At 44.3% G+C, this 554,851-nt stretch overlaps 5 protein-coding genes, 3 long non-coding RNA genes and 1 pseudogene across 31 annotated transcripts; 6 read left to right on the top strand and 3 right to left on the bottom strand.

The window, feature by feature from the left end:
* The first annotated feature begins 118,393 nt into the window (after positions 1-118,393).
* On the top strand, positions 118,394-118,735 carry LOC106978414 (60S ribosomal protein L35a-like; annotated as a pseudogene).
* A 63,677-nt stretch (positions 118,736-182,412) lies between these two features.
* GOLGA7 (golgin A7) lies at positions 182,413-199,842 on the top strand. Of its 5 annotated transcripts, none has more exons than XM_027071181.2 (6): positions 182,470-182,583; positions 182,793-182,924; positions 187,896-188,048; positions 194,539-194,640; positions 195,710-195,772; positions 198,438-199,842. In XM_027071181.2, the coding sequence occupies exons 2-5, from the start codon at positions 182,814-182,816 to the stop codon at positions 195,755-195,757; spliced, it is 414 nt and encodes a 137-aa protein (XP_026926982.1). In that variant the 5' UTR covers positions 182,470-182,583; positions 182,793-182,813; the 3' UTR covers positions 195,758-195,772; positions 198,438-199,842. The 5 variants fall into 5 exon arrangements, with proteins under 5 accessions (XP_026926976.1, XP_026926982.1, XP_026926988.1 ...); XM_027071187.2 differs by having other exon boundaries at positions 195,705-195,772; XM_027071175.2 differs by lacking the exons at positions 194,539-194,640; positions 195,710-195,772 and having other exon boundaries at positions 182,413-182,532.
* Positions 199,843-200,321: 479 nt separating this feature from the next.
* Positions 200,322-205,345, bottom strand: LOC113601264 (uncharacterized). The gene is made up of 3 exons (XR_003422425.2): positions 203,305-205,345; positions 202,922-203,153; positions 200,322-200,999 (listed from the first exon to the last, which is right to left on the bottom strand). It is a non-coding gene; the product is annotated as an uncharacterized LOC113601264 (long non-coding RNA).
* Positions 205,346-213,153: 7,808 nt separating this feature from the next.
* Positions 213,154-224,718, top strand: GINS4 (GINS complex subunit 4). The gene is made up of 8 exons (XM_015076042.3): positions 213,154-213,338; positions 214,001-214,115; positions 218,061-218,147; positions 218,977-219,090; positions 220,529-220,626; positions 220,793-220,881; positions 223,551-223,641; positions 223,724-224,718. The coding sequence occupies exons 2-8, from the start codon at positions 214,020-214,022 to the stop codon at positions 223,818-223,820; spliced, it is 672 nt and encodes a 223-aa protein (XP_014931528.2). The 5' UTR covers positions 213,154-213,338; positions 214,001-214,019; the 3' UTR covers positions 223,821-224,718.
* A 32,161-nt stretch (positions 224,719-256,879) lies between these two features.
* Positions 256,880-293,286, top strand: GPAT4 (glycerol-3-phosphate acyltransferase 4). 2 transcript variants are annotated; one of them, XM_015076041.3, is made up of 13 exons: positions 256,880-257,034; positions 268,809-269,817; positions 277,714-277,783; positions 277,945-278,245; positions 279,050-279,124; positions 279,871-279,960; positions 280,144-280,237; positions 280,847-280,962; positions 282,051-282,106; positions 282,655-282,740; positions 287,085-287,213; positions 287,301-287,380; positions 289,359-293,286. In XM_015076041.3, exons 2-13 carry the CDS (start codon positions 269,653-269,655, stop codon positions 289,465-289,467), a joined length of 1,371 nt encoding a protein of 456 aa, XP_014931527.2. In that variant the 5' UTR covers positions 256,880-257,034; positions 268,809-269,652; the 3' UTR covers positions 289,468-293,286. The 2 variants fall into 2 exon arrangements, with proteins under 2 accessions (XP_014931527.2, XP_026927018.1); XM_027071217.2 differs by lacking the exons at positions 256,880-257,034; positions 287,301-287,380 and having other exon boundaries at positions 269,513-269,817.
* A 10,298-nt stretch (positions 293,287-303,584) lies between these two features.
* On the top strand, positions 303,585-310,689 carry LOC128314388 (uncharacterized). Its single transcript, XR_008295975.1, has 4 exons — positions 303,585-303,850; positions 307,840-307,937; positions 308,780-308,848; positions 309,679-310,689. It is a non-coding gene; the product is annotated as an uncharacterized LOC128314388 (long non-coding RNA).
* NKX6-3 (NK6 homeobox 3) lies at positions 307,082-311,554 on the bottom strand. Its single transcript, XM_027065472.2, has 3 exons — positions 310,940-311,554; positions 308,823-308,992; positions 307,082-307,430 (listed from the first exon to the last, which is right to left on the bottom strand). Exons 1-3 carry the CDS (start codon positions 311,319-311,321, stop codon positions 307,191-307,193), a joined length of 792 nt encoding a protein of 263 aa, XP_026921273.1. The 5' UTR covers positions 311,322-311,554; the 3' UTR covers positions 307,082-307,190.
* A 2,475-nt stretch (positions 311,555-314,029) lies between these two features.
* On the bottom strand, positions 314,030-532,239 carry ANK1 (ankyrin 1). 19 transcript variants are annotated; one of them, XM_027071243.2, is made up of 45 exons: positions 532,024-532,234; positions 413,697-413,798; positions 392,892-392,990; positions 388,354-388,452; positions 387,164-387,262; positions 386,032-386,217; positions 384,862-384,960; positions 384,067-384,165; positions 383,676-383,774; positions 380,040-380,237; positions 378,547-378,645; positions 378,046-378,144; positions 377,444-377,542; positions 375,724-375,921; positions 375,069-375,167; positions 374,487-374,588; positions 370,634-370,831; positions 368,260-368,358; positions 368,038-368,136; positions 367,696-367,794; positions 366,465-366,557; positions 365,958-366,030; positions 364,885-364,908; positions 363,923-364,016; positions 362,440-362,518; positions 360,352-360,449; positions 360,027-360,251; positions 358,595-358,749; positions 358,081-358,292; positions 357,289-357,493; positions 356,870-356,966; positions 356,387-356,615; positions 355,094-355,219; positions 354,855-354,974; positions 353,512-353,590; positions 353,158-353,232; positions 351,245-351,376; positions 350,279-350,425; positions 347,905-347,985; positions 331,603-332,161; positions 328,315-328,612; positions 324,175-324,258; positions 323,016-323,156; positions 322,633-322,766; positions 314,030-316,548 (listed from the first exon to the last, which is right to left on the bottom strand). In XM_027071243.2, the coding sequence occupies exons 1-44, from the start codon at positions 532,147-532,149 to the stop codon at positions 322,668-322,670; spliced, it is 5,922 nt and encodes a 1,973-aa protein (XP_026927044.1). In that variant the 5' UTR covers positions 532,150-532,234; the 3' UTR covers positions 314,030-316,548; positions 322,633-322,667. The 19 variants fall into 19 exon arrangements, with proteins under 19 accessions (XP_026927044.1, XP_026927046.1, XP_026927056.1 ...); XM_027071245.2 differs by having other exon boundaries at positions 374,487-374,585; XM_027071255.2 differs by having other exon boundaries at positions 323,091-323,156; positions 532,024-532,227.
* Positions 449,702-458,930, top strand: LOC128314387 (uncharacterized). Its single transcript, XR_008295974.1, has 3 exons — positions 449,702-450,161; positions 451,198-451,330; positions 458,610-458,930. It is a non-coding gene; the product is annotated as an uncharacterized LOC128314387 (long non-coding RNA).
* Positions 532,240-554,851: the final 22,612 nt, after the last annotated feature.

Here is a 554,851-nt window from a genome sequence, read left to right as displayed (position 1 = left end):
GCTTGCCGGTTTAAAAATGCAGCACCCTTCCAGGTGGGACAACCGGCTGGTGGCCAACCTCAGACAACACCGGAGGCAGTAGGTAACTGTCCCAATGTTGCTCAGGGTGGGAGGAAATATTTCTCACAGAGGTGTTAGCTTTAGGAGGACAGAAGAAGAAAGGAAAGGAGAAAAGAAAAGACATACTCAAGTCCCAGCCTGACAGCAAGTCTTGTGTGTGCCCACAAATACACATTGACATGTTTGTGGTGTAGAAAGCCAAAACATTAAAAACACATGTGCACTTATCAGTGTGGCTTGTGTAAATATCAAGTCCATCACTCCGGCTCACATGCTACATTCAGAGCTGGCCCAGGAACCTCGGGTCAAAACCCAGGGTCCCCATTAAGGCAGAAGGCAAAAAGAGTGTATCAGTAGATATACAGCAGGCCCTCTCTAAAGGCAACCCCTCCCCCAAGGAAACAGAAGTCTCCCTGCCCTCGGAGTCTCTGGGAATTTTTTTGTATATTTCTAACATTACCCTGAGAGGAAGGGTCAATCTCCAGAGAGCTGAGAGTGTGACCATGACTGACCCCTGGAGACAGGTGACAACCGCAAACATCTCGTGAAGTTTGCTAGGTCTCTACACTGCCTGCATCTTGAAGTGTGGGTGGAGGGAAGCCAAGGATGCCGAAAACCCACATCTGAGCAGTGTGACACTACTGCATGTGGCAAATGGGCCACAGATCTCAGAGCTCAAGGCAGGCACTGTAGGTGGTGTTGTCTTGCTGGGCCAGCTTGTTTGTAAAGCTCTGGGGAAGCTTGCTTTGGACGCTGCAGACCTAATTTCTTGATGGACGGATTCCAAGTACAACTACCAGAGTTCATGAAGAAGTAAGGCTCTGTTCTTAAAGCAGTCGTGGCCATCCAGCGATTGTGATTCAGCCGTCCACATTGGAAGCAGCTGCACGGTCATCCTCTCTGTCATTTCTCAGCTCATGAAAGGTGCAGCAAAGAAAGACAGGCAGAATGGAGGGAAAGAGATGAGAGAGATAGAGCAAGACTTTGGATGGCCAAGGGTTAATCCCCAAACAACTGGTGATGCTCAGCCCAAGAAGCCGGGGAAGACATTCCTCACAGAGAATAGACTTCAGGAGACTGGGCAACTGTTTCTCAATTCAAGGGGCATTTAGAGAAAAATGCTGTTTGGTAGGGGGTCCTTTTCTTTCCTACAGCCAGGCCCTCAGTTCCAAACCAAATGTGTCTGTTTACTCACGCACTGGAAAGAGTTGTGTTTGTAGATAACATCCTCTCATCTCTGAATGCACGCTTAGCTGACCTCTCACTCATGTTTGCAGTTTCCCCAAATGGTGGGAACTTATGTCTTTCCACCATTAAAATTCTGGAAAGTAGCCCGGGTGATAGCTACTTTCAGTAGTAGACCTCCACCAGTCTCAGAGGGTCTCAAGGAGAAAATCTCACAGTCCCACCGATGAGAGGACCTAGGCTGCACCTAGTTGTTCCTTGTGGACTTTGATCACCCCAACCCCCAACCCTCCACCCCATCTTACTGCTTGGGAGAGAGGCCTCTTGGGCTGTGCCAAGGACACAGTCATCTTGAGGACAGACAGGGAGTGTTGGTATGACTAAGAACCCAGAATCCTAAACCCAGTACATTTCTGGCTCCTCCAAAGACCCAGATGGAAAGGAAGGACCCAGTCTCAGTACCACTGACAGACCAGAACCTGCACCTGAGATTTTGGAGAGTGACTGCCCACTGCCAATCAGTTCACATATCGTATAATAGCACCAGGCAGAACAACCTGAAAACTGTACTTTAGAGGTGCATACAGGTTTTTGTCCTTATTCACACTATCAAAACTTGGAGCTTCAAAGTCCAGTCTCCCTTTTCCTAATAGCAAGCATTTGTGTATGTAGAGGAGAAAGTTCTAGAACAAAGATTTTTTAAACATGCTATTGATGTGACAGAGCTCCCAGAAACCAGGGTTTTGAAATATGAGAGCTGTGAGCCAGGAAGCACACCTCCTTTCCTTGAACGGTTTAAATGATCAGGAGCAAAATACTACTTGAAATGTGTTTTTCATCTCAAAAAAGTTTTGATTTTCCCATACTGCCAGTTGCCCATACATGAAAGTTGGAAATGTGTTCCTTGTTGCTTCATAACACCAGCTTAAGGAGGCATTCTTCAGTCTTCCCATTGCCCCAAGCTGAATGTTGGGGCCAAGCAGGACCACGCAGGGGCTTCCCAGGTGCCTACCTGGTGGCCTCTTCTTACACACACAGCTCCTTCCTGCCCATTCCTAGAAAAAGGGGGGAAGGTGGGGGTTGCTTTTCAGCCTCAGCCTCTTCCTCCTATTCTGCTCCATTATCATTTGTCCGTGGTTTTTCGGACACTCCAAAGATACACTCAGCATCCTCTCCATTATCCAGGACAAAAGAGTGTCCTGTCTATGGCTGGGTGCTTGTGGGTCTGGTACAATGCAGAGGACAGCATTCTGGCCCCGAGTCAGGAAATATGGAGTAATGCCTGTGTTCTGCTCTTCACGGGCTGAATGGCTCTCACGTTATCCCTCTGGCCCTAGAGTTCTCATCTGTAAAACAGAACTATTAATGCCTGTCCCACTACTCTGGAAAATAAAATACAGTACATGCTTTTTAATAGTTTTTTAGTATAAGTATGTCCCAAATAGAGCATGGGATATACCTATACTATAAGGTATTCCTTGTTTATGTGAAATTTAAACTGAACTCCTGTGTCCTGTATTTTATCTGGCAAACCCACTATCCATCCTTCGGGCATCACCTCCTCCCAACAGCCTTGCCTGACCTCCTCTCAGTCCATCACCTGCCTTCTCCACCCTTAGTCGGATGAACTGCTCTCTCTGCCCTGCACCCAACGCACTTGTGCACACTTTGTTATAGCACTCACGTGGATGTTTTCAAACCGTTTGCTTTGGGGTATCTACTACATGACTGTGAGCCCTTGGAAGGCCAGAATCTTGTCATATTTTGTCTCACATGGGCATCCCCAGCATCTATCACTGTTCCAGGCACACAGCCAGTGCTTGGTGAAGCCCACCATCACAAAAAGTGCATCAATATATAGTAGAAGGAGGCAGGTATGTGAAATACCCAATCTAAGGGAGGTATTATGCCTGAGCATTGATTTTGCACTGCGTTTCCCAAGAACCAAGGTAAAAAGCAAGCATGAATAACTCACGTGGCTGTCCTTGTCTGCAGGAAAGAAAAATCTTCCCTAGATCTGAATTCTAAAGGAAATTATCATGAGCCCTTACACAAAGACTGTAAAGAGGGTGTGGGGGTTTGTATTGACCCTCCTCTGGTCCACGTCCAGAGCTGACCTGCTGCACAGATGCTCGCAGACTCACCTCTCTCTCTCCAGGGCATACACAGAGTAGGCTGCTCTAAATGATGGGCAGCCAGCAGGTGGGCTGATGAATGCAGTGGGCTGTTTCAGGAAGAGGGCAGAGCTTCCAGTAAGTCCTGCAGGGACTGATGCTGCAGTGAACACTGAGCCCCAACCTCTTAAGGCAATCCTCTTAAAAACAAGGGCTGGTACCTGGAAAGCCAGGTTTCCAGAAGCCTCTGACAACACCTGGGAGTGGAGTGGGCAGGAGACACTGGTAGGGGCTCTGGCTCTGTAACACGTGGTGCGAGGTTCTGGCTTCAGAGCTCACCCACTTCCTTCACTGGGAAGGAAAAATGAGTCTTTAGGGACCTCTCCCCCTCTCCCTGTGAAGGCGAACTGGCACATGCTTCCATGACTGCAAGCCCAGAAATCTGCCCAGATTTCTCCAGGGAGGGCAGTGGCCCAGAGGCGGGACACATTCCCCAAGGAGCCCTGTGTATATTGACTTAATCCTTCCTGGCAGGAATACCAGTCAGCTCTACCACCTTTCTCAACAGCAGCTGGGATACGAATGAGGGGCTGAGGGGGGAAGAGTGGGAGAGAGCCATCATCACACTCCTGCTCTCCTCCCCTCCTCCGGAGAGCTTCACTCCCAGCTCCAGTCCAGGGCTGGCTTGGAAAGTGATCACCCGGGGCCTCCATCCGGGCAGGGGGCAGCCTCCTGTACCAGGCTGGCCTCCACTGGCTAAGGCACAGTGCCCGCCCAGTAGAGTAAGCTGTCTTCCTTCAGGCTTTCTCCGTTCGCACCCTTCCTGCCTTATCACCTTCAAACCTCACACAAAACCTCACAGCTGGCAGAGAAGCTCATTATTCCCATTTTATAAAAGACCCAGAGTCTCCAAGTGATGGGCCCCTTTCCACCAGTCCACCCACCACTGCGCTCTGGTGCAGGACAGACTCAAGTCAGGAACACAGATCTTTGGATTCCAATTCTGTTGACTCTGCATTAGGCTGAATTGCCTTTGCTCAGTGTTCATCCTTAGGAAGAGAAGCCTGCAGAGCCTTCGGCTGTCCTTAATGTCTTATCATGAATTCATTTATTGGACTCTTCCAAGAGGCCAGCTAGAAGGAAAAGATGGCATTGAAAGAGAGGGAGGATGGAGATAGAGGTCTGAAGGTCTGGACAAGTACATGGGGTATTTTCCTATGGGATCCCAGGACAGAAAAAGAATTGGATAGAGTAGTGAGTACATACAGGCATCAGAAGCTGGGGGGGGGAATGCTGCAAGAATGGGTGCCCTGGCCTGGCCAGGGTTGCAGAGGTGACCCCAGTGTTCTGTGCTGGCAGCTGCCCATAAAGCATGCATAGCTGGCCTGCCATCATGTGGATACCCAAAAGAAAGACTCCAAGGGAGAAAAGACCATGCCAAGAGATAAAGGGCTCACTATATACCCTTGAGAGAAAGATGGAAAGAGGAGACTATACAAAAGCTAATCTAGGGTGTCCTGCCAAGGCAGGAGTCCTACTCATTGTCCTCTCTAGGGCCTAGACGTTTTCAGAGTTCCATGATGATTCCAGCGGTGATATTTAAATTATTTAAAATCTGGGATGGCATGACTGGTAAGATTGTATGTCTGATGAAAATCACCTGTGCAGCCCTACAGGTGTGTACTGGCTGGATCCCACTGGGACACTGGGACAATGCCAACAGTGGTGTGAGTGGATATGCAGTTCCCAGAATGCACCATGCTGCCTTGTGTCTCTGTGCCTAAGGTAATGCTGACGCCCTGCCCCTGTCCAAGACTCAGCTCTCCACCTTCTCTTGGCCAGCCACTCTTCAGAGCCTCTCAGCTAGAAGGGGTCAAGGAAGGCATGTGTCTGCCCCTGGGTACCAAGGCTATCTGAGCACCTCTCCTCAAACACCCCTTGCCTGTTTACATGTCCAGAGTTCCTCTAGAAGCTTCCTGAGGACAGAAACTATATCTGTTCTGGCCTTGTATCTCCAGGACTTAGCCCAGTGCCTGCCACACACTAGGTGTGCAGCGGGCCTGTGGTCACCAAATGAGATCGGTCCTATAACCCAGCTCTAAGCATTGAGAATTAAGTGCAGGTTGGTAAGTGGGGCACCCCGGAAAGCATTTTAAAATAGTCGGCCTTAGAAGGCATGCACCTTGACCTTTCCCTCTTCTTCCTGCCCAGAATTCAGGTGGGATCCCAAGAGATACAGCAGCAAGCTGGCAACCATGAGACCACACACATGAAGATAAATGCCCACACACTATGGTGGAGGAGCAGGAAGATGGAAAGAACTTGGTCTGTAAGGAATGACCCAAAGGCCTGCCCTGGAATGCCTGTCAGGTGAGACCTACAATCTCTCTCTCACTTTTTCGAATACAAAATCATTTTGGTTTTCTCTTTCTTACAGCTGGAAATAAACCTAACTAGCACAGATCTATAGTTTAGGGACTCTCCAAGCAGACAGAAAACTCAAAGGCTTCAAGTTCTAATTTTTGCTTGTCTCCTAGGACTCTACTATTCAAAGTTTGGTCCCCAGACTGACAGCATCAGTATCTTCTGGGAACTTGTAGCAAACACAGAATCTCAGGCTCCACCCCAGACATGTCCAATCAGAATTTGCATTCTAACAAGATTCCTAGGTGAGTTGTTAAGACTGAGAAGCACCATCCTAAGAAACTCTTCCAGATGCCTGCTTTTCTCTTGTTTTGATTCCTATAGCTGCAAAGCACCCTATTTCAAAGCGTCGGGGGATTTGTCTCACAACATGAATCGCATGTGTCTGTATCCCTAGATTTAGCATCCCACTCGAAGGGCCCACTTTTCTGAATAGGAAACTAAGTCACAGACAAGCTCCTCAGCCACCGCAAGTATAGAGCATTCAGACAATTCTCTCTCTCTCTCTTTTTTTTAATGTTTATTTGTTTTTGAGAGGGAGAGAGAGAGAGAGGGAGGGAGAGAGCGCGCACAAGCAGGGGAGAGGCAAAGAGAGAGAGAGAGAGAGACAGAGAATCCGAAGCATACTCTGTTCCATCAACACAGAGCCTGGCACAGAGCTCGAACTCACAAACCATGAGATCATGACCTGAGCTGAAGTGGGTCGTTCAACCAACTGAGCCAGCCAGGTGCCCCTCAGACAACTCTTTAATAACGAAATTAGGTTTTCCAACAGAAAGGGTGGACAGGCAACCCTCTTTCTTCAGGAAGCCACACTGCAGAGGTGTTAGCAAGTAAAGATTAGGCAGCAAAGAAGGGCCATCCCTTGGCCCCTCTGAAGCTGACTACAGCAGCCAGGAGCGAACAGACCCTGTGTTCTTCCCACGCACTGTATTTTAAGCAGCTGTATATCTGGAGGCTTCTGTAATCTTCCAGCAGTTCCACACTCTATCATATTTAATATCTGTCACTATACAAACATTGCCTTTTATCAATCCTTCTAACACTCAGAGTGTTATAAGAAAGCCATAGCCCCCACCCCTCAGGAAAGCATAATTTGTCCATCAAACCCTTTGTTCTTTATTTTTAACTATAGTCTAGACCACCAAATTACTGAATACCCCGTTTAAAGCTTCATAAATAACAACTTCCCAAGTAGAGCCACTCAGCCTTGGAGCACTTCCCAAGTTCTGCATTAACTCCTCGGGTGTGAAGGGTTTCCAGCCATTTTGGTCCATAAATATATAACTGGCTCCTTCCTAAATTGCCACATAATCCTTACCACCATCACTTATGTTTTCTTTTATTGCCATTATCATTGGCGCCTTGACAGGAGAATAAATTACTCTTTCTGGAGGATGAAGTGTTCTACATCCTACACCATTTTAACTCACCCACATTCCCAGATTTTTTATTTCCATCCCCTCTCCAAGGAAATTACCTCCTTGCAATTAGCAGGGATTTCAGATTGGAGTTTATTCTATTCTCTCTTTTCTCCTGATCATAACCTCTGCCTGGACTGAGTCACATGAGAAAGAGAAGCCATCTAAGATGTACAGTAAAACCTTGGATTGAGAGTAACTTGTTCTGTGAATGTTCCACAAGGTGAGCAAACATTTCTAATAAATTCTAACTTGATAAACTAGCAATGTCTTGCAATGCAAGTAGTACATGACACTGAATGTCACATGATCACAAATGAGCCAATGGTTCTTAAAATTCACTTCAATACATGAGTGCTTTGGACTACAGGCATATTTCTGGAATGAATCATGCTCGCAAACCAAGGTTTTATTGTATTCCCCAAACCCAAAAAGCATAGAGGTAGGAAAGACACTCATCAAAGCAATCAAGCAGGATTGAGTGCAGAAGAGAGGGTTCGGGAGAGGGGAGGTGTGAAGAGCTCGGGCTGAGATGTCACATTCAGTCAGGACAGCATACTTCATCTGGGAGCATTCATCTGCCCACTCACTGCCCAGCAATTCAGAGCAGCCAACTAGGGCCATGGCCCCAGAACAAGTGACCAGGAACCTACCTCACTGTGGCATTAAGCATATGCAGGTCTCCATAGTTCTCAGGTCTAACGACTCTGTCAGACTGGCTGACAGTTCTCTCTCTCCCCATCATTTTGTCCACCTCCTCAGCCCCAGCCCCACCCAAACTATCCTAAACAAGTAGGCTCTCAGCCTTCTGATAGCTTTCCAAAGATGGGGTAGCTATTGTCAGTGAGAATAAGTACACCTGTGGCAGATTAACTAGGGTGCTGGGGAGGAAGAGTGTGAAAGTCCAGAAAGGAGAGAAGGCTCTGAAGAACAAGCTCACCCAGTCCTGGAGCCAGGAAGTTCACACTTCCAAACTTCCATCTGGTTAGGGAGGACACCTAAACCAGCTGGCCACACGCTGGCTTCTGTCCTCACTCCTCTGGCTGAGGTCCCCTCCAGCTCTCCAAGGTGAAGGGAAATCCTGGATAGAGACCTAGCTTTGCAAAACACAAGGAGCAAGAGGTAGTGTCCCAAGACTCATATAAGCCTCTCCTTTGTGCTTAAAAGGGCATATATGATAAATGTGTGAGCCCAGGCTCTTTGTCTCCAAATCCTCTCCCCTTGTCTTTCACACATCATATTTCTCCTGGTTTGGGCATAACTGACCCTGGAATGAAAGATCTGCAGGCTGCTTGAAATATATCCCATGAGCCATCATGTTCTCCAGATTAAGGATGTTCCTGATAGTCAACGGGCTTCAGGAGAAAGGGGGCAGCAGACACAGGCTGCATGATGGGTGGATGTGGGGGAGGGATGTGGGGCAACATGTCTGCTCCTCTCAGCAGCCAAGCCTTTCCATGCCCATTCCTGGCTCTCTTACTGGACTCTTGGCCACTCTCAACACCCTTTCCTACTACTGCAGGGGTTACAGATGGGGCACCTTCCCCCACAGCTGATTATCAAGTGCTCTTCCTGGGAGGTGAGATACCCAGGGCCCCGGGGCTGTCTGAGCAGCTCCTCCCTAGGGCCAGTGCAGGGCTGGAGAGCAGAGTGCAGGGGAGGGAGGGAGTGTGTGTGGAATGCAGCCCTCTCCCCAACACTCAGAGGCCAGCCTGAGGGGCATAATAGAATACATTAGTCCACAGCCCATTCAGCACTGCCTCTTTAAGAACAATGGCGGCAACTGAGCTGATTTTTGCCAAATGACTGGCTTTAGTCCATTCGGAGTTCAGTGGAGCTCACCAGACAAAATCCATATTCAGGACTTCATACAGGGTTGGCTAATGGGCACTGGGGCACCAGCACCAGGTGACTTCCTGGGACACCCCCCCTCCCCCCCTGCTCCCCACCACCACCACTCAAAGCAACCCAGGAATGATACTTGAGGCTGACACCAGCCACCCAGGCCCATCCCTAGACAGAGCCCACATGGGCCCAGAAGGAGGCAAAGAAACTGCTACTTAAAACAGGCAAGACAGGTTTCATTTTTAATTTGAGGCCCCTGGTACCGGTGGCTGATTCCAAAACAATCTTGATCGTTTGGAATTTTACATCAGAAAAATCAACTTGGCTGCTAGAAGGGAATGATGCCATATAACATCAACCCTATGTGAGACACCTGTTTTTGTGGATGCAACATTGAGCTAAAAAGTTTTCCAGCCTGAGGTCCTGAGTGATGTTTTCAATCTCTTCACGTCTCTGAGCCTCAGGTCCTTAATTTATGAAGAAGAGGAGCTGAGAGGCTCTAGACCCATTCAAACTTTCAAATTTCATGGGAAACACAAACTCTGACCACACTTCCTTCACTTTACTATCCCATACTGCATCAGGAACTCCAGAAACACCAGAGCTTGGAAAACTGTAGAGTGCAATAGAAATGTTAGTGGTAATTATGACCGTTGGCAAAAATCACTGTGAAAAAAACAATGCCAGCATCCAAAATGGAGCTGTTGTGATGTGATTTTTTTTTTTATTCCTAAACAGGTTTGTCCAAGAGGGGAGGTGACAGAGAGCCGACATGTTGGCATAGCTGTGACCAGCAGGTACCAGCAACGCCCCCCCCCCCACCCAAACCAAACCCTCTTTCCCCCACAGCATGCTTTTTCCTGCCCTGGACATACTCAGATCACCCCGAGGAGAAGACCCAGGACTTGGTCATAGGCTTTGAGCACTTTTCTTGGCATTTTTCTCCTTAGCTATTGCATTACTGATACACGAATTTTGCCTAGATTTTTTATACACCTGAAAAAGTCATGCTGAAGTTTGGAACCTGAAAATGGGGGATCTTCGGAGAGAATATTGCCCTGCTGGTTCAGATTCAGACATCAGCCACTCAGGGTGGTCTTTCCTAGTTAAATTGCACCCAGCTTCTCCCTATTCCCTTTTCCACCAAACCCTAGTCCCTTCTCCTACTTTATTTCCCTACCTACTTCTTATGATTTTCTAACAAAGCACATGTTTTGCTCATTTATTTTATTGTCTGTCTCACCACCACCACTATCAAAATGTAAGCTTCCCAAGGACAGAGATTTGCATCAGTTTTGTTCACAACTGTATCCTATAGAGCAGTGCCCTGGTATTCCTGATAAGCACTCGATTCATAAAGGCTTGCTGAATGATGAATGAATGAATGAGTAAATGAATGAATGAATGACAGAGAATATAGAATAAAAACATATATGTAGTATCATTGTGATTTTGTGGAAAGAATAGTAGAAAGAGGAGGCAGGGAGGCAGGGAAGGAAGGAAAAAAGCTAAAAAGCCTTTTTGTGGAAAGATTTTGTGGAAAGAATAGTAGAAAGAGGAGGCAGGGAGGCAGGGAAGGAAGGAAAAAAGCTAAAAAGCCTGGAAATAGGTACACTGAAACATTAATTATCTCTGCTTGTTGGAATTATGGGCAGTTTAAACTGTCTTCTTTTTGTTTTTCCTCATTTTCCAAAATTTCTACAATAATCATAATTTTTGAAAAAAAGGTAAAAATATAAATATTAATTTTAAAGAAGAGAAGACAGGTGGATAGCATAAATGATAGCACAAGGAACAATGTGAGTCTCTAATACCAGTTTCAATTACATAGGTTCTTAAAAATCCTGCCTCATTTGAAATGTCAGGCAATTATTGCAAAAGACTTAGTGTGGGAGGGGGGGTGAGCGATGGCTCACATTTCTGGATAATTGCCCCCATTGTCCAGGTCAGGATGCGTTTGCAGTCATATTCTACATCTTTCTTCCAGACCACACAGAAGCGAAGTATGGAATCAGAACTCTTGGGCCAGCAATCAATCAACATATATTTAATGAGTGCCTACTATGTGCAAAGGTCTGTACTTGATGTGCATTCTACCTCCCTCTTATACATACCCTCTTCAACTGCTCCCTGTCATCTTGCCCCATCTGAATCTTGCAATCTTGGGCCCCTCATCCTCCCAGGGCAGCACAGGTCCAGTCTGGGCATCTGATCATTGCACCATGCATCATCCTAAGAGAAGACATTCTGAGCCTCCTCCACTTCCTCTAACTATGAACATGGGGCATAAGAAGGTCAGAAACAGGCTCAGAGAAGTTAAACATTCTGCTTGAGGTCATATAGTGGGTTATCTGTGGATGCCAAGCCACTTGTCTCGGGTCCCTCCACCCTGCAGCCATACTGAGTGTGGAACAAGGGCTCCCTGGCATAATCCACCCATGAGACAGTCATGCCAGGAGGGGAGACTTTGAAGGTCATATACCTGTCATACCAGGGGAGCGCTTGGCAGCCGTCCTTTCCGGACCGCTGGAATTCATCCTGTAATAACTTGCCACACAAAACACACTTATCCCGTTTGCACTGGACCCTGTCCCAAGACGGGAGGGATAGTAAAAATGCCTCCTTGAGTACCACAGAGAGCACCCGAGTGTGCAGAAGCCTGGGGGTGTTTGTTCTGAGGAAATGCTGGACAAACCATGTGTCATCCAATGAAAGAGAGGAGGTAGAGAGCCTGGTGGTTCGAACGTCGGGGAGCGTGTCTGGGCATGTGTTAGGATCCAGGAAGGCTTGCAAGGATTTCCCGCCAAACTAATGAGGGTCCTGGCAGAGCTCCACAGTCACTGGCAGGAATCCTTGCTCTAATTGCGATCCAACCTTGGCTTTACTGGAGGGCATCAGCTTGTGAGTGAAGAGCCTTGTTCTCCTCAGAAGCTTTCCTGCCCCACCTCTGTACCCTGGTGTAGGGTGCAGATCTGAGACACCTTGTATAGCATGTCACTAGCCTCACCAATGGCTCCTCTGCCCTCCACTTGCCCCACAATGCTTTAGATGTCCCCATGGAATAACCCCAATGAAGCCTCAACCTAAGCAGAGACAGCCAGGAGGGACCAGCTTCTCTCCTTCTGTGCAGCCCCAGCTGTGTGCTTCAGGGCTCCAGCCCAGTCTCTGTGCCACCCACCTCTTGGGGCTCTGATTAGACCTCAGACAATGCATGGTGCCTCCGTCTTCCCAGGCCCATCCCTGATGCAGGTAGAGAGTATCAGCCAGAAGTGGAACATCATTGCTGGTGCTCCCAGCTGGACCTGGCAACATGGGGACCTGCTGTGTGGGGAGGGAGGGATCCCTGGGGCTGGCAGGGCTTCCACATTTAGGGAATATCTCCAGAACAAAGGACAATTCTCCACCTTGCAGGGAATGACCAACATTTGATCAGCGTCTCATCTTGATAAAGTGGTTATAGTTCCTGCCTTTCTGTCATTCATTCAGCTACCCTGTGCTGGGCCCTGGGCTCAGCTGGGGGAAGCAAAGTAAACAGGAGACAGACCCACCCTCAAAATGTTTCTAGCCTCCTGGAGAAGACCTCACTCTCCCGTCCACAAGCTGAAATAAGAATCATATTCTGATTCCGTCAAGAGTGACTGAATGCCTTCTTTGTATCAGCCATTTTGGCCATCATTTGTAGGTATGTTAGCACAATAAAATCTCAATGAGCCCAGGAGGCAAGACAGTTTGGAAGAAACGGAGGGTGACATGTTAAACAATTTGCCAGAAGCCACACATTTGGCAAGTAGAAGACTGAGATCCAGGGCGCAGAAGATCTTTGACAGGACATGAAAGTAGGAGATGGAGGTGGGAAGCTACTAACTGAAAAGGTTAACAAACCTTCTTGAGCCCCCATTTAACATATCAGGTCCTGTGTCACCAGGCCAGAGACCTTCACTTTCATCCTGGCCACACTGCACCCAGGGAGCAAAGGCTCTTGCTAGGATGGGTGCCACTCAACTCCCTGCTTGCCAGAGAAGTTGTACCATCCCCGCCAGCCAAGGGGAGGGAGCAGCGGAGGACCACCATACCCTCTGCATTTTTTTCAGGTAGCTGTGGCTGCAGAGCAGGGTGACACCTTCTACAAAGTGCATGGAGGTGGGCGTTTGGAACGGCTTTCCAATCTGCACAGCTCTTTCCTTTCTGTCTCTCTTTCTTTTCTCTTTTTAAAAAAGAAAGCAGGGTCTCTATTGTATCCTATTGTGTACTGGCTGCCTGGCCGCTGATTTTTTCCGCCGTGTCTCATTAAGATGGATGGGGTTGCTGCCTTATTAATAATTGGGAAGGTTGCTCTTTGTTCCCTTTTCCTCTCCTCACTAACGAGGCCTGCTCCAGTGGCTCCATAAAGAGGCTGGCAGCCCCAGGCACACCAGCACTTCCCTGTATGCAGGGCTCAGGCTGCCCAGGCAGGTCCGATGGCCAAGCAGAGTGTTCACACATTCTCACCTCCGGAGCTCTAGAATCATAGGAAGACGCACTGGGAGTGTCATCCAGCCACCTACCCAGAGTCGTGCACAGGATGGATTTAAGAACCCCAAGTCCTAGTCTTAGATCTGCTCCTGGACCCCTCTGTTCTGCTCCCTCCTTTGCTTTCCTCACCATGCCACCATTAGCTCTTTCTTGTGAGTCACTTATCCACTCTATTAGCAGACACATGCTGGTTATCCTCCTAGGGAGAAAGAGGATGCATTCTTTTGTTAGTTTATTCAATGCGGACTTTTTTGGAAGGTCTACAATGTGCCAGGAGCCAAAGCCATAGTGGTGAAGGAAGCAGAAAAGTTGCATTCTTGCCTTATTTTCTAAGTGGAGTGAGAGAATAAACACACACACACACACACACACACACACACACACAAACAAGGTGTCAAGAAAATGTGAAGTGATATGGAAAAATTCAAACAGGACGATTCTATCTGGAGGGCTCAGATCAGGGAAGGTCTCTCAGAGGAAGTGACATTTCCCTTGAGACCTAAATTGCGAGTATAGGACAGACCCAACTCCTCCACAAGAGGGTAAAGGCCTCAGAGGCAAGGACTATGACATGTGAAACAATCCGGGAACAGGTAGGCATGGAGTTATGTGGGGTGACTCTTAGCTGGACTTGGCTAGAGGTTTCAGGAGGGCCAGCTGGAGAAGAGGTCGCAGAGTGTTCCAGGCGGGGGAAGGCTGGAGTGAGGAAAGAACACAGCCTACTCATGAGACAGTGAGGGGTGCAGGCAGATCATGTAATCGTCACCTACCCCTTTGTCCTAAGTTTCTGTAACTGATGTATCTGGGTGCCTGACCATCTTCACTTTTCCTCACTCCCAACCCTGCCCTTCTCATTCCAGGTGTATGGGACCTCATTCCGGAGGAACAACCTCTGTGGGCCTGTTTAGCCTCTGGATTCTTCTTGGTTAACCCCCCACTCTGTGGTTGTGGAGCCCAGCCTAACACAGAGGAATCACATGGGAGGAACATTCAGGGAAAGAGGACTCCCTGAGAGAGAGGTGATGGCCTCACCAGCTTGCCAGGAGTGTGAAAAAGCTTTGGCTGTACAAATTATGTTCTGCTCACAAGTTTAAACTTCACCAGACCTGCCCTCTCTGCCACATGAATTTCCCTTCACACCCTGCCCACTGTGGAACCTCCTGCTGAGAACATGGGAGTCTGTTCCCAGAAAACACTTCAAAGTCCCTCCACAAGCACAGAGTCCCCTCCACGTCTGCTCCACTCCCACAAGAGCAGTAAGAAGAAAAAGGGGAAATGATATTTGCTTTTTATGATGCTACTTGATTTTCTTCTAGTCCTCCTGACATTTTTATGCCCTGGGCTTATGAACTAAAGCTTATTCACACAGCCAAGGAAGACAATGATCTCTCTGCTCACAGGGATGTCCCAGTTTGAGGAATTCCAGCCCCCAACACCCCTCCCCCTACCAATGCCATGTCAAGAAGATTAATGCCCTTTCTCCAAACTGTGAATGGAAGGCTGGGCTGTCACAGACCTTCCAAGTAAAGGAAGCCCTCCATGTTTGCATGGGGCTAAGAAAGCTGGGTTGAGCATATTGTGCACACACACACATACACACACACACACACACAAATACACACACATGCACTCTCATGGTAGCATCCTCCCAGAATCCACCAAGAGAGGCATTTATTCTCAACCCAGGTTTAAGGCTGCATCAAAATTTATCATGGCATCCAAGTGGAAGAATTACATTGATCCTCGATTATGTCTAAGAGCTGGCAGGTCCCATCTGGGCAGGAGACCTGGGTCCAGTCTCCTGGACCCTACAAACCTAATAGGCCTCCACAGTTGCTTCTTTTGGTCCAGCTCCCTAAATTTACTGTTGAGAAAAGAAGAGCAAATTTAGCAAGCAGGGACCGAGTACCTCTCATGCACCAAGCACCATGCCAGCTTGGGGATGCTAGGTGATCAAGTCCGTCCTATGGCGAACCACCCTCCCTGATTCCACGCTTGGGATCTGCCATCTCCCATCTGTTTTGCTCTCTTCCTCCCGAGCCCTCCATCATTTGATTCTTCACACTATTTACATATGTTTTTGAGCATGCTTCCTCAGCCTAAAATGGTAATAAATCCTACTAGCGATCTTATAGGGATGTGTTAATGCATTTAAATGAGATAGTGCATTTATATTTAATTTTTTTAATGTTTATTTATTTTTGAGAGAGACAGAGAGACAGAGCACGAGTGAGGGAGGAGCAGAGAGAGAGGGAGACACAGAATCTGAAGTACGTTCCAGCCTCTGAGCTGTCAGCACAGAGCCCGATGGGGGCTCAAACCCACAAACCGTGATATCATGACCTGAGCCAAAGTCGGCTACTTAACCTGCTGAGCCACCCAGGCGCCCCAAATGAGATAGTGCATTTAAAAGTATAATAATGCCTGCCAAATAATCCCCATCACCTGCAAAATGTTAGCGATGTTTGTTCTTCTTCACTGACTCACAGGCCCCTCTTAGTGTCCCCAGCACAGTGACTACCGTGCGATTATCTTTATGCCCCCAGCCCTAGCTCCAGCTTAGACCTTTGCACATAGTAGATGCTTGTTAAATGTTTGTTTTAAAAAAATATCCATATCCATTCAGTTCTGGGTGCCGATCACTCAGAAGCTGGTAGCATCCAGATTCCCTAACCTAAGGAATCCATTTGGATTGAGGTCTTAGGGCTCAACATTTCTCAGGGTGTTAACCTCCCAAGATACAGAATTTATATGCTGGGAGACTTGTATTCCTTAAACCAAAAGCATGCTTAATGGAGCCCATTTAAAGCATTGGAGGAGAGGGATAATTATTATGGACAACTATTTAACTCATTAAAACATACCATAAGAAGTAAGCTAACCTCTCATTGAAAAGAACAGACATGACTGGAACAGTCACACCCACCAAAAGGTGCCTCTCTTTGTCACTGGAAAAGTTGAATTGCCTCAAACTCTTCCTGCTAGAGACTTTGAAAAGTTTTTCTGGCCAGCGTTTCTTGTCCATACAGGCTGCCCATCTCTTACTCATCTCGTCATGCCTGGCAGGCAGTGCCTTCTCATTGGATTCACACCTAAACATGTGTGGCGCTGACTGGCCACTGCCAAAGTGCTGGGGCAGGAAGGGAGAATGTCGACTGGGAAGGGGAGTGGCTGGCTGGTCACAAGGCAAGGAGTGAGCATAGTGTGGTCTCACCCATTGCACATCTCAGGAGAGCCTTAAAGAATATCTCCTGATGCCGTTGTCTCTGCCATCCCAAAGCACCACTCTGTACATGGTACATCCTTATCCACAAGCCTAGAGTGGATTCTGACTGCCTACTGCACCAGGCCTAACTTCAGGGCCCTCTGCACTGGCGCACAACTATCCCTCCGGCTCTACCTCCCACTCACTCCTGCTCCCTGGCCAAACCAAACAAGCTCACCTTTCCCTGAACACCCACGGGCTTCCCACCTTCCAACCTTTCCCTTTTCTGTTCCTGTTTCTTGAGAATCTAATCCTGTCCCTTCCATCATTTGAAATCGCCTCATCTATCCCCTCCTCCAAGTTCAACTCAATCACCCACCTTGCTGACCCCCATCAGTTAGACTTCTTTCTTGATGCTTATGGCAATTGATACTCTGCTATGTGGCCCTGCTGTATTTCTACCTTGCTTTGTGTGTATGTTTTTCTCATTCGTCTTTCTAGATTGGAGGCTCTTAAAGAGCAAGGGCCTGGTCTTACCTGTTTTCCCCACAATTCTTGCACAATAGCATGGATAGTTGGTTGGTTGCATGGATGGAAGGAAAGAAGGAAGGAAGGAGAGAAGGAAAGAAGGGAGGAAGGAAGGAAAGAAGAATGGAAGGAAGGAGGGCAAGAGGAAGGAAGAGGAAAAAAGGAAGAAACAAGGAATAAATGAATAAACTAAAGGCCCTTTGCCCTGGGGATCCACCAGCATCCTATTTAGTACCCAGAGGCCTGGCTACTGAAGACGGGATGGTGAAAGTTCCCCTCTTCCTCTGCCTGGGGCCTCCTTTCTGTGGTATTCATCACACAGGTCTGGGCTCATTGAGGAAAAAATATGCAAAGGCAGAGCAAGGGTGGCCCTGCCCCGTGAAATCCTCTTCTTCAAGGGCCACTGCCCCCACAGGAAATCACTGAGGGACAGACCAACAAGCTGGGTCTCTTTATCCCACAGCCCAGACACCCCAGAAGCTAACTGTGACCACACACAGCAGGAGATACAATCGCCTCAGCCAGCAGGTCCCTGGTTGTCACTGGCAGTGACAAATTCTCCATGCTGCACAGACACACAAAAGCCAATGCCCAGGACCAACAAGAAAAGCCACATTCAACAGTGGTGCTTCAGTTAACCAGAACTACAATCGCTGAGATTCGCATTTCACTCAGGTTTTGGTTGTATATTTCGGTTTTTGTTTGTTTGTCTGTTCAGATCTTTGTACCCTTTCTGGAGGAAAAAGAGACACAATCCAAGAAAACAAACTGACATTAGAATTGTGATCAAAAAGAGTTCCAGGAAGGGGTGGCTCAGTTGATTGAGTATCAGACTCTTGATTTTGGCTCAGGTCATGATCCCACAGTCGTGGGATCAAGCCCCAAGTTGGGCTCCACATACGTGGAGCATGCTTAAGATTCTCTCTCTGTCCCTCTGGCCCCTCTCCTGCACTCTCTCTATATATAGAATTAAAAAAAAATTTTTTTTTTAATTAAAGAAAAAGACTTCCAGGAAAAAAGATAGGAGGGGTGCTTAAACATCCGGGGTCTCAGTAGCAATTTTACTAAAGGCAGTGCTAGTGACTCTGCCCCAAATCAGCAAACACAGCAATTCTCAATTCCAGGCTGCCCTCGACCTGTTCTGCAAGTCGGAGGTTGCCTGTATTTGTTGATTGATTGACCCGATTCACAAAACCGCACCCCAGAGGATCCCAGGTAACCAAGTTTCATACCGCCTATTTTCCTCTCCCTGGTAACTGACTAAAGCCACCCCCAGGCCACTGCAAGACCACACCACCCAAGAAAGGATTCTGGTTGCTACAGTGGATGTAGCGTGTGCTGGGTTCCTCATCTATACAGCAGGGATGAGCCCCCCCAGTGGGTGGCTGTGAGGATACATGGAGATATTGTTTACTAAAGTGTCTAGTGCAGCCGCGGGCACACAGTAGGAGCCAAGTAATTGGCGAGTCCCCTGGCCTTCCTCTGCATCCCAAACCTCTCTCTGAGCCTTGGTCACCGCTCCTGGAGAGGTGTCCTGGCAGTTCTCAGGCCTCAGGCTGTTGCTCTGGCTCCTGAGGAGATCTATTTGTACCCATCAGACCCTGAGAACATCCCAGACATTGCCTCATGGAGCTGAAGAGTATGGGGCAGGTGCGGAGGAACCCAGGCCCCCCAGCATGCTCCTCAGTGCCCCTGCCCAGAGCAGCAGCTCCAAAGGAACTTGAGAAGGAGGGAGGCAAATAGCCAGGCCATAAGTCCTCACCTCACCCCCAGTGCCTGTCCCCTCTGAGCATCCCCTTCCCTTGGGCACAGTGCCAGCTCCATCACATGCCTGAAATACCTCATGTAATCCCTATGACATAGGGACTGCCACTGCCCCTTACAGAAGAGAAAATGGGGGCCCCGAAGAGTATCTTTCTCATAGAACATCTAGTGAGTAGAGGAACCAGCATTTGAGCCCACAGGTTCCGGCTCCAGAGTCAGGTCTGCAGCCTTGTACCTTGAGGTGCTCTGCATCTTCATACCCCAAGTTTTTAAATAAGACCCCCCCCCAATTCCCAGGGCTGCCTCTAGGAGATCCACAGTGGGTCAACATTTTTCGTCTATTCTTTCTAATGCTCACGGCAAGTCTGCACAGTAGATGTGATCTTCCCATTTTTCAAGTTGAGCAATACTGAGGTCCAGAGATATAAGCAAACTGTTAAGTCACAGAGCTTACAAGAGGCCAAGGCCTGTGACTTTTCAGCTGCATCAGATCAGACTGCCTGCCCCCAGGGGACAGTGTCAGACACACGGAAGAAGCCTAAATGGCCACCTTTGTGACCATTGGAGAGCTAATGAGACCCCCTCTGTTCAGGTTCTTCTCCATGACCCCCAGGTACAAACTGAATTCCAGCCCAAGCCTTGCTGCTCCGGGGCCTTCTCCACGAACCCTGCAAAGTATCTATGGTAATGAGTTATGTTAGCCGGGACAGGGACCACGTGAGCCAACAGATTAGCGGGCCTGCCTTTATCTGGACTGAACTGTCTGCTGGTAGAGAACAGAGCCCATAAGGATTATGACAGAGGATAGGGACACTGCGATTTGAGGACAGGGGGCGGTGGACATTCAAGGGGCTTGTCAGGGTGACTGGGGTGACTGAAGGATGGAGGAGGGAGAACCCAGAGAAAGGGGCGCCGAACATAAATTCCACATTTCCTTGATGTAGGCTGACCCAAGGCGGGACATGTGCAAACCCAGCTTTGAAGTGCTGTGAGCGCTAGCACGTATACTAACAGAGCTGGTTATATGATAATTCCAACTGAGGCTCCTATTATCACAGTATTGCTATCATCATCATCAATACCATTTATTTATGTGTCAACATCATTTCCTTATCTGCTTTACATTCTCTCCAGTACCAAGCACAGTGTTGACCCTTTCCTACCCCTGTACGTCTCTCCTTCCCTAATGCAGGGACCACAGCGTCACACAGCACTTCACAAGCAGGCATCAGCCTCACCCTCTGGAACTGTTCTCTCTGTACAACAAAGCACAGACTCCTCAGCTGGGCCCTCATGCCCTGGAGGCTGAGAGCCTGCTCTCACCCAGTGAAGACTCCTGAAGGAGCAAACAGAGATATTTCCCCTCGATATCTTTAGCTGGATAGTAGTGTCTGGCCCTTTAAGGATAAAAGTTCCTGGGGGGGGGGGGCAGGGTGACCCACAGAGGTGCCCTGAGTTGGCCAGAATGGAGTCTCTGTAAAGCTCCTTCGTCGAAGCAACAGGTCTCCTCTGCTCCCTGATAAGGGTCTCAGAATGTGCTCTCTTAAATACTCATCCCTGCCTCTGGTGTAGCCACTCCCATCAGATCTGGGAATCTGGTAATGCCTGCTTCCACCTTGCATCTTGTCTTATCTGTGACTGGGAATCCAATAAGCATTTATTGTTGATTTCATGCCCAGAGATTGTAAGAGAGCAAGTGGTTTTCAGGAAAGTATGAACATGATAGGAAAAAAAAAAAAGATCTATAGCTGCCCCCTGCAGAATTATTTCGGGGCTGTAATTATGGCATGCCTCAGTGCTTGAATGAATTTTTGGCTGGAAAGATAATAGGTCTTCACTACTCATAGTCTCTTCAAGGATAATGAGGAGGAGTGCTTTATCAGTTAGCTATTGCCATAAAACAAATGAGCGTAAAAGTTAGGTGGTGTTGCTCATATGTCTGGTTGTGGGCAGGTGGGCTGGGACAACAGAGGCAGCTGTGCCACATGGCTCACATCACCAGAGCTAGCCCAGGTTTCTCCAATGAATGGCAGTACCAGGGCTCCAAAAACAGCAAGAGAAGACAAGTCCCACTGCACATACGCTTTTCAGCCTCTGCTGGTTTCACAGAAGACAAAGCAAGTCATGTGACAAAGCCCAGACTTTGAGTGGGAAAAGAGTCCGAGCTAAGATGCAAGAGGGTATAAACCCAGGGAGGAGATAACCTTGTGGCCATTATTGCAAATTACCTCAATGGTTAAAGGAAACACTAGGCAGACTATCTTTTACTAATTCATTCCTCTTACAAGAGCATCAAGAATATCTCCTCTTTACATGATTTATCATAGATGGCCAATCAATATTTACTGGATGTGTAAGTGACTAAATATATGATGAAAGAAAGGAAGGAGCGAATGAACAAAGAGTGAGTGATGTAGGTCTAACACTCAAAGTACCTAAAAAAACATTGAGATCCTCAGTCAGGCCTGGAGAAAGTTCTGGAGTTTTGAGAGGAAGCATAAGAAAGACACACAGCAGGGTGTCTGGGTGGCTCAGTTGGTTAAGCCTTGATTTCTTGGGCTCAGGTCATGAGCTGGGTTCATGAGCTTGAGCCCTGCTTCTCTCTCTCTCCCTCCTTCTCTGCCCTTCATGGGATTCTCTCTCTCTGCCCCTCACTCACTTGTGCTCTCTCTTTCTCAAAAAAGAAGGAAGGAAAGAAGGAAAGAAGGAAAGAAAGAAAGAAGAAAGAAAGAAAGAAAGAAAGAAAGAAAGAAAGAAAGAAAGAAAAGAAGGAAATAAAGAATGAAAGAAAGACAGCTTTTTAAGGTACAAAATCATTAAGGAACATTCTGTTTAAAGAGAAAAGTCTTATGGGTGCAGTGAGAGGAAACTGAACTAAAAACCCAAAAGCCCTAACTCCTCAAATTTTCTTTCTTCTCTAATCATAACGTAATTGGTTAATTTCCTCACTTTGTTATTTCAACAAATATCTAGGATACAATGTAGAAAGTGATAAAGCATCTTAGGATAGGTATAGAGAGAGCTATAGAAACTCAGAAGGTAGAGAGGTAACTTCCAACTCATAGAGGGTGGGATGGTAAGAGGGGGCAGGATGACAGGATTTCTGGAGGAGGCCCCTCTGAGCAGAATCTTGAAGTAGGATTCTGAGTAGGGCAGAAGTGAATCCTTCTGGGCTGAAGGGAGTGTGAGGGGATCAAATATAGACATGTACAAGCCTTGGCCCCACATAGGCTATGAATTTTAAAAGTTGGTGGTGAATAGGGAGAGGTGGAGAAACTAGGGCTGGAAGACTCTGAACGATAGTGTTATAAGATGTAAGGAAGATTGTGTTCATAGGAATGAAGAAAAGGGATGATCCATAGCTATTATGGAGGGTGATAGAAGTTTACAACTAATTGTGTGGGGATTGGGGATAGGAAGGAAAATGAAGGAATCCTCAAACAATAATGTTAAGATCATTTCCCATCTTGAGTGTGTGATGCTATTAAAGATAAACCTCAGTTTGAGCCTGCATGCTAGGAATTGGGGAAGGGTAGGGAAGTTAGGAAGAAGTGCCTGCTTGGATGGTATCATGAAAGGTAACCAACAATATCTTAAGCTGCTGACAAATGGGGACAAAGAAAGACACTGGGGTGTTTGCAGGGGAAGGGGAAGGAGCCAGTAGGGAGAGAGGCTGAATGTAAGGGAGTGTATGTGTATGCTACACATAGTTGAGGTGTAAGAAAAAGGATATGTGAACCTGCAGAAGGAAGGAATGAGATATGATGAGTAAATGTCCAGAAAGATTTCGGCAGGGAGAGGGGGAAGTTGAGAGTGCCAGTCCTCATCCTGATGAAGTCAGTGGGCAGAAAGATCTTAGGAAGTGGTGGATGCTACCCACAGGTTGGCAGGGAGTGGGGGTCAAAACCTGTGTAATGTTTTGCCTCTGTTTTTATTCTGTACATAAGGGCAACAGGTTCATCTGGGGCTGTGGCTCTGCCAATTGTCCCCTGGAGTATGGAACTCTGAATTAGGCGATGGAGTTGTTTGTCTTTACCAGGGAAGCAGGGCTTTGTGATAGGGTGATGGCTAAATATTGAGAAGGCAGGTTTCTGTTTGGCCAAGAAGCTCTGCCTTGGGGTGCTCTGAAGATCCTGTCTTGTGTTTCTGTTTTTCTTCATGGCTTTCCTGTGTTAAATACCAGTGAACATCTGCTTTCTGCCTGGCTTAGGATTCTTGGTGGTGATGGATGACATCACTCAGGTGCTTCTTGTGGTTCCCATTCTTACTCTACAGCTGTAGAGCTACAAGGAAGCTTAGAGGTCAGTGGTTCTCAACCTGTCAATCCAGAAAACCACATCCAGGTCTAGTCTCCCGGCAGCTCCCAGCCAGAGAAGCCCTCCAGGTTCATGAGGGGAGCAGAGTGGTTCAACCTGACTGGTGCTTCTCCTCTCCAGCACAGATGGTGATGCTGGGCTTCAGAGAAAGAGTAGGGGAAGTGTGCCCCCCAAAAGGTCTGGAACTACTCATTTGGGGCAACTTCCAACTGGCAAAGTCATAAGTCTAGGGCTCCTGCATAGCACAGAGTAAAAGCTCAATAAATATTTGTTGAAATAACAAAGTGAGGAAATTAACCAATTACATTATGATTAGAGAAGAAAGAAAATTTGAGGAGTTAGGGCTTTTGGGTTTTTAGTTCAGTTTCCTCTCACTGCACCCATAAGACTTTTCTCTTTAAACAGAATGTTCCTTAATGATTTTGTACCTTAAAAAGCTGTCTTTCTTTCATTCTTTATTTCCTTCTTTTCTTTCTTTCTTTCTTTCTTTCTTTCTTTCTTTCTTTCTTTCTTTCTTTCCTTCTTTCCTTCCTTCTTTTTTGAGAAAGAGAGAGCACAAGTGAGTGAGGGGCAGAGAGAGAGAGAATCCCATGAAGGGCAGAGAAGGAGGGAGAGAGAGAGAAGCAGGGCTCAAGCTCATGAACCCAGCTCATGACCTGAGCCCAAGAAATCAAGGCTTAACCAACTGAGCCACCCAGACACCCTGCTGTGTGTCTTTCTTATGCTTCCTCTCAAAACTCCAGAACTTTCTCCAGGCCTGACTGAGGATCTCAATGTTTTTTTAGGTACTTTGAGTGTTAGACCTACATCACTCACTCTTTGTTCATTCGCTCCTTCCTTTCTTTCATCATGTATTTAGTCACTTACACATGTATTTTCCTGTCTCCTTGCTGACAAAGATTCCTTGAAAGGTGTAACTTAAGTCATATATATATATATATATATATATATATATATATATATATATAATTTATATATTTATATATTATTTATATATTAAATATATATTATATTTTTTTTCTTTTTTTTTTTTTTTTTAGAGAGGCGGGAGGGGCAGAGAGAGAATTGCAGGCAGGTTCTGCACTGTCAGCACAGAGCCCGATTCAGGGCTCAAACTCACGAAACATTAGATCATGACCTCAGCCAAAGTCGGACACTTAACCACCTGAGCCCCCAGGAGCCCCAGTCTTTTGTATTTCTATATCCCCTACAGAACCAAGACAACGCCTTTGGATAGATTTGTTGAATGAATGAATGAATGAATGACACCTCCAGCTTTCACAGAAGCCAATCGCAAAACATCTATAACTCTTTGGGTAGGGACTTTGGGATTCTTGCACAGAAACCATTTGGTGATTGTAAAAGTATTGCTTGAATTATTTACCAGAGCTATGTCTCTTGACAGCCATCTACAGCCACCTCTGTATAGAAGCAATGAAATTAAAATCTGCTGTATTGAACCAGATTCCTTGAACAGCCCTATCTTTACACCCCCAACCCCCATGCATGGAAGATGGAACTCTGCAGCTTCTCCTTGTTCCTTCCCAGAACTGTGAGCAGTCACGCCACAACCCTGGCTACCCCACCCCCACCCTGCTCAGCCCCTGAACTTATGTCTTCTAACCTAATTCATTTTCTAGATAAATGAAGCAAATACCTAGCAAATATTATTTATGACTTTGTGATAAATAAGCCTTTTTACAGAAGTTATTCAAGGAGTTCTGGGGAATTTCAAGGATAACTTTCAGCAAGTTTCAAAGGTCGGGTCAGCCTGGGATACTGAGCCCATAGTATTTGCTGTACCATTCATCTGTTTTGAATTATTGGTCTTACCCAGCTTCAGTCGGCTCTCAATGGGCTGGCTGTGTTTTTAGCTCTCTGGCTGTATTTTATTTCGATAGTGGGCAAGGGACTTTAATAATTATTTTTTGTGCTATACTGACAGTGGGGAGAGAAAAAGGGGATCTTAATGAAATTCAAGCACTAGCAGATGTGCTGGAAAAGATGGGTATACCTGATTAGCCACCACTGCCCCCCACAACCATGCACACAGAGCAGTGGCATCCCCCTCCATGCAGAGATGAGAAGGCACCATGCTGAACCTGACAGCACAGAGGTGGGGTCATAAGGGCAGGGCTTTCCCAGAGGGCCAGGAAGCCGTGGGCTAGCCCGGGCCCTTTTCTAATGTATGAATGCATGTCTGGTGTTCTGCAGATGCTGCAAACTGAACTTCTTAGGAGCAGAGACTATGTCTCACCCATCTCTAAATCTATGGAATCTAATACCCTGCCAGCACATACTAGGCACTCAATAAATATTCAATGGATTAGATGGAATGAGATTACATTGGATTGGACTGAATTGAGTTAGGTTGGGTAGGGTTGAATTGAGTTGAGTTGGGTTGGGTTGGGTTGGGTTGGGTTAGGTTGGACTGGTTCGGATTGGTTTGGGTTGAAATGAATGGAATTAAGTTGAATTAGCTTCCCATTTCGTGCCCCCCCCCCCCACACTCTACTTATAGTTTCTTTCCACAAAGTCTTTTTTTTTTTTCACTTTTGTTTTTGTTGGTGGTAGATTTTGTTTTTGGGGTTTTCTTCTGGTTAGTTTATTTATTTTGGTTGTTTGGTTTGATTTTGCCTTACCCTGAGAATGAATTTGCCTGAGGCAGGAGTTTAACTTAGAATGCAAAGATCTTTCCAGATCCAGACATTTCTCCCTAGCTAATTTGGCAAAATTCATTTTTCATTCCTGAGATCTAAGATTATCAGCCTATTATTCTAGAAATGGTATGGAGTAAAGAATGAAAGAATACCATTTCTTACACCATTTTACACCATTTTAAAATAGTTAAATTTGTATCACCCTGTTAATAGTTTTGAAGATGGCTTTTCTTCTAGCCTGCTCTTCCAATTTGAAACTCTCTGTTTGGCATATTCCACTGGGCTCACATGGGTTCTTAAAAAAAAGTATTTGGTGAAGTGAATTGACTGCAGAAAGTCTGGACTTGTTCACCTCTTTAGCTGTTTGTTTTTAACTTCAGAAGGTGGAAAGATGTCTCCCCCTGTGAGAAGTCAATCAAGGACTCCCTTTGTCTTTAGACTGAGGCACATTCTGCTAGATCCCCTTCTTATAAACATCTGCCCCTCTCACTTTACATGGTAAATATGGCCTAAAGAAATGCTGCCTTGGTTATTTTTTAAATAAAATTATACTTAAATGCACTAGTGGACATTTAAAGGAAAACCTCCTGCAACATGAATAGTACTCCACCTACTATCAAATCTGAATTTTTTGTATCAAGTGTTCTTAAAGAATATTCATCTCTTCTTTGTTCTTCTTTCAGAACACAATTAGTGGCAAGTGGATTGTATGCAGTCTCCTTCCTGAGACACAGAGACCACAGCTAAGGCCTCAAAAGGGCATGCCTGTTAGCCAGAGTCGCATGTGGGTTCATATGGGAGCCTAGCTTCACAAGGAAGGTTTAGTAAAAGAGAAAAGGCTGAGATCATCATCAGTCCTCAAAAAAAGTCTTTAAGTCATGAGGGAGGGTCTATGTCAGAGGATGCGATGGGAGGAGTGGTAGAGAAAAGGAAAGAGGAAGTAAGTCCATTGAGCAGGAGAGATTGAAACTCCAAAACAAGGGCCTTTGATATTGCTGACTAGTACCTGCTCCTGCATCCAGCTCTGTGTTGGGCCAGGTACACTAAAAGAACCAAGAATAGAGTGACAGGTACCCTGTCAGCTTGTTTTCCTGATGACCTTGGATTTCTGCAATTCTCTCCGGCTTCTGGTTGCAAAGCGCCACTCACAACCTTTTGTCCATAAAGATGTCTTTAGTTTCTACTCACCCTGAACTGAGTACTTCATAAATTATATCCCTTTCCTTTGAGTCTGTTAAGACTTAATTACACAGGTAATAAGGGGTGGGGGCTTCCTACCATAATGAATCCTTCACAGCTATTTCATGAGGAAAAGTATCCTTGTAGTAGGAAGGAGAGAAGAATGAAGACTTTTCCCTAGTACTTCAAAACATTTGGGGCCAGCCGTGCAACCTGCATAAGTTGCTGGGCAATATCCTTCAGCTCCCTAGAATTCCTGTGTCACATTCTTCGAAGTCTTTGTTTTATCTACTTCTAGGAGATTGTGTTCATTTTCTCCTTCTCTCTGTAGCACCTTCCCAGAGCAAAGCTTTAGAGACAAAAGCCTCATTTTTTGTTCTGGCTAACTTGCTGCTTAACAAACTACTGTAAAACTTAGTGGTGTAAAATAGCGATTTATTATTATTACCATCTCTTATGCATCTGTTGACTGGATCAGCTGGGCATTTCTCCTTTAAGATCTCTCATGGAGTGGTAATAGGACAGATCCCTATCTGGATCTCCAAGGCTGGAATTACCTGAAAGCTAGACTATACTAAACATCCAAGATGGCTCACTAAATGGTTGGCAGCAGATACTGATTGTCAACTGGAGATCAGCTGTGGTTGTCAAGCAGCGCACCTTCATGTGGCTTCTCCATATGGCTTCTCCCAGCACAGTAATCAGGCCCCAAAAAGGAGTGTGCCAAAAAGCTAGCCTTCTAAGAGACCCAGACTGAAGCTGCAAAGGTGCTTAAGATCTAGCTCTAGAAGTCCCTGAAAGTCACTTCCACCCTGTCCTGTTGTTCAGGCAAAGCACTGAGGTCAATCTAGATTCAAGAGAAGGGTAATTGAATTCCACCTCTTGCTAAGGTGAGAAGTGCATGTACAGGGAAGGAGGGAAGTGATGGCAGGCATGTTTGTAAACTCTCTAACACAGAGTTGTATCATATCCTTCTCTTATTCCACGAGTCTACAACCATTTTATTCATCTCTGACCCTGTACTGCCTTTATTCCCTTCCCCTCAAACTCATGATCCCTCTAATTAATGCATTCTCTTAGGAACATATCTTTGGCAAGTCAATAAAAGGGGTTAATAAAGAAAGCTTTCTTCATAAAACCAGTCCTGAATTGAGCATGTTAGGTTTTGGCTCAGAGAATGGCTGCCTTAAAACCACTAAGGAGCTTTTTTTTTTTTTTTTTTTTTAAGTAATTGTGTCTCTAAAACAGAAAGTCCATGGGTTTCAACTCTATCACACACACTGCAGAAATTTTCAGGTGCCCCCACCATTTCTTTTTAAGAAACCAAACCACATTCTGAGATTATTCTCTGGATTAATACTGAAGAATGGAAAGTCAAAAGAAAGAAAGAAAAAAGGGTCATGGGGGGGCAATGAAAATTCAACTGAAAATAATGAATTTTGAGAGTTTACATAATTCTGAAACCTTGCTGTCTGGAAGGAAAGCGAGTCTTCTGAAGCATCAAGGCTCTGTAGCAAACAAAGGAGGTTTGTACTAAAACCCCTCACACCCCAATCTCCTATGGTTTCCCTCTCCCACCAAAGGCTATGGTGCCAGTGGCAGAAACCTTGCACTCACTTTCCCCTATAAGAGGACATAGGAGGCTCCTTACCCAACCTGTCTAGACTGCTCTGGCTCCACACTGAATCATCCAGGGACCTCTATATTCTGAGGGTGTCTCCCCCCTGCCCCTAAGAATAACTGCCCTGAGGGTTTGGGGGTGGGGGAGGTGGTGTGACACAGGGCAAGCTCTGTCCCCACTCCACACTAGCCATACCTGAGGCTAAATATTGTTGGTGTGAAGCTGCTTCCAATCTCTTGAAGGATAATTCCCAGAAAGGGAAATTAGGAAGGCAGGGGGGACATTGTTATTTGTATTTTACTCTAGTACATTTTCTTATTTTGTTTTGTTTTGTTTTTAATGTTTATTTACTTTTGAGAGAGAGAGAGAGAGGAGACCATAAGCGGGGGAGGGGCAGAGAGAGAGAAGGAGACATAGACTCCAAAGCAGGCTCCAGGCTGTCCAAGCTGTAAGCACAGAGCCAGACACGGGGCTCAAACTCAAGAACTATGAGACCATGACCTGAGCCAGCGTCGGACACTTAACCGACTGAATCACCCAGGCGCCCCTACTCTCATACATTTTCAAAATTACCTCCCAGGTGGCACCGTGGTTCAGAGAAAAGAGCACCGGATGGGGAGTTCCACAACTCAAGTTTTGCCGTCTTTCTCCACTAACAAACAGCACGGACCTCCGGGGCTCAGATGGGAAAGGAGACGCTTGCACTACCCAGTAATCTTGAGGTCTCTCCTGTCCCCAGATTTTCCTTCAGGAAAACTAAGGTCAGGAAGAAGTAAGGACACAGGAAACCCCATGTGGCCAGACTGCACGCAGAACAGTTCTGCTCCCCTTACCCTGCCCAGAAGCAGCTCCAGCCCCGCAGCCACCTGAAAGTGATCCATTTGTTCCCAGCCACCTTCCCTCCAGGAGCGACCACCGTGGGCAGCCCATAAGAAGAAGAGTTTGCAAACTTGCTGCCATGGATAAAATCCACAAGCTGTCTCCCTGAAAGGCAAGGAGCTGGGGCGAGTGGGGTGGGGGCGAGAGCGGGCCCTGTTCCCTCAGCTCTGGAGGTCTCTGTATTCTGTAGCTCTTAATCATTAGATCGGAAAAGGGGGAAGGGGCGGGGCCTGGAGGCGGAGGGGGAGGTAAAGGGAAGAAAAAAAAACTCAACACCAACAAAAAGAGAGACAGCCTCACACTCAGGTCCTCTGGGACCGAGAACTCCATTCAGAGTTTTCAGAAAATAGGGTCAGGCATGTCTTGTGACCTGAGACCCCAGAGCTCCTCTGTTCCCCATAATTATCTAATACAGCACTCTCCCTGCCAAATACAATGAAACAATTTGTCACTTCAATTATCTGTCAGTCAACACTGAGGCCTTTTCAACAGGCCAGCACATGTGTTTGGAGAGTTTGTCAGTGAGGGCTGTCTAGCCAGACCCATAACCATGGAAAATGGAACCTTTGTTAATTCTGGTTCTTAGAAAAGTAAATCCATTCAATTTCTCTCCTCTCACTCTCTAGTCTTTTCTAAATGCCTTCAGCTTGGAATTTGCACAAGGAGCTGAATTGGTCCTGCTCTGAACCTTAAATGACTGGCCAAAGGATTTGCATGAGGAAGCAGAAATTAATTATTCCTTTCGGGGCTTTTTCCCCCTGGTCTCTGTAATTCTGTGTTTAGAGGCAAGATTACACCCTGCGTTACCAGCAGGATGGGGGTGGTGCAAGGGGTGGGAAGTGGGGGCACGAGGGGGGCAGGGAGATGTTTGCATCTTGTTAGTGCTTCCTGAGTTCAGGCCAACCAGCCGGCTTCTCCACCTCTCCTTTGCCTTCCTTAGGTCTGTGCAAACAGAGGGAAGCTCCACACCCAGCCATCCAGTGGAAGCTCTTAGGGGAAGTTCCCTTCCAGGTTCTTCCGATTCCTTACTTGGAGAAATAAAGGAAAAGGATCTGTTCTGAGGACCCATGATCCCTTGGGGTCAACCCTAGCTTCCATTTCTACACAGACCAGAAATTGTCAGCTCCTGTGAGGGGACCAGACCTCTTTCACTGTGAGGAGATGGGAACCTCCTTTACTGTGAGGGGATAGGGGCCTCCTCCCTGTAAGGGGACCAGACTTCCTTCTTAGTGAGGGAACCTGGACCTCCTTTCTGGGAAAGGACAGGGGCCTCCTTCTCATGAGAGGACCAGACCTCCTCCTTGTAAGGGGACAGGGGGCTCCTCTCTGTGAGGGAACCAGACCTCCTTCTCAGTGAGAGCACCTGTGCCTCCTCTCTGGAAGGAAGGAAGTAGGTTTGTGGCTGAATCACTAAGACCTAAATGGAGAAGTCTATACATTCCTTGATTTCCCAGGACAGTCTCACTTTAAATGCTCCATCCCAGTGTCAAGGTATCAGACCATGTAGAAGCTGCATGTCTTCATTTGGGGTTGGGAATAGAAGGTTGCTATGAGACGGTGTGTTGGCAACAAAGTCAAAAGACCCTCTATGGTTCACCAGGGTCCACACACACAGAGTGGCTTACACATTTTGAAGGTGAGAGCCAGGCATAGACACACATGGGTTCATCACGGTAATATAAGGTATTTCTATGAAATGGTATTTCTATCTTGATTGTTTTTATAGGGATTTTTAAAAACATTGTCCTATCGTAAATAAAATTAATGTGTTTCAAAATTTAAATATGTGTGTGTGTGTGTGTGTGTGTGTGTGTGTGTGATTTCAGGCACCTTGAAGTTTTATCCCACTTTGGACACAAATTTTCCCTCCACCTGGGAATCTGTCCCCTCCTGCCACCTTCACCACCTGCCCCCCCCAGCCCCAGGTTTCATGTTCACACAGGAAGCCTTAGGCTGGAATCCATTACTTCTGCTTCTGCAGAGAGTTTCTTTCCCCTCCTTCTAGTCCCAGGACCCAACACCAAAAGAGAACATACACTGGTGTCTTCCAGTCATTGGGGTTTTGTCCCAGGACAGTTTAGAAAATAGATCCCTGAAGATTTTCAAACCAAATCTCCTTCTATCTACTCCAGTGCTTTTGAGATCTTCAGGCTGACGCTGACCTCTTATCTGATGAGATCATCCTTTCCATTTTGCTCTTTCTTTTTGCTTCCATCCCTCCTTTTCACTTTCTTCCTCTCTTTTCTCTCTTCTCCTTTCCCTTTCCCATCAGTTTCCTTTCCCACCTTTTCCCTGCCAGCCCTTTGTATTGTTTTCCTCTCTTTTATCCTTCCTAATGATTTTCTGTTTGCTTCTTTCTTTTTCCTCTTTGAGCCCAAAGAATCTCACAGCCATCCCCACAGCACTAGGAGAGAAATCATCCTTTTTTTTTTTTCTACTTTAGAGTAAAAGAATCTAACCCAAAGTGGGGAGGTCTTAAATTCATCAGAACATCGAGTTGACATTGCCAAATATATAAATCAATAATTAGCCCCTAGGTAGACCCAAGCCCAGCCAGGTCCCCTAATGGGGATCTCTGCCTCCATCTCACCACCAGAACACAGTGCACTTTTCTCCACTTGACTTATGTGGCAGATCTCTCTGAGAAAGGATTCTGGGAGCACCTGGGTGGCTCAGTTGGTTAAGCATCTGACTTCAGCTCAGGTCATGATCTCACGGTTCGTGAGTTCAATCCCCATATCGGGCTCTGTGCTGATGGCTCAGAGCCTGGAGCCTGCTTCAGATTCTATGTCTCCCTCTCTCTCTGACTCTCCCCTGATCAAGCTCTGTCATGCTTTCAAAAATAAATAAACATTAAAAACTTTAAAAAAAGGATTCTGCCAACCAAGCTGGATATGGTCCTAGAGGTAACTGGGTTTTGTTTTGTTTGTTTGTTTTTCACATAAGCTCTGAGCAGAGCCTCTCTTCAGCTCTCCAGAAAGAGTCCATGATGAGGGATATGATGCTAGGAGAAGAAAACAGTCTTTCTTTCTAAACAAATACTCGGAAAGTTAACTGGTCCCCACAGAATGACCACTCACTTAGAGAAGCTATACACTTACCCCAAATATACTAACAATTAGCGACATTATTTTGGAATGTTTTCAGAAAATAATATATATGAGAAGCACAAAAAAATATTAATTTTTAAAAACCCAGATTTTCAAGAAGGTAGTTCATTTTCAATAAGACACAGCTTCATTCTCCATTTTTTTCAGATTTTATAACTGATCATTTTGGGGCTTCTTCCAAAAAATCAACCCTGTCTTTAATATAGGAAAATTAGCAATCACCAGGGCAATATGAAAAACTATGCCCCAATACTGAAAGCAATTCCGAAAGCAGAATCTTTCCAGAGGATCCAAAGTCTAGGCCGGGTCAGGATAATTTAGCAGGCATCTCTGTGAACATCCTATGTATAATGCTATGGCATTGAGGCCATGTCAAACCATGAAGCAGAAGAAGGCAAGGCGCGGATGGAATCACAACCACTAGTGAACAAAGGTAGAGTCTAAAGTTGGGGGGGGAGGGAGGAACGGTCAGTCTGTTTTCTCTCAACTCTGGGACAGGCATGCCAAGGCCCTCACCTCCCCCCACCTTCTCTCCAACCTCCCTGCTGACCTGCTCCTCCTCCCAAAAAATCCCCTTCACTTTATTGACACCAGTGTTTAACCTTTCACCTCTCGCAACCTCCACTGTTTGCTCCTTGGGAAACACGGTGACACGTTGCCCTCTCTCCTGGTCACTCCCCAGAGAAAAGGGGGCAGAAATAACCCTGAACTGAATGAACATTCTGTGCAGCCACAGGCCGAGGCTGTGTCTAATCCCATCTCCGGCCCCCGCATGGTTTAGAAGCATTTCCCAAGGAGCTATTGCAGGCATGGCCAATTCTCTTAGGAACATAGTCTTTCCAGCAGATTGCTTGGCTCTCTCATTCTGCCTTTAGATAGTCCTAACTCTCCCTTCCCACAGCCCACCTCCCTCTAAGCCTAGGAAAAAAAAAAAAAAAAAAAAAAAAAATATATATATATATATATATATATATATATATATATATATATATATTTGGAGAGAGTGATAACTGTCTATTGTGGTGAATTCAGGGACTAGAGCCACCCTAAAGAGAAAATCTTGCTATCCAGAAGGAAAAGGAAAGGGGCACCCAGGGGAAATTAGGTCAAACTTTGAATATGTGCACTGGCGTCCCTCTGGGCATCCCAGAGATGCCAGGGAACTGGGGGATCTCCAGTCTGAATGCCTGAATGTCACATTCATGTGGGTAGTAGAGGCTTTAAAATTTTTCCTTAGACTACTCATTTTCACTTTCCCTGGCTATAATCACAAAATGTCCAAAAATGGTAATGTGTACCATTTCTCTTGGGTGACTCCATAGAGTAAATATTTTACATACAATTTACCCAGAAACCCAAAAGTGATTTGCTGAAACTAGCTCAAATACAAATTTGCCACCCTTATGAGAAAAAGTGAATAAAGTGAATAAAGCTTCTTGGGTGATGAAGGAAAATCATTGAAAAAGCAGGAATCCAAAATTTTACAACACATTTAAGTTCACTGAACTCAATAAGTATAAGCCATTTTAAACTGTTTTTACATCTAAATATTACCTACGTTAACTGAATTTTATAATTTGCTTCACAATTAATTATCTTCTTGTTATTAAAATTCTAACTCAATGAAAATTATATATATATATATATATATATATATATATATATATATATATATAATGAAAAATGATCACAGCTTTGGGGTGGGGTTGCCACCAAGCTGGGAACAAGGAGAAAAGGGCAGGAAAGGCCAGAAGACACAAAGCCTGGGTCTGCTTCCAAGTAGTTGAATGATAAAGAAATTATTAATGATAAAGATAAAAATTCATTCATTAACATGGAAATAAAAATAATGGGTTGTCTTATTCTCAGGTCTGAAGCATCAAATTCAGGTATGCACTTTGTAGATCTGCGGATGAGTCAACCTAAGTGTGGACCCTAAATAGAGATTTTAAAGAACAAATGAAAGATTTTTTTTTTTTTGGTCTTCAATGAATATAAGTAATCATGAATGTGCATGTGTTCAAATATATATACATACATATAACATTTGTAATATACGTATACATACAGACACATATATCACATATGTATAACCACACAAGTCAGAACAAACATATCTACTCACATTGAGTCTTCCCCAACGCTTTTGTAAGTGGACCTGTCAAAATGTGGAATAAATAATTGCAGTAGACTTTAATTCATCTCCTTAAACATGGTGATGTTTTACAGTCTGAGCTGAAAATTGGTTTCACAATATTATCAATCACTTTACATGTAGACTTTGGACAAATTTTAAATTTATAAAGAGAAAGCTAACGAGACAAGTATTTTTTATTCCCCCATCCACGTGGCAATCCAGCCTTTTTTTTAATGAGGTAGGAAGGAGTGCTAAATCAAATAATATCACCTAAAACTTGAGGTAGCTTCTGATGACTTTGCCAAGAGGAAAATTCAAGCACTGCCCCCACAAATGGCCATCTCAGCAAGTAGTGAAGGTGAAACTCCTATAAGCAGAAGGCAAAGGTTTCAGGAATCCATTGGAAACAGGTGTTTCAACCACACTTGAAGCAGCAAGACAGAAAGGAAGTTGGAAGTCCCGATTTGCGGTGGTTTTGAAGAACAAAGCCACCATTGGAAAATACATGTTGGGGCCTTGGGGCAGTGAACGAGCAATGATAGACATGCAAATGTGAAGGGGCCTGAATACACTCAGCACAGCTGAGTTTCCGCAGGCTGGGCGGGGACGCTTTGGAGAGATAGCCGAAAGAATATACCCTGTGCCAAAAATAACATTTGTGCTGTAAGGATGTTTAGGTAGAGCTGAAATGAGCCATTGAATGTTTTTTTTAGAAGTGCTGTTGGATTCTGAAAAGGGCAGCAGTAATGCAAATTTGAAGTTTGCCTTAGTTAATTGGGGAGAGGATTCACCAATTAATCTTGGGCAGAAAACTGCTATTTCAATACCACCTTTTAAAAAGGAGTCTTACAGATGAAATGCTTTTTAAAACAAAATACTATACTCAAACCTCTGAATCTGACAACCTGAAAAAGAGTAGGAAAGCCTTTAAGTAACTTAATTCACCCCAGCTGAGACAAACAGAGATCAGTACTTTAAGGTTGCTTACACTCAGCAATGGTTAGAGAGCCCTCCAGTGCCTAAATAGCCTTTTCTTGGCCTCACCTCTCATGGTGCTGCCCAGGGGAGAGCAAAGAGCAGCTCTTGCAACCCCCAGTCCCTTCACAATGAAGACACTGAGAAACAGCACCAGAAAGGAGCTCACTGAAGGTCCCTGGCTCAGTCTGGAATGAGGCAAACCTTCCTTCCCAAGCCAGCTTCCAAGTGTTCTGTATTAAACTAATTATCCAGAACTCTGGCTTCCTGCTCTGCAAAATGAAAATTTACAAACTGCGAATGTCTTTTATTAATAATAACATTTTTATTGATTCAGAAAATATACCGAGTGTACTTATTCTTGACTTTGGTATTGACATCTGTTGAAATTGTTTTAGTGTTGTGTATCAGTTTCTGTCTCAAATGAAGGTGTAAAGAGAGTTTTCAATAGAAATAATAGGATGTGGATGAGGGAGGCAAAATGTGAGCTGGAAATGTGTAAAATGAACTCAGTTTTTCAACATCTTTTCCCACGAGGTTCACATGCAGCAAAACAATTCTTTCCAAAAGGAACAAATTATCAGTTGAAATGTTTAAATAAATATTTTGACTAAAAATGTATTTCACACATACACATAGATGATGACCCATATTTTTCAAAGAACTTCCAACACCCCGATCCTAAATTTTGCTTTATAAAATAAAAACCTCCTGAAAGGAATTTGGAAAACCTCATATATATCAACCCTCATTGCTTTCCTTCTGATTCCTAACATCCAGGAAATGAAATAGTAATTCTTTAACTTTAAAGTGAGGTCTACTTTGGTTGGTTTTTGGATGGATCCTGTTCCCATTCATCCCAACCCTCCTTCCCAAACTTTCTATATCCATTCAGAGGGACATCAAGGCTTGGGAAGTCAACAGCATGGGAACTTGGGAAATGCTCTGCTGCATCATGGGAGGTATGGTCTCTGTAAGTAATTTGTTGTAGGGATAGGACAAAATGGGAGATCCCCAGCTGGAAGGGCTCACAAGAGATTATTTCTCTCCAACTATTCTGTTGGTCTCGTCTAACCAAAAACCAGATAGTGAGATAAGACACAATCACACTTCAAGAGAGCAAAACCCCCCTTGGAGAAACATGCTAAATTATGTGGTTATATTATGTAGCATGTTTAGTTATTATTATGGTAAAGTTGACCAGAAATCTCTCTCCTTGTATACTGGAGAATTTAAAAGATGCTATTTATAGGTAATGCCATACCTCCAGGAGAAGAAAGATAGAACCATTTACAAGTAGCAGGTAGCTCTTATAATATAATCCAGGCTCAGAAAAATGTCACCTCTTACTTTAATAAAAATATGCATTTACTTTCTTTCAAAATAGGGCCTTAGAAATATCTAACAAGATATTTACAATTAATGAAATATATTTCACAATAATAAAATGACTTTAATTCTTAATCTGTGCCACAGAGCTCACCACTTGGCTCAGTGAGCCCCTGGCTCCCCCAGAAGAAATCATACAATGGTGGCAATGGTCAACCTTACTCAAACAAATGCTGCCTTCTTACATTGTGTTTAAACCTGTACATATGCACAGGCTTTCTTTCTCTATGGAAGGAGGTATGAACTAGAGAATGCAGATCTTGAAGACTTCCAGTTAAAAATGGAGGACTGAACATATACATTGTTCTCTTCTTCTTCCCCAATAAGACAGGAGACCTAGAAAGGAATAGAACAAAATGTTGGAAGCTGGAAAGCAAATGGATGAATGTGTAACTGACTGAGCAGTCTGTAGAAAATTGAATACTAAGAGAAAAGTGGAGAAATAGAAACAACCAGTGTACATCATGGCACACCTAATAGCACCAGATACCTCTGGAAGTAGGAGTAAAGGTGGAGCAAAAATTAGGGGGAAAAGTCTGAGACCCTGGGATCTCTAGATGTTGTGAGTAATTTCTTTTTCCCTTTCCTGGCAGAAAATTCAAGATTTGTTTCCTGAAGAAAGTAAAACTTTGGGTCTCTGGACCATGGAACACCACAGCACAGATTGGAGGTAGGAGAGTTCTGAAAATAAGGCTTAAAGTAGAAATTTAGGTTCTTAATATTGAAAGTCTTGTCCTTCTTCTCCCTCTTGGCATCCAGATTCCTGATAAGCAGGCATATAACTCTTCAGGAAGGAAATTAGAAAAGACTTCTCTGGGAGATCCAATCAGAACAAGAGACAGGGCCTGACATTACCAACTTTGGGAGCTCCCAAATGAAGCAACATAACCAAAACACCTTAAAGTAAAAGTCACAGTAAACAAACTCTGCCCTGTCACCCTGGGCTTCTGTGGCCTTATAGTGACCTGCTTTTAAGTGTGATGGGATAGCCAAGTACGGGAAGGCCTTAGAGGAAGATCTATAATATGAAAGATAGGTGCCAAAACAAACAGCTGAAAGCAACTTGAAGAAAATAGTTGCATCCATAAAATAAGAACAGGTAATCCTAAAAAGCAACATTCAAAGAATAAAAAGGCAGATACTGGAAATTAAAAATATAATGCTAGAAACGAAAAACTCAGTATTAGAACTGAAATACAAACTTGAGGACTTTTCCTCAAAAGTTGACCAAAAAGACAAAGAGACCATGTAGAAGATTTCCAAATAATTTCTGTAGATATTCCACCCTCAAGAACGTGGAGCATAATTCCCCCTCCTTAAATGTGGTTCTGCACTAGAAACTTCCTTCCAAAGAATACAGTAAGAAAGGGGTGGTCAACAACTTTACAGTGAAGAAACCCCTCAAGTACTACCTCAGCTAGGTGATCAAGGTTAATGTCAACAGTGATAAGTCAGGATGATAATTAGAATGTCCTCTTGAGATGATATAAGTGCTTTACTTTTGTGGTCTTCCTCCCCAAAATACATAACACATGTCTAACCATGAGAAAACTATCAAACTCCCAACTGAGAGACATTCAAAACTGTTAAGGTCATTAAAAACAAGAAGAGTTTTTGAGAAACTAGAATAGCTAAGAGGGATCTAAGGATGTATGACAACTAAGTGCAGTGTTGAATCCTGATTAAGCTCTTGGAACACAAAAAGGACATTAAGTGAACATCAAGGAAATGTGAATAAGTTGTGGACCTTAGTTAATCATAAGGTGTCAGTATTGGTTCATTAATTGGGACAAATGTACCATACAAATGTCCATAACAGGGGAAAACTGGATGTCGAATATATGGAATTCTCTGCACAATTGTTAATTTTCTGTAAATATAAACATTCTAATATTAAAAGTTTATTATTTTAAGCTTTATTGAGGTACAAGTGACAAAATTGTGATATATTCAAAGTGTACATCATGGTGATTTGATATACATATACATTGTGAAAGGAGTCATTGCATGTAGTTAATTAATATATCAATCACCTCACATATTTATCCTCAGTTTTGAGGGTGTTTGGGTTTTTTTGTTTGTTTTTTCTGGTGAGAACATTTAAGTTCTACTCTCTTAGCAGATTTCAATGATAAAATACAGTGTTATGAAGTATAGTCACTATGTTTTACATTAGACCTTATTCATCATATAGCTTAAAGTTGTATCTTTTTACCAAACTCTATTCCCCCTACTCCTCATCCCCTGGAAACCACTTTTCTACGGTTTCTATATGATAGACAGGTTTTTTTTTCTTTTGAGATTGCATATATAAGTGATACCAAACAGTATTTGTCTTTGCCTGGGTTATCTCACATAGCATAATGCCCTCAAGCTCCATCCATGTTGCTGCAAATGGCATAATTTCCTCATTCCTTATGACTGAATAAATTTCCATTGGATATATACATCACATCTTTACCCATTCATACATTGATGGACACTTGGGTTGTTTCTGTATCTTGGCTATCATTAAGAATGCTGCAATGAACATAGGAGTGCTGTTATTTATCACTTTGATATCCTGTTTTTGTTTCCTTTGACATACACTCAGAAATGAGACTGTTGGATCATATGGCAGTTCCCTTTTTAATTTTTTGAGGAACTTCCATTCTGTTTTCCATAATTGTGTACCGATTTACATTCTATCAACAGTGCAGAAGAATCCCCTTTTCTCCACATCCTTTCCAACACTTATCTCTTGCCTTTTAAGCGATAGCCACTCTCACAGGTGTAGAGCAATATGTCATTATAGTCTTGATTTGCATTCTCTAATGCTACTGAGTACCTTTACATGTATCTGTGGCCATTTGTATGTCTTTTTTTGGAAAATGTCAACTCAGTTCCTTTGCTAATTTTTTATTCAATTATTTGTTCATTTGGTTGTGGGTTTTTTGTTGTTGTTTTTGGATTTTTGTTGTTGTTTGTTTGTTTTTTATTTTGGGAATTTTTTTGCTATTGAGTTGTATGAGTTCTTTATATATTTTGGATATTAACCTCTTATCAGATGTGTGACTTGCAAATATTTTCTTTTCATTTTGTTGATGGTTTCCTTTGCTGTGCAGAAGGTTTTAGTTTGATATAGTCCCACATGTTTATTTTTGCCTTTGTTTTCTTTGCTTTTGGTGTCAAATCAAAAAAAAAAAGGCAAATGTCAAGGACTTACCCCCTGTGTTTTCATCCAGCAGTTTTATGGTTTCAGATCTTATATTCAAATATTTAATCCATTTTGAGTTGATTTTGTGTATGGTATAAGATAGGGATCCAGATTCATTCTTTTACATGTAGCTCCCAGTTTTCCCAACACCATATATTGAAGAGACTATCATTCCCCATAATATATTCTTAGCTCCTTTATTGTAAATTAACTGACTATATATGCATGAGCTTATTTCTGGGCTGTCGATTCTGTTCCATTAATCAATAGGTCTGTTTTTATGCAGTACCATACTACCTTGCTTACTATAATTTATAGCTTACTATAATTTGTCAAATAGTTTGAAGTAAGGAGGTATGATGCCTTTATCAAGTTTGCCTTAGCTATTCAGTGTTTTTGTGGTTCTATACAAATTTTAGGATTCCTTGTTCTATTTCTGTGAAACTGCCATTGAAATTTGGATGGCAATTGCACTAAAGTTCCCTACGGTTATTCTATTATTGCCTATTTTTCTCTTCAGGTCTGTTAATTTGCTTCATATATTTAGGTGCTTCTATGTTTGGTGTGCAAATATTTACAAACCTTATATCCTCTTGTTGAACTGACCCCATTATCACTATATAATGACCTTCTTTGTCTTGTATTAGAGTCTGGCTTAAAGTCTATTTTATCTCATATAAGTCTAGCTATCCCTGCTTTCCTTTTTTTTTTTTTATTTCCATTTACATGGATTATCTTTTTCTATCTCTTTATTTTCAATCCTTGAAGCTGAAGTGAGTCTCTTGTAGGCAGCATATAATTGGGTCTTGTGTTTTTTGGTTTTTTCGTTTTGGGGGGTTTTGTTTGTTTGTCTGTTTGTCTTTGGCTATCCATTCAACAACTATTTGTCTTTTGATTGGAGAATTTAGTCCATTTACACTTAAAGTGATTATTTATAGGTAGAGATTTATTATTATGGTTTTGTTATGTTTTGTTTTTGGTGATTTTCTAATTTGTTTGTTCCTTTCTTCTACTTTCATTTCCTTCCTTTATGATTGGTTGATTTTCTGTAGTGCTTATATTCTTTTCTTTTTATCTTCTGTGTATCTACTCTAGATTTTTGCTTTGTGGTTACCATGAGGTTTACATAAAATATCTCACCGTCATAACAGTCTATTTTAACCTGATAACAACTTAACTTCCAATGCATACTAAAGTTCTACATGTTTAGTCCTCTCCCCCCAAATTTTATGTTTTTGATGTCGCAATTTACATCTTTCTACCTTGTGTATCCATTAATAAATTATTGTAGTTATAAGCCTTTTTAAAATACTTTTGTCTTTTAACATTCATACTAGATTTATAAATGATTTACCCACCACTATTACATTAGAATGTTTTCAATTTAACTATATATTTATCAATGAGATTTATACTTTTATATGTTTTCCTGTTAATTAACATCCTTTTGTTTCACCTTGAAGAGATTCCTTTAGCATTTCTTATAAGACTGGTCTAGTAGTGATGAATTCTTTCAGCTTTTGCTTGTCCAAAAACTCCTTATGTCCTCCTCAATTTTGAAGGACATTGTTACCTAGTAGAGTATTCTTAGTTGGCAGTTTTTTCTTTCAGCACTTTGAAGGTATCATCCAACCCCTCTGACTTGCAAAATTTCTTCTGGAGGTGTTTCTGTACATAACAAGTTGATTTTCTCTTGCTGTTTTTAAGAATCTCTTTGTTTTTGACTTTAAAATTTTTAAGGATAGGGCACCTAGGTGGCACAGTCAGTTAAGCATCCAACTCTTTATATCAACTCAGGTCTGGATCTTAGGGTCATGAGTTTAAGTTCTGTGTTAGGCTCTGCACTAGACATGAAGACTGCTTAAAAAAAAGAAGAAGAAAATGCTAAAAATTTAATTATAATGTGTCCCTGTGTGGGTCTCTTTGGATCCTCTCATTTGAAACTCTCTAAATTTCCTGTATCTGGACGTCTGTTTCTATCCCCCAGTTAGGGAAGTTCTCACCTATTATTTTTTTTAATAAGTTTTCTGCCTCTTACTCTCTTTGTTCTCCTTCTATGACCCCTATAATACAAATATTAGTCCACTTGATGGTATCTCATGGGTCCCTTAAGGTTTCTTCACTCCTTTTTCCTTCTTTTTTCTTTTTGTTCCACTGATTGGATGAATTCCACTGCTGTGTCTTGGAGTTCACTGATCCTTTCTTCCACTTCATCTAGTCTGATGTTGACCCCTCCATTGAATTATTCATTTTAATTATTACATGCTTCAGCTCTATGATTTCTGTTTGGTACTTTTTTTTTTAATTTTTTTTTCAACGTTTATTTATTTTTGGGACAGAGAGAGACAGAGCATGAACGGGGGAGGGGCAGAGAGAGAGGGAGACACAGAATCGGAAACAGGCTCCAGGCTCTGAGCCATCAGCCCAGAGCCCGACGCAGGGCTCGAACTCACGGACCGCGAGATCGTGACCTGGCTGAAGTTGGACGCTTAACTGACTGCGCCACCCAGGCGCCCCTGTTTGGTACTTTTTAATATTCTCTATCTCTGTTGAATTTTTCACCTAGTTAATGCATTATTCTCCTGACTTCAGTAAGCATCTTCATGACCATTATTTTGAACTCTTTATCATGAAAATCACTTATTGAAAATCACTTATTTCAGTCTCATTAAGGTCTGTTTCTGGAATTTTACCTTGTTTTTGTTTGTTTGTTTGTTTGTTTGTTTGGAACATATTGCTCTGTTGTGTGTGGTTTTTTATTTCATCTTCCTTGAATTTTCATGTTATTTTCTGCATAAAACAGCCACTTCTCCCAGTCTTGACAGAGATGTCTCATGTAGGAGATAAAACTACAGACCAGCCCAAGCTCTTGGTTGTGTCTCAAACCTTTATGATTGTCCAAGCCACCTTATTTTTTCTTAGTAGTTTCCAGCAGTTGAAAATGTGCCAAGACCTGTTAGTGTCTCAAAGGGGAAGACCTACAAACAGGTGATTGGAAGTTCAGGCTATCAGGCAGCAACTTTTAAAGTATGGCAAATAGGCCTCTTTCAGGGAAAGACTGGGAGATGAACATTCCTGTCTACTCCCTCTGTATTGAGTAGCGGAGGAATAGCCAGCTAAGAACTGGGGTGTTTGTTTGTTTGTTTGTTACAGTTCTGTGAAAGACCACAAGCACAAGTCCCACTGGCCACCAGAGCTAGACATTCAAGGTGTTTGTCCTCTGGATGGTGGCCAAAAAACCCCAAGTGCCACACATGTGCATAAGTTCCTTTCAGGGAGATAGTAGCAACCTGGACTGGACCAAAGTGAGAATGTAGAGACAACATCCTCCAGCCTCCCCACATCTCTGGGGAGGACTGCAGTCAGCCCATAGATATTTGCTAATTTAGAAGTCTGATCCACAGGCAGCAGCACTTAAAGTATGCAAATAAGCCTCTATAGGGAAAGACTGGGAGATGGTCATTTCTGCCTGCTAATTTCTGCCTTGAGCCTTAAGGTGAAATTCACTGAGGGTACAAGTAAGCCCATTAAGAACTATTTCTTTGTTCACTATAGTCTTGTGAGTCTTATGGATGCAAGTCCCATTGGCCTTCAGAGCTAGGTACTTTGAGGGCCCATTCATCAGGCCAAAATCTTAAAAGTTGGCATGGTAGATGTTGGATCTAAGCCCTTCACTCCTTAGGAAGAAGCTGGGAGCTGGGAGTTTCCTCCTGATTGTAATCACTATAACAGGGGTGGGATTTATGGTGAACATGTGACTCAGCCTTTGCTACCCATTTCAGTATGGGTAATTTCTCATTCATCTGATGTATAGGAATTGCCCAGATATCTTCTGGATTTCTTTAAGAGGGAATTGATCCATATGTAGTTGTAGATTCAGTGTGTTCATGGCAGAATGTGAGTTCAGGAGCTTCCTCTGTCACCACCTTGGACTGAAATCAAAAAGCTTATTTTTAAAAAGCCAACAGGAAGTTGGAGACAGAAGAATTTGCAGTGCAAATAAGAAATCAGAGAGAAAAGAATTTTATAATTAGGTCCAAAATCTGATAGAACAGAGAAAACAAAGAAAGGAAAACTTCAAAGAAATATTCTAGAAAGTTGAGCTTCCATGTTGAAAGGTCCCACATGGGTGCCTGGGTGGCTCAGTCAGTTAAGCAACTGATTTCACCTCAGGTCATGATCTCATGGTTCCTGAGTTCAAGCCCCACATCAGTCTCTGTGCTGACAGCTCAGAGCCTGGAGCCTGGCTTCAGATTCTGTGTCTCCCTTTTTCTCTCTCTGCCCCTCTCCTACTCATGTTCTGTCTCTTTCTCTCAAAAATAAATAAACATTAAAAAAATTTTTTTTGAAAGGTCCCACAAAGTGCCCCAAAAAGTGGTTGAAAGTAGATTTACCTTAAGATATAACATCATGGGGGCACCTGGGTGGCTCAGTCAGTTGAGCATCCAACTCAGCCCAGGTCATGATCCTGGGGTCATGAGATTGAATCCTGTATTGGGCTCTCACTGAGCATGGAGCCTACTTGAGATTCTCTTTCTCCCTCTGCCTCTCTGCTGCTCATTCTCTCTCTCTCTCTCTCTCTCCCTCAACTTAAAAAAAAAGGACACATCATCATGATATTTCAGAACACAGGCTAAAAAATGCAAAAAATTAAGAACAAAAGCAGCTTTTATATAAGGAGCCAAAATGACATTGGAATCAGACCTCCTTACAGAAATACTAAAAGGGACACCTAGGTGGCTCAGTCGGTTAAGCATCTGATTCTTGGTTTTGACTCAGGTCATGATCTCACGGTTTATGAGTTTGAGCCCATGTCAGGTTCTGCACTGACAGTGTGGAACCTGCTTAGGATTTTCTCTCTCACCCTCTCTGCCCCTCCCCTGCTCACACACTGTCTCTCTCTCAAAATAAATAAACTTTAAAAAATTTTTAAAGAAATACTAAAAGATAATGCTGTATTTCCATTAAAATTCTAAGAAATAATCACAGAAATGTTGCTGCTCTTTTCTCCGTGCATCACATCAGTAGAAAGTTAAGTTGACTTGTCTCAGTGCTGGTCATATTAACCTTTATGACCTGGTCAAGTTGGTATATGCCATGTTTCTCCACTGTAAAAGTCACCATTCCCCCTTTGTATTTGATTAGTATTTTTCTGGGAGAATATTCTTCTATTACCCCAGTATTGTCCACTTCATCCTCAAACTTCTACCCACTGGCCCTAGGATCCATTGATAACTTCCTACCTATGTCAACTATACCTTTATGATGTTTGCAAATAATGTTACTATTAGTTGACATTCTTCTGACTGAAAGTACTTTCCTTTCTCCTCCATTTGTTTAGTTATTCATTTATTTACTTACTTTCTTATACTATCATGGACTTGCAGTTTCTTTTTTATTCAATAGGTTATGACCCACTACTCTCATTGTTTATTTTAAGGCTCACATTGTCCTAAATTTGGTTAGGGAGAGCCCCTTTGAGCTGGTCCTTGTGTTCTTTTGACATATCCCTTAACTCTTTGAGCACTATCACATTTCCTAGCCCAGTAAAATATTTCAGGTTCATTTCTTATTTTTCTTAGCTCTGTCTGGATTCATTTATTTCTCTAAGAATATACATACATATACCTCTATAATTACCTACATATCTAGCTGGAGGTTTTAGATTATAGATATAGATATAGATATAGATATAGATATAGATAGATGTATATATAGATAGATATAGACATAGACAAATGTGTGTATTTCCATATATACATATATATATGTATATATATCCATGAATTCATGATACTTCCAAATTCCAATCCAACACCTCAGTGTTGGATTCCAGTCCAACACCCCTTTCCATACTTATGACTCTTATCATCTCCTTTTCTCCCTGTTTATCTGCTTTATTCATCTTTTTCTCTCTATATAGCAGCATTTTCCACTTCTCCAGTCCACATGATAGAAAAATACCATGATAGAAAAGTATACATATACACATATATGATTGCAAATAGTTTCTAACTTTTGAGCTACAACTTCAGTGAACCAGGGAAAACCAGATATTTCCTTGTTTTTCTAATTTCAAAATTCCTATGAAAGAGTGAATGGCCTAGTCTCAGTCAAGTACCCTAAAAGTGCCTCAGAGATGGGGTAATGCGGCATAAACCTGGCATTGCAGGTGGAGCAGGGGAGAGTCAGCTCCCAAAAGAGGGGTGAGCAGTTCCTAAAAGAAGTGGGGCAATGAGAAGGGAAAATAATAGATGTTTACCACAGATGAGAACTGAATACATCTAACAGTAGACCTGAAGAGGGAATGTGGTGAATGCTAGAAGCAATTCTCAAAATCTTTTGGCAAGCTCTGAGTCAACACAGCTATTATTCATAGAGATTCCAGAACAAAAAATAAATAAATAAATAAATAAATAAATAAATAAATAAAGTAAATGGAGTCTATGAAAAAAAGTATAGCAGAATGAGAGGAAAGGAAACTTGATCCAAAGATGCAGGGACAGAACATACTTTTGAAAATTATTTAATGCAAGATTTAGGAAACTAATTCATAAAACTTTTTGGTATTCTCAAAAGAATGTAAAAACAGAGGCAAGTATTCTTAAAAATAAAATATGAAAAGATGAAAGGATAACAAGATTAAGTGAAAAGAAATATGATTGAGATTAAAAAATATGAAGAAATCAAATCAGAATATAGAGAGAAAATCTCAGCAAAGAAATTTATGAGAGAAATTGCCCATATGTACCTAGATCAGACCCTACTGCAAAATAAGTTCTCAAATATCTGGAATATAAATAAATAATCAAGCCTAGGGATTATTCTTCATAAAAAAATGAGAACTGGAACTAAAGCAACAGCTTTATGTGTACATAAAATACATGTAAGTAAAATAAATTAAAAAGCAAAAAGAAAAAAGGGGGGGAATGCATATTGAAAGAGTAAACTACATTCTAAACATAAACCAATAAGCAATGATGCAAGTCTATGCATATCTTGGAATTTTTAAATCATCAGTTACAGATAAAAATTCCCTAAGATCCAGGAATAATATATTTTTGAAAAAATTTCTTGTCTTCAAAGGAATAAACGTTAGACTATTTTAGAATTCTGTACCACCATACTAAATATCAGGTGAAAGTCTACACGGTTTTGAGAAGAAAAGATTGTGGCCCAAGAATTGCTTTCAGGGAAATTATCCTTCATGTATAAAAATCATATGAACAAGGGATCTAAATATACATAATCTTCCTTAAAGAATCATGGGCACCTGGGTGGCTCAGTCAGTTGAGCATCCAACTCTTGATTTCAACTCAGTCATGATCTCATGGTTCATGGGATTGAGCCCTGCGTCAGGCTCTGTACTGACAGCATGGAGCCTGCCTGGCATTCTCTCTCTCCCTTTCTCTGCCACTCCCCCACTCATATTCTGTCTCTCTCTCTCTCTCTCTCTCTCGCACGCTCTCGTTCTCTCTCTCTCAAAATAAATAAACATTTTTTTTAAATCTTAAAATATCACTTAGCTAAATGAAAGCCTAAGAATGGAGTAGTTATGGTATAAAATGACAGTGAGCAATTGCACCAAACAGTTAAGTAGGAATAGCTGCTGCAAGTCTGGTTAACTAATTAATTGCAAATGTTAAAAAATAACTTCTGAAACAGAAGATACATAATGTAAAAATAACAATTCAGAAACAATAATCTGATGGTTTCACAGATGAATTCTTTCAAACTTTCAAGGAACAGATAATTCCTATGCCATTTAAACTTTCTCAAAGCATATGAAAAGATGGAAACCTTCCCAGTTAATTTTACAAAGTCATCATAACTCTCCAATCAAAACCTAAGCACAAAAAGGAAAACTACAGGCTAATCTCTCTTGTTATTTTAATCTAAAAGTCTAACTAAAATATTAGCAATGGAATCCAGCAGTATGTTAGAAGAATTGTACTCCATGTCCAAATAAGATTTATTCCAGGAATGAAGAATGATTCAATATTTTAAAATCAATATACATTAACACAATAATAAGTCAAAGCATATGAATATCTTGAGGGAAAGTAAAAGGTATTTAGAAGAATTTTACAGTCATTTCTGATTTATTTTAAAGATAACTGGATAACTAGAATTAAAAGGATATTATTTAACCTAATCAAGAATATTTATTTTGGATCAAGTTCCACTATTACTCTTAATGATGAAACATTAGATTAAATCTTCTTTAAAGTTAGAGACAATATCTGCATATTAGCTATCACCACTGTTCACTAACATGGAAGTTCTGACCCATGCAATAAAATAAGAAAAAGAAATCATATAAATCATGTCAAACAGAGGAAGATATAATAAATTATTTGCAAGTTGTGTTACCTTTTGCCTACAAAATCAACTGAAAAAATAAGCAGAACAATTAGAAAGGAAGGTGTGTGATTAAAAATATGTGTACGGAAATCAATATTTTTTCTGAACACCATGAAGCAAAAAAAAAAAAAAAATAGAAATTATAAAGGCAAAGATACTACAGATTCAAGAAAACAATCAATACCTAAGATTCCATTTTAGCAAAGTTGTTGATTTCTGAACAAGATGGTTCTATTAGCTCATGCTTTGACACACCCCTTGTCAATGACAGAAGAAATGTAAAATAGAATATTAGAAAACCATAGCTAATTCAAAAATAAAATAAACATCACCACAGTTGAGAAACTGAAGAGAAGTACAAGGGAATAAATAAATTCAAAGCTATGGGCCTGCAAGGCTTTCATGCAGGAGCAAGCCAATTGGTCCAGAATTCAGCTCCTTAATGACAAAGGGCACTTAAAGTACTCTTTCCAAGAAAAGGGAAAATAGCTAGGCTCACTGTTGAAGCCTGGAGACAGTGGAGTAATATTTTTAAAACCATAAGGAAAAATGATTGTCAACATAGTGTTATAGCCAACTAAACCATTATTCAAGAGTGAGGCCAAAACAGAACATTTCAGATCTATAAACATTACAATTTTTATATCTAACAGTCCCTCACTAAAAGAACTACAAATCATGTGATTCAACAGAAAGAAAAGCAAATACAGAGGGAAAACATGGTATAGAAGAAATGATAGTAAGAACTAAAAATAAATAGATTTGTTGGTAAAGTTAACATATCTATACTATATATATATATATAAACATATACTATATAACATATAATATATTATATATGTGTATATATACTATAATTAATAATTATAGGTAATTTTTATGTTTGGAATATGGTAAAAATGAAAATTCTAGAACTGAGCTGTCCAATATGGTAGCCACTAGCTATATGTGAGCACTGAGTACTTAAAATCTGGCTTATCTGTATTGAAGTATGATGAAGTTTAACATATACACTGCATTTTAATGATTTAGTATGAAAAATGATTTAAAATATCTCATTAATGGTTTTGATTGCATATTAAATGATTGAATATTAAAATGATAGTATTTGGGATATGAATTAAAGAAAACATTATTGAAATTATTTTCACTATTTTTTTTTACTTTTTTTAATTGACTACAAGAAAATTTTATATTACCTATGTGACTCTCAGCACTTTCTAGATAGCAATTTCAAAATGATGGAGTGGCAAGGCAGAAGACAGAGGATTTTTTTAATGAGTTGTCAACCACTGATAAGTTCTCTCTCATGTCTAAGAAAAAAAAGCACACTAAGTAACTGTAGGCTTTGTTACCAAAAAAAAAAAAATTACACTTAAGTATGAACATGTCAAAAGAATAGAAATATCATCCAGAGCTTCCAAACCATCTGAGAAAGGAAATGGGCAGGTATAGAAATTTTTATCAATACATCAAAAGAAGGAAATATGGGGTACAAAAAAAGGCAAGAAAAGGATGATTAAAAGGAAAAAAGATGGTAGAAATAAGTCACAATTGTCAGTAATTGTAATTACAAAAATTGTAATCTCAACTACTAAATTCAACTTTCGTTGAAATACATATAAGAGGGACTTTCTACCCCAGAAGTGGGAAAAATAATTTTTTAATTTGTTTTAAATGTTTATTTATTTTTGAGAGAGACAGAGTGCAAGTAGCAGAGGGGCAGAGAGAGAGGGAAACACACAATCCAAAGCAGGCTCCAGGCTCTGAACTATCAGCACAGAGCTGACGTGGGGCTCAAACTCAGAAACCATGAGATCATGACCTGAGCCGAAGTCAATGCTTAACCGACTGAGCCATTCAAGCACTCCAATTTTTAAATTACACATGAAATTTTTACAAAAATTGAACATATCTTAGATGTCAAAGAAAATTTCAAGTGATTTCAAAGAATCAATGACACAAACTATGTTCTTTAATCTCGGTCAAATTAACTAGAAAGCAATGATAAGATAGTTTTTAAGAAATGTATGTTTGGAAATTTCTAGATGAACTCTGAAATAACTCACAAAATGAAGACAACATTAAAATGGAAATGTTAAATATTAGAACTGAATAACAATAAAAGTGGTACATAGGAAAACTAGTGTGGTGCAGCTGTACCAAAACTATAGTTATAAAGTCATTCAGTAAAAAATGCTTGAAGATAATAACTAAATACTCAACTCACAAAGCGAAACAGGACACAACATCTTATATCAAAGAAAATAGAAGAGGGAAAGAATTAAGTTAATAGCTAAAATGAATTAAATAGAGGGGCACCTGAGTGGCTCAGTCGGTTAAGCATCCGACTTCGGCTCAGGTCATGATCTCACAGCTCATGGGTTTGAGCCCCTCGTCGGGCTCTGTGCTGACAGCTCAGAGCCTGGAGCCTGCTTCTGATTCTGCATCTCCCTCTCTCTCTCTCCCCCTTCCTCACTCGCTCGCTGTCTCTCTGTCTTAAAAAATAAATATTAAAAAATTTTTTAATTAATTAAATAGAACACAAATCATAGTATAAATAATAATGAAAGGTGGGTTTTATAAAAATTAATAAAACAAATGTGCAGTAAGACTGCCAAGAGAAAAGACACAAATCAACAATGTTTAAAACAGAAAGAGGAAGATAATCTCAGAACAGTAGTTTTAAAAATCATAAGATAATAACATGAATTAAATGCTAACAGATTTGAAAATGTGATGAATTATATATATTTCTAGAAACACAATTAATTACCAAGATCAACTTAAGAAATACAAAACCTCAACAAAAACCCAGGTTAAAGCAATTTTATTGGTAATCAAAAGCCTTTCCCTACAAAAGGCACCAAGGCTAGAATGTTTTATACGTGAATTTTCCAAAACGTTCAAGGAACTCTTTTACAAAATTGAAAAGAATAAGAAGACTACCCAATGCATTTTACTCTGGTTTAGTATAACCATTAGTATTAACTAAATGGAATGAAAATATGATTTGATATCAGAATGCTAGTAGTATAAGTAAATTAATGGATTAAAACAGAAAAATACACAATCATTTCAAAAGATGTTGAAAACATTTGGTAAAAGTCAATTTATGCTTTAAAAAATAATCTCAAAAGGGGTTCCTGGGTGACTCAGTCTGTTAAGTGTCTGACTTTCTCTCAGGTCTCTACTGTCAGCACAGAGCCCTCTTCGGACCCTCTGTCTCTCTCTCTTTCTGTCCCTCTCCCACTCCTGTTCTCTCTCTCTCTCTCTCTAATAAACATCAAAAAATAAAAATAAATTTTTAAATCCCAAGTAATTTGAAATATGAGCTGATTTCCTTAATCTCATAACCTATATTATCAAACATTATACAAAAGACTTATTAAATATCATAATTAATGGTACAACTTGAGAAGCATTATCAATAAAGTCAGCAGTGAGACAAATATACCCACCATCATTTCTTACATTCAACATTACAGAGGAGGTCCCGGCCAATACAATAAAACAGAAGAATAAAACAAATAATTATTGGGAAAAAAATTTTTAAACTGTCCTTATCCCCAGATGATGTTTTTATACATGAAAAACCAATCTAGAATACTACAAACTATTATAACTGATAAGAGACATCACTAACATTCTAAAATTAATAATTTATATCTCCACTGGAAGTTCTAAACAAAAAATTCAGGAGAGTGTTCCTCTGAGGAAGGAAAACACAAAATTAAGAAAGAGTACACTGGAGGCTCCCACTGCATCTGAAATGTTTTAATGTTTTTTTAAAACTTGAAGCAAACATAACAAAAAATTAAAGATTTGAAAAGGCTGAGTGATGAGCAAAAGTATGTTTGTATAATAGTCTATATTGTGGTGAGGATGACTTCAGTCCTGGGAAGGAAGTGAACCAAATAGGGAGTGTATGCTGAATTCAACAGGGTGTAATTAACAGCTATGAAAGTGTGACTGAGGCATAAAGGACTGAAAGGAATATGGAATGAAATCATGCAGAAATTGATTTATTGGACCTAAACATGTGGTGAAGCAAACTGGATGGGATGTTGCAGACTTAACACCCAACAGTAGCTAAGTAATGGTATATCTTAAACTCAGAAAAGATCAATCTCTTCCAAAGGTTATAGACTCAGAACCCCTGTTTTTCAGTGACTATTAAAAACTGAGTTGAGTGCCTGGATAGCTCATTCAGTTAAGCATCCAACTCTTGATTTCAGCTCAGGTCATGATCTCACCATCGTGAGATGGAGCCCCATGTCAGTCTCCACACTGGGCATGGAGCCTGCTTGGGATTCCCTCGCTTCCTCACACATTCATGAGCACACACACCCTTCTCTCTCTCTCTCTGTCTGTCTCTCTCTCTTAAAAAAAAAAAACTGAATTGATGTGTTGCTGAGTGACTCCAGGAGAATCAGATCTAGTAACTGGCCAAAAATCTCTGGCCCAGAAGCAAACTTATTCTGCTAAAATCTCTCCCCCATTTGACTGGGGTAATAACTTTTGTTACTGTCTTTTGGATGTTTTGGGATGTCTTTTTAATTCTGAGAAGGTTTAGAATTAAATACAAATTGAGTAAATAACTCAATGATATTAATACTTTTGTGTTACATTCAAAAACAGGTTTTCGTAATCATTGGAACAATCTGTGTGTATTTGGTATTTACAGTAATTGCAGGGTTTAAGAGTTTTGGGTATATGGAAGAATCTAACAGATTAAAGTTGTGATTCCATTTTACAACATGCAATTAGGTATTCGATTTTATAGTTGTATGTTGAAAGGTGTAAGAGACTTTAGCTAAGTTTCTAAACAGCACTGGAATGTTTTTAAAGATTTGCCATATTTATCAGTTTGTTCTATCAGACTTAATAGAGCTGTTCAGCAATGCTGCTTAGAGGCATTCAACTATGTTAAACTTAATAAATACAGCTTTCATGATTGAAGGAATTTAACTAACAGAGTTGTAAATGGAGCTGATTGTTTAAGGGGATATGTTCTATTCATTTTACATTAATTAAACTTTAATCAAAGGAAAAGTAAATTTTTGTGTATTGCTAATTTTATTAATAGAATAATAAGGTTTGTAATGTGGACAAAGATGATTAAGGAAAATCTAGTTTTCTAAATTTATAATTTGAATAAATCAAATATTAACATTAACATCCTGCATATAATCTTTTTCTATGCACAAAAGCTACCCTGAGGAACACTGAAATCTCCACTGATTTCATTAAATGTGCTCATAATGAAAAAAATCAGATCTCTCTCAATTGCTTTAAATAGAAAATATATACAGGTTATCTATATGTAAAACTATAATATTTTATTGGAAATTTTTAAAAATCATAAACCTCAAGAGAAATACACATTCCTAAATGAGAAATTCAGTACTAAAAATATGTCATTATTTCTTCAATTAATCTAACACATTTTCAATTTATGCATAGGGGAGGGGCAGAGAGAGAAGAACAGAGGATCTGAGGGGGGCTCTGTGCTGAAAGAAGAGAGACCTATGCAGGGCTTGAACTCACGGACTGTGAGATCATAACATGAGGCAAAGCCAGATGCTTAACTGACTGAGTCACCCAGGTGCCCTAACACATTTTCAATGTAAAAAATAACAAGATGTTTCACTTAACAAAATTATTCTAAAAAATAATTTTCAAAAATAATCAAGAAATACCAAGTAATCACCAATAATTACCAAAATAAAAGTAATAAAGAGTGACTCACTTTGCCAAACATTAACAAGTGTTATAAAGCTCTAATACTTTAAAAGAATGGCTCTGACTTAATAACAGATTAACAAACCAACAAAACCTAAAAGAAAGCTCAGAAATAAATCTGTGTGTATCTGTGCCTGAAAGCACTTCAATTATAAATATAGAAGAAAATAGAGGGAATGCTTCACTTGGGACTGGGTTATCCACAAGGGGCAGGCATTCTCCCCTAATTCCAGGAACAGGATCTTCCTTCATGCAGGAAGGGCTGCTGTGGTCTAGTATTTCCATGCACTGAGTGAGTCCAGCTGCCCAACCCAAGATTCAGTCAACAAGCACATTTGGCTCTCATAATAAACTGCATCTTCCAACTTAACCTTTATCAGTAATAAAGAATGGCTTCTATCATCTCAATTTTTTCAGAATTCCTGTGGAGAAGAGAAATGCCCTTCAGAAATCCCACGGTAGGTGCATAGGTCAAAAACATTTAACACTGAAAGACTGTTCCCTATGGACACCTTGATTCCAAAGAAAAGACAAAAACAAACTAAATATGCTTGACTCTTTTCTTTTTTCTTTTTTTTTTTTTTGAAGATTTATTAAATAGAGAAGTCACTCAACTTTCTCAGGAGTGGAATGAGGAGAGAGATAGAAAGATATCAAAAGTATCACACTAATAGACGTCCTGCACCTAAAGGTAAAAACATCTAAAATGGGGAAGAACAATTCCCTATCATGCAACATTTTGCTTTCATGGGAAGAGGACACATTAATCAATAAAATGGTGCTGGGAACACTGGTTAACAAGTGAAAAAAGAACGAAGTTCAAGTCCTACCTCATGCCATACACTCAAATAAATTATCTATTGCTTAAGTATTAAATGGAAAGATATTATTCCATCAAAATTCCATCAAAAATTGATGAATATACAGGTAAATATACAACCTAAGGTTTGAGAAGGAATTAAGGCAAAAGAAAACAAAGAAAAAGATCAAATATTACTATATCAAAATGTAAGTCTTCTTTATGTGAAGAAATATCATTTATAAAATGAAAAATCAAGTCACTGAGTTTCATGAGTACCCAGCAGGGACTGAAGGAGAGAAAGAGGAGGAGACTTGGAGGAGGATCATGGAGTAGGCTCTGGAGAGTCCTTTTTAATTTTTTTTTAATTTATTTATTTTTGAGACAGAGTGAGACAGAGTATGAGTAGGTGAGGGGCGGAGAGAGAGGGAGACACAGAATTTGAAGCAGGCTCCAGGCTCTGAGCTGTCAGCACAGAGCCTGACGCGGGGCTCGAACTCACGGGCCGTGAGATCATGACCTGAGCCTAAGTTGGACACTTAACCGACTGAGCCACCCAGGCGCCCCTCTGGAGAGTCCTTTTATGCAGCAGAAAAACTTCTAAAGTCATGCAGAAGACAGGAAAACTATTACAAACTATTACAACAAAGGCTGTAGTGCTACTATATAAACCTGCTTCTAATAATGATGAAGTGAAGTAGTTGGTGGATCCTTTCCTAGGTAGTAATAATAAAATGTGGACAATTATTTTTTTTTAATAATCAGTTATTTAAAGAAACTGGTAAATCAGAGAAGACCTTATTCTGGAAACACTACAACTGCTTCAGGTGAGAATTACAAGTTTATGGGTTTTTGTCTTTGGGGTCTCTGTGTTTTATTTTTGTTGTTTTTTATTTTGTTTTGTTTGTTTGTTTGTTTGTTTGTTTTTGCCTCAGAGCACTCTCCAATCCTCATGGCTATGAAAGTTTATTTGTTTTTTGTTTTTTTAATGAGGCTTGCCAATTCAAAGTTTCAGAAGAAAAACTTTAGCAATAGCAGAGAAGTAGAAATTTAGGGTTAAAATCCTGGGGGCAAAAGAACTATAGAAAATGTGGGACTAAAAATGTGTATGCAAACTATGCCCTAAAGTCCTCAATGAGCACAAAATTACGCATGTGTGGGGAGGAGGCAAAGTACCTGGGGGAAAAAAGACCCACTCGGGAGGCCAGGGTAAAAAACACAGCAACTGGAAACTAAAAGAACTGAGCAGTTACATTAATTACTGCACACCATGGAGGAAGCAGAATTTTCAGTCTGAGTTAAGACAGTTAACTATCAGAACGACAGCAATAACAACAAAAACTCTTAGAAGAATATAATAGAACCTAGAACCACTACAACATTGTACTATGCTACTTAATTTTCAACCAAAAATTACTAGATATAGGGGCACGTGGGTGGCTCAGTCAGTTAAGTGTCCAACTCTTGACTTCAACTCAGGTCATAATCTCATGATTCATGAGTTCAAACCCCATTTGGGTTCTGTGCTGACAGCAAGGAGCCTGCTTGGGATTCTGTCTCCCTCTCTCTCTATCACTCCCCCACTTGATCTCTCTCTCTTTCTCAAAATAAATAAAAATAAACTTCAAAAAAAAATACTAGATATAAAGAAATAAGAAAGTAAAGTAGTCAATAGAAATTGACTCTGAGTGGCCCAAGATGTTGGATTTGGCAGACAAAGATTTAAAATCATTTTTATAAATATTTTTAAAGTATTAAAGAAAAATAAGAACTAATAATTAAAGGAAAATGTAGTTCTAATGATAAAACAGAATTTAAATAGAGAAATGGAAATCATGAGAAATTCTAGAACCAAAAGGCATAACAACTGAAATGAAAAATTTACTAGATGAGTTCAACAGTAGAATAAAGATGGGGGAAGAATCCATGAACTTGCAAATAAATCAGTAGAAATTATCTAACGCAAATAATAGATTTGAATATTAAAAGAGCCTACAAGATATGTAGCCTACAGGCTACAAGCCTGTAGATATGTAGCCTACCAGTCTAACAAATGTGTAATTGGAGTCCCAGAAAGAAAAGAACACAAAAATATTTAAATAAAGAGCAGAGAAGTTTTCCAAATTATGAAAAGAAAGTATTAACTTAAAAGTCCAAGAAACTTGATGCTCCCAAATATGACAAATACAATGAAAACCACACAAAGGTGCGTAACTGTCAACTGCTGAAAGCCCAAGAGAAAAAGGGATCTTGAAAAAGTTACAAACACTTTAAGAAACAGATCTTAAAAAGAACAATATACAAGGCTTCACTTACCATATGATCCAGCTATTGTAAGTATTTACCCAAGAGAAATAGAGCATATTTCACATACAGATTATACATGAATGCTTGTAGCAGCTTTATTCACAATAACCAAAATCTAGCAGCAACACAAATGTTCAACAATAGATGAATGGGAGAACAAATTTTGTTATATCCATACAATGGAATATTATTCAATAAAAATGAACCAATACCTAATATATGCAACATGGGTAGATCACAAAAATACATACTATATTATCTGAAATTCTAGAAGAGGAAGACAAATCTACAGTATTGAAGTAATCTGCTGATAAGTGGATACTTGACTGACCATTTGCAAACAGTCAGGAGGCATATTAGTTATCTATTAATAAATTACCCCCAAACTAAAAGCTTAACACATTTATTATCTCTCAGTTTCTGTGGGCCAGTAATCTGGCCATGGCTTAAGTGGTTCCTCTGGCTCTGGATGTCTTACAGGCTGCAATCAGGGTTGTCCGCTGGGTTTATAATCTTCTTAAGGCTCAATTTAGAGTGAATCTACTTCTCAGCTCATTCAGGTGGTTATTGGCAGGATTCAGTTCCTTACCAGTTGTTGGATTGAGGGCCTCAATTCTTCATAAACTGTTGACCAGATTATGCCCCCAGTTCTTTGACATGGTGGCTCCTTCACAGGAAAGCTCACAATATTGAAACTGGTTTTGCCAGAGAAAGCTGGCAAGAGGACAAAGGGCAAGAGAATGCCAGCAAGATGGAAGTCACAATCTTTTGTAACCTAATCTCAGAAGCAATATCTCATCACATTTCCCATATTCTATTCATTAGAATCAAGTCCCTAGGTGCAGTTCACCTTCAATGGGAGGGAATTATACAAGGGAAAGAGTACTAGGAGGTAGCAATCAATACGAGCCTTTTTAGAAGCTGCCTGCTGCAGGAAAGAAATTTATGAGTTGATGGAAATATCGTACATCTTGATTGAGAATAAAAACTCATCAGAGAGTATGCTTAAATGAGTGCATTTTATTATATGTATAGATTTGTTTAAAGTCAAGTTACTTAAAAAAAAAAAAGAAATTAGAGCATAATCTCGAAAATTTTCCGTTAAATGTGGAAGAATCGTCTTTTTTCTCCCAAACTCAACTGAAGAGTCACTAAAGGAATATAAATCTTCAAGTACAAAAAAGACAGACAGTAATAGTGCTTGTGAGAATTTAGGAGAATTTTAGGAAATAGTAAAGTGGATAGAGAAGTATCGCCTCTCTCTCAGTAGAGCAAGGTACAATCCTGGAGAGTGGTGGTCCCTTGAGAAATAAGCCAATTTATCCTTCTGAATGTGGAAGCACTACGGACAATGAGGTGTGGGGCTGAGAGTAAGGATACTGATAGATAAATACAACAATTGGACCCCTGGATTCTTTCCCCCACCAAACAATATCCACACTCACCCTATTCAAGAAACCAGAAGTTTATTCTCAGGAGAGGGTCAAGATTGTGCAAAATAATGTCCAAATGTTTTAGGGATGAGGCATGATGCTGAAAGCAGACAGATTAAATTAAAGACTGAATATTGAGCTGAGGACACAGCAGTCATCCCTTATCTGCTCCCGGAACACTTGCTGCCAGGTATATGCCCTCCACACAAGAAACTGGATGAGTTTGCACTAGAAAAATTTAATTGTCACAGATGAAAGAATTTCAAAATTCAATTCTAGCCACAGTAATCCCTGCACAGAACTCTTAGAGAAGTAATTCTCAAACCTTGAGGTGTCTAAGAATCCCCTGGGATCTTGTTCAAGTGCAGATTCTGATTCAGTAGATCTGGAGTGGGGCCCAAGAGTTTCGTGTCTGACAAGCTCCCAGGTGATGGAGATGCTGTTTATACCTGAGTCACATTTTGAATGCCCAGGCTCCCTTGTCCCTCTATCCACAGGACACAAACTAATCTCATTTGCAGGCTTTCCTGTCTCTTTTTGGCATCAACCCCTCTCCTAACCTATTGAAACTCACTTCCTAGCATCATCTCCCCACAGCACACCTCTAACCCCCCTCCATTCCAACAAGTACTCTCTCCTCCAGTCTGAAGTACAACATTCCTTCCCATACCAGGACAAATGCTTTCCTTCAAGAATTAGCCCAAGCTTCTGTCACCTCCTCTCTAAAATCATTCCTGACTCCTTCAGGCAGGCTTAATCCCACTGCCTCTGTGTCTCATACACTGGGTTAACCTCCATTATCAACTTATGTGTGTGTATGTGTGTCTGTAGACACTAACATATACTTATTTTTTCCTTCCTTCCTTCCTTCCTTCCTTCCTTCCTTCCTTCCTTCCTTCTTACCTTCTTTCCATCATTTATTAAGTGACAATACTCTCTTTTGACCAAACTTGAATCAGGCTCCTTGGAGTCATCTTTCTGACTAAGCCTCAACCTTGGGCTCTTGTCCTTGGTCCACCTACTCAAGTTTTAGTAAGAATCTCCCTGAATTACTTAAGTGAAAATACCCAACTTTGGCCTAATAACCCTTGATATCTGATCAGATTTTTCATTCCCTACCCTGTGTATCTTATCCTCTTGGCTGCCGTCAGCCAAAATCCTGTTAGGTCAATTTAGCAAAGAATTATGCTATCTCTTAGTAATTTTTCACTTACTAGAACCCTGCTTCTATGAATCCTTGGCTGTAAATCTTTACTTTTCTTTGTCACATTCATATTTGACCCAATCTCTCTCCCTTACTACAAAACCCCATTGTGTTAGCTCCCTCTGAATAAAATTTTCCTTATAATCTTTAACAAGTATCATAAACAATTTATTTCTTCAGCATTTATAATGCCATCAGTCAAATCCAATTTATCATTGGCCCCACCCCCACCCCAGATCTCTCAAGTGAGCACCTTTGCCAACTTTGTCTTCATTCCTGGCTGACTGATCAGAGATCATTTGGTGAGTCTCACTCAGTGCCGACCCAGTGCTCCAGATGACAGTCCTTGAAGCGCAGTAGAGGCGGATTTTTTAAAGTTTATTTATTTATTTTGAGAGAGAGAGATCAGTGTACAAGGTGGGGGGGGGGGGGCAAAGAGAGAGGGAGAGAAAATCTCAAGCAGGCCCCATGCTGTCAACATGGAGCCAGACAAGGGGATCAATCTCATAAAGCATGAGATCATGACCTGAGTTAAAACCAAGAGTCGGACACTTAATCAGCTGAGCCACCCAGGTGCCCCAAGACAGATTTTTATTCTTGAAATTCTAAGTGTATTCTCTGAAGCTGTCTTAGAGACACAAACAAGAGAAGTTGGGTTTTTATGTCTGAAAGGTAACACTGGACTGGAAATCTCCTCCTGGCTCTCTATCTCCCTATTGCCCAACTGATTTGAAAACTTTTGACCACACAGAAATATTTTAGCATGAATGTTTTAGCAGCTTTACTCATAATCCCACAAACTAGAAGCAACCAAGATATCCTTTAGTATACGAATGGATGAACTGTGGTACATTAACATAATGCAATATTATTTCATGATTTTTTTTAAATGAGCAATCAAACCACAGGAAGTCATGGGTGAACCTTAAATGCATATCACTAAGTGAAAGATGGTAGTCTGGAAAAGTCTCATACTAGATAATTCAATTATATAACATTCTGCAAAAGACAATACTATAGAGACAGTAAAAAGATAAGTGGCTGCCAGGGGGATGGGGACAGGGTTTGAGTAGGTGAATCACAGAGGATTTTTAGGGCAACAAAACTATTTTGTGGGATTCTGTAATGTGTATACATGATATGCGTTTGTTAAAAGCAATAGAATTTTATTCCACAAAAAGCCAACCTGAATGTATGCAAAATTTTTAAAAAATTAAATCATTGGGGCTCCTGGGTGGCTCAGTCAGTTGAGTGCCTGGCTTTTGATTTTGGTTCAGGTCATGATCTCATGGTTTGTGAGATTGAGCCCGGGATCAGGCTCTGTGCTGAAAGTGCAGAGCCTGCTTGGGATTCTCTCTCTGCCTCTCTCTCTGCCCCTCCCCTACTTCTGCTCTCTCTCTCTCTCAAATAAATAAATAAACTTAAAAAAATTAAATCATTTGGGAGGTCAAAGGATCTCAGGTATTAAATATGTACAAAACGGGGTGCCAACTTATTGGTTAAGTGTCCGACTTCAGCTCAGGTCATGATCTCACAGTCTGTGAGTTTGAGCCCCATATCGGGCTCTGTGCTGACAGCTCAGAGCCTGGAGCCTGCTTTGGATTCTGTGTCTCCCTCTCTGTCTGCCCCTTCCCCACTCATGCTCTGCCTCTGTCTGTCTCTCTCAATAAATAAATAAATATTAAAATAATTTAAAAATATATGTACAAAACAATCTTACTGAAAGGAAGAGATATTATTGAACCTAACTAACTTTAGAAATGAATGGAGTCTGTAAACACTTCCATGAAAAGGAAGTTTACATAAACACTGTACTCTAGTTGATAAACTTGTTTTCCACAGGGATATGGGTTAACAATTCTGATACTGCTACAATACATGTATACTGGAATTGAACAAATAAGTAAATGTATGGTGGGTGGTGGGAGCCATTTTTTTCATTGTATGAGAGGGAATTACAGATAAGCAAGGGGAGGAAGCCAAAATGATCCATGATCCATGTGGTGATGGATTGGAGTTGGAGACATCAGTGTGTACTCCTGTTTAGCTTAATATAGGTTACATGGTTCCATATAGAAATATTTAAAGATATGTGTATATAAAATAGTTAGTATACTCATTTATATTCCCTTGCTTTTTCAACTGAGAAGGCCTAGAAATAACAATACTACACTAGCAACGAACACACCTAGTGCCCGGATCTGAATTCCCAATTCCATTCTCGAAAGAAGGAGCCAGCAATCCTTGGAAAATAAACACTCAACAGGATAAATGGAAAGGCTAACATGACAAGGAATGACATATCAATAAGGAAGACCCTAAGTAAATAAATAAGCCATGTCTAAAACGAAAAGGCCAAAAACTAACAGCAACGTTATTTTTCCAAACTTCATTTATTAATTGTTTAGAACTAGGGATGCATTTTATTATGTATTAAATTATAAAATATTCACTTAATGAATATGTTTTATTACTACTCTGTGCAAAGCACTGTATTATAGAGACAAAACTATGAATGTGGGAGGTAAATTAGAATGAAATCAAGGCTTCTTCTTAGGGTTTGGCTTAATAAATAGGAAAGCCACATAATGAGTTGGGGAAGACTAGGAGAAACATGTGAGATGGGAAAAAGATAGGAAATTAATAATTTCATTTTATCCAGGATACATTTGAGATATTTATCATTCTAATGGTGTTATCAAGCAAGCAGTAGAATATAAACCTAATGTTTTAAAATGTCATCAGAGATAAAAATTAAAAAGCATTAAGACAATCATTGTTAAAGTCATGGAACTAAATAAGATCACTTAGGAGAAAAATGTGGAGAAAGAAGACAATGAGGCCTACATTACAATCTTGTGACACTACAAGACTTAGAGGCCAACCAAGATCTAGAGACCAAAGAGAAGAGGATCGAGCCAAGAAGATTCAAAAGAAGTATCCACGGATTATACCATTGTTGAACTCATAGACACACAGAGTAGAATGGTGGTTACCAGGGGGTAGAAGTGGGGAAAATTGGGAGGAGATGTTGGTCAAGGGGTACAAAATTTCAGTTATGCAAGATAAATAAGTTCTGGAGATCTAATGTACCAATGGTGACTAGTTAATATTACTTATATTGTATACTTGAAATTTGCTAAAAGGGTAGATCTTAAGAACTCTCATCACACACACACCCAAAAAAGTAACTATATGAGGTAATGGATATGTTAACTAGCTTGATTCTGGTGATTATCTCACAATGTAGACTGGCCCTCTCCCTAACCTTCCACCCCTGTTAGACTGTAGCCTAACACTACATCACAATGCCTACATCATTCACCTCACTTCATCTCACTATGTAGGAAATTTGTCATCTCACATCATCACAAGAAAGGTGAGTGTATAGTACAAGATATTTTGAGAGAGAGAGACCGTATTCACACAATTTTTATTAGAATCTATTGCTACAATTGTTCTATTATACTATTAGTTGTTGTTAATATCTTACTGTGCCTAATTTATAAATCAAACTTTATCATAGGTATGTATGTGTAGGAAAACACAGTATATATAGGGTTCAGTGCTATCTGCAGTGTCAGTCATCAGCTGGAGGTCTTGGACAATATTCCCCATGGAAATGGAAAAGGGGAGACTACTGTATACATATATCACAACATCAAGTTGCATACCTAAAATTTGTAAAATTTCTATTTGTCAATTACACGCAATAAAACTAAAATTTAAATTAAATTAAATTAAATTAAATTAAATTAAATTAAAAAGTGTTTTTAGGGGTACCTGAGTAGCTCAGTCGGTTAAGCAGCTGACTCTTGATTTCGGCTTGGGTCATGATCTCATGGTTCCTGGGATGGAGCCCTGCATTGGGCTTTGCACTCACAGCATGGAGCCTGCTTGGGATTCTTTCTCTCCCCCTATCTCACTGTCCTTCCCTTGCTCATGCTCTCTCTCTCTCTCTCTCTTTCTCTAAATAAATAAATAAATAAATAAATAATAAAAACATTTTTTTTAAGTTTTTTTAAAGGAGTACCCAGTGACAGAATACCAGGAGTATACAATACCATGAAAGCCAAGAGGAAGGATATATCATGTGGAATGATAGTGAGAAGCCACATAAGATGAGACTAGAGAAATGTCCACAGAGGGGCACCTGGGTAGTTGAGCATCCAACTCTTGATTTCAGCTTAGATCATGATCCAGGGCTGTGGGATAGAGCCCCATTTTGAGTTCTGTGCTGAGCATGGAGTCTGCTTAAGAGTCTCTCTCTCTCTCTCTCTCTCTCTCTCTCTCTCTCTCTCTCTCTTTCTCTCTCTCTCTCTCTCTCTGCCCCTCTCCCCCACTTGCTCTCTCTCTAAAAGAAAAAAATTAGTGTAAAAAATGAATTGTTAAGAAAGAAATGTCCACAGAACTTAGTTATATAGAGGTTATTGGTGACTTTGACAGGAACAGTTTCAGTGAAATAATGAAGATGGAAACCAAATAGTATGTACTCCTCAACTATTTATGTTTGAAATTTCAAAAAAATCACAGGGTCTTTCACTGACAGAAAATAATTCATTCATTTATTCATTCTTTCATCTATCCACCCTATGCCAAGCACTGGAGCCAGAGCTAGGGATTCACTGATAAACAAAGCTTCTTTCTCTAGGCACTCCCAGGCTGATAGTAATGATCACAGGTATACATATAATTGCAATAAGATGTAGTGGCAACAGAAAGGAAGGACTAATTATTTTAACTTGGGTCATCAAGGCTGGTTGAGACTTGAATTTGAGGTATTTTGGAGACCTCCAAAGGCATACCAAGTAGGCCTTTCAATTTATGGGTCTGAAGGTCCAAAGAGATATCTGGGTTGAGTATATTAACCTGCCTACAGCTAGTATTTGTGTGGAGGAGATGGCCTAGTGAAAGAGTAGACATCAAGAAGAGTAGCAGGCATAGTGGAAAAGCTTTGAAGATGTCAGACATTTAGGACAATGCAGAGGGCTTTGAGCCTGAAAAGGAAGAGGGGTCATTAATTCCTATGCTGCTAAGAAGTTAAGCCAAATTAAGATGTAAAAATATTGAGTGGGTTGACCAAATGGAGATCATGATGAGAATTGAAAGCATCCCTTTCATGCATGAAATCCCCTACCCTACTACCTCTTCCCCAATCTTCTCATACCATCCTTCACATAAATTAAGAGCCACATTTTGAGCCTCTACTGAAACCTAAAAATTAAAGAAGCACTTTCTGATTGTCAGGCTACATATTTTTTTAAATTCCTGCAAGACTAAAAACAGAGTCGTTTTTGTGAATAAAAGATAAGGTAGAATGAAAAAATCAGCTATGCTTGAAAAATCAAAGAAATGTTTGCATATATCTAACTCAGTTTTAGGGCTTCTCTGAGTCCATGGCCTTTGATACATAGCAGGCAGTGAATAAATGAAATGGATTAGATGAAAAATCTCTCCTCTGTCACTTACTAAATGAGGAAACTAATCTAAACATTTGCTGAAAATTTTAAGAATCTATAATAATTAGGACATTAGACAAGTTACCTGTTGACTACAAAGGTGAATAGGAAATGACTTCAACAATCTAGAACCTGTGTAATTAATCATCGTCTTAAAGAACATCAGTCTCCTCACACCACCCCCCTCTTAGCCTACCGACATACTCAAGATTTCCCCACGTAAAGAAGAAATACTTGAACTTTTCTTCACCTCTTCTCTCCTGCCTCCTTCTCCTTCCTTTGAGAAAGCTACAACGAGAGGTCTCAGTGTAATTCCAAATAAACATCATTTTTCCTGAGCTTGCAACCTAGTCTCTGCTATCACTTTCCATACTATAATAGCCCCTTCCCTTACCCCATCCTTAAATAACTTTTATTTTTATTTCAATGAGAAAACTAAAGCAATCAGAAGAGATCTTCCACATGCTCCCTCTACCAAATCTATCTATAAGGCCACCCCTCCAGCTGTATACAGGATCTTGTTACTTCTTATCTGATCAAAGACTCTTTTCTTACAATTGTCCCCTCTCTTTTTTCCAACATTTTTTACTTCCTACTGGATAATTCTCATCAATATGTAAATATCCTACAATATCTCTCCTCTTTAAAAAGAAATCTCATGTCTCCCCACTGTTACTGCTTCATTTCTCTATATCCCTTTATGGCAAAAATTCTTCAAAAAGTGATTTCTACTCACTGTCTTCCTTCTTTTCCTTCCATTATCTCTGGAACCCACTCTAATAAGGCCTCTGTTCCCACCCCATCACCAAAACTGCTATTGTCAAAGCGTGATGCTTGATTTTATGTGTCAGCATAGCTGAACCATGGTGCCCAAATGTTTGGTCAAACATTATTCTGGATGTTTCTGTGAGAGTCTTTTTGGATGAGATTAACATTTAATACTGTGGACTTTGAGGAAAGTAGATTGCCTCTATAACATGAGGGGCCTCATCTAATCAAACAGACCTACCTCCCCTGATGAAAAAAGAATATTCCAGCAGATGGACTTCAGTCTTGATCCACAGCATCAGCTCTTCTCTGGGTCTCCAACCTACAAATCATCCTGAAGATTTGTACTACCCAGCCTCCATAATCGTCTAAGCCAATTCCTTGAAATAAATCTCTTTCTATAGATATATGTACATCCCACATGCCATTGGTTCTGGTCCTCTGGAAAGCCCTAACACAACACACAGGTCATGAGGGACCTTCACCAAATCCAATGATGAATTCTCAGCACTCTTCTTACAACTTTTACCAACATTTGACACAAATGAATCACATCCTCTTTCTTTGAAAATGTTTTGTGCTTCTGCTGTAAGGTATACTCGAAAGTTGCAATGAGAGGAGATCCAAAAAAGTTTTCATCTCCAGGAAAGAAAGTTTTAGGTTTGTTTTTGTTTTTTGGTTTGTTTGTTTGTTTGTTTGTTTTTTGCATCTACAGGAGGTGATGAATATTAACTAAAGTTACTTTGGTGGTCATTTAGCAATATATCTAAGTCATTATACCTTAAATGTGTACAGTGCTATATGCCAATTATGTCCCAATGAAACTGAAAGGAAAAAAATGTTCTGTCCGTGTTTTCAGGTATTAGTCTCCCATAGTTTTCCTCTGGGTCATGGGCCACACCTAAGTCTCTTTGTGGGATCTTTCTCATCAGCCCCAGAGCTGAGGCTCAGACCTCTTCTCTACATTACCTACACTTTTCTTTATAACACTAGAATCCAGTGCTGGTTCTTCCCCCACCACTGCAATCGGAAAAAAAGAGCAGGGGGAAATAAAACATTATACCACAAGGACAAATGTCATCAGTACCTATAAACTCAATTCTAAGGGGCTGCAGAGGAACTTAAGATGAGAGGCCTATAGAATTCTAGAAGAAAACTCTGGCAGATGGGATTTCAAGTGTGGGGTGGTCACCCACTCAAATCATTTCAATTAACATCCCATCCTGTCCCAGGAAAAAAAAAAGAAAGATTTGTTCAGCAACTGAGACATGGAAACAACTCGTAGGTTAATGTCTAACAGACTCATTGATTCTCTTACTTTCCTTTAAAGTATCATCATTCCTGGGACACCTGGGTGGCTCAGTTAAGTGTCCAACTTCAGCTCAGGTAATGATCTCATGGTTCATGGGTTCGTGCCCAGTGTCAGCCTCTGTGCTGACTGCTCAGAGCCTAGAGCCTGCTTCTGTCTCTGTGCTCTGTCTCTCTGTCTCTCAAATAAATAAACATTAAAATAAATAAATACATAAATACATAAATAATCATCATTCTTGAGCTAACATTCATATATTGATGTCCAGAAATAATTTTAAAAACCAGCATATGCACAAGTCTTAAACACATCTAAGGCCACCCTTCCCAGAGAAAAGTGAAAGCAGCCTCCCTTGGGATCTCTCTTTCCCTCATTCAAACGCCTTCCAAAAAGGGTCTTTCATGGAATGTGGTGATCCTTTCTTTCAGCTGTTCTGTGAATAGGCCCAAGCATAGTAAGCCATGGGAGGAAAGCAAAAGGAGGCAGAAATGTTTGGCATTTTCCCTGGGGAAGTCCTACTTGTCCAAAAGAGTGAGTGACTTTTGACCAATGGGGGCTTCAATAGCATTCTTTCATTGAGTCTCAAACAGAAAAAAAAGAAAAAAAAGAAAAGAAAAGAAAGAAAGAAATTCTGTTCAGGGGCACCCGGGTGGTTCAGTCAATTGAGTATCTGACTTCAGCTCAGGTCATAATCTCACAGTTTGTGAGTTCAAGCCCCACATCAGGCTCTGCACTGACAGCTCAGAGCCTGGAGCCTGCTCCGGATTTCCCTTTCTCTCTTCCCCTCCACTGTTCTCTCTCTCTCTCTCTCTCTCTCTCTCTCTCTCTCTCTCTCTCCCTCTCTCTCAAAAATAAATAAACTTTAAAAAAATGTTTTTTTTAATTCTGTTCATAAGATTTTTCTCTGGAGCTTTAGAGACAGGTAGCTGGAATTCCTAGCAGTTTGAGTTTCTTAAGATTAGAAACTAATTTAGATTAGTCTAATTTAGATTAGATATACATGAGAAGAGAATAGAATGTGAACAGGAAACCAAAACTAGACTAATCATCACTAGTGTTAGCAAAGCCTTTCACTGGTACAACATCCACCAAACACCCCATATCAATCTCCATTCCATACTTCTATCTGTACTGTACCAGTGGTGTGCTGGAGCTGGCTCATAGTGACTCATGAGAGCCAACCATTAAAATATTCCAGAATTTGTGATCTTATTGTTAAGCCCAACCATCATTTAAAAAGTAAGTTATATATTGGGGGATCCTGGGTGGCTCAGTCGTTAAAGCACCCAACTCTTGGTTTTGGTTCAGGTTATGATCTCACAGTTCATGGGATTGAGCCCCATGTTGGGCTCCAAGCTGACAGCACAGAGCCTACTTGGGATTATCGCTCTCTCTGCCCCTTCCCCCACTTGCTCACTCTCTATCTCTCTCTCTGTCAAAACAAATAAACATTTAAAAAAAAGTAAGTTATATAAACTTGAAGTTAAAAGCAAAGGTAGGGGCGCCTGGGTGCCTCAGTCAGTTGAGCGTCCGACTTCAGCTCAGGTCATGATCTCGTGGTCTGTGAGTTCAAGCCCCGCGTTGGGCTCTGTGCTAGAAGCTCGGAGCCTGGAGCCTACTTCTGATTCTGTTTTCCTCCCTCTCTGCCCCTCCCCAACTCATGCTCTGTCTCTCTCTCTCTCTCTGTCAAAAATAAATAAACATTAAAAAATTTTTTTTTTAAAGCAAAGGTAATAAATGCTCAAAACCCATCACTTCCTAATTATTTTACTGCATTTTATCCACATCATGATTTACTTTTATTGGATCTGTATGGCAAAAGTGCTACTTAATGGTGCTCTACTATGCATGTTTTCCTGACTCATTGTTCAGTGACTTCACATTAGTACCTTGAAATTGGCCATGAAATTAGCCATGCTGGGTATATTTACACCATGGAAATTGGCCAACACTGGGAATTATGTCTTTTTATGCAAGGTTGAGGGGAGCTAGTTGTTGAACTTTAACCACACTCCCCCAACCCCATTTTTCCACATCTTTTTTTTAACGTTTGTTTGTTTGTTTTGAGAGACAGAGTGCGAGCAGGGGAGGGGCAGGGAGAGAGGGAGAAACAGAATCCAAAGCAGGCTCCAGGCTCCGTGCTGTCAACACAAAGCCCCACACAGGTCTTCAACTCACGAAATGTGAGATCATGACCTGAGCCAAAGTCAGACACTTAACCAACTGAGCCACCCAGGTGCTCCAACACATCCCTTTATTATAAACATGGAGTCACTCCTTTGGGCCTCAGTTTAAGCCCTCCCTCCTCCATGAAACCTTCCCTGGTCACCCCCAGCCTACTATGGTTCCCCACACTAAACTCCCATTGCATTGTATGCCTATAAGCCTCAACCAGCCCTTGGTTAATAGTGCAAGGGAATAAAACAAACCTTTTCCCATGGCTATATATTTTTCTTCTACCTTGTAGATTGTGTGCTCTTTAACAGCATAAGCTGAGTACCTGGTAGGTATTCAACAAATGCTGAATGGAGATCTGTATATGGAACTCCCTAGATAACATGACCATGTCCCTGTTCCCAAGAAGCTTGCATCCAAAGGATGGATACTGACCAACTTAAATGCAAAAGTTTCTTTTTGTTGATGATTTAAATATTACCAATTTGAAATGCAGTTGTCCCCAAACACATATAAACTCACTCTGATGCTCCCTCCTAGGGGGGTAAGTTAGGCCAACTGTTTCTTTTTTTTCCCCCCCAAAGTGATTCTTAGTTTAGAACTCCATGGAGATACACTTCAAGTTGACTTCTAAAATGTGGAGGGGAAAGAAAGACTCTGGAAAGGAGTTAGTCTAATCCAGCCCAGTACCCCACTCCCACCCAGCTAAGCAGACTTCCAAAAGGTGCTGGAACTCCTGAGCCATAGAATTCTCTCAGGAGCCAGCTGGGGGTGGTGCACAGGCTGGCTCCACACACCTTGCAGAAGAGCAGCTGGCAGAGGAAGAGGCACAGGAGGAGAACTGGTTACAGGAGGGAAAACAACTCCCTGGGAAGAAAAGTGTCTCCAACCACAAGTGACATTTGGCATTTGCAAAGGAAGCAGCCACAGACAGGAGATCACAGCTGGTTTGACTTACAAATAACAAATCCAATCCTGTTTCTTGCAGCTTGTCTTCTATCTGTAAACACAGATGAAGCTATCCACAGATGCAGGTTCAAATTACCCTAGTGTTCCAGAGCTCAGCGTGGGGGTTTTGGGTTGGGCCTCAGAAGAGTTAATGGACAGAGTGAGAGAAAGGAAGATGCCTCTCTGTTCTCATCACCTCCCACCCCTGCAAACTGTAGGGTAATGCATTGCGAGGACAGAATAGTAGTGATGAAGGAAGACTCAGGTGGGGGTGATGGTTGATGGTTGGGGAATGGGAGCCTGAATCTGATCAAGAGAGTAAGAAAGAGCATCTGGAGTAGGGAGCTTCCCTCTCCCAGAACAATAGGTGAAAAAGAATGCTGGTGAGTCGCTCTGGCCCCAACAGGGTCTGCTCTGTACCGTGGAGACACTTGCTTTGACAGCTTCTTGAGACACTGGCTGCTGCCCAAATGCATCCTGTAAATCCACTTGCTGCATTGGTTTGGCTCTTCCTTTCTTTTTTCTTTTCTTTTTTTGGTGGGGTGCAAAGGATAGGCCTGACGTTTAGACAATATGATCCATTCTAGATAGGAGAAGTGAATCACAAGAGTGAGTGCCATGGTGGCCAGAATTTGTTTCCTAAAATTACTGAGCAGTCCAAAATGGACTCCCCATCCTTGCTTCTAGAGAGAAGATACACACTTTTGCTAAGTTCTGCTCATAAGACAGTTGAATTGGAGGCTGCAACTGTCCAGCTTCAGAGAGCAGAACTCTCTCCCTCTTCCTTTTTCCCACTGATCCCATAAATATCAAGACCAAGTGTGCAATTCCACAGACTTTCCTTTTTTTTTTTTTTTTTTTTTTTTTTTTTTTTTTTTTGAGAGAGAGAGAGAGAAAGTGAAGGGCAAAAGGAGAGGGAGATTAAGAATCTTAAGCAGGCTCCGTGCCCAGCACAGAGCCAGACTTGGGGCTGATCTTATAACCGTGAGATCATGACCTGAGCTGAAATCCAGAGTTAGACACTTAACCGACTGAGCCACCCAAGTGCCCTAATTTATTAGACTTCTAATAAATTGTGTCATTTCCCTGGAAATTCACTTTGGGGGATCCTGGATTCTTAGTGTGGAACCTGGGAAATTTTTAGTCTCCTGAAGGGTATAAGCAAATCTCCTGCACAAGGTCAGTCTTGGCTTACCCCTGTGCTTCCCTAGGCTGGAACAGAACCTTCCTTATTGCATGTGTTTCTTTTCCAGGTCTCTACAGGTTGCTTTGTTATTTCCCACACACTCCCAAGGCCATGAGCTGGCCTTGTGAATGCTCTAAAAGTCTTGTAACTCTGAGGGAAGCTGGGCTGGAGCCTAGGGACCCTCCCGTGTTGTCTGGAGCACCATCTGGTTGGGAGGTTTATCGCCCACTGTTATCTCTGCGTTCCTCAATGCAGCTTAAAGCTATTAATTCCTTATCTTGTCATCGCAGGCTAAATGAAAGCATCCTCCACTAGGCTTCCTCCCTTTGGAGCAAAATCTTTTACCTCTTGCTCACCCCCACGTAGTTGGCCTCTGTATGTTTCCAAGAACTCCTTTTCTAGCTTCCTGTGAAGTACTTTGGTCTGAAGAACCCGGGGGAAGTCTGCCTGGGAGACAGAAAGGTCTGAAGAAAATGAAGTGGCTTGCTCCCTCTGTGTGATGTGTTTGAGGCCCCTTGGATGAACCTGTCAGCTCCAGAATGAATCTCCTGGGGGCCACCTGGAGGCCTAGGAATCTTCCATTCTGATAGCAATGTTGTGGCAAGATTTTTACAACTTCAGGAACCCGCTTCTTAAACTGCAAAGAGGTTCTGAGGAGCAAGTCCTACCGAGGCAGGAATGGAGTGTCTGTGAATGAGGACATGAGCTGGTTGGATGCTCGAGACTGGAGGAGACTGGGACAGACACCAGAAGGGAAGCTGTAGCCATGCAATGATGCTCAAAATGTAGGAGACAAAATTATCAGGCCTGGGTTACCTTCTGCTCTGGCCTCCTTCCTCAGAGAAGTCTGGGAGGTGAAAGGAGAGAGCATGTCAGCCTCTCTGTGCTCAGACGGAAAAGGAACCCCTCCACAGGCCTGGGCTTTGCTCATCCATGTGTCATCTCCACAAAGAGAAAGAGTGTCTGTCTTCTGGCTAGTCCTTTCTAGACATGAGTACACATTTTCACCTGATCCCCTCAGCCAACTTCCCCTCTGGTCTCATTGTGCAGTGTTAGGTCACATGGCCCCTAACCTCACTGGTGAGTGCAGTGAGACTGCTGATGGGCAAGGCAGCTCAGGATCCACCCCTGGAGTAGGAGGGGTGGATTCTGTGACAGTAATTTTCCACCTGACCCAGAAGTCTGGCAGGGCAGCCATTTAATTATGCTTTTATCCTCATCACACCTCTCTCACGTAAAAGTCAGCACCGACCCCCACTGTCCTGAGGCCTCATCCTCTTTGACCTGTCAACCAATCTTGACACACGTGATGACTCCCTCCGTTTTGAAACCTTCCTCCACCTGGCTTGCAGGGCACCCTTTTCTCTTGTTCTCATTGTCTCTCACTGGTCACGTAGTCTGTTTCCTTTGCTGAATCCTCCTCATATTTCTAACCTCGAAATGATGCAGATTCCCAACACACAAACCTCAGATTTCTTTTTCCTTTATCTTCATTTGACCCCTCAGGTAAGCTCCTCTTGTGACATGGCTTTAAATACCATCTAACTGCTGTGACTCCCAAATATTTATCTCTAATGCATACCTCTGCCCCTTAATTCCAGACTTATAAATCCAGCTGCTTAATCAACATCTCCATTTGGATGTCTATAGGCATCTCAAACACTAATGACCAAAACTCCAACTATATCTTCAAAATATATTTACAATCTAATCACATCCTACATTCCCACCACTTCCAACTCTGAGCATCTTTCCCCTAATCTACAGAGAAACCATATCATTCTCTCTCTCTCCTTTTACCCTAACCTCCTATAGCCAATTTTCCAACCAAAATGAATCTTACAAAACATGTCAGATCATGGGACTCTTGCTCAAAATCTTCAAAGTTCTCCTCATCTCATAGAATAAAGCTAATAAAATTGTTACAAGTGGCCTATAAGACTCGACCTCATCAAGAAGGCTTGAATGAAGTGAAGAAGGGGATGATCTGAAGGAAGTGAGGGAGCATGCCACACTCATGTCTGGGGAAAGACATCTAGTACAAAAGCTGTGAGGAGAGAATGCACTTGGCATGTCCCAGAAATAGCTAGGATCCTGCTCTTCTCTCAGACTTCCTTTCCTACCACTCACTTATAGTGGGTTGAATACTGTTCCCCAAAATTCTTATTGACCCAGAACCTCAGAATGTGACCTTATTGGAAATAGCCTGATGTAATGAGTTAAGCATAGAAATGGGACTGTAATGGATTAGGGTGGTCCCTAAATCCAATGACTAATATCCTTAGAAGAAGAAAAGAATACTCACACAGAGACAGAGAAGGCAGCCATGTGAAAACAGGGGTGGACAGAGGTTGAGTTATACTGCCTAAGCCAAGGAATGCTTGGGGCCATGCTTGCTGGAAGAGATAAGGAAGGATTCCTTCCTAGAGTCTTCAGAGGGAGCATGGCCTTGCTGATACCTTGATTTCAGACTTCTCACCTTCAGATCTGTGAAAGAATAAATTTCCATTGTTTTAAGCCACCAAGTTGATGACAATTTCTAATGGCAGCACTATGAAACTCACACACTCTCCCTCCTTCATTGAGTTCCAGTTATATGGGGTTCCTCAAATGCCCCATATGGATGTGGAAGATGCCAACAGTATTATGTCAAAACGGCAGAGAGATCCTTTGTGAGTTTGCCCAAGTCTCTTGACCTCTCTAAGCTTCATACATTTTCCTTATGTACAAGGCATGACATTATCTAGATTTCTTTCTGAAAGCTGCAACTATTACTAATAAATGATATAGACTCAGATCCATACACTGAGGGCAATTCTCATTAGATGACCTTGGTTTTCTCCAGAGCTAGAAGACCTGCCCCAGATGTTTGCATTGGAAAAATTCTCACCCTCGTAAGGCACCTGAATGCCACAGGGAAGCTGCTGGAGCTGGACCAGTCCCTGGAACAAAATCCAGTCCACATTTGCTTAACAAAACTATTCTTTACAATCTTGTGCATGCTCTCACTATGGGTATCAAGAGCTTTTCCTAATCAACATCTCAGAATGGGAACAGTCTGGAAACGTTATGAACTACTTACATATGGAACCAGAAAATACAGCAAGCAAATCAACTCAGACACAGGATTGTTATGCAACTATATTTTCCAGGAACCAAGCCTTCTGATTGGGGACTCAGTTTTGGACATTCGTTAATGGACTCCTCCTCCAGACATGCTGCTGCTGATTGTCTCATGTATCCCAACAGCTTGTAATTACTTTGGGGCGGGGGTGCGGTGGTAAGTAATCACAGCGTTTGGAGCTTGAAGAGAGATCCTCAAACCCAACCTTTTCTTTTCACAAGCAAAGTGTCAAGGCTCAGATTGCTGGAGTTATTTGCCCAGGTACAGTGACAATGAGACTGGAAAGAGCTTGTCTCTATTCCCAGGAGCATCCCCTTACACTTCGTCCTCAAGTGTAAGCTTTCTGCACGTTCTGCAGACATTTGAGTTCATGCTGAAAAGGGTCTTCTGGTCTGTGCTTTTTGCTATGGGGCTGTTTCTTCTGCCCCATGAATGGGGAAGCTGCCTGATTTTGCACGGAGCCACCTTATGTTTTCTAAACCACAGAAGTTAAGTTTGCAAGATTCTTTTTCCTTTTTTTTTTAAACGGCTCTTCAAAGACAGAAAATAACAACCATTTCCAATCTGATCCAAGACCACAGGATTGTTTTTAATTCCATTCATCAGTATCTCATTCACCCCAAGAGACTATGGGATGTTTCCATATTTACATAATGGGCTCATCATTTTAAGCTCCATAGGGCCTTCTCTGACATGGTGGCAGTTATGTTTCCCTGCAAGCTTCCAAGTTTACTGTAAAGGCCAAAAGGGTCTCAGACACCCAGAAAACATACTTTTTATGTTTTTATAAACTCTATAAAATTGTAATTGGATCAAACTTTGCATTCAAAAGCACATTCTTCAGGAATATTTTATATGCACATAAAACATCGAGAAAATGTTAACATTATGATCTTAACCGTTTGCACATTGGAACCAGCTAAAAGTTAGGAAAATGCAATCCATCTGTTCTCTTCTTTGAAACTCTATTATTCTGAGAGCACAAAAGAGAGCCTGGGTGGGGGAGGGTGAGTTTGACACTGCCCTCTCCCAACTCCTGTTATCAGGTGACATGGGGTGGGCAGGGGAGGTGGTCGCACATGGAGGGGTGGCTGTTTTTCTGTCTCTCTCTCCAAACTAAGGTCTGGCCAATACAAGAGCCTTGGCTATACTGGCATATCCTCTAAGGCTGAGCAAAGAAAGGGACAGTCATATCGGTCATATCATTCCCATGGCCCAGGCTCTGGCCTCAGGTGCCTGAGGAGCTTCTGAGTCATTTCACCTGTCCTGGCTCCCAGCAGGGGCCTAATTCCCAAGGAGCACAGAGATGGGGAGCCCAGGTTTTGCTCTAGCCCTTAAGGCTTATTTGTTCAAGACTATCCATTGGGCATTTATTAACATTCATTATAAAGTGCTAGTGGCCTGATTAGTTCAAGCTGAGGGGCGGGTAGCAAAGGCAGGGGGAAATGAGGGAATAATATGAGCAAGATATTTACTTTCCCAGAGAACCCTGCCGCTCAGCTCCCCTGTTTTATCTGTAAGCACACCAAATTGGACCCCTCATTATCACATTTACAAAGTGCTTAGCACACACAGGGAGAAATAATCTGGAGAGGGAGAGTCAACATGTTAGCCAATAGGCTGGCTCCCACCAAGGGAGGCCCTTCTCCCTAAAAGAACAAAGCCCCTTTCTCCATGGTCATGCCCATACCTGATGGGAACCGTCCGCTAAATGCAACGGCATTTCTGTTTGGAGGATGGGGTCTCCAGTGAGGAGGATCAGACAGAATGGAGAAATTGTCCTGGAGAGGCCACCAGATCACATTCACCCTCTACTGAAGGAGATCCATAGTCTAAGAGATTGTTAGATGTGGGTTTGACTGTGTTGGTGGCAACAAACACAGAAGGATTTTCTCCATCATTAACAAAACGAGAACAGTTGTTCTTACTTTTCAATATGCATAAGAGTCACCTAGAAATCTGTTAAAATACACTCTTGGGCCCCACCCCATATCTAACAGAATCTCTGAGAGTGGTGTCCAAGGATCTACATCATAACAATTGAAGATATGAATGACACATTAGGAAGGTGCTGTAGAACAAATTGTTTAATAAACATTTCACTCACTGAATAGTCTCAGGTGAGTTCTATGCAGAAGGTACAGGGTAAAAAGCCGTAAGGGATACTCGTGAGAGTAAGCAGCTGAAATACGGTAGAGCACCAGAGGAGAGGTAACCAAGGAACATGAAGACTGGTGGTTTGGAAGACCCCAGAGTTTACAGTTGAGTGGAGGGGTCAGAGAAATGCATGATTATGACACAGGAGTGCCACACCTGGGCAAGGCAGGGGTCATGGGAACATGTGAGAAGCTCCCATCATCCCATCTTAGGGGACAGAGAAGGTTTTCCAGACAATATAACATCTAACCTAGGAGCTGACGAGAAGTTAGCCAAGCAAAAGGTGTCCTGGGGACAGAGAACCTAGGCAGAAAATATAACCCGTGCACAGCTCTCGAAGAGACAGGTCAGTGAATTCGGGTTTTTGAAAATGGCTCCAAATTGTTGAATCATAACATGTGAGGATGAGGGCTGTAAGAAATGGGGTTGTAAATATTTGTAAAGAGCCATTATGGTTTGGATTTTATCTAAGGGAAAGTGGGAAGAGAAAACGTTGAAGTAGACCAAGATCATTCTAGCTATGGTTTGGAGAATGAGTTTGGAAGAGTAAAATTGGACACAGACCACAGAGGAGGTTGTTGTGGTGATTTCCCTCTTCAAACTCTAGTTAGATCTGTGCCCAAAGACAGTGTCACATTGCTGACCTTCATGAGACTGGGGCTGGTATTCATGAAATAACTCCTCTTAGATTCATGGGGCATGTCAACAAGTGAGTGGTTTGCCAACTGGCAGGAGTGCCCTCTACTGGTCTGGAGCTTCACACACCACACAACTTGAAAGATGTTGGCAAAGACAAGACACATTCTTTCCTCCTCCCTGGTGGAGGGATTCTTGATGAGGGTGATGATAATACTGTGCACACTTAGAATAAACACCCCATTTTCCAACTGCAAGTTGTCTCTGAGAAGTTTCCAGAGAGTACTAATCCACAGGAAGTTCCTCAGACCTGCTATGTGTCAGGGGGTTCTGTGATTATGAATAACAGGTTGACATGGATCTCCATGAAGGTTCAGACTCTTACAGTATCATCTCACTGTTGATTTAATGTACTAAGTTTGTTCCTAGGGTTTCCCACTCTAGAACTGTGGAGACCCCTGCCATTATTAGCATCCAAAAATAAAAAATTTTTAAAAAAACATTGCAGAGACTATATACCATCCCAGAGTATTCTAGAGCTGACCCATCACCCCAGGTGCCACACCCAAGTAACCGGGGCAATTATTTACCCTCTGCCCTTAATCACCATCTCCAGCTTGTGTCAGTGGGTATCCCACACTGCTACCCTCTGCCCACAGCCTGGCTGAATAAACAAAAGTGTTTCCTGCTAGGAGTTAGCATGGCCAGGATGGGTTCTCTACCCCTCAGTAACACTCCCCGACACACACTACTCCCTGTCCATGGTGGCTCCCCACAGCCCCAGAATGACACACACTCACCTTCTCATCTGTCTGGGAGACAAGGGGAGCAGGAGTCAGTACTCCCCTCCTCCTTCAGCCACACTGCCCAATTCTTCAGCTAATACCAGGTAGATGTTGGAGATGGGCCTTTGGGCTCTGGAGCCAGAGAGACCTGCATCCAAATCTCCCTCTCCACTTGCAGCTTTGTGACCTCAGGCAAGGCACATCTCTCTGGCCCCAGTTTCTCCAAAAATAGCATGAGGATAATCACTTTACCCACCTTTTGACCTGTTATGATAACAAAATTTTTAAAAAGGAAGGTAAGTATGGAATTCTGTAAGTCATTGATTCCTGGTAAACCTCGGCTTCCTCATCCAATAAATGGAGAAATATATCTATTCTATTTCACTGGCTTGTGAAGAACAAACAGCTAATATGTGTGGAAGCACACTGTAGATGATACACATGTAATTGACATTAATCACATTCCTATCTGTATATAATGCCGTGCCATACAAAGAAAATGAGGGTCCCTAAATTATAGGAGCATTTTATTCTAAACAAAACACACAGAGTATAAATAAGCTTTAGAGTGGCAATACTAAATAGCATTTTCTAGATTTTAAAGGACTTTTCCTGTAGTGGCATAAAGTCACATAGAACTGGATCTAAATTATTATTTTACTACGTATTAGTTTTGTAAACTTGGGCAAGTTAGCTAATATCCCTGAGCTGAAATTTCTTTTTCTGTAACATGATTAGGATAATACCTACTTCACAGGATTATAAGCAGAGCTAAGACCAGGGGGAGGTGAGTGAGGCATTTGCCTCAGACACAAAATTTAAAGGGGTACCAAAAAGCAGAATAATCAAGATAAATAACATTTTAATGCAATATTTTTAAATAAAATTAATGCAAAGAGATCCATGATGAACAAAATAGGGTTGGTATTACTGATTTTTCCTTTTGTTTTAGTTCTAATATAGATCAGTACAGCACTGGGTGTGAGTTAACCATAAACTAAATGAGATAATATATGTAAACACCTAGAATAAGGCATGTCACATAGTAAGGGCTCTATGCCCAACATGGGGCTTGAACTTATGACCCTGAGATCAAGAGTCTCATGCTCTACTGACTGAGCCACCCAGGCACCCCTCCATGAATTTTTAATGAAGGAAGGAATAAATGAATGAATGGTGATTTCATCTCTCTGAGTATAGTATGGTATAGTATAGTATAGTATAGTATGGTATTGAATAATATACTATGATATAGCACAATATAGAATAGTACAGTATAGTTCAGTATATAGATCTTTTAAATAAAGTTAAAAATTATGGTAAAGGGCATGAAGGAAAACAGCAGGACTTACAAGAAAGGGCTCCTAAAAGGAGTTTCATAAAGTTAGTGAATAGATTTTCTAAACTCTGGAGATTACATATCATGGGAATTTTTCATTCCTTGAAAGTCTGGAAGAACTCACCCTTCAGAAGTAATCAGCTGATTTACACGTCCATCAGCCCCTTCCATGCATGCCCATATCTCTAAATATTGTAATTTTTAATCATTACCAACTGGAGAAGCAAAAATAATGGTAGTTACAATTTTTTTTCATTTTATTCAACAATATTATCCAACAAAAAACAAATGCCACCCTCATACTACATGTTGGAGATAAAATGATCATCAAAACTGACCTGGTACTTGCCTTTATGGATCATACAGTCCGGTGGTCTTTTCAAAGAGTTGTAACATTTTCTTCAGAAGTTTCTTCACTATTCATTGCATTTTGTTTCATAGAAAATCATTTACATTTTACATACATATGCATATGACACTCGTGCACATCAGAACTGTGTCCTCACTTTGATCTGTTGCCACTGAATCTTAGATAATTTTACACAATTAGGAAAATAATATATATGCCATTTTTCCTTGATACCTTTTCCTGGCCCCCTCCTCACCTTCTCTGCATCTCACACCCTATTCCCCATTCCCCATGCCCCACATAAGCTGCGTTTAAAAATTTATGGGAGTTGGGGCACCAGAGTGGCTCAGTGCATTAAGCACCCAACTGTTGATCTCAATTCCAATGTTGATCTCAAGGGCATGAGTTCAAGCCCCATGTTGGGCTCCATGCTGGGCATGAAGCCTACTTAAAAAAAATGTATTGGTGTTTTTCTGTACTTTTCTTCACAGTCAGATAATCCTACATACACACTCACACATGCACACTGTGCACGAGCATGCTCACAAGCACATTCATATTCACAAGACTTTTTTCTAGCATCATTTGCTCTATTGCAGTTTTCTGCCTCTTGCACTATTCACTCAAACATTTCCTTAGAGAAATAATTCCAAGTCATTTGATGCGACTCTAATTTTTTTTATGGTTGCACAATATTTCATTGTATGGCTGTATCATTATTTATTCAGTCACATCCCTATCGACAAGAAATTCACTTTTTTTTCCAGTTCTTGGCCACTGCAAACAATACTGCAATTAGCAAACATATATGCCTTCATGAATTGTGTACATTTGTTTTTATGCAGTAAATTCCTGGAAGTGTAATGCTCATTCTCAAAGGGTGTGTGATAGTTTAAATTTTGATAGATTGTCCCAGTTACTTTCCAAATATAACACTTTACATTTTCATAAGTATAAGTGTCATACACACACACCTGAAAAAAATGAGTTTAAGAGTTCCTTGCCTAATAGGTGTAAACTGGTACTTTATGGTTTTACTTTGCATTTTCCTGATTACTGATGAATTTGAGCATCTTTTCATATAGTCTTTTACTGTTCATTCTATAAAGTGTCTTTCCAAACACACTGCTTAGTTTTCTGATGATTGGTATGTCTTTCAACAATTTGTTAGAGCTGTTTGTATATTATAGAAATTGACTCTTTGACATCTGCATTACAAATATTTTCCCGGGTCTATTATTAATCTATAGACTTTGTATATGGAAACGTTTTCTATCCAAAAAGTTTACATTTTTACATAGCTAAGTAAGTCTTTTCTTTTATTACTTCTGGGTTTCCAATCTTGGTTGGTAGAATCTCTCTAACTCTACATTTTCTTGCAGCTCTATTTTTTTTACAATTGTCTTTAATCCATCTGGAATTTATTTTTGTTTTTGATATAAGAATGGAATCTATTTTTTTCTTCCAGATGGATATGCAGTTATGTCAGCATCATTTATGAAAGAGTACATTATTCTTCCTCTGAATTGAACTACCTCACTTGTCTTACGTTAAATTCCTATGTTGTCCAACAAATTCTGCACTGTTAATTCTGTTCCACTGACCTACTTGTCTATTCTTATATAAATGCCATATTGATTTTATTATAAAAGCTTTTTTGTATATATTGTATAGGAGGCAAGTCATGCCTCATTGTTCTCCTTCCTCATAATAATCTTAGTTATTCTTAAGCATTTTACCATATGGAATTTAAGGTATTTGCATCCAGTTCTAAGAAAAACCCCACTAAGAATTTAAATTGAAATGGCAATTTTTACATATCAGTTTGGGAGATTTATTATTTTTATTATATTACCCATCCAAAAACATAAGGTGTCTCTCCATTTATTCAGATCTTATGTCTTTTAGTAAGATATCTCAGGTCTCTTTATATAGATTCTGTGTCTTTACTATTAAATAAATTTGCCACTTTTAATGTCATTTTAAATGATATAATTTTTCCATTTCCATTACTTGTCAGAGTAGGGAAAATTTCTTGTTTTTTTATATAATTATCTTGCATCCAAATTTATTTATTAAATCCAGTAAGTTTTTCCCCATGATTCCTCAGATTGTCTTGGTATATAATCTTATTAGTAGCAAGAAGAGGTGATTTTACCTATTCTTCCAATACTTAGGCCCATTATTTCATTTTCGTACCTTACTACATTTGCTAACACCTTCAAAATAACATTAAATAATAATGGTGATTGTAGGCATCCTTCTCTCCAGTTTTTTACTGTAACTGAAATTGTCTTAGTGCCTTTCACTTTAGGGTAATATTTGCTGTTGGTTTTTAGTCATTTTCATATTCCAGAGTTTTCTTCTTTGTATTTATATTAACAGAAGAAACTTAAATACTGAGAACAAACTGAAGGTTGCTGTGGTGGGGTGGTCAGGGGGGTGGGTTAAATGGGTGATGGGCATTAAAGAGGGCACTTTTCGAGATGAGCACTGAGTGTCATATGTAAGAGATGAATCACTAGGTTCTACTCCTGAAGCTAAGACTACACTGTATGTTAACTAACTTGAATATAAATTTTAAAAAAAAAAGAATGACTGATAAATTTAATCCAATGCCTTTCTGGCATTATTATGTTCAGATGGTTTTTCTCTAATTCACTGGTGAGATTCTTTGGTCTTCTGCTTTTTTTGTTGGTTTTACATTTCAGTAATTCTCCATTTTTTGTTTCTAGATAGTAATTTTTTTTATATGTCCTCTCTGATTCTGGTGTTATCTAGGACTGTGGTTCTTATTTCTAAGTAGTTATGATTTGTTAGTCCCCTTTTTATGCTTATTTCTAATTTCATTGCTTCATGATAATGAATATGTCCTATAAAAGCTCTACTTTTTTCATTTTGGTCAATTTTTATGAAGGTTTTGCCACATAGCTGGTGCTGTAACTGAGTCTTCAAATGGCTGTTTCATTGTTCTATCAAGCCAGCTGCTTCCAGATGATGGAGAACATGCTCAGACCAATGAATTCCATGTGCATGAGCCCATTGCCACACTTCATTTGCTATGAATTGAGTTCCTTGATCAGAAGCAATGCTGCGTGGAATACCATGACAGTGGATAAAGCATTCGGTAAGTCCATGGATGATAAAGTTGGCAGAAGCATTTTATGCAGGGAAAGAAAATTCATATCCAGAGCAAGTGTGTACTCCAATAAGAATAAAATGCTGCCCTTCCATGATGGAAGCAGTCCAATGTAATCAACCTGCCCAGGTAGGAGCTGATCACTCCAGGGAATAGTGTCATAGTAGGGACTTGGTTTTGGTCTCTGCTGCTGGCATATTGGGCACTCCAGCAGTTCCATAGTCAGGTCAGTCTAGTGAATACGAGCCTATGTAGCTGAGTATATGCATAACCTCTATCACTCCCACCAAGGCCACATAATTCATGAACCCATTAGGTGATGATAGGGGGAGCTGGGAAAAAACTGACTGGTATCCACTTAATTGTTAAAACTGTCCTCTACTAAGGTCACCCTTTGGTAAACAGTCACATGGGACATAAATATATTCAAGTTTTTTGCCCATTTAGGTAGGTATATTCACATACCTATTCCCCAAATTTCCTCGCCACCAATTTTCCAATCATGATCCTTTCAAGTCCCAGACCATTCAGCCAAACCAGTAGCCACAGTCGATGAATTGGTATGTAATTACACATCTGGCCATTTCTTCTTCAATGCAAAGTGTACAACCAGTGCACTACTCAAAGTTCTGTCCACTGGGAGGATCTCCCTTCACCATGGTGCTTCAGAAATGTCCCACAAAGGGGCTGTCCACTTTAGGGTAAAGTCTGCTCATCATGCAGAATCACCCATAAAAATGGTCTGAGTCTTCTCTTTGTCAATTAAGTAGGAACTTCCCCATGAGGTGATAAGTGAAGGCTGGGAGAGACAAGGCAGTGTCGCAGTAGTGCAGGCCATGGGCATTTGAGTGGGCCATTCACTTCAGGACCAGCTTGGGCCCAATCATGTAAATACAATCTTCACTTGATGATGGAGTGTTGCTGTGCATGCCTAAATTTATAGCATGGTGGGTCAGATAACACCAAGTTTATGATTGGCAGCTTAGGTCATATGGTAACTCAGTAGCTCATAGATCAGTGTTCAGTCTCTATAAAATCCCAGATAGCAAGCCAAGAGCTCTTTCTCAAAAGAAAGATGGTAGGCCTTTGTTTAAAAAATCCTAAAAATCTGTGCTATGATTCACCTATGGAGAGCTCTCAATGGCTCCAAACAGCATCCCTATCTGCCACTGACAGTTCAAGCACAACTGGATCTGTTGGATCATCTGTCTACACCAGCAAAGCAGCTTGCATGGCAGCCTGGATCTATTGCAGAGCCTTTTCTTGTTCTGGGCCTCACTCAAAACCAGAAGCTTTTCAGGTCACTTGGTAAGTGGGCCAGAGTAACACACCCAAATGAGAAACATGTCTCCAAAATCCAAAGATACTTACTAAGAACTGTGCCTCTTATGGCTGCAGGAGGGGCCAGATGCAACAATGTATCCTTCACCATAGAAAAGATATTTTAACATGCCCCACACCACTGAATCCCTAGATATTTCACTGAGGTAGAAGTCTTCTGAATTTTTGTCAGATTTATTTTCTACTCTTTGATGCACAAATATCTTACCAATAAATACAGAGTAGTTGCTACTTATTCACTAGTTCCAATCAGCATGTTATCAATGTAATGAACCAGTATGATGTCTTGTGGAAGAGAAAGGCAAATTATGACATGATGCTGGAGAATTGATACACCCCTCAGGAAGGTGTATCACTGGCCTTGGCAGCTGAAAGCAAACTGCTCCTGGTGGTCTATGTTATCAGGTATAGAGGAAAAAGAATTTGCCATATCAATAGCTGCATACCAGGTACCAGGACATGTGGCTCATTTGCTAGAGAAATGAAACCACATCTGGTACAGCAGCTGCAACTGGAGTCACCACCTGGTTAAGCTTATGATATTCCACTGTCATTCTCTAAGACCCAGGCCAAATAAGTGAGTTGCATCCCTGCAACTTTCAAGTCCTTGATGGTGGCACTAAACTCTGCAATCCTTCCATGAATGTGATATTGCATTTGCTTTACTATTTTCCTAGGTAGAGGCAGTTCTATAGCTTCCACTTGATGTTTTTACCATAATGGCCCTCACTTCATATGTCAGGGAACCAGTGAGGGATTCTACCAGCTGCCGATTATGTCTGTTCTATTCATGGTTCTGGAACTGGGGAAATAACTACAATGGGTTTGGGGACCCATTGGACCCACAGTGAGGTGGACCTGAGCTAAAACTCCATTGATTACCTGAACTCCATAACTCCCTACTCTGATAGGCTACCATGATGTTTTGGGTCTCTTGAAATCAGTGTTGATTCAGAGCCAGTGTCCAGTAATCCCTGAAAGGTCTGATTATTTTACTTTTCCTTAATTCACAGTTACCCTGGTAAAAGCTCAAAAGTCCCATTTGGAAAAACCAAGAGAAAGATGAACAATATAAGTCTTTGAACCTGGCCTCCCCTCCTTCAAGGGGTTCTGGGTTTGTAAGCTGGCTTAAGTCAGAATTGATTGAGGGGCCATGACTCCATTTATACAATTCAGATTAAAACTTTGTTCACTTGACCTATAACTTGTCTGCATATACAAACCAAGTAGGAACTTAGTAGACCTCTTCTTCTAGTTGTACTTAGGCAATTCCATAGGTCTGGGTGTGAGTCACATTGTTCTGATTGCTGCTTTGATGCTGTTGTCCATGATGACAGCCATGTTCACCTTGCCTTTGGTATTGCGTGCCACCACCCAGCCCCTGCATCCTGAGATTCAGTGATTCCCATTGCATTTAGGTATCTCAATTCAGTGACCACAGTTCCCACTGTAAGGTGGCCTACATAGAAGAATGATCACAGAGCTCATTAGGATTCTGGTCTCCCTTACAAATATATTTCTCATAGGTAGAAAGATGTGTCTTCTGGACCCTCCCTGTGTGGGTGAGTAGGTCTTACATGACAAGTCCACTATAACATTCCAATTTCCCTAAGCCTTTGATTCCCTTCCTCTACATAAGACCAAGGGAAGGCCCAGCATTTCTAACTTGCTCATTGTGGCCACCTTTTGGTTTGTGTTTCAGCCAGCCAATCTTAACAAACAGTTGGAGCCCCTTCTAATTCCCTGTTCTGCAACATTAAATGCAGAATCTGTTTGTGAGCCCATATCAATAAATTCCCCTGAACCAACATATTTTTCCTTCCACCATTATTCCACACCCTTCATATCTGTTCTCCCACATGTCTTCCAGATTTCTGTTCATTCCAATTAGGAAACTCAAGTAGTTCTTTTGGAGTGTAGTGCACCTCCTCATAGGTCATACTTTGTACCTCACCTTTAGAGACCTGCTGGGACTTGAGGTCTAGTTACAGGTTGTGAAACAAAAAAACAGTGAGGGCAACAGCATTGTCTTGAATGGCCACTGTATCAGGGAAGTCCATTACCATTTCCTCAGGCAATGCAAGCTTAATTCCCTCTAATGGGGTAGAGAGGCCACTTCTATGGGGAGTGGAGAAGCTGCTTCCACTGATAAAGAAAACTTACTAGAGTTTACTCAATATCCCCAGCTTTATCAGGGTCTTCCCACATATTCCCATTCCAACTTTTAAGATCCCATTTCTTCCCTAACAATGCCATCACTTTAACAGTAGACAAACTGCAAAGCTAGGAGTTCCATTTTCCTTGTAATTCAGTCAGGTGCAAGATAAGATCCTGGATTTGACTTTCAGCAATTTCAGCCCTGCAGCTACAGAAGATAAATGTCTCCTTCTGGGTACATATAGAAGTTTTCAGGTCATTATGTGGCACATGAGCTGAGCTTCAAATCTCTGAGCTCATTCTTTTCTTTCCCCACTGTCCAGTGACAATAGGAGCAAACAACCAATCTCATTATATTCATTAGTTTAACAAAAATGTTTGGAAGTATCATATACACAATCATCCAGATTCTTGTTTATTGTGAGTGATTAGGAGTGGCCAATGGAGCTATTTTGTATATCTCAAAAGCCAGATCATAGCATGTACTATGCTATGCTCCCTTTACTACAAGAAATAGAATAATTAGCATCTTTAAATCTAATCAGATTGGAGAATCAATTCCATAAACCCCAGAACCAATTCAGAAAATCCATTCTTAAAATTCTGTTCCTCTAGAACCTCTTTCATTACCAAAATCTTAGTCAAGGTTCTTCGTAGAAGCAAAACCTGTAAGTGTCCATTATCAGTAATTCTTTTTATTGTAAAGTATCTACAGTTTCTCAATGTCTGAGGCATCTTTGCCTACAAAGACCAAAGGTTGCTTCATTTATAATTATTTTTTAAGGCAAAAAACTAGATTAATAAAGAAAACAAAATTATTTGATGGGGATTTCTTTTGTTCGATCCAAGAAACATTTTGTTATCAAAACTACTATACACGACAGAACACAAAGAATTTGATGTTGCAGAAGACACTTCTGTATTTTTAAATTGAGAACATTTTCACATGAGTGATCTAAGGCTGAGGTTCTGATAAACTTGTTCTTTCTGCCTTGTACCTTTTGTGTGTCACATACTCTTCCTTATCTTTCCATCAGCTTTGCATTTCTCCATCATCTGAATTGTGTGGGGGAAAAAAGCTTATCTGTGTTTGCAATACTCATAGATAACTTGGAGATAAAGACAGATAATCTAGGATTTTGAAAATTGAAAAATCATACCAATCTGTTTGAAAAAGCTTAATGGCAAAATAAAAACTAAGCTTCAGAGAAGAGAAACTACTGATTGTGATATCTGAGAAATGAGACATATCAGATAAAACGTGTCAAAAGTTAAACTCAATAAAATAGAAGAAAGAATTATAAGGTAGCTTCTCTTTTTTTTTTCAGTTCCCTTTCTAAATATGAAAGCTTTCTTAACGTACTTGACATTGTGAGAAATGCTAAAATTCCCAAAATATAACAACTGTTTTTGCAATCTTTAGGAAAACTTTTTTATAGGAAACTTTTTTTAAGCCAGAAAAAATAATTTATCCATATTATTTTAAAAAATTAAAAGCAAACAAGAAAGTATAGCTAATTTAAAGGTCAGTAAGCTGCAAATCCATTGGTAATAAAAATGTTAAACATTGGGAAGATGATTAACCTAAAATGTGTGAATTCTTTTTTTTTTTTTAGTTTATTTATTTACTTTGAGAGAGAAAGAGAGCCACCCAGAGAGGGACAGAGAAAGAGGAAGAGAGAGAAAGAATCCCAAGGAGGGCCCCCACTGTCAGCACAGAGCCTGACATGGATCTCGAACTTACAAACCATGAGATAATGACCTGAGCTGAGATCAAGATTCAGATGCTCAACCAACTGAGCTACCTAGGTGCCCCTAAAGTGTGTGACTTCTGAGGAAGGAGTTAAGATGGGAAAGTAGCATGGAGACTCTGAGCTTGTCTCATCTCTGAAATACAGGTAGGTCAGCACCAAACCATTTTTTTTGGGCAAGCTGGCACCAGCCATTGCTGAGACCCTCCCCCAGAGAGTCAGCACAGGTCCAGCACAGGGGTCTCTGAAGTGTGGGATTTTGAAACACAACCCCATCTGAGATAAAACTCTGGAGTGAAGTGCTGCCTTGCAGGCGGACAGCTTGGACACAGACAGGGTAGAGGTGGGGAGTGGACAGAGGCCTGAGCCAAAGGAGGGAAGCTTGATCGCAGGTAAGAGTGTGAAGTTCCTGCACCAGAGACTAGGGAGCTGGGTAAAGCCATTTCCACCTCTCCCCACATGCATGCACACACACTGATCCACCCCAGGAAGCTAAGCAGCGCCACCTAGTGGAGAATGGAGCACTGCCCAACTGAGCCTTCCAAGCACATCCCCCAGAAGATGAGCATAAATCACTCCACCTGCTTAGTGTACAGATTATAGAAGGCTTCATAGTTCCAATTCTAGGGGAAAATGGATGTAACTTCTTTCAGGTTTCATTCTGTTTGCTGGTCACTTATTTGTTCATTTTCTTTGCTTCTGTTTTTACTTAAATTGTTTTCTTTTTTCTTGATTTCTCTTCTTGCTCTTTCTTGAATACAGAAAGAGAAAAAAATTTTTTTTTACTTTTTTTAAATTTACTATTCTATTTCATTTTCTTTATTTTATTTTATTCTATTTTATTATATAAATTTTTTAAATTGTTTTTAATTATTAAATTTTTTCTTAACTTTATTTCTTTCCTTTCTCTTTTTTTTTTCTATTCTATCAAGCTTCTTTCAACAAGCACACCAAAACACACCTAGGATCTAGCTTCCTTTATTTGATTTTTTGTTTTGATTTTAATTTCTTAATTTTAATTTTTATTTTATTAATTTTTTTCTTCCTCCAAAATGACAAAACAAAGGAATTCACCCAAAAAGAAAGAACAGGAAGAAATGACAGCCAGGGACTTAACCAACACAAATAAAAGGAAGATGTCTGAACTAGAACCACGACAATAAGACTACTAGCTGGGGTTGAATAAAAGCTTAGAAGACCCCAGAGAATCCCTTTCTGTGGAGATAAAAGAAATAAAATCTAGTCATACCAAAATCAAAAATGCTATAACTGAGATGCAATCTTGAATAATTTCCACAACAGCAAGGATGGATGAAGCAGAGCAACAAATCAGCGATTTAGAAGATAAAATTATGGAGAATAATGAAGCAGAATAAAAGAGGGAAACAAAGGCAAAAGAGCATGATACAAGACCTAGAGAACTCAGTGACTTTTTAAAAAAGGAATAACATCTGAATCATAGGAGTCCCAGAAGATGAAGAGAGAGGAAAGAGGGAAGATTTACATGAGCAAATTATAACAAAAAATTTTCCTAATCTGGGGAAGGACACAAACATCAAAACCCAAGGAGCACAGAGACTTTTATTAGATTCAACAAAAACTGACCATCACCAAGGCATAGCATGGTCAAATTCACAAAATACACAGACAAGGAAAGAATTATGAAAGCAGCAAGAGAAAAAATTCCTTAACCGATAAGGGAAGATAGATTAGGTTTGCAGCAGACCTATCCACAGAAATTAGGCAGGCCAGAAAGGAGGGGCAGGGTATATTCAATGTGTTGAATCAGAAAAATATACAGCCAAGATTACTTTATCCAGCAAGGTTGCTATTCAAAACGGAAGCAGAGATAGAGAGTTTCCCAGACAAACAAAAACTAAAGGAGTTTGTGACCACTAAACCAGCCTTGCAAGAAATTTTAAGGGGAACTCTTTGAGTGGAGAAAAGATAACACAAAACAAAAAAGACCAAAAGCAACAAAGACTAGAAAGGACTAGAGAACATCACCAGAAACACCAACCCTTCAGGCAACACAATGGCACTAAATTCATATCTTTCTGTATTCACTCTATCAGTGGACTAAACACTCCAATCAAAAGACATAAGGTATCAGAATGGGTAAGAAAACAAGACCCATCTATATGTAGCTTATTTTTAGAGAGACTCATTTTAGACCTAAAGACACCTGCAAATTGAAAGGGGATGGAGAGCCATCTATCATGCTAACAAGGAAACAAGGGTTTTGAATGACACACTGGACTAGATGGACTTAACAGATATATTCAGATATATTCAGAACATTTAATCCTAAAGCAGCAAAATACACATTCTTCTCGAGTATACTTGGAACATTCTCCAGAATAGATTACATAAAAATCATCCCTCAACAAGTACAAAAAGATCAAGATCATACCATTCATATTTTCAGTCCACAACATTATGAAACTTAAAATCAACCACAAGAAAAAATTTAGAAAGACCAGGAATACTGGAAGATTAAAGAATGTCCTACTAAAGAATGAATGGGTTAACTGGTAAATTAAAGAGGAAATTAAAAAGTACATGGAAACCAATAAAGATGAAAACACAACAGTCAAAAACCTTTGGGATGCAGCAAAGGCAGTCCTAAAAAGCAAGTGTATAGCAATCCAGGCCTTCCTAAAGAAGAATGAAAGGTCTCAAATACACAACCTAACCTTACACCAAATTGAACTGGGAAAAGAACAGCAAAAAAAGCCCAAACCAGAAAAAGAAGGGAAATAATAAAGGTTAGAGCAGGGGCACCTGGGTGGCTCAGTCGGTTGAGCGTCCAGCTTCAGCTCAGATCATGATCTCACACTCTGTGAGTTCAAGCCCCACATTGGGCTCTGTGCTGACAGCTCAGAGCCTAGAGCCTGCTTCAGATTCTGTGTCTCCCTCTCTCTCTGCCCCTCCCCTGCTCATGCTCTGTCTCTCTGTGTCTCAAAAATAAATAAAAAACGTTTTTAAAAATTAAAAAAAAAAGAATAGAAGGTTAGAGCAGAAATCAATGATATTGAAATTAAAAACAAACAAACAGTAGAACAGATCAATGAAACCAGGAGCTGGCTCTTTGGAAGAATTAACAAAATTGATAAATCCCTAGCCAGATTGGACAAAAAGAAAAAGTAAAGGACCTAAATGAATAAAATTACACATGAAAAAGGAGAGATCACAACTGGCACCACAGAAATAGAAACAATAATAAAAGAATATTATGAGCAATTATATGCCAACAAATTGGACAATCTGGAATAAATGGACAAATTCCCAGAAACATATAAACTATGTTTCTATGTTTAACAGGAAGAAACCTGAAATGGGAAGAAATAGAAAATTTGAACAGACCCGTAACCAGCAAAGAAATTGAATAAGTAATCAAAACTCTCCCAAAAATGACAGTCCAGGGCTGGATGGCTTTCCAGGAGAATTCGACTAAACATTTAAACAAGAGTTAAAATTTGTTCTTTTGAAGTTGTTCCAAAAAATAGAAATGGAAGAAAAACTTCCAAACTCATTCTATGAGGCCAGCATTACCTTGATTCCAAAACCAGGCAAAGACCCCCCTACAAAGAAGAACTACAGACCAATTTCTCTGGTACTAGCAAACTGGATCCAACAGTACATTAAAAGAATTATTCACCAAATATCAAGTGGGATTTATACCTGTGATGCTGGGTTGGTTCAATATCTGCAAATCAATCAATGTGATAGATCACACTAACAAAAGAAAGATTATTAAAATTCCTTCGTTAAAATAAAAGAAAGATCTTCTCAATAGATGCAGAGGAAGCATTTGACAAAATATAATATCCTTTCTTGATAAAAACGCTCAAAAAAGTAGGGATAGAAGGATCATACCTCAAGATTATAAAAGCCATATACAAAAGACCCACCGCTAATATCATCCTCAATGGGGAAAAACTGAGAGCTTTCCCCCTAAGGTCAGGAACAGACAAGGATGTCCCACTCCCACCACTGTTATTCAACATAGTGTTGGAAGTCCTAGTCTGAGAGCCAGGTCTTTCACTCAAACACAAAGCCAGCTGGTACTGAAATATAGATAGACATCAATTTCTCTAGCCCATCTCAGTCTTTTGCTAATCACAGCCTCCCAGCTAGGTAAGAAATGAGATTTTCTTTAGCACCTTGATAGCTTTTTTGCTGAGGCAAGAGAAAAAGAAGTGTTCTCTATCTCCATCAGAATTACTCTAGGCCCATCCTCTCTTGTGTATCTACCATTCTGGCTCCAGTGCTAGCCATGGACACAAGGTGGACAAGATCTCTCTCTCTCTCTCTCTCTCTCTCTCTCTCTCTCTCTCTCTCTCTCTCTTTCTCATAGCCAAGTCTTTACTGTTCCCAGAGCAACCTCTAATTATCCAGTTCTCCCTTTTCCTGGGGACCAATTCCAGGCCTGCTCTCTGATGGGACTCCATGCTCTAGACTAGGGATTGTCCAAATTAGGGATCCTGCAGACCAGTACATTTTTAAAGATAAGAAAAACAAAGAGACAGACTTGCAGTTTCCAAATTTCTATTTTGTCATATAAAATGCTTTTTAAAAAATATTTACTTACATCATTTCATCTTTCAAAACAGACATGGCTCCCCCAAAATACTTAAGGATATGATCTCAAGATAAGTACAGGTATTTTAAATTGTTCATTTCTCACTTCATGCATAAATAACTCCATTGCCTTTATTTTTCTCATTTTCCTAGGATAAGTGAAAACATTTACACAGTCTGGTCCCAATCTGCCCAATCATGTATACAAGCCCCTGTTCTTGATGTGTTTTGATCTCCTTCCCAATACACTCAAATATTCCTACTGAATGCTGACTATTATAACCTAAAGCAAACAGTGTAAATCTAATGGTAGAAAGTTCAGCCACTTGAAAGTTAGGAGGCCAGTGCAAGATATCCAACATTATTTGGCACCTACAAATAATTAAAATGAGGAAAAAGGGCAAAAAGGGACAAGGTGATGAAAAGGCCACCTTTTGCCCCCTTATATCCTCTTGGCCCACCTTTATCCCCAGTCTTTGCTGTGACAACCACCTTCACACATGACTAATCCAAAAGTATCTTGTCTTCACTGAAATTCATATCCTTGTTTTCTGCCCTCACCTCTCTGAGCTATGTTTGAGATGTCTGTGGAAAGCCATAATTCATGAGTGTAAACATGCAAATGCAGGGAGATAACCTCATGGAGCAATCCTTAACTGGCAGGGATTCAGGATTCGGTGCTCCCTCCCTGCCTCTTAGAAGGATAATTCTGAGGAATGTAGAGTTCATCAATGGGTCACAGCAGTACTGAGTCCCAGTTATCCATAAAGGTGATAGTTGATAGCATACTCTTATATTGGCTTCCTTTCCTCCTCCAAGACCTCCAACTCTACTCCCTGACATCACTTCCTAAAACAAACGACGTACATGCAAACCCTTGTCTCAGGCTATGCTTTCTACCTAAAGAGAATCTAGGTTGACAGTTGATACAAAATGTGAGGTGGATAATGCCTGGCATGCAGTAACATCACAATAACTAACAATTTCACCTTTGGTGGATTGAAAGGAAACACAGATGACAGTGACTCTTTGACACAGGCAGAAACAATAGTTTTTAAGTGGTATGGGGACATTGGTATTCATAATGGTTGCAGAGTTGGCTTACTATTATAAACACTTCAGAAGTCTTGAAAAAAAATGTTAGGTTCAGGTTAGTCTATCAACTCAAGTCTTCCTGAGAAAGTCAGACAGCAGCCCTGGCAGTGTTTAAAGATACCCTTATCTTCTGTAGCTGCAGGACAGACCACCAGCCCAGGATTTCATTATCAAGGTAACAGAGTTACACAAAAGGCCACAGCACAAAAGATGAGAAAGGAGAATAACCAAATCTTTAGAGGGCTACTAAATACAGCATCTGAGCCAGCACAGATACCAAGGACACAAAATACCATTATGGCCTCCCATTCAGAGTGGGAGCTTATGAATGTCAGATGATATATGGAACACTCAGCCAGTTTCATCTCACAGGGAACTTATGGTTAGTTCTTTGGCCACTGAGTGCATAAATGTGATTGAGTATATTCAAAACTAACAAGACCCTCATGTTGCTTCCCTGTCCTGTAAATTAAGGGCCATTTTGTTAAGAAGGACCAAGTATAACTTCTTAAAACTGTTCCCACTCTTAGAGTCCCCCTCCCAAGAAGGTAAATCAAAGGCAAAACTTCGTGTCAAAAAGAATTGCAGAGATTGGCATCACCACCAAAGACATAAGGATACAAAAAGGTGGTTATCGCCATATCCATGTGTAATTTACTTATATGGCCCTATAGAAATCAGATGGATTAAAGTAGATGACAACACACTGTAAATTGTAAATTTAACCAATTAGTAGACTTAATCAAAGCTACTGATGATATCTTTACTGGAACAGATTAACATGGCTTCTGGTAACTTTTAAAAGTTGCATTTAAAGTGTAATCTTTTAAACCCTAGCAGTAAGGAAGATCAAAAGCAATTTCCTTTAAACGGGGACAACAGCAACAGACACACACTCTCATCCCCCAAAGCAGCATTAGCTCTATAGGGTTCTATCATAGTAATATTGCAAGACAAGACAGCATCAGCCTAAATATAAGGCAATACTTTGTCTCAAAGCTTCCCTCAGAAAAAAAAAGGAAGTTGCCTAAACTTATGAAGTCCCTCACGTTACCTGGTGTTCTCTCAATAACTTTATTTTGAATAAAAAACTACTGCTTAGAGAAGACACATGAGCCAGAAGAGACCCAACTAATACTAGTTGTGGATGGCTACAAGTCAATTGATAGGATCAGGTGAAGAAGAAGAAGGAGGAGGAGGAGGAGGAGGAGAAGCAAAAAAAGTAGCACCCTTTTAATAATTATAATTATAATAATTATATGCATATATGTGGCTTGTCACTTTTCACTAGAATGTAAACTCCAAGAAAACAGGAACTTTGTTTACCTATGTATTCTGCACCTAGAACACTACCTGGCACATAGAAAATAATAAATATTTGAGGAATTAATGAATAAATTCCTTGGGGACATGAACTCAAAATTGCAAATGTTGGTAGTCAATAACCTTCTAAATATCATTTTATTAATTGTTTAATGTTTATTCATTTTTTAGAAAGAGAGTGCAAGCAAGGGAGGGGCAGAGAGGCAGGGAGACGCCGAATCTGAAGTAAGCTCCAGGCTCTGAGCTGTCAGCACAGAGCCCGATGCAGGACTCGAACACACTAACCACAAGATCATGACCTGAGCCAAAGTCAGATGCTTAACCAACTGCACCACTCAGGAGCCCCTAAAGATCATTTTAAAATGAAAACTTGTTTTAGACAAAAGTGGATCATGAATGTTCAGAGCAAATTTATTTATAAAAGCTACATTTTGGAAACGACCCAGATGTCCTTCAGTGGAAGAATGGTTAAATAAACTGTGATAAATCCATATTGTAGAATGCAACTCAATGGTAAAAAGGAATAGGGGTGCCTGGGTTGCTCAGTCGGTTCAGCAGCCAACTTTGGCTCAGGTCACGATCTCACGGTTCATGATTTCTTTTTAAATTTTTTTAAAAAAATTTTTTTTCAACACTTATTTATTTTTGGGACAGAGAGAGACAGAGCATGAACGGGGGAGGGGCAGAGAGAGAGGGAGACACAGAATCGGAAACAGGCCCCAGGCTCTGAGCCATCAGCCCAGAGCCCGACGCGGGGCTCCAACCCACGGACAGCGAGATCGTGACCTGGCTGAAGTCAGACGCTTAACCGACGCGCCACCCAGGCGCCCCATCATGGTTCATGATTTCAAGCCCCACATCAGACTCTGTGCTGACAGCTCAGAGCCTGGAGCCTGCTTCGGATTCTGTGTCTCCTTCTCTCTGCCCCTTCCCCATTTGCTCTCTGTCTCTCTCTCTCTCTTAAAAATAAAAAAACATTTAAAAATTTTTAAAAAATACAGTAGAAAGGGATGAACTAATGATACAGATAATTATTTTGATGAATCTCAAGGGAATTAATGTTGAGTGGGAAAAAAGTCAACCCCAAAAGTTTATATATGTATGTTTACATTTATGTAACATTCTTGAAGTAACAAAATTATGGAAATAGAAGATTATTGGTTGCCAAAGAGAATAGCTGATGAGTGGTTGGAGGTGGGCGTGGCTATAAAAGAGCAACCAGAAGTAATCTTGTGGTGATGGAACAGTCCTGTAGCTTGACTATGATGGTGGGCACACAAACTTATATGTAATAAAATTGTATAGAGGTAAACACACATACACACATGAGTATACGTGTAACTGGGAGATCTGAATAAGATCAGTAGATTGTATCAATGTCAATTTTCTTATTATGATATTGTACCATAGTTTTGCAAAGTGTTCCCATTTTGGAGGAAACTGGGTAAAGGGACACAGGATCCTTCTGTATCATTTTTAAAAACTGTGTGCAACTATACAATTATTGCTAAATGAAAGAGGATTTCAACTACCTCCATTTTGACCTCAGTCTGTACTTCCTAACTGAGTAAGTTCTTCTTTCCAGTTTGTTTCTTAACTCAGGCAAAATATCCTGCAGGCAGAGCATCCTGGTGATGAGAACGAAACTGCCACCTCAAGCAATAAGGACTGCCTGAGCCAGCAAGACCTTGTGTGATTGACCCCAAGACAGTGATCAACTTGACCTTTACTACTCACCTGCACATTGGTACCCACTGATCTTTGTCCCACATTTTTCTTATATAAACCTGGAAGTATTTTCAGCATTTTGGAGACAGTCTTTGAGACATCAGCTCACTGTCTTCTTGGTGTTGGCCTCACAGAAATACATTCCTTTCTGGTTTCCCTCATCTCTCTACCCTTTGAATTTTGTCAGAGATGGTTTGGGTCCCTTTGAGCCAGGTGCTGTTGTAGCCCTCCACTCCAGCTACAGAAATTAAAAAAAAAAAAAAAAAAAGGAAACAATCTAACAAGTAGTTAGATGGCGGAAATCACAAACATGTAAAGGACCATCTACCATACTAGCATGTGAATGAGAAACTGTAGCCTGGAAAAAATTTCCAGGAACAGCTTCATACTAAGATTCAAAGGTACTGTATATCAAACAACATAATGAAAGTAAGAGTATATGCTCCTGAAAACTGTGTTAGATAACTCAAAAAATAACTCTAGTTGATGCCAATTCCATTAAATTAAAGCCATTTATGAAAACTTTGAATAAAATTATTTCTTAAAGTGTGAGAATTAATGAAGTACTACTTTTGAATTAATATATCTAATATAGGAGATTTAAAATGTCTGAAACTATGTTAATAAACTATTACAGGTAGATATTTGACTATTTCATTTACTTTCCTAAAAACATACTCAAGTTTTTAGAAATCTTTTTATTGGTAAAATGAGAAAATCACCTTATGTTCCAGATGGCCTATATATTTAAATGTATGGAATATTATTGATGTGAAAAAATTAGGCTCAATGGAACTGTGTATTTACTACCACAAAGTATTAAAATGGCAGCGTCAGGATTAGACCCGGATCAGCTTGATTCTAGACGTGGACTTTAAGTTCTCAACCTCCAAAACTTGATCATAACATTCTACAAACCATCCCTCAATGACACCCCAAACTCACTTCCTCCTCTCCATCTGTTAAACAGCAATGCAGCCTGATTTCCATCATCTTAGTGGGGTTTTAAGCTGCTTTTCTAAAGCATTACACATGTTTCTCATGGATATTTTATTTTGAGCTATATGGCCTTTGAATATAGGAGTAAGTTTTGAAATATACATGAGTTGTATATAAAATCATTAGTGTCTGGTATGACTCAAAACAAACCGAACCCTAACTGAAGACCCTCCTCAATGTCTCCCTCTGGAGGCCCAATTAGGAATTTGTTCTTTTGGCTTCACTGAAAGTGAAGACAATGTGTGCTATAGAAAAAGAGTCCACAATTTGTGCATGGCCAGATAGCAAATATTTTAGGATTTGGAGGTCATACAATTTCTGTTGCAATTACTCTGTCATTGTAGCACAAAACCAGCCACAGACAACCATAAATGAATAAGTGTGGCTGCAATCCAATAAGACTTATTTATGGATGTTGAAATTTTAATTCTGCATACTTTTTATGTACCCTGAAATGTTCTTTTTAAGTTTTTAAAAATCATTTAAAAATATAAGTGCCATTTTTATCTCACATACCATGTAAAGACAGGTGGCAAACCAAATTGGCCTCTTGCTGTAATTTGTTGGCCTTTAAGGTAGGAAAAAGAACACTGGACTTGGGTCAGAAGCCTCAATTTAGAGAACTGCTGTTGTCACTTGTACAATATGTGACATCAGATGAATCAAATTAATTCAGATAAAATCTCAGGATCCTGATTTACTAATCTATAAAATAAACCATTTGATTAAATTAACCTTAAAGGCCATTTCAACTTTAAAAACCTATAGTGGCTAATAGATATAAAAATGCTCTCTTGCACTACTAATAAAAAAGATGAAAATTAAAATAACAAGGAGACACTACTATTCACCTGTTTTGTTGGCAAAATTTAAAAATCCCCATCATTGTTCCATAATGTGAAGAAAATGCCCTTTCACATGCTGCAAGTGAAAGGGTAACATGGTACACATTTTCTGGAGTATTATTTGGCAATACTTAATAAAAACATTAAAATGTGCATATTTTTTGACCCAACAAATCTTCAAGGAATTTTTTTAAAGGAATGATAGTAAGTGGGGTGCCTGGGTAGCTCAGTCAGTTACACATCTGACTCTTGATCTCAGCTCAGATCTTGATCTCAGGGTCATGAGTTCAAGCCCCACAAAAAAACAAGTAATAATAGTGATCAAAAACAGTTATAAAAATGTTCATTTCAGTGTTGCCTATAATACTAAAATTTCTGAAACAATTTAAATGTTCAAAAAGAGGGAATTCAAATTATAAGTTATTGTTTATTCATACATTAAATAATACAAAGGCATTTAAAGTGATAATGTAGATCTATACTAACACTGAAACATAGCTAAGATAAATTGTTTAATGAAAAAAGTCTCAAAAATATGGAAATGTATGCATATATATGTAAATTACATATAGTACACAAAATTTTTTTCTTTTTTTTTCGATATATGAAGTTTATTGTCAAATTGGTTTCCATACAACACCCAGTGCTCATCCCAAAAGGTACCCTCCTCAATACCCATCACCCACCCTCTCCTCCCTCCCACCCCCCATCAACCCTCAGTTTGTTCTCAGTTTTTAAGAGTCTCTTATGCTTTGGCTCTCTCCCACTCTAACCTCTTTTTTTTTTTCCTTCCCCTCCCCCATGGGTTTCTGTTAAGTTTCTCAGGATCCACATAAGAGTGAAAACATATGGTATCTGTCTTTCTCTGTATGGCTTATTTCACTTAGCATAACACTTTCCAGTTCCATCCATGTTGCTACAAAGGGCTATATTTCATTCTTTCTCATTGCCACGTAGTACTCCATTGTGTATATAAACCACAATTTCTTTATCCATTCATCAGTTGATGGACATTTAGGTTCTTTCCATAATTTCCATAATTTGGCTATTGTTGAGAGTGCTGCTATAAACATTGGGGTACAAGTGCCCCTATGCATCAGTACTCCTGTATCCCTTGGGTAAATTCCTAGCAGTGCTATTGCTGGGTCATAGGGTAGGTCTATTTTTGAGGAACCTCCACACTGTTTTCCAGAGTGGCTGCACAAATTTGCATTCCCACCAACAGTGCAAGAGGGTTCCCGTTTCTCCACATCTTCTCCAGCATCTATAGTCTCCTGATTTGTCCATTTTGACCACTCTGGAGTGAGGTGATATCTGAATTGGTTTTGATTTGTATTTCCCTGATGAGGAGCGACGTTGAACATCTTTTCATGTGCCTGTTGGCCATCCGGATGTCTTCTTTAGAGAAGTGTCTATTCATGTTTTCTGCCCATTTCTTCACTGGGTTATTTGTTTTTCAGGTATGGAGTTTGGTGAGCTCTTTATAGATTTTGGATACTAGCCCTTTGTCCGATATGTCATTTGTAAATGTCTTTTCCCATTCCATTGGTTGCCTTTTAGTTTTGTTGGTTGTTTCCTTTGCTGCGCAGAAGCTTTTTATCTTCATAAGGTCCCAGTAGTTCATTTTTACTTTTAATTCCCTTGCTTTTGGGGATGTGTCAAGAGATTGCTACAGCTGAGGTCAGAGAGGTCTTTTCCTGCTTTCTCCTCTAGGGTTTGGATGGTTTCCTGTCTCACATTCAGGTCCTTTATCCATTTTGAGTTTATTTTTGTGAATGGTGTGAGAAAGTGGTCTAGTTTCATTCTTCTGCATGTTGCTGTCCAGTTCTCCCAGCACCATTTGTTAAAGAGGCTGTCTTTTTTCCATTGGATGTTCTTTCCTGCTTTGTCAAAGATGAGTTGGCCATACATTTGTGGGTCTAGTTCTGGGGTTTCTATTCTATTCCATTGGTCTATGTGTCTGTTTTTGTACCAATACCATGCTGTCTTGATGATTACAGCTTTGTAGTAGAGGCTAAAGTCTGGAATTGTGATGCCTCCTGCTTTGGTCTTCTTCTTCAAAATTACTTTGGCTATTCGGGGCCTTTTGTGGTTCCATATGAATTTTAGGATTGCTCGTTCTAGTTTCGAGAAGAATGCTGGTGCAATTTTGATTGGGATTGCATTGAATGTGTAGATAGCTTTGGGTAGTATTGACATTTTGACAATATTTATTCTTCCAATCCATGAGCATGGAATGTTTTTCCATTTCTTTATATCTTCTTCAATTTCCTTCATAAGCTTTCTATAGTTTTCAGCATACAGATCTTTTACATCTTTGGTTAGATTTATTCCTAGGTATTTCGTGCTTCTTGGTGCAATTGTGAATGGGATCAGTTTCTTTATTTGTCTTTCTGTTGCTTCATTATTAGTGTATAAGAATGCAACTGATTTCTGTACATTGATTTTATATCCTGCAACTTTACTAAATTCATGTATCAGTTCTAGCAGACTTCTGGTGGAGGCTATCGGATTTTCCATATATAATATCATGTCATCTGCAAAAAGCGAAAGCTTGACTTCATCTTTGCCAATTTTGATGCCTTTGATTTCCTTTTGTTGTCTGATTGCTAATGCTAGAACTTCCAACACTATGTTAAACAACAGCAGTGAAAGCGGACATCCCTGTCGTGTTCCTGATCTCAGGGAAAAAAACTCTCAGTTTTTCCCCATTGAGGATGATGTTAGCTGTGGGCTTTTCATAAATGGCTTTTATGATCTTTAAGTATGTTTCTTCTATCCCGGCTTTCTCTAGGGTTTTTATTAAGAAAGTTGCTGAATTTTGTCAAAGGCCTTTTCTGCATCAATTGACAGGATCATATGGTTCTTATCTTTTCTTTTATTAATGTGATGTATCGCATTGATTGATTTGCGAATGTTGAACCAGCCCTACATCCCAGGAATGAATCCCACTTGATCATGGTGAATAATTCTTTTTATATGCTGTCGAATTCGATTTGCTAGTATCTTATTGAGAATTTTTGCATCCATATTCATCAGGGATATTGGCCTGTAGTTCTCTTTTTTTACTGTGTCTCTGTCTGGTTTAGGAATCAAAGTAATACTGGCTTCATAGAATGAGTCTGGAAGTTTTCCTTCCCTTTCTATTTTTTGGAGTAGCTTGAGAAGGATAAGTATTATCTCTGCTTTAAATGTCTGGTAGAACTCCCCTGGGAAGCCATCTGGTCCTAGACTCTTTATTTTTTGGGAGATTTTTGATGACTGATTCAATTTCTTCGCTGGTTATGGGTCTGTTCAAGCTTTCTATTTCCTCCTGATTGAGTTTTGGAAGAGTGTGGGTGTTTAGGAATTTGTCCATTTCTTCCAGGTTGTCCAGTTTGTTGGCATATAATTTTTCATAGTATTCCCTGATAATTGCTTGTATCTCTGAGGGATTGGTTGTAATAATTCCATTTTCATTCATGATTTTATCTTTTTGGGTCATCTCCCTTTTCTTTTTGAGAAGCCTGGCTAGAGGTTTATCAATTTTGTTTATTTTTTCAAAAAACCAACTCTTGGTTCCATTGATCTGCTCTACAGTTTTTTTAGATTCTATATTGTTTATTTCTGCTCTGATCTTTATTATCTCTCTTCTTCTGTTGGGTTTAGGCTCTCTTTGCTGTTCTGCTTCTATTTCCTTTAGGTGTGCTGTTAGATTTTGTATTTGGGATTTTTCTTGTTTCTTCAGATAGGCCTGGATTGCAGTGTATTTTCCTCTCAGGACTGCCTTCACTGCATCCCAAAGCGTTTGGATTGTTGTATTTTCATTTTCGTTTGTTTCCATATATTTTTTAATTTCTTCTCTAATTGTCTGGTTGACCCATTCATTCTTTGGTATGGTATTCCTTAACCTCCATGCTTTTGGAGGTTTTCCAGACTTTTTCCTGTGTTTGATTTCAAGCTTCATAGCATTGTGGTCTGGAAGTATGCATGGTATGATTTCAATTCTTGTATACTTATGAAGGGCTGTTTTGTGACCCAGTATGTGATCTATCTTGGAGAATGTTCCATGTGCACTCAAGAAGAAAGTATATTCTGTTGCTTTGGGATGCAGAGTTCTAAATATATCTGTCAAGTCTATCTGATCCAATGTATCATTCAGGGCCCTTGTTTCTTTATTGACTGTGTGTCTAGATGATCTATCCATTTCTGTAAGTGGAGTGTTAAAGTCCCCTGCAATTACCACATTCTTATCAATAAGGTTGCTTATGTTTGTGAGTAATTGTTTTATACATTTGGGGGCTCCTGTATTAGGCGCATAGACATTTATAATTGTTAGCTCTTCCTGATGGATAGACCCTGTGATTATTATATGCCCTTCTTCATCTCTTGTTACAGCCTTTAATTTAAAGTCTAGTTTGTCTGATATAAGTATGGCTACTCCAGCTTTCTTTTGACTTCCAGGGGCATGATAAATAGTTCTCCATCCCCTCACTCTCAATCTGAAGGTGTCCTCAGGTCTAAAATGAGTCTCTTGTAGACAGAAAATAGATGGGTCTTGTTTTTTAATCCATTCTGATACCCTATGTCTTTTGGTTGGCGCACTTAGTCCATTTACATTCAGTGTTATTATAGAAAGATATGGGTTTAGAGTTATTGTGATGTCCATAGGTTTCATGCTTGTAGCGATGTATCTGGTACTTTGTCTCACAGGATCCCCCTTAGGATCTCTTGTAGGGCTGGTTTAGTGGTGACGAATTCCCTCAGTTTTTGTTTGTTTGGGAAGACCTTTATCTCTCCTTCTATTCTAAATGACAGACTTGCTGGATAAAGGATTCTCAGCTGCATATTTTTTCTGTTCATCACATTGAAGATCTCCTGCCATTCCTTTCTGGCCTGCCAAGTTTCAGTAGAGAGATCGGTCACGAGTCTTATAGGTCTCCCTTTATATGTTAGAGCACGTTTATCTCTAGCTGCTTTCAGAATTTTCTTTGTCCTTGTATTTTGCCAGTGGCACTATGATATGTCGTGCAAAAGATCGATTCAAGTTACGCCTGAAGGGAGTTCTCTGTGCCTCTTGGATTTCAATGTCTTTTTCCTTCCCCAGATCAGGGAAGTTCTCAGCTATTATTTCTTCAAGTACACCTTCAGCACCTTTCCCTCTCTCTTCCTCCTCTGGAATACCAATTATGCGTAGGTTATTTCTCTTTAGTACATCACTTAGTTCTCTAATTTTCCCCTTATACTCCTGGATTTTTTTTATCTCTCTTTTTCTCAGCTTCTTCTTTTTCCATAATTTTATCTTCTAGTTCACCTATTCTCTCCTCTGCCTCTTCAATCCAAGCCGTGGTTGTCTCCATTTTATTTTGCAGCTCATTGATAGCATTTTTTAGCTCCTCCTGGCTGTTCCTCAGTCCCTTGATCTCTGTAGCAATAGATTATCTGCTGTCCTTTATACTGTTTTCAAGCCCAGTGATTAATTTTATGACTATTATTTTAAATTCACTTTCTGTTATATTGTTTAAATAGTTTTTGATCAGCTCATTAGCTGTTGTTATTTCCTGGACTTTTTTTGAGAGGAATTCTTCCATTTCGTCGTTTTGGATAGTCCCTGGAGTGGTGTGGGACTGCGGGGCACTTCCCCTGTGCTGTCTTGAATAACTTGCGTTGGTGGGCGGGGCCGCAGTCAGACCCCATGTCTGCCCCCAGCCCGCCACTGGGGCCACAGTCAGACTGGTGTGTGCCTTCTCTTCCCTCCCCTCCCCTAGGGGCAGGATTCACTGTGAGGTGGCATGGCCCATCTGGGCTACTTGCACACTGCCAGGCTTGCGGTGCTGGGGATCTGGCGTATTAGCTGGGGTGGATCATCAAGGTGCACGGGGGCGGGAGGGGCAGGCTCAGCTCGCTTTTCCTTTGGAGATCCGCTTTGGGAGGGGCCTGCAGCACCAGGAGGGAGTCAGACCCGCCAGAGGGATGGATCCACAGAAGCACAGCATTGGGTGTTTGCGTGGTGCAAGCAAGTTCCCTGGCAGGAACTGGTTCCCTTTGGGATTTTGGCTGGGGGATGGGTGAGGGAGATGGCGCTGGCAAGTGCCTTTGTTTCCTGCCAAGCTGAGCTCTGTCATCCCGGGCTCAACAACTCTCCCTCCTGTTGTCCTCCAGCCCTCCCATTCTCCAAGCAGAGCTGTTAGCTTATAACCTTCCAGATGTCAAGTCCCGCTTGCTGTCGGAACACACTCTGTCCAGCCCCTCCACTTTTGCAAGCCAGACTCGGGGGCTCTGCTTGGCCAGTGGGCCGCCCCTCTACCCTGGCTCCCTCCCGCCAGTCCGTGTAGTGCGCACCGCCTCGCTGCCATTCCTACCCTCTTCCATGGGCCTCTCGTCTGAGCTTGGCTCCGGAGACTCCATTCTGCTAGTCTTCTGGCGGTTTTCTGGGTTATTTAGGCAGGTGTAGGTGGAATCTAAGTGATCAGCAGGAGGCACGGTGAGCCCAGCGTCCTCCTACGCCACCATCTTCCCAGGATCCAGCCAAAAATGTTTTTTTATAAAGGTGCTCAAACTCAAGGTTTTCCTCAGGGCACTTGCCCATCTCTAAAACCCTAGAAATTGAGATGCAATAAGCCTCACATAAAGGCAGAAATCAAGGTCTGCACTAAATGACAAGTCAAGCATGAACCTTCATACAAAGCAAGAAGCCCAAAGTTCAGCTGTTAAAGGACTAGTGAGTAGGGAGAATAACCCAACCATTAGAAAACTGGGAATAGAAGGGAACTTCCTCAAACTTCTAGAGGACATGCATGAAAAACCTCCAGCTAACATTCCACTTAATGTTTTCTCCCTAAGATCGGATATAAGAAAAGGATGCTTATTTTTGCCCCTTTTATTTGACATTATAGTAGAGGTGCTAACCAGTGAAACACGCCAAGAAATAAAAGGGGGGGAAGGTGGCAGCAGCAAAATAATGGAACTGAGAGTCCTAGGAGCCCTAGCTCTCATCCACACTCCCACCCCCACGCCACCAGAAACACTGATTTAACAACTGTATAAGAAACAAAATACCTTTATAAGAAGTCCAGAATCCAGTTAAGAAATTGAAGTATGTAGATATGTAAAACATGAAAGTAGACACACTGAAATAGGCAAGAGAAATTTCACTACCCAGGTCAGCTCTTCTCCTAAATAAGCACAGCTCAGTGCCAAGAGAGATCTTACTCTTTCCTGGGAAAACGGTGAGAGATTGGGGTGAACATCCAACTTCCCCAGGCTTCCAGATTACTGCTGACTTTCAGGGCACTCTCCAAGAGCTGGTTTCTGTCTTACTTCACACAGAGATTGCTGAAAGAACTGGCAGAGTTCAGACCCCTGGGTCAGTTAGAACAAAAGGCATCTTCCTGCAGCCAGATCAGATCTATGAGGCTCAGAAAAGGCACACGAAAGAGGATTTTTCTCTAGAGGAGAGAGATGATTTGAGTTTGAATCCAACATCCCATGCTTCCCAAAGGGCTGGTTTCTGCCTCACCTCACACAGAGCTCTGAAGGAAGTGACATCCTCAGACACCAGAGAGACTGAGAGATTATGGGTTCTTGAAAGAAAAAGAAAGATTGGACACCTAGGGCAGCTAAAAACAAAGGCCAAGAATCTCTAGCCAGGATGGCAGAGAAGACTGGTCTTCTCAGTCAAACCAGTCTATAAAAACTGGGAAAGTTGGCTGTTTCTTCAAATATGCAGACACCAATGCAAGACTATGAAAACATGAAGCATCAGGAAACACAACATAATCAAAGAACAAAATAAACCCCCAGAAAGTAACTGACTCTAAAGAAATGGAGACCTATGCCTTGCCTGAAAAAAAATCTTAAAGAAGTTCAATGACTTACCAGAGAACAAAGATAGACAAGTAAACAAAATTGGAAAAACAATACATTAACAAAATGAGAATATCAACAGAGACTTAAAAATACTGAAAAGTACCAAACAGAAATCATAAAGCTGATGAATACAATAACTGAATTTAAAAATTCACTAAGAAGTTGAACATCAGAATTGATCAAGCAGAAGAAAGAATCAGAGAACTTGAAGACAAATCATTTGAGATTATGCACTCAGAAGAAAAAAAGAAAAAAGGATTTTTAAAAAACTGAAAAACAAAGCTTAAGAGAATTATGAAACACTATCAATAAAACTGTGATACATGTTATGAGAATCCCAGAAGGAAAAGAGAGAGATAAAGAAAGAAGCGTAAGGCTTAAAGGAATAATGGCTGAAAACTTCCCAAATCCTGGGAAGGAGATGGACATCCAGATTCATAAAGCTTAAAAGAACCAAAAAGGGTGAATCCAAAAATTACATTAAAAGACTTTAACATCAAATTGTTAAAAGTCAAGGACACAGAGAAGATTTTGAAACCAGGAAGAGAAATGCAACTCTTCATATACAAGGGAGGCCCCAGAAGACAATCAGTAAATTATTCAGGAGAAAAATTCAGGCAAGAAAAGAATGGGCTGATGTATTAAAAGTACTGAAAGATAAAAACTGATAACCAAGAAAACTGTATCTAACAAAACCATCCTTTAGAAATGCAGAAGAAATAAACACTTTCCCAGAACAATAAAAGCTGAGGGGGTTAATTACTACTCTGCTTTATGAGAAATGCTAAATGGAGTTAATGAAGTTGTTCAAGTTGAAACTATATATATATATATGTGTGTGTGTGTGTGTGTGTGTATATATATATATAAAACACATAAACATAAATAATGAAGTTGTTTAAGTTGAAACTATATATATATATATATATATATATATATTACACATAAACATTGAAGGCATGCAAAAGTATAAAATTCATTAACAAAAGTAAATATGCAAATACAGAATAATGTAATACTGTAGTGGGGTTGTGTAAATCACTTTTAACTCTTGCACAAAAGTTAAAAGAAAATAGTACTAAAATAACTATAAATACAGAATGTATTAACAAATACACAATATACAAATATGTAAATTGTAATACCCATAAAACATAAATTGGAGGAGAGAGGTAAAAGTGTAGAGTTTCTGTATGCAATTGAAGTTAAGTTGTTATCAGCTCAAATAGACAGTTTTAACTATAAAATATTTTATGTCAGCCTTGTGATAACCACAAAGAAAATATCTATAGTAGATACATAAAAGAAAAAAAGAAAGGAATCAAAGCATATCACTATAGTCACCATAACAAAGGAAAATGGTAAAGTAGGAAAAAAGGGACAAAAGAACCCAAATCAAACAGAAAAAAAATTAACAAAATGGTAATAGTAAGTTCTTACCTATCAATAATTGCTTTAAAAATAAATATATCGGGGCGCCTGGGTGGCTCAGTAGGTTAAACATCTGACTTCAGCTCAGGTCATGATTTCACGGTTCATGAATTCAAACCCCATGCTGGACTCTCTGCTGTCAGTGTAAAGCTCACTTCAAATCATCTTTTTCTCCCTCTCTCTCTGCCTCTCTTTCTCTCTCTCTCTCTCTTTCTCTCTCTCTCTCAACAATAAATAAACATTTAATAAAATAAAAATATATAGATTAAACTCTCCAATCAAAATAAATAGAGTGGCTAAATAGATAAAATAAAAACAAGATCCAACTGTATGCTGCCTACAAGATATTCACTTCAGAATTAAAGACATATGTAGACTGAATGTGAATATTCCATGCAAAAGATAATCCATGCAAATGGTAACCAAAAGAGTACAGATGGCTGTACTTATATCAGAAAAAGATAGAATTTAAATCAAAAACTGTTACAAGTGACAAAAAGGTTGATATATAATTAAAAAGCTAATTCATAACAAAAATATAACAATTATAAACATATATGCACTCAATACTAGAGCCCCTCAACATATAAAGCACATATTGACAGATCTGAAGAGAGAAATAGATAGCAACACAATAATAGTAGAAGACTTCAACTACATTTTCAACAATGGATAGACCATCCAGACAGAATGTCAATAAGGAAACAAAGGACTCAAACAACACTACAGACTGAATGCTCCTAACAGACCTATACAGAACATTCTACCCCCTCCAAAAAAACAAACAAAACAAACCAAAAAAAAACACAAAAAACCAGAATACACATTTTTCTCAAATAAACATGAAACATTCTTCATGAGATATCACGTTAGGACACACAAAAAGTGTCAACAATTTTAAGAATTTTGAAATCACACCCAGTATCTTTTTTGAATACAGTGGAAGGAAGTCAATAACAGAAAGAAAACTGGAAAATTCACAAAAGTGTGGAAATTGAATAATAATACAATCCTGAACAATCATTAGGTCAAGGAGGAATTAAAAGGGAAATTAGGAAATACCTTGAAACAAACAAAATGAAAATACAATATACCAAAACCTATAGAATGCAACAAAAGCAGTAGTAAAAGAGAATTTTATTGCAATAAATGCTTACATTAAAAAAGAAAGATTAGATTAAGAAAGATTTTAAATAAATAGCCTAAACTTATCCTCAAGGAACTAGAAAAAAAGGGACACACTAAGCCCAAAGTCAGCAGAAGGAAGGGAATAAAGGTAAGAGCAAAAAAAAGACTAGAAAAACAATTAAAAAAAATCAATGAAATTGACAGATGGTCTTTTAGAAAGATAAACAAAATTCACAGTTAGCTAGACTAAGAAAAAGGAGTAAAGACTCAAATAAAATCAGAAATGAAAGAGGAAATATTAAAACTGATGCCACAGGAATAAAAGAATCATAAGACATTACTATGAACAACAAATTGGGTAACCTAGAAGAAATGGATAAATTCCTAGAACCACATGATCTACAAGAACTGAATCATGAAGAAATAGAAAATCTGAATAGACCGATAACCAGTAAGGAGATTGAATTAGTCATGCAAAATTTCCCAACAAAGAAAACCTCAGGACCAGATGGCTTCACTGGTAAATTCTATCAAACATTTAAAGACGAATTAATGCCAATGTTTCTTAAACTGTTCCAAATGTTGAAGAAAAAACACTTCCAAATTAATTTTTGAAGGCTTTAGCACCTTGTTACCAAAGCCAAAGACATATCTCTCTCTCTCTGTCTCTCACACACACACACGCACATGCATACACACACACATACACACCTATAGTCCAATAACTCTAATAAACATAGATATAAAAACCCCTCAACAAAATACTAGCAAACTAAACTTAACCACACATTAAAAGGATCATATCCCATGACCAAGTTGGCTTTATCTCTGAAAAGCAAAAATGGTTGAACACATAAAAATCAATTAATGGAGAGGAGGAGTTAAGATGACAGAGTAGTAAAGGGACCCTGGGTTTGTCTTGACCCTCAAACACAGCTAGATCAACAAGAAACCATTTTGAATACCTAGGAAATCAATCTGAGGATTAACAGAACAATCTGCATAATTTGAAGGAGAGAACACAGCAGGTATGTGGTGCGGTGCAGAGGTGAATTGGCGGAGGTGAACAGAGGGGAGGGAGCCATTTTCACGGAGAGAAGAAAGACAGAAGGGGAAAGAGAGCAGTTCCCCAAAACCATTAACAGGGGGAAAAGGAGAGGGTTTCAATACTGCCAGTTTTTATAAACAGTGGGGCACAGAGTCTGAAGTTTCAGAGGTCAGGCCCTGGTGGTACTCCTGTAAGGAATAAAGATGGAGCTCCAGTAGGGGGCAACACAGTGTGAGGATCCCCTAGGTTGCACAGGGAGAAGTGGTTCCCCTACTTAGAGTGCATTTGGTAGAGGTGATACGGCCTCTCCGCAGGCAAAAGACACAGAGGGCACCATCAAGCAACCACGTTCACCCATATAGGAACAAAAGACACTGGTTGAGGGCAGCAAACCCTGGCACTGGCTGTGTGTTGTGATTTACCATAAACTCTGAGCTGTTGCCTCTGCATGGTTGCACAACCATTTCCTGGGACAAGCCAGCCCTGGTCACAGTGTGGCAAGACCCTCCCCCAGAAGATCACGGAGGGTCCAAACTGTGGGGGTCTCTGAACTGTGGAGTTTAGAAACACAGCCACATCTGAGATAAAACTCTGGAGAAAGGTGCCACCTAGTACGGAGACAGCTCAGACACAGACGTGGGAAAGGCAGAGAGCTGTTGGAAGCAGGGAACACAAGAGGGGTGACTGATTGCTCATTTGTGAGGGCACAAATTTCCCACTCTGGAGAGTAGTGAGTGGGGCGAAGTCATTTTCACCATTAGCCCACCAACACTGATGGACCCCAGTGAGCTATACAGTGCCACCAACTGGAGAATGAAGCTATTACACCAAGCCCTGCCCCACTGTGCCCTCCAGGCACATCTCCACTAGAGTAAGCCTGAGAATCAGAGCCGCAGGCTCCTCCCCCAGAAGACCAGAACAAATCCCTTCCATGAGCTTAGTGACTGCTACAAAGTTTCACTTCTAGGGAAAACTGGATCTAGCTTCATTTGGGTTTTTGTTTGCTTGTTCATTTGTTTTTATTTTTGTTGCTTCTACTTTTGTTTTTGTTGTTGTTGTTTTTCTTTTCTGTTGTTTCTTGATACAGAGGGAGCAATATTTCCCATTTTTAAATTTGTTTTTATTTTTTAATTTTTAATTTTTTTCTCTCTTCTTTTCTCTTTTCTCTTCTTTATATCTAGCTTCTCTTAACAAGAAGACTAAAACACACCTAGGATCTAGCTTCCTTTATTTGATTTTTTAAATTTTTTAAATTTTTATTTCATTCTATTATTCTTATTGTTTTTTTCTTCCTCCAAAATGACAAGGCAGAAGAATTCACCTCAAAAGAAAGAACAGGAAGAAATAATGGCCAGGGATTTAGTCAACACAGATATAAGATGTCTGAACTAGAACTTAAAGCAATGATTATAAGGTTACTGGCTGAGCTTGAAAAAAAAATGCATAGCTTGAAAAAAACACCACAGGATCCTTTTCTGCAGAGAGAAAAGAACCAAAAATCTAATCAGGTGAAAATTAAAAATGCTGTAGCCAAGATGCAAACTCAAATGGAGACCATAAAAATGAGGATGGACGAGGCAGAGGAATGAATTAGCAATACAGAAGATAAATTATGGAAAATAATAAAGCTGAAAAGAAGAGGGAAACAAAGGTCAGGTATCACAAAGGCAGATTTAAGGAACTCAGCAATTTATTAAAATATAATAACATTTGTATCATAGGAGTCTCATAAGATGAAGAGAGAGAAGAGGGGACAGAAGGCTTATGTGAGCAAATTGTAGCTGAAAATTTCCCTAATCTGGGTAAGGACACAGATATCAAAATCCAAGAAGCACAGAGAATATTGTGAAATTCAACAAAAGCCAGCCATCACGAAGACATATCATAGTCAAATTCACAAAATACACAGACAAGGAAAGAATTATGAAAGCAGCAGGGGGGTTGGGGGGAATGTCCTTAACCTACAAGGGAAGACAGATCAGGTTTGTAGCAGATCTGTCTGCAGAAACTTAGCAAGCTAGAAAGGAGTGGCAAGATATACTCAATGTGCTGAATGGAAAAAATATGCAGCCAAGAATACTCTATCTAGCAAGGCTGTCATTCAAAATAGAAACAGAGATGGTTTCCCAGACAAACAAAAATTAAAGGAGTTTGTGACCAATAAGCCAACCCTGCAAGAAGTTTTAAGGGGAATTCTCTGAGTGAAGGAAACAAAAAAAAAAAAAAGACCAAAAGCAACAAAGACTAGAAAGGACCAAGAGCATCAACAGAAACACCAACTCTACAGGCAAGACAATGGCACTAAATTCATATTTTTCAATAATCACTCTGAATGTAAATGGACTAAATGCTTCAATCAAAAGATAAAAAAAAAAAAGACCCATCTATATGCTGCCAACAAGAGACTCATTTTAGACCTAAATACACCTGCAGATTAAAGTGAGGGAATGGAGCAGGTGGCCAGTGAGCTCAGTTGGTTAGAGCATGGTGCTAATAAAGTGAGGGAATGGGAAACCATCTATCATGCTAATGGAGGTCAAAAGAAAGCAGAAGTAGCCATACTTATATCAGACAAACTAGATTTTAAAACACAGACTATAACAAGAGATGAAGAAGAGCATTATATCATTATAAGGGGTTTAGTTATCAAAAAGAGCTAACAATTGTAAATATTTATGCCCCCACCTTGAAAGAACTCAAATATATAAATCAATTAATCACAAACATAAAGAAACTCATTGATAATACAATAATAGTAGAAGACTTTAACACCCACTTACAGCAATGGACAGATCACCTAAACAGAATATCATCAAGGAAAAAATGGATTTGGATTGGATGACACAGTGGACCAGATGGACTTAACAGATATATTCAGAACATTTCATCTTAAAGCAGCAGAATACACATTCTTTTTTGAGTGCATATGAAACATTCTCCAGAATAGATCACAAAGTGGGTCACAAATCAACCCTACACAAGTATAAAAAGGTCAAGATTGTACCATGCATATTTTCAATTCACAACACTGAAACTTGAAGTCAACCACAAGAAAAAATTTAGAAAGACCTCAAATACATGGAAGTTAAAGAATATCCTAGTAAAGTATGAATGAGTTAACCAGAAATTAAAGAAGAAATAAAAAATACATGGAAGCAAATGAAAATAAAAACACAACAGTCCAAACCCTTTGGGATGCAGAAAAGGCAGTCCTAAGAGGAAAGTATATAGCAATTAAGGCCTATCTTAAGAAGCAAGAAAGGTCCCAAAGACACAACCTACCCTTACACCTAAAGTAGCTAGAAAATGAACAGCAAATAAAGCCCAGAGCCAGCAGAAGAAGGGAAATAATAAAGATTAGAGCAGAAATAAATGATATAGAAACAAACAAACAACAACAAAACAGTAAAACAGATCAATGAAACTAAGAGCTGATTCTTTGAAAGAATTAACAAAATTGATAAGCCCCTAGCCAGACTTATCAAAAATAAAAAAGAAAGGACCCAAATAGACAAAATCATGAATGAAAGAAGAGAGATCACAACCAACACCACCAAAATACAATTATAAGAGAATACTATGAAAAATTATATACCAACCAACAGGGAATCTGGAATAAATGGACAAATTCCTCACAAACTACCAAAATTGAAACAGGAAGAAATAGAAAATTTGAACAGGTCAAATCCAGCAAAGAAATTGAATCAGTAATCAAAAATCTCCCAACAAACAGGAGTCCTAGGCCAGATGGCTTCCCAGGGGACTTCTACCAGACATTTAAAGAAGAAGTAATACCTATTCTTCTCAAACTGTTCCAAAAAATAGAAATGGAAGGAAAACTTCCAAACTCATTCTACGAAGCCAGCATTACCTTGATTTCAAAACCAGACAAAGATCCCACTAAAAAGGAGAACTATAGATCAATTTTCCTGATGAATATGGAAGCGAAAATTTTCAACAAGATATTACCAAATCTAATTCAACAGTATATAAAAAGAATTATTCACCATGATCAAGTGGGATTTATTCCTGGGTTGCAAGGCTGGTTCAACATTCACAAATCAATCAATGTGATACACCGCATTAATAAAAAAAGAAAAGAAAAAAAAAAAAGGATGAGAACCATATGATCCTGTTAATAGATGCAGAAAAAGCATTTGACAGAATACAGCATCCAATCTTGATAAAAAACACTCAACAGAGTAAGTATAGATGAACCATACCTGAACATAATAAATACCATATGTGAAAGACCCACATCTAATATAATAATCCTCAATGAGGAAAAACTGAGAGCCTCTCTCCTACAGTCAGGAACAAGACAAGGATGTCCATTCTCACCATTACTATTTAACATAGTATTGGAAGTATTAGCCTCAGCAATCAGACAAAAAAAGGAAATAAAAAATATCCAAATCAGCAAGGAAGAAGTCAAACTTTCACAATATGCAGACAACATGACACTCTAGGGAGAAAACCTGAAAGACTCCACCAAAAAAATTGCTAGAACTAATACATGAATTCAGCAAAGTCACAGGATGTAAAACGAACATACATAAATCTGTTGCATTTTTATACACCAATAATGAAGCAGCAGAAAAAGAAATCAAGGAATCTATCCCATTTGCAATTGCACCAAAAACAGTAAGATACCTAGGGATAAACCTAACTAAAGAGGTAGGGGTGCCTGGGTGGCATAGTTGGTTAAGAGGCCGACTCTTGATCTCGGTTCAAGTCATGATCTCACAGTTTGTGAGTTTAAGCCTGTGTTGAGCTCTGCACTGACAGTGTAGAGCCTGTTTGGAATTCTCTCTCCCTGTCTTTCTGTCCCTACCCCACTCATGCTCTCTTTCTCTTTCTTTCAAAGTAAATAAATAAACTTTAAAAAAATTTTTTTAAGCTAAAGAGGTAAAAGGTCTATACTCTGAAAACTATAGAAGCTTATGAAAGAAATTGAAGAGGACACAAAGAAATGGAAAAGCATCCAATGCTGATTGATTTGAAGAACAAACATTGTTAAAATGTCCATACACCCAAAGCAGTCTATATATTTAATGCAATCCTTATGAAAATACGACCAGCATTTTTTGCAGAGCTAGAACAAATAATGCTAAGATTTGTATGGAACCACAAAAGACCCCAAATAGCCAAAGCAACCATGAAAAAGAAAAACAAATTAGAGGCATCACGATTCTGGATTCCAAGCTATATTACAAAGCTGTAGTCATCAAGACAGTATGGTACTGGCACAAAAACAGACACATAGATTAATGGAACAGAATAGAAAAGCCAGAAATGGACCCACAACTATATGGTCAACTCATCTTTGACAAAAGAATATCCCATGGAAAAAAGATGGTTTTTTCAACAAATGGTTTTGGGAAAACGGGATGGGGACACACAAAAGAATGAAACCGGACAACTTTCTTACACCATATACAAAAACACATTCAAAATGGATGAAAGACCTAAAATATGAGCCAGGAAACCATCAAAATCCTAAGGAGAACACAGGCATCAACCTCTTTGACCCTGGCTGGAGCAACTTCCTACTAGACACGTTGCTGAAGGCATGGAAAACAAAAGCAGTGATGAACGACTGGGATTTCATCAAGATAAAAAGCTGCTGCACAACAAAGGAAACAATCAACAAAACTAAAAGGCAGCCTACATAATGGGAAAAGATATTTGCCAATGACATATGAGATAAAGGGTTATTTTCCAAAATCTATAAAGAACTTATCAAACCCAACACTCAAAAAACAAATAACCCATGAAGACATGGGCAAAAGCCATGAATCAACACTTTTCCAAAGAAGACATCCAGATGGCTAACAGACACATTTTCATTCATCATCAGGGAAATACAAGTCAAAACCACAATGAGATACCACCTCACACCTGTCAGGATGGCTAAGATTAACAACAGGTTTTGACAAGGATGCAGAGAAAGGGAATCCTCTTGCAGTGTCAGTGGGAATGCAAACTGGTGCAGCCACTCTGGAGAACAGTATGGAAGTTCCTCAAGAAACTAAAAATAGAACTACCCTGTGATCCAGCAATTGCACTATTAGGTATTATCAACAATAGCCAAACTATGGAGAGAGCCCAAATGTTCACTGACTGATGAATGGATAAAGAAGATGTGGTATATGTATATTTAATGGAATATTACCCAGTCATCAAAAAGAACAAAATCTTGCCATTTGCAATAATGTGGATGGAGCTAGAATGTATTATGCTAAGCAAAATAAGTAGTCAGAGAAAGACAAATACCATGATTTCACTAGTATGTGTAATTTAAGAAACAGATGAACATGTGGGGAGGGTGAGAGGGAGAGAAGAGAGGGAAACAAACCATAAGAGACTCTTAATGATAGAGAACAAACTATGGGTTGAGGGAGGGAGGGGGGGATGGTCTAGATGGGTGATGGGTACTAAGGAGTGTCCTTGTAATGAGCACTGGGTGTTGAATGTAAGTAATGAATCACTGAATTCTACTCCTGAAACCAATATTGCACTGTATGTTAACTAACTAAAATTTAAATTAAAAACTCAGTGTGATACATCACATTAATGTGAATGAAGGAAAAAGTTTTCACCTCAATAGATGTTGAAAAAGTATTTGACAACACCTATTCATGAAAAAACTCTCAACTAGGTATGGAAGGAATGTATCTCAATATAATAAAGGCCATATATAAAAATCCCACAGCTTACATCATACTCAAAGGTGAAAAACTGAAAGATTTTCCTTTAAAGACCAAGAACAAAGGGTGCCTGGGTGGCTCAGTCAGTTAAGCATCTGACTTTGGCTTAGGTCATGATCTTGCAGTCTCTGAGTTTGAGCACCATGTCAGGCTTTATGCTGACAGCTCAGAGCCCGGAGCCTGCTTCAGATTCTGTGTTTGCTTCTCTCTCTGCCCCTCCCCTGCTCATTCCCTCTCTCTGTCTCTCTCTCTCCCTTCTCAAAACATAAATAAACATTAAAAAGAACTTTTTTAATAAAAACAAAGACCAAAAACGAGATAAGAATGCCCACTCCTGACTCTTGCCACTTCTATTCAATTTAATACTGGAAGTCCTAGCTACAGCAATTAGGCAAGAAAAAGAAATAAAAGGCATCTAAATTGAAAAGGAAGTAACAAAATTATATTTCCAGATGACATGATCTCACATGTAAAAAATCCTAAAGACTTCACACACACACACACACACACACACACACACACACACACACACATATTAGAAGTTATTAACAAATTCAGTACAGTTGTGGAATACAAAATCAACATTCAAAAATCAGTTTCTATCACTCTTTCCACCATCTTGGAACCTGTGGAAGCCTGCTGGGAACAGGACTCCTATGATGACAAATATGTCTAGAAGGGTGTGGTCCAAAGCCATTTTTGCTGGCTATATGCAGTGTCTGTGGAACCAGAGGGAGCACACAGCTCTTCTTAAAGTTGACAGTGTTTATGCTTGAGATGAAACTGAATTCTATCTAGGCAAGAGATATGCTTATGTGTACAAAGCAAAGAAAAACATGGTGACTCCTGGTGGCAAACTGAACAAAACCAGAGTCATCTGGGGAAAATTAACTCATGCTCATGGAAACAGTGGCATAGTTTGTGCCAAATTACAAATAAACCTTCCTACTAAAGCCATTGGCCACAGAACCTGTGTGATGCTGTACCCCTCAAGGATTTAAATTAGCTGAAAAGGAAATAAACAAACAAACAAATAAATAAATAAATAAATAAATAAAGGTGTAGATTTATTTTCTTGTATTTTTGTTTAAAAAAATCCATTTCTATTACTTTTTTTCAGTATAGAAAAATCATTTCTATACACTAATGTGAACCATCCGAAAGGGAAATCAAAGAAATAATCCCTCCACTGTAGCATTAAAAAATATTTAGGAATAAATTTAACCAAGTAAGTGAAAGATGTGTACACTGAAAACTATATCAATGGAAGAAATTTAAAGAAGACAAATAAATGGAAAGACATCCATGTTTGTGGATTAGAAGACTTAATATTGAAGGCAATCTACAGATCCAATACTATCCTTATCAAAACCCTAATGAGATTTTTTACAGAAATAAAGAAAAATAATCCTAAAGTTCATATGGAAACACAAAAGATACAGAATAGCCAAAGTGATCTTGAGAAAAAAGAACAAAGCTGGAGGCATCACACTTTCTAATCTCAAAATATATTACAAAGATAAAGTAATTAGAACACTCTGGTACTGGCATAAAGACAGACATGTAGACAAATGCAGCAGAACAGAGAGCCCAGATAAACCCACACATGTACAGTCAACTGGTCTTCAAAAGGGTGCCAAGAATACACATGGATAAAATATAGTCCCTTCAACAAAGAGCATTGGGAAAACTGGATATCTATATAAAAAGAAAATAAAATTGGACCTCTATCTTACACAATACATAAAAACAAGCTCAAAATGTATTAAAGACTTAAATGTAAAACTTAACACTATAAAATTCCTAGAAGAAAACAGGGGGAAATTTTGACACTTGGATAGATACCAAAAGTACAAACAACAAAAGCAAAATTAGACAAGTGGGACTACATCAAACTAAAAAGCTTCTGCATGGCAAAGGAAACAATAAACAGATGAAAAAGGCCATTTATGGACTGAGAGAAAATATTTTCAACCATATATCTGATAGCTAAAATCCAAAATATATAAGAAACACCTACAACTCAATAGCAAAACATTTTAAAAAGACTTAAAAATATGCAAAAATTTGAATAGGTATTTCTCCAAATATGACATACAAATGGCCAACAGGTATATGAAAAGATGCTTAACATCACTAATCATCGGGGAAACACAAATCAAAACCACGATTAGATATCACCTCACACTAGTTAGGATGGCCACCATTAAAAACACATAAATAAATGTTGGTGAAGATGTGGAGAAATTGGAACCTTTCTACACTGTTGGTGAGAATGTAAAATGGTGCAGCCACCATGGAAAATAGTACTGAAGTGCCTCAATAAAATTAAAAAAAGAGCTACCATAAGTTCCAACAAACTCATTTCTGGGTATAGACCCAAAAGAATTGATATCAGAATCTCTTATGTTAATGGCAACCCTATTCATAACAGCCAAAATACCAAAACAACCCAAATGTCCATCAACAGATGAGTGGATAAAGAGAATGTGGTATATACATACAATAAAATATTATCTAGCCTTAAAGAAATAAGAAAATTCTGGCATTTGTGACAACACAGATGAACCCAGATGACACTATGCAAAGTGAAATTAGCCAATCACAAGACAAATACTTCATGATTCCACTTGCATAGGGTACCTAAAATAGTCAAATCATAGAAACAGAGGAAAGAACAGTGGTTACCAGGGGCTGGGGGTATGAGGAAATGGGAAATTTTTGTTTAATAAATATAAAATTTTAGTTATTCAAGATGAATTAGGTCTAGGGATCTGCTATACAGATCAACAATGTTATGTTGTGTACTTAAAAAGGAAAGGAAAAGGTAAAATTGTCCCTATGTATGGATTACATGATTGTTTATGTAGAAAATCCTAAGGAACCTACAAAAGAAAATTACTAGAACTAATAAGTGAATTTAATAATGTCATAGCATGCCTGTTATCAGTTTATTGCCTCTAATCTCCAAATTCTTCCTTTTAGCCTGCTCTGTGAAAATATATCTGGGCCTTTTAAGTATTTTTTTCCCCATGACGGTTGGTACTGAAGTTTTGTCAGTAGAGAGTGCTGGAGAATCATTACAGAAGAAGAGTTTTGTTTTCTGGTTCCAGTGTGCTTCTTGGGCACGTTCTCATCAGGAGTACAGCTTCCCTAGCGTCAGGCTGCTAAAACACACAGCTTCTCTTGCAGGGGCCAAGCAGCCCTCAGCAGCCAGCAGCTTCCTCTGCAACCTCACTGTGACTCCTCTTCTGACAGTTTTGCAGCAAAATGCCTCTAGTGAGGGGCTCACAGCTTCTCTAGAACCCTTGGCAGTTTTGTAGTGAGTAGCCAATGAGATACCTCCTACTGAATAGCTCTCCTGGTACCCTAAAGAGTGGATTTCCAGCAAGTCTTCCAGCACTGCTCCCAGCAAATTCTCTGCCATCTAGTGCTGCAACTATGCCCTAACCTGCAAGTTCTGGATCTCTGCCCTGGGGAGGGAGAGAGTCTCTTCTTTAGGTGCTCTGTGTCAGGGCTAGGATTAGTGATTGCTGCTTTTAATTCTCATTCCTATATTCTTTAGAATTCTTTTTATTTCTTACTAGTCAATCCCTCATTGTTATAATCCCTTGTTATAGTTAATAATTCTTTATCTTAAACTGTCCCTGTTCAAATTACTGTGTGGTTGCTTTCTCCTGATTGGACCCAGACTTACATACTCCAGATACATTTTAATATACTGTTGACTAACAATGGCATTTTTATATAGTAGCATCAATCAATAAGAAAATTTCTTAATTTTAAATTTCATTTACAATCACACCAAGAAATATAAAATACTTGGGAATAAATTTAACAAAAGATGGGCAAGACCTCTTCATCGAAAACTACATATTGGGACACCTGGGTGACTCCGTCAGTTGAGCATCTGAGTCTTGACTTCAGCTCAGGTCATCATCTCAGGGCCATGGGATCGAGCCCCGCATTGGGCTCCACACTGACCATGAACCCTGCTTAACATTCTCTCTCTCTCTCTCTCTCTCTCTCTCTCTCTCTCTCTCAATCTCTTCCTCTCTCTCTCTTTTTCTCTTTCTCTCACTCTCTCTCTCCTTCTGCCTCCTCCCCCTACTCACACTCTCTCTCTCTAAAATTTAAAAAAATAAAGAAAAGAAAACTACATGTTGCTGAGGGAAATTAAAGAAGACTTAAGTAAATAAGGGATATGCCACACTTAAACATTAGAAAATCGAATGCTTTCACATTGCAATTCTCCCTAAATTTATCTATATATTTAATGCAATTCTAAGCATAATTCCAGGAAACTTTTTTTTTAGAAGTCAGCAAACTAATTCTTAATTTATATGGAAATGTAGAGGCCTAGAAGAGCCAAAGCCATCTTAAAAAAATAAAGAAGAACAAGGGCTTACACAACCTGACTTGAAGGCTTATTATAAAGTTACTGTAATCAAAACAGAGAAGTACTGGCATAAGAATTGACAAATAGATGAATGGAAAAGAATAAAGCTCCTAGAAGTAGAACCACACTTATACAGCCATTTGATTCTCAACAAAAATGCCAAAGCAACAAGGAAAGGAAAGTCTATTCAATAAATTGTCCTGGGATAACTGGATATTCATATGAGGAAAAAAAAATTAAACCTCAGTTCCTACATCACATTATACCCAGAAATTAATTCAATATGGACAAGACACCTAAATATAAAAGCTGAAACCATAAAGCTTTTGGAAAAGAGAGAGAGAATATCTCCAAGACAAGAGGCAAAGATTTCTTAGGACACTGAAAGTACTACTCACAAAAGAAAATACTGTTACATTGACTTTATCAGAATTTAAAACTTCTACTCATCAAAGATCAGGTTAAAGAAATAAATAGGCAAGTCATCACAGACTGGGAGAAAATAGTCACGAAACAAATATCTGACCAAGGCCTGGTACCCAGGCATATTAGTCAGATCGGGCTGCCATAACAAAATACCATTGCCTGGGTGGCTTAACAATAGAAATTTATTATTCATGATTCTGGAGGCTGAGAAGTCCAAGATCACAGTATTGGCTGATTCAGTTCCCTGGTGAGGGCTCTCTTCCTGGCCTCCTCACTGCATCCTCACATGGGGGAGACAGAGACAGAGACAGAGGAGACAGAGAGCAAAAGAGAGAGCTTTCTGGGTCTCCTCTAGGGGCACTAACCTCATTACAAAGTCCCCACCCTCATGACTTTATCTAAACTGAATTACCTTCCATAGTCCTCATCTCCAAATACCATCACATGTGGAGCTTATGGATTCAATATGAGTTTTGAAGGGACAAAACTGAGTCCATAGCACCAGGACATATAAAAAACAATAACTCAACTAAAGACAACAACCCCACCTAAAATATAAGTAAAAGATGTTAACAGACTTTTTTATCTGTATGTGAACACATATATGAATGGCAATAAGCACATGAGAAAGTGTTCAGTATCATTAGTCATCAAGGGAAAGCACGTTAAAACCACAAGATATCACTACATGTTAAAATTAAACAGCCAAAATTTATACGACTGATAACACTAAATGTTGGAGTGGATGTGGAGCAACTGGAACTCTCATATCATTGGAGGGGATGTAAAAAGGTAAACCCACTTTGAAAAAATACACTTTGAAAAATGCCTGGAAGCTTATTATAAAACTAAGCATAAATCTACCTATGACCCAGCAATGAGAAATGAATACATGTTTATGCAAACATTTGTATAAGAATGTTCACAACAGCATTGTTCTTTTTTTTTTAAGATTTTTTTTAGGTTTATTTATATTGTGAGAGAAAGATAGCAAGTGGGGAAAGGTCAAAGAGAGAGAGAGAGAGAGAGAGAGAGAGAATTCCAAGCAGGCTCCACACTACCAGGGCAGAGCCTGATGTGGGGCTTGAACCCATGAACCGCAAGATCATGACCTTAGCCAAAGTCTGATGCTTAACCAAATGAGCCACCCAGGCGCCCCAACAGTGTTTTCTTTAATAGTCAAACTATAGAAATAGCTCAGGCACCCACTAATAGGAGAATCTGGAATAAACTGCTGATATATGCAACAGCATGGTTAGATCTCAAAACTGTTATGCTAACAGAAAGAAACCTTGCACAAAAGAGTACATACTGTATGAGTCTATCTATAGAAAATTCTAGAACAGTCAAAGCTAATCTACAATGGAGAAAAAAAAAACAGTTGTTACCACTTAGAACATAGAGTTAAGAATTAACTAGGGAGGAGCACAAAGGACTTTCTGAGGTGCTGAGAATGTTCCATATGTTGCAAGGGTTTGCATTATACAGGACTATGCATTTGTCAACATGGACACTTAAGATTGCATGCTTCCTTATATCTAAATTTTATGCTAAAAAAACTATAATTCAACATTGAACTCAAGTTAATAATATGCATGTTAATGTACATGGGGGCAGTGTAATGATGTCTCCAGTTAACACTGAAATGGATGGATAGGGGAATGGATAGTTGGAATGAAGTATAATTAAAGCAAGTATAGGAAAGTGCTTACAGTGAGAAGTTGGCAGTGAGTGCACAAGTTTTTGCAGTAAAATCCTTTTAACTTTTTTGCATGCTTAGAATATTTCATGATAAAATATTGAGGGAAAAAAAAGGCCTGAAATATATGTATAACAAAATATGACCTTGAGATGGTACACATTTTCTTAAGACAAAAATATACAAAAGATAGGTACATTTACAGCATTAAAAATAAAAAGAAAGGCTGGTCTACAAAAGACATTGTGAAGAAAGTAAAGAGTGAAAATACATGTTAAAACCAAAGGAACACATCTGCCACATATGAAATCCACAAAGGATTTGTCCAGAATACATAAAAAACTTGTACAAATCACTTTGAAAAAGGACAAATAGCCAATGTATCAATGGGCAAAAGACATAAACAGGCATTTTAAATAGCAGGACATGCAATGAGCAAAAAATATTAGTATGGGGGGAGATTAAAACCAGAATTAGATACAATTCTATAACCACTGTTTTGGTAAATAATAATAATAATAATAATAATAATAATAAATTAAAAGTCAGATAATGCCAAGTGTGAGGAGTACAGTAGACCTAATAATGGTCCCCCAAGATGTCCACATCCCAATCCTCAGACCCTGTGAATATGTCACCCCATGTGGAAAAAGAGACTGCATGTGGATGTGACCTTAAGGATCTTAAAATGGAGAGACTATGTTGGGTTCTCCAGGTGGGCCTTATGGTTTAATCACAAGTGTCCTTACAAAAGGGACGCAGAGGGAGATACAACTACAGAAGAGAAGGTGATGCCTTGACAATGGAAGCAGATTTTGGAGCCATGTACTTTGAAGATGGAGAAAAGGGCCACGTGCCAAGGAGTGCAGGAGGCCAGTAAAGCTGAAGGAATCAGACCCTCCTCTCAGAGCCTCCAGAAGGTGGCAGGCCTGTCCACACCTTGACTCTAGCCCCAGGAAATGGATTGCAGACTTCTGACCTCCAGAACTGTAAGAGAGTAAATTTGTGTTATTCAAAACCACCAAGTTGTGGTAATTTGGAATTTAGGGAGAGTGTGGATCTAAACGGTTATACACTGCCAATAGGAGTACAAATTGGTTTAATCATTTTAGAAAATAGTTTGTAATTACCTAGATGAGCTGAAGATGTGTATACCCTCCATGGTGAGACAAGTACTCTAGAGAAATTATTGCACATATGCCCCACAAAACATGTATAATAATGTTCACAGCATCTTTATTCATAATGACATAAAAAACAAATATGTATGGTTCTCCAGAATAGACTATATACTGGGACACAAATCAGCCCTAAGTAAGTACAAAAAGATCGAGATCATACCGTGCATTTTTCAGACCACAATGCTATGAAACTCGAAATCAACCACAAGAAAAAATTTGGAAAGGTAACAAATACTTGGAGACTGAAGAATATCCTACTAAAGAATGAATGGGCTAACCAAGCAGTTAAAGAAGAAATTAAAAAGTATATGGAAGTCAATGAAAATGATAGCACCAAAACCCAAAATCTCTGGGATGCAACAAAGGCAGTCATAAGAGGAAAGTATATAGCAATCCAGACCTTCCTTAAGAAGGAAGAACGATCTCAGATACACAACCTAACCTTACCCCTTAAGGAGCTGGAAAAAGAACAGCAAATAAAACCCAAAACCAGCAGAAGACAGGAAATAATAAAGATTAGAGCAGAAATTAATGCTATCGAAACCAAAAAAAAAAAAAAAACAGTAGAATAGATCAATGAAACAAGAAGCTGGTTCTTTGAAAGAATTAACAAAACTGATAAACCACTAGCCAGTTTGATCAAGAAGAAAAAGGAAAGGACCCAAATAAGTAAAATCAAGAATGAAAGAGGAGAAAGCACAACAAACACAACAGAAATAAAAACAATAATAAGAGAATATTATGAACAATTTTATGCCAATAAAATGGGCAATCTGGAAGAAATGGACAAACTCCTAGAAACATATACACTACCAAAACCGAAACAGGAAGAAACAGAAAATTTGAACAGACCCATAACCAGTAAAGAAATCAAATTAGTAATCAAAAATCTGCCAAAAAACAAGTGTCCAGGGCCAGGTGGCTTTCCAGGGGAATTCTACCAAACATTTAAGGAAGAGTTAACACCTATTCTCTTGAAACTGTTCCAAAAAATAGAAATGGAAGGAAAGCTTCCAAACTCTTTCTATGAAGCCAGCATTACCCTGATTCCAAAACCAGACAGAGACCCCACTAAAAAGGAGAACTATAGACCAATTTCCCTGATGAACATGGATGCAAAAAATCCTCAACAAGGTATTAGCCACCCGGATCTAACAATACATTAAAAAAATTATTCACCACAACCAAGTGGGCTGCAGGGCTGGTTCAATATCCGCAAAACAATTAACATAATTCATCACATCAATAAAAGAAAGGACAAGAACCATATGATCCTCTCAATAGATGCAGAGAAAGCATTTGACAAAATACAGCATCCTTTCTTGATAAAAACCCTCAAGAAAGTAGGGATAGAAGGAGCATACCTCGAAATTATAAAAGCCATATATGAGCAACCCAACACTAATATCATCCTCAATGGGTAAAAACTGAGATGAGAGCTTTCCCCCCAAGGTCAGGAACAAGACAGGGATGTCCACTTTCGCCACTGTTATTCAACATAATATTGGAAGTCTTAGCCTCTGCAATCAGACAACACAAAGAAATAAAAGGCATCCAAATCGTCCAGGAGGAGGTCAAACTTTCACTCTTCGCAGATGACATGATACTCTATATGGAAAACCCAAAAGATTTCACCAAAAAACTGCTAGAACTGATTCATGAATTCAGCAAAGCGGCAGGATATAAAATCAATGCACAGAAATAGGTTGCATTCCTATACACCAACAATGAAGTGACAGAGAAATCAAGGAATTGATCCCATTTACAGTTGCACCAAAAACCATAAAATACCTAGGAATAAATCTAACCAAAGAGGTGAAAAATCTATACACTGAAAACTATAGAAAGCTGATGAAAGAAATTGAAGAAGACACAAAGAAATGGAAAAAGATTCCATGCTCCTGGAAAGAAAGAACAAATATTGTTAAAATGTCAATACTACCCAAAGCAATCTACATATTCAATGCGATCCCTATCAAAGTAACACCAGCATTCTTCACAGAGCTAGAACAAATAATCCTAAAATTTGTATGGAATCAGAAAAGACCCCGAATAGCCAAAACAATCTTGAAAAAGAAAACCAAAGCAGGAGGCATCACAACCCAAGACTTCAAGCTATACTACAAATATATAATCCTCAAGACAGTATGGTACTGGCACAAGAACAGACACTCAGATCAATGGAACAGAATAGAGAAACCAGAAATAGACCCACAAACGTATGGCCAACTAATCTTTGACAAAGCAGGAAAGAATATCCAATGGAATAAAGACAGTCTCTTCAGCAAGTGGTGCTGGGAAAACTGGACAGCGACATGCAGAAGAATGAACCTGGACCACTTTCTTACACCATACACAAAAATGAACTCAAAATAGATGAAAGACCTCAATGTAAGACAGGAAGCCATCAAAATCCTCGAGGGGAAAGCAGGCAAAAACCTCTTTGATCTTGCCTGCAGCAATTTCTTACTCAACACATCTCTGGAGGCAAGGGAAACAAAAGCAAAAATGAACTACTGGAACCTCATCAAAATAAAAAACTTCTGCACAGCAAAGGAAACAATCAGCAAAACTAAAAGGCAACCGACAGAATGGGAGAAGCTATTTGCAAATCACATATCAGATAAAGGGTTAGCATCCAAAATCTACAAAGAACTTATCACACTCAACACCCAAAAAACAAATAATCCAGTGAAGAAAAGGGCAAAAGACATGAATAGACACTTCTCCAAAGAAGACATCCAGATGGCCAACCGACACATGAAAAAATGCTCCACATCACTCATCATTAGGGAAATAGAAATCAAAACCACAATGAGATACCACCTTACACTTGTCAGAATGGGTAACATTAACAACTCAGGCAACAACGGATGTTGGCAAGGATGCGGAGAAAGAGGATCTCTTTTGCATTGTTGGTGGAAATGTAAGCTGGTGCAGCCACTCTGGAAAACAGTATGGAGTTTCCTCAAAAAACTAAAAATAGAACTACCCTATGACCCAGCAATTGCACTACTAGGCATTTATCCATGGGATACAGGTGTGCTGTTTCGAAGGGACACATGCATCCCCATGTTTATAACAGCACAATCAACAATAGCCAAAGTATGGAAAGATCCCAAATGTCCACTGATGGATGAATGGATAAAGAAAATGTGATATATATATATATATATATATATATATATATATATGGAGTATTACTCAGCAAACAAAAAGAATGAAATCTTGCCATTTGCAACTATGCGGATGGAACTGGAGGGTATTAAGCTAAGTGAAATTAGTCAGTCAGAGAAAGACGAAAATCATATGACTTCACTCATTTGAGGACTTTAGGAGACAAAACAGATGAACATAAGGGAAGGGAAACAAAAGTAATATAAAAACAGGGAGGGGGACAAAACAAAAGAGATTCATAAATATGGAGAACAAACTGAGGGTTGCTGGAGGGGTTGTGGGAGGGGGGATGGGCTAAATGGGTAAGGGACACTAAGGAATCTACTGAAATCATTGCTTCACTGTATACTAATTTGGATGTAAATTTTAAAAAATAAAAAATAAAGTTAAATCCAAAAAAAAAGAAAAAGGAAAAAATGGTAAAATTATCAAATCAAAAAAAATTAAGAAAAATAAATCTGAAAAACACCAAATATGTATGTATATATATACATATATATCCAAATGTATTATAAAAACTGTAGTGAAATAATATAATGGGATATTTTACAGGAATGAAAATTAGGGAAATATGGCACTAACACTGACAAATCTCAAAAACATAATTATGAGATGGAAAATGTTTTGAAAAATATTAAACGATATATATTTCAAAAACAGGCAAAATTAAGCAATATATTTTTAGATATACATTTATAGGTAAACTATAGTAAAAGGAACAGTAATTATAATATTCGAGAGTGGTAACCTTTGAGGAGGAAGGGAGAAGCAAGTAACAATTATGCTCTATTATCTACTAGGCTCTTTTTCTCATTTAACCTCAACTTGCCAGCTCTACCTAAAAAGAACAAGAAAAAAGAAACCATTACAATCCATTCCCATTCCATTCCCAACTCTTCTTAAAACATTTGAAATGCTTTTTCTTACCCCCCTCATCCCCTTGAAACCATCCTATATGTTATGATAAGTTAGTAACTTACTAGTTTCTTTTTAAGATTTTTCTTATGTCCTTATTTTTGTTAAGTTTATTTATTTATTTTGAGAGAGGGAGAGAGCGCACAAGTGGAGGACGGGCAGAGAGAGAATCCCAGGCAGGCTCCACGCTGTCAGTGCATTGCCCTATGCAGGACTTGAACCCACAAACCATGAGATCATAACCTGAGCCCAGGTCAAGACGCTCAACTTACTGAACTACCCAGGCACCCCTCGTGTCCTTATATTATATTACACAGTTCTAGACAAGGTATTCATGTGTGTGTGTGTGTGTGTGTGTGTTCTCCTCCACCTTGAGATTCCCATCTATTTCTTGTTTTGTTTTATCTGGAACTTTCCTCAATATTTTTGTGCAATGATATGGATGATAGACTATGAATTTTTGTTTATACACAGACTTTTTTCCAGCAGGTGAATGATATCTTAGCTAAGTGTGGGATCCTTCCTTATAAGCCCCTTCTTTCAGTCGTCTGTGTGAGTTCCCCTACTGCCTTCTTACAAAAGCTTATGGGACATAAAAAAAAGATAGACATTATAACATTACATACATTTATTATTCACAGAAACCTATGAAAAAATGAAATAAGCTGTCATTCAGATTTCCTCACCTACACACACTCCAGTACTTAATTTGATATTTATAATTTTGTAATATTTTTCTTCAACAAGGCTTCCCCAAATTATATAAGTTTCAAGCTCCACAAAACCTGGGGCAAACTGGAATTCAGTATTCAACTAAAGAAGTTGGGGAAATAAAAATAAATAAGCCAAAAGGAACTATGGAGAGAGAAGTAATAAAAGTAAAAGCTTAAAATGAATGAAGCAGGAAAAATAGCACAAATGATAAAAAAAAAAAAAAATTCCCCAGAGTTGGCTATTGAAAAATGCCAGTTAAGTAGATTAAACTCTCACAATTCTAATCAAGGGAAAAAGACAGGAAGCACCAGTGGACAAGATCTGAATGGGAGGTGAAGCACAATCACAGATGCAAACAAGAATAAAAGAATTACAAGAAAATCGCACATGCATCTCTATAATAGCAGAAGTGAAAACCTGAAGGAAATAAAAACTCTGAAAAATTGTTGCAAGACGAAATAGAAAATTTGAATAAAGTAATTTCTTCAAAAGACAATGGAAAGGTGTTTAAGATTTACTATCAAAATGTTCCATGACCTTTTAGCTAACATTTAAAAATTAGGTAATTCCAGGGCCACCTGGGTGGCTCTTTCAGTTAAGCCTCTGACTTTGGTTCAGGTCATGATCTCCTGGTTTTGTGAGTTCAAGCCCTGCATCAGGCTGTCTCTTGTCAGCACAGAGCCTACTTCCAATCCTCTGTCCCCGTCTCTTTCTGCCCCTCCCCCATTTGCTCTCTCACAAAATAAATAAATAAATAAACTTAAAAAAGAAAATAAGAACTAGGTAATCCCAATATGCTTTACATTATTTACATAGAAAAGGATAGAAAGTTTTACAATTTGTATGAAGCCAGAATACATTTAATATAAAATTCTGAAAGAGAAAAGAAAAAAGAAAAAGCTATAGACCAATCTCACTTGCAGATACAAATGCAAAATAAAAACAGATTAGAAAATAAAATTCTAGCAAATATCAAAAGAATACCACATTTGGACCAAATAGAGTTTATTTTTAAAATATATGGAGCACTCAGGAAGTATGTGTTCAAATAATCCATTATAATAGGATTGGAAAACTTTCTTAAAGGTCCAGCCAGTAAAGGCTTTGGGGCCACGTGGTCTCTGTTGCAACTGCCCCTGTAACATAAAAGCAGCTTCAGACAATAGTAAATTAATAGATGTGGTTGTGTTCCAATAAAATTTTATGACAAAACAGGCAGCTGGCCCTCAGACTATGGTTTATCCACCTGCATTACATCAATAAGCTGATGGAGAAGATCATATGGGCGTGTGAGTTATCTTGGTTTAGGCTTTACTGGAAGCATACCCTGAGATAGGGATTCAAATGGAAGTCATTTATTAAGGACGTGATCCAGGAAACACCAATAAGGAAATGAGTACATGAGATAGAGAAGGGAGGAAGCAACAATGGGATGCATTATCAGACCAGTTACCACTGCAGGTAAGTGGGGAACTTGCAGAGACATTACAGAACATGGTTGAGTGTTCTCTCTCAGGAGACAAAGAAACTAAAGGATGATACACCACCACCCCCATCTGTCATTAGTTGAGAACTGCTTCAGGGGTGTTCATTCTTGGACTCTTCATGTTTGCCCTGCTGCTCTCAAGGCCAGAAAGAAAACTGTTAGGCAGAGAGTCACAGTAGTTTGCAGCAAACAACCTTTAGCATGAAGAGGTGAGCACTGAGGGGTCATAAGGAGAGACTGATAGAATTTGCTATATTAATAGATGCTGGAACCATACCTGGTAAAATTCAGCAGTAAATCCTAATGAAGACTGCATATAATAGAAATGGAAGAACATTACTTAAATATAACAAAGACAGCTTACTAAAAACTACCAGAAAATATTATCTTAAATGACAAAAGATTAAAACCACCTGGATCGAAATGCCTACTGTCACCACTAATTTTCTCAAGGTCTTAGAGATTATAGATAATATATTAAGACACATAGAAAACAATGCATATAACATTGGAAAAGAAGAAAGACATTTGAATTTGTTTTCTATCTTTCCTAGAGATCCTATTGTAAACCTAGAAAACCCAAGGATCTTAACAAAGAAAAAAAAAAACAAAACAGTGAGAAGATTTAATATAATTTTGGAAAAGGGGATGTTATGGACTGAATTGTGTTCACCCAATATTCATTGGAGCCCTAATTCCCAATGTGACTCTTTTTGGAGACAGGGTCTGCAGGGAGGTAATTAAGGTTAAGTAAAGTCAGAAGGGTGGGCCCTAATTTGATTGGTGTTTTTAGAAGAAGAGGAAGAAGAGACACCGGAGATCTGTCTCTCTCCTCTCCTGCACAGAGGAGAGGCCATGTGAAGACATAGCAAACAATGGCTATCTGCAAGCCAGTAGAGGTCTTACCAAAAACTGACTTTGCAGGCACCTTGATCATGGACTTCCAGCTTCCAGAACTATCCAAAAATAAATGTCTCTTGTTTATACCACTCAGGCTGTGGTGTTTTGTTATGGCAGCCCAAGCAGACTAATACAGAGGCAGAAGACAAGAGAAATACATTTTTTATAGTTTTACTCTACTCTAGAAATAAGCACCTAAAAGAAGAAATAGAGCAAAAGATTCTATTTACAATAGCAACAAAAATTATAAAATTAGTTCTGAGTATACTTAGGAATAAAAAAATACTTAGGGATAATTTTAAAAGGAAAAACACAGAATTTACATTTAAAAACTACAAACCTTATTGTAGAACCAAAAAAGATCAAATCGAATACAAATATTTTTTTCCATGGGAAGACATAATTATATAAAAATGTCAATTTTCTCCAAGTAATATGAGAATTTAATATAATTCCCAGCAGAACTCAATAGGAAATTAATACTGGATTTTCTTTGCTTATATTTCAGAAACAGATTATCTGACCACAAAAAAAAATTAGAAGAATAAATGCCTGATAGGATCTCAGAAATAAAAAAGAAGGCAGCGTTATAGAGAGGAGAGTCAGAGTATTGAGAGCCTTAACAGACAGCAGAATACATAACCACTGTATTCAAATCAATAAGGCCTAGAAAAAAGTATATCAATAAAAATGAATAGAGAATTCAGAAACAAATCACAGTAGATTCAAATGTTTTTAATACAACGTTGAAAACCAGTGGAAAGGTGTGACTTATGTGATAATTTGTGTTGGTACAACTGGATATCCACATAGGGGAAAAATGGGATCTCATCTCAAACCATACTCAAAAATTTAAAATGGATGAAAATTTTATGTGTTAAAATAAATAAGTGACTTGCATGTAAAATTAGTCCAATGCATTTGAAGTCAACATAAAGATTACCTTCGGGGAAAGGTAGTGACCAGAAGGGAGCATGAGGTGGACTTCAAGTTTATATCTTGATCCGGGTTACATGGATGTGTTTACTTTGTGAACATTCATCTGGATGTACCCTTATAATTGGTACTTTTAATGTGTGTGTGTGTGTACATGTATGTTATTGTTCAAAAAATGTTTATTTAAAAGTGAAAAAAAGAAAAAATCTTGCAAGAAAATCTAGGTTACAAGTAGACTAAGTAAGGGAAGACCTTCCTAACCTAGAAGCTGCAAAAGAAGAGTTAGCCACATTTGACCACATAAAAACTTAAAGCATTTGTGTGGCAAATGATATCGCAAATAGTCAACAGACCAATGATATGTCTGTCAAAAATTTTTAGAGTATATATGACAAACAAAGTTTTAATATTTATCTTGTATAAAGAACTCTTACTAATCGATAAGAATAGGACAAATTACTCAATTTGTTAAAGTTGGCAAAGGACTTGAATAGGCAGTTTGGAGAAGAGCAAGTCCAAGTGACCAATGAACATATAAAAAGATGCTCAAATTCACCAGCACTCGGGGAAGGGCAAACTAAAATAACAATGGAATATTATGTTATATCCATCAAACTATGGAAAATTTAAACTATTTAGAATTTAAAATTTAAAATTTAAAATTTATCCCTACTGCTAGCAGGGATATAGGGAAAAGGAGGTTTTGAATTATGAAGTGTTCTATCGCCTTTTTGGAGAACGATCTGACAATTAAATTTTTTAATTTAGGGGCACCTGGGTGGCTCAGTCGTTAAGCATCCGACCCTTAGTTTCTGCTCAGGTCATGATCTTACGGTTTTTGATCACATGGGGCTCTGCACTGGCAACATGGAGCCTGCTTGGGATTCTCTCTCTCTCTCCCTCTCTCTCTGCCCCTCCCCCACTTGCACTGTCTCTATCTCTCTCAAAATAAATAAATGAACTTAAACATTTTTTTTAATTAGGGGCGCCTGGGTGGCTCAGTCGGTTAAGCGTCTGACTTCAGCTTAGGTCATGATCTCACAGTTTGTGAGTTCTAGCCCCGCATGGGGCTCTGTGCTGACAGCCCAGAGCCTAGAACCTGCTTCGGATTCTGTGTCTCCCTCTCTCTCTGTCATTCCCCTGCTCATGCTCTGTCTCTCTCCGTCTCTCAATAATAAACGTTAAAAAGTTTTTTTTAATTTTTTTTAATTAAAAATTTTTAAACACCTATCCCTTCAATCCACAGTCCCACTTATGGGGGTTGAGTCTATGGGAGTACAATCAACAATGTGAAGGATGTGCACAAGCATTTAGTTTAGAAACATATTCATAATGGGGGAAAAATTGGAAACAAGTGACTTCCCTTCAGTAAGAGATGACACACCCTCCTCAGAGAAAAAGATGCAAGCATGAAAAAAATGAAAAAAGTAAATAAACAAAAGTGTTTCTTAACCTCTTTTTCATTATCACCCTTACCCTTCGGAGACATTTGGGATATTTTTCCCTAACAGCTGTATCATGGAATTTTAATTTCACAGATATACAGTATATCTCTGTTCATTTGCTGTATCTGTGCTTTGTACAAAAAAAAGGGTATGATTTTTTATCACCCTTTGGGGTCACAATTTTCACCCCCATGGGTTCACTATCACCTCCAATGAGAATGCAGGAACTACACTCACGGACTTAGAGAGATTTTCACAAGATATTTTAAGTAAGAAATGTCAGAGGCAGAAAAGAAAAGTTGCGTATAATTCCAACTCTAAAGAACAATAAAAAAGTTTATCTATGTATTTTCATGTATGTATGTGTGTGGTGTATGCATGTGATTATATGAGTAGGGAGAAAAATATAGAAGGATATTGTCATTGATAAGGATAAACTTGGGTCTGGGGAGACATGGTGTGATTGGGGCAGGGGTAGGAAGAAGAGAGCCAAGCAAAAGAAAAAGGGGGGGCACTAAAAATAACAAGTACAATAATAATCACATTTCTGTAAATTCAGGTATGTAAAAAGCTGTGTTTTGCTTTTAAGGCAGAGGTTCCAGGCCTCCAGCCTCATGGGAATGGATGGGAAAGAGGGGTCTTCCCCCACACAGAAGCAGGGAGCTGAGGTCCATGCTTCCTGTAGTCTCTCAGTTTTCAGTGAACAGAAACCAAGAGAACGTTCTTTCAACATTTTTTTTACTCTTCCAAATTTTTCTAATGTATCAAATTCAGCTGCGGACATAAAAATTTTGATGTGAGAGAAACTCCCTGGATCAACAAGGAAGGGAAGCAGGTCACATTTGCACTTCTTGGACCACCCCCAAATGATTTGTGGTTGCAGATGGTCAAAACACAATCATACTGTTGCTACTTCACCGTGTGGCTCAGATGAGACATTCATCATCTCTAGGAGGGGGTAGAAGCCTACTGGGCTCCCCTCTGGGGAAGATTCCACTTTTGCACATCGCATTGCCAGCCTCGAGACTTGACATGGGCTTTTTCCCTGGTGGCAATCCTACTGTCATCTAACCTACTGTCTCCAACCTACTGTCATCTAACTCTGAAAACACTCATGTTGCGGGTGATATCAGTTTAATTTCACAGATATTGTTCACTTCTCAGCACTTACCTGGGACCTTTAGGAATAATTATAAGATGCTGCATACAGATGACAGTCGGGACAATAGCCTCAGAGCTCCAAGGAGGGCCAGAGAGGACCAGGACAGGTGTGGGCAGAGCTGAAGGAGAGAATTAACCAGAATAGAATGTCTGACCTTTGCCAAGGTAGGTCCTGAGTCAAAACCACCAAGTTCAGGGGCACTTGGGTGGCTCAGTCAGTTGGGCATCCAACTTCGGCTCAGGTCATGATCTCACAGTTTGTGAGTTAGAGCCCCGCGTTGGGCTCTGTGCTAACAGCTCAGAGCCTGGAGCCTGCTTCAGATTCTGTGTCTCCCTCTCTCTCTCACCCTCCCCCACTCATGCTCTGTCTCTGTCTCTCTCTCTCTATCTCAAGAATAAATACACATTAAAAAAAATTAAAAACAAAACAAAACACCAAGTTCATTGAGCATTGTCAACTCTAGTTGGATCTGAGTTGAATTGATGCCCAAAGGTCAGATCCCAGAGAGCAGGGCAGACTGACATGGCAGCATCTCCAAAGCAGAGCAGTGCTTCTCAGCATCAGGAAAGCAGCAGAAATGTGGAAGTGAAAGCCTGTGGAGCTCCAGGCAAAAGGCCAGAATGAGCATCAGGTGAAGCAGAAGCTGGCAGGAATGAGGTTGTGGGGTGGTGACCTGGGTGAGGCACTAGTAAGACCAGCCTCTACCCCAGTGGAAGAAGCCAGGAGCCAGATAGAACCAGATTGCCAGCCTGGCCATGACCCTGAAGTTCATCTGGGTTCCCAGGGCCCCCAATGCTCCCCAGACACCAGCTGGAGGGCTACAACCTAGGGTTCTCCTTGGATCTGGGTCAAGATTTCAGAAAGAACCCTTTAGGGACAACATTAAAACAGAGAAGAACTGACACAAGGTCATTTGGGAAGACAAGACAACTGAGCACAAAGCAACTAGAGAATAGTCTGAAACGCTGGAATTAAATGCCAAAATATGGGGGCGATCTCTGCTGGGAAGAGGAGGGACTGGGAGATGCCCGTCTGTCTGGGAAGGCTGCAAATCACTCCCTCATCTCACAGTTTCCATTTCTTGCCTCAGGGAAGAGATATGATTATGGAATTTGTGGGGTCACTGGTGAACAACATTCTCAAAACTACATTTTTGAGGGTTGGTTGTTTTTTTCAAGTCCCACATCTTGTTGAGCTCTGCCTCGCTGGTCCCTTGCAGCTAGAGATTTCTTTTGCACAACTTCTATGGCTTCCTCCTGAAGGAATTCCTTTTCCCTGTCTTAGAGAGTAAACATGGCTGATCTGATGTGCTCACCACTAGCTGTCCCTAGGACAGGGAAGGACTCTCCTCCCAAGGTCCTGTCCCTGGCCCCACAGCAGTCTGCTCGGTGCCCCAGGTGAGCAGGCCCTGCAGGTGAACACATAGGACCAATCATTGACTCGATTGAGGCCAGGCCAGCAGTTCTGAAGCACCCTCTTTCTCCAACAATGTGAATTAGAAGCCACGGTTCAATATCAATAAGTACATTTCAATGGCAACATCTATTGCAAATGCCCTTGGGATAGATAGCTTCTGTGAGGGAATGCCCTTCCCTCTTGCTTTTAACACCATCTTCTTTTAAATTAAAACAATTTAAGAATGAACTGCAAATTTAGTGATCCTTTTTCTCAGGAGGAAGAAGACTGATTAGAGAATGGGAAGCAGAAGTTGAGGAAATCCTGGTGCACCTGGGTGGCTCAGTTGGTTGGGCATCTGGCTCTTGATTTCGGCTGCAGCCATGGTCTTGTCTTTGGTGAGTTCAGGTCTTAGCGTTCGTGAGTTCGAGCTCCTCACTGGCAGGGCAGAGCCTGCTTGGGATTCTCACTCTCTCCCTCTCTCTCTGCCCCTGCCCCGCTCTCACTCTCTCATTCTCTCTCTCAAAATAAATAAACTTACAAAGAAAAAAAGAAGTTAAGGAAATCCAAGGATTACCCCAAAGTCAGTGAAAAACACTAGATGTTTTCAATCCGGGCCTCATCGCTCCAGCATTTTCTGGAATGCAATCAAATGATTTCTGAGTATACACATGCAAATAGACATGGCCATTTTGAACTTTGAATATGTTCCTTTTATGCGTGTAATATATATAAATACATAAATATGTGGATGTGTGAATAGATGGTCAGATAGAAATAGACATGTCTGTTTCTTCCACTCACAAGTGTCCTGAGCATAATTTGAGTCTGGGCTCAGCCTCCAAATGGTGAGGCCACGGAAACTCTAGAGCTGGCTTCTGGGCAGCAGGATGGCCTTCTGCTTCTGAAAATATCCGTTATTGCCTCTTCTTCTCCCACGACCCACCTCTGTCCACTGCTTGGAGGCCAAACAAAGCCCTTCCTAGTGATTGCACCTCTTGAAGCCTGCTGAGAGAACCAGGCTTTGGGGGACGTCAGAAAATGCCCCAGGGATTAGATTGTCCCCACCATGGCCTGCAAGTGTCTGCCATGCTCTCAGCCCTCTCTAAAGGTGATAGTCATTCCATGACTTCCCAGTTACCTCTTCCTGTCTGCTTTCCCCCTGCTAAAGCAAGGAAGGCCATAGTTTCTCCTGTTTGTTTAGAAGGTCGTAGGCCTAACAGCTCTTAGCTGTCTCCCAGGGGGTCCGTGCACCGACATGAAAGTGGAACTTTTGGGAGACTGAAATGACACCCCAGATTTCCTGAGGAGGGTGTGCAGACCTTCTCTGTGACGAACATGACATGCATGTTTTACACACAAAGACAAACGTGCGTACACATGCGCAGGTGTATTCATTCATCAAACATGCCTTCAGGGCTTACTAGTGCAGGGTATACAGTTAAAATAGGAATGCTCACACATCCATGAAATAGAAATAGAGAAGGAGAGAGATCTTAAACAAGGCACCAGCAAGGAAACAAAAATTAATGTTCCCGTGCCCTCATAATGTAGTGGGCTCCTTGGGCTCTGAATTCAGAGAAGCCTGATTAGTGCCCTCCCACCTCCTCTGTAAGCTCATTTTACCCCCACCACCTGCCCAAGAAGCCTACATCTTTATCCCGTTCCCCAGAGCTCTGCCCAGTTAGTCCCTGTCTGTTCATCCCAACAAGGTAAGCAATTCCCCTTCCCACGGGGAGCTCCATTTTCATGAGACTCCAGAGGGCCCCAGGGATCCCTAGTGTAAGGGAATCTCAGGGACCTCTCTCTTCTCTAGCCAGGCAGACTGTCCTCTCTTCCCCCTGCTGGAGGAGCTGGTTCTCTGTCGGCTTTCTCTCACCCTACAGCCCTCCCACCTAAACCATAATGTGAAGCTGCCCTTCCCACCACCTGCTTTCTGATGGGACACTGTCCCTCTCCCCTTCCTCGCCATCCCTGAATGTGAACACGAAGAGCAAAAGGGCCACATGCTAATCATTCCTAGCAAACAGAACAGCAAAAGTAACAATGGAGGTGGGGAGGGGGGGGTCCTTAAAGATTTCTGAACTGTATACTGCTCTCTTGCCTGCAGCCACGCCCCCCCCCCCCCCCCCCCCGCCCTGCTTCTTCCTTTTTCCATCACCAAGTGAAGGCCAGCTCCTGCCCTGAGGCTTGATTTGTTTGGCTTTGCTGTTCTTTGCTAAGGATTTAGAAGGTGAGAAATTTCATTAAAAATCTGAATTTTGATCTCTTAAAAAGTTGCAGTCATTTCATCATTTCCATGCAGCAATGATTGACTGAGGAGGGGCTCTCCCTTTTGGGAATGGAGCATGTCACTCTCCTGTCTCACCAGCTCTAAGTCTGTCACTGGCCGCTTACCATCCACCCAGTTTCCTCCACCCAGCCAGCTCTCTTTTCAGGACTTTGGGAGCATTTGAGCTCTTAATTCCGATGCTAGAGTCTCCAATCAGTGTCCCCATTCTTCCTCATGGAAGAGTGACTTAGATTAAATGGGGCCCTCTAACCATCAGAATAGAGACCAAGGCATGGGAGCAGGACAGACTTCAACCCCATATGAGGAAGAACATCTTGACAATGAGTGAGGCCTGCAATGTGGTCTTGGGAAAAAGTCTATTCTCAGCAGAGCTTTCCAGGCATAGGTGAGGTAGTTAAGTCCCTTCTGACCTTTAAGTGTCCACTGCTATAGACTAATGCTCAAGGAGATCACGGGACACAGCACTGGAGGCTGGAAGACCCCACAGAGTGGAGGGAACCCCTATGTGCCTACAATAGTAGATAACAGTTTCCATTGGCTCATGGAATCAATTAAGGAAGAGTTTGATTGAAATTAATTTTCTCAGCTGATGTGCTCCTCTAACTCATTCTGCTGATGCCAAGTCAAAGCTACACAGGGAGGAGGGGCCTGGCCCTCTGGCACAGTGGCAGTGGCAGACAGCAAGTGCTCTCCCCCACCCTCATGAGCAGCAAACATAGAGTTAACTCCCTTCCTCCCCCAGAGAGCGACTCCCTACTACAACAGCAGAACTGGAGGTGCCCTTTGTGAATTGCAGAATCAAAGTGGAAAAAATTACAAGGCAACTTTTCTGGTTTCAACTTGTCCCCTGCAGAAAGGAAATAGATTTTAATGTAAGATCTAAGAGGCAACATGTTTAATAAACTGCAAAAAAATATACACTTTTGGCTGCATGCTAGCATGATGAGCTTTGGGATAAAAGGAGATTTTTTTTTTAAGAGAGAGACAGATCCAAAAGGGGGCTGGAGTCTACCTCCCACCATCCCACTAACATGCTCTCTAAGCAGTTGGGAGTAATCGCCCTAACCCCATCACAGATACCATGCAAAAGGCAAGATTAAAGGCTTTTCCTGCTCCCTTTCACCCAAATGGAAAAGTTTATTGCAAAAATTCTTTGTGCAAGCCAAGCAATATATAGCCTCCTTGTGATGGGACATCACTTAGACACTGATAAATCCCATTCTCCAAGTTGTGGGGCCTCTAGCTGACTGTGCGGGGAGTCAGCCCTCAAGGTCAGGAATGGGAATATTTCACTGTGTCCACCCCCAAGTAAAGAAATATTTCATTCTCTTTCTCTTTACCCTGGTTGCAATCTACAGTCTAGACAGTTGTCAGATAACAACCATTAGAGACAACGAAAAAGAATGCATATGTCTCCCAAAGATAAGCGGATGCTGGACCTCTCTCATGAGTTTTCTGGAAAGCTCTCAGAAGGCCCTTCTGATGAGAAACTGAAGGAAATGTGTCTGGCAATACATTCCCAGATGCTGGGACACATTTTACTCATCCCTGGAAGCTTTGCCCAGTTCGTAGAGACATGGCAGAAAGAGGTCATCTTCTCCCCAAGGCTTGTTCAGAAATAAATGGAAAGGCAGTCCATGGGAAAGTAGTGGAGTATCCCGATGTCCGTTTCAATCTGTCATTAATTCTCTCACTTAGCAAACATTTATCAAGGGTCTACCACTCCTCAGGCAATTCACTGGACACAGAAGGCATAAGTGAACAAGGCCGATAAAGATCCTGTTCTCATAAAATTGAAATTCCTACTAGAAAGTCTGGCAAACTTTTGTTTAGAGACGGGACAATGTCCAGAGTGTGCCAACTTAGAATAAAATTTTGAGATATTGTGAATCTCACTGTGCTGCTTGTACCCTCAAATAGCTAAAGCCTCTACCCTCTTTCCCACATCCATTGTGGTCTGGGGTTCGCAATACCTCAGTATCTCCATTCGAGATCGCAGAGACATTCCACTCCCCCAGACCACGGGGCACTGGGGAGCAGAGACCACATCCTCCATTTTCCTCCAGACTTTCTCAGTACCAAGGATGGTTCCAGGCACAAAATGAGTACCCAGTAAATACTTGCATAGTTATTGATGAAGCAAAGAAACTCACAAGCAATAAAAAGGGTACTTATGCTTGTCAGCTCAAGGGCTATTATAAATGCAAACATTATCTGTCTGCATTTGAGGAGAGGAGCACTTTGTGCTGGTCTAACTCTGATCCCTTTAAGACTGACTGGTTTGGACTAAGGCACTTACCATTTTTGTGTAACATCAACTCCTGAAAAAGCAGTAACAGTTTGACCAGGTTAGATAGAACTCCGAAGCAGCTTTTAAGATGGTTATGTTGATGCCACTTTTCTCACAAGAGGAGCTGGAAACTGTACGAAGCCTCTGATCTGATACCAGAGTCTAGTTCTAAAATTCCCTGGGTCAACAGCCAGGGCATGCATAAATCCTGGGAAAAGGAAAAAAAAAATGGCTTATTATTGCTGTGTCTTTCTTCCCTGAAGCTGGAAGGAATTATGTACATTGATCCCAGTGCTTCTGTGCCTCTGATGAAAAGACTCAACCCTGAATCCCAGAGTGATCGCCTGGAGCAAAGGCTTGAGTAAGTTTTCACCTCTTCTCTTGCCAAGATGTGGCTTTTAGAGCCTGGGCTGCTGATGAAAATGTCAACAATGCTCACAACAAGAGGAAAATGCTCATTCCACTGGCAAAGAGCATCAGCATTCCATAGATCGGCGGTGGTCTGAGGCACCCTTCGCTGGGCAGAGAGAAAGAACACACTCCCTTTCCCCAATCCAGTGTAGATCGTAAAGTGTGCCTGCTCCAAAGAGGTGAACAAGGAGTAGAGGCTGACACAAAAGCGCCCTCTTCTCCCATAAGGCCCCCTAGAGGGGGCAGCTGGTCTTGTCCCATATTCAGAGTCTCTCCTGCAGCAACAGAAACGTGGGATCCAGGTTTAGAATCTGACACCTTTCCAAGATCTCACCAAGGACTTGAAAATTAAACTTGGTTCTAGAGGGCAGACAAATGGACTAATCCCAAACACAAAGATCCAAGTGGTGGCAGTTAACTAGAAGGAGGTTAATGTCCCTGTGTGTCTAGCTAATCCTAAACCCAAGACTCACAAGTTAAAATATAAGTGAATTATTTAGGGCCAACGGACCTGATTGCCAAATCTTGATTCAGAATGAGCTCACAAGACTGGGATACTGAATGTGCTGGAAAATCTGGGGGAAGACTGGACTTGTTTGTCTCAACCAACGTGGCTGCTATTAATAGCATTACTAACAAAGGAGGGGAAAAAGGTGTTGAAAAGGAGCAATGATATAATAACCTCCTTTGCAGAGATTCTAGAAAAAGTAGTAGGCATTTGGTATAGAATTAGCTGTGTTCTTCCAGAGAATTACAGAATCCTCTAGTTGAGTGGCTCCCAGACTGTGCTGTGAGGAGAACATGGAGTTTCAAGAGATCTCCAGATCCATCTCCCAGCCCTGCTTTAGCTCAAGTGTCTCCACTTGCATGTATGAAACACAATTGGGGTTCTGAGTAAGATTCTGTTTGAAGAAGTGGTTTGCTGTTTGTATCAATAGGACTCTATTAATTGCAAAAGACAGAGACCCTAATTTATACAACAATACATTTAGACCAAGGGGCACCTAGGTGGCTCAGTCACTTGAGCATCTGACTTCAGTTCAGGTCATGATCTGATGATTCGTGGGTTTGAGCCCCACATCGGACTCTGTGCTGACAGCTCAGAGCCTGGAGCTGCTTTGGATTTTGTGTTTCCCTCTCTCTGCCCGTCCCCTGCTAATGCTCTGTCTCTTTCTCCCTCTCTCAAAAATAAATAAATGTTTAAAAAAATTTTTTAAATGCAATACATTTAGACCAAAATAGTGACACATATAACTAAAAAGGCAAAGGCTAAAAGGCTTCAGGCACAGCCAGATAGAAGGGGTTAAACCATGTCAGCAGGGCTGAGGCACCCTTTTTATTCTGCTTCCTGAAGCCTATGTTGGCTTCATTCAGGAAACCTTTTCCATGCGGTAGCAAATTTCAGGCTTCCATTCTATCACCTCAAAAGCCCAGTGGTTCTCTTCCCCAATAGCTCTCTCTCTATTAGAATCAGGTTAGTCGGCCAAGGGAGAGAAAACTCAAAATGGCTTCTTAAACAAGAAGCTCATTCTCTCCCATAAAAAGAAATACCAGAGATAATACCAGAGATAAGCAATCCAGGAATATTGCTCTACAACATCAGGAATCCAGGCTTCTTTTTTGTTATTTTATTATTTGCCACAGGTGGCTTCTAATTCATAGTCCAATATGGCTGCTTGAGCTCCAGCCATCTTTTCTGTACCCATTTTTCTGTTCCCATATTTCTCCACCACCATCCCATGCAGGTCAAGTCTCAGCCTGCCTGCCCTGCCCCACCCCACCCATGCCACGGTAGATCCTCATCACAAAGATATATACTAAGTGACTGCTACCTCTCTCTTCACAGTTGACAATGACCCCAGCTTGTCGCCATAGCCCACCCTCTTGTCCCTATAGGATAGGAACACTACAGGTATCCCTTCATTATACCTCAGAGGGACAGAGGGCAGCAAAGACCTGAGCTTCCCTCGACCCCACAACAGACCTTTCCTAGAGGCCCACAGCTGGTCTTGCAGACAAAGGAGACAATCAGAAAGCCTCGCCAATGGGTCACCCTTATTTCAGGTACCAGGTAGCATTGAACTGAAAGAGCAGGAACAAGGTTGGCAGAAGCAGAAAGGGAGGAAAGTCTCACATTATGCCAGGTGCTATGCAAGCACTTGGTGTATCAGATGCCATTTAATCCCCACTTGGGGATAATCCTCACTGTACAGATAAGGAAATGGATAACTGGGGCGCCTGGATGGCTCCCTTCGTTAAGTGTCCAACGCTTGATTTGTGCTCAGGTCATGATCTCACAGTTCGTGAGTTCGAACCCCACCTCGGGTTCTGCACTGACAGGGTGGAGCCTGCTTAGGATTCTCTCTCTCTCCTTCTATCTCTGCCCCTCTTCTGCTCATGCTGTCTCTGTCTCTCTCAAAATAAATAAACTCAAAAAAAAAAAAAAAAAAAGAAGAGTTCATAACTTACCAAGGTCACAGCTATTAAATCTAGAAGGAGAATTCAGACCCATGTTCACTCAGCACCAATCCCTGGGTTATTTCAACCCTCATCGTGTTGCCTCTGTTGTGCTCTCACAGGGAAGTCGGAGGACCAATGACTTTGTGAGGACTCACTGATGAGGACTGTGAAGCTCTATGAATTATTTAGTTCTGCACAAACATTACAGGATATTATTGTAAGAAACCCCAAGGGACTGTCCACATTTTTCTCAGTGTCCTAGACTCTGGTTGTATCAAAAGCTGCTGCTTATAGGGAAAAGACTTGACCTTGGTTTTGGTGTCCAAGATCCAACTCCTAGCTGTAACTTTATTTAGAGGCAGAACACGTGGAAATCCCTGGAGATGAGGACCTTTGCTGTCCATCCTTACTCAGGGCCTTCAAAGTGGAAGCTCAGCATTACCTGGTCCCAATTTCATTCTGACCAAGTCCTCCATGGGCCCCAGCCAACAAAGACCAGGCTAGCCTTGGTGTCTGGTGTCTGGTCCTGCTGTGAGCACCAGGTACCTGTGCTCCTCTGGAATGGGGGCCTTTTCATAAACCCCAGCAGGCATCCAGAGGGCCCAACAAAGGTTTGGCCTTCATTTCATACTTTGGGCCCCAAGTCCCCTCATCAGTACAAAAGTCCTGCCTTGAATTCCTTCAGTAAAGAAGTTTAGAATTTAGCAAGGTAGTGCCACAGAACAGATTTGTGGACCCACAATCCTCCAAGAGCAACAGGCCCCTTGTGGCATTTCCCAAAGAAAAAAGCAGAGGAGACTTGTTCAACATAAAGGGTTACCATCCGAGTGATCAATGTGACTTCTGAAAACTAAGACCACAGTCCTTACACTTTAGAATGCACTCATTCAGGTTAGGATTCACTGCTCACTGACTGTGTGACCACAGAGCACTTTGTCAGTACCTCACCTTTATCATGTCTGGCTTGTATTCAAACTAACTATATAGTTATATAACAGTGAAGCTATCACTTGTTGGACTCCTCTATAATATACGCACAAATTACTTCTCACTCTCTAGTACTTTGTTGAGGGCACAGATCAGAGAAGTGAAGTATTAAGTAACTTGCTCTAAGACACAAATCTCCTAAGTGGTGGGGTTTGACTCAGAACTCAAGTATTCTGATGCCAAGACCATGTTTTTTCCCTAGCTGTGTTGTCTCTTTCCTTTCTTTTTGGAAAGTGAGTTCTTTAAGGACAGGGAGTGTGTCCCCTGGTTTGCACCCCAAAGCCAGTGTAAGCTGTTGAAGGAGAAAAGGAAGGAAAGGAGGGAGACCTCCCTAGGAAGCCCATACATCCTAGGAACACCCTGTGGCTCTGTTTGGCCCTTATTACCAAGGGGTCCCAAAGATGCACTTAGACAAGGGCTTGCCATTGAGGGACATGGGAAAGGGACTGCAAGTACGTCTCCTTCCACCAAGCTGCACCTGCCTCCTATTCTTCCTGACATCCTCCCTCTATTTCCTAAAGTATGGTATCTCTGAGTGTAATATAGACCTTGGTGTTTGGAGTTGAGGGGACAGCTCTGAGGCTAAAGTAAGTTTTCTGTAGGTGTTTTGACTGATTTTTTGGGGTGACCTAGATAACACAGTAGATTTCCATGACTATTAGACTTCTTCACTCACTTGCTGCTGCTGCTGCTGCTGCTGCTGCTGCTGCTGCCTAGGTCTCCCCTTGTGATTAGCTCCCAGCTGGATCTTACCAGATGGCATTGTGGGAACAGTGCCCCAGCTAGTCTCTGTCTTTGTGAGTGAGCTAAGATGAATCTCCTTGCTCAGATGTTTGGGTTAGCAAAAGCACCCCTGAAGGAGATGAATGGCCTCACCATGGAATGTGTCCAGATCCCTGGCTGCCGTCCAGGTGCTTGGGGAGCTAAGCCATTAGTCCCACTGTCTGATTTCCATCTCTCTGCCTGGCCTTGGTGTCGGGAGAGATTGAATGAGCCCATGCCCTCAGGATGGAGCAGCAGCATGCAAGCAGGGAAGGGAGGATGTGTCAGACAAATGGGGTGTCATGAGACTGGCCGACTTGTCTTCACCAAAAGGGAATTTGGTGGGGGCGGGAGCCCAAGGAGAAGGAAGCCTTTACTCTCCTACCCCTCCCACGATGATTACTAGAGAGGTCATGATCTCCGTGATCCCTACACAATTAAACACATATGGTTGCAGCCAGCATGCCAGATCACTTTCTTCTGCTGGTGCACTAATGGGCCCTAAGTGGATCCCAGAATCTCAAGTGGCCAAAGGGAGGTATCCGCCAGCATCTCAGGCTGCCCCAAGAGAAAGGAGAATGAAGAATAGGGATATTTGGGGGAGATCTCCATTTTTCTAATGCAAAATAGAAAGTAATATCCAGAGATCATAACCAAAAAGTTATCAAAGAATGTTTTTAAGGCACACACAGTGCCAAATAATATAATACAGGGTCAAAATACAGGTAATCAGTTAATCAATGGCCACCCTATTGAGCACTTCCTTTGGGCCTAAAGAAGAGCTAGATTGGGGGTTCTCAACCAGGAGAGTGATATTTTTTTTAATTTTAGAAAGTGAGAGGTAGCTTGAAAACACTCTCTTCCTTCCTCCCATATTCAACTGTAATAGACAAGTACTGTTAGGTACTGAAAAGGGGAAACCCTTTAAAACACATGTAGCATCTCTAATCTGCACTCTTATTAGAGAGACCAGACTTTCTCATCCTAAATCATGTCCATGGAAGGTATCCATGGAGAAAACCATGAGACTCAGTCCCTTTGTTTAAAAGATAAAAAAATCTGTAGTCCAGAAGAGGGAGGAGAACTTGCTGGAAAACCCAATTCTAGCCTTGCATATGTGAATAAATACAGATTTAACATAAGACAGAGGAGAATCTAATCCTGGTCACCTCTACAGGGTATGCACATGTGTGTTTTGTGCAACACAGTGGTTCTGGGTCAGTGTACTGTGACACAGCAGTGTGTGGCCAACCTCCAAGTGTTTGTAAGCAATTTTGAATCAACACGTAAGATCTATTTTTGTAACAGCAAATCCCTGTTAGATGGGTCATAGAGCTGAGAGAGTCACCCATCGAGGCATAGAACCAGCCACCACTTGCAGTTGACTAAGAGTCTGGAGTGTGACCTGTTGACTGGACCTTGCAAGAGCTTTATCTGAGGAGTAATTCCAAGGAACAGTGGAGGCAGGAAACAGTTGTGTTTACAGCAGCATGGTACCAAAGTGTGGCCAAAAGGATAAGGCAATAAGAGTCGGTGAAATTTAATCCCTCCAAGAGGGCTGCAAAAATTCTGGAATTTTAAAATAAGCCAAAGACATGAAAAACTTGAGGCCCAGTGATAACTGATAGGGAATACTCAAGACAGACTGAACCACAGGACTTCATTCCAAAGGCTATGAGTTATGACTAGAGCAAAGACCAAGAATGGAAATTACCCTCAGGACCCACCCTGGCTAAATTGTGAGACCCTCTTCTGGCCTCTATTTTCAGCTGCCCTCCCCACCACCAGCTCCCTGAAACACCCCCAGGCTGTCATCTGTCACAGCAGGCTGTCTCCCAGGCTTGTCTGCTTCCCCATCTGAACCTGCTCTCTCTAGCTGTTAATCAGAAAGAGTTCACCTACTGATTTACAACAAGATGTTTATTGGACTACCTGCATTTATTTCAAGCTTGTAATCTAAAGAAATAAATTTCTAATAGATACATAATAATGGAATTTCAGGTCTAAATGCTAGGTCCCTCCAATCATCACAAAGGAGGTCACTTTCTCTTCTCCATATGTGAAAACAGACCCTTAGCCCTAGAGTATTATGATGTCATGTGTTTTTGTAACTACCTCCCACACTCACTGTATTGTTCACTTAATTTCTGGCCTGGGTTTCTGCTCTTACTGTGTGTCTAAATTGGAGCCATGTTCCAAGATCTGGCTTTCTCTCCTTTGTTTAAATAACAGATTTATTGAGATACAATTCATGCAATTCACTCATTTAAATTGCACTATTCAACAGATTTTAGTGTGTTTACAGAGTTGTGCAATCATCACCATAGTCAATTTTGGAACATTTTCATTACTCTGAAGAGAAACCCCCACAACCATCAGCTGTCATTCCCCATGTCTCCCCAGCCTCCTCAGGCCTAGGCAACCAACAATCTTCGTTCTGTCCCTGTGAACTGGCTTATTCTAGATACTTTATAAAATGAAATCATACCATATGTGGGTTTTCATGACTGGCTTCGTTCACTTAGCATAATGATTTCAAGATTCATCCATCTCATAGCACGTATTGACACTTTATTTCTTGTAGTCAATGTTCCATTATATGGCTATGACACATTTTATTTATTCATTCATCAGTTGATAGACATTTAGATCATTTCCACTTTTGGTCTACAATGAATAATGATGCTATGAATATTCTTGTGTAAGTTTTGTGTGGACAGATGTTTGCATTTCTCTTGGGTATATACCTAAGAGTGGAATTGCTGGGTCATGTGGGGATGCTGTGTTTAAATTTTAGAGGAACTGCCAGACTGTTTTACAAAGTAGCTGCACCATTTTGTATTCCTGCCAACAGCATATAGGATCTCAATTTGTCCACATTCTTACCAACACTTGTTGTTATCTGCCTTTTTTTACCCTATCTGTCCTAAAGGTATGACATGGTATCTCACTGTGGATTTAATATGCACTTCCTCAATCATGTTGAACATCTTTTCATGTGGATATTTACCCTTTATGTATCTTTGGAGAAAGGTCTATTCAAATCCTCTGGATGTGGCTTTCTTTTTAAAGAAAATTTAGAAGTATCAGGCAGTATGTTTCTGGCTTGAATACATTTTACATGGCATGAAAATCAAAAGGTTCTTCTAGAGATTGATAATAAACTTACTGGCTTATTTGATTACATTCCACAAACCCATTGAGCTCCCATAATGTATAGTCTTTTAGACCCTGTAGAAACAAAGAAGGAATAAGTCACAGATCTTCACTGAGGAAGCTTTGACTTTCATGAGACAACCATTTGTTTTCCTGATTTGAATTAAAATTCAACTACTTTCAGTATCTATATATCAGAGTTGTGACTAGATCATATGAGCCACCTCTGAATTAATGGAGGCAGTAGGGTTTCTTTCCATTCAATATTGTTTTAATATCCTCAATGCCCTTCTTTTTTCTCCTCTACTCAATGTTTTCAGTTTTTTTCTAAAGTATCATTCAAGTGGCTAATACTCATGTAGATACTTCTCTAACATAATAAAGAATGTATCAAGCCAAGAGCAAAACACCAGAAACACTCTAATTTAATTAGAATCAAACACTATCCCCTTCAGTGTGGCTGGACTTAGGGATTTGGTTCCCCAGAATAAAGGATGGAATGGAATACAATAACTTTACTGGGTAGAAAATTGGCAAACTCTCCCTTGGCCAGGTGACTAAGTTTTGCATTGCCAGTGCTATGTCATGTTGACAGCATGATAGCATGTTGATAACATGAAACAAAAAAATACAGATAGAGCTCTGCCTTATAACTTATCCAAAACTCCAAGCATATTAAAAAGTTACACATAAAAATGACTGGGAGAAAATGGATTTACACAATCTATTATAAAATAACACATAAAGTAGATGGATGTGGTCTTAAAGGAAGTTTTTCTAAGCTTAACACCAAAAAAAAGGAGAAGACCAATAGACATAACTAAATAAAATGTTTGCAATTCTTTAAAAAAAAAAGAACAGATGAAATTGAAAAATCAGGGCAAATAATATTTGTGATGTGTATAACAATAAAGAGAACTTAGAAATGCGAAAACGAGCAAAGATATAGGCCAGCAATTCACAAACCACTTTCAAAGTCAATAAACATATAATTAAATTTTCAACTTCTGTAGTAAGAATAAAATGCAAATTAGAACTATAATAGGACAATATTTTATATCTGCCCTGCTGTAGAAAAGAATTTAAAAGTAATACCCAGTGTTGGCAAGAATGCAGGGAACGGGGCACTCTCATATACTCAAGGTGGGCACTTTGACAATTTGTTTGAAAAGCCTTTAAATATGCCTAATCATTGGCTCCAGAAGACAATTCCTAGACATTTATACTAAGAAAGAATGTACATGAGTATTTATGTACAAAATGTTTTTCAAATCATGAATCACGATAGTGAAATATTGATGAAAATGTCCAAAAAGGGGGATTAGCCTTAAAAATCACAGGACAGTTTAGGGGCGCCTGGGTGGCTCAGTCGGTTAAGCGGCCGACTTCGGCTCAGGTCATGATCTCACAGTCTGTGAATTTGAGCCCCGCATCGGGCTCTGTGCTGACAGCTCAGAGCCTGGAGCCTGTTTCGGATTCTGTCTCCCTCTCTCTGACCCTCCCCATTCATGCTCTGTCTCTCTCTGTCTCAAAAATAAATAAACGTTAAAAAAAAATCATTTAAAAAAAAATCCTAGGACAGTTTTATTCCAGAATAGTCAAGACAATCTTACAGAAGAGCAGCTGTATTAGCTGTATTTAGAACTCTATTTCTTTTTTTATTGAAGTATAATTAACATACAGTGTTAATATGAGTTTCAGATGTACAATATAATGATTCAACATTTCTATACATAACTCAGTGCTCATCTTGGAGTACTTGTTTTTTTTTTTAAAGAGATCCCTTGGTCAATTAAGCATCCGAATTTTGGTTTCTGCTCAGGTCATGATCTCACAGTTAGCAAGTTTGAGCCCCACATCAGGTTCCACACTGACAGTGTGACAGACTCCTGCTTGGGATTCTCTTTCTCTCCCTCTCTCACCACCCCTCACTGGCTTGCAGATTCCCTTTGTCTCCCTGTCTCTCTGTCTCTCTCTCTCTCTCTCTCTCTCAAAATAAATAAAGCTTTAGATAGATAGATAGATAGATAGATAGATGATAGATAGATAGATGATAGGTAGATATTCTCAGCAACCAAAGTGCTGCAGACAACTGGCCTTGCTTAATTGAAATGTTTTCCCCCAGGTCAATCTCATACACTGCAGATGAAAATTTAAATCTGTTCAATCAGGAGGGCACCTTTTGGGATGAGCACTGGGTGTTGTATGGAAACCAATTTGACAATAAATTTCATATATTGAAAAAATAAATAAATAAATAAATCTGTTCAATCAGTCTGAGAGGCAATTTAGCAATACATATAAGAAACTTTTAGATTGCACATAGCCTTTGACCCAGTAATTTCACCTATAATTTTTTTTCTTAAGTGATCAAAAATGTCCTCAAAGATTTATGTAGAAGGATATTCATTGCAGAGAACAACGAACATTTAGAAAACTCAGAGAAAACAGATTTCCAGGAACACAGGACTTAAAAACTAGATTATTACATATCCAAATAACAGAACAGTATGCTGTCATGTTTTAAAATCCCATTCTTGAAGAATATTTAAGAATGTGAATAAAATCCTGAGAGATTGTGTTACATGAATAAGGTAGGCTATAAAATAGTGTATATACTCCAATTCCATTTTGTAAAAAAAAAGAAAGAAAAGTGAGAAAAAGGAAGAAGAAAGAGAGAAGGGGAAGGAGGAAAAGAAGGAGGGAGGGCCAGGGGGGAGGGGATAGAAAGAGTCTCTGCTCACCTCTGACCTTGGACAAGAAGTAGAACTTCTCTAAATTGAAGCTCTCTCTTCTGGAAACAATGATTTATTCTTAGCCTTGTAAGAATTAAATGAATGACACGTAGGTGAGGGCTCTTTGTGAACTTTGGCGATGGTACCAATGAAAGGTGGTGGGAGAAGGTGAAGAAAGAAAAAAGATTAAAGAACAAACTTAGAAGAGACAAGCGCTTTGTTCTGGAGGAGTTTTCATGGGAAAGAGTGAACATAAAACCTCTGGAAGACATTTATGCATTTATAAACCAATAAACACCTGGGTGGCTCAGTTGGTTGAGCATCCAAGTGGGAAGCCTGCTTGGGATTCTCTCTGTCTCTCTGTCTCTGTCTCTGTCTCTCTCTCTCTCTGTTTCTCTCTTCCCCTCCCCCACTCGAGCTGTCTCTGTCTCTCTCAAAATAAATAAATAAACTTAAATAAATAAATAAATAAAATAAAACAGTAAACACTGAATTCTTACCATGGTCTCAGAGGCCCCAGGCCCTCCACCTTCAGGTGGTCGACTCTCTCCCTCCTCCTACGTTTCTCCCTCCTCAGTTCCTTCAATCCCTGGGGCTGCTCCCTTGACCCAGGGCATTCTCCCCCCCCATATTCTTTTACTAGAGAATTCCTACTCATCTTCCAGAACTCTGTTCAAATGTCACCTTTTCAAGGATGCCTTCTCAGACTGGGATGTTCCCATAATATGTTCCTGTAGTATCCTGTACATCACCTTGATAGCTCTTGATTACAATGGAAATTTATCAGTTCCATATTTGTTGTTTTCCATCTGCCTTCCAGGCTAGAATAGAAGCTATCTTGTTCTCTGTCACATCCCCTATACTGAGCACAGTACACATAGTGTGGGCACTATAAAGTATGTGCCCGATAAATTGTGCAGTCTCCTACAACCTGGCCATCCGGAGAAACCAGCAAGTATCTCTGGTACACACTGAAATCATCTGAAGAGATTTAAAACATATGTTTGCCCAAGCCTCACCCCCAGAAAACCTGGTATTAATTGGCCTGGGGAGGGTGTGGGTCTGGGTTGCATCTGGATTTCCCCAATATGCAGCCATAGGTGAGGCCCACTGCTGAGTATCCAAGCCCAGTCTCAGCACAGGTGAGCATCTCTCAGATCTGGTCAGGTGGTCTTAGTTCAGAGCAGAAAACCTTGGAACATGAGCTCACCTCTCCCTTCCCCACCTGCCCTGGGTGACGTGTATAAACACTTACACAGCGTTACTTAAATTTGACACAGCCCAGGCCCTAAAGCCGGGCTAAGGAGAGGTTTGTTTTTACAGTACCAACACTTGACAGATTAAAATCTAAAGTGGGAGACTGTTTACATCATCCTTCCCACTGCTTTTCTGGCATTTGGTTTACTGAAAGGGCACTGTCCCTTTTCAGAGGCTGTGGGAAGGCCATATTAATGCTTGTTATACTAAACAGGAGCACTCCGGACCGGGGACAGATCACACACAGGGCTGGCTGCTTACTTTCATTTCGTTAAACTGCTTCTAAATAATGTCATTAGATTCAGAGTCCATTTATCTGCAGCATCCAGGCTTTCCCAATATGTAAACCACCTCCAAACTGAACTATCTCTCAGCAAAAGCTATTTCCTGTAACAGATGTTTTCACCTCACTCCACAACACACTGGAAATGTACCACAGCAGGGGAGCCAATCAGGTACTGTAAGCACCTGGGAGGGTGTTGTGAGGTCATGCAGGCCCTCAACACGCAGTGTGGTCCTGGGACCAGCAGCATGTACATCACCTGGGAGCTTATTAGAAATGCAGTCTCAAGTCCCTCTGCAAACCTGCTGAACCTACATTTTCACAAAATCCTCCCCATTGAAATTCTTCCCATGCACATTTACACCTGAGAAGCACTAGTCTCAAATTCACTGGGCATTGGAATCACCTAAAGAGTTGTTTGTTTGTTTGTTTGTTTAAACTAATGCCTAGACCCCACCCCCAAGAGATTCTCTTTGATATGGCATGTGGCCTGAACAAGATTTTAAAATTCTAATGTGAAGCAACATGTGAGAATCTAGGCTGATCGCCTCTTTTCCTGCTGAACAAATTAAGGCCTGGGGAGTTGAGTGAGTCATCCAAGGCCTCCCAGTTAAGACTCAGACAGGATATGAGTGCATGACAGCAAGAGATCTTAGGGCCATGGTAAAGACACGGGTGCTAAATCGTGCAGTCCTTTTTGTTAGTTCCTGTAGTGGGTTGAATAGCATCCCCCCAAAAGATACATCCAAGTCCTGACCTGCTGGTACAAGTGAATGTAACCTTATTTTGCAGATCTCGAAATGAGATTATCCTGGATTTGGGGTGGGTCCAAAATCCACTGGCAGATGTTCTTATGAGAATCGGGGAGGACACAGAGAAGAAGGCAAGGTAAAGTTGGAGGCTGAGTTGGAGTAATAGGTCTACAAGCCAAGGATTATCAACAACCACCAGAAGCTAGGAGGGAGGCAGGGGTGGGTTTCTCCCTCAGGGCCTCCAGAAGGAACCAGCCCTAGACACCTTGAATTCAGAACTCTGGCCTCCTAGTGGTGATTTGTCCCAGCAACTCCAGGGAACCAGTACAGCCCATCAGAAGCTTGCCAACTCATCTAATACCCATCTGGGCACTCCCCAAAATCGTATCTGCATCCAGCCCCAAACACCCACGGCTCAAAAATATTCAAGGGCTCCTCATTTATAGTGAAGCTAATGAAGCCTGATCCCTTTGGCCTGTCATTTGCATAAGGCCCCTAGAAGGAGCCCTGGCAATTTTGTTCTCATAGTTTTGTATTCTTTTTCTTAGAATGTGACCTCCAAATTCTATGAGCTTCAAAAGCCACAAAACCTGAATCTGCCCCTGCCTTTAGGGTACAACGTGAAGGCCTTAGCTGGACACTCAAGCACTCTGCCAACCAAGCTCAACTCACCTCTCAAAACTCATCTTCCACCCGAGCCCTCCCCCCAGCTCAGCCAGACCTTCTCCACACTCCGCAAGCATGCTTCATGCCTCCCATCTTCCAACTACAGGTGGGGCCAGCCCTCTGCTTCTCTAAGTTTGTGTTATCCACAAGACCTAGTTCAAGCCCTGTTCTGCTTGGATAACATTTCCTGACCTCTCTAGCCAGTGGAAATCAGCCATCTCCCATAGTACTCTCTACTTTGTGTTGCTATTACCTTCTTACATGTTCATTTCCCTCATAATTGGCCAGTTTGCTTCTCTGAACCCCTTAGCATTTGAGGAAAGGAAGAGACCAGAGAAACAGACTTCATAGACGTGTCCTCCTCTGTACCTCCCTTTCCTTCCTTTTTGCTGCCTCTTCTAGATCTACAGATTTCAGATTCCAAAATCTCATCCCCAGTGGCAATCCTAAAGCCCCCACATAAGTCAGGCCGGTTGCTTTCTTATTCTCTCTACTACTGCTCTCTTGGTGAAGTTTACATAGTAGGCTGCAGGGAACCCCAGTGTTTATCTGCATATCCCAGGACCACCTAGAACTGCCCTCAAGGGTGGCGTTTGGGCATTCCAAATAGGAACTCACATAGAGTCTAACTCTAATCTGTGTACGGGGTGAGAGATGGGCCCCAGTATGGCCAGCTCCATGTCCCCATACCAGAGGGAGGACACCCAGATCTTGTAATAGTCACGCCATTACTGAATCACTACAACAGGAAAGACAGCCCAGAAAACTTCTCAAACGACATTTGCTTGATTTAGCTCCTTAGTTCTTGCAGGAGGCTATAAATTTCTTATTGGCCACATCACTTTATTCAAATAGTAAAGGAAAAGATGACTGTACTTAAATAGTAAAGGAAAAGGAAAGGAAACCTAGAATAATTGGGGACATTTGGGAAGACTCAGGCAAAGATTCATTTGTGGTCACCTATAAAGGAATAGAAAATAGAATGGAGGTGGCTAGCTTACATTTTGCAATTCCTATGGTTCTATAGTATTCCCTTAATGATTTGGATCAGAATGCTTTCTTTGGCACATATTTGTCAAAATGACAGTTTGCTTTTTTCCCCCACATCAATTTCCTCACAGATATCCAGATTGGATTCTTGCTGATTGTCCTCTTTTGCGTCAGAGTAGTCACAAAATGTTACAGATCACCTCAGTGGACGAGTATGAATGTCACAGGAGAAATAGGGGGAAGGTATCATCATTTATTCATTTGTGTCCTCATACTGTGACAGCATAAGCATGCAGACTTCAGTCTCAAGAGAGCCCTGAAGAGCTCACAGCCTAGTGGGGAAATCTCACACTGGATTGCCATTATTTTGTGTCCACGTGTCTAAGCACTATAAAAGAGATATGAATCATAAGTACAAAACACTGTACAAGCACAGAGGAGACAGCAACTAACTAGTTCCCTGTGGAGGAATCAATCACATTATTCCCTAAACTAAATGTTCACAGGGAGAAGGGAAGTGGCAGCTATAAAAATGATAGAAGAATTCTATGATTTAGAAATTGGATCAGGAATGGGGCACAGAGGTAAGGTTTACTTCAGAATACAAGGATGTGTGATAGTTCAATGGTTTCTAAACATGGTGTCAGTTAAGTTAATGAATATTATTGACGTATGTGAGTAAAGGGATTATAGACTATCAACTCATATCTAAGCAGAGAGATCTTAATTACCAAGAGATCAAGGAGTTAGCATGAGCACATGATTGAATGCCTGAGCAGTGACCCTGGGTAATAAGGGAGTTGCCCAAGTTAGTAAAACTTCATACTTTGTTCAGTGGAACTACGTTTGCCTAAGGTATAACCACTATGAGTAAAACTTTAAAAAACATAATAAAATCCAGTTTCTATGATGTGGTCAGAATTTATGAACACAGAATAGCAAAGACCCAAGCATTGGAAGAGGACACAAGCCAAAAAAGAGGACAAGATTGGAAATACTATTGGACTGCAATTCCTACGTTGTAGTTCAACCCCTAAGATAATTATAAGTATGAACTATAAGGTATACAAATGATTGTGCAGGATAGTGTGTGTTCTTGTGAGGCTTTAACATTAAAAATTCTTTGTTCAGTTACTGTGCTCCCTGATAAGTATCCAAAATCCCTATCCTTATATCCCATATGACTTTTTGCTTTGATTTTGACACACTAAAGCACTTAAAGGAGGAAACAAAGAGGTGTTAGTTAAAGGGTGGCAAAGAAGCGAAGGGGAAAAGTTGAGCCTCTTAGGAATCTATGCTGAAGATACAGCTCAACAAATACATATGTGGCATCTACAGACATTTACTCGTTATGAGACTAAGGTAACAGTAGAAGACTGGAAACAATCCAAATGTCCATCAAAAGGAGACCAATTAAATAAATTATGGTACATCTACCTACTGTGGTTTTATGTAACCTTAAAGAAATGAAGATCTCTAAAAAATGGATATGGAATGACTTCTAAGATCTTCACTAAAGAAAAAGTCAATAATAATGTAAATGGTATATTTACTACCTATTCTTTTTATGAAAGAAAAAACACAGAGGAAAGTATGACATACTTTTTGTGTGTGAAAGAAAGAGAAAAAAATATATATATATATAGTTATTATTAGTGCTGTTTCAAAAAAGAAATATAGGAAATATAAACCAGAAAAAATGAAAAAGGTTGTCTCTGGGAGTAGAGTGTAGCATGAGGAGGGGGGGTAGAAACAGGATCAAGGATTTTCCAAATATAATTTTTATATTATTTTGACCTTTAAACCTTACAAATATTTTATATATTCAAAAACTAAAATTAAATCAAAAATGGGAAAAAAATCTAAAACTTTCAATGGAACACAAACAAATTAGTTTAACTGGTTATCAAATGCACAACATGAGATTATTTCAAGTAATTTTTGAATACTGTACTCTGTACATCTTCAATGGCTCTATTCTCTCTGTATGACTATATTCTAAGAACAAAAAGCCTTGCAAAGAAATACTAAACCTTATTAGGTAAATTTGTTGTTAATAGCAATATAGTGATTATAATCATGAAGTTATTTTATAGATATTACTAAAAAGAATAAGTTAAAATAAGTTATTCTATAAACCAAGATTTTCAGAACAAGAAAGCAGAGATACCTATATAAAATAAGTAAAGAAAAACCTACAGTGTTAGATTAGATTTGGAAATATCAACAATCAACATAAACTCATTTCTTCAAACATTCTTTCCTACCTCTGTCCACTGAAAGGATGTAGAAACTATGACAGTAGTGATAAACATACCTACCTGGCACCAGAATTGTGGTTGGTAGAATCTACTTTTTTTTTTTTAGTTGTGATAAAATACACAAAGCATAACATTCACTATCTTAACCATTTTTAATGCTTTATTTTTATTACTTTTTTTCTGACAGACAGAGAGCAAGCAGGGAACAGGGGCAAGAGAGAGAGGGAGACCTGTAATCCAAAGCAGCCTCCAGGCTCCAAGCTGTCAGCAGAGTCCGATGCTGGGCTCAAACCCACAAAGTGTGAGATAGTGACCTAAGCCAAAGTCAGATGCTTAACCTACTGAGACACACAGGTGCCCCTAACTAACCATTTTTGAGAGTACAGTTCAGTATTCATAAGTCAGATCTTGGTTTTTAATGGTCTTTCCCATTGAGAAATCAGGGCTCTTTGAGAAATAGCTAATTTCAGGCCTGAGGTAAGAAGAGAATAAAGGAGACTGAGATATCATGATGTCCCCAAAAGCAAGGACAGCACTGTAAGACCACTAAGGCCACATCCAAAGGATACAGGAGCCAACCTGAAAGCACTCCCACTGTCTGAATTTGGCAAAATTTTAAGCATTGTAACTTGGGGCACCTGGTTCAGTCAGTTCAGTGTCCAAATTCAGCTCAGGTCGTGATCTCATGGTTCATTAGTTCAAGCTTTGCATTGGGCTCTGTGCTGACAGCTCACAGCCTGGAGCCTGCTTCGGATTCTGTGTCTCCCTCTCTCTCGCTGCCCTTCCACCACTCGTGCACTCGCTCTCTCTCTCTCTCTCTCTCTCAAAAATAAATAAACATTTAAAAAATGTTAAGTAACTTAATGGAACATATTAAATAAATACAACACAGGTGTCCACAGTGATCCTCAAAGAAAGAGAGAGAAGCAGAGGAGCGTGGCCTCAAAGGAAAGCTCTTCTTTACAGAGGCCAGAGAATATTGGAGAAATGATATACTTAGCAATCCCTGCTTTGTAACCTCCAAAGGACCAAGTGAGTCAGGCCAGAAGCATCACAAGGTACTAAAGCCATTTAGTGAGACGTTGAGAACAGGAGATTCCCAGGGTGCCCAGGAATCACCACACAGATTGCAAGGGTGGAAATGGATCCCACAACTGCAAGCTGTCTATTAGCACCTTTAACCAAGCGATCACGCACATCACTGATTGGCACAACCTGCTACTGTGTGCTTCCCTATGTGGCGCCATGTGAGGGACACAGCATTGGGTCTAATCAAGCCTGGGTCATAATTTGCATTTTACAGGAAATGCATGGGACAGAGGAACATGTTTAAAACACCATCAAAAGACAGACAAATCCAGAATATTGGATATTCTATAAAACATCTGTACTGGAGGGGCACCGGGGTGGCTCAGTTGGTTGAGCATCCGACTTCTACTCTGGTCAGGCTCTCACGGTCCGTGGGTTCGAGCCCCATGTCAGTATCTGTGCTGACAGCTCAGAGCCTGGAGCTTGCTTCAGATTCTGTGTCTCCCTCTCTCTATGCCCCTCCCCTGCTTGTTCTCTGTCTCTGTCTCTGTCTTTCTCTCTCTCTCAAAAATAAAATAAAAACATTAAAAAATAATAAAATAAATAAAAAACATCTGTACTGGAATCCTGAAAAAGTCAGTACGTGAGGGGACTGCTCTAGATTAGCCAGCACTAAAAACCAAAAGCAACGTATAAATCTTGGTTCAAAAATAATCAACAAAAGACATTGTTAGGACAAGTGAGGGAAAAGGTATGTTTGTAAAACTTATTTTATTTTATTTTTTAAAGTTTATTTATTTATTTTGAGAGAGAGACAGGGAGAAAGACAGAGAGAGCACAAGTGGGGGAGGGGCAGAGAGAGAGGGAGAGAGAGAGAGAATCCCAAGCAGGCTCAGCGTTGTCAAAGCAGAACCTGACATGGGGCTTGAACTCCTGAAACCATGAGATCATGACCTGAGCAAAAATCAAGAGTCTGATGCTTAACCGACTGAGCTACCCAGGCACCCCTAAACATTTTATTTTTATATGTATGTAGATATACATACTCATGGGTACACACACACACACACACACACACACACACAGACAGACACACACACACACAGAAAGAGAGAAAGAATTAAATAAAATAGGGTGCCTGGGTGGCTCAGTCGGTCATGATCTTGCTCAGGTCATGATCTTGCAGACTGTGAGTTCGAGCCCCACGTAGGACTCTGGGCTGATGGCTCAGAGCCGGAGCCTCTTTGGATTCTGTGTCTCCCTCTCTCTCTCTGCCCCTCCCCCACTCATGCTCCCTCTCTCTCTCTCTCTCTCTCTCTCTCTCTCTCTGGCTCAAAAATAAATAAACATTAAAAAAAAGAATTAAATAAAATAGATAAACTGATCCAAAGCCAACTGAGAGGTAACTAAGGGCTAGATGATATGCCAGATGAGTTTGTATAGCCTGGGCTAAAATAATCAGTTTTCTAAACTCAAGTTCCCTACTAATAGCAGCTTAGCGAAAACCCCATTGTTTTGCAACTGCCCTTTTCGTAACACTGAAATTAGAACTGCCAGCCTGACAGAGGGCTCTCCGAGGACTCACTAGTTAGCATCTGTAAATATTGTAAGGCTGAAAATCATTGAAAACCAGATGTGCAAATATCAATGTGCCTGAGGTGTACAGAGAAACCAGGCCAGGTCTTCCACAAATCAGGGTGTGTGTATGGAAGGGATTTAATAAAAGTGGCAGCTCTTGCTGGATTCTCTTTGGAACTTGCCCATCCTGGGGTATGACTACAGAGTGAGACCCCTAGCAGTGGCACAACATTTACACTCAGGGAGAGGCGACATCATGTAGGGAAGGAATACCTAGATGTATATTCTAACTCTGCTGTATTTTTGGCCAGTGTCTGATATAGAAACCCATTCTTCCTGTATTGGATTCAGAGTCATTTTATTTTATTACAAGCGTTGACTAGGCACTAACCAAAGCTGCATAGTTTAATTAGATATATGTCAGAAAGTGTGCTTAAAACTAGCCAGTTCAGGGGGCGCCTGGGTGGCTTGGTCGGTTAAGCGTCCGACTTCGGCTCAGGTCATGATCTCGCGGTCCGTGAGTTCGAGCCCCGCATCGGGCTCTGTGCTGACAGCTCAGAGCCTGGAGCCTGTTTCAGATTCTGTGTCTCCCTCTCTCTCTGCCCCTCCCCTGTTCATGCTCCATCTCTCTCTGTCTCAAAAATAAATAAACGTTAAAAAAAAATTTTTTTTTTAAACTAGCCAGTTCAGGGTGCCTGGGTGACTCAGTTGGTTAAGCGTCTGACTTCAGCTCAGGTCATAATCTCATGGTATGTGAGTTCAAGCCCTACATCAGGCTTTGCACTGACAGTATGGAGCCTGCTTGGGTGCTTGGGATTCTCTGTCTCCCTCTCTCTCTGCCCCTCCCCCCACTCATGCTTTTCTCTCTCTCTTTCTCTGTCTCTCTCAAAATAAATAATGAAACTTAAAAGTTTTTCTTTAAAAAAAAAAAACTAGCCAGTTCGTCTTTCTAGCTTTCCAAAGACCTATGCTGTGGCCCAGCCACACTGCTGATTTTGGCCATGTCCAGCCCTAGCTCATTATTACTACTATATTCCAATGACAGAAACAGAGCCTGGTGAAAAGGATTTCTATTTTTTTTTTTTAATGTTTGTTTATTTTTTGAGAGAGAGACAGAGACAGAGACAGAGCATGAGCAGGGGAGGGGCAGCAAAAGAGGAAGACACAGAATGCAAAGCAGGCTCCAGGCTCTGAGCTGTCAGCATACAGCCCGATGTGGGGCTCAAACCCACAGACTGCAAGATGATGACCTGAGCCAAAGCCAGATGCTTGACTGACTGAGCCACCCAGGTGCCCCTAGGATTTCTATTTTCAAGACATTTCGATAATCATCATCTCAGTTGATCATTTCAGTAGTCCCATAAGATAGGCAAAGCAGAAAATAAATGAATTTTGCAAGTAAGTAAACTGAGGTCCATACTATCCTGGCCAAGGGCACATAACTAGTACATTACAAAGCTGGGAACAGAATTCAACCTATCCATGGGGAGCCTGGGTGGCTCAGTCAGTTAAGCAGCCATTTTCAGCTCAGGTCATGATTTCACTGTTTGTGAGTTCAAGCCTCACATCAGGCTCTGTGCTCACAGCTCAGCCTGGAGCGTGCTTCAGATCCTCTGTCTCCCTCTCTCTCTGACCCTCCTCCTCTCTATCTCTCTCAAAAATAAATAAACATTAAAAAACTTTTTAAAAAATAACAATTCAACAGATCTGTCGATATGCTACCATGGCCCTGGGCCTCACAGTGCCTTTTTTCCACACCACACCTACAGCTGATCCTTTTACCTGAACTCAAAACCAACCCCATTCTGCAGGCCGGCAGGTCAACAGCCAGGCCCCCAAACCCAAACTCCCCTTCCCATGAGATCCCCTCACCGAGTAGGCTGTCCTGTGAACTTTCTTCTGAGACTTCTGAGACTGGCAGGGAAGTGTGCAGGCAATAAAATGGGACTAAAATCAGGGTAGGATAGGGATAAGTTTCCATTGCCCATTTTCTTCCAAGTTCCAGCTTCTTTGTTGGAGGTCAGAAATCAAAACCCTTTGCACAGAGCACAGAAGGCAATGTCAAGCAGAGAAAGCTTGAGGTGCTGGAATCCAGTGATTCCCAAACTGGGTTTCCTGTCAATATCTGCTGGAAAGTTTGTTAAAAAATAAAGACTCCTGGGGCGCCTGGGTGTCTCCACGGGTTGAGCGTCTGGCTCTTAACTTGGGCTGAGGTCATGATCTCCTGGTTCGTGGGCTCAAGCCCCACATTGGTCTCTGTGCTGACAGTGCAGAGCCTGCTTAAGATTCTTTCTCTCTCCCTCTCCCTCTGCCCCTCCTCCACTCACACTCTCTGTCTCTCTCCCTCAAAATAAATAAACTTTGGGAAGAAAGAAAGAAATAAAGAAAGAAAGATCCCTGTGTACCACTTTCAGAGATCCTGATCCAGGAGATCTTCAGGCAGGCCGAAGAATTTGTGTGTTTCTCAAACTCCCTCGGGGGCCCAGCTGGAGGGGGCGGCAAGGTGCACAGAGGTCAGAGCATCGACAGACTCTGCAAGACAGGAGACTGATTCCCAGAGGCAGAGGAGACTTGCCCAAGGTCGCACAGCCAGGCAGGGATTTACAACTTTCTAACCGAATTCACATGCGTTATCACACTAGGGCACTTGTCAGCCCTGGAAGGCAAGTGAGAGCCACATGTCCTACTCCCTCTGGGGGAGAACACAGGGCCTCTTGTGCTTCTAAGAACCCTCTTCATCGAAGTCTGCTCAGGCTGCCTTAACAAATGCCACATGCTGGACAGCTGAAACAGAGACGTTGATTGTCCCGAAGTCCCGGAGACCAGAAGTCTGTACTTGACCTGTCAGCAGGCCTGCTTTCTTCTGAGGCCTCTCTCCTGGGCTTGTCCATGGCCACCTCTCCCCATGTCCTCATGTGGTCCTTCCACTAGGCGCCACTATGTCCTAATCTCCTCTTCTTGTAAGGATTAGGGCTTGCAGATGAGGTCTTCTCCCTGTGTCTTCACATGCTCTTCCATGTGTGTCTGTGCTCAAAGTCCCTCTTCTTGTAAGGACACCGGTCTTTGGATTAGAGCCCACCTAATGACCTCATTTTAACTGAATGACCTCTTTAAGGACCCCGTCGCTAAACATAGTGACATCTAAGGTACTAGGGGTTAGGACTTCAACACAGGAATTTGGTTCGTGGGGGGCACACAACTCATCTTGTAATACTCTCCCTACCACACAGTGTTGAAATTGCTACTTGATTTAGACTAAAATCAAGGTAATCAGGAAGCAAAGACCAAGCTTTCAAGTTAAGCATTAGTTAAGCATTTTTAATGCTTTTTAAGATCCAAAATATCTTTGGGGTTATTAGTGCAGAAAAGTTTCTGAGAAATGCTATTTATAAACCCAAGGGCTGAAAATCTGTGTTGAAATTTATTATTTTAAAAAATGCTGTAATTCACAAGTAATTAATATTGCCTCTATTTATAAAAATCTGATGAACTTTGGTTTTATCAAGGAAACCTCTAAAAATAGGTGTAAGAAGGGGGAATGAAACACATTTTGGAGCAGCTGAGTTGGTGGCATAACAACCCATCCCAATGTTTCATTGAACAAAATAACCTTTGATCTTGCTTGTGTCCTGTGAAGGCAGGATTCTGGAGGTCAAAGATTAATTAGTCTGGAAATGCTAATATGTTTATAAGCAAAATAAACTGAGAAATAATGTGCGAGTGAAAGCCACTCTGTTCTCACCGTCTCAAATTCCTAGAAAAATACAATGAAATGGACCATCCAAGCAGTTTCTGCACCAAAAAAAAAAAAAAAAAAAAAAAAGAAAGGATATGTTTCCTTTTTCGTGCGCTGAAGAGACTGTGCCAATACAAACTTCTGCTTTTCATCTTCTGGGCTGTCCAGTGCAACAGTGCTATCTCTGACCCAGGGACATGTTTTTAGAAGCATTGGCTCCTCTTCACACAAAATTAATTGATGGTATATTTCCAAATCTTTCCTAAGTGCCCCTTCCTTGTTGCTTCCAACCCTCCTTCCACCCATGGCTTGTTTAAAAAATAAATAAATAAATAAATAAGCAGTTCTGCAAGATGTGGCTGTGCTGGGACACTGGACGGGCACTCCATTAGAAGTTTGTGAAATTGGGTTCTAATTTCTGATTTCCCACCTTCTGTGTGACTTGAGGCAAGTCTTCTCAACTCTCTAAGCTTCCATTTTCTCATCTGTAAAACTACAGGCTGAGACTCAATCACCTCTTCAATATTCACAATGATCTTTGTATTCTTATTTTTTTTTTAAGGAAAAGATGTAAGATCTTGAAAAATGCATTTAAGTCTTATTTGTCTGAGAAAAGAAAGAAGAGGTGAAGGAGGAGGAAGAAAGAGAGAATCAGCAGAAAATGAATGAACTTCCTTACTTGTGATCATCGCTGCCCCAACAGTGGGGTCCCTGCAAACACACATCCCAAGTGGAAAGCAGCCTCTGCTGATAGAAACTGGGACAAAGCACAGTGCTGTCACCATCTAGCTGTGTGACCTTTGGAAAGTCACATAAACATCTCTGGTCTCTAGTTTTTTCATCTATAAAAGGAGAGAGTTGGATTAGATGGTTTCTTTTTCTTCTAGGATTGCATTAGTGAGACAGCTGGTATTGTCAATTGAAAAGGAAGCCATTCAAAGACGATCCATCTGTTTTTAATTAAATTTCATTTGCCACATCTTTATAAACGCTCTGGGTCTAGGAGATAACATTTTAGGAGATACTGACAACGTACATATTGGAGCCATATGGCAATGTATAAAGGACAGACCCAATTAAATAGAATTAAACCAGTGACTGGTAAGAACCGGAAAGCCTATGCTTTGAGAGATTTGGGGAGGGAGTTAAAGTTTATTGGGCATCAGAAAAGTAAGAGGGTATATTCTATGGAAATTGGACATTAGCAGAAACGTCATGATAGGAAATTGACATTCCATGGACTCTGACAGAGTAAAAAGACGTAAGGAAAATAAGCAAACAGAAACCAGAGGTAAAATAGGGGAAACAGTTGGGAGTGTCATCCATGGGGATGGGGAACGAGAGGAAGAGGAGCAAAACCTGGAGCAGATGACAGTTCCTATCCATAACTCACATTTACCCATGGGTTGTGGTTTTAGCTTTTAAATCAATAAACCTTATTATTTTAGGGCAGTTTAGGTTCACAGAAAATACAGAGTTCCCATATGCCCTCTGTCCCCACACATGCACAACCTCCCCAATATCAACATCCTGCCCCATATGGTGCCTTTGATACAACCGGTGAACATACACTAACACACCCTCATCACCCATATTCATAGCTCACGTTAGGATTCCTCGTGGTGGTGTACATTCATTTTGACAAATGTATGACATGTATCCACCATTGTAGCATCATGCAGGATAGTTTCATCGCCCTAAAAATCCTCTCTGCTCTGCCTACTCAGCCCTCCCTGACCTCTAACTCCTGACAACCACTTAATCTTTTCATTGTACCCATAGTTTTTGCCTTTTCCAGAATGCCATAGAGTTGGAATCCTACAGAATCTAAAGCTTCCAAGTTTTGGCAGTTATGAATATAGCTGCTATAAATATCCATATGCAGGTCTTTATATGGACATATGTTCTCGATGATTAATGATTATATTATTAATTGGTTATACGGTTAATATTGACAATACAAGCTGAAATACAAGTAATCTAGTACTATCGATTTTTTTAAGACAATATTATTTAAAGGAATTCAAAACAGTGCCTGACACACCAAAGGTGTTCAACAAATACTTGTGAAAGAATGAATGAAAAGTAATGCTAGAAGGGGAACCAAACTAACATCCAGTGACTTACCAGAAGCTGAGTTAGAGACTTGACCTGAATTATCTCATTTCATCCTCATTACAACCTGTGAGGCCAGTAATTAATTGTGTCTGATTTCACATAAGGAAATTAAGGTTATAGAGTTTTTGCCCATTAAAACATGCTGGGTGAATTGGAAGAAAGGAAGAAAGGAAGGAAATAAGGAAGAAAGAAAGATAAAGAAGGAAGGAAAGAAGAAAGAAAGAAAGAAAGAAAGAAAGAAAGAAAGATCTCAAGGAATAGGTATTGCTTAGAAATGGACCACGGAGAAGGACCCCCTCATCCTCAGAAGCATGGGATTAAGAGCCCATTTTTCTCAGGGACAGGATGTACCTCACCTGGCTGGACATACAACATATCAGAGAACACCTGGTTTTTAATACCAGCAAACCTGGTCATCCCTTCTCGACTCCATTATATTTTGAAGCAGTTGATTCTGACAATCTGCTTACTTTTGAAAGGATCCTATCTCTTATGGCAGAACAATGCCAGTAAGAGTAGGAAAATTTGTCTTGAGGGCACCCACCCCCCATTTTCCCTTGCCAAGTCCTTCCCCTGCCTTCCTGTTAAGGATCATCACACAGAAGCCCACTTACTTCAAACCTCTCCCTTCTTCCTCTGCTTAGTCCAGGCTCACCTGACCTTTGTCCTATTCTCCATGGCCCTGTGTGGTCACTGACTAATCTGACAGCTACTAAGGGACAGTGGAGAAAGGTAACTTCTCTGCCATTACAGGATAAATAAATGTCTTGTCCTGGACTAACTTTCAGCAATAATTGTTATTGAGCGCTACACCCCAAATAAGCCCCCACAACCACTTATTCATGCCTTCTCCCAGGCACCATAAGCTTTTAGGCAGTCTTGGGGTGCTCAGGAAACCCTCTGGAAACTCCTTTGGGTTAGTCTCTGTGCCCCAACTATTCCCCTTAACACTTCTACACAGAAAGAAAACTCACTCACAACCTGTTGTACCCTCTAAAGTCCTCCAGGCTTCTAGGAAAAAGAGAAATCAGGGGCATCTGGCTGGTTCAGTCAAAAGAACATGTGACTCTTAATCTCAGGGTTGTAAATTTGAGCCTGTGTTGGGTGTAGAGATTAGTTAAAAATACAAAATCATTTAAAAAAAAAAAAAAGAAAGAAATCAATCTAAGCTAACACATTCCTCTCGTAAATGTACCTGGGGAAGAAATTTACATTCATCAATTGTGTGCTCCTGGTTAAAAGGTTTGAGATCAAAGAAGCAAATCTAACAGAGTATTTTGGGTAGGAGGGCCTTGGGCCATTTCTTCACTTACACAATGACTTTTTTTTTAACCTCTATTACTCAGTGACCCTGACTATCAGTGACTTAAATGATGGATTAGAAACCCTGTTGACTAAGTGTAGTGATTCCCTAAATTAGGCCAGCCACAAATGAGACTGATTGTCAAGGGTAAAAGAGAGTTTAAAAGGGACATGATGCAAATCTTACATCAGAACTAAAAACATACCACAAACAATATGGAGATCATATGGTTCAATATCACCCAGAAGGAAAAGGTATGAGGGGCTCAAAGGGTGAGCACGCAGTGCTTTCTACAGAGAAGAGTTCAATAACATGTGGATGTATGGTTTAGAAAGCAGAAAGGATTCTAGAATATACCAAACAGAATTCTGAGTCTATGGCCACTGATGTGACCTTCTCATAAAAAATCCTCTTTAAGGCCTTCCATCTTCTCTGTTCTTTTTCAGGGGGTTCTTCACTTCATTCATTCTTCCTGATTCTTTTCCAGCCCTGAGCTGTCCAACTCCTTCCCTCTGTAAATATGTCTCCATGGCCAAATGTCCAGAGGAGAGCAACTTTACTTCCCCCAAAGCCAAGATCTAAATATGCATCCCTTCTTCGACAGGCTAGTTCTCAGGGGGAAAAAATTTCTTAAATTTACAGTCTCAATCCCTATTTTGCCAATGCCCTGGCACACATGTTACTGTAAAGATATTTTTGTGATTAAAAGTTCTTCCATGTTTTAAGAGACTCTTAATGATGGAGAACAAACTGAGGGTTGATGGAGAACAAACTGAGGGTTGATGGAGGGAGGTGGGTGGCAGATGGGCTAGATGAGTGATGGGTACTAAGGAGGGCATCTGTTGTGATGAGCACTGGGTGTTGTATGTAAGTGATGAATCACTGAATTCTACTCCTGAAACCAATATTACACTGTATGTTAAATAACTAGAATTGAACTAAAAATTTTAAAAGAAAAATAAGTAAATACCCTTATTCGGCAAAATTTTTAAAAAATGAAACCACACAAAAAATAAATAAATGTGAGTCAACCTGAAAGGACCTCTTAGGGAATCATGCCATCCTTCAAATAGTGCCCTAGTTAGCCTAAGACAGGTGCCTGAACCACACACCTGACGGGCACTTCCAACTCTAGAAAGATGCAATTCTAAGGGAGATTTGTTTTTCTTTTTCACTTTGTCAAAATTCACATTGAACCAGGTTCTGTGGAGATATGGAAACTTAGGCATCTATCCCAGAGAGCGATGGTGTGCCCTCACCAGAGGCCCTCTCATTCTTCCCATCTGTAATTTGTGAGGTCCAGTGCAAAATGAAAATGCGGACCCCAAGTTCAGAAATTCAGAATTTCAAAATGATGACAGCAGAACATTAAGCCAAGCGTGGGGCCCCTGGAGGTGTGGAGCTCCGTGAGACCTTGCAGGCCTCAGGCCCTCAAAGCCGGACTTGCTTCCAGCTACAAGACTGTGCTGGTGCAGAGTCAAATCTCCAGACCTTCCACTGCCACCAGCCACTGCAGACACAAGAAGGTTGCAACATGAGCCCAGACAATAAAGGCAAAGGACCTCCATTAACAACATGGCTCAATCCAATCTCCTCACTCACAGCGAAAGAAACAAAAATGCAGGCGAGAGCTGCTCTCCCGAGAGAAGTGTTCAGTACAACAGTTCGGACATCTGTTCAGCCTGTTTCCTGAAATTGGGACACATGTTGCTCTGGATGGTGAGACTGAAATAGGAAGGAACAGATGCTGTCTACTCAGGTATGCTAACAGTGTTCACTCAAAATGCAGTAAAGACATACAAGCTTCTGAAACAGAAGCAGACTTCAAATTACCAACAAGTGCAGGAAAACGAAGAGGCGATGGTCCTTGGAGTTCTGTCCATTGTGTGAGCACACCCTAGAAGCAAGAAATGAAAACTAAGAACACGGATCTGATCTGCCCATCCTGTGCTGCTCTGATGCCTTGGAAGGAAAGAACAATAAACAAAACAAGCAATGTTAGATGAAACAGGGGGCTTGGTGAGCACGGCCAAGAACACTTAAAATTTCTTTAGTGTAAGTACATCTTTCAGTTTAAGCCTTTATGAAGGGCCTGGGAGGATGTGGTTGGACACAGATAGAACAAAGCTCAGAAAGGACAGGAGCTACAGAGAAGAAATAAACTGCAGCGTGGAACGCTGTTCATAAGCAGGGCAGAAAATGATCTCTGGGTTGCAAGCCGAACGTGAGCCGGCAATGCAGAATGGGACCTACATTGAAAAGCTTGCTTTGTTCTGATCAGGAAAAAAAAAAAAGATTTTTTTTTTTTAAATGAAAGGAATACAGGCCAGTCTCCGATAACATTCAGCACAGATTAATGTGGTTATTGGAGTTCTGTATCTTAGTTCTAAACACCAGAAAGTTATGAGAGGCTTACAAAAAGACTGAAGCTTTGGAAAAGAGATCCTACCATACAAGACAAAAAGAACTGGCTCGTCTACATTGAAGAAACAGTAGAGGGGCAAGTAAAAGGATGTTACAATTTTATCACTATCTCTCTTCTTTATTAAAGATCTTTGGGGTCCCTGGGTGGCTCAGTCAGTTGAGCATCTGACTCTTAGTTTCGGCTTAGGTCGTGATCTCATGGTTCATGGGTTCAAGCCCCACATTGGCTCCACACTGACAGTGAGGAGCCTGCTTGGGATTATCTCTCTCTCCCCATCTCTGACCCTCTACTGCTCTCTCTCTCTTTCTCTTTCTTTTGAAATAAATAAACTTAAAAAAAAAAAAAAGACTATTAAAAAAAAAAAGAAGATCTTTTACCCCTACCCCCACATTGCCCTCACCCAAGCAGACACCAACTCTGGGTATATTAGTCAAGGTTTTCCAGAGATCCAGAAAGTCTGCAGGCTGGAGACCCAGGAAAGTTGGTGGTGTAGTTTGAAGGCCTGAAGGCCAGAGAGCTGATGGCATAGAACCCAGTCTGAGTGTGGAAGCTTGAGAACCAGGATCACTCCAAGCAGGAAAGATCAATGTCTCAACTCAGGCAGGCAGAGAGCAAATTCCATTTTCCTCCACCTTTTTATTCTATTCAGGCCCTCTGTGGATTGGGTGATGCCCATCCACATTGAAGAGAGCAATCAACTTTACCCAGCCCACCAATTCAAATGCTAATCTCTTCTGGAAACATCCTCAAACACACACACACACACACACACACAGAGAGAGAGAGAGAGAGAGAGAGAGAGAGAGAGAGAGAAAGAAATACTGTTTCACCAACTATCTGGGCATCTCTTGGCCCAGTCATGTTAATTTATAAATTTAACCATCATAGCAGATACCTCATTATTCCCTGGGCACAGGGTCTGGGATATCCAATTACCTCCCCATCTATTAAAAATCCTCATCTCAAGGTACCTGGGTGGCTCAGTTAAACACCCAACTCTTGATTTCAGCCCAGGTCATGATCTCATGGTCACGAGATGGAGCCCCACGTAGGGCTCCACTCTCAGCACATAGATTCTCTTTATCACTTAAGATTCTCTCTCTCTCTCTCTCTCTCTCTCTCTCTCTCTCTCTCTCTCTCTCTCCCTCAGTGCCTCTCCCCTGCTCACATACTCTCTATCTCTAAAATAAAAATTTTTTAATCATTTTAAAAATCCATCTTCTCCTTCAAATCTGTACCCTCCCATATTCTTTTTTTTTTTTTTTTGAAGTTTTTATTTAAATTCTAGTTAGTTAACTCACAGTATAGTATTAGTTTCAGGTGTAGAATTTAGTGATTCGTCACTTACATACAATATCCAGTGCTCATCACACAAGTGAACTCCTTCATCCTCATCACCTATTTAACCCTTCCTCCACCTCACCTCTGTTAACCATCAGTTTGTTCTCCATAGTTGAGTCTGTTTCTTGATTTGCCTCTCTCTCTTTTTTCCCCTTTGCTTACTTGTTTTGTTTCTTAAATTCCACATATGCATGAAATAATATGGTACTTGTCTTTCTCTGATTGACTTATTTCACTCATTTCACTTAGCATAATACAATCTAACTCCAGCTACATCATTGCAAGTGGCAAGATTTCATTTTTTGACAGCTAAGTAATATTCCATTGTTCATATATACCACTTCTTCTTTACCCATTCATTAGTGGATGGGCTTTTGGGCTCTTTCAATAGTTTGGCTATTGTTGATAATGCTGCTATAAACATCCAGGTGCATGTTCCTCTTTGAACTGTATTTTTGTATTCTTTGGCTAAATACCAAATACTGTAATTGCTGGGTTGTAGGGTAGTTCTACTTTTAACTTTTTGAGGAACCTCCGTACTATTCTCCAGAGTGACTGCATCATTTTGCATTCCCACCAGTAGTGCAAGAGGGTTCCCCTTTCTCTACATCCTCACCAACTGCTGCTGTTTCCTGTGTTGTTGATTTTAGAGGTGGTACTTCATTGTGGTTCCGATTAGTATTTCCCTGATGAGTGAGGCTGAGTGTCTCCCCACCCTCCTGGCCCCCATGAGAATGTGATTGGACTTATTCCAGGTTTTATTTGTCCTTTCATTCCCAGCTGTTATGAGTAAGTGCTTAATAAATATTTGTTGAATGAATTTACTTTCAAATCATTTCTTGAAAATCTATCATGAACAGAGTAATAAATATGTAGGGTTCAAAAAAATGAGATACAAAGAACTCAAATTCCAACAGGGAGGAAAGAATGAATTTTTAAAACTATAGACCTGTAGCTTTGTAACCGAACCAATGTGAGATTGTTCCTTGGTGAGTCAGAAACTGCACCAGATGGAGTTGTCACACAAGGAAGACTTTATCTGCAGCAAATAAGGAGATCATGGGGAATAACTTCCAAAGCCATGACTCTCTGAGCAAGGGTGGATGAGTTCCTTTCATTTAGGGTTAGGATGAAAATTTAGATAGGGATGCCTTGTCAGCACATATGGAGGCAAGCATGAGGTCACGCATGTGTCTTATGGATTGTATGTTATGTAAATGAGGCCGAGGCTCTTCCTTGGGTGGAGATTTTAGTATAATTAGGTAAAGATAGTCATCAGTCATTCTAGAGGTCTCTCCATGGTCCATCTGCCTCTGTGTGAGTCAGGTATTAAGCTCAAACTGGTCTGGGTGGTCTGGGCCAGCGGGTGGTCTTGTCAGAGCAGTTGCTATCACTTGCTGGAAGGGCAGCTTTGCTTTCCATTTGCCTGAGTTAAGTGATAAACTGGGAAGAAGAGCTTAAGAAAAACTGTGGGACAAATGTCTATGAGTACAAGCAGGTGGGCAGTAAAGCTCAGGTCTTGCTTGGAGTCTAACTGGTGAAAGATTGACTTCAGCATCTTAAAATCTCAAAAGATTTTTAAAACATATAAAAGAATAAGATGATTGTTTGGAGCTAGCACAGGTTCATGGATCACAGATAGTCTCTGATTCATATTATTATCATTCTTTGGCCAGGGGTACTAGATTCCTAGATGTAGTAAGGATTATATGAGATCATGCATATAGGCTACTCAACCTAGTTCTTGACACTAGTAGCTCAATAAATGATAGCTATTGGTATATTATGTTGATTTCAGCAAGTTATTTGACTAACTCTAGTGATATAACAGCAATAATCATAAAAACAATGACCACTACTTCTTATTTATCATGTGACAAACACATCCTAAGTGTTTTACATACAATGTCATATTGAAACCCTGCAATTAGGCAAACTGGGTTGAATAGCGTCCCCAAACATTCATGTCCATCAGGAACCTCAGAATGTGACCTTATTTGGAAATGGGGTCTTTGCAAATGTAATCAAGGTAAACCGAGGTCACACTGGATTAAGGTGGGTCTTATATCCAATGATTGGTGTCCTAGAAGGAGAAATTTGAAGACATGGAGGAGACAAAAGGGAGAAGTCTGCATAAAGAGAGTGGAGTCATGCGGTCACAAGCCAAGGAATGCAATGAATTCTAAGCAGAAGGAGTTAGGGGTCCCCAGAAAAAGAAAGATGAAACATAGCTTTCTTGACACAAAAAAAGTCACTTTGGGCCACTTGGCCATCTTGTACTCTATGCCTCACCAGCATGACTTGCTCAAAGCCTGTGTCTTACAAGAACTTCCCAAGACGTGTTGAAACTGCAGAATAGACCTCATTAGTTAATTACCTTAAGGGAACAAAAGGCTGTAAGAACAAATAGCCATGATGGGGCCAGGAGAGAACCTAATCCTATCAGGAACAACGTATTGTGGAGAACTCCCAGTGCTGATTCAAAAGTAAAGATTGACCTGACATACATTCTTGAGTTATCTTTGCAGGATCTAAACCCCTTTGAGCACTCAGATACCAGACCAACTGGAGCCAGAGAATTGTTGATGCTGACCTTTGCTAACCCTTGGCACTCTAACCAACTAAGACCTGGACACTGTCATCTTAAGATGATTTTTTACCTCAGTCCCATCCTGAATGCCCCATTGCACAAGCCCCTTCATGAACATGTATGTGCCCTTAGCTTAAAACTTCCCCAGCTTTGTTGTTCAAGAATACACTGTTTTGGGAAATATTCCTAGGTTTCTCCTTTTCTTGTTGCAAGTTAAATGCTCCCTTTTCTTGTTTTTTATCATTTATTTGTTTTATTTAAATCCAAGTTAGTTAATACATAGTGTAATAATAATTTCAGGAATAGAACTTTGTGATTCATCACTTACATATAACACCCAGTGCTCATCCCAACTCCTTTTTCCCATTCTTTGGCTTGGTTGTGTCTTCTGGCTTGACATCCACCAAGAGGTGCACCTGTTTCAAGTTAACAGGCTAGTCAACAATCAGAAACTAGAAGAAGCTAAAGGAAGCAAGGAAGGATCCTTCCCTAGAGCCTTCAAATGGAGCAAGTTCCTGCTAACACCTTGATTTTAGACTCTTAGCCTCCAGACTGTAAGAAAATAAATTTTTGGCTTTTTAAGCCACCCATTTTGTGGTAATGCCATGGTAGCCCTAGGAAACTAATACAGTAGGAATTATTACATTCATTTACAGTAAGGAAACTGAGATGTAGAGAGGTTACACATCTTGGCCAAGGACACAAAGCTAGTGAAGTGCAGAACTCACATCCTAGCTCATGTCTATCTGACCCCAAAGCCCATGTTCTTAACATGCAGACTGCTCCATAGATTTACAGCTGGCTTATCTTTTGCCATCCAAGAATGCTAATCAGCATGTTGATATCAACATGAAGAGTTCTCTGATGATTTTCTTTCTTTCTTTCTTTCTTTCTTTCTTTCTTTCTTTCTTTCTTTCTTTCTTTTCTTTCTTTTACTGTTTGCCAAGTAGTGAATATTATTGATAATAGCTAATATTTCTATGTCACTTACAATGTGCCAAGCACAATTTAAGCACCTTATATATATTAACACATTTATTTCTTAACCTCATATGAGGCAAAGGGAAGATTGATTACAAAAATGGTCCCAATTCATGAGGGAGATGAGTGAAATAGGTGAAGGGGATTAAGAGTACTCTTATCATGATGATCACTGAATAATTTATAAAATTGTGAATCACTATGTTATGCACCTGAAGCTAATATAACACTGTATTTAAAAGACAGAAAGAAAGAAAAAAAAAGGAAAGAGAGAGAGAGAGAATTTATAACCATCCCCTCCCTCTCTCACCCTGTTGAGGCCCTCCATGATTTCCCTCTCCATGTCATGAAAACAGGCCCAAGCTGGCCTGCTGGAAAATGAGCTGAAACATTTCAACTAATGGCTAGCCCACCCCCAAAACCAGACCTCCTACTTAATCTGCAGCTCGCCCCAGACAAATGAAGGAGCCTACCTCGGACCAGAAAAACTGACTAGCAGAGCCTAGTTTAAATTGCCAACTTGAGAATTATAAACTAAGTAAATGATTGTAGTCATAGGCCACTAAGTTTCGAGGTACTTTGTTAGCTAAAGGACACAGGTAGGTACAATCATAATAGCGTATTATTATTCGTTTCCTATTTTACACATGAAGAAACTGAGGCCCAGAGGGGTTTAGTAATGTGCCAAGATTATAGCTAAAAGAGCCAGGAATTCAACTCAAGGAATCTCGCTCCAGAGTCCATTCTCATGACCACCACAACATCTTCCCTCTCAATCATTTCCATGAAGTCAGGGAAGGATTGCCTTTAAGATCGGCCAATGACACCAAGCCAGGAAGGATGACTTCTTGCCATGGATGCCAGAATCAAGATCCAGAATACTTTCAACAGGCATGACTCAAAATCTATTGATCTTTAAAATAAAACTTCACAGGAAAAAAAAAAAAAAACATATAAAGTCCTGCATTTGAGTTTTTAAAAATACACAAACAAGAGGGAAGGCTTGACTTAAAAGCAGCTCATGTGAAAAATTCAGAGGGGTCTAAAGAAACAAAACTGAGTAAAAATCAACCATGTGATGCCCTGCAATGATGAGGGTCTGGTGTTCGAGCCCCAGGCAGTAATACTACTCCTGCACACATAGCTGGGAGATAACAATGTCACACCAAAACTCTGTTACAGGAGATAGTACTTAATCTGAGAGGATGGGGAGGGGCACGAGTCTGTGAACTCTTACAATATCTAAGATTTGTCAAAATGTTGAAGAGAAAGTAGATTGATTCTGTGATACTTTGGGGAGAAAATAGAGATCAGGGATTGGAAGTTTTATTGGGTGGAAGAATGAATTATGGTATTCTTCCTCCCATTGCCTCTCCCAGGCTACTTCCAGGGCTTGTTCTTTCCCATCCCTCAGTGAAATCTCCAGCAGACCCCTTAGCTTTCGGGCCCTTTTGATCAACTGAACAGTTTTGTTTCAGTAACTAAAATATCCCTTCAGTGTAACATCAATTCTCCAAGCTCATCTAAACTTAGGGCTTCTCCCTTTGCAACGTGGAAGCTAACGGGACATTTGGAGATGGATGCTTGGGGCTTAGTCTCTCTTCTTCGCTCCATCTCCTTCCCCAGATTGCCAAGTCACCATGTTTCCTCCTTTCAGGGCAAACCCAAGGGGAAAGGAGATTAGAGACCAAGGGCAAAGTGGTAGATATAGGTGACAGCTGGTAGTAGTGCCCTCTTGGGGGCAGAAGGACAATTATGTTTCTTTCACAAGCACTTGGGGGTTTCCCCTCAGGTGTCACACTGAGCTCCTTTGACTGAGTCAATGCCTCTCCTCCCATGAGTGGCTTACAGTTTTCCCTGGCCACCACTGTCTATTGGGATCCCTTTGCCTTTCCAGAAGTTCCTCTTCCATTGGATCTCTTTTAGGAAACCCAGACCAGTTCCCTACCACATGACCATTGGACCCCTGGAAAATACGTACCTTTGCTGCACCAAAACAGAGAAAGTGAAGCTCCTTCCCAACATAGCCTCTTCAAGTAGGTCACTGGAAAGGGGCAGCTATGGGCACAGCCTCCAGCCTTTAAACATTTCAGGAATGATGTCCTCAAACGCCAGGGAACACACTGAAAGCTCTCAGAATATTAGACTTGAATTCAAGTGTCTTGAATCCCCTCTAGTTTTGTTTGATAGGAGATACCACAGCGCTCTACTAATCCTTCAGTAAAGAAGGTTCTCAAGGGTAACAGAGAGATGGGTGATGGGCTAATGCAGATAGGGTAGGTTTTTCAATTTCCTAAATAGGTCCATATAGATAGTCAAGTACCCAGCTTAAGCTACTGTTCTTAGCATCTGCTTGGTGGAATTCTAAGTTTCATTGTAACATACCATCTCAGAAGTTACACAGGAGTGGATTTCCCATCAGTAAGAGGTTATCTTCCTAACAAAACAAGTGGACCCAGATCAAACAGCTGTAGTCTACCAGTCTCTAGAATTAGTACTCAAGCAGAGGTTGTAGAAGGAATTTCCACACAAAATGGGAGACAGGCAGGTAACATCTAACATCTTCTTTCTCACTCTAGAGTTCAATTATTTCTATAACAATATCCATTCTCACAGCTTTTATACATACATATATATATATATACATTTTTTTTTTAAGAAAGCAATCTCAAGGAGTCACAAAAGTGAGTGCATGATTATGTAGCACACGTGGTATTCACAAGTGCTCAGGGCAATTTAAAGGAAGAAAAACTCTTGGTAGAGTATACAGTTTAGTTAGAGAGGATTTGTCTGCCATTATATTACTCCATACTTTTAAAGAAATTTGTTTCAGGATGCCTGGGTGGCTCAGTCTGTGCATCTGACTCTTGGTTTTGGCCTAGATCATGATCTCACGGTTCATGGGTTTGAGCCCTGCATCAGGCTCTGCGCTGACAGCTTGGAGCCTGGAGCCTGCTTCAGATTCTGTCTCCATCTCTCTCTGCCCCTTTCTTCTCCTGCTCTGTCTCTGTCTCTCAAAAATAAATAAAATGTTTAAAAAAATTTTAATAATAAAATACCTAGGAAATGAGTGACATCAGCAAAATAGAAAAATAGGAGTTTTCTACTGTCTTTTACCCCAAAGAACACCAATTTTGACAGTCATCCAAGGATGAGAGTGTTTTTGGGTAGGTCTGGGAGTCCAGTGGAGAAGTTCCAGCACACCTTTAAAGGAAAGAAAGAAGAAAGAAAGAAAGAAAGAAAGAAAGAAAGAAAGAAAGAAAGAAAGAAAGAAAGAAAGAGAGAAAGAAAGAATCCAAGACTGGACATATTGAAGAGGATAAAAGGAACAGCTTCACTTTACCTGCACCACCTCTCCCCCAAAGATGCACAGCTAATTGCCAAGAGAGACATTCCCAGCCTGTGATTTCTCCCTCAGGGAAAGTGAGAGCATGTGAAAGAGAGCCCAGCTTCCTCGGTTGCATGGAATGCTGCCAAAGAAAGAAAGGCCTGAAACCATAAAACTCTTAGAAGAAAACACTGGGAGAAGCTCCTTGACATAGGTGTTGGCAATGATTTCTTGAACATGACAACAAAAGCACAGGCAAGAAGAACGAAAATAAACAAGTGGAACTATATCCAACTAGAGAGCTTCTGCAGAGCGAAACAAAACAATTAATATATTTAAAAAGTAATCTGCAGAATAAGAGAACATATCTGCAAACCACATATCTGATAAGGGTTTAATACTCAAAATAGATAAAGAACTCATACAGCACAATAGCAAAGCATAAGTAAACAATCCAATTGTAAAATGGATTAAAAGATCTGAATAGACATTTTCCCAAAGAAGACACATAATGCCCAACAGGTACATGAAAAGGTGCTCAACATCAGTAATCACCCAGGATATGCAAATCAAAACCACAATGATATAACACCGCACACCTGTTAGCATGGCTTTTTAGCAAAAAGACAACACACAACAAGTGCTGGGGTGGGGGGGTGGGGGGGCGATGTAGACAAAAGGAAACCCTTGCACCCTGTTGGTGAGAATGTAAATTGGTACAACCACTATGAAAAACAGCATGGAGTTGCCTCAAAAAATTAAAAATAGAACTGCTATGTGGTCCAGCAACCCTTCTTCTGGGTATTTCATTTCCAAAGGAAATGAAATCAGTATCTCAAAGACAAAACTGTGCTCCTATGTTAATTGCAGCATTAGTCACAATAGCCATGATATGGAAACAACCTATATGTCCATAGTCAGATGGATGGGTAAAGAAAATGTCATATATAACTATTTATATATATATATATATATATATATATATATAATAGGTATATTATATGTAATATATATAATATGAATATTATTCAGCCATGAGAAAGAAAACCCTACCATTTACAACAACCTAAAATGAATCTAGAGGACATTATGCTAAGTGACATCAGTCAAACAAAAAGACAAATATTGTATGATCTCAGTGATACGTGGACTCTAAAAAAAAAAAAAGTCTAACTCACAGAAACAGACAGTATAATGGTGATTACTAGGGGCTAGAGGTCAAGGAGATCTTACTGAATCAGTAAAAAAGTATCAACTTCAGAGACAAACCCTAGTCTTTAATGCAAAACAGGGTCAGATGATAGAACAGAATAGAAAATCCAGAAATGGCCACATATATACATATAAAAAACTGATTTTTGACACAGCTATAAGGACAATGAAGTGGAGAAAGGAGAGCCTTTTCAACAAATAATGCTGGAATAACTGGATAATTATATGAGGAGAAAAAATGAACTTAAATCCATACCTGTGGTAGGCAGAATAATGCCCTTCCCGAGATATCTGCACCCTAATGTGTTCCAAACCCAAGGATATGTTAAGAGAGTGAAAAGTCAAGCCACAGAATGGGGGGGGAGGGGCGGGGAAGATTGCAAATTGTATATCTGATACAGGACTATTCTCTAGAATATACAACAAAACTCTCAAAACTCAATAATTGGAAAACAAACACAAATTGCAAAAAAACTAGAGCAAATACTTCATCAAAGAAGATATAGGAATGGCAAATAAGTACATGAAAAGATGTTCAAAATCATTAGTCATAGAAAAATGAAATGTATAACTACAAGAGGATATCTCTATACAAACATGGGGCAACCCTCATATACTATTGGTGTGAATGTAAAATGGTACAACCACTTTGGAAAATAGTTCGACAGTTTCCTAAAAAGTTAAACACTAGATATTTAGCCAAGAGAAATGAAATCATATGTCCATACAAAGACTTGAATATGAATGTCCAATAGCAGCTTTATTTGTAATAGCCCCAAACTGGAAGCAACTCAAAAGTCCATCAACAGATGAATGAATAAACAAACAATAGGAAATCCATACAATGCAATACTATCCAGCAACAAAAATGAATGAATTCATAATAACACGACAGATGAATCTCAAAATACTGTCTATGTGAAAGACAGCAAATGGTATGATTCATTTTACATAAGATTCAAGGAAATGCAAACTAACATATAGTGACAGAAAGCAGATCAGTGCCTGGGGAAAAGGAGCTGGGTAAGGATAGGGCAGAGGGATTACAAAGGAGCATAAGGAATCTCAAATTTTGAGGGAGATAAATGTTCACAATCTTGATTGATATGATGAGATGATGATTTCATGGTTGTATATATATGTCAGAATTTATTACATTGTCCACTTCAAATACATTGCGTTTATTGTATGCTATTTATATTTCCATAAAACTTTTAAAAATACAGTAAAAGAATATTCTTAAAATATATAAAATTCAGGATGAGACAGTGGTGCTAACAAGTTACATCAGCCAGCACCAGCAGACAAGTTTAAGGTGGGGTTTCCTTGGCTGCCTTGCAAAAGTATGCTGAGTTAAGTGAGAGCCCCAGTGGTCAAGGAAATGAGAACTGCTTGTCCTCTCAGGCCACCTGAGGGATGTAGACTGGGGTACTGGATGAAAATCTTGGGGTAGGAGGATCAGTAACACCTCAGAGAATGGGAGGAAGGATGCTGGATGACAAAGCCCAAGCAGGTTCTTTGTCCTCTCTTCCTCCCACCCCTTTGCCAAAAGGGTCCCTAGGCTTCTGTTTTCTGTTTACAAATTTGTGTGAGCAGTTTGTTTGGTATAGAGTTGGGTGGTGTCTCACGTGCAAGCTAGGACATCCAATCAAGAGTGAAAATAACACCTTACAACAGTGATCAAAAACTACCTGGACGATCAATAGGGAAATGACACAATGTGACAAGGAAATGACACAACGGGGAAAATCCCGAGTTTTAGACCTCAGCAACCGTCGGCAAGACACCGCCCTCCAAAGTTCTCCCCTTCCACGCCCCGCCCAGGCTTTTCCTTCCTTATTGACTCCTCCGGGAGGGGCGGGAGGCGGAGTCAGCCTGGGCCCCGCCCGCTGAGCGCGCCTCCACCCCGCAGCGCGCAGCCTCACCAGAGTCGCTTTACGGCCGAGGAGAGGGTGGGTCCTCGCCTCGAGGCAGGACGCCGAGCTGAGGGGCGGGGAAAGAGGTCTTTTGCGGCAAGACGTAAGTGACGGCGTAGGCGGTGCGACTGCAGCTGGAGGGCAGAGGAGGCGGGTTCGTGTTTCCCGGGCCGAACCGGGCTGTGGGGGCCGCGGGGCCTGGGCCGGGGCTGTAGCTAAAGGCCCGCGGTGACAGCATGGGTGAAGGGGAGTGGGGCGGAAGAGGCCTTGGGCTGCTTTGGCCGGTGGGAGGGGGGGGTGGGGGGCTGTCTTTGGTCCAGGCCGGGGATCTGACCCGTGGCTGGTGTCTCCCCGAACCCGCAGCGTGCCCGTCCTGTCCTCGCCATGAGGCCGCAGCAGGCGCCGGTGTCCGGGAAGGTATTCATTCAGCGAGACTACAGCAGTGGCACACGCTGCCAGTTCCAGACCAAGTTCCCCGCCGAGCTGGAGAACCGGGTACGCAGACTGGCTCCCCACACCTGCTCTGGGGCGAGGGAGGGGGACTCTTCAGGGACGGGAGGGAGTATGGGCCGACACCAGACCCGTTTGATGCCTGCCTCGCGGTTCTGAGGAGGGGCGGGCAAAGGAGGTGCCTTGGTCAAAGGAGGGCCACTAAGCAAGATGCGGTGTTTGGAGGAGGACGAATAAAGCCAAGCCCCTGAGTGTGATGGCCTTACAGAACTCGGTGGTGCCGAGTGCCGGGAATCTGTACCCAGCCAGCTGTCTTCTTACCCGGCCGTCTCCACACCTCCACCCGGGTTATTGACAACAGTGATGAGGAACTAATTCCTGAGGTTCCAAGCCACCTAACTCAGCATGTTGTAAACTGTGACCTCCTACTTCGCCACGCAAGAGTAATCATCATCATTCTTGTGACTGGCGTTTGTGGCCATTGTGCTGGTCGCACTGCTCAGCAGAAAGGGCTTATTAAATGCTGTGCCAGACAGTTACAGACAGGCTTTCTTGGAACCTGAAAAACCTAGAACAGTAGATCGGCCTGGACAGGGAAATATCTCCGAACAAGGCCTTCAACTTGTTGTTCCCAGTTAAGATCACTGGGAGCCACCTGCGTTGTGATGCTTGCATATTGAAACTGTCCTCAGGATATAGGTCCCTCAGACAACTCTGCACACAGAAATGGAAGAAGGCACTGTTTCCTCTTTCTTAAGAGTTAGGGGGGAAAAAGTCAGTGAATTTTATTTTAAAAGTACAATGAAGTGAGCATATGTGACTGTGTTTTCTTGGGCCCGCATGTGCTCACCTACCCAAAGAAAGATCTTTTGGTCTTGAGCCATGTTACCTTACATTCAGTTTACTTTTCAGAGGTCAGTTTCTGGTAAGATGGAAGCAGAGTTTTGTGCTCTTTTCTCCTTGATTGGGAAGTGAGCGACTGAGGTGATGAGGTGTGCTGTGGGTGTGGGCGTAAGAAATACTGGTCATGGGATAAGTGGGTGTAGATGAGTCTGTGCTAGAGAAATGTGTAGCAGTCCTTTAAAATCAGTTTGTAACAAGGTAGGTTGTTCTACCTGATTGCCAAGTTTGGGAAATCAATGTATATCAATTATAGTGTCCTTCAACACTGTGGTCAAGTTAGTGACCCAAGTATGTTTCTTTAAATGCAAATGAAAGATCAAATATGCTTTTCTTTTCTTTCTTTCTTTCTTTCTTTCTTTTTTTTTTTTTTGAATGTTATTTATTTTTGAGAGAGAGAGAGAGAGAGAGAAAGAGCATGAGCAGAGGAGGGGCAGAGAGAGAGAGGGAGACACAAAATGGGAACCCGGCTTCCAGGCTCTGAGCTGTCTGCACAGAGCCCCACACGGGACTTGAACCCACAAACTGCGAGATATGACCTGAGCCGCAGTAGGACGCTTAATAAGACTGAGCCACCCAGGTGCCCCAGATCAGATATGCCTTTTAAAGAAGGTTTCATATTAGTTTGTCTGTGAAATGCCACATAAATGCTACAGTTTATCATTGCGATGTTATGAGTTAACTCAGCTTGACACTGGCTGGACATTTCCACTGTGGTTTGAAGAGGTAGAAATTGAGCACAATGCCTGCTGGCTAGAGCTACCAAATGTTTTTTTTTTCTTTAAATAATTTAACATCACAGTTAACATACATGTTTTCTGTGTTAGGGTTTGTATGAAATGGATCAAATGTTTTATTTGCAAGCCTTTTATGGAAAGTCTGATGTACACTATTTATGTACTTTCAAATCAGAGTGTAAACTATACACTTACTTGGATGTTACAAGATTTCTTTGTTTAAAGGTTTTAAAGTCAAACTTCTAACTCATAACTAAGCCAAATATATGTATGCAGAAACACATTAGCCTTCCACTCTGTGTGGTAGAGCCTTTATTTTATAGTCTGAATACAGAAACACAATGTAGTCACAGTACTCCACTGATTTTTATAGAAAATTGATGTTTCTAAATTCTGGAGGCCTTTTTACTTCTTTGACTTCAGATTATAGACCAGAACTGCTTATGACTCTGAGTACTATATGGAGTATTATTTAGTGCTGTTCAGTTGTGTCTTTGAGGGATTTTTCTTCTTTTTTTCTTTTTAAATGTTTGGGCTAAAACACTAGTTTATGCTTTAAACTGCTTGGGAGAGCTTTTGATTTTTCTTTTAATGTGTTGAAATCAAATTTAAATTACAGGTTTAAATTTTCCTTGCTTTGTTTGATGGAAAATTGGAAGGTTTCTGTCTTTGTTTCTCTACTCCTTACCCTAGAAATTGTACTGATTGCTCTGCCACTGGGGCTGATTTTCCTTTTGTGAGAACATCACACTTGGCAATTTAATAGAGGAAGAAACTAATATACAATGTTTTGTATTACTTTAAAGCAACACACACACACGCAGGCATTTGTACCCTTTAATCTCAGAGTGAGGGCACGTTCTGCCTGTTAACAAGTTTACTTTTTCCGTTGCCTGTTAGAATGTAATACTTTGATGCTTAAGTACTTTGTTGCCAGGACAATTCTTAAAGAAAGCCTTAGTCTCACTTTAGCCAAAATACAGACATCTAGACACCCTGGGTCTGGGTAGGAGAGAAATGAGTAAACTACAATTGAAGCATTTGTTCCCCTACATACCTTTAAAATATGTGTCTGCATCTGGTTCATAGAAATTACCTTTGACTTGTGATCACTTTAAGCTTCAGCCCCATGCTTTCTACCACATCATTCAACAAGAAACAAAAATTCTGGGAAAAGGAGTCTGATTCCTATTTCCGTTCTGATTTTCAATGTTTATTAGTCCAAATTTATGTTGGGCTCCCACTTCACAAATCTCCCAATTTTGTCATAGCATCTATATCAGTCTTCAGGTACCCAAGAGAGAATACTGAAAGGTATTTTTTATAGTGAAGGGAGTGAAAGAAAAATGCGCACATTTGTTCTGTTGAACCCTCATATGTTAGGTCCTTTGCCCTTGCTGCTGTCTGCCATGCTGTTTACCTTTTTTCCCCTTTTCTTTTTTAGTAAGCTTTCAAAGAAATTCTTGACTTTTTAAATTTCTTTTTTAACCTTTTAAAAAAGTCCTTAATGTTGGTGGGTTGGTTTGTTTGTTTTTCTTTAATGATCTATGATTTGTTTCCATCCTATAAAGCATTACTGTCTTGGAATAGCTTTTTTAAGAATTCATGTTTCTAGTATGATCAGTCATTCTGATCTGAAAGAAGATGTTTCTGGGTTGGAGCCCATGGTTTTGAATCACAAGGCCAAAGAAATGTAAATAATTCATGGAACCTTCCTTATCAGATCATAACATTTAAGTAAATCAATTGTGAGTGTTTGAAATTATTTAGACTTTTGTGGATTTGCTGATGTGACAAACTGAAGGTGTTATTTTAGGCATAATTAGGTAAAGATAACAATTTGTTACAAATATTTGTTTGCAGAGTGAATAGAATTCATTTTCAGGGAATGAGAACTCTGACGTCAATTCTCCAAATGACCGTTCTTCAAGTGGCGGCTTCCCGCACCATCTCTGCCCATCCAGCCCTTTTCAGAAGCTCTTAATAGTCTAGGAAATTAAAAGTAGTTCCTATTGAAAAAGCAGGAGAGCCACCACCATTTTAAGGTTCACATTAAAGTTTTTCATGCCGTTGGCTCACCGCATCCTCACAGTTTTTCCACACGCAGAACAAAACAATGATCACAACTGCCTCTAACCTAAAGGGTTTTAATAGCTTAAGGATGATGACCATAAATTGTTTTACATTTTAAAAAATTATGTTCGTGGGACTGTTTTGTCTCAAACTGTATATTGAAGTCCTTTGACTTTTTTCTGAGTCTATATGTATAGACTTCATAAAGGAGAGAATTCATATGTAAGGAGTTACTCTACTCGTTTCAGGAATAAGGGAGTTTGTGTGAGAGGGGTCCTATAGTAAGGACAGATAAGTTGTCCTTTGTTGCCAAGAATGATAGTGTGGCATGAAATACTCTACTAATGGGATGAAAATCCTAGGGTAGAGCACTGAGATGTGAAAGTACTGTTAGCAGAAGAAAGTGAAAGCAGATGATTAGAGTGAAAATGGAAGACAATGGTAGTATTAGGGTCAATATGGGATAATGGTGTCACTGAATAGAAGGGTAACAGGAATGACTTGGTGTGAAGAATTGTGTGATAGTTTGAGATTTTGCCTTGTTCAGTGTGAGCTTTTAGTAAATTCCAGTGTTTAGAGACTCAATTTAAGATTACCTGCTCTTAGAGAGAGAGGCAAACCAACTTACAGGTGATGGAGAGTAAGGAATGCACTTGTGATGAGCACCAAGTGATGTATGGAAGCGTTGAATCACTATGTTGTACACCGGAAACTAATATTACGTTGTATGTTAACTAACTGGAATTTAGATTAAAAAAAACTTTAAAACAATAAAAAGATTACCTGTCCTTTCCAGATAAAGAGAACTTCTCCTTCCTTTTGTGCTCCCGCCATACTTTATTATGTGCCCACTGTAGTACTTTGTCAATTTATTATGTCTTTATGTTTACATACCTGTTCTGCTTACATGACTTGTCAACTCCTGGAGGACTGAGTGTTTTGTTCTTCTTCCTCAAAGGCCTGTCCTAACATCTGATGATAGGTGCTCAGTAAATGTGAATATAAGTGAATGGAAAATGGAAGGATTGTATAATTTTATTAAGTTACTTGAAACTGAGTATAGAGAATAAAGAGACACCATACTGAGCCTTGAAGATATCCAGTGTCCATAAAAGGGATAAGATTTAAAAAAAAAAAAAAAAAAAAGCAGTTTCAGTAACATAGGTCCTGATTTAATCATCCAGGAGGTTTGCCAACTATTAGATAAGAATGTTGACAGAACAGCAGAATCAATTAGTGATAGCCAGCATTAGTGAGTGGCTGATCTTTTTTCCAAAACTTACTTTAAATTCTTTTTTCCATACAGATTGATAGGCAGCAGTTTGAAGAAACAGTTCGAACTCTAAATAACCTTTATGCAGAAGCAGAGAAGCTTGGGGGCCAATCATATCTTGAAGGCTGTTTGGCCTGCCTAACAGCCTACACCATCTTCTTATGCATGGAAACTCATTATGAGAAGGTGAGCCAACCTTTGTTTTCACAAAATCTCTTAAAATCATAAAAAAGGTGAATTGATATATTCATGTTTACATGGTAACAGTTGCCATAAAATTTCAAGGGGCATTTATAATAATAATTCAAATTCTGTCATTGCTCCTGTGTAGAGAGCACATAGTAGAGATTCCTGAGTCTTCAGAAACCAGTCAAAATTCATCTGTTAACATAGAGTTGACATACCAATGTTCAAATTGACTTACGCTTAAGATTGTAGAAGATCTGTATTCTCATTCTATCTAGCTTTTTGAGAATCCTTTTACTTTTTTCCCCAAGTCTCTGTCTTCAGTCTTATCCTCCAGCTTGAGATCTTCTCTTCTCTTTGCAACTGCCTGCTAGACCTGGAGGTGCCAGCTTCTCAATGTAGATGTCCAAAAGGCAAACCTCACACCTCCCCATTTTGTTTAATAACACCCTTCCTTTTTCAGTACCATCTTTAGGTGTGGGGGATGAAGAAGAGGGAAAAATTTATCAGTTGTCAAAGACTGAAATATCTGCCATTTTCCCATTCATTAACTTTTCATGATTTCTTCTGCCACTTTTCTAATGTACGCCCTTATTACCTCTTAGACTGTCGAAATAGTGTGATGAGTTTCATTTCTTCCAATCTTTCACTTGTCCAAACCATCCATTGCTGCCTTCATGGACACTGCATTTCTTCCCCTAGCACTCCTATAAATTCGGAGGCCTCTCCTGGCTTCCCATTCGCTGCCAGTGAGTAAAGCTCAAGCCCTTTCTCCACCTGACCTCAGGCCTCCCTTTCCAGCTTTCTCCCGCCCCTTTCTCCCTGTATCTTTTGGCCAAACCCACTTCCTCGCTGGGCACCAAGCGTACCCTCCTAGGTTTTCCTCCACCTATAGTGCCACTCTCCCTGTGTTCAAGTCTCACCAAACCCTTAGGTGCCTCTGTCCTGTAACCTTTCCTTACTCTTCTAATTAGTATCTTTCTGACCTATGTATCCCCGCATTTTATTTATGTCTCTGTCCTGGCACTTACCTCTCTGGACTTTTGAATGTAGCAGTTTGCTTTCTTATTTGCCCTTTAAGTATGTATTTTTCTTGAGGTCAAGGACAGTGCCTTAACTGTTTTGTGTCCCTCTTCATGCATAACACCATGCCCTGGGTGCATTAGGTGCTCACTGAATATGTATTGAATGAATTTAAGCAAATCAGAGTAAACCCCTAATACATCATTTAATTTTGAGCATGTTTAGCAACTGAAATGCTATACAGGTATCTGTACTATACCCCACACAACAGAACTGTCCCCGTGATTGTCTTGCACTCTGTGTAGTAGAGAGCAGAGAGTTGCAGCTAAATTATTTTTGTGAGTTACTGGCTGGAGATGCTGCCATATTCATTAGCATCCTGACATGAATTGTGTTAGTGTTACTAAAAAGGGTATATCTAAATAACTAAATTAGTTGTTATATTTTTCTCCATATTATACAGAGAAGCAGCCGACTTTCATTCCTGTTTAATATTCAAAATCAGAAGTTGTAAAGGATCAGTATCAGCTTTCAGTCTGTGTTTTGTCTTAGCAGCTTCTCTTTAATAGTACACTTGCTGAGTGAAGGGACAAGGGTTTCATTCATTTGATAAATATTTATCGAAAGCCTACTATGTGCTAAACAATGCACAGGGGATATAATGGAATAGGACAAACATGGTTACTGACCTTGTAGTATTTATAATTTAGTGGTAACAACTGATGTTAAGGAAACAGAACCAACTAAATTATTAATGGCAATAAACGTCTTGAAGAAAACAAACTTTCCCATGATAGAAAATAATAGGAGAGACCTAATTTAGATTGTGTGGTCAGAAAAGGCCACTGAAATGGTAACATTTAAGCTGCTAAGTGAAGGCTACAAATCGTCCAGACCATTCAGGCAGAGAGATGGTAAATAAAAAGGCCCAGAGAGCATGATGGGTCCTGGGAATTGTAAGAAGGCCAGTGTGGAAGAGAGGGGCTGTAGGTGAATTTGGAGAGGTAAGGAAGGAGCTGTGTCATGTAGGAGTGTGTAGTCCATGGAAAGATGTTCAGACTTTATTTTCAGTGCAGGGGGGAAGCTATTTCAAGGTCTTAAGCGGGAGAGTGATATGATCAGATTTTCATTTTAAAGCACTTTCTTTGCTCTGGAGGGAAAAAAAGATACAAAAGTGGAAGTAGGGAAACCAGGTACAATGCTCCATAGAAATCCAGACAAGAGATGACATTGTCATTTCACTACATTTCACATTTGTTGATACGATTTCAGTTAACTTTTATTTATCCATGTGCATTTACTGAAATAGATACAGAAACCTCCTTCTAATGTCAGTTGTAAAAAGAAATGGGTAATTGGGTTCCAGCCAAGTCATTCACTAATTATAGGATCATGGACAAATTAATCTGAATTCTTTCAACTATAAAATGGGTATTAGAATTAATGTATTGTCTTACATATGGTAGATGCTTAATAATAAATAGTGTTTTCTTAAGGTAAATATAAGGGGCACCTGGCTGGATCAGTCAGTAGAGCGAACGACTCTTGATCTTGGGGCTGCGAGTTCGAGCTCCACGTTGGGTGTGAAGATTACTTAAAAATAAAATCTTTAAGAGGTACCCGGGTGACTCGGTTGAGCATCTGACTCTGGATTTTGGCTCAGACCATGATCCTAGGGTTGTGGGATCGAGCCCCACGTTGAGCTCTGCACTGAACGTGGAGTCGGCTTAAGATTCTCTCATTCTCTCTCTCTCTCTCTTTCTCTCTCTCCCTCTCTCCCTTGCACAAGTGTGTGCATGTGCTCTCTATCTCTAAAATAAAATAAAAATAGAGATATAATTATAAAAATAAAATTTTAAAATAAGTGAGAATTTAGTGTATCTACATATATACACATACACTAACTTAAGTGTTTACATATATACACACATACATGATTTAATCAGGTATTTGTGAACTCATATACAATTTTTTTTCAAATATGAGTAATCTTTTTTAGCAGCTGCTGGCTTATTTAGCTGCTAAAACTTTTGGTAGCTTTTAATTAAAATCCCTTTGACTGGGGGCACCTGCCTGGCTCAGTTGGTAGAGCATGCAACTCTTGATCTCAGGGTTGTGAGTTCAAGTCCCACATTGGGTGCAGAGCCTACTAAAAATTAATTAATTAATTAATTAAAATATATATATATCCCTTTAATTACTAGTCTTGAAAGGCAGTTCTCAGTATCAGAAATAAAGTGGAAATATATTGATCCTAATATATGTTTTCACTTAGGTTCATAGGCAATATAGAAGGCACTACTTTATATGTCTAACCAAAGTTTCTTTTTACGGGGTTTTATAAAGCAAGTAAAGACCAAATAAAATTAGTCAAGAAACCAAAATTTAAGGTGTGGCTACATGTTTTAAGTAGGTGATTTTACTGGACAATGAATAACTAGATCACGCAAAGTGAACAGCTGGAATGGTCCTAATTAAGATATAATGTATTTATACTTTCAAAAGAAAAATTTTTAATGTATATTTGTAGTTTTGATAAAATGATAAAAGTGTAAGAAAAGCTGCCTTCTCCCTCCCTCCAGTTTGTCCCTTAGGAATTTCTGTGCTATTATTTTCTACTTTATGAAAGGACAGGCTTGAGTCATTTAGTCTGTATTGTTTTAAAGACTAAAATTTTTAACCTACAAACAGAAAGCCTAATATAATAGTACTTACGCTTTGTCATGTGGGTTAAATTTTTTGAAACTGTAAATAAGCCTTTTAAAACTCACTAGAACAATCATGCTTTTTTTCCCCTGTAATGTGCTATTTATTGATTTAAAATGAAGATAAAGACTTCAGTGTTTTCTCTATTGTTGCTGCCCATTATAATTGGGGAACAAATGGGCTTGTAGAAGCTTCTCCTCGCAGTAGCTGTCTGCCTGGTTCATAACATCCTTTCTGCTTATGTGCTGTAATCTGTAAAAGGAACAAATTAGAAGGAACTTAGATATTTTCTGAAAATACTAAGATCCTGCTGTTCTTGCTTAGCCGCACTTAGGATAGTTTTTCTTAAAGGTCTGTATTTCTTCTTGAGGCTTTCTCCAGTTTAATATTCTCAAGGAGGATAATAAATAGTCTTTGCTGAGGTTGGATTGTCTTCAGCTTTGTAAATATTACACAGATTGAGGTTTTGTTGAGGGTTTGAGGATAACAGATAATTTTGTCCAATATTCTTGTTTGTTTTGACATTGATTTACCAAAAATAATAAACTGTGAGCAAAATGTCAACATAAAGCTTCCTAGGAGTGAGCATGCTGATTTGTCCTGCCTGGGACGCAGTGTGAGTTTACTCATGTTAAAGCTTTCTTGTTGCTGAAGAGACTAAGACAGTCCTGCCTTCCCCAGAGCAATATTAAGAGGATTTGGAGCTTATGCAAAAAGAAGACATTGTTTTGTTTCTGAACTGATACCTAAGTGCACATGAATGTTATTAAAATTTAAGTAAAAACTTTGCACATCAAAGTTAATGCTTGAATCAAATAAAGGCATGCTATTTCTTTGCCCGTAACCTGTGCCCAAGGAGTGAGGGAGGAAAGCTGTTCTGAAGGAATCCTTTCTTTGCAACCAGCCATGCAGACGCTTTTCTGACTGCCACCCCCTAGTGTAAAGGTACTGGAGTGAGGGTACACCGACTCTCCAATTTCCAGTTCTGTCAGATAAGCTGGGAAAGAAACTGGACAGAAGATTAAGAGTCCTGACTTGGTCACCTTTATGGGCTACTTCCTTACATTTGTTATTTTAGCATGATTGATAAACTGATAAAAAGTACCTAAGATTTTTTTTTGCCCATAAAGACCAAGCATTACTCAGGTTCTTTGTGAGTTGAAAATAGAATGATATTTGTATTACTTCAGGTAATTAGGTAAAAAAAAAAAAAAAAAAAAAAAAAAAAATCTTTAGAAGTGGTATTTTTTAAGTTTTTTCTTTTAATGTTTATTTTTTGAGAGAGAGCATGAGTTGTGGAGGGGCAGAGAGCGAGGGAGACAGAATGTGAAGCAGGCTTCAGGCTCTGAGTTGTCAGCACAGAGCCAGATGCAGGGCTCGAACCCACAAACTGCAAGATCATGACCTGAACCGAAGTCAGACACTTAATCGACTGAGCCACCCAGCTGCCCCAGAAGTGGTGGTATTCTTAATTCACTACTTAACCCTGCAGACTGCTCTTTTAATGATATCATGCTCTTTTAGAACATGAGATTGTAGTATTCCCAAAGATGTAACTTGAATGAATTTATTTAAATTTCACTTTCCTTCAGTAAGAAAATCCACTATACAGACTACCTAGTGTTTTAAATTCTAAATCAGTTTATACGAAAGTACCTAAATTGTAGCATCCTAATTTTGTTAGTTTGCCCCAGTGCATTGTAGACCCACTCTTAAATTGTTTTTTAATTTCCAACTATTTTCATACAGTTCTTTTTCCCCTTTATGTTGTGATTGCGCTTATATGTGACTTTATTGTATTCTGGTAGTATGAATTTAAGAAAATATATAGTAATTAAAAAACTGGATCAAAGCCTTTTTGAACATTAGAGCCAAAAAAAGGGTCATTATGATGACTTTGAATCTGAAATAAAACATGTAACTCTTTGATTTTGTATATAACTTTTAAGATTTATTTTCCCCTAGCTTATCCGTCTCAAAATTGCCCTTATTAAAGCTGGAGATTTGGCAATTTCCAGAAGTTCCTTTGTATCCTATCTGGTTTTTGTCTGCATTTGCTTTGACTTTTACAACCTTAATGCTAAACTTATAAATTGAAGTTCCCATCGAGGACACAAGAGCAAACTACAGAGTAGCACTATATGCAGACACGGAAATGATGGAAGACACTTGACATCAGAAACTCCATAGCCACTGACAGTCACGTGCTTTACAAAGGAAATAAACTTTTCCGTTTTAAACTAACTGGGCTATCTTCTATCTTTTGTTATGGGCCAACTTTGTATCATTACTTACAATTGATGAAAACATACAAACAAGAGAAACAGCAGTTCTTCAGTGTTAAAGGGGGCGGAAGGCCAAGAACTACTCTTGGTATTAGAAGGTATCACACTGACAACACATTATGAGTGGGAAAGGGAAAAGTACAACTAACTTTTGTGTATGTGAGCATCCACTTATTTCTCTGTATCCAGGATTGAGACGACAGGGGGCAGGGAGGAGGGGCCGGCACTCATGCTTTTGTGTGCATTTGCACTTTCACCGTATTGAAGATAACTTGTGACTCGCCGAGTCCATCAAACTGTGCTGAATGTTGTGTACAACTGGTGTGTGCCACATACTCAGAGCTGTATCCCTCCATATGAATATCTATTTCTGGTTTTGAAAACTAATTCCACTGCCTGAGTATTTGGAGATCCAGCTGCTACCTAAGGTAAAATCTGATGATGCATAAAAAGCTGTGGTGTTTCTTTTCTGTCAGGTTCTGAAGAAAGTGTCCAAATACATTCAAGAGCAGAATGAGAAGATATATGCTCCCCAAGGCCTCCTCCTGACAGATCCCATTGAGAGAGGACTTCGAGTTGTATCTTTTTAGTCCAGATCATAAGGTCTAAATATCTATAAAAAGAAAATTTTGACAGTACTCTTGGGCATCACCTGGAGAGAATTTAACTCCTTTCTCATGTATTTATTTGCCCTAGGAATCTTCTGTGTGAATTGCATATCTACCATAAGCCTCTTGTCTCCAACATTTTTCTTAAAGCAAGTCTCCTTCCTTTGCAATTGTGCAGGTCTCTGGATTGTTTAATATTCTGGTTACCGTCTTTCTTGGTGGTTCTGAGGGCATCTTGTAGTAATAATGGGGGTGGTATGAGTAATGCATTTCAGCTGCAGAAACTCTGAACCTATAGCCTCTTTGAAATGCATAAACTCATAATGTGTGGTGAGACTTGTCATCCAAATGAATTGCAGTTCCATGGGGGTTCATCTGACTAGTTGAAATCAGTTGCAGCTGCCAGATGTATCATTTCATTACCTTTGACATACTGTGCATATTTTTAGAGGCAGTAAGCTTTGAAACTCACTAAGTGAATTTGGTAAATAAAATTGCAAAAAAACTAATTTAACTTGATAACTGGAGTAATGAGTAAAATAAATTTTTTTAAAAACCTAGGTCAGATAATCCCAGGCCTTCCAGCTGATAATAATTTCAGCAGTTTTATTATCTTCCACAGCAGTGGTTCTTAAACTTTTAGAGGTCATGAACCCTCTCCCAGGAAAAAGTTAGCAAATAATTTCAGGGCATTTTGAACCCCTGAATTCATTACCTCCTTCAGTTCTCAGCCAAGAACCCTCTAGCTTCTACACTATAGCATCTTTTTCCAGAATTTTTTTTTCTTTCTTCAAAAAATAAATAATCAGTGTTTGAGAGGGAGGACATGTGGAGTACTGCAGGCAGTTATATTTCTTGAAGATTTTGGCAAGATGGAGAAAGCATCATGTTTAACTTGGGTAGGAGAAATCCTTAATAATTTAAAAATGAGCAAAGCGAATTGACAGCAAAGTGCACAGATCACACACACCATCTTGCCATGGTCCCCTTTTATATGTTCCACTCTACAGTGTGTTTTCTTAACAGCCATGCTGTTTAGATTGAAATCACCATTTATGAAGACAGAGGCATGAGCAGTGGGAGATAAACCATCGAATTAAAGGTAAAAATAAAATTATATGACGTATATGCAGTTTTTATCATTTGTAGCATGCGTGAATTTTCTTTCCTGCATGGTAAATAAATCTTTAGGTTATGGCATATTCCCTGTATTGGCTTTATATTTAAAATGTATATTTAGCCCAAATTCCGTTTGGTGATCTAGAATTTAATCCTGATTTTTTTCCCCCTGTACTATTTTCAGACTGGTTTTCTTTGTTTTAGGGCATGTTTTGTTTTTTTTTTGGGGGGGGGGGGTGGGTTCTTGTTTTAGTATTTCAGGGCAATCCTAGACATTCAAATAGTTGGATTTTGCATATAAAAATCATTTCAGCGATTGCCCTGCCCATATGATGAATGGCTTTAATAACCAAAGAAACATTTCAGAGTGGAGGGGGAGATTCTGAATATTTCATTTATTTAAGTGGCTTCATTGCCCTGTAGAAGAAACCATACCCCTAGTGGGTAGAACCATAAATGTAATTCTTTTGTTTAGAATATTTATGTTCTTCTATATCCATATAATGACTCTGAATAAGTGAGAAATACATTAGTTAATACTGATGGGAGTCTGTAAGCAAATCACGTGGAAGCCATAGTACATGAGCATAGCCTTCTAAGTAACAGAAAATCATACCTCATGGTTTCTGCTGATTTCAGTCACATACACTTTCTACAGTGCTCTGCTACCGTACTTTCCTGATTGGCCGTTTGCAGGTATGTGTCACTAACTCACAGCACAGAAACAGATGCTACCAAAGCAGACATACTCTTCCTTCCAGGGCAACAGCAATAATAACTGCCACTTTGAGAGCACCTGCTCTGTGCCAGGTATTATACAAATGGTATTTCTCATTCTTATAAGAATTCTGCAAAGTATTTTCTCCATTTCAGAGATGAGCAAACCAAGGTACAAACAGATTAAATGGTGTTCTCAAAATCATTCAGTTTAACACGTTTTGGGATAGGAACCCAAGCCTGATTGACCGGAAAACCAGTTTTTACACCATACTTCGTATAAGTACTTGCAGCAGCAGAAACATGGGGAAAGGGAAGAGTTCATCAGATTATTGTTTATCTTCCCCTTTTCTTTTTCAAGACTTTCTTTAAAAATACATTTTGTCTGCCCCTGCACAATTTATCAAACCCTATAAACCAACCAGCATTCCAAGGCTGCCACCTTTTAGCACTAGTGAAATTGTCACCTGAATTCTTTGACTTTGAAAGCCGAAAATCTAAATAATGACATCCTCTGCCATGTGTTTCATTTCTTTTAAAAAGGACTTGTTTGGGAACACTTAGTGTTACTTGTTCATACACTTTCTCGTGTACAATTTCCAAACTGGCATTTCTCAGTTGAGCAACCGGGAACCTTAAAGTGTGGTTTTTGTTATGTGCCATTGGAATAAGTTTATTTTATCAATTGCAGCTGTGTTGACTTGGCACAACCCATTTGTCATGACTCGTTTTGCAGCTATTATTGCTAAATATAATGTCTTTCTGAGGTGGTGTGGGGTTTTGAGCAATTACACACCAGAGACTAATCTATCAATAGTTAGGCAACTGTGAAATTTTGAAATGGGAAAGATTTACTTTAGGAACTTCTGGATAGTTTCATGAATGCAAATATTTTTGTTCAATTTAGTTTTTAGAGCTGTGTGTTCCTCAGGCCAGGATCTAGCATGGGCTGAGGTCTTGGAGGAGGGGGAGAAACTGTAAGAATAATGAATTCGATTCTGCCATTTTTCTTAAGTCTCTAAGTTTTCTGCAGGTTGAAGCATTATATGAGAGCTAATGATTTTAACAACAACAAAAAAAAGAAAATACACAAATCATGGAGATGGCCTTTATTAAAAAAACACTTAAAATATCTTTATTAAAGATTGATGGTGTTTTCTCTTTGGATTATCTTCTTTATTTAAAAAATTGGAATGTATCATTCTGTCACAATAAATTAGTGGTGATAAAAATAGCTAACTTTTGTTGGTGTTTATTATGTGCCTGCACTATTCTAAATGCTTAATTTTAATCATCACAACAACACTACAAAGTAGGTAGTATTATCCCAATTTTTTCAGATGAGGAAACTCAGGCACAGAGAACTTAAGTTACTTATCTAAAGCTAAAAACTAGTAGGCAGCAGTTGAGGCAGCCTGGCCCCAGATTTGCTACTTCACCCTGTGCTGTACTATATTTTATGGCGTGATTGGTCAGAGATTGAAATATAGAGGGCTTGGGGTGCCTGGGTGACTCAATTGATTAGGCTTCTGCCTCTTGGTTTCGGCTCAGGTCATGATCTCACAGTTCATGAGTTCGAGCCCCATGTCAGGCTCCATGCTAACAGTGCAGAGCCTGCTTGGGATTCTCTTTTTCCCTCGCTTTCTGCCCCATTCATGTTCATTCGTTTTCTCTCTCTCTCTCTCTCTCTCTCTCTCAAAATAAATAAAAAGAATCATCCTTCTTAAAAAAAAAGAATAAGAAATATACAGGGCTTGCATTTCTGGACTGCTGGGCTATGTACTTGCTTAGTCAATTAGTACAGATCCAAGTATTTTGTTAGATAGACCGTAGCGCACTTATTAGGACCTCTGATCAGTTGGTGTGAGAGACTTGTTTTAGAGGTTATTTTTAGCATCCCTTTCTAAAACTCCTCCTTTTCCTAACTACAGATCCCTCCTCCAGCTGGGACCCTCATCTATCCACTGGCCGATCGCAGAGTGTCCCCTACCTCCTCTCCAGAGCATCATTCCTTTGTATCTGCTGCCAGAGCCACGGTGCCATTTACTCCAAGGACTAACTTTCTAAAATTCCACACCTGGAGTGGCCTCTGGTCACTCAGCATCCACTTTGTGTCTCCAAATTGTGTAGGACTCTGTAATCTCTTGATTAGTTTCTGAGAAAACACAATGAAGCATTTCACTTTTTTTATTCAAAGCCGTTAATAAAAGAAGCCGTTGGTCAGCCCAACACAAAATTCATTTCTTACCTGCCACCAGGACAGTGGTTCTCTCATTCCTGGGCCAGCTTCCCAGGTGGCTTGAGACTTCAGTGAGTCCCATCTTAGCCAGTGTTCAGTTTTATTTCCCTCAAATTCAGAAAATGCTTTTCTCCGGGATTTTGGTGAAAGGTAGGCCGTGTCTGTGGTTTTGCTAACGCACCTCCCAGATCTCATAGACCTACCAGTTTTGCCATGGCCAAAATCTTAAAGATCTATTTCTGCTGTTCAGTTTCTCCAACGGAAGCTCATTGGAAAAACAATGTATAATGTTACTTGTTCTATTATAACAGTTATTCCTAATTAAAACAGTATTTGATGCAATTTCCAGTTATTTTTCTTTGGAGAATTTTGTTATTGCATTACCTTGAATGTTGGGAAGATGTAGTATGTGTTGCGTGTTCCTTACAAAAATAAGTAAGCACAATAAAGTGGATGCTAAACCATCAAACACATAAATGTCCCTGCTGTGTCCCTGAATGTGTAATAAGCAAGTATAATAAATATTTTAATTATAGTTTTGTTATAAATATAACTTATGAGAAAAAAATTTGATAGGAATAATACCGTATATTGCTAATTTTTAACTGTCCCTACTGGCAAACCTTATGATTCATAGACTTTTCCTCATATACAGTATTCAGTGCACAGAAATCTTAGGATTGGTTCAAGTACAGTAAGTTCAGTGATTTCCAACTAAAACTCTCAAGTCCGAGTTCGTGTTTATAGTTCTTCTGGCTGTATGTTCTTAGTGTCAGGGTTTCTTATGCCCTTCATTCATCTTCGGGGTTTTGAGAGCACTGTATTTGCAAGAAAGTTAAGAAATAGGAAAGAATGAAACAGTTAAAAGTTTTACTTTCAGAGATACTGTAGGTGCTAATACTGGATTTAATCTTTCAGATTTAGTTTCTTTTATGGATCTGTTATTCAGTAAATCCCATCAGTCTGTGTAATATTTTAATTGTATAAAATTCCTTTGTTACTTTATAGCCTGTGATAGTGTATCTCTCTGCCTTTTAAACCTGTTGCAATAACTTTGCTGAAATAATAACACATTAGTAAAACTTTTCTTAAACAAATTGTCTCTGTGTCATATTTGTTGTGATTTGGTAAAGTGATACGGTATTAAATTTGGCAGATAAATAATACTTGTAGAATCTGTGTAGACAATTTTTAAACACCTTACATTCATCACACTTTTCAGTTTATATGCTTTATCTCATAAAAGGCAGATATTTCAGCTAAATATAAACACCAAGAAATAGTCCCTAATAGTAAAAAATGTATTCGATTAAGGAAATAAAAAATTAGGATGTTTGGGGTGCCTGGGTGGCTCAGTCGATTGAGCATCCGACTTCGGCTCAGGTCATGATCTCACAGTTCATGGGTTCAAGCCCCACGTTGGGCTCTGTGCTGACAGCTCAGAGCCTGGAGCCTTCTTCGGATTCTGTATCTCTCTCTCTCTCTCTCTCTGCCCCTCCACTCCACTCTCTCTCTCTCTCTCCCTCTCTCAAAATTAAATAAACATTTAAAAAATTTAAAGATTAGGATGTTTCATTAGGAAAAAATCAGTATTGTTAGCTATCTTGGATCATCTGATGACTGTTTTTAAAATGAAGTACATTTGTAGAGAATAACTGCTTATATAGTCCATATTCTGATTTTTGTGAAATTATTTTTCTTTATAAGATTTTCAGCTTCCCAATTACACTAATAAATAGTAAATAGTACTCAGCCAGTATTCAGAAAGGAGGTCATTAGACCTGAATTAAGTTCCTTCTGTATTCCACTTGGCCCTGGCTCCTAGCCTAAAGTCATAGTTTGTCAAGAGTAACATGCTTTGTTTCCTGTTTTGTTGTTTTAAGTCCATATAAGGGAGGTCAGAGTGTTGGTGCTAGATTTCATTTATACACTGCTCTTCCCTGCCCCACCCTAACCCTTCAGACTCCATGAGGGCAGAAGTGGTTTCTACCTACCCTTGGATCTATCCCTAACCACGCATCATCATGCAGGGTGTTACATCTATTTAACACGTTTGTTAAGTGAGTAAGATACAGGCTGACTGGTCATTAGCAGAGTTACTTCACTACATCTTGATTAGTAAGGTGTTTGACTTGATAATATAGTGATTTGTATACTCCCCTTGTAAAGTTCTAAGACTGGAAAGATCTCTGCGGTTTAAACTCCACTAGAGTAGACTTGCATAGAGATAACTACTCTTGAGGATTCCAGTGTCCTGTAGATAAGAATTCCCAGGGAAAGGAAAGGAATTACATTCAAAAAAATCTGAAGTACATTGGTATGTAAATAATGAATAAGCCACCAACTCCTACTTTGTCCTTTTTATTATTCTGTGTATCATTGACGATGCCAATAAGTGATCCTCGTCCTCATCTGTGTTTGGTTAGAGGATAAACAATATAAGCGTTACACAAAAACCAACTTTAATCTGCAAATGTGTAAGGTGTGAGGGATTTTATTCTTCCTCCCACCAAAGCTGTAGTAAGTGGTTTTACAACAGTACTCCACAGTACTCAAAACTTGGAAATGTGTACAGGGTAGCAAACATGGGCTGTGAATTATAAATGCCAAAAGGTAGGTTCTTTAACCACCTAAGTTCTAGGATCGTTAGCTTCAAAATGAGTAAACACAGCATTATTAATAAAGGTTATAGCTCTTCTGTATTGTATCATAAGTTCTTCCCATATATCTCAAATGGTGCAGATGTGAAGTTCTATGAAATTCTACCTACAACCAGGAAGCCCTGTAGGAATTGAATGTCTGCTTTAAAAAAAAAAAAAAAAAAAAAAAAAAAGCCTCTACTGTGCAAAAAGAAATAATTTTATAAATCAGGCACAACCAATGATTTTTGGTTAAGAGTCACTGTCAAGTTAAAATGAATTTACGCCAGCAGAATTTTCTGATTTTTTAAAGTAGCATCTGAGCAATAGAAGTATTTACTGACCTTATAAATACTTATTTAACTTTGTACTGCCACTTTTTGCTTTGGTAGTGAAATCTTTAATCTTCAGAATCGTAAATCACCTGTCTTTGAAGAATTTTTTTGTTTCAATTACAAAGAGTTCTTTTTTAAAAAAGAAGGTGGGCAGGGGGGAGCTAAAAAATTAGTCCATTGGCTGCCAGATCTGCTCTTGATCTTAATGTTTCTGTCCATGTATATATGTTCTTACCCCATATTTTCACAGAGCCATTTATTGCTAGGAAATGAACATCATAATTTGTATTGAAAACATTTTGGCAATTAGTCTTCTGAGAACAGCCAAATGCCAAACAACATAACCGTAGAGGCTTAGATTCTGTGATATATAAGGACTCAAAAACAGATGTAATGTGACCTTTTCTTTCCAATTAAAGGATTGGTGTGCACATTTGCATATCTCTGTGTATCTCATACAATGTACAAATGTTGTACTTAGTCTAATTCCTAATTTCTTAGGATTATGTGCTTGAAAAAGCAACATGATTATAGATGTTGCTGTCTACTTTTAAAATGAGTGATGCTTCAGTTAAACCATTAGGAAAGGCCTAACAGCATGTTGTGGGCATTTTTAACACTGCAGAAAAAGATCTTCACTTAATGTCTAATGATATGGAGGGACTACATCAGGATAGGAGAAATCACCTTTTGAGTAACCAGAATTCCCAACAGAAACCATATTGACAGAAACTTCACCAAACCCTGCCGGCAAGAGCTACATATTAAAAATATCATCCTTGATAGAGATTCTGTGAGAAAACTCTGAGGAGGGAGAAAAAGTTGCTTGTATACACGGATTTCTATTCCCAAGTTCTATGTAGACTTGGAATTCACCACAATCTTTCTATTTATCAAGGAAATGTGTGGTGTCAGGATAACAATGCAGCTGCATATTAACTATATGGAACAGTTAAAGACAGAAAGGAAAAATGCCTCTGGGACTAGAGGGAGCACTTAGGGACAAATTTAGCCTAATCAATTCATTCCAAAGATAGGCTTATTAAGAACTTAAAGAATTATTTGCCTGGCAAAGTTCTAATACGATTTTTTTATGGGACTTGACATGCTGGTTCTAGAAAATGTGAGACATGCCCTACAACTAGCAAGATCTATTAAGTTGCAGTAGTTAGCATGGGGCACTGTTACAAGCATAAACTCACAGAACAATGGAACAGAATAGAGACCCAGATGCAGACTCAAGCATGTGTGGTGGGCTGGAGAGTCTCCTTTTGCCCTTCTAGATTCTTTCTCCTCCTTGTGCTCCTTTATGTTCTAGAAAACTGATCCCTGTGGACTGCATCAGCCAGGCTCTCTTGGCTTCCAATGAGAAGAATGAATGAGCAGGAAATCTGAGCATGGTTCACTGGTTTGTGGGGGTGGCTACTTGGCCAGCTGCTTGGGGATGTAGGAAGACAAAAGTGGAAGGCTGGTGAGTAGAGGAACACTCTGGAAGAACCTCTAGGAAAGGTCTCAGAGTGTGAAGATATCCATATGCCATGTAAATGCCCACTAGATATAGCATCCACCGCAAAGAGGTTCTCACTGTGGAAGTGGAGAGTCCTTTGGTGGCAGTCAGCCTCTTCCCAGCCCCCTGGGACCATGGGACCATGTAAACTAATCATGGCGGCACAGGTGGAAGTTACCTATGACTCAACAACACAGACTTCCTCTCATTGTGACTGATCTGGGTACTGCCACTACTGAGTGCCTGAATGGCAAACAGAGGTCAATGCTAAGCCCCGAACAGGGCACTATTCTCCAGAGGAGGTTCTGATAATAACAAACTGGACTTTTTTTTTTTTTTTTTAAGATGGGGAGGAGGGGCAGAGGGAGAGAGAAAAAGAATCTTAAGCAGGCTCCACACTCGGTGCAGAGCCCGACATGGGGCTCGATCCCACAACCTGACCGAAAACGAGAGTCAGACGTCAACCGACTGAGCCACCCAGGTGTCCCCTAGACATTTTAATTACTGAATTGGGATTGTGTTTTGTGACTTATAATGATCATGGGATTTTTTTTTTTCAACCAAAAGTGACAAGAGTAATCATGGACCTTCTTCAGTTTTCATCCATGCGCAGGGGAAGAACTTTACCCAACAAATCAATGTAAAGGCACAAAAATAATATTGGAGACAAAAGTAAAGTTGTTTTATGCTGACATTCCATAGGTTATGCTAATTGATATATGTACACACAATTCATGCATTATTACCATGCTATTTTTGGATACACACATATATGGTAAAATATGTCCATATGCCTGGGAACAATAAACACTAAGTTGACTGAAGCTGGTGGTTACCCACAGAGAGGGAGGAAAGATAATGGGGTATGAAAAAGGAGCATAGGGCTTAGATTGAATTTGTAATGTGAAATGGCTTATTATTTTCTATACGTTTACAAATTTTGTAAATTTTATTACAAAAACAACCACATGTATTTGTCAATACAAATGACTATGTATACACACAAGCTAACATCCTCATATCACCATGGGCTTTGATAATTCGGACACAATACCCACCACCCCCTGGGATTTCACTTAGGTCTCTATTTTCAATTTTCTCTAAACATTCTAGCATATTTGTCTTGTTGGTCTCATTGTCAAGAAGCACGGGCCTCTGAGTTCTGCTACTTCTAATTATACCCCTCCAAAAAGTGAAAAGTATGGACAAATGGCTTTTTCCTGCTTACAGACAGGTGAAGAGCTCTTTAAAATAAATGAATTAAACTTCCAGCCTAGAAGCAGTATATAGCTGAGGAAGTTCAGGGTTAAGCTGAATTTCTCATGTAAACATGTCTAAGATGAAAGAAAGAGAGGCTGATGAGGAAACTTATGATCTCACTTCCCCATAAAGAGGGACAAGTCCAAAGTCACTGCAGCCTTCCCAGAGCTCCATGGGTCACATCCAAAGCTTACTGATTCTAACAAGTTAGCAGCTCATAGGACAGTGCTCACAGCAACACCAGCTGCAATAGACCAAGTGACCCAAAGCTTCTGGGTCTTGTTTCAGAAAATATCAACATTGGGGTGCCTGGGTGGCTCAGCTGGTTAAGCATCCGACTTCAACTCAGGTCATAATCTCAGGGTTCATGAGTTCAAACCCCTGCATGGGGCTCTGTGCTGAGAGCTCAAAACCTGGAACCTTCTTTGGGTTCTGTGTCTCCCTCTCTCTCTGCCCCTCCCCTTCTCACATTCTGCCTCTCTCTCTCTAAATAAACATTTAAAAGAATTTTTAATATCAACAGTTAACACAATTTCATGACCAGACTTCAGTATTTTCAGCTGATAATATTTATAACTGAACTGGATCTAATAGAAACTGAAAATTTTAACAGTTTTTGTCACTTTGAGATACTATTCTAAAGGTGGAGTTGTTACATTATCTTTGCTAGCTAATTTAATAGTAAAATACCCAGATAATGTTCTGTGATATGGAATACAGTTAATCACTACTCTTTAGCCTTCTGATAGAGGATGAACACTCAATTAATGAACACTCAATTAAAATCTAGCGCTCCAACAAGAAACCTGTAAGTGGGGTTTTTAAACTTTTTTTTAATGCTTATTTATTTTTCAGAGAGACAGAGTGCAAGCAGGGGAGGGGCAGAGAGAGAGGGAGACACAGAATCTGAAGCAGGCTCCAGGCTCTGAGATGTCAGCACAGAGTCCAATGCAGGGCTCGAACTCACAAACCATGAGATCATGACCTGAGCTGAAGTCAGACGCTTAACCAATTGAGCCACCCAGGCACCCCTATAAGAAGTGTTTAAATGAAGAAACCTAGACATATGCCAGAGGTTTGTAAGATGTCACAAATTTTTTAATTTCACACTTTTATATTTATCCAGGCTCTTATTCCTTATTATTTCAAGCACTGACATCTGCAGAGATGTGTAATATTAATGTTCCACGTACAAATAAAATAAAATGGTAATAATGGCAATAAAACTTTATCTCTGTAGCTCTAACTAGAAAGTTTGGAACTTAAAAAAAAATTTTAAATAAATCTTAATGTATTTTGTCAGCTCAGGAAAACCATTACATATATACAGATGAGTCTCACTTGTATTCTAAAAGTTGTCCCTACACAGAAAAATTACTTCAATAAACTTTACTCTGAAGTGGAATGACCCATTTCATTAGTCATATGAAGTTCTCAAATGGTGCCATGTCCATAATCCACTAACATGCAAAAAAGTAAGGCATTCAAATAAAAACCAATGAACGGAACTTTGATACAAGGTGCACTCGAGCAAAGCTACCTTTTAAACCTCTTCCTATGACTATCATCAAACCTTTACCTATGGCTACGTACTTAAAAACAAAAACAAAAACAAAAGTGCACTGTCCTAAGCTGTAAGTATTTAGAAATACTGAGTTTGGCCTGGTTTTCATTTAGACCTAAAGATAATTCACTAAATACATAGACCCTAGAATAGACACTTCTCTAAAGAAGACATCCAAATGGCCAACAGGCACATGAAAAGATGCTCAACATCACTCCTCATCAGGGAACTACAAATCAAAACCACAGATATCACCTCATGCCAGTCAGAGTGGCTAAAATGAACAAATCAGGAGACTATAGATGCTGGAGAGGATGTGGAGAAATGGGAACCCTCTTGCACTGTTGGTGGGAATGCAAACTTGTGCAGCCACTCTGGAAAACAGTGTAGAGGTTTCTCAAAAAATTAAAAATAGGTCTACCCTATGACCCAGAAAAGCACTGCTAGGAATTTACCCAAGGGATACAGGAGTGCTGATGCAAAGGGACACTTTTACCCCAATGTTTATGGAAGCACTTTCAACAATAGCCAAATTATGGAAAGAGCCTAAATGTCCATCAACTGATGAATGGATAAAGAAGTTGTGGTTTATATATACAATGGAATACTACTTGGCAATGAGAAAGAATGAAATATGGCCTTTTGTAGCAACATGGATGGAACTGGAAAGTGTTATGCTAAGTGAAATAAGTCATACAGAGAAAGACAGATACCATATGTTTTCACTCTTATGTGGATCCTGAGAAACTTAACAGAAGACCATGGGGGAGGGGAAGAGGAAAAAAAAAAAAAAGTTACAGAGAGGGAAGGAGGCAAACCACAAGTGACTCTTAAAAACTGAGAATAAACTGAAGGCTGATGGGGGGTAGGAGGGAGGGGAAAGTGGGTGATGGGCATTAAGGAAGGCACCTGTTGGGATGAGCACTGGGTGTTGTATGGAAACCAATTTGACAATAAATTTCATAATAAATAAATAAATAAATTAATTAATTAATTACATAGACCCTAATAAACATGAGGACCTGACAGCACTTAGACATATGAGCTTCTCATCAGATGCCCGTGACCTAAGATCACATGAATTTTTTGATGGAAAGATGACATTTCTCTTTGTAGACTCTTATCCAGAAATTTAGAAAATAGTTTTATGTAACCTGATAAGTAGTATATTGGCCATAATTTTTCAGAAGATAAATCGCTTAAAAAAAAAAAAAGGCAAAGGTGGGACACCTGGGTGGCCCAGTTAAGCATCCACCTTCGGCTCAGGTCACAATTTCATGGTTCATGAGTTTGAGCCCCAGGTTGGGCTCTGCGCTGATGGTGTGGAACCTGCCTGGGATTCTCTCTCTCTCTCCCTCTCTCTGCCTCTCTCTCTCTCCTTCTCTCTCTCTCTCAAAATAAATAAACTTTAATAAAAAATAAAATAAAGAAAGGAAAAGGCATGGTCATTGTGTATTCTGCAATGAGCACGTGACAGTACTGTTTTTATATCTCACCACAGTGTTTCCCATTCATCCCTCTCAGAATTTATTCATTCTTTCTGCAAACTGTGTCACATGCTACCTCCTCGGGGAAGCTGCTATAGGCTAAATGATTGTGTCCCCTTAAAATTCAAAATTCATATTGAAATCCTAACCCCTAATTCAGAGCCCTCATGAATGAGAATAGTGCCCTTATAAAAGCAGCCCAGAGAGCTCCTTTGCCTGTTCTACCATGTGAGGTTACAGTGAAAAGACAGCTTTCAAGAAAGTGGGCCCTCACCAGACACTGACTCTGTGGGTACCATGATCTTGGACATCCCAGTCTCCAGAACTATGAAAAACAAATCACTGCTATTTATAAGCCACATAACCTATGGCAATTTATTACAGCAGCCCAAATGGACTGAAACAGATGCCTACTCCAACCTTCTAAAATGTTCCCACCCCCAATGTTCTGCTACCCAGCTTTATTTTATACCACCTGACAAATAATTATTTGTTTACTGTCTGTCTTCCACCATAGAGTCTGTGTTTCCTATTCACTGCTTTTTCTTTAGTACCTACACAGAGCCTGACAGCGGATACTCAGATATCACTAGATGCTCAAGAAATATTTGTTGAATGAAGAAACTAATGCATGCATGAATGATGGGCACTGTGCTGGATTTGAGGGCTACCTTCGGGGAATTCACAATCTACTGGAAGAAACACACATGTTAAATCTGCAATGTAGCATGACAAATGTAATACCAGAATAGTATAAAGTATATTGGTGACCTGAAGAAGGGGTGGATAGGTTAGGAATGCAGTCACAGAGGAAGAGTTACTTTGGCTGAGTCTTGAAGGATGCACAGGAGTTCATCAGACAAGGTTAAATAAAAAGAGAAAAGTCTTGAAAGAGGGAACAGCATGTGCAAAGAAAGGAGACAAAATCCCTCGTGTCCTTGAGTAGTTCAACAGGACTGGAGCAAAGAGGGTGTAAGGGAGGAAGACCTATCCTACAAGAAAATCAGCAGCACTGTTTTCCAAGAGAATGACTAAAATCACACCAGCACCTGCTAGCCTCCCTACTTCTCTCAAGGGAGTCTACTTTGTCCTCCAACAGCCTGCTCCAGTGCGGGAGTCTAGGCCTAAGCGCAAGGAGGTGCTGGCCTTACAGGTGTTCTGTTCACTCTCCTCTAAGGAAAATGTCAACCATGTAAAATAGCAGAATAGGAAACCTAGAAATAACTCACAATTTTATGGTCAGTTAATCTTTAGCAAAGCAGGAAAGAATATGCAATGGGAAAAAGTCTCTTCAACAAATGGTGCTGGGAAAATCAGATGGCCACTCGGAAAAGAATGAAACTGGACAACTTTCTGTCACCACACACAAAAATAAATTCAAAATGGATTAAAGACCTAAATGTGAGACCTGAAACTATAAAGATTATAGAAAAGAGTACAGGCAATAACTTCTTTGACATCAGCCGTAGCAACTTCTTTCCAGATATATCTGTAGAGAAAGGGAAACTGAAGCAAAAATAAACTATTGGGACTACACCAAAATAAGGAGCTTCTGCACAGCAAAGGAAACAATCAATAAAACTAAAAGACAACCTATAAAGGGCACCCGGGTGGCTCAGTCAAGCATCAGACTCTTGATTTGGGCTTAGGTCATAATATCATGGTCATAGGATCGAGCCCCACATCGGGCTCTGTGCAGAGCACAGAGCCTGCTTGGCATTCTGTCTCCCTCTCTCTCTGCCCCTCCTCCACTTGCATTTGCACATGTGCACGCACTCTCTTTCCCTCTCTCTCAAAAGAAAATAATGATAATAATAAAAGGCAACCTATGAATAGGAGAAAGTATTTGCAAATGACATATACAATAAAGGGTTAGTATTCAAAATACATAAAGAACTGAGACAACTCAACACCCAAAAAACAAATAATCCAATTTAAAAATGGCAGAAGATATGAACAGACATGTTTCCAAAAAAGACATGCAGAAGCCACTGACATGTGAAAAGATGCTCGTCATCACTTACCGTCAGGGAAATGCAAATAAAAACCACAATGAGGTATCACCTCACACCTGTCAGAATGGTTGAACTCAACAAGAGACACAACAGGGCACCTGAGTGGCTCTGTCAGTTAAGCAACCAACTCCAAAAGGTTTGCCATACAGTATTGATTATGTATATTTTGTCTCTTATCCTTGGTGATTGAAAAAAAGTAGATTCATACTTATTAATGTGTATTTCCATAGTGATCCACAAATATTTTGGCCATTTCTATTTGCTGTGTCTATACCTGCAACTAATTTCTTCACTAAGCAACACCCAGAAACTACATGGACTTTTCAGTTTCTTCAGTTGTACAGGGTCCTATTTTCTGGAACTTTGGGCAGTAGCTTTTCCCTTCTTTTGCCATGTTTGTGGCTTCATGTTGAACTTGTCTGAATCCAGGTTAGCGTGTGCATCTTCAATCCCTTCAATCATCAGAACTTGCCTTGCATTTATCAAACTGCACCCAACTGCTATCATAGCCTCTGTGATTCTCTTCTGCATGTGATTGTTTCAATGAATGGCATTCCATTTATATGGTTATGTAGTCATTTTTTTTTAATTTCTTGACAGTGGGTGCACACGAACCAGGTGTTCCTGATTGCTGTCTTCATTGTCCATAATGTAACTTAAGACGTGTCTTTTCTCCCACCTTCCTGAACTTGACATTGCCATGTGACCAACGGTTTCATCATTGTTTGTGCTGCTTCTCCCCGGATAGTTCTATATATTCTTTTTTGGACATCTTAAATTCTCCTTTTTGATGCAGTATAAATCTTTCTTTGAAAACTAATTTTACTAATGTGGTTTTGTCTGATGCATGTTAGTTGGAGTCAAAGATCTTAGAAGTGAAAGAGGGCCCCTCGATTTTTTATCTATCCCTGTGACTTCAGGAAGACACCTATTGTTCTCACTTAACAGGCAGCGCAATTAAAGCCCAGAGAAGTGACTTGTTTATGGCTACACCTCTACTGAGTAAGGAAGCAGGAATTGGACCCCTGCTCCCCAGTTAAGGAGAAGAGACTGGACAAGGCAGTTGGCACCAGAGAAGGGAAGTCTCTGGGTCAGTAAATTAATTAATTGGTACTCGTGTGGAGAAGTTATCAGGGCTTGGACTCAAATCTACAACACTTAAGAATATTAGTAATGACACTAAAAAGCCATGCAGTAATGAAAATTATGGAAGAATGGGATTGAGCTCAAAGACTAATGTTTTAATCATCTAAATCTGCACAATAAACCACCCCAAAACTTAGGAGCTGAAAACAATATTTGGCTCACAAATCTGCAATCCAGGCAGAGTTCTGCAGGGACAGCTCATCTCTCCATGTTAGCTGGGATTGCTCACAGTCTGAGAGTTAGAATCATCTCAAGGGTCACTCAACTTAGGCATCTGGAGGACAGACCATGGGACTGCTGTGGCTCGTCAGACAGCAGTCTCTATCTCCATGTGACCTTTCCATGTGGACCTTTCAGCATGGCAGCCACAGGAGACCCAAGCTTGTGTATCAGCTCATTGCTCCCAAGGGATGTAGCTCAAGAAAGAGAATCATGTGGAGCCTGCACAACCATATGTGACTTAACTCTGGAGGTCATTCAGCATCACTTCTGCCACATTCTCCTGATCAAGACAATTACAAAGTGTTGTCAAAAACTGACCTCTTGGCTCCAGAGCCAAAATATGTAACATGAAGACAGAGTTTGGGTACAAAGAAGGAAGATAGTTTATTACTCTGCCAGGGAATAGAGGCTGCAGCAGGCTAATGTCCCCCAGGACTGCAAGCCCACCCACAGTAAAAGGCTGAAGGGTTTCACAAGAAAATACAGGATCAAGGTAGTTTCAACAGGAATCTGGTACATGCTGCCAGCCACCTTCATTATGCCCTCAAGCTGGTCTCATGACTAGCACTGGCACTGGCCATCCCAGTCTCATTTCTGAGTATGCGCTGAGATCAGTGAGATGTCAGCATCAATACCAAGTTCCTGGAACAAAGGATTCTACAGAAAAACAAGTGAAGGGGAGGAGGAGGCTTCAAGAATTAGGAAAAGAAAAATTTGTTCAGTTGAAAGTCAAGCCTTGCTGAAGTGTTTACATCTTAATTTCCATCCATCTTTACATTTCTATAGTGGTCTCAGAAGGTCTTCCCAGATTTAAGAGGCAAGAACACAGACCCCCACCTCTCGGTGGAAGAGCATCAACATCGTAAGAAGAGTATATGGGATGAGATCTATACCAGAGCATCTGTCTTTGGAAAACATAACGACAACGACTGAAAACCACTGGACTACCAAACCATTGAAACAGAGTTGAAAGGGACCTTGAAAAGGCCATCCATTTGTCACTAACAAAACTCATTCTGAGAAGACAAGCTCAAATGTAAATGTCCCTTCCTTTTGGAATCCCTCTTTGATGTCCCCCCAGCTTCTATACCCTTTGTAAATACTCCCACTCTTCCAATCAGTATATTCCATTTTCAAAACATGGTTGTAATCAGGCAGGTACTACCCACCTGTCAATTAGCCAAACTTCTTTTTCTAATATGAGTATGGCATAGGAAACATCACAAGGAAAAGAGTCTTCTGACTGCTGGGGAAGTGACACTTCAGGTGAGCAGCAACTGGCACTTTGCACAGAAAACAGAGCAGAGGGACAGAATCAGCAATTCAGAGAAAACCTGACATCACGCAAAGAAAAAATATATATACATACATATGCTTTTGTCCTACATTAAAGGTAGATGGGGTGCCTGGGTGTCTCAGCAGGTTAAGGAACAGACTGTTGATTTCGGGTCAAGTCATGATCTCACCCTTGGTGGGATTGAACCCCATGTCGGGCTCTGCACTGACAGCGTGGAGCCTGCTTGGGATTCTTTCTCTGCCCCTCCCTGAGTGCTCTCTCTCTCTCTCTCAAAATAAATAAATAACCATTTTAAAAAATGTAGAAGGCATAGCAGTACAGTAAATGTCAAAACCTGGAGAGTGAAGCAGCTAGGATAGAAGCATAGCCTAAAGCAGCGTTCTCCAACCTCACCTGCGTTAGTTTTGCTTGGAGAGCCTGTTGAAACACCCCCAGAATTTCTGACTCAGTAGGTCTAGGTCAGGCCTGAGAATCTGCATTTCTCACGGGTTTCCCGGCAATGTTGCTGCTTGTGGTCTGGTACCACCCTTTAAGAACCACTAGCCTCAAGGTTTTTAGACCTGGACGTAGTGGCCACAGTGAAGCCCTGGCAAGAATGAAGGAACCAGAGCGGTGGGCAGAGAAGATGACCCAAGAGACGGAAGTGGCCTGATTTTAACAAAGCCCATTTCTGTTGATGGCCTCCCTGCTGGCCAGGGCGCGCTCTCGGGGCATTGCATCCCAGGGACCCGAAGGCTGCCACCGACGCACTCCCGCAGTCACGAGGCGCCCCCTCCAGACCTTCCCTGGGCGGTGTCAGACGCGAACGCCCAGGAAGGCGGCCGAGCGAGGTGGGCGGGGCTCACCTCCTTTCCTGAGGCCACAGGGCGAGCTAGACGCGAAGAGCCGAGTCCCCGCCCCCGGCCGTGATTGGTCAGCGACGCCCGAGCGTGGTGACGTCGTGCGGGGGCGGTAAGTTTGGGAGAAGAGCGCGGGAGTTGAGAAGGGTCGGCTACATCCGGGAAAGGCCTTGAGATTGTCGTTCCGCCGCCAGTTGCTCCTTGGGAATCTGGGGCAGCTCCCCAAGAGTTTCCAGTACCGCCTGCTACCTCGGAGTGCCTCTCTGCCTCCCCGGTGCCCAGGTGAGCATCCAAGTGGGCGAGTGGGACATCTGTGTGTGTGTGTGTGTGTGTGTGTGTGTTGGAGGAGGGGATAACTGTGCTCCTGTGGCACCGAGAGACGAGAGGAATATGCTCACTTTCCCGGATGCTCCGAGGGCATCCTCTCGTCCCCGCCACCCACCTTCTTAGCCTTTGGGATCACTGGTCTGATGTTCCTGGGCCTTGTGGCTCTAGGAAATTAAGCATTCATTAGTTCTTCCAACAGGTTTAAGTGTCTGCTGTGAGTTAAGCACGGCGCCAAGCGCAGGAGTACACAGGTAATGATGTCCCAGTACTTAGAAGTGCCGGGGACAAAGCAGATGCGTGATTTATATTTGAACTGAAGTGAACACAGCCCGCAAGGAAAGGACTTCTACCAGGAAGACAAACAGTTACTGCCTGGTGATAGATGCTTGATTCGAGATGTACCTGGAAACACTTTTTAAGGGGTGACCTCTTTGGGGAACTAATACCTGACTTAAGGTTCAAAAGAAGAGGCAAAGAGTTGGAAAAATTCAAAGCCTATGAATTGACTAGCCACTGCCAAGGAGCCTCTATAACACCAGTTGTAGATATACAGTTGCATATTATTGCAAATATATGGAAAACACATTGCAGGGTATTGGTTCTTTTATTCCCATTAGGTTCCTGGTTTCAGAGAAGATGACAGAGGAACTGGACCCCACAGCACAGGACTCTGATGGGGGTAGTGAAGAGGTGGTCCTGACTCCTGCAGAGCTCATTGAAAGCCTGGAGCAGGTATGCATTAATAAAGGTGGTTATTTCACAGAGTTGCTGTGAGGGTTAAATGAAATGACATATATAAAACACTTAGTATATTGTTTGACACAAGATAAGCACTCAATGTTAGCTGTGAGTAGTAATAATTCTTACAATAATCCAATAATGTAGGTGTTACTGTCCAATGTGAATCAAGTCTCTTTGACTCCAAAATGTGTGCTCTTCATCTACTACACTCGTTGCCTTATTCTTCTCTTCTCCCTTTAACAGCCCTTTTCCAGAACTGCCTCATGTTTGTTACTTTAGTATTCATTCTGTCCTACCATGCATGTTATGAGTGACAAAAGAAGGATAATTTTAAAACTGTATCCTTATATGATAATCTGTGATGATAATTAAGGAGTAATTCTTAATTTGTTTTTATATCACAGAACTTTTTGAAAATCTGGTGAAAACTGGCTCTTTTGTCCAGAATAATATATGCATACACACACATGCAGAAATTTTACATATAATTTCAGGAGATTCACAGACACCCTGAAATCTGCCCACCTAGTTTAAGAGCCCCTGTTTGTTAGGAAAGGATTCATTAAACAAAAGTCCAAAAGCACAAAGCATAAAGGAAAAAACAGATACATTCAACTGCATTAAAATTAAAAACTTTTTTTTTTTTTTACATCTTGATGACAGTAAAAAGACATGCTGCAAAACTGGGAGAGAATTGTTCACAATATTAGTATCCACAGTATCTAAACAAACTTTACAAACTACTCAATAGAAAAAATGAAGTCCGAACAGGCATCTCCCAGAAGTGGAAACCCGGATGGCCAGTAATACCTTGAAAAAGATGTTCAATCTTTTTAGTGATCAGGAACATGAAGATTTAAATCCCAAGGAGATACCATTTCATACCCGTCAGATAGGCAGAAATGAAAAAGGTGAATAATATAAAGCAAGGACGTAGGGCCATTTGCACACCTGTATATACACCTGTATATTCACCTGTGGTGAATTGGTGCACTTTGGAAAATAATTTGTTCTTGTATTGTCAGGTTGAAAGCATACATATCTTGTGTCCTAATCATTCTACTCCCAGGGACAACCCTAGAGAAAACTTCCAGGAGACATGCACAAAATGTTAATAGTATTGCTTGCAAAAGTTAAAAACCAAAAATAGCCCAAATATCCATCAACAATAGAATGAATAAAAATCATGAGATATGTGTGTGTACACACACACACACACACACACACACACACACACACACAGCAGGAAAAAACCCAGCAATAAAATGAGTGAAAGGTAGCTCCTGCGACAACATGGGTCACTCTCAAGAGAATAATGTAGAACAATAAAAAGTAAGTTTTTGAAGAAACGATTTATGTTAAGCTCCACCATTTGCAAAACTATTGTTCAAGGCCGAGCTTGTGGCACACACTAGTGCACTGCCGTGCCTCATCATGTTGACCATCTACCCTCTGGGACAGCCAGAGGCAACCCAGGCTGGTTGCCTCTTTTGGGTACGAGGGACTCCTTGGAAGGAAGCCTGAGGATAGTGGGGTCTGACAACACAGCCCCGGTTGGTGGAAGGTGAGCATGCCTCACGTCTCGGGCCTGAAGCTCCGTTGCAGTGCCCCGAGTATGCCATGGCATGGGTCCACCACCTGGACAGATGCCGGAGCCGGACACAGACTCGGAGGCTGCACAGCATGGCCTGAGGAGCAGCCTGACGGGCCGTTGATAAACACAGCTCCAGAAGCATGTATAGGATACTCATGAATACCTGTTAAAAAAATGATTTAAAAGTTATTGCCCACAGTGCAGATTTTCTCATTTTAATGATTGTATTAGTTTGCTAAAGCTGTATAATGAAGCGCCACAGATTGGGTGGATTAAATAACAGACCTGTATTTTCTCATCTCTGGAGGCCAGAAGTCTGAAATCAAGGTGATGGCACTGTAGGTTTCTTCTGCGGCTTCTCTCCTGGGCCTGTAGATGGCCATCTTCTCCCTGTGTTTTCACATGATCTGCCATGTGTGTCTGTGTTCAGAGTTCCTCCTCTTGTAAGGACATAGGTCACTGGATTAGGGCTCACCTAATGACCTCATTTTAACTTGATTACCTCTGTAAAGACCTTATTTCCAAATACAGGCACATTCAGAGGTGCTAGGAGTTAGGACTTGAACATATGGATTGGGGACACAATTTAGTCCATAATGATGAACAGCTTGTCATTAAAATTTTTGATCAGGAACCAGATACAGCTATTTCAAACATAGAACCTGATTGTTAAAAAAAAGCCCATGGATTTAAATGTAAGTTTCTCACTAAATATATTAAAAACTTTTTTTTAAGGTTTTACACTTCTATAGATTTTCTCCTAATGTTTTATACATTTTTATCAAAATAATTTCATAATGTCAATGAGAAATCTCCCTCATATCTACCCCATTTCACCCCAGTGTATACCCAGAAAGTGCTTTCATTTTCTTTGAAATCATTGGGAATTGTTATGTAGAGATACAAACAAATGTAGTGACACTGTGGAGAAAATTAAATTCTAAGGTCAGGCTAACGAATACCTTTGAAGAGGGAGGGAGACACAGAGACTTTTAAAGTAATGATAATACGTGTTAATGAAGTTCTGTGCACACAGGTATTTATATTTCCATTCATGTTGTATGTACTAAATATTACTGTACCTATTCAGTATTTAATAAAATCAGTTAAAAAGAAAAACTCCTGCTTTATTAGTCCTGTATGACAATTTGGGCTTTCCTCACGTATAATGCTACCTGAAAATACAGACTGTCGGGGAGCCTGGGTGGCTCAGTCGGTTAAGCGTCTGACTTCAGCTCAGGTCATGATCTTGCAGTCCGTGAGTTCGAGCCCCGCGTCAGGCTCTGTGCTGACAGCTCAGAGCCTGGAGCCTGTTTCAGATTCTGTGTCTCCCTCGCTCTGACCCTCCCCCGTTCATGCTCTGTCTCTCTCTGTCTCAAAAATAAATAAACGTTAAAAAAAATTAAAAAAAGAAAATACAGACTGTCTGGTTGCAGGTGCTTGAGCATGTGAGAAACATTTTTATGATAGTACCAGTACCTAGTATTTAATAATGTGTCTTCATGGTGATAATTGGAGATGCAGAGACTCAAGGACATCAAAAGGAATAAAGTGAGCCTCATTGGCATGTAATTCTGAGCTATGCTGAAACTAAATTTCCTGTAATTGAAAGAGAAGATTAGTTTTCCTCAGTCACTTGTGGATATTTCAGTTCTCTAAGCCTTGGTAATTTCTGAAATGTACCAAGCATCTGGGCCTGAGTCATACATAAATTAAGGATTTAACCTCTTGTTCCAAAACTATTTAATAGATGAATATCCTTTTATATTGTGATACTCTATACTTTTAGGCAGTTAGTAAATAATCTGTGTTTTCTCATTAATAAGGATAACTGTATCCATTTCCTCTCAGATGGTATAGTGATGAATGAAAAAGTATTTGTAAATTGGCTCTAAGCTTCAAGAATGAGGAGATGTGTGGATTTGTGTGTTACTTCATCTCTTACAATAGAATGGTGCTGGTGCCCCCTGGTGGGAAGTAGCAGGTGAAGAAGTAGAAATGTGTTGTTATTTGGTGAAAGGTACAGTTTGAACACCAGGTGGTGTTACTCTCAGTAGTAGGTATACTGACAACATTTTTGGAATGAAGTGATTTTTCTTTTTTTGTAATGTCGGTTAACTATAAGATTGTAAACACAGCCTACCTACTAAAAAAATAGAAAAGCTATCATAAACGTAGCTTGTTTTGAAAGCATTTCCAGTATTTCCAACTCCCAGGCAAACAGTTTTCTTTGTCGGAAATAGCTGTGGTTTTCATGGGATATGTACAGACTCACAGGGTTATTTTGCTCCATTGTGAATGATACTGATATATATGGGGGGGGGGGGGGCATTGTTTTTTAGGCCTGGATGAATGAAAAGTTTGCCCCTGAGCTGCTGGAAAGCAAGTCTGAAATTGTAGAATGTGTCATGGAACAGCTAGACCACATGGTAAGAATTGCTTATGTCAGGGTTACAAAGGAAGAGAACTTTAAAAGGGTTTGTCAGCATAGTGAGAGGTTGTAGCCTGTTTTGTTTGTAGTCTTTTTTGTTTGGCCCAGCCTTGTTTTGTTTTGTTTTGTTTTTAATATTGAGTTGGTTACCTACATTTATAAAGCATGAGTGTTCCTTTGAATATCTAGACATCAGCTCTCCCTGAAAAGTCTAAAACCCTGTCAATACCAGACCCACATTTCTATATGAGAACAGCTGACCAGAGCTGGGTAAGGGCAACCCCCCCCCCCTTTTCATGTGCTATCTGCTCCCCACAGTCCCTAACTGCCCACCTTTCTCAGATACCTTGCCTGCCTGACCCCCACAGACACTTGAGTTTGTGGCCCTTGGCTTTCATGAGCTGAGCTTAAGTCCTTATCAGCCTCAGAGTACCTTTAGAACATTGGTATTTTATCATTTCTCAACTGGTGATTTAACACTGCTCTTGGACATTTTTTCTGCTATACTCTCTCCTTTACAATTAGACCAGAATTCTTCTAGGCCCTTCTGACTGACCATATTCAGATTTGATTCAGATGGTTGTTTTCTAAAAGTAAATGAGAATTGTTTGAACTTTTTATAATGAGGCTGTAGTCACATCTATATTATTTGTGTATGCAAATGAGAACTCTCAGGAGTTTTTTGGTTCTCCTTTGACCTAAATGTACTCTTTGAGTCCTCAACACTGCCAGGGATGATAGTCCCTGTGGAATTGTGCAGATTAAACAAAGAAGGTCCTTAGTCTGAATATCATGTTTTTTATACACTTCATTTTCTCTTTTAACAGGAAGAAAATCTCAGGAGAGCCAAGAAAGGGGACCTGAAGGTCAGTATCCATCGAATGGAGATGGAGAGGATCCGCTATGTCCTTAGCAGCTACTTGCGATGTCGGCTCATGAAGGTTTGACATGGGGATGCCTGTGGGTGTTAAGGCAGTGCAGTTTGTAATATAGATTGAGTGTCTTGGGGGAGAAGTTGGGCTGGGGCCTGGGAGAATCCAGGGCCTGAAGGTGCTGCAAAGACCAATATCAGGGTAGCTAAAGAGTAAAGAGGACAAAAGATTATTCTGGAGAAGCATGAATGGAACATGTGTTGCACACTTCTGAGGACACATTTATAGTCTGTTTATCAGCTGTGTGGATGGTGCCCCGTTGAATTACAACATGGCAGTCCTGCAGAGTCGTTTGCATCAGTTGGCCAGGGAATAATGACCAAAGGAAAACCAGTTTCAGAAATTATTTTGTACCCATCTTGTCGCCAGTGTCAAATTGACCCTGATAACTTGATGTTCAGCTATAGTTCTGAGGTCGTCTAACGTCTAACTTTGCAATGAAATTGCAAAACTTAAACTCCTTTTAACAGATAAGCGCTCATTTGTCTCGGCTCCAGGTCCTTCCCATTGTCATTTCCCTACTTGCATTTCCTTCCACATTTTTTCCAAGCTTGCCTCATTGTGGACTTCATCCTTGCTAGTTATATTCTTATAATTAAGAGTCACTATTCTGTCTTTTTGTGCATTCTGTATTCATCTTTCCAGCTTTTTTATGTTCTATCTCATAGAAAACAACCTTTACAGTTACCTAGAAATGTTAAGTGATATCCCCTGTCTCCCTCATAAATATCATTTACAGCTGTATTTTCATATTTTCTTTCATGAAAGCCTCTCATCCTTTTAATTTATTTTTATTTATTTTTTTAATGTTTATTTATTATTTTTGAGACAGAGAGAGACAGAGTATGAACAGGGGAGGGGCAGAGAGAGAGGGAGACACAGAATCCGAAGCAGGCTCCAGGCTCTGAGCTATCAGCACAGAGCCCGATGCGGGGCTCGAACTCACGGACCGCGAGATCATGACCTGAGCCAAAGTCGTATGCTTAACCGACTGAGCCACGCAGGCACCCCTCCTCTCATCCTTTTTAAATGGTCTTCCTTTTTAGAGCACTTATCTTTGCTCGGGATTCTTTGAAACCTGCCTTCTTGAAATCTTGAAAGTCTAGAAAGGGTCATGACCATGAAGACTTGCTTTTTTTTTTTTTTTAAATGTTTATTTGATTTTTTGAGAGAGTGAGCAGGGGAGGGGCAGAAAGAGAGGGGGACAGAGGATCTGAAGTGGGCTCTGTGCTGACGGCGTGAGAGCCCAACATGGGGCTCAAACTCACGAACCACAGGATCATGACCTGAGCTGAAGTCCAGATGCTTAACCGACTGAGCCACCCAGGCGCCCCAAGACTTGCCATTTTTTGAAGTCAATTCTAGATTAACCTCAACCCACTTCAGAAAACTAGTATATTTGACTCTTGAATCCTGACACATTTTCACGATTTTTATTTATCCTCAGATAGAGAAGTTTTTCCCTCATATCCTCGAAAAGGAGAAAACAGCCCACGAAGGGGAGCTATCTAGCCTTTCTCCAGAGGAGCTGGTCTTTGCCAAACAGTGAGTAAGCAGGACACAGGGGGACTGCTTTCTTTCCCTGGCTTGTGAGCATGAGTTTTGGTGGTTGTCTCCATGGATCCGATGGCTGGGCCACTGGTGTGCGTCCACCAACCCGGCAGCTCCTGCCAGTCATGTGGTCACAGCAATTTGGATTCCTGTCTTTCAGGTACATGGCTAACACAGAGACGTACCTCAAGAATGTTGCCTTAAAGCATATGCCTCCTAACTTACAGATGGTGGACCTCTTGAGGTCAGGTGAGCAGAACGCTCTCTTTTCAGACATAGCTTCAGGTGCCTTGGAATAAGATCTTCATGTTTACTCTCAAGCCTGGAAAAGTAAGTATTGTAGATAAGCAGAAAAGGGAAGAGAGGAAGTGTTGTGCGTTAAAAACAAATCATTAAAAGCAGATGTAAGGGTAGCCATTTCAGCATGACTTTTGTGGTCTTCAGCTTAGGCTGAAATTCTTATGACTGCCATTAAAAATGTAGACTTGCTAATGTTCAGTCATTCATTCCTTCAATCGGTATCTGCTGGGCATCCACAACATGCTACACTCTTCTGAGACTGAGGAGGCAAAGGTCTCTACATTCAAGGGGCTCGCACTTTTCCACAGATTCCAACCCATGCAGGGACTGCCTAGCTACCAAGGAGGAGTTAAATAGGCTAAACAGACCTTCAGTGATTGCCACTCACTTCCCAGCCACCCAGAGGAAGGGCTCCCAGTATTTTTTGTTGTGTGGGGTGTCTCATGGAAAGGGGAGCAGAGCTGAGAGCAAGAGGAGAAAGGGAAGGCAGCCGGGAGAAGGGAAACCCAGCCAAAGCTACCTTTGTGCTCATCTCACACAGTCCCCCAAACATCCTGCTGAGCCAAGGGAAGGGAGTTATAGTAGTCACGCTCAACCCTGGATCAGCCAGTTGGGGACCCCTGACGTGTAGGTTAAAGTCCATGGCCCTCAGCTGTTGGCAGCTTGACATATCCCAGCAGAACCTCATCCAGCAAAATTGCCAGGCCAAATGAAACCGTTCTCTGGGATCCACCTTGTTCACAACCTGCATGTAATGTGCTGAGGCCACAAGTTCAAGTACAACTGAGCCCTGGGAATTCATCTCCCACACATCCTGTGCTGGGGGCCACTCTGCGACCCCTGTGGCAGGAGGATGGTTGCCCGGGCGTCTCAGTCAGCTCAGGCTGCTATAATGAAGTACGAAGACTGGAGGGCTTAAAAAACATTTATTTTCTCTAGGCCAGAAGCCTGCGATTGGGGTGCTAGCAGGCTTGGTTTCCTCTGGGGCCTCCCCCATGGCTGCCGCTCTGTGCACACAAACCCCTCATGTCTCCTCCTCTTCTTATAAGGACACCAGTCAGCCTGGACTAGGCCTACCCTAATGGTCTCATTTCAGCTTAATTACCTCTTTAAAGGCTGTTTCCAAATACATTCCCATTCTGAAGGACTGGGCTTAGGGCTTCAACAAATGAGTGTTGAGGGGACACAGTGCAGCCTATGACACCAGGAGCAAGGCAGACCCATAGCAGATTTGTGGAACTCTGAAGTGGTCAGTTGGTGGACCTGCCTGAGGAAAACAAAAGCTCCAGTCCGTGTCCAGTTCAGCCACTTTTGTCTGCACCTTGGAAGAATAGGAATGAAGCAAGGACCGTATCCCTAATCATTGCCCAGTGCTATCGCATCTAGTTGATTCAAACAGCCATGAGCATGCTTCTGAATTCCTGAAACTGACTTGAACTGAATTCTACTCACTGCTGGCGGACACATTCTAAAACACTCACATGCCACTTGCCCCAGATCCCTTCCAAGGACTAGAGCCAGGCCCCCTGGAATTGGAAGCTTGCAGGGGGATCTGCCTGCCCCAGTGAAATCAGTCGTGCTTAGTTAGCCCAGGTGCCCTGAGTCCCCCTCAGACCTCTGGAGTACCGTAGACCCCACTGGCAGAGTGGGGGAAGGCATTTTGAAATCTAAGCTGGGTTCCCTAGAATGAGTAGCTGCTCAGTGGGGGCAACTGACCCTGTGAAGTTGGAGTCTCTTTGGCAGGCCCCAAACTGTGGAGCGGCCCGGGGAACCCCCTTACACCTTTGAGCCAATTATCCTGAACCCCCACCTGTGGGTGAGGGAATCAAGGGCAACATGAATGCTGAGCTAGCCTCTTAGAACTGAGAGTTATCCAGTAGGTTCTCAGAACCTGCAGCTGATGGGAGTCCTCTGGGCACACATGGAGCTCTGGGAAGTGAAGAGCTGTCGAGCGACCCAGCACAGGGCACCTCCTTACATGAAGTGTTGGCTGATGGTGGAAGAGGCAACAGCCTCTTACCCTGTAATCAGCCAGTGAAGGACCACTTACGGTGAAAGCCTGTATTCCGTAGTCTGACATTCAAGACTATCCCATCACCCAGTCTTTTTCATTCTCCCTCCTCCCACTCCCTTGTATAAAAATATTGCTCACTAGATTTATACACTCTGTCCTCCCAGAATGTCATGTATATTTCTACCTTGGCCCTTGGTATTACCTCCCAGGCTCACTTTCCCTCATTAAGTCTGCATTGACTCCTTTCTCCCCACTTCCCTGAGTGAATGTGCCACCACTGTGAGGCTTTATCAGATGCTGCTGGTAGCCCTTTCCAAAGAGACCACGTGTTACGCTTGCTTGTGTCTTCCATGGTGTGTGGCGGGATTCCCAGCACATTTTACATATTGTCATCTATTGCACGAGCTGTTGTTGTGTGAAACCATGGATGGGAAGCGTGCTGTTTCCATAAAGAGCCAGATGTCTCCTCAAAGTTACCCCTCCCCCAAAATGCTTTCACATCAGGGGTCCCTTAGTGCTCGGGACAGTTAATCCCGGCAACTTTCCCATATTGATCTTGTGAGCTGCTGAACATTTTCTGACTGCATTATCATTTCTCTGGCAGTTCCCAAACCAGATCTAGATTCATACGTGTTTCTGAGAGTAAAAGAACGACAGGAAAACATACTGGTAGAACCAGAAACAGATGAGCAGAGGTGAGTCCTTGACCATGGGAAATCTTACTCCATTGGGGCACCAGCTCAGCTCTGTGGATACATTTTTTTCCTTCTTTTTCAGGGACTATGTGATTGACTTGGAGGAAGGCTCACAGCACTTGATCCGTTATAAAACCATTGCACCTCTGGTGGCATCTGGAGCTGTTCAGTTGATTTAAAATCAAAAATAAATAAACAAGAATGATGGGCTGGAACCTTAAAGGAAATATTTAGAAATTTCTTCCCACTTTGTCTCTCAGGACAGCAGATCTCCGCAGTGCTGTGGATCCCTTGGGCATTGAGAAGGAGCTCAAGGACCTACCTGGCCACACAACCTGACTGCTGTTTTAGCCACAGTCAGTAGATGGAGCCATCGCTCTGCTGATTCCACGTGCTGGGCAGGGACCTGGAGATTCTCCCTTTATGCGCCTGTTCCAACAGAAGATAAAATACCTTCTAGGGTATCTCACTAGATTGTGTGAAGTAACCTTCTGAAACCTCTCATATTGGACTTATAATAGTTTCTGTCCTGGCTAACTGAGAATCACAACTAAACCAATAAACCATTATTAAGTTTCTGTTTTGTGGCAGAAGGAGCCTCGGGGCAGTTCTCATTTTGTAGCCTAATGAAGGATGTTCTCCCTGCTGCTAAGCTGCAGCCCTTCCCTGAATCTCAGGCAGCTTGGCCAAGCCACCCTCCAGGCCATCTGGCCATTCTTGGCCAGGAATGTTAACAGCAACATTAACTATCCTATCTTGTGACCTCAGCAGCGTTTCTGTTTTTAGCTCTACTTTCTCAAGGGAAGTGGATGAAATTAAACTAATATGAAGGGTGAGTATCACAGGGATACCTGAAGGGAGGATGTAAAGACAGTGAATGAATCGTCTTTTCCTTGAAACATGAGAAGAAGGAACCTGCATTCCAGTCCTTTCTTGCTGACGAGAAGGCAGCAGATTTTCATTTATATGATGTAGGCTTTTAGAGTAATCGATGTAATATGGTTATCATTTCCAAGAGAAATCACAAAGTGGAAGCAAGGAAGGTTTTATTCATTAATAAAAACATTTTCTATTTCATGCAGTGCTTTGTTTTTTCCACAGTGACTTTACCCTCTTCAGCCATTTATAAAACAAATATGTATTGAGCATACAGTGTGCCAGCACAGTTCAAGGCACTGAGGCTCCAACCCAGAATAAGACAGTCACTGTCACTGTTCACATGGGATGAGTGCTTTGCAGAGGATTGGAACAGGGTGACTCCCTAGAGAGTAAACTAGATTGGGGTTAAGAGGTTCTCACCGAATTCAGTGAATCTCACTGAATTAGGCTGAGACCTGAACACCAAGAAGGAGCCAGACACGCAGATCAAAAGGAAGGTCATTCCCAGCAGAGAAAATAGATTGTACAAAAGCCCTGAGGCAGAAATGAGCTCTGGCTGCAGTCAGTGTGCCCAGAACACAATGGGCAAAATGGAAAATGGTACACAGGAGGGTCTGAGGAGCAGGCTGGGCCCAGATCATGTAGGGCTTTGTTAGCAAGGATCCCTGTTGGCCCTCACAGCAGTCCTGGGAAGGAGACCGGGCTGGTAGTAAGTCATAGGTGGAAAGTGGATGTTCAGTGGTAAGTCTGAGACTAGAACCCATGTGCCCCTCCTGATCACATGTACGCAGGCTCACTCCCCATGGCCTCCCTTGCGCTGAGCAGCCTACAGAGGGATGTGGGCTATGACACTATTAGCCAGAACAGTGCCTCCGGAGCCTTAATATGAACGCCAATTGCCCAGAGATCGTTTTAGATGCCAACTCCGATTCAGGAAGACTGGGGTGGGGCTGGAGTTCTGCCTTCCTGAGCAGCTCACAGGCTATGCTGTTGCTACTGATCCAGGAGCCGCGCTTTTGAGTAGCAGGGCTCTACGTCATCACCGGCTCCTGCCCTGAACGTGCCAGGCCACACGGAGGAGTTCAAGGTCTCAACGAAAGCCACAGAGTGAATTGCTCCATTTCCTAGGCCCCCTCTTTAAAGGAAGACTGGTTTAAATCAGTCATTTGAAGGTAAAGGGAAGTTCGGTTTCAAAACCAAGTAGCAAAGGAAGTGAAGTGGCTTAGTGTGACATTGACTTCAACTTTTCCACTTCGTATTTTGCTCTATTGATAAAAACTCATTATGGACGCATGACGTGTTTTCTTCAAATAATTGCATCATACCTCATCCTAAGCTTGTTGTTAGCAAACTGGCTTTTCCCGAGAAGTGCCTACAGATCTGCAGGCACTTCTCGGGAAAAGCCAGTTTGCCAGCAATACTCATGCTTCAGCTGTGACCTTGCGACGAGGTCAGCTGTATTTACTCTGTGTGCAGGCCCCAGCCAGCAACGTGACTTTAGTGCCATCCTCATATGCATCAAACTTCCTTCTGTGATGTACACGAGTTGACCATAGAGCTTTCAGAGCACATTGTTAGGCAAGCACCTTATACAGCAATTTTAATATAATTTTTCATGGGAGGCTAAAATTCCAAATATCTAGATTTCCTCAGAAATTCACTTTTTTTCTATATTGTAAAATACACATTCCATTTCCCATCTTAGCTATTTCTTTTTTTTTTTTTTTTTCAACGTTTATTTATTTTTGGGACAGAGCGAGACAGAGCATGAACGGGGGAGGAACAGAGAATCGGAAACAGGCTCCAGGCTCCGAGCCATCAGCCCAGAGCCCGACGCGGGGCTCGAACTCACAGACCGCGAGATCGTGACCTGGCTGAAGTCAGACGCTTAACCGACTGCGCCACCCAGGCACCCCTCATCTTAGCTATTTCTAAGTGTACCACTCAGTGCATTAAATCCATTTATATTGTCCAGCCATCACCACTGTTCATCTCTAACTTTTTATCTTGTAAACCTGGACCTCTATACCTATTTAACAATAACTCCCTGTTATCCCCTCCCCCCCAGCCCCTGAAAACCACCGTTCTACTTTGTACTACTTTGCATTCTACTTTGTGCCAATTTGTACAACACGGATGTACAAATATCTCTTTGAGGGGTGACTGGGTGGTTCAGTTGGTTAAGCGTCTGACTTCGGCTCAGGTCATGATCTCGCGGTTCATGAGCTCAAGCCCCATGTTGGGCTCTGTGCTGACAGCTCAGAGCCTGGAGCCTGCTTCGGATTCTGTGTCTCTCTCTCCCTTTCTGCCCCTCCCCCGTTCACACTCTGTCTCTCTCCCTCTCTCTCTCTCTCTCTCTCTCTCAAAAATAACCATTAAAAAAATTTTTCTTTAATCTCTTTGAGACCCTGTTTTTAATTCTGTATACCCAGAAGTTGAATTGCTGGATCATATGGTAATTCTATTTAACACTTTGGAAATGTTATGCTGCTTTCCAGACCAGCTGTACTATTTTACATTCCCACCAACAGTGTGGAAGACTTCCACTTTCTCTACATCCTCACGCTGTTTTCCAGTTTTGTTTTATTTTTTGTTTTATCTTTTTAAGTTTATTTATTTTGAGAGAGAGGGAGAAAGAGAAAGAGAACAAGCAGGGGAGGGGCAGAGAGAGAGAGAGAATCCCAAACAAGCTCCACACTGTCTGCGTGGAGCCCGATGAGGGGCTTTGAGCCACTAGATCATGCCCTGAGCTGAAACCAAGAGTGTGACACTTAAACGACTGAGCCATCTGGGCACCACTCCATTTTTGTTTTATAATGGCCATTCAAATGGGTGTGCAGTGGTATCTCATAGTTTTGATTTGCATTTCCCTGATTGTTGTTGATGTTGAGCATCTTTTCATGTACTATTCCTGTATCTTCTCTAGAGAAATGGCTATTCAAGTTCTCTACCCATTTATTTTTAGTTTACTTTTTAAGTTTATTTATTTATTTTGAGAGAGAGGGAGAGAGAGAGAATCCTAAGCAGTCTGGCACTGTCAGCATGGAGCTTGACGAGGGTCTCAAACCCACAAACCATGAGATCATGACCTGAGCCAAAATCAAGAGTTGGATTCTCAACCAAATGAGCCACCCAGGCACCCCTCTTCACCCATTTTTTAATTGGGTTGTTGGTTTTTTTGTTGCTGAGTTTTAGGAGTTCTCTATGTATTCTGGATATTAGCCCCTTATCAGACATATGATTTGCAAACTTTTTCTCCCATTCTATGGGTTGCCTTTTTACTCTGTGAATAATGTCTTTTGATGCACACAGTTTTAAATTTTTCATGAGGTCTACTTTGTCAATTTTTTCTTTTGTTACCTGTGCCTTTGGTGTCACATACAAGAAATCATCGTGCAATCCAATGTCATGAAGCTTTTCTTGTATGTTTTCAGAGTTTTATTGTTTTAGGGATTATGTTTAGGTCCTTGATTTATTTTGAGTCAATTTTCTGTATATGGAGTTAGGTAAGGGTTCAACTTCTTTTTTTTTTTTTTTTTTTTTTTTTTTTTTTTGCTTGTGGATATCCAGTTTTCCCCCCACCATTTATTGAAAAGACTGTCCTTTTCCCATTGAATGGAAAAAATCATTTGACCATATATGGGAGGGTCGATTTCCGGGCTCTGTATTCTGTTCCACTGGTCTATATGTCTGGCTTTATGCCAATACCACACTATTTTGATTACTACAGCTTTATAGTAAGTTTAGACATCAAAGAAGTGTGAATCCTTCAGTTTTGTTCTTTTTCAAGACTGTTTTCATTATTTGGGGTTTTCTTGAGATTACATATGAGTTTTGGATGTATTTTTTCTATTTTTGCAAAAAATGTTGGGATTTTGATAGAGATTATATTGAATCTGTAGATCACGTTAGGTAGTATTAACATTTTAACAATATTAAGTCTTCAAGTCCATGAACGTGGAGTGTGTTTTCATTTACTTATGTCTTTAATTTCTTGCAGCAATGCTGTTTAGTTTTCATTACACAAGGTTCTCATCTCCTTGGTTAATTCCTAAGTATTGTATTCTTTATGATGCTATTGTAAATGGAACTGTCTTTATAACTTTTCATTGTCTGTGTATAGAAATGTGACTGGTTTTTGTGTGTCTGACTTTGTATCCTGCACTTTGCTGAATTCATGTATCAGTTCTAACAGCTTTTTTGCGAAGTCTAAGGTTTTCTACATATAATATCATATTATCTGCGAAGAGAGATCATTTGACTTCTTCCTTTCCAATTTGGCTATCTTTTATTTATTTCTTTTTCTTACCTAATTGCTCCAGCTAGAACTTCCAGTACTGTGTTAAATACAAGTGGTAGAAGCGGTCATCCTTGTCTAGTTCCTGATCTTAGAGGAAAAGCTTTCAGTCTTTCACCATTTAATATGGTGTTTGCTGTGGCTTTTATTATGCAGAGGTAGTTTACTTCTCTTCCTGTTTTGTTGAGTGTTTTTATCCAGAAGGGATGTTGAATTTTGTCAAATGCTTTTTCTGTATTAATTGAGATGATCTTATGGCTTTTTTCCTTCATTTTGTTGGTGTGGCCTATTACAATGATCAAGTTCATATATTGACCCATTCCTGTTTCCCAGGAATAAATTCCACTTGGTCATCGTATATAATCCTTTTTGCATCAGTATTTGTAAGGAGCATTGGTCTGTACTTTTCTTGTAGTGTCTTTGTCTGGCTGTCTTTGTCTTGTAGTGTCTTGTAGTGTCTTTGTCTGTCTTTTCTTGTAGTGTCTTTGTCTGGGTTATGCTAGCCTCAATGAATGAGTAAGGAAATGTTCTCTCCTCTTCCATATTTTGGAAAAATTTGGTAAAGATTGGTATTACTTTTTTTTTTTTTTTTTTTTGAGAGAGAGAGAGAGAGAGAGCATGAGCAGGGGAGGGACAGAGGGAGAGGGAGACAGAATCTGAAGCAGGCTCCAGGCTCTGAGCACAGAGCCCTCTGCGGGGCTTGAACTCATGAACCACGAGATCATGACTTGAGCCGAAGTCGGATGCTCAACCAACTGAGACACCTAGGCACCCCAGTATTAATTTTTCTTTAATTGTTTGGTAGGAATCACCAGTGAAGCCATCAAGTTCAGGACTTTTTCTGATTTGAAGATTTTTTATTACATATTCAGTCACCTTACCAGTTATCAGTTGGTTCAGATTTTCTATTTCTTCATGATTTAGTCTTGGTAGATTTTGTGTTTCTAAGAATGTGTCCATTTCATCTGGGTTATCCGATTTTGGTGTACAATTATTCAGGTACTCTCTTATAATCCTTTTTATTTTTCTAGAATCGGTAGTAATGTCCCCACTTCTTTTTCTGATTTTAGTAATCTGAGTCTTTTCTCTCTCTCTCTCTCTCATCTAGGCAAAGATTTGTCAATTTTATTGATCTTTTTGAAGAACCAACTTTTGGCTCTATTGATTTCCTCTGTTGTTTTTCTATTCTATATTTAATTTCTCTCTTCTCCAGTCCTTACTATTTCCTTCCTTTTGCCAGCTTTGGGTTTAGTTTGTTCTTCTTTTCTTAGTTTCCTAGGTTGTAAAGTTAGGTTTTTGATTTGAGAACTTTTTTGTTTTTAATGTAAACATTTATGGCTATAAATTTTCCCATTAGCACTTCTCTTGGTACATCTCATAAATTTTGGTATGTTGTGTTTTCACTTTTCACTTATATCTGTTTTCTAATTTCCTTTATGATTTTTAATTCAAGCCATTTGTTGTTTAATCATGTATTGTTTAACTTATACAATTTTGTGAAATTTTCAGCTTTACTTTAAAAAAATTTCTTTTCAACATTTACTTATTTTTGAGAGAGAGAGAGAGAGAGAATGCGAGTGCAAGAAGGGCAGAGAGAGGGAGACAGAGGATCCAAGTCTCACAGCACAGAGCCTAATGCAGGGCTTGAACTCAAGAACCGTAAGATCATGACCTGAGCTGAAGTCAAGAGTTGGCCGCTTAACTGACTGAGCCACCCAGGCTCCCCTCAGCTTCACTTTTGTTATTGATTTATAACTTTATCCTGTTGTGGTCAGAGAAAATGCTTTGTATGGTATCCATCTTTTTACATCTAATGAGACTTAATTGGTGGCCTAAAATGTGGTCTATTCTGGAAAATGTTCATGTGTACTTGAGAAGAATATGTATGCTACTGTTGGGTAGAGTGTTCTGTATATGTCTGTTAGATCCGGTTGGTTTATTGTGTTTAAGTCCTCTGTTTCCTTACATAACTTCTGTTTGTTCTGTTCATTATTGTGGGGGGAGGCACTGAAGTCTTCAGCCGTTATTGTAAAACTGTCTATTTCTCCCTTCAATTCTTGCTTCATATATTTTTCATGGTCAGTCATTAGATGTACAAATATTTTTAACTGTTACATCTTCTTGCTGTATTGAACCTTTTATTAATATATAATGTTCTTCTTTGTCTCTCATAAACTTTTGTGATTTAAAGTCTGTTTTGTCTTGGGGCACCTGGGTGGTTCAGTCTATTAAGCGCCTAGCTCTTGATTTCAGTTCAGGTCATGATCTCATGGTCATGAGATCAAGTCCCATGTCAGGCTCCATGCCCAGCATAGAACCTGCTTAAGAGTCTCTTTCTCCCTCTTCCTTTCCCCCTCCCCGACTTGTGTGTATGTATGTGCTCTCTCTCAAAAAATATAAAAATACTCTATTTTGTCTGATATTGCCATAGCCACCTGTGCTCCCTTTTGATTAGTATTCACATGGAATATCTTTTTCCATCCTTATCCTTCCAGCCTGTTCATGTCTTTGAACCTCAAGTGAGCTTCTCTTGGACAGCATATAGTTGGGGGTCATGTGTTTTTATCCATTCTGCCAATCTTTCAATTGGAGGTTTTAATCTATTTACAAATTTAAAGTAATTACTGATTAGTTCTATCATTGTGCTGTTTGTTTTCTATATGCCCTGCAGCCATTTTGTCCTTTATTTCCTGTCCTTCTTTTGTGTTTAGTTGATTTTTTTTTTTTTTTTTTTTTTTTTGCAATGAAATGTTTGAATTCCTTTAGGGGCACCTGGGTGGCTCAGTCAGTTAAGCATCCGACTTCAGCTCAGGTCATGGTCTCGTGGTTTGTGAGTTCGAGCCCCGCATCGGGCTCTGTGCTGACAGCTCAGAGCCTGGAACCTGCTTTGGATTCTGTCTCCCTCTCTCTCTGCCCCTCCCCTATTCATGCTCTGTCTCTCTCTCTCTCTCATAAATAAACAAACATTAAAAACAAATAAATTCTTTTATTATTTCCTTTTGTGTATATTCTATAGCTACTTTGTGGTCATCATGGTCATCATGTGGATTACATTTAATATCCAAGAGTTAAAATACTCTAATTTTAATTCATACCAGTTTAACTTCAATAACATAAAAACTTTGCTTATTTGCAGCTCTGTCTCGTCCCTTTCAGTTGTTGGTGTCACAGAATTACATCTTTATACACTGTGTGCCAAAAAACATAAACTCATAATTCATTTAAATTCATTAGTCTCCTAAATTATGTAGGAAGCAAGATTTGTTGATACAAACCAAAGTTACAGTAATACTGGCTTTTACACTAGAACTCAGGGTTTTTTAAATTTTTTTTAACATTTATTTATTATTTAGAGACAGAGCATGAACATGGGAGGGGCAGAGAGAGGGGGACACACAAAATCTGAAGCAGGCTCCAGGCTCTGAGCTGTCAGCACAGAGCCTAACATGAGACTTGAACTCATGAGCCGTGAGATCATGACCTGAGCCGAAGTTGGACACTTAACTGAGCCACCCAGGCACCTCTAACTCAGGTTTTCTCTTAAAATATATCTCTTATATCATGTAGAAAACAAAATGTACAGTTATAAACCATTATCACAATAATACTAGCTTTTATAATTGCCCATGTTTCCTTTATTAGATTTTTATCTCTCCATGTGGCTTTGAGTTACTATCTAGTGTCCTTTCATTTCACCTTGCAGGACTCCCTTGAGCATTTCTTGCAAGGTAGGTGTAGAGGTCACAAACTCCCTCAGCTTTTGCTTACCTGGGAGTGTCACAATTTCTCCCTCACTTTTGAAGAACAGTTTTGCTGGATATAGGATTGGTTGACATTTTCTTTCTTTTAGCATTTTAAATATGTTGACCCACTGTCTTCTGGCTCTGAAATTTCTGATGAGAAATCTACTCATAATCTTATTGAAGATCCCTTGTTATATGATGATTTGCTTCTCTTTTGCACCTCTCAAGATTCTCTGTCTTTGGCCTTTGAAAGTTTAATTAGAATGAGTCTTAATGTGGGCCTCTTTAAATTCATCTTACTTGGAGTTTGTTGACCTTCTTGGATATTGATATTTATGCCTTTCATCAAATTTGGGAAGTTTTCAGCCATTATTTCTTCAAATGTTCTCTCCATTTCAGTCTCTTTTTTTCTGGGATGCCCATGATATGTACATTGGTCCTCTCAATGGCATCATGTCCCACAGGTCCCTTAGGTTTTGTTCACTTTCCTTCAATTTTTTTTCCTCTTCCTCGGCCTCAATAATTTCCATTGGCCTGTCTTCAATTTACTGAATCTTTCTTCTGCTGTTCAAATCTGCCTTTGAATCTGCCAGTTAATTTTTCGTTTTAGTTATTGAAATTTTCAGCTCCAGAGTTTCTTTTTGGCTTCTTTTTAGGTTTTATTTTCTTTTTTTTTTAAGTTTATTTATTTTTAAAAGAGAGAGAGAGACAGAGCACAAGTGGGGGAGGGGCAGAGAGAGAGGGAGACACATAAGCCGAAGTAGGCTCCAGGCTCTGAGCTGTCAGCACAGAGCCCGACACAGGGCTAAACTCATGAACCATGATATCATGACCTAAGCCAAAGTCAGAGGCTTAACCAACTGAGCCACCCAGGCACCCTTCTTTTTAAGTTTTCTGTTTCTCTGATATTTCCATTTTGTTTACACATCATTTCTTGACTTTCCACACATCTTCTTCTAGTTCTCTGAGCACCTTTAAGACAATTTTAAAGTCTTTGGCTAGATTATCATTAGGTCTTTTTCAGGGACAGTTTCTGTTAACTTATTTTTTCCTTTGAATATGTCATACTTTCCTGTTTCTTTGTATACCTTGTGATTTCATGTTGAACACTGGACATTTGAAACTAAAGATGTGGTATCTCTGTAAATCAGACTCACTCTTTTCCCCAAGGTTTGCTAGTTTTGTTATTGTTTGTTTTTATAGGTTTTGCTTTTCTGTTTTTTTAGGCTGTTTCAGTGCCAGGGAGCAGCCTAGGGTGTAAACTTTAGGTCTTCTCAGGTCTTTTCTGAACCTTCCCCTGGGCATGTGTGGTCACCTTCTAATCTTCCCTGTATATGCAATTAGTTTTTAATGCCCTAGTCTTTAAGTCTGACTCCTTAACAGGGAAAAAGTGAAAAATAAAAGGGGAAAGAAAAGGTATCAGCCCTTTAAATCCCTGGAAAGTCACCTCAACCAGAGGGAAAGGGGCTTGCAACAATGTGGGGAGGTTCTGTAATGGCTGCCTGCCTCTTTGTACCTCTGGGATCAGAAGAACCAATCACCATCAGAGCACAGAGCCCCCTATATTTAGATTTCAGGGTCCTTTTTGCCCATCCTAGCTCCCATCAGCTGAGTGCAAGCTGCTCCAGGGACACTTGTACAGCCACCTACCACGTGACTAGGAGGGAAGGATGGGTAGCTGCTACTGAGCTAAGAACTGAAACTGACCAAAATCAACTGCAGTTTACCATCCGAGTCTTCTCCTGGAAGTTGCAAGCCTTCAATAGTCCCCAGAGTTCCAAATAGTTACAAAAGACCCATTCTGCCCATGCAATAGTTGTCTAGGCAGAGAGACAGTTTCCTGGTACTTCCTACTTCACGATCTTCCCAGAAATGCTCTGAGGATTGATTTCTTTAAATGTATCTAATAAACTAGTTCTGAAAATACCCTCACTTGTCAAAACAACTTCATTTTTTTAAAACCAAAATCAGTATTCTTTACTTAACAGCTTGGTTTCAAATAACATAGCTGTTTCAAGTGAATATCCCTCCCATGGCTGAAAAACAACTACTGAGTGTTGTGAAAATGAATAAAGGAAAACCTCACTGAAGCAGAGTTGGGAGGCCAGGAAAAAGAGCAGTACCATGTAACATCAATTATAGACACCAACAGAAGAGTCCCCAACAGGAAAGAATCATCAATTCCAAGTCCCAATAGGGAAAGATGGACACTGCATCTCCCACAAGAAATCTACCTCAGCAACTCAGCCGACAAGGAACTGTCATCACCCTGAACTCTTGCTTTTCTCCAATAGACTTTCGTTCAAAACAACCCCTTCCAGCTTTCTCCTTCTCCAAAATACCACATTCCTCTCCTTTCTTTGTCGGACATGCCTATGGTTTTTTCATAGATTGCGTGTTCCAAATGATAATTCTCTTGTCATTCCTGAGTAAACCCATTTTTGCTGGTAAAATAACTATTTTTACTTTTTTAAGATTAACATGGTATTCGAAGAAATGTAGTATAGATTCTGAATGCAATGATAATAATATGTTTATCAAGTATTTACTATGAGTCATACTATTCTATATGTTAAGTGGATAAATTTGTAAATCTTCACGGCAACTTTTGAAAAGAAAAACTTGAGATTTTTGAAATGAGCAAAAGACATTCTTGGATATCCTGCAAGTGGGATATCTGATGTACGTAGAGTGTGTGCCCATGTCTTTGGGCTATTTTACAACTCTGTGAAGGTAGAAGTTAATTTATAGAGAACTGATAATGTGAATATCTCCTGACTGTTGAAGCAAAGAATTCTTATCCATGGCAGTGTAAATGAATTTTGTCCTGTAGAGTGTCAAATCCTCACTTGAACTGATTTTAACATTTTCCTGGTCCTCTCATTAAATAGTGAGTTAAAGAAAACCTTTGCCATATGTTTGTTTTACATCTGTCTGAGAGGCAACAGTCCCTACCTTATACCTGTTAACATATTTTAATTTTTTTACTATAAGATAGGTAACACTGATAGTCCCATTGGATAGATGAGAAAGCACACTAATCTGCGAAGGCCGCATAGCTATTAGAGGATATGGATTCAAAACCCAGTGAGCCTAGAGCACCAGAGTCCAGACCCTTAATACCTTGCAGTACCGTCTCCACAAAAGGAAAGAAGATCCAAAAATGTTTTGAGAAATGATAGCTGTACTGGAGTAAGTTCACATCTTCCAAAAAGACGCCCTTGAGGGAGTAACCACTGCCATTCACATCATTTTAGAGGAAGTGGCATTTTCCTTAACATAGGAGTGCTCTCTGCTTTAAGCGGATCTTGTTCTGCATATCACAATGCTGACAAATTCTTCTAACTTGTTAAGGAAAGCTATTCAAAATAAATTCACACAATTACCCAGGCCTTGCTTCGTGTCCAGCTCTACTAGGTTCTATGAGAATAAGAATTGGGGCCCCTGGGTGGCTCCGTCGGTTGAGTGTCAGACTTCAGATCAGGTCATGATCTCATGGTTTGTGGGTTCGAGCCCTGCGTCAGGCTCTGTGCTGACAGCATGGAGCCTGGAGACTGCTTCGGATTCTGTGTCTCCCTCTCTCTCTCTGCCCCTAACCTACTCGCAGTCTGTCTCTGTCTCTCTCAAAAATAAATAAATATTAAAAAAAAAAAAGAATAAAAGTGAATGACAATTTCTACCCCTGAGGAATTTACAATGAATCCTAAGAGAACCCCCTAAGTGTAAATCTGAAAATACAGGATTATTTAACTCAGGGAAAAAATTCTTAAGAGCCAGGACTCTGATAGTTGAAAAAAAATGATTTGCTTGGATTCAAAGCTTTGTATACCAGAGGATGTTTTAAGCCTCTTGAGTGGGGTATTCCTTGGGACCCAAAGTTGTTCCCAGCTCAAATGTGAACTTTTTAAAGCTTCAAATTGCTGCTTCTGTTATCTTTGAAGGTGCAATTTTCCTTAAGTATAATTCTGACCATTTCATTGCCTCTCTCAAAAAGCTTCAGTGGCTACCCACTGCCTACAGAAAAGGAAGGGGGTAAAGGAGGTTAATATTTTTGTGTGCATCTGGGGTGAAGACAGTGTACGAATTGCTCTCCACAAATTATGTTGTGTAATCCTCGTAACAACCCTCTCGGGTCTTCCTGCTTAAATTGCTCTTTCTCTTTCTCTAAATGCCTTCTAATCTTCTTTTTATGCTTACAGTTTTACTATTTTATGTTTATTAACATCCCACCAAAATTCTGTGGGGAATTAAGGGAGGTATAAAGAATTTTCTATTAGGAACACTGGAACAAACAAGATGACTTGGGCATGACTGCAATCTAATTTCCTGAATAGATCATGAAAATAATACAATGCAAAATGGCATATGCCTCATTTAACTTCATTCATTAGCACACACGGTGCGTGCACACCCACTTGGCTGCATTTGCAGGCACGGCTGCCCTCATCCTCCGGACATGGCAGCTGGTCCTCAGTCTGGGGGAGACTGCAGCCCACCTCCTCCATTTTTATAACAGAGTATCAACTGTGCCATCTCCCGGCATCTGAAACTTTCTGATCTCCATCAACAAGATCACATGTGGACCCTTGGGTGAACTCAGTCATGAAGAATAGACTGCTAACCATGGCCCGTCAACAGCTTAGTAAACAAAACAAGAGAGATACTAAAAGCCATATCAGTCTCTTTCTCTTGGTTCGCACAACTTTTATTTCTGCATCAAACTTGATCCCAGAAGGCAGTACCCCTGGACTAATGGGAATTATTTGTTCCTTGATTTTAGCGAAATGGCCATGTGAATCGCACCTCCATGTCTTCCAAAAAGTATTGTTGAGGACTTTCTCAACTATATTACCTATTGTTTTATTTATAAGAATCCATGTAAGAAATTTTTCTCAGAATTTAGTACAAGTAAAAGTGTGCCTCTTCAGACTTCTATGATTCATTGTATCAGACAGAGGAGTCCTATTGGTTCCCATTTGTAGCCTTCCTACCATGGAGCTCAGAACCAATTACTGTATTCATTGCCTCGCCATGGTTTCCCATAACATTGCCTTGGGTCTTTCCTTAAATAGTTTCTGATCTTTTTATACCTATAACTTTACTATTTTGTCTTAATTTAAAAAGCTACCCCAAATCTTGAGGAGAATTAAGAATGAATGAGTAGTACATAGTAGTAACTTAGGCATATACTAGTAACCTGCTGTTCCCAGTATTTAAAACATGTAGGAATGAGCCATTTCATGAAATACAAATTGCTAGGTGAGGAACATAAGCAAAACAGGTAATGAAGGCAAGAGTTGTAGTGTCCTGTCACTCTAGAACTTGACAGAGAGTGAACAGATCATATACATTACACAACACAAAATAGTAGTTGCCGCGTGCTTCATTTAAATTCAATAGTAAAAAAGATGTGAAGTTTAAAAAATTAAAATAAAAAAATAGTAGTATGCCAAGTATAACTCCACTCCATTTGGTAAACAAACTTCTAAGGTCAGACACTGTGGTGTGTAACTTGTATGTAACTCGTGCATCAGAGGAAGAAAGTGTATCATCCAGTGAGGGGGATGAACAAGAACACAATCATGGAAAAATATGCTTTTCTTAAAAGTAGGAATGGGCATGGAGTGGTACAAAAGAACACAGGAAGGAATCCAAAGACAAGAAATCACAAAAGCTTCCTGGAAAGGGTGGCCTAGCCAAGACTTGAAACACTAGAGAAATTAGCCAAGCTGAGGAGGAAAGAGAAGATGGCTATTTTGGGTAGAAATACCATGAGCAAAGGCACAGAGCCATGGGGCACATACAGCATCGTGGGCACTCCAAGGAGCTGGGCATGGCAAGATCATAGGATGAGAGTGGGGTGTGGGAGGAGGGCAGCTTCCTGTCTTTACAGGGTCCCCTAGAAGACATCTGGGAGCCACTGGAGGACTTGAAGCTAAGATCTGAAATGATTAGATTTACATTTTAAAATCTAATTTGCATTTAGAAAAATCCTTCTGGTGACTGTGGAGAATGGAGGCCTCACTACAAGATTTGAAATCAGTGGCTGTGCTGGCAATCCAAGTGAGAAGAAATAAGGAGCCTGTAGCACACAAAGGTGCGGATGACGTGGCAATGGGCAGGCAATTCTCCTTCCTGTAATGGCAGAACCAGTAATTTGGGTCAATTCACAGTGAAGACAATTTAAAAATTGGATAAAATATAAAAACATTTTTCTCAAGACATCAAATTGCTAACAAGCTAGTGATGAATTGTTACACCAAGGTCAACAAGACCTCGGAAGTCCAGAGAAATGAGTCCAGCATTGGTTAGTCCAGATGCTAGCCAAGAGACTGAATGGTACTGCCAATAGCCAAATGCAGTGATCCTAAATCTGGGGTCCACAGACCATTCAATTTGGGGGGTCGGGGGGACTATGACATTGATTAAGAAAAAATTACATCTTGGGAATCTGGGTGGCTCAGTTCAGTTAAGTGTCCGACTTTGGCTCAGGTCATGATCTCATGATCGAGCCCCACATCAGGCTCTGCATTGACAGTGTGGATCCTGCTTGGGATTCTCTCTCTCCCTCCCTCTCTCTCTCCGCCCCTTCCCCATTCACAGTTTCTCTCTTTCTCAAAAATAAATAAATAAACTTAAAAAAAAAATAAGAGTGCCTGGGTGGCTCAGTGTCCGACTTCGGCTCAGGTCATGGACTCATGGTTTCTGAGTTCGAGTCCCTCATCGGGCTCTGTGCTGTAATTCTACATTACGGTTTGTATTAGACCTGCTGCTAGAACTTTCTATCTAACACATTAACAAAGAAGCACATGCATTACTGTGTCACACATTTTTTTAAGTTATTTTATTTTATCATTTTAAAGGTTTACTTATTTTTGAGAGAGTGTGTGCAAGCAGGGTAGGGGCAGAGAGAGAGATAGACAGAGGATCCAAAGAGCGCTCTGTGCTGACAGCAGCAAGCCTGATGCGGGGCTCAAACTCACGAACCATGAGATTGGGACCTGAGCTGAAGTCAGACATTCAACTGAATGAGCCACCCAGGGGCCCCATTAACTTTTTATTTTATTTTAGAGAGAGTGCAAGCAGAGGAAAGGGGCAGAAAGAGAGAGAGACAGAGACAGAGAGAGAGAGAGAGAGAGAGAGAGAAAATCTTAAGCAGCTCCCTGCTCAGTGGGATCACCCTGGGATCACGACCAGAGCCAAAATCAAGAATCAGGCAGCCAACCGGGTGAACTACGCTGCCGCCACTGTAACACAAATTTTTAATCAGTGTTTTGCTGACTTTATTTCAATATAATAGGTTTCCTTTGTAAACCTATTTATTTTATGATTTTAAAAACATTGTTCTGAGGAGTCCATAGACCCATAAGACTGCCAACAGACAAAAATGGTTAAACATCTCTTGCCTGGTGGAACCAGTGGCACAAAAGTTGGAGTCCAATGACTGTGAAGGTTGAGAAATCTGGTAAACCACCCTCCTTTAGGGTCAGGACTCTGGGAGTAAAAAAGAATTAGAAGTAAACCAAGCCCTCACATACAGATTTTAGGTCAGCCTCTAATCATGTGGATGATTCTGAAAATTTCAAGCTTGTAAATTGGATTAAAGCAATCCAGACTGCTGGTGGACAGAACTAAAATCATCTCTGAAGAAAGAGGACTCCCCAGGCCTCAAATGATTTCTAGAAATAATTTTCAAATAAAATGTCCAGCATAAAGTTAACTAGGCACATAAGGAGAAAAAGAATGAGAAGCAATAGAAGCAACAGATAACAGAAAGTAAGGTATTCCAAAAGGTGGAATTAATAGGCACAGGCTGTAAAACAACCATATTCATGGGGATAAAAGATGAACTCAAACATCAGTGAGGAACTATAAGCAATATAAAACAATATTGTGGATTTGAAAAGCAAAAGGTTAGTAATGAGCAAGTCTGAAAGAAGGGGATGACCACTTAGATTGGAGGTGGGTGCAAATTACAGTAGAAGAGAGAGAAGTCTAGAATGACATTCAATCTGGGTAACTGTGAAAACACTAATCATATCAATTGGTATAGGAGAATGTAGAAGAATTTTGTTAGTTGGAAGCAAAGCAAAGAAAATGATGATGTCATGGACTTACAGAACTTAATGTATTCATGGGCCATGAAAGTGGAAATTCCTGCAGGAATCTGGCTGGAGCTCAGGAAGGAGGTCTGGTATGGAATATAACAAGGAAGTCATCAGTACTCAGGTGAAGTTGAAGTCCTAAGAGCAGATGAGATAACCAAAGGACAAGTGTAGAGGGTATGAAGAGAGCTCTGTAGATCAGGGATTCTGGTTGCGAGAGATGAAACTCCACCTGAGTCAGCTTCAGGAAAAGGAATTTACTGGCTCCTGTAACCGAAAGTGGTAGCTGGTCCCCAATGACCCAGTAGGTCCGTAGATTCCAACACTACTTTGAGAGGTGTGTGTGTGTGTGTGTGTGTGTGTGTGTGTGTGTGTGTGTTTATCCCAGTCTCTATCTTTTCTCCTGCTTCTCTATATCCTGTGGCCTTATTCTCTCCTACAGATGGGTTTTCCCCTCAAGGCAGGAAATAGAGCTCCAGGTGGCTTCATGTTACTCTACTCCAAATTAACGCATTCATGTGTTAAAGTCCCATCCCCCAAGATGATGGTATTTGGAGGTGGGGTTTTGAAAGGTAATAAGATGTAGGTGAGGTCATGAGGATGAGGGCTCAATGATGGGATTAGTGCCCTTATGAGTAGAGGAGATCAGAGATACCTCCCTTTCCACCATGTGAGGACACAGCAAGGAGGTAGCCAACTACAAGTTAGGAAGTGGGTTCTCACCAGAATCCATCCATGCTGGCATCTTGACCCAGACCTATGAGAAATAGTTGTCTATTTTTTAAACCACCCAGATGATGGTATTTTTCTATAGCAGCCTGAACTAAGACAGCAAGCAAAAGTACCATGGAATTTCCATCCCTGAGAGTCTCTGGGAAAGGAATAGCTCTGTCCTCTGTCAATGGGAAATTGAGACTTCCTTACTTCTTGTGATTCATAGCCAACCAAGATGCTTTAGACTCCAGTGACCTTTAAAATGAAACTTTTTGGGGCACCTGGGTGGCTCAGCCAGTTAAGCATCTGACTCTTAATTTCAGTTCAGGTCATGATCTCATGATCCCCTCATTGGGCTCCTTGCTGATAGTGCAGAGCCTGTTTGGGATTTTCCTCTCCCTCTCTCTCTCTCTGCCCCTCCCCTGCTTGTGCGCTCTCACTCTCTCTCAAAATAAATAAATAAATAAATAAGCATTAAAAATTTTTTTAAAGAAAAATTTTAAAAAATAAACTATTGGGACTACATCAAAATAAAAAGCTTCCGCACAGCAAAGGAAACAATCAACAAAACTAAAAGACAACCTACTGAATGAGAGAAGATATTTGCAAATGACATATCTGATAAAGGATTAGTATCTAAAATATATAAAGAACTTGTACAACTCAACACCAAAAAAAATCCAAATAATCCAATTAACAAATGGGCAGAAGACATGAACAGACATTTTTCTTTTCTTTTTTTTTTTAATTTTTTTTTTTTTGTTTTAAGTTTATTTATTTTTGGGACAGAGAGAGACAGAGCATGAATGGGGGAGGGTCAGAGAGAGAGAAGGAGACACAGAATCTGAAACAGGCTCCAGGCTCCGAGCTGTCAGCACAGAGCCCGACGCGGGGCTCGAACTCACGGACCGCGAGATCATGACCTGAGCCGAAGTTGGACGCTCAACTGACTGAGCCACCCGGGCTCCCCCAGACATTTTTCAAACAAAGACATAAAGATGGGTCAGGTACATAAAAAGATGCTGTACATCACTCACCATCATGGAAATACAAATCAAAACCACAATGAGATATCACCTCACACCTGTAAGAATGGCTAAAATCGAAACCACAAGAAAGTAGTGTTGGTGAGGATGTGGAGGAAAAGGAACGCTTGTGCACTGTTGGTGGGAATGCAAACTGGTGTAGCTACTGCAGAAAACAGTATAGAGTTCCTCGAAATATTAAAAATAGAATTACCATATGATCCAGTAATTCCACTACTGGGTACTTACCCAAAGAATATGAAAACACGAATTCAAAAAGATATATGGGGGCGCCTGGGTGGCTCAGTCGGTTAAGCATCCGACTTCGGCTCAGGTCATGATCTCATGTTTCATGGGTTCGAGCCCCGCATTGGGCTCTGTGCTGACAGCTCAGAGCCTGAAGCCTGCTTCGGCTTCTGTGTCTTCCTTTCTCTCTGCCCCTCTTCTGCTTGCGCTCCGTCTATCTCTCTCAAAAATAAATAATAAAAATTAAAAAAAAATTTTTTTAAGATATATGCACCTCTATGTTTAGAACAGCACTATTTACAATCACCAAATTATGGAAGCAACCCAAGTGTTCATCTATAGATGAATGGATAAAGAAGAGGTTATATATATATATATATATATACACACAATGAAATATTACCCAAACACAAAAAGAATGAAATCTTGCTATTTGCAACAATATGGATAGATCTACAGGGTACAATGCTAAGTGAAATAAGTCAATCAGATTAAGATAAATGCCGTATGCTTTCGCTCATGTGTGAAATTTAAGAAACAAAACAAAGAAAAAAACAAAGAGCAAAGAAAAAAAGGGACAAACGAAAAAACAGATTGTTAACTATAGAGAACAAACTGATGGTTACCAGAGGGGAGGTGGATGGAGGGATGGGTGAAACAGGTGATGGGGATTAAGGAGTACACTTATCATGATGAGCACTGAGTAACGTATAGAATTGTTGAATCACTATACTGTACACCTGAAACTAATATAACACTGTGTGTTAATTATACTGGAATTAATTTTTTAAATGAAACTGCTTAATTTTAGTGAATTAAACAGAACAAATAGTAGTTTAGACATGATGACTAATGATGAAGCCATCAATTTGCATGTGGTAATTAGAGGCATAAACTCGACCTGATGACCAATTTGATCTTGGTTTTTAAGGGACAATTAGTTTTATGGGATAAAAAATGCAGGAGAAAATGGTTAGGGAATTATTTAATTGAAAGGAAGAAGGAAGGAATTAAGCAGTTTAAAAAAAAATGAATGTTAAAGGGACCAAAATTCTCTAATACTATGATTAGCAGGAGGAAAACAATGGAAAAGAAATGGAGTCTTGTAAAAATCAAGCTGTTTTTCTAAAGTATAAGTCAGCACACTCAGAAGCATATATAAAGAAAAAAGAATCAGAAAAGTGACAAATGACAAGGAAAGCCAAACCTAGAACTTTTTACAAAGAGGAAAGAGACCTACACGGTGTCATGAAGAGAAGGCTTTTTGTCATGCAGGTAACAAAACACTGAAAGGGTCTACCAAAGAAGGTTGTAGAAGCTATGGTCTTGGACATTCAAAAAGAGTCATAGATACTTTTCTGCTCTTGTAAGTTTTCAATATTACCTGCCTCACACCTGCAAAGGATTGGACTAGAAAATCTCTCAAGTTGCCCTCCAGTTTTCAATCTGCCTACAGCCCAGCAGCCTTCTGCAGATTTGTGCACAGTCCCACAAGTGCCTCTTTCAGAAAATTAACACTAAATCTACATTTTCAAGGTGCTTTCTGGTTTTCAAAATGTTTTCACAAGTAACAGGTTACCAGGAGATGATGCTGAAATTTGGAGTCAAAACTAGGTTCAAGTCCTGAATCTGAATTTTTACTAACTCAGGAACCTTGGAGAAATCACTTCCTTATCTGTAAAATAAGGAGAATGGTAACACCAACCTACAGGGTTGTTGCAAGGAAAAAGTGAAATAAAGGTGTTCAAAGGGTTTGGAAAGTTCTAAAATATTAATCATATGTAAATTGTTCATTTATTGTTGTCTTCTTCTATGATACATTAATGTGGACAGAGATCCCTATCCCATTTGTAGACTGTCATGGCTGCTCATAATTTCCAGGAAATGATTTATCCAAGATGGGAACCTTGCACTTCAGACTCAGAAAGCCAGTTCTCTTTCCTGACCCCACACTGCTTGGCCAGTAGGAATCTGTTCTAGCTCTGAGCTCTTCAGAGAGCACTGACATATGCAATGCCTACCCCACTGCCCACTTTCTGTGTTCTGTGTTAGGTAGCAAGCTTGCTTAGCTTGTGGTAGATCTTTTCCACTTCCAACTTTGTTTCAATATGTTCTTCCAACCTAGAGCTTATTGAAAGGAACAACAAGATGAAAAGAAGAGAAATCTAAAAAAAACAGTCCAGGGGCACCTGGACAGCTCAGTTGGTTGAGCATCCAACTCTTGATTTCAGCTCAGGACTCACTAAGAAGATACAATAGCACTGAGCTTTCACGCACCAAACAAGGTAGTATTGCAATAATATATAACATAGTTGTCAGAGAATATACGAATTTGAGAAAAATGCAATCATAGAAGACTTGAACACTCATTTCTCGGTATTTGAAATTCAAGTGGAAGGACTTTAATTTAACAAAAGGAGAAAACACTTTTTTTTTTTAGAAAATTGGATCACATATTAGTCAACAAAACAAATCTCAATAAATTCCCCAAAATAAAGGTAATAAAGACAACATTTTCCGAATTAAACAACCATGTGGTCAGCAACCTTGCTATTTCTGTTCACCTTTGTACCTCAGCACCTAACACATCACTTACCACACTGTAGGGATCCAGAGTATTGGTTGCATAAGGGAGAAAGGATGAAAAACATACCCTCCCCCAGTATCATCCTTTAGAAATTTCAATAACACACTTAAGAATAATTCTCATATCAGGGGTGCCTGGCTGACTCAGTTGGTAGAGCGGTAGCATATGACTTTTGATCTCAAGGTTGTAAGTTTAAGCCCCACGACAGGTGTAGAGATTGCTTAAAAACAAAATCTTAAAACTAATAATAATAAGTCTTGCACCAAAGAGAAAACTAAAATAAAAACTGGAACCTATTTAGAAATAAATGACAATAAGAGCACTGTGTATAAAAGCATATGGGTTTTCTTTGTGGAAAAGGTATGATCTTAAATGCATTTCTTAAAAAGAATTTTTTTTAATGTTTATTTATTTTTGAGACAGAGAGAGACAGAGCATGAACAGGGGAGGGTCAGAGAGAGAGGGAGACACAGAATCTGAAGCAGGCTCCAGGCTCTGAGCTGTCAGCACAGAGCCCAACGTGGGCCTCCAACTCATGGACCGTGAGATAATGGCCTGAGCCGAAGTCGGACACTTAACTGACTGAGCACCCACGCACCCCTTAAATGCATTTCTTAGAGAACACAAGAGATTGAAAATAAATGAAATAAAAGCATTCCACTGAAAAAGGCACAAACATAAAGGGGAAAAACAAAAGGGGGAAACCATACTGTGAAAACAGAAAATAATGGACTAGACAACAAGAAAAATCAATATGCCAAACAAACTAAAGAAGAAAACCTGAGGTTTACCGTGAAAAAAATAGAAAACACAACCAGAGTATTAGGAATAATAAAAGAACTGTAGACAACATGGAGGTTTTTTAAAAATTGAGAGAACACCGTGCTTAACTTCATGTTGTTAAATTTCAAGTTTAGAGGAAATGGCTGATTTTTAAAGAAAATACAAATGATCAAAATTGAGACAAGGAGTAACATGACCTTGGGTGGTCCAATATTTACAAACACACTTTCCCAGTCTCTTGTTTGTTGATTTTGCTATGGTTTAACCATGCAGAATGTCTCCTACCCAAAATATACCAATACTCTCCTATAACTCTTCCTTATAATTTATAGCCCTCTTTTTAATTTTTTATGTTTATTTATTTTGAGAGAGACAGAGACAGTATGAATGGGGGAGGGGCAGAGAGGGAAGAGACAGAGACTCTCCAGCAGGCTCTGTGCTATCAGCAGGGAGCTGAATACGGGACTCCAATTCCTGAAACTGTGAGATCATGACCTGAGCAGAAACCAAGAGTCAGAGGCTTAACCAACTGAGCCACCAAGGCGCCCCATATCACTTTTATTTTTTTTTTTAATATATGAAATTTATTGTCAAATTGGTTTCCATACAACACCCAGTGCTCATCCCAAAAGGTTAGGGTTAGGGTTAGGGTTAGGGTTATATCACTTTTAAATTAACGTCTTCAGTTAGTTTGGTGTGGAGTAGCGGTCTACCTTTATTTTCTTCCAGATAGATAGCCACGGTGCCAATGTTATTAACCCAAGAACTACTACTTCATTTTAAAATATACAAATGGCTTACTGTAAAAATTGGCAAAAGATTTGACTATGCACTTAACTGAGAAGAACTGGAAATGGCAAGTAAATATATGAAAATACTACATGTCATTTTCTTTTAAAAATATCAAAACAATCATGACATATTGTTTTTCACCTATCATATTGAAAAATATTTTAAAATGTGATCATTTTAGTGATGGCGGAGATATGGAAATAGGGCAACTCTTGAAGGTTACTGGGAAAATTAGAAACTTACACAGACTTTCTGGAGGCAGTTTGGTGGTACCAGCAGAATTTTAAATGCACGCACCCTCTGAACTAACAGTCCTCATTCTAAGTATCTGTCATGGAGAAATTCTCACACATGTACACAAATGTATGTATGCAAGAGTTTTAACTGCACCATTTTATTAGCAAAAAAAAAAAAAAATTGAGAATCACCTAAATGTGTGTAGTAGAGTATGGTGGACCCATACAATGGAATACCATGTACCATGGATGAAAAATGAGTCACATCTATAATATGAAAAGAGGTTCACTGCCGTATATATTACGTGAAAAATACATGTTGCCTTTATATATATTCATTCCGAGGCCATTTTTGAAAGAACCAAATCTCCAAACCAACATATAATTAACAATTTACCTTCTTGAAGTTTTTTTTTTTTTAACTTTTGATTGAAGTAGAACATAGGTACAGAAAATTACACAGGGAACTCACCTGTGGTCCCACCACCCAGATCAAAAGTAGAACCATTATCTAGGAGTCTGGTGTACAGGGGTGGGGGGAGTCTAAGCTATATACAGATGTGGTATTTAGCATATGAAAGTAATTGAATAACTGTCAAAATTGGATGAAGATCTCCAAGGAAAAGGTATACAGTAAAACCTTGCTTTGCGAGCATAATTTGTTCCAGAAACATACTTATAATCCAAAGCACTTGCATATCAAAGCAAATTTCAAGAACCATTGGCTCGGTTGTGATCATGGGACTTCCGCGTCAGGTACCACTTGTACTGCAAGTGGTACCGTGCTCTTTTATCAAGTTAAAATTTATTAGAAATGTTTACTCATCTTGAGGAATACTCGCAGAACAAGTTACTCACAATCCAAGGTTTTATGGAAAGTGAAAATGCAGAGGGCTGAGGACTTGGGGTGAATTAAGATTTAAGGGATAGAGGGGCACCTGGCTTGCCCAGTGGGTTGGGCCTCCGACTTCCACTCAGGTCATGATCTCACAGTTGGTGGGTTCCACCCTGCTGCCGGCTCTGGGCTGCCAGTTCAGAGCACGGACCCTGGAGTCTGCCTCGGATTCTGTGTCTCCCTCTCTCTCTGCTCCTCCCTGGCTCATGCTCTCTCTCTCTCTCTCTCGCTCTCTCGCTCTCTCTCTCTCTCTTGCTCTCTCTCAAAAATAAATAAACATTTTAAAATTTTTGAAAAAAAGGATTTAAGGGATAGAGAGAATACAGTGGTCTGCAAAGGAGACTGAGCAGGATGCTAGGGGTAAGAACACGAGGAAAGCTGTCCATCACCTGAGACAACAGGAACGCGTCCAGCACCGGAGTGCCATGGACGCACACCAGGTGGGATTCCTTATGGAGGTGCTTTGTGTCCTGTGACCCTGTCACTCTGTCCACAACTGACCGAACCAGAGGTCTGAGCCCAAGGGCCCTGTAGGAGCTATATTGGCCAATGAGTGCCCCACCCAGTGACCCTCCTCTCTCTGGATCACACACACACACACACACACACACACACACACACACACACACACCCCACAGGGGTACAGAGCAGTAAATGAACACAGAAACAGAAACACAGAAAGAAGGCAGTGGCAGAAGTGTGGCTGGGAAGAAACCATGACGTGGGGCTAAGAGAGGCCACAAAGTGGGCAGTATGTCACTGCATAGAGGTGTGGAGGGAGAGGCACAGTCTGTTCCCACCCCCACCCCCCTGGGGAAACGACATGCAGTGTGTGGGAACCCTCTCTTCCCTGGAGTATGTCTGCTTCCTGGTCGGCCTCTCCTCAGCGCAGACCACAACTACAGACAACCCAAGCGTGACGTTACGCCTAAGGGGGCCAGGTCGGGGGCAGAGGGCTGGCGGCCCAGGGCAAAGTGCCTGAGTCACACTTCTTGTCACATCCTTTTCATTTCCCCCAGTGGGTCCCACGTGAAAGGCCTTTCTGATTGGCTGCCTCCCAGGGGCCAGTGCACCCCGGCCTGCTGGCTCTCTAGGGGTCAAGGGCACATAAATAGCTCCTGCCGGGAAAGTGGTCTCAGAGAAAAGGAGCTGCTGCCTGGAGCTACGTAGGGTAAGTGCCCCTGTCTCCAGGAACCGACCAGCTCTCCCTCGGCGCCCAGCCCACTGCCACTGCTTGCCGGTGCTGCTTTCGACCCGGTTTCTGCAGACATCTGCAGGCAGGGGACCCCGAGGGAGAAGAGGTGCAGTGACGTGGCAGGGAGGAGGAAGGGCGGGCTGGGCTGCCGTGGAGAACGCCAGGGCCTTCTGCCCCGTCCTCAGAACGTCCTTCCCGGTTTGCCAAAGGTCCCCGCGCGGCAGGCCTGGCTTCTGCGTACCGCCCCCATGCACCTCGGCCTCAGCCACAGCACCTCCCAGCAGCGGCCCCTGCGGCCCCCGCGGTCCCTCAGCTCCTGTCTGGCGAGACCTCCTAAACCGCAGAGCCCCAAGAAGCAAGTGGTGTTTGCGGACACGGCGGGGCTTTCGTTGACATCCGTGCTCGTGTTTGAGGACGCTGTAGGCGGAGACTCCGAGGAGGGTTCGTGTCGCGCCACCAGCTTCCCGCGCCCCGCACTGCCCCCAATCACCTGAGCACCCCACCCCCCCCCAACGCCTCCGCGCGCCTGGGCGGCTCTCGGAGCTTCCGGAGGCGCCCGCAGGCCCGGAGCGAGTGCGGGGAGCAGGGCGCAGGGCAAGGGGCGGGGGGGCTGCCGGGAGGCACGGTGCGCGCGCGCGCTGGCTTTCCAGTGCAGGTGAGCAGCACTTTTGACGCCTGGGACTCCTTCCAAGAAGCGTTCTGTGTTCACACGACAGGTCCTTGCAGACGCCAGACGGACAGCTTCGCCTTCCAGATGGCGAGGCCGCTGGATCCCCGGGCCCTGAGGGCACTCTCCGGGTCTGCTTCTCCTTAGAGCTTGCTCGGAAGCTCTTGGGGGACAAAAACCAAGGCCAAAACCATTGCTTGATGCCTAGTTCCCAGTCCTGCTCCTCAGAATGAAGCTGAACTCTCCGAGGGCCCACAGGCTGAGCCCTCTCGATTACTTTTTCTGCGCAGGCAAGGCTTGGTTTTGTTGCCCAGGTTGTGAGCGTTTCCTCTCCCTCCAGGATCTTTACCCAGACTGTGTTTGCTTCCGAATTCATAGTGGGGAAACAGGACCGCGGCAAATCCTAGCCCTCCCTTCTCCTCCCCCTGTCCCAGGCCTTGAATGCTTTGTATCCTTCTCTCCTGGCAGGCTCACTTCTCACAGAAGTGATATTTCCTTCAGGAAGATGCTGGCAACGGCACCCTTTACCCTTTGCTGGGAAGAGAGCCTTTGGAGTGTGGAACAGAATTAACGTACATAAAGCTTTTACATGTAATTCTTTAAAAGGCCTGGCAGAGAGGGTCTGTAAGGACTGCGTGGGTGTGTGGGTGAGGTCAGGAGGAGTTCTTTACCTTGAAGATAGAGATGCAGCACAGAAATATGCTTTTACTTTCTCTCATTCTAGAAGTGGCTATTTTCCTGGTAACTCAAAATCGTCTGGCAACTTCAACTTTTGCCCCCCCCCCCCAAAAAAAAAGTTTGCTAAAGCATCTTCGCGGTTCATCGCTTAAACACCTGACCTTTCCCCCTCTCCAGCAGATAAGAGTCTGGGGAAACTCTGTCTACCTCAAAATAAATGTACTGAAAAAACAGACATTATGAACTATTCAGTACATTTTTAAAGTGTAATTTACCTAGACCCAGTTGCCAGACTTGTGTTCCTATTTACCTCCACCCCCCTTACACACACACTTTCCCTGTTGTATTTTATCCCCCTGTATTGAAGCTGCTTACTGAACTGCTTGCTTCCCTCAGGGCCTGGGAAGGCTGGGATAGGACTGCCAGGTACATTGTTGGCCACCCCTGCGACACTCAAGACATATGGGTTGAAATAATGAATATTTGTGCCAAGTATGTTCCCAGCTTCATTACATAATGTTTTGAGATCCTTAGTCTTTGAGAGATTTTACCCTCTTTTCAGAGAGTGTTCATTCTCTCAGATTATCATTCATAGATGACAAATTTTAAATAAAAGTGTTGTTTTTTAAAAAAAAAAATCTTTATCTCCTTTGTCCTTGACTTCTTGGTTGAACAAGCAACATTGACTTTGTTTATTTTGGTCCCTAGAGGTCCTCCCCCAACCCCAATCCCTCCGTGTAAAACAGCCAGGTGGTCTGGGGCGCCTGGGTGGCTCAGTCAGTTGAGCATCCAACTTCCGCTCAGGTCATGATCTCTCGCTCTGTGAGTTGGAGCCCCGCATCTGTGAGTTCCAGCCCTGAGTCTCTGAATTTGAGCCCTGCGTCGGGCTCTGTGCTGACAGCTCAGAGCCTGGAGCCTGCTTCAGATTCTGTGTCTCGCTGTCTCTCTCTGCCCCTCCCCTGCTCATGCTCGGACTCTCTCTGTCTCAAAAATAAATAAAACATTAAAAAAAATTTTTTTAAACCAGCCAGGAGGTTAAAGGGGTAAAGATAGAAGGAGCCAACCCCCAAGCTTCCTGGGGCAGTGAGAACACAGCTGCAGCTTCCTCATCTGATAAGGGACGCTATTGACACTGTTTCCTCCGCCTCCGTACCCAGGCTTCTATGTCTGGCTTATTAAGAGATGATCACAAAGAGGGTGGGCCATCCGCACAGGGTATGCTGTCAAGACTGGGGGTGGGTCTCTGAAATTAAAGCTGGTAAGAATCAACAGAAAAAATGAGTAGTCAGCTATAAAGGTGACTTACCCCTTGAATGTGTTGTAATATAGTTCCCATGAAACTAGGGTTTCTGGAATCTTATTGATGAGCCTTTAAGAAAATACAACTGAAGTCAGGGTCTACCCCTGGAGTAGGGAAGTCTTGGAGGACCAGATGGGTCAGGTCTCTCACAGTGTAGGGGGCCTGGAATCTAGACTTTTGATATTAGCTCCAATGCTGTTACTCCTACAACCACAGAGACAGCTAACAGGATTGAAAAAAAGATGCTGATCAGATCTTTCATTGCCAGATCACCAAGTACTCTACTGAATTAATATTTGATATTTTTATAAAGCCATATCTTACAAAAAGCATAACTGATTTTTTGCCCCTTTTTCTTTAAAATTGTTAATTTTGGAAATACACACATGTACTATATGCTACAATTGTAATCCTGTAAGGTTTTTTGTTTTGTTTTTGGTTTTTTTGGTTTTTTTTTTTTTGTTTTTTGGTTTTTTTGTAACGATAATCTCATAAAAACAAAAATGGCCCAGGACTCTTTCGCCCTTTCAAACATCCAGACTAACATAAACTGGTTTGATTTATGATAACGTTTCCTATGTCGGTAATTTTTCCATTCAGTGCCCCATTTTACTGTTTTTCTCACACACACCCTGTATTGTCTACCGAATTCCATGTGTTAAGTACTACTTCATTCATTTCATGATTTTATTACACACATGCATAATTTGTTGAGTTTATAGTAGTCGTCATGTAGTTTTTACTCATTCAGCAAACATTTATTGAGCAACCACTATGTGCCAGACATCATGTTAATTTGGGGGGATAAAGAGATGAGTAAAACAAAAGTCACAGTCCTGTGAGCAGAACCAGACACACAGATAATCAATAAAAATAAATACTGTTAGAGGCACCCAGACAGTGTTAGAAACATGTGAAGGGGAATAAAAGGACACACACACACACACACACACACACACACACACGGAGAATGAGCCCCTAGGGAATCTTATTGGAACTCACCTTTAAAGAGAGGACCTAAAAGATTAGAGGTTTGCCAAAAATTACATTTCAGTTAGCTTGAGTGGTCTTGTTTATATATGCGATTGCCACTAGGCTTTTGAATTACTGTTACAGTAATTGGCAACTCCCATTTTCTTTCCCTGGGAGGCTCAGGAAAGCAGCCATTGTTTTGTTTGTTTGTTTGTTGTTGTTTATTTTGTTTTTATTTATTTTTTGTTTTTTCTCTTTAAATGTTTATTTTTGAGAGAGACAGTATGAACGAGAGAGGAGCAGAGAAAGAGGGGGACAGAGGATCTGAAGTGGGCTCTGCGCTGACAGCAGTGAGCTTGATGTGGGGCTCAAACTCAGGAACTGTGAGATTATGACCTGTGCAGAAGTCGGAAGCTCAACCTCAAACGACCGACCGAGCCACTCAGTGCCCCGGTAGCCATTGTTTTAATGGAGGTGATAATGGCCAGTGGGAGTGGATTTTAGAAAATGGAGAGCTGGGCAAAGAGGAGGAGATGTTCTGCTTGGCCAACTGTTTTTGGTTGCTTGACAGATAGAACTCTATACAAGTACAACTTTGGGGGTATATAATGTCACCAAAGACTTTAAAGTAATACATTTCCTTTTTCCTTTTTTAAAAAACTTTATCATCAACCTATTGATGTTGATTTGGTCTCCCAAGTAGACGGTGCTACTGCTAAGGGTATGAACTGACCTATGGATTCTATTATTCCAGTAAATTTGGCATTTTCAATTATCCACCTAGTTAATAAATGAGCCACTTTCATCAGTGTCTCCTGTAGCTTTGATTATCACAAATCAGTTCCCAGAACCAGATTATCTTGCTGTGAATTGGCAACATTGGGTCTGTGAATTTTCAAGCTGAGGACCACAGTGTGGACGCAGACTGAAAAACTTCTTTCTTCTTCATTTTGCTCTTAACTGCAAAGTCCCTGCTTCCTAAGTCAGAATGTTCTTGTATTGATCTAATCCAGCATGTGTATCAGCCATATTCTGATGACTCTCAGATTTATATCACTGGATCTCTCCTCCCAACTTCACAACTCCTATAGCAAAGAAGGGCATCACAAGTAGTGGTTCCCCCAAAAATTAAAAATAGAATTACAACATGATCTGGCAATCCCACTTCGGGGAATAGGTCCAAAAGAATTGAAGGCAGCATCTCAGATATTTTTACATTCATATTCACAGCAGCATTATTCATAATAGCCAAAAGGTGGAAGCAACTCAAATGCCCATCAATGGATGAGTGGGTAAAGTAAATGTTGTATATACATACAACAGGACATTTAAGGTTGAATACTTAAAAAAAAAAAAGGAAATTTTGATGCACATGGATGAACCTGAAAGGCATTATGCTAAGCAAAATATGCCAGTCACAAAAAGACAAATATTGTATTATTTCACTTAGATAGGAGTATGAGGTATGAGTAATCAAACTCAGAAACAGAAGTAGAATGGTGGTTGCCTAGGGCTGGGGCAGAGAGGGAATGGGAGTTTTTGTATAATGGATATAATTTTTGGTTTTTCAGGATGAAAAATTTGCAAAGATTGGTTGTACAATAATGTGAATATACTTAACACTACTGAACTGGACATTTAGAAATGGTTAAGACGGTATATTTTAGGTGTATTTTATGATTAAAAACATTTTAAAAAGAAAACACCTTTTGCTTAATTTGTCTTTTTCTCTTGGTGCTTGGAAATGAGCACTGATTTTGCTGATTGTTTAGTAAATATTTGTGTTTCACCTCTTAATGTCAAAGGCTTTTACATGAAAAGGTATCCATGGAAGGGAGAGAAGTTATACAGCACACTTATGGGATTATTCTACTGGGGGGAAAGAGTATCTTTTTTTCAATGTTTATTTATTCTGAGAGAAAGAAAGAGAGTGTGTGCGTGCAAACAGGGGAGGAGTGAAGAGAGAGGAAGAGAGATCCCAAGCAGGCTCCATGTTGTCAGTGCAGACCCTAATGTAGGACTTGATCTCACGAACCGTGAGATCATGACCTGCGCTGAAATCAAAAGTCCCACATATTGGGAAATTAGCTCAAAGTCAGAATGACACGGGGGTTGTTAAAACTCTCACTGAAAACTTGAACACTGTAGTCCCTCTTTTTGAATGGACTATCAAGCCTCATCAGGCTTTTAAGATTACTCACCTAGTTTTTGTATTAAAAGAGTAATTTCATTCCAGTAAATACCTCAACAATCTAAAGACAGTCCAAATTCACCATGACAAGTAATTTAGTGTTGGATGTAAGTCTAGTCATGGTATAGGCAATGGGCTTTCCATATAGATAAACCTACTTTGTGTCTAACTCTTCAAGCATTACTTGCTCATTTTATCTCTCCCATTTGTACTCTTCTGCCTAGAAATGAGTAAGATAGAGATGTGCCCAGATCATTGACCTCTGCAAACAAAACTCTGGAGACTGAGGAAACCATATTAACCCAGTTCTTAATGGCTCCCTCTTCAAAAGGAGGTTTGATTGCCTTCCTGCACTGAAGTTTAAAGAACGTGCCAGTGAATATGTGCATGCTCTTGTGTGTTGATACAACTGAGTCTACTATTTGGCTGGGCAAAGAATCAATCAATACCATTTGTGTTGAGCCTCTAAAATGTGTGAAACATTTTTTAATTTCAAAATTATTGTATAGAAAGAACTGTAATATATGGCAAGAATTCTAAGAAAATGTAAACATGAATACACAAAAGCAGAACAAATAACAGACTACTTCCAAGTTTTGACCGGTTCTGGGGGCAGGAAAGGAGACCAGATATAAGAACCCAAGAGCATTTAAGATGGTGGTGGCCACTTTACAACTCTAGCCCTGGCACTGAGGAGGACACAAAAATGTATGATGTCCAGTATTCTTTTATGGAATTTAATCTAGTGGAAGATTTGACATGGCCATGCATTATTCAACTTTGTATCATTGGGGCCCTGGCAAAAACTGGCCATATAGGAAGGGCTCAAATGAAGGTATGTTAAATGAACAGATAAATGATTGAGTTCACAAATATGTGATAAGACCCAAACAGGTGTGGGGATGAGTGTTTTTGGAGCACAGCCATCATTCTTACAGTCAGATTTTGAGGTCTAAGGATGTGGACTTTATCCTGAAGATTTATTATTAGGTTATTTAGCAGGGAATGGCAATCTGACAATAGTATAAAGAATGAAGGGGGCGGGGGAGGGAGGGCTGCTTTTGGAGGCAAAAATGTATTTTAAGAGCAAAAAGAAGAAGGGTTAATTTTTTTTTTTCTAAGAAGAATCCACTTTAGGGAAGATGATACACTTGGGTTAGGCATTTGAAGTCCAAGAGATGGTTTGAAATACACAAAGTCCAGCAGGCACGAGCTAGACTTCAGCGGAGAGATCCCTTCCGAATTGAAGTAGACGTTGGGGAGTTACACCTGCGAGGGAACACGGAAATCGTCCTTACAAACCCCTTGAACTCCCTGGCTTCACTAGTAAGACAGATGAGACTCAGGGATGATACTGATGATGGCGATGATGATGATGGTGGTGGTGGTGGTGGTGGTGGTGTTGGCAGTGACGGTAATGGCAGCTAATGTTTCTTGAGCATTCCAGGCCTCGGGCTACGTTCTTTACATCCAGAACTGTATCTCACCGACTACTCCCAACAGCCCCAAGAAGACAAGATAATTTAGTGACTCAAGCCTCTTCTTGCTGATCAGGGCTTATTTCACTCTCTTTAGAATCTATACGAGCGCACCTCGGGGAAATGAAGTAGCCAGTATTCAGGCCCGGGCACAGCTCAGAAACGTGGAGACTCCCTTTTAGGAAGCGCAGCCCCTTATCAGAGCAGGAATCCTGGGGGATGCGCGCCACAATGAGGGGCAGGCGACTAGGACCCTGGAAGCACAGTACCAGCCTCCGCGGCTCCGGGCCAGCCCGAGGTAACGGCAGCTGGCCCGCCAGGGGGCGCCTCTGTCGGTCCCGGGCGCGCCCAGCCGCGGGCAGGTGACGAGGCGCCCTGTCCCCCGCTCCGCCTCTCGGGGCCCCCGCCCGGCGCGCGCCCGGCGCTCGGGTGCCGGGCGAGAGATTAAACGGCGGGAGGGGTGGGGATGGGACGCGAGGGGTCACGTCAAAGCGGCGTAGACAAAGGGCGGGCGCGCGCACGTCTTTACGCACGCCTCGGCCGGCGGCGGCGGCCAAGGGCGGGAGGGATCGTTCACGGAGGGACTGGGAGCCCCGGAGCGTCGCGGTCGGTGAGTATGACCGAATTATCCCCCGTCCTGAAGGTCACTGGCCCCAGGGGAGCCGACAACGGGCCGGGGGGTTCGGGGCGAGGAGCCCAGCGAGGGGCCTGAGGGCCGGGGACACCCTCCCTACGCCGCTCCGGCGTCAGGAGGCACCATTGCCGCTTCCTGGGGTTTCCCAGCCGGTCGGAACGTTCCGCCCCCTCGCCCGCAGTGGAACAGTCCGCGCACCTCCCCGGGCGCTGGCCGCGCCGCCCTGCCGTCCCGCCACAGCGCCCCGGAGCCCGCGCCCAGCCCTCCAAGAGGCCGGTGCTGGGCTGGTCCCTCCACTCCCTGCTCCGGCAGGTTCCTCTCCGAATGGGCTCTTCGGAGTTCGCCCGCATCCCAGGTGCTCTGCAGTCCGCACCCCGAGCGTGGAGGAGTAGAGCCTGGGAGGGCTGAAGGGGGGTGGGGGGTAGTAGAGATCACGAGGAAGCGCCTTCACCTGTGATTTCTTTTCTTAGGTACTTTGGCTTCCCCGGGATTGATATTCTCCTCGCTTGGTCTCCAAAGGAACCCATTTTTCTTTCTTTAGAATTCCCTAACCCCCGAAATCCCTTGCCTTTCCGTTTTGATTTCATGTCCTGCAAGGCATCCTCCTACCAGAGGGTTTATTTCCTCACTTCCGTTTCACATAGGGTTTTAACTTTCGCTGTTTAAAAGTTTAGGGAAAATCTCCCGCATGAAACATATGGTATAGCTTTGTGGAAACAAGTTCATTACTGTACTAGATCTAAGTGCCTCTCACTGCTCGTGCCCTCCGTGCCATGGATCTTCTCAGTGATAACCTTCTTGAGAACAATTCCTTTCTGGTTCATTTTCCTTAATTTTGGCTGAACTTTGAGTGCCTCTCTTAGTTTCGTATCCTGTCGATTCTGTCTCAACCCAAGGGAAATGGTGTGAAAGCAGTTATCCTATGCCAGAGACTGTAGGAAAGAGTTCTGTAATAATGCCATTCTTCTCTCACTTTGATAGTGATTTTTTTTTCCAACTTTGTATTATGGAGAATTTCAGACATACAAAAATAGCTGAATAATAAACCAGCATGTATTCATCATCCAGCCCCAACAGTTGATCTTTACGTTAAGTCTGTCCCATCCACATCCCTATCCATCCCCCCTGCACCTGGCAAGCTCTGGGATAAATCCTTGATGTCAAAAGTAGTTTGGGATTCAAAATGAAAATCTTACTGTTGTATAAAGTCATAATGTACTTTTTGGGGACATATTCTATTGGAAGTCCTTTGACTAAGAAATACGTAAGCATTGGAGAGGGGCCAAAAAAGAGTATCTAAAATGATGAAGCTGCTGGAGGACAGGTTGAAACAAAAAGTCTTTCAGATCCAGATCATGTTGTCTAACTTCTTCATTTCTGATGCCACCTCAGAGTCCATAGAGGTTCAGTGACTTGTCCAGATCTACGGGAATAAGAGTCCTGAGTCTGGAAACCTCTCCCAACTCCACATTCAGTCTCCTTTTTCCTGTACCATAGTCCTTGCCTTTAAAAGTTGTATCTTTCAGGAGAGGAAAACGTGTAGAATGGCTGTAACTGAAAACTCTTACAATGAAGGGTTTGGATGGGTTAATATGAACTTTCCAATCAAATTCCAGAATAATGAAACTGGGGGATCTGTCTTAAAATATTTCTTAAACTAGGGGCGCCTGGGTGGCTGAGTTAGTTGAGCGGCTGACTCTTGGTTTCAGCTCAGGTTGTGATCTCATGGTTTGTGTGTTCTAGCCCCACATTGGACTCCGTGCTGACAGCATGGAGCCTGCTTGGGAGTCTTCTCTCTCTCTCCTTCTCTCTGTCTGTCTCTCTCCAAATAAATAAATAAATAAACGTAAATACTTCTTTAGATATGGGACAGATGAGAAATTCTAATCACAGCTTTTAGGAAGCATGGGAAAATTCTGACCTTAGAAGGGGAATACCAGACTGAGAGTACAAACAAGCTTAAAAAAGATGTAGACAACATTCACAGCTATTTAAGAAAAGGGTAACTAAGGGGAACTGGGATGATTCGGTATTCGATCCTGAAATTTTGCTCTTGATGACAAAGAGAAGATAGCACCCTTCCAGGAAGCATCCTTTCTTGCTATTAACAGTTAAGAATCCTAGGCTGGATCTAACATGGATTAGGCACTTTTGGTTTTTGTTTTTATAAATAAAACAATGGTATGCATTTCTTAGCACACTCTGTGCTGTTAAGTTTTCTTATCTCCAGAAAGACCGGTAAACTCTACTTGTACCCCAATCTCCACCCTTAAAGTTGGAGGGGATATTGTACCTCCAAAGAATGTTGTGAATAAAGGAATCTTTGTATTTAGAGGTCATAGAGAGTTTGCTTATAAATTTAGGTTCTGTAATGTGACATAGTTATTTATAAATTATTTTCAGGATGGACTTTTGTTAGTTTGTGACCTAAATGCAGTGGTTGTCATGCTCATCCAGCTTTTGGAAATAACCGGTTAAATAGCAGTATCTGGGTGTGTTGGTAAATCATTACCCATAAAGACATGGGTGTGGGGAGAAATCTTATGTTTTGTGTGGGGTTTTTTGTGTTTGTGGCTTCAGAAAGTGCAGTGGTTAGTTAGGATTCTAGCCTGGTAAAAATGGTTTTTGCTGAAGAAAAAAACATTTATCTATGTGCACATCACAAAATGTTACATCTTATTATAGATTTCTTGCTTTCTGGAGATAGAAGCTAGAGATGATTTGACCCTGGTTGAAATATATTGTAAAATTGTTTCTTCAAGTAAAGTAGAACCTGATTATAGCCTGTCATTTACTTCGTTCTGTATCATTATGCTCAAGGGAGGACTTGACCAAATATCATCAATTCCATGTTATCACTAAACTACAAAATACTTACTATAGCATGAAGAATGCTTTTTAAAAGCACAGAAGTTTAGAGTTGGTAGGAATGTTACGAAGATTGGAGTTTTTCCTAACTCTTTAAAGGTGCTGTCTCTCCTTTAAAACACAGGCACACATATACACCTGTCACCCAGTCACAGGGTTTTGTCTCCTTTCATTGGGCACTCTTTTAATTTGCCTTCTGGAGTAGTTGTTAGTGTATTTGGATTGCACTTCCTTTTAGACTGTAAGCCTAAGATCTGCAGTATTAGAATAATGCTTTGTAAGAAGGAGCCTAATAAATTTCTGTTGACGTTTTGAATTAAAATACCAAAAAACTGGTGAGGAAATTTAAATCCACGGAAGCTGAATGAGTTACAGACCAGATAGTAACAGCTGTGCCTGAACCCTTAGCCAGAAAGACTCCTGAGTTCCAATTCTAAGCTCCTCCAATTTACCATTTTCTTCACACCACAAAGCAATGGGGAAGGAAAAAATATTATATGTATGTATATTTTTTTCTTTACCAGTTAGACATATTTTATTTTCAGGGTCTGCTTAAAAGTTTTTGATCAGTGCTATCCAGTAAAGTACACACCACATGCATTATTTTTTAAATGTTTTTTGTGTTTATTTTTGAGGGAGAGCATGAGCAGTGGAGGGGCAGGGAGAGGGAGACAGAATCCGAAACAGGCTCCAGGCTCTAGCTGTCAGCACAGAGCTCAGTGCGGGGCTCAGACCCACGAACTGTGAGATCATGACCTGAGCCAGAGTTGGATGCTTTACCGACTGAGCCACCCAGGCGCCCCCATAATTTTAAATTTTGTAGTAGCCACTTTAAAAAAAAGGACAAAGAAACACATGAAAATCATTATAATCATATATTTTATTTAACCAAAATGATCCAGAATATCATTTCAATGTATAATCAATATACAGATTATTAATGAGGTCTTTTACATTCATTTTTTTCATAGTCATTTAAATCTAGTGTGTACTTTACAGCACATTTCAGTTTGGACTACCCACATTTCAAGAGCTCAAGAGTTCTGTGTGGTTAGTGGCTGCTGTGTGGGACAGTGCAGATCACTGTCAGCTGAACATAAAGAGAAAGGAGCATTTTAGGTTCTTAGTAATACTCTGTTCTGAGGTTAAAATAGAGTTTGTGGTTGTGATCATTCGTTTTTTTGTTTCATGTTTTAGTGTAGTTAGGATTGTTTCAAATTTGTGGCACATTGAACAAAGAAGTCTGCCAGTCCACAAATTTTGTACCTTTGTGATGAAACGCTTTCTCTCTTTTTATTTATTTTTTATTTTTTTTATTTATTATTTGTCTGTGGGATCAAACTTCTCTCTCTTTTTTTAAAACCATCTTCACAATGTTTAAGTGTGTAGTCTGGTAATAATGCTTTCTAATTTCAAATAACACTGTTTAGTTTTTGGGGGTGAGGGGTGGGGAAAGCTTGGTTTTTTAAAAAAATAGCCCATAGCAAAACTTAGTAATAAAATAACCTAATAAAAAATAGGCAAAAGATTCAACACTTCACCAAGGCAGATGGATGGTAAATAAGCACAAAAGATGTTCAGTGTCATTGGTCCTTAGGGCAAATTAAAGTTATGAGTTACCACCTCACATCCATTAGTATGTCTAAAATTAAAAAGACTGATCCTGTCAAGTGTGGGTAAGGTTGTGGAGCAAATGGAACTTTCATACATGGCTGGTGAGGGTGCAAAATGGTACAGCCAGCTTAGAAAGCAGTTTGGCAGCTAAATACACACCTACTTGAGACTCAGTCATTCGACTCCTAGGTTATTTACCAAGAGAAATTACAATGTGTATCCATACAAAGACTTATAGATAGCAGCTTTATTTGTGACAGTCCCAAACGGGAACAACCCAGTTGCCTGTCAGTAGGTGAATGGATAAACAAATGTGGTATAGCCATACATTGGACTGTAGCTCAGCAGTAAAAAGGAATGTTGCTGCACACATGTTGATGTGTGCAGCAACATGAGTGATTCCTCAGAATAATTATGCCTAGTGAAATAAACCAGACAAAAAGATTTAAAAAACAAAAGGCAAGGAAGTTGCTTCCAGTTACATACACAATACTCAAATGTAAAAGTGCCATTTCTGAAATGAGCTCCCAGAGCAGTGTTCTGAGACGTCTTGGTCATAAAACCCCAGCAAATCACATTGTTCTTTCTTAGGCTGATTGCCCCAGAATATCAAAATATCCTGTTTCCTTTGTTCTTTTTTTTTTTTTTTTTTTTTCTTTTCCAGCTTGGAAGACTTAATGTTGCCTTGGGAGAACTTGGTAGGATGTTACTTGTTACCAGTTCCAACTCAAGTTAGCCCTTCGTAGGTAAGGGGAAAGTACTTAAGGTCATAACAACTTTACTTAAGACCAAGACCCTGAAACTGACCATATATTACTGTCTTCTTTCTAGTGAATTGAGTTATCCTTTAACTGTATCTTAGCTTTGTTTTGAACCATTTATTTTATCTAGGATTAATGTCTGCTGTATGTGTATTCTTGGTTTTTTAGCACTTCAGGTTCACTTCAGCATAGTGGCTCTGAGCACTCCCTATTTCCTTGGAAACACTGTACATTTCCTCCTAGGCCCTAGTTTACTATTCATGCAAATTTCTTGTACTCCACTACTCTAATACATTTGACATTAAATTCACACAGCACTATTACCTGTTTAAAATGATAAATACAATTTTATTTTTTTTTTAAGTTTTTTTCATTTTTTAAGTTTGTTAGTTTTGAGAGAGGGTGAGAGTGCGAGCTCGCACATGAGTGGGGAGGGGCAGAGAGAGGAGAGAGAATCCTAAGCACGTTCTGCTCTGATAGCACAGAGCTCATTCTCAGAACTGTGAGATCATGACCTGAGCTGAAATCCAGAGTCGAAATGCAGAGTCGGTGGCTCACTTGAGCCACCCAGGAGCCCTGATAAATACAATTTTAAAAATAGCACAAAGATAAAGTGACCTCTCCCTTCCACTCCTAGAGGCGGCAACTGTAGCCATTTTGTGTGTATGTTTCCAGAGATCTGTATCTTTGCAAATACATACAACTATGTATTTTTTCCTTTTCCTCTCTCACAGTTGGTATTTACTCTGAACATTGTTCTGCATCTAACTAGTAGATTGTTTCTTATCTGTACCCAAGTAAATGTCTTTCTTCTTTTAACAGATGAATAGTGTTCCATTGTATCTTCTGTTAATGGACTTGGGCATTTCTTTTGATATTACAAACAGTGCTACAGTCAGTAACCTTGCACACATCATTTTGTATATGCATCAGTACAGGGTTTCTCAACCTTGGCACCATTGTCATTTGGGGCTGGATCATTCTTTCCCATAGGAGGTGATCTGTGCATTACAGGATGTTTAGCAGCATCCCTGACCTCTCTGTACTAGTTGCCAGTAGCTCCCTATCCCAAGTTGTGACAACTAAAAATGTCTGCACGTGAACCAAATGTTTGGGGGAGGGAGAAGGTGGTCAGGTGTAAAATGGCCTTTGGGTGAGAACTACTGTTCTAATTTATCTTGAGGATAAATTTTCAGAAGTAGAATTGCTGGAGCTAAGGTTATGTGCGGGTAAAATTCTCATCACATTTTCTGAGTTGTTCTCCATAGAGGATGTACCATTTTTACACTCCAACAAGCAGTATTTGAGGGTAATTTCTCATTTTCACCAATACAGTGGTTTATAAGAGAAATTGGGTTTTTTTTTTTTTTTTGGTTTTGTTTTTTGGAGGGTTTTTTTGGCCATCGTGTTTTAATTCCCATTTCTATGCTTTACAGCTAACCTTTTTATTGAGCGCCTAGTGCTTGCTAGGCAGGTAGTATTTTTTGGCATGTGGGTTTTAGGACATACTTTGAAATGCTTTCCTCTCTGTAGCCCTCTTAAAGTTTAGCATTTGTAACCGAAGACAATACTCTGGGTTTCTTCTGACCCTAATGGAATGGTAGTACGTACCATTTATTGAGATCTAATATGTGACAGACATTGTGCTTGAAAAATGCATTAACCCTGTGTTTTTTTCCTTTGAGTTGATATGTGGTGGCATCCCTCTGGGTATATTCTGGTAGTCATGGTCTCCTGAAGTAGGAAGTTTCGTGGTGCAATTGACCCTTAAACAACCTGGACAGTAGAGGCGCTGACAAAATCTGCATGTAACTTCGACCTTCTCCAAACTTATAGCCTATTGTTGACCTGAAGCCTTACTGATAAATAGTTGGTTGATATATATTTTGTTCATGTATCATGTACTCTATTCTTATTAAAAAGTAAGCTAGGGGCATCTGGGTGGCTTAGTCAGTTAGGCATCTGACTTTGGCTCCAGTCATGATCTCACAGATCATGAGTTCAAGCCCTGCATTAGGCTCTGTGCTGACAGCTCAGAGCCTGGAGCCTGCTTCGGATTCTGTGTCTCCCTCTCTCCCTGCCCCTTCCCCGCTCACACTCTGTCTCTCTCTCTCTCCCTCTCAAAAATAAAATAAGCATTAAAAAAATTTTTTTAAAGAAAAAAGTAAGCTACAAAAAGAAAATGTTATTAGGAAAATCATAAGGGAAAATACAGTGTTGTATCAGAAAATAATCCACATGTAAGTGGACCCATGTAGTTCAAACCCATATTGTTATTCCAGTTTCAGCTGTATTTGGTTTTGCAGTTAGGAATCATAATAGTCTCTGACTTGTGATTGGATCAAAATTGGTTTAGATGACCTATATTAAATTAAGTTACCTCTGTTATTTTCTTTCCCAGAATTATCTTTGCCTTGCTAACAATTATCAAAGTGTGAAATTATGACTTTGTGTATGCTTATTTGCTTAACACTTGTCTCTAGGCACTAAATAATGCCTGACATAATGTGTGAGACATAGTAATGTGCCCATTGAGTATTTGTTGAATGAATGAACTCATCACTCTCAGATCTGAGGAGCCCTGGAAATTGGGTCATTTGGGGGCTTAAAGTCCCAGATTTGCCATTCAATGGCTTGAAGAGTTTAGGTAACTTAGTGATGGGCTCTGTCACATTCCTAGGATGAAGCCACCCTCCCTCCTAAAAGGCTCAGAACTACTTGGTTCTTCTGTTTTTCTCTGGACCATTTGGGTTCCTGGGGCAACTTTGGTCCAAATTACTCTCAGTGAGTCTGGCTGAAAGCTGTGGAAGTCAGGAGAATGAGTAAATACCTCATGCTTGTGGAGTCATGGTTATATTTACGTGAAGCAAAGTGATATCTTCTCTTAAGTGAACAGTCATCTGGGAATTGTGTGGTAGAGCTCTGAAGTGACTGATTTTCTGGTACTATTTCCAGAGATCAAAGTTTGTGTTATGGGGCCTAAGACACCAACCAGTCTTCCGGATTTAATGGCTGTTCTGCTGATCCAACAAGATATTTGGGACTCTGTTTGATAACTGTGGTTTGCTTGCTCTTTCTCTTTACTTCTGAGAATCTACATGGGGATTGTTTAGTCTTGGCCAGATAACTTGTTTGGCTATGTTACTGTTCTCTGTTCTGGAGTCTGGCACCCATAAACATGAACTCGAGGGGTGGGGTGGAACCATGGGATGGGGCGTGAGTTCAGTGCCTCTCAGAGGAAAAAGGAGCAGCTGGGTCATGGGTTGGCAAACTGTGTAGGGTCAGATAGTAAATAGGTTTTGCTGTGGTCTGTGTCATATATTATTCTTCATATTTTACAACTCTTTAAAGATGTAAAAACCATTCCTAGCTCACTCCTGGCTTAGAAAAACAGGCCAAAGCCAGATTTGGCCTTTGGGCTATGGTTCATCAACCCCTGAAGAAATTAGTTTATTGCTAAATGTGTTTAATGTTTTGGGGACATGAACCCAGAATAACCTTGGGAATTCTCAGTTGATTGTGATTCAAGGAAAAGAGATCTAAACTCTGGCATGGGAAGTCAAAGGACCCTGGTGTCAGTCATCTTGGGTCCATGGAACCCAGGGTAACCTTGATCAGTGGGGCACAGGGGTTTTGTTCCTTCTTTCCCATGGGAGTGCTAGACAAGGGGAACAAGGACAGAAGAGTGGAACAGAGATGTGGCCCTAGAATTAGGCTGGAATGAGACAGGTTTAAAGAATACAGTGACTCAGCAAATTAAATGAAGTCTCAGAAATATATCTAATTTCCTCAACCTCTGTTGGTGTGCTGTTAAAAATCTGGCATGTACAGTCAGTTTAGCCAGTTTATAAAAATGAAAGAGCAGGTTTGTACCTTGGATTCTGAGAACTCCAAATTCTGATACATGAATCTAGATTCGCCTTGTGGTTTTTCTCTGACCACAAGAAGTTCTGTAGAGCAGCTCTGCCATGAAGGAAGTGTTCATTCATTGCAATATGGTAGTTTGGGAGGTAGGAGGGCATGGTTAAAGAGCTTGGGCTAGGAGACAGATCCCCTGGTGCAAATTCGTGCTCCGATACGTAGTAGCTGTATGATTCCCTTAACTTACCGTGATCCTCTAAGCCTTGATTTCCTCCTTTGTAAAATAGCAGTGATGATAAGAACTCCACCACAGGGCTGTTGTGAGACGTAAGTGAGGGTAGGGTATGTAAAATGTTTGTGAGGTTAGCTCAGGATCTGTCACGTTGCATTCAGTATGTTAGCAGTGATAATGATAGTGCAAAAGTGGAAGAACTGGAGGATCCCAAACAGGAACTAGTATTTGTGACTTGGTGCCACAAAATGGCATGTCTTTTTCATTTAATCACCAAATGTACGGGACTGTACTGGGAGCAGTACTGGGTTAGGAGTCAGAAGAGGGGGATCTGTCTGTGTCTTGCTTATTTCATGATGGGTGATGTGGAAATAATACTGTTGACAAGTTCTAAGAGAACATGTGAAAGGTTTTGAGAGTTCTGTGCAGAAAGGCACTGGACACAGTTTAAGGTGAAGGTTGTAACCTGCTGTCTGTTCAGTTTCTTGAATGTGTAAATGCATAGGAACAGAGCCAGAGGTGACTGGTGCAAAGCCCCGGTGTGTGCCAGAGATTTGAAAAGGTACTCCCAAGTGCAGGGCTTGCACTGGTAACTTGTGGTTAGGAGTAAGTAATGTAAGGGACGCCCGGGTGGCTCAGTCAGTTAAGCGTCCAACTTCCATCCAGGTCTTGATCTCGCGGTTCCTGAGTTCGAGTCCCACGTTGGGCTCTGTGCTGACAGCTCAGAGCCTGCTTAAGATTCTGTCTCCCTTTCTCTTTGCCCCTTCCCTCACTCACATTCTCTCTCTCAAAAATAAATAAGAACATTAAAAAAATTGTTTTAAAGGAATAAGAAACCTAAAATTGAAATACTTTTGTTAAGATATTTAAAATAGTGGAGTTTATGAGTGGCCATGTTAAGTGGAAGAAGCCAATCTGAAAATATAATTCCAATTATAAGACATTCTGGAAAAGGCAAAACTATGGAGACAGTAAAAGATCAGTGGTGGCCAGGGGTTCGGGAAAGGGAAGGATGAGTAATTGGAGCACAGGGGATTTTAGGGCAGTGAAAAACTACTGTGTGATAGTATAATGATGGATACATGTGCTTTGCATTTGTGCAGGCTTCTAAAGCATACAGCACCAAGGGTGAACCCTGATGTAAGTGTGCGCTTGGGGTGACTATGATGTGTCAGTGTAGGTTCAGCAACACTTGTAACAAATGCACTTTTCTGGTGGGGATGTTAATAATGGGGGTGGCTGTATATATGTAGGGACAGGGTACATGGGAAATCTCTGTATCTTCCTTTCAGTTTTGCTATGAACCCAAAACTGTTCTACAAAGAAGTCTTTAAAACAAAAGAGAATGACCAATGTGGGGAGATAGACAGCTAGAGAGAGGAGTTTAATCTCCTTGGAGAAAACAGAGAGTATCTTTTTTTTTTTCTTTTTTAAATGTTTATATTTGAGAGAGAGAGGGCGTGAGCAGGGGAGAGGCCAAGAGAGGGAGATGGAGATTCTGAAGCAATCTCTGCACTGTCAGCACAGAGCCTGACGCAGGGCTCAAACCCACAAACCCTGACATTATGACCTGAGCCGAAGTTGGATGCTCAAGTGACTGAGCCACCCAGGCACCCTGGGATGATGTCTTATAAAATTAAAACTCTGCTTCCTTTTCCCCTGCAATTCCATTTCTAGGAATTTATCTTGAAAATATATTTATATTTATATTTGCATGTGCATTTTGTGTGCTAAATCACATATGCACGTGGTTATTCATTACATTATTTATAACAACAAAAATGTAGTGTCCAACCTCAGGAAACCAGTTAACTAACTTATGGTACAGTAGTTGAAAACTGTGCACCTGTGAAGAGTGAGGGAGCCCTGTATGCACTGATGGAATATTCTTGCAAGATATAATAAGCTAAAGACACAAAACAAAAAAAAACCCAAGTTGAAGAACAGTGTGCTGAGTATGGCATCATTATTGTTGCCAGATTGAGGTGGGGGGTGAGCAGAAAAGATCAATTGTGATTTCCTTGTATAAGCGTAGAATTCCTTGGGAAGAATATGAGGCCGATAACATGGTTGCCTCTGCAGATAAGAACTCTGGGTAGCTGGGGGACAAGTAGGAGGGAAATACACTTTTCACAGTATCCCCTCTTTGAGAATGTGTCATATATCCATATACTTTCTATTCAGAAAGTTGGCCACAGATATTATTGAAATCGAAAGCTTATATGGAACATCTCTGCTTTCATTCCACGTGTGTCTGCTACCTGTTGTTCTGCCCACTCCCTTTGACCTTGATGACTTGAGAAGCTGGCAGTGAATCTAGGCTTACTCTAAAACAGCTCCCCTCCCTGCCAAAGCACATCGATGTTTCTCCTCTTGATTTGTGTGACTGATGGTGTTTCTGTTTCCACCCCCAGCTTTGGCAGCATGTAAGCAACTTCTTGCCAAGAACCCAGGTCACCGCTGAGAAGGGGGCCTCAGGGAGAAGAATATCCAGAGGAAACCAATGCCAGACGCGTCTGGAGTTGCACTCTGCGCAAGCAGCATGAGACATTCCGTGCCAGCATCTGTGTCCTGCTGGCCAAGACTGTAGCTCTCCAGGTTGGAGGGTCCTGGACGCAGCACGCACCAGGAGTCTCTCCAGAGGAAGAATGGGGCCAGATATGAACTTTCTACAATGAACACAATTTTCAGCTTATGAAGGAGTTTTAAGTAAAACAATTATTTAATTTCCACATATTCAAGTTCAATAGCCTTCTGTGTGAGGTGCCAGCAGTCACCCCCCTCCACAGAAGTTATCAGGATTATTCTGGCACCAAGTTGAACTCTTCTTGGTACTTCTGGCAATGACAGATCTTCGGGACAGATTTATCTGCTAAATGCTCTTGAGCAGGAAAGAAAAAGTAAAACTTCTAGAAGGAAAGGAGCATAAGGGGAGCAGAGCAGAGATCCCTCCCATGCTACTCACTTTCACAGAAACTGCTCCCGGACTCAGATGCTTGTGCTGAAGATCGCTCCTGCCTCATTCACCTCCAGAGTCCATCTGTTCTGGAGAGAGCTGGCATTTTTGGGCTGTCCCCTACGGCCTTTTTTTATGGTCCTCCTGCCCCCAGGCAGTCGAATGATGTGAACTTGGAACAGGGTTTGCTATCCTATGGGGACTCGCTTTCTCTCCCAGGCTGGTGCTGTCTGATAGGACCATCCAAAGACAGTGGTTTGTTCTTGGGGAGGAGGGCACTGGCCCTGCCTGGATCCTCCACCATGTTCCTGTTGCTCCCCTTTGACAGCCTGATTGTCAACCTTCTGGGCATCTCCCTGACCGTCCTGTTCACCCTCCTCCTCGTTTTCATCATAGTCCCTGCCATTTTTGGAGTCTCCTTTGGTATCCGAAAGCTCTACATGAAAACCTTGTTAAAAATCTTTGCGGTAAGTTGTGCCGTTTACAAATAGTTGCTTCACAGAGGAGGGAAGAAATGCTGTTAGCAAAGAGTTGTTCTTGTCTGGCAGATTATTATCTCTCTGTTGCATACAGAGAAAGTTGAGAGACTGGGAAGTGGCATTTTAAGTTTAAAAAAAAAAATGTGTACTTGTGAAAGCCTTCAGCAAACTTTCTTTTCCAGCTAAAGTACTTGAATGTTTGATTCCTCTGAGCAAAGGAACCTTCCGTATCTCCACACCTTGCCTATTTATTTAAAAAAGAGGAGCTTAGGATTAAAAATCACTGCCAGACTCTGCCTCTTCTTATGTAACAGATATTGAAACACAGAGCTCCTGTTAAGGTATTTCCTCACTGATACGTGTAGGAGAGACCTTTCTCTAGTTCAAACATTTATCTTACATTTATCTTCCGTAGGTTCTTGCATTTCGGACAGAAAGAATTAACATGGCAGGTCATTTGATGAATTGGTTTATTTTCCTAAAGATAGAAGAGAAGGACAATAAATTTCTTAACATATGTCAGAACCTAGCCAATTATACCCTGAACAAAAGTGGCCACAATGTAAAGGAAATGGGTGAGAAGTAGTATTTCCTAAAGTTGATCTGTGCCATAGGACTTTTAATATCTATCCAAAGAGTTGATAACTTGTTAGCAATATCTGTTTTCAGTCGTCACCAAATCTTCAGGTATTCTTTTTCATAGCTGAGACCATATATAATTTGAGAAATGCAAAATTTGAGAAATTATTTGTTCATCTGGTATCTTACGGTTCATAAAAAATTCAGTCATTTTCCTTTGGTTACTTATTCTTCAGTGGACAGAGCATCTACATTTTATCAGTGGAAAATAGAGACTCTGAAAGATTAAGCAAGCTGTATGAAATGTTACTTTATAGTGGGAAATATTTTTATGTATATTATTGAATATTGGGATTTAGTATTTAATATTCCTGTAAGAATTATGATTTTACATTAAAAAATTTTGAGGTGACATTGACATAAAATTAACCACTTTAAACTGACCTAGGATCTGTACATATTCCCTTTTCCATTTGAATATGTCCCCCAAAATTAATATATTAAAAGTTCATAGCCAATTAAAATCATTCTAATTGTGACTATATTTTTAAATGTATGCTTTTGTGACTTTAATGTAGATAATAATTACACAGTGGAAAATTCATTAGATATATATTGTTGGGCCAATCCATGGGATAGATAATCTTGGCCATCAGAAACTTTCTTTGCTGACCACATCTTGAAAATCACTAGTTTGAGGCACAGTGATTTAGAAGTGCTTCTGGAAATAATGTGGGTATATTTAGGTATATCCAGTTTTGACCTCAAGATTGAGGATTTCGGCAACTAGATTTGCACTTCTTATTTCCTAGCAGTAGTACCAGGGGCTGAGAGGGCTCTGGGTGCTCTTGGCACTGTCCTGTGGAGCTATGTGGGTAATTACAAATTGGCTGTGAGCTAGAGTCAGGTGGGCTAGAAAGGCCTGCTAAATTCCAGCAAGGTTATAGGTGGCTCTGCAAGAGTATCTGGTCTTGCCTCACTATTACTGTTCGGAGTTGACCTTAATGGACAGTAAGAACTGAATGCTGTATTTATCAGCATTAGTATTAGACACAAGTTGGATTTGGCCAAACTGGTTATAGATCTTGGAAAGTATACATGTGTGTATCCATGTATACATCTAACAATACATCTGTGCTTGTGGTTTTTTTTTTTTAATTTTTTTTTAACGTTTATTTATTTTTGAGAAGAGAGAGACAGAGCATGAGTGGGGGAGGAGAGAGAAAGAGGGAGACACAGAATCTGAAACAGGCTCTGAGCTGTCAGCACAGAGCCCGACACAGGGCTCGAACTCACGGACCATGAGATCATGACCTGAACCGAAGTCAGACGCTTAACCGACTGAGCCACCCAGGCGCCCCTGTTTTTTTTTTTTTTTAATAGACTTTTTATTTTACCTTTTTTAGCGCCTTCATCCTTTCTTATATTGGGCTGATAATCTAGAATTTTGGAACTGGAAGGAAGCTCAGAGATCATCTTAATTCTGTGGTTCAGTCTCCCAACTATACATTTGAGTTACCTAGGGAAGCATTTTAAAAGTACTACTTATTTGGGAGTACTAGAATCTTCCCAGAGATTCTGATTCAGTTGGTCTGGATGGGTATTTTTAAACTCCCCGAGTGATTCTGATGTCTGCCATCAAAAGGTAGAATTCTGATTGACTTCCTTATGAATAGGGGCGTGCTTTATGACTCGTTTCTAACAAATAGAAGGTAGTGGATGTCAATTCTACTTTGTAACATGTGAGATTAGGTTAAAAATGGCAATATACCTTCTGTCTGACTCTTGGGATGTTTGTCCCTGGAAGTTAGCTGCCATGTTGTGAGGAAGCCCAGGCCAGGCCGTGTATTAGGTATTCCAGCTCTCAGTCCCAAGGAGGCCCTGACAACCATCATCAACTACCACACACAGGAGTGAGCAAGTCAGCAGAGGATCCCAGCCCTCAGCCTTTGAGCCACCCAGCTGATGTCAAACCTGGTACAATTTGCAGATTCATGAGCAAAATAATTGGTGGTGGTGTTTTAAGCCTCTGAGTTATGGGGTGGTTTGTTATGTAGCAGTAGATAACCAGACAAATAATATAATATTAAAGAATTTTAAACATTCGTTGATGTTTACCCAGCTTATAGTACCTTTAACGTTTTGTACGTGTGTTACCTTTTAGTCTTTGGCAACTGCGTTCATATGTTGTGGTTAATAGTATATATATGTATTATATGTATAATATACGTAATATATGTATAATATGTGTAATATATATTGTATATTACATATGTTATGCATATAATACATATTTATATATATATGTATATAACTTTGTATCCATGTTTTGGGATTTTATCAGCCACTTTTACTGGGTAATCTTCATAAGGATTATTAAAACTGCATATCTCATGGTCCATACTGTAGTGATACCTGTGCTTTTGGCAGAACGAAGTAAGCCCTGGCTTAACAGCTAGTTTCCCACAATTAGTACATCCTTGTCTGTAAAAGAATGTTGGTATACCTGCCAAGGGGAGAATATGGGTGGGTTAGTGCCTTCTCTGTTCCCTGTCCTGGAAGACTTAACTCAGTGTAGGTCTTGTCAGTGCTGAGTTGCAGAAGGTCTTCGTGCGCAGAGGGCAGCAGTGTTCTTTAAAAGTGGTTTTGTTTTAATGTTGGTGCTTCACATATACCCTAAACACAGTGATGATGGTATTATTTGGGGTAGAAGTCCTGGGAGTGGACTTCCCACTGAGTTGAAGATGATTTGGGAAAGGAGAAAGTAGAAAGTATAGAAATAGATGGAAAGAAATGACTGGAGTTATTTTCCCTCATAGGCTAGAGATTTATCAGGTCAGGTCAGAGACTGTTGTAACATTGAAGTCCAAAGCCGAAGTGGCTGACAGAGAGTGCTAGAAAGCAAGTGGTGGTTGTGAGGAAACCCAAGAGGCTGTACAGTGGGATTGTAGTGGGATGGGCATGAGCTTTCCAGTCCAGTGGCCCTTAGCTTGAAATTCAGCGCTCTTCTCACGAGCTCTGCAACTTGACTTCAGTCATCAGGCTTTCCCACGTGCTTCCTCATCTACAGAGCAGAAGTAGTAACAGGTCCTTATGTGCCTATAGTGAGCGAGGTCGTGTCAGTCAGGTCTGACCTCCCAACCCCAGTGAGAAGGGTGATTGTAACATAACCCTGAGTGGCTGAAAGGATGAGCTGAACGAGGTGAGAAGGTGACTGTGGTGGGGAAGATGATGGGAAGTAGTTTTAGGTTTTATCCCTCATCTTTTCTTTTTTTTTTTTTTAAATTTTTTTCAACGTTTTTTATTTATTTTTGGGACAGAGAGAGACAGAGCATGAACGGGGGAGGGCCAGAGAGAGAGGGAGACACAGAATCGGAAACAGGCTCCAAGCTCCGAGCCATCAGCCCAGAGCCTGACGCGGGCTCGAACTCACGGACCGCGAGATCATGACCTGGCTGAAGTCGGACGCTTAACCGACTGCGCCACCCAGGCGCCCCTATCCCTCATCTTTTCATGCAGAGACCTTGATGAAGAGAAATCCTGGGAGTTGATTAATTAAATACAGCCCTTATTGACTGCCTACTACGTGCGGGGCCCTCTCCTCTGTCAGACTCTGCTGGAGTGAGAACATGGGTAGGTTCTGGCTCCTGCCCCTCAAGGTGTTCATAGTCTACGAAAGACAAGTATATGCATACAGAACCAATTTACAATTAGATGCCAATTAAAATACACAGGCAGAGATGAACTCCACAGGAATTAACTAATATTTTGTATAAGGGTTGGCATTTGAACTGGATCTTAAAAAGGCAAAAGCATTCTAGAAGTGCAGACAGTACATAGTTTAGTGGAGTAAAAACATTGGATGCACAGAGGGAGTGAGGTGGATTATAAAACCAAGTGTTTCTTTCTTTTTTTTTTTTTTCAGTGTTTATTAGAGAGAGAGAGAGAGAGAGAGCGTGAGCGGGGAAGGGCAGAGAGGGAAACCCAGAATTGGAAGTAGGCTCCAGGCTCTGAGCTGTCAGCACAGAGCCCGATGCAGGGCTCAAGCCCACGAACTGTGACATCATGATCTGAGCCGAAGTCGGATGCTTAACCGACTGAGCCAGCCAGGCACCCCAAAACTAAGTGTTTCTTTATCTATTGGAGAACGATTGAAGGTTTTTGAGCAAGGAAGTGACATGATCAGACTGGCAGCATGTGTTTGGGTGGCATGAAGGGAGGAAAGAGCAATTGAATCGCCTTTGCATTAATACAGGCAAGAGAATAGGCTAGGGACAAAGGTGATGACATCACACAAGAGGCAGCTGTGGAAGGGTGCCATTTCAGGGGAGGATTGCTATGACTTGGTGACAGATGGGAAGCTTGAAAGCTTGCATGACCAGAGAGATAGTGATCCTGGGGCCACAGGGAGTGGAGCACTTTTGGGGTTGGGAGGAGGTATGCTGTTTTGAGTTCGCCACATGCTGTTAAGAGCCAGCTGGACTTGAACGTGGAGATGACCAGATTAGGAATAGAGGTTGGCACTTCTGTGAAGTAAAGATTTGCAGATTTGCTAGTAGCTACTTGGAGGTTACAGCTGAAGCAGGGAAAGAAAAGAGACATTAAAAGAGGTAGTGTTTGCAGGAGAATAAAGGTGCTGGATGATGGGAGCCTGGTTTTTCTAAGGGCCTCATTCTTTGGATATGTATGTGGAAAAATGCAGTGGGGGCTGACTGCTGAGATTAGTGTTGCTAAGACTATTAGACGTTACTTGTGATTAATTCCTAAATTGTAGCATTCGGTAGAAGGAGCAACTGGCAAAAATGCACCAGTGAACCGTCTGCCTTTTTAGGGACTGGGCCTGCACCTCCTCACCTGCCAAGGTCTGCCTTGGGTTTAATGTTACCTGAGCGTGTGGCATTGTTAATGCTCTCACATGGTCTCTTCTCTGGGAGAAGCTGAGAAGGGAATGATTTGGTAATCTGATACTGAGTAGCACGGTAGATGGCATCTCACATCAGGGGAAGGAGAGGAGGTTCATAGGAATGAACTCTGAACCTAGGATTCTCCGTTTTATTCTGGGTCTCTGAACACTGTACTTCTTTAATAAGGTGACAGCTCATAGAAGCCAGATGTGTGGTTGTCAGACATTACTCCTGTGCGTCACCCCTTACATTCAGTCTTCTGCACCAAGCTGACGCAGTCCAGTTCACGGATTGGCCCACTCCGTGACAGGCTTTTCGCTGCCGACAACCAGGTTCCTCTAGCCCTGCCCTCCTTCCTCCTACTCTTGTGACTGCACAGTTCCCTTCTAAACCCAGAAGCATTTTGTAATGTACCTGAAGTGTGACAAAGCAAAACTACAGGTACAAAGCAGGAGGGCAAGGCGATATTTAGGACAGCTCTGTGATAGAGCTGGGAGACATAGAGTCTCATTTGACCTGTACCTTTCCCATTAAAACACCACAGAAATCTTGAATTTTGCATAGTGAAGCAGTCCTCACAGACTTCAATTCTAGTGCTCAAGAGGCTTGATGTCGTATATTACCTGCCTGTTGCAACCTTGTCTAAATACCAAAGTTGTCCTATAGAACCAAGTTTTTCTGATTCTATGTTTGCTGTACTCATGCAGTCTTGACCAAAATGGAAAAGCCTAAATTCTGGTTGAGCAACCTGTGTCTGTATATGTCAGGCTTGTTCTAAGCTCTCTTGCCCCTATTCGCCTCCTCCCTAGATGGACTTCACAGGTGGAATCCACCTTCCTCCATTTTAGGAGCTTCATTTACATTTTCTTCTAGAAAAGATCATCCATGCGTAGAGCCAGAAAACATCAGTGCTAATTAAATACCTGATGTATAGAAAATGGGTAATGTGGGTTTTCTTGCCTTAGACCCCTCTTTGAGTGGGTGACTCTAAGCTGTCTGTTTAAGAAGTTTCCACATGAGGTCAGATCACCGAAGAAACTCGTGTCCTGCCTTTGGCTTTGCTAGACCGTGCGGCACAGCCTTCCTACTACGCGTGACTCTGCCAGCAGAGTCCGCACCAGGCGCTGTAGGCCGTGTGGGTTTTGCTGTGTCACAGAACGATAGCTTGCGTAACTGAGGAAACTGAAGTTTGAAAAGACACCTTTTAAAATATCTGTTCTATTTCTTTGGTCATGGGCATAGCTTTCTGTGTAGCACTAACATTCCAGGCAGGGAGAGTGAGCTTGTTGCCACTTCTCGTTATGAGGGTAGCAGGAGAGACCCTGGCTCGCTGACTTTGGCTAGATGGATGTTAAAGAAGGGAGGCTCTAGGAAGAGGCTTCTTTTCTAGATCGTTTCTGGAATCCGCTATTATTTCAGTAGCAATGAGGACAGTTAGGGTGGTCTGCAGTTTCCCAGCCTCTGTCATATACCTGATCTCATCTGATCCCAGTGACCCTATGAAGCAGGAGGTTGACATCCTATCAGTCCTATTTTGTAGATGGAAAAGAGTGTGGAGTGAGGTGATTAAAGGACTTAGCAGAGGTGTCAAACTAGATTTTCTTTAAACCTCCAAGCAGTGTTGTTTTTGTTGTTGTTTTTAATGTATATTTATTTATTTTGAGAGAGAGAGGGAGGAGCAGAGAGAGAGGAGAGAGAGAGAATCCCAAGCAGGCTCCACACTGTTAACAGGGGGCCCGACATGGGGCTCGAACTCACATCATGACTCGAGCCGAAATCAAGAGTCGGTCACTTAACTGACTGAGCCACCCAAGCGCCTCTCCAAATAGTGTTTTTGTGTGATTTTGTTTAATACTAAACCACTCTCAGGCCCTTCTATGTCAGGTCTTGGGGTCCTTCTATTAAAAGGCTACTTAGAGGTGGATGGACAGTCTAGACATACAGATTTTTTTAATATTCAAAAACTAAAACTGTGGCTTTTGGAATAATTTGGGAGGTAGGTAGCATCAGGTGGTAGGCAGTCGCTTAAAGGATGCTTGATTTTGCTGTTTGTGAATAGCTGCTGTTTGGCAGTGACAAAGAAATGCAAGAGGTCTGTGTACCAGCAGTTGGTGAATTCTTTCAGTATCCTGGAGACAAAGATTCAGAGAGAACCTAGGCCTGAGAAACAGACCCAGGTGTCCTCAGGCCTTTGCTATGGATAACTTAACTTTTGTCTCCTTGTTATCAAGGAGGGGCCTGCTCTAGAAGGAGAAGGCTTTGACTTTCCTTATAGAGCGGGTGCTTCCTCAGCCACAGTCCCATCTCAGGTGACCAGGATGGGGACTTTCCGGGATGGAAATGGCGGCATTCACTGTGTGAAGAAGGGTCTCATTCCTTGTGTTGCCATTTCCCCCCACAGTGGGCCACCTTGAGAATGGAGAGAGGCGCCAAGGAAAAGAACCACCAACTTTACAAGCCCTATACGAATGGTAAGCCTGGCTCTCACTCCTTATCCCAAACCGTCTATGTTCCTGAGTGCTTGTAATTCCACACATACTCTTCACTGTATCAGAGGGAGGATGTGGACTCTGAATGTTTTTAACGTGCTCCCTCCCAACATGCTGCTTGACAGGGGTGTTCTCTTTTGCAGGAATCATTGCAAAAGATCCCACTTCGCTGGAAGAAGAGATCAAAGAAATCCGCCGAAGTGGTAGTAGTAAGGCTCTGGATAATACTCCAGAGTTTGAGCTCTCTGACATCTTCTACTTTTGCCGGAAAGGAATGGAGACCATTATGGATGATGAGGTGACAAAGAGATTCTCAGCAGAGGAATTGGAGTCCTGGAACCTGCTGAGCAGAACCAACTATAACTTCCAGTACATCAGCCTTCGGCTCACGGTCTTATGGGGATTAGGAGTGCTGATTCGATATTGCTTCCTTCTGCCACTCAGGTGAGGGCAGGCCTCATGGGGACAAAAGGCCTGAGCCGCTGCCTCTAAGCCCGAGGTGTGACTGACCTACCTGGGTCGCCCTGCTTTGCTTTCCCGTTTTAGAAAGGATCATGGTATGATTCTGTCACTGGCCGGTCCGTCCGACCCTTGGAAGGGTACACTGGTGATTATCCTTTAGAGGCCCTTGGATTCTCTGCATATCAGACAGAAATAGTTGGGTTTCTTAAAATCAAACTGCTCGCCTACGTGGCCTAAACACAGGGCCAGGGAACGTGGTGTACTCTGATTACTGCTCCCTGGGCACGGCCAATTCTTTCCTATAAGCTTGCCTCTCTAATACAGAGGCAACATTGATCTCTCCGTTTTTCTGTACCGTGTACTATTCTGAGTACGCCTTGCTGGCTCCTGGTACCTTCGGGCTCTACTTCCTGTTGCTCTACACAGAAGCTGTGCTTCTGCCAGGGTGCAGAGCCAAAGGGAAGGGTAAGACAGCAGGACAGCAGGTGCCTGAGGGCACAGCAGCCAACAGTAGGCTTTTCCATCGTCTTTCTGGCAGCCTGATACCTGAGGAGGTCGTGTCAGCTAAGAGCCAAATCCACAGTTCACTGGCAGCTTGGAATTCAGATGCTCTCTGGTGATGATAGGCCTGCTCACTTTTCTAGATGGAGCTCTTATCTAGATGGGTCCTGGGTGATCAGGTCTTGGGGGTGGTTTTGTGATGCCCACTTTCATTTTCACATTCTTGATTCTGTCCTTAGTGCAAGGATTTGTGTGCTGTGTTCTCATGGGTCTTCTTCTTTACAGGATAGCTCTTGCTTTCACTGGGATTAGCCTTCTGGTGGTAGGCACAACCGTGGTGGGATACCTGCCAAACGGGAGGTGAGTCCATGTCCACAAATGGTGGCTCCAGCCAGGCCACTCCTTTGGGGACAGCCACATCCACAGCATCTTCGATAGATAAGATAAGCCAGTGATAACAGTGGCATCAGCATGAAGGTTGTGGGGGTTTTTTGGTTTTTTTCACCAGTCTTGATCTGTGACTGTGTTCTTTTGCCCTCTGACACACTCTGGGAAGAGTGTTGAAGGGAGGAACCTCACAGCCGTGGAGTTCAGTGCCAGCAGATTTTACAGCACATTGTTTACTTTTGAGCATTCTGCTGTGTTGATAAATTGGTAAGAGGATAAGAAGTATAGGTAGGGCTTTTTCGTGTTTTTTTTTTTTTTTTTTTTTTGAAGAGAAATTTGTTTCATCTGAAAGTTCGAGAGCTGGCTCTCTTCTTCCCTGGGCTGGTGAGGTCAGACCCTCTGTCCTTTGCCCTGCCTCTAGGTGTTGGCTGGGAAGGAAGAGAATTGAGGAGACTCCCTGTGGTGGACATTTGAGAGCTATAAATTCTAAACCCATTAACTTAGGTGAATTTAAGCACTTCTCCTCATTTCTTTGTGTCCTCATATGCAGGCATAAAGACACTCTTACATTGTAGTTTTATCATATCCACCAATATTTATAAAAATACTTAGCAGTCATAAAGGACTGTAGGCAGTGATAATTACATTGTTAGAGTCAGTAACTTTCCTGCCTTCCCGTGCGTAAAATAAAAACAAAAATCTTTGTCCTGTTGTATCAGGTTTAAGGAGTTCCTGAGTAAACATGTTCACTTAATGTGTTACCGGATCTGCGTGCGAGCCCTGACAGCCATCATTACCTACCATGACAGGTGAGGTCACTTGGTATGATGTGGAGGGAAATGGCACTGGCAAAACACAGCCTACCTGCAGCCGGCCCGTGGGGGGCTCTTCTGAGCTCTCAGAGCTGATGGAGCTGGTGAGGAGGGGGCAGCAGGCTCCACATGAATGGTTTCCCATGAATTTTTGTTGCTTTGCATATGTTTTAAACACAGGGAAAACAGGCCTCGAAACGGTGGCATCTGCGTGGCCAATCACACCTCTCCCATTGATGTCATCATTTTGGCCAGTGATGGCTACTATGCCATGGTAAGACCTTCTTCTGTTGCTTTCTTGGGCAAGTAAGAACTTTAGAATGCTCAGGGCTAGGACGCTTCTGGTCCCTTCATAGAGCTCTTACCTAAGGGTGTAAACATGGAGCCATGTTTTTACATGTGGGCCCCAACATAGATTGTAGCCTTTGTTTCTATTGCTTTGAGAACTCCTCGGTACTTTGATAGGAAGTATTCTGAGCAGAGTAACTGAGTGCGGTTGGAGATTAGACTTTGGATGTTTAGGTAGACCATGGAAAGGGGTGAAGGACAGGGAAGGATTTGAAAGGACTGGGTTCAAGGGCATTGGACAATCTGCCCAGGGAAAGCATTTTTACACAAGGTATTGCTCAGCTCCATTAGTTCTTTTTAGGGCTTTCAGCTGTGTTTTCAATTACATATTTTTGCTTTGGCTGATTAAAAGGCGAATGTAAGATTCAGGGAGTCTAACAATGGTGTCTTTATAGTGAGAAACGTGTTGATCAATAAAATGTTAGAGGGTGAGAGGTTGCAGTACTTTCCTTTTGGGATCTGGGGCTTTCTCCACAGAGTGGGGGATTTGTGTGAGGATGGTTTCACTCCCAGTTATTCCTTTGTGTGAGGTTAGGTGGGTCAAGTGCACGGGGGACTCATGGGTGTGATTCAGAGAGCCATGGTGAAGGCCTGCCCGCACGTCTGGTTCGAGCGTTCTGAAGTGAAAGATCGCCACCTGGTGGCTAAAAGGTAAATCAATGAAATGCCATTGCTCGGTGAGACCAGTTAGAATGTATGCATTTTAGGGGTAGTTATCCCTCCACAGTGGAATTACAGTGTCTTCTACACTGAGCCTAGACTGCTTTCATAGTAAAACATTTTTTTCCCTAAAATACGGAATATGAAAAGTATAGAAAGCCTAGTATCATTTGTCAAGTTAGTAACGTCTATTAATTAACCTTTTTTATTCCTTGTGATAAATGTATGAACTTTAAAAAAAATTTTTTTTAATGTTTATTCATTTTTTGAGAGACAGAGACAGAGCATGAGAAAGGGAAGGGCAGAGAAAGAGGGAAACACAGAATCCAAAGCAGGCTCTGTGCTGACAGCTCAGAGCCCAATGCGGGGTTCCAACCCACCAACTATAAGATCATGACCTGAGCGGAAGTCAGACACTTAACCGACTGAGCCACCCAGGTGCCCCTAAACATATGAACTTTTAACACTATCTGAAATCTCAAGGTGAATTAATTATCACAAATAAAAACCAACTTAAGGCAATGGAACCAAGTGCTTCTCTGTTTTCAAGTTTGAAAGAAAGGTAGATGTGGTGTAAGCAATGGTGAGAGCTTTGCAGGGAATGGAGAGCAGCAAGACTCAGGTGAGGCGGTATTCCACAGGGCAAATGGACCTGCCATTGGACTCCCTTTACCGCATCTCTCAGAGATGGTGTAAAGCCAGGTGGACTGTAGGTCCAACCCAGCATGGCTGTTAGGAAGTCCAGAAGTCCAGTAACAGGTGTTTATTGAGGGTGCTGTCCTCAAGGTCCTGTGGCAGGCACATTCTTTTAGTAGCCCCAAGTTTGAGCAGTGTCCTCTACATAGATGTTAAGACTGCATTCGATAGTTGTAGGAGTTAAATAGTAGTCATCTGATTTTCTGTGTCTTCGTAAGTTTTGTCTTTATACAATTTAGACTGTGGGTCTGTAAAAGATAGTCGTATTTGTTAATTCATATACGACATCCCCTGTGACATCTGCATAGGTTGTTTTATAAGTGCATTTGGTGATGATGGACATAAGGCTGTCTGAACCTTTGTTCTATTTGTCTCTTCTAAAGACTGACTGAGCATGTGCAGGATAAAAGCAAGCTACCCATCCTCATCTTCCCAGAGGGTAAGAAGGGGTCGATCACTACAAAGAGTTTCTGGGTGGGGAGGGTGGGAAGGCCATGCAGGATGATGACTCTGCTGTCACCCCAGACCAAGTTCCCCATCCCTTGCAGGGGTTCTCTGTTTTCACTGAATAATGTTCGGTTCCCCTCAAAATTTGTTGTGGGACTGAACACTCAGGAGAGTTCAGAATTTGGACTGAGGGCCATAGTGTGACCTTTCCCAATGCAGGAATCCCCTGTATAGTATTGTCAGTGGGATCTCAGCTTCATGTAGATTCTTACTGAGACCTCCCTAGTCCACTGAGTGGCTCTGGCCTTTTATCTAATCTGGGTGTGTTAATTGGGAAAATGATCTTGTACTAGAGTAAGAAACAGTACAGTGTCTTGCTTATCCCTTTTAGGTGTTCATCCATAAGCTATGGAGATGACAGATTTATCCTGTTTGAAAAGCCATTAGAAGAGGTTTTATTATTGTATTTAGTCCTTAAACTCCTAGTCTCTGAGGTAAAGGACCAAAAGAAATAGCATTTTACTCTCTTCTGCATTTTAGGAACCTGCATCAATAATACATCAGTGATGATGTTCAAAAAAGGAAGTTTTGAGATTGGAGCCACAGTTTACCCTGTTGCTATCAAGGTACAAGCAAGACCTCTGAGGGGACATGTGGTTGTTACCGCAGATGCCATGAATGGGACACAGCAAGAGAAAGGGGAGGAAGAAGCTGGTGTCACTGGTTTGTGGGTTGATCCTCCAGTGGAGCAGCTTGGGCTTGGCTAGTGTGGGTAGAGTGTGCTGGAGGAGGAGACCGTGGAATTGTTCACAGTCTCCAGCCCATTAGAAGGGGCAGGGGAGGGGCTGAATGAGGAACAGCCAATTGGAGCCCACACCTCGCTGCCACCACCAGATTCAGGAGGTGGGGGACCCTTCACAAGCTTTGCTTGTCACCACCCTCCCCCCCCCACTTGTCATATCTTTCTTCCTAAACCTACCCAGAATGCAAGGTACTCCACTCGAAGAGGAGGCTTGCCGCAGGGAGTTGAGGGTGTGGCCCGGCTGGATTTGTACAGTTGGTGGAGAGGCCAGCACGGATGGCTACAGATGTGTTCTTAACACTAAAGGAAGAGACAGCTCCACAGCTTGGGCTGTGGTGTCATTTTCTGTACCAGGAACAGCTTATGAAAATGAAATGCACCCGAAGAGCTCATCTAGGCTGCTCCCCCACCTTGCGGGTGCTTGTACCTCTAACTGCTCAGACTTACCTGGGAGGATAGAATTCAGTCAGTTTCTCTTTTTTCTCCTTCCTGCCCCCCCATCACGTCCATCTGATTTTATAAATACTTACATTGTACTATTTCTAAAAGAATACTATGGTTTCTAAACACCACAGGCTGTTGTCAGTATGTTTAAAGTATTGACGTTGAAATCTCACATCAGGGTGAAACAATGAGTAAATCTGTGTCAGTTATACTTAGAATTTAGTCTCTATACTTTTGCAAGGGTCTGCTTGTTGTGTGCAGAGCATTCTTTTGAAAGAATCACTGTCACTTTGCCAGCACAGCTCGCGCAGTTGAGGAAGAGGGGTTTCTCCTGGGTAAATGAACACTCACCAGCCCTCCCCTTGACTAGGGAGGCAGAGCTCCAGTGCAGGAATGGCACATGAACAGTGGCTGTAGGGTAACTAACTAACTGATCCATGGGTCAGGGCTGCGTAAGCCACCTGTTGAGGGTGCTGTCTCTGGGAACTCAAGAAAGAAAACAGTCCATTAGCTGTGTCTGCTGTGGGGAAGAACCTGGGGAGCGGTGTTTGTGTCATGTGCATGCCGTCCTGCATTTGATTGTACTAGGGATCCTGGGCTGCTCTGTACATGCTCGTAAGAAACAAATTCCTAGAGGAGGCCCTTCCTCACTGTCCCTGCTGACTCCGGAACATCGGTTCTTTACAGCTGCGTCAACATCACCTGGGAGGACTGGGAAAATGCAGATTGCTGGGTGTTTCTGAACTTGCATTTCTAACCCATTCTGGGTGCTGCTGATGCGCTGGTTTGGGAACCCTGCTGTGGAGCAGTGGTTCTTAACAAGTTTGGGTACCTGGACCCTTTGGGCAGTTATGGCTCTTCTCCAAAGAAAAAGGCATGTATATTAAAAAAAAAAAAATTTTTTTTAACGTTTATTTTTTGAGAGAGCACAAATGGGGCAGGGGCAGAGAGAGGGGGACAGAGGATCCAAAGCAGGCTCTGTGCAAGCCCAGTGTAGGGCTCGAACCCACGAACTGCAAGATCATGACCCAAGCTGAAGTCAGACACTTAACCGACTGGGCCACTCAGGTGCCCCAAAAGGCATGTAAATTTTACATATAATTTCATTCCCTCCCCAAATTTATTAACAAACACTTATGATTAAAAACTTCTGCTTGGGGTGCCTGAGTCCTTTGAGCATCCGACTTGATTTTGGCTTAGGTCATGAACTCAGGTTTGTGGGATGGATCCCCCGTGTTGGGCTCCCCACTGAGCATAGAGCCTGTTTAAGATTCTCTCTTCCTCTGCTCCTCTCCAACTCAAGCTTTCTTCCTCTCTCAAAGAAAACAAAAAACAGAAAAAAAAACCTTTTGCTCTAAAACTTTGCTAGTTGTTATAAAGCCTTCATTGGTAATCAAATTTGGACAATCTTAGCAATTTCAAGGCTCTTACTACATTTGCACCAAAATTAAACCATTATTTGACTTTGAGAAATTTATTACTATTTTGAGTTTTTGCTTTTTCTCTCAACGGTGTCTGCCCAGCATGGAACAGAAAATCAACTCTAAACAAAGTGCTGGCACACATAACATCAACTATTTTATCCATATAGTGCTTATAAAATGTAACACCACTTTCTTCAAAACATAAACATTAGCTTCTCTTTTTTTCTTTTTTTAAAAACTTATTTATATTCAAGTTAGTTAATATACAGTGTAGTATTGGTTTCAGGAGTAGAACCCAGTGACTCATCACTTCCATGTAACACCCAGTGCTCATCCCAACAAGTGCCCTCCTTAATGCCCATCAGCTCTTTAGCCCATCCCCCACCACCACCCTGCCAGCAACCCTCAGTTTGTTCTCTGTATTTAAGAGTCTCTTATTTTTCCTCCCTCTCTGTTTTTATCTTATTTTTCCTTCCCTTCCCTGTGTTCATCTGGTGTGTTTCTTAAATTCCAAACATGAATGAAACCATATGCTATTTGTCTTTTCTCTGACTTATCTTGCTTAGAATAATACCCTCTAATTCCATCCACAATGTTGCAGGTTAGCAAGATTTCATTCTTTTTGATTGCGAGGAGTACCCCATTATATGTATACACCACATCTTCTTCATCCATTTATCTGTCGAAGGACATTTGGGCTCTTTCCTTAATTTGGCTGTTGGTGGTAGTGCTTCAGAAAGATTCTAACAGGGGTTTGTAACTCCTTCTGTTTATAAATTGCAAGCCATAAGTAATAGATCAGAGATGGCCATACAAAGGGATGCTAGTTTCAAATGGAGGAAAAAATTATGCTTGAGAAGTTTTGTTTCTCTGTGCAGTTTTTAAACATCAGCTTCTATTTAAAACTCGTTCTTCTCCTTTATTTCCCTTTGCTATTATAATATAAACTCACAAAGCTTTCTATAAATTTGAATTTCTTAGTTGAGTCTGTAATTTAATCTAAATGTCTTCCTTCCTGTAGTCAGGTCCACAACTAGGCATAATTATCCAATTTCTGTTCTGAGAATCATAAAGTGGCTTGGAGAGCCTTAAAAAAGATTGTGTAGTCCAAATCCTGCCCCAGCCTGTCAAGTGCCTTAGTGTCCACAGCGTCCCTGTTGGTGTTCCTTCTCGAGCTTCTGCAGAGAAAGGGCATTTCTGACACAGTGGCAGCTAGGTCCTGTGGGAGAACTCTTGAGATTCTCCCTCTTTCTAATTTTCCCCATTCTGGTCCCTGTCTTTGCACTATAATTACAGTCTGGTGTCATGTCTTTGAGAGCCCTTCAGACACGTGCTGGCAGTTGCAGGACACTCGGTTCGGTCATTGTCTTCAAAGACTGTGTTCTTTTTGCTGCTGCTTTGATAGCTTGCACAGCTCTCCCAACCCTGCTTACCTGCTGCTTAAATTCTTCTTCTGTTGGTGAGACTGTGGGTCACGGTGTCAGCCACTTTTCCCACAAGATACCACTGGAGTACAGCCTTAGCCTCCACTAGAGTCGTTGGCCAAAGAAAGTCACTGTTGAGCCTGCCGCTTGGCAGGGAGGGCAGCACGCGTGTGGTGGCCTCGTGAGCCGTCGCACCCCTGTTTCCTCTAGAATGCTGGCGATGTGATCAGAGCAGAGCCTCCCGCTTAAACAGATCATTAGCTTTGTTAGAGGTATAATTACAGAAGCATAGCGTAAGCTTTGTAATTGTCTTCTCCTTGGTCCGGAGCACCAGAAATGATCTTAAAAACTTGGCAATGATGTGAGAAGGTATCTCTGTTTGAGTGAGGCACATGTAGAAGCATTGAGGAGTGAAGGACACCATTGTTGGAGATAGGGTTTGTGAGCGGGTGCGGGATGGCAGGGGCAAGGATGGTGGGATGTCGGTAATGGTTGAATCTGGGGAGTGGAGATATGGGAGTGTCTAATCCTCTTCTCTGGTATTGGATCTGCTTAAACATGTTAATAACTACATACACCCATGAATGAGTAAAACCTGAAATGGATCAAAGAGAAGGAGGACGTTTGTTGGGGGAAGGCGGTTCAGGGAGTCCTCCCTAATGATCCACAGCAAAATCTGAGTCAATCGGGGTTCGTGTTGCTGAAGGTCATAGTGCCCAGGTGTAGAATCATTTCAGAAGTGTTCATGGAGGGGTCTGAGTGTGGCTTTCTGGTACTGATACTGCCCCAGGTGATGTATTCACAAAAGTTGCTGTTGACAACCCACCTCGTTTAAACTACTGACTTCTTACCATCCAATTTTCCACTCTTTTTCAGTATGACCCTCAGTTTGGTGATGCCTTCTGGAACAGCAGCAAATATGGGATGGTAACGTACCTGCTGAGAATGATGACCAGCTGGGCCATTGTCTGCAGTGTCTGGTACCTGCCTCCCATGACCAGAGAGGTGGGTCCCCACACCATGCAGAAGTCCTCACTTCTATCTGTGTGACATCAGCCTGTGTTGAGTGGTCTCATTTATTCTTTCTCACAGACTGATGAAGATGCCGTCCAGTTTGCAAATAGGGTGAAATCGGCCATTGCCAGGCAGGGAGGGCTCGTGGACCTGCTTTGGTGAGTCAGAGCCGGGTTTTATCAGCTGAGTGTAGCAGGGTGGGAATTTCTGAAGCAGAAGCTGAATTGCTGACTCCATTTACAAAGAATCCGCCTTCTCCCTGTTGTAGAGAATTCAGCTTGTCAGCCTTGGAGAGTGAACAGTTTGACTCCTTTCTCCTGGTGTCAACTCAGAAGTAGTCCACGCCGCCCTAACCTTGGGGAACACAGAGCCCAGCATGACTAGACTGAAGCAGTCAATTCTGTGTACCTTCTGGATTTGTGTTAGTCTACCAGAGCACCAGGCAGTCCTGGTCCTTCAGAAGGGCCGGCCTGATGCTGGTCTGGAAACTTCATAGAAGCACTGGGCTCTCTGATCTTGTATATTTGGCAAAACTGGACTATCCTTGGAAAGACAGAAGTTTCCTTTATTGTATTTGGCTTGTTACCTATTAGAGCAGCAGTTGGCAAACTTTCTCTGTAGAGTCAGTAAATTTTTCACTTTGTGGATCATGTGGTCTCCGTTGTAACAGCTTAAGTGTGCCATCGTAGTGTGGCGGCAACCAGAGACTGTGTGAACAAAGGAGCATGCCTGTGTTCCAGTAAGACTTTATCAGGACAGTTACCAGGCTGCATTCGGCCTACGGGCCATAGTTGTGGACCCTTACGCCAGAATATGCGATAGTTAGCCTCCAAATTACAGGACTGTGATCGGGAGGAATGCTGGTTCAGGGAAATCATTCCATGCCCTAGGACCCTTTGTTTTAAGCACAAGGGTGAGTTCTATAGGGCATTTGACTAAAGTGGGCATTACGGGGAAAGAATGTAGAAATTCAAATTTGATGCTGACATGTGGATTCTTAGGTGATGGCATGGCTCTCAGGTATGGCCTTTTAAAAATTGCTTCCCTTATCGAACACTCCTCATCAGCCAGACGCTGTGCTGAGGCTGTTCTAGGTGCCGAGCTCACTCTGTCCTCACAGCAGGTACCTGCAGTATGAGCATTGTTACTCCCATCTTACAAACAGGACACCCACACTCAGGTCAGGTAACCGTTTTCAGAGTCACAGAGCAAGCAGTGGAGCCAGACTTTGAACTCCGGTCTGACAGGCTGCTGGGGCTGGAGTGTTTGCCACTGCCCACATGCCCTGTCCGCGAGGCCTAAGAATGACCAGCGTGACTGTCTTTGCCATGGCTTGTAAAGGGGCAGCAGATGGTAAGGGCATCAGCGTAAGGTCCGTCCAGACTTTCTCTGCCACGGCCACCTCCATAACTCAAAGGGGAAAAAAGCTGTAGTGGAAAGCCTGAAGGTGGACTTGGGCTTCCGTTAGTTGTTGAAGGTGAGAGATGCTCCTTCTAGGGTGTAGGCGAGCAGTTGGGGTGACGAATGGGAGTGGGACTTTGAAGAAGCAAATCCAAGTATAGGGAATTGATTGGGAGATATTGGGGGGTGGTGCCAGGGTCGTCAGCCCAGGACCCTGAGAGTGACTTGGTTTCCTTTGCAGCACTGTCCCTCACGCACAGAAGAAGTCAGGAGTGGCAGCTCCCCTTGTTTGTTGTTGGCATGAATTTGCAGAATCCCTGGGTCTGAATTTACAGATTTTATCCCACAGATCAGATGTGCGGATTCATTATAGTCTCAGTATTTCTTAAAGCTTGGCTCACGTTCCATGATCTCAGAATACCTCCTGTATCTTTTGCAAGGTGAGGGCAAATTGGTAGAAAGAATTGTAAACTCCTTGGTAGGTTGAAGTGATTACAAAGTGCCTTGGACATGAGTGGGGAGTTCTGACCCTAGGGCAAGAGTGAGAGCCATAATAGAAACGGTGGAGTTGGGGCGTGCAGCCTCACTACTGACGGCACCTCGGGAGGGAGAGAGCCACGGGGTACTTTTGTTTCTGACAGGTTCTTCTCGGGTTTGGAGCAGCGTGTTGCTGCTGGCTGTGACTGGGTGGGCGGGAGAACTTCTTTGCTCTTACACCAGCCTTTCTCCCATCAGGGATGGTGGTCTGAAGAGGGAGAAGGTGAAGGACACGTTCAAAGAGGAGCAGCAGAAGCTGTACAGCAAGATGATCGTTGGGAACCATGAGGACAGGAGCCGGTCCTGAGCCCGCGCCTCGCGCTGGCTGGAGCCACCACTCGCGGGCCTGACCCGCGAGCCCGCTGGAGCTGCCACCGCCCCCTGCCACCCCCACTGCTGCGTCCTTGCCACCTGCAGGGCTCCTCAGGCCGCCCTGGAGCCCAGGACTCCAGCTTCTTCAGGACTGCCCCGGGGACCCCTGGGCTTGCCATCGGAAGCGGACGCCGCTGGGGGCCGCTGCCCAGGATGGGACACCCTTCTTGTCTTCTTTACAATGAGTCCATTGCAGGAATGCCATTAAAGTCCCCTCTCCACCTGCACACGTGTGGGACTGAGTGGTCGGGAAGAATCGGCCGTGGGCCCGTGTTCGGTCTGTTGTGGGTGCCACGTGCCAGGGGCTCTGCTGGGGAAGGGGTCCACCCGTGCACAAGGAGACAGCGCCGAGGCGGTGCGGCCTGCTTTGGCCTGAACATCACCCCCTGCCCCGGAGCTCTGCAGACTGGATGGAAAGAAAACTGTTGTCTGCAGGGGCTCTCAGCAAAGCGAGGTTTCATTCCTGTGCTGTTGCCACGGGCAGTCACCAGAGGGGACGGTGAGAAGCAAGGTGATCGGTGACTAGCATGTGGTGGGAACCAAGAGTCATTTTGTGTTCCAGCTCCAGTGCTGACCCTGAACTCCCATGTGACTTGCTCTCTGTTAACTCGTGCCTCAGTTTCCCCATCTGTAACCTGGCTCAGGAGGGGAAGGGTGGTGATACCTACCTCACAGGGTTGTTGTGGGGATTGAAGTGCTACTTTGAAGGACAAGTTGCTCAGTGTTACAAGTGTAGGTCCATGAAATGTGGCAGGACAAGGTCTGAGCTCAGAGCTGCTGCAGAGGGCTTTGGGTTTGTTTCTGTGAGTCAATAAAATTGTCTCTGATGGTCAATGATCCGAGGGGTTTTTCCCTTCCCTCTGTCTCCCCTGGCTGCAGCCCTAAGTAACATGTCTCTTAACAGCAGTTACAGGTCTCTGACTTGGCCATAACCCCAAGACTGTAGGGAATCCAGCTGACTTCTGGACTGAGGAATAGTATTATTCAGAAGGAGCTACTGCTCCTGTTGGATGTTTGCATATCTGTCTGGTTAACTTGGAATTTCCAGCACAGATGAGCTGTGGATTTCTGCGCGGATAGATGCAGTGGGATTAGAGGCGTATGAAGAGGCGCTGTTTGTTGGGGTTGGGGACAAAGCAGATGAGGCAGGCAGTCTGGATGGAAGAAGGACGGTGGAAAGCAACAAGGACCTATGGGGGCAAGGAAGGAACGGAGGCTCTGGAAGGGTTAGTGAGGGGGCCAGGTGGGTTCTGGCTGCGTGTGGGCTCCCACACAGCCAGAGGAGAGCTGCAGGCCTCGTGCGGTCCCTGCATCCACCCACGGTCACCGTGAGGGCAGGTCTGAAGCCTAGCAACCCTCACCAGTTCTGGCTTCTAGGGTCTACCAATTTCACATACCTAACGAGAGAGAGAGTTGCCTCATCCCCAGCATTCACCCACCCATCCATCCATCCATCCATCCATCCATCCATCCATCCCCTGGCCCCCCCAGCATGGTCATGACACCTTTCAGGATTTGCACCAGCTGTGGTAAGCGGTGACTCTCCGAGGCCACCCTCTGGCCTGTGACGGGATGATGTGGAAGGGCAGCCCTGCTCCTGAGCCACTGACGTGATAGCACTTTGTCTTTTCTGCCCTTAGTCTGACTCTTGCCCTACCTACTTCCTGTTCCTTATCTCCCTTCCTAGCCTCCCCTTTCCTCTTACCTTTCACCTCGCTAGCCAGTGAAAGATTATTTTTCTCTCAAATAAAAACACTGTTTTGACTGTAGGGAACAGCCTCTTATGAACTGTTTTACCAAGAGTAAACAGTGGTTTTCAGCCTTTAGAGGAGGCGATATTTATAGTGTTTAGTGTTTAACAACCATCGGATGATTAAAATTGGTCTTGAAGATCAAGTTCCCTTTTTAAAAGTTATTTTTTTAAAATCTGTCTGCTGTTCAGTACGTTTACATCATGGTTTTCATCGGTGTGCTGAAAACAATGAGAGAAAACAAACTACGAAAACAGGCCTATCTGTTGCTGATGGCACAGCGGAGTGTTAAAAAGCTGGGGTTAGAGTCACTGCTGTGTAAAAGAAATACTAGCAGAAACTAAGCTAGGATTAGTCTACTGTTTTACTAGGAGCAGAGATGTGCATTACACCTCAAAAAAAGCACTCTCTAAAACTTTATTTAGTGCTTGTCACAAGCATGGAGAGTCCTCAGGCTACACCATCCCCTTTAACTGGGGCCCCGCAGGCCCCGCATTATCCATAAGGCAGGAAGGAGTTCCATCTGGGATGGCTGGCCGGGTCTTGAGTTGTAAAACCTCACACCACCTACGAAGAACATGTAAGGCAATGTCAAGTCCAGAATACTCTTGCCCTTAGGATCCTAGCAACAATGAGGATGACCCTGGCATAAAACTAACGGCATCAATTAGTGGGGTGAGCACGGGCCAGCTTCTAATCCCACTTCCTAACCTGCTACTCATTTGCCGTTCTCTTTTTCTTGCGTTCCTGATCCACAATTAAGGGCTTGGGCTAGATGGCCTCCAAAGCTCTTCCCACCTCAAGTGTCTGTAAGTTTTAAACCCATGGCTCAAACTTTAGCTCTAAGTTCTAAAGCCATCTAATTCAGAAATATGTCCGTTTGTATCCACTTGATTTCTCCAGAACATCAGGGCTGGTGAAACTTGACTCCATCAGAGGGGCCCCGGTGTCCGGGTGAAGTGAGGCCGGGCAGGTTTGAATGTGGAGATCAGCTGTTTTCACTCAAATATGAGATCCCCCCCGCCCCCTCGCCCGGCTAGTTAGAGAAGGAGTTTTCAAAACAGGCAAGTAAAATTCCCCTGTCAGAGGAAGCTCAGGAGAAGGCTGCCAGCCACGCCGGAGATAGCAAGCTCAGCTTGATGGGGCGGTTTGGGATGGCAACCTCATGGACGATAGAACCAACTTTTCGGAACTTGATTCTTCACTGTGTCAGCTCCCCACCCCTCGCTATTGCAGCGCTTCAGAGATTAAAAAAGGCTGGCTGTGAGGCGGCAGGGAGCGCTCCACAGAGCCCTGAATGCCCAGCCCAGCCCAGCCCAGCGACCAGTCCTTGGGCGCCATCCTGTGCCAGCCCTTCACAGCAGCATCTCACCCTGCTGTGCTGCAGAAGTGTTCTGGGTCTGCAGACCCTGCTGTTCCTCCCCGAAACTGACCAGAGAAACTCAGTGGTCTGTGGGACAGGTGCTTCCCACATCCGTGACATGTGAGTGAGTCCACTGTGTCACAGGTCACGCCTGCCCGCTGTGCCTCTTCGGTGGCCAGACTCGATTTCTCCAGTCGCATTTGCCCCGTGTGGCCTGGGACCTGTGGGCTGGAAGGGCAGCTGCGTGCACACTGGCTCTTGGACAGGCTAAGAGACCATCCAGCCATCCATCTTCCACTGCACTAACACCTCCTCTCCCCCCAGTCAATATGTCTCTCTCCGATGGGAAAGTTAATAAATTTTGCTCTAGATTAAAAGTATTGATCATTTCATTTGTAAACGATAAATAAAAAGGGGGAACTTTTCATTGCACCAGGGGTAGCGTCTGGTGTATTTTGCCGGTGAAATTGCGCTAGCCGATGGGGGGGTGGGCTTCTCATATGCATTCTGGCCGGCCAGCTGCATTGATTTCCTATTAGTCTCCCCAGCACCACCCAGTAACACATCATTTCAGCACCTGCTATTAATGGTCTTTTGATAAATAATCACTTGTAAGTCAATAAATTTTTATTAAACAGTGTGGCTCTTTGATTTATTAAAATCCGACCGTGTTTGTCTGGGAGAAAAGGGATGTTGAATTGAAGTGGAGGTTTTCATACATCTTCCTGACGCCGAGCAGTCACCGCACACTCCAGAGAAAAACAATTGCATTTTAACAGAAACAAAACAGCCGAGTTTGGAACTTGGGCCCGGGGAAACTTTGTCTTCGTCAGTCTGATCCTTACTCTACAGGGAGCAGCCGCTGGCCCGAGGGCGCCACGTCAAGAACTTTGTGCTTGCTTCCGAGATCAGTGAGGTACCTGGGCTGGGCCCTTCACTGGCATTGTGGGTAGCACCGAGCCTGGGCGGTGTCGCAGGCCAGCCCTGCGCTCGGCCCTTCCGGCTGAGAGCCACACCCGGAGGGGGCACCCATGGCAAGCGGGCATCTGGGATCTGTGAGAAGAGTTGGATGGTGGGGACTGTTCGCTTCCATCCCCGGCCCGGTCTCCAGAGTCACAGCGTGTGGCAGGAAGTGCCGAGAGATAGTTTATATCTTGTGGAGATCTTGGCTGTATGGATGATTTTTAAAAGCGGGCCAATAGCCGAAGCAACTGGAAATCTCTTTGTGTGGACTTGTCATTGGCATAAAATTTGCTGTATAGCGTTTGACAAGTTTTCTTCGAGACTAAGACGGCTCCAAACGGATTGTTGTGTACAGAGAGGCCCAAACACTGAATACAGAAGCAGAGCTCCCAGCCCAAAAGGAAGTAGGGGAAAGGAGGAAAATCTGGCTAGTAAAACACTTTAAAACTCACAGTTGGAACTCCTTGATCCTGGCCTCTAACTGCTGTGACTCCTTTTCCATTCCTATTTAGTGTGACAGGTGTTAATAGGGAGGCTTACAAAGTGGGAATTGCTAGTAAGAAGTTCAGCTGAGGGCTTTGATGTTCTTAAACATTTTATGTTACTTAATGTTTAGATCACACTCTTAAACATGTTTAAAACTTAATGTTTTGAACGTGCTGCAAGGTTTCTCTTGTTGCTTGGAGTTCCTTTTCCATCCTGGTCTTGGTGGGGAAAGCTTCAAGGGAACCTTGAAGGCGAACAGGAAGCTAGAGAGCAGAAAACAAACATGTGACCGTCCCAGCAAGCAGGTGAGAATAATGTGGGTTTTTAGGGGCGTGGCCCATCCCGCCCCCAAGAGCTGGAGGCTGGTCTAGCTCCCCTCGCAAGGAGCTCACAGCCTGAGCCTAAGGCTTGAGCCCAACCTCCAGGGAGGTGTAGTGGTGTGCCAGAACACGAGTATCAATTAGTATATTCTGCATTTTGGGTGTGCAAAGTTCAAGTCCACTTTCAAGGTAAAACAGGAGACTTGTGAAATGTTTCGCTTGGGGGCTTACCTCTCCACTTGTGAATTCCCCCTCACTTTCCTGTCCACGTTCTTTCTACTCTGCTGTTAGGACTTTTGGTGGGGAAGTTGCAGAAGAACCATCTTAGGGTTTCTTGAGCTCCGTGAATTTATTTCTGGTGATTCGGAGTCAAATACAGTAAACTATGGGATAGGAGTGACTCAGCTTCCATTGAGGCTGCTGACGGGGGCAAAGAGAGTGAGGCTGGCACAGAGGAGTTACAAGGGACATTTGAGCCATCAGAGCAGGTATCTGCACACCTGTAGATATGGCCAGGGGAAGGTGGAGGTTGGAGGGAGTAAGGGTGGAGCCCTGAAGCTAATCCTAGAGAGCTTTGACTGTGCGTTTCCCTGTCTTGACCCCACAGCTCTCCAAATGCATTTTTGTTGCCTTTGAACCCCTCCACATAGCACAGACTCAGCTCTGACTGGCTGGAAGGGAGGTCAGGAGAAGGTTAGCTGGTGCCTTCTCACCTCATCCCGTCCAGAGTTCTAACCAAGATGTTCCTCGGCTCCCCTCGCTCCCTCCTGCCCTGTTTTCAGGGTCTGGACAGACTTGTTCCTCCCTAGCTGAGAAGTGGCTCTGAAGGAGCCACCAGGGGAGATGCCAGCCTCCTGGGGGTCTCTGGTTCCTGCCGCCGAGGTGGGCTTGGGGAAGGGCTGCCTGCACTCAGATTGATCCGCCAGCTGTGATTTGTCATTTCTCCGAGGCAGGCGCTGTTTTCTCTTGCTTCAGGAGGCCCCTTCGACACCTGCTTTATTTTTCTTCCTGCGCTGACGTGACGGGAGACAGGTGTTAAACTACTTAATCACTTTAAAATTGTTTTAATTTTCTGTTTTTTATTGATCTCTCCAGCACCAATTAATCAGCTCACTGGACCAGGCAGTTAGTACATTAAAAATTGTCAGGGAGGCCGTGCATCTTGCAAAATGTCTAAAAAATATTCGGCTAGCAAATTTCGTTTTTCTTTGGCATGCAACAGTCCTTGGCCCACAGAACTCCCACTTGCAAAGGACCCTTGCCTCTGGGGCTTGCGTCCCTGAGTATTCAGGAAACAGGAGGGACGCTGGCCAGAGGGGCTTCCTACAGGAGAAACGGAAGCAGGTGCCCTTTTCAACACTAATTTGTCACCTTTCCTTCCACTTCTGCTTTCTGCTTCCCACACAACATTGGGTCTCCTTTCCCCAAGAGCACTGGGAATTTTTGTGGAAGGGTGCACTTGCTCTGCAGCCATGTGTCTTGACCCCCACAAGGGCAGGAATTCATGGTCTGTGACTGTCCTTGCAGCCAGGCACCCCGCCCACAGCCAGATTTCCTCTCCCGGGGATGTCGGCACCTTTGATTTGTCCTTCCGATGTTGCCAAAGCCACCTCCCTGAGGCAGGGGGCCTGCTAAACTTGGTAAACTCTCCATTGGCAGGTGGCTCTGTGTGTCACGCTGCCTTGTCCCTGGCACCCTGGTGATGAACGTGAAGTCTTTCCATGGAATGTTCTAGACAACCCCACCCCCACAGTCACCTGGTCCTGTGCTGCAAACCCTTGGCATTTATCTTTTATCACCCCTCTTGAAAATCATTTATTAACTTCTCGGCTGTACTTTCTGAATTAAATAAAAACATGGACAGAACAACCAGGAGCTTCAATATCATTTCTTAGGGATATAAATTTGGTTTCCAGTTTTCCCATTTTGGCTTGATTTTCTATCACTTTCCAAAAGTGAGTGCCTTATTTTTTTATGTGGCAAACCAAACATCAAACAGCCTGTCTGCATGCTCCAAATTGTCTGTGCCTTCCCAGTGGGTGCCACCCTCCAGAAGCATCTCTATGCTCTTCTTCCTTCCTTCCGAGTCGCCGAGACTAAAGGGCATCTCATTTTACCCTCCCCCACTTCCCCACGCTGCACCGCTCACACGAGCTGCCCCCCAGAGACCTCAGGCACAGCCCTTTAGAATCAGGGCCGGCAGCCCCCACCTGAGGAGGGAAGGGGCATGAGCCCCAAGTTGTGGGGACAGTGGGGGCAGGCACAGTCAGCCCCTGCATGCTGGCCCCCCACCTTATCTTCCCCCAGCACCCAGCCCCACCCGCTCTGTATTAATTGGTATATGATTGGACTAGGGCATATAATCTAGTATTGATTTTCTCTCTGGACGCCACAGCTTTATTTGCTCACATCTGCCTTGTGTTTAATTGGTGCTTTGCTCTGGAAACAAGAGATCTTATCGGCTTGTTTGGTTCCTTTTCCTGGGGCACACAGGCACGCACACACCCTCACACTCTCCAGTTGGCCCGGCCCAGCCCGGCCTCTCCCTGACCCACCCCCCAGCAGTGAGGCATTCCTGGGGGATAGGAGGAACACAGAGTGACCCAGAAGGCTTTCTCAGAGATTTCCTGTCTTTACACTTGACCTCACGTGCAGTGCCTGGTGTGAAAGTGTGCGTGACCATTATTAGGGAAAACGCTAGCTTTGGAGTCAGACCCAGGTTCAAATCTGCCTCGCCCCTTCCCTGTATCATGTGACCTTGAGGCTAGCCTATTGAATTTTTCTGCATTGCAGTATCATTTTTATCTGAGAAAAAGGCAAAATAGCTTCTTTGTAGGATTCTTAGAGAATCTCTGTCAATCACCACACACAGTAGCTGGCACTTAGTAGGTGCTCAATAAACAGCAGCTCCTTGACCAATAACATTGCACCCTTCAACCTACATGCACTGACTGCCTGGTGTGAGAGATCATAGCCCAGTGTACGGGAGAGAAAACGGAGTCACCTTTGTCCATGCAGGGTGAGGGAAGCATGCCCAGTAAGGCTCACAGTCCTGTGAGAATCTCTGACGCCAAAGCACTGCTGTCACCACTCACCTTGTCTGAGGCTGGGAACGTCTCCTGTGCTCTCCCTGCACCTGAGAACTCACTCTCAGCTGGGCTTCTTCTGTCACCCGGCATCCCATCCAGCACAGCCCCAGGCCGGCACCTGTGTTTCGAGGTTTTGTTTTTCTTTCCTCTGACTATGGTCCTGCATTTGGGCTGGTCCACCCTGGGCTCTTTGTAGCAAAGGGAAGAGGTAAAGGCCAGAGGTAAACACTAATTTCCTATTGACACAACATTAATTCTCTGGCTTGGACAGGTGAATGTGCTTTCACTCACTTTGCCAAGATTAATGATGTTTGTTTGCCTGCTGGGAGGCCCTAATGAGGGGCTTTGGAACGCATGCCTTCTGGGTTGGCTGTGGGGAAAGAGGCATGATCCGGCCTCTTCCACCACATCCAGCATCGTTGTCCCTGTCCGGGTGTTGGTGCCTTCCCCTGGAAGAAACGGGGTGAGCGAATTATTGGTTAAAGAATGGGAACTATTTGTGTCATGGGGTTATTACTGACAAGGAGACCTTCTCAACAGACCTGCACATGGGTCTGGGGTCAGCCCACCCCTCCCCTGCCTTTCACCTGAAGCTCTCTTCTCACTTGCCCCATTTGTACCCAAGGGGGTCGTCAAAGGGAGGGTCAGCCTTTGGCTCATTGCTCTGAAGAGTAACAAATAGTACAGGACAGGACAGGGCCTCTGAGGTGGGGCGGCAGGCACAGGAGCATCAGGACAACAGAGGATGCCTGATGACGCGAGGGGAGCTATGTAAGTGATGTGGTAACTAGACTGGAACCGAGCAGCTTCTGTCTGAGACTCTGCAGACTCAGCACAGCTTAAATAGGGCAAGAAGGAGCCCTACAGCTCGACCCTTCTGGGCAGCAGGCCGAGGCAGATGGGGGCGGGGGGTGGACGTGGGGGGCTGCTGGGGTGGAGCCACTCCTGTCCAAGCTGCTGCAGATCCGTACACTGTCAGGGGCTCTGGAGACTTCCTCACCATTGTGGGTGGGGCGGGCAGACCAGTCCATCTCTGCTAAGGCAGCCTGGCCCACTCACCCTCCAAGAAGCGGGAGAGGCAGTCCCTGTGAGAGCCAGGTGCTGCTCTCTTCTGGAATTTGAGCAAGACTCAGAACTAAGAAACACTGAGGAGGGGAGGAATCGCTTAATCCAGTCCGTACTGTTACTAAGGATGGTCCATTCATCGCAGCATGGCCATCTGAGCTGAGACAGGGAAGCTGTGGAGGAAAGGGAGGCAAAGGGTAGGACCCAGCTCTCAGGCCACAGGTGAGAGGGAAGGAACTCGAGAGTTCGAACCCAGGCAGCTCCCTTTGTCCATCTTGCCAGCCCTCTGGCAGGACCAGCCTATAAGCAAACCACAGGATTAAAAGAAAAAAAATTTTTTTTTACTCTGTTAGTGTTCTTTCTGTTATAAATTATAGAAACCCAATTCAACCAGACTCAAGACAAAAGCGTATTGTCTCCTGAAAAGGCTAGGGGCAGATGAGGCCTGGCTGAGTTTGGGCCTGACACAGTGAAACCCATTCAGTCCTGCTCTCCCGCCAACTCTCAGCCCTAGTTCTCCCCCGGGTTGGCTCCCTTCTCAGGCGGGTGCCCCCTCACAGAGGCAAGATGGCCGCAGTAGCCAGAAACAGCTCCAGGTAGGGAGGTGAGACAGATCTGAGAACAACCTGGGTCCCTACTCATTGGCTGGGACTGAGCCTCAGGCCCATCCCGGAACCAATCTATCACATGACCAGAGAGGTGGCCTTCACTGATTGGCTTAGGACTGTGTCACTCATATACATGAGCCTGGTGATGGAGGTGTGGTCAGCCCGCCCACACTAGATCAATCAAACAAGGCAGGAGGGTTGTTTTTCCGTAGTAACATCAGAAAACAGTACCAGAAAAAGGCAAGGATCAGTGCCAGGCAAGCCCAAACCACAGAAGTGCTGTGCCCTTTTACTTCTGGCAGTGAGCGTAGACGCTGCCATTCACGGAGCTTTACAGCTATCCTGCACCTGGCCCACCGACCACTCTTGCCCTGGATCTTCCCACCTTGGCATGTGATGGCCCCAGCTAAAGCAGTGTTAGAACTGCAAGCTTTCTTTTCCAGAACACAGCAGCAATGGTTTAGGAAATTTGTTAGAGCCGGGTCTCTCCCAGGAGCCCTTGACGGTTTGATTACGTTAGACCTTCTCACAAGTATCACAGCCACAGAAACGATTCGGCCGCAGGAGGCCTGACGGGTCCTGCCATCTCTCCCTCTTTCGTTGTGAAGAAGATCCAGACCCTTTGCAGCTTTCCTTCCATCCCTGCCGCCTCCGGCTATTTGTCACTGGGAAAGAGGAAACGCGACAGAACCCAATGCAGGTCATTATGAATAACTCCAAAGCGGGTAGGGAGAGCTGAAATGTGGGTTTAAATCGAGTTGGGCTTCTGAAACCACTATCTGTCAAATTTGTCCACTCCAGTGCCCCAGGGCATTTGTTCTCCAGACACATCCCAGGTTCACACCTCTCCCAACAGAGTCAGAAGATCCAGAAGGGTCCTGGGAATCTGTATGCCTGACAAATCCTATGTCAGGCAAGCTTGGGAAACTGCTTCAGTGAACATCTTCCCTGGCTGTGTCATATCTGCCCCTTCTAGAGGCACTGGCAGTCAATTGCGAAGCAGCAGAAACCACCCCAAGAAAAATGATGTTTGCTGTAGTTGTGTACTACAATGCATTTGATCAGTGTGTCTTTGATTAGAGGACTTCATCTGGTCCTTTTGTGTCCTCTATAGATTTCAGGTCTTTACACACTGAGGAGGAGACACAGCCTGCACTTAGAGGACAAGAAGTTTTGATCTTGAATAGATCTCAGTTTCCTCATATGCAAAATGGGGATAAAATCTGATGAACAGTCTATCAGAGAATCAAATGAAATAATGTATGTGCAACTGTATGGAATGCCATAGTGAGTTTGATATTATTGTATTATTGTTTCAAATGGGGATTCAGTTATTGTTTTCCTTTCAAATTCTATAAATTCTAATTTTTAGGTCATATAGTTTCAGTGAGTGATTCTTACCAATGAGGGTTGCCTTTATTCTAGTGATTCTTTAAAAAAAATTTTTTTTTTTTTAGAAAGAGAGAGACAGCACGTGGAGGGGAGAGGGGCAGAGGAAGAGGGGAGGGGAATCTGAAGCAGGCTCCATGCTCCATGTGGAACCCCACGTGGGCCAGTCCCAAGATCTTGGGATCACAACCTGAGCCAAAATCAAGAGTCGGAGCCACTCAGATGCCCCTCTAGGGCTCCTTCTTATATGATAAAAGATATAATGCTTTTGATGAGATATGGTGTCTTATGGGTCAACAGAGAATTGCATTATTGTTAATGTACATTGCCATTAATTAAATTCTCTCTGGGACACCTGGCCGGCTCAGTTGGTTGAGCATCCAACTTCGGCTCAGGTCATGATCTCACACTACTGAGTTGGAGCCCCACATCGGGCTCTGTGCTGATAGCTCAGAGCCTGGAGCCTGCTTCGGATTCTGTGTCTCCCTCTCTCTCTGCCCCTCCCCCACTCACACCCTGTCTCTCTCTCTCTCTCTCTCTCTCTCTCTCTCTCTCTCAAAAAAATTAAACATAATAAAAATTTTTTTAAATAAATAAATAAGTAAACTCTCTCTAATCCTTAACTGCTGCCTCCTCAGGGTCCCTCTTTCCTTTGAAGACATTCCTCACACCACTAAAGCATTGCGTTCCCTTTCTTCCTCGGCAGCTGGTCTCCTTCTTCTAGACTGAGCATCAGGAGGCTAGGGGGCTTGTCCCCTGTTGGGATTCCCAGCAACAAACCCAGTGCCAGGCAAAAAGCAGATCTCAAATGTTGACTTTATGGACTTTAATTTATAACACATGTAATCCTAGTTTTCTTTTTAAACAGTTCACAGCCCAGACTTAATTCAAATGGCCCCTCTCTCTTTCCCCTTTTATGTTAGTTAAAAGTGGAAGCTCCAGAGTCAGTCTGACTGCCTTACGTTGTGTAACCTAGGGCAAGTTACTTAACTTCTCTGGGTCCCAATGTCCTTGGCTATAAAATGGGTACAGTAACAGTGTTAATTTCATGTGAGGGTTTTTGTTTGTTTTTTTTGACAATGAAATGAGAGAAGCCCCTGGAACAGCTCATGGAACCATGAATGTTTAATGAATGTTAGCAGGAAGCAACCGTGGGAGCGGTGGTGGATGTGGTCAGTGCAGTGAGAGGCAGAGCATGATGCTGAAATTGAGTAGAATCACTACTGAGTATCCATGGACTTGGGATCTATCAGTTCATTTCTCTGCCTCAGTTTCTTCATCTGGAAAATGGGGATGCTAAATTATACATGGCTGTTGGAGACAAATGAGGGGATGTGAGTAAAGCATTTAGAATGGGTCCCTTTCATAGAAGGTGCTGGAGTCTTCTGCAGAATAGGGAACAAACAAATGTCTCTTTGGCATCCTGGTGTGATGCCAATGCTCTTGGCCTGGGGACAAGGTGATCACAGGGGTTTCTTTAGCCTCATTCCCATGACTTCTGCCTCCCGAATGACAGAAGTCCTTCCTACCACAGGTTTGTACTAAACTCCTCCTTAAACTCCCAACCCACCCTCTGAACCAACTTGAAAAGACATGATCCAATAATCAGAACAGCACATCTTTATTTGATACCATTTTGTTTATCCGAGCATCATCAGAGAGTGAACTGTTCTAAGCAAAATAATTTCCCGGTGAAAATTCTTCTAAAATATTCTGCTCTTCTGGCCACATTCTGCAGAACAAGAAAGACACAGCTTAATCCTTCTGGTGGCTCTGGGACATCGTTATGAACATGAACCACAGTGCTGTCTTCTAAGACCTGGGACCTAAGTCGGGTTTAATGCCCACAGAGGGCTCTGCTCTGAAATCCCGTGTCTCCTTGTCAGCCGCTCTCACAGTTGCCAGCCTGCATCTCGGCTCCAGTTGTGCAGCTGAGGGGCTCCAGCCCTGCCTGGGAGGGTGGTGGTAGCCCCCGCAGGTAGCTACTTCCTTGTCCTTGGAACTTCGGAAAAGTTTTGCTCCCAATCGGGTCACAAGTGCTGTGACTGTACCCAGACTCCTCCACATCCATTGAACAACCTTTTATGGAGCACCCAATTTGGACCAGACTCTGCTCTGGGAAGAGAAGTGTTATGCACACACATTTCACAGTCATACCCACTCTGGACCCTCTCACACTGTGGCGTGCATGGTGTGTATAGGAGTCAGATATGGGGATCTGGAAAAGATGCAGATTCTGGAAGGGGTCTGCGTTTCTAACAAGTTCCCAGGGGAGGCCGCTGCTGGTGCTCAGGCCATGTCTTAGAGGAGCAAGGCTTTCCAGCAGAACTGACAGATCCAGACCCATCAGGGGATAGGCAGGCCAGGTAACCAGGAGCCCAGGCACACAGAAGCCCTGGGAAGCGGTGGGAATCCCTCACTGCACCAGGCTTGCTCTGCCTAGAGGCCAGCTAACATTTCTCTAAAAGCACTGTCTGTCCCTGAAGAAACACATCTATCTGCAAACTGAATTTGGCCCTCCACTTCCGGTAGCACCTTTCCCGGGAGTCCAGATCTCAGGCAGTTTGCCAGTAAATGAATCTAATCACACACGAGTCCTTCCATAGATGCCCAGATAGCAGGTGACCGGCTAGGGCTGGATGACTGACAGGAGTATGTAGCTGGTCCCTTGTTGAGAAGACCTGCTTAGCGATGGCCCTGGCACTCCCTGGAGGCATGAATTTGAGGAGGAAGGAGAGAGCATGAGCAGACTCCTATTTCAGTGCCCAGGTGTCCCGTGCATTGTACGTGATTTCCTCTAATCATCTCCTCAGCCTTGCAGAGTGGGTTGTCAGCCTCACCTTACAGATGAGGAAACTGGATTTCAAGAGGTTAATTAACTCGGTCACAATGACCTACCTACTGGTTGGTGACATGGGGACCATCAGCTTCCAAAGCCCTCTTTGGGTAATGTAACATGTACTGTTGAGTCACACTCATTAGCTCTGATCTCACAGAGCCCCTGCAAGGTCTGCATGATCATTCCTGTCTCACAGATGAGTATACAGAGGCCCAGAGGCTGAGCATCTCACCCCATGACATTGAGTGGTGGAGCCAGCATGTGGGCCCAGATGTAACTGAACACAGTCCCCTATGCTATGCTGCAAGAAAAGAGTCAGGTCAACTGGTGTCCAGCCTCAGCCCCACAGGTGGCCAGAGTATGAAGAGGGGTTACCAGGAGTGGGATTCCAGGGCCCCATCTCGTTTTTAATCACAGTGATCAGGATGTGGCCATTCTCAACCTGGTAAGACACTCTCACCCTGCTACTTGTACCCAGCCCGGCTGAGACATGTCCTGTATGTGTCCTTCTAACTTTGGGGACCACAGGTAGGAGGGCTGTGGCAGAATCTGTGCCTGCCTGTTAGAACCTACTGGGCTGCCCATCAGAGCAGGGTTCTGTGGCTATTGGGAGCATAGGATTTAATTTCTTTCTCCTTGTCTCATCCCTGAAGAGTTTGTGATGTTGATGCAAGAAACACGAGTTTCTAAAATAACTGGATTTTTGTTTAACTCAGGATGTTCAAGAAATCCCTTTTGTAACTGGGTATCACGTGTCTAGGGCTTAGGATTTCTTTATGATACATGAAGTACCACAGCCTTGAGTTCTCCCCAGCAAGACACATGCGCGGGCATGTGCACACAAGCGCGCGCGCGCACACACACACACACACACACACATATCTGCAGAGGACAAGACTTATTCCAAATTCCCCTCAGGAATCCGGGCCATCCAGCTTGGGCTATTCTCCCATTTCAAAGCAATGGGAGGCAGTACCTCTGCCTGGCTTGGTGCCCGTGCTCAGGTGGCCCACGGCAGCAGGAATGAGGTAGAGGAGACGGCTGGGACGATGGAGGCTTTGAGCTAGAAAGTTCCAATGGCAGGCGTCCCAGAACTTTGAGATTGGAGAAGATTTTGATTAGCTCAGCAAATGTCTCCCGGGGCGGCAGGGGCGGGGTGGGGTGGGTGGTAGGGAGGGAACACATTCCCCAGGCTTGACTTAATACTGAACCCAGACAATTTGAATCAGACATGAAAGAATTACAGCGATCAGAGAGCCGTTAGGATTATAATTTGCTTACCAAAAAAAGCAAACCAGCACAATGTTTTCGGTCACTGGCTTCTTCCTCCCCACCTGCTTCATGACTTCGCAGCGGGATTAGGTTGGCGGCCACTTCCAGCCTGCAGGCCCCGCACTCTCCTCAAAGTGCTCAGGAAACTGTGTAGTGCCTGGCTCCTGGGGTCCGCGGCAGTTTTCGTTTTGGGGTCTGTGCTGAGTGAATCCTCGGGTCCTCCCAGGGTGCCATCGTGCCTGCCGCAGCCTGGCTGCAGGGCCCCACTCAGGACACATGTGCCAGTGGAGGGCTCCTCAATGCAGCCTGTGGCCAGGAGCACACAGAGATGGTGCTCAGTTCTTAGAAGCTGCCTTGCTTCCTTCCCACCTTATGTCGAGGGACACTGAGCGTGGGCATCATTCTGGACTGAGGGTTAGAGCTTAAAAGCATCATGTTCATGTTCTTGTCAGTAACGCCCAGTCTCTGGGTCCATTAGGGTTACTACAAAAGGTTAGAGCCTCAGTTTCCCAGAGGTCCTAGCTGAGGTCTTCCTCCTATTCTCCTTCCCACTCCAAGCTGATTCCACTAACCAGAGTCTCCGGCCCCGGGGGACCAAGGGACTTGGGACTGCAGAGGGGCAGATGACTAGCTACCAGAGCAGTTGTGGGTGTTTGCATGGATCATTAAAGTTGGAAGGGGCCTGAAAGCCCACCTCGTTTTAGTCTCTCACGTTACAGGCTTTGTGAAAGAAAAGGCTTTGAAGGGCTGCGCCTGGGGCAGCCTTAGAATCAACTCTCAGGTTGCTTTGTCCCCCTTCTGTGACTTGGCTTAGATCACTTCTGAGCCTCAGTTTCCTCATTCATGTAATGAGGCTACACTAATGCCTACCTCCTGGGTTTCTTGTGAGGGCAAATGATGTAATCGGGACTTCGATGTGGGAGAAATTAGTAGGTAGGTGTTCAGTTAATGTCAGTGCTTCTGTTCTCTTCCCCTTGATCTTTTCCTCATGGAACCTAGTTCCTCAAACAGTTCATTTCTCCCCGAGAGGCTATGAATTCCAGGAGGCCAGGAACTCCATTAAAGTCTTGGGTTCCCCCCCACCCCCACCCCCGCACCTATGACAGTGCCTGGCATTGACCAGTGAGATTCCCAATTGACTTGTGTTGTGCAAGGGAGCAGACAGCCCTGCCTTCAGGGAGGAGGGCCCCTCACAGCTGGCTTGGCTGGGACTCCGCGGCCGGTTTCACAGAAGCACACGAGCCACGGGGAGGTTTCTGGGACTTTAATTTTTACTCTTTATTTTTTAAAAGCCAGTAAAGATGGGCAAACGCTCGGTCCCTTTTGGGCTGCACTCCTCCCCGCCCGCCTCCCCCAGCCCCTCCCACCTGCCGGCTGCTCAGCATCACCTGGGCTGAAAAACACCACCCCGCTGGACAGTGCCCTCGACTGCGCAGGCTCCAGCGCCTGCCGCGGGGCGGTCTCAGGAAAGGAAGGGCCCGGGGCCGGGGAGAGGTGGGGGTCCTGCAGCCCCTCCCTGCAGGGGCCTCTCCCTTCCTGCGTGGGGTACCCCAGTTGGAGAAGCCGGGGGTTCTGAAGTCCCTTCCAGCCCTGCCATCCCTTCCCTCTCCCCGGGTGATCTTGCCCTTGTATCAGCACCGAGGGCAGCCCAAGGGGGCGGCTCTGGGGTGCAGCACCGACCCCTAGGATTCTCTCAACTTTTCTCTGCCTCTTCCTCTCTCTTTCCCAGCCGGGGTGGTGGGGGTGGGGTGGGGGGTGGGGTTCTAGTCGCTCCCTCTTCTGGGGGAATCCCCGCTGAGGGCAAAGTGGAGAAAGGAGACCAGGAAAACCTTTCCCTCCAGGGGTGTGATCCTTGAGTTAGGATGTCAGAGGCGTTTCTTCTTCGCTGGGACCCACTTCCCCTCCCGGAGGTGGATTTCCTCCAGTCCAGCTCCTGTATTTAGTTCTGGCCTCTCAAGTGGGATCCTTCCTGTGCCAAGGTCTGAGGAGGGAACCTGGACGTGCTATCTTTTCTTCTGCAGTCGGCCAGTAGCCCATCTGGACCCAGCACCCTGGTCTCCCAACTCCGAGGGTGGAAGGGAGACCTCTGCCCAGGCCGACTGCCTCCCTGGGGGTGCCCCCCCCGCCCCGCCCCGCCACCCAAATCACAGTGGCACGTCTGGGACCCCACAGCCAGTTTCCTGGCTCTGGAGCCAGGTCGCTTCCATCCACCTGTGCGCTCACGAGTTTGCGGGGCTGGCAGGTCAAGGCCTGGGCCCCCAGAGGTGCAGAAAGGCCCAGAGGTGCCAGGGCTCGGGCCGCGTTTGTACCTCCCTCCTCCCTCAGCTAGACCGGCCCCCTTCACCACCACCTCCTCCCCCAGTCCTCCCCCTTCTCTCCCTCCCCCCCCTCCCTCCACGTCGGCGCCGGGGGAGCCCTCGGCCCTGGGACCCCCCACCCCACCCGCAGGGCAGGGGAGGGGCTGCGGTCTGGCCTCTGCTGAGACGCGGGGGTGGGGGCGGGCGAGGGGGGCGTCACACGCTGTGCGCGCCCAGGCTGAGCACCGAGAAGGCGGCACGGTGCTTGCGCAGCAGCAGCCGGATTTTCTCGTCGTCCGAGTCGGGGTCCAGCGGCTTGTTGTACTCGTCGTCCTCGTTCTCCGAGGCCGCGCGCTCCCCGCCCGCGCCTGCACCGCCCGGGGCCCGAGGCGTGGAGGACGAGGGCTCCAGCGCGCTCTTCTTCCGCCACTTGGTCCTTCGGTTCTGGAACCACACCTGGGAGGAGAAGGAGCCCGAGCGTCGTGCGCACACAGCACACACAGGGTCCCCCTCCAGGAGGTGACTCCACTCAGCGGCAAGGACACTCGATCCTTATTTTTATAGTATAGTAAAATAAATGGCTCAGTAAAAGAACAGGTTGTAATATTCACACCGTTTTCTGGGGGAGAGGGTAAAATAAAAAATGTAAGTGCAGCAGCCCTTTCTGCTAAGCTCTAGCCCTCCCTGCGGTGTATTTTCCTTCTCCTTTGCCACGCGGGGCACTTGGATGGAAGAAGCCGAAACGGCCAGGCATTCAGTAGGTGCTCAAAAGTCATCCCTTCTTCAGTTTCATAGACCCTCACTGAACTTCCTGAATAATTTCTCTCTAATTACAAAAATAACATATTTTCATTGCTTACAATAGTTGAAGAGTGCAAAAAAGTACCTACAGAAGCAGAAAAATGCGCAAGAAGACCACATTTTTCTCTCCACTTCCATTCAACAGACCAGGAGGATGCAGAAGTAGGTGACTGGAGATGCTAGTGGAACCCAGACCTGGGGCCCAACCTGCCCCTGTACTTCCCTCCTCTACCCTTGATTCGTCACCATGTCACAGCGTGGAGCAGTTGTGACATACCTCAAAGCTTTCTTTTTGGGGGGCCCCCACCCAAAGTCTCTCAGGAGAGATCTAACATCAAAGTTGCCCTCTGGGAGCCTGGTGGCAGGAGCCTGTTTGCTGACTTCAGACTCTGTGGCACGTATTGTGAGCATGGCCACTGCATCCGGCTTGGAGGCTTCCTACACCAGATATCCTATCCGAGCTTCATTTGGGTGGCCCTGGGAGGAGGCGTTATCTTTATTGGCAAACCAAGGCCAGCTCCTTCTGCTAGCCAATGCAGCAAGACCAAATCCAGCCCTAACATGGCTCAGAGACTGACTCCTGATCTGGGCCAGAGGCTGCCATCAGCTCTTGAAATTTCTTCTGGTCAATGCAGTGCAGAGGAGGGGAAAGCATTAGGTTGGCGCCCCTCGGATCTGGGCTTGATCCCCAACTCTGCACTTAACAGCCAGGTGACCTTGAGCAAGAGGCTCAGCTGAGACAGTTTCTTCATGTGTAAAGTGGGTAAGAAAACCTACATCAAGGGTGCTTTATGGATTAAATGGGGTCCACACTCAAGGCTCTCATAACAGAGAGCAGTATTGACAGCCTTTTTTTTTTTTTTTTTTTTTTTTTTTTTGGTGATGGTGATTATCACCATCTCCAGGGTTAGGTGGGCAGGCAGTGCCCAAACAGCAGGAGAGCCAGGAGTTGCTGGGAGAGTGAGGCTGCCTCTCTTCCACTCTGTGGCGTCCTGTCCTGGCAGGCTGCTCCCTGCAAGGCAGACACCTTCTCCCGCACAGACTCACCTTGACCTGCGACTCGGTCATCCCCAGTGAGTATGCCAGCCGTGCCCTCTCGGGGCCAGCCAGGTACTTGGTCTGTTCAAAGGTCTTCTCCAGGGCAAAGATCTGATGTCCCGTGAAGGTGGGCCGGGTGTGCTTTTTCTTGTGGATGCTGTCGCTCAGGGGGTCCGGGGCTGGCGGGAGGGAGAAAGTATGTGGTTAGCGGGATGAGCAGGGGTCCCAGCCCTGTCCTGAATCTCCCACTGGGCAAGCTCCTTCGCAGAGAAGCCACTGAGATTGTGGGGGCGTCATGACACCACTAACCAAGCAGCATTCCTGGCATTCTGACAATAGTGACTGTGGCGGCCTCTGCTGTGTCTGGATGGAGAGGGACCTCCAGAGGGCACCTGCCCCAGTCTCTAGCATCTTAGGGGACAGAGGGAGCTTAAAACCTGCCCTGGTCTCATTCCTTGCTGTGTAATGTTTTCACTACTCAATAGGACTTTCTTCCCAGTCTCAGCGACACCAGGAAAGAGACCAGGCACCTTCCACCAACAATCGGGGCCCCAGGGGGTCTGGGAATTCCTCACTCCCTAATTCCCTGTTCTGGAGATCCCATTTTCTAGGTTTCTGAGAAAACCAAAGCCTTAAGCCCCAAGTTACTGCTCTCCCTTGTCACCAGGCCTAGAAGTCATGTGGCCTCAACCACACCTGAAGAGTTTGTAAGGAGGCTCAAGCCCCTGACCCCACCCAGCTAGGGCAGCTGTTCAGGCAGGAGCTGGGCTGGAGGGCTTCCGGGCTCAGGGGAAGCAGAAGGCCCACCTGTCGGGCCTTGTTCAGTGCAGCCCGACAGCCCATGTCACGTCTCCTCATGTTACAGGTGGGGAAACTGAGGCACCAGAAGGGGAAGAGACCTCCCAAGAGACCATCATCTGCAGTTCTCTCTCCCTTTGTGTTAATTCAACCACTGACTCAGATATTTTCCTGTGTGTGGCTGTGCACTTGGGATTGAAGAGTAGGGATGTGGAGAGAGAGTGTGTGGTGGGGGGAGGGGACGATGGAAGTGTGAGGGACCGAGGCCTAAAGTATCCCCGAAACCACTTCCAAGAGATGAGGTCTTCGCCCGCATGGGACTCTCCATGTTTCAGGTTGAGTCAGCGGTGGGCGGTCAGGCAGTGTGACCGCCTGGAGAGGCATAGCAGATGGGGAGGCCGGTGCCCTTTGGTGGGGAGGGGGGTTCCTTGGTGGGCCCCAAGCTTCTACTGCAGTGGGGCAGCCCCGGTGTTAGAGAGAAGTGCAGGTTCCCTCCGCCTCTGCCCCTGCCTGATCCTGGCTGGGCCTCCGTGGCCCAAAGATGGCTCCTTCAGCCACCGTCACCCTCCCTGCCTCCCAGGTGAGCCTCACCTGCCTATGCACGACCTGCCACCCCCTCCTGGCCCTGACTGGCATCGCGGGGGCCCTGCACCAGTCCTCTGAAAACAGGTCTGCGGATGGCAGGGCAAGGAGACCCCCCACAACAACTACAGCCAAGTCCAGCTTGACTCAGCGGCTGTTCCTGGAGTCTGGGCTGTTGTCGCTGCTCCTGTTGACATAAGCCCTGCGGAGGACGGTGGGAAGCCGGCCTCCTTGAACACAGGCAAGACCAAGATGGGGTCAGAGTGCAGCCTGTGTCCCTGAATGGTGTCAGGGCATGCGTGGGCTCTCTGGGAAGGTGATGCTGCAGCAGCTTCTCACTGGGGACTGCACTTGCTTGCTTTGGATGAAGAAGTGACATGGGCTCCCAGTGGGAGAAGGAAGGTGAGCTACCAGCCGGACCCTGCACAGGGCAAATGTAGGCTATCTGGCCTTCTCCGGACCTGGAGACCCCCAGGTTCCCTAGGAGGGCGGCTGAGACAGCAGCTGGTAAGGGTGGGGGGGTGAGGGGTGTGGCGCCTGCCTGGAGGGGGTGGGCCAGGGAGGGGACAAGTCATTCCTGCACTGAGGTGGGACGTGGATCCAGGTGTCTGATGGCTGAGGAGAGGTGGACAGCAGGTATGGACCACCCCGTGAGTGTTCCCTGCCCACACCTCCTCCTGCCCTGATCCTGCGGTGCCCACCGCCTGCCTGCCCGGGGTGGGGGTGGAGCCTTGCCCTGTACTCACTGTTGCCGCACTGCCGCCCGCCTCGCCAGTCCTGGCCCGTGTCCGCCCAGCAGTTCCGGGTCCGGGTGGGGTACTCATTGCCAGCTTTGGGAAAATTCCCCACCTGGGGTCCATAGTAGACCCCCTGGGAGCCAAGTCCACCAAAGCCTGCCACGTGAGGGTAGCTGGAGAGGAGGCTGCTGTTCGGCGTGGCCACAGGTCTGCTCAGGATGTCTGTGATCCCATGGGGGGTCCCGGCGGCCAGCTGGGGGCCCAGCCCCGGAGGGCTGAGCTTGTAGAAGGAGTTCTGCACCGAGTACTGGCACACGGGGGCCTTCATCTCTGAGAACTGGGCCAGTGGCGTGTTGTTCAGCAGGAATGTGCCCTGCAGGTTGGACTCCATGATCTTCGGGTTGGGGTGAGGGGAGGTGAGAAGCCCAAATCCAGGCCCCTAAAGCCAGAGACCCCAAGCTCTGACCCAGAAGCCCATGGCAGGTTTGAAGGGTCAAGAGCGGCCGAGCCCCAGATTGCCCTCCCACCTAAGATATCCAGCCCAGCCCTGGCCTGGGGACCTGGCACCTGAGTCAGCTCCTCGGAAGTCAGGTGCTTCTGGGGCAGGTGAGAGGCCTCACCAGCGCCCCTTCCCTCTCTGTCTGTCTGTCCTGGAGGCTCCCCACGCCTCAGCTCAGACCCCTTCTCTGCCTCTGAGTCTGGGGACCCTCCATGAGAAGTTTTAAGTTCAGAGAAGCAACATTTCCCTGATAAAGATATGGCCCATTAGAATACAGACCGGAGACTGGCTGAGCTATGAGAGGCGCGGCGCCATTGGTCGAAACCCACACGGGCCTCACATTGGCTTTTCCAAGACAAATTGCACTTTGAAAGATTGACTGTAAAATCAGCCAGGGTGTGTGTGTGTGTGTGTGTGTGTGAGAGAGAGAGAGAGAGAGAGAGAGAGAATGAGCTCTGGAAGCTCTGTTCATTCTCAGAGGGTCTTTCAGCTCCTGATCCCCCAAGTCAGCTCCTGGTCCCCCAAGTCCAGCTTCTAGGAAAAAGTGGCTGTGGGGGGCCTGGGGCTCCTGAGGCAGCTGGAAATCCCAGTTCCAGCAGCTGCTCCCCTGAGGGTGAGGAGGCCAGGCTCAGGGGTCGCTGTCCTGGGGTGCACGGGCCCCTTTACATGCAGATGCTCAAGCCACTGTGGAGTGTGGAGTCTGAGCGTGGATGCTTCTCTTCCCTCCTCCGAGCTGGAACGGGTAAGTGGGGAGGCTGGGCTCTGGGGTGGTGGGGGGTGGGGGTGTGAAGCTCTGTGGCCCGCCTGAGAGCCTGGCAGTGGGGGTCTGCCAGGCAGATTGGGGCAGGCGGTGGGAGTGGAGCAGCACTGCATGTGTATTCTCTTCCCACCTCTGCCTCCGAGCAGCCTTCCCTGATTCCCTCTGTCATCCCATCTTCCTCCTCCGAGGAATCACCTGTGCATCTGCTGGAGCTATGGCCATGTTCTGTCTGGCTTGGCACCTGGGTTGGAAAGCTTTGGTGGCTGAGATGGCTGTTGATTCAGTGGCGGGTCTCCGTTGCAGGCACTTTGTTAGTGCTCAGTCACTATTGGATGGATGGGACTAGGCTGAGTTGCAGAGCACCCATATGTCTTTTATTCTAATGAATTTTTATAATACACAAGGCTCTACTGGGGGCTATCATCCATTGTACAAACAGGGAAACCAGGGTAAATACCCAGTTGTTTCTGTATGGGGCAGCATCCTTTCTTGTGGTCCTTGTGGTGGTTGTTGTTTTGTTTTTTGTTTGTTTGTTTTTAGTAGAAACTAACATGCCACTGGTCTGAACATTCAAAATGACAGGAAAATAGTGATTGCCAGATAGATTAGATAGACTTCTGTCCCTTCTCTGCCTGGCAGTTCCAAATCCTTTCCTGATCAGGCCGTGGGCGCCTTGGTTCTCTCACCACCCCCTGGTCCCACTTTGGCAGGTGGGACCTGCCTACGAGGGCCTTTTCCTGGACCCAGAACTCCGGGTGGTGGTGTTCTCCTCTCACACAGAGCCACACTCTCCCTGAGCTGCTGTTATCTGCTCTGGTAGAACTGGCTGCTCTGGGCCATGTTCTCTGTAGTGTAAATGATGTAGGTTAATGCGAGAAAGACCTCACACAGGCTGTGGAGGTTATTTCTCTGGAAGTTTAGACTAAAAACAAGAAACAAGGTTCTTCATCTGAGTTGGCTGTGTTACCAAGCTGCCTGGAGTTCAGGGAAACTTTAATTCCCATTCCCAGCGTTGCCGCCTGGCCCCACCCAGACAACCGTGATCCTGAAAATGTGATTTTGAAAACCCTCTGGATGATGTGGTGGCACAGTCGGCTGGTCCCTTGGCCTGGGTGGCTTTTCTGATACTGAGAGAGAAGCTACAGATTCAGAGCGAGGGCTGGCAGTGCTCCTAGGACCCTGTGACTGTGACTTGGTCACCCCCTAATGATGGGAACGTATGAGGAAGAAAAGCTACAGCAAACGATTTGATCCTTATTTACTGCCAAGCTTGCCAAAGGCTTCATGTTTGGGAATCCCAGGATGACAAAATGAAGAGACTTTAGCAATTTTTTTAATCCATTCCCCCATTTGACAGATAAGAAAACTGAGGCCAGCTTGGTGACCAGCCTTGCTTGAAGTGTTAGGAACTAGTTAGGAACAGGACGATTTTCTTAAAAGCTCTTGAACTTTGGTGGGATTGAGGGCAGGGGCCAGACCCCTTCACAGGGGGGTCCTGGGGGAGTCCCCCTTAGTGTATGCCAGCCATGCACCCTGGGAGTTTGTGGTACCCGCCTCCATCTACCTTGGACTTGCCCCCATCTCAGGGTAATGCTTAGGAGACAGAATTCTGTTCTTTCAGCCCCAGGGGTTTGAAGCCTCTGGGCTTCTCCCAGAGTGGGCGGTTCTGATGGAGGGGCTGCCCAGGTATCCGGGGAGTGGGCACCTCCCCGAGATGCAGGTCTCCCTGATGACTGATCCCACCCCAGACTCCTTCGGGGCCCCAACCCAGACTTCACTCCTGTCCCAGCACCTCAAATTCCCCCAGGACGAGCCGGGAAGGAGAGATGGAGCCCTGTGCCATGAGTCAATTTCTTTATTAATTTTGACATTTGTTCAGCTGGTGTAGGGAGAATGGTCTATACATCAGAGTGGGGGGGGGGGTTCTCTCCCCATAACAGAGCATTTGGGAGGGAGTCAAGAAAAGAGTCATTTTCATAACAATTAAAAAAATCAAGGTAATTCCAAAACTTCTAAAAAGCGTCTAATGTGCAGACTGCAGCATTCTCTAGGCATCGTGTGGAGACCCCAAACTCCTCCCCTAACAGCTCCTACTAGCAACTGGAGCGCGCAGCCATGCCGCCGAGGGCCTGGGGCCGGCGGGCCAAGCAGCCATGCCAGACGCAGCGGAAGGTGCCAAAGCATAGCCTGGAGCCGCGGGGCCCACGCTGGGCTCTACGAGGGGCCACGGGGGGCGGGGGACGGGGGACGGCGGCCTGCGGGGGACGGCGCGGGATCGAGGACGGGAGGCGAGCCCTGCGCCTGTCTTCCCGGGGCGGGCGGGCGCCCGGCCGACGCGGAGAAGCGCCTCGCTCCTGCGCCCCGCCGCGGGGTCGAAGGCGTGGGGGGCCGGGGCCGCGCCTCCCGGGACACAGCCCTCGGAGCACGCTTGGCGCCCCCTGCGCCCGGGCCGCCCCCCCCCCCCCCCCCGAAAGCAAAGCGCAAGCCGCCCGGTCCAAGCGGAGCGCCTCGGCCGGCCCCGGGCGCGTGGGGCCTGCGGCCTCCGCCGGGAGACCTGTGCGCTGGTGACAGGCACCAGGGCCGTGGGGGCTCGGTCGTGAGGGAGCTTCTGTGCTACTTGGAAGATTTGATGTGTCTGAGGACACCTCAGAGGAGAGGCAGGGAGGAAGGTAACAGGACGTCCACAAACAAAGGCTCTTGTGAGCGAGAAGAGCCTGCCAGTCTCTCTCCGGGCCCTAGAGGGCGCCCGCCGCGCAGGGCGGGGCGGATTGTGCTGATTCGGGCCTCGCTCTGCCAGAGGCTCTAGTGTATCTTTAAGGCTCTTCCCTGGTGGCACCGAGGCGAGGAACAGCCAGCTGTCTGCTTCCTTCCTGCTCTGACCGAGGGCCTGGACTAGGAGGGGCTCCGTCCTAGCCCGGGGCCTCCAGGTGGCCAGCTGCTCTCTCCTCCTCCGGCTCTCCTCCCCCTGGGCCCGTGGTCAGGAGTGGGCCCCTCGCCCACCTCTCCGAGTGGGGCAGAGGGGCTTGGTCAGAGTGGGGGCACTGAGGCTGTCCGGCCTAGGCCCCCCATCCTGTGGGCTGCCTGGACTTAGAGCACCAAGTTGGCTCTGGGAGACCTTGGGGGTGGTGGCTGACTTCTAAGAACTGGCAGATACATTCAACTAGCCCTACTCCCTTCCTCTTTCACTGAAAGACAGGCTGTAGCTCCTTCTCCTGCAGCCTGGAGAAGTCCTCAGGAGCTGAGCTGTTAGTGCTTTGTACATACTGCTAAAGTGTTTCTATTGGTTTGCATAGTATTTATTGTTTTTCATATACACAAGGCTGATTACTGTACAGTTTACACTTTGAACACAGACTATGATATAAGTGCTTGAAGATATAGAAAACCTCCTCTCTATTGAACATGCTGGTGCAATCCTGGGACAGCCACCGGCCCGCCCCCAGCTGAGAGAGAAGACCCTTGCAGATGGGGCACTGGCTCCCTTTGAGCCCTACAGCTAAGCCTGGGGGTCCTCGCCTCTGATTCTTAAGTCCCTAACACAAGGAACCCTGAATGCACTCTTAATGATTTTCCATTGGAAGATGATTAATACTGAGACTGGCAGAGAGAGAGAGAGAGAGAGAGAGAGAGAGAGAGAGACAACATAAAAAAAATTCCAGTTTATCCACAGGAGAGTCTATACAGCTTCGGACGTCACAGTAAAATCTGTGTGTATACTGAGGAGAGGGAAGAGGTGCTTGTGTGCGTGTGTGCGTGTGCCTATGTGTGTGTCCTGAATGTCATATAGAGCTTTCTGGGAGGAGCGGCCCCCTGGGGAGGCGGAGGGGACGTCACAAATGGAATGGAGGTGTGTGGCGGTGGGGAAGGCTGGCAGGTGGGGACATGGGATTAAGGTGCCAAACTGATTTTGTGCCTTTTTTTTTTTCTTTCCAGGAAGCCCACATGGATTTCCTACAGATAAGGTTGAAAAAAAAAAGTACCCTGTAACAAGTCAAAATTAAAATGATTTAAAAAAATATATCATCCCCAGCCACAAAAGAGCCCTTGTTCACTTTTGCGTTCATGTGCTCTCTCGAGCTCGTTTTCTATCACTCTCTCTCTCTCCCCCCCTTCTTGAGGCATTTGTCCTGATTCCCAACAGAGATCCATCATCGCTAGAGGCAGGATTGAGGACTGTAGGTCATGCGTCTACAGTCGGCCGTTCATGCGAATAGGAGACTAAAGGAAGTCCCTTACAGAGATCATGCCGTTAGCCTAGAGGAACAGTGCGCCACTCCTGCAGCCCTCTGCTCCAGCTCTCCTCTTGTGTGCATGGCAGAGTGTGTGTGAAGTTCAAGGGTTGGGTGTCGAGGTGTGATCCTGAGGGACACAAAGAGAGAAAGAGTTACTTAGAATGTAAAGATGCAGCTCCCAGCAAAACCCCCAAATGCTGAATATTGTGCTGGCTGCTTAGGCAGGGTCAGATTCAGGAGAAGCGGCCAGCCTCCCCCAGCAAGGCAATGCGGTGAAAGGCATTGAGCTCAGAGCCCCTGACCTTCCTGAAATACCAGCCTGCCTACTCCCACTCCCCAGCCCAGAGGCTGCCTCTTAGGCGTGGTTGCCCAAGCCTGCCCTGGTCCCCTGCCAAGTGGGCGACCTCCCCAGAAAGCCCTCCTGTGTGTGTGCTCTGTGCCTCAGAGAGGAGGCAGGAGGCTCCCATGCCCACAGTCGCCTGGGGAGAAATCCCCATGAGTAGATCCTTGTCTCTAGGAAAGGGGCCAAATTCATAAGCCAGGGCTTCTGCTAAAGAGGGTAGCGAGCCGTGCCCTCCATTTTTTCAGTTCAGCCAACACGCATTGATGTCTGTAAGTGCCAGTCCTGGGGACCCAGAGATGGAGCAGACGTGAGCCTCAGGAGCTCATGGCCCCAAGGGACGACAGTCTACAAGCTCTCACTGTCAGGTGCCTCTGGCTCTACTCCCCATGCCCCTCGGATGGACCAGCTCTGCAGCGGCAAAAGAGATCTTTGAAAAAACAGGTGCGTTCTCCCTAGGATATCATGTATCTTAGGGTGGTGGACAGCAGCTCTGCCTGCAGAGTGAAGTCCCAATTCCGCAGCCCGGGATTCACAAGGAGACACCACTCCTGCCACCCCGTGGCGCCTCCTCCTCCAACCTGGGGTGAGAACTCCGTGTTTCCAAGACTGGCCACTCAGGATTCTGTCTGCGGGACCTTGGGATGGATGGCGAAAAGGAGCACACATAAATAAGGCGGAGCTGACCATCTCCTGGGCAGGGTAGGAAGTGACAGAGAGAGGCAGAAACTCATTCTGCGGCAGAGCTGTCCCCAGACAGGGAGCTGCCCTGGGCCCTACAGGTGATGTGGTTAGGAAGGAAGCTTGAGGCGGTCAAGGTGAACTCAACCCTGAGTGGTTCTCCAGGGATTGGAGGGTGGTGCTAGGTTCCATGCCAGAGGCTGCTACAAAACGGAACAGCAGGCCTTCTAACGCTGTGGCTCAAAAGCACTGTCACCCTGGAGGGCAAGACTCTTCCTTCACTGCCTGGGCTTCCCTGTCGGCCAAGCTGGTCTCCTCGGAGCCCTCCAAACCTACAGTGCCCTGCAGCTTCCTGCCTAGTTCGAGGCTCATGGATGCCATCCAGTTCCCTCTCTGCTGAAGCTCTGCTCACCGCCTTCAAGACCTCTCCTCCAGGGAGCCTCCCTGATAACTCCAGTGCCTTCTCATTTCTCTCCCCTCAGCTCTGGAAGCTCCCCGCTGCCGCTGCTACCTTTTATTCAGAGAGATCACAGGGTGTAGTGGTTAAGAGCAGGAACTTTGAAGCCAGCCAGGTTGCCTGAGTTCATATCCTGTCTCTGCCAATTTCCTTGGTCATGTTACTTGCACTCTCTGTGACTCAGTTTCCTCTGCTATAAAATGAGGGCAATAATAGGATGTACCTCATTAGATTGTGGTGATGTTTCAAAGACCTACAAAATGCTTGGGACAGTGTATGTGGATGTCAACCCTGACTAGGCTCTCTGGAAATGCTGCCGTCTTTGTGCTCTTTCCTGGGTCACAACTGCAGCATCTCCCTGGCTGGGGTAGAAACACTCTGAGGATAAAGGCCAGGCCTTACCCTTCCCAGTGGTTCGTCCCCTAGCATCACCCCAGTGCTAAGCATGCCTCAAACAAGAGACATCTTAAAGTCTTGAGCCTAGGGAAAACAGCTTACCACTTCCGCTTTTCTGCCCAGACACAGAGCAGAGGAGACAGGTGAGGCCTTAGAGATGATTCTATGGCAAATGCTCGTCTCGTCTTTGGGTAAACTGAGACTCCGGGAGGAGCAGTGAGGGGGCGAGTGGGAGTATCCAGTGGTGGCAGGCGGTAGGACTGGAAGGCAAGTCTCCTGACTGCCCTGGACCTTCCACTACCCTGCACCTCTTGTTCCAGGGGTGCCCGAGGGAAAGGTCTCACCTTCTAGAGCGCAGGAAACAGCCCCTGCCCACTCCCAGTGACAGTGCTGCTCAGTGCCTGTCCCAGTCCATCTGCCCCCACCCTACCCAGTGTCTGTGGCCCTCCCCTCCAGCTTCCCCAGCCCCAGACTCATACCCCTGCAATGGCTAGGGAGTAGGGTGGACTGTAAGTTAAACAGCAAAATGAAACATGACCCCTTGCCTTCCTGCCCCTTTGGCCATTGAGATTACTAATTGCTTAACTTTTAAACTTCCTAAAACACTCCACTGTCAGAGCTAACACAAGTTCTTGCAACCACAGTGTCTGAATGGAGAGCGTCTCTTAAAAAAGAAGACAAGAGGGGAGCCTGAGTGGCTCAGCCGGTGAAGCATCCGACTCTTGATTTCTGCTCTGGTCATGATCTGTTTGTGGGTTCGAGCCCTGCATCGGGCTCTGTGCTGACAGTGCAGAGCCTGCCTGGGATTCTCTCTCTCTCCCTTTCTCTCTGCCCCTCCCCTGCTGACTCTCTCAAAATGAATAAACTTAAAAAAAAAAAAAAAAGGAAAACAAGAAAAAGCAGCAGCCGTGTGCCACAGCTTCCTGAGAGTCCCAGAAGCTAGAGCCACACAGACACAGAGGAATGCCAAGGCCCGGTGCCTGCCCAGGATGCGGGCAGCCCAGAGTGCTACGGGCTGCCCCCGCACAGCCTTCCAGCCACCCATGCCACACTGTTGCTCTCGCACAACTGACACCCAATTCTTAGACCTACATACTTGGGCACAAAGCAAAACCCACTAGCTGCTACTGTCACGCACAGTCAGGCCTTAACTCCACAGCAGTTCTGTGGCTTCTTACCCACCTCCAGGAAGCAGCCCCCTCCACCTGCCAGGCCTTAGATACAGAATCCTTCTCAAGATGGGAGTGACTGGGAGGAATCAGACGGGTAAGGGGGGTTGATTCAGGTCTCACCTGGAATGGGGGTGTTCTGCTATCTTTGAACAAACTATAAACCATCATTCCTTTTGGCCCATTTTTCAATATCATACCTACAACTGTGCTGCATCACCTCTAGGAGGTTTGGAAGGAAAACCAAAATTGGTCAGATCTCATTCTTCCATACACATAAAAATTACTTGAGAAGCTTGACTCAGAATCCTGAGTTCCAGGATTTTAATTCAGTAGGTCAGGGGCAGGACTGGGAATGTGCCTTTTATCCTGCCTCTCGGATGATGGTGACGCAGGATGTCGATGACACTTTGAGACACGGTTGGGTGCACATTTGACAATGTATATGGCCTTTCACAAACATGAAAGGCCCCCTCCATCATGGTCACCATCCTACGAGAGAAGAGTGGCATCACTACTATGCTATGGCTAAGGAAGCCAAGGCGTGGCGAGACCGGCTGACCTGCTACGTCATGCTACAGTCCCGTCTGCGCTGAGCGCAGGTGTCCTTCACCCTTCACGACAGCCTGCCCAGTTGCCATGACTATTTCTAAACCTTTCTACTGAGGTGAAAGGGGCTATGTGCAATCTCCCTCACGGGGGTGGAGGCTCAGGACAGTCAAATGACTAATGCAAGGCATCAGATCTGGAGGAAAAGGATGAGTCAGGCCGTGAATCTAGACTCCTAAGTCCCAGCTTTCACTCTCTCTGAAACAAAGAGTCAGTTCTTGCCATTTGCAGTGGTCATGTTCCAGAAAGTTGCCAATACTGATCCACCGCTCTCAAGGAAAATGCCTAGTTAGGTTCCTGTGAACCTCTAGTGGCCACATCTGTGTTAGACAATGAATACATAACCTTGATTTATGCTTCTGTATAGGCACCTTATTTAATACATATTGTTGATTCCTTAACGTTGAACCCACCACCAAAACAGTGCTCTAACTCATGGCCAGTGAATCCTATCTAACGTACGTCTTTGTCCCTGTAGGGCACATCACAGCCTTCTTGCTCTTAGGAAGACCATTTTAAACAGCTCTTAGGAGCCACTTTAAACAGCAAAATCAACAACAAGCACAAAAATGCAAAAAACATGGCACTCAACAACAGCCTGCAAAAAGGACACCCGTTCATAGCATGAGCTCCATTAGGGGGGCAGACTGGCGTCTTGTTTGCCCTCAGCTGGGAACGTGCGCCAGGGCGACTCCAATTTCTTGCCACGGTGTGTGTGTCTGTGAGCGACCGTGAAAGCACCGCGAGTGTGGGTTTGGGGGTTGCCATAAATATTCGCCAGTAGGCAAATTTGCCAGTGTGGAATCCACGAGTCCCAAGGGCTGACGGTACATGCATGTGAGTGGGTGGCAGTAAGTACTGAGGGTCAGAGGACCATCTGCCCTTCAACGTCTGCTCTGCAGCCCTAGTCTTGCTGGGGCCGGTGGGGGGGGGGGGGGGCGGGGCACTGCAGGCCACTTGGGACCTGGGCAGAAGCCTGCCTCCACACTGGCTCCCTCCCCACTGTCCCCACCCAAACTTCCCTCGCCCGTTCTTAGCAGAGGCCCCGGCACTGTGCTGGAGCCAGGCTGCCTGGGTCTCCTGACACCCACGTGCAGTGGTACAGAACCGTATCTCCTTTCGGAGTTTCAGCCACCCTTGCAGATTATGTACAGAAAATTAAAATGAAGAAATCTTACGCTCCTCCCCTCCCCCTAAAAATCGGAGCCAAACAGAAGCTGAAAGGTAAGGCCGCTGCTGCCGCCACTACCATAGAGAAAACAAGGCGCAAGAGGACACTTTTCCTTCCACTCTCAGCTCCTTCAAATTATTTGTACTTTTGTATCCTTTCCGGGGCTCATCACGGTTAATCCACTAAGCCAGCAGCCTGGTGGGACCCCCTCGGCAGGGCCAGGGTTAACACTGTGACCTCCTTAAGCTGCTGAGGAGTCAGGTCTAATTTTATCCTATAACTGGATCCGTAGTCCTCTTTCTTTTGCCCAAGTGCTGAGGTGTGTTGGGAAGCCCAGAGCCAGCACTTCTGGCGGCTTGGGAGGCAGTGGCCCTGCTTTTTGCTGAATGCAGAAAGCCAGAGCCTGCTTTCCTCTTGGCCCAGAGCCACCACACCCTGGGGGTTGAAATGGCAAGAGGCTGGTTAGTGCTGTGCTGGGGCCAGAACGCTTCCTTGCTTCCTGCCGACTCCCACCCCGATGCATCCTGTACTGAGCTGCCCCGAGCTGGGCACAGCAAACGGCCTCGGGGCAGCTCAGTACAGGATCCCTCAGGGAGGACGGAGGTCAGAGCTGGCCGCTGAAGCCCCCAGCACCGCACGGGCCCACTGGAGAACCTTCGCTGCAGCGTCTTGACGGCCCTCCCTCATTGCAAATCACCGCACACCCCTGCTCCTCGGCCATGCATGCTCACGCACGCCATGCACCCATCCCTGACAGCCCTCCTAACTGGCTGGGAGATCGCCATCCACCCCCCGGGGCCTGTTTGCTTCACCCTTTCCTAGAAAGCAACAGAGCGACGTGTCTTAAGAAACATCACAGAGAACTGGTGCCTTGGGTTCACAGGATTTTTGACGGGTTCCAGGTTCAAGAGTCAGTGTTGTTCTAGGTCTATCACTGCTGGAGCTCCTCCTGCAGACTTGCGTTGAAATGGCATAGCCTAGGCAGACTCTGCTGTGCTCCCCGAGACCTGTCCCCCCTCCTCCAGATCCCCATAGCTTGGCTTTCAGGATAATATCAGCTACTGAGATTTACTGAGTGCTTTCACTCATCAAGGCATTGTTTTCAAATCTGTATTTTTTGCACCCCCAGAGAGGTAATCAGCAGATGGTATTGTTTGCTGGTTTCTTGAGGAGGACAGGGATTCAGAGACACAGTTAGTAGGTTGGGAAACGAGAATCTGTGTCTCAAGGCCACAGCACCACTGTTCCTCCTGCATCATGCTGGGGGTGGCTGAGGGGTGAGCTCCCCTGCTGAAGGGGGAGACATGAGCAAGTGAGCAGCCATTCTCAGGACCAGCCACTCCACCAGGACCAGGCCATGCAGAAAGGATGCAGAAAGATGGTGTTACCTCCAAAGAGGCCATTTGAGGGGAAGGGCTAGAGATCACTGCTTGCCCCTTTTCAGGCTGGCCCGCTTCACTATCTGAGCCCCCTTCCTGCTCTCTATCAGGTCCGGCTGCAGGCTACTCCCTCTCAGCTCCACCTGGAGACAGCAGCAGAGACAGAACGTAGGACAGATCACACAGAGAGACAGGCAGAAAGTAGGCATGAGAACGACAGCACTTCCGGCAGCCGTGGAAACCCTGCCTGCCATGGAGGACAGAGGCACAGAGGAGGTGAGCATGGTGCAGACTGGAGCCCAGAGACGGCGGGTGCACAGGTGAGCAGTTGGGAGAGGTGACAGGTGCTCAGAAGGGCGAGAGCCTCTGGGAGGCTGCAGCCGCCGCAGTACCTTGGCATGTGCCATAAAGTAATCAATATCAGCTTCCATCTCACTAGGGTCCTCCAGGGGCCCCTCAGCAATCACCTCCTCATGCTCCTGGGTGTCATCAACACCAGATGAGTCTATCTGCCGAACAACTTTGCGAATGATCTGGAAGAGAGAGGGAAGGGAGAAAAGGCCCGTGAAGCCATTGAAACAGAGGATGAGAAGAGCAGGTCCCCGGGAGTGAGATTTGGGGGACAGACAGCCTTTGTCCTTTGTCCTAAGGTGCCCTTCCATGAGTGGCCAAGAATGGGGACTGGTCTGTGACCACCACTTCCCCCCCCCATCACTGTGTGGAAAACAGGCTCTGGGCAGCCTCAGAGGGGCTAGAATTTGCAAATGGGTCTTAGCCGATTTCATTAATGATCAGAGTTTGCCTCTTCATATTGTTGGAAGGTCACTCTGTCTTCCGTGCATTGTGAGCTCCTGAGGGCAAAGCGTATTTCCTTTTCATCTATGGTATTCCATGCAATTATGTTCCCTTATTCAGTCACCTGAATATTCCAACACTGTTTCCTCTGCACCTCCCATGTACTGGGACTGGGAGATGAAAACAAAATAAGACACAGTCCCTGTCTGCATGAAGCACACTTTGTAAGAGGAAAGATGGCCACCTGAGTGGTCTTGCTTCAATAGCGGGAGCAGCACCACAGTGGAAACCCATACAAGGTCTTCCCTTTGCTCCTCCTCTCCCTTCTGCCCATGCCTATTACGGTGCCCAAAACCTGACAGGCAAAATCAGGTCTACTGAACTAAAATCTGCTACCCATTCAATGCACCTCCACAGCCCTTTCGGTTTCTCAGGCCCATGGTAGTTCGGGGGCCACCACCTTTCTGTCTTACAGCTGTTTTCAGGGCTAGACGTTGCTGGACTAGGTTTGGGCTGTTCCATGGAGCCTGGTCCTTCTGGAACAAGTAGCAGGAGCTGAATTCAGGCTGAATCAGTAAAGTAGCTTTGAGGAATGTCATGCCGGACCTCAGAAGACCAGAGCTCCTGGCACCTGAACCTGTCTCTTTGTAGCCATGTTTACCCTCTGTTAGGGTAGCAGTGAGAAGCTGGGAGGTGAGTCCAGCACCATCTAGCCCCCCTGTGTCTCTCCAGCTCAGAAGGACTCTGTGCACCCACCTTCTTGGTGACAATGTTGCCCTGCTCATCTGTGAACTGTTCCTCTGTCACCTGCTCCCCTGGAATACTCTGAAACTCATTCCCCTAGGATTGGAGAAAAGGAGAAAATTCAGTATTAGTAAGCGGGTAGTCTGGGAAAGAGGTGGCGGATGAAGAAAAGAGTGGGAGCCAGCAGCCACAGACGGACAAATCCCCACCGCGGCAGGAAACTCCAACTCAGCAAGTCGTGGCACACAAACCGAGAGCTCCAAGCGCGAGCGGTGCCCCTGGGGGCCGTGGGGCCCGAAGATGGGATGGAGCCCCAAGCTTGCCAGATTGATACCCTCAACAGGGAGCAGGCAAAACCGGGCTGGTTACATAAGTTTTACAGAGGAGGCCCTGAGGCGGGAAGCGAGGCACCTAATTTCGATTTCGACAGCACCTTCCGGTGTAGAAAGCCCTTCCACAGACACTGAGGCCGGGAGTGTGGCCTCCCAAGTCCCGGAGCTGAGCCTCCGGTGCAACCGCGGCGCAGTGGGCTGTGCAGAATCCGCACCCGTCCCCTGACGTGGGGTCCCGCACCGCCCCCCAGCTGCTGCCCGCACACATGGCAGTGCCGTGCCCTCAGCCCTGCCTCCTGCCTGGTGGTTACCTTCAGGAAAACCCGACGCCGGACCACCCTGGTGGAGATGGTCTCCTCGTCGTCACTCACGCCCTCGCTCTCCCCCAGCTCCTTGTCCAGCTCCTGGTGGATGTGCTTCAGCACAAAGCACAGGGAGCCCTTGACAATGTGCATCACGTTCTGACAGCTGACCAGAAAGAAGCCCAGGAGCACTAGGGTGACCAGGAGCTGGGTGATGAAAGTCCACATCCTCACCTCCTCAGCAGCTGGGCCCTCCAGGGACTAGCAGGACTAGGGGTCCGGCCGCTGTGGGGGTCCAGTCTCTCATTCTCCTCTGGGACTCCTGAGTGCCCCTGGGGCCCCTTCCATTCTCTCTCCGCAGGAGACTGGACGGCCCCTCACCACAACTGCCCCGCTGAGTGCCCTCCTGCTGAGCTGCCCTAGGCTCTGCCCTCACGCCTGGGTGACATCAGGCCTCGATAATTTTAGCTCCCCAAACCAGCTGCTGGGGCTGTCCAACTGGGCTAGAAGGGAGCTGGCAGGTGCGCCTGTCCTGGGCACTGAAAGCGCATGTCAAAGTCACTCTGTGAGTGACTGATGCCCCGCCCTGTGCTCTTGCCCTCCAGGCCTATGCGAACTACAGGCAGTGCTGCCCAGGAACATGTTCCCTTTCGGGGACTCCAGGAAAGCTGTTCGAGAATGTGGCTACTTGTGTGTTTCCCTGGGCTGTTACTGCCGTGATGAGAACGGAGTTCACCCCCATGCGCAGGGATGGGACTGGCTAATACCCTGGACAGACAGTTAGGGGTTTCTTTCAAAAATAGCCCTGGGATGAGTGATTTGCTCAGGCCTAGCCAAATTAGCCCAGTGGGGTCCACACTGGTGGTGGGGCCCCCTGGAAGCCCTTGCAGTTCCCATCAGCCCCGAGGGCCCTCTGCACTCCCCGCCCCCTTTACTGGGCACAGCAACCCTAAACGTAAGCGTGTAACTGGTGTGTCTATTTAAGGCCTGTCCTCAAAGGCTCTTCCCATGCTGGGCTGTCAACGCCCACGAGCAGGAACCATGCGCTTTAAGCTTGTCTTTACAGAGCTGATTCACAAATGCAGCGGGCAGCAGCTGCCGCAGAAAGGAATTTCACTTTCGGGATCAAGCTGTTCCTCTTTGAGTAACAGGGAACAAAGATCTGGGACACAGCCAGCTGACCCTGCAACTCACTCACTGTAAGGGCTGGGAAACCTGGGTACCTTCTCTGGGCCTCAGTTTCCTCCTTCTGTAAAACAGGGACGACTAGGAGTGAGTACTGCTGGCAGGCAGGATTCTACGTGCATTTCATACACTAACCCAGTTAAGCCTTCCGACGACCCTGCCATTTTTCCATTTTACACAGAGGAAATACAGGCACAGAGAGGTTAAATAACTTGCCTGGTCAAAGAGTAAGGAAATGACTCAAGTTTCAAACTCCCATCACTACACAATACTGCCTTGTTTCAACAAGGAAGCACCTGGAAAAAATAAAAGCCCATGGCACATGCAAAGGAGCTGGGCACTGGAGAGCATTCACTGTTAGCCCAGATAAGAGTCCAACTTCAGATATTTCCATCTGGGGTCTCAGAGGAGAATGTCCTACAGTCATCTCAGGCTTGCCTTCCTGGCTCCAAATTGGAGGGCATCTCTCTGTCAGTGTTTCCAGAGACTTACTGGAAATACTAGTAAATGGGCTCTTTGGAAACCCTTCAATGGGCCTCATTATCATCTCTGGGGTCCCATCAGATGATGAGGACAACAGCTCACCCACAACATCCAATCCTGTCCTAGATTTGGAAGGCATCAGGCCTGGGGGCCCTTCATAGCCACTCATTCCGACTGGGACACGGGATCCGGACTCCTCTGGCCCTGACACTGGTTCACTGTGTGACCCTGGAGAAGTTTCTCTGGAACCTCAGTTTCCTCAATGATAAATGAGGCAGTTGGACCCTATGACCTAGAAGGTTTCTCTCATGACCCCCTAGAGTGCCCTGGCTTTTTCCCCAGTCCTCCCATGACCAAAGGCTGACTGCAGAGGGGCCATGCATAAGAAGGCTCCTGGCGTCCTTCTCTTTCCCAAGGATTCAGGATCATAGACCCGGTTAAGAGCACCCATGCTCTCAGCCCAGTGCTTGCTATTAGGAGCAGTAGAAGTGCCAAAGGCTAGCCTGATGGCCAAGAATGCACAGGGTGGTCTGGGGTTAAAAATGGACACAGCTGCCTATCTTGTCCAAGTCACATACTTGGAGGGAAGTATCTAAATAAAACCATATTGGATTCCTAGCAGTTCTTTGCAGCCAGCAGCCCAGCACTATTGTGTAGCTAACCTGGTCGTGGGGGCCCCAAGGTGCCTGCTAGGGCTCAGGTTCAGGTAGGGCAGAGAGAGAAGAGAAAGCAGCAGAGGGGAGAGAGAAGAGGAAAGGGCTCCCAAATGAGGAAACAGTGCTGACTGAACCATAAGAAACCAAATGAGACGCAGAACACATCATTTATGCACACGCTAAAAATGCATATGCATGGAATGGCCATGCAGATTTTATAAAAGAGCATACATTAAAAAGGCACAGCTTAATAAGGTATCTGGGTATTTTGTTTCAAAATAATACGTTGGGGGAGAGAAAAGTGGAGAAGGTATAGATGAAACAAGATTGGCCATAACTGGGTAACTGTACAGCCTGGGTGGAGTGTGCATGGAAATTAATATGCTATTCTGTTTTTGTATTTATTTGCGATTTTTCAAAATAAAAATTTTTTCCAAAAACACATTAAAATGGATGTCTACGGGAGTGGGAATGTTGGGGGGCAAGAGAATGTGAAAGGGGAGTGAAGCTAAAGCAAACAGATAATAAGTACAGCAGGGCAAACCCAAACAGAGGAGGGAGGCCTGAGGTAGGCAGAGACCAGAAGTCAGGAGCGAGGCCAGCAGGCCTCTCCTGGTCCACCTGTGGAGCCCCCCACAGGATCACAGAACTCCTGAGCCAGTGCACCTTGGTGGTAATCCATTCACTCCTCTTTTACCAATGAGGAAACCCAGATGCCGAGAAGAGAGTGGCTTGTCCGTGGCCACACTGACCATGGTGGGACCAGAGTCAGTCTAACACTCAGGTCTCTCTGCTCTACACCCTTCCTAAAACACACCACGGAAAAAGAAAACAAACAAAAACTATGGCTTGGGAATCAGCCAGACCTAACTGCAAAGCCTGCCTCTCATCCTGTGACCTTGGACAAGCGGCTCGACCGTCAGCTGCCACATGGGAATGACAACAGAGACCCGAGGCAGTGTGAGCATGACATCATAGGCTGTGTGCCTGGGATGCCCCGTGAATGTTACTTCCTTCCCTCAGCAGAGACTGGGGCTTTGTATCCTTGCTTCTAGAGAAAGTGAAGTCACAGCCACAACTTTTAAAGAAAGGAAGCATGCTTGGCCTGGGGCTTGATGGAATGAGAGGCTGCCCTGGGCCTCAGGCCCCTCCAGTGCTGGCAGGCATCAGCAGGTGCCTCTGTGGGCCTCTCACCTCTGCCATCTGGGAGAAAGTGCTCCGAGCCTCCTGCACCCACTCCTGGTGGCTTTGTCGTCTCCGTTCCCTGTCGGCCTGCAGGCTCTCAGCCTCTGGTTGCTCCTCCCAAATGTGCTCAGTTGCAGACAGCAGGACCTTCTCATACTCCTGAGACCCACTGGGCTCCAGCTCTTTGATGGTGGTGACCGTACTCTGGAATGAGTGTGGGCCACGTACGACCTCCTCTTGCCAGGAACTTTGTGCAGCATCTTGTAGGTATGAGACAATGGAGCCTTCTTCCTCCCAGTCCTGCAATCTGGGGTCCAGGAAGAGAGAAAGGGCACTGGGTCGCCCTTCAGTCTCTGGCCGCTCAGATACCCTCCCCCTCCAGAGCGCTGGCTCCACATCCCATACTGCACACCCAAGGGACGGGACTGCATGAGCAATTACACATGGTCAGCACATAGCTGACTGCCCTGTCCAGAGAGGCACAAGTGGCCCGTTCCTGCTGTCCAGGTGGAGAGGGCCACGGGTACCAGTGCCACTGGCCCATCCCTTTAAGTGGCTGGCTCTTCACCCTGGGCTCCTGAGGCACTTGGCTCACACTGATGGCTGTCACCCAGGTCTCCATGCCCATCACCTCCTCTGCCTCCCTCCAGCCCTCCAGGCCACCTGCACTCCACAGTCCTTATCCCAGTGCTCATCCAATAAGGCGACCACTCTCTCCCCATGGAAACACAATCTTCTATGGCTTCTGGATACCACATTTGCCTGGTTTTCCCCTCTCTCTAGCTACCACTTCTCAGTGTCCTTTGTCAGTTTCTCCTAATGTCTCTGATGTCTGAGCACTGGGCCACCTCAGGCTCAGTTCTCAGACCTCATCTCTACCTACATCTACTTCCTAAGTGAGCTCGTTCAATCCATGGCTTCACATCCCACCTGTGTCCTCATGATGCCCAGGTGTGCACACAGAATCTCTTCCTCAAGCTGCAGATGTATATGCCCAGCTGCCTCCTGAACGTCTTTGCTCTGGGGGGCTCTAACAGGCATCTCAGGGATAGCACGATCAAGTCCATACTCCTGACTTCCCCCCCCTCCCTGTTCTGCCCAGTCTTCCCCACCCTGCACTACATAGCCTCTTCATCCTTCCAGTTGTCAGGTCAAGGACATTAGGGAACTCTTAGACTTCTCTCTCTCACACTCCATGTCTTATTTGTCAGCAAACCTCTTGTTTGTTCAACTTTCAAGCATATAACCTGAACACAATCATTTCTTACCGCCAGAACTGCCGCCATCTTGGTCCATACTAGTAGCAACTCTTACCTCCTGGCTCATCTCCCTGCCTCTGCCTGACCCCTGGCCCTGTCAGGCTGTTCTCAAGGCAGCTGCCACATCACCTCACTCCCTCTGCTCAAAACCCTCCAGTGGCTCACCATCCCACCCAATGAATGCCAAAGTCTTTCTAGGAACTCAAGGCTGGACGTGTCTGGCCCCATTAGCTCCTTCCATCACTCTGCTGTGATCAGTGACCTTCTCACTGGTCCTCGACTAGGCCATGCATGTTCTACCACAAGAACTTTGCACTGGCTGTGTCTTCTGCTGGATATGTCCCCTCTGGTATTCATATGGTTCACCCCTTAATTCCTTCTGGTCTTCACTCCAACGTCACAGACTCAGGCCTCCCCTGCTACCCAATCCCTCATTTTGGCCATCCCCTCTCCACACAGGTATGTGCATCCCACCCTCTTCCCTCCTTTATTTTCCTTTTTAGCACTATCATCTAACTTTTACCTTTTAAATACTTTCCATTTATTTGGCTTTATCTCATTTATTGTCCATTTCCTCACTAGACCACACACTCTCTGCAGATGGGAGACTTTTCTGTGTTTTGTTCAATGCCACATCTTCAGCACCGAGGCACATTTATAGGTGCCTGGCACACAGTAGGCACGCAATACATACTGTTGGGTGAGTGAATGACATTCATCTGTCCCCACCGGAGGGCTGACCAAGGACAGAGAGCCAAGCTGTACCACACCCTGCACTGGCACCAGGCCTTCTGGTTCCCCATTTGGTGGCCCTGCTGGGACAGTGGTGCAGCGGCTGGCACATAGTGCGCCCTCAATGCCTGCTGAATGAATGGTTACCACAGGTTGTTGGGTGATGGCCTCTGTCACAGGCATGCCAGTATTTCACTCTACTCAGTCTGTCCAATTCTCCCCACTAAACAAAGGATTCATTTAGGAAACAAAACCCAAACAAAATAAATCCCTGCTGTCTCCTCTTGTAAATGGCTTTCTCTTCCCTCCTACGTCGGTACTTGGGTCACACTGAGTGGACCCGGTCAGACTGGGCTTCTGAGAGGGTCTGAGGGGGGATGTGGGTGGGAAGAGGAAGTGAGAATAGATTTCCCACGGCCTGGCCAGACCTGAGCAACCTGGGTGTGCTGGCTGTGCACAGCCTTCAGGGAGCATGTGAACTCTCTCCTTGCTTTAGGGAAAATCTAGGAAGTGATATGGAGGAAAGGGCCACTGTGGCCCAGTTCCTATGCCAGTCCAGGAAGGCCAAAGTGACCCTCCACATTCTGCCCAGCCCTAGGGTATGGTGGGCCCACTGCCATGGATGTGAGTCGGGCCTGTGGCTTCTACAGCATCTGCAGAAGGCCCTTCTGCCTGAACCATCCAAGCTGCTGTCCCGCTACAGGCACAGGAGCAGCCCAGGAGAATCACCTGTCTCTCAGTAGATGAAAGCTCTGTCCTGCCCCAATAAGCCCACCAGCCTCACACTTTCAAAGGGGGACAGTTTCAAAGGGGGCGCCATTATCAGCTCGGTCACACGCAGGGTGTGAGACTGCCTGAATAACTTCCCTGGGCCCTGCTGCTTTTGGGTTTCTAAATATGGTCTTCAACAGCCAAGCACCCAACAGAAAGGGCCCAGGGCACCTACCCTCAGCTGCACTTTGGAGAGGTGGCTCTACCAAGCCTTACAATCTCTCTCTCCTAGCACCCTTCCCTGTCCCAACGCCCCGGCCTCTCCCCTGCTGGCCACACCCAGGGGCATCCTGGGCGAGGACTGGCCTTTACAGATCACTGCTCCACTCCTACAGGACAGAGGGCTGAGCGAGGGCTGGGTGACTTCACAGGCCAGCTGGCGCCACGCTGAGCTGCTTTGCTCCTGGGCAGTTAGAGCGCAGGGTCAAGGTCAGCGGCAGCACATGAGCATTCCCTCTGTACTCACTGTCAGGCACCATCTCACCCGAAGCCCAGGAAGACGAAACGTATCCTGTCATGGCAGCCCGGCCCTTACCTGTCCTGGCTGGTCTCCATCACCCGACTCACGCTGGGGGATTCTGTGATGTGGGCTTGCACCCTCTGCTGGCCTGAAACAAGAGACACTTCATTCTCTGAGTCTTGACCTACACCTGTGGAGTCCTCCTGACTCTTATGACCTGGCAGCTTCTCTTCTGACCTCTGACCTTCTTCCTGGTCAAGCAAATCGATAAGGCCATTTGTGGCATCTGAATCCACTGTGTCATCCTCCACAAGGTCCAGAGAGCCCAGCATGGGGCCCTGGGGTCCCTCGGAGAGCACCCCTTCCAGCTTCCACTCATGGCCGGTGGCGTCAGAGTCCTCGGCCTTGCTGCACTCCAGAGAGGAGTCCTCAGCAGTGACCAGGGAGGGTGTGAGGCCCGCGGACCACACCTGCATGTCAGACATCTCCAGCATGGTGTCATGCTCCGTGGCCGCCAATGGGATGGCATCTATGACGGCCACCTCGTTCCAGTACTGGTCTGCACGCAGCGGAGAGGGAAGTGCGTACTGCAGGGAGGCAGGGGACAGCAGCTCGTCCTGCAGCGAGGAGTAACCTGGATGGGCAGACAGAGGGCAACATGCTCCAGAAGCGATTTTTGTCACACACACTTACGTGCAAATCCACACACACGCACACACACAGGCACAGCCATTGAAAATGCATGCACATTCCGGGGAGGGGGCTTTCCAAGCTCCGTGTCCAATGCTCAGGCTTGTGGCTGCTGCCCGGGGCACCAGGGCAGGAGAAACAAGGCTCTGTGGGAGACAGCCAGGAAGTAGGGGGTGGGGACGAGGGATCCTTTGCTGAATGGCAAAGAGAAGAGATTGGAATTCTTTCTTGTCCAGTTCAGAGCGCTAGATCAAGAAGCCTTGAGTCAAAGGATTTGTGCTCCAATCTGTCTAACCAGAGGAAAGCCCACTTCTTGATGTCTGGGCAGAAAGAAATGTTGCTCTTTCTTTGCTTGAAACATTCCTTTAGCACAGTCCTTGGGGTATCAGTCAGGAATGTACCTTCAAGGGAGGGTACTGCCCACCCAGGTCTGGGGGCAATAACCAAGCTGCCTTGGAGGGTCTAACGGGGTGCACCGAACACCCACCCTCCGAGCGCTGGTCAAATGGCAAACCATTTGGTTCCAGATGAAGTAACTTTTCCTCAAGTTGCAGACTGGTTCTGGAAATGCTGAGTGCTCTAAAGTGGCACAAGGGAGAGTTCTAAGCATTCAAAATAGGAGGCCAGGTCAGAGGGCAGCAGGAGGCCCCGGCACATCTGCCCTGACACTCCTGGCCCTGCTCAGTTCACACCAGCTCCAGGTCAGCAGTCAGCCAGCTCAGGCCGCTGCATGCATGGCCCGAGGGTCACCACAGCCTGTTCCTCTGGCTGCTCCTTGAGACTGGCTCAGACAAGAGGCCCTGCTCTTCTTCTGGTTGGCTCTGGCACTCGCTCCCTGACGTTCAGCAGCAACTAGGAGCCTGGGTGAGTGGCACGTGTACGTGTACGAGGAATCTGAATGCGAGCTGAAAGGGCACGTTCTGTCAGTTGGCCCCTCTGCTCTCCTCCAGCCAGGAGTGGGGGTCCATGGATAGGGCAAAGAGGGCCTCTGCCTCCCCTTCAGAGCTGGTACCCATCTGTGGGTGGGAGAAGGGACCGGAACACAAGCTTCTCCAGTCAGCTCAGCTCGTCTGGGGAACCGGGGTTTAGAGCAGGACCCCTGGGGATGGGCGAGGCCGCCCCTACAGCGTCTCTAAGGACCTCCCTGTGCCAGAGAGGCCCCTAACCTAGCGTTCAGACTCTCCATCCCGCCATTCACCCCTCACCACCCCACATCCAGCTCTTCCCAGGGCCTGGCCTTTCTTCCGGCCACATGGACCCTCCTATCCCAAGTCTGGAACTCAGCTCCTGTTCTCCCAGTTCTTCTCTACTTGACACAATACCATCTGCTGCTCTCCTCATTAACTCACTTGTTCAACCAAAAGGTGTGAACTGAGGCCCGCTTACGTGCCAGGTACCGGGTGAAGGGCTGAGGATTACAAACACACCAACGCACACAAACAAGACAGGCTCCCGTCATCCTCTTTTTTCACGACGTTTTCCCTGAGACTTCAGCTCACCTTGTTTTGGCAATCTCTGAGCCCATCCTAGGTTCCCTCACTGAGCTGGGTCATGGGACTGTACACCCTTTGAGGGCAGGGGTGGTGTCTCCCTCCTCCTCCCACTTTCTTAGAACAGGATTGGGAATCCGTTGGCCAGAGCGCTCCAGAGTGTGAGGAGGGTACAGGAGCCAGAGTGGATGACCTCAGCCATATTTAGCCAAACCACAACTGCTGACTTAAAGATGTGTTCCAGGAGCCAGGAGCCATGCTGTGTGATTGACATACAGTCTCCCTTAATCTTCCCAGGAGAGTTCTCTCGCTGACCGATCTCTACAAGTCTATGTGATTCCAGGTCCCAAAATGAGAAGGAGGACGAAGAGACCATCAGGTGGTGAGGTGGCTGGGAGGGCAGGGCTGCGTTTGCCAAGGCTAAAGGACTCCCCTTTCAGCTCTGGCCAAAAGAGGAGGAACAAAGAGGAGGTGGGAAAGTAGGAAAAATGGGCAGAACAGATCTTCCCATGTTAAGTCAAAGTGACTGTATGTGAAACCATGACCCATTGGGAAACCAGGGCCAAGGGCCTTCAAACCATCCACAGTAATCTCTCTGGAATATATGTGAGCCGAACATTTTAGAGTCAAGTGATTATTCTCTTCTTATTCTTGAGGGCATTATCATATTATTGCAGTTACTAATTGAGCATCCATTTTGTATAGAACATACCAAATATGTTATTTTTAATTGTCACAACAACCCTACGAGTAAGGCAGTATCACTCCTACTTTATAGATTAGGGAACTAGAGGTACAGCAACTAGCTCAGGGCACATAGTAAGAGTGGTCTGGTCTACTAGATTTTGCCATTAGTATCTTTTAAAATTGCTTTATTGAGGTATAGTTGACATACAGTAAGTGCGCATATTTAAAGCAGATAATTTGATGAGTTTCATGAAACCATCACCACAATGAAAAGAGGGATATTCATCACCTTTGAAAGGTGTCTTCATGCTTTATAATCCTTCCTTCTGTGTCCGTGCTCCCAGGTAACCACTGATCTGCTGTCTGACACTATACATTAGTTTGCATTTCCCAGAACTTTACATAAATGGAATTAGTATGTACTTTTTTTTTTAATCTGGCTTCTTTCACTTGGCCTATTTGGGTGTCATCCTTGCTGTTGGATGTATTGATGATTTATCCATTGTTACTGCTGAGCTGTATTCCATTAGATGCACCACAGTTTACCCATTTACCTGTTAATCGACATTTGAGTTGCTTCCAGTCTGGGGCTGTTACAAATAAAGCTGCTTGTCTATGTGAACATATGCTTTGTTTCTTTAGGGTACACACCTAGGAGTAGCGTGGCTGGATCATATGATAGGTGTACTTTAACGTCTTAAGAAACAAAAGTGCTTTCCAAATTGGCTGTTTCATTTTACATTCCCACCAGCAATGTTATGAGAGTGCCAGTTCCTCCCTATCCTCAGTGACACCTGGTATGATCAACCTTTTTCATTTTAGCCATTCTGACAGGGGTGTAGTGGTATCTCCTTGTATTTCCCTAATGGGTATTAGTGTTGAACACCTTTTTATGTGTTTCTTTGCCATCTTTGTATCTTCGGGGTTAACTGTTCAAATCTGCTCTGCTAAAAACTGGGTTGTTTGTTTTCTTATTATTGAGTTTTGAGAGTTCTTTACATATTCTGGATACAAGTCTTATATCAGATGATTATTTCCAGTATTTTTTCCCAAACCGTAGCTTATCTTTTCACTTTCACAATAGTGTATTTTGAAAAGCAGGTTTTTGTTTCTGATGAAGCCCAATTTACCAATTTGTTCTTTTACAGATTGTACTTATGGAGTTGGGGCTAAGAAATCTTTGCCTTACCCGAGATTTCTAAGGTTTTCTTTCATGTTTTCTTCTAGAAGTTTAATAGTTCTATGTTTATTTCTAGAAGTTTTTATGTTCAGTTGTACATTTAGTCTACCATCCCTTTTGAGTTAAATTTTGTATATGCTGATGCAAGGTAGGAATCCAAGTTCATTTTTGCTTATGAATATCCAATTGTTCCAGCCCCACTTGTAAAAATTATCCTTTATCCACCAAACTGCCTTTGTACTTTTGTTGAAAATCAGTTGTTCATATATATATATGGATCTGTTTCTGGACTCCATTCTGTTCCACTAATTCATTCATCTTTATGACAGTACCACAACTGTAATAATTACTGTAGCTTTGTAATGAGTCTTGAAGTCAGGTAGTGTGAGTCCTCCAATTTTGTTCATTTTCAAAGTTGTCTTGGATATTCTAGGTCCTTTACATACGAATTTTAGAACGACTTTGTTTACAAAAAAAGCCTACAGGGGTTTTGATCGGGATTGCATCAAACATACAGATCCGTTAAAGGAGAACTGACAATATCAAGTCTTCTGACCCATTAACAAGGTGCACCTCTACATGTATTTAGGTCTTCTTCAACTGTTTTCAGCAATGTTTCGTAGTTTCCAATGCATAAGTCTTTCATTTTATCAGATTTTTCTCCAAGTATTTCAATGTTTTCAATGTTATTGTAAATGATATTCTTTTCAAAATTTCAATTTAAAATTGTTCACTGCTAGGATAAAGAATATAGAAATTCAATTGATTTTAGATACTGAACTTGTATCCTGCAACCTTACTAAACACACTTATTAATCACTTTTTGTAGATTCCATTAGATTTTTTTATATTGGTGATCTTATTGTCTGTGAATAGAGACAGTTTACTTCTATCTTTCCAGTCTGGTTGCTTTATATTTCTCTTGCTTATTGTACTGGCTAGCATCTGTATTTTTTTTTTTTAATTTTACTTAAATCCAAGTTAGTTAACGTATAGTGCAATAATGGTTTCAGGAGTAGAATTTAGTGATTCATTGCTTGCATATAATACCCAGTGCTCATCCCAACAAATGCCCTCCTTAATGTCCATCACCCATTTATCTCATCCCCCCACCCAACACCCCTCAAGCAACCCTCAGTTTGTTCTTTGTATTTTAAGAGTCTCCTATGGTTTGCCTCCTTGTTTTTATATTATTTTTCCTTTCCTTCCCCATGTTCATCTATTTTGTTTCTTAAATTCCACATATATTTATTTTTGTCTGAAAAATGCAATTTCTCTGAATCATATATTTATCTTTCTCTGACTTGTTTTGTTTAACATAATACATTCTAGCTCTATCCACATTGTTGCAAATGGCAAGATTTCATTTTTTCCATCACCGAATAATATTCGTGTGTGTGTGTGTGTGTACCACATCTTCTTTATCCATTCATCAGTCGATGGAAATTTGGGCTCTTTCCATAATTTGGCTATTGTTGATGGTACTGCTATAAACATTGGGATGCATATGACCCTTCAATTCAGCATTTTTGTATCTTTTGGATAAAAACCCGGTAGTGCAATTGCTGAGTCATAGGGAAGCTCTATTTTTAATTTTTTGAGAAACCTCCATACCGTTTTCCAGAGTGGCTGCACCAGATTGCATTCCCACCAGCAGTGCAAAAGTGTTCCTCTTTCTCTGTATCCTTGCCAACATCTGTTGTTTCCTGAGTTGTTAATTTTAGCCATTCTGACAGGTGTGTGGTGGTATCTCATTGTGGTTTTGATTTGTATTTTCCTGATGATGAGTGATGTTGAGCATCTTTTCATGTGTCTGTGAGCCATCTGGATGTCTTCTTTGGAAAAGTGTCTGTTCCCGTCTTTTGCTCATTTCTTCACTGGATTATTTGTTTTTTCAGGTGTGAGTTTGATAAGTTCTATATAGATTTTGCATAGTAACCCTTTATCTGATATGTCATTTGCAAATATCATCTCCCATTTCCATTTGGTTGCCTTTTAGCTTGGTTTGTTATTTCCTTTGCTATGCAGAAGTTTTTATCTTGAGGAGGTCCCAATAGTTCATGTTTGCTTTTATTTCCCTTGCCTCTGGAGACATATCTAGTAAGAAGTTGCTGTGGCTGAGGCCAAAGAGGTTAGCATCCCTAATGTTGAACAAAAGCAGTGAGAGTAGGCATCATTGTCTTGTTACTACGTAACATTCAGTTCATCAATTCATAAGCATTGAGTCTCTTACCATTAATGTAATGTTAGCTTTAGGTTTTTTATAGATATGATTTATCAGGTTGAATGAATTCCTTTCTATTCCTACTTTGCTAGGAGCTTTTTGTTTGTTTTCTAACAAGGAATGGATGTAGGAATTGTTAAATACTTTTTCTGCATCTATTGTGGTAATCATATGCTTTTTCTTTTTTAGTTTATTAATCTGATGAATTACATTGATTTGTCATTTATATTCTTTTAAATTTGTTAAGGTGTGTTTTATGGCCCAGATTATGGCCTACTTTGGTGAATGTACCATGTGAGCTTGAGGAGAATGTGTATTCTGCTGTTGTTGGATGAAGTAGTCTACAAATGCCAGTTACATCCAGCTGATGATGGTGGTGTTGACCAATTTTCTGCCTACTGGGTCTGTCCATTTCTGATACAGGGTTGTTGAAGTTTCCAACTCTGATAGTGGATTCATCTATTTCTCCTTCTTGCTCTCTCAGTTTTTGCCTCTCATAGTTTGATGCTCTGTCGTTAGGCACATACATGTTAAGGATTATTAGGTCTTCTTGGAGAATTGATCCCTTTATCATTATGTAATGCTCCTCATTATCTCTGATAATTTTCTTTGCTTTGAAGTCTGCTCTGTATGAAATTAATCTAGCTTCTCCTACACTCTTTTGATTAGTGTTAACATGATGTATTTTTGTCCATGTATTTACTTTTAATCTACATGTGTCTTTATATTTAAAGTGGGTTTCATGTAGACAAGATGTATTTTTTGATCCATTCTCACAGTCTTTTAATTGGTACACTTAGACCACTGACTCTCAAAGTGTTTACTGATAGTTGGATTAATATCTATCATATTACTGTTTTCTATTTGTTGCCCTTGTTCTTTGTTCCTATTTTTGTCTTCTACTCTTTTTCTGCCTTTTGTGGTTTTAATTGAGCATTTTATATTCTATCTTTTCTCCTTTCTTAGCATATTATTTATGCTTCTTTAAAAAATTTTTTAGTGGTTGTCCTAGAATTTGCAATATACACTTCTATAGTCCACTTTCAAATAGCAGTATAGCACAGGTAGTGTGAGTTCCTTACAACAAAATGATCTTAATTCCTCCCTCTCATCCCTTCTACCATTGCTGTGCTATCACTTGTTCATTTCACTTATGTATAAGCACATATATATGTGCGTATGTGTATGTGTACATGCATAAGATACGTACAGAAGCATACATAATTGAATACATTATTGCTATTAAACAAACCGTAGATCAACTAAGAGCAAGAAAACTTAAATTTTTATTTAATTTTCACTTAATCTTTCTTCGATGCTCTTCCTAACTTTATGTACATTCAGGTTTCTCACCTATATTGTTTTCCTTCTCTCTAAAGAACTTCTTTCAATACTTTTTGCAAGACAGGTCTGCTGGCAACAAATTCCCTCAATTTTTGGTTGTCTGGGAAGTCTATTTCTCTTTCACTTTTGAAGTATAATTTTATAGGATACAGAATTCTATGTTGGTGTTTTTTCCTCTCAACACTAAATATTTCACTCCACTGTCTTCTTGTCTGCATGGCTTCTAGGACAAGCCAGATGTAATATTATCTTTGTTCCTTTATAGGTAAGGTGGTTTTTTTCACTATGCCTCCCCCCCTCAGAATTTTTTTCCTTTCTCTTTGACTTTGTGTGATTTGAAAATGAGGTTGAAAAGTATAGTTTTGGGCATTTATCCTACTGTATTCTCTGAGCTTTCTGGATCTGTGGGTTGGTGTCTGATACTAATTTGGGGTAAATTCTCAGTCATTATTATTTTTTCAAATATTTATTCATTCCTTTCTTTCTTCCCCATCTGGTATTGCCATTATACATATGTTATACCTTCTGTAGTTGCCCCAAACTCCTTGTATATTCTATTCTTTTTTTTTTTTTTTTGTCTTTGTTCTCTTTACTTTTTGGTTTTGGAGGTTCCTGTTGACAGAGCCTCAAGCTCGGAGATCCTTTCCTCAGCTGTGTCCAGTGCACTAGTAAGCCCATCAAAGGCATTCTTCATTTCTGTTACAGTGCTATCTCTAGTATTTCTTGCTGGTTCTTTTTTAGGATTTCCATCATTCAGCCCATCTGTTCCTACATGCTGTCTACTTTACCCATTAGAGCTCTAGCATATTCATCACAGGGGCTTTTCCTATTTATTAAAATGTTTATTTATTTTTTTTGAGAGAGTGATAGAGCATGAGCAGGGGAGGGCAGAGAGAAAGGGAGACACAGAATGTGAAGCAGGTTCCTAGCTCTGAGCTGTCTTCCCAGAGCCTGACACAGGGTTTGAACTCACATACCATAAGATCATGACCTGAGCCAAAGTCAGACACTTAATCGACTGAGCCACGCAGGCACCCCAATCATAGTTGTTTTAAATTCCCAGTCTGGTAATTCCAACACCCCTTGCCATGTCTGGTTCTAACGCTTGCTCTGTCTCTTCAAACTGTGTTTTTTTTTTTGCCTTTTAGTACATCTTACACCTTTTCCTTGAAATCCAGATATGATATCCTGGATAAAGGAACTGCTGTAAATAGGCCTTTAGTAATGCAGTGGTGAAGTGTGGGGGAAGGGGAAGCATTCTGTAGTCCTGTGATTAAGTCTCAGACCTTTAGTAAGCCTATGCCTCTGGACTGTGAACTTGACAAGTATTACAAAAATTTCCCTTTACTTTAGATGGGAAAAGATGGCTAGCATGGGCTGGAGTTAGGTATTTTATTTTCTTTCTCCCAAGAGGAAGGCTAGCTGACTGGAGTTGGGTAGTTCCCTCCCCCCAGATCAGTTAGGCTCTGATAGTAACCCCAGGGTGTTAAGCTCTCCTTAAGTAGTTTCCCCTGAAGGCAGGCCTTGTTAAGAACAACAGTGCTCTGGCATAATTAAAAATAGTTCCTTTTCTCCTCCCCCTGCTGGAAGCACAAGGGGATTTTCCTGATAATTTATTGTGGGAAACTGGTTGAACCTTCTGGAGGTAAATCTCACAAAATTATGCACCGCCCCCCTCCCCAGACCAAGTCCCCCTGAAGTTTTTAAACTCTCAGAGTTGTCTACACTGAGCCTCCAGCAATTTGTCAGTTATAGTTCTGGTTTTCCTACCCCAGCATTGGCTCCTGAGGTGGTTTCCACTCATGAGTCCCTGCTCTGGTAAATTCATATTCTCCATATCCCCCCGTCAGACTCTCCAGTTTTGGGGGCAGCAAATTTGCCTTGTGCCCTTACCTCTCTTACAGATCCTAGAAGAATTGACGTTTCAGTCTATTCAGCTTCTTACTTGTTAGTACATACAGAGTGGCAGCTTCCAAGCTCATTACATGGAGAAGCAGATATTGATATATCTTAGAATGTTAAACCACCCTTGCATTCCTTGGATAAACCCCACTTGGTCATAATGTATTATCCTTTTACATATCCTGTTGGATTTGACTTGATAAAATTTAAATTTTTTGCATAAATGTTCATGAAGGATATTGGTCTATAGCTTTCTAATAATATTTCCCCTCCTAATATCACGGTAATGCTGGCCTCATAGAATGAGTGGGCAAGTATTATATTCTTTTACATTTTCTACATGAATTATTTCTTCCTTAGATGTTTGGTGGATTTTACCAGTGATGCCATCTAGGCTTGCTGTTTTCTTTGTAGAAATTTTAAGTATTAATTTAGTTTAATATATATAGGGCTATTAGGGTCACCTATTTCTTTCTATGAGCTTTGATAACATTATCTTTCAAAGATTTGTCAATTTCATCTATGCTTTCAGTTATTGGCATAAAACTGTCATAACCATCCCTTATCATCTTTTTACTATCTATAGAATTTGTAGTGACATGACCTCTCTTATTCCTGATATTGGTAATTTTTGTCTTCTCTTTTTCTTAACCAGTTTGGCTAAAGGTCTGTCAATTTTATCAATCTTTTCAAAGAACCAACGTTTGATTTTATTGATTTTCCCTAGTTTTTTGTTTGTTTTCTGTTTTCAGTTTCAGAGATATCTACTCTGACCTTTATTATTTCCTTTCTTCTGGTCATTTTGGGTTTAATTTGTTCTTCTCTTTCTAATATCTTAAGGTAGAAGATGAGGTCATTGATTTGAGAATGTTTCTCCTTTCTTTTGTGGACAGTTAGTGACATAAATTCCCCCCTAAGTACTGCCTTACTGGTGTAGGATAAGCCCTGACTGGTGGGTTTTGTTTCCTTTTTTTTTTTTTCCTTTTTATAATGCAAGTGTCTGACCTAAGCTTTGATTGCCTATATTTCCCCTTCAAAGATGGCTACCTCAAATAAACACATTGCCAACCACATGACTAGATAAAGGGCCAGGCCACCCTTCCCCACTGAATCTCCCTTGTTATGGAGACCTCAGTTGATTTCAATGACCATTTGGGCCACTTGATTTTTCTTTTCTCATGCTTTAAATTCCCACTCTTATGTTTTAAATTTACCAATAAAGAGTGAGCCCATGAAACCCTAGGCCTCCACTTTCAACCCCCTAAATAGAGAACCCTAGCCCTGAGCTTGTTCTCTTCTCTCTTTTTTTCCCCTGACAACTGTGCTGTGTGGCCCTAAGTATGCTGTGTAATTTTCAGGTTCTGTAACTAATAAAATTTTTCCCCCTGAAGTTTCCTGGTGGTTATTGCTAACGGGCATCTTGCAGTCATAAGAACCACATGGGTCAGTCCAGCCACAATATTAGCTATTGATAGGCTGAGTCCAACACACAAGAACTGGAATCCTATAAATTTTGATATCTTGTGTTTTTCTTTACATTCATTTCAGAATATGTTCTAATTTCTCTTTTACTCTCTTGTTTGACCCATGAGTTATTTAGAAGTGTATTATTTGGTTTCCAAATATTTAAGATTTTCCAGATTTTTTGTTATTGTTTTCTAATTTAATTTCACTGTGGTCAGAGAACATGCTTTGTATATCTCAAATGCTTTTAAATCTAAGACTTACTTTATGGTCTATAATATGGTCCATGTTAGTGTAAGTTTCAGATGCAACTGAAAAGAATATGCATGCTACTGTTACGGAGTGGAATATTTATAACTGTCAACAATAAAGGTCATGCTGGATGGTAGTGTTTTTCAAATCTTCTATATGTTTACTGATTTTTCTACTTGTTCTATCAATTATTAAGACGGGGTACTAAAGTCTCCATTATAACTGTGGTTTTGTCTACTTGTCATTGCAGTTTTCCCAGGTTTTGCTTCATGTATTTGAAAGCTATCTTACTAGGTACATAAGTATTTAGGATTGTTATGTGCTTGAACTACTTATGAAATTATTTTCTTCATCTCTGGTAATACTCTTTGTTCTAAAACCCACTTGTTTGATACTAATACAGCCATTCCAGTTGTCTTTTGATTAGTGTTAGCACAGTTTATCTTTTCTCATCCTTTTAAGGAATTTGTGTTTGAAGAGGATAGTTGAGATTTACCTATATATTCATTATGACTATCTCTGCCTTTTCATTGGGGTATTCAGACCATTTACACTTAATGAGATTGTTAGTATGGTTAGGTTTAGGGGCGCCTGGGTGACTCAGTTGGTTATGCATCCAACTCTTGATTGTGGCTCAGGTTGTAATCTTGCGGTTCATGAGATCAAGCCCCATGTCGGGCTCTACACTGACAGTGTGGAGCCTGCTTGGGATTCTCTTTCTCCCCCTCTCTCTGCCCCTCCCTCACCTGTGTGCACATGTTCTCTCTCTCAAAATATATAAACTTTATTTAAAAATGTGTTTAGGTTTAAATCTATTACTTGCTAATTTCTACCTTCTTTGTCCCATCTGTTCTTCTCTTTTTTCTTCCTTTATGTCTTTTGAATTAATTGAAATTTATTATGATTCCATCTGATCTATTTGGATGAATTACTAGGTACAATTCTTTGTTTTATTATTTCAATAGTTGCTTTAAGGCTTATAATACACATCCTTGACCTATCATAGTCTACTCTGAAGTGAAATTATACCACTTGGTATATAGTATTAGCACCTTACAATAGTACACTTCTATTTTTCCCCTCTTGACTTTTTGACTTTTGTACTATTGTTGTCATACATTTCACTTTCACATGTGTTATGAACCCAACATTATATCATTGTTATTTTTGTTTACACAGTTATCTTTTAAAGAGATTTCAATAATGAGGAAATAATGTAACTAATTAGAAAATTATGTATTTATCCTTGCAGTTAATGTTTTTGGCATTGTTAATTCCTTCTTGTAGATCCATATTTCTGTCTGATATCATTTTCCTTTGGCCTGAAAGACTTTTATTATTTAATTTATTTATTTGTTTATTTATTTTTAAAGTAGTCTTCATGTCCAGGGTGGAGCCCAACGTGGGGCTCAAACTCATGACCCTGAGCTCAAGACCTGAGTTAAGATCAAGAGCTGGATGGATGCTTAACTGACTGAGCCACCCACATGCCCCTATTGTTTCTTTTTTAATATTGCTTGAAGCATGGGTCTCCTGGGGATGAATTTGCTTTCATTTTTGAAAGCTACTTTTGCTAGGCATAGAGTTATAGGTCAGAGATGCTCTTTAAAGATTTAGTCTACTTTAAAGATGTTGCTCCACTGTCTTTGCACTTGCATTGTTTCCAACAAGAAGTTTGATGTCATTCTTATCTTTTTAAAAAGTCTTTTTTACGTTTATTTATTGAGAGACAGAGTGCGAGCAGTGAAAGGGCAGAGAGAGAGGGAGGGAGAGCATCCCAAGCAGGCTCTAAGCCATCAGCATGAAGTCCAACACAGGTCTCAATCCCACGAACATGAGATCATGACCTGGGTCAAAATCAAGAGTCAGATGCTCAACTGACTGAGCCACCCAGGCACCACTGATGTCATCCTTATCTTTTGTTCTTTCATACATAATATGTCCCTTTTTCTTTGGCTGCTTTCAAGACTTTCTCTATCACTAGTTTGACCAATTTGCTTAAAATATGCCTTGGCATCATTGTGTCCATTTTTCTTGTACATGTGGTTCACTGAACTTCTTGGATTTGTGTAATCTTCTTGGATTAGTTAGTTTTTGACAAATTTGGACATTTTTCAACCCTTATTTATTCAAATGTTTTTTCACCCATTCTCTGTTGGAAACTATTTCCACATATATAAGGCCACTTGAAAGTGTCCCATAGCTCACTGATGCTTTAAAATTTTTTTCTTGGGGCACTTGGGTGGCTCAGTTGGTTGAGCATCCAGCTTCGGCTCGGGTCATGATCTCATGGTTCGTGGGTTTGAGGTCCACATCAGGCTCTGTGCTGAAAGCTCAGAGCCTGGAGCTGCTTTGGATTCTGTGTCTCCCTCTCTGTCTGCCCCTCCCCTGCTCATGCTCTGTCTCCTTCTCTCAAAAATAAAGATTAAAAAAAAAATTCTTTTCTTTCTGTGTTTCATTTTGAAGAGTTTTTATTGCTATGTTGTCAGATTCCTTAATCTTTTCTTCTGTAATGTCAAATCTCATTCAGTGTATTTTTCATCCTACACATTATAGTTTCATCTCTAGAAGACTGGTTTGAATCTTTTAAAAATATTTTCTGTCTCTCCTTAACTTTTTGGACACCTTAAATACAGTTATAATAACTGTTTTAACATTCTTGTATGCTAATTCTAACATCTGTTTCAGTTTAGAGTTAGTGTCAATTGATTTTCTCTTTATTACGGGTCACACTTTCCTGTCTCTCTGTATGTCTGGTAATCTTTAACTGGATGTCAGACATTGTAAATTTTACCTTGGTGGGTGTTGGATATTTCTGTATTCCTATAAACATTCTTGAGCTTTGTTCTGTTATGCAGTTAAGTAACTTGGAAACAGTCTGATCCTTTTGAGGTTTGCTTTCAAGGTTGATTAGATAGGGCTGGAGCATTGATCAATGTAGGACTAGTTACTCTCCATTTCCAGGTAAGGCCCTTTTTTGTTTCCTATGCAATGTTTCTGAATGATCCATCTGACTGTCGGGAATAGCTGATTAATACTCAACTAAAACTTGCAGGGGACCCTCTGAAGAGCTCCAGGATTCTTCAAGCAGCTATGTTTTCTCTAGCACTGTATATATATATCTTGGCAACTCTAGCTGCTCCTTTCTCTCTGGATTCTCAACGTCTCCTCAACCCAGGGAAACTTCTTGGATTTCTCTGCCCTATGTCATGACCTAGAAACTAGCAATTACAGAGTTTTCCTCAATTATTTCCTAGGTCCCATAGATCACTGCCTTTTGTTTACTGTGTCTCAAGTCTTGAAAACCATTATTTCCTATATTTGGCCCATTTTTTTTTTTTGGCTGTTTTAAGCAGGAGGGTATATTCAGTCCTTAATACCTCATTTTGGCCAGCAGTGGAATGCATCCTCTTTTTTAAAAATTCATTTAAGTAACCTCAGCACCCTCGGTGGGGCTTGAAATCATGACCCCGAGATCAAGAGTCACACACTCCACTGATTGAGCCAGCCAGGTACCCCAGAAGTGGAATGCATCTTAAATAGCCCCTCAAATAATAGCCAAGTGAGTATTCTGTAACTTTTGGGAATCTCAGTAAGACCTGATAAGGACCAGGAGAGGGTAGCTCTACTGGCCACAGAATACTGGAGGCTCATTCTTGGGTATCCTTTGGGACTTATCCTCCTTAAAACTTCCATGGTGGTCACTTCATGGAATGTCACACAAATGAAATGTGTCCACGAAGAAAACGCATGCACATCCGCTCCCAGGACTTCCTGCCTTTTCTTTATTCTGGGGCCTCTCCTCTAGTAATAATGTTTAGGGTGTATGCCTTGCTTCTCCCTCTCAGTCTCCAGAGAACACCCACTGATCTATCCACATCCTCACAAGCTTGGATCTGAGACCATAGATGGTCATACTCAGTGCCAGTGGTGATTACTATTAAGTCAGAACAATGTTCATAAGGCCTGAGCACATCATCATGAGGATTATCTCACAAGATCTGGGATGGATCAGACTATAATAAGGTCTGCTGTGTCCCCTAGTTGAATTTTAGAAGTGCCTGTCTTTCTCACAGTCACACGTGGCTCTGCCACATGGGAGCCACCAGCCCACCCTTCAGTCTAGAGGTCTCCTCTCCAGAGTTGCATTTTGGGGAAATCAGGTAAGAGGCAACTATACATACTGCTTTGGGGCAGAGCACAGGCCAGCAGTTCCTCCCTAAGTCTCCATCTCAGGTTATCCTGCTGGGTCTCTGCTAAGACATAATGATCACCCTCATAGTTTAATGTTAGTAGCCAGCTAGACAAGGAGGGGCAGCCAACCTGGCCTCAGACAAAAGCCATACTCACTAGTTGTGATCAGGAACTGACAGAAGTAAAACACATTTTCTTTCTAAGAAGACATTACTATGTGTCCAATTTATCAAACCAATGGACCTGACAAGTGTGGATGTGAGATGTCCATTTTTTTCCTTTTATATGAGAAATCTGATTTCTCTTTTAGAAACATCTTTTTCATTCATTCATTCATTCTTTTTTTTTTTTGCTTTATAGGCAATTTTTTTCTTTATGTATATTACCCAAGGGCCCAGGGCAGTTCCCTCTTGTGTAGGGGAAGAAAACTGGCCTTTGAACTTAAGCCCCCTTATGCTCTGACCAGGCCAGCCAGGTGTATATGGCAGGAAGAGTCAAGAAGGAAGGAAAACAGACCTCAAGTTTCTGTTTCCCTGACAGCACAGAGCACTCAAACACTGTCCTTCGTCCCCATGGCTTCATCAGGAGGCTCAGAGAAGCAGAGAAGCGAGGTCAGGTGCAGAGAAGGCCACGTACAGCTGTGACGTCAGTGCAGAGGGCCGAGCAGGCACCCAGACAAGCCAGCATGGGCCCCTGCCCAGGAGAACACTGGAGGAACCATGGAAGGCTATTGCCTCCCTACCCTTCTACCTTTCGTCCCTCCTGCTCCTTCTTTCCAGGCCAGAACCGTCTTCCCAGGACAGAGAAGAGGGCAGGATAAACACATAGAAGCCAATTCTAGTGCCAGAAAAGGAAGAGTAGACTGAGCTAGGCATCTGCTAACGAGTGTCTGCTTGGGCCATGGTGGGGAGCATGCACGCAGGGCACACAGCCTGTGTTCATCAGCAGACCTGTTGGAGGGGGGTCTCTGAAGGGGTGACAGGGCCACACAGAGAAGCCAGGAAGCACAGAAGCATTCAGTCTGTGACGGTCTAAAAATCAACAAAGCAGGGAGAGGAATCCTTTGAAAACTTAAGTTACATTATGTTACTCTTTCCCTCCAGAGCCTCCAGTGGCTCTCCGGCTTGCTACCAGTAAACCCAATGTCCTTAGGGTAGCCTGTAAGAACTGGCCTCCTGTTGCCCTCTGACCTCTGCTCCTGCTCCCTCCCCCTGCTAGCACTTTAGATGCTTCCCTCACAAGTTATGCAGTTGCTTGACTCTCCAAACAGAAGGTAAGTTCCATGAGGGCAGGGCGTTAAGGGAGATTTTTGTGTGTGTGTGCTTGAGAACTGATTTATCTCCCCTGCCTAGACCAGCGCCTGGCCTGTGGTAGGTGCTCAAAAAGTACTTGCTAAATGAGCAGACCAACTAAAACAGAGCCCCTTTCACCTGTCACAGAGCATGTAGAGACCCAGTCAGTCCCACAGAGGGATTCTGAACTCTGGTTAGGCATTGGGCTCTCTAGGCCTGACTGGAGTTGTAAGTCCTGTGGCCAGTGGGAGATTCTTTTTTTAACTGCAGTAAGAACACTTAACAGGGGATCCACCTTCTTAACGTATTTTTAATGGTCATAACTTCCTTGTTTATACTCGTGTAATTCTACGGGCCTGTGTCCTCTAGGTACATAACTGGGGCACAGAGAAACAAAAACTTGCAGATTTGACTTGATAGAAACAGCACTGGTAATATTAAGAAACCCAACCAAGTGATCAGATATCACAGAGAAAAGGAGACGCATTTTGTCACTTGGATTTCCTGAAGCTTTCAGCATTTCCTCAACTGCCCTCCCTTTCTCCCTCTGTGAAAGGGAGCTGGTCTACTCAGCAGTCCCCGCAAGGCTCCGGCCAGGTCCCCAAGGGACATGGGAGGGGACCACGGCCTTGAAGCCTTTATGCCGGGTCTGAAGAGTGAGAGACAACTCCTCAGGCACTCGCAGGCCCTCGTGCACACGCACACACACGCCCTCGCACACGGCCATGAGACTGGTGGGGAGGAAGGGCTAGAAGTCTTTCACGACATGCATCTGTGGAGGCGGACGGCTCCTGAACACCCGGCCGAGGTGGAGACAGTGGAGATAGGCAGTGCGAGAGAATGAGCGGACTAGAGGTCCAGGTGAGGTCAGAGGCAGAAGAGAAAGATGACAGGACGTGATCAACAGAGGAGCCCTGCACCCAGCATGTTTCAGGAGACACAGGACACGGGAGAGAGAAACGTGTAAGGGGCTTGGCATGCACAGGCCCCACGTGGCAAAAGGAGGCCCCCTGCCCAGACTGACCTAGAACTTACCGGCTCATGGCAGGTCCCCCCCCCCCCCACTCCATGCCACGGGCACCTGCCCAGCGTGCACGTGAGTGTGTGGCCAGGGATGGCCAGTAAACTAGCCGCTTGGGAAGCACAGACAGCGCGATGTCTCCGCCTAGGGTGACATATTTAGGCACCACAAGAAGAAAGTTCATACACTTAAAATTGTTTCTTCAAGGTCTGTAAGGAATCTTGGGAATCTGATCTAACCTGCTGACTCTAAAGAAGAGGATTAGCTCCAAAGAGCGGGGCCTCTGCTGTTTCTGTGCCCAGTGGCTGGAGAGAGGGCAGGTGAGGGGGAAGGGGTGGGGGACCCCCAATCCCCTCTCCTTCATGCAGGTGGCTAATTTCACTGCTGCTGCAAGGACACTGGTGCACAGGAGGCTGCTGTGTGGGTACTGGGGGCAAAGGTCAGGGGCCTCCGGGCTTCCTCCCCTAGGGCCTGGTCACACTGGGGGTCTGTGCCATGCTGAAGCGCATTAAAAAGGATGAGAGGAAAGAGATGGGGTGAGAAAAAAGGGAGGGAGAGAAACAGAGAGACTAGACTCAAAGGAAAGAAGCCCACTTAGCCTCATAGGACTTCTAAAACACCTGCCAGCTTCACCACATCAGATCTTGGGCCAGAATCTCCATGCCCTTTGCTTCTCCACCACTGACTGTTTTACAGATGGGGACACAGTCCCCAAGAGGTGGGGCCACTGGTGGCACAGAACCATGGAGAGCCTCTGCAACATGCAGCGGTGACTCCAGCTCTTCCCTGGACTGCAGCAGGAGCCTGGAGCCTAGGAGAGCATCCGGGAGCCCCTCTGCACAGGAGTGCTCCCGTCTCTCTTGCTTGCCTCTGCTCTCAGCACCACCAGGGAGGGAGTTCGAAGAGACCAAACCTCCCACCAAAGGGAAAGATGGTTTCACGAAGTGTCCTGTGCTGGTGCCTGGAAGGTGGCGCCCAGCGCAGCCCCACCTCCTTCCAGGAGACACTCACCATTCATCTGGGAGGGTGACGAAGAGTAGTCCCGGTCCCTGTGTCTCCGGTCGGGTTTCAGATTGCGGCTCTGTCTGCCCGAGCCCTCCAGCATGTTCACGATCTCACTCCGGTCAATGTTGCGCAGGGCTGCATACAGATTATCCACTGCAGGGGGAGAAGGGAAGAAGGGGTGCTGGCCAAGGGGGCTCCAATCCTCATAGACAGTGTGGGAATGTTGTGGGGTGTAGAGAAGGGAGGGAAGTGGGGGATGATTTGTTTTCTCAGCACCCCTCCTTTGTCAGAATCAAAACTACCTGCCTCTGGGGGGGTGGGAGGGAAGCTTTTGTTATCCTTTGACAGATCTTTTCCAAACCCTAAGGGTGGTCAACTGCAAAGCATGGGAAGACTGTTTTTTTTGTAATCTGAGAGGAATTCTGCAAGAAATGAGAGTGAGGAGAAGAGGATACTGTCCTTTTGAGATCCTTGGTCCTCGCCAGTTGATTTGAGATCCAAATGCAGACACCCAATTTCCTCTTAGTGTTTCTGAGTATGGGAATTTAGTTGAGAAAGGGCTGAAAACAGGGTGACGGGTCTTCCCTCCAGGTTGGAGGAAAAGATGTTCCTGCATCAGGCAGGATTTGCTCTGTTCTGAGAGGACAGTCCTCATTTGTTTGAGAAACTCAGTGAGAAGTCACACACCCTACACCTGTGCTGTCATCTCATTCTGGTGTGGCTCTTGTCTTATTCAGGGGATGGGAAAAAGGCCAAGGCCAAGACCATCCTATCCTCTTATGATAGGACTCCCTGAGGACCCCAGGACCCTGACAGGTGTGTGTGTGAGGGGCAGAGAGACAGAGACAGCAAAAGGGATTGGCTGCAAGGCAAAGACAGCAACTGGAGCTGGAAGGCAGAAAGGCTCCGGTGAAGGGGAGGTCCTGCATGGGCTTTGGACAGAGGACGCTTCCTTAGCTTAACGGTACTGACTCTTTGCGTTTTTGCCTTCGCGGGTGACCCAGAGATTCAACAAGGCTGCACTCTGCTCCAGCAAGGAGTTGGGGTTTTCCACACGGATCCTGTTGATGTCTTCCACGCTGAACTGAAGCTCCCGAGCCAGCTCTGCAGGCAGAGAAGCAAGACTGGGTGTGAGCCCGCCTCCGGTCCCCCCAGCAGGTGCTGTGCCTTGCGTCTGGCAGGGAGTACCGGGAATCAAGGAACAGTGCCCCCTGGGTTTTGGTATTCCTTCTTACCAGGAAGCAACTAGGGGAACACAGACACCTACATCTTCCGACATCCACAAAATAGGGCAGGGATAGGAATGCTCAAAAAATTGGTATTGAATGAACGAATGAAGGAGTATCTTTCCTTTCTTTCGTCAATTCACATATTATTAGATGACAAGGCTGAGCCTCTCAGCAAGGTTAACGCTTATGCAAGGTCATGGTACAAGCTAAGGCCAGAGCCAGGAGCAGGCTGAGCCTGCGGACGCCCACTCCAGTGCTGTCTGTGCCACTAACTTTCCACCAGGAAGCAGTTATCACGGGAATGCTTTTCTGTATTTACGTTTCTTCAGGGAAAGGCACTAATTACATTTAAAATGAAAATATAAGCTCCCATCTAAATGCAAGGCAATAACACAGAATGTTAGCTTTCTCCCTCCCGTTATTATTATTTTTTTAATGTTTATTTATTTCTGAGACAGAGCATGAATGGGGGAGGGGCAGGAGAGAGGGAGACACAGAATCCGAAGCAGGCTCCAGGCTCAGAACTGTCAGCACAGAGCCTGACACAGGGCTCAAACCCATGGACCATGAGGTCATGACCTGAGCTGAAGTCGGACGCTCAACCGACTGAGTCACCCAGGTGCCCCACCCTCTCATGATTTTTATTGTTATTTCTCACAGGTGCTTTGGAAGGGAGAACAGCCTCAGAGTCTAATTTCAAGGATGAGGAAGACCAGAGGGGACAGTGATGGTAAGGATCAGAATGCACAGGTACACACACACACACACACACACACACACACACACCCAAGAAGCAGCAGTAGGCATTCTTTTTTGGTTTAAGAACGAACAGCTCCTGAATTTCTGTTGTAAATTTTTGTCACAGAGCCTTTCAGCAAGCCTTATTGCTAAGGCTTCTGAGTTTCTCTGAAGTCCTCTCCACAGGGTGACTGAGTAAAGGCAGTCCATTCATATAAAAGCTAACATAACAAGGCGGGGGGGGGGGTGGTTAAGTTATAGGTCCTGTGACTGAATAAAACGCATTTTGAGCTTTCACTTGTATTTTCCCACACACAGTGTCACTTCAGATGTGATCTACCCTTTTGTTGTGGGACTTCTGGTAGACCTCAGGTACAGCCAGAGATTACAAGTGAACAATTTTGAGCCATCTCCTTTTCTTCCTTCCTTTCCTTCAACAGCCTTTCCTTCCTTTCCTTCCTTTCCTTCCTCAGCCTTTGAGAAAGGGCAACGTGAGTACAGGGAGGAAGAGAAAGGCAGTCATAGAGACATAGTTTTTTGTTTCTGTGCCTATTTGTTGGCTGGTTTTCCAGGGCTCTGTCACTAATTAGAGCCACTCTATTCAGCTGGATCTCAATTTTCCCATCTGTAAAATGAGGTGAACCAGATCAATTCTAAGGTCTCTCGTAATTTCAAAAGTTAATTCTTTCTTATAAAGTAAACCCAGGCAGAAAAAAAAAAGAAAAACCGGGCAGGAATGGAGGAGGGTGGGAGCTTACTTTCCATGGGTATACCCAAAGGCACTGCTTGGGCAACAGACTTGCACAAGACAATCACACATCAGATGCACCGAGGACAGTAGGAAGAGGTAGAGGCAAGAAGCTGGAGGGGTACGTGTAGACTGGCAAGGTGCCTTTTGCCCCCAAGTCCCCGACTTACCCGCCCAGCTGAGGCCAAGGTGCTCTGATATAATAGCCATCTTCATATCTGCTCGGTCGGTCCCACTGAGAAAACCTAGGGAGAAGCATCGGGTTTCATTTAGCAGCCTTGGCAGGACACAGAATGGGCAGGTGTGGGTAAATGACCTCAGATGGATGTTCTGGCCCCCGGCGGACCTCTGTATGCTGGCCTGCAAGCATTCCGTGGGGACCGGGGCCAAAGGCTCCGCATGCTGTGCTCATAACAAGCTAAGGAAATCACATCAATGCAGAGCTCTTGCAGGAGTGAGGGGGAGTGATGTGACCCACAACCTCCTGGGAAGGCAGTGAGCACATATCAAAAAGGGGTTCATACCCAGTGACGATTCGCTGAGAATGCTGTATCTCAGGGCCAGGGGAGTCAACGTCCTCTTCCTGTCATCAGCTCCGCTCCCCTGCAGAAGAAAGATGAGGAAAGGGTGCTTTGGGCTTGGGGTTACCCCCTTGGTGGGAAGGTGCTCGGAGCCCAGGGGCTATGGGGTGGGCATGACGCCAATCCCGGCCAATAGTAAGTAGGTCTGTGTCTCTGGAGCCGCAACACAAAGAGCAGATGTGTGCGAAGAGGTGGGGGTTCAGAGGGAGTGATGAGAGTCACACACTTTATCACTAATAGTAATGGCAAGCTCACGTGGCCTTTACCACATGACAGGCCCTGTTTGATGCACACAACAGCCCCTGGGCAGGTACAATTACTATTCCCATCTCATTCATGAGGACACTGAGGCCTAGAGGGGTTAAGTAACTTGCCCAAAGCAGCTCAGCTAATGAGTGGCGGAGCTGGGGTTTGAACTTAAAAACCAGTGTTTCTTTCTGGGTTCCTTTATACTCAAAAGACCTATTTTTGGCACCAGTCCGAGGCTTAGCACTCCAGCCCTACAGAGAAGCACCCAGATGCTAGCTCTGGGTGCAGGAAATCCTCTTTTGAAAGAGAAGTGCACTCATACTCTCCCCAGACAGTAAAGAGAAATTGAGCCACGACATATGGATGTAACCTTGCTTTCTCCCTAGTTGGGCACGGAAGGCTGACAATTACAATGATGGCAGCAGCCAAACGACACCAACAAGAACATGGAGACATATGATCCCTCCAAAGTCCCTTGCGCAGTGGTGACTCGGATGCTCTTACAGGTATGGATAAATCAACATACTTGGTCAAGACGCTTTTGCTGAGCTCAAAAATCTGGGTGTTTGCAGTGGCTGAGACACCAGGGCTCCCTTCTCTGAGGGCCTGGCACCCTGGGGAAGATAAGCAAGTATATGAAAAGGAGGCCTGAAAAAGCCTATCAAACAGCTGGGTCACCTTGAGCAATGTGACACCCAGTTCTAAGCCTCAGAGAGCTCAGACGAGGGGTGCTCAGGTAGACATCTTTTGGGCCCCTTCTAGCCTTCGAGAAGGAACATCCTAGAGGGCTCAAGGCCCACAGTAAGAACATGCAGACCACTGTCTGACACTGGCATCTGGTCCTAGCTTTGCAGAAAGGGCCAGGGCACACTCTCCCTGCCAGGCCACCGTCAACTGTCCAGAAGACGGCAAAGAGCCTTCAAAGGCTGCTTTGTGATGGTAAGAGGTCCTTGGGAAGCACACGACCTTGCGTCTGTTTCGGGACCTCCTCAGGGAACCCCATCTCTGGCGAGGGTCCTCTTCGGAGGGCAGCTCACCTTGGTACAGGGGGGCATGGTGATGTTCAGGTGACAGAGAATGTGCTGGGTGTCCTCATACTTCATCGCCTTGCGCAGAAATGACAAGGACCCTGCTGGTTCTCGACTGCTGTCCCTCACCTAAATTCAATCACACAAAAGCAAGATTCGGGGGGGTGCTGTTCCAGAGGCCACCAGGCTGGTTGGCTTAGAGACTTCTGCCTCCCAGAACCTTGTAGACCCAGAGGAGAGATTGGCACCTTTACAGGTATGGCCAAACGGTTCTCCCGAAACGACTGGAAGAGGAAACTCCGTTGCTGGGCAGCTTTTTTGACGGGCACCAGGTTCCCAAAGAGTTCCGCGAAAAGGGGCATTCCTTCCAAAACCTGTAGGAGAAAAGCAAATGTCATGTCCTGCCTTCAGCTTTGGTCATCTCTTTGCCAGATCATACTCATTCTACAGCATGAGAAACAACCCGCCATTTGTTTTGAAAAAGGTTTTGTTCCCAAGGCTGAAATGAGGGAGGCATGCTTCCTTACATCAGAGGAATTTTTTTAAATGTTTATTTATTTTTGAGAGAGAGAGAGAGAGAGAGAGAGCGAGGCAGAGCATGAGTGGGGGAGGGGCAGAGAGACACAGAATCCAAAGCAGGGTCCAGGCTCTGAGCTGTCAGCACAGAGCCCGACGTAGGGATCGAACTCATGGACTGCGAGATCATGACCTGACCCAAAGTTGGACACTCAACCAACTGAGCCACCCAGGTGCCCCCTTACTTCAGAGGATTTTACAACAAGCAGGAATCTTTACCTATCCCTGGGTGGCTGATCAGGGTTGCTATCAGAGTACTCTAGAACTCCACTGAAGTATCAAAATATGGCTTCCCCCCAAAAGCTGAATCTCTTTTAACACTTGTTCTGCAACGTTTAGTTTATGAGAAGTGTTGGAAGGACCATGTTATAGCATAATCTCACCCATTATTATAAGAATCCCTATTGTGTATATAATGCTTTCGACTGAGAAGTTATCATGACCCCATTTGATAGGTAAGGAAATTGAGGCCCAAAGAGAGTAAGTCCTTTGTCTAGTTTGTCCTTGAATCAGGATTAGGGGTAGGGCTCCATAGTTCCGGCCTTGTGCTTTTCCTTCTGGGCCCTCAGCCCCCCAAGAAGGCTCAGAACAGACTCCAAGGCCAGACTTTTGGAAAGGTCCTGGCTTCTTACTTGTCTTAACATGATGAGTCTCCTAGGGTCAGTAATAGGTTCAAATCTAGTCCCTGTTCCTCACCTCATTTGTCCAGCCGCCCTCCCTGCCGCATCGGGGCGTTCCCAGAACCCTGGCATAGTGGGTAAAACTGTGGGCTCTGGTGTCAGACTACTTGGACAAATCTTTTCTCTACCCTCTACTTAGTCATGTGACCTTGGGCAGACTACTTAACCTCTCTCAGCCTCAGTGCCCACATCTGTAAACTGGGGATGATAAAAACACACGCGGGTATGAGGATCAAGGGAGATGATGCTAGTCAAGCACTTTCACACTACGTCCAGCCACGGTACCTCTATGTCCCTGCTCCGAGCCACCTCAATGAAGTTCTCATGCTGCTCCAGGGTCTTGTCCACTTTATCGTCTGTCATGCAGTAGCAGCGCAGACGCCCTTCCCGGGGGTCATTCATCTTGGCAAAAATGACGAACTTGGCCATGTAGGGCACCGCAGTGAGCTCCTTGTACAGCAGGGTGGCAAAGTTCACAGCTTCAGCAGTGCGAGGACAGTCTGACAGCCAAAACCTAAAAAGAGAGGGCTGATTATAAGCACGTTTCTATGGGCCAGATGGAGCGCTTCATGTCTGTGCAAACAGAAAGAGCCCATAAGCCATGGGGATGGCTACTCTAGAAAGCCTGGTGGTCAGGGTGGGGGCTTCTGTGTGGAAAGGGGAAACAGGGGGCCCTAAGCACGGGGTGGGCAGGTCAAGGCCTGGGGATAAGCCATGATCAGGGCAGCGCTGACCACTCGGTGCAGGGCCCAGGGTTTCTGGGCTCACCTGGCAGAGACGTTGGTGGTGAAGGCAGCACACTCGTTGGCATACACGAGCTTGGTCGTCCCCGTTATGTCTTCCCACTGGGCTTGGTCTGTTCCTCCTGCAACAGGAACACAGGTGGGCTGGGGGACAGTGTTCAGGTGGCACACACACGGCTTGCCGAGCTGCCAAGGGCTGAGCATGAAAGGGCGGAGATGGGCACATCTGTGTGGCCCTGAGCACATCTCTTCTCTCACGCCCTCCCCCTCCTGGAGCTATTCCATGGAGGCTCTAGTCAGACGGACTGCCCCTCCCTCCCTTCAAAGAGCACATCGCCTAGGGAAGCCGAAGCAAGGTGATGGCCGGCTTCCCCTTCTGTCTCTCCTTCATGTGGCCAGAAGGAGCTGCTGCTGCCCAGAAGATGGGACAGGGGCACCTCTCACCAGTGACACTGCAGAGTAGGCGCAGACTGGTGGTGTCCCCCTCCCCGCTGTCCCTCGGGTTGTCCGTCCAGGAAGGAGGGAGTGGGATCCGAAGGCCAATGGGGCGATAGAACTTCCGGCGGCGTGGCTCCACGGTGACGATGGGGCTGAACGTGGCCTGGTTGCCCAGGAGTTTGGTGACAAGCTCATCTGGTACAGGCTGGGCCTGCAAGGTAGCAAAGGCAGGCACTGAGCCTCCAGCAGCAGGGGGGACTTGTTCATGAGGGCCAGCACGTCCCCAGAGGGAGAGCAGGCTGTTTATACAGAGGGCAAAGGCTCCCAGGGGGTGCAGCGGTCCTTCCACTGTTGCACCACACAGATCTGTTTTGCTGGGCATGGAGCCCATCCTGGGGCTGATATCACTGCTCAGCTCTCTTTCCGGAGCCCTTTCTCCCCCTCTCCTGCCGTTCCCATTCCGTGGATGGCACCACCCTTGCTCACCATTAGTTACCTCTCCAGGATGCCCCGTGGAATTCTCTCACGTCAAGCACACGAGCATGCTGGCATCGTGGTTTAATGCGTAATCTGGGACTTTCTGCAATTTACCAGGGAGCGCCTGCCCTACCCCACTCACCCGACTTCTGAGCTTTAAGGTCACATCTCTAACTGGGATTTTAAGGCATTGGACAAAAGTGGGGGATGTGCTGGGGAAGTCTTCCTGGGGGCCTTGAATTCCTCCCACCTTCCATAAACTCTGAGTTGGACGGCGGGGGGGGGGGGGGGGCAACTGGTGAGGAGGGAGGGCTGTGTTACCTGCAGAGCCAGCTTCACTCTCTTGGTGACAGCGTTTTCTGGGAACGTTGCCTGCACCAGGGGGACCAGCTTGCTCTTCAGAAAGCCCCCTTCAGGGCCGATGGTGTCATAGTCCTGGCAGAGCCGTGACATGATCACGAAGTACAAGGGGAAGTCGGTGGTGATGATGCGGCAGACCCTCTTCTTCTCCAGCTCCTCCAGACTCCCCAGCTCTGTAATCACATGGCACGATGCCACCCACCCCGGTCATGCCGTCGTGCCAGATGCAGGCTCAACCACTGTGTCCCCAGAACCTCCTCATCCCTGGCTCCCGATGTTTGTCCCCTCCCCAGGCACCTAGCAGCACCCCTCAGGTGCCCCAGGCACCTGGGACTGGACCTGATGGGGCCATCTCCGGTCTCTCTGGCCTTCCCAAACTCCAGGCGGTCCTAACAACCCACCCCAAAATTGCCAGCTCAAGTCCCACCTTCCAGAAGGAGGGCACCCTGCTCTGGGATCCCTGGGGCTCCGTTACCTTCGTCCATCCCATTAAGGATCTGATCCAGGTAGCTTTCTCCATAGCGGCTCTTGTGTTCCTTCCACACGGAGCCGTTCTCACTGCGCAGCACCACGAGTTCACGGTCCCCACGGCCTTGGGAGGCAAAGTGGGGGATCTCCACGATCACAGGGCTGAGGGGACAGAGCAGATGGTGGGCAAGGTGTGTAGATGTGGGCGTGGGTGCCTGTGGGCGGGTGGCTGTGCACAGGAAGGAAAGAACAGGGAAAGGGGGGGCAGTCGGTCCCTGCTTGGAGAAAGATGGGATCCTACAGCCAGAGCGAGGCCCCACCTTGGGGCAGGTCCGGATGGGGAACAGACCCTCCTAGAGTTCCTGAGACGCTCCGAGCGTCCCTCACTCACTGCCAGGCCCCGGAGGAACAGTAAGCACAGTACCCAATCTCACCTCACAGGGGGATCTCCTGCCATGGCCATGTAGTGGACGCTCAGCTGAGTAACCCAGCCCTTGGACCTGATCCCGAGAACCCGCCAGCCATTCCTAGATATCCCTAGGCAGGGGACCAAGCCTTAGCTTTCTCCTCTATCTAATGGTGATAAAGCCACTTCCTTCAGAGGGAGGCTTTGATGACTACATTTAAAAAGGAAAATCGGGGCGCCTGGGTGGCTCAGTCGGTTGAGCGTCCGACTTCAGCTCAGGTCATGATCTTGCGGTTCGTGAGTTCAAGCCCCTCATTGGGCTCTGTGCTGACAGCTCAGAGCCTGGAGCCTGCTTCGGATTCTGTCTTCCTCTCTCTCTGCCCCTCCCCCACTCATGCTCCATCTCTCTCTGTCTCTCAAAAATGAATAAACGTTAAAAAATTTAAAAAAAAAAAAAAGGAAAAGCAACACAAAAGCACTCTGCAGGCTGCTTTCCAGGGGTGGATGGAAGCTCAGAGGTGGGGACAGGCAGGGGACAAAGGCAAGAAGGCCGGGCCTCCCTGGACACACCTGTCCCAACAAAGCTCAGGTAGAACCCCACTCTGCTTCACTCTCAAGCCCGCTAATCTTGTCCTTGGGGGCAATGCTGTAGGGCTGTCTTTTAGAAATACCATCTTAAAGCTTAAATAATTCAGCCTTTGAAGGCCCAAGGTAGCCAGCCCGGTCTTTTCAGTCCCCTTCTCTAGTATCATACAAGATTTGAGAGGAGTAAGCTCCACCATGGGGCTGTGGACTCCTCAGTGTATCTGGGAGACAGGAACTAAAAGTTCCTGGTTCTGTTACTCTGTCAGGACAGCAGACAAACAAGATTGCATGGGGCTCTGGGACTTGGCATTTCCTGTTCCCTGTGGCTGGGGTGGTTCTGGGTGGTTGATGCTGAGGTGGCAGCGACAGACCAGCAGGAGCAGGGGCAGAGGCAGGGGCAGGGGCAGGTTAAGGACATGTGTCGCATCCCATGTGAGTGACTTCTCACCTTAAGAACTGGGCCCCGGCGGGTCCCAGCGCGATGATCCTGCTGGCAAGGCCCTCCTCCTCGGCCAGTGGGGGCGGCGTGCTCAGCTTCTGGGGCTTGACCAGGCGGCAGGTGATACGAGTAGGGGCGGCACATGTCCGGGGCGGGATCACCACCCTCAGGCCATTGTGACGGCTCCCCCTCATGGAGCCTCCCCGGGCATCCACCATGAAGCTCACCAAAAACCTAAGGCACAGGCAGATCCATGTTGGGCTTCTATACGCCTTCTCTGAGACAGGGAGAGTGAGACTCGTGCCCATAACCCGTGAGTCATGGGGTCACTCACCCTGTGTGGACGGGGCTGGCCACTGGGCTGATGTTGTCTGAGGTCTCTGTGGCCGGGCTGCTGGGGATGAGTGAGTCTTCATCATACTCCTTAGACGCCTGAGGAGGAGAGAAAGGCCAATTGTCCCAGCACTTCCTGGGCCACAGGAGCTAGTCTTGTCCAGGTTGGTGTTGTTCTGGGCTGGGGAGGCTCTGGAGCGTCTCGTTGCCAGAAAGCAAGTGACCCAAATCCTGCACACTCACTACTGACCTTTTCTGGACAAGGCTTTTCTGGAGTCTAAAAGGAGGCATAGACTTCTTCCTACCATCATGGCTGCTCCTTGGCTCCTTTTAGGTCCAACATCCACCGCACAAACTGCAGACCTACCCACTCTTTCCTCCAGCCCCTCTCCAGTGTGAAACCTCTGCTCTAGGGAGCTCAGTTTTTGCAGACTTGGTACTGGAACCCTGCACCATCACCTACTAGCTGCTTAGTTCTGGGCCAGCGACTCGTCCTGCGGGTATCTGAGGTACAGGAGGTGAACGGGGCACACCCTAACCTTGGGGGACTTCCTTCCTCATCTGCAAAAGGGATGGTCCTTGCCCCTCAGTGACACTATAGCTGCGGAGCCATGGGGCTGCCTCCCATGGGGCATTGCATATCACAAGCACCCATGAAAGCCAGCAGGGTCTGAATCTGGGTTTACTCCCAAGTCCCCTCTTGCTCCCATGGGTCCTGACACCCCTGTCCTTCTCCTTCACTGGCCTGCTCCACCCACCATCACACCTTGCCTCCTACATGAAGCTTTCCCACTACTCTAATCCAGAAGGCTTCACACAGCATGATCTGGCATGGGGGACATTGATTCTTTCTGCAATCTGTGAGAACTGGCTTCACATATCTGAGCCCACCCTTCCCAGCCGGTCTGTCTGCTCTTAGGGGTCAGGCTTGGGTCTCACAGTCCTCCTACAGGGCTCATAGTAAGAACCCAGGAATGCCCACTGTCTTGAGTGCATGACTTAAGCAAGGAGCTGAAGAGAATGGGTTGGTCAAGGAACAACAGGACACAGGTTGACACGGTGACTTTCTCGTTGTTGGCAGCATCCAGGGAATATGCCACATCTGTACCAGGACCATATTTCACCATATCTCCCAAAGGCCTCCCAGTGAGTGACTCCAGTATCACAGCACTAGCATGGATGGCTGATTGGACAACTTCACAGCTGGCTTGTCCCTGCATGCCACACTTGGGGTCAAGGGCTATGGCTGCTGCTTTCAGACATCTAGCCCTTTGGTGGCAGAGGAAAAGACCAGCCTTAGCTGGAAAACAGGCCAGGCCCAGTTCAGTTATCAGGCCTCAGGGCAATCATTTCCAACCTCCAAACATCACACTGCTTTTTATCCTAGAAACTCTCCTTCCCTTGGTGGCGGTAGTGGTGGGGGGGTGCCAGATAGCATAAAATTAAATTAAGGAGAATTAACTTGTTTGAAACCATCCCACTGTTTTTTGGGACAAATTCAGATGGCACCCAGGGAAGCCACAAAATAGGGGACTATGATGAGCAAGAGTGCCGCCTGGGAACAGCTCTCTCTGACATCCCTTTCTGTGTTGGTATTTTAACTTCTCGATAATCCCTGGAGGAAGGGGAGGCAGAAACTGTCCCCCTCTCTAATGGATGTGAAATAAAGGAGTTCGGTGACTGGGCCCGCAGCTCAACCTCAGCTCCCTCTCCAGCACTGTGACCCACTGTCCCAGGCACGCAGAGAGCCTGTGCACAGGGAGTGTGGCCATGAGGACACGGGCTTTGGGGCCAGAATTTCTGGCGTCAGTTCTCAGCCTCATTTGTGACTGGACGGACTAGCATAATGGTATTTCACACACCCTTGGGCTCTCTGAGACTTGTATCATTAATATCTGGGATAATAAGAACTCTGGCAGCACAGGGGACTGCAAAGTACACGTGGAAGCCTGGATTGAAGAGCTTGGTAAATGCTACAGGCATTTAATTCTTAGTTCCCATCATACCGTGGATCATTTCAAAACCATCGTTGTCCCAGGGGTACCCACTCTCTGCAGATGGGAACAAAAAAACAAAAGGTGCTTCTTACCTGTTCTGGCTCCTCAGATCTAATCACCACTGTCTCAGGTGTGACACATGGGATCCTCGGGATGGCTGGAGATTCCACCCTAGACACCCAGAACATGGGGAAATCAGAGGGATGATTCTTCTAAATAGCCCCTGGCTGCCATGGGAGGCCTAATGAAACACCTCCGTACCCCCATAATAATCTAACCTACCTGCCCCCCTGGCCACAACCCGACATGCACATCACACAAGCAATACAATTCAGCATCACACACTGACCAGCCTCTTCCCCTCACCTCAAAGCCTTTCCTCGGGCCCAGCTGTCCTTCACAAGCCAGATGAAGGGGCTGCCTCCCACATGAAGCCTTCCCTCACACTTACCACCCGCTTCTCAGCCTCGGAGTCCTTGTTGATAGGATCCTCGCTCTGGCCTTAACATCTTATCCTGCACTGCTCTGTGACCTCTTGGTGTGTGTGTGTGTGTGTGTGTGTGTGTGTGTGTGTGTGTGTGTGTGTGTTTTAATTGTTTTAAATGTTTATGTATCTTTGAGACAGAGAGACAGAGAGAGACAGAGAGAGTATGGGGGGGGGGAGGGGCAGAGAGAGAGACAGAGAGAGAGGGAGACATAGAATCTGAAACAGGCTCCAGGCTCTGAGTTGTCAGCACAGAGCCCTACACGGGGCTCAAACTCAGGAACGATGAGATCATGACCTGAGCCACCCAGGCACCCCCTGGAGTATGTTTTGATCCCACCAAATAAATTGGTAGGTTCTTTATGAGGGGCCAAGTCTTGTACTTCTTTCTAACCGCTATGCAGTAAATAGTAATGATTTTGAGTTTGGAGATTCATATCTTATACAGTGAATACTCACTGGTGAAATACCCTTGGGCCTTCACTTCCTGCTGTTCCACTGCCCTGTTTTGAATGAGCCCTGGGACTAAGATGGCACATGTTTGTCTTTTCAGAAACCCGGAGGACTAGGTGTTTCTACAATTGTCACGTTTAGATTTATTCACCAAATCTCTCTGTGTGCTGATGTACCCACATGGGAATAATTCACAGCACCCCAAGGTGGTGGGGGGAGGAATGTGTTGCAGGCAGACACAAACCCTTTGTGGGTTTCTCTAAGGTGCCGTGCTGGCAGACAGCCATGGTCAGTGCATGAGCTCAGCTTGGCAACAGTTGTTAATGTGAATCTTCCTCAGTGGACTTTTCTGGTGATAAGCTGGGAGTGCAGGAGAGGGAGGGGCTGTGAGGAGGAGACAGAGAGGGAGCAGGGACATTGGCAGAGGCAGAGAGAGGCCCCCGTGACCCCGCCTGGCGGTCAGGGGACAGGGCTCACTGATCCTAAAGTACTGGGCCCACAATCCAGCCAGCCAGCATTCTCTCCCTGTCCGCAGCACACGCTCTGCCTGGCCTTCTTGTGACTTTTCCTTGCTGGGGAACCCCTCCACCCCGAGCTCCAGGTCCCGCCTGCCCATGCGCGGTGTGCATGCTCCTTACACTTGGTCTAGCTTCGGCACAAAATCCAGCAGCTCCTTCTCTTCATCGATATCCCTGGAATCCTGTTTCTCAGCCTTGGAGACGAGTTCTTCCCCTGAAACCACACAAGTCTACATGAGTGACAGGATGGAGGTTTCCTCTTTCTATTTAAAAAGTGCTTTCCTGCTCCTCCTCTCAATGCTGGCCCCCGAGGGGCAGAGCAAGGCCCTTGCTACTCCAAGGGGACCACTAACAATGTCTTGGGCCAGCCCCGTTCCGTTCCTCCAGCCCGGTGGCACAGAGCAAGCCAGCCAGCTCCCAACAGCTTAGTCTATACCAGCCTTTGCAGAAGACAAAAAATACAGCCAGAAGAGACTTCTTTGGCCTGAACAAGCTCCACTTCAAAACAGTTCTTGCTGGGGACGCAGACGCCAAAGAAAAGAGTTGTTTCTGTCCTTTGCCACACCACACACTATGGAAGAGTAAACTACAATGGGACTGAGCCCATTCATTTTGAAGGGCTCTAGCGTTTTTTTATAATCATTGCAGCTGAAACCTTATTATTTCCTAAGTCCATTACAAAGTGGTTCAAACTGTCTGCAGCCCCGACTGCCTCTTTGTTTCTCTTTCCTTGCTTGAACCGAGCGGGAGCCCTCGACCTTGCGGTGTCATTTACTGTCACTTAGCAGTGAGCATCCTGGCTCTGTGATCTGGAGCTGACAGAATGGAATAACAACAGCTCATGCAGTTATGATCACAAACACAGTGGCATGGGCACAGACACGGAAATGGACAGGCAGGAGCTACCTGCCCAGGCGTGGATCTTATGGGTGTAAATCTCCTGTTACAGTGAAGCTCCTGGCTCCAGATTGTTAGCCATTGGAGGAGAGCGGAAAGCAGGAATGGATTAGTGAGAGCTGGGATTGCTTAGGGTGAAATGCACTCGTGAGAAAGGACCACAGGGAACAGAAAGTGTTTCATACCCATGATAGTTATATGAGCAGTTCCTGGAAAGCAAAGAAGAGCCAAGTTTAAGAAAGGGCAGGATAAATTTAAAGAAAAAAACCAAACACTTATTTAGGGGCACCTGGGTGGCTCAGTCGGTTGAGCATCTGACTTAGGCTCAGGTCATGTTCTCACAGCTCGTGAGTTTGAGCCCCACATTGGGCTCTGTGCTGACAGCTCAGAGCCTGGAGCCTGCTTCGGATTCTGTGTCTTCCTCTCTGCCCCTAACCCACTCGCATTCTGTCTCTGTCTCTCTCAAAAATAAATAAACATTAAAAAAATTAAAAAAAAAAAAAAAGAAAGGGCAGGACTGAAGTCAGTTAATGCAAGAGGCATATTATTAACGGGGACACAAAGGAGCTGTAATCACCTCGCTGACATGGTTAAGACACCAGGGACTAGAGAGATAATTCAGACCAACCCCGTGATTTTACATCACAAGGGCTCCCCTCAGACCTAAGTGAGGAGACAGGCTTATGTGGGGCAGGAAATATACTACAAGCACTCCCTGGCTCACAGAAGTTGAAACTATAGTGATTTCATAATAATGGTTGCACCCCAAAACTTACTGACCCACCATGTGGTCAGAAGAGTAGCTTAATTAAAAAAAGAATTCTTACAGATTTTAAATAAACAGCTTGTTATTTGTTCAAAGCACAGGAAAGTATCAGGCAGAACTTTATTGCAGTTCTCAACAGCTCTGAGAGTTGATCTGAGTAGAATCATACTCCATGTATAATGGACAAACACACATATATTTAGGAAAGTTCAAGGCATTTTGTATTTTAACTCTGAGATGTAGGTTTTTTTCCTGCTCCTAAAATTACACTAAAGGAATATTTTTGATAACGGAAAACATCATTAAAAAGCAGTTCTCTCTGACTTTGATACAGCCCCGCAGAACATGTGTGTGCATGTGTGTGTCTGTGTGCAAGAAGGGCCCTTGAATGCACTATGGCAGGTGCCAGGAGGCACCCAGGGACAGAGGGCTCCCAGGTGTGCTCCCTTCGGACTGACTTTCCCCAGACTTTTTGTTAATCCCAGACGTTACCTTCATCTTCAGAGACATCCAGGATCTCATCTACCGTCTCAGGGAAACTCAACCGGTGCTTGTCACTGGCCAACTAAAAGAAAAAGCAGAGAATTCAACCCAAATAGAACAGTAGGCCCTTTCACAGATTCAGCAGGAAGGAGGTGGGAAAGGAGGTTTGTCTTAAAGGAAGAGAATCAAAGCTGAGAGGCCCTTCCGCCTGAAAGCTGTCTGGCAAGGGGATAAACAGGAAATGCCAGCTTCCTATTGCCATGTCTCCGCCCAGCACCCAGCTTGCTATTTGCCCCCTTAGGTCTGGTCACAGCCCTAACTCTTTTCACCACTAGGTGGCAGTACAACTCCGCCTGATAGAGGAGAACACCCTCTTCCTGTGGCCCCAGCCGGCCACTGGTGCTGTGCTTCCTATCCCATCCCAGAATGTGCTCCTCTTCCCAGAGTAACCCACAGGGGCGCCCTGTCAGCCTGTGTGTATCTGGGGTGGATGGTGCAGTGGAGAAGCCGACATACCACAAAACTGGTTTCATCCGTGACAACCTTGAGCACGTCTGTTACAGAGATGTAGCCTAAGCGCTTGGCTATTGCCAGAGGTGTGGTTCCATTCTGGGAAAATTAGCAGAGACAGAGTGAGATCAGATAAGGGAATGGCGTCTGGGGGGAAAGCACTGCCCGCTTTATGTAGACCGAGCTCACATTCTAATTGTTTAGAAGAGTGTAGGTGGGCACACTGCACCTCAGAGCCCAGAGCAAGACCCCCGCACACTTGTGAGCCCAGACAGGTGTTAGGAACAATGCTTGCAAAGATGGGGTATGGGAGAGAGGAGGGCAGTGATACTTTAAGTCTGTAGCACCGAATGTGGGAGTTTTGAAATGAGAACAGGGGAAATCTTGCCAGGACAAGTCAAGAACTGCCAAGAGGGAACCAAACCAACTGGAAGGAATGGGTCAGGAAGGCACCATATGCAATTTTGGAATAGGAAAGTGGAGGGCAGTGCTGCTCACTGCTCCCAACACCAGTTCTTTGGGTATCCATTACTGAGTGCTAAAATAATCAAAATAATGTATACATACTTCAGTTAACTGTTTAGGCCAATTAGAAATCACAAATCACCACCAGAAACAGGGGAGGGGCATATTTTCTACTTTGATTTGAAGAGACAGAGCTAAGTGGAAGTAGAGTGATATTGAGGCTTTATTTTCTTTTAAGTTCTCCAGTCCCAGGGATGTGTTCTGGGCCCCATACACATTCAGCTCCAACCAGTTATAGGTTTAGCAGCCACATCTATGAAGGTCCAGATGCCTTCAGAGCTGGAAGCAGCCATGGAGAAAATCTAGGAAAACCTGCCCATCGTCAAATGAGGACGCCCCTATTCAGGATTGAGCATATTGCTCAAGACAACCCCGAAGCCCTGAAACATCATGAACCACGCAAGACATTTGGTTCGCTACTTGTACTATTACTAAATGTGGCGTCACACATGCACAGAGAGAGTTTCAACAGCACTATTTAAACAAAGGTAAAGAGGGAGGGTAAATGATATTTAGAGGATAACCTAGAGTTCACCAGAAAGAGAAATCAATCACAGCACCCATGCCCTGGGCTACTGACGCAGCTGTGACTTTATGGTCCAGGCCCCGGATGTGCAGCAAGGGTAGACCAAGCCTCTGTGGTGAATAGAGGTCTCACGGGACTGCCCATCGGGACCACTTCTCCGAAATTGGGAAACTGGTGGGTACTTACCGAGCTGACCTCGTTTGGGGAAGCACCATTTTTGAGAAGCAGTGTCACGATGTCTGTATGTCCCTGTTGGGCCGCCTGGTGCAAGGGACTGTATCCTTGCTGTAAAGCAAGGTAACATTTTGGCAGGATTAACTAGCTATGAGAGAGAGAGAACTGCCCACATATTATACAGCCTGGCTTCTATGTGCAAGACAAAAAAGGCATTTTCCCCATTTCCGTCTCTAGGGTCAAAGCTTAAAATTGTGGCACAGCCCCAAGTGCCCCAGGGTTAACTCTGACTGCACCCTAATTTGGCACCTAAGAAGTGACAGTATAGAAGTCAGCTCTCAAGTGTTCCTGTACCTTCGTCTTGGCATTGACGTCTGCCTGGTGCTGTAGCAGAAACTTTACCAGCTTGATATTTCCATAATGACTGGCCACGTGGAGTGGGGTATAACCCATCTGAAAAGCAAGAGGTGAGAATGGGTAAGCAGCAGGGCTTCGGGGCAGGGCTAGGGGTGCCCACAGGGGAGAAGGGTGGGGAAGCACACATGGGCAGAAGCACAAACTAACTGCCTGCCTTACCCGGGTGGTGGCATCCACCATGACACCGTGTTTGATCAGCACATCTGCCACTGGAACGTGGCCTTCTTGTGCTACCAGATGGAGGGGGGTGAGTCCGCTCTGGAAGGAAACAGAAGTTCATCATCTTGTAGCCAATAAAGATTTTCAAGCCACAGAGAAAGAGCACTGGGGTTTGGGAGCCCAACCTAGCTGTGTAGCCACCGAACAGGTGTGTGACCTTGGACAAAGCTCTTCCAGCTCTGGGCCTCTATCCTTATCTGAAAAATGAGGTGGCTTAACTAAAGTAGAGGTTAACAATGTTTTCTGCTAAGGGCCAGATAGTCAGTATTTTAGGCTTATGTCTCTGTCACAGCTTCCCAACTCTGTCAGTTATAATGAGAAAGCAACTATGGCCAACATGGAAACAAACGGACATGGCTATGTTCCAATAAAACTTAATTTACACCAACAAGTGGTGGGCCGGTTTTGGCCCATGGGCTGTAGTTTGCTGACCTGTGAACTAGAGAAACTTTATGGAACTTTCCACTTATAACATTCCCTATTTCCATAATTTGGGACAAGCTTCAGAGTCCTTATCTAGACCTATCTAGACCCTAAACCTATCTGGTTTCCTTATCTGGAAAATAGGGGTTATCACTGACATATCTTGAGGGCAAAGTAAGGTTGAGAAAACACTGATGAAAACACGCTGGAAAGCATGATGTGCCACTTCAGTGTAGCATGTTATTAGCACCTCACAGCCCGTGCCGCACTGTCGAAGGATGGATGATCCTTCAGGGTCCGAAAGCACCATATTCTTGGAGTTCTCAGCACAGCTTTCTCAGGACAGTGATGTGCTGGAGGGGTCATCTCATATGTGCACACTCACACAAAAATGCCAGGAAAATCTTCTCTCCCCTCTCCCCTACTCAATATGCTTTGCTAACTGTGGGACCCACAGAGCTGTGATTCCTCTGCAGCCAGAGGCAGGGGGGCAGGGCCTGTCCCCTCTCCAGGGACTCCACTTGTCCTCCTCTGCCTTCTGCACTTCCCGGCAGGCTGCCCAGAGGCCCAGGAGCAGTAACCCTCGCAGCAAGGCCTGAGCAGGTGGGCGGGTGGGGCGGTGGCGAGTACAGGCTGTGACATGGAGAGGTCCTACGTCCGTCACAAGCCTCCAGGCGCTCGCCTGATTCTTAGGATAACACAGTAATTTGCCCCATGTAGTGCCATGTGGGATGAGTGAGGATGACTCCAGTTCTGAGAATCACCACCACCCTATGGCTCCTCACAGAGCCTGCTTGAAATGGCACAAGGCAGAAATCAAGAATCCACTCAGTATAATGGTCCTGCCCTAACAGGTCCCTCCTGGGGATCACCTGTCCACACCTGTGCAAAAAAGAACCAATGGATCTTTTAACAAATCTGTTTATCCTTAAAATGCTTGCCTTTCTGAAACTGTTCCTTTATCATCTAAAGGAGTGGCTCTTTGTATTGATTTCACTATATGAAACATCCAGAATATGCAAATTCAGAGACCGTAGATTAGTGATTGCCGGGGACTGAGATATTTGGGGGAAATGGGAAGCGGCCATTAATAGGTATGAGGCTTCTTTTGGGGTGATAAGAATGTTCTGGAAATTAGATAGTGGTGACGGTGGCCCAATTCTGTACATATACTAACAACCAGTGAATAGTACAGTTCAAAAGGCTGAATTTTATTGTGTGTAAATTGTATTTCAATAAAACTATGATTTTTTAAAAATAGGTGATTCTTGGTCTTTCTTGGGTCATGTGTTCCTTTTGAGAAGCTCCTTTGAGAACTACGAAGACTTCACCTAGAAACACACTCATATGCCCATCCTCTCAAAATGCTGTCTACAATCTTGGAAGCACCCAGATTCTTCCACCAATAGTCGGGATGGCGAACTGCTAGTTTAACGTACGGGTGGGCATTTAAAAATATTCTGCCACAGAAAACAAATGCTCAGTACCAAATTACTTACTACATTCCTGAATGTAGACCCACTGGCCTATATTTGGGAAAGTGTACTGTGGATTTTAATATTGATCTTTTTGCAGATTCTTGAGCTAATCTATCCAGAAAAGGCTTTGGCGTCAGGTAGGCTCAGGGTCATGCAACCCTGGGAACAAGCAACTTTTCTGAATCTGTTTATTCATTTATAAAACTGAGATAAAACCTACACAGGGCTGTGGCAAGGATTACATGCTCACGCATGGGCACGTGCACACACACACACACACACACACACGGACACACACCTAAACTCAGTGCCTGAGCACCCAGCAGGTACTCCATATTCAGATAGAATATATACGTAGTTACCACTAAAATATTACCGCGACTACAGGGCAAATCTGGAGAAGCCATATTTACCTTGTTCCCCAGATTGCCATTGGCTTGTTTCGAAAGTAGCAGAGCCACCATCTCTGCGTGACCCTCTTGGGCGGCCAGGTGAAGGGGTGTCACACCTTGCACCGACTCTGCATTTGCTGACCCCCCGTACTGCAGCAGGCTGCGGGCCACCTCAATCTGGTTCTGCTTGGCAGCAATGTGCAGAGGGGTGTAGCCATTCTGAAACAGAAGAAGCCACCCGGAGCCCGGTTACAAGAATGCTGAGTTGACAATATGAACACATGCCTTAGATTTTAAATCCTCTGAGGGAGAGTTAGGCCAGGTTCTTGGCCTGCCGGACACTCAGAGACACTCAGCAGAGCTGGTGTCACCAAGGAGAGTGATTTAAGTCAACAAACAAACAAACCAAATCCCTTTGATTTGGAGCCCCCCCCACTCCACCCCCAGCCAGCATGACAAAGTGCTCTGCTGGAGGTGCTCTGTCACCACAAAAGCCAGCAGCTCGCAGAAGAACTAGAAAGCTAGGTAAATAAATGAAAGGCTCCTGTCTGTTACCCCCACCCTCCCCGGGCTTGTGGACTGAGGCAGGGGGTGGAAGAAGGGTCAAGCCCAGCAAGGAACTTGAGGACAGGGAGGCAAGTCCTCTTTCCACATGAACTAGCTGTGTGACTGGGGGCAAGATATTCAATGTCTGTGAGACATCCTTTTATATTTTTTGAAGCCGTTTAAAGTGGATAATAACATCTAACTTGTTCTTTTCTCACAGCTGTTGGATGGAGCAAGTGCCTTATCCTGCTGCAGACAGCTGACAGCCTACTTTGGTCATCACTGTTAGAAACCACTTTCACCTACATGATCCCTTGTACAGGAAACAAGGCAGGCATTTTTATTATTGTCTCATTTTGTGGCTTAAAGAAGTTAATTCTCGGCAAGGTTAAGGGCCTTATCTAATGTCACCTAGTAAATGAACAACAGATAACCCAAGCTGGCCTTCAGACTCCAGATCCCAGGTCCTTTCATCTGGAACATTGCTTTTCAAACCACGGTGCGTACTCGGGATGTTGTTAAAATGTATACTCTGACTCAGAAGTTCTTGGCAGGCCCCAAAGACTGCATTTCTAACAAGTTTCCAGATGATGCTGATGCTGCTGGTCCAGGGACCACACTTTGAGTAGCAAGGCCTCCACACATTCAGGACTAAAAGAGATGCCAGGCCTCAGGGCCTCTGAGCAGGACCCATGACTTCCTAGCACATGCCCGCCAGTCCCGGAGCAGATGGCATAAGACATACGGTTTCCCCACCTTGGCCAGCATTCCTCTGTCTCTCCCAGAGATCTGAACCTCCCCGCCAGCCACTGCCTTACTGTGGAAACCAACATTTCTGATTCTGCCAGGATCACTGATCAGGAAAAGGAAAGAGGAAAAAAGGGGGCTGACAATATAGTAACATTCCAGGGTCCTAACATTGGAAGACAGGGAAAGAGCCATTAGGAAGGTGGATATCGTGGGGAAAATGAGAAGTTGTAATTTACCCAGAGAATTAAATTGAATAAAAAGATTCAATTCAATTGAATAATTATGTAAGATAATTCACTTCTGGGTTCCTTTTTAAAAAAATATGTTATGAGAATACATCCGCTTTAGGTTGTGTTCCCACAACAAGATCAACACTTTGATTATAATATTAATTAAACAAAACTCTTTTTGTGTTGTATCAACAGAAAGCAAAGAAAGAGGTGTGGTTTGCTAGATAGAGCTTGGGATCTGGAGCTGTCCCCACAGGAGATGGCTCTCTGTAAGGGAAGCCTCAGAGAACGTCTGCTTCTCAGTGCCGTCCCCAGGATGGGTGGGATGACCTAACTGAGCACCCAGCCAGGGCCCGGGCCATAGCAGGTATTCACAGCAGGAAAGCAACGATTATTAGGAATTCCAATAGGTAAAGGACAGTACCAGGGAAGTCGAAGTATACTCATGGCAGTCTAATCTGGAGTACGGGTCACCTGGGCAGCTGGGCACATCCATACTGGCAAACACAGCACCCTGTCCTCGCAAAGGGCACATGTACTTTGGCAGCAGCTCAGGCCAGGTGATCCCTGGTTCAACGCGACGTACAAGGGCAGCTGGCAGTCTCGGAACAGAGACTACCCCTCTGGGCTTTCCAGAAAGCAGGACTAAGGGGGATGAATGACCTTCTGTAGGTGACAAGGACAAGGGGCAGCTAGGTGGAGTGTTTAGGGAGGGGTATGTGCCACGGAAAGGTCTTTTTTTCCCAAGGAAATGAGCTCATCCAAAAGAATGCACACTGGAGAGAAATCTGCCTAAATGTTAAAACAACATTAGCATCAAAATGAGAAGGGGGAGGGTTTGGTTTGGGTGCAGAGAGATTTGCATGTGAAATTCTACAAAATTGCCAGACTACTTGGGAAACTATTTTTTGCCATGGAAACAAACCCCATCTGTACAAGGTTTGTGCTTGGATAAGGCTCTCTTTAAATACCATGAACCTGGCTCCAATTTCTTTTATATAAGGAGGGGAGTGAGGAGGCGGGGAGTCCAGCTTTTTATTTTTAGAGGCAGGAGTAAGTCACATCTTAGCGGGGCCGCATGCTCCGTCTGCACAGTGACGTGGGCTCGCTACAACAGCGGCAGGGACAGGAGCCCAAGGAGACAGCGGTGTCTGGGAGACGCTGTGTCTCCAGGGAAGGGAGGCTGTAAAATTCAGATGAGCATCCATTCTGAGGAGGGAAGACAAACTGAGGCCCGCACGGATTTTCCCGGACTCGGCTCTGTTCCCGCTGCAGTCAGCAGGTGTCAGCTATAATCACACACCAACCCGCCCTGGTGGCTCCCTCTGCCGTGGCTCCCTCCACCGTGGCAGCGCTGAGCCTCCTGCCGGGTGGCTGAGCATCGGGCGGGCGGGGTGTGCTCTCTCAGAACCGGTCCTGTTCTCCGAGTCCTGGCTGCCCTATCAGTGAGCAACCTGATAGGTTTGTTTGTCCTTTGTAGCAGAGCCCTGCCCCTCCCCCCACTCGTCTCCCCTCCTCCCCTGCGTGGCCATCAGCCCCCTCCCCTCACAGACAAACACTGTGCACCCTCTGGTCCCACACCAGGCAGCCTGTCCCCAAAAATGATCCTCACTTCCAACTTGATCCCATCACCTTGCACTGCCTGCCCCCACCCCCAGTCTGATCTTACATAAGCGAGCCCGCTCAGCGTCCCTCACTTGGTTCCCTTGAGAGGCCGTGAACCTGCCACTCTGAGCAGCATGTTTCAGGGGCCGGCACTCTGGACTTATGTCTACCACGTAACATACCTGGGTGTGCCTTGTTAAAACACCAAGTCTGAACTCCTGAGAGAAATATATTTGGGGGTGACTATTCACATCCGAAACAGGTCCCTTCCTTCAAGGTTATGGCAGCTTCACCCTCAGCCCTGAATATTTTGCCAGGTGTGGCCATTGTGCTGCCAGCACCAAATGGAGTGAGAACCTGACAAGGCTCACAGCTCCTGGAGATTCCTGGACATGCTGACTTGTGACCACCAGCTGACAAAACTCAGTTGACACACAGCACATTGGGGAACACATTTGTTGTGTAAAACGAATCCCACCTCTGTGAGGGAACCTGTGGCTGAGAAGTGTTACCCATTTTCCACCCCACTCCTGATCTCCAAATAGTAGCAATTACCGCAGGTAACATTTGTGTAAGTGAGGTGAGATTTCAGAGGTAAAAATAAAAGCAAAACACGAAAACCCTCCAGCTGCTCCTGGAACAGCCCTTCCTGAAGGAGAGGGAGGCAGCCTGCCTTCCAGAGGCCCAGGCTCTGAGGAGGTCCAGGGCCAGGGCTCCCAGTATACAGACCCGGACAGGCTTACCCAAGCGGGGCTGTGTGGGGAACCGCCCCGGGGAAGCAGCAGCCTGACGATGTCCAGGTGGTTGTGATGGACGGCCACGTGCAGAGGGGTCAAGCCATTCTGCTGGGGGCAAGATGGACACAGAGAACAGCCTTCACTCAACTGGCTTTCTACTAGTGATCCCTTTAGCTACAGGAGGTGCCATTTTGGGATGTGTATCACTTCTTTTACAGAGTTACAATCTGGTTAAAAAGTCATTCCAAAGACAGTCTTGATCTGAAGTCACCCGAGAGACCAGCCAGACCCGGGGCTACCCCTCCCTCCCTCCTACCCTCCCCCCGTTCCTGCAGGGCCTGGTGGGCAGCACAATGAACGCACTCGCTCAGAGGAGACCACCAGGTTTTCCTGAGGGGACAAGGCCTTTGTCAGAAAGACAGTCTTTCCAAAACCCCTTCCCCCAAGATGGCGGCCCATTCAAAAGATGGACACAATAGGCATGGGTAAGAGAGGTCATTCCCAAGTAGCAAAGTTTATCCTTTGCTCTGGCCTCTCAGGTGAGAGAGGGGTGGGGGGGTGGGGCGCGGTGGTGGAGTTCAAACTCACTTTTCCAGCAGCATTTGGATGTGCGTCCCGTTCCAGCAGCACCTCGGCCACCCTAACCTTCCCATACTTGGCAGCCACATGGAGAGGGGTAAATCCTTTCTGAGGAGAAACACAGGCTGTCTGAACCAGGGGGCATCAGAGCTGTCTCCCCCCACCCTCCAGAGAAAGGGCCCATGGCAAAGGAGGTATCCTGCCTTAAGTGGAAACGCTGATCAAATAAAGGACACAGCAATTTCTGATCCTTTCAAGAGGCCAAGGCCCCAGAAATTAGCAGGCTTCCTCTGATTGCACCTGCACCTCTCGTGATGGAGCATAAAACCACCTTGTGCTGTTGTTCGACTACTAGCAAGTTGAGGGCAGGGGTTGAGCCTTAGCCCTTCTTGTATTCCAGAACCAGATTTGTCCAGACCAAACAGCTATTTCATGATAAAGGGATGAAGGCTGGGTGGGTGGATGAGAAACTACAGTTTACCACCTTTCTGGGGAAGGATGACACATCAGGCTCACAGATGGCAGCCAGGCTGGGGGTGCTGGTCCTCCCGGCTGCTTTCAGCATTATCAAGGCAACACAGAGGAACAGGAGGGAACGCCCAGCCCACACCCCAGGCCCGCTGTAGCCAGCTGCCTCCAGAGAACAGGAGGAGGAAGGCTGTACCTTGGTCATGCATGCCTGGGACGCTTCCTTTTCCAGGAGGGCCAGGACCGTCTCCACATGGCCCTCTCGGGCTGCAATGTGCAGGGGGGTGTGCCCAGCGGTCGTGGCCAGGTTGGGATTGGCATTATTTTCCAGCAGGAGCTTCACCATGTTTGTGTGGCCAATGCGAGCTGCACAGTGAAGTGGGGTCTGGTCATCCTGGAACCCAAAGTGAAACCAAAGAACAGGGAAGGCTTCTTAATCCAACTTCTCACTTTACAGAGAAGGAAGGTGAGACCCAGAGGGGGTAAGTGACTTTCTCAAGGCCACACAGCTAGTATGATGAAGAGCTGGGATTCAAATCAAGTCTCTGAGTTACAGAAATAAATATGCTCTCTTGTGGACTCCTCACAACTACCCTTCAACTTAGCTGTTATTTCTACTGAATTGCCCAAAGGCTCAGCCTTCCCATCTGTAAAATGGGAACAGTAATATCTACCTCTTGGGCTATGGCGAGGATCAAGCAGGTAGTGCCTAGAAAATGTTTTGCACAGTGTTTGGCACAAAACATGCACTCAGTATGTTGTACTTGTTCTTACCGTCTTCCAAGTCATGTCTGAGTGGATGTTTGCCTTTCTGTTTGAAAGGGGTCAAGGGAAAGTCTAAATGGCTGAAGGGGAAAGATGACTTTCTTTTCCCACCCCTGTTCCTCCTCCTCCCCTGATACTGAAGGGGTTCAAGGGTGAGGTCTCTGTGCTCTTGGGCCCATTTGGGAGACTCCTCGTGTGGCCCAAGCACAAACCACTGTTCCAACTGTAAACACAGCCGCTGTCTTCTGGGATGTAGGCAAGCCCCATCTCGGTCAAAGCCAATCACCTTGCAAATTCAGTAGCAATTCTTTCTCTCATTCAACTGATTCCTTGAGAATACCTTTTACAACAAGGGGGAATCTTCCATTTTTAGATCAAGTAATTCCCGACTGATTTTTATTGGCAACATAGTCTCCAAAAAGTTGCTTCTCGGGGTGCCTGGGTGGTTCAGTCGGTTAAGTGTCCGACTTCAGCTCAGGTCATGATCTCATGGTTTGGGCGAGTTTGAGCTGGGCTCTGCGCTGACAGCTTGGAGCCTGGAGCCTGATTCGGATTCTGTGTCTCCCTCTCTCTCTGCCCCTCTCCCACTTGTGCTCACTCACTCTCTCTCTCTGTCTCTCTCAAAATTAAATAAGTAAACATTTTTAAAAAGTTGTTTCTTTTCTTACGCCACAACTGTCACCAACATGAAACTCTTTCAGCCCAAAAAACTCTGCAACCTAGCCATGTTCTTTAGACTTTCATTATCCTAAAGAAACATAGATCTGGTTCAGTCGGTTGAGAGTCTGATTCTTGATTTCAGCTCAGGTCATGATCTCACAGTTTGTGGGATCGAGCCCCGTGTCGGGCTCTGTGTGTAGACCCTGCTTGGGATTCTCTCTCCCTCTCTCTCTGCCCCTCCATGCACTCCCTCTCTTTCTCTCTCTTAAAATAAATAAATAAACATTTTTTAAAAAAGAAAAAGAAACATAGGTGTGGTCTTCTCAGAACCCCTGCAAAGCAGAATCTGAACAGTTAGCACAGACAATGTGGGAATGACAAGGAGTCTTTGTGCCACAAGCAGTACAGCCAGGCCTCTAACAAGGATGGATTTCTCTTCAATGCACTTGAATTACTTACATTCCAGAATCCTTCCCACCTCCAAAACTCACCTTGGCCTTGGCATTGACTTTGGCTTTGTTCTGGAGCAAATATTTGGCCACTTCTGTGTGCCCGGCTCTGGCTGCCATGTGCAGTGGGGTCTCCACTTTCTGTAAAGTAACAGAGTTATAGAAATGTTCATATGTGCTGAGTTTCCAAAAGGACACATGCACGGTTCCAAAATGCCAGCCTGGAGTAACTTGGTGGCCTTTTGTCCAAAGGTGGAGTTGCCCCAGCAAGCAGCTCCGTTGGCCTTTAGCCTGCTGATGACTGGTGTGTGTGTGTGTGTGTGTGTGTGTGTGTGTGTGTTTTCTAGGTATAATTGAAGGTAAACCCCAGAGCTAATGAATGTTAAAGATTATAAATGTATTTCCAGATAACACGGAAGTTTCCAAATTACTGCCTAACACAAAACTCCTAGGACTTGCAGATGTGTGATAAATTTAATTGGGAATGCATCAATATACACACATGTTCTTCCCAAATCTGAAGTCTCTCCTATTCTGAGAATTCTAGCTCTGTCCTCAGAGAGGAGATCTTAAGATCACTAGCTAAGCTCCTCTCTGAGCTCTCGGTCCAGAGGAAAGAGCCCTTGCCCTCCCCACGGGCTTACCACGTTGGAGACGTTGGGTGATGCCCCCCGCTGCAAGAGGTTCTTCACGATGGGCAGGTGCCCCATGAAGGAGGCCACGTGGAGAGGTGTCAAGCCAGACTGGAACACACAAGAGAGGAATGAGAACAGAGGAGCCTTTTCTGCTCCTATAAAGCAGAGAGCCAGATGAATCTAATGCTTTCTTGCTTCTAGGTGCTCCAGAATGGTTTTCCAAGAAAGGGGAGTTAAATGAGATGGGTTTGCTTCCAGGAAAATGACTGGCAGAAGAAAAAATCACTGCAGGGTCATTCTGTCTGCTTTACAACTCAAAAAAAAAAATTGCATCTGATCTTGGAAAGGTCCCTGAAACTCTACACATGTTCTCTTATTTGGTCACCCAACTGATCCCTTCAAGAAGCCCAGGCTTGTACACACATGTGGCTAAGAACAACGAGTCTCAAGACAGCTTCTGGATGAAGACCAGGGGCAGAGACCATGTGCCCATCTGCAGAATTCTCCTACCTCGGTGACAGCATCAATGGAAGCTCCCGTCTTCAGCAGCAGCTCCATGACACGGATGTGGTTCTTCTTGCAGGCAATATGCAAGGGGGTAAAGCCATTCTGCAGTCCCGCACATAGGGAGACAGACAAGCAGGAACTTACAACATTGGCCCAAGGAGCACCCAGACCACCCATCAGTGATTCCCAGTGGCCGGACCATCGGTGACTGTGAACCACGCAAGAGGCAGGCAGCTCTCACCTTCTGCACCATGTATGTTCCTGAACAAGTTGTCTATCAACCCTTTTAAAAATTTTAATCATATTTTTGAGTGCACAAAAAGAGCCTGCTGTTTAATGTTTCCTTAAGGGGAGACTGACAATAAAGACTACTTTTGTGAAACAAATCATGTTCCCTCTCCCCTGAAACCACCAATCATTTTTAGTAAAGTGGATCTCCATATAGCAACTCCGCTGTAGATGTAAATTCCACAAGGGCACGGATTTTTATTTGTTTGTTTTTGTTTGTTTTTCAAGTGCTTTATTCTATTAGGCAGTGGTTCTCAAAGTAAGGGGAGGGGAGGGGACTTTGTCCCACCCACCCCAGGGACACTTGGCAACATCTGGAGACACTGCTGTTGTCACAACCAGAGGAGGGTTAGCACATAGAGGGTGGGGGCCAAGGACACTGCCAAACATCCTACCAGGCACAAGCCAGCCCCCCACAACAAGGAATATCAGACCCAGAATGTCAATAGTGCTGAAGCACAGAAATCCCCCAAGTACCCCCAAATAGTCCCTGGCATGTGGTAAAAGCTCCATGAAAGCTTTCTGAATGAATGAAGGAGCCATCTTTGTCAGACTGGAAGCTCTCCTGCCTTCTAAATTCTCCCCTCTGGGAGTGGGCAGAGAGGACATGGTGGTCAAGGCCATGCTCTGTGCAGAGCTCTGGCCCCACCAGATCCCTGATGCTGTGTCCTCAAAGTGCCAGGCCTGGGGAAAGAGGAAGAGGAGCCATAGTCCCAGGGGGCAATTGGCTTTAGGCGAGAACTTTCACCACCACTGTGAAAACTCTAAGTCCGTCAGCAGAGGAAGGATGCTTAGCTCAGCCCATTGCACTCACCCCCCACCCAAAGCAGGCAGTCTATAGGCAGTCACTGTTCCTCAGCATTGGGCTGTCTCAGATGGCGTGGCTCCCCCAACCCACATACATACCACGGACACGGCTTCTTAGTCAGATCTCCAGGACCCATACCCACCCCTGACCTCAGTCTGTCACCAGGGCCATGGTCATCGGGGTGCAGAAGGCGATACCCAGCTGAATGTGGCAGGGAGTGTGGGGGTTACCATCCTGCCTCCTGGGTCCTAGCAGGCACTGCCACTATCCAGACCCCGAATCTCGGGGGTACCTCCAGGCACCAATTGGTGCCCTTCCTACCAAGCTCAGCCACACAGCTCAGTCCCGCCTCCCTCAGCCTTTGACCCTCTGGCACCTTCTCCAATAGGCTCCCACTCACCAGGGCTCTGGAATTTGGTTTGGCTCCTTTATCCAAAAGGACCTTGGCTACTCTGTGATGGCCGCAGTGGGCTGCCACGTGGAGTGGGGTCAGGTGGTCCAGGGTGATGTCGTCTATCTCTGCGTTGTATTGCAACAGAAGTCGGACACAGTCAAGGTGGTCTCCCTGAGCCGCCATGTGAATTGGAGACAGGCCATTCTGGGAGAAGAGGGAAGAGAAGTAGTTGTAAAGGAAATGAACACAGAAATTCAAGGAGATAATTCCAACCTCATTTCCTACTTCTTCCCTACACGATGCTTCCAGGCAGCTCCTAAGTGAGTTTGGTTCACTCTGGCCCCTGTGGTCATGCTGGTCTCTGACTACACTCTCCTTTCTACCTCATCAAATCCTCCAAGCCAGCTCCAGCCAGGCCCACCTCTCCCAGGAAGCCTTCCTTGACTACCCTAGACTTCCGTGGGCTTTTCTTACCTGTCACTCAGACCTTACTCATAGATATGCTGAATTGTATCTATAACTAACTTATCAGGTGTGTGTATCTTCTCTCCTTACTTATCAGCCTCTTAAGACCAGTGACTATGCTTCATATCTCTCATATGCCCCACAATCCTCATATATGCATGTAACACACATAGTGATCCTTAATTCACGTGGTTATGAACGAATGAATGAATGAGTGAGCACAACATGGAACTCACATCTAAATGCCTCTGTTCTTTGCCCCTAACAAATCTGTATCACTTAAAAAACTTTGTTAAGGACTCTCATGGTTTCTTAGGTGACAATCTATTTAAAAAAACATTAAAGACAGAGGAGCCTCTTCACTCATTCACTCACAGATTAATTCAACAAATATTTATTAAGCGATCAATGAGCACCAGGTATGGGTTAAGTGACAAGGAAACAAAAGAGAACAGACATAATCCCTGGCCTAAAGAAGTTTATAGTCTGTCAGGTAAAAGAGTGGAAACAGATACATTGTTGCTGTTCAGTGTGGTAACATCAGGAAAGGCAAGATCAAAGCACAGAGGTCCACAGCAGGGTGGATGGGGAGAGACGGCTTTCAGGAGGAGGTGGTCCTGAGCTAGGACTTGGCCAGGAAGACAAAAGGGGAAGAATCCGCCAGCGAAGGGAGCAGTGTGAGCTATACCACAGAGACAGCCATCCTTGGGGAACTCAGGGAGCTCAAGGCAGTTAAATCCCAAAGGAGGACAAAGTGTGATGGGGGCTTGGAGCTGGGTGGGGGGCAGGCAGGAGCTGGATCATGACAATCCATGAGCTCAGGAGCTGGGATGTGAGTTCTAAGAAGACGATTTTCAGCAAGGAAGATACAAAATCAGGCTGCAGGACAGCTTGTATTTGTGTACTAGGTTGCCCTGTGTCACCTCAAAATCCACATGTTGGTGGCGCCAGGGTGTCTCAGTTGGTTGAATGGCCAACTCTTGATTTCAGCTCAGGTCATGATATCACGTTTGTGAGATTGAGTTCTGTGTTGGGCCCTATGCTGAGCGTGGAATCGGCTTGGGATTCTCTCTCTCTCTCTGTCTCTCTCTCTCTCTCTCCCCCTCTCTCTCTCAAAACAAATAAACTGAAAGAAAGAAAGAAAGAAAGAAAGAAAGAAAGAAAGAAAGAAAGAAAAGAAAAGAAAAGAAAAGAAAAGAAAAGAAAAGAAAAGAAAAGAAAAGAAAAGAAAAGAAAAGAAAAGTCCACATGTTGAAGTCCTAACCCCAGGAGCTCAGAACATGATCTTATTTGGAAATTGGGCCATTGCAGATGTAGTTAGTTAAGATGAGGTCGTTAGTGTGGGCCCAGATCAGTATGACTGGTGTCCTCCTAAAAGGGGGAAATTTGCACACAGCCCCTCACACAGAGAGAGAATGCCTCTGAAGGCAGAGGTCAGGGCGATGCATCTACAAGCCAAGGAATGCCAAAGACTGTGAGCAACCACGGGAAGCCAGGAGACCGGCCTGGAACAGATTCCCCTTCACAGCTCCCAAAGGTACCAGCCCTGCTGACACTGATCTCAGATTTCCAGCCTCCAGAACTGTCAGGCGATGGGCCTCTGTTGTTCAGGCCACCTAGCGTGTGGCACTTTGTGACAGCAAACCAACACAGCTCGTTGCCACTTAGTGAGTTTTACGGAGGTCCTAACTTATTTCCCAGTTGAAGAGTCAGAAGTTCTCAGTGAAGAATTTTCATGACTGCCTTTTTAAGCCCCATCCTAATAATCTGGGTAATATAAAATCATTACCAACTTAGGAACCTTTAAGTTTAAACACAGGACCCCTGTGGGAAAACGCTGAGAATTTCCTGATCTGACAACAGAATCGGTGGTGGCAGTTCTACCTTCACTTACCCGAGGATTTTTACTTTTATATTATCTCATGTGATCATCCCAACGACTCTAGAGACGGGTAGAGCTCTACAGATGAGGAAACAGAGGCAGAGACAGACTAAGGGACACACTCAAAGTCACACAGCAACTCAGCCGTGGATGGAGGTTTAAACGAGAAATAAACTGGTTTAGGAGAGGGTACATCCTGCCTCACCCCCAACCCCCGACCAATCACACACGTACACACACAAAGCCAGCTTGGTGCTGTGAGTCATGACCCAAATTACAGGTAGCTGTGTAGAAAGACTCCCATGATGATCTGTCACAGAACGGACGGCTTTCATGGTTATGGGCTATCTGCAACTGCCCACACAAGACCTCTGGGGAGGCTGTGAGTGGGCCTGGTTTCTCCCTTGTTCTATTCTGACACCCTTCCAAATTCACCCCAACAAAGTGGGCAGAAGGCCTAGGGGAGGTATAAGCAGTACGAGGCGGTCTGACAGCTTTAGCCCCAGGAAGACTCAAGAGCTGAAGGAGGGGCCTTTGCTCTGGCCCTTCATGGACCTTGAGAGGAGGTATTCTGTTTTCTTTTTTAACTTCACTTCAGTCTGGCCCAGGCTCTAAAGACTTCTTGGGGTGCTTAGAGTCTGTCTTTTCTTGGAGCCAAGATAAAAGACACAAGGGTTAATCTAGAGCTGTAGCAGGCAAATGACAGTCCGTGGGTCAAATCTGGTCTGCTGCCTGTCTTTGTAAATAAAGTTTTATTGGAACATGACTGTTAGTTTGCATATTATCCATGGCTGCTTTCCTACAACAATGGCGGAGTGGAATCATTGCAACAGAGATCATGGCTTGCAAAGTCTATCTGGCCCTTTAGGGAAAAAGTTTGCCGTGCCTGAGATAGATAATAGTTAGACCTATACTGGGGCTCCTGGGTGGCTCAGTCACTTAAGCGTCCGATTCTTGATTTCGGCTCAGGTTATGATCTCAACAGTTGTGAGTTCCACCCCCACATCGGGCTCTGTGCTGGTGATGTGGAGCGTGCTTGGGATTCCCTCTGTCTTTCCCCCTCTGCCCCTCCCTCTCTCTCAAAAATAAAATCAAATAAACATTAAAAAAATAATTAGAGCTATACTGAGTGTCTCCTGTGTGACAGGCATCAGGGTACACATCACACATCACTGGTTCTGCGAGTAGTATTAGCATCTCTGTTTTTCAGAAGTGGGATTTGATCCTGGGTCCCCCTGACCTGGACCCCTGAGGAAAAGATGTTCCTCATGGGAGGGAAGCAGGGAAGCACAAACCTTGGTTTTAGCTTGGATGGGTGCCCCGTGGTCCAGCAGGATCTCTGAGATTCGCACGTGCCCATTCCGAGCTGCACAGTGGAGAGGTGTCAATTCATCCTTTAAAAGACAGGGTCCAAAAGAGAAAGCCCCAAAGGCACCTATCAGAGCCACCGGAGGGAAGACTGCCCGCAGTATCACTGCAGCCACAGAAGCGGGGATGCTTCCTGAAAGACCACCTCAACTTCAGCACATCTCACTATGTCTCCTGCTGCATCCTGGCTCCCACTGTGAGCTAGTCCAGGATGCTGGAGGCCCATCACTAGCTGGTCCCTGAGAGCCACCACTCCAGCTGTGACTCTGAGGCAGAACTCCCTCCCTGGGCCTTGCCACGGAGCTCGCTGGCACCCACCTTGGTCCTTGTTTCTATCTGGGCCCCGCGGTCTAGCAGGAGCCGCACCATGATCACGTTCCCCCTGCGGGAGGCGATGTGCAGTGGCGTGATGCCGTTCTGGAAGGGAGGAACAGGAACCAGTGAGGGTTTGGCACCTCCCCCTCCAACGCTGCTGCTATGCTCCCCACTCCCCCTGGCTCCCAGCCTCAGCCCGACAGCGGCAGCAACATAAGAGGCCATGCTAAGCCTACCATTAGTCCATTTCTCACCTAAGAAAGTTTTCAAAATCTATGAGGATGTGACAGCATGGTGGTTAATCTCACCAATCTGACCGAGCCACATCTCCCAGAGTCATCGTAACAGATTGGAAGAAAGCCCTACCCTCCAGGCTTGCCACCTCGAGAATGGGCAAACAGAAACTGATATGCAGGTGATCAGAAACCCATCCATGAGGGGCACCTGGGTGACTCAGTGGGTTAAGTGTCCGACTCTGGATTTCAGCTCAGGTCCTGATCTCACAGTTTGTGAGATCAAGCCCCGCAATGGGCCCCATGCTGACAGTGGGGAGCTTGCTTGGGATCCTCTGTCTCTCCCCCTCTCTGCCTCTCTTTCTCTCTCAAAAATAAATAGATAAACATTAAAAAAAAAAAGAAACCCATCAATGAGCAGCCTCAATAAACACCAGGCAGTCCCACCCATGGTCACTTGTGCCATAAGGAGGAAATCCATGGTGTCAAAGCGAGAGGCAGAAGCCCAGAAGCCAGACAAGCCCAAACCCCTGGCCTGAGTGCGGGGTCTGCCAGAGCACCTTACCTGTGGCGTGAAGTTGACACTGGCGCCCCTGTTGAGGAGTAGCTGGGCCACGTTGAGGTTCTCGTAGTGAGCTGCGATGTGGAGGGGGGTGAATCCCGTCTGAAGCACGACAGAGGGGGAAACAACTTGTCACAAGCCTCGCACTGTCATTTTCCATCTCAGAATCAGCATAGAGATTCTGGAAACGTTGGCAGGGCCAGAGGACCCGATGTGGAAAGATTTTGACTGATGAGAACATTTGCTGAAGGGATCAAGGAATGCTTTCTGGCAAGTCATATTCAAAGCTAGGTCCTACCTCTGAGGGACCCACGTTCTTTGTACTGTGGTTCACGTGGACAAACCATGCACTAGCATGACCTCCAACTCTGCAGGGCCCACTCATGTGAATGGTTATTTACAAAGTGATTTGAATGATGAATGAAAAGTGCTTTGGGGTCCACGATCTGAGCTCTAGAGATTGTTTCAGCCCTCTAAAGGGGTGTCATGACTCAGCTGCTGGCCAAAGGCAGCCCTTGGACCCCTTCTGGGTCATTGTCATTATTCTGTCCTATAACCTGAGACCATGCCTAATCCGGTCAGCAGTTTTCAGACAAAACTCAGTGACCGTGGGCTGGAGGGACCATGTGAATAGCTCAGTGCAATCCACTCCCACTGCAAGAGAAGTAATTAACAGCCCAAACTTACAGATAGTGGATCAGTAGTGCCTCAAAACATCAGACAGCCAGCTGTCCAGGCCCCTGGGGAGCCCTCCCAGTCCTCATCTCCCCATGTGTGGACACTTCCCTTCCTCCACTAGGGGCCAACCAGGAAAAGAGGGGCATAATTCTAGAACACCACCCGCTAGATTCCCAAGTTTCACTCCGGCCAGAGACCCAAGCTGCCCTGGACACTCCTCTGGATGACCTAGAGCAACAAGAACCATTCCTGCTCCACACCAAGCACATCTCTCCTGGTGTTCACCAGGGGTTTAAAGTGAGGCTGTCCACTGTAGCTCCTACGGGTCCCAGCAGGAATCTGAAGGCCCTGTGGGAGCTGGTGTTCAGTGTGCACCTCTGGCCTCGGCTCATTCTTGGGGAGCTGTTGGGAGTTAACAGTGCCTCTGTAACCCATATGGCTCCATGGTCCAGGTACTAGAATTCTCCTGGTCCTCCTGGGCCTGGCTGCCCTCACCTTGGAAAGCACGTCCGGGTTGGGGTCATTCTGCAGAAGCACCGCAGCTGTCCGGGTGTCATCATTACGGGCTGCGATGTGCAGGGCAGGGAGGCGCACCTTGCCCTTTGTCCCGTAGTTGATGAGGTGTGCCACCACGTTCTCATGGCCCTGCTGCAGAGCCACGGCTAGAGGAGTGAAGCCGTCCTGGCCAGAGGAAAGGAGGAAAGATGCATTTGCTCTGACCGTATCTGACCACTTGCTGTCCTCAAGCCAGGACCCACGCTTTCACACCTCAGGGCTCTTGCTCATGACGGGCCCTCAGCCTGAAACGACTTTCTTACAACTCAAAGCCCTCTTCATCTGTCAAGTTCAGTTTAAATGCCACCTGGTCCCTAAAGCCTTTCTTGGCCCCACTTTCTTTCTCCGTAATCCCACAGAGCCTACAGCCACTAATTTTCCTTTGTAACTCGCTCCCAGTCTCACTGCGTGCTCCGAGGGCTTTTCACTGCCCTCTGTTTCTCTGCCTACCCTTTCTGTCACCCGATCCACTGGTGCCAGGCCAGTGCCTTCAACATGGCAGAAGATCACTCATTTATTCATTTCATGAGTATTATTAACACCTACCAAATGCTAGAAACTATGCCAGGCACTGAGGATTTGATTGTGAGCTACTGTCATTAATCCCCTCAGTTGTGTGCTAAGGGGCACAGGACCCCATGGACTGGCAAAGCAGAATGAGAACAAAGTCATGTAATTGTTGGCTCTATCTAGTTCAATTTCATCACTTCATCAATGACAAAACTCAGGATCAGAGCTGAAATGACTCATGGTTTATGGCAGGATCCTTTCTCATTAAGGTCCAGCCTTCAGTGATGCTTAATGTGGGAAGGACAAGCTTGACTCTGACATCATTTCTCTGGTATGTGTCTGGGTATTCCTCAAGACCCATGACTTTGTCCCTCACTCCCTTGAAGAGCCTGATGGCACCCAGGATGAGTGCAGTGATCAGAAGGTAGAGAGCACTCTGTGACACTTTACGTGGATCGTGACTGAGGAAGCATCTTAAGCCTTGTCTGAGGAATGCACGCCCCCGGCAACGTCCTGTCTCTGGAGATGTCCCACAGTGAGGCCATTTGCCCAAGGTACTTACTTCTGTGGCTACATTCTGATTAGCTCCATTTTCCAGTAAAAACTTAACCACTTCCAAGTGATTCTCTTGTGCTGCCATGTACAAGGGTGTAAAGCCTTTCTGTAAACCAAGAGAAAACGTCATTAAAATTTACCCACAAAATTAGGGAGACATGCTAAAACTGGGGCAAAATCCTCATAACTGGAGGACAACTTTCTCTTCGTTGTATTTTCAGCTAGCCCACAGGGCCATGTCCCCACCAGTATCTCCTGTTGTAAAAACTCACGGACACTTTGAAACGACTTAGTTGGGGGGAAGGGGGGCATTGAGCCTGGGTGGCTCACTTAGTCAAGCAACCGACCTCGGCTCAGGTCATGATATCACGGTTCTTGATTCAAGCCCCACATCAGGCTCTGTGCTGACAGCTTGGAGCCTGGAGCCTGCTTCAGATTCTGTGTCTCCCTCTCTCTCTGCCCACACCCTGCTCATGTTCTGTCTGTCTGTCTGTCTGTCTCTCTCTCTCTCTCTCAAAAATAAATAAACATTTATGTGGTGCCTGGGTGGCTCAGTAGGCTAAGTGCCCGACTTCCGCTTAGGTCATGATCTCGAGGTTCATGAGTTCAAGCCCTGCGTCAGGCTCTGTGCTGACAGCTCAGAGCCTGGAGCCTGCTTCCCATCCTGTGTCTTCCTCTCTCTCTGCCCCTTCCCACTCATGCTCTGTCTGTCTCTGTCTCTCAAAAATAAAAAATAAAAATGTTTTTAAAATAAACAAACATTTAAAAAATTAAAAAAAAATTAAAAAGAAATGGCTTAGCGGGATTTATTACAAAAGGGCACCAAACTGGGGGTTGACATTCTATGGAAGTCAGCCTCTTACAAACACACTCCCCCTCTATTGTCACTCCCTTCTTTGTGAACCCCCTATGTCCCATGTCCTACCCACCCCTAAACACAGTCTCTCTCCCCAAAGGAGCCATAGCTAGATATATTATTTGGCTGGTTTCACTGAACAGAGATGGGGTCCACAATGATCAACCACATCGTGCTTAGAATGCATAACAGAAGCATGAACAAATAGTAAGGGATGCCTTTGTTATTGCTTAGAGACACATTGCCGATTAAGCTATTCAGTGCACCCACTACATAATAGAAATACAGGTGGAAAAGAAGGGCAATGCCCTCTGGCCCAGGACCCGGGAGAGAGCCGTCACCTGCGACTGGGCGTTGACATTGGCGCCATAGTTGACCAGCTCCCGGACCACCTCATCCTGACCTGCGAGGGCGGCGATGTGCAGAGCTGTGTTCCCTTTCTGAAACACACGGGGAGAGGAAGCAGAGATTTCCCACCAGGCTGCCAACAATATTGTGACCATCAAAGGTAAAGTCGCTGTTAAAGGTATACTAACAAGGGTGCTGGTTGGGGTGGGGGACAGTGGGCTTTCTTTAGACCCAAAATGGGTAAACAACACACATGAGTGTGCCTGACCCATTATACACCTTGAAATGGTACTGAAAGCCCAAGGAGGAAAACTCTTGCTCTCCAAAAACAAAAACAAAAAACAAAAAAAACCACCTCACGCTAATGGATAAAAAAACCACTTCTCAACACCTAATCTGCTGCATGCAGACGTAGCATTCTGTCATCAGCTGACAGACCCGTCAGCATTCCTCAGGACACACACTGACAGATTTGCCAGGCGAGCCGGCCTCCTCAGACTTCCAGCTCCTCACATCCAGCTGTAACTCTGCAGGATGACACAGAGCCCCCTGCCGTGAGGCCTGGAGCTCTGGGGAAGGAGGCCAGCAGGACCTGTGGACTCAGCACCCTTAACCTGGGGACGGAGGGAGGAGAGGCAAAGAGATTTAAGGGTAGCAATATGTAAAGGGGGGGGGGTAATAAAATGAACTATATAATGCATCTAGGGAAGGGAAGAAGAATATGGAATTAAAAGGGGGAAAATAAATAGGAATGAATTCTTACTACAAAAAAACAAAAACAAAAAAAGACTATTTGACATATTAATCAGTAAAATACATATAATGAGCCAGGGCTTCTCCAGATTAGAGAGGAGACAAAAGCGAGAGACGATAGTACACAATTGTTTTAAAGTCAACTTTTTTGGGCACCTGGATGGCTCAGTCGGTTAAGCATCCGACTTTGGTCCAAGTCATGATCTTAGGGTTCGTGAGTTTGAGCCCCGTGTCGGGCTCTGTGCTGACAGCTCAGAGCCTGGAGCCTGCTTCAGATTCTCTGTCTCCCTCTCTCTCTGCCCTGGCCCTGCTCATGTTCTGTCTCTCTCTCTCTCAATAAAAATAAACATTAAAAAAATTGTAAAGTAAACTTTTTCAAAGCTAAAACCCTTAATAGGGACTAAGAAACCAGGCAGGTTGTGAGGAGGTGACTGGAATACTGAGGTTTCTTTGTCCAGATTCATTCCAGGTATTTAACAATTGCTAGATGGGGCTCAGGTCTAGCAGGCTTCTTCTGTTCAGGATGCCGGCCTTCCTGCCAGGCTCCTTCCTGCCTCCCGGATATCCTGGGGCTGGAACACAGGCACATTCTCTGACTTACCTACGTGACCCCACTGGCCCCCCAGCTCAGTGAGTGGCAGGCAGGACAGGCCCCACCTGCCAGCTTCAGTCAATTAGGGCAGGTGGGAGAAAACAGGACCCATGTGGGCCCATCTGTCCCCCCTGCTACTTAAGGAGCAGAGACCTCAAATGAACTCAGTATTTTTGCAGTTCATATGGTATATAATTTACCTAAACTACAGAAACACTTGCTAATCCATCTCAGACAACTCAAGCCCCAACAAGTCAGGACTTCAAACTCCATCTATGTACCAGGGCCATCTGTCACTGGGAGAAAAGTGTCCTCACCCAGGCGGAACTGAGCAGCACGGGCACCGAGCTCTGGGCCCCCCAGCCACCACTGTCCCAAGTACCCACAGGTGGGTGAGGAAGCCCCACTGAAAGCTCCTGGGGGCTTCAGGGGGCTCAGGTCTCTGTTTCCAAAGTGTGGCCTGTATCAGGCAGGAGTAACCTGCTTCTTGCCTCCCAAGTTGTCTTTTTGATTTCTCCTGAAGTCCCATTTGATAAACAAAAGGGTTCTTCCTCCAATATCCATCAGAGAATAAGTGCCAGAAATGAATGTATAGAGGCTAATTAATCATTTTTCATAGAAGTCCAAAGAGCTTACATTTAGAGGCCTTGGCACCTGGGTCCAACTCACTCACTGTACTAAGTGGAACATGGCTGTTGGCAACAGAACCTTCTCTAGAAATCAGGACTCAGAACTCCAAGTCTCCCTATTTAGAAGCAAGTGTGCTGTGCCCATTCATGCGTTTGTTTGTTACACACTGAGCACATGTGTGTCAGGCACCGGTCCCGGCACGGGAGTACAGAGATGATTGAGACTCGGGCTCCTTGACCTCAAGAAGCAACGTCAACTGTTTCTTTCCATCTGCCTCTTTCTGCTCGAAATCACACTCCATCAGAGCTCTCCCCCATAGAAATGCATCGGGGGGCAGCTGGACCTGTGTGGAACCCTAGCTGTGGATCCTGGCCCATGCCACCTTCTGCATCTGGGCTGAGGGCAGCACTGGTGAGGGGTAAGAGCAAAGGGGAGACCCTCGTAGCCAGACCGCTCCCCCCAACACACACACCTAGACACACGTGCACACGCTGCAAACTTCAAGGCCTCTGGCCTTGGGTCAGGGGCACAGGGCAAGGAGCTGGGGCCTCTGTTTTTTCTACCCTTCCCTCTGCATGAAAGAACATGGCCTGGAAGAAGCAAGAAAAATTTCTTAGCTACATCTGATCCACAAAGACCCACCTTCTCCAATTTGCAGGGAGTCCTAGAGCTCCTGGAAGCAGGGGGAGGGGGCTTCATTGAAGCAGGAGCCCAGTAGATGCAAGCAGAGAGATTAGGGCTTTCTCCCTCACTACCTGCATTGATGCTGATCACAGGCCTCTAAGAGGCAGAGAAGGGAGGATGGGGACAGATGCTTTTGTTTTGTGCTTTAAAAACATTTAAGCACATTTAGGAAACTCTACTGGTTTTGGCTTTTTACTCTTTTCTTTTTTTAATCTTTCTCATGCTCGCAAGACCCATTATAATTCCCCAATCTGCTATGACTGTTGCTCAGCCCACGGTTTCTGCTTCACCTTTTTTCCTCCCTCTGTACAGCATTCAGGAACCACGCTGGCTTATAAAACGTCTATAAATAACAAAGACACACCAAGCATTCGCTTGCAAAATAACAATCAAAGGGGGAAATGCGGAGAGCGCAAAAATGCTGAAGCGTCATGTTTGCACAGCTCTTGAGGACGCGCCAGGGGAAGAAAAGCCACCCCAGCCCACACGGAGCCTGTCAGATGGCGCACTGCTTGCAGCCAGGTATGTGAGAGCACAAGAAGGAAAAATAATTGCATCCCTTCATCCACAAAGAAGGGTGGAGACCACTGGTACTCGTCATGGGGTTAGGGAAAAAAAATGCCCCACATACACTCAGAAAGAGCAACTCAGTCTATTTTACCAGCAAGATCTTTTCACCTTCGGGAAGTGACATGAAAATTACAGAATTTTACCTCAAGGGATGATTGTCCCTTCATAATATTTTGGTAATGCACTTCACAACTACATATTATATCTCTACTTATTGTTCTTCTGGTTCTCCGCTGGAGAGGAGGCCCAATGTTTGCAGCACAGAACTGAAATCGAGGCTGGGTATAAGACCATGCTGAATAAATAGCAAACGAAAAGAAAGAGGCTGGAGAGACAGAGCCAAGAGGAAAACCATGGGAAGTAACCAGGAAGGAAGAGAAGAGAACGCTGTGCTCAAGTTAGTAGAGAGAGGTGAGTTTTTTGGTTTAGTTTTGTTTTGAAATGCTGGCAACACCTTGTTCAATAAATAAACAAGGCGGATGTATGTGAGAATTAAAATTGATTTTACAACCTACAGATGCATAATTTCATGACTGTGGTTTCTGGACTTAAGTCACTGGCACTTCTAATCTATGGCTATGGGAAGAGCATGCTGGCGTGGGAGGTGTGACGTCAGCCTTGGCCAAATGCCTCCTTGGAGAAGAGAAGGCTGTTCAAGGTAATTGGTAAGGAGAGGAGGTAAGTGTGTGGCTGACCAAGGAAGACTCACTGGGGAAGGATAAACGAGAGGGGTCTGGCTCTCTTCTCTACGCCTCAATAGCAACACGGTCACCGACATTTACCGATTCCTTCCTTCGCGCCAGGCATTTGACACACACGATCTCAGTTCGTTTTCATACGAATCCTGAGACCAAGTATTACAGTCCCCATTTTATAGATGAGGAAATGGAGAGTTCTCACCAACTAACTTGTTCAGATACGGAGTGCATTGCCTCCGCTGGGAGCCGGACCCAAGGCACCTGACTGTAGAACTGCTAGAGCTCTCAGACCCTGCACTCAAGTCAAGGACCCTAAGAAAACATAAAGCCATAGCGAAAAGGGTTCTCTTTCTAGATTTATAACCTAATGATGAGAATACAGTAAAAGCCCACTGACTTTTGTGGAAACAGGGTCCTCTGCCTTTCAGGTGACTTTGGGGACTCAGAGAACTAGGAAGTGATTGGAAACACAAGAGAAATTCAGAAACACACTTGGCTTTCTCTCACGAAGGGCTGGTTTCCATGTCAGGGTCTGGAATGATACACGAGGGACCTGAACATTTGAATTATCAATGAAAAGCTCCCCGTTCCCTAAGAGACGTACCTTGGTTGTCGTTTCTAGAATGATTTCTTTGTGCAGAAGTTCAACCACCATCTTCACATGGCCTTCTTTAGAGGCCAGGTGCAAGCCGTTCAGCCCATTCTGTAAAGAGCAGAGAGGCAGGAAGAGTGTGGTTAGGAGACTATGCATTCTGTTCCAGACACCCCTTCCCTGTGAAGAGATGTGTGAAGAGCCAGAAGGGAAGAAAAGGGGCGGCCCTGAGCGGGGCCGGCCCAGCCTCTCCAGGCACTTTTCTATAGAAGCATCAGATGACAGAACAACAGGGCAAGAGCGAGACCACCACTCCCCAGATTCATATCCATATTAAGTGTGGAGACACTCTCACAGAGCCAGTGGGTGACCTTACTTGAAGTTTAGATCTTGGCTAGGCTTTAGGCAATCACTTCCTTGAAGTGATATAGCTTCAACCCCCAATGCAGCTAATTTTCATGGCAGCAATCAGTAAAGGCAAAGAGGCAACACCAGTACATCCTAGACATTTGTAAGGATAGACACATATTTGGTAGAATAACAAACTCTGAAATGAGGTCTTCTGAGAACTAAATACTGGCAGTCACCCAGCTAGAAGATTTCGACATCAGAATCAGTAGTAAAATAGCCCCATGGCCACCTTGCCATTTCAAATGTGGCCAAAGCTGGTCTGACAGTTCAATTGTAGGGGAAAAACAAAATAAAAGAACCAACACTGTCCATGCCCAATCATCCGTCCACGGAAGCAGATCTCTCACCAACCACAGAAAGTTTACACTGTACCTGGTGAGGTTTGGGAGAAAGCTGCCTAGCTCAAGTTTTACTTTGCATTCTTGCACGTCCTGTCTTCCGATCCTTGCACTTGGATGCCTGAGTACTTATTGGCAAAAGCTGACTTCAAAGAGCGCTACTTAGAACCACAAATAATTCTGACAATATGATGGAACTCATTTCACTTCTGGTGATGAGCAGATCTTGGCTCCATATGGAAAATGATGTTAGTCAATCAGCACTCCCCATGCCCTACTTTTGTCTTCTCTTTCTCTCTTCCTCCTTGCCCACCCGCAACCCCTCCCTCTTGTCCCATTCCTTCCTGTCTCCTGTTTCAGTCAACTCTGTTCTAGCATGTTCCCTTTCAGGGGATGCCCCAGAGCCACTGCAGACTTTAGCTAATAAAAAAAGACCCTTGCCACCATGATGGAGGCACTTGGCCCCTGAAGGTGTGACTTCTCCCCAAACACCTCTACAGCTCCACCATGGGTCTCCAAAACCCCCACTCTCCCTATGTGTCAGGGCATCCAGGACCAGCGAATGTTCACGGAAAAGACACAGCTGCTAACGTTAGCACCAGAGTCCCCTCAGTCAGCATCAGGAGATTCCTATTAAAAATACAAATATCCCATCTGGGAGTGGTAGCACATTAATCCTTAACAGGTGAGTTCTGTTGGCGTTGCTCAAACTAGCAGAGGCAGTAGGCGGAAATACTGGAATAATGAGACATAAGACAGGTATCTCATGATGGGAGAATGGAAGGTATCTAAAACTCTACATCAGAGCCTTGAACAGGGAAAATACAAGAGGTACCCGAGGCCTCAGAAAAAAAAGAGGAAGTGGGCTCCAAAGGGAACTTTGCCTAATCTCCATTCAATCAGACCCTCCCCGCACCCCAGACATGCAGAGCAAAGTAGGCCAAATCTTTGCACGTTAGCACTGCCAGCCTTGGCAAGCTGTGTGTGTGGGTGGGGGGTGATGGGAGGGCCCTTTCACGAAACATTTCCCCATGCAAATGCCTAGAAATCACCGTTGGATGCTTTCCTCTTGCAGATTTTGTACACCATTAAATGCAGAGTCCAGAGTGGTGTTAATTATTCACACCCCGGTGTGAATGAGCTTATCAGATAAAGACTGGGTCCCAGTCAGTTTTGATAACAGAAAGGGAGACAGCAATCTGTTAGAACAGGAACCTGGGGGAGGGAGAAGAACACTGGGTGGCAGTAAACCAGTTCCCCTCAAATCAATGTACAAAACACAAATTCACTAAAAAGCAATTCGTCCAGTGACTGGGGCTCTGGAAGCCTGGAGCCACGCCCTTCAGCTCCGTGTCCTCAGCTCTGCCCTGGAGCAGGTCTGCACCCTCCTCCCTCCCGGAGCACTGGGGTCTGCAATCCCCTCCCAAAAACCCAGCAGTGTCTGGAAGGTTCCCCGAGTAATCACTCGGGAACTGTGATGGTGTTTGCGGCTGTGGGAATCTCAGCAGCTGTTGCAGTCAGCTTTCCGCAGGGGACTCAGCTGTGACAGCAGCCAGGGTAGCACGGTGCTGATCGCTGTAGTTTTAGTGCTGACTTAGGTAGCAAAGTACCTTTCTGTGAGCATTCGTTGATCCTGAACACCTCAAAGCTGGGAAGTTGGCAAGTCTACAAGGAAAACACGTAAGTTTACTGCTAATGCTCTGGGGTGGCTGTCCCTGCCCTTTGGACCCAGTGTCAGGATCACAATCCAGAGAGATTCTAGAAGTACTGTCTGCCCGGGGAATGCTGGAGTGGAAAAGGATGTCAGAGATCCCCGAATGCTGAGGAAATCAAGGTCCAGAGTAGTCAAATGACTAGCTAGAGTCACACAACCTTTCTAGGGCACAGCCACATACAGAACAAATCTGGATTCCTCCCTTGCCCCCGCCACCAAAAAAGGATTTGAGTTTTGTTTTGTTCTTTTTGCCCCTAGGAACTAGTATGTTTCTTTTTATCAGATGATAAAGTACATTTCTCCTTTTTTAAAAAAAAAATTGTTTATTTATTTTGAGAGAGAGAGAAAGAGCATGAGCAGGGGAGGGGCAGAGAGAGAGAGAGAGAGAAAGAATCCCAAGCAGGCTCCACACTGTCAGCACAGAACCCAGTGTGGGGCTCAATCCCATGAACCATGAGATCATAACCTGAGCCAAAATCAAGAGCAGGACACTTAACAGCTGTCCCCATTTCCCCCTTTTTTTTGATTACCGGGCAGCTTAGAGCTAATAGTCACAATCACCCATAAGGGTCTGATCATGGCCACTATATTTTGATACCCAGGATTTTATTCATTGCTCTGGTCCATACAAAGTCCCTCTGCTTCCCTCCCTGCATCATAGCCGCCCCCCCCCTCCAAAAGCTACACTCTTGGCAGAAGGTGACCACATAAAAGGGATCATCTGAATAGATCTGTATCTTGAATTGGTTTACTTAGATTCTACCCCAGATCCTGGTTCAATGTTCTCTTTCTTCTTTATGGCTTTGTAGCTTTCTGACTCTATTTTTACTTTGTTTGTTTGCTTTCAACATAATCACCCTAAGTTATGTCCAAGTCTATCATTGTGGTGATCTGAACTCAAAGCCCTCATCAGAGCCACAGAACCTAGCCCCACTTGGCCTAGCTGTCATGTGCAAGGTGCCTACGGCATGCACATATGATGTGCAAGAAGGCCCAGCATTGATCGCAGAACAAGATCACATATGGAACATGGCTGGACCAAACATTTGTCTCAAGTACACATAAGAGTCACGGCAGTTACCTAATGCAAGCATTGACTTAATCCAATTGGGAAGAATTTACTGGGAACCTATTCTGTACCTGGCACCACACTAGAGATGAATAAGACACAGACACTTATTCTTGAAGATCTCAATTTACTAGAGGAAATAGATGCCTAAAAAATAAATGCAAAATAATGTGAAAATGCCCCAAACGGCAGGCATGAGATTAGAAGTAGCACAGAGGAGAAAGGAGTTGCTCTGCCAAGGGGGTCATGAGGCCTTCCCAAAGGCCTTTGCAAGGCAGCCTGTGCACAGGCAGGGTGACAAGTTCATCGACAATGGCAAGATGAGAAGCTGTCTCTGAATTTACATTTTAAACACAGGAGCTAACATTTTAGAGACTATGCTCCCAGCCCTTCTCATCAAGCGCCTTCCTCCATCTTCCAGGAAGCACTGAATTCAAGAGATGCACAAACACCCAGACCCACAGAGGCAAGCTTTCTCCAGCAACTGGCCTTAGCAGGTGGATAGCTGGTCACCATCTAGCAGCTGAAGTCACTGAATGCCTGAAAACTAAATTATGGCACATAAACACTAAGGAATTGTATAACTGTCTTATTAAATACATTACTAGCCAATATAGATCAATTCCAGTATTTCAAAAGAGTGTTTCCTGGATAAATACTATATTTAACACTTTTTTTTATTAGCTTTATTTATTTTGATAGAGAGCTCATGCAAGTGGGGAGGGCGGAGAGAGAGGGAAAGAGAGAATCCCAAGCAGACTCTGTGCTGTCAGTACACACCCTGACTCAGGTTTGAACCCACAAACTGTGAGATCATGACCTGAGCCTAATCAAGAGTCGGATGCTTAGCTGACTGAGTCACCAGGCGCCTCAACACACTCTTTGTCTTTAAAGAGATTTATTTTTATTGCTCAAATGCAAAAGGGGTAGGGGTACAAATTATGTGAGCTATTTGTTCGTAGCTATAACTATGGACAGAGATGAGCCATAATCTACCAGCTCTTCAAAACCAGGATCCATGTGTTTTATTTTAGTTACATCAAGTGTAAGTTGTTTCCTAAAAGGAAAAGGCAGGCTGCTATATCTTGCCTTGCATCTTTTCACTACTTTAGCTACGCCCCTCCTCTTGACGCAGAATGGCAGACAGACTGCTGAGGGGGATGATGGAGAAAAACGTGTATCTCATACTCCAAGTAACTGGGTGTAGAAGATAAGCAAGAAGGGGGTAGAAGAGTATGAGAATAAATGCCTCAATTAAATTAGAAGCTGGATTGCAAAAGCAATAACTTCTTGTGGCCATTTAAAGAAAATTTTTTTTAATGTTTATTTATTTTTGACACAGAGAGACAGAGCATGAGTGGAGGAGGGGCAGAGAGAGAGGGAGACACAGAATTCAAAGCAGGCTCCAGGCTCTGAGCTGTCAGCACAGAGCCCAACAGGGGGCTTGAACTCACAAACTGTGAGATCATGACCTGCGCCAAAGTCAGATGCTCAACCGACTGAGCCACCCAGGCGCCCCATCTTGTGGCCATTTTTGAACCACATGCCTTCCTTGGGAAAACACCAGCTTGCCATACTCCTCTTCTTAGATTCCTCCTTCTTGGTCTCCAATTACATGTACATTCAATTAACTGAGATTCTCCCACAGCTCTTGGCTGCTCAGTTCTTTTTTTTCTTTGCCTATTCTTTTTTCTCTGTGTCTATTTTGATCATTTCTATGGACTTATCTTCAAGTTCTTTGATTCCTTCCTCATCTGTGCCCAATCTACTGATGACTCTATTAAAGAAATGCCTTACTGCCAAAAACATTGGGGCTTTTAAAATTTCTAGCATTTCATTTGATTCTTTCTTATAGTTTCCATCTCTCTAATTCCTCATCTTTTCATGAATGCTATCCACTTTCCCTACGAGATCCTTTAACACATTAATCACAGTTATTGTAAAGGCCATCTGATCATCTCTGAGTCTGGTTCTGTTTATTGCTTTGCCTCTTGACAATGGCTTTGTTTCTTTCTTGTGTGTGTGTGTGTGTGTGTGTGTGTGTGTGTGTTTGTTGCAATTTTTAATTGAATGCCAGACATTATGTGTAGAAAGGCAATAGAGGCTCAAGTAAATAGCATTTATGCCTCAAGGTCCTCAAGTGGACCTACTTCTACTGTGAAGTTGTTAGTATGGGGTGGGGAGATCTGAGCCAATCAGTCAGAAGTTGACTTAGGTCTGAGTCTTGTTACCTTCAGGGCACCGCAGCCTTCAAATTCCTCTAGATGGAGGCTGCTGTCACCTTAAGCTTAGAGTAGAAGCTGGGGTGTTGGAGGGATTCCTGAGTTCCTGATTTCCCTTCAGCTCTCAGCCAGCCCTGCATGCCTGCACCTCAGCTGGAGTCTCTCTCCATGCTCCTGCACCCCTCCCAGCAAAAATATGCTTTTCCTTGTCATGGGGCAGGGAGGCAGCAGGGAAGTTCTCCTTCGTCTTGGCCCAGCCCCAGTCTTATAACCAATACCTCAAAAGCTCTTGCACCTGGATCTCAAAGGTAGGATTCTTGTTTTAAGTAAGTACTCTTTCCCCTCCCGTCTGTGGCAGCAAGACACACCATATCTTTATACTTGGGCTTGGGTGGGGGTCTCTTGCTCCTCCTTCAGCAGTAATAGACCTCTCTGTTCATTATTGGCACATGACAGTTACTGGGCCAGGATGATGGTCTCCTGCCCTCCCCCCAGGAGTACAGGGGTTTGGGCTCTACCTTTCCTGTGGCACCACTGGGTCTGTGATGTAGGAAATATTCTTACCTCTCCCCAGGAGCAGAGGTAGTTTGTTTCAATTCCTCTGCACAACGAATGGATTTTTGCCCATTATCTGAAGATGAGAGGGTTTGTTTTTGCTTCACCTGAGGGAAGGTGTCTGTTCCTGCCTCTACCCCTGTCTGTTCCTGCCTCTACCCCTGCCTGTCTGTTCCTGCCTCTACCTGTCTGTTCCTGCCTCTACCCCTGCCTCCAGAGCCACCTAGTGTCTCCTGTATTCCTGTGTCACTGAGGGAGACTCTCTCTGGTCTCCTGACTTTCCCCAATATTTCTCATGAGCACCCATTGGAGGCATGTGGTTCCAGACCCACTGCAGTTCACACTGACCTTTAAGAATTTGTTAACATTTGGCTTGTACAGTGCTGCTTCTTTCTCCCATACTCTGCCGCAGCTAAAATGGTGGCCCTTTCCTTGGAGGGGCTTATCCCTCTTTGGAATTCAGTTAACTTGGTTGCACAGTGTGGTCTCAGCCCTCTGATGGGCTCAGGACAAATTATAATTTTGTAGATTATCCAGGCTTATCTCATTGTAGGAGTAGGAACAATGTTTTTTTAAGCTTTTTACATCCTACATACTCCCTTTACTAAGTCTCTAAGACTACCTGGCCCCATATGATCTCATTTCACATGGTCCTAATAGAGAAGACAACCCTTTTATGATCCTGTTTGGTAAAAAATATTCATGCCAAGCACACACACCTGGAGTTTTTCATGTGCCTTTGCTCTTTTTCAGGTAAAATGTCAACTTAGAGGATTTTTCTGAGAGGCAATCTGTCCAACAGGAGGGAGAGGAGATCTCAGCCAGGCTGTGTTTCTTTTAACATTTTTAACAAGAAGAAAAAGGGAAAAAAAAGTCACATTGAGCTTGAATGATTTAATTTGGAGTATTTTTCTTTTACCAACTGTGAGAAATTCCATTGGCAAAATACACAATTCCAGACATTTGTTCTCAGTAAATTGTTCCTCTGTTTAGCATCTCTGATTGCCCCAATTACACTAATTGATTTCTAAATGTACAAATACAGTAGACATGTCACAAGAAATTTAACTCTTATCCTGTCCAATGCAGAAGATGGTTTCAAATAGAAAAGCTGTGGGGTCCTGAGATCTTGTATCTCTTTAAAACTGCAAGAACATCTCAAAAGTGGCTGCTTACTATCCCATGTGGACACACAACCCTTCTACCTCCTTTTCTCACAGCTGTTTATTTTACCCACAGACATAGCTAGACCCTGCCCCTCCAGAACAGGCAGCCCCAAGTTGTGTCCTGAGGACTTTGAGGCCCACCTCCCCCCCCCCACCCCACCATGTGTTCTGAAACTTACTGTTTCAGTCCCCCATCCTCTTTCTTTGAGCCAAGCAGTGTGTTTCTAGAGGACTTAAGCTAACATGCTAATGTATAGTATCCAGGAAGCATGATTTTTTTAAAATTCATGAACACCTACTAGTTCAGCTCATCAGATTACTTAGCTGCCATCCAGCCAGGCCCAGAGGCAATGGAGCGCTGGCCAGGGAAAGTTTTGATGGCAAAGGAAAGGACTGGAATCTTGGGAAGAACAAGCCAAGAGCAGTGGCAGAGAAAGGCAAGAAGTCTGAGGGCCCCAGAACAAAAAGAGAGGTAGGCGAGAGGGACTTCTATGTAACATTGCCTTCCTGTAACACTCCACTTTACTCTTGTGGTCAGTGAGGAACTAATCAGAAGATCTTGCCCATAAGGACAAGGATGTATACATAGAAGGTCATACACTTAGGTTTTTATACTTAATGTCCCACTGTCCTATTCAGTCTGGGTTCTCTATGATTTTGCTACATCTGTCCAGAGGAGATTAGGATCAGACTCTATGTCACAGAAGTTTAAATCTCCAAATAACACCAAGCCTGTACTCTTTGCTCTATTATTGGTCCCCATTTGTGGAGCAAGATAACTGACATTATATATATGCAAGTCTGCCGCCCTGAAACAGAACAGGAAATAAGAATCTAAACAGGGCTTGTGGAAAGAAAAAAAGGATTGAAATGGTTGCCATTTCTACTCCAAATCCTGAGACTGACAAGAAAGCAAGTAAGGGAAGAAAGAAAGGCAGACTATGGAGACCAAAGGCAGAGACAATGAGGACCAAAAAGAGGTGGTAGAACGGGAAAGAGGGAGTGACTATTGCTATAGTCTGACTATACGAGGAAATGAATTAAGCTGCTGGCAAAAAAAGATCACTAGAACACTATAAATTTTGATTCCTTTCCCCAAAGTGCCTGCATTAAATTTTCAGCCAAAACAGAAATGAGATCAAAAGTGAATGGGAGTTTTCTTACCTTCCCTTCTCTTCCTCTTCCCTTCCCTCCCCTCCCAGCTCAGAGATGTCATTGTCTGAGGAAGCAGGGCAGTGAACCAGAAGGGTGCCTTACAGATGTGCTGAGAGCAGCATGTCTGCTCTGAGAAAGAGGAGGGGGCTGCTAGAGTGATTGGAAGATTGTTACACTGAGCAAACAAGTGAACAGACTGAGGATGATGGGAATTAGTGGCAGTCATGTTCCTTACTGTCTGAAGGGATTTACAAACATGGGAAGAGGAAGGGCTAGATAGAAGTCTGAGGTGTTGGACTAAACCTGGAAGTACTGATGTGATCTCATGGATTTAAAAATATATATACATAGATAGATGCAGAACTAGATATAGATGTATAGGTACAGACACATGACAACCAGTAGCAATGAGTGCATCAAGTGACCAGATTTTGGTGTCTAAATACCATCCTCCACTAAAAGGAACCTTGGAAAAATGGCTGATCCAAGGTTGGGGCAGGGGAAGTACAAAATCACCCTGGGACAAACAGGTGCCAGAAAGGAAGGACATGATGAGGACATGTTAAAGAACAAAGAAGCCAGCCTATTGAAAGCACTCCTACTGGCCTCATTTAGATTTGAACATCAAAGTAAACCATGAGAGTATCGGCATATAACCCATCAAATAAAATAGGAGCCCATGAGTATGAACAGGTATAAACAAAGAATGGAAAGAATCAGTGAGGGAGTAGGGGAGGAGGAAAAGCTTAACCTTTAGTAGAATACCAGCTAATCAATGTAGAAGAAATGATAGAGATGGAGAAGCACTCTCTGGAACCATCATAGTGGTAGCTGATACAAGTAGAAGGTATCAATGTATGCCAAGGTTGGTGGCTGGAAGTTTGATGAAGAACAGGATATTGGCATTATATCAGAATATCCCTCCCCCCCACACACACACACAAAATACTGATCAACTGCAAACAGAAAAATCAATGACACCAAGAGATGACCAAGGTTAACATCACCAGGGATGGAAAGGGAGGATGATTTCTATGGTACTCCTGCCAACAATGCATCACCCTGGTCTGGCCATAAGGAAACACCAGCAGACACAGGTTCAAACTACAGAATGGAAACTGTCGAAAACATGCAAGACAGGCAAGGACTTGAGAAGCATTCCAGACTGAAGGAGGCTGGTGAGAAATGACATCTAAATACAGTCGGGAAAGACTCTTAGAACAGAGAAAGAGAAAGAAAGAGAAGGGGAAGACGGGGGGCAGGTGGGAAGGGAAGGAGAGAAAGAAGAAGACTGGGGGAAAGTCAGGAAGGAAGGCAGCGGGGAGGAGGGCAAGAAAAAGAGTGAGGGAAAGGGAAAACAATTTCTCCTTATCAGGGCAGTCAGCAAAATTTTAATGGAGTCTGTAGATGGTTGTGTGGCATCCATGCTGATTTCCTGATTTGAAGGCCTGGAGGGTGGTTATGTGGGAAAGTGTCCTTACTATTGGGTGGCACACACTGGAATGTTTAGGATGATGGGGAATTATGTCATATATAGTAGATACTATAGATAGACACAGACAAGAAGAACAAATGCAGTAAAATGGTAATAGAGAGTCTAGGTGAGAGAGATGTGAGAGTTCTTTGTATTGTTCTTGTAACTTTTTTTTCCAGGTTCAAAAGCATTTAAAATTTCAGAAAGAAAAGCAGGAGGTAGGAGGGAGTAGTGGTAGAAAAAAAGGCTGTGGGAGGAGGGACCAGCGCAGTGGGAACTCTGGGCTCTGGCCACGGTGGGAGAGGGTGGCGGGCGCATTAGAAGCTGAGTGCAGACACCCTCCTGTTTCTAAAGAACCCAAGAGGTGCAAGTTTTACCGGAGGTCTGAGATTACTCCAAGATGGAAGTCCCAGAGTGCTGCCAAACCATGACAACCCCACATGGGAACCAGCTGATGGGGAAGCCTCTTCCAGAGGGCAGGCATCACCTCCGGCAGGGCCACCCCACCTGATGCCTCTGTCTAACCCAGATATTGAATGGCTCCCAAGAGACTGCTTGGTGGGAAAGGTCTGCTAAAAATATAGGATCCTGGAATGTAATCAATCAGAAGCCAAAGAGGGCTGAAGCAACTGCCATAAGCCTGGTAGAAAATCACTCCCATGTCCTTTGTCAACCTGTCCTTGTCCCGGGACAGGGAAGATAGACTAGGAGTAGAAACTGAGGGCTGGTGCACACTCAGAAGGAGGTGGCACAGATGGAAAGGAACAAGACTGGCTCTGAGCACTTTCCCCTCCTCTGCTTCATTACAGCCTAGATTTAGCTCTCCTCCCAGGTAGCTGTGATCCAGTGAAATAGGTATTCATGAGGAGGGAAAACACTTGAATGGTTTTCATTATCTTAAAAAAAAATGGAAAGAAAAAGAAAAGAAAGAAACCCACACTACTGAGAGCCTTGCAAGGAGATGAGTCAACCCAGATCACCTTCTCTCTACTCCCGGGACACAAGGCAAACAGCCCCCGCGCTGAGCAGCCCTGTGGCTCCGCAGCAGATCCGCTGCAGGGGCTGAAGGCCCTCTGGGAGCCTGGAGGAGGAAGTGTGAGCTCAAGTTAATGAGAGAAAGGGACTCTGCAATTCAGCTCAGTAGCTAAGAATATCTACTGTGGACTAGAAAGAATTTCTATGCCAGAGACCTTGGCATTCCTTTAAAAAGTTAAAAAGAGCCAGACCTTCCAAAACAGGGCAGTGGGGGGGGGGGGGGGAGGCAGGGCAGGTGGGAAGGTCAGAGGACAGAGCACTGAAGAAGGAGTTGAAGCCCTAAACTGTCCTCCTGGTGTGTCACCTCACTTCTCAGGCCTCAGTCTACATATTTTCAAAATGGTAGAATTGCTCTGATGCCCTGGCTTCCTCTTAACTCGCAATTCTGCAGTAAAACAATGTAACAGCTCTCAGAAAACAGTTAAGATATGCATGTAGGGAGATGCACAGAGAAAGGAATGACAGGATTCACACCTAATTGTTCACAGTGATTGGGGGGGAGGTGGGGAAATAGGGGGGAGCCTCACAGAAGGCTTCACATATTTCTGTATAGCATAAATTTTGAAACAGCTACCCTGAACTCATTGTATTGCTAAATTAAAAATCACACCACAACGAAAATCAGGGATACGAGTTGTCAAAAACAACATAAACATTTATGTAAAAAGTTCATAATCAAAGGAGAATAATCCCAGGCAAATTCACATGCATAGTCTATTCCAATGAGAAAGAACTGGGATTGTATTTAGCATTTCCTGTAATAACCAGAGAGGCAAATCCTCCTTCGAGGCCCAGATCAAATGTCATTTTTCTCTGTGACTTACCCTGTCCCTTTCTCTTTGCCACACCATGCCCTGTTTCCAACCCTTCAGAAATGAATTGTTCAATAAACCATGTTCCTAAGGCACTGGACAATAATCTATCAAAGCCCTCATCCCATGGAATTGCCTTTATCTGCTCTTGTGTCTGTGTCTCTCAAAGTGGGACATTCTGAGGTCTGATGTTTCCCTGCCTTTGGATCACAGGTCCCAGCATGGGGCCTTGGCCATTGCGTGTGCTCCGTAGGGTTTGTGGAATCGAACGCCCCATGCAACCTGACACACACACAGAGCTGTCATTTTTCTCTCAGTTTCTCAAGACTAAGAATATCGCAACTGTTTTTCAGGTCATAAATCTACGGCAATCAAAGCCTAAGTGGAGCTTGGGGGTGTACTTTCCTTAAAATACGTTCTAGATCATTCTTAATGATGCCATTCACCTTTTTCCTAGTCTCTAGGATCCCAGAGATATACCTGTTAATGTCACTGGTCGGTTAACTCTTCCTTAACTAAATGGAAACTAAAAATGAAACCAGCACAGGGAAGGTCTCCCCAGAGGAGTAACCAGCCCTGCTGAACGGCTCAGCTCCACATGGGGAGCGCAAGGGCAGATACCGGGGCTGGGAGCTGGGAGACCCTGGCCCTAGTCCAGGAAGACTCCCCACCTCTTTGTCTCTCTGCCCACCCCACAAGGGAGAAGTGAGGTCGTGGGTTGGAAAGGGCTAGGGAAAGCAAAGACACAGCAGAGCTGGGATCTGGGATTCTTAAACACTGTAGGTCACTCTGACTCATCACAGATAATCAACTGACTTTAAAACTACAAATTAGTCATTAGAATTACCCAGATGCACATCAAATAGCTTCTTTCTGCTGAGATGCAAAGGGAATTTAGCTGTTTAAATTAACTCAGAGAGTGGGGTTTTCAAGTCCTGTCTTTCACGAATGCCTTTTCTAGAAGGAATAGGGGAATCAGGTTGCTTCTCTTGGTCAACCACACACTGTGGAACACCACTTCCCCATGTGGGGGCTGTGATCATATATTCTCTTCCTTTCTTCATTGCTATTCCAGAGCCGCAACCTGGCGGCAAGTTTTAAGAGGCTGGATATTCCCATACCATCATATGGGAAGGCTCTCTGTGTGAACTGGGGGTGATTACTCATAGCATTAGGGGACTGTGGAGTTGAATGCAAGAAAAAGATGACAGAGAAAAGTAACAGACTCTGTATCTACACTGATCTAGACGTAACCCCCTTGGTCTGATCGACCACCACCCTCACCTTCTTTCATTTCATTTACCCCAACATCACCGATCTCCCTGCTGCCCTGTGCCCCCCACCGCTCCTGCCACTGCCTGGCTGTTCCTTCACACTGCAACTGCCCGTTCCACTTCTCTACCTGGCAAACTCCTACTCTTTCTTCGAAGCCTTTCTTTCACTCATTGGTCTTAAGTTTATTTATTTATTTTGAGAAAAAGTGAGAAAGTACAAGTGGGGAAGGGGCAGAGAGAGAGGGAGAGGGAGTCCCAAGCAGGCTCTGCACAGTCAGTGCACAGCCTGACGCGGGGCTCAGTCTCACAAACCTGTGAGATCATGGCCTGAGACGAAATCAAAAGTTGGACACAACCGACTGAGCCACCCAGGCGCCCCAACTCATTGGCACTTTAGTCTCTGCCCCAGACCAGAGGCAACAATGACAGCAGTCACAGGGACTCACTCACCTTTGAGAAGCCAGCACCTGGCATGTTAGAGAAGCTCAATAAAGGTTTGCTCAGTGCATGAATAACAATGAAAACATCCTGTGCTTGTTCTGGCTGGCACCTAGGACCCTGAATTCATAACCTTCTATTCACAAGCTGGACTTCTTTACCTGCCTCTGAGTTCTTCGACAGAAGGGGATGAATGAATTTAGCCTCCAGCAAGGAACTTGGCTCATTGTAAGTGCTCAATACATGTTTGTGGAATCAATGAAGTTGCAGAGAAACTTCAGGTTGTCTTCTTACCACCAACTCACCGAATCGAAACTCATAAAGCCCAGAAGATGTTCCAGGTAACCTCTGGACCCCAGCTTTCTGAGTTACAAAATGAGAGCTGAATGCCATGACCTCCTTCTAGCTCTAAGGCCCTTTAATTTAGAAAGGTAGTAATCACCACGATCACCAGAGTCCAACAAATCCTGATCAAAAGACTTGGCATGTGGCTACTGTAGAAACGATCACTCTGTAGAAACGATCACTCTGTAGCAGAAACTATTGGTATAGGTGGTCCATTTATTTGAAACGCCTAAAACCCTTTACCTTCATGATAAACCAGTACCCGGCAGCGATGGGACATCGCCTTGTACATGTGGAAGGTACATGTAGAAATTCAGAGAACACCAATGGAACTAGCATGATTTCACATGCTTTTGTTGGCTGTGTTTGGGAACTAGAACTTGTTTATGTTTTCGTGATCATTCAGACGGTCTTGCTTCTGATCCTTCAGCAAATATCGCCACATACTTAACTGTTGAGGCTGGTGCCAGCATCTGAACCATCATTGTGCAAGGGAGTCATTATCCCTAAGAATGACTATTTCACAATGCTCTTAAAAGTGACAGCAGTCAGATGGGCTAAGTGTCAAATATATAGGTTGAATCATTGCTGGATACAGCAGATTTAACATCTACTGGCTGAATTTATAGAGCACATACTATACTCCAGGCAGAGCACCAAGTAAATCAAAGTCCTCTCCCCTTGAGCACCTACATTTTAGTGGAGAAAACAGGCAAAAATGAAGAGACATGTAGATGCATAGTAAGTCTGGTGTTACTAAGTACCGCAGGGATAAATAAAACAGGTCAAGGGGACAGAGGCTGTCTCTAATGCTCCCGGAAACCTCTCTTCGCTGTCTTATGCCAGTGCTGTGGACAACAAGGCTTCTCTTTTGGGTGTGAAACTTTCTCCTGTGGTCTCAAGTAACTTTCTCTCCTATCAGGAAGGCCAACGGAGCCAGTGTTTGTTAGAGTTATAAGAACAGAAAACTCAAACAGTGAGGCTTTTTGCCTATGGAATTACAGCTTGTGGTTCCCAGTGGTACATCTATGTTCACCCAACAATTCTAGGAATTCAGGAGAACACAGACTCTTACTTGCTCTCCTCTTGTTTTCTTTTTATTTGGCTAACTGGTAAATATGTAAAGTCAATTAGTTCATTCCAGAAAAGATGTTTTGTAATTGCTATGGCCTCTATAATAAAATGTTTTGCCTTGCTGTAAGTAATAATTCTGGAAATTGGACATATGAAACTGACATTGGTACATGATCCTAGGCTGAGCAGGTGGGCCCTGGCTCTTACAGGCCCCTGTGCTGATGCACTGAGACCACAAACCAGGGCAACCACACTCCACAAGGCTAGGGAGGCAAGTCCTCTGGCTTCAACACCTCCCCTGTCTCCCCCTTATTCCAAGCCACCATGTGGATCCACCTGGTTCATTGCATGGGACTCCCGGCCAGCCTCCCTGCTTTGGTCTCTGTGCCTCAAGTCTATTCTCCACCCAGGAGCCAGGGTGATCATTTAAAAACCTAAATCGGATTGAGGGTCTCTCATGTAATAGCTTCCAATGGCTTCCCATCATCCTTGGAGTAAAATCCAAGTCCTCACGATGGCCTCAAGCCCTTCAAGATTCAGTCTTTGCTGTTCCCCAGACACCAAGCTTACTCTTGCCCCCAGGGCCTTTGTACCTCTTTGCCCCTCTTCCAGGATTGCTCTTCCCAGAAACCACGTGACTCTCTCCTCCTTTTAAATCTCTCAAAAATCATCTCCTCAGCGAGGCCTTCCTTAATGACCCCATCTAAAACAGGCACCTTTACTTTTCTCCTCCATGGTACCTCTCATTAGCAGACATTCTACATTTGTTCATTTTCCTGCTTAGTGACTCTTTTTAACCAGCATATAAATGTCACAAGAGCACAGACTTTGTCTAGTTTGTCTATCGTGTTCAAGTGCCTAGAATAGCACCTGGAACAAAGTAGGTGTTTAACAAACACACATGGAATAACCCCCACAAAGACTCTGGTGGGATTATATTCAACATGTCTCCCTGTCCCTGTTTACATCAGCCAACGCCAGAATTTGACTTCCTCGAAGGCTGAATGACTTCCAAATATCTATCTTTGGGTTGGATCTCTTATCTGAGCTCCAGGCTTAAATATCCAATTGCTTACTATATATCTTCACTCAGATTCCTTAAAGACTCCTCAGCAGGATCTCCGCACAGCCCTGACCTTGTGTCCTCGCCCTATTTCCATGCACTGAGGCCACCCCAGTGTTCCTGGTCTCCGTGAGCAGGGCCGCCCTTCAGCCCCTGCACAAGGCAGGCATCTGAGGGTCATTCTCCAAGTCTCCTTCCCTGCTTTCGCCCACACCATTCACTGCCCAGGCCTGCTCACTTTGTTCCGTCTCCGCAGCCCTGACCCTTATCGCAGCTACTCACATTTCTCTCCCAGAAGGGTGTGACAGTCTCATGACCAGCCTCCCCATTCCATCCCTGGGCCCTTCCATCTGTCTTCTGTACAGTAGCCAGTGTGATCCTTCAAAGCACACCTCTGATCACGTCACCCCTGTGCTTGAATCTGTGGCTTGCTTCCCTCTGCTCTTGGGATAAATATCAGAATCCTTAACATGGCTTCTGTAAGCAGGGTGGACATTCTCCCAGGACGTGCAGAAACAGCTGTCCGGGTTGTTAAAAAGCTGAAATACCTCCATTCCTCTCAACTAGCTGAAATACCTCCACTAGCCATTGTCTCAAGCTCTTAAGTACCTCCCACCACTGCTGCTCTGGCCACTCTGTCCCTTCCCCCAGATTCTTCTCCTCAATCAGCAACTATAGCATGGCACAGCAGGCTAACACACACACACACACACACACACACACACACACACACACACACACACACTGCTCCAGCCCTGGGACCCGCTGTCCCAGTTGTTGGCTATTATGATTATTGCCCCTGCCTATAAGGTCCACCACAATCCCAATGTCACCTCTCCAGCCTCATCTGGACCCTCCTGCCTCTGCGCTGCAGCCACTCTGGCCTTCTTTAAACTTTCCACGGTTTTTCCTGCCTCAGGGACTTTGCACAGGCTGTTCTCTACAGAGGAGCACTACGATCCTTCACATCATTAACTTCTACTCATCCCTTAGCTCAACTTTCTCTTCCTCATGGTAGTCTTCTCTGACTTCCAACTTTAGGTCTAGTCTCATATATTCTCAAAAAAATCCTATTCCTCCACAGTTCTGAACACACCTGTCTATTTATGTGATTGTTTGATTAATAGCTCTACCAGTAGATTACAATTCAGAGAAAATGAGGACTAGGGCTTTTTTTTTCTTTTTTGTACTATTAAATCTCTAAAGCCTGGCACTCCTGTACACATGTAGAGAGGTACAGGAAGACACTGGCCACGTGGGTCTAAATGCTTGGATAAGTGAAAGAATCAGGCCTTCATCTCAAGATACTGGTGTGTGTGTGCACACATGAGTGCCCTTACGTGTGAATTTGTTCTTTTCTAGAAATATAATGATGATGATGATACAAATTAGGAGATGTAATCCATGCATTAAGGAAACTGCCCTGAATACTCAGATGTCTCTTACATAAGCCAGTTCCTCTTTTTACACTACTTAGCGTAATTACTTCCTATTATGGCGAGCAGCACTTCTTTCCACAAAACATACTGTTTGAAAGTGTGTTACTTATATAAGAATTAGCATTGGATGAATTACTGCTATCACAGTCCACCGGCTCAAAAGATTCAAGCAAAAGCATATCCTCAAGCCATGACCCCAGGACAAGAGCCTGTTTTATCATCTCAAAACAATGAATGCATGTTTCGAGGAGAAGAATGCTCTAGTCCCATCACGACGCTGTCCCTGTGCACAATATAAAGCAACAGCACTGTCCCCATAGCTGTACTAATGTGTTTAATGAGGGTGGCAATTCGGCCACTATTATCCTTCCCCCGCTCCCTGTCCTTTACTCAGGAGCACAGGCCGAACTGCCTGCTAAAGCCAGAACGAGGCTGGCAGCACAGGCACTTCCCAGAGACCACTGTCTGCACCTCCTGCCTCTGCGGCAGCCACACAGCAGGAGACAAAGACCTACTGGGTCCAGGATGTGGGCAGCGAGGAAAGGAGCCCTGGGGACAAGCCAGCCAAGAGGGGCTTTGCAGGACCACGAATCCTCCCCTTTTCTCCTCTCTGACATTCACTTCCATGCCTGCAGCTGGTTCCTCTTTGAAACAGGGAGGCTGGGCACAGCCAGGACTGCAGACACCAGTCTGAGACTAGACCTTCTCTTCAGTCCTCATGGGGCTAAGCGCTACCTGTCACTGGCACTGAGCCCATCTGAAATAGTGTCCGTAAAGTGCAATAATGCCTCAGGGCCGGCTGCTCTCCGAGCCCAAGATGAACCCAGGAGGCACTCTGAGAAGAGACAGCAGGGGCACAGGCCAGTTACGCCCAGGGCCTCACCAGCAGGAGACCAATCAGGACAAAGCCATTTCCTGGGTGTCATCAAAATCTTCCAATTTCACACCGAAAATGAGCCCTGGCTCAAGGCTGATGAGCATCCAGTTGTCCCCATTTCTGCTAGCTAGATTCCTCTGAGAGCTGGCATCTTAACCCTTGGAAGGTCTCTGAAGGTTTGGTGCTCCTCAGGCAGGACTGCACTGCGGAGAAACCCTCCTCTGTGTTTCTGCTGCTGCAGCCAGAACGGAGAAAGCCTCAGAACTTTCCAGGTGGGGAGAGAGAGCAATCCCCTCGGCCATGGGAGGGGAGGGGTAGGGCTGGGACAACACAGCTACAGCTGTTTCCAGGGTGCGGTGTTGAAACAGGGGCCCCCTCTCCTGAGCCACTCTGATCCCAGGATGTGCTCCCTGCCCCCACACTTTTGTACCTACATCCTCTTCCCTTGAAAGAAATGGGTTCGCAGTTTCAGTCTGTTTTCCAAAGGCCAAGCCTGGGCTCTGTGTGTTTGGTTAGAGTCACCGCCGATGTCCTCAGTGTGTGCCAGTACACTCTGGTGGAGGGATGGGAGAAGAGGGGGAGGGCTTGCTGCCCCTCCCCCATCCACAGACTCAAGTCCAGGGCACATGCTCATCTCCCCTCTGAAGTTCACTGCCATGGGCTTCATAGCACACCCACTGTTTTGTTTGTTTGCTTATTTATTTTGAGATAGAGAGAGAACTAGCGGGGAAAGGGTGGGGGACAGAGGATCCGAAGTGGGGTCTGTGCTGACAGCAGAGAGCCCAATGTGGGGCTTGAACTCATGAACAGTGAGGTCATGACCTGAACCAAAGTCGGCCACTCATCCGATCGAGCCACCCAGGTGCTCCATATCACACCTATTTTTACTTCCCATCACACACCACCTGCTGCATCCTCTCCGATCTTGTGGCTAATGAATTTATACCACAGAAAACCAACTGAATCCAAATGGGGTCTTGCCCTGAGAGAAAGAGCAAGGGGTACATGGCATTTTAAGCAGGGTGGAGGGGACAGGGAAGAGCGGCTGAGAAGGCAGGGGGAGACGGGCACGTTGCCTGGGAAAGTTAACCTGCCTCCCGGGAATTGGCCCTGCTGGCCTGTAAAAGCCATCTCTAGCCCCCTACAACACGATGAGCCTCGAAGACACTAACCAAACGAGCCAGTCATGAAAGGACAAATACCGCATGATGCCACTTCCATGGGGGACCTAGAGCAGTCAAATTCACAGAGACAGAAGGTAGATTCATGGCTGCGAGGGTCTGGGGGAGGCAGGGATGGGAAGCTACTGTTTAACAGATACAGAGTTTCTGTTCTGCAAGATGAAGAGAGTTCTGGGGATGGATGGTGGTCATGGTTGTACCACAAGGTGAACGCACTCAGTTCCACTGAACTGTACATTTAAAAATGGTTAAGATGGTCAATTCTATGTTATGTGTATTTCACCACAATTAAAAACAATTTAATGGTTAAAATGGTAATATATATATATATATAATATATATATAATAAAATGGTAATATATATATATATATATATATATATATATATATATATATATATAACTGATATATTTATTCTACATTAGAAACTGAATTAGCACATGTACCCCAACAACTTAATTGGCTGGCCAAACCAGACAAACTACACCAAAGTCATCCAATCCACACACCCGAGCTGTACCCCTGTTCTCTTTCTAGACCATACTTTCTTCTCTGTTCAGTCAATTCCTAAATATTTGGCCCAAAACCTGATTTTTGGCCCTCCAATCTGTCCTGAACACATTAAGTTTCCATACTACCCCATCCTGAAACCGAACCCATTGCATAGCACTGGGAACCTCCAGAGAATTCATTCAAGCCACGTTGGCTCTCAGCCTGAGCCAGACTCGCTTTTATCAACACCTGACAGAGCAAGGGAGGCGTCATCACTATTTCCTTCTAAGCTCAGCGAGAACCCACAAAGGCCGCTAGTGGACAAAGGAGATTGAATGTCACCACTGATACAACATCCTTCAAAGGCCCTTCCTCCTGCCCCTTTTCAAAGGCCACATATTCTAAGACCACAGCAGGGACCAAGGCAACTTCTGAGGGAAGAGGCAGCAGGGGATGGAGGCTGGGCCCGGCCCACACTGTTCAGGCATCAGGTCCTTCTCTGCAGGGCCCTGGACTGCGTCTGGGATGTGAACACCAAGGTCAGGGCCTTCAGCAGGCGAAGCCTTTGGGGAATTTTATGGCCACTGGGAAAAGGTTAATAGAGGCAGATTAAAGCTGTCAGAAAATGGCATCAGACAAGAGCCTCTCTCCAGAGACCACGTGCTTGCCCCCACCCCACTTACCTGGTTACAGGTGTTAATGTCTACTCCATTCCGCAGGTGATCCAAAGCTTTGTCCAAGTTACCCGATCTTGCTGCTCTCAGAAAGCTGGTAGCCGCATCGGCCTGTGAGGAAAAACAGCCGGCTGTGAGCATGCCCTGTGGTAACAACCTGAAAATCCCATTCAAGCCCAGGGCTGAGAGAAGGGCCAAGGTCACTGCACCCTCCTGTTACGGCACCCTGGTACCCACCATGGCACCCAGCTGTAAGATGGGCCTAGAGTCCCTGTCTGGAATGCTCTCAGATCTGGAACGTGAGGCTGCCTTTGAGGCGACCGTGCCTTCTCTTTGGTATCCTTACAAGCAAGCACTCCTGGCTAGGACCTAGGACAGACCAGTCTTTGAGAGAGACCCGGTTCCAACATCGAAGGCTCAGCACTGCCTGTGTCAGTGTTCCCAAGGGCTCCTCGTCCTCACAGAGGAACCTGTATCACATAGTGCCTGACCCCAGGGAGCCACAGATGCTGGCATCACAGGAACCTAACACATGCATTTCGGCACTCTTCTGTGGTTTTGGTTAAGTATACAGCACATAGCACTTACCCTGCGCCAAGAACCACTCCCAGCACTTCACACTTAATATACGTTTACAAACCCACATCGACATGCATTTAATCATCATTTTTGAAAACCCCAAGAAGTAACGGGTATTGTGGTCCCCATTTTACAGACGAGGAACCGAGGCACAGAGAGCGGAAGTGACTTGGGCCAAGTCACACGACAGGTAAGAAGCACAGCCTGGCTCTGAAATCTATGAGCTCGACCTCCTTTTCTGCTGTCAACTTAACGTGGGCTTTAGCTGTCAGGTGTCTCTCAGGAGCTCTCCTGCGTGAGAGTACAGCAGTTCCCCGCCATAGCCGTCGCCCGGCCACCTACCCCACACACATCAAGACCCCGCCACCAGAACATTTGTTTGTGTTAAAGATGAATGACAGCCAGAGAGCATGAGAGGTGAGGACAATCAAATAAAGTCAGTGAGTGCAGACAAGTGCAGAGCAAGAGCTCTGTCGGGGTGAGGGGCTGGCTCAGAGCAGGAGCCCAACAGCCTCTCTCATACCTTTGCTGTGAAGCTGAAAGGAAATAATATGGATTATTATAGATTATTATAATTACCCCATCAGCACAAGTGCTGAGCTCTGTGCTTGGCACACGGTGCACACTCAGGTCGAGTTTATTGTATAAGTGTTGTCACATGACAGGCCATCCATGAAACACGTGGTGCCAGTCCTCCAGAAGACCCACCCACACCTCATGGTTTCCTCTCCATTTGGGGGTACTCTGTCTCCTTCCTTCATGCTCCCTCCTCAGAGCACATGCTGTAGTGGATTGAACGGTGGCCCCAACAGATATGTCTGTGCCCTAATCTCTGGAACCTGGCAATGTCACCTTATTTGGAAAAAGAGGCTATGAAGATGCAATGAAGTTATGGCTCTTGAGATAAGACTGTTCTAGATTACCTAGGTTGGCCCTAAATCTACTGACAAGTATCCTTCTAAAAGATACAAGAGGAGACGCACACGCCCACAAGAAAACTTGATGGAAAGACTGAAGCAGATGTCAGAATGGTGTGGCCACAAGCCAAGGAAGCCACCAACGGGCAGAAGCTAGAAGAGGCAATTTCCCCCGAAAGTTTCCAGAAGGAGAATGGCCTTGTGTCAGCTTGACTTCAGACTTCTCGCTTCCAGAGAAGAAATACCTGTCTCAAGCCAGCAAGTCTATGGTGATTTGTTACAGCAGCCACAGAGCACTGATACACACACTACTGAAGCTCACTCTAAATACCATCTCACACAATATTCTACAATGAAACCTTGATCCTCTCCCCAAATCAGGGCTCTATGTCTTAGCCAATTAAACAGTTCACCCATGGCAGAAAAGACTCTCCACCCTTACAGACACTACCTTCACCATAGGTCTGGTCCTCCACCCTGGGGGACTGTCCCCGTCCCTCCCATCTTGCCTCCTCAGGCCTCCAGGACTTGCTTCCTTTCTCTGACCCTCAGCCAACCCCACTCCACCCCTGCCTCGCCATTTCCTGCCAACCCTCCCACATTCCAGGACTCCACATGCCCCCACCCTACCCCCTTTATAAAAGCTCAAACCCAAGTTCTGTGTTCACCTACTCACAACATACACACGCTTGGATTTCACAGTCCCCCAACATAGCCAGCAGAAGAGCCCCTTGCTCTTCTCTCCTCTGTCTTCCCATGGCATTCCCAGGCTGTCAGCTTCCAGGCCCACACCCAGATTATTCGTGGGACCCTGAAGCCCTTTGACACTCTCGTTTGCTAATTCCAATTCTGGTCCAAATCAGCTCCTATCTCCTCTATGATGCTGTCCTTGGATGCTCAATATTTACCACCTTTAAATCTAGAAATAGAAGCTTGATTTAAAAAAAAATTGTTTATTTTTGAGAGAGAGAGAGAGAGACAGAGATGGGGGTAGGGGGGCAGTGGTGGGCAGAGGATCTGAGGCGGGCTCTGTGCTGACAGCAGATAGCCCGGTGTGGGGCTCAAACTCACAAACTGAGATCGTGATGTGAGCTGAGGTCAGACGTTTAACCAACTGGGCCACCCAAGTGCCCCAGGAGTTTGGTTTTGTATTTTAAAAATGTATTTTAAATATATCTTTCTCTGTCTCCCCAGCCAAATTTTTTGCTTCTTGGGGACAGGGACCAAATCTTACACCTCTTTGGAAATCCTTCAAAGCATGGTCTACTAGGCCAAGATCTTCCTTGGCCTAAAACACAAGGCACCTAATGTCCCCAGGGTTCCTCGGCTAGGCATCCGTGGTAGGGGAAATATTTCAGAAGTGAGGATCGTTCTGTTGGTTCCCCATAAGCTGGATTCCCAGAGAAATCAGACTCAAGGTTTAAAAGCTCAGAGAGAAGTCTACTTGTGCCTGCTGAATCAGAAAGTCTGTCTGGATTCAACTATTAGGAAAAATACTAAATTACTCCCTAAGAATGAGAATGTTTGAGAGACACGTCTCCCACCTAGCCCACCTCCCCAAACTATCTTCTGCAGCAGAATAACAGGACTTTGGATAAAAACCTGAGCATGATGGGTAAGAGCAATGCAATATCACTAATGACACTGTTTGTTCAGAGTACTGACTCTGGGAAGTGAGGCAGAATATTTATTACAGACAGAGAAGCAGATAAATAGAGGGGAAGGGAAGCCCAATCCAGATGAGGCTGAGGAAGGTGAAGCAGTTTGTATAGCTTGTGTGACATAATAGTGAAATTATAGCATTAACACCGGTCACTGAGCTGGCGTCTTATCAACAGGGTATCTTTCCATCCTTATCACAACCGGTGAGGTATGTATAATTATCATCCCCATTTAAGAGGTAATGAAGCTGAGGTTTGGAAAGGTTAATAACTTGCCCAAGTTCTGCAATTAACTGTCGGGGATTCAGCCCAGGACTCCCTGATGAAAGCCCACACCCTTCCACTGCCCTTGATCCCGAGATGCACTCTCAGCAATCTCAAGCCTGAGGGGTGTCCAGGCAGCCCTGACAGATTGTAGGGGCTGGAAGGAACCACATGCTTTGGCCAATCAAACAGTTAATCCATGGCAGGGGAAGGGTCCCACGCAGGCCCCAGCTCTAACCCTGAGGGCTGTGTTAAGGCCAAGACAGGCCTCTAGGATGGGATCATCTAGTCCCAGTCCTTCCTTTCGGGGATAATAAAACCAAAGGTGAGAATAAAGTGACTGGCTAAAGTCACCTATACAGTTAGAGGTGAAGTTCAATTGCTAAGGCCTTTTCATTTTCTGTTTGGTCTTCTCTGGCATAGAGTAGTCAGGACATTAGCAGGATCCTCAGGGTATCTTACAGGTGAATTATAGATAATGGTGTCACTCCCTCTGTGTATCACTCAGTTTAATTGTACAATATATTTGCTGAGGTCCTATTTCAAGTCCAGGATTCTGCTAGGGCAAAGAGAAATAGAATAAAAAATAAGAATATAGGTCCCTGCCCTCATGATTTGAAAAACAAATGACAGAGCTATAAAGGGGTCATTCATGCATGCATGCACGTACTCACTAATTCATTCCACTAGCATTCAGTGAACACTTCCCAGGTGCCAGAGAATATTTAACCTATAGAGCAAATGACCCTGGGTTGGAATATGAGGCCCATTCTCACCATCTTGTTCTTCTGAGCCCATGCTGCTCACCCATCTAATTCAATTACCTCCAAATCAATGACCTGTCCCAGGTGCAATTTCCTGGTGCATCTAGGAACAGTGTGTGTAATCCAATAGGGCAGAAAAGAGAGTCAAATGAATCCAACACGATCCATTTAGAATGTTTATCAGTGTAAATACTAACCAGGAAAATAATGATGGCGATAATGACCAAATACTAACCAGACTGTCTCTGAGCTCTGATAAATTGGAGCACAATTCCTGGCTCTCCCCAAGTCCCACCTGTCCCTGGGATGTGGGGCAGCCTCGGAGAGACCTCTCTGTTCGAGGGAACTAGATACAGGACCTAGCAGAAGCTGTTCACCGTGTTCCAGAAAACCAGTCCACAAGGGCCCTGAACCCAGCATCACCACCGAGGAACTCTGAGCACCCCGCTAAACCTGCCTGCTTGTGTCTTCGCCCCTTCCTCATCTTGAGTTTCATTTCAAGCTAATTTTACCTGTGAGAAAATTGCTCATGCCTGCATTGAGGGCAGGAAGGGGTTTTTGTTGTGCCCTCAGCCCACATCCATGCTGGTTAATCCATGTGATGTCCCTGAACTTCCTTTCATAACAAAGTAAGTTTGCCTTTCTAAAGGCCTTACTACATTTTAGACACTTTACATAAACTAATTCATTTGCTCCTCCCAATAATCCCATGAGGCAGGTGTACTTATTGTCTCCTTTGCACAGGTGAGGTGATTGAGTCACAGAGAAGTTAAGTAACTTATCCAGAGTCACACAGCTAATACATGGCTTGGCCAGGGGTTGAATCCAAGTAGCCACACTCTAAGGTCTTTCTCTTCACCCCTGTGCTATACTGCCCCATGGGCCAATCATTTTTAGTGCTCATAATGTTCCTCTCAAGTTCAGCTTTGGAGGAAAGAAGCCTTCCACCTGCACTCAGAGCCCACTTTGGCCCTCACTTCAGAGGAAGTAATGGAGGGGAAAGGAAGGGACTCGAGTTCTCATCAAGGGCTGCTCGAAAAAGGGAGGTGAACCCTTGGTTACCTGAGACACCCAGACTATTATTAAACTTGCACTTCCTGAGTGGGGTGATACGAATATAGCAATAGATAAGTAGCCGAGGGGGCTCCAGTGTCCTGGGAGGGAGAGGCCGGAAGCACACTGCTAAATGTCAGCATGCCTGTAACACATGAGCAGTGAGGGCTTCAAAAACACCAGAGGCCAAGCAAAGTGGAGTTTCAGGTTAAGTAAGAGAGTCCCAGGGCCTCTTTATACCTTCCCTGGGGCTGGAGATGGCCCAGGGTTCCCCAGAACAAATCATGAATTACTTTCTCAAGGCCTTTTAGAACAACATTCATGTCTAAAAAGATGAATGGAAACTGAGCTACTATCAGTAAACATTGATAAGATAATATAGATAACGGATCGTTCCCCAGGGGTTTTGTTTGAGCAAAATGCAGTTTCTTTAACAAGGCCACTGTCAGGACTCCTGGGAACAGATTCTAGATCCTTTCCTGGGGTTGCTGCAGCACATCCAGAAGACTAAGGGAGGCCAAGTTCCAGATGCAGAGCTGTCTGCTCGTATTCGGGGATTGCCCTCCACATCTGACAGTTCTTTCTTACTCAGCACCTGGCTAGTCCTAGGCCCCTGTTAGGCCTCTCAGGAAGAAAAGGCAGCACCAGCCAGTGCGCACACCTGTGTGGCCCCTGCCTTTATCCCACTGACTACAGAGCATCAGATGTGAACCCTGAGCCTGACTAGGAGCATCAGAAGTGAACCCTAGACCACAGTGCGTGTTTTCATTAAGTTTTTCATTTTTCTTTCCAAAAAGTTGTGCTGGTAAAGCCTCACAAACTGTCTCCAGGAGCCCCAGTCAGATAGACTGCCATTGGCAAAGATAGAATGAACATATTAAAGGTGTCATTAAGGAAATAAAATGTGCAAGCAGGGGCTCCTGGTTCCCTTATAATCTCCCAACACAACGGCCAGGCCTTGGGAAGAACCCTGCCCATTCCTGGGCACTTCCTAAGGCCGACCTTACAGCCTGGGTGATGCAGTGATGTGTGAGCAGCCAGAGTGGACCCTGATGTTGGGAAGACCTGGCGTGAGCCCCACTCTGCCACTTGATGCTATGCCTCACACAAGTTCCCAGACCTCAATTTCCCCATTGCCAAAACAAGGATGTTACACAGCCACCCGGGAGGCCCGAGGATGACAGGGTACAGGGAAAGCAGGGGCTCCCCAGCACACAACATTGCTCTCGTCCCCATTCATTTCCCGCTGGCTCTGGACCTCCGGGCACTAGTGTTTCTAAGGTTGAGGGGTCAGATGTGTGGAGGGCGAGGGGGCCGCTTCTCCGGCCGAGGCCAGGGCCGTGGCATCCCCGCGGGTGCGGGTGGGTCCCCGCGAGGGGCAGCGAGGCGCCCCCCGCAGCAGAACCCGCTGGGAGGGACTGTCCTCCGGGGCGAGGGGACACGGCCTCGGAGAGGGCCCCGCGCGCCCGGGTCTCCTCCCCGCGCTCCCGCGTGCGCCGCCTCGCCCCGGCCGGCCACAGGTCGGGGCCGCCTCCCGCCACCGGCCCCTGCGCGGCGGCAGCCTCCAGGCCAAAGGAATTTTCCTCTGGATCCTGCTAGAAGCCTCGGCGCCCGGCTGGCGTGAGGCAGCAGAAGGGCCACCGGGGCGCGTCCCCGCACCCGCCCGAAAGTTGGCGCCCGCCAAGCCGGGCAGGACCCGCAGCCGACGGCCAGGGGCGCTGCGGCCCGTACCCCGCACGGCGGCCGCCCAACGCGCGCCGAGCTCCCCGCCCGAGCGGCCGCGAGCAGGCTGTCCACTCACCGCAGAGTCTGGACCGGACCTGCCCTGTCTCGCTGCCATCGTCCGGCGCCCGCGCTGAAATCCGAGCCCGGCTCCCTGCTCCCCCTCCCCCGTTATCTGCTCCGTGGCGCTGGGAGCGCCAGCAAGTTACGCGGCATCTGGCTAAAAATACAGGCTCCCTCCGCTCGGTTCGGGTTCGGGCTCGGGCTCGGGCTCGGGCGCCAGGACCCTGCGCCCGGCCGCCCGGCCGCCCTCCAGCCAGCCAGCCAGCCAGCCGCTAATGGGATCTCTTCATTTTCTCTCCATTATTATGTCCGGTGGGAAAGTTAATGCGAAGCGATCTCCGGAGAGAAGGCACCTGCTGCCAAGCCCGGAGGAGGGGGTGCGTGGAGGGTGCGGGTGGGGGTGCGGCCCGAGCTGCAGGTGCCGGCCGGCCGGGCGGGGAGCGAGCGTCCTGCCGCTGCAGAAGGGAGGCACACACGTCCAATGGAGGTGAGGAGCTCCAAGCTGCATGGCGCTCCCGCCCTGCCTCCTGCTGCCCCGACTGCCCTAGTGAACGGGCCCCGGAGCCTGCAAAGACGGCCAGGGTGAGCTCAGCAAAGTCTATTTATGCCCCATAACCAATTTGCATGTTTTGAGCTCTTACATCGTGTCCTGAGATACCAGCTAATCAGCCTATTCCAGATTCTGCCAGAGAGCCGCGATGCGAAATGAAGCTGAGAGGCAGTACACAGATCTGTTATTACTATCTCCCTCATCCCTCAAGTCTGCTGGTGTTAATGAAACATCGGCTGGAGTAAGCTCCCAGTTTTCTGTTCCGGGACCATCTTCACCTTTTCCTGAGGTCATCTCAGGGGCAGATGTCAAAAACATCTGTGGGGGGGCGGGGGGGGGGGAGGGGAGGTGGCCAAGCCTTGGGGGCTATGCCAGATTATTAAGAACAGGTGACTAGAAGTGGTCAGCAAAAGCAATGCCAGGTAATTGGCCCCCCGGGGCAAGATTGCTTGTTCAGACCATGGATGTTTTATATCATGAGCCCGGCTTCATGTTCTCTTCAAATAACACTAAATGCTCTTTTTCCACCCCTCCTGCCCTGACACATAGGTATGGCCGAGCTGTGTGTGTTGGTGAGGAATTAACACACTGAGCACCTATTAGGTGATGGACATATTGCCTTACTTTAATTAATCCTCACAGCCACCCCATAAGGTAGACGATGCTTTTAGCTTGTAAAGGAACTGAGCTCAGACAGGTAGAGTCAGGACCATGGTCCCCACTAGTAAATGGAGGGTGCCGCTGACCCAAAGCCCTTCCATTAACAGCACTGGCAAGATTCCTAACAAAAGTATACTCAGGGCCAGGAATAGATAATGTGCAGCATGCTCCTGAAGGTTAGAAAAAAACTCTGAGAGTGTTTTCCAAAGTAAAGTGCTCTTCAAAGCCATTCAACAATTAAAGAAAAGTCCCAAACAAGTGGGATAAATAAAGATCAAGAGAAAAGGTCTATATGTTGTCAAAACAGAGGGATCTGAAGTGTATAATGCAACCAAATCCTCTCCATGTGAGTGGGAAAAAAAAAACTGGTATTTGAAGACTGCAGCATCAGAACTTTCTAGGTCTGAGGCCCTCAACATCATTAGAGGATGAACTTCAGGATAGGCCACCTCTGAAAGGGGGGTGGAAAACACCTGCACTGCTGTACCAAAGGGCAAGGTGTCTGAGTATAGGAAGTCACCCCAGCCCTTCTCTCCCCATGCACACGTTGTTAACACACAGGTCCCTACAGGTCTCTTGTCCCGTGCCTCTTAAAACTGTCTCTCAGATATGCTAAAATCCTCTACATAGAGAGCTTCAATTAATAAATTATGGTTACTGGAACAGCCCTGATCATAGCCCAGTGTAGTATCTCAAGGGATTCTAAAGCACCACTCAACATTAATATTTAGAGATAGAGAAAATGCCCTACTCAAATGGAAGATAAAGAATATGCAGACTACTTTCAAAAACCGATACAACTGACTGCACCATGAAACACAGACCACTTTTTTAGCAGCTATATTAAGTTTTGATTGCCATACCATAAACAGTGTATTTAAAATGTACAATTTGGTAAGTTTTGGTATATGTAAACCCCCATAAAACCATCATGATACAGTCATGATAATGAACCTCCAGAATCACCTCCAAAAATTTCCTCCTACATCATGATCCCTCCCTTGTGCCAGTAGGTCCACATCCCTGCCAATACTTGGTATGGCCAATCTTAATTCAGAAATCCTAGTAGATGTGCAGTAGTATTTCACTGTGGCTTTCATTTGCACTCGTCTAATAGCTAATGGTGTTAAACATCTTTTCAGAGGATTACTTCCCATCCACATATCTTCTTTGGTATCATATCTGTTCAAACCTTTTGCCCATTTCTAAGTCAGGTTGCTTTATTATTGAGTTTTAACAGTTCTTTATATACAGAGTAACTATTTATTTTTTTTTATTTCTGAGTGAGCACAAGTGGGGGAGGAGCAAAGAGAGAGGGAGACACAAAATTGGAAGCAGGCTCCAGGCTCCGAGCTGTCAGCACAGAGCCTGACATGGGGTTCAAACCCACAAACTGTGAGATCATGACCTGAGTTGAAGTCACACGCTTAACTGACTGAGCCACCCAGGCGCTCCCAGAATATCTGTTTTAAAAGTGAGATAAACTAAGACCTTGCAAGTAAAGTGAAATATTCAAAGTTAAAATAGGAAAACATCCCCAGTCTAATTTTGGTACCCAGATATTAAAGCTCCTAAGTCCAGTGTTCCTTGTACCGTCCAATGCTATGGGTTTTACACAACCACAAAGAAAAAGGACAAGATAGTTATAGTGGACCAGAAGCTGAATACAACCCATAGCATTGTGAGAGTAATGGGAAAGATGCTGAGGTACTATCAGAGGAACTGATCAGGACTGGCAAGAATTCTTTAAAAAGATTTTTTTTAATGTTTATTTAATTTTGAGAGAGAGAGACAGAGTGCGAGCAGGGGAGGGGCAGAGAGAGAAGGAGACACAAATCGGAAGCAGGCTCCAGGCTCTGAGTTATCAGCACAGAGCCCCATGCAGCATTCAAACTCATGGACGGCAAGATTGTGACCTGAGCCAAAGTCGGACGCTCAACCGACTGAGCCATCCAGGTGCCCCAGGATTGTTACGAATTCTTGATGTTACCTATGACCTCATTAAGGTTGAGGATTTACAACTTAAATATGCAAAGAGGCAAGGCCCAAGAGGAGAAGAAAGGAAACAATGTCAGACTTGAAGGAGCTGAGGTGACTGGCACTAAGGAGAATAAAGGATTTGGCCCTTCAGATGTAAAGTCCTCCTTCTGGCCCTAGAACCCCAGCACAGGCCTAATGATATGGTGCCTCTCTCAAGTGTGGTAGCCAGGTGACCATGATTCCATTATAAGCTTCTCACAGGCAGAGGCAGCTTTGTTCAAATGTTCTGTATTCCCAATCCCTCCTCCTCGCCTTCCCCATCTGCTCCCCTGTGTGATTAGCACAGTGCTGGGCAGTGGTGCCCAATAAATGCTTGCTTACCAATGTTTGAAAAGGGCAAACCCACCGTCATAATGAAAGGGTAAGTCATGGGGTTGAAAACTGAGGTAGAGAAGATTTACATTAGGCATTAGACAGGAAGAACTTTCCAGCTGTTGGGGATATGACTTAATAGAACTCATTATTCAGAAAGGGCTGAATCTTTGCTGGGAATCCTTCAGGATAGCAGAGACAGATAACTCACCATTTCATATGGCATATAGAAGCAGGATAAACTAAATGACTTGTCATGGTGTCTTTGGGCTCTAGGCATTCAGAAAGATAAGGGATTATTATTTTCTCCATGAGCTGACTGTCCCTTCTCCACCCTCCATCACCACCACACCTTTAGATGACAAATAACCATCCTGCTCCCTGCCAGTTTCCTTTTTTTTCCATACCTGAAGGCTGCACTTTTTTTTTTTTAATTCTTTTTAACGTTTCCATTCATTTTTGAGAGACAGAGAGAGACAGGACATGAGCGGGGGAGGGGCAAAGAGAGAGGGAGACACAGAATCGGAAGCAGGAAGCAGGCTCCAGGCTCTGAGCTGTCAGCACAGAGCCCAATGCGGGGCTCGAACCCATGAACCATGAGATCATGACCTGAGCCGAAGTCAGACGCTTAACTGACCGAGCCACCCCAAGGCTGCACTTTTTATTGCAGGTATTGAATGTATCAGGAGATCTGCCAGTGACAGTCACTGAAACCGAAGCAAAGCAACAGAAAGGAACTGATTAGCTAAAGAAAAAACCAGAGGTTCTCAGGAAGGACACAAGACCACTTGTTCCATCCTATAGGTTCATAGGGTCTACAGGTTTTTTCCAATCTTGCTAAATACTTTACCAACTGTCTCTGCAGTTCCCTAGGCAGATGAGCATAATGAGATGCTAGAGGCTTCCGCTGTGGAGCCTGTCCTCTAGGCCACATCCAGGTATGTCAGGAGGAGACAGTGCAGGAGAAGAAAGGGAAGCAATTCATTGTATAATCCAGAAAATCCCTGAGTGGAGTGGGAGCCCAGGACAGTCTATGGGGACCCTGCAGTGAATTCCTCCAAGAATCTAGCTCTTCCACAAACTGGGAGAACACGTCTCTTTGCTCAAAAGCCTGGAGCAAAGGATCCCAGGTGCATGGGATTCTCAGATGTCTGTGCCTCCCCCAGAACGTTTTGGGGGGACAGGAACAGGCAGCTTCAGGCAGCGGCCAGCCAGGACACAAGCTGGCTCCCGTCTAAAGGAATGTGAGAGCTGACATTCAGGGCAGACCCGGGATTCCAGAGAAAGGCCTCCTGTCACCTCACGCCCTGGGCAGCAGCTACTGCTCTCCCCCTTCAATTAACTCAAGGACAGATGTGCCCCTCCTGCTCCTCTGGTCTAATCCCCCTCCAACTCAGACATGGAACTAACTTAGTAACAATGGCACTATTTGCTTCTCTGGGCAGCCTTCAAACACTCAAAGTTAGTAGGCCCGCTGCTCTGCAGTTGCACTGTGTAAATTTTGATAAGGGAAGTAACTTTTCTGAGTATTGGTTTCTTCATCAGTAAAATAAAAATAACTTGACTCACGTCTCCAGGTATTATGAAAATAATGTAGGGGCACCTGGGTGGTTCAGTTGGTTAAACGTCCAAGTCTTGACTTCAGCTCAGGGCATGATCCCAGGGTCATGGGATCAAACCCCACATCACGCTCTGAGCTGAGGATGAAGTCTGCTTAAGATTCTCTCCCTCCCTGTCCCTCTGCCCCTCCCCTGCTTGCATGTACTCTCTCTCTCTCTCTCTCTCTCTCTCTCTCTCTCTCTCTCGCTCTCTCAAAATAAAAAATAACAATAATATAATAAAATAAAATAATAATGTAAATGCCTAGCACCACTAAGGACACACAGCAGGTACTCAATAAGTGACAATTAGCATCTCTTCTTCTCCTCCTCTCCTCCCCTTCTTCTCAACTAAAGCTTCCGTCAATGGTTAACCCTTCCCACCGCCCAGAGTGTTGCTGATCTTGTTTCTATTCTGGAAAATTAGGGCCTTGTTACAGCTTAGCCAAGGTCAAACATTCACAGCTGTGAACAGGACCCCAAGAGCCCCCAGCACTCTGCTACAACGACTGGAGTTGGGCTTCTGATGCACCATTTCAATGCAGTGAAGAAATGAGTCTCGAGTCCTGTGTACAGCCGAGCCTCAGGTCTGACAGCTCCCCCTGCGGCTTCCTGGCTGCTGGCTGCAGCACGGCCTGCTGACAAGTACAACTCTGCTCTCGACCATTCTTCTATCTGTCCAGCCCCTCATGCATGCTGGGAGGTGCCTCAGCTCCTGGAGACTCTGGGCACAGAGGATAAGGGTGCCTAGCAGGAGCTCCACCCTTTACTGAGAAAGGCAGGCTCGTTTATCGCTGCTGGAGCCAGCCATCAACCACCCCGGGGACTGTGTAAACCATCAAGAGCATCACTGCTGGGAAAATGTTATTCCTCATCCAGACACTATTGCACCCCCCTGCACTAGCCCCACCCCCTCCACCTACTGATTAATTGGGAAGGAACTTTACAGAATACGGGCTGCAGCTATTACACTGGGTGGACTGAGAAGTCCAGTCTGACTCCCCTCAGACCTTGTAATTCCTTCTTAAGATTTTCAATAGTGAGAGAAGAAAGGGAAAGGAGAAAAGACAGTCTGGGTTGTTTTGCTATTTAATTTTGTGTGGAGAGCACCCAGTGGCCAGCTGGATAGCCCTGGGCGCCCCCCCCCCCCCCACTGGAGCAAGGGATCCCAAGTGTGGGGTCTATTTAGGGAGGTGATCAGAGCTGGGTATCAGGTCCCATAGCACTGGCACTGATCTCTATCATGTTCCTTTTAAGAGGGTTGGCAGGCCCGGAGTCTATTTTTAAACCCATGAGAAAGGTGCTACAGGGAATCCAGAGAGGGCCAGCATTAAACCCGAGATCACTGCAGGGGAGGCGGGGGACAGCAAAGCTGAATCTAGGATTTTCTCTTCATATACCCTCAGGGGTTCCCCTCATTCCTGGGACTGGATAATGGCTGTCCTTCCAAAGGGATCTTTTTAGCTGTAAGCCCACTCTGACACGGCCTCGGTGGAACCGGACTCCTCACGAACCCTCAACTTGGAAAACGGTTTTACACTCTGGGTTGCTTTTTCAGTATTGAGATTTTTTGGGTATATCCCCACTCCTGGTGTGAAAAAAAAAACCAACGTGCTTTTGAGTATATTTGTTATCTCCCTCTCTGATTTTCAAATCATGTGCTCTGGAGCTCTCCCTCCCTCCCCCCCCCCCCCAACATGGACAAACTCAAAGCGAAGTTTGCCAAAGGGAAGGACCAACAAAGCCCGACCTCCCCAGTGGTCTCTGTGCCTAGTGCCCCAGAAACCCTGCCCCTGTGCTGGAGGGAAAAGAGGGGAGCGGACCCAGTGGCAAGTCTACAAGGGACAGGATTATTTTCCCAATAGTAAGAAGCAAACAGGCATCCAAACGTCACTGTTTCTCAGCCAATAACCAGATGAAGAGAGCAGAATGTTTTATGTACAATAACAAATTTCAACTTCAGTATCCATTTCTGTTTTTGGATAAGAAATAGAACTGGAATTCCTAAACAACTCGATGCCTCAAAAATAAGCAAATAGCTTTTGTTTGCCGAGCAGTTCTGGACCCACTCAGGGCTACCCAGGCAGGGAAAAAAGTATGAGATGAGGGGTCCCCTCACATTTGTTCATCTCAGCATCTCTACACCCAGCACAAAGCAGCACGAATACATGTCTCTCGAGTGGAACAGGATTATGTTCCTCAAGTGGGCCAAATGGCTGGGTCAAAACAACATACATGAGTGTTAGCATGATACAGACCACACACCAGAGGCTCAGGAAACGTTGACTCAACTGGAATCCAAAGAAATTCATTCAATTCAGATTTTAAAATGAGTCACATCCATGAAAAAAAAAAATCAGATGTTCTAAGCTGTTGGCCAAATTGTTCATTTCCCCACATGCTGTCATGGCCCCTGTGGAAACAGCCTTGGAACCAGTCACTTCATAGGCGGGGAAGAGCCCTGGGTTGTGCAGGAGGAAAGGATCCTGCACCCCAGTGTGCACCTCCAGGCTTTCCCCCCCAATTTCCATTAGCACAAAACTACCAGCTCAGGCAGAACAAGCAAGTTGGCTTCCTCACTCCCAAGGCGGTCATGCAGATAGGTCCTTAACAGATCCCATCTCTCTGCTGTGGGTGAGAGGGTGTTGACAGGTCATGGGGTCCATGAATATAATTCTAAAGGCATCGCCCTCATCAAGTGTGCTGGCCCATCTCCCGTTGCCATGTTTCATTTTTGCCACCGTGCGGGGCTCTGGCTGTGCTCAGAACCGACACTTTAGAACATATTGCCTGGCTGCTGACTGGGGAGCCCAGACTCAGGGCGGAAATTACACACATTTTGGAAAACATGTACGAGACACGCTGCCAGAATGGCCTGGTTTACTACACTCTGTCCAGTGCTCCCACACATTATGGAAACCTTCCTCTGCAGCCCGCTGCTTAGGAGAAAAAACTCACTTCACATTTGGACGTGCTCACATGGGCTTGGCTATTGGCAGCGAACCCCATGGCTCAGTTTCCAAAGGATGTCCAAGTGCCCGTTCAGAGAGCCCTACATGGCTGACCAGTAGATCTGCTCAGGCCTTTCCCTTATTTGAACAATTCTCCCTAAGGAGAGAAAGCCAGAATGGGTAGCCTGTCGCCAGCCTGACCTGCCTAAAGAATTCCAGAGGGGCCTGTGCTCCCCAAACTTTGCCTGGCCTCTGGAGCAAGGATTCCCCAGCTTGGGGGAGGCAGAGTTGATTCCACTAGGAATTGGAGCCTGGGAAGATCATGCCCTGTGACCCCGCTTCCCTGCCCTCTGGCCCATCATACTTCACTCTGGTGACAATGAGGTACAGAGAAAAGAGCAGGAGGGGGAAAGAATCTGAAAATAATAACAGTTCAGATTTAAGAGCTAGGTGCTGTTCTAAGTATTTTAGATGTCTACACATTGAATCCTCACAACTACCCTAGAAAGAAGCTGCCATGGAAGTATTCCCATCTCACAGAAGGCAAGGTATGGCACAAAAACATTTAGTAATTTGCCCAAAGTCACCCAAGAGCACTACATGCTTTGGGCCATGCATGAAGCCGAGGGAAGAGAGTCACTCTGGTTTTTGCTTGATTATATGAGCTAAGGGATTTTTAGGGTAGATAAAAAAGTGAAATTCAGTATTCTCCAGGAAGAATGGCTCAGTCTTGGAAATTTGAGTGCAACCAAGAGCCTCTTTATTATTTTGGCCATTCCCGCTGGTCAGAAGGGAGGCCAGCCACCGATCAGAGGCACGTTCAATGCAGAAATGTTTATAGGACCTAGGCCCTAAAGGGATTAATGACAGGTGACTGAGCCAAGATGGTCTCTCCCAGAAGGTTGGGGAAATGGAGAGTCTTGAAACAATCCCAGTCTACTCCCACTGAGTTCTCTAGAATTATCACAGTAACTTCAGGAATACCCCCCTTGGAACCAGGTGCAAGCAGCACCAGGAAGCAGGTGCAAACAGCCTCTGCAGCTAGCCCTGGGGAGGGATAATGAGATGGTGGAGTCCTTAGGGACCCCCTGCTGTAGCACTGACTTCTTTCCCCTTCCTTAGGGCGCTGATGGTCAGGGGCAGACCCAGCTGGCCAAATGCTGACTGAAGAAGTTTCTTCTCTCTTCCTACAACCAAAACACTTCAAAGCAATTAAGCCCAATTAAACCAGTACCTGGCCTGCCTACCATCCCCTGAATTTTGCCATTCCTCACAACCCGACAGCTTCCTGCAAGATCTTCTTAAGCTCCTTTCACAACAGGACACTTAGAAGTTAACACTGAAGAACACCTTGGTATCTGCCTTCTACTTCCCGGGGCCTCTTTTCTCTCTCCTACCAAGGCAATAAGAGCAGGTGCCACACATAATATTTCACACGGGGCTCATCATATTATTCTTAATAATTGAATAGAGACCATTATCTTTCTATTTAATCCTCTTGTGAATTCTGGCTGGCTTCTCTGTGAGATATATTTTCATACAGTATTTATATCACCCCTTTTATAATTACTTAAATAAAAGGGGGGAGAAAATAAGTTACAAATCATCAGCCACATCTGCATTTCTCTCTGTCTCTCTTATCTGCAGAAATCCCCACCTACAGTAGGTGAATCCCAAGGTAGGTCACTCATTTGGACATTTCTAATCTGTACAGTGATGAAGCATGTCTAGATGGTCCCTTTTCTAAACTTTGGCTTCATATCTTTTTAAAGAAATAAAATGTTATAGAAGCATTAATGTGCTTTCCATATCTAAAATTTTATGACTTTATGAATACCCTACTTCTAGTCTAAAATCAACCTTGACTTCTTCTTCTATTAACTGCTTTTCAAGATGACCTTTCTCAGCACCCCTGACCTTGAACTGCTAAATAAAGGTACATTAGGTATTGGAGAAAGAATAAGAGAAATGGGCAGTGAACCAAGTATCACTAAAAAACCCATTATCATTTCTGTAATGACTGAGCTAGTTCTTAGCCTCTTAGAGAAAGAAAGAGAGAGAGAGACATTTCCAGGATTTCTGAAATGAGATACAAAGATGACAATCAACACATCCAGAGGAAAATCATTGCCAATATCCATATCAGCCTTTGGTCCCTAAAATGCTTTTAGGGTGAGGCTAACAGAGATAAATGATCAACAAAAGACTTGGTGGTGCCAATAGGTCTGCTTCTCATTCCTTTATTCTTCCATTCAGATATGAACTGTTGAATTGCCACGTGCAATCCAAGAACCCAATGGAAGATATACATTAAGTATATTCCATGGTTGCTACCCTTGGGAAGATGGCAAACTAGTAGAGATAAAGATATAGTTATATAGAAAATAAATAGAACAACAAAAGGGGTAAAGATTCAGTAAGAGATGCCCCCATGGCACAGTTAAAACCAAACAAGAGGTTCCAACAAGAAGTGTCAGGAGTTCAAAGGAGAGGCTGAGGTCAGAGGAGGCCACAGCACCCAGGGCAACCTTTTGTCCAGCAGTGAGACTTGAACCAACCATAAGGACAGCCGGTTTTTAGAAAGTCATGGGGATCAATTTCAATTTGGAGCCTGTGCCCCAGGTGTTTGGTTATAGAAGACAGAACACGGATCCAGAAACAAACATTTGTAAATATAAATATATAAGTAAGGCAACAAAATAAATATGCGTACTCTGGGGAACTCTATGAATATTACGTAAAAGAATAATTAATTCCAAATGATAGTACAGCTTTTAACGTTTTAAACATCTCTTGTCATGAGGTTGAAGGGAGCTGCCATCTCTCACAAAGGTTTTATGCAAACATGAAAATGAGATGATGGTTATTGGACTCATTCATTTGTTTAAAAAACATCTAGGGGCACCTGGGTGACTTATTCAGTTAAGCATCCGACTTTGGCTCAGGTCATGATCTCACGGTTTGTGAGCTTGAACCCTACATCGGGTTCTGTACTGGTGGTGCAGAATTTGCTTGGGGTTCTCTCTCTCCCTCTCTCTCTGCCTCTTCCCCACTTGTGCTCTCTCTCTCCCTCTCAAAATGAATAAATAAACTTAAAAAAATTTTTTTTAAATATCTGTATCGGGGTACCTGACTGGCTCAGTCAGTAGAGTGCGTGACTCTTGATCTTGCAGTTGTGAGTTCAAGCCCCACATTGGGTGTAGAGCTTATTTAAAGAAACGTATATATCTGTTTGATTGTTAGATGCCAGACACTCTTTAGGATACAGCATTGAACAGAGAGACAAATGTCCTGCCCTCGACGAGCTTACTTTCTAACTGGAGAGAGAGCAAATGGATGGACAAGCAATAAGATATTGATCCTACAGGGAAGTGATAAGGGCCACAAAGGACAATCACACAAGGAAACGGACAGAGAGTAAGATGGGATACAGTGTTAGACACAGGAGGCCTCTCTGAGAAGGTGATGCTGGAGCAGAGGCCTGAATGCAGACAGAGATGGAGGGTGTGGCATCTGGAAATGAAAAGGTTGTGAGAGGTCCACTTGACACAGTCAAGGAATATTCTAGTGCTCTACCCGAGTCTCTGCCACCACCGAGGCACGCCTCTTGCTGGGTCTGGAGTGCCCTGTTCTATACCAACAGATTCTATGCATCTTTTGACACCCATGGGACAAGAAGTTCGAAGCACTCACTGGTAGAGGAACCAAAAGAAAGAAACAGTAACAGGTAACATTTGGGGGTGCTTACTATGTGGTAAGCATCGTTCTAAGTATCTTACAAGTGCTAGCTCATTTAATCCTCACGGCAACTTTAGAAGGTATATGCTCCAACTGGCCTTATTTTATGAGTGGAAAACAGAAGCACAGAGAGGTTAACAAACTTGCCCAAGGTCACACAGCATATAAGTGGTAGGGTCAGGATTTGAACTCAGCAATTTGGAGCCAAACCTGTTCTTGCAAGCAATCTGCTTTAGTGGACAATGAGACTGTGGAAGGATAGAAAAGCCCAGGAACTCTGAGGAAGCCATAAATAAACGAGATGTCAGTTCTGGCTGAGAGAGAGAGGAGAGAAAGCCAGGGAAGGTCTCTGTTCTATAATGGCAGCGAGGTGCATTCCACAGCGGTGCTTTGTCCAGGCCACTTACTCTAATTATTATTTAGCATTTGCTAAGTGCCTCCCCTGTGCCGAGGCCAATCAGGGAAGCTGAAGCCACAGACAGCTGAAACAGACCCCGGGGGCCTCCCTGGGGATGCCCTGTAATACAGCTGGCTAATCAGACCGGATAGGAGGCCCAAGTTCACCTCCTCTCGATTTTTAACCAGTAACTTTCAATTATTTCCTCTTGGACTCTGACTGAATTCATAAATAGCATTAACATTTTTCAAATGCCTGTAGGAGTTTGTTGAGTTAACCTGAGTGACTCATTATTATAGCATTCAGCTTATTCTCCTCTCTTCCTGGGGGATGAGACATCCTCCTACACCCCACCCAGTGGGGAGGGGAGAGGAGCAGACTCCTCTCCTTCTAGATTCTTACCACCCAAGCGGATTGATGCTTTTCGGGCTCACAGGGTAATGGTTTTCCTGGAGCCCAAAGCCTGGTTGGCTTCAGAACTCGCCCAGGTCACTCTGAGGGAGCCTGTGTGTGTGTGTGCGTGTGTGTGTGTGCACATGGACAGTCCCTGTGTGGGCAGCTTCAGACACTGAGACAAACAATGGACACAAGGGCATTAGACTCTGGGGCTGGAGGCGGGGGAGGAGAGAGGATGGTTAGGAGGGCAGGGGACAGCTGAGGGCACTGTTTTTTCTGCAGGATGGTGTATTCTATTTTTTTGTTGTTGTTTATTTTTCAGAGAGACAGAGAGAGAGAGAGAGAGAGTGAGCAGGTGAGGGACAGAGAGAGGAAAACAGTGGATCCCAAGCAAGCTCTGTGTTGACAGCAAAGAGCCTGATGTGGGGCTCAAACTCATGAACTTTGAGATCATGACCTGAGCGGAAGTCAGACACTCAAACAACTGAGCCACCCAGGCGCCCCAGCAGGTACATTCTAGTTTACCAGACAGAGTACTTAAAGAGGGTGCAGGCAGTTGGGGGAGGGGAGAGAATACGCCACATACAAAAAAAATCCAGAGTGGTTTGACATTGAACTTGCAATCATGCCTCACTAAGAAACCGGTGAATTCCTTAACCAGAAAGGCTAAAGAGAACTGTCTCTGCCCTCTGCTTCTTGTGGAAAGTCTCCCTCTTTGGGAATAAAAAGTCACCACTTTGGGTCTGAACTGGAGGCTCTATTTGGAAAGCGTGAGACAGGAAGTGAAAACCAGTCAGATGTTTTGTCAGTGACGAGGAGGGGGATTCATCTGACCTCGTACCTCACCCCTAAATCTCCTCGGCCACCTCAACCTTCCCTGCCGTCTGCAGTTTTCCTAGATGGTCAGCAAGCTTTGGACCATCCGCAGACCCCTGCCTCATGGCTCTCCCCTACTTGAAAAGGCACTGTGTTGTGCAATCAGAGGGACCCTTTTCAGAGGGATCCCACAGGAGCCACCCCCAGACAACAGCTGTGCAAGGTGCCTTCTGCTCGGGTGCCACATCCCATGGGTCACAGGTGTGGAGGGCTCAGTAGGCCCCACCTTCCCAGGCTTTCTGAGCCCTGGGTGCTCAGACACTGATCTCACCACCCTTCCTACCTCTCTGTCCACTTCCAATTTCCCCTCATACACTGCTGCTGTCTTCTGCAAAAGAAGAAGCACGCAGTCATTCCCAAACCCAACAGAAATTGAAATCAGAAACTGAACTCAGAGCTGTGTGCTCTGAGTACAGCCAGAAAGGCACAGACTTCAGGGCCTGGGAACAACCCCTCATCTCCAGGTCTGGAAGGATGAAGTGGCTGGCTCAGGGTTATAGGTCATGGCAGAGGTAGAACTGCAGACCAGTCCTCTGTCTTCTAGTGCAGCATATTCTGCAAGCTCATCCCTGGAGTCTGCTTGGGTGGCCTCTTCTCCCTGCCCCTACTGGACACAGACGGCAAGAACCAATGGAGGAAGGAGAGTGGAGGGCCAGGGGAGGGCAGAAGGTCTCCAAGGCCATGAGGCAGATGTCAACTTCAAGTCTGACCTCAGAGCCCAGGGTTAGGGAGGTGAGAACAAGTGCTGAGGGTGAAGGAGCTAATTCAGTAGGGGCGAAGGGATCCATGGCTGTTTGCAACTCCCTCCCTGACGCTGCCGGCTGGTGGCTGGCTCCATCTAAATTAAGGCCAAGGGCAGAGCAGTCAAAACAACCCCTGGCCAAACTAGGAATACAGCTAGTAAACCCAAGGATTTAAATCAACGGGATTTTAAACGGCTAGGTACAAAACAGGAGCTTAGTAACTACTTGCTGAGACCTTAAACTCTCTGAGTTTAGAGAGATTGAACTGTTCATATGCCTGCCTACCCATCCTTCTCCCCACCCCTCCCCCCAGCACCAGCCTAAGGGTGCAGGAACCCTTCAGCAAGGGGACCTGCCTGTCCTGCCCTCTTCTTTCCGATGTTTTGTCCCCCAGCGCACCCCAGTTCTGGGACTGTGTACCCCTGCTATGGGACTGCCCAACAGAAGAAGGAATATTTCCATAGACAGCTGTGAAATCAAACATGCAAACTTGCAAAGCCAAGACGTAGGGCCAAAAAGGAATTGGGTGTGTTGTAGGGAAGCTCATCTGTGCCGGCTGAGGATGTGCCCGCCGCGTCTTGGGTAAATTTTTCCAACTGGGAGAAAAAAAGGCTGCTTTTATCTTCAGGCTTCCTCTGCCAATCTCTAGCTGTTTGCCACCAACCAGTGAGTGATTGCAAGCAAGTCACCTAACATCCCGTTCACCAGTTTCCACCTCCACAAAATGAGACCGTATATCCAGTGGGGGCATCGTACTGAGTGAGTCAGTTCAGTATCCTGTAGGCCTGTCTCTAAATATCTGTAAGGCCCCACTGCTCCCCAGGTATTTCCTGACACCTATGAGAACCATCTCAGGTGGTCTTGGATTCTTGGTGAATCAGACAATAAGCCTTTTATTTGAATCAAAATAGAGTACATTGCATATATTAATTCTTATTCCATCTGACACGTTTATAGTTAGGGCATCTCTAATCACCTATGCAAATCTAAGTAAACAAGATGCAAATCTGGGTCCCAAATTACGAAAGAATTCCATCCCATTCAGCCTATAAAATTTCAAGTATTTCATTGCCTTGACCATTAGACACCAGCTGATCAGAAAGTCCCAAGATTTCTGTTGTATGTACTAAACAGTATAGGCATTCCCAAAATATCCACACCAGAAAAAGCTCCTTTGCTCATCCAGAATCCATTTCGCCTGATTGAATCATTTTCTCATTTCCACAGAGAGCTATTAAACCAACCATGCAAATTATTAAGGCCCCACAGACCCAGGAGGAGAAAGAAACTAGACAACGTTTAGGTAAGTCAACCCTCAGAAAAGTAACTGTGCATCGAAGTGAATACAACACATTCAGTTCACCAAACCCCATTTCCTCTTTGTGTGGTTTGTCTTGCAGTCACATCATTCAAGGCTATCCTTCCCAAGGACATCTAAGCCCCATTCCTGGTCCACACCACTGTCCTTCCTTGGAAAATTTTGACGGGCCTCTGATCACTTCTTTCCCTGGAGAATTCCAACTGTTGGTAAGTCCTTCCTCAAGGAAGATTGGAATCTGCTTTCCTGTGGCTCTACCCCACCTTTCACCTGGTAATGACCTTGCAAACACCATGGGGTGAGTCTCTGCTCTTGCCAGTGGCACCCGTGACAATTAGGGACTTTCTTCCAGTCTCTGTTCTTTTCTGTTCCTTGTTCCTTCAAGGCTTCCCCCAGACACCATTCCAGACTCTTTTCCTTGGTGATTGCCTGCCTATATAATGTGCTCCAATTACCAAGGGTCTCCCCTAAAATGAAAATCTGAACACCACCCTCTCAATGTAGCCTGATTCTACATTTCCCAAAGTGTGTTCCCAGAACCACCAGCCCTGTGCAATGTCACCCGCCCCCCCCCCCACCCTGCGCAAAGGGTGCTCTGGGCAAGGAAACACAAATTCTATCCTTAGAGGGTTTCAAAACAAGGGATCGTGTTAGAGCTCTGAACAGTCTTGGAGAAAACCTGACCAACTAATATCTGACCCAGTGGTATCTGACCCTAAAATTCTTTATTTTCCCACACAGCACGTCAGGACAGGCTGGTCTTTCTCACTCTGACTGCTCTCCAGCTAGTTCAGCCTTCCAGACTTCCTCACAGTTTTCTGCTCCACTCTTCTTCACCCCATGAAGAACTTCAGTGCAATAGCTAACTGTAGTTAGTGAATTCCTTCTTAAAGAAAGATACCTTTTTGGGATATAATTAACCAGTTCCATAATTTTCCTGTTTTGTACATGTGAACTTTGGTATGTTACAGTTTCACCTCTTCAGTAAGACCCGCTTTTTTTTTTAAGTTTATTTATTTATGGGGGGGGAGGGGCAGAGAGAGAGGGTGAGAGAGAGGATCCCAAGCAGGCTCTGCACTGTCAGTGTGGAGCCTGAAGTGGCGCTCGAACCTGCAAGATCAAGACCTGAGCCAAAATCAACAGCTGGACGCTCAACCTACTGAGCCACCCAGGCGCCCCGAGAACCCAATGGTTTTAATTTTAATTTTGTAAATTAAACATCCTGCGATGCATCTGTTTTGGGGTCTAGATGTCTGCACACTTACTGACATAGTTCTACTTTGTACTTTTTAAAGTACAAGGGAGAGCCCGAGAATGGTGAGGCTTTGTTGAAGGTATGGGGAGAGTGGTAGAATGATATGAAGGATCGTGGGTCTGCCACGATCCTGCCACAGGGCCAAATACACCCCCGAGTGAAGCATCTGGGGAGTGAGCTCCTGGGAGTCCCACATGAGATGCCACCACGTGGTCAGGGAAGAGAGAAACCAGCCTCCACTTTTCTTCCTGAGTCTCCTCATATGAGAGCAGAAAAAGGGACGGGTTAAGGAGTCAGGATCTGAGGGCCAGCTTTCTTGGCTTCATATCACAGTTCCAACACTTCCTAGCTACGTAGCCCTGAGCAAATTAAATCTCTCCGTGCCTCAGTTTCCTGACCTATGACACGCAACAATTCATAGGGGGCCACCACAGTGATTAAATGAGTGAATACCTGTGTGGTTCTTAGAACAGGACCCGGCACAGGGCTCAGGAGGCTCTTTTGTTTTCCTTCCCTCAGTTTGCTCTCTCCCATCCATCCGTGGCTTTCCATTTTAATAAACTGAGACCAGAACTTCACTACGTCTCACCTGGACGACTCAGCACGCCCCGCCAGGCTCCCTCCCATCCACTTTACACGGTACCACAAGAGCCGGCTTCCTGAACCACAGCCAGGATCCTGCAGCTCAGAACACTTCCGTTCCTCCCCACTGTTCTCCAGGTCTTTTGAACACCCTGGCGGGCCCTTCTTCAACTACTTTCCAGCTAACTTCCCAGCCTGATCTCATACCTGTCTTCTTTCTCTACCCAGGTTAACAGAAAGACCCACTGACCGCTCAGGATCTTTCCCCACGGTGGCTTCTCCCTCTGGGGCGCCCTTCCACGTTCCCCTCTTCCTCCATTCTCCACTGTCTGCATCAAATCTGTCCCTTACATCCCACTTGAAGGCACTATGTTCATGGACCTCCCCTCGATTGCCTCTGCTTGCAATATTCTCTCCTAGAATGTCCACAGCATTGTACCCCTGGCGGTAGATTCCTTTCTTCCTTGGGATCACAGTGGTTTGTGTCCTACTTCCCGGCTGAGAGGGCTTTAAGGGCAGCCACCACAGCCCATTCATTTCACGTCTGCATCCCCACAGGACCATCCCATCTCAGGTGCTCAGTAATTACTTATCAGCTTGGAGAATGCTCTGGGGCATGACTCTGAAGGAACAGGAGTGAAAGCAAGTCATGATGGGATTAAAGGAATTAGGAACATTTCAGAGGAAGGCCTCCCTGTGTGAAAGGCAAGATGGAAGGGATCTTCAAGCAGCCTTCCTGCTGCCCCTGGGCCCTGAAAGAGCTTCCAGGAACCCGCCCCCAGTTCAGTTATCAGGCGATGGTCCTAATCTGTATGCATTTTTATTTTATGCAAACAAAATTAGATTCAAACAAAGACTCTTAATTAACAAATTAAAGCTGCACCATGCACTTTTTTTTTTCTGCACCATGCACTTCTTGCTCCAAAAATCCCATCTATTCAAAGGCTAGAAACAAAATTCCTAACAGCCATGCAGCAAATGAATGGAGTTAGGGAAACAGGACTGGGTACCACAGTTGTCCTAATCCTGGAACACCTGTTTAAACAACAATTCGTGCCTGAGGCATTCAGAACAACCTGCTAATACTAACTCAGCACCCAACACCAAACTCCTTGTGGTCGCCAGTGTTAAGTGCTACTGTCTGCATTTTTTCAGGTAGAGGAGCAAGGGCATTCACAAGTGATTTTTCAAAACCCCAAAGGAAGACAATTTAGATGGAGAGTGAATATCCAAACCTCCCAGCCAGTCAGCTCAACACTCCATCTGCAAATGTGTTTTAACCAAATCTGAGAAAAACTGCAGTTCTAATAAAAGGCTGTTTCTATAAGGGATTTCATAAGGAAAAGAATAAAGGCAGGGCTGGAGCAGAATCCATTTAACCCATCATTCAAAGCAACAACCTTGCCACATTTCCACATTTCAACACACACACACACACACACACACACACACACACACAAGTCAGAGTTCAACGGTCATTCTTTTTTTTTGTTTTAACTCCACAGTATTTATTTAGTGCCAGAGATTGTGAAGGAGAGATAGACCAACTGCTAGATGAGGGTCATGACTTTAAGGGGTGCCAAGGGCAGAGGGAACCGACACCTGCAGAGGACAGTGGGCCTTCTCTGGCCCAAAGGAGGGGTGGTGTTTGGATTGGCACAGAGAGATAGGGATGGAGGGGCAGGTCCGGCCTGAGGGGCACACAGTCCTGGTTTGTTGGTGATTCGATTAAAAGCTTGGAGAAGTTGGGCTGGGAAGCTGCAGTCCAACAGGTGATACCGAGTAGCAATCCACACTCATTAGGCCAAGAAAAGAGCAACAATGCCTCTGATTCAGTGTGAGGGGAGGAGCTGCACTCCTCCAAGTCTAGGTCTGAATGTACACACTGCCACTGACCTGAATTTAACCCCTAGAACCTGAGAGTGGTAGCTAGGAGAGATAGGGAACTTCCTTTTTTTTTTTTTAAGTTTATTTATTTATTTTGAGAGAGAGAGAGAGAGACAGCACACGCATGCAAGCAGAGGAGGGGCAGAGAGAGGGGAGAGAGAATCTCAAGCAGGTTCCACACTGACGTGGGGCTCGAACTCACAAAGCATGAGATCATGACCTGAGCCAAACTCAAGAGTCACACTTAATCGACTGAGCCACCCAGGCGCCCCAGGAACTTTCTAATATGTGATACTATATTACCTTCTGAGGGATAGCCAGCAAAATCAACACATAATGCAGAGCACTAGTTAGCTTCAGAAGTCTTGAAAGATTGGGTATCCCTCAAATAAATATTAGAACATGGTTTATCTGATTGCAGTTCAAGTGAAAAAAAAAAGAGAGAGAGAGAGACAAAAAGAAGACAAACAATACTGGCTACAATAACACTCCCACTAATACACCAGCCTTCCCCCCAACTTGGCGCCCTGGCAGCGGCTGCTAATGTATCACACTCTTGCCCATCAGCCTACAAGTGGCTTCAGAATCTTTCTGAATACAGCATTTCAGGCAGCTGCTTCCAATCACTGGTGTGTCGACACAGGCAACGAGACTCATTTTCTATTCCTATGTTGTTTAATGAGCAATTTATAACAAACGTGATGCTCTCGGCTGTGGGGTATGAATGGCTCATCAGGCCTTAACACAGTCTTGATGACCTATTCTTCAAGATCATCCCCCCACACCCCACCCCCAGCTGATTTCTCTGATTGGTGCTTACCAGAATACTGTTATAACTGACTTGCCGGGTAGAATTTCTTAATGGGATGGAGTTCACTGACCAGAGAACGCAAAGAAGAACACAAGAACACCAGAGGACCAGAGACGTCATACCTCCCGTTGTGAAGCTGGCAGGCTGACGTCAACACCAGAGTCCTATGAGTCGGACTGGCATTAAGTCAGTTCCCAAACCCGCCTCTCTGATTGTGCCTCAAAGTCAAGTAACCCGGCCTACAAGCTGAGGACCAGATCCCAAACCACAGGGGCACACGTATGAGCAGCCTGTCGACACCCCCAGACAACAACCTTATTTCTTCTCCTGACTGCAACAAGACTCAGTTTCCTTATCTGTAACATGGGTGGTAATTCCTACATGGCTTCTGTGAGCATTAAATGAGCGGAGGGGTGTAAACAATATAGCAGGGTGATTGGTACACAGAAGCTACTCGATAATGTGAATTGTCTGCCATTCCCCTTAATTAGGATGTCATCAATTCTCACCTGGAGAGCAGCAGTATTTTCCTAATTGGTTTCCACTCCCTGCCACTCCAATGACCCATCTTCCTGAACCCTGCCACAGGGAGTGTTCTGATCATACTTTCCTGCTCAAAAGCTGATTCCCCAACATCTGCTGAATAAAATCCAAAGTCTCAGGCTGATGTTCAGAAACTCAGTCTAGCCCCTGCCCACCTTTCATCCTCTTCTCCCACCACCACCTGTCTCTGAACACCTGGACCACACACCTTTCCCAGACACACGTGGTACCTCCACACCTTCCATACTTTTGACCATGCTTTCTCTGCAGCCAACATCCTCCCAAACCCTGCTTTGTGAAATTCTACAGATTCTTCAAGGCCATTCAAAGTCCTCTCCCTCTACGAAGTTTCCCTGACAAGCTCCCTTGTTCAACTGACAAACAGAATTAATTCTTCCCCATTCCAGTATCCACTAATGGGCACTTACCCTTTCCTGTTTCCTACTCTGTAAACGCTATTGACCTGAATTGAAGCTGTGTTGAAGGTAGGAAGTTCTTAGCATGTTGCATTAAGGACCATAGCTGGCCTCCTTGGACCAGCTAGAAATATCCAGAGTTTTTAGCATGTTGCATTAGGGTCCATAGCTGGCCTCCTTGGACCAGCTAGAAAGTGGCAGAATAGGGATTCAAACCTAGGTGGTCTGGCTGTAGAGCCCACAGGCCTTCAGCACTGCTTGAGTGAGTCCACCTGCACCATGTAGGTTGGTCACTGGGAATACAGATTGGTGGGGGGGGGGGGGAGAAACAGGCACATAAAACAATAATTTCAGTGTGACCAGTCCTTGAGGTGAGAAAGATGTGCACCTGTCAGCATCCACCTACAGAGCGTTAGGGGACAGACAAAAGTTGGGAACCCAGCTGTGATGCTTGGACCAGTTAATTTGCTGCTCAGCCTCTGTTTTCTCATCTGGAAAGTGACAATAATAATACCTACTTTGCAGGGTGATTTCAATATCACATTAAGGGGCACCTGGGTGGCTCAGTCCAACTCTTGATTTCGGTTCAGGTCATGATCTCACGGTTCCCAGGATCAAGCCTCATGTTGAGCCCTCATGCTGCCAGCATGAAGCCTGCTTTAGATTTTCTCTCTCTCTCTCTCTCTCTCTCTCACTCTCTCTCTCTCTGCCCCTGCTCTACTCACTAGCAGGTACATGTGCTCTCTCTCTCTCTCTCTCAAAATGAATAAATAATCTTAAAAATATATATGCGTATCACATTAAGACACAGTATGTAAAGGAAGTGCTATACTTGGTATATTGTAAAATGATATTATTCTGAGAGAGAAAAGGGACAGGACTCAGGGCCCTCTCCCCAAACCCTAATGCAATGCGACTATGCCATAAAGAAAAAACTCCCTTAAAAGTAAACTCATGAATCTGTGTTTCTTGAGCAATAAATCCTATAGGAATGCAGAAAGCAGGACATCAACTTCCAAGAGGGAGCCAGTCGCCCAAAAGAACTAGTGAGATCCAGATCAAACCAGTCTGCAGCAGATGGACCCAGAAGCTGGCATTACAGTATGCACAGTGACCGCCAGGAGTACCCTCAAGTTACCTTTCCCTTATTGAAATGCTAAAGTTCATGCCCAGGGTGGAGACTTAACATGCTAATGAGACATACATGGACAAGCATGATCTCTAACATACGCCAGTGCCAAGAAAAACCCCACCTCTACATGCTTCAACACCATCCTTTCCCCATCTAAGTTTGTTTAAGAAACTCTCCCTGACCTTGCCTTGGGGAGTCGGCCTGAGGACATTTTGTGTCCCTCCCTTGTGCACAGACCCCAATAAAACCTTGTCTGGAACTCTCCTTTGGCCTCTCGTCGATTTCTATTGCTTAGAGAGCTCACCAGCCACGTTTGGCATCAATTCCACACAGTGTTTGAAAAGTCGAGGGGAAGGGCACAGTTTTATCAGCCCTGGAACCGGTTCCAAGAAGCCTGGCCAGCTCCCAGGCTGACCCCATTGCCACCTGGATGGCGCGTGCACGAGAAAGGTATTCACATCTGGCAACTCCATCACCAGTGCCTACGGCCACTTTCAGCCCGACAGCACTCATCAACTCGCACACTCCACATTGTGACGGGCAGCTTGCCTGGATCCAGATCTTGGGATAGACAAATACCTAGGAAGGAATCTTAGGGCCCAGTCACTGTCCTAGGCAAGAGAGTGAGCTTTTTCTTCCTTCATGCCCCCTCCTCCAGCACCTCACCCCTCCCCAGGCCCCTGTTCCATGAGCCTGCCCTCAGTCCCACTCCTTGCTGTTGCCTAAATCCTCAACTAATCCCATGAAAATAAGAATTATTCCCCTGCATTTGTACCATTCAAGATCCTATTACAAAGGCTTAAGTGTATGCAATTAATACAAAAGGTGTAGAGCTCAAAACCCCTTTTAAGAACCTAACGAATAATCTCCAGTGCTGGAACTTCAGGCTTCACTGCAGACCTGGGGTGATGGTGTTAGAAGACAGGGATTCTGCTGGTACCTTCGGGTCATACCACCAGACAGAAACGTTCACCTGCCCCAAGGTGCAGCTTGCAGGTGACACACCCCTAGCCCTCCCCGACCCTTGGAGAAAAGAAAACCACAGGTGCATGACCCCACCTTACCCCATCCCACTGGGAGGAGAGGTGGCTAGAATGGGCAAGAGAGTGGGGCCCCAGGAGGCTTTTCCGAGGAGCTGAAATCCGCTCCATTGTCTGCAAATCATCATCACCCTTGATCAATGGCTGGGCCATCAGAGGACAGGACTGGACCAAAGCCAGTTTCTTTTCAGCTTTTACTTGCAATTTCCCAAAGGAAATTGAAACCAGTGCTCTCTCTTACAAAATAATGCTTCACAATCCACTCCTGGAAAGGGCTGGGTGGTTTTCCGACCGCGATCGTCCTGGGGAGAGCGAGACCGGCTCCCCCCACCCCCATTCCCCGCCTCCTCCGTGTCCTAGTGACAACTGGTGCCTGCAGCTTTCTCAGGAGAGGGCTCGGGTTCCAGCCCCAGGCGGGAGAGTGGGGTTGTTTACTTGTTCTGTTTGTACTAATCTGTCCTTAAGCAAGTCCTCCCTTCTAGCAATCCCTGCTGCCTCCTTCCCTGACCACTTTCCACCCCAAGCTCATTTTAGCAGCTGGTTGGCCAGGCCCATTAGCTGTGGGACCGCTTCCGCCCTTAACACGCCTTCCTTCCTGTGCCGTGACAGTCAATTCGGGAGATAAATCAGCCTCTACCCAGAGAGCAAGCCGCAGAGGGGTGGTGTGGTCAAGGGTGAGCGGGAGGCAGGGGAGAAAACAATTCTGTTTCTCACTAGATCTCTAATTGGTTGTCACTGCCTGTCAGAAAATGATGACAAACTCCAAATGTGGCCTGAGCAGATTCACACGGGCCTCCGTCCCCACCGGGCCAGTCCCAGGAAGTGGGACACTTGGCCAGCTGGGGCATTAGGCTGGGGCTGCCGACTTCTCACAGGGCCTGCTGGAGATTTGTTTTCCAAATAAATGACCCAACATATTCCTAACAGTTGATACTCATGGTTTGGACAAGTTCAGCCCCATGCTCAAGGCCATGGTTGATGCCAGGGAAAGTCAGAGATGTGACTCAAACATGACTCAGCTGGGGCTGCTCCTCCTCTCCGGGCAGCCCCACTTGTAGGGGATGAGAGGTAAATAAGCATAAAGAGAGAGAAAATGAGAAGGGCCTTAAGGGAGGTTCCAAGAAAGTGCAAGGAGAGTTCTGAGGAAGGAGAAACGATCTTGTGAATTTTTTTTAAGGTCAATACAGAAACCACTAGGGCAGTGATTTGGGATTGCAGGTTTGTGACCAACCACACTAGTAGGAAGGACTCAGCTGTGAGGGGTTTTGCAAGTAATTAAATGTAACCAACATTTAATGAGCACCTACTACTTGCCGGGTGCTGTGCAACCTGCCGAGGATGCGACAGTGAACAAGACAAATGCAAGGCCCCTCAGGAGAAGCTTATGAACAGCATGTGAAAATTTCCACATGCAGCCTGTTTGGTGTGCCTGGAGCAATTCTCATGGAGTCAGAGGTAGGAAGCAGAGTGGCAAAGACGGGCAGGCCAGGACAGGAGGGGCCTCATGAAGGAGTCTGGATTCTATCCCAAAAACCACGAAGACCCTGAAGATTTAAAGCAGGGGAGTGACGCGATGATATTTGCCTTTCTACAAAATCACCTAGGTTGTGTGTAAAGGGTGGGCCCCGAAAAAAATTTTTTAAAAATTTAAGAAATTAAATTTAAATTAAAAAAAATAAATAAATATATATTTTTTTTAAAAAAATGGTGGGTCCTGGAGGGCAAGACCCCCTGGAGGAAGACCATTTGTACTTTTTTTAATTTTTATTTTTAAAAAAAAAATTTTTTTTCTTAATGTTTTTATTTATTTTTGAGACAGAGAGAGACAGAGCATGAGCAGGGAAGGGGCAGAGAAAGAGGGAGACACAGAATCGGAAGCAGGCTCCAGGTTCTGAGCCATCAGCACAGAGCCTGATGCGGGGCTCGAACTCACAGACTGTGAGATCATGACCTGAGCCGAAGTCAGACACTCACCCGACTGAGCCACCCAGGCGCCCCTAATTTTTATTTTTTAAATGTTTATTTATTTATTTTGATAGAGCATGTGCGGGTGAGCACCAGTGGGGTAGGGGCAGAGAGAGGGGGAGAGAGAGAATCCCAAGCACTGCTAGCGCAGAGCCCGACTCGGGGCTCCATCTCACAAACCGTGAGATCATGACCTGAGCTGAAATCAAGAGTGAGATGCTTAACCAACTGAGTCACCTAGGCGTCCCTCATTCACACTTCTTAAAACTTAGAGCAAATGCAAACTTCCCCCTCTGTGGCTACTCTGCTATCAACATGCTCACATCCGATAAGCTTTCCTGACAGCTAGTGTTCCAGAACCACCGTCTGCTTTATCCGTGTTGGGGTCCAAAGGAAACAGGGAAGGATCAGCAGCTGTGATTACAAATTACTGTACTGCATATGAATTGTGATTTTGTAGAGGCTTCCATTTTCTATTTAATTTTACCCATGGCAATTTTTTAAGTAAAGAGCATCTGTGGCACTATTTATTTTCTCATTAAATTGGAGAGTGTAAGGGAGAAGGGGATTATCAATACCCAGGTATGGCTGTGAAATATATCATGTGTAACTATGTCAACAAGCAGTCCTGTGTATCCCAGAGGAAAAAAGGCTGAGAACAAGTGCACTAGAGGTCAGTGATAACTCTGCTGCCACACTCTAGTTCTGTTTCATAGCCCATTCCTGGGAGTTTGGTTTCAAAGGCGTTAGGAAGTCACAGGTAGGGGAAGAAGTCAAATCATACTGTTTGTCTACCCCCAAGATTGTGTAATGCTTCTTGTCTCAGAGTAAAAATAAGGTCCTTATAATGTATACAAGACCCTAGGTGTTCTGCACCCCTGACCCCTCACTAATCTCTCCCTCCTATCACCTCTCTGACCTCACTCCTTCAGAGTGCCCTCCTCCCTCTGCCCCAGCCACACTGGTCTCCTGGTTCTTCCCATGGCACACGCCTGCCTCAGGACCTTTGCATTTACTATTTCCCCCAGAGTTGTGAATGGCTCTCTCTCCCCCACCTCCTTCAATTCTTTGGTCAAGTGGCATTTTTTTTAAGGACATACAAAAAACAATATTTTTTTACTTTCAAGAATGCTGCTAGCCAAGAGTATCATGTTTGTCAGTACCCATAACACATTTAACTAGCCATTTTACAAAAGTTTCCCACCCAAATCATAATGGACAAATACAATCATCAGCAGTTTGACACAAGAAATGCTGGCCACACAAACAGCAGAGGCCTGATTGAAATGTCATCAAACCAGCTTGGCCAGCCAGAAAGAAAAGTGTCCAACTCAATACCATAAGAATCTGACACAGATAACTGCATACCCAAGTATCATGAATTCTCTTGGATTCTACAGGTGATTTGTCTCAACAGTGAGAATGTTAACTCAAAAATTTGTAGCTTCTCATAATCAACAAAGTTTAGTATTTAAGATTCTTGACATCAAACTAGAATCCTTATTAATGGCCATGTGGAATCTAAGTTTGAAACATAACAGCCAAAGCGAACCTCACTGAGACTTTCTCTGAGCACCTTATTTACACAGCAGAATTCTCCAGGCTTCCTATCCCCTTGCATGTTCCTGTCCCATGCACTCCTCATCTTTCAGTAAAGGAGTACTCATTTATTTTGTTTTCAGTCTGTCTCCTTGTGCAGCTGGAATGTAAGCTCCACAAGGCAGGGATTTGTGTCTATTCTGTTCCCTGCTATATTCCCAGTGCCGACAACAGCACCTGACAGAAGCAGGTACTTGATGAATGCTTATTAAATGTTGAACAGACCCTGAGGACAAAGATTTTCAGTTACTTTACCTTTAGGAAGCACCCTATTGTCTTTCTTACTTTCTCTTTTATTTTTTTGGTAACAACAACAACAACCAAAAAAAAAACCAAAAAACAAAAAAACCCTGCCTTTCTAAATACGCTTCACTTAGATTAAACTCAGAATAAGTCAGCTGATTTTGCAAAGACACTGGCCACATCATTTTGGGGTAAGGGGTGACAACCTGGGTTTAGAAACTAATTATAATTGACCACTGAAGTCCAGGGTCAGCTGAGTTTATGTGACCCTGCTTATAAAAACAACCCTCAAGGCTTTTGTTTCCTTTCCTACTGCTTTCACATTCAGCTGCCCAGCCCACCCAGTAGCCAGAAAGAAACTGACACACACAAAAAATGTGGCTCTCCCAAGGCTATTTGGTTGGTGAAAGCAGTCATGCTCCCTTCAAACATTTGTTCATAACCCATTCCTTAATCCTGCAAGACGCCGTGCTCGCATTTGGGTCTGAAGACAGTTCCTGCGGCTCATGTGCCACTCACCGTCACCTCCCCAAGCTCTGAGGTCTGTTATGGAACAGCCTCCAAGACTCACTTTGAAACTGTGGTCTAGGGTTGCCCAGTGAAAGGAAAAGACTCAGATGCACTGAGCCTGGCTCCTGCTTGCTGCTGGTGAGGCTAAGTGGGAGTCCCCTGGTTCCCCACAGACCCTCCCCTTCCTGGGGAAGGAAATCTATCATCAGGAAGGCAAATTGTAAAGATGCTCAACCACTAAAAACATATTCCCACTTAATATGGTTTTCCCTGTACCCAAAGACTCTTACACAAGTTAGAAGGGGACATGTTCTCCCAGACGATTACACTGGGCTCCCTCTGAGGATGTGCCCTAGGGTCCAACTCTGGCCTCTGAATCCCCCACTAAAACCAACAACCTCACTGTGACACAGGACACGTTAAAGACAGCAGACCTGCCACGCTGTTAGATGGTGATATGTCCTATCACTACAGGGAGAATTGGAGGTGGGGGGGGAATAGCTCCCTGTAATGCTCCGTTGCCGTTTAAAGAGTATCTATCAGACCCTAGCTCCCAGAAACACTCTGAAGCCTTTTGCCCCTCTTTCTTAGACTTTTCTCCCTCTAGTAAGTTAACAACACAAATCCAAAGTTCAGTGTTTCAAGAACAATAAAGGTGTGACAATGAGGTGACTGGCTTCTGTGCATCACTGAGGAAAACAAGCAAGCCCCCTTCTGAAGGAGGGTGACCCAACCCCCACCCCCACTTCCCTCAGAGCAGCCCACATTCTCAGGTGCCCCTATTGTCCTCAGGGCCACCAGCCTGTGAAAACACACCTGAAAGATACACTGCTCAGCAGAGTCAAAGGAAAGCTTCTAGAATCTCAGTAGACCAAAGAAGGAATATAATCTGAAGATTATTCTTCCCAACCCCTAATGCGGGCAGAACATAATTCAGAGAACCAGGTAGGTGGAACTGAATTTGACAGCAAATCTCGGGCTGTAAAACATATGAACTGGACTAACTGAGTCAAGCAGAGGCCACCTGACACCATCAGCAACCAAGCAAATGAGTGCTGACGCTCTTACAAAGCCTGGAGCCCAGGGGGTGCCCATAGATGAGCACACAGACGGCTCTGCTCTCTGGCACCCCCTGGCCGGCTCCTCGCCCTTCCCGAGCACCACTCCTCCCTTTCGAGCTGCGGCACTCACTTTGAGGAAGCCTCTCGTTAAGGACATGCCGGTCCCTAACCAGGATCCCTCCGGGGGTCCGTCGCGGTCGGCTGTGGGAACAGCTGGGGCTTCAGGACGCGCCGTGCCTGGGCCGGGCCTGGGCCGTCTGGAGCCAGGTGGCCGCAGAGCGCGGCCCTCCGACGGCCTTATCGGCAGCAGAGGCTCCCTATCGGGCTGCCCCGGAGCTCAGCTCTCGGGCGGAGGGGAGGAGCCCGCCTGGGGCTCGCAGATTACGGCAGCACCCTCGCCGGCTCCCGCTCCCCCACCCTGGGCGCCCGGCCCAGCTCACCAGGCCGCGAGCGGGGACGGCCAGCCCCTTCCGAAAGGTGCGCCGGAGGGAGGAGGCGAAGGGAGAATCTGCTCGCCACCTCTCCCTCACGGGCCGGCCGGCGGGCCGCGCGGGTCCTCCAGAGGCAAGGCTTCCCAGAGGAGGCTCCAGGAGACAAAGACCCCAGGAGGGGGCAGCGTTCCGTGCATGGGCAGAGGACTTTGGGGGAGCCGCTGGCCTTCTGTGCTAACCAGCCCCTGGTGGGCAGGGGCCTGCGGCTGTGGCCCTCTGTTTTTAACATGCTTTCACTGGATGGCCCCCGTGTTCCTGAATTGCTGATTTGCAGGGAATCTGGGCACAACCTTAATAATATCAGGGCCCAAAATAACAAGGTTCCTGGGAACCAGAGGTGAGTCACCACAAACAGATGCTTAGAGGGAAGGGGGGCCAAGGCAGCTCCCCACACCACAGCTTCCAAGAGGCGGGGGCTGCCCACAGAGCCAGTGCGGGGCCCATCTCAGGCCAAGCTGCTGCAGGCGACCCTTGGGAAGGCTTCTTTTGCAGCATCCGTCCATCACACAGTGGGATGAGGTGGCATCGTCCCAGAGTGGCTTTATTCGTGAGAACACTGTGCCCTGGAGTAGCAGTTGGTGGCTGGCAGAGGGGACAGATGACCCAAAGGATCGGAGCTGAGCTGTAAGGCCTAGAGAATGGCAGTCTCCCTGGGGCCTGGGAGTGGCTTCACCTAGATGGGGCTGCCATGTATGTGAGATGTATCCTGGTTTTCCTCTCAAAAGCATATTGACACCTCTGTGGTCGTCCTGCCCAGGAAGGCTCACTCTGTCCTCGCTCACATGCCTCTCAGCCTCCCACTAGACTGAGGCTGGTCCAGGTCCCCTGACAGGCAACCATCTGGCTTAGGAGCTTTTCTGCAGATCCAAACGGTCCTGTTGTGAGGGCACAGCTGCCGTGGAAAACGTGACCGAGGGCCACTCCATGACCCTCTGTTTTCCACAGCAGCTGGAAAGCACCCCAGTGCAGGCTGGTCTCCAAGCAGACCAGCACCTGACGTGGTGTGGGGAGGGCAGAGCAGGTTCTGGGCCACATTTTGACTAAAAATAACCACCACAATCATTATAGAACAAGTCCTTACAGATGTCTTTTGAAGCATATAAGAAACAATGGCTTTTGTTTTTTAAGGGGCCCAGAAGCCTAAAAGATGTGAAAGAAGCCGGTCATGTTAGGCATGACTTCAACCAACTCTACCACAGGACAAATGGTCTTACTTGCCAACAAATATTGGGCTAGCCTAGTCCACCATGCAGAGTGTTGCCCCGCACCTCACTTAGGTGTAGGAATGGGTTTGGAATCGATCTTGTGTGGATTGGTACATTGCACATTCTCAGTAAAGGTTTCTGGAATTAATCCATGGTTGTCACCAGCAGCATGATAAGAGCAAGAAGCCATTTCACCATCCAGAGAAGAGGAAAGACTGTTTTTCTCTTCAGAGTTTCCAGTCCCTGAGGAAAAAAGGCCAGCAAGGAAGCATGGAGTATAACACAATTTAGAAAATGCCCTGTAAGTAGAAACAAATGTCAAATCTTTGGCAAGGGTAGACCGTCAGGCAGGCTTGATGCTTTGTGTGAGGTCCTCGTGTGTTACTTCCTGTGGCAAGACAGTCCCCCACAGGTCCCTGAGCCCTACACTCCAGCAGCTGAGTGACTCGGGGAGCTGGGGCACCTCAGAATTTAATCCCAGAACCACATCCCCCCCAGGCAACCCAAGGTTCTTCTCTCGTGGATACATCAAGGGCTGGGGGGAAGGCCAGGCACATGTGGGGCAAACTAACAACCAGGCTCAAGGCATCAGGACCCGCCACGCCAGCAGCTGGGTCTCAAAGAAGTGGACCCACGACATGCGTGATCCCCCCGAATTCATCCCTGGAGCAGCATTCCCTGGGTCAGTCAGGCAGGGATGGGTGCTTTTTGTGATTTGGGCTGAAGTGACATTGTCACTCCCTTGTCAGCAGACTTCTCTCAAGAGCTTTCACAAGCTCTCTGCCATGTAATACCTTTTTCTTTCTTCAGTCTCTCAAAGGGAGCCACAAAGCTGTCCCAGCACGTGATGTGCAAGCCCAGGCTATTTCGAGATTGGAAGGATGCCTTGAAAATTCAGCACCGCCTCCCCCCCCCCCCGCCCCCGACCCCGGGTCTTTCACAAGCCCCTCTTCTCTTTGTTTGGTTTATATATTTACATACGACTTTATATCCAGTGCTTACTGTGTGGCAGGCACTGTTCCAAGCACTTGACATTCATTTACATAATTCTTACAATTCATTTGTGAAGAATTATTTACTATCAGTAGGCCCAGTTTATAGATGAGGAAACTGAGGCATGGAGCAATCAAAAAACCCACTTAAGAACAGGCAGAGCCAGCTTCCAGCCCAGGCAGTCTGAATGTAGGGTCTGGAGCCCAACTGGGTTATTGTGCTTTAGGATCAACACTTTAATTTTGTTCATGATTTGCCAATCCATTTTCCTTCATACTAATCAACATTAATATATTTTGTTCATTAATTATCAATTAATTAATTTTTCTTAATACTAATATATTCATTCCATTACTAATAAGTATATACTATAAAAATTCAACAACTGTTGGATGTTGCAAGTATTGTTGTTTTGCAAGTATTTTTTTAATGTTTATTTTTTTTAATTTTTTAAAAATGTGTATTTATTCTTGAGACAGAAACAGAGTGTGAACAGGGGACGGGCAGAGAGAGAGGGAGACACAGAATCTGAAACAGGCTCCAGGCTCTGAGCTGTCGGCACAGAGTCCAACGCAGGGCTCTAACCCACGAACTGTGAGACCATGATCTGAGCCGAAGTCGGACGCCCAACCGACTGAGCCACCCAGGCTCCCCTGTAATGTTTATTTTTGAGAGAGAGAGAACGCAAGAGCGGGGCAGGGGCAGAGAGAGACAGAAATCCTAAGCAGTCTCTGCGCTGTTAGTGCAAAGCCTGAGGTAGGGCTCGAAAACACGAACCGTGAGCTCACAACCTGAGCCAAACAAAGTAGGATGTTCAACCGACTGAGCAACCCAGGCGTCCTTCTTGTGTTGGTGTTCTATTTTTCAAAGATGATAAATAAGTCAATAGAAAAAGGTTTTAATAGGTTTTTATTATGAAACCAATAAGGCATCCTCATTGAAAAACATACAGTCTTTCATCTGGTTCCTTTTACCTCATGTCCCCACCACTCCCCAGACAGTTGTCAACACCATCCCAAACTTTGTGTTCATCAGTCCCTTGCTCCTCTTTCTAGTTTTGCCACCTCTGTATGTATCCTTCTGAACAATGTATTGTTTAATTTTGCATGTTTTCTGACTTTGAATAAGTGGAATTATGGAATAGCTTCTCCAGCTATTTTCATTTCTTATGCAACATGATGTTCCTGAGATTCAGCCAGGAGTGGTTTATTAATTTTCACTGCTGTACAGTATTCCATTGTATGCAAACACCAGGAATTATTTATCCACTTTACTGCTAATGGAATCTGAACTGTCTTCAGCTTTTCGCTATTAAAACATTACCGCCACAAGCATCCTTGTAAGAGCTTCGTGCTGCATGTGTGCAAGATTTGTCTAGTGCGCACATGGGCGGGAGCAGAATCCCTTCCCTGTAAGGTACATACATCTTCACTTTTACTGGATAACGCCGAGCTGTTTTTGAAACTGGCTGCTCAATTTGTACTCCTAATAGCAGGTGGTGCCGTTGCTCCTAAAGTTTGTCGGACTTTTAAACTTTTGTGAAACTGGCAGGTGTAAAATGGTATGTCGTTACAGTTTTAATTTGCATTTCCCTAATTACTAAGGTGGTTGGGCAGCTTTGCACATGTGTATTGGCCACTTATTTTCCTCTTCTGCAAAATTACTGTTAAGCAGCCCTTTGCCCATTTTTCTGTTCTGTTGTTTGTCTTTCTCTTATTGACGTGGAGGAGTTCTTCCTATAGTCTGGATAGGAATCATTTATTAATCACATGCATACAAATATCTTCTCCCAGTGTGTGGCTCATCTTTTTACTTTTTAAAATAGTATCTTTTAATGAACAGAAGTTGTCAATTTTAATGTAATTAAATATAACAATCATTTCCTTTGTGACTGGTGCTTTTTCTGTCATGTTTAAGAAATCCAATCCTAGGGGCAGCTAAGTGGCTCAGTCATGTTGAGTGTCCGACTTCAGCTCAGGTCACAATCTCACAGTTCGTGAGTTGGAGCCCCGCATCGTGCTCTGCCATCAGCACAGGGCCTGCTTTGGATCTTCTGCCCGCCTCTCTCTCTGCCCCTCCCCTGCTTGTGCTCTGTCTCTCAAAACTAAATAAACATTAAAAAAGAGAGAGAGAGAGAACTCCATCCCGAACCTGAGCTCATAAGCACATTTTCCTGTATTGTAAATATTTTATAGTTTTGATTGTTACATTTAGATCTTTCAATCCACATGGCTTATTTTTTTAAAAAAATTTTTAACATTTACTTATTTTTGAGAGACAGAGCACGATCAGGGGAGGGGCCGAGAGAGAGGGAGACACAGAATCTGAACCAGACTCCAGGCTCTGAACTATCAGCACAGAGCCCCATGCAGGGCTTGAACTCACAAACCATGAGATCATGGCCTGAGCGGAAGTTGGACGCTTAACCAACTGAGCCACCCAGGCGTCCCTCACATGGCTTATTTTTGTGCATAATATGAATTAAGAGTTCTATTTTTTCCCTATAGAGCCTTGATTATCCTAGCACCGTTTATTGAATAACCTGTCCTTTCTCCACTGAAGTGCAGCACCATGCCCATTATGGTGGTGTCTCCACATACATGGGTCTGTTGGGGGCTCTCTCCTATTACCCTCTGGCCTGTGCATCTATCTCATTGCCAGTATCATGCTGTCTTCATTGCTATTGCTTTATCTTAAGTTTAATATTGTTCGTAATAAGTCTTAATGTTATCTTGCTTTAGTCCTCTTTAAAAGTACCAAAGCTTCTCTTGGCCCTTTGCTCTTCTACATACATTTAGGAAAATGCCACACACACACACACACACACACACACACACACACACAAACTTTCTAGGGATTTTGACTTCAACTACACAGAATTTGTTTACCAATGTCAAGAGAAGTGACTTTATGATATTGAATCTTTCAATTCTGTATACTGTGTATCTATATACACATTCAAGTCTTTAATGTCTTATAATTTTCTCCATAAAATATCTTTCCCATTTTTTTAGGTTTATTCCCTGGGATCTGGTCATTTTAATGCTGTTAAAAGTGAGATCTCTTATTCTATTTTTATTTTATTATTACAGTGTATAGGAATATTATCAATTTGTATCTTGAACTTGTAACCAGCAGTTTTGTTGAGTTCTTTTATTAGTTCTAATAGTTTGTGTCCATAATTCTCTTTGATTTTTCTCTATAGACAGTTATTATTCATAAATGAGGACATTTTGGTCCCTTTTGCTCTTTTTATACCCCTTATTTTCTTTTCTTGTCTTATTACATTGGGTAAGACATCCAGTACACTGTTGAACAGAAGCAGTGATGGCAGCATATTTATCTAGTCATTGACTTAAATGTGGCTGCTTTTAAAGCTTCACCATTAAGCATGATGATGTGTAGGTTTTTGTGGATACCATTTATTAGTTAAGGAGGGTACTTTCTAGTTCCAGTTTATTAAAAGCTTTTAATCAGGATTGGATGTTGAAATTAAAGTTTTTGTTTTCCTTTTCTGTGAAGGTGTTGCATTGCATTAATAGATTTTTCTAATGCTAAACTATCCTTGTATTCCTGAGTTAAACTCCTCTTGGCCATAATATATTACTTTTAATATAGCACCACTGATTAGAGTTGTGACTTTTTTTTTTTAATTTTTTTTAACGTTTATTTATTTTTGGGACAGAGAGAGACAGAGCATGAACAGGGGAGGGGCAGAGAGAGAGGGAGACACAGAATCCGAAGCAGGCTCCAGGCTCTGAGCCATCAGCCCAGAGCCTGACGCGGGGCTCGAACTCACGGACTGCAAGATCGTGACCTGAGCTGAAGTCGGACACTTGAACGACTGAGCCACCCAGGCGCCCCGAGTTGTGACTTTTATATAGGATTTTTGCATTCATAAATCATACTGGTTGTATTAATTTGGTACTGCTGCATGACAAATTACTCCAATCTTTTAGAAATGTAAAATCACACAAATTTCGTACTTCACAGCTTCTGGGGGTCAGCAATTCAGGACCAGCTTATCTGAGTCTTTCACGAAATTGCAGTCAACCTGTAGCTAGGGTTGCGGTCATCTGCTCGCTTCACTGGGACTGCAGACTCCACTTCCACAGTCCTCAGATGGCTCACTCAAATGGCTATTGGCAAAAAGCTTCAATTCCTCATCTCGTGGACCTATCCATAGAGCTACTTACATGTCTTCATAACATGGCAGCTGGCCTCCCCCAGAGTGATTCAAGAGAGCACGACAGAAGCCACAAGCCTATTGATGATCTAGTCTGGAAGCCATCACACATCATCACTTCTACCATATTCTATTTCCTAGAAGCAAATCACTAAAATCCAGCCCACACTTGAGGGCATGGGCATTGGTCAAAGGAAGCAGATCAAAGAATTTGTGGACGTATTTTAAAACTATGGCATTGGACTATTATTTTATTTTCTTATATTGTCTTTGGTTGTCTTACCATCTACACTAAACTCATAAATGAGCTGGGGGTGGGGAGCTTTTCTTTCTTTTGTGTCCTCTGCAATGGTTTGTCTAGGAGAGGCGTTCATTGCTGCCTACAAAATCATCTAGTTCTCATGTCTTTTTCAAAGAGATAGTGACTATCGGGGAGGGAGGTTGCTGATTTGCTGGATTTAATGTTATACATGTATTCAGGCTACAAGCTTGTTAAGAGATCAATATCTGGGGAACATATTCCAGACTAGGAAAACTTTGTTCTCACTCTCTTAAACCTCACACATCTTTATGTACTCAGCACTGGCCTAAAGTGCTGAAAATTCTCACATTCAGGCAAAATGTAAAATAGAGAAGCAACCTCATTATTTTAAACAAGCACTTCAGGATGAAGAGTTGGGGGAATTGAAAGGTGAAAGAGGTTAAATAATAAGCACTTAGTTAATAAAAGATAACCCAATGGTAGACTCCCACCTATTCTGGTAAATTTAGGATAGTAGCTCTCAAACGTTTTGGTCTTAGGAGCCCTTTACCTCTTAAACATAATTGAGGACCCCACAGAGCTTTTTGTAAATGTGGGCTATGTTTATCAATATTTACTATATTAGAAATTAAAATGGGCAGGCAGCTGGCTGGCTCAGTGGGTAGAACATAGGACTCTTGATCTTAGGATAGTGAATTCGAGCCCCATGTGGGACATGGAGCCTACTTAAAAAAAAAAAAAAAGAACCACTCTTTTGGGGTGCCTGGGTGGCTCAGTGGGTTGAGTGTCTGACTCTGCTTCAGTTCAGGTCATGATCTCACAGTTCATGGGACCAAGCCCCGTGTCAGACTCTGCACTGTCAGTGCTTGGGATTCTCTCTCCCTCTCTCTCTGCCCCTCCCCTGCCCGCATGTGCATGTGCACTCTCTCTCTCTCTCAAAATAAACATTACAGGGGTGCCTGGGTGGCGCAGTCGGTTAAGCGTCCGACTTCAGCCAGGTCATGATCTCACGGTCCGTGAGTTCGAGCCCCGCATCAGGCTCTGGGCTGATGGCTCGGAGCCTGGAGCCTGTTTCCGATTCTGTGTCTCCCTCTCTCTCTGCCCCTCCCCCATTCATGCTCTGTCTCTCTCTGTCCCAAAAAAAAAAAAAAAAAGTTGAAAAAAAATAAACATTACAAAGATATATAGATATAAAGAAGTTAAAATTGAGAGTTTTAAAAACTAATATTTACTAATTCATTTGGACATAGCATTTCACATAGCCCATTTCACATTAACATAGATAAAATTTTTATGAAAAAAACTACATTTTCCAAAGCAAAACAGAAATTTACTAAGAAGGGGATTATTGCTTTACATTTTTGCAAATCTGTTTAATGCCTACCTTAAGAAAAGACAGCTAAATTCTCATATCTGCTTCTGCATTTAAGGTGTTGCAATATGTTGTTTTGGTTGAGGTACCGGAAGGACCTGGCCTCACTCAGATATGTAGTCAGGGAAGGGCAGGGTGTTTTCACAGTGTTTTCTATTAATCGTGTACATTCTTGTTAGTACACCAAAACTCAGTCAGTCTTCTCTTAAGGTTAGTTGCAATGTGAATCGCATCGAATATCAATGAACTTTTTTTTTAAGTTTATTTATTTTCAGAGGGAGAGAGAGAGAGTACGCGCGCACACATGCACACAAATCAGGGGAGGGGCAGAGAAAGAGGGAGAGAGAGAGAATCCCAAGCAGGCTCCATGCTCTCAGCACAGAGACCCACATGGGGCTTGATCTCAGGAACTGTGAGTTCATGACCCGAGCCAAGTTGGACGCTTAACCGACTGAACTTTTTATGTTCTTTCCACCATGAGAGAATGAACGGGAAAGGCCAAATGACATCTTAGTAAGAGTGAGGACAATCTTAGCCTCAGGACCTCTGGAAAGACCTGGGGGTGCTCCCTGAGTCCTTTGAAACTGCAGATTTCGGCACTCAAATATTCTCTGATGCTGAGACTCACGGCCCCAGAGGATGAGAGACTGGACGAGGACTCCTGTGTCCTCATTGTGGAAGGGAAACTGCAGCCCCCGACAGAATGGGATTTGTCCAGGGTTGTTGCAGAGCAACGTTCCTTGAGTCCCCTGCTCTTTCCACTACAGGGGGAAAAACCAGAAGGAAGATCAAGAAAAGGAAGAGGAAGAGCAGCAAGTCAATGTTCTAAGGTAGCAGACCACCACCGACTCCACTTCTGATGGTTTTATGTGCTGGTGATCCAACTGATGGCTCTTCCAGGCCCTTCTTTGCCTCAGAAGTCCCTTGTTTATGCCTGCATTTGACGTTTGTCTTAGTCAGACAGTCTCACCACCAAGAGACATGAGAAAAAGCCATCGAATTCAAATCAATAAAACTGTACTTCTTATCCTTTTAAGAGGAGGGCTGGAAGAATTAAATACTTGACCATAATAATAATAGCATTTATTAAGCACTTACTACGCACTTGTGTATGCATTCATTCATTCACTCTGCATTTCTTTCCTTCTTCCTTCTTTCCTCCTTCCCTCTTTAGTCTCTCCCCTCCTTCTCTCTCTCTCTCCTTCCTTCCTCCCTCCCTTCCTCCCTCCTTCCCTTTCTTTCTTCTTTCTTTCTTTCCTTCACTACTCACCAAGTACCTGTTATGTGCCAGGCATGTTACAACGTACACAATGGTAGAGAAAACAGACACAGTCCAAACACTTCACATCCATTATTCACTTATTAATCCAACAATAGGTGCGGTAGGCACTGTCAGAATGCCCATTTTAGTGCTGAAGTCACTGAGGCAGGAGCGGTGCTTACCGAGGTCACAGAGCTAGTGAATGAATCTGGGTCTAACTCTGCGGCTGTTCCCTGTAAGCACAATAGTATATTGCCTCCAGAATGGCTGTGAGCCACTGGTAGTTTTTCTGCATTTATGCCTCCTGGAGTCCAGCGTGGAAGATTGAGTCATTGCGCCACCCCTTTTGACTCTCTCACCTTCCTTCCCTGAACTCCTAACCCAACACTGTAACCTTACATCCAAGAGCCAGGACGTGGCTACACAGCTTGACAGGAATGGCAGGTTAGAGCCAGCTGTGTGCTAGACCTGGTCGAGTGGTGATGGTGGCGATGGTGATGAGGACAATGACAGCCTGGGGGAGGGGAAGGGCCAGTAACATCTCTGATCATCTCTAAAAGACTCTGAGGTAAGAGGTGGAAATCTAAGGACATTAACTTCCTCTTATATTTAAATTTGAGGGTAAAACACTGGTCTTCCAGGGGCCCTAGCCAAGGAAAGTCAGATTTGCATCATTGGATTTCCTTCTCTACAAGGGGGAGGAGAAAAAAAGGAACACTCGTTCTCTTTCTAGGAGAAGGTGGGGTGGAGTGAAAGGGGAGAAGGTGGAGAAAGGAGGGGAAAGGAGAGGGGGAGAGAAGAAGGAGGGAGGGGGAATGGAGCCCTTTTCTGGAGAAGGAGCTTGTTGGGGCCGCTTCCCAGGTCAGCAGCATCTACCCTGAGGCCAGACCATAAAGGGTTTTCTGCAGGGGAGGATCAGTGCAGGGGAGGATGAGTGCAGGGGAGGATCAGTGCCTGCTCTGAGCACAGTGCTCTGTGGCTCTCTGCTACCCACCCACCCTGCACCCTGCACCTTCCAGTCCCACCCAAACTCCCATGGGGTCGTTTCAGTGCTGGAACAACTTTCCTGAAAGCCCCTTGTCATGAAGAAAACACTGGACTAGGAGTCAGACCGTCTCAATTTGAACTGAGCCTTTGTTACCTCAGGCTACAGAACCCAGAAGCTGCTGCTTACTCTTTCTGGGCCTCAGTCCTCCTCATCCGTAAAATGGTACAAAAATACCTTCTCTGCCTGCTGCCCGGGATATTTATGAGGATCTCAATAAGTGCTCCATCTAAACGCACTTTATTATCATCATCAACCTACACCATAATCATGCTTCTAGATAATACATGCCAAAAGTGACAAATGACCTAATTTATGTATTCCCTTGTTCCTGACACTTCACGAAGATGGGGGCTTTTCTGGCAGTGTCCAAAATTGCAGTAGCCTCTCATGCCCACTCACCTCCTTGGGCATCCATGGATTTCCCCAGGTTGACTTCCCCACCCTAGCCAATTGGGGGGAACACACTTATTTCTTTAAATACACAGGAGATGGGAATTTATCATAAGATAAAAGGGTTTGTTTTTTTTATAATCAGATAGTTTGGAAAAATGATAAAATAACTTGTCATCTTACTGTCTGAATATAACCACTATTGCAAATGGAAGATTATATCGAAGCAGGGTCATGAACCCAGGCTTTGGAGTCAGACAGACCTGTGTTCTGCCACTTAGCAGCTACATGACCTTGGGGCACCTTACTAATTTCTCTCAGTCCCAGAGAGAGTATGAATGCTCCCTCCAGTGGGAGATGTGGGAGGTGGGGGCAGGGCGGGAGGAGTCACTGGGGGTAACACATGTGTAAAGCCCTGCCCCACAACAAGTGCTCAGGAAGTGTTAGCTGCTGTTATTTTTCTAGTGATTATCTCTGCAGACTTTTAAAAATGCATACATAATACACATAAGAATACCTATGGTTTCAAAAATAGGAGTCATGACATTTTATAACCTGCTTTTGTTAACAGCATATCATGTTTTTTCACGTGAGAAAAATTCACATCTGTGACATCTCTTAGTGCCTGCAGAAGGCGTCCTGAGGGTGTTTGCTATTTCATTTAACCTGTTCCCTATCACTAAACACTTAGTTTCTTCCCAATTTTGGGGGGCTGATTTGAATAATGTTACAATTAATATTGTAAATGTTAATATTGTAATTATTAATATTATTAATAACATTAATGTTATTAATATTGTTATTATTTCCTTAGGTTCTTTCCCAGATACTTTTCTAGACTGGCTAACATCCAAGTTCATAAACATTTTTGAGGTTTCATGGGCACTTCCAATTTTCCTCCAGAAAAATACAGCTTCCCGCACCTGGCTAGCCATGGGTATTTGTTATTATTATTTTTTAAACTCTTTGATAAGCAGACTTTTTACTGTAGGATTACCATCCCACACCACTCACCCAGCTATGCCTGTCCTGTGAGTCTCCTGCCTTGGCGGTCTGGGGGCCTGACATCAGACCACCTCAACGTGGCTCCATCCAGGGCCTGCACTCCCCTGATGACACCCTTTCAAGAACTGTCCTTAGCTGGACAGTAGTTCTTAGTCCCCACTGTGATCTCCTCCCTTACAGCTTATATCTTCTTTGTGCATATTGAGAGTTAAAGACACGACCACCTGAGTTAAAGACACGACCACCTGGTTTGGTCGTTCCATATGCTGGCTTAGCAGAGATTTATTTACCTAATTATCCCAGTCCTTCGAGGATCCATAAAACAAACAGTGCATTTACACCAAATACGCACCTCGGTAAAAAACCTTCAAACCAGCAGGAGGTTTCCGTCTTATGATAATCATGGTAATAATGTACATTTGTAGAGCAATTTGCAACTTGCAAATATAATGACATACACTATATGTGTAATACTCAAAACAATCCTGGGATTTTTATTATCATTAAAAATTATTATTTCTGGGGTACCTGGGTGGCTCAGTCAGTTAAGCATCCAACTTCGGCTCAGGTCATGATCTCACAGTTCACAGGTTCGAGCCCTGGGTCAGGCTCTGTGCTGACAGCTCAGAGCCTGGAGCCTGCTTCAGATTCTGTATTTCCCTCTCTCTCTGCCCCTCCCCCCACTTGCTCATGCTCTTTCTCTCTCTCTCTCTCTCTCTCTCAAAAATGAGTAAAATTAAAATATTTATTATTATTTCTGTTTTACAAAGGGAGAAACTGCAACTCAGAAAATCGTACTGAGTTGCCCATGACTAAAGCTGGAGTCTGTTCTTCTGACTAAATCCTAGATTCTCATGCCACTTTGTGAACATAAATTAACCATGTTATTGAGGGTGAATTGATCACTAGAGTTCTCCTACCGGGTATCCGATGGATGTGTGGGTAGAGGGGTGGTGGTTGGAAGAGAAGAGGAGGAGAAAGAGGGAAACAGAGAGAGGGAGAGGGAGAGAGAATTTTGCTTTGGGTTTCCTAAAATTCTAGCTTTACTGCCTATCTGATAATAATGTTTGGGTCCCCTGGGTGGCTCAGTCGGTTGAGCGTCCGACTTCGGCTCAGGTCAGAATCTCACAGTTTGTGAGTTCGAGCCCTGCGTTGGGCTCTGTGCTGACAGCTCAGGGCCTGGAGCCTGCTTCGGATTCTGTGTCTCCCTCTCTCTCTGCCTCTCCCCCACTTGTGCTCTCTCTCTCTCTCTCTAAAATAAATAAAATGTAGAAAAAAAATCCCAAAATTTAATGATAATGTTTAAAGTTGAATACTCTGTCTCAGGGTCATTCTGCAGCCCAGAAGGCATTTTAGACTCTTAAACTCTTCAGCTTATGCTTTCAGATGCGGCACAGATAGTCTGATTATTTATAGTCTGGCATTTCCTAAACGAGGCAGTGTTTGGGGAGGAAGTCAGCCATCCTGACAAATGCTGAATGTTCAAAATTCAGCTGAATAATCAACGAATCCAAAGTTTCACGTTAGAAGGTATGAAGGTGGAAGGCTGGTTTTTATTCTCCTCTGAAAGGTAAGTCCCAGGCTGTAGCCGCTCAGACTTGCTCCGCCCTTCCCTCGGGGCTCGGATCTGGCCTCTCTGGAAAGGAACTGGCTTTCCACAGGGAAGCCATCTGTAGCTCCTCCACGGAGGCCACCCTGAAGCCAGATCAGTGTCCCTCTTAATGGCCCTCAAACCCACCGTCTGCATGCAAACGGACTACAGGCCCTTCGTTTCACACAGGATCATAGAACTCAAAGTGGGAACGGACCTCAAAGGTCATCTAGTGCCGGAGTCCTTCTGACATCCCTGGCGGGTAGTGGGGCTGCCTCCCCTTGACCTTCCAGAACAACATTGTCCCAGAGGCTCAGAAGGTCCTTCCTTGCACACAAGAGCTCCCTCCCTTTGGTCCCGGTTCTGCCCACCACCACCTTCCTCTTGGCTTCAATCCCCACAGAGGGCGGTGGCTGCCCCACATCCCCCAGACGGCCTCCCTTACAGACCAAGAGCCCAGGCCCTGCCCAGGGTGGGTATTCCCACCTGGAGGACCAAAGGAGATCATGCATGGACAGTGCTCACCATGGTGCCTGCACATAGTATGTGCTCAGTAAACCTAGCTGTCTTTATTATCTATTCTCATTTCTCCAAGCAGACTTTTAGTGTGTCCACATTTCTCACGGTCTTTCATCTGGACATCCTGACGCAACACTCCAGATACGTGCTAACACCAATAGAACACAGTTATGATCTCCGTGTCTGAATATATTTAATGTTCTACCCCCACACACATAGTTAAATAAATATGCTGTGTCTGCAAGCAAGCAGTAAACTGGAAGGTTAACTAGTCCATGGCTGCAGAGGGGCCCAGCAGCACATTACTGGAACCCTCTGTGGGTTGATACGGGCCCATGCACCACTGTGGGTATAGGTGTCCAACTAGTTAGTTGTTCAAGTCACTTAATTATTATCGCCCAACCCAAATGTCTTCAACTTCTTTTTCATGTTGTCTACAAAGACATTATGAGAGACTCTGCCAATATAAGACATATACAAAATAGAAAATCAAAATTTTATATTAAAAGATAACTATAAGTAGAGCTCTCGTGTTTTCTTTCCTTGCTAAATGGACAGTAGTGCTGTCAGGAGTCCTTGTCCCTACAGTAGTCTTTTGCTGAATGCTGGGCCATTTATTTGTAATATAGTCACTCTGTTTATAATATAACCACCATGTGGCACTTAAGAAATACTTTATTTTATTGTTATCTGTGTACATGTTTGTCTCCTTTATTAAAAGGAGAGCTCTTTGGAGACAGAGACTGCGATACGTTCATCACTAGATGTCATCCAAGCACAGGGCTCTAAGCATAATAGATCCTCAGTAATTACTGGTCAAGTGGACCATGAATGTATGCATGCACACCCAAAAAATGAATGAATGAATGATTTCTCTCAATAAATTATTGTCAGGCATTATAAAGCAAATGAGTTTATCTTGGCATGACTCATTCCTGGTGAACCCATGCTAGGTGCCAGAGACCATCTGTTTAATAATCCATTCTAAATTTTTGTCAGGAATTTGGCATTGTGAAATCTGCTTTCTTGAAGAGACACCTAACCTGCTTCCAATCTCCTCAGCAGTTCTTTAGGACTTTGCCAATAGTTCCAAGAGTGTCTCTGCAGCCACGTGCCCAAGTTTACCAGGCACCGGGAAGGACATGGTCTGGACAAGGAGACCTGAGCCCATTCAACACTTGTGTACTAACACAATGGCTGGTCTGAAACAAGGTGGATCAGTTCAGCTGAGCAGAGTCTGCAAAATCTCCAAACTTTTTTTAAACTGCACACTCCCATCAATAAAAATATTTTTGAGCATATACCTTCAATATATGCATTATTTATCTATAAATCATATACAAGTAATACTGTGAACATATTATGTACATTATAAAACATATGATGAAATAGAAAATCTTAAAAAGATGAGATATCATCTTGCTACCTCTTCTTGCACACCGCTGGGGTACATGGATCCCACTTTGGAGACCACAGGACCAAAGCTTACCATCAGGGTAATGAGTCAATTCCCCTACAGGGAACCACCATGGGCTTGTATCTTTAGCTCCCCAGACACTTCCCAAATGTGTGCCACTGGTCACACATCAGAAGCACAGAGAAAGAGCATGGGAGGACAGGGCCATCTGGGTGTGAGCCCCTTTCTGCCATAGACTGTGATTGGGGATCCCCCTCCCACGGGCACCCAATCCTGGGCAAGTTGCTGAGCACCGCAGAGCCTCCATTGCTCATATAAAATAGGAAAGCTGATACCTATATCTCAGGCCGTTATGAGGATTACATGAGGTGATATGTGTAATGAGTGTAATGAGGCACAGAACTGGTGCCCAACCAACGTCCGTCTCCTCTCCCGTAGGGTGCCTTCTCTTTTACTTAGAAGATGGTGACTACATGAAATAACGCCACTTGGATCTCATCAAGAGCCTCCATATTGATGCATGGAAGTATTTTTCTTCTAGCAGGTAGTTGAAGATATAATTACTTAGAAACGCTGGAAGGGACAATCTAGGGAGAGAGAATGGTTGGTAAAGATAAGAAAGGGAGTGGGCGTTAATGAGCAAGATGAGAAAAAAAGCATCCAACTTAGGGAAGAAACAGACATATTAACTCAACTTTTCCGCCCTCCACTTTTTCCTACAGTGAAGCAATCTTTATATTTGAGATATTTTTAAATGTAGTTTTATTTATATTTAAAATGTATCATGCAATATTTAAGATACAGAAAAGGACAAAGAAAAATACAATACACAGCTATGTAGCTAGCACTCAGCTCAAGAAATAAAACATTGCAAACTGTTAAATCTGCCTTCTGCACCTCCCTCCCCACCCAATTATATTGTGTATTTATCACTCCACACCCTTCTATACACCTTTATAACATATGTATATAATGTATCCCTAAGCAGAATAAAGTATCATTTTGAGTATTTTTTATTAAATTATTTTAATGTTTATTTATCTTTGAGAGAGAGAGACAGAGCATGAGTGGGGGAGGGACACAGAGAGAGGGAGACATAGAATCTGAAGCAGGACCCAGGCTCTGAGCTGTCAGCACAGAGCCCAACACGGCACTCAAACTCACAAACCTCAAGATCATGACCTGAGCTGAAGTCAGACACTTAACTGACTGAGCCACCCAGAAAGCTCTCATTTTGAGTATTTTTAAACTTAAAAACTATGTCATGTTATTACATAACTATTATCACTTTGGTTCATTAACTCATCCATGCAACATGTATTTATAAAACACATACAATGCTTTCTGCGCAGTGATTAATTGTAATATAAAAGAAAATCCCCTCACTTCCCAGTCCTCGAAAGATGTCAGCACAAACTACATGAAAAATGATTCCTTTGCAGAATTGTTTTCAGACTTGCAAATTCTTACTGCTTTCATTTCACTATTTCCACTGAAAACTCACTGAGCTGTTAGGAGGCACAGCAATGACAGATACTGTGATTCCAGAGTGGGGGCATAGTCACGAACGCCTGAGTTCTCCCCAGAGACCGCGGATGGAATGTGTTGGAAAGGCGGGAAGTTCAACACCACCTTCATAGGTCTTATTTTCTAGACAACAGCGTTCAGAACAGAGCCCTTGAGTCCCATGCAAGGGAGTTTAGTTATGGAGGCATCCGCGTAGGAGTTCATGCTAAAGAGACTGCAAGCCTTCACGTTTCTGTCCACACACAGCCACTGGTGGGGAAGGCTGGCTTCAGACCGCTCCATCTGGCTCCAGGGCCTGCGTTCCCCACGCAGGCTGTCTACTCAAGGGTGAGGGCTTCTTGCTGCCCACTGGTTATGGTGGGTGCAGCAAGAAAGTGAGGCAAATTTCACAAATTACAGGCAGAGTAACCCAATGTGACATTTCAGCCATTCCAATTTTCTGTCACACAGGCTTCTGGCTAAAAAGATTTTCCAGTTCACGGTGTTCTTGTCCTTTGGATTAGGTAAATAAAAACACTTCTATGAATATGAATGATCAATACTCCATTATTCTTTCATTGCAGCTGCTGGTAAGTTGTGGAGCTCCCTCAGCCTCTGCCCTTCCCCTAGAATTAGCCTCTGGGTCACGCCTTCCCGTTGATCACGCTCATGGCAGTGATGCTCATTGATCGAGCCTCCATTCTGGGTGGGAGAACCACCCTTCAGCACCCACTGTACATGGGTCAGAGTGATTTTTACCTGTTAAAATACAGTGTTTTATTAGGCCTTTAGATGGATGCATCTTGGTAGAGCAAACGTGTCCCAGTCAGGTGAGCAGTGGTGTTAGTACTGATTCTGTCCTAAGCAAAATGTGGCCGTGGTACCTCTTTCATACCTGGAAATAGCCATGTGATGCCCAAGAGGGCCCTCTCTGGATGCAGCCCCCATGCCCAGTGTCACGGTGTGGCAGCTGCCCTGAGAACCAGCTCCTGTCGGCCGAGGCAAGCTTCCCAGAGAGCCACTAGGCACACGCTCAGCACTAGAGAACAACCCCACCTTTACAGGTGGAGATTTTGGACAGGGCAATGGGATCTCACATCCACCTCACTCCTTATCCTATCCACTAGTGAGTATACACAGGAGATCACCAGCTCATCGCTCGAAGTCCCAATCCAAAGAAACCTGCCAACTTGAGAACTGCGTGCTGATGAGGGCATCCAATCCTAGAGATAGGAAAGGTCATTTCAGGGCCTCTCAGGGCCCCTGATATGTTCCTTGGTAGATTCTTTATCCTCCCTTTCCTGCCTGTGAGATTGTCCTAGTTTTCCAGGCAGGTTTCTCTGACCCATCTCACCATCTGTGACCCTGCTGGGGCCCAGGGTTGGAGCCCCACCCTGGAGTCTGAACCATTCACTCTTGTCAGAGCCTCGGAGCAAGCCCTTTCCTCCCCAGCTCTCCCTGCTCACTAGTGCTGGACAGGGCTCCACCGAGGAACCCACCCGCCCACTGGCCTATCTTCCCGCTGCCTGGAGCTGGCCTTTCCAGGCCCCGAAGTGCCTGGTGCTGGGCTGAGTATCTCCCCAGGCACACCCTCCCCAGGGCAGCTGCTTACTCACTGCTCCACTGGCACCCGAGCCCACCCCTTTCTTAATAATGAGCAATGGCTTTGTTTTTTTTTGTCATTATACTAATAAATCATTTCACTGGAAACAGAAGATACCAAGCAAAAAGAAAACTGAAAATTACCCGTAAATCCCTCCACCATGTGATAAACATTATTTATATTTTGATACATTTGCTTACAGTCTTTTTTCGTGGCATATGAATAAAACATATTTTTTTCAAAATTGGATTTACACCATGTATAATTGTGTGTATTCTGTCATTTTTTTCAAGCCTCACTACAACAGTAAACACATCCCTCTTATTCTCGTTTCTGTATCTCAGGCATGCCGTTCTTCTCATATCGTTCTGTCCTCTCTACCACCTAAACCTTCCCCCCACCCTCAATTCCCTGTCCTGATAGCCTTGCTTAATAATCTCAGTCTGTACTAATTTTGTTCCTGTCAATATTTTCAGCCTTCGTTATACAGATTGCATAATTCGGTGCTTGATACATTGTCTTGTCTTTTCTAATAACTTGGAGAATTGGTCTTATGTCCCTAGAATTAATGGAAGCCCCTAAAGGTCAGCAACCATGTCTCACACGGTACTTGCTGATTTTCAGATCATTTCTTATTTTGCAGAGTCCATGACCTCCCCCGCCCCCCACAACCCTCCACCCCCACACCCCCACCCTTTGGTGTTGGTGTTTCTATGCAAAAGTGGAAATTCTCAGAACCGCCAGAAGCTGGAATAAAGACCAAGCTCATGGTGCACTTTTGTCAAGTGCTTCCTAGAAAAGCATGAGTCTCACATCTTGTAACTTCATAATTCAACCCTTCCCTTGGCTAGTGTAGACATAGTGCGGTTCCCTAAAGAGCATTGATGGAAGGCGAGAACCGCCCTGGACCGGGCTGGACTTGTATCACGGCTGGGCCACCCTGGAGCCAAAGGATTCGAGCGTCAATAAAAGAAGTAATAAGAGGCAAACTCTCCTCACACCCTTCACAACTTAAAAATAAATAAAATTAAAAGGTCTTTAAAAGAAAATGTAGGTTAGAAAGGATTGCAAATTCATGACAGTTATTTTCTAGCATTAAAGTGGCATTTTTCTGGCCCCATTTTACAAACGCGATTCCCTCTGCTCCCAAACATAAATGCACACACACACACACACACACATTCACACACACGCACACACATGCACTCACACACACATACACACAAACCACCCCCCCACACACACACACACACCAGCTGGAGTAAGAAAGAGTGGCTTCCTATTATTATTAATAGCTTAGTGAGATCATTCACAAATCCAGTTCAGTCCCAAGGTCCCAGAAACTGAAAAGGACACTTTCTCCCTCGCTTGCTGGGGACATTCCAATCCCAGCCCCTGGCCATCCATTTGGAGTTACCAGTCCTCTGTCACCTCCTGTTTAATGCTTCACTGCGTATCAAAGGCTGTGGTGCTGGAGGAAGAAGAGGGGACAGGAAGTCTGGATGCCTCTCCCTCTCCGTCTTCCTTCCAGAGCCCCCACCATCCCCCCCACCCCGGCAAACTGCTCCCCAGCCCTGACCCTGCACTTGCTTAGCTGTGTGACTTTGACAAGTCACTTTACCTCTGTGGGCCACTTTTCCTCATTTGCACATGCACTGTGGCCTCCTTTTAGCTCACGGTCCAACATTCTGTGAAATACCTTCTTAACCTTCACCATCTCCATATTCCAAATTTGAAAGTTCAACCTAAGGTGTGCGATGGGGGTGGGGGATGGCAGGTTCCATCTTTGTGGCCATCAGCCTCTATTTCCTGCCTGACCTCCCTTCTCTTAAACGGCCCTGGCGTCACCTCTTCCATGAAGCCTGTCTTTCCTTGTAATTCTCATCAGCATCAGCATCATCAACACCACCAGATAAATGAGTCTTCTCCTCTGTGCTCCAAGTACATTTCGTCTATTCCTCTGTGGTGAGTCTGATACAGAGGGCGCTTGTGTCCTTGAAACAGTAGCACAGTATGCCCTTGGGTGCCACCATTAATTGGATTATTCCTGCTCACACTGCAGTGACAGAGCCGGGGAGAGGGCACTTGTAACAAAAATAGGCATTGTTTCTCCTGCACGCTTCACAGTCCTTTACATCTTTGCTGGGGGAGTTACTTTTCATTTCCCTGAAGTTGTTCCACAGAAGGTTGGAGAAGACCATGCATAAGAGCATCAGTGGACACTATAAAATCAGTGCGGGGGAGGGAAGGTACTGGCAGGCTGCTAATCCCCTGGGGAACCCTGAAGACAGCAGGCAAGGACAGGCTCCAGCAGAAGCCCTATTGGCTTGGCTACCTGCCGAGACCCACAGGGACACTCCTTCCCTTCTCTGGTCCAAGGGCAGAGCCCCTGCTCACCCCGACTCTGCCTGCCCTCCCCAGAATGCCCCCTGGCGACTACTGGACCATCTGGGTCCCAGTGACCAAAAAGCTGGGGCGACTCAGTGTTTAAAATAAAATAGAATAAATTATATTCTGACCCAAATTTAGAACAGTTAGTGAGGGGTTGTGGTGGGGAGTGAGCCCTGCTCACTGCATAGCTTGCCACTGTCTTGCTGATGTCACCTCCGAACCCTCCTTCACTTTCTATGGGAACCACCGTTTACACATCAGGGGCATTTGAGGAAGCACCTTCCTGGATCTGTGTGTCGGTTTTCAGAAGCTTCCTCCACAAGGCTTCAAGGGAAAACCTCAACCGTCTCATTTCCTAGAAAAATAAATCTGAGGTTTCTTCTTGTGGCTTTGTGATCTTAGCCAGTGTTCCTGAGGGGCTACAGATACATCACCTAATCCTCATTACAACCTCATGAGTGAAGCCAGCACTACCCCCATTTGGCAGATGCAGGAACTGAGGCTCAGAGAGGCTAAGTGTTACTTGCTCGAGGTTTCACTGCAGTGACTAGAGCTGGATTTGAACCTTGGCATTTGACTCTGGAGTCCCAATCTTCACCATGAAGCTCTACTTTCTCCTTGTCCACCCCATTCTACAAGATCTGCCACTTCCAGTTCCCTAGGATAGAGTAAATAGTCTTCCAAAATTCAGATTCTCTTTTTGGATTCTCAGTTCAATGTGCCCTGGAGGACCTGATCATTTAAAAGACTGCCGTCGCCTAAGTGGTTTTTTACAAGAAAAATCTGATGTAGCAAATTATTTTGCTTTTATAAGTGAGGTTTCCCTCTCTTTGTCTAGAGATTCCCCAGGCGATATAAATGAAAGTATCTAGTGCATTTTGCCTGGCACACCCTGGGTACTAAATATTTGTTGATTCTAATTTTGTGCCTCTACGAATCCAACCGAAAACATCCACTCAGCCATTGCCCAACTCATCTCCAGTCATGTGCCTGTCAAGCTGGGACAGCCCAATATATGCCCCCATGCCAGGCATCTAAAGACCCCTCTCTTTTTCTTCAAAATACACAAACTTCTACAAAGTACATAGGTTACCAGATAAGCATGCAGTTCCTCCCTGGGGTCATCTGCTCCTGATGAGGCTTATTAAAATAGGAAACTATTTCAAAGCAAAATCAACAATCAGAAGTATTCTCCATTCTGTATGGCTGCTTTCCACAGATAATAAAACCCCATCAACTGGCTCCAAAGAAAAAGTGACCTACATAACAATGATAGCACAAATAACAATCCTCCACTGAAATGCTCAAAAGCTGGGATTGTGGTAAAGCCAAGATTCCCAGGGAGTCTCAGGACCCGGTGTCTTGACTGTAAACTTGGAGCAGATAAAGGAAGGCCTCTCTGAGATCAGAATTTCCAGGGATAGGACAGAAATCCCAAATGGCAGGTGCAAGGCAGATGTAGTCAGAACTGAACAAGACAAAGCAAACAGTATCCGGTGTCCAAGGAAAAACACAGAAAACCAGTGTGTGTCCGTTCTGCTTGAGAAGATCTCAGAAGAATAATTTTGTAGATGAATCAGACAAGAATAAGGTTGCAAACGACTCCATCATGTCAAATAACCAAGGCAAGGCCTGTGTCTGAAGTACTCTCATAACACCTGAAGAGTAATTCAGCTCATCGATACGGCTGTGCTTACATACTTGTTTTTCTTCACCAAATGGATCAATCCTTTTGGTCACATTCCTTATCAGTGGATGGAGAAGCTCAGTAGTGGTGCCCAGAGTGTCCCAGAAAGGGTCTCCCAAGAAAATAAAGTTGCATCAAAAGCTGCTGAAGGAAATTGTAGGTACAAAACAGGGATCTGAGAGGCAGGACACCCAGGTTCTGGCTTGGAACCTGACATTGACTCTCTTTGAAACTCTGGACAAGTCATTTGGATCTCCATCATCCCTCTGGATCTCCATTTTCCCATCTATAAAAAATCCAAACAGCTCTCATCTGAAAAGTGTGGGAGGCTGTGGGAACCCATCAGTTCCCTCTGATAACAGTCAAGCCCAGAGTTTCTTATAACATTTAACATATACTTAGCACACAACCCGGCAATCCCACAGCTCGGTATACAACCAAGATAAATGAAAATCTATGTTCGCACAAAAACCTGTATGCAAATATTTATAACAGCTTTATTTATAAATGCCCCAAACTGGAATCAACTCAAATATCCTTGGTGGGTGAGTGAATTAACACTGACACATCCATACAGTGGGATCACCACTCAGGAACGAACCATTGATACAACAACATGAATGGATTTCTTTTCTTTTAAATTTTTTAATGTTTATTTATTTATGTAGAGAGGGAAAGAGAGAACATGAGCAGAGGAGAGGCAGAGGGAGAGGGAGAGGGAGAGTCCCAAGCAAGCTCCACGCTGTCAGCACAGAGCCTGACCTGGGGCTCAAATCACAAACTGTGAGATCATGACCTGAAATCATGATCATGATCATAAGATCATGAGCCAAAATCAAGAGTAGGACACTTAACCAACTGAGCCACCCAGGTGCCCCAACAACATGAAGGGATTTCAAATGCATTATGCTAAGCAGAAGCAAGAAACAAAGGCTACATACTGCACGATCCCTTAAATGATATTCTGGAAAAGGCAAAACTATAAGGATGGAGAACAGAACTGTAGTTGCAGGGAGGGGGTGGGGGAGAACTTGACTACAAAAGGGTGGCACAAGAGAATTTGGGAGGAGGGTGATAGGACCGTTTTGTATCTTGATTGTGGCAGTACATGATTCTAGGCATTCATCATGACGCACAGGACGGAACAAAATAAGGAGTGAACTTCACTGTAATTAAATTCAAAAAATAAATATTAAAAATCATTTTAAAACTCAAGCCCAGATCCTCCAAGTCTGAAAAGAGAGGAAAATTCCCCAGTGAAGAGACAGAGAGACGGAAAAAGAGAAGTGACCCCAATGTCAACTCCAGTTTCCCAGGAGCCACCTACGCCCTTCCCATTGGCTTTACTGGGCACTGCTGCCCATGTACCAACCATGCCCTTGTTTCAATGCTCCAGCCCATCAGACACCAGACCAGAGCATGTCATGTAAGTTGTCTAAAGGCTCAGGGCCAAGAAAGGGGAAATAAACCCAGAGAGTAATGCCCAACTCACTGGCTACCTGCCTGGTTCCCGTTCCACGTCACTGAGCCAGAGGCCACTTCTCCTACTACCAGGCTGGCCAAAGACCTGTAGACTCAAGAAAGCAAAACCAAGAGGAGCGACTTTGGTACAAAGGCCCAGTTTCCCAGCCCAATCTCTTGAATGAGCCCATTCTTCTTGACTGATTGACATCAGAAATGCCCACCTCCTTCAAGGGAGACTTCTCCACCAGGGCTGCCGGAGAAAATATGAGATGCCCAATAAAGTTGAATTTCAGATAAACAAAGAAGACTGTTCTGATAGAAGTACAGTGCAATATTTGTGTGTATTTTGATTTATTCAATCTGACAATCCTGTCCTCCATCCACCGGGGTGTGGCCTCACCTACCACACATCAGAAGGAAATTTGTTACACTTCCATCAATTTAGATTCACACACCCATATTGTTCATCTCCTAGCACATCCCCTGGGGATTAGAGACCTGGCTCTGTCAGGCAGATCTCTCTAGAAACCTGGCCCCAAAGCAGACAGAGGTGCTAAGGAAGAGGAGGGAAGGCCAGGCAAATAGCACACCCTTTCCAACTTCTACTGCCTCCCAGAAACTGGACCCCAAGGTCAAATGGGAAAAGGCAAACCTAGCCTGAGAATCTATTCATGAGCGGGCTGGAGGGAGGGCACCCAAGCCCTCCCAGGCCTCCCCCACCCCACCGCCCCGTACACATCAGATCCTCTCAAAGGATATCACAGGTCACCCCCAGAAGACTCCCACAGACGGACTCTGCAAACAGCCCACCTGTGGGTCTTCCGCAGTCACCCCTGGACAACTCACAGCGGTCTTTACACTTTCCAAAGCCCTGCAGTTATAGCAGGTGCCTGGGGGAGGTGCCACCCACAGCCTCCCCCCCCACCCCACCCCCACAAAAGCAGGTGGCGCTGCCTTTCTGGGAGCACAAAGGAAACATCTCTTCAGAATTTATGTTAGAAGCTCCAGCAGGTGCTCAGCAGCCACTCTCCAGGTGTGAGGCTGAAGTGTCAGGGCTTTGGGTGAGATCAGCTATCAGGAGGCGAGTCATGAGAAGAAAGACAGCTAAAGGTGGGCGCGGATTGTCCCCTGTTCCTGGGTGTCTAAAACATGGGTTAGCATTCTCAGCGGGGGTCAGATGGTGTCTCAAGTCCTCATCTGGTCCCACCGTCCACCGTCCACACAGTTACCAAACATTTCTTGAACACCTCTGCGTTCCAGGCACTGTGCTAGTGCTGTGGTTACAAAGATACAAAACAGCGCTGGCACTCCAGGAGCTCACGTTCTGGGGCAACCGCCACCACAACAGGCCAAGAGGATAATAGAGCTGAATGTGGGGGTGATGGGGGCACAGAGGGGCAGCAGCAGGCCTGTGGGCTGGGTTTTCTGGAGATCAGGTTGGAGCTGGGTCTCAAAAGAGGAGGGGCACAGCTTGGAGATTGGAGAGAGATAGCACTCCAATCAGAGGCCGGGACAAAGGCACAGAGGCAAGAAGCTGAGAGCACACAGGGTGTATTCAACAGTATGCTGGGCCAGGAAATCAGGGGCAAGAGATAGGAATGGAGGGCCTGGGGGTGGGGGTGGGGGCGCTGGCATGACAAGTTCAGGGGTTTTCACTCTATCCTGAGCAGACATGAGGGCTTTTAACATGTCAGGGGACCATGTCCAAGGAGCATCTCACAAAGGCTACTCCAGGTACATCCAGGGTTGGGGTACCAATGTCTGGAGCAGGCCAGGGCAGTAGGAGTAGGGAGCAGGAGGCAGATTTGAAAAGCACTTAGGAGGCCATGTATCAGCAGATGTGGAGATTAATGGGAAGTGGGAGGTTGAGGTGGAGGGCAGAGGAAGGTGAATTCTGGGTTTCTGGATTCCATGGTTCTTCAGGTTCAAAACACCAGTCACCTGGCGATGATCACTTAAATGACCTGAATTTTGACACCAGGGTGCAGCACTGTGGTTTTGTTCTAGCAAACCAGGCACACCTCCAGGCTCCCTGCTCAGACCAATCAAGCCCCATCCCCAAACCCCATGACACAAGTTCTTACAAACACAGCTCTCCAATCTGCCGCCTATTCCAACCTCTCCCTGACCATTTCAGCCTTAGTTTCATGGATGTGGCTGGGCTCATATCTATCTGCACAAACAGGTTATCAGGGTCCCGTGTGGACTTTTAGTGGCCACCATGATGATGTCCTGAAGGCATCAAAGATGTCAACCAAAGTACAAGAATATGGCTCCATCATAGAGGAAGCAATGAGGGGAATGGAGCCCCTGAGAAGGAGTCCGGAACCTGCCCCCGCCCTCTGGAGCTCCACATCCTTGCTGTCCACTAATGAGCATGCAAAGGCCACAGTCCTCTTGGGTCTAAGATCCTGTGGAGGTTGAAACTGAGTATATACAGCTCAGTGCTGCCGCCTACTGTTCTCGTCCTGACATTACACTCATTTAGCGCCAATGAACACCTCCACTCCGCAGAGGACTCTCCCAGGACAGTGCCGGGACCTAGGACCCCCCAGGGCGGGGAGGGGTGCTCATTCCCAACACCCGAACGTCTGAACTGAAGGCAGAGAAAATGCGGTTAGGAATTGGGTCAGCGCAGCCACAGGGGTATTAGCCAGAATGAAGGAGATGCTCTAGAGATTGCAGGGCCCGCTACCAGTGAGCCCGCACATCCAGTGGCAGGAGTAATGGGTGATGTGCGGTTGCAGAGCTGTTCAGGCTGGGGCCAGAGAACCAGCATGTCATGGGGAGGCTTGGAGGCAAGGGCGGGGAGCACAGACTAGACCCGAAGTGGGCTGCTGTGGCCCGCGAGCCAAATCCAGCCAGACTGTTTATGTATGGCTCACAAGCAAAGAATGATTTTTATATTTTAAAATGGTTGGGAAAAAAAATCAAAGGAAGAATAAGAGTTGTGACAGAAATCATATGGTCTGCAAAAATCTAAAATATCCACTATCTGGCCTTTTACAGAAGTTTGCCAACTCCTGGACTGGACAGCAGTGGAAGTCTCTCCACACTGAGATGCTGATCGGGGGTCACGCTGTCCCCAAGTCCCGCAGACGAAAGCCTCACCTGCGCCCCGGGGACCCTCACATCCAGCACAAGACCCAGCCGGCCTCCTCATAGCCCCCACCAGGGAGAGAGGACAGGACCCACAGTCTGCCAAGGGTCAGTGAGAGTCAGAAGGAGGCAGAAGGAGAGCAGTTCGGCTCAAATGTGCTGATTCCCAAGGCTCTCTCTGGGCCTGTGCTGGCACAGCTGTGCTGGCACAGGGGGGCTGACGCTCCCCCTTGGAACTTTGTCAGGGATTACATGACTCTCTGAGGCCTGAGAAAAATACTTCAGCAGTTCTGGTAGGCCCTGATTTGCCAGAAAGTTCCCCTGTGCCCAGTGCAACTCATAGGGCTTGTCAAAATGACCTCCTTTCATGCTGCAAATCCCTTCTCAACAAGGAAAACCTGCTGACGGTTCAGTTCTTTTGTTAACAACCAAAATTAAAAAAAAAAAAGAAGAAGAAGAAATAAAAAAAAAAAATCCTTAGTTCCTGCTCCTTCTCAGAGGAGAGGAAGTCATTCGTAACATAAATAAATGAAGCAAGATTTTCACCCTCCGGTAATTTCTTGCTCTGTCTCCTGTCTCCCACAGCAGGTACCATGTGACTGAAGAACAAGAATGCCTGATGACAAGAGTCACCACACTGTGAGCACACCTCACATGCCAGGCCCTCTACCAACATGGTGTCAGCAGGGAGGGCAGGGTTGCTGCCTTTACAGCGGTAGCGGTGGTGCCGGGAGCCTGAAGTATCATGGTGTACTAGGCCAAGCTCTGTTCTCTAAGCCTGGAGACCACTTGGCCTGTTCTAGGGGCCACGAAGGCCGAAGCCTCCAAAAAGGAGAGTAAGAGGTAGCAGGAGCCACGGGTAGTGTGTGGGGGCCACTCACTGTCCTGACTCTGGCTTCAGCAGCTGTGTGTCAAGTCCTCCAAGACTCTATACACGGATGCAATGAAATAGCCCCAGCAAAATGTCTGCCTGCAGAACGCCCTCAATGAATGTTCATTTTCCTTACATTTCTTTGACCCCCCCAACATGGAGAACACATCACCAGCTCCTTTCTCACAGGTTAGTTTCAAGGCTCAGATGAGATAAAGGAGGCAGTGGAGCCATACAGCTATAAATCTCTATGGTCATGCAGTCACTCAGCAAACATTTCGTAAACACATTCCAGGTGCTGCTTCATGGACTAGGTTCAGGGGTGCAAGGGGACAAGAAGCAGTCCTTGCCCTCATGGAGTTTGTTTTTAATGTTTATTTATTTTTGAGAGAGAGATACAGAGTGCAAGACGGGGAGGGGCAGAGAGAGAGGAAGACACAGAATCCGAAACAGCTTCCAGGCTCTGAGCTGTCAGCACAGAGCCCGACGCAGGGCTTAAACTCACAAACCAGGAGATCATGACCTGAGCCAAAATCGGACGCCCAAACGACTGAGCCACCCAGGTGCCCCAACCCTGATGGAGATTTAAGTAACTTTTAATTAATAAAGATGACGTGTTTTTATTACTCGAGGCCAGGATCGTTGTGCTGAAGAGGCAGGGAGCAAACATATTAACCCGGGGGCTTCCTATTCCAATGTTAACAGTCTCATGACCTCAGTCATCATTTATTTACCCGGAAAATGGGATAATGTTTGTGAAAATTGAACGAAATAATGTGCATGAAAGAAAGCACTTAGCATGGTCTACGGCAAATGGTAGACCTTAAAAATGTTAATCAGATGACACCCTGATAAACATAGTAAGGAAGCAAAAGCACATTCATCTTAAAAAAACGGTAATTTTTTTAAGCTGTAGGGGGCGCCTGGGTGGTTCAGTCAGTTAAGCGTCGGACTTTGACTCAGCTCATGATCTCACACCTCAGCTCCTGGGTTCAAGCCCTGGGTCGGGCTCTGTGCTGACAGCTCAGAGCCTGGAGCCTACTTCTGATCCTGTGTCTCCACTCTCTGCTTCCCGCCTCCCATCTCATGCTCTGTCTCTCTCTCTCTCTTTAAAGTAAATAAACATTAAAAAAAAAAAAAAGATTGAGGCTTCAGGGAAAGCTCAGGTAACTTGAGTCCCCAGGGAACAGGTCTGGGGAGTCAGATGTTGACTCCTTCATACATCCACCCCCTTCTGCCATTGGTCCTCCCTGAGCCCCTAAACAATGCCTTCCACAAAGGCAGTGCCCATGGATATGTTAATAACGTTAATCACTCCCCTTGATAGAGCACTTGCTATATGCTGACACCCAGAATCTCACTAAATTCTCACTGTAAGCCTATAGGGAGGCACTATTGTCATCCCCATCTTACAGATGGGGAAGACGAGGCACAGAAAGTTTTGGTAAATTGCCCAAGATCACACAGCTGGCAGTGAGAGCATCCAGGATTTGAACGCTAGTCCATCTGACTGCAGAGCCCACAGGTTCACCACTGGATAAATGACCTGAATCTCTAGGGGGTTCTGGGCAAGGCAGTGAGTGCTGGTGCTACAAACGATCCTAATAGCAGCTGCTGTGTGTTACGCACTATGTGCCACACACTTCAGCACTGTGTCTTAAAGCAATCTCAAAAGTATAACAACATCCGTCCCACCTGCGTCAGCTAGGAACGGCGCTGTGGCTGAGGAACTCACCTGTCTTCTCTATGTGTCAGTGATTTCCCGAGTTATAATTGGTGCTTTTATATATAATACTAGTGCTGACTCTGGGCCAGGAATGCTCTAAGCACTTTGCAGACATTAATTAAATGGGTACTACTGTTACCCTCACTGAGAGGAAACAGGGTCACTTGGCCAGGGTTACCTGGGCTGTAGGTGGCAGAGCTGGAAGCAAACCCAGGCAGTGGGGTTCCAGAGCCTCTGTGCACAGCTCAGTATGCTCCCTCCTTGAGCTGCGCTGGGACCCTTCTCCCCAGACGACTATTAAGTGAACAGTGCTCAGCAGACAATTGCCTCGGTTCCCCCCTGGTCCCGGAGAAAGCTTTACATCTCTGGTTTGCACAGATGAGTGGAATGAGAATTCTTTGATTAAATATTGCCCAGGAAAGGGGTGTATTTCACCCCATATTCTCATCCACTGCAGGACCTCCCCAACATAATATTTGGGCACCCTTGATCGGGGCCTTGCCTTTGCCAACGACTGATAATATCCAAATTAGCCAAAATGAAACCCTAGAAAACCAGTGGATCCCAGCACTGTCAAGGTCATTGGAAACAAGGGGCCTGGGACACTGTCACAGCCAAGAGGAGCTTAAGGTCACATGATGATGAATTGTAGTATGGCATCCTGGATGGCATCCTGGAACAAAGGACATTAGGAACAGACTAAGGAGATCTTAATAAAGTACAAACTTTTAGTTAATAAAACTATCAACACTGGGTCATTAATGTACCATACTAATGTAAGATGGTAATTATAGGGGAACCTGGATGTGGGGTATATGGGAACTCTCTATACTATCTCTGTAATTTTTCTATAAATCTAAAACTGTTCTAAAAATAAAAGCATATCATAAAAAATATATACTCATTAATGATACTACTTAATTTTACAGCTGTGACTACTTTTTCACATTTCAATTTGTCTTGGTCAGCTTGGCTTATAACAAAATCTCAAAAATCAGGTGGCTTAAAAAACAGACATTTATTTCTTACAGTTCTAAAGGGTATAAAGTCCAAGATCAAGGTGCCAGCAAATTTGATTCTTGATGAGAGCCCTCTTCCTGGCTTTCAGACAGCTACCTTCTTGCTGCTGCGTCTTCAATATGACTGATAATCTTTAGTATCCTTTCCTCTGCGTACAAGGGCACGAATCCCATAATGAGAGCCCCACCTGTTCTAAATCTATTCACCTCCCCAGAGCCTCACTTCCTAACACCATTACATTAGGGGTTATGGCTTCAATATATAGATTCTGGAAGGGCACACTCAGTCCATAACACAGCTGAATTCAACAACAGTGTATGAATGCCCCTCCACCCCCCACAAAAGCAGTCCACTCAAAATTAAAGTATTCCTTCCTATCACCTCGCACTTGTCAGGGTAGCTATCATCAAAAAGCAAAAGCACCAACAGATAGTGGTGAGGATGTGGAATCCTTAGACACTGTTGGTACGCATGTAAAATGGTACAGCTGCTTTGGAAAACAGTGTGGGGTTTCTTCAAAAAATTAAAAATAGAACTATCTTAGGATCCAGCAATCTACTTCTAGGTATCTCTCTAGAAAAACTGAAACTGGGATCACAGGGAGTTATTGGCACTCCCTTGTTCCTTGCAGCAGTATCCAAAATAGCCGAAGTATGGAAACAGCCTGAAACCCATCAACAGATGAATGGATAGAGAAAATGTGGTGTATACATACAATGAAATATATTCAGCCTTCAAAAAAGATATCCTGCCATTTGTGACCACATGGACAATCCAGAAGACATGCTGTTATGTGAAATAAGTCAGTCATAGAAGGACAAATACTGCATGATTCCACTTATATGGAGTATCTGAAACAGTCAAACTTATAGAAGCAGATGCTAGAATGATAGTTACCAGGGGCTAAGGGGAAAGGGGAGTGAGCAAGTGTTGTTTGATGGGTATAGAGTTATGGTTATACCAGATAAGTACATTCCAAGGCTCTGCTGTACAACTTTTGCCTATAGTTAACAACACAGTACCGTGCACTTAAAAATTTGTTAAAGTGGGGCACCTGGGTGGCTCAGTCGGTTAAGCGTCCGACTTCGGCTCAGGTCATGATCTCTCAGTCTGTGAGTTCGAGCCCCGCGTTGGGGTCTGTGCTGATAGCTCAGAGCCTGGAGCCTGTTTCAGATTCTGTGTCTCCCTCTCTCTGACCCTCCCCCATTCATGCTCTGTCTCTCTCTGTCTCAAAAATAAATAAACGTTAAAAAAAAAAATTAAAAAAAAATTTTGTTAAACAACCGGGGCACCTGGGTGACTCATTTGGTTAAGCGTCCGACTTCAGCTCAGGTCATGATCTTGCGGTTCGTGGGTTCGAGCCCCGCATCGGGCTCTGTGCTGACATCTCAGAACCTGGAGCCTACTTTGGATTCTGTTTCTCCCTCTCTCTGCCCCTCCCCTGCTGTGCTCTGTCTCTGTCTCTCTCAAAAATAAAAAAAAGTTAAAAAAATTTTTTTAATTTAAGAAGGTAGATGTCACGTTAATGTTCTTACCACAAAATCAAAACAAACCAAAAAAAAAAAAAAAACCCAGAAGCAAAAGTCACAACAACAACAACAAAACCAGAAAAGGACACAAGAGAACTTTTGGAGGCAATGGATATGTTTATGGCCATGATTGTGGTGATACTATCATGGGTATATACCTAAGCCTAAATTCATCTAATTATATACACCAAATGTGTGTAATGTTTTGTATATTGGCTATGCTTCCGTAAAACTGTGAAAGAAAGAAAAAAGGGAGAAAGAGAATGGGATCCTTCCTGCCACACCCAGGGCCCCTGTACCCCACACAGGTACAGGGAGGCCCATCCTGTGAGACAGGGGCAGCACACATCCCTGGGCTCAGGACTCCTCCATCAGTCCAGCCCTGTCTTACCGGGAGCATCACTTCCAGAAGAAATACCCTTGTGTTCCTAGAGCTGAGGCTACAAGTGGTTTGTTCAAAGCCAGGGATGGTGCTGGACTGGGACAGCCTCCTTTCAGCAGGTAGGAAGCCGTTCTCTGAGCTGGGAGGAAACTAGAAGGCACTGTGCCAGTCACTAGCAAGACTACCCTGGAGGCCAGAGAATGACATTGGGGGTGATGATCTGGTGGGAGGGGGGAGCTCCAGGGGACGTGGGAACAGACAAGCACAGCGTCACTTCTTGCACAGAGCTGCAGCTTCCAAGTAAAGTCTGCAGTCAAGCCCAGCTTGACCCTTTCCCAGCTCAAGTGACCCCAGGCAAACCACATGTCCCCTTTAAGACTCAGTTTCTTCAACTGTAAAGTGGACATAATAAGACACCTACCTCCTGTGATTGCTGTCAAGATGAAATGAAAACATGTGTTAATATTTAGATATGAAGGTAACTACTCAAAGACCTAAACGGAGAAACAGCTAAAGTAGCTGTGTTTGGGATTGGGGACAGGGGTTGGAAAGGACGAGGGGAGGGATTGTTGCTTTTATTTAACCATGTGCATCCATTATTGGGATAGAATAACGGAAAACATGTTTAAAAGTGAGATCATGCAGGGCGTGTGAGTGGCTCAGTCGGTTAAGCATCTGACTCATGGGTTCGGCTCAGGTCATGATCTCAAGGTTTGTGAGTTTGAGCCCCGCATCTGGCTCTGTACTGACAGTGCAGAGCCGGCTTGGGATTCTTTCTTTCTCTCTCTCTCTCTCTCTCTCTCTCTTCTCCTCCCCCACTAGAACTCCTCTTTCTCTCTCTTTCAAAATAAATGTTTATTTCAAATGTTTATTGCAATCGTTCAGGTAAAGCTCTCAGCCCTGTGTCAGAGTGCACAGCAAAGAGTGCAAACTGTACTCTGACCTGAGAGTCAGAAGATTCTATCTGTCGCTCAAGGCATTCCCTGGGGCTTCCTGGGAAGACTGAAGGGACGACAATGGGAGTCCAGAAAATCTCAACGAGTGAGACTGATGGACACTAATTTTACCAAGCCTTAGCACACCACAGCAAGCAGATCTCCCTTGAAGTTTGCAGGCCATCTGAGAACAAATTGACAGCAGCTTATAAGTGTATGGAGCTTGCTAAGCCAAGATATGGTGCAGGCTAGAAATCATAGCAAGGGAGGTCAGGAAGGGCTGCCATAAATCTCATATCATGAAACCATATATTTGCCACTGAGAGGAGCCCAGGAGGCTTGGGAGCGTCTGAGGCCATTTGAAGTTGAAGCCTTAAAAGGCAGCTGTGCCCTGACCTTGTCAAACCTCTTTCTGCCAGACCTTGGTACCACCTAGGGACAGCCATATGTGACCTGGTCTAATAAGGATGGCCAGACACAGGCACAGCTTTGAAGCTGTGCTACATGGGCAGACCCAGGTCAGGAAAGTCGATGGACAGGTCCATAGGCCTCTGCACCTGCCGGCCCAGGACGAGCCGATACAGGTGACAGTCTCCCCCACCTTCATCAGCAGGGCAACACCCCTTGCCTCACCCCAACACACACAGACACACCCCACTACAAACACCCCGCATCCCACCCCCCCACACACACACGTGCACCCATGTACACACACTCCCGTAGAGGGGCAAACACAGAATAATTTAGAGGCTCTGGGCTCCAGCCTCACCAGCTGTCAGTAATGACCTGGCCTCGCTATTTAACATCCCTGATCTGAGGCTTCCACAACAATACACACAGACCTACCTCCAGAGAGCCATGGCAAAGACAGACAGGAGACAACAAGTCTGTGAAAGAGCTATATAAATTGCAAATCAGTTTATGAAATTGTGAGCTGTTATTGTTATTAATTAAGTGGTCGGTGGTGCTTTAGGTTACAGCTGACCCTTGAACAAGGGGGTTATGGGCACCAACCCTTCTGCACAGTCAAAAATCCACAAATAACTTCTGACTCCCCCAAATGTAACTACCAATGGCCTTGATTGGAAGTCTTACTGATAAACATAAATAGTTGATGACAACATATTTGTATGTCATATGTCTTACACACTGTATTCTTACAGTAATTGAAGCAAGAGTAAAGAAAATTTTATTAAGAAAAGAAGGAAGAGTGGGGCGCCTGGTGGCTCAGCCAGTTAAGCGTCTGACTTCAGCTCAGGTCATGATCTCACAGCTTGTGGGTTTGAGCCCTGCGTCAGGCTCTGTACTGACAGCTCAGAGCCCGGAGCCTGCTTCAGATTCTGTGTCTCCCTCTCTCTCTGCCCCTTCCCCGCTTGTGCTCTGTCTCTCTCTCTCTCAAAAGTAAATAAACATTTAAAAAAATAAATAAAAGAAGGAAGAGAAAATACACTTACAGTGCCGTACCGTATTCATCAAAAAAATCCATGTACAATCTGACCCATGCAGGTCAAACCCATGCTGTGCAAGGGCCAGCTGTATATAAAATCTGATTTCCTCATGCAAGGAAATAAGAAGGAGTGATTGGGGGCAGGTCCAGAGTAGGAAGAGAAAAGGTCAGAAGCAAGAGCCTCGACAGTGTCCCCTGGGAAGAACTTTCTGGACCTGCCTCAGGTGGGACTAGAACCCGAAGTTTCAATCTGCACCAGCCACAGGATGCAAGGAAGGAAAAAGTTGTCTTTACTCAGCTAACTGACACAGTTGGTTTTTTATTTTTCCAGAGACACCCCACCCCCCCCAAACAGTTGGGCAGCCGGTGTGGTCCTACAAGGGTGTCATTCCTAAGCCCCTCATTCCCTTCCTCTCTCTTTCTTTATTGGCCTCCCAGCTGGTGCCTATGCCTGCAAAGTTCTCTCCAGGAGGTGGAGGGGAAGCTGATGGAGAGGAGTGAGGGCTTTGAGACCTGGGGGTGTTTCGATGGTGAAACAGTGAGTCACTCCCTTCCCGCTATGGGCTATGGCCCCACTCATTTCGTGAGTGAGGAAAGGAGATGCATTTAACTCTAGGAAGCAAGCTCATTTGCATGATCATTTGCATCCATGTACAGAAGCTATGCCTTCCTATGAAATAATCTGAGTATGCGTAAAGGCAAAAGGAAATGTGCCTTTCTGTTCCTCTTCCCCATCTGTTTTTCTTCTTCCCCTCTCACTACTTTCTTAAACATACCAAACGATTTTAAGCTTTCACAAGCAAAAAGTACACGTCACTGCATATATTACACAGAGATTTGCAGAATGCTTACACATTGGGGTCACCCAGAAGTCCTGCTTCCTTTCCTGTTTCCCCCCACCTCATCCACAAAATCATTTTCACTGCCTTCTCTGCAAAATGGAATGCTTCAGATTTCTGTGTTCATTGTCCACAGAATCAAAGAATTTTTGAACCAAAAGGGCATGCGAGTGGTGAAGCAGACTGAGGGTAGAGTGTTTTATGTGTCTATGGCTGGACAGACAAGACCCCCTTGACCATTGTAGAAAGGAGGAAACTGAGGCGATGGCATGGCTGTGGCGTGACTGGGTTCATGCAGCTTGCTATGGATACCACCAAAGCCCTCACCAGAGTCCAGAGCTCCTTGCACAAGACCACGTTGATGTATTATACTGGCAAACTGGCAGATTAGGCAGAGTCACCTTTGTGCCCTAAAAGCCCCTATCTGGCAGTATTCACCCACAGAAGAGGAGCACCAGATAAGCTGGGCCTGGAGCTCGGACAGAGTTCCACCAAGGCCTCCATGGGCCTCGGTGCGAGAAGACATGTGTCACCTGTCCCCATCTGAGCCTGCTCCTGAAGCCAGCAGCTCCGAAGTCTCTCAGGGACTGGCATTTGTCCCAGGAACAGAGGCCAAGGGCAAATCGCTTCTTAATTACTGCTTACAGTGCAAGTTTTTGCTCTGGCCTGGACAATGGCCAATCCGCCAAAACACATTGAGTCTCTTATCAACCTGCAGTGAATTGATCCTGGGAATTGATCCTTGTCTGACCCATGGATTCTACTGTAACTGGAGAAGCTGCCACAGCCACCCCCAGCCACAAGGCTCCTCTCTGCAGCTGCTCCTCTTCCACCTGCTCTGCCTGGACCCCACTTATCCCAGCCCTTCAGGTGGTCCGAGGCCAGGCCTGCCTTCCTGGGGGCCTCACCCACTAGCCTGGTCTGTGCCACATGCCCAAAGGCTCCAGAACACAACAGCTCCTAAGCCCCCCCCCCCCATCTGCCACAGCCCGTTGCAGCCACAGAGCACTTTCACCACCCATCTGTCATCAGGTTTTCTACACACCCTCCGAGGCAGGCGAGAAAGGAAAAGAAAAAAGTTACTTTTCCCATCTTACAGTGAAGAAACTGAGATTTAGAGAGTAGAACAGAGTTGCAGATTCAGAACCGAGAGAGAAGATACATTCAGATAATTAGGACACTCAGTGTTGACAACCAATAACCCCTAAATCTCAGTGCCTTGACATGATCACCTCTTGCTCATATCACAGTCTCATGTGAGCTTGGGTGGCTTTCTGGGTGGCTGTCCTCCAAGGGGACACTCTGGGATGGAGATTCCTTCCATCCTGGGACACCTCTGTTTCTACATTTACCTGGGGAGGCAAATGTGAGGAGGAGGACACAGGTGGACCTATGGCGAGGCCAATGATGGTACACATCACTTTTGCACACAGTTCACTGGCCAGAACTAGCCATGGGACTGCTAACGGTAGGGGAGCCTGGGGAATGTCGGCTTTCTGTGGGTCCAGGAAGAAGAAATGGACAGGGAGCATCCAATCACTTTCTGCCACAGAGGGGACAGTGATACTAACTCTTATCCACAGAGTTCCATGTGGTGAGCAGTGCACCAGCAGCTATATAATCGTTTCGTTCAATCGCCATGACACAGTTCAATAAATGTCACTCATCTTTTCTCGCATGAGGAGATTCAGAGAATCCAAAGCCCTGAGTCCAAATCCCCTGTTCTGACATATGAATACATTCTCCTTGGACAAAGATGAACATAGAGAAAATTATAATCCCTTTTGGCCATCCTATCTCCCACCCCAGATCCCTCCCCAATTCAGCATTGTTATCAGTTTGATGCGTATCCTTCTGGATCTTTTTGTACGTGCATTTATATGCATGTATGTACCCACAGTGATTATCCAATTGACTTATCATTTTCTTTAAAAAGAACTGTATTATATACATAGCAATGCAACAAAATCAAACACCTACCTCCTATAAACATCTGGTGTTTTTTCCACCAGATCATACAGCCTCCCAGATTTCCACCAGAGAATAATTCTTTTGGAATATGGTAGTGTCTCTAGAAGGTCTTGCTAAAATGCAGATACCTCACAAGGCCAGTGTAAATCATGAGGCACTAATGGTCATTTGCACCTTAGATCAACATCGTTGGTCTCTTAGAGCCAGATGCACAAAGACTATGCACACGGCTGATGCCTTCTCTTCTCCAACAGCCAGCCCTTGGCCTATTGCCCAGTTTGAGGACATGCTCATCTATACCCTAAGACTCTGTCTGATGTTGACAATTTCTCACCAAATCACCAAGGATATTGGGGGCTGAGGGAATGGATTTCTGAGGGTGAAGAAAAAACCCACCCTTTTTGAAAGTGGGACTAGATGAAAGCAACTTGAAAACAGCCTGAGTCTGGATAGTTGAATATACTGTACCCTAAGGGTATCTCATGTAATCCTGATAATTGATGTATGAGGAATGCTGTGAAGAAATGTTAGTTCCACACTCCGCAGTTGGATACCTCAAGTCCAAAGTGGGGAGGTAGACTGATCAAGGTCGGCATGCAAGCCATTCCTTCACTTGCCCGAGACCCCACCTTCTCAAGTCTAGGGCCATTACCCTGAGTGGGGCCTGTCCTTAAGCCCCTAAAACCCATGATTTTATTTATTAAGCTTCTACTTTCTAGTGCCAGACAGGGCACCAGGGATTTGAACCAAACCTAAAAATGATCCAAAAATCACTCAACTGTATGAACTTTGAACCAAGCTTCAACATTATTTTATTGATCTCTGAATTACATTTGTAGGGACCTGCTTTATATCTCCTACCCATCCTCAAAGACCTAATGGAAACCCCATCTTCTAGGTGAGGTTGCTCTGATGTCTTCACTTGAAGTGATCTGAACTCTCAAGCACTTAATGTCTGTACAATTAATGGATCAATCAATCAGCTTCACCTTGTGCCAACTCTTCTTTGGCACTGGGCTGTTATTCAAATAATTTGCTTTCATAATTTATCAGGAGCTTCTATCCCATATCCCCAAATAGAGGATAATCTCCTTGAAGGCAAAGGCAGGATCCTGACCATGACTGTGAGCCCCACAGAACTCAGCCGGATGTTTTACACACAGAAAGTGCTCAACACACTCTAGGGGACATATATCATTTCAGCATTTTAATACTTTCATATTCAATACTTTCTTATGTTCACCTAACAGGATAATGTGATTTCTAAATGATCTCATATCCTTTCATTAGCACACATCAATCACAATTTGTTCTTATAGGCTCTTAACTCTTTTTCACCAACTGTGAAACTTATGAGAAACTTACTTCATCACCATCATCATCTTCATCACCATCATCACCATCATCATGACCATCACTACCATCAGCATCATTATCATCACCATCACCATCATCTTCATCACCATCACCACCACCACCATCACCTTTATCATCACCACCACCCTTATCATCACCACCACCACCACCATCATCATCATAACCATTACCATTATCACCATCATGATCGTTGTCATTATCATCACCACCACCATCATCATCACCATCATCACCATCATCATCGTCGTCATCTAGCAAGTGTCTACTACTGGCTAGACACTTGCTATAAGCACCCAGCATAACAACAATGATCCTCATGTTCCCATCTTACTGTTTCCATCACACCATCACCATCCCACACCAAAGGCTCCCCAGAAATTCTCTCATTGAATCCTCCTAACAGCCCTATGACTGCTCACATGTCTGAGGTCTTCACCATCTTGCGGGCACTGTCTGAAGCACACTACAAGAAGTACATCATTTAATCCTCTATACTGTTCTATATATAAGGTAAATGCATTGGAAAAATGCATTTTGCAGCTGAAGAAACTGAAGCTTAGAGAGGTTGAGTAACTTATTTGAGATCTCACAGCAACTTCTTGAAATGCTTCATAATTATTGAAACTGAGTGATGGTTAAGTTGGGGCTTAGTGAAAACCCTTCTGTGTATATTTGACATGTTTCTTAAACATTTAAAATAAACAGTTACTTCAAGCAACAACAACAAAAAAACTTTTATCAAAACAGCTTCCGGCTGTAACTCATTCATAGGTAGGTGTTCAATGGTTATTGAATGAAAAACAATAACCATTTTTTACACAGCTAGTAAAGTCAGTGGCTGAACCCAATATGCCTCATTTCACAGCCCACGCACCTATGGCCATGCCACTGAACCCAGTATGCCTCCTTTCACAGCCCACGCGCCTATGGCCATGCCACGTTGCCTTACCCTCTTTCTTAAGGAGGCGTAATGAATCACCACCACAAGGGAATCCCATTAAAGGGATTTCAATGGTCTCTGGAAGAGACATCCCTCTACAGAAATTTTGCCTGTGTCCTCCCACTAAATGCACTCCAGTATCTGAGCTGGCCAGGACACCTGGTTTCTGACAGTACGATGCCTTCCTATTCAATTTCAGTGCTTAGAGATCAAAACTGGGGCTTCAGAGTTCACAGAGAGAAATTGATGAAATCTTGATCAATATGGACAGCACAGAGTGGCCATCAGCTTACTCAGCTGCTTCTCTTTCTCTCACTCCCTCTGTCTTCCTTTCTCATTCTCACTCAAAAGTTTCGCCAGGCCCGGGAATAGCAGAGAACATGGGAGAGGTGGAGCCATGGCATACTGCGGGGTCAGCTGGAAAGCCAGAGCTCACCATGCCATCACTGGATCTAGATCTAGACCCAGGGGAACCAGAGGCAGGGAAAGTGTTCTCAACACAAAGGGTCTCGCACAGTTCCTGGCACAGAGTAGGCGCTGGATAACATTCATTCCCTCCTGCCCTCCTGCCTGCCAGCCAGAGCTTTCCTCAGCACTGCTCTGCCTCTGGAGATGCCTCCTTCACATGCAAATACCCAAAACACCTGCTAAACTGCAAATGTGTTAACTGGCTCTGCTATTCCATTCTTCTGCCATTGGCCCCCAATCCTACATTCAAACTTCACAGTAATAACCTATGACAAGAGGCTTTCTGCACATTATCCTTGATCGCCAAAACTTTTTCAGTCAGATATCATCATCCCCATTTTATAGCTAAGGAAACAGAGGCTTTAGGATGAAAAGCAGTGTCTAAAGATCATACAGCTAGTAGGTGGTTGAGCCCTGGCCACCTACCTGGAAGCAAAAATTCGGGTGGGGGGAAGGAGAGCAAAGGTAGGGGTTCTGAGCCTTAAAGGGGAAGCGGGAAGGCACAGGGTGCCTTGGGGAGGCTTCTAGGGTAGAAGGGAGGAGGCAGAACTACACAAGGAGGCCAGGGACTGTTGAAGTCATTAGCCAAGAAACAGAAAATGGGTCAGTACAAGGGAACAGCCCACCCTGAGATTCTGCCCTTGTCTGGGTGTTTGGTGGCAGGGACCATGGGGCAGTAGCTTGGTATGAAAACTAGATGGCAGCTGTGACATTTAGGTGTCACCACTTTTTAATTGGTCATGGTGTTCTCTACAGTTAATTGGAAAAAATATCACCTGTAGTAGTCTATGAGAGCATCCCAATATAGGGTCAGGAATGGGAAACACAGAAAAACCACACACAGGATGTTCCAGTTTCATCAAAGGGCTCTGCACCAAAAGCCCCCAACCCCACACTGTGGCTACTCTTTATTGAGCAGCTCCCATTTGCCCAGCACAATCTTGTTTCATTCCTCAAAAACTTTCTAGGGGAACAGCCTCAGCCTTATCACAGAGCGGAGGAATGGCTACACGCTGAGGTCCGATGACTTAACAGCAGAAGCGTGTCCGGTGGGGGGAGGGAACCGGGAGCCCAACCCAGGTCAGTCTGGGCCCAAAGCATCCATCTTTCCTTTCCTCATGCCCTGGCCATTGCAGCACATGGATTTTTCCTGCTCCTGAAGGTCTATCAAGAAGGACGTTCTAAGGCTTCCCCACACTTGGCCCAAGTCTCAGAAATGTTCTCCCAGCCCTCAGCCTGAACCCTGCAGTCTGTGATCGGGACTAATTATCCTTCCTTCCCTTCTCTTGGTCAGCAGGTAGTCCCTGCTTTAAGCAGACTAAGTATACAAAAATCCAGACTTAGAAACAAATCTTTAAAATTGTGAAACGGAAGAGAGAGAAAGCATTCGCTTAACCAAAAGTCTTCTTTGTTTTTATGGGATTCCCTTAGTACATTCAAAAATAAGACTCAATTTACAAAATTCATTTGACACTCAACTTTTCAGGAACATGACTATTGTCAATTTAGAAGAGAACAAAACAGTTCTCTTTCCTGGCTTTCCTCCTGGTACTGACATGCCAAAGAGAGTCAGGGTTTGCTAAAAAATGATTTACTCTATAAAAATGTTCTGGCAACTTTGCTTACAATGTCTCTTTAGTGCAATGTTCAAATAAACTTTTGGAATTTCTGCATCGCAAAGGCAAAATAGGGAGGGAAAACCAGCAAACTTAAAAATGCTCTGACAAGATCAATGAAATATATTTTAGACTTTACCTTCTTCTGGGGACTGCACACTTAATGTTTTTCTTCTCCTGGGTCATTTTTCAACTTGAAATTTTATTATTGATTTTGTTCTAAGTTATATCGATGTACCATTCTTTCTAAAAATCGAATTTATTTTAATTTTTATATCTTAGAGATGGCCAAATGATGAAACTAGAGTAAACTGCTTCTTGTCTTCTCTAAATTCAATCCCCTCTCACCCCACCACCTTGTAACAGTCGCTTATAGAGGATGGGAATTCACGAAATGCAAGGTTACCTTCCCTTGGGTTGTATTGGCCAATTAAAGGCTACTATGCTCATCCCAGGCATAATACACAACATGGCCCTTTCACATAAAGGGAAGAAATGCTTTCCCCTTATCAGGTTCATAGTATTTATTTAGAAATTAAGCTTGGGTTAAATACTTGGCTATTTATTATGGCTTCCAATCTTGCCAATTAGTTAAATGGCAAAAACACATCTCCCTACAGAGGGTCACTGCTCCCCCACTGGGCCAGGCCAGGCTCTGAGCAATCTCAGGAGAAAGAGAATATCGTTCATAGAAAAGTTCACATGAAATGGAGGGAAAGGAAGGAAGGGAGAGGGGACCTAGCTTAAATAACTGCATGATCTAACTCTGATTCTTCTGGTAGCCTTCTAACTCAGCTTGGCCCCCAATTCCACTGATCCAGTCAGGAGTCTAAATAACACTCCAGCAGAAACTATCTATGTTACCTAATTGTGTGGAGACCCAGAAAGGATACATCGCAAAAACAAGCATTCTGTGTGACAAGTACCTTCTGCTTTCCTAAAGTGTCTTTATATACATTCACTCACTGGATCCTCACAACAATGCTGAGAAGATGGGGACACATGGCAAGGACCTTGGAGTCACTTCCTCCTCAAAGTGTGGTTTTTGGGCCAGCAGCATCAGCACTGCCTGGAGCATTTTGAAAATGGAGAACTCTGAGCCCTACCCTAGACCTACAAGTCAGAATTTGTATTTTAACAAAATCCCCAGGTATCCGTGAGCACATTAACATTGAGGGGCACTGCTCTAATATCTAGAACTCAGAGACTATGGGTTGTTCATCTCTGTATTTCCAAATTGCAGTGCTGCTTAGCAGCTGATACTCAAGAAATGTTAGTTGAATAGATGACAGATGATAGGTGATAGGTAGATAGATGATAGATAGATAGATGAATAATTGAATAAATAAATGAGATGCATTGTGATAAAACACAAAAATGTTAAGTGATCAAAGTCACAAAGATATGGACCAACTAGAATCCACATCATCCTTAGGCTCATTCACTTTCCCTTTTTAAATTTCAAGGTGAAGAAAGTGGCTGCAAACCCTGATGAGTCCCTTTTAGAATGTACTTGAGTGGAGGAAGATATATAACAGCCCCCCCGCCAACCCCCAGAACAGAAGCCATCCATCCTCCTGTGGTGAACATTTCAAATCACTGGGTCATGTTTTGAGAGTATTTTTCACACTCCAATTCAATGAAGGAAGCTACTTTATGTATGGAGGAGCCAACAGATTACTGTGATGCATTTGTTTTTCAACCATTTGGAAATCAAATCATTCTGAGTTAAGGAAGTCAGAGGAAGATCTCTGCCTACCCAAGATAACCGACTCTCTCTTTTTATAAAAGTGAACACGACAACACTTTGGATTATCCGAATCTAGACTTTGCTGTGAGTGCATTCTGCAGCCTGGGCATATCCTTCTCCTCCTTTCCCCTGGCATCAGCAAGAATGCTGGAATGCATTAACCCAAGAGGGCAGAGCTTCACTCAGAACCCGCCCTTGCCAAGTGAAAAGTCCTCCAGCTCCTGGCTCCCGTACCGCCCACCTTCTATCACATCCAATTCATCACCTACTACAGGACAGGCCTGGGGACTGCATTCTCTGTGGATTTAGAGCCAGGACATTCTAAACCTAGAGCTTCAAAGGGACTTTGAGACATCTTTTGACTCTGATTCCCTCCTGAATGCATGTGAAATTCTAATGTCAACAACTCAGGACAAAGCCTCCTCCATGAGAAGTCCATGAATGAAATTTCCAATGGGAATCTCTTTTCTGTACCTCTAAATTGAAAGCCCTTAACCTTTTTCAGAGTCAATGGACACCTTTTGGAAACTGATGAAAGCTACAGTCCCTCCCCATTTCCAGGGAAAACACACATAAACACACTTTTTGCTTTCAATTTCAAGGGAACTTCTTGAGAGCTATTCATAGAGTCTCTAAGGTCCAGAAATTCTAGGTTAATAATCTCTGATAAAAATGCCAGCTTTAAGCCTTTTGCTCTGGTTTTCTAAACACAACTGCACCTCATCTAGTGTTACCACCAACAAGAGCTGTTTTCAATCTTTTGCCTAAATGTGCCTTAGAAATCAGAGAAGAGAGGCTTTATGCAGAGTGGAAACCACATGGGTTATGATCAGAAGAACCTGGATTTGTCCCAATTCTTCATTTAATAGCTGTGCCCTTGACAAAGCCACTCAATCTCTCTGAGTATCATTTTCTTACCTGGGAGACAGGAATGATAATACTACTTCATGGGGTTTTCAGACAATCAGAAAAGTGATTACTATGTATTATGCCTTATTGTTTAATATTATTTTATTGTCCTTCCCTCTTTTTTCCTTTCCCTTAATGAAAATGGACAGACTCCCCAAGAAAGCTTCTTACCCCACAATACTTTGAATCTCCTCTGTGACTCATTCCTTTGTGCTAAGACACTGATGGGCTCTGTTAAAAACCCACCTAGCCAACAGGGGTAACACCTACATTATCTGTCAAGGAACATTTGCTTAGCACTTCGTTCCACGTGTGAGCTACCAGGGAGGTACTGGGGGATGTTCCTCAAGTTGTTTGGGGTCCCGCTGGAAAAATGAGTGTAATCCCACAAAAAGACAGTAAGACACAGGTCGTGGATACTGAGTGCCAGGGCAGCCGTTCAGACAATGAGCGTAGACGTTGAGAGTCTGATGATCCAGAGCCCGGGATCAGATGTCAGGCAGATCTAGCTTCAAATTCTGGTCCTTCTACATATCATCTATGAAATACAGGGCAAGTTCATTTAGTCCATCTCTTTGTCTGAAAAAAACAAAAAAACAAAGAACAGCCACAATAAAACCTACCTTATGGGGGTTGCTATGTGGATGAAATGACATGCTTATGTAAAATGCCTAGCATAGGATGCAAATTGTAGAGCATTGAATGAATTAAGGCCATTCTCATGACTTGCATGGGGTGTGGGGGCTTCCAGAGGAGGGTGATAATGGGCAATGAAGAATGAAGAGAATTCAGGACAAGAAGGAAGAAAGGGAGGAAGAGCAGAAATAGGAGCAGAGAGGGTCCTATCAACCTCACCCATTGTCATCACTGACACCATGTTCAGAGATGGTGCTCCAGAGGAGAAGGACCTTGAACAGGGAACCAAGGGAATCAATTATCCATCCAAAGAGGGCAGGACTAGGTGGTCCCACATGGAGGTTGCTGAGGGCCCAAAATGCACCGATAGAACCTAGAATCAAGGAGTAGGCATGCGTACACAGCTGGAAAGTAAGCTCCCTGGTGCTGGGCGGTAGGAAGACAATGGATTCCAATAGCACCTACAGGAATTTTCTTGGGGCTTGGCCGTCCGACAAGAGTTGAGTTTCTTAAATCTATATTGCTTTAGTGGCTACTTTTTTGACAGTTACAGACCATGTGCTCGATAAACACGTATTGATTGATTGATTTCTTCCTTGGCTAATGTTGCCAGGAATGAAACTATTTGTGCAGTGTTTCAAGCACAGGGTTATGAACTGCCTGCCTGTCTCCCTACCTCTAAGGATCTAGAACATCACAAGTCCAAGCAGGGGCTCAGTGGTGGCTGAAACAACAAAAAGGCAGCCTCACAGGTGACTCTGGCCCCAAACAACTAGAAGAATAGATGTGTCCACAGCCCAGATTCTCTAGAAAACTGCCATGCCTCTGAGTGACCTCTGCCACCAAGGACTTCATCTCATAAACAAGGGGAAATGAGGAGGTAGAGTTGGTCAGACAGAAGGATCTGGAGCAACGACACCTCCCTCCTGACACCTCCCATCAGAAAATAAGACAAGACAGATACAGACAGAATCTGCTCAAACATTTATGACATAAAAGAGGGAGGAGACAAACTGGGACAGGGGAGGGGGGGAGGAAAGCCTGAATTCTAGATGGATGCTTTAACATTCTGCTAAGTCCAAAGCCCAGAGGAGCCAGATCATTAAAATCTTGTCTTTGTGTGCCAAGAATAGCTCAAGATTTATGCTCCACGCTGGATAGCGCTGCTCTGCCTGGATGCTGTCCCTGAGCGAGCAGTGCACTCTCACAGGGCTTTGACCAGCTCCATTGCTGGGGTTCACAGGAAAAAGCATCCCAATTTATAAAGGGGCCACATCAACCTTATCCAAGGAAATGGGTCAGTCAAGGAAGAGTCAAGGCCAAATCTAACATCGTTTGTGAAAGCGTAGCCAAGACAAAACACTGAACCCCTAAGAGTGCATTCATGAGACACTCAGATGCTAAGGGCCTTACTTAAGGCCACCAGTTGTGGTGGGAACTCTAGCTGTGTGACATGAGTAGGGTTACTTAACTTCTCTGAACCTCAGGTTCCTCATCTGCAAAATGGGAGTAATAAAAGTACCTACTTCATAAGACTATTGTGAGGATTAATACTGGGAACATTCACAGGACAGAACTGAATAAGCATTCAAGAGGAATTGTTGCTTTTCAGGTAGGCATGCTCTCCCAAATATGGGGAAAATAAAGGAAGTGGAGGAGTCCACAAGTGAGAACAGTCTCCAGGAGGTGGAAAACCCCTCTTAGGGTTGCTGTGGAAGGGACGGATCAGGCCCCTGGAGCCCCTCTTCTGACGTGCCTAGAGCAACATCGAAGGTCAAAAGAACAGATTTCCAAAACCAGGCTGCAAGGATGCCTACAAAACCTATGTAAACTGAGGCAAATATTCTCAAGCAGTTTGCAGACAGAGCAAATGCTGATTCCAGAAAACCCCTCTGCCATTTTAACAACCTCCAAATGCTTCATCCTAGAAACACTGTCAGGGGTGACCAAAATACTAGCAAGATCCCTTAAACCACGGCTTAGTGGAAACATCAGCAGGAGCTAGGGTCTTGGGCACGGCCAAGGAAGAGGGTTGTCTGGGCTACTACGTATTCCTGGAAGAGACAGACTGACAGATACCAACCCTCGGCTGGAATTAGTTCTCAAGAAGCACGACAATGATATGCACTGGATAAAGCTCTCCTTCCAGTGAGGCAGTAACTGACGATCATGTTTTACAGAATGCAGAGTTTGACACAGCCTTTCCCATAATCCTAGAAATTAGCAATCCCCAAAGCATATTCCGTGGAAACTAGTACTACAACATGCTCCACTATTAAAGGGTCCCATGGTCAAAGTGTTTGGGGCACTGCGGAATATAAACCCTATTGTACATTTGCAATGCACAGAGTAAAGGCACCAAGCCCTGTAGTAAAGAAATGCCAAACCTGTTTGAGCATGGAACTGTTTTGTTTTTTGGTAGAACACCACGGAACGCACTTTGGTAATATCAGTTGAGAGCTCTGTCATAGCAGAAGCCTGGTTGGGAGTCCCCACTCTGCTGCTAACTCAGCTGTTAATTCAGTGCTTTTCTTTTCTGGTCTCCAGGACTCCATGTTCATGGTCTACCATGAGTCTGTTGGAGACAGCCAAGCCTATGCCAGACGCTATGGCACAAAGGAATGCAGAGCAAACCCAAGCCCTCTGGACACATAGCCATGCAGAGGAGACGCTCCAGAAATGGCATTTAGAAGGGCTGGAGGGATATAAGGCTTCTAGCCTCTTCCAGGGTTACTGCTTTCCTTGCTAAATCTTTTTTTTTTTAATGTTTATTTATTTTTGGGAGTGAGAGAGACAGAGCACAAGTGCGGGAGGGGCAGAGAGACAGAACATGAGCAGGGGAGGCACAGAGAGAGAGGGAGACACACAGAATCCAAAGCAGGCTCCAGGCTCTGAGCTGTCAGCACAGAGCCCGACGTAGGGCTCAAACTCATGAACTGCGAGATCATGACCTGAGCCGAAGTTGGACACTCAACCAACTGAGCCACCCAGGTGCCCCTCCTTGCTAAATCTTAAAGGAAACTCGTATTTTACTTTATTAGCAAGGCATCTTAGAAAAATCATCATAATCTCACCAGCTAAAGGTAATTTCAAAACTATGTACAACTTGGTTACTGTCCTGCCAGGCATTTTTGGTGTGTAAATATTTATTTTCTGATCAAAATGACATGATACAATATATACTGCTTGGTAATTTGTTTTGTTAATGCATATTAACACATGCATTTTATTATGCATATTAATATAAAATGGACATTAACAGTGGTTGCTTTTGACAATATTCACAGAATCTTAGCTTTTGGGGGTTAAGGCCCTGGCTAGACTAGTTGATAACTATTCTGAACATCACCTTTGTCAATGAGGTATTATTAGCCCATTTTGCAGATAAAGCAATGGAGGTCCAGAAAGGCACCTTACAAATGTCGTACAAGTTGTAAAAGGTGAACTGGGGCCCAGAGCTGAGGCCTCCTACCTCCTGGAATAGCAAATAATCTTTCTTTCAGACTGTTCCTATGAGTCCTGGGACTGAAGAAGCTCTAAAAGTCAGTTGTATTTGGTTCTTATTACAATAACATTAGGTACAAAGAATGAGTTGGCTTTGTGTTAAGTGCTTCTTTTAAATGTAAGGATACCATTTCCTCCAGAAGCCAGATGGAACATTATTTCTCCTATTGGATTATGTATGGAAAAACCTATACTAGGGTTTCCTTATTTAAATGCCTGGGACACTTGTCAGTGGCCATATGGGGCCGTGGACAGTCTCTTCAGCAGAGGACAGCTGCGAGCGTCTGTGCAGGGAGATCTATTGGAGCCGGTTAGCTCCAGTGGCTCTGAAGGAACCTGCCTAAGCCTCCACAGCCCTCCTCCGCTCATATCTCCCAGCTGCATGTGAGATCGCCCCACATGAGAGCACAGGATTTACCGCCTGGTAACCACGCTCGGCCTGCGTTGTAAGCAACAGCAAACCGCAACTGTTTCTGCCACAGTTATCACATCATAAATAACATAAACAGGACAATTTAAGCAACGCAGAGCCCTGAAGAGAGATTAGCACAGAGAAGGTGAAGCAAAAGGGGAAACTGATCCCTCAGACCACCTCATCAGCATAACTATGGTAGGTCAGGGAGCGCATGGGTTGAGAAGTGTGTGCAGAACAGTCTAGGACTGGCGACCTGTGCACCATCTCTCCGCCTTCTTCCAGGGCCCCACGGCTCCCCTGAGCCCAGCCACGTGCACAGCAACCCAATACCTGGAGTTTTAGAAAGTGTTTCTGTGTGAACATTCCACAGCTGCAGCAGCTCGGCTTCTCCTGCCAGGAAAGGTGCATCTCCTGCGTGGAGTGTGAATCAGCGCGGTAACAAGAAGACAGGGAGAGAATCCTCCCTCATCCACAAGCTCTTTTGGAAGGCTTGGCCCCTCAGGGACCCAGAATATCGTCCCACAGCTGCCAACCCAACTGTGGCCGACCCTGAGGTCTCCGAGCGTGAGGGGCTGCAATCGTGATCTGTATTCCTAAGATCCTCTGGCCTCCCAAAGACTTCCCAAGTTTGAGACCGATGGGCACAGACAGCCTGATGCATCCAGCACGGCTTCATGTGCACGAATGGCTGAGTTAGCATTAGCTGCAGCAAACTTTCCATTTTAGTCTTGGCAAAAAGGCCCAACTCACGAGGCAACTGAACACCACCATGCTTGGGAGGGTTAGCAGATTTCACTCCCGTAGATTAAAACATTACAAACTTGGCCAAGAGCCCCGTAGAATTTTGCTCTTTTATAGGAAAAATATCGTATATTGTGAAGGAGCCACTAAAGGAGTTGCCATATACCCCACATTTTCAAGGGCTTTGTTGACTCCGCAAGTAGCCCAGGCCTACCTTGTCTGAGCAAGTCTCAGGAGGGACTTTAAGCAACTGTGTCAAGTTGATGGTCTTTTTTTAAAAAAAAAAAAATTAATGTTTATTTTTGTTTGAGAGAGAGACAGAGCGTGAGTGGGGGAGGGGCAGAGAGAGAGGAAGACACAGAATCTGAAGCAGGCTCCAAGCTCCGAGCCGCCAACACAGAGCCTGATGTGGGGCTGGAACCCACAGACTGTGAGATCATGACCCGAGTCAAAGTTGGACACCCAATCGAGTGAGCCACCCAAGAGCCCCCAAGTTGATGGTTTTCTTGAAGCAAATTGTGTTTGCAGGGCCTGCTGGGGCTGAGCCTTCCTCCACTGTTATTCCCAGTGAGGTGCCTGGTCCTACAAGGCACTCAACAAATCTCATGTGGGCACATTCGAAGTGAAAGTCTGCACCCTGCTGCGCCCAGCATGTGTTCAACTCTGAGTTGGGGCTCAGCAAATTCTTACTGAATGGATAAATGAATGGCTTCCTCATTCCTTACTGCTCCAGCTATTATCTGTGCTTCCACGTCTCCCAAAACCATGTCTCTGGCCAGGTCCTTTCTCCTGGGTGCCAAATCCATACCCTACTGGCTCCCACAGCCAATGACCCGAGCACCTCAGGCTGGATGCGTCTGCAAGGGTCGTTGCAGTAACTCCCCATTCCTCCCTCCCCCCAGCTCCTGGCAACCACCATTCACTTTCTATGAATTTAACGACTCTAGGTACCTCATATAAGTGGAATCATACAGTATTTGTCCTTTTGTGTCTGGCTTATTTCACTTAACACAATGTCCTCGTGTTCATCCAGTTATAACAATTCTGTAGGGTCAGAATTTCCTTCCTTTTTAAGGCTGAATACAATTCTATTGTATGGATGTACCACATTTCATGTATCCACTCATCCACTGATGAACGCTTGACTTGACTTGTTTTGGCTATGCACATGGGTGGACGGACATCTGCCTGAATTCCTGTTTTCAATTCTTTTGGGTGTGTACCAGGAGCAGAAATGCTGGATCCTACAGTAATTCCATTTAAGCTTTTTTTTTTTTTTTTTAGGTTTACTTATTTATTTTGAGAGAAAGAGAGAGCAAACAGGGGAGGGGCAGAGCGAGAGGGACAGAGGGAATCCCAAGCAGGCTCCATGCTGTCAGCACAGAACCTAACACAGGGCTTGAACTCACGAACTGTGAGATCATGACCTGAGCCGAAATCAAAAGTCAGACACTTAACCCAACTGAGCCACCCAGGCGCCCCTCTATTTAAGCTTTTGTGGGACCACCATACTGTTTTTCATCCTAATGTCGATTTTATATCCATTTCCACCACTGATTGCAAGCATGACGGAGGACAGACCCCAGCCCTGGGAGAGGCAGCTCAGGTGCGAGCTGCTAACAGCTCATTAAGAGGCCCTAGAAAGAGACCTCAGAGGACAAGAGTCTCTGAGAGAAGGGTGAGTGCCAGCCCAGCCCCACACGTCCAATCATGTTCCTCTGTCTTCTTGTCTTATGATGCGCTTGTTCCTGTTGAAGGGGTAGCATCTGGGAGGCATCCATGAACTACTGCAAAGGGAGAAGACTTTTCTCGTAATAAGCCACTGGAAAGCTGAGTGGAAGCTGTGTGAGCTGTTTTCCCATGGTGTCCAGCTGGTTTCATAACATCCATAAAAATCTCTTGAAATGCTAAAAGCCAGGCCTAAGGAACAAAGCTTCTGAAAAGGGGGGTTCTGGGTGCAGCAACGCCCCACCCCCAGTGCTCTCCATTCCAACCACAGCAACAGCCTTGCAGCCCCCAAACAGGCCCCTCCCTCCCTCCAGGCCTTTGCATGTGCTGTTCCCCCTGCCTGGGGCACCCCCCCCCCCCCCCACACACCCTGCAGCCACCCATCCATCTCTTGCTTCTGCTGGAGAATTCCATTCAAGTGCCACTTCCTCAGGGAAGCCTTCCTGGCCCTCCCGGCTAGGTTACAGCCTCCTCTAATGCCCCAAGCAGCTCGCCACATCTGCATCAGGGCACTGCTTGGTTTTCTTTTTCATCATCCTGCTCTACTGTGTCTGCCTTTATTAAATGCCAGTGTTTGCCATCCCACAGTTGAAGCTCTGCAGGTACTTCCGGACGGGTGAATGGTATTTCTAAAGCAGGTTTTCTTTATATAGTTTTTTTTCAATGTTTGTTTATATTTGAGAGAGAGAGAGGGCATGTGCGCATGAGAGCTGGGGAGAGGCAGAGAGAGAGAGAGGGAGACAGGATCCCAAGCAGACTCCTCACTAACAGCAGAGAGCCCCGACATGGGGCTAGAACCCACCAACTGCGAAATCATGATCTGATCCAAAATCAGAAGCTTAACCTCCTGAGCCACCCAGGCACCCTCTAAAGCATGTTTCGATGGCCACAGCAGTGGCCAGAGTACTGAGAGAGGGCCCCTCAACCTTGCCACTACTCACACTGGGGCCAGCGAAGTCTTCCTCATGGGGACTGGCCTGTGCACTGCAGGAGGCCTAGCGGCCCCTGCTCCCACCCACCCCCACCCACCCCCACCCACTGGATGCCAGGAGCAGACCTCCTGCCAGTTGCAACCTAAATGTTTCTAGACTTAGCCAATCAGCCCCTGGTGGGTGGGCAGGGGAAACCCCATTCAGAGCCACCACACCAAGATGATGCACAATGACTTAGGTAAGGTATGTCCGCTCAGGGACCTTTGGAAAGTGTAAGGCCTGAATGCAGATTCCAGACAATGTAAGAAACCTCATCAGAAATATTCACAACATTTATTATCATCTCGTGAATGATTTATAACTTTATACATCTTGTGAATAATTAAGAAATGCACCTGGGAACCTCTTCCACCAGATCATCTAGTAGGAATCTTAAATCACTTGCTATAAGATATCGACCCTGGTCTGATTCATTATTTACAAACCACAAAAGCCTGAGGTGAGGAAATGCAGCATCAAAACCGTTCTGTTGAAAGTAAGTTTTAGATTTTTTTAATGTTTATTTATTATTTTTGAGAGAGAGAGAGAGAGCGTGAGAAGGAGAGGGGCACAGAGAGAAGGAGACAGAGGATCCCAAGCAGGCTCCGTGCTGACAGCAGAAAGCCCAATGTGGGGCTCGAATATACGAACTGTGAGATCATGACCTGAAGTCAGATGCTTAACCGACTGAGCCACACAGGCGCCCCATGTTCAAAATAATTTTTAAAGAGCTTAGGAAGTTTGGCAGGGAGGGGAGCCAAGTCCCTGGAACAAAAGTTGATAACAACCCTTCAAACATTCAGATGGAAGGAATTTCACCCAAGCCCTATTTAACAGAAGGCAGAGGGGTGAGGCAGCTGCAGCTGAGAGAAGGGAGAAAGAACAGGAATGGCCAGGACTCTAGCACCCAAGTGAAGCACGTCCTGATCCAAAGGAGCAGGGGGATATTGGCTAAGAACGTTTCATGTTCTGTAGATACATTAAACGAGTGACAGGAGCAAAGTACTTAGCAAAGTGCATGGCACACAGGGGAAGCTCCATACCCGATGGTTTCCTTTGTGAGTCTTCCTGTGCCGAGGACGCGGGCAAAGAATCACAGACCCAGAGTGGGAGAGACCAGGAAATGAATTGTTCCTAATCTTGAAAAGTGTGTGGTTGGACAAGACTATTCCCGCAGTCCCTTCCATATCTCAAGAACAGCAGGAGCCTCCAGAACCCCCATGGCATCTTTGAGGTCTCAGGCAGAAGGGTGAAGGCTGTTGTTCTTGAACTTTACTGAGCAGAAGAATCATCAGGGATCTTGCTTAAAATGCAGATCTAAGGACCCCACCCCCAGAGATCATAATTCAGTCATTCTGAGGCAGGCCCCAGATGCTGCACTGTTTACCAAGGGCCCTGCACACTGACCGAGGTACAAGAAGGCCCCTGCTGAGAGGTGCTGCGCTATGTAGGAAAAGCAGCCTGAGAACTCGCAGAGGCTGCAGCCACAGAGGCCTGGAGGGGTGGGGGGGAGACCTTCTAACACCTGGAGCTGTGTAGGTACCAGGCAGCTCACACAAGATTTCAATTTGGTGACATCATACTCCATAAAAGCTGGTGTTCAGTCAAACTCATAACTAGGAGTTATGTGTATTCTCCATATTGCCACAAGTTCCAACGTTCAATAATCTTGCAATAATGTTGGTCTCCTAGGGCAGTAGCTCCCAAGCTTCAGCATACATAAGACTTACCTAAGAAGAGATGATCCAAACAACAAAAGTTTCTTGAAGTCTACCCCTAAAGAATCCAACCCGGTCGACTGAGGAGGGCAGGACCCTGTATTTACAGAGCTCTAGACAACTTTGCAGTTGTCTGAAGACCACACTGTAAGAGATACAGCACAGCCACATGAGAGGGTCATCTCTTTGTGCCCTTTGTGAAAGGGGGAGGCTGAGAAATCCAGCCAGACATGGAGAGTCACCCCAGCCCTGTGAGACCAGGTTACCAAATGACACTGAGATTATGTGAATGAAGATGAGGAAGAAGAAAATGTCTGCTAACAAAATAGATTTTGATGGGCACACTCTTTATGGAAATGTGCCTTCAGTCCCTTCCCAAGACTACTCCACCACTGACTCAGCTTTATTCATTCGAATCACATGTACTGAGTTCCAATTGCATGCCTTGCCCCATGCTGGGCCCAGGAGACACAAGTGTCATTCCCATCCTGAAGAGTTCCCTGTGCCTTCACTGCTGTTACTCAAGGATTCTTGACCCCACAATATCAGTGGCCTCTCGCTAACCCCTAGCTCCATGGGTCATGGAAAGAGCTGCACAAGAAAGGTCCTCAACAAGGCTGCCGGGGGCCAAAGAAGCATGTGGCCTTGAGCAAAAGCACTGCTTAGAGGCCTATTTCTTGGGATGATGAGCAGACACCAGTTCTAGAGAGAGACAACGAAATAGATTCTGAGCCCACCCTGAGGTGAGCTGGAAGAGACGGGCAGGGGTGGGCTGGCCACACACACCAGCTGGATCCCCAGGCTCCAGCAGCGGCAGCCCAAGCTCAGACCCACAGAGCTTCTGTTTGCATTGGTGATCAGCTGATCTGGGCACCTGTTTCCGCATCCCAGTGAGCACATGGAAATGGGTACAGCTGGGGGCAATGGGTCAGTGCCTCTGCTTGGTAAAAGCCCCTTTCAGAATCAAGGACAAGCTGCTTCCCTAGCCCTCCTAGCTCTTGTGTGATCATGATTATTTGTCCTTTCCCATCCTTTTCTCTCATTGCCCTCCAAACTCATGTTCCATGTAGTCACTGTCCTCAAGAAGCGGATCTCTCTGCAGCCCCCCGGCCATCTCTCTCCTCCCAGAACACACACCAGCCCCTCCCACCAGACAGGGCACCAGTCTTTGAGGGACCCCTGCAGACATCACCCTCTCCCCAGGAACCCCCATCGAGCCTACTACTTGCCCACTCAGACCACTATGGACCTTAACATAACTTTTGTATTGTTCTCGGGTTCACTTACACATCTGGCTCTGCTCTCCCCAGTGAAACTGGAAGCCACTGAAGGACATGGCTATGGATATGCTTTCTTGACCTCCCCATGGAATGTAGGCACAACTAGGTCCACAGTAGGTACTTCAGCAAATCCTTATTGATTTGACTTGCTCCTCTTCCCCTTTCCAACCAATCATTGGATACAAGCAGTCACTTCTAAGGCAGCACACAGTGGGAAGCGGAAAGAGAGGGAACTTTATGTAGACTGACTGGGGTCCTAACTCCAGCTCTACCACTACCCGTGTGGTGCCATCTTTGACCAGTTACCTGATTTCTCAGAGCCTTGATTTTCTTATCATTAAAATAAGGATGGAAACTCAAAAACAAAAAACAAAGAACCCAATTCAAAAATAAGCAAAGGACTTGAATAGACATTTCTCCAAATATGGCCAATAAGCACATGAAAAGATGTTCAACATCAGTAATTATTAGGGAAATGCAAATCGGAAGTACAATGAAATACCACCTCATACCCTTTCAGGTGGCTTCTATCCAAAAAGCAGAAAACAACAAGTATTGGCCAGGATGTGGAAAACTTGGAACCCTTGTGCACTGCTGGCAGGAATGGTGCAGCCACTGTGAAAAACAGCATAGCACTACCTCAGCTGAGCTTCCAGCTTCCAGCTTCCAGCTTCGGCTCAGGCCATTGATCTCATGGTTTGTGGGCTCGAGCCCCGCGTTGGGCTCTGTGCTCACAGCTCGGAGCCTGAAGCCTGCCTTGGATTCTGTGTCTCCCACTGTCTCTACACCTCCCCCACTTGTGTGCACTCTCTTTCTCGTTCAAAAATAAATAAATAAATAAATATTTTTAAAACTTAAGGATAGAACTACCCTATGATTCAGCAATTCCATCTCTGTGTACATAAAGGAATTGAAAGCAAGGACTTGAATAGGTGTTTGTACACCATTATATAACAACATTATGTTCGCAACAGCCAAAATGTGGAAGCAACCCACGTGTATTCAACGGAAGAATGAATAAACAAGATGTGGTGGATACATACGATGGATTACTAATCAGCCTTAGAAAAGAAGGAGATTCTGACATATGCCCCAACATGGATGAACCTTGAAGACCTTATACTAAATGGAATAAATCAGACACAAAAGACAAATTTAGTGTAGGATTCCACTTCTGAGGTAACTGGAGTAGTCAAGTCCACAGAGAGACAGAAGAATGGTTTTTGTCAGGGGCTGGAAGGAGGATGGGGCATTACTGTTTAATGGCTACAGAGTTCAGCTTTGCAAGATGTCAAGAGTTCTGTGGATGATGGTGGTGATGGCTTCATAACAAGAAGGTACTTAACCTGTACACTTAAAAATTGTGAAGACATGGGGCGGCTGGGTGGCTCAGTTGGTTAAGTGGCCAACTTCAGCTCAGGTCATGATCTCGTGGTTTGTGGGTTCGAGCCCTGCGTCAGGCTCTGTGATGACAACTCGGAGCCTAGAGCCTGCTTCGGATTCTGTGTCTCCCTCTCTCTCTGCCCCTCACCCTGCTCATGCTCTGTCTCTCTCTGTCTTAAAAATAAATAAACATTCAAAAACAATTTTTTTAATTGTGAAGACAGGAGTACCTGGGTGGCTCAGTTGGTTGAGGGTCTGACTCTTGATTTTAGCTCAGGTCATGATCCCACAGATGGTGCCCCTGCTTGGGATTCTCTCTCTCTCTCTCTCTCTCTCTCTCCATCTCTCAAAATAAATAAATAAACTTTAAAAAATCATGAAGATAGTAATTTTGATGTTACGTGTATTTTACCACAACAAAAAAAAAAAAAAAAAGAAAAAAACTGGGAATGGTCATATCCAGTATAGATGTTCTCATAAAAATTAAACAAGATGTGACGGTATCTGGCACACACTGAATGTTTCCTTCCCCCTTTCCTCCCCTTCCTTTCCTCTAGTCCAGGAAGTACATGGACCCACCCCAGTTTCCTCTAGTCCAGGAAGTACATGAAACCCACCCCAGTTTCCAGGGGAGGCACGGAGAGTGAGGGCAAGCACAATGGGCTGGGATTCAGACGGTTTGTGGGCTGCCACAGGGGCTCCCCCTTTTCAGAGAGTGTTTCCTCCTTGGTGGATGAGAGGAGGTGCCTAACAGCTCTGAGAGTCCAGAGATTCCAGAGCCAGAACCCCACTCTAAGGATGGTCAAGGGTTTCTAGGTGACACTGTCCACGGCTTCTCACCTCCAGGCACACAAGTTCGGCACATCCTACTCATGGGTTTTGGGTTGAATTGTTTGTCCCCCACAAAAAGAGATGTTGGCGTCCTAACCCCCAGTACCATGGAATGTGACCTTATTTGGAAATAGGGTCTTTACAAAGGTAATCAAGTTAAAATGAGGTCATTAGGGTGGGCTCTAACCCAATATGACTGGTGTCCTTATACAAAGGGACACTCGAGACCCAGAGACGCACACAGGGAAAATACCACGTAAACACAAAGGCAGAGATTGGGGTGAAGCATCTGGAAACCAGGGAACATGAAAGGTTGCAGGAGAAGAAAAAAAAAAAAAAAAAACCACCAGAAGCCAGCCAAGAGGACTGGAATAGGAATGGATTATCCCTTGGAACCCTCATGAGACACACTGATCTCAGACTTCCAGCCCCCAGAACTGCAAGATAATCCATTTCTGTTGTTGAAGTCCCCTGCTCTGGGCAGTCCTCGCAAGCTAACACACCATGCATCCAAGGGCCCTGCTAGAAACGCGTGTTTGAAATCTGAAGTCGCATGGCCCCTGCCATGAAGCCGTGGCCCCTGCCGTGGAGCAGAGGGCAGAGGCCTGAGAAGCCAGCACGGGCACCCCAGGAGCCCCTCCCAAGGATCCTGGCTTGGGAGGAGAGGGCTCTGTGTTCCAGACGACAGGGCTGCAGCAGCCCAGGCTGGCTTGATTATTTATAAGCTTCTATCATCACTTTGGTCTAACTCACTTGAAAGAGTTTTTAATATTTCAGAAACAGACAAGCCCAGCATTCATTGCCCAAGCTGATTCGTAGTCTTAGTCATACAAACCCTTCCCCCAAAAGGAGGCTGCAAGATGACTTCAAGCTCAACACGGGGAGGGTGGGGGGAAGCTGACCCCTTGGGGGTTCAGTGCCTCCAAGCAGAGCCCAGACACAGGAGTCAAGAGCAGCATGGCCTTTTTGAGCCCACGCACAGCCCCTCCAGGCCCCGGCCTACGCTGCCACCGCTGTTCTGTGCCAGGCACTAGACCAATTCCTCTGTGCACAGACAGTATCCCATCGACTTCACCAATGCCGCTATTCCCCCATTTCAGACATAAAGAAACTCAGGTCCGAAGAAGTTCAACAACATGCCACACAGGGAGTGATCTGAAGCCAGGATTCTAATCTACCTCCAATTCCAAACAGATGAATTCTATTTTCCTGCTAACTAAGCCATATTTCTGGAAGTCATTCCAGGTAAAGGGGACAGTGAGAGCAACGGTCCAGGGTCCAGGGTCCAGAGAGCAACAGACCTGAGAGCATCCAGCTGTGGATGCGTGATCAGTGCAACTGGGATGTGTACCAAGAAGGATGGGGGCACTTGCTTCATAATCCTCAGCCTGGATTAGAAAGGGAGTTTAAGGGGTGCCTGGGTGGCTCAGTCAATTGAGCGTCTGACTCTTGATTTCAGCTCAGGTCATGATCTCACGGTTTGTGGGTTCAAGCCCTGCATCGGGCACTGCACTGACAATGGGGAGTTCAAGGCTTAAAAAAAAAAGGTGAAATGCCTGCAGAAAGGCTTAATAAAAGCCTCTAAGAGACAGGAGGTTTCCCCAGGACTTTCTCTGCAATGTATTTAAGAGACTAGCTGAGGCCCTCCCTTCCCACAGGGCCCCCCACTATCCTGACCTTAGAAACACCAAGACCCCAAGTCTCAGGGCACACCTCCCCCATGATCTACCCCCAATAATGGGGGACTCTTAGGGCCCACATCTCTGGTGACAAAGGCAGGGATTTTGTGCCAGAACCACAGGTAACACAAAACCAATCTCTTTCTCCGGAAGAAAGATCCCCAAGCGTGCACACTTCCACAGGGTCGAAGCCTGAAGCCATCAATGTGGAAAAGGCTTTGCTTTATGAGACTGTTCATTCTACCTGAGGACTTCCTTACTCTATTGTATTTCATTTCCTTTTGGGGAAAAAAAATCACTATTCTATTTAAAAGAGTTGATTGATTTTGTCTGTAAAGAAAGAATGACTAGGGGCACCTGGCTGGCTCAGTAGAGCATGGGACTCTTGATCTTGGGGTTGACTCTTGATCTCAGGGTCATGAGTTCAAGCCCCACATTGGACACAGAGCTTGGACTACTTAAAGATTTTAAAAAATAATAAAAATAAAATTTAAAAAGAAATAAATGACTAAGTTTTCTTCCCCGTTGCCTCAAAGTTTCATTTAATATCATTATTTCTGACCATGTTTTGGGCGCCTCCTCATAAGAACAGTTTTTTAAATCATATTTGAGCCATCAAATCTTGGCGATGCCACTTTCTCTTTGGGATAATTTCTCCCTTCGGGGCTCATTTTCCCATTTGTAAAATTAGGATGATAATATCAAGTCCAGGAGTTATACCCTCAGCGTTTTCCACGAACCAGACATGTTACATTCATGATCTCACTTAATCTCCACAGTAACCCAATAAGACAGGCATTATTAGTCTCATCCCCATTTTGCAGATAAGAAACTGAGGTTTAAAGAGGTTAACTGGCCCATGGTTACAAGCAGTAGAGCCAGGATTTGTATCCAAGCTAGCCTCACTCCAAAACCCGAGCTGGAATCACGATGCACCCAGAGGGGACTAGATTAAATAAAATAGCTCAGATCTTTGTACTGGCAGACATCGTTGGTTCGTGATAGTTCTAGGAGTGGGGAGGGGCTCCTCCCAGATCAGGCAGCTGTAGAGTAGAGCCTTGTGCCTTGCCTGCTGCAAGCTGAGCAGTGCTGGACCTCTGAGGCCCTGGACACGGCAGCCACCTCTTCCTTAAGCACCTCATGTCTTTCTTGGGGAAACAGGCCACCAGCACAGCAGCAACACCTCTGACTCATATGCTGAGCCAAAGGGTGGTGGAAAGAACATGGCCAGAGACCTTGGCTGGACGTGTGCATCCAGGAGCCAAGGAGACCTAGCCAAATTCAACATCATTACCCTCCCCCTACACACACACACGCACGCACGCACGCACACATACGCACACGCACACACTTGTACATACTAAAAGCTAACCCTTTTGACACAAAGCAGGGAGGAGTGGAGTCTTGAACAGCCCAGATTTTTAGACATCTCTTGCATAAATGGTAGGGCAGGGGCACGCTCCGGTGGACGAGTCATGGGGACTGTACCCTGAACTGTCAGGGAACACCTTCATTAAACTGCAGCTCCTGCAGAAATACAGCATCTCGTGGCCGCTTTCAGAGAAAGGCCCACTGGCCCTCATCAACGACCAGAAACTTGGAAATGCCACTGTTTCAGGTCTTGTTTTTTCTCACAGCCATCATAATTTGTTTCTCCTAAATTTAATTTGAGAGGCGGCACGGAGCCCAGGAAAAGGCCAACAAGGTAGGGTAAGAATTTTTAGCAAAGTAATAATTTCCCAAAGTCCGGCTGCCCACCTCTGCAGCACACCTGGGCCACGGGCCCGCCAGGACTTCTGTGGAGGTGGATGAGTGCCCATCTCTCCCAGACTGTACTGGAGAGGGGTCATGAGGTACGGGGGAGAAGGGGGGTCCTTTGCCTTTCTCTTTGTCTCTGGGTGTGCTAACAAGGAGGTGACAACAAGGCCTTCAGCCCTCCCTGACTGGTCTATAACCAAGAAAGTCCTAGAGTACCTCTGTCACAGCTGCCCCTTTCTTTAGCCCCGGCAAAGAAAACCAGAATTTTGGGGCACCTGGGTGGCTCAGTCGGTTGAGCATCCAACTCTTGGTTTCAGCTCAGGTCATGATCTCACAGGTTCGTGAATTCAAGCCCTGTGTGGGGCTCTGTGACAGCACAGAGCCTGCTTGGGATTTTCTGTCTCCCTCTCTCTCTGCCTCTCCCCTGCTCACGTCCTCTCTCTCTCTCTCTCTCTGAAAATACATAAATATTTTGGGGGAAAAAAAGGAAAGAAAAACAGAATTTTGCTTTCTGGCTCTGTTCTCATCCCACTCGGCTTTCCGTTTGCTGTCACAACTTTCTGCTTTTAAACTTCTCATTTCTTGGGGCGCCTGGGTGGTTCAGTCGGTTGAGCGTCCGACTTTGGCTCGGGTCATGATCTCACGGTTCGTGGGTTCGAGCCCCGCATCGGGCTCTGTGCTGACAGCTCAGAGCCTGGAGCGTGTTTTGGATTCTGTGTTTCCCTCTCTCTCTGCCCCTCCCCCACTCGCGCTCTGTCTCCCTCTGTCTCAAAAATAAACAAACGCCTTAGATGCATGGCCTAGGTGCTGACGCTGGAGAACCAACAAAGTAAGCAGAGAAAAGCTACAATGACCTGGGCGGGTGGAGCCTAGCCTGGACTCCAGATCCATCCAACCCCAGCTCTTTCCAAGGGGCCACTCAGCTTCACCCCCAAGGCTCCATAGTCAGACACCTCTGCACACACAGTAGCAGACGCTTCTTGTTCACCGTGTTGGGACAGATCTTCAATAACTGCCAGTCCACTGGCCTTGCTTCCTAATCACGTGGGGAGTGCAGCCCCAGGCAGAAAAGCACACACATACCTTCCAGGGTGCTGGGGCTGATTCCCACATATCACCAGCTCGAGGGCGCCCTCTCCCTCAAAGGGACAGCAACATCTTTTTTTGTTCTTTTTGCTTTGCTTTTTGATCAGGTGATAATGCAAGTCCCAGCGGCTGGGAGGCAGCCGGGCAAAGCGAGGCTCAAGCACACCTCCAGGGCATTTTCTCAAAGCTCCCCGGGGGGCGGGTGCCACCAGGATAGGCCTTTGCAGGCAGGTTCGCTTCCCTGGCCCGCCTGTAGCCCTGGCGCCCTCGGGGGTCTTTCCCACCAGACAGGAACCTCCCCTCCCCACCCCTGCCGCCTCCACCCGCAACAGATGCGACGCCCAGCGGCCCCAGCCCAGGGCCTCCAACTGTCCGCGGGATCCTGGGGAAGATTCTGGATTCTGATCTCACCCGCAAGGGGCGGGTGCGGCGCTGCATGGCGGGGGGCCTGTCTGTGAGGATCCTCGACGCCGCTGCCATCAAGGCGGGGACGCGCACCCAACCCCCCCCCCCCCACACACACACACACTCCTTTCCCTGATCCCCCGTCCCCCAGCCCCAGCCAGCCGTCCCCCTCTTCACGCCATGTTTTGGCTGCGCAGCGCCACCTGCCGCGGCCATGGCCCTCGCCCCACCTGGGAAAGGGGCTGCTGTGGTGCCTGCACCTGGGGAGGGGGCTCATTTAACATTTCCTTTCAACCTGGCTGCCACCCAGACAGGTGGCAGAGGGACTGGTGAGCAGTGTTACAGGTAAGAAAGCAGGCTCAGATCTGAGCCGAGGCCTAACACCAAAACCTCTGCTCTTTCCTTTATGGGGGAGAAGGTTTGACTCTCCACCTGAACGCTGAAGAATGCAAAGGGAACCTGCTAAAATTCCCTACCCAATCCTCATTGGATTGAGTGATTTTATGACAAAACAAAGATGGCATATTTGTTGGGTGGTGGTAATTCCTCACATTTCTGTACAATTCTTAACCTTTCCAAGTAGTTTTGCACAGGACATCTCATGTTTCTGGTAACAATCTATGGGGGGGTTCAGACAAATTTCACGGATTTTTTTCTTTTCAATAAAGGCCACTTGATTGATAAATTTAGTAAAACTAAATGTGATTTAGTGGAAAGAGTCGTGTTTAAAAATTTGCAAATCAAGGGGGCGCCTAGGTGGCTCACTCAGTTGGTTAAGTGTCCAACTCTTGATTTGGGCTCAGGTCATGATCTCAAGGTTCATGGGTTCAAACCCCACATTGGGTTCTGTGCTGACAGCGTGGAGCCTGCTTGGGATTCTCACTCCCTCTCTCTCTGTCCCTCCCCTGCTTATGCTGTCTCTCTCTCTCTCTCTCTCTCTCTCTCTCTCTCTCTCTCTCTCAAAATAAATACACTTTTTTTAAAAATTGCAAATCAAAATCATTTCTGTGTCCAGTTTTTAGATAAACGAAGATACTGTGTGGAACTTCACGTTATTATAGAAGGACCCCAGGAAAGGAATCACCAGGCACCGGACCGCTGTTCGAAGCACACACACCCTCCTGACCAGTGAACTCCAGGCTGGGGCAAGGAGCAGAGAGGCAGCAGAGGCAGGAGAGTTCCTGGTGGCACACCTACGCTGCAGAGCCAGCAAAATCCCTCCTTGCTAAGCTGCAAGACTTTGGGCAAGTCACTGAATTGCTCTAAGGTCTCAGTCTCCCCATCAATAAAATGAGGCTACCGGTGCCTAGTGTGGTGAGGATGCATCATTTTGTTCAACATAGATCTACTAAGCACCCATGGTGTGCCAGGGATTCTTCTAGATGCTGGAAATAGAGTAGTGAGTGAAACAGACAAGGTTCCCATAGAATGTATTTTTGAACGCAGACAGGGGGAGATGGGTAATAAACCAGACATAGGATAGTTCCAGATAATAAAGACAAACAGAATGAGGTGACAGAGTGGTGGGTGGGCAGCTGAATGCAGGGTTATGTAGGTAAAGGGTGAGCAGAGACAGATGAAAAGAAGCTAGCTAGCCCTGGAGAGAGCAGTGAGGACAGCTAACTTGAAGCGCAAGGTCCCTGAGTGAGACAAGTTAGGTGTGTCTGAGGACAGAACACAGGCCAGGCCAGGCCAGCTGCCACAGTCACATGCAGGAGAGGACCAAGACTGGAGAGGCCAGGGCACCAGCCCTGCAGCCAGCCAGTAGTCAGTGACCCATGGCTATCAATACTCCTCGTAGAACACAATCCACAAGAAGCACATAAACTAGCATTCAGGAAGATGTGGAGTCCAATGGCGGTACCAGACCCCCACTCCCCTCAAACCCATTATGAGACCTATAAAATAATCCCAAATGCCATCCGCAGCAATGACAAAAACTAATAAAGGATTTAGCCTGCGCTAGACCCAGGGCGTAGGAGTGGCTCTGAATTCTGAATCTTGCTGGGAAAATGCTACCCAAAGACTGATTCTCCATCTAGCCTGGTGTTCCAGCCACAGAATGGCCACAGAATGGCACTTCTTGCCACTTCACCCTCACCTCTGATGTGAGAACCAACCCCAGCGTGCACACGTACACACACCTGCCCCACAGACCGGAGGCAAAGGTGGAAGGAAGAGGGGTTGGAGGCTGACCTGCTGGTCTTCTTCACAGAGGCCACACAGAATCTCACCTTCAGACAGGTTTGGGGGAGTTATTTATATAAAAAGAAGCACCTCCGGGGTCATCTGGGTGGCTCAGTCCGTTAAGCATCTGACTCTTGATTTGGCTAAGGTCATGATTTCACGGTTCATGAGACTGAGCCCCGAGTTGGGCTCTAAGCTGATAGCATGGCGCCTGCTTGTGATTCTCTCTCTCCCTCTCTCTGTCTCTCTCTGCGCCTCCTCCACCCATACACATGCGTGCGCATGCCCTCTCTCTCTCTCTCAAAATAAATAAACGTAAAAAGAAAAAAAAATAAAAGCACATCCAGATATCCCAGTTGCCACGGCCCAGATGAAATCACACCCAAGGTTAATTAGATAGACAAATACAAGTGCTAGCCCTTGAAGACAAACTTATGGCCAGGACTGGCTACGGAATTTGCAGAGCCCACTGCAAAGTGAAAGTGAGGTTAAAAAGTGAACAATTTCAAAATGGCCACAGCAGGGCATTAAAGCAAGCATAGGGCCCTCCTAAGAGCTGAGGCCTGTGCACTACTTACCTGCGCAGGAAGAAGCCAGCCTCAAAAATACGGCGGGGGAGGGGGTGTACAAAGTTTTTAAGCTATAGCACTAGCAGAATGGAAGCCACCTAGAAGTCAGACCTGCATGTGACCTGGTGTGACCTGGGGAATGGAACTTCACCACCCCGAGCCTCAGCCTCCTTGTCCAGGGGATCCCGTCCTCTGGGGCTGCTGCCCTCCCGGGTCTGCCGTGAGCTACCAAAGGTGGAGGCGCAGGGAATGGTGAGACACTTCACGAACATAAGGAGTATTCACCAAGACCGGCAGAGCACTTGGCTTTCTGAAGAACATTGACATTCCCCAGCAATTAAGTCAAATTAACATAATTCAAACAAAACATCTAATTTTAGCTATGCGTAACAATTCCCCCTCACCAGAACAGACACTGCTGCCTCTCATCCAGGAGCGCAATGCCAGAGAGATGCAGGAAGGAAACCAGAGCATTCTGACACCGGCCTCTTACCCAGGCAGGCACCAGATTGTTTCTATTTTCACAGCCGAAAGACGCGCTCCCGGGTTGGTTTCTGTTGCACCCAGCAGCTGAGCATCCTGCTGGCCCAGCTCCTCAGGCTTCCTCCCCTCGGCAAACAGGCAGGTCTCAGCAGTCAAGGCAGCCCCTCCCCACCAGGACCAAAGACACAGGGATGCCCCTGCAGGAGCGGTTAGCAGAAGCCCTGGGACTCTCCCAGTGCACTGGGTCCCACAGTCTCAGTGGTCCTGCCTGTAAAATAGGAGCGGTAATGCCTGACTGGCCTCCCTCCCTCAAGGAGTTGTCAGAGAAGTTAAGGATGGTTATCCTGTGTGTTTCCTGTACGTCACCAGATTCATTCATTCAACCAATAGGTTCTGGGGAGGCAGAGATGACCGAGCTACAACTCTGTGCACAGTCTCACAAGGAAAACAAGCATTTAGCCCAGGGGTGGGCAAGCTGTACCCAACGGGCAGTCCAGCCTGCTGCCAGTTTGTGTACAGCCCCACATGCTGAGAATGATTTTTACATTTTTAAATGGTGAGGGAGAGAGAAAGAATGGTATTTTGTGACTCGTGGAAATAAAATGACATTCAAATTTCAGTGTCCATAAATCAAGTTTTATTGGAATATAGCCATTGCTTGTCCATTGGTGTGTTCGTGCTATGGCTGCTTCTGTGCCACAGTGGCAGAGGTGAATACATGCAAGAGAGACCAAAAAATATTTACTCTCTGGTCTTTTACAGTAAAATTTTGCCTGCCACTGATTTTAACAAACAAAACAATTAGTTAACCTCAGCCACCAGTGGCTGTTACACTGAGATTAGCGTGCTAACAGGACACAAAGGAGGTATTTCTGCTCAGTAAAATCAGAGAAGGCTTCCTGGAAGGGGTGACATTTCTTCTGGGTTTGAAAGATCAATAGGAGTTCATTTTGTAGCCAGGCAGAGAGGAGTCTCAGACTTTGTGTTCAGCATCGCCAGTATGAACAAGGCCTGAGGGGGCCGTGACAGCATGTAGGAAATGACCCACACATTATTTACAGGAGGAGAAGGAGGGGAAAAGATAAAGCTGAAAAGATAGGCTTAGGCCAAGTATCAAGAGCTCAGTGTACCTGCAAAGGAGCTTTACTTATTCTCTCTTTCCTCAAGAAAGAAGCAGTGAAACAGTAGGTAACTAAGGTAGAGGAGTCACTGATAGATAGATAGATAGATAGATAGATAGATAGATACCTAGGTATCTAGATACCTAGATAGACAGACAGACAGGCAGACTTGGTAACTCAAGAGCAACGAGACCGTGCATCCAAATAGTACTCAGAAGGCTCAGGCTTAGGCCCTGCTCAGCCATGCACCTTGAGGAGGTAACTCCACACAGCCAGGTCTCAAGTCCCATCTGTAGAATGAGCAGGTTGAATTTGATGAATGTGTCTCGAAGGCTGGAGATGCACAGAACAAACCAGGTGTTCCCACCAGACCGTGGCTGCCGGCGCATCAGGCCCTGAACACACCCAGAGGAGCACGCGGCAGCAAAGCACGCTAAGTAGGCCAGTGGGACGAGGACCAGTTTGGAATAATCTATCCGGGGCACCTCTCCTTCCACCAGGCCCAGAGAGGGCTCAGGCTTTTGCTCCCAAAGGTGGCTCCCTGCAGCTTCCTCCCGGCAGGGGCATCCAATGGGTCTTGAATAATGCAGCCCCTCGGCCCACAGTGCCAAAGTGCACATCCAATCTCTGCATGTTCTTGTTGTGCTGCCTTTACTTGTGGGGCCATTTCCACTCGGAACAAGAGTAAGGAGCGGCCGGTCAGAGGGGTCCCTTGCCTTCCCTTCTCTCCTTCAGCAGACGAACACCAGCCACCGATGGCTGGGCCTCACTGTTTTCCTACTGGTAGCTGGGCAGGCAATGGATAGACGGAAAAAAACAGAAAATGACATGACTCGATCCACACGCCCCCACATCTGCTACCGCCGGCTTATTAGGGAAAACCAGGACTTTCAGCCCCAGCCTCCGCACCTACTAGCACTGTGTGACACACGTAATCTTCCTTAGCCTCTCTTTGCTCCCGTGTGAAATGGGAGAACTGCTACCTGCTTCTCCACAAGGGAAATAATGTGCTGGATGCTCTGAGCACTAACGGCCGCTGTCCCCGGGGCACTGGCTCCCCTGCTCCCAGGGCTCTCAGAGGCCTGAATATTGAGGGGCTCGTCTCCCAAAAGCTGCGACCTCTGCAGAAGGTTCTAGCTCAACAATAGCCTGGACTGGACATCGCCTTCCAGAGACAGTCCTCTCCTGCCTGTCCCCAGCCCCCGCTGAGCAGACACTGAAGAATATGTGACAGGTTTTCAGTACTGGGGGCTTCCGTTAAAACCCATGAGCCCTGCATTCCAGAGAAGGACAGGGCCGCTGGGGCACAACCTGAAATCGAAAAAGGACTTCAGTTAGGGCTGAACTGGAGTACTGACCCCTCCTGATAATACTGACTCCTTGGAAACTCAGTCAGTGATGAAGCTGGGATTTTCCAAAAATGTGCAATTCATCTCTAAAAGGGAGTCTCTAAAAAGCCATGATTGTCTGGCAAACCACATGGTGTATCCAACAGCGAACTGCCTGTTCTTCGGACCATGGGTTTGCCTGAGTCTGCTTTCCAGGAAAACACAGGCAGCAGGGCTCCTAGAACCCCTCCCCCGTTGGAGTCAGGGCCTCCTGGGCTCCTCCAAGCTCCACGGGAGGAGGAGGCTCACTTCGCACATGACCTTGAGAACAACTCGGTGTGTGACAGATCCAGTCACCTTGCACTGAAAATAGAAGGCTCTCTGCCTCCTGAATTCTCTGTTCACCTGCAGTAGGTACTCTCTGCTCTCTCAGAGGTTACTCTTTGTTGCAAACATAGAAGAAGTTACCTTACTGGCCTCAGGGTGAGGTTTATAGAGTCACAGGGGAATCTGATTATACAGGCTCTCCAAAAACATACACCCAAAGGACCAGATCTGCTAACCTTGAGCATGGCGACCTTCCAACAGCCCAAGTGGCTGTCACACTTTATCAGCACACCCTTCTCTCCTTGACCTGCCCACAACAGTGTCATAAATAATAGACTGGAAGGGACAAGTATCAACCAGGAGAACCAGAACCCTATGCTGAGTGGTCTTTCACACTTTTGCTAACATTCCTACGCCCTGCAGTCTGGTATCCATTACAGCTGGACCACAACACAAGACAGCCTCCTCCAGCCAGATTTCTCTGCCAGGACACCTTAGGCCAGCAGGCATCTAGGAACCATTTTGCCTTGTGGTCTCATAAATTCACATAATCTCTGAATCGCAGATACCCCCTGAAGAGTTTTAGAAGATCTCTATATCAATCCTCTTATTGTATTGTATTGTATTGTATTGTATTGTATTGTATTGTATTATGTTTATTTAGAGAGAGAGAGCATGCATGAGCAGGGGAGGGCAGAGAGGGTTGGGTAGGGGGAGGGGGTGGAGTTGAACAAAGAATCCAAAGCCAGCTCTGTGCTGACAGCAGAGAGCCTGATGCAGGCGTGAACTCACAGGCTGAGCTGTGAGACCATGACCTGAGCCAAAGTCGGATGCCCAACTGACTGAGCCACCCAGGCAGGCACCCCATTTCCCTTATTTTAGAGGAAGGGAAACTGAGACCCAAAGAGGCATCTAAAGCTACATAAGAAAGTGGAAAGAAGTAGAATTCAGCTCTCTTAACTCCAGGGTCTCTTCTTTCCATCCACAGCCACACATAGTTAATGCTCCCAAATCAGAGGCCTGGTATGGAAGGAAGGAGAGGCTCCATTAATTGAGAAATGCAAAGTGATGATTCAGTTTCATTTCCTGCCTGGGTCCATAATCCCATGTTGTCCTAGGATTTAGTTGAAAGTGTCAATAGTTTTAAAAGGCTTGGGAAACTCCCTGGACCCACACATCGTGGCTGAATGGGAAGGGATCCTGGCCACCACCTCAGCAGCCTCCTTTCAGGGCTGGCACGCCTTCCATAGCAACTCTGACCCAGATTCAGGAGAGCTGCCCGCAGGAAGAGAAGCTGACCCTTGAGGTAGAGTAGGGAGTAGGCTGACCTCCAGAGAGGGAAGGGCGTGTGAAGGTGCAGGGGCACCACCAGCCCCAGGAGCGCAGCTTGGGAGGCGATGAGGGATAAGACCCAGTGGCAGGCAGATCAAGAATGGCTTCAGGAGCTGTGGGAGAGAGTTTGACTTTACCCTAATGGCAACAGGAAGTAACTGAAAGGTCCTCATGAAGGGGAGTGTCGGCTAGCAAATGGTCTTTGTAAAAGCATGACTCTTGCTCTAAGGTCAAGACCAGACTGGAAAGGCAAGACTAGAGGAGGTTATTGTAGGAATGATACGTGCTCAAGAGCAGTGGAGATACAGACAGGGCAGAGAAAGGAGGATTCATGGGTAACATCCTTAAAAGTTCTTCCTGAAGAATCTAATGATGGTATATATACCTTGGTACAGAATCATAATGTTTTTTCCAACTGCCTTTTTAAGTTCTGTCATGTGCAGAGGCGATATTGATGTGGGGTTAAAGTGCTAAGACTCATCCATGTGGCTTGTAGACCGGATGTCCCTCAAATGCAGGTCTGCTCAAGAACAACAAGGTCAAAGGCTAAGGCACAGGTGACAAGCAAGAAGATGATGTTAGAAGACAAACTTTGACTTTGATTTGTTCTACCTAAAGAGGATAGTGAAACACACCTGCCCAAGAGCCCTGCCATAGCATCTTGGTACCAAAGACACTGTTCAATGTCAGTAGATAGGACTGGGTCCCTTCCAGCTGTCCCGAAGCGGAGAAGACTCAGGGACTGAATCTGTCATGGGCCGGCCCCACCCATGGCACCCCAAGGCAGGGGTAGCTGGGCAAGGGGCCTGACCTGCCCACCAGCACCACTGCACTGAAGACCAACAGGGCAGCGTGCTGGTTTCCAGAGTGGCAGAGACCCAAGCTGCTCTTTCAAATGGCATTCAAGTGAATTTGCCAAAAATATGTGCCACAGGAGGATCTAGCACATCCATCAGTTCAATACAATTCTACGGACATTGCAGACTTTGAAGCCTTTCTGACTTGAGCTGTTTCTGATTCTTCTTCACTTTAATTGGAGTTTTTAGATCAGTTTCACATTTCTCCACAGTCTTTCCTAATTCATTTAAGAAATCGGCAGCAATACTAGATGAGTACTACCAACACTGGGATGTAATCTTGATGGCCATCTCTGGAAAGGAACTCACCATATTTATATACAAGGTGAGAGTTTTGCTAAGTGGGACCAGACTTTGGAGCAGGCATTTATTATTGAGTCCTTTCTATATCCCAGGGTGCTTTATATATATTAACTCATTCAATCCTCCCAATAAACCCTGCATGGTTTAGTGGTATGTATTATTTTCTCCACCTTATACATGGCAAAAGTGAGACTCAGGGAGTGTAACTGAGCAACTTGCCCAAAGTCACCTAGCCAGTCCACGTCTGAGCCAGAACACCAACACACGACCTTCAGAATCCATCTCATTCCAAAGCTCACATGTCTTCATCACTGCTTCAATATCACCATCAAACATGACTTCCTGACATGCACTGAAGTCCTTTTCATCTTCTGGTCACCCTGCACATGAGCATACTGGAGTACTACCCGGCAGGGTAGCCTAACCTCATCTAGGACTAGGGAGGCAATTCTCACACTGAATTCTAACAGAGGAGCTAGCATTAGTGTGTGGGGCAAATCACTCAGCAGACAGGGGCACCTGGCTGGCTCAGTAGGCAGAGCATGTGATTCTTGATCTTGGGGTCAGGAGTTCAAGCCCCACATTGGGTGTAGAACCTACTTAAAGAAAAAAGACTCAACAGACGGCAAGATCTAAAGGCAGAGAAAGCACACATATCCAAAGTCCTAGAAGAAGCTCAGAGTCCAGCAGAGTGCAGCATGTAGAAAAAAAAGAGATGAAATGAAAAAAGCAGTGATGGGCTAGATGGAGGGGGGAGGGAGTCTAGGGAGCCCAGAGTAATGAGCCTGGACTTTATGCTAAGGGCAATTAGGAAGCCACTGAAGGACTTAAAGGAGGAGTGTCAAAATCTGATTTGCATTTTTGGAAGATCGCTCTGGCTGCAAAATGGAGGATTAGACCCAACACACACACATTTTCAAGTTGGTTTACAATGGATGGCTTCACATGCCAAGACCCAAATGCCCAGACTTTTGGGACCACACTCCAGCTCCATTTTGAGCCAGTACATTCTGTTACCTACTTGGCTCTAGTCCACATCACCTTGGAATTCTTCATTGGGAGTGTGACGTCATCTATAAATCCCAGCTTTCACCTCCAGACACATGGGCAGAGAAGGCTGGCTACCCTTTCTGACAAGCAGGGCATTCTCTGTCTTTTCTTTTAATTTCATTACATTGTATTTTTAATTACATTACATCTTAAACCTATTCCCACTTTCTTCATTAGAAACATATTCTTAAAAACAAATTCTTTTTAAGCATCATTTTTTAGTGAATGCCTAGCATTTTGTTATATAGGTGATGGTGCTCAAGTCCTTTGTAGAAAAGTACGTTAGTGCTGCTTCCCTACAGCCCGCCCCAACCTCTGGGACTTGCTTTTCCCCCCTACCCCACCCCCCACCATTAGTACCCACCAGTCAGATCTCTTAGTTTCACATGGCCAGTAGGCTTTGTCACATGCATGTGCCCTGGTTAAAGAAATCACTCAGAAGTTCTGCACTCCAGGGCCTTGCTGGAGAGCGCAGATTGGAACTGACACCTCTCTTTTCCACCACCAGCCTGACAGACTCCCTGATATTTAAGAACCTTTTCTGTGAGCTCTCTCCTTCTATCAACCGAGAGCTCCAGGAAGCAAGATAGGTCCCCAAAAGGACTCATCATTTTCCTCCTAACCTGTTCCCCTCCTCTTTCCTAGCTCAGTGAAAGGCATCACCAACTGACTACCCCAACATCAAGTCAGAAATGAGGTCTCGTGGACATTTAATCACACACATATGCAAATACGTTAACATATGTCAAAGGAAACCTACTACAGATCATCCTTGACTACGTATTCGCACCCACTCTATTACTCACAAAGGCCAACTTTCTCCACCACTCAAATAGCTCGCTTGCCACATGTTCTCCATCCCTAAGAGCTGCCCCAGCTCCAACCAGCCTGTCCTTCAGCTCAATTATACCTCAGCATGTCACAGAGTTTCTGTGTGAAGGCACAGGAGCCTTTCAGACTTCTGCCTGGAGCCCCTCAGGGTCTCCTCTGCCCTTTGGACATGCTGGGGCCCTGCCTCAGTTTTCTCTGCAGCCTCTTCCAGGGCTCCCTCATGCTGCTTTCTCTGCTTCTGCTATTGCGCCCACAGTCCCCAGACCACCTCCCCCTCCAGACTCTCTTGCTCACCTTCCACACTTGCTATCGTCTCACCTGAATGTCCTGCCCCACTGAAGACCCAGCCTCTACCCCTGGAAGCCTCCCAGGCCTCTTCCCCAGGCCATCTCTGGCCCTGGCCAGGCTTACTTCTCCCATCGGACTGGACACAGTGCTAAAGCCAACCTTCTACCTGCCTGCTTCTTATGGGGAACTGGAGACAGATGTGGGTGTGGGGTGGGACCAGGCACCTGCAAGCCCCCGCTCAGGTGAAGCTTGCCAAAAGCACACCGGAGACCCTTTGTTCTAGGAGAGCTACAGAAACAAGATGATGGTTTGTGACAAGACTAAGGGAAGATCAAACCAGGAGATGAAGGAAAGAAGCAAGGAGTGGAGGATTTGAACTGACTTATTATTTTATTCTGTATCTAATTCCCCAAAGGAACTGGGCAAGTAAAGGGTTGACTTGAGCATGTGGTCAGTGCTGTGGAGAGATAAGCCTATGGCTCTACCAGAATGAAGGCTCTCTGGGTCTGCTCCACTTGAGCATGAGCATCGAGCATTGTCTGAGGGGAGCTCACTGGCCACAAGTGCCTGGCCCCGCCCACATCCAGTGTCAGACTCTGCATGTGGAGACGGGACAGGTCTGCGTGTAAGAAGGCCTCTCCCCTAGCTGGTTCTGATACTAGCAAAGTTGAGGGGCCACTGGACCCACGATCTCTTCTCTCTTTTCCTGTGGGTCTCACCTTGGGTGTTTGGGGGCTGTCCTTTCAATCTCAGAACTGATTTTAGGAGCGTCTTTCTTTTTCCTGTATTGCTTCCTCTTGCACCACCCTCACCTCTCCCAGTGCTACTTTAATGACATTCGGTGACTTCTAACCTCCTGTGCCTCTCTTCTTCCTGACTGCATTCTGCTCCCTGGGCCTTACTTAACCCACTTGACTTCTTCAGGGCAGCAAATGAAACCATGGGCATCCTGGCGATGGGTGGATGGGAGAACTCCAGGCAAGAGCCAAGCCATGCTCACCTCCTGTCCCCACTGTGCCTCACACCCCTAACACCAAGTCCAGTTGCTGGCCAGCACTTTATGTGAAGGCCCAGGGCCCCAGAGATCCAGGGATTCCTCCACATAACTAGCAAAAGTCCCAGATAGGAAGAAAAGAATAGACGATAATGGCATAAATATGGGCACTCTGTAGCTACACATTATTAGGCCATGATACAGAGAAGATGCTGATTATATGATAGGTAGAGAAATCTCCAAAATAGAAAATAAAGGGGAAATAACCATTTTGTCAGGCAGAAGAGCCAGAAATAGAGCAGGTAATCCCCAGGATTCGATTTTCATCCACTCTTTTATTTGGCCTGTTGTCTTAATCCAAATGCCTGGGCAGACTCCTTACCATCACACGCACTGCTCCTGAGACCTACAGAGGGGCCTCCGGACACGCATGTTCCAACTGGAATCCGGCTGCCAGCACTTCCGTCCTAAGCCCAAATCACCTGCCTCCATTCTGCCTGGGCTAACTTCCTCCTCTGGCAGCTTTCCCACTAATTTGCAAGTCCTTCCTGTGAAGGCAGGGGGAATATCATCAGCTCTGCCTCCCCTCTCAGTGCCTCACACCACCTCAAATTGAATATCCAGAGGGTACATCAAATACCTAAAAAGGCGGTGTAGTGCCCAGGTCTGTGAATAAGCTCTGAAGCCAGGCTGGGTCTGAGCCCCGCTCTGCAAGGCTCCAGTGAGATATCACCTGTAGGGTGTGTAGGCTCTCAATGAATACAGACCCCTCCTTTGATAAACAAAGCAGCTTGCGTTGCAGTATCAGTGTCAATGATGCTCTGAAATGGACAAAAATGTACGAACTGAAACAGAAAATGTCTTATCACCTTGCAAAGACACAGAGAAATGTTCTTTGAAGGGAAGCCTCTGGTCACATTTAAGCAAATGAAAAAAAAGTGTGTGTGTGTGTGTGTGTGTGTGTGTGTGTGTGTGTGTGTGTGTGTGTTTAATTGGCTGGCCATTAAATCATCTTTGCTTTAGCTTTGAGTGGCCATAATGCAAATTCTCCTTTCTTGGTGGATGTGTTCTGCTCCTAAGATGCAGAGTCCCTCCGGAGGAGTCTGGCCTGCCGGTAACACCATGTGTTCCATTATCTGTGATATTCCACACCCCAGATTTATCGGCTATGGCCCTATCAGTGATGGTATTCCCAGAAAATTTAGGAACCACTTTTATGTTCCCCCTTTTGATATACAGCTACCATTGTCATGTGGGACTTTAATAAAGCCCATCTCAAAATTTGAGACTGGACCCATGGAGATAACTAAGTCTGCAATAATAAATCTTGTCAAAATAGGAAATTCATTCCTTTCCTGAAAATGAAATGAAGATATGATTTAAAGCACCCTTTTCTCACATACCAGCACTGAAATAATAATGTGCTGGCCTTCCCAGGCACACACCAACTTTCACACCACCACAGGAAGGCCAGGCAAGCTGTGGCATTGGATGCATTAGAAAGAATAATTTAATTAATAATCATTACGTTATTAACTATAACCCTTTAAATATTACGGGAGTTTTAAAGTTCACAAAGCTCACTCACATGAGTCTCATCCCTATTTTACAGATGAGCAAACTGAGGCACAGAGAAATTCAGAGGCTTATTCATGCACGTGTAGTTGAAAGTGTGATCCAGGCATCTGACTCCTAGCCTAGCGCTCTGTCAGAGGGAGGCTTTTGAGCTGTTTTCGGGAACAGAGATGGAGATACGGAGCCAAGCAAAGCTTATTTGCCTTTTTCAAAAACCAAACATTGATGACTTTGCTTTAGTCAGAATAATTCAGGGAAAAAAATAGACTTACTTTGTTCCAATTCTACAGGGCCAACTCTTCCAAAATCAAATAGAAAGACCAAGAAACAATACCTGGACCAGTTCAATGTAGCTTCTGAATCAATTCAAGCCATAAATATTTATTGGATGGTTATGTCCAAAGACTCAGGCTTTGGCTTCAAGGAGCTTACAGTTTAGTCGAAAGGCTAAAACAAGAATGCATGCCATACACACGTGCACACACACACACACGCACACACACACCCCAGAACAAAGGCCGACTTAAGGTAGAGAAAGACTAATGGAGGTGAGGTGAGGAGGGGGCATTCAGGAAGGGTTTCTTGAAGAATGCAGTGATGGGCTTTGACATTGAAGGAGGAAGAAATGCATGAGAGGCACACCTGTACAAAGGCATTACGGAGGCAAAGCACGGAGATGAGTTAACATACATGCAAAGTGCCTGGCACATAGTGACCATTTGCTAACGCCTATTCATTTTTATTGGAAGGAAAGGGAAGAAACCTTGGACTGAGTTTAAGAAAAAGCCATACTGAGAGGAGACAAGCAGAAGTAGTGAGCAAGCGGTTTGCTAGGGTGAACAAGAGGAGAGACAGGTCGCACGGGCCAACTCATGGTCCCCTTCACAGGGAGGCCATTTGCGTTCAGGCTCTGAATTTCGTCTGCTGCCCCCCCTGCTTTGAGCAGTGGCTGTGAGGAGCAAAAGACGTGCAAAACATAGGGGCACCTGGGTGGCTCAGTCGTTTAAGCAACCGACTTCGGCTCAGGTCATGATCTTGCAGTCCGTGGGCTCAAGCCCCACATCAGGCTCTGTGCTGAAAGCTCAGTGCCTGGAGCCTGCTTCTGATTCTGTCTCCCTTTCTCTCTGCCCCTCCCCCGCTCACACTCTGTCTCTCTCTCTCTCTCTCATTAATGCTAATAAATAAACATTAAAAAAATTTTTTACAGATGTGCAAACCATATAATGCTGGACATAACTGAGGGTGTAGTGTCTGTGCTCACAAGATCCTGCTCTCCTAGTCTAGTACATGGCTGAGGGGTGACAGGACCACACAGGGAACAGCTCCAGCCGCCATCGCCCTTGCAAAGGGAGGGAAGCGCTGGGTTGGAGATGAACATAGAGCAGGCTGGGAAAGTTTCCACACCGTCAGCCACTGCCAGCACCTCCCAGAGCTCTAGAAGGGCAAGGCTACTTCCATTTTTTTGAAGGTCCTGAGGTACTAAAAGAAGAGTTGCCAAAGCAGGGTTACCAAAGTTGGGGTGTATTTTCAAGCCTCACAACTAATATTCTAGCACGTTTAATAATTAATGTGCAATGTACCATCATTATGCTATTCAAAAGCCAAATAGAGACTTTATAAACAAATATCAATTCATACTGCAACATAGACTAGCGATATGGTGTGGCAACAGAACCTAGGTTTCAAGATAATGTGATGAACACCAGTCTCTCTGGATCCTGTCCGCTCTATCACAGATTGAATGTATAAAGTCACCTGCAGATAACAACAAAAATTTACATTCAAGCCCCTGACAATTAGGAGGCAAGACCTTCCTGCTTACCTTCCTTCCCTTCATCCCACTCTTGCTCACCCCTCCCCCACCTTCCTCACCACTTCAGATTCATGCAGGTCACCCCAGGTGTCCCCTGCAAGTCCCATCGCAGGACCAAACAAAGACACCTCTGCAGTCCAGGAGCTAGGGCTTGCCCTGCTGTGCTAGGGAGACCAAGCACTCTTCGGGGAGCCTTGCATAGTCTGGAAGGATGGACAGGCCCTGCTGCACAGTGAAGCGGTGAAGGCCACTTTCCACTCCTCTGCTTGCTTAGTTTTTTTGTGCCCCCTTCTTCTTGGCTTCTCGAGGCCCTGTACAAACCACTGTTGTTCCAAATGGCTAAAACCACTGGACATTTAGTGCAGCAGAGATCCTGCAAGGAACTAACTCCATGCTCAGTGGTAGAATTCACTGCACCAAAAAATTAGATCGTTCCACCGCCTGCCTATGACTCTCTATTGCTTTACAAATGATTAGAAAAAAAAAAAGAAAGAAATAGCAGGCTTTCTTCAGATGCCCCCAAAAGACCGTCAAAGAGTGTAGTGTTCCCCTGAACACATACCTATGACCAAGACAACACCAAGGCAAGCAGAGACAAATGCATTAATCTGCTTGTTCCATCAGTCATCCCATACACATTTACTGCGTGACCATGTGCGTCAGGTACTGGGCACACAGCTAGGAATAGGGTGTGATCTTTTCCTTACCAAAACCAGAGGATGAAGTAGGTGGACAGACCAGGGACAAGGAGAGAGCTCAGTAAACACTATCCCAGCAAACTCACAGGTATTCAGGTAGCAGGATTAGTGTAACCCCTTATGGTGGGGCTGAGATGCCCACCCCCCTCTCTTCGCATCCATTCCCCAGCCCCCTTCATCCTCTCTTCCTTTATTTCATTCTGACCCTCTTCCTCCTCACCCATCCTGGGCCTCACTCTCTCTCCAACCTCCCTGCCCTCCTCCCCTAACCTCAAGCTCTGGGTAAACATAAAAAGCACACACATTCTTGTGCCCAAGGCATCCTCAGCCTTAGAAACCTTTCATTCTTAATGCAAATGCCTACTTTACACATGCTTTGTGATTTATTTATTTCCATCCCAACCTTCAGAAGCAGGGGGACTTATCAGTAAATGTCATAAATTCTGGATTTTTTTTTAAAGCTGCAGCTCCAACAGCCAGCATCTGACAAGGATGCGTGCTACACAAACAGAAAACTGAATGAAGCCCCAGAAGAATGCAGGCATTTTTAGAGCTCCAGAGTTTTAGCTCAATTCCCTGTGTCGAGGTGGTTTCTATCTGTGTCAGTCAGTGCGTCACAACATCAGCCTCCATCCACCGTTGCACAGCACCCCTCAGCAAGTGCCTTCCCACACAATATAATCAACTGTAAAAACTGCAACCACTGTTGAAGTTACAACCACAATTATTTCTACAAATGGGGAGGGATTTGGTGCTGCTCAGTCAGTCCCTGCTAAGTAGGTTACCCACTGGACAAACACCTTTCCTTTTAGTAAATTCCGAATGCCCCTGGCTCAGCTGTATATTCATAGGAATTACCAGTTCACGGGAATAAAATGTTCACTTGCATTTATGAAGTTCTCTTTTGGTGCTGATGATAAGGATGGTTCCACAGCAGCCCCAGTCTGTGGTGACCAACTGTAAAGTCCTCAGCTGCTTGGTTTTAAGAATCCCTCCCTTAAAGCGTCACCTCATTTGTAAAAATTGGGCCTAAGTTGGACTTCACCTTATATGAACCTTCAACCCTGGCCATCTGCTTCCCAGCCCCTGCAGGAGCTTCCTCTGCCTTCTCTAAATCTCTCTTTCTGCATCGCCCTGCCTCCCTCACCTTTCCCTTGAGGGCCTTCCACCTTCTTGTGATTTTGTATTTTGCTAGAAATTTTAACTCTATTCTCTGAGATGGCTCTCAAGACCACACCAATAGCTCAGAGTACTCACAATTGTTATGAAATACAAATGAAGCACCCCACAGCTCACCCCATGCCATATCCTCACCCAAAAGACCAGCTCTCAGAGCATATGTCATCACGATCACATTAAATTAAGATTTCCTTATTATTGTTGTATCAATCCTAGCATCCAAGGTGCTGCATACAATAATGAATATCTGTATGGAAGATTTCTGAATGCTCACTGACGCAGTATGCTACAACCAGCTAGTAAAAACAACACATCTCAGGAGGAGGGAAATATGCTTTCGTCTAGCACTCAAAATGGACATAAAGTTTATAAGAATATGAAGATTAAGACCAAAGAAGTAAAAAGAATATTGACCTTGCCACTTTTATGAGAGTATATTATATACAGTCGGGATTCAGACTTATATTGATGGGAGCTTCACAGGATGGAAAGGAACCAAAGAAGAGAAGAAGGGAGAGTTCTTTTTTGACTACTGCTCAAAAAAAAAAAATAGTTAAGGTATCAGGAGCATCAAGGAAGAAGCTCCAGAGGAAGAAGTGAGATAAAAACACTGAGTGAGCAGTTTGGGAGAGGATCAGCTTGGCTCCTAAAGCGATAGGCAGGAGTGGAAATAGAGAGCACGCTTTCCTAACAAGAAGTTTACATTCATGCCAAGAAAGTGGGTGAACACTGTCAGATATAACCAGACTTCCCCCTGCCTGACTCACAGGATGGGCTCTGGTATTTCAGACCCTAGCAGAAGGACTTGAGATTCTCCAGGTGGCAACAACCCAAACTCTGATTCACCATAGGTTTGGGGAAGGCCTCTTTTTCGGTCCTGCTAAAGGGGTGGTGCCTTTGTGAAACTACTATTTACACACACGATGGAAATCCCTTGAGGGAAGAGGGGCTGGCTTTTGAAGGGGAGCAGGGACGCCTAGAGTGGGATGGTTACTTTGGTTACAATCAAGAACATCTCTGGCCCTGTGTCTCATCTCTAGGAAAAGGCTGCATGTTCGTCTTGCTGACCAACTGGTAAGCGGAGTGTGACCCACAAGCAGTCTGTTCTCCACACTCTGCTGTCAGCCAAGGCTCCAAACTTCTTTCTCAGAGTGAGACAATTTCAGAAAGAAAAAAAATATGTTTCCTTCTCAATCAAGACCAATGCCTCTGCCCCCGGAACCCTGGGGGCCCCATTCCCTGGTGAGGAGACTTGTAGGCTGTGCCCCACATCAACTCCTTCGGGTTAAAATGGCTCTCCTGACACTGGAGTTCAGCCCTACTTCCAGTTCCCAGAACTGCATCCGTGTACTCTGGGCCTCCTATATGGGAGGCTCTAAAACACCTCTCAGGGGGGCCAGAGCCCTCTGCTCAGTTAAATGCACCCTCCCTTCACAATCAAAGGTGTTTCAGACTAAGAGGTGTTTCTCACCAAAGGTGTTTCTAAAGGTGCTTTGAGTCAGGGGTAGGGAGACCCTAGACCCAGAAGGGAAGTGCTCAACGCACGGACAGTTGACCTAAGGGGTCTGGGTCATGGAGATATCTTGTGTGGCACTCCTTCACAAAAGGCAGACCTGTTCTCTGACCAGGCCCTTGGGCCAAGCTGGACAGCACCCGTGTCTGGCTTCCAAAGGAACTTCCCCTCCTGGCCATCAGTCGCTCATCTTGAGTGACCGGAACACAAGATGTTGCCAAATGCCCCGGGGACATGCCTTCAGCCGCCGGACCTAGAGGGTTAGGAAAGGCGCTTCCTAGGCTCCAGAAGGGTCGAGGAAGGACTGGAGTACCCCTCGTTCAGAGATCTGGGAACGAAGCTCTCCTTGTCAGAGTGTGGATCACCGGGGAAGGCGCCGGGCAGGGCAGCCTCCGGAGCCCAGAGCCGCATTTCCCTACACCAGCTTCCTTGCAAAACCAGGAGAGGCGGCGAGACGGAGCGGAGCAGCCAGTCACCCTCGCCCGCCGCCGGGAGGCCGGAAAAGTTCCTCCCAGAGCGCGGCGAGCTTGCCGGCATCTGTCCAAGGTGCTGAAAGGTCTCCGCGGCCGGCGGGAGGGCCGGCTTCTGCGCGCCCTCAGCCTCCTGGCCGCCCGCTCTGCCCTTCCAGCCTCTTGCCCTGTCCTCTGCCCCGCCGCACCGAAGCCTCTTCCCTCCTCCTCTCCCACCCCGCGCCCTCCACTCTCGAGCGGCATCAACTCCGCCGGCGCCCGGGCCCCCGGGCCCCCACCATGTTCTTAGGTCTGCCGAGCCCCTTCCCGCAGCGGCCACCTCCAGGGCGCCTCTGCCGCTGGGCTGTCGCCGCCGCCCCCCTCTTACCTTCTTCTTTCGGTCACGGGAGCGGTTCCTCCGCTTCCTGTTGGATTCCTCCTTCTCCTTCTGCTCCTGGAGGGCCTGCGCCTCGATGTCTTTGATTTTCTTCAGCTGTTTAGCCGCTTGAGCCATGGCGGGTCACGGTGCTCCGGTCCCCGCCTCCCGGACCCCTCACACTTGGCAATCCAGGTGGCGACACCCTCCCGAGGAGGAAAAAAAAAATGAGTCTCTGCTCCGCGGAGGGGGGGGGGGGGGGGGGAAGCTTCTTTCCCCACCGCGGGAAGGATGCGGCCGGGTCGGCGGGGGAGGCAGCTGCGAGACGATCAGAGGGCGAGGCGCGCCGCGGCTGCCCGGCGGCCCCCGGATGGCGCCTCCCGCCGCGGCCGGAGCTCGCTCACCAGCGCCCGGGACGGGCTCTGGGCTCGGCCCCGCCGCCTCCTTCCCTCCCTCCCTCCCTCCGTCCCTCCCTCCCTCTCCTGCGGCGGCGGCGGCGGCGGCGGCGCGGGGGGCGGGGGCGGGGAGGCGGCTTGTACTGCGGCGAGCGGCGAGCGGGCCGGGGAGGAGGCGGACTCCAGCAGTTAACGCAGGAGGGCGCGGGGGACGCTCTCGGCCAGGGGGCCTGGCCGGCCCGACGAGGCTCGGCGCGCTCGGCGCCCGCGCTGGTGCATTGCGAGCGCCCGGCTCCGGGCGGGCGGGCCGGCGGGGCTTCCACCACTGCAGTGCCGCCGCCGCGGCCGCCAGAAGCACGGGCCCCCGTGCCGTCGGGTCTCAGGGAACAAAGCCGGCCGCTCTACCCCGACCTACTGGGGCGCCGTGGGGGACACTACTGCGGGCCACCTCGCAGCGCCAGGGGACTAAGGGAGGCTGCGGCGGGCGGCGGGCCCCGCTCGGAGGAGACCCCGCAGACCAGCGCGCCTGGAGGCGGCGGCGGAAGAGACAGCACCCTGGGTCGCTGAGCCCCCGACCGCACGGCAGGGGTGGGGGTGGGGCGGGGGCGGGTCGGGGGCCGGGCCTCGGGGCGCCCCCGGGCGGTGGCCGCGGCGGGGCCGGGACGCACCGGCGCCCAGCCTCCGCTGCCTTTCCTCCGAGGGTGTCCACTTAAGGGCGCGCGCGGTGCCAAGGCTCCCCGGGGGAGAGCCCCGTTTCCCCATGTCCCTCGCTTATAGCGATTTGCCCCTTCCAGACCGTGTGGGCCCTTCATTTGCATATTTCCCAATTATAGCTGGAAAACGTGTCCAAGATGAAGTGAGCAGTTTTCCCTTGAGTTTCCTTTTGACGGGAGTGGAACTAGGTTTTTGCACCGGGCACCGCCCACCCCCACCCTCACCCCCATTCTCAACACTCTCACACACACAACCTCACTCGGCAACGCCGCCTTTCCCCGTGTTCAGCTGTAAAGAACCACACACCTAGCTGTTTAGGTCACGCAGCCGCAAACCCAGGCTGCGGGAGGGGGAGGGGCCTTAAGCTCCCCTACCCACTCGTCGCGTGACGGGCGCGAAAACTAAGACCCCAACTTCGAAACCACTGCCTGGTCGGTCTGGTGCCGCTCCTTCCCCATCAGGTGGGACGGACCTTTTTGCTCACATAAAGATAAAGGTGGATTTGTGGGAAATAATATTTAAGAATTAGTCAAGTTATTATGAAATAGTCTGCTTCCTTCGTCCCTAAGCTGAGAGCTTGATGCAGACATTTAACCAAGCACAGAGCCGATCCTGGCAAGTAAGAATCTCGTCTGTACTACGGCAAAATGTCTCTCAAACAGCTTTGTGCTGAGCCACCTCATAGGGTACAAACTTGGGGAGTGGTTGAATCACCCACCTGCTCTCCAGACTCCATGCTTTTTCCCCTTACTGGAACCTTTCCTCCCTCGACCTCCTACTCCCCCTCCATTTCCCTATCTGCCCCCAGTCCCCCTGCAATCCGCTCCACCTAGATGTGGTCAATAATTAAGGGGCTGGCTGACCATCTTCTTTGCCTGGGACTGGGTTCTGGACCCTCTTCCCTTCTGACTCTACATCAACATTGTCCAACTGAAGCTTACTGGGAACCACAAACTCCCCCTTACTGGAAACCACAAGTCCCCTATGTCATTTTCAAGTAGCTACATAAAAAAAAGTTAAAAGACACTGGTAAAATTACTTTTAATTATTTATTTTATTTTATTCAATGTATCCAAAATATTATCATTTCAACATGCAACCGATAGAAAATTATTAATGAGGTATTTCACATTATTTTATACTTCAAAATTCAGTGTGTATTTTATACTTACAGCACATGTCAATTCAGACCAGGCACATTTTAGTGGTTTAAGAGGTGTATGTGACTCGTGGTTCCTGTATTGGAAGGCACAGCTCTAGACTGTCTCCCCATCCCCCCAGGCCAGCTCACCCATGGCCATGGCTATAATCAGCCTGCTAAGGAGACACACATTTTACCTCTGGCACAGACCTCTCCTCTGCATGTGGGCCCATGTCCCTGTCACCCGAGGCCTCCTACCTGTCATGCCTGCATCCCTTCTTGCCACAGGCCAATCTATATCCCCACTCTGCAGTCATACTAATCTTTTCAAAACACAGATCTGATCATTGTCACTTCTCAGCTTACCATCCTTCTTTTTGGTTTCTAGGACAAAGATCAGAATCTTCTACATGGCCTACGAGGCCCCAAATGATCAGGCTTTTCCTACTACCTGCTGGCCTTACCCCGGGTGTGCCCTGGTTCAGTGCTCCAGCTCAACGTGTCAGTGCTGTCCCTCCACTTTGTCCTCACTGCCCCTGCCCAGACTGCTCTGCCCCATTCTAACTGTCCTCTCAACCGGCCCCCAATCTGGCTAATTCCAACTCACTCATCCACATCAAGGTGGTCTTCACTTCGTCAACGAGGTCCTTCTGGAGCCCCAGATGAGCTCTACCATCTCATTATAACACCATCTGTGCCTCCTTCACAGCCACCTGCTGTCAGTACAATTTTACATTAGTGTGTTCGTTTTGATTGATGCATGTCTCCCTTACTAGACTTTAAACTCCATAAGGGAAGGGATAGTGTCTGGTTCGGCTCACCCTTGTATCTTCGGTACCTTTCACGGTGACTGACACATAGCAGGGGATCAGTAAACATGCATGGAAGGACCAACTAGTCTGCTGTGTACTGGCTTGGGGAATGACAATAAGACTAGCTGACACGTATCCAGCATTGCCATTGCACCAGGCACTGTCTCCACTTTACAGATGGGGAAAATGGGGCACAAGGAAGTTACGTAACTTCCTCAAAGTCACAAAGCTAGTCAACAGTGGAGCCAGAATTTGACCCTGCCCATCTGGCTCAGGAGCACATACTCTTACCATTATGCTGTACTAAATTATGTAATTTCCTTACCTACAAACAAGGATACTGGTAATACCTCCCTTAAAGGATTTTTGGGAGGAACTGGGGAGAGAGTGAATGTGAAATGATTCGGTAAAACATAAAGTGCTGTATCGAGCTTCAGTTTCCTTTTTTTTTTAATTGAAGTATAGTTGACACACAACATTAATGCACAACATGGTGATTCAGCAGCCCTATAGGTTATGCTGTGCTCACCACAAGCATAGCTACCATCTATCACCATACAGTACTTTACAACACCACTGGCTGTCCTCTACTGTGCCTTTCAGCCTTGGTGATTATTCCTTCCTTATCTGGAAGCCTGTGTCTCTCACTCCCCTTCATCCATTTTGCCCATCTCCCCCTGCCCCTCAACCACCAGTTTGTTCTCTGCATTTATGAGTCTGTTTCTGTTTGTTTATTCATTTGTTTCCATTTATGGATTCCACATATAAGTGAAATCATATGGTATTTGTCTTTCTCTGCCTGACTTATTTCACTTAGCATAGCACCCTCTCCGTCTATCCACATTGTTTCAAATGACAGGATCTCATTCTTCTTTATGGCTAATATTCCCTTGTATGTATACACCACATCTTCTTTATCCATTCATCTGTGGATGGGCACTTGGGCTGCTACCATATCTTGGCTATAAACAATGCTGCAATAAACATGAGAGTGCATCTATCTTTCCAAATTCGTGTTTTCATTTTCTCTGGGTAAATAACCAGTAGTGAAATTGCTAGATCATACGGTATTTTTATTTTTAATTTTTTGTGAGATTTAGTTTTCTTAAAGCAAGGAATGCAAGACTGGACAAGCTGGTGTCCAAGCTACCTCTCAGCTCCAGAATCCCAACTTCTATTATATATCAAAATCCTCATGGGAAGCTTTTGAAGATCAAAAAAAAAAAAAAAGAAAAAAGAAAAAAAAAAGAAAAGAAATTCTGAGACACAAAGGGGAAACCTTATCATTAATGAACAGTGAGGGGTGAGTACAAAGGCCCTGGCCCAAATCACCCCTAATGGTGGCAGTCCTGGCCCTGAATTTCCAAAAACCCATTAGGGAAAAAGATGTGTCCGTGTCAGGGTTCACTTGTAAGGTAGTCCCCTTGGATCCTAGTATATGTTAGGCGACCGCAGACTAAGAAGGAGAAAATGGGACTGTGCTGTCTGAAGGCATTTGCTCCCACAGGCTGATCTGGATGAGGGCAGAGGGGTGAGGGGGCCACAACCACACTGCGCTCCTACAGCAGATGACATGGGACAGAACATCTGATCAGCTGGAGGGCCTTCCTTCCTCCCAGTCAGAGGACAGACAATGTTGGGCATCTACGGACCTCATGTCATAGACAATAATAATGATCACCATTTATGGACAGGTTGCTATGCCCAAGGCACTGCTAGTCGTTTACATAATATTTCTTTCTCATAACAAAAGCCTTGTCACCCCTACTTCCCACAGGAGGAAGCAGAGGCTGAATGTGTTTACCTGACTCCCCACGCCACCCCACTCCCAGGTCACACGTCTAATGGGGCAGAGTCAGAATTCAGACCCAAGCTAACTCCAAGTCTGACCTTAGGTGACTGGTTTTGCCAGTGACTCAGCGGGGTCTCCTGCAGTGCAGAAGTAATAGTAATTACTTGAGTTAGATGCATGCAATAATATCCCCAGGCAGGCAACCGAAGGGCCAACCTATTCCTGATGGTGTAGAAACAAAATGCTCTGGGCAGCAACCAGAGACTGCCCCTCTGTGGTCACTGACACAACTGCTGATGACAGAGCTGTGACCCCCTCCTCAGGCCCTTCTTGCCTTTTCTTCTGGCGCCCCAGCATCCCGCGTGCACTCACACTGAGGACCGGCTGTTCACTCAGATGTATGGGAAAGCAGCCGAGGGACAACCAGGCATCTGTGGGGCTCAGACATGGCTGTGGGAAGTGAGCAGAAACCCTAGCACAGGAGACAATCTCTAGAAGCTCCTCTTCTTTCTTTCTCCCTGGTGACGAGTATTACTCCCTTCAGCTGTTAAGTAAAAGGAGAGGGATCCATTTTTATATTTTTGCTTTCTTCCCTGAGATTTCCAACTGGTTCCCTCAACCCCATTCTGTTATTATGTGTTTATGCAACTAGACTGATTTGTGTTCTTAAAAGAAACATTATTAATAATTAATAAAGCTTTCCAAGATAAAAGCTGCCTCCTGCACTAAATAATATAAATAGCTAAAACACACTGAATGCACCAGACATTCTTCTGAGCTTATTTAACCCTAATAACAACTTTATGAGTTAGATGCCATTATCATTATCACTATTTTATAGATGAAGAAACCAAGGTGCTGAGAGAAAAAAAAATAACTTCTTCAAGACTTACTAGCCATGGGACGTAGGATTGAACCAAAAAGTGAATCTCAGAGTCCCTGCTTTTACTACACTGCTAGAGCTCCCATCCTAGGTCGAGGTTGGGCCTTGAAGGCCCCTCCTATTCTGTCTCTGCACCCATAATTCCTTTTAGGAAAGAAGGAGCCAGTAAGTGTCTACCAAGGCCTGAGCCCTCTGTGGACAGAGGCTGTCCCATTCACCTGTGGATCCCAACCACCCAGCACAATGCCATTGCAGGCATTCAACTCAAGGTTGAACCAGAAAATGTCATCCATGAGGCATGGATGTTGAAGGTGGAACGAAGAGGCAAGTGGAAGATATGAGAATCTCAGGATCTGAAGAAATGGTGTTTCCATTGCCCAGCCAATAGGAGAACTGGATTCCTCTGGCTGCTCTCACATTCCCAGACCAAATCACTCCCCCCAGGCAGCCTGTCCCAAAGGGCTGCTTCTCTGCTCCACATGGGGAGTCCAAACCATGTTCCCAGAACGTATAGACATTAACCTCTGCTCTGCCCTCTGTCAAGACGCAGAAATTATTTAAACCTTTCTTCTGTGTGATATCCCTTCAAATATTTGAGGAGAGCTTTCACTTCTTCCCTATAATACTTGTCCAAAATAATGTCAGGAGTTCATAGCGAAGGTGAACATTGAGCTCAAGAATTCCTATTTCCTGTCCAAAATTTACAAATAAAGGCAACATATTGTTTTAATCATTGCATTTTCAAGGGTGGAATTTGAAAAGATAAAAGAGCCTCTAAGCCAAGGTGTTCAGAGAAAATGGAAAAATAGGAAGATATTTTACATTTGGATTCTTGGAAAATGCTGGAATAAAATTCATTTATCCACTCAACCTGACCTGGGCCCTCAGTCTCATTCAGTAACTCCATCTGCTATTCTCCTGTCTGCTTTACTACACCTCAAACATGTCCCCCTCATCTGTCCTTCGTCACTCTCAACAGAGGCCGTTGTCTTCCACTTCCCAGAGGAAACGGAAGCAACCAGGCTGACTGTCCTTAGCTTCCTCCCCATCCTCATCATTCGTACCTGTCTACACCAACCCTTTTGACAATGCTTTTCCTTTGGTTTATCCTCTGGATCTCATCCTCCCTCACCTCTTCAGAAAATGTGGCCATGAATTATCCCTTCCCTCCCAAATCTTCATTACATGTCTCTCCACCAGCTCCTTCCACTCGGCCCATGGACTCTCCACAAACCATGACTATGTAATGACCCTCTCCCTTCCCTCCACAGCCAGGATGCCAGAAGGAGACATCAGTGCTTCCCCTCTACCCCACTCACTCCTCACCCTGAATTCTGTCCCCACATTGCAGAACCCATAGTCTCATTCCCATCTTGAATTTAACTCCCTGGAGCATTTGATCTGGTTGCATACTTCCCTAGTTTCTGGGACCCTGCCCCTCGTCTTCCTATCTCCTGAATGTTCTTTTCAGGGCTCATTAATTAACATTTACAGCCTGGCCCTTTTTCCATTTATCACTTCTCCCTCCATGGTCTCAGCTTGGCTTCAACTAGCACCCACCTGACAATGATGCCAAACCTCTAACCCAGCTTTGACCTCTCTCCTATGACTGAGACACAAGGCCTCCTAGACAGCACCATCAGACGTCACAGCCATCATCACCCCTCTTGGCATCTCTATTCCCAGTTAATGGCATTACCGTTCACCCGTTCTCCTGAGCCAGAATCCCAGGGTCCCATGAAGCTCCCCCCTTCCTTCCCTTTACACACCCAACCCACTAGATTCCAGAGTCTTTCTCAAAGACTACTGCTCAATTTGAATGTGCATTCAAATCACCTAGAGATCTTATTAAAATGTATATTTTTGTATAGTAGGTACGGATGGCTCGCAACAATGGCCCCTATTCTCTGCCCCACCCTGCACACAGCAACCTCAATATATACACCCTGTGTATCACCACTTACACTGAGACAGGCAATGCTTTTGGCCCCTAGTGTGCTCCTTCTTGCCTCCTCCCTCTCAGTGCCCACCCCTCGCCCCCCAGAGTTAGGCACTTTTCTGACCTCTGTCACCTTAGACTAACTTTGCCTGGATTAACTTCATATGGATGGAATCATACAACACATACCCCTCTATATAGGGCTTCTTTCGCTCAACATTATGTCTATGAGATTTACCCATGGTGTTGTGTATTTCAGCAGTTTGTTCTTTTCTGTTACTGAAAACTGTTCAGTAACACAGTTACTGCATATCTCTTCTCATGTTGATGGACGTGGCTTGTTTCCACTCTGAGGCTACCATGAATAAAGCCAGTGTGCACGTAGCACCCATCACATTTCTTCTGGGAGACAGAAGCCCTCGTCTGCATTGGGTATATACCCAGGAGTGAAGTTGCTGGGTCAGTCGGCATACGTATACTTTGCTTCTCCAGAGTAGATATACCAATGTACGTTCCCACCAGCAACGTAAGAGAATTGTGGTTGGTCCACATCCTCACCAGCACTTGGCGTTGTCATGGGTTTTGGGTGTAACCTTTCCAGCGAGAGAGCAGAGCACCTCCTCACATACGCTGGTGTTTCCGAGGGCTTCTGGAACAAGGTGCTGTGGACAGGGCCACCTACACCACAGAGATGTATCACTGGAGGTCTGAGATGAAGGTGCCCACCGGGGTGCTTCCTTCTGAGGACCGTTCGAGAGAAGTGTTCCAGGCCTGTCTCCTGTTCTTGAAGCTCATGCATTGCCCGGCCTGGAGATGGCGATCTCCTTGTGTCTTCACACTGTCTTTCCCCTGTGCCCCAATTTCCCCTTTTCATAAAGATACTAGTCATATCAGATTAGAGTCCACCCTAATGACCTCATCTTTTTTTAAATGATAAATGCGCGTAGCATTTGGGGGCTTTCATGTGGAAGGGAGAACAAATCTATTTAGAACAGTTTAGAGGACAGAACAAAGGTCATCCTTCCCTCTTCTTCTTTTAACAGTTTAACCCATGCTTATGCTTCAGATATTAGATCAAATGTCATGTCTTGCCAGTGTGGCTGGCTTGCTTTCTTCCTTTTTAAAATTGAAATACACTTGACATAAAGGTAATATTAGTTTCAGGTGTACAGCATACTGATTTGACAAGTCTATACACTGCATATGCTCACCAGGTAAGTGTGGTCACCATCTGCCACCACACATTATTACTATATTATTGACTATATTTTCTATGCTGTACTTTTCTAATGATCTCATCTTAACTCAATCATTGGCAACCACCGTTTTTCCAAATAACATAGTCACATGTTACACACACAGCTAAGTGACTAGCCTCAAAGTCCCATTCACGGGTACTGAGCATTAGGACTGCAACATTTTTTAGGAAACACAATTCAACCCATAACACTCGCTTCGTTCCTTTATTAAAAATCTTTAGCAGCTGCCTTCCTATCACCTGCCAAATGAAGAAAAGGCTCCCTCAGGATGACTCTCAGGGCTCCCCTTGGCTTGGTCCCTCCTTGGCATCCAGTCCATTCTTCCATATCCCTTCATTCTGACCCCAGCAGAGGAAAGTATCCCCTAATCTCACAGCTCTGTGTTGGCACTAATTGGTTTCCCTCTGCCTGGATGGTCCTGCCCTTCTATTCCTTTCTGGTGTTCCCTCTGTTCACACAATTCCAGCCATCCATCCAGGTGTGGGCCTGGAAGAGCCTTCCCAGAAGGCTCCATCAGGTTCTATGCACACTGCTGTTAAGACTCATCACAAAACTTTGTCCCTACCTGTTCATGTCCCTCCATCCTACTGGCCACTCTCAGTTCAGCTCAAGTACACCTTCACCCCATCCTATTCACCCTCAAGCAAAGACTAACCACCTGCTGGGCACCGGCCACTGTGCTGAGCCATGTTCGTTGTCTCACTGGATCCTCACAGCCACTCCGGGGTATTGTGGTGTAGAGCACGATAGACTGGTCCCTGCCTCACCCTGAGTGACACCAGGACTGGACCCTGGTGGTTTGTCTGTGTCACTACAAATCTTTTTGTATACAATTGCAGGGGGTGTTAAGAGACTGCTGTGAGAGAGGGAGAAGATCCTGGAGATACAGGGAGATGGATAGAGGGAGATGAGTCAGCAAAAGAGATAAGAAAGAATGGCCCTGAGGAGCGAAGGCGACCCAATCACCGGAACTAGGTCCAGTGGCTCAGTAGAAGGTGAGGGACGTTGGGCTGGGAATCAGGAGGGACTGCCAGTGTGCCTTGTTCATGCACACAACCCGAGCACCTCGCACAGCGTTGGGCCGAAACCCGTGTCAGTGTCTGCTGAATGAAGACAGATGAAGCAGGGAGTGAAGGAGAGAAAGAAACCAAGCTCTTTACCGCCACTCACATCTAGGGCCCTTCCTTATTTTAAGACCTTTGCAGATTTTCGACATTCCTTGCACTAATTTTCAGCCTTTGCCATCTGCAGCTCCTCTCCCCTTCTCTCTCCTGACCTTCATCCCACCCACCCCCCCACCCCTGCTCCAGAGCAGCCCTTGGTCCCACCTGACCTTCCCCAGCAGGGATACTCCACCCAGCTGATCTCTCCTGCCTCCGCAGGCCAGGCACGGAATACCCTTGGCTCCCCGGGCACCTGCCGGCCACCTCCCCGCTGAGCTTTCTAGCCACTCCCTCTCGCCTCCCTGCCTTTGCTTATTGGATGGCCCGGGACTCTCTCCATGGGCCACTCTGCTCCCTCTGCCCACACTCTGGCACCCGATGGTCTCGTGGGTTTAGCCACCTGTGTCTGCCAATGGTTCCCACTCCTACTTCTTCAGGCTGCACCCTCTCCTGAATGCAGGTCCGGCGTCCAGCTTTGGACGCGACATCTCCTTTTGGATTTCTAACATGATGCTCTGAGCCCAGAGGCTTCTAACATGCCCAGAGCGGAACCCCTGACATTTCCCCCACTCCCTGCTCCTCCTAGTGGCTTGCTCGTCCCACTTCATGGCAACTCCATTCCTCCAGACGCTCAGAATAAAAACACTGGCGTTCTCTTGACTCCTCTATCTATAACATTCCACATATGATTTGTCAGCTGTTCCTACCAGCTCTGCCTTCAAAAGACCTCCAGGATTCAACCACGTTTTACCCACTCCTCTGCCTCACCCCTGTTCAAGTCGCCATCAGCTCTCATCTGAAGCACTACCCAAGTCTCTCCACTGGTTTCCCTGCTCCCCTTGTCCGACATCTATTTTCAAGTCAGCAGCCAGAATGCTTCTGTCAAAATATAGGTCAGACCGTGTCACACTTCTCTGTTCAAAACCCTCTAACAGTTTCCCATCTCAGAGGAAAAGCCAACGCCACCCCCCATTTTCTCACACACTCTGTCACCTCCCTGACCTCCTGTTACTCTGTTCCAGACACACAGGGCACATCGCTGCATCAGGCTTCTGTACCCACTGTCCACGTCATCCCCTTAACACCTACCTGCTTGGCTCATCCTTTGGCTCACTTCTGATCTCTACTCAAAAGTTCTTTTTCAGTCGGGTGCCTGGGTGATTCGGTTGAGTGTCCTACTCTCAATTTTGGCTCAGGTCGTGATCCCACAGCCATGGAATCCAGCCCCGCCCCCCCCCCCCCCCCATCCAGCCCATGCTGAGCATGGAGTCTGCTTAAGATTCTCTCTCTCTCTCTCTCTCTCTCTCTCTCTCTCCCTCTGCCCCTGTCCCTTGCTTCCACTCTTTCTCTAAAATTCAAAAAATAAAAAGTGAGGGGTGCCTGGGTGGCTCAGACAGTTGAGCGGCCGACTTCGGCTCATGTCATGATCTCGCGGTCCGTGAGTTCGAGCCCCGCGTCGGGCTCTGTGCTGACAGGTCAGAGCCTGGAGCCTGTTTCAGATTCTGTGTCTCCCTCTCTCTGACCCTCCCCCATTCATGCTCTGTCTCTCTCTGTCTCAAAAATAAATAAACGTTAAAAAAAACTTTTTTTTAACAAAAATAAAAAAATAAAATAAAAAGTGAGGTCTTTGTGTTAGCTAAGATGGCCATAACAAAGTACCAAGACTGGGTGACTCCAACAATAGAAATTTATTTTCTGGAGAAATATACTTCTGGAGGCTGGAAGTCCAAGAATAAGATGTCTGCAGGGCTGACTCCTTCTGAGCCCTCTCTCCTAGGCTTGTAGTGGCCTTCCCTCTACCTGGTCCTAATCTCTTCTTTAAGGTCACCAGTCCTATGGGATTAGGGCCCACCATAATCATCTCATTTTAACTTAATGACCTCTTTTTTTTTAATGTTTATTTATTCTTTGAGAGAGAGAGAGAGACAGAGACAGAGAGACAGAGCATGATTGGGGGAGGTGCAGAAAGAAAGGGAGACACAGAATCCAAAGCAAGCTCCAGGCTCCGAGCTGTCAGCACAGATCCCAACACAGGGCTCGAACTCAGGAACTGTGAGATCATGACCTGAGCCGAAGTCAGATGCTCAACCGACTGAGCCACCCAGGCGCCCCAAACTTAATGAACTGTTAATTAAAGACCCAATCTCCAAATATAGTCATACTCTGAGGTGCTGAGGGTTAAAATGTCGACACATGAACGGGGTGGGGATGATGCAAAATTCAGCCTGTAACAGTCTTCCCCAACCATTTTACCTAAAATTTCATCCCCTTCCACCCCACACATTACATTTCTCCTGTTCGTATTTTGCTCATCAGCACTTACCACTATCTGTCACACTATGTGTTGTAATGGTGTGTTCTCATCTCTCGCCTCCACTGGGGTATGAGCTCCGAGTGGGCAGGGGACTTTGTTTTGTTCACTGCATTATCTGCAGTGCCTCTCACAGAGCCTGGTATACAGCAAGTACTATGCTAGTACAACATAATTCACATATTTAATTCACTAAAGCCACAACTGTTTTTGCAAGGCCTCTAGAGCATCCTGGCGCTCGTATTTCTTTCTTTGATTATTTTTATTAAAGATTTTTAAATGAGCTTTGAAAATGGACTCTCATCTAAAACATTTGCCATCATCATTAATGACATGCTCTTGCCCATTTATTAGCAGACTGTTTTCTCCCTGGTACCATTTCCCTCAATCCAACTGTAAAAAGCCTTTTTGGTTCTTAACCTCTTTTTGGAACCAGAAAGCATATAATTTTGTTCCCTCTTGCCCTTCTGTTTGGTATTTAAAAACGCACTCTGAGAGGCATAAATACAGCTTTTTTTCCTTCAGTGAATTTTCTGTAATTGGGGGCCCTGCTTTAAGAAGACCCAATATACGAAAAGTTTAAGATGCCAAAACTTAAGGAGGGGGCAATGCCTTAGTAAAAGATTCTTTTTTAAAAAATTATTTTCCTTTTAAAGATTCAGTTTGCATGTCCTTAATGATGGTTCTCCTCTGTGCTTTGCAAACGTGGATAGGCTTACACATTTTCATTCCTACAGAACGAGTTTGAGCACCAGTACAGCATCGAGTTAGATATAGCTGTCCTGCCATTTTGGGGGTAAAGACCTTTTCTTAACCTTTTTATTCCTTCTCCCTAGAATTTCTAAATGGCTGCTCTGGGCTCCCAGTGTTGGGATCAGGGCTTGTGTGAGAACAGGGCAGCAGGAGGGTGATATGGGGCCATGTGGAGGAGTCTGGGCAGGGAAACCAGCTTCACATGACTGCTCCCAGCCCGGGTATCCCTCACAGCCTCCTCTGATATCACCTATGACCCAGGGGAAAGGCAATCACAGGCTGGGATTTCAAGATTTCAGAGACAGTCTCCCTTATCCATCAGGTTTTCAAAGTCATGAAGGAGGGCCACCTCCAGAACCCCTGATGGCATCACTGGATGTCAGAGCCAAAAGGCACCTCTCAGGTCCCCCCACCCTCATCCTGCAGAGGAGGAAACGGAGGCACAGGGAGGGGGTGTGACTTGCCCAAGGCCACCAGGGGATGCCCTGAGGGACCAGGAGGGAGGGCCAGGTTTCCCTGAGACATCCTGGGCTGGCGTCTCCAGAGAGTGGCGCTCAAGGGAGGAGACAGACCTCTGGATGCAGCCCAGAGTGTGTGTTGTTTGATGGCTGACAGGCACTTTTAGCTCAGCTGGGGTGCACCTCACAAGGTGCTCCAGCACAAGGCCTGGCCTGAAACAGAGAAGGACAGAGGTTGCAAGGGGGCCTGGTCAAGGGCGCTAGAGATGGCCCCAGCACGGGGGAGGGATGAGGAGTGAAAGCACTGGCACAGTGAGTGAGCAGAGGGGAGCACCCTGCCCAGGTCAGACTGAGTCCCGAGGGAGAGGCTGTGACCCTGCGTGGGGGGCTTGGAGCTGGTGTAATAAATTAAGAACATGAAGATAATGCAGGCACCTGGGTGGCTCAGTTGGTGAAGCATCTGACTCCTGATTCGGCTCAGGTCATGATCTCACGGTTCCTGGGATTGAGCCCCAAGTCGGGCTCTGTGCTGACAATGCAGAGCCTGTTTGGGATCCTCTCTCTCGCTCTCTCACTGCCCCTTCCCCCACTTGTGCTCTCTCTCTCTCTCAAATAAATAAACATTTTTTTAAGTTAAAAAAAAAAGAACATGCAGATTATAATCTGCTGCCTGCAGGCATGAGCCACCCCCGTAGGGTCGGATGGTAAGCCCCCTCAGCATCTGAGCTCCCACTTTGGGGAAATTAAAACCCCAGGGTCATTTCAATTGAAGGCACAGTTCCAATTCACTCACACAAAGGAAGTCGAGTCCCAGATTTATGGCGAACAGATTCTAGAAACCTGGCAGGATGGGTGGGCCGTGAGCAGGGGTAGGCCAGTCCTCCATCCCGGGTCACCAGTGAGCAAGGGACAGAGAGCAGAGAACCAAGCACCCACTACTTAGGAGGTGGTTGGGACAAAGGTCACTAACTTTTCATGGGTTCAACTCTAAGTGGTTATTGTAAAGGTGGCCCCGGGAAAAGCACAGGGGGAACTTGGGGGTGAATCCTGAGCCCAGGTCCCATCTAAATGTCCAGACTTGGAACGTCAGCAAGGCTGTCACACTGTCAAGTGCCAAGGCAGCAACTCAGAATAGCTGTTTCTTCATCACACTGCCCAAGGACCTGCTCTGTGACTCACTGAGGCTCCGCAAGTGTGAGCGTGGCTCATTCTGTCTTTCTGGTCCCTTTACTGCTCTGCCTTCAGCCTAATCCGGTGTCTGGCATAGAACTTAGTAAATGCTTGTTGAGTAAAGGAGTGAGACGTATTTCCCTATACACAATCCCACAGAGCTTCAAAATGACAATCAGGTTGTGTGACCACAGGCAAACCCCCTAACCTCTCTGGGTTTTAGCATCCTCATCTCTAAAACAAGATGTTCTGCAAGGTCCCTTCCACCTCAAACGTTCTCAGATTCCAGAAAGTTGTACAAATGAAAAATCACTTTCTCATCTACTAGGACCAAATGTAGCTGCCCAGTACTTTAAAAGTAGACATGTATAGAAACATATGTATCAACATGAAGAGTTTCAAAGATGTCTAAACACAAGCTGCTTAGGATTCTTTTTAACCTCTAAACACAGGTTTGATTTTGTTTCGAATCCAGCAAAAGGTGAAAGGCCCTTGGGGTGCATAGGCAGCAGAGTAGGGTGAAAGAGAAAATGAACAAGAGGAAAAACACAAGTGAGAAGGAGCAGAATGAAAGCAAAAGTGAAGGGCAGGGAGGTTTTCAGGGCCCAGGAATTTAAGAGATTTCACACACAGAGGTCCCTTCATTCAAGTTCCTACTGAGCATGTCTGTGGCACAGCCCCGTGCAGAGGAAATGTCTGTGGCATTGAGCACTTGTACTCCAGCTGGACCACTGAGTAGGAAAACCCTACAGGCCACAGGAAAAAGTGAGAAGCAGTGTGAGTTAGCCCATAGGTGTAATGGAACGTTGCTACACAATGGAAAACTATGCAGCCACTAAAAAGGAGGAGGTCATTCAAGGTAGTGAAATATACACAAAATCTCTCCAAGATACAGCAAGTGAAATAAAAATAAGATTAAAAACAGCAGTGGTGGTAGCATTTTACCTGGATAATAAAATAAGAAGAGTAGAGCTATCTGAGAGAGCCCCATGCTTATTAGCAGACAAATATATCTATCTATGCTTAGACATGCAGAGAAAGTGTCTTGAAAGACACAGGGGAATTCTTCACAAGGCTGCCTTTGGGGAAGGGAACAAGAAATTGGGGAGGAGAGGGGGCATTTAGCTTTTCACTGCATGGATACCCTTTTATGCAGTTTTAATTCTTTAATGTGTGGATGTCTTACTTTCTTTACTATTTTTTTATGTTTATTTATTTTTGAGACAGAGAGAGACACAGCATGAGCAGGGAAGGGGCAGAGAGAGAGGGAGACACAGAATGTGAAGCAGGCTCCAGGCCCTGAGCTGTCAGCACAGAGCCCGATGCGGGGCTCGAACTCACAAACTGTGAGATCCTGACCTGAGCCGAAGTCAGACACTTAACCGACTGAGCCACCCAGGTGCCCCACTTTCTTTACTATTAATTAGTAGTTAGTTGCTGCTAAGACCAGCATTTTTAGGCTGTTCTTTGGTTGCTCTGGATTTTCCCTGCATCTGTCTCCTCAGTCATCTCCTGGCAGATGAAGTCCAGATGAAGGACTTATGTCTGGGCCAGCGTAAATCTGGTTAAGATGGCTCTATTTCTTTCTCGTTGTTCCATATTTATCTTTCCCGTGAGCCTGTCAGTGGCTTCCCAACTCTTCTCCCATCCATCATTTGGTACCACTGTGCCAGGTGGTGGACCCTCCTTCCTGCTGGCACACAGGTCCTTGTGACAGCCCCAGACTTACACTCAAGGCAATCTCTCAGAAGACCCATGAAGAAAAATTGGTCCCTAGCTCTCCTTTGTTGACTCTTTCCTTTCTCCCTCTCTTTTTAAATTGTGATAACATACCTATAACAGAATTTTACCATGTTAAGCATTTTAAACATACAGTGGCATTAAGTATACTCACACTGTTGTGAAGCTATCACCATCATCCATCTCCAGAACGTTTTCATCTGCACCCATTAAACAATAACGTCCCATTCCCCAGTCCCCCCAGCCTCTGGTAGTCTCCATTCTACTCTTTGTCTCTATGAATTTGGCCACTAGAAGTACCTCATTTGAGTGGATCATATAACATTCGTCCTTTTGTGTTTGGCTTATTTCACTCAGGGTAATGTCCTCACGTCTTCTCCGTGTTGTAGCAGTTTCTTCCTTCTTAAGGCTGAGCAGTTTTACATTGTGTGTGTGTGTGTAGCACACTTGTGTATCCATTCATCCATCAGTGGGCACTTGGGTTGCTTCAACTTTTTAGCGATTGTGAATAATGCTGCTATAAACATACATGTACAAATACCTTTTGTTTTTAAGTCAGATTTAATAAGGTATAATTTATATACAACAAAATTTACCCATTTTACATGTGCAGTTTGATCAGTGCTGTCTAGATATGGAACATTTCCATCACCTCAAGAAGTCCCTTGTGACTCTGGGCAGTCAGTCCCTCCCCCACCCGTAGGCAACCACTGATCCGCTTTCTGTCACTATAGGTTAGTTTTTTACTTTTATTTATACATGGAATGATACAAAAAGCACTCTTTTGAATCTGGCTTCTTTTGTTCAGCATCGTGTTTTTGAGATTCATCTATGTTATCAATAATATGTCACTAGTTTTTCCCTTATTGCAAAACAAGTATCCCATTGAATAGCTATACTAAGTTTGTTCACCCATTCAGCAGTTGATGAACACTGGGTTCTTTCCAGTATTGGGCATTTGTGATTTAAGCTGCTCCAAATAGTTATGTACAGATCCCTGGGGGGACAGAAGCTTCCATTTCTCTTGGGTAAATAACTAGTGTGCTTGTGGAAGAAGTATGTGGTAAGTTTGTGTTTAACTTTATAAGAAACTGTCATACTGTTTTTTCAAAGTGGTTGTATCATTTTCCATTCCCACTAGCAGGGTACAAGAGCTCAAATCACTGCACAACTTTATCAACACATGGTAAGGTCATTCTAGTGGTGAGGTCCATTCTAGTTGTGTGAGGTGGTATCTCACTGTGGTTTCAATTTACATCTCCTTGATAACTAACAATGTTGAACATCTATTCACACATTATTGGTCATTTGTATATCTTCTTTGTTGAAGTGTTTGTTCGAGTATCTTGCCTAGTTTTTAAGAATTGGGTTGCTTATTATTGACTTGTAAGTATTGTTTATATATTCTGGGTACAAATCCTTTGTCAGGTATATGCATTGCAAATAGATATATCTCCTGGCCTGTGACCAAACTTTAATGGTGTCTTTTTTTTTTTTTTCTTTTTCTTTTTTTTTTTTTTTTTTTTGAGAGAGAGAGAGAGCGAGCACATATGAGCAGGGGAGGGGCAGGGGGTGACAGAGAATCTCAAGCAGGCTCCATGCTGAGATCACGACCTGAGCCAAAATCAAGAGCTGGATGCTCAACCAACTGAGCCATCCAGGAGTCCCTTAATGGTGTCTTTTGAAGAGAAGAATTTTATTTTGATAAAATCCAATTTATCGATTATTTTATTTTATGGTTCATGTCTTTGTGGTCCTAAGTATTTTTTTGTTTGCCTTCCTTTGGTCATCATTACTCTTAAGATTCATTCACTGCATGTAACTGTAGTCCTTTCATTTTCAGTAGTGTATAGAATTCCTTTGTAGGCACATACTTCAAAATATGTCCATCTTATTGTTGAGGTAATGTGGAGTTTTCTTGGCCATTACAAATTTTACTGCTGTGAAAACTCTTGTATGTGTATCCCAGGGCATAGGTGCATGTACTTGTCTAGGTTTACAACAGAGTGGAATTGCTGGGTGAGAGGATCTATATAAATTCAACTGTACTACAAAATACCAAGACGTTTCTAAAAGTAGTTGAACTAATTTACACTCCCACCTGTGGTTTATGAGTTCCAGGTACTTCACATTCTCATCAATAGTTTATATATATTTTTTATCCTTTTCATGTTTACCAATCTGGTGAGTACATTGTGATCATTCATTTTTAGCCTTTCTTTTTTTTTCTTTTTTTAAATTTATTTACTTTTTATTATTTATCTCTTCCCAGTAACAGCCTATTTATGTAAATAGGCTCCATGAGGGCAATGGTCCTGTCTTCCTTTCTCACCACTGTATCCTCAGCATCCAGAACAATATTAATATGTAGGACAACAAATAATTATTTGTTGAGTGAATAAAAGGACATATGAAGACAAATAATAATAGAACACTTTTTTTTCTTTCCTTTTTTTTTTTTAAGTAGCTTCACACCCAGTGCAGAGCCCAATGCAGGGCTTGAACTCATGACCCTGAGATCGGAGGCTTCACAGACTATACCACCCAGGCACCCCAACAATAGAACACTTTAATTTTGCACTCTCCTGAAACTTTGTGCAATCTAAAGTAAAAAAAATTTTTTTTCAAAAGAGAGAACAATTCTCAAAGAAAATGAGGCAAAAAGACAACTTCCTAACCCCCAAACCTCCCTCTTAGTAGAATATTAGAATACTTTTCTCTAGGAAATATGACAAACCCTCATGAGAATAATTAAAAAGTTATATTTTGATTTCTCTCAATAAATGCCTCAGTCAGTTTACTTATGGTCCATTTTTACTATATAGTAAATCTCAAGTTGACAAGCATCACCCAAATGACAAGTTTTTAAAATGTTTTAACCTCTCATTTGAAAATATAAGCAAATAAAACCAATATTGCACTGTATGTTAACTAACTCGAATTTAAGTAAAAATTTGAGAAAAAAAGTATCATAGCCAAGAATTATGAAATATCAAGAAAATCCTTAAAGACAAAAGATAAAGACAAAAATAAACACAGAGAAAAACAACTGGAATAAACATGATCATGTGCTATAAAAAAAAAAAAAGTTAAAAAGAGAAAGAGAGCTCTTGTAGTTAAAAGAATGAGAAGAGCGATGGAAAATTCTTTATATCACTTGGACGATGAAGTTGAGGGCAAATTCCAAAAAGTAGAGAAAAAGACAAGACAGAGAGATTAAAAATAGGAGAGGTAATATAGGAAATTTAAAAGACCACTTTAATGTTCAATATTTGAACAACAGGTCTTCCAAAAAAAAAGGAGGAGAGAGAAAATGTGCGGGGGGAGGGAGAGAGATCATCCACAAAATAACCAAAAACCAGATACAGAAGGACATGAATTTGCAGGTTTAAAGGGTTATCAAACCTCCAGCAAGACGAGTGAAAAAAGATCCACAACACGGAACTGACAGTGAAATTTTAGGTTACAAGCTTCTGGGAGTAGCTACAGACAGGAACATAAAAAAGACTCAGTGATTAGAATGAGCCCTTGTTTTTAAATATATGTATTTCAATTAAGGCCATACATTCCTCACAAAATACTTCTTTATTTGCATGTGGTGATTTTTAAAAACACTTTTATCATGAAAAATTTTAAATGTATTCAAATGTGAAGAGTATCATGAACTTCCGTGTACTCATTAGCCAGTTTCAACAATTGTCAGCTCATTGCTAATATTATTTTATTCACATTAGTGCTGGATTGTTTTGAAGCAAATTCCAAACAGCATATCCTTTCATCTATACATATTTTAACATTTAACTCTAGAAGAAAATGATCTTTAAAAATTTTTTTTAACATTTATTTAATTTCAGAGACAGAGATGGAGAGCAAGTGGGGGAGGGGCAGAAAGAGAGGGAGACACAGAATCTGAAGCAGGCTCCAGGCTCTGATCTGTCAGCACAAAGCCCAATGTGGGGTTTGAACTCGGGAACTGTGAGATCATGACCTGAGCTGAAGTCGGATGCTTACACGACTGAGCTACCCAGGCACCCAAAAATTATATATATATATATACATATATATATATATACACATATAATATGTATATATATATACATATAATATGTATATATATACATATAATATGTATATATATACATACAATATGTATATATATAATATGTATATATATATATACACATATATACATATATACATATGTATGTATATATATACAATTATATATATTATATATATTATATATGTATATATATAATAAATATACATATGTATGTATATATACAATTATATATATATACATATATATGTATATATATACATATATATGTATATATATACATATATATATATATAGTATAACACACTTAAATAATAGGAAATTCCCAGTATTATCAAATATGCAGTGTTTGAATTTTCATATGTTATAAATACATTTCTAAGTTAATTGCTTAGAATCAGGATTCAAACAAAGTCCACACATAGCATTTCATTTACATGTCTCTTAAATCTCTTAATCTGTAAATTACCACCACATTACTTTTTCCCTCACCTCCAGTCTTTTATTATTCCTTGCAATTTATCTGTTGAGAAAATTTGGGTCATTCATCCAGTAATGTTTCTCATATTCTAGGTTTTGTTGGTTGCATCCCTGTGGTGGTGTTTAACATGTTCTTCTATCCCTTACATTTTCTGTAAACTGACAGATTGAGGTTTATTTAGAATCAGGTTGATTTTTTGGTAAGAATATTTTCATAGGTAGTGTGAAAACATATGATGTCCTGGATGTCTCTCTTTTTGTGATGCTAGCAGCATTTGGTGATCTTTGTTTAGATCCTCTATTTCATATGGATTGCAAATAATTCAGCTGAAAATACTTTCTAACTTGGACCATGAATTTTATAAAAGCATTTCTTTTTTTAATAATCTTTTAATTTTTATTAAAAAAATTGTTAATGTTTACTTATTTTTGAGAGACAGAGCATGAATGGGGGAGGGGCAGAGAGAGAGGGAGACACAGAATCTGAATCAGACTTCAGGCTCTGAGCTGTCAGCACAGAGCTCAATGTGGGGATCAAACTCATGAGCCATGAGATCATGACCTAAGCCAAAGTCGGACACAACCAACTGAGCCACCCAATAATTTTTTTTAAGTTTATTTATTTATTTTGATAGAGAGAAAGCATGAGTGGGGAAGGGGCAAAGAGAAGGAGAGAGATAATCCCAAGCAGGCTCCACACTACCAGTGTGGAGCCCGATGTGGGGCTTCAACCCACAAACCGTGAGACCATGACCTGGCCAAAGTCAGATGCTTAACCACTGAGCCACCCAGGTACCCCTTTAATAAGTTATTGTTTTAATGTTGACTTATTTGTTTTGAGAGAAAGAGAGAGAGAAAGCTCAAGTGGGAGAGGGGCTTGAGACAGAAAGGGAGAGAGAGAGAATCCCAAGCAGGCTCCACGTTCAGCACGAAACCCAAGTAGGGCTTGATCCCATGACCATGAGATCATGACCTGAGCTAAAATCAAGAGTTGGACACATGGAGCGCCTGGGTGGCTCATGGGTTGAGTGTCCAACTTCAGTTCAGGTCATGATCTCATGGTTCGTGGGTTTGAGCCCTGCATTGGGCTCTGTGCTGACAGCTCAGAGCCTGGAGCCTGTTTTGGATTCAGTGTCTCCTTCTCTCTCTGCCCCTCTCCCACTTCTTCTCTGTCTCTCAAAAATAAATAAATGTTAAAAAAAATTTTTTTTAAATAGAGTTGGACACTTAACTGACTGAGCCACCTAGGAGCTCCATATAAAAGCATATTTCTTAATATCTAAACATATGGGGATTTTCTATTTTGTTGTTGTTGTTACAGACTTCTAGCATAATCATACAGCAGTCAGAAGACTTCCTTGGTGTGATTTCAATCCTTTGGTATTTGTTGAACCATGCTTTATTGCTTAGTATGTGCAATTAAAAAAAATGTATATTCTGTTATTCTTGCATGCTGTGTTTTATATGTGTTCATGAGGACAATTTGTTAATCTTGTTCAATTACTTTATATCATGCCTGGTTTCTATCTGCTAGTTACGTCATTCACTTTAAAAAGTCTTTTAAAATCTCCCACTCTGAGCTTTCCTATATTATCAACAATGAACAAGTAGAACTTAAAATTAAACATACACTACCATTTACATTAGCTGCCCCCAAATTAAATACCTATGTATAAATCCAACAAGATATGTAGATTTATATTAATAAAACTATAAAATTCTGATAAAAGATAGGAAGGACAACCAAATACATGAAGAGATATTCCATGT

This window comes from Acinonyx jubatus, chromosome B1 (assembly GCF_027475565.1).
Source record: "Acinonyx jubatus isolate Ajub_Pintada_27869175 chromosome B1, VMU_Ajub_asm_v1.0, whole genome shotgun sequence".
Lineage (NCBI taxonomy): Eukaryota > Metazoa > Chordata > Mammalia > Carnivora > Felidae > Acinonyx > Acinonyx jubatus.
Note: the sequence above shows the minus strand (reverse complement) of the source record. Positions and strands in the feature narration are given on the sequence as shown.

What these genes read in the sequence shown, in the direction of transcription:
- GOLGA7 (XM_027071175.2), top strand. Translation starts at nt 182,814, where the DNA reads ATGAGGCCGCAGCAGGCGCCGGTGTCCGGGAAGGTATTCATTCAGCGA. An exon ending in CCGCCGAGCTGGAGAACCGG is followed by an intron (nt 182,925 to 187,895) that starts GTACGCAGACTG and finishes TTTTCCATACAG; the next exon opens with ATTGATAGGCAGCAGTTTGA. An exon ending in TGGAAACTCATTATGAGAAG is followed by an intron (nt 188,049 to 198,437) that starts GTGAGCCAACCT and finishes TCCTAACTACAG; the next exon opens with ATCCCTCCTCCAGCTGGGAC.
- GINS4 (XM_015076042.3), top strand. Translation starts at nt 214,020, where the DNA reads ATGACAGAGGAACTGGACCCCACAGCACAGGACTCTGATGGGGGTAGT. An exon ending in GGTGGACCTCTTGAGGTCAG is followed by an intron (nt 220,882 to 223,550) that starts GTGAGCAGAACG and finishes TTTCTCTGGCAG; the next exon opens with TTCCCAAACCAGATCTAGAT. An exon ending in CCAGAAACAGATGAGCAGAG is followed by an intron (nt 223,642 to 223,723) that starts GTGAGTCCTTGA and finishes CTTCTTTTTCAG; the next exon opens with GGACTATGTGATTGACTTGG.
- GPAT4 (XM_015076041.3), top strand. Translation starts at nt 269,653, where the DNA reads ATGTTCCTGTTGCTCCCCTTTGACAGCCTGATTGTCAACCTTCTGGGC. An exon ending in TGCTTCCTTCTGCCACTCAG is followed by an intron (nt 278,246 to 279,049) that starts GTGAGGGCAGGC and finishes TCTTCTTTACAG; the next exon opens with GATAGCTCTTGCTTTCACTG. An exon ending in TGCCTCCCATGACCAGAGAG is followed by an intron (nt 287,214 to 287,300) that starts GTGGGTCCCCAC and finishes TCTTTCTCACAG; the next exon opens with ACTGATGAAGATGCCGTCCA.
- NKX6-3 (XM_027065472.2), bottom strand. Translation starts at nt 311,321, where the DNA reads ATGGAGTCCAACCTGCAGGGCACATTCCTGCTGAACAACACGCCACTG. An exon ending in CGGGCGGCAGTGCGGCAACA is followed by an intron (nt 308,993 to 310,939) that starts GTGAGTACAGGG and finishes CCCTCCCGCCAG; the next exon opens with CCCCGGACCCCCTGAGCGAC. An exon ending in TGACCGAGTCGCAGGTCAAG is followed by an intron (nt 307,431 to 308,822) that starts GTGAGTCTGTGC and finishes TTCTCCTCCCAG; the next exon opens with GTGTGGTTCCAGAACCGAAG.
- ANK1 (XM_053216536.1), bottom strand. Translation starts at nt 532,149, where the DNA reads ATGGCTCAAGCGGCTAAACAGCTGAAGAAAATCAAAGACATCGAGGCG. An exon ending in AACCAAATTCCAGAGCCCTG is followed by an intron (nt 378,646 to 380,039) that starts GTGAGTGGGAGC and finishes GCGGGACTGCAG; the next exon opens with AATGGCTTTACCCCCTTGCA. An exon ending in TGGTGGATGCCACCACCCGG is followed by an intron (nt 368,137 to 368,259) that starts GTAAGGCAGGCA and finishes CTTGCTTTTCAG; the next exon opens with ATGGGTTATACCCCACTCCA.